At 36.3% G+C, this 576716-nt stretch overlaps 2 protein-coding genes, 1 non-coding gene and 1 pseudogene across 4 annotated transcripts; 2 read left to right on the top strand and 2 right to left on the bottom strand.

The window, feature by feature from the left end:
* Positions 1-64460: 64460 nt before the first annotated feature.
* On the bottom strand, positions 64461-64942 carry LOC150015202 (glia maturation factor gamma pseudogene; annotated as a pseudogene).
* Positions 64943-119060: 54118 nt separating this feature from the next.
* LOC150015201 (U6 spliceosomal RNA) lies at positions 119061-119166 on the bottom strand. Its single transcript, XR_016510176.1, has one exon. It is a non-coding gene; the product is annotated as a U6 spliceosomal RNA (small nuclear RNA).
* A 56059-nt stretch (positions 119167-175225) lies between these two features.
* Positions 175226-470335, top strand: COL24A1 (collagen type XXIV alpha 1 chain). Its single transcript, XM_090268285.1, has 59 exons — positions 175226-175235; positions 175283-176637; positions 184235-184288; positions 186778-186831; positions 200679-200732; positions 204299-204352; positions 223888-223932; positions 229504-229557; positions 230723-230767; positions 240415-240468; positions 243206-243250; positions 252615-252668; positions 254771-254815; positions 263133-263186; positions 263264-263308; positions 263537-263590; positions 264693-264746; positions 273559-273612; positions 297138-297191; positions 307986-308039; positions 309394-309438; positions 312384-312437; positions 313833-313877; positions 343697-343750; positions 346175-346228; positions 347188-347241; positions 348633-348686; positions 357591-357644; positions 357932-357976; positions 358091-358135; positions 366764-366817; positions 371394-371447; positions 375825-375878; positions 376226-376279; positions 377537-377590; positions 377876-377983; positions 391767-391820; positions 393425-393532; positions 396471-396524; positions 396778-396831; positions 397530-397586; positions 399795-399848; positions 412305-412358; positions 412470-412523; positions 418641-418694; positions 419850-419957; positions 431743-431850; positions 433476-433583; positions 433676-433729; positions 434202-434264; positions 438039-438092; positions 444593-444628; positions 452438-452473; positions 452575-452601; positions 457025-457090; positions 457727-457895; positions 461291-461400; positions 463618-463833; positions 469205-470335. Exons 1-59 carry the CDS (start codon positions 175226-175228, stop codon positions 469349-469351), a joined length of 5019 nt encoding a protein of 1672 aa, XP_090124411.1. The 3' UTR covers positions 469352-470335.
* Positions 470336-490380: 20045 nt separating this feature from the next.
* On the top strand, positions 490381-552461 carry ZNHIT6 (zinc finger HIT-type containing 6). Of its 2 annotated transcripts, XM_090271707.1 has the most exons (11): positions 490381-491202; positions 492325-492390; positions 492473-492579; positions 492664-492749; positions 502772-502875; positions 523571-523639; positions 524975-525055; positions 526475-526552; positions 544507-544527; positions 547323-547447; positions 551222-552461. In XM_090271707.1, the coding sequence occupies exons 1-11, from the start codon at positions 490535-490537 to the stop codon at positions 551260-551262; spliced, it is 1446 nt and encodes a 481-aa protein (XP_090127833.1). In that variant the 5' UTR covers positions 490381-490534; the 3' UTR covers positions 551263-552461. The 2 variants fall into 2 exon arrangements, with proteins under 2 accessions (XP_090127833.1, XP_090127834.1); XM_090271708.1 differs by lacking the exon at positions 544507-544527.
* Positions 552462-576716: the final 24255 nt, after the last annotated feature.

Genomic DNA, 576716 nt, shown 5'->3' with positions numbered 1-576716 from the left:
GAAAATATATTCTTTGTGAATATATGTCCAGTGAATGCATCCTTTTACTTATGACCACATCGTGCCTTTCCCTGGGAGGCAAACGTGCTGACCCTCCTCTACATCTTGCCTGAGTCAGAGCCCCTTTGTGTGTCCCAGCTTTTTCCAGCTCCAGGAGGGGTCTGGGAAGAGACAAACTAAACATCCCTTAAAACGCTGTTGTGAAAACAAAATGAAAACTGGTCAACTAAAAGTTTACATAAATATTTTCAAAGCTATTAAAACTATCCCATCCAATGTGAATTGTTGTAAACTTTATAAATAGTTCAAAGGAATAAGAAAATTTGGCAAATTGGTCTTGTGGAAAGTTGGCTTTCTGCAGTTGATTTCTGGCAAATTGACCCAGAGAACCAGTCTTGAAGAATTAAAACACATTCACATATTCAGCTAAAATGGGAAAGGGCATTCCAGGTACAGGGACAAGAACAGGAGAAACAAGCTAGGCAGAAATAGGCACATTTATTCATTCACCAAATGTTTTAGAGCACAAACCTGCCCTTGTGAATAGTCCTACCTTCATGAAGCTTATATTGTTTCTTTTGTATAAATGTCTGTTAATTATTGATTTAAACACCACACGCACACTCCAGAGAGAAACTTTTTGAATGTTGGATATAAGTTTTGGCAGTTAGGATTATTCACTCAGAAATTTGTTTAAAATTATGCTGAAATAACTTTGACAAAGTCAGAGCACTCCAGCTAAATTCTCCACTTCCTAGGTGACCTTATACACTCTCATTCAGAGCCTGTTTGATTTTACTTAACATACAGCTTCCATTTAAGCTTGATAAGCTATAAAGAATACATTTGAAAAGAAGAGGTACCATCAACATATTTAATGGAGTTCCAGAGAAAAGAACTTTGAAAGTTGTTAGAATTTCACTCTGCAAAACATTTTCTAGTGATGAGCATTAATGGAGACAACAGAAGACAGTATCTTTTGTTTAATAAGGCAGGTAAGAATGTAATAGAATATAGAAATATTTCTTACAAAAGTAAGATAAAAAGGTTTTAAATAATGAAGAGGTAATGCTCAATTATGAGAAAATCAATGAAAGTGGTCTACCTTGCTGACTCACAATGAAATGCCTTTGAAGAAAGTCATAAAAATTAAAGAAAACATTGGACTCTAAGTAAAACATTAGAAAGAATGTGAAAGACTATCCCTTCATTTAAAGTAAAACAGACAGGTTCACTCCAGTCTCTTTTCTTTAAGAATACTCATGTTTCTTTAATTTTCTGAAGTGCTTCTGGTGTTTAAATGGACAGAAAGGAAAGAACAAGCCTTAATGTTTATGACTTCAAGATATGCTTTCTCATTAACTTACATATGGTTCAGAATGTTAATAATTGAACATTGATCTGTTTTGACTACTTGCCAACTTTATAACCTAAACTAGTTCTTTGACCATAAATGTTGTCCTTTCAGGGACAATTCTGGAATTAGGCTAAAAATTGTGACAGAATGACTCTTCTGTTACTGAAAATTATATCCACTGTTTAAAACATTATGCTAAATCTATAATGAAAAATTTTGAAGGATCACATGTCTAGGAAGCCCTAAAGGAGAAATGGACCATTTAATAATATCACTGAGAGCAAATGAAAGCACAGAACACTTCAGCAGACTGAAACAAAAACTTCTTTACAGGTGATGTTAATGCCAGAAATGAAAGAGCACTAAGATCAATACACAGTCGGAGCCCAGTCTGGCATGGCCCGGAGAGATAGGACTCAGTCTAGCTCTATGGGCAGCTTCCTTGCACATTGCTCACTGTTCAACACTCAGCCTAGAATCCGAGGAAATGGATGATACTATGAGGGCTCTGTATAGGGTTCTGGCAGCTGTGGGATTTCCTCTGTAAGGTCTGTGGTGAGTTGGATTTTGTTCTGGCTCAGTTGCTCTTGACAGTATATATTCCTAGATTGTTTCCTTGGCCTTGCCAAAAGTTCCATAAACTACCTAAGGGGCTGCAATACATCCCTTTCTTCTTCTTCTTTAAAAAAAATCTTTTTTTAATTTATTGTTTTTCTATTACAGTTGTCCCAGTTTTTCCCCCATTGCTTCCCCTCACCCTGCTCACCCCTTCTCCCACAGTCAACCCCTACCCCATTGTCCACGTCCATGGGGCATTTATACTAGTGTCTTGATTAGACCCGTCCCCTTCTTACTCCCCTTCTCTTCTTCCCCCTATCTCCCCTAATCACTGTTAGTCTGCTCCTTGTTTACATGCCTCTGGTTCAGTTTTGCTCATTTGTTTGTGTTGTTTATTAGTTTCCTGTAAGTGATATCATGTGGTATTTGTCTTTCGTTACCTGCCTTATTTCGCTAAGCATAATTCTCTCTAGTTCCATCCATGTTGTTGCAAGTAGTAGGAGTTCCTTCTTTCTTTCTGCTGCATAGTATTCCATTCCTTTCTTCTTAAACTAGATTTTGTTCTCTGCAAAACTGATTCTACAACTAAGAACCTAACCAGTAATTGTTGTCATTATTAGGAAATAAGCATAGCCATTGTAAAAGAGTGACACCAAGAACAGTAGCTTAAATATCTTAGAAGCTTCTTTTTCTCTCATGTTCTAGTTCAAGATGGGCTAGGCTCCACAGAGTCCTCTAGGGACTCAGGCCGGTGGGGCAACTCTGCCATCTGCTCCATTGGCTTTTCTCTGTGACTCCTGGGAAGAGAAGAAGGGGTGAATGGATATGGGGAAAGTACCAAAATCTTTTTCAATAGCACATCATCAAGTTTTTGAAACCTCAGAGGTCCCTTGCAAATAGACTTTTGCTCTAATGCTTTCTCCCAAAGCACAGATACCTGTAGGAAGCAGCACAGCAGTGGGGACTTCAGAAAGCATCGTTCTCAGCCCCTCTAAGGTGGCAGTGAAGCAGTGGGATGCCCATAGTTATTTTGACTTCCTGAATAAAATGGAAATAATCCATCTAGATTTTAAAACATCTTAACTCCTTTATTTAATGGAGTGAATACTTGCTGTGTGTCAACAATGAGATACAGAAGTAAATAAGACAGTGCTGGCTGCTACCCTGGTGATGCTTACATTCTAGGATGGAAGTCAGACACTGAGCAATTTATTGTGAGTTGCTTATTTAATTATGGTAGGTGCTCCAAAAAAGTACGGGGGGGTGGGGTGGGTGGGTTTATAAGTATGTGTGTTACACAGAAATTTGGCCTCAGTTGCAGAGATAAAGTCATATTTATCTACAAAAAATTATGTACAAGTTTACTTGTAAAATAAATTTATCCTTGCCAGTTAGAAAATTGTTTACAGACCTTCCTATTTCATCCTTTGGTTATAATTAGATTAGGCCATTTGCCATTTAAAAGTATGCATTGCCCTAGCCAGTGTGGCGCAGGTGGTGGGAGCGTCCTCCCTTGCTCATGCCTGGGTTGGGAGCCCGATCCCTGGTCGGGGTGTGTGTGGGAGGCAGTGGATTGATGTTTCTCTCTCACATCCGTATTTTTAACTCTCATTCTCTCACTGTTCCCTTCTTCTGAAAAAATTAAAAAATAAAAGTATGTATTAACTTTTTGAGTGAGTGTTCATTTTCCTGGTTTGAACATCAAAAAATATAAAAATACGTACAGCCAAAATTCTCCCTTACACTCTTCACCTCAGCAGCCAATGGGCCCAAGAGCCCCTTTATAGGTAACACTTTTATTGGTTTCTTATTTATCCTTCATAAGAATTTTTATTTTTATGCAAACCAATACAAATGTATGTTATTATTTTTGTTCCCCTTTTAAATACAGATAATAGCATACTATGCACATTTTAGTGCTCCTTGCTTTTTTCACTTAATATACTTTAGAGGTCTTTTGATATAATATATTGGTATAAAATATTTTTTAAACAAAACATAGTATTTTATTTTATAGATATATATTATTAATGTATTTAACCAGTCTCTGTTGGTGAGCATTTAGGTTATTGTCAATATGTTGTTTCAGTGTTTCAATGAATAATTTTAAAATGTTACTTTATTCTATGTGTTTGTATCTCTAGGATAAATTCCTAGCCCACTTGGGATTTATATTGGGTTGTGATATAAGGTATTCCTCAAACCATATTTCTTTCCATATGGCTTCTGGTTGTTCCCACATGCTTCATTGATAGTACTTCTGTTTCTTATTGATTTGACATACCACACTTATTATAGACTAAAACTCCATATGTATTTAGATCTATTTCTGGCAATACATTCTATTGCATCAGTCTGCCTATTCATGTGTCAGTAGTATACTTTATTAATTACTGAGGCTTTATCTGACAAGGAAAATCCCCCTTTAGTGCTCTACTTTCGCAGAAATTTTCTGACTTTTTGTTTATATTTTCACATAAATTTTAAAATAACTCGGTCTAGTTCTGAAAAAAACTAGATTTTATTTTCATTTAAATCAAATTAAATTTGTAAATTGACTTAGGGAGAATTGGCATCTTCATGATGTTAAGTCTTCCTTATCCCAAATGCCTTTCCATTTGGTCAGGACTTCCCTTTGTTTTTCAAAGGTTGTTTTAGTTTGTTTGTTTTTTTTCTTTGGATTATTAGGCCTTGAACATTTTTTAAAACCTTTTACCTAGAAATGAGGTCTTTTCTTTTGTTATATTTTTATTTAATGTTGATTGTTTATATGAAAAATTTTGTATGTCAATTTTCCACCTTATACTTTATTGAATATTTGTTTGTAGTAGTGTTTTATTTTACTTCTTTGGGATTTCTAGATATGTTATCATATGGTAGTTTTATCTCCTTTTTTATTTTTCACATCTTTAATTTTTTCTCTTGTGTAACTGAATTGCTAATAATCTGGTACAATGTTAAATAATAGTGCTGATAGGACATTCTTGTCTTGTTCCTAAGTGGGAATGCTCTTATGCTCTGTGTTTCCCCTTAAACATAACACCGATTTGCAGCTGAGATATGTATATATATATTTTTAATCCTCACCTGAAAATATGTTTATTGATTTAAGCAGGTGGGGGGAGGAAGGAAGGGAGAGGAAGAGAGAGAGAGAGAGAGAGATCGATCATGTGAAAGGGAAACATTGCTCAGTTGCCTCTGGTACACACCCCAACAAGGGAGCAAACCTGCAACCTAGCTATGTGCCCTGACAGGGGATTGAACCTGCAAACTTTTGGTGTACAGGACAGTGTTTCAACCAACTGACCATCCTGGTCAGGGCTGAAATAAAAATATTTTAATATTTAAAGAAGGATTCATTAATAAGTACTTTTTTCTTAAGAATTTCATCAAGAATGGATCTTGAATTTGGTCAAATGCCCTTTTATCATATGTAAAGATGATTATATGATTATCCTTATGCTCACTAATAGTTTATATCAATAGATCAATAGATTTTCTAATATTGAACTTCCTTTGCAGACTTGTGCTAAATCCTACTTGGAAATGATGCATTTTTAAAAATGTGCTGCTGGTCTTACTTGGGAGTTTTCTTCAATATTCATATATGAGACTGGAAATAGTTATTTCTTTTAGGTGCTTCATCAGATTTTACCATCAGTGTACCGCATGCTTCTAAATGCATCTGAAATTCTTTCTCTATACTCCAAAATGTTTTAAATAACATTGGGAATACTTATTTTTTGAAGGCCTTATAGAATTTCCCTGAGAAATCATTTCTACTTGGTATTTTGGCTGGGAATAATGGGCAAGAGGCAGCAGTAGCTCCTTGATGAATTTCCCTGTCTCTTTGACGGCAATTTTGCTGTTTAGATTTTATATTTTGTCTAAGTTTAGTTTTGGTATTTTTGTTCTTGAGAAAATAGTTCAATTTATTAGATTTAGTCTTTTAAAATATTTTAGTGGTTATTTATCCCTTATTAATTACTTTATTAGCATATTTAAAATTATTTTACTGTTAGTTAACAGTTTACCTACTTAATTGACTTCTTTTAAAGAAACAGTTTTTAAATTTTGTTTTCCAACTTCTTAAATTCTGATTTTATCTTTATTGATGCCTTCCTTTGGCTTTCCTTCACTTTGCTTTGTTTCATTTCTAACTTTTTAGGTTGAATGCCCCATTCACTTATTTTCAGTCTTTCATGTTTATAATCAAAGTATTTAAGGCTATTGAATTTTCTGCTCAGCATACCTCTAGCAATATGGAACTTTCTTATTGCATTTTACATGTTCTGCAATTTTAGTTTTGATTTTTCCTCTTATATTCAAGAGCTTTTTAAGTGAGATTTTTTTTTTAAATTCCAGGAGATATTCGCTTTCTGTTTTCTGATTTTATTGTTAAATTGTAGTATTGCATAGTAATTGAAGAATATTGTCCATACCATTTCTACTTTTTGTAATCTATTGAGATTTTCTTTGGATTTTCTCTTTTTTAGATATTTTTTGAATTTTCTTTGGCTTTTCAGTTTCTGTGAATGTTTCAGAGGCAGTTGCACAGAAGGTAATCTCTTTATTTTTCAGGATATATGAAGTGTGATATTTATAATCATATTGGCTCACTTGTGTTATCTAGGTCATCTATGTCATATCCATACTTAATTTTTCCTCTTAATCTCTTATGGCTAGAGAGATTAATTAAACTTTCTTGTTATTAGTAGGTTTCTAATTCTCCTTGTATATATTCTAGCCATAAATTGTCAGAAATGCTATATGTCTGTTGTGAATTACCCTTGGTATTATAAAGTTCCCTGTTTTTGCCTCACTTAATGTTTTTCAACCTGAGTTCTACCTTCTCTGATATTAGATTGTGACCTTTTCTTTCTTTTCTTTTCTTTCTTTTTTCTATTTGCATGGTATATCATTCTTCCAGTGTTAGCCATTCCGAATTATTTTATTTTAGGTGTTTCTCTTGAAGACAGTCTATAGTGGGTTTGAAAATCAAATCTGAAACCCACTTATATTTATCAGTATGACAGATCTGTTTGAACTTAGTTTTATTATTTTATACTTCCTGAATTTATTGATTGTTTTCAGGTATTTGACTGTAAGCCAAATATGCTTTCTTTGTTTTAATTTTTGCATGTGATTTAACTGATACTAAGAAGGGTTTGCAGTTTTGTTCTCACTGTTACTTTTATATTTATAGGTTTAGTTAATATTCTTCTTCACAAATCTGAATTAGTTAAGGTTCTCCAGAGAAATAGAATCAATAGGTGCATGTGTGTGTATATACACATATAATATCGATATATACATATAATGAGGAATTGGCTCATGTGATTATGGAGGCTGAAAAGTACCAAGATCTGCAATCAGCAAGCTGGAGACCCAGGAGAGCTGATAGTGTAATTCCAGTCCAATTCCAAAGGCCTGAGAGAGCTGACAGTTTAAGTTACAATCTGAGTCCAGAGGCCTAAAAACAAGGAGAGTTCGTGGTGTAATTTCCTCTGAGGCTGAGTTCAATGGCATTAGAATACCAATGTCCTAATTTGAAGACAAGCAGAGAGCAAATTCTCCTTTATTCTTTTGGTTCTGTTCTGGCCTTTAGATGAAGCCCTGTTACACTGAGGATGGCAGTCTTCTTTAGGAAGTCAACCAATTGAAATGTTAATCTCATCCAGAGTCACCCTAACAGACATATACAGAATACTGATTAACCAAGTATCTGGGCACCCCATGGCCCAGACAAGTTCACACATAAAGGTAACCATCACGAGTCTACCCCTTGTTGATTTGGCATCAATATGAATCTCCTTAAGTCATATTTAATCTCTAAATAAGAGCAATAATGAGGTCATAATTCTGCCTAACATGATACTATTATCCTGATTACAACCCAAAGTATACTAACCCCTTTCCCAGAAGAGGAGTAAAGTCCTATAATGATGGTTACTCTTTTCCTGATGTCCTGTAACTTAAACACTATGATGTAAAATTAACAACACTTAAATACTATAATATAAAGTCAACACAGTTTATGTTACATAAGGGAATAAGAAATGGAAGGAAACAAAGGTATTTGCTCTACACACAAACATATAACAAAATAAGGAGGAAATACTCATGACAATTACTTATTTCTGTAACTGGTCACTTAGCCATAGCTCGTATTTATACCTAACTTATTTCACTACCCCTTCTTTTTTCTTTTTGCCTTCACAAAGTGCCTCAGATGGTCATAGTTCTTTATCTGGTAAAGTTAACCTAAACCTTCGTTCCTGAAGGGTCTAGGTCATTAGTAGCCCTTTCTGGATTGAGTTATCAAGCTTTTCCACTGGCCATAGTCACGAATCATGGTAATACTAAGAGACATGATAAGGGGTCTCTTGTATTTCAGACATACTATTCCTTACCTCATTGTGGAGTAGCAGTTCAATTCCCTCTTGGAAGTCAGGAGCAATCTCTCCAGCCAGCATAGTAACTACTTTTTGCCTTTTGTTTCAACGGCATGAGGAGTCCACAGTGGCTGGATGGCAGTCTTAACTTCCAGTTCATTGAAATCCTTGTTGTGTCTCCTGGTGGAAACATTTCTCCCTTTGGAACTAAGACCTCTCAGATCTGGGAATAGGAAGATTTTTGCTGGGGAGCCAGTAGGGTTAATAGTGAGAGGCACCATTTCCATTTCCGCCCCTTGAATCCTGGACCCTTGAATCCTTAATGTGGGAGAAACTACACCATATATTGGATGCTGATTCAGAGCATATACAACCTTCTGGAGAACCTTCCTAGCCCTGTCATGTATTGCCACCTAGTTGTGCTCTATCTTCAAAAGGCCATTTCACCATTCTGTCAAGCCAGCTGACTCAGGATGGTAGGGAACTGGTAAAACCAGTGAATTCCATGAATATAGGTCTATTGCCATATTTTTTTTTTTTTTTTTTTTTTGCAGTGAAATGAGTTCAAGCAATGCTGTGTGCAATGCCATGCTGATAGATAAGGCATTTTGAAAATCCATGGATTTTAGTTTTATTAGAAGTGATTACATGCAGGAGGGACAAGTACATGTCTATAGTAAATGTCTATTCCAGTAAGAACAAAACTTTGTCACTTCCATAATGGAAGCCATACAATGTAATCAACCTGCCACTAGGTAGCTGGCTAATAACCCCAGGGAATGGTGTCATATTGGGCACTCAGTGTTAGTTTCTGCTGCTAGCAGGTTGGGCACTCATCAGAGGCCGTAGCCAGGTCATCCTTGGTGAGTGGAAGTCCCCGGTGCTAAGCCTGTGCATAATCTCCAGCCTTGCCACAATGGCTACTTTGTTCATGAGCCCATTAGGCAATGACAGGGTTGGTTGGGGAGAGAGGCTGAGCAGTATCAATAGAATGAGTTATCCTATACACTTCATTATTATAATCCTTCTCTACTTGAGGTCACCCTTTGATGTGCATGAGACATAACTGTCTGCATGGTTTTGTGTGTGTGTGTGTGTGTGTAGTTTTTGCCCATTCGGAGAGATCTGTCCAGATACCTCTTCCCAAAATTTCCTTGTGAACAATTTTCCAAACATTTTCCAACTTTCAGATTCCTGACCATCCAGCCAAACCATTGTCCAGAGCCCATGTATTGCTATATAATCCCATGTCTGGTCATTTCTCCTAAGCAAAGAGAACAATCAGGTGCACTGCCTAGGGTTCTGCCCACTGGGGAGAGTTTCCTTCTCCACTGGCCTTCTTGGATGTCCCAAATATGGGGCTGTAGTGCTACAGCTGTCTACTTCTGGGTGGTGCCTTTAGATTGGGCAGAATCATCTGTAAACCAGGCTGGGCCAGAGAAGGCATATGTCCTGTTTTCTGTTTTCGTCATCTTTCTTTCTGTATGCTATATTGGTATTAGGAGACTTTTGCAGTTTTGTTCTATTACTTTTGTAATTACAGCTTCTTAATATTAGTTCACCATATCTTTAGATACCATCTATGAGTTTCCCTATATAAGCTTATCTGTGTGGTCTTTAGTTATCCCTGATTCCTCTTTCTTTGAATGAACCAGATTAGGGGGTGGGGGTGGGGGTGGGGGGACTTCATCTGATATTCAGCTCATTTGCATTCTTGCACCCTCTGGTTCAGACAATAGACACAGCTTCTGCCTTTCAGAAGGTCTCTGAACTTCAGGAAGTGTTTTTGTTTATTTAAAAAATTTCTGATATTTACAACTGCTGGACTCCCTTTTCTGGGCTCCACTCTACTTCCTCCCATGGGGTTCCTGTACAAACGCAGTTGCTTTTGGCAGCATTTACAAATAGTTTGGAGTTTAAGCTCCTGGTTCCACCAAATATAAGTTTGAATTTTTGTTTTGTATTCTCCCTGCTGCCTTTGGATGTGTTACAGGAATAAAGAGGGACTACTGAGTGTATGCAACCCTGTCCCCACTGGATCTCATGATTCTTTTTCTATTGTTTCAGGATCTAATAATTCTGACATTGATTGGACATTTTATAAATAAACCTACATTCCTATCATGTATTAAGTCACACATGGATGAGGTTATGAGAATAATTTGTAGACTCCAGATATATATGTGCTTTGAGAAAAATTAAGTAAAAACATCAGGAAATTATAAACTTAATAAAACAAGATAGAGCTCATAAATCCATTTTTTGAAAAGAGAGATGGACTAAAATGTTTTTCTGGAAATAATTCTATTCATTTGGTCTTTCATGTTCTTTTTCCAACATGCAAAATATAAAATCAACCAAGAAATAAAAAAGCAGATATACAGTATCATCAAATCCATGTTAAATCCACATATGGTTTGGAAGTATTTGACATCTAGCTACATATAAGCAAAGGCAGATGCTAAACATTTTTTTAGTTGACAGTATCAGCATTATTAACTCTGTTGAATTATATTAGAAGTATTCTCAATTCCACCTACTAGAATATACCATTGTAATTTAATACTATACCCCCAGAATGTGTATCCAATCTTGCTTTTGATCTTGAGAACCAGCCCAGAGTCTACTGGTCTTAAGAAGAGGAGTGGACTTTTGAAGCCCATTCCAACCCAAATCATGTTCCTTGGTAACTCTGGAGCTGGTCTGGTTACCAGTAGTATGAGGCAGAGATCTGCAGATGTTTGATGAGTCTCAGAGTGTTATTAACTTTTGTCGGTGCTCTGACAGTTGGGATACTTCTAGGTTTATTGTTTATCTTTGGATTTTTACACGTAATACATCACTTTACCTTTCTTAGCTCTTAAAATATGAATATTAATGCTTTCCTTGCTAGTTTCACAAACTCCATTTCATGTGCATGTGAGGGTTAAATGAGAAATGTATGTGAAAGTATTTTGTAAGCTGTACGATACTTAAAAATATAAAAATAGCATTACTTTATTTTGTTTGTTGGCAAGTAGGGGAGGAAACAGCAAAAAAATCACTTGTCCTGTAGTGTCAGCAAGAGAAACCTGTGAAAGGGAGCACACTGTAAGCTTCTAAGAGTGTGTTTAATTTTCTTTATTCAGTTTCCTGCTGCCAAGTGCTAAATGTCCAAGTCTCTGTTAATTATGCATCAGAACTGGCACTGTAGCTTGACATTTGATCTACACACCTGGTCTGGAGAGAATATAAATGATAACCATATTCTTGGACTTGCTTTCCTGAACGACTTTTTATTAACACATTGGCACCAGCTGTGGCTGCAAAACATTTAAAGCAGCCATATTTATTTAAATGCTTGAAAATCTAGTGAATAAGGTTTTCATTGGAACTAACAAAACTATTGCCAAATGGGACACATGATAGATAGCAAGGCAAATGTTTGAACAAATTTTTAAACACAATGGTGTGTAAGAAATTAGAAGTAGATTTTTTTTTTTTATCTTGTGAATATTGATAGTTTGACTGTAATCAGTGTGTCTTTGAAATCTTGACTCTGATTTTCAAAACAAACTAGATTATAATTCAAATAGGCCTAATGCCTGGGTGAAGTTTTTCAGTTGCACCAGACTTGGGCTACACTGATTTGGCATTGAATGTCCACTAAGTTCCTGGGGAAATGCCTTCTAGTGGACAACCCTTTACTCCCCATTAAAGGTATTCTGTACCCATGTTTTAGGAGCAGGGTTAAAGTTCACAATTAAGTCACTGGATTGAAATTGCAGATAGAAACAGAAAGTCCTGCAGAATCCCACCTTTTAAATTTCTATTCAGATCATTCATGGGGTGAGGTGAGAGTGGAGCAAGAAGTCTAGTTTCTAAGACTTTCAAGGCCTTTGGATTAATAGACCCCAGAAATGCCCTTGAACTACACATGAAAATGACAACAACTTACACTGAGTACTCATTCAATTTCTATAATTAAAATTATTGATGAGGATATTTTGATAGTACTGCACTTATTACTGTGAGACAGGCAATATACTGAGTATTTGGCATATGATGTCTTATATAATCTCATGACAACCCCATGAGGTAAGTATAATTACTCTACTTCTCAGAACAGGTAACCAGAGATACAGAAAGCTTAAGCAACTGTTGAAATTTATCCACAGAGCTTGTGTTCTTAATCATGATGTCCCCAAATTTTTTCATCTAAGCATACTATCTATTTTATTAATTTAGGCTTTATGGTATTGTGTCATGGCAGAACTTCATCACTCAAAATTTAAGAAAGATAAAGATTTGAGTAAATACATATGGACAATGTGAACATTTGTAGAACAAATGCTGCCTTTCACATTAGTATTTTACTTGAAGAATTCTTCTGATATGTATAGCATTAGGCCAAAGTTGAATTCTCTTAACTCCCAGTGGATGACAACATTTCACAAACATCCATTTGACACACAGACATGCTGAGCTTAGGATAATATCTAAGATGAAAAATGTGGAAAAAGAACGACAGAAGTTTGTGCCAACTCAAGGCAGTTATTTATTGTCATTCTATTCAACCAAACACATTCCTCCTGGAAATGCAATTAATTCTTTAGGTGAAAAGATTTTTAAAACCTTGTATATTCACATCAGCAGCCTCTCAGAGGATAGAAATATCAATTTGCTTACAACTTATGCAGTGGTGGTTATATCAGTCTCTGATTGAGTTTACCACTTCTAATCTTGGTATATTGAGGAACCGAGCCCTGGCTGGTTTAGCTCAGTGGATTGAGTGTCGGCTGCGAGCTAAGTGTCGCTGGTTCGATCTTCCAGTCAGGGCACATCAGAGAAGGAAAACTCTGACTCCAAAAAAAAAAAAAAAAAACTCCGCTGCCTTGCGGCATACCTCTTCAGGGGAAAGGCTAAGGGAGTAAACCCCGACAGAAAATCCGGAGCCGGAGTCCCTAAGGCGGTTTGACGTTGTAGTCAACACCGACAACTCCTGCGGCGCACCTGAAGCCAAGCTGTATTGACTCCGTCTTTCCCTTGGATCCTTCAGCTGCGAAGAGAGGGGGGGTCTGCTGCATGGGCAACAGCAGACCCTCCATATCACCCTGCCCAGGCTCTGTAGCTTCAGCTTCACTGGAGAGGACACTCCAGCGTCATCGCAAGATGTCGATTCAACACGGGAGGAGACAGATACCGTGTCACTCCCGAGTCGGACTGCACAGCCATTCTCGGCGGTGCAGATAGACTCTTAAGAAGCCACACCATCGTCTCTCGAGACGGACGGCTGCCGACGATATTGAGGACAATTTGAGTTTAAAAACTGTAAGTTTTACTAATTTTATATTTGAAAGGGACATTAGTTAGAAATAAATGCTTTATTATTTTTTTCATCTTACAGAGTTTATCTGTTACTGTGTGTAGTCTCTTGGCTTGAAATAAAATTTCCCATAGGTATTTAATTTGGACATCACAAGGTGTTTTTAATGAGTAAAATGTGATTGTATTTTATTGAATGTTTTCTATTTGTAATAAATAATACTTCTGTTTATCCATTGGATAGGCAGGTCATCTTGCCCTCATAAATGTAAGGGATTCTGCCAGTAAAAAAATATATAGGAAGGAAGACCTATACTCCTACACATTTAAAATTTTATAGCATTTTTAAGTCTTAGGAAAATATATACTATTTCTGGAAGTAATGAAATGATTATATATGCCAAAAGCAGTACATGAAATCAGGATTTTTATTGTTAATAAAGGTGTAGGTTAAGAGACTTGTTCCAATAAATTATTAATTTCTGCAAATTTTGCTGCTCTCCTTCCCCTTCTCATAGGACTAAGAGGTGTGGGGAGTTAAGAGGCAGAGCCCATAATAGGAAGCTGGCTCCTTCCTGGAAGTCTTTGGCATCGTGAAAGATCTTGGTGTCAAGTACTACCACTGTCTGCTGAACTGATCCTGCCAACACAGTGTTCCTACTGCACAAGATAAAGATGAACTAAAAGTATAAAAGTCCCATAGACCAGGCTTCTGCATCCCTGCATGTTTCACAGAATTCTAGCTCTGGTCAAGAGATGTTACTACTGGGAAGAAACTTTCTGCCCCTTAGTAACTGTGAGAAGTATTGTGAGAAGTGTTAAGAGAAGACCTTGGTCCCTGTTGGCTGATTTAGAGCAACAAAATTAAGTTTTCTAAGCTTCAGTTTCCTCTTCTGAAAAATAAGATTGATGATACATACAGATCATAGGGCTGTTTGAGAGTTGAGTAAAAAAAAAAAAAAGTCATGAAAATACTTAACACAGTTTCTAGCATATATTAAAGTTTCACTAAATGGCAACTATTCTTTATTTTTAATGAAGACATACTATGGCTCAGCCATGAGTTGGCATATTAAATTCTTGTTCTTGCCAGAAGCAGTCAAACTGGGAATAATAACTTATTTGGTTGGGTATGTGTCAAATTTGCTGTAGGGAAAAAGTTTCAGAATACTGTACAGATGCACCGACAATAACAACAACAGACCCGAAGGAGCAAAATGCACAAACTTTTCATTATCAAATCACATCCATAACCACCCTTGGAAAGCTTTCACTCATGTGGTACATCTTCAATATTAGATGAATTAATGAGTCATCTATGCTGGAAATAAAAACAATTGTTTGCTATCAATAAATGCATTCCATAATTTATTTTACCTTTCATTGCTTTTTCTCTAGAGAATAACTTCAGAAAATTGTTTTTTCTTTAAAGTTCAGTTTTAATTTACATTATAAAACTGTAAACAGAGAGGAGGGGTCTGCTGCATGGGCAACAGCAGACCCTCCATATCACCCTGCCCAGGCTCTGTAGCTTCAGCTTCACTGGAGAGGACACTCCAGCGTCATCGCAAGATGTCGATTCAACACGGGAGGAGACAGATACCGTGTCACTCCCGAGTCGGACTGCACAGCCATTCTCGGCGGTGCAGATAGACTCTTAAGAAGCTACACCATCGTCTCTCGAGACGGACGGCTGCCGACGACTAAACAGAGAGGAGAATGAAACAGTAAAAATCCACAGGCCTTCTCAATGTATTTCGATAAAAGAAATAATTGGGCACATGATACTATGGTGATAGCAGGGGGAATATGAAGCATATTTTTGTTTGCTGAAAGTCCATAGTTTTCCAAAAGTTTATCTGGAAGCCAGTAACATTATTCTCTTTCTTGATATTCCCTAAACTTTCAAGGAAGACCTGATGTGTTATATGTACACCATGAGATCTATAATCCTTTGATAAAATATAGTTCCTAATTTCAAAGCACTCTTATTTCTACTGGCCTGATCAAAGACATTAATGGTCACTCACTATTTATAAAACACTTTGCTAGATTCTGCAGTTACTGAGAGAAGCTAGGAAGGATCCTTGTCCTATAAAGACTTAATATCTTGTTGAAAGGGACTGAGCTCTTTGAGAATAAAACTGTATTTTTATCATAGCCTGGCTGTAGGGTAAGGATGCAAAATGTCATTTAAGTCTTGGATCAGCCCCTACCTGTTAGATCATTGCGCTCGTTTTGTATTCAAACTTTAATGTGCTTTTGAACCACCCATATCTTGTTAACAAGCGTATTCTGCTTAAATGGGTCTTGTCCCAGGGGCGGGTGTGTGTGTGTGTCTAAGATTCTTGACTTCTAACAAGGTTTCAGGTGATGCCGGTGCTGCTAGTCCATAGAACACACTGAGAAATAAGTCCCTAGAACAGTGCTTCTCAAATTAGCTCCAAATATAAATCACCGGGGGAACTTTAAATAATCTTGATGGCTCCAACACACTCTATGGGTTGGAAATTCCCTCCACTCTCCACTCCCCTGCAACACAAGAATTTGGGGGCTTATATCCTTCATCAAGCTTCCTGGCCTCAGTCAATAGAGGTCAAGGGGGAGCACCATATGCTTAGAGTAAGACCACTTCTCTCCAGGCTTGGGGATGCTGCATGTTGCCTGGAAGGGAAAGAAGATGAAAGACAAGAATTCATGTGTCATCAGAATCAAGCTGCTACTCAAAAATTGTTCCAAGTATCCCTCCAAGTCATGTTAACAGACTAAGGTTCTGTGGTGTTTCTTACGTATTTTTGAACTACAGCTTAAGAAAAATTGCATTTGTGTGAGTTTTCCACATTGGGCCATTGTATCTATAAGTCTCTTCCTAGTACACTGGAGGTCTTCTAAGTCTTAGGGATTATATTCATCTAAGGATAAATATTAGATGGGAACATAGGAAAATAAAAGCATTTCAATGACTTGCATGTCAGTTACTAAGCTATAAGACATAAAGGCAGATACTTTTCTGTAATCAAATTTCATCTCTTAAATTTTTATTTTGAAAAATTATAATCCTTCAGAAAAGTTGAAAAAATTAGTATAATAAAATCCATACCCCCTTCACACAGAGTTACCACTTTTAAATATGTTGCTATATCCTCTCCTTTGCTGTTGTTGAACCACTTGAAAGAAGTAAACATTATGGCACTGTACCCCCAAAATACTTCAGGATGTGTCACCTAAGAACAAAGAGATCCTCCTAAATAACTATAATAGCATTATCATGATCAAGAACTTTAATATATAAGCCATATTCAAAGCTTGCCTATTTAAATCAAAATATTTCTTATAACTTTCCTATCTTGATATAGATTTTAAAAGAGATTCATGTTTAGTTGTAAGGATAGGTTTCTTTATCCAATCTAGGTAAATATCAATAAACCATGTTAGTGACAATTCTTAGAGTTGTATTTCTTCCATTTGCTATGTGAAGTTAAAAATCTTGGTGCCTTTTCCCCAAATTTACCAAAATAATACTACAATTAAGATACAATAACATTGTCTTGGATCAAGGAGTAGTTATCTAGGGATCTCTTTCCTGGCCCAATTTATCAGACCCCTGGAAAACAGGTAATTATATCTTTGGAGTATCAAGTAGTTAATATGTAGTGTTATCTTCTCCTGTATTAGTAGCTTCTAACTTTACCTGAAGATAGCGAAATGATGTGAGGAAATAACTGATGAGTTCTGATTTTCTAAGCAGTTTTTTTTATAATTAATTGATTTATATATCTTCCTAGCTACATCTGAAATATTTCTAAGCTACTCTGCCAAGACTTGTCAACAGTTTCTTTTAGCTTGATTAATGACCTTTTAATGGTAGTAAAACTGTTTGTAGAAATTGAGATTTTTCTTTTTTTTTTTCACTCATTAGGAAATATTTTAGCCTGATAGACATTTTCTTTTATAACACTGATTTGAACCAGTCTTTTGCCAACCACTGCTCTCCCAATCCTGTCACCGTGCCTGTGGAATACATAGTTAACCATGTTTTATTGAATGATTAATTTATAATAATAGGATTGATAGGAAGATTTAATGAGACAATGCATATAGCATGCTTAGCACAGTGCCTGGAACATAGCCATCTCTCACTTGATGGCAGCCATTATTTTATTATTAGCCACTACTATTATTATGGTTAAGTGTTCAGGCAAAAGGCGTAACATGTACAAAGACAGTGGGGGTTAGTAGGCCAGCAGTGTGGGTTTGGAGAGAGCAAACACAGAGTGGTTCAGGACTGGATTCATATGAGGATTCAAACCCTGCCTCTGTCACTTCCTTGCTGTATAACACCGGAAAGTTTATCTCCTCATTTTCAAAATGGAGATAATAATACCTACCTCCTATGGGTATTGTTGGAATTAAATTAGAAAATAATGCAAAAGTGCTTAGCCCAATGCCTGACACATTCAGTTTTGTTAAGTTTTAGCCAACATAAAAACAATAGGTCAGGAAGACTTTATATAATTGGACTTTCCTAATGATAATACCGTCTTCCTAATAAAGTTGGTTTCTCCATTTAATCTTAGCAGCACGCTGTAGTGTTGACTGAGGTGAGGTCTCTTGGCTTGACACAAGCATTTCCTGCCCAGATGCTGTGGAGAGCTTCCACCTAACCTGTCTCGGCACCACGGGAACAGGATTGATGTTATTCTCATATATTTTTTTGCAAATATAGTTCCTATTGAAACTTTTTATAGATTTAAGTACATTTTTCAAGAACACTACCTGTGATTTGTACTGACTTTATCTGGTTTTAAGATTACAGGGAATTTACCAACTTTTCTATGACTTAGAATAACACGAATAATATGGGTATGACCTATTTTTAAATATTAAATAGAACCTAATTACAAAAGTATTTGATCTTCATGCTGACTTCTATGGCATATCTTTTTCTTCTTTTTTTCCAGTGGGAAATCTTTAGTTGTCTTTTCAGCTTCATAGATAGTCATGGGTCTATTAAGATGGTTTTTTTCACCTTTTCTTGGATCAATTTTGATACTTTATATTTTTATAGAAAATCATATAATTCTTCCAGATTTTCAAGTTTGTTAAGATATAGTCCCACATAATATTTTCTTCTAGTTCTCTTTATCTACTTAGTATCTATGGTATCTTTCTCACTGGTAATCTCACATGCATTTGTTTTGTCTTCTTTTCAATAAGATCCACTGGGTCTTTTCAGTTTTTAATTTTTTCTATATTTTTTTAGTTTCTATTTCTTTCATTATTTTAATATTTTATCTTTATTGATTCATGTTTCATTTTTTTTATTTCTTTCTATTGAGTTATTTGGTATTCTTTTCCTGATGTTAAATCATTTCATTTATTTTTAATAATAAAAGTTTTAAAGGAATAAATTTTTATCTGAACTTACCTTTAACTATATTTTATATATTTTAATATGAAGTGGTCTTTTGTTACTATCTAAGTAGTTTGCTTTTACTTTGGTGTAGAATTATTTAAATGTTTCTTAGTTTCCAGTACTTAATTTTTTTCTTCTCTTTTTATTGTTGATTTCTAGTTTTGTTGGATTATAACTAGAAAATAAGGCCTGGAAAAATTTCTGTCCTGTATAATGTATTAAGGTTATTTGTAGCCATATGCACAATTAAATATCACAACTGGAAGAATATGTATTGTTTGTATTACACATATTTTTATATGTATATATATCAGCTATATGAAAATATTATTATGATTCTAAATTTGTTCTTATTGTTAACTCTTCTTTTGCTGTCAGTGTTGCTTGGCACAAAATATGTTTTATCTTTGTGAATGATACCTTTTATCATTTCATAATCCCCCTTTCTTCCTTGAATTCTTGCTTAGTCTAATAATATTGTGGCTGTTTTTTTTTTTTTATGCGTGTGTATGTATTTCCCTGCTATATTTTTAATAATTATTTATGTTTGCCTTTTCTTTGTCTTCTCCTTTTAGGTGTGTTTCTTTTTAATAACGTTGAGCAATTAGAGAGCAGACATGCCTCTCCTGGAGAACCTATTAGTGACCTAGTATTTGCACTGAGACATAGGAGCCATAGTCTTTGTGTTAGGCTTCAGGTAAGGGCCAGTCTTCCTGTGGCTGGTTCTTGTCTCTTCCCTGAATCCATTGAGAATTCACTGAGTCTGACCGGTCCCTGGAGATAAATGGGAAATACAGAGTCTCAGATCCAACGTGTGCCGGAGGTTTTCTCTGATGTATTGCTTCACAGAGCAAAATAGGGTTATGAGACATGTTCCAAGGTCAAAGTCTTTTTATATGTTTAATAAGTATTCACATTTTAGGTGTATCTTCTTCTTAAAAGTAGCCTAAATATATAATTAAAAATATCTACCAAATCAAAAAAGAAGGTTTCATCTTGGGAGGTCACATCATATTATATAAGAAGCCAGACTTTTTTTTTATACTTGAGACTCTAACACTAATTAACTAGCTGTGTAAACTTGGTCAGGTTAATTGATATTTCTGAGACTGAGATTCTTCATCTGTAAAATGGAGATAATGATACTTCCCAAAGTTGCTGGGGGGATTAGATGAGATACATCTAACAGTGCCCAGAATGCAATAGGTATTCACTGTTTCCTTTTCACCTCCCCAGAAAATTTGACTGAGCAATGATAGGAAATCTGTTTCTAGGGACAGAGGGTCCCCAGAAGTCTTCTAGACCAGGGAGCATATCAAAGAACTATAGTGTAAGTGTATTACAATTCAGTTGCCCTAATGTTTATATAAAGTATCTAATGATTTGAAAAAGGTGCAAATGTGGCAAAGACTATCTAACTTAGGAAGTTTTTTATTTCCTTAAGTCTTGTCAAGTTCCTGGGCATGTTCCAGTGTTGCTGGCCTCTCTCCTTCGAGCTGGCTTCTCTTTCACTGCCTCCTGAGTCCTGCACCTGTGACATTGACTTCAGACCTCAAGTGTGCTAGAAATCTGAATTATTTTATGAAAGTCACTTGAAGCAGTAGAGTTCTTTCTTTGGTTTTCTTGTGAGTCTGTTTCTAATTTTTTCATTACTTTTCTTCTGTACTATTGTTGCCTAGGTCCTACTATAGATTCGTTGGAAATGAAGGAAATAAAAGGCATATCTGTAGCTATTTTGTTATAGTGGGCATTTTGGAAATATTTTACTGTAAAATTAAATTCCTTTGTTCTGTCAGAACTTCAGTTCATAAAATTCATTCTCTAAAAATTATTCTACCAAGCAGCATCACTTAATTATAGATAGCTAATCTTAAAACAATAGAAATTTTTGCTTAGGGATGACTCAGCACTTATACACAGGAGATAAAATTGGGCTCTCCCCTAATTCGGTTTATGCAATCCCTTCAACAGAATATGACTTCGTTTTCTCTTTTTAAATTTTGTGGTCTGTAATCTTTTGATGTAAATGTTTGTTGGGCTGTGTTATGTTTTTTTTTTTTTTTTCTTTCATGGAATCATTAAGACCTTACATGAAAGGTATCATCTAAGATAAAAGTTTTGTTTTATTTTTAACTAAACCACAGCGAAAGAACAAATGTGAATTAAAATAACTAGCATTAGACTAAATTAAAAGTACACTGGATTACTGACTCTCTTGGAAATCTTTTTAAACTGCATGATTTAGTCAAACAAAATTATTAGCTCTCTTTTTCAAAGTAAACAATCTCTAAATATAAATTATACTGAGCAATGCATATGATTATAAAGTATAAATAGAACATTGACAGCATGTACAGCAGCACACACAAATCCCTGAATACAAACATAGGGTGGTACTCAGTGCCCTCTCATTTAGCAGCTGGAAATTGAGACCTGGCAAGGGTGAGAAATATTGGCATTGGTCTTGATAGCAGAGCATATAGAACATTTAATCATCTATTTAGGATCTGAAATGCAATCATATGGAACCATGTTTGGCTCTCAGCATTGATGTTCCCTCTCTGCTATTGCATATTGTGCCACTGAGGGGAAATAGCAGTGGTCTAGGCACCGTCTTCTGGAGAAAAGCAACACAATGTAGCCATTTTGTGCAGGCAAGGGGCGATGGGGTGTAGCCGTTGGCTTGCTGCTGGGAAGTGCAGGCCTGTTGTGATATCTCACATGGATGGGCAACACCAAAAAGGAGCTTAGTTTCTGCATGAAAATAATTTATTTCAAAGCACCTTCTAAGAACAGCATTATTCTAGTGAGTGTTTGGCTTCTGATTTCAACCTCTTTCATTAATTTCAAATAACTTTTTAAAAAAGTGTGTCTGATGTTTTGTACTTAGCATAGAACCTGGAGGCAGACAAGTCACAAAGACAAAATCTACATGGAAGCAGTCAACAGTAGTGGCCATTAGCTCATGGGAAGCTCTAGAGCAGTCTCTAGGCTTGGTGCCAAGCTAAGATTTTCCTTTTTATATTAGAATTGGTTTTACTAACTGAATTCAGAGAGAGCGAATTAAAATTTGCACACTGGCCTGGATTCCATAATCAAGTTGATTAGAAATATCAGCCATTCATCTCTCTGGGCCTTAGTCTCTCCAATATTTATTAAAAATCTGCACACATGGTCCTCTCTAATTATTGTTCTGTCTGCCTTCTGCTACTTCTAGCTGGGCTTGATAATACCTCTGTTCTAGGGTTGTTTTGTGATTTTAAATAGTAATCATGACCTCCTAGAACAGTGTGTAATAGTTAAGAGTTCAATAAATGTAGCGTTAAATAATTTAAAATCAAATAGTTATATAAATATGATTATTTTACCTCTGTTCATACCTGTATTTAAAAGAGGTGAACTTTTTTCTGTATATTATCTGACAAATGGTAACATCTGAGTAAAGAATCTATGTTAATGAAAATAAAAACACTAAATATAGTTGATTTCTAGAAGTATATTTGCAGGTTTTCATAATTCTTTTGACAATAGTGTTTGAGGACTTCTGGCCAAGATGGAGGCCTAGACTGACATGCTCCATCTCCCTCCACAACTAAGAAGAAATACAACTACTGCAAAACCAGAAATAACCAGAAGTTCCAGAAAATAAAGCTACATGGATTCCAACATATGAAGTTATAAACAAGTGGTGCTCATCCAAATGGGTAGGAGGGGCGAAGCCGGGGAGGAGAGGTCAAGCTGTGCTGGCCGCGGCAGCAGCAGTGACAGTGGCAGGACAGCAGTAAGTACATACACCTGTATTTAAGGGGAGGTGAGAAGTGCCTGGGGAGCACCCCCGGCTGCAGACCAGACCCGTCAGCTTGCAATTCCAATGCCGGGGAAGGCAGGCCCCCCATTGCTTTGGACTGTGAGGCCCAGAGGGCGTGGGGACAGAGGAGGAGGCTGCCAGTCTCTCAGCGGAGAGTAATGGCAGGAATCCATCTTGGACCCCGCCCCCACACAAAGTGCCACAGTGTGGTGAGAAGGGTCGCCCGGCAGTGACGAGTGCACTGGGCTCCACCCCCTATAGCATAAGAGGTGTGACAGCCCTGCCTAAGAAGGAAAGGAAAACGAAAGCTGTTGAGATGGCAGGGATAATGATAGAGATCCCAATCACACAGCTGACCAGAAAGAAAATATATAAATTAATGGAAGAACAGATAGATAACCTTCCTAAGGCTCAGTTCAAAGCTCTACTTATAAGACAGCTTACAGAACTAACAGTGGACTTAATCAAGATGGGGAAGGAATGAAGGCTAGTCCTACTGAAATGAATGAAAACACATATGAAACAAGTGGTGAGGGAAGGAAAACCAGGGATCAAATCAACAAATCAGAACATAGGGAAGGAACAAACAGTCAACCAGTAAAGAAAGAGGAAACAAAAAGTGAGGAAAATGAGAAGAAGCTCAGAAACCTCTGGGACAACTATAAGAGAGTGAACATCTGAATTATATGGTTGCCAGAAGGTGAAGAAGAACTAGAAATTAAAAAATTATGTGAAAAAATAATGAAGCAGAACTTCCCTAACATGGGGAACGAAATAGACTTACAGGTCCAGGAAGCACAGAGAGTTCCAAAAAATCTAAACCCAGGGAGAACCACACCAAGACACATTATAATCAAAATGTCAAAAAATTAAAGAAAAAGAGAGAATCTTAAAAGCAGCAAGAGAGAAGAAGAGAATTATGTTCAAAGGGGTCCCAATTAGACTATGAGCTGATTTCTCAAAGGAGACTCTGCAGGCAAGAAGGGACTGGCAAGAAATATTCAAAGTAATGAAAAGCAAAAACTGACAGCCACAATTACTCTATCCAGTGAAGCTGTCATTCAGAATAGAAGGGCAGAGAAAGTGCTTCCAGGACAAAGTAAAACTGAAGTTCATCAGATCCAAACCACTGTTATATGGAATGTTAAAGGGACTTGTTTAGAAGAAGGAGGATCAAAACTATGAACATTAAAATGAAAACTGTATCACAACAACCAACAACAGAAGCTAGGGAATGGAAACAAAGGCAAACTAAGTAGGCAATGAGAGTGGAAAAAGAATTATAGGTATGGGGGACATTTTGGGGGCAGGTCAGTGGGGAGGGGTAAGTGGTGAAAGGGAGGGAGATGATGCAGGAATTAAGAAGCATAGTAGGAGGGAGTGGAGTAGATAGGAAGATGTTGAGAAGAACTATGTGCACAACCAATGGGCATGGACTGGGGCAGGGGACAACTGGAGTGAAGGGGGTTTACTGGGTGGAGGGGAGCAGAGGGAAAAGAAATTGGGACAACTGTAACAGCATAATCAATAAAACATATTAAAAAATAGTGTTTGAACATTTTACATGAAGACTACAAAGAATCTCAAATAAATTAGCAAACTCTATTTGTAAAAAATACAACCCCAGAATTTACATGTATATTTGGCATTCACTTTGATTAAACATCATTTCTTAGACTATACAGTGACTTCAGTGCCTTCAGGCTCTGTTTCGTCATTGTCTCAGAGAACCTTGCTCTGATATTTAAAAAACAATAGTTCAGCATGCCACCCAATGCCATTACCCTTACTGTCTTTCAGCACAAAAGTATATTCAATATTTCACATTTATAGAGCATTAAATATTAAATGCAATAAAACATTAAATTATTTATAAAAATATGTCATTGTCTGAATCTTTGCAGCTGGAATGCAAACTTGAGGCGAGCTGTACCATCCTATCTTGTTCATTGCTGTGTCTTTGGCACTCAGTAAATTATTGTTACTGAGGTCACAGATGTGTAAGTATTCAATAAATAGCTCATGAATGAATAGTCAATCAGCAAATTAATTAACAAAAGCAGCAGGCACTAAGTCACAGAGATACTAGGCATTGTATCCTATTCCAGGAACTGCAAGTTATTTCCTGTAAGGGCTATGTGCTGAGGGCTGTGTGCAGTGATAACAGTGTTCATGTAGCACTTCTTCTGTGTCTGTCACTGTCTGAAACCTTATTTACCTTATCTTACTGAACCCAGGACAACCCTTTGAGGTCAGTACTATTATTATCCTCATTTATGGAAGAGGAGACTAAGGCTCAGAGAGATTAAGGGCAAATGCCAGTCAATAAGAGAACCTAGATAGATAGATTCCCAGACCATCGAAGGCTCACAATATAAAGAATAGAATAGAAGAGGGCAAAAAAGTCAGGGAGCTCTGTTAAAACACTCTTAGCAAGAGAATATGGCAGTGACTCCAAGAGTGGCAAGAGGGGTTGGATATAAAGAATTGCCTAGGAGGCAGATAGAATTTAGTAGCCAACTGGTTGTCAGTGTAAAGGAGAGAGCCGCTGAGCATGACTCAGGGGATAGGTGTGTGATTTAGATGTTCGTTATCTTGCATCTTTCATATACTCCTAATCTCCAGTATTGGTCATAGGATTCCCAAAGCCATTACTCATGCCTGCAGATCCTCTGTGAATTGGGAAGGCCTGAGAGTCTGTACATGAAGCACTTGGGCTATTGGTAGTTACTAAGATCATGCTACATCATGGATATGAAGCATTAACATGGAAATAAATCAGGGACAAATAGCTTCCTTCCATCAGAGTTCCACTTTGTAGACTTAATCATGGTTTCACTGATGTTTCAAAAGTAGCATTTCAAGTCTTTATCTCCTGTGAAACCAAGGCAGAGTTTAGGTTGTGTGTGTGTGTGTTGTTTTAGTCTATTTTTGGAGTATTGTTGGTAGATTTTTTTGAAGCTGCATTAGATGTTCAACTAGGTCATTGTTCCTAGTGACTTACTCATTCTACATAACCCATATTATATACAGTCAGATCTCTTGAGAAGGAATTGGACCCTTTCAAGGGTCTGCATTTGTGATGTACTCAACAATGTACTTGGGCAGCTTCTTGATAGGAGTCAGAACTCAACTCTTCATAATTGTGGTCTCCCTTGCACCCCACATAAAGCAACACTGCCCTGGAAGTCTTTCTCGAAAGGTACTTCTGAGACTCTACTCAGCTCCAGAGATGTTCCCAGTTCTTAAACATGAACCAAGGCAGGCTCCTACCAGCAAACCAGCCCTTCCTGTGACAGACTACTCGCAATACAAATTCTGAGCAAGTAAACCCTGAAATTGAACTCTTAGCTCTTTAGGTTGTTTTTATTGTCTCCAGCCAGTTAGATGGTTGAAGGGAAATGCTAACCAACAAATAATGGTTTCCAAAGGAAACCTCCCAGTTCAATGAAAGAGTGTGTCTTCCTTATTATGGGAGATGCTGTGTCATAAGTGGGTGTTCTAGGCTCAGTTGAATTAAAAAAAAAAAAAAGGTCGATCTTAAAAACTGTTAATGATAGAACACATGGCATAAATTATACTGTAAACTCCAAACAACTCTGAAATTATAAACATTGCTTAGTCAGGACTTTTCTTATAACGATGCCCTGATGTTGCTGGCGCAGCCCAGGGATTCCGGTCAGTGTTATTTTACTTGAAAGGGGGAATTTCTTTTCCAGAAAAAGTCTCTCTAAGAAAAGCTGTCTTCCTGGCGAACTTCATGGAACATCTCGCTGAAAGGGCCTGTGTCATGTCTTGCCTGGGGCCAGAGCCAGGCAGTATGAGGTAGAGGAGAAGGTTAAAGGAAAGAAAAGAAAGAAAAGAGTCATGTGATGAGGAGAAACCGCAGGCTTGGTCCTGATACAGACAGGAGGCTGACTAACGTCAGTGGGAACTCTGACTGAATAGAGACTGTCAGGACTCTGAGCCAGCATCCTTAAGACCTCGTGCAGAGTAAGCATTTAATCCAGAAGGTCTTCCTTTGTGTGCCTATCGGGACAGCCCTCTAGGGTTGGGGTAGCAGAGAGACATCTTCTAAGGTATAAGAATAATACTTAACATCATTTATAATAGTCTTTTATTAAGCACTTATTATAGGCCAGGCACTTGGTCAATACTTAATGTACATTATTTAATCTTAACAACCCTTGAGATAGGTACTGTTATTATCTCTTCATAACAGGTGTTAACTGGGGTTCAGAGACATTAGCCTTTTCCCAAGGTTATATAGCAAGTGCATGGCAGCCAGGATTCTAGGCCAGGTCAGTCTGACTCAAACCTATACAATAAACTATTAAAAGCTATGTTATATTTCTTCCATAAGGATAATTAAGAAAATGTGTGTAAAAGTGTCTTGGTGGCAGCAAATGCTGTAGAAGTGTTAGTGAAGGGCTCTGGAGTCAGAAAAGCAAACCCAAAATACTTCTTAATAGCTCTGAGTGTAAGCTTTGTCAGTAAGAAACTTGCATCCCAGTCTTGCTCAGAATACTGGAGAACCAAGTTGGAGACCAGAGACCAGCTCACCTTTGGCCTTCATGGTATGAGAGCCTTTTCTGTCAATGCTGATCTGTAACAAGTGTTCCACTTTTCTTGAGCCTGATTTAGGTAGGATGCCCTTTCTCCTAATCTCTTCTCACATGCAGACCCCAGATTACACTTTTCCTCTGGGCACATCAATCTGAAAACACGTACTTGGTTAGCAGGGGAAAGGTGAAAGAGTGTGAATGGTTTGGTCTAGCACCTCCCGCTGTTGGAACAGGGATGTGTGCTTGCCCGGTAGTTAATGAAAAGGTAATGCTGTCTAAAAACAAAGACTCTCAGTGACATGAAAAAGAACATTTAAATGAACAGGAATATTATTATTCTGACTCCAGGACATTTTCTTGTGGCCAGAAATGGGTTAGGCAATTGATCTAGTCAGCACACCTCTCCAGTCTGACAGATCCCTGCCACATGGGGATGCTTTAGCGCAAATGGTCCATGAGTCTCTGAGTTCATTTATATGACGTATCTCCCCATGTCATGCTCACTCATTCAGTGAATGATTATTAAGCCTAAAGTCTGCCAGGTGCTGTGCTGTTTAGATGATAAACAGTCCCGGCCTCAGAAGGGGTCACAATATAGTGGGGGATTATGGTATAAACAAAAAGTCAGCATCGAACATGGAATATGTTATGAGAACATTGTGAATACACTGCTAAGGCAATGCAGGGAAGGCAGACTATAACTGCCTCTAATTCAGGGAAAATGGGGTACAGTCGGGGTTGCTCCCCTGTCTGTTGGTCCAGTAGCGGGTCTCGGAGAAGCAGGAGGCGGACAATTGTGGCTCCTAATTTTTTATTCATTTCTCATTCTCAACAGCAGACTGGGGTCTGTTAAAAGGCTAGAGAAATAAACGTTGGAATAAAATCCAATATTTTCACTCCTTTGGGTTTTAATGAATGATAAATTGACATTCACAGAGTCTACACCAGGTGTTGTACACAAAGGGAAATTATTTGCATTTCACCTTACAGGTGGTACTGAATGCAACATGAGCAAATTCAGAAGCTTTAGTTCCACATGGTACTGCATAGTCACATAATGCGTGAGAGGCTATTTCTTTTCTAAAGAATGATTTGTGAGAAGCATTGATGTGTCGTGAACAGAGCTCATGTTTATGAGTCAATTTCATTCCTGCATGAGAAGCTGCGCTAAATGCTGCTTTTCTGAGCCTCAGTTCCCCCATATGTAACAGGGATAATAAAAGCCACTTAAGAAGTTTACATATTTCACAGACAGGAAAAGCATTTCAAACTTTAAAGTGTTACACAAGCAATAATTAATATTTAAAATTCCCTTTAGCTAGTTATCACTATGTTCCCTTTGTACACAAAATCCAACCATGGGGATGGATGGGGGACAGGTACTTACAACACAGCTGCTGTGAAATGGGAGCCCCCATGCTGCCCATATCACATGCTCAGCAGTTTCGGTGATGGCACCTCCCGATGGCATGCCAGGAGTAATCTATGCTTTACAGAACAGTGCTCATTGACAAAAAAATGCTTATGATCATCAACAAAATAATAATTTATAATAATTTGGCCTTGTGACTTTTTTCCTCTTTCTGCTTAAAACCTGAAAGCTTTAAAAAAAAGTTTTTGTGGAGAAATCTTTTTTTTTTTGAATATGAGAATTGTAGCCCAAAATTCAATCCAAACCAAATTTCAAATGTAGAATTATAACCCCTACCTCTGAATGGAAACCGTGGAGCCCCTTAGCCAGAGTGGCAATTGGCAGTTGTACCTTGGTCTTCTAGGACACTCGCAGTGGGACACCAACCAAGAAAAAGAACAGGGAAGGCGCATGAGGGGAAATGCTAAAACCATCTGTCCAGAGCTGGGTTTTCTGTGCTGCTGGTACAACAGGGTCCTTCTTGTTATCTTCACCAGAGTCCAGTCTCCCTCCCATCACTACGTTGAAAAGAAGAAATAGAAAACTTCTTTGGCCATATCAATTTCAGAGTCAGTGTAGTTCAGTGGAGGGAATATCAGAACGAGGGTCAGAAGACGGTTCTAGTCTGTCCCCATCATTAATGCACTAAACACGTTTCAGCAGGCCCCTTGCTGTCTCTGAGACTCAGAGGCGTCATCTGTAAGTGTTAAACCCACTTTAGAAACCATGGTGAGGAAAATGCACCATGTTACCGCACACTTTCGGCACTAGAAGGAGAGACTCAGGCCTAGCCCCTCTAGTTACTCAGACTCTGGGATGCTGGTGGAGAGAGAACACAGTTTTCCTATAAAGCCCACATTATAACCCATCCTCCATTCCTTCTTCCCTCGTTCATGTCTTGAGCAGGCAAGACTTATCTTGCAAGGCGGGCACAAACATAATTCTCTTTGGTCTGTCTACCACCCCTGCCTTCAGATGGGCCAGACAGTGCCAGAAAGATAAACCTGTCACTGCCTCAGTCCCACCCCTCCTACTCCAGGAGTTATGGTCCTGGGGACATGGGCATGGCCCTACGCCTTCAAGCTGCACGCTCTTTGCCACTGTCAATCTGTGGTCTTGGTCAGGGACCAACTTCTATAACTCTGCTCCAAAGTCTCAGTGGTTATTTTTATTTTCCAACAACAGTTGAGCTTGTTCATTTTGAGCTTGCCATTCTCTGAAATGGGAAAATTACTTTAAACACTTGGACAAACATGTGGGTCCAAAAGTTGATTATAATGAGCTTTAAGTAAAAACAGATAAATGGAAAAACAGACAAATGGAAAATCATCTGATCATTAAAGAATTGTCTGATAAATAAAGCAAAATTTAAAAGATAAATAAAGATTAACAAGTGCCTCTTTCGTCTGGATGTAAAAGACGTAAGCCTTTGGTTGCAGTTGTCCTACAACATCCTCATTTTGATTTAGTGATTGATTACCCCAGAAGGTGGCCGTCAATGTGCTCTTTTTGCCACATGGTTCGCCACATGGCGGTCCCAGCTGAAGATGTGCTTTAGCAACAACTGCTCAGCGAAATGGCTTAGATTTCTTACTACTCCAGCCACTGGTCATGGCTTCTTTCTTCTTACTTTTATTCCAAAAGATTTTATGTGTAACATGTCTGTGTAGTCTTCAAAAGGAGTCTAACTTATAACCAGTGCAGGCATAGGTACAAATAGAAACTGCTGTAGTATTTACTTGCGGATGATTTCCTACATTTTTTTCCATTTCTAAATCCTCCCAGTAGACCGATTTTCTTTGGTAACAGTGAATATATTTCTCTTTAAGTTTGTAAAAGGAGCTACATAAAATTCTCCTGACACATGTTTAAAATGTGTGGTCAAACTGGCATCTGTACTTGGAAATGGCCAGTGGTGAAGAATTTTTAAGTTTGTCTGATGATACGTCAAAGAGATTTTTTTTTTTAAATGGAACATTAGGCTCTCAATTAGGAATTGTTCCCATATTTTAGATCTGCCTAGTGGACCTTTCAACTTAATGCTATTTTTGTTACTAATGAAAAAATCCATTATTCATTTTTGAAGGCTGGTTCTTCTTGGTGTTTTGACTTTAGAGAAGGATTTAATTTAGAGAGTTAACCTATGGAAAAAACTATGTCTCACGTGAACCTATTTAGACACAAGTGGGCTTTTATAATATGCACTATGTAATCAATCTTTATTTCTCTGGAGTTGCCATGTTCAATGGGCTCAGAAAGCCTACTGTTAATGTAAATTTTAAGCTATGGAAAATTTGCTTTTCCAAACACTAAGAAAGAATTTTCCCTCATAGCCTGGAGTCCTCTAGTTTGTTGATCCAAGATGTCAAGCTCTGCTATGTAGTTACCTGAGGCAAGTGAAGATTAAAACAGCTAAATCACAGCTGAAGATGAAAAGACACTGAAGCACAGAAATTGACAGGAAAGCAAATGACCCCGGAAGGAAGGAGAGAAATAAACTCACACACCTGCAAAGATAGTAAAGGAAGGTATGGTGGGAAGTTAGGTAGTCTATTTCACATATTAAACAAAGCCAGAATTAATTTGCCTAGAAGTCTACAGATTAAGATTCTGGGCCTTGCTACCAAACAAATATGGGTACAAATCCTTGCTCTTCTGATTACTAGCTGAGTGATTCTGAATTTTTGCTTATTTTTCTCTGTGGCTGTTTTTTCATATGTAAAATGAGAAAATAATCCTGACCTTAGAGAGTTATTGTGATAATAATGAAAACAATCTTTATAAAGTTTTTAACAAGCACCCAACACTTATTTAGTGCTCAATAAATAGGAAGAGAGCCAGAAAAATTTAGTTCTATTATAGTTGGGAAGTATAGAGCAATTTACCTTTTACTCTTTTTCTTAAATTGTGTTATTGAGACAGTGTTTATATATCGTGAAAATCACTGTTTAAGTGTATAATTCAGTGATTTTTGTGTGTGTAAATTTGTAGAGTTGTGCAACCATCACCACAATCCAAATCTAGTTTTAGAATATTTACATCACCACAAAAAAATTCGTCCGTTTGAAGTCGATCTCTGCCCTGGCAACCACTGATCTGCTTCCTATTCTTATATACTTGCCTCTGCTGAACATTTTATATAAATGCAGTCATGCAACATGTCATCATTTGCATCTGGGTTCTTTCATTTAGCATGTTTTTGAGATTCATTCGTGTTGTAGCATGTGTCAGTTCTTTTTTTTTCATTTTTAATTTTGGAATAGAATTCCCTTATATGGATATATCACATTCTGTGCATTATCCATCAGTTGTTGGATTGTTTTCAGTCATTGGCTATTATGAATAATGCTTCTACATACATGTATTTGTATAGATTTATATTTTCATTTCTCTTGGGTAGATTCTTAGTAGAATTTCTGGGTTGTATATGTAACATTTTAATAAACTGCCAAATATTTTCCAAGTCTCTGCACCATTTAACATCTCCACCAACCATGTTCTAGTTTCTCTACATCCTTACCAATGCTTATAGTAAGTATATGATGGTATCTCATTGTGATTTTTAATTTGCATTTCCCTAGTGAGTAATGATGTAGAGCATGTTTTTATGTACTTAAAGTAGTGAATATCTCCTTACTGGTGAAGTATCTTATTAAATCTTTTTCTGATACCTTAATTGGGTTGTTTGCCTACATATTATTGAGTGTAAGAGTTCTTTATATGTGCTGAATACACATTCTTTATCAAATGTGTGATATGCAAATACTTTCTCCCAGTCTTTGGCTTATATTTTGCACTTAAATGAACAAACTTAACTAATGAGAAAAACAGAGACACTCATAGATGGAGAGCAGATGACAGCTAGTAGGGGCAAGGGGAGGTTAGGGGGCGGAGGGATTGAGCAAAAAGGGAAAAGGACTCATGGGCATGGACAACTGTGATGATTGCTGGGGTGAGTGGGGTACAAGGGGACTAAATGGTAATGGAAAAAATACAACAAAGATTAAATAAAAAAGAAAGTAAAAAGTTTAAAATTTTGAAATGTAAATGTAAAATTTGCCTAATTTTATCTATTTTAATGGATTAAATGGATTGTTCTTTTGGTGTCATATCTAAGAACTTTGTCTAATTCAAAGCCACAAATATTTTCTCTTATTATTTCCCCCAGAAATTCTTTAGTTCTAGTTTTTACATTTAGTTCTGTGGTCCATTTTGAGTTAATTTTTATATAAAGTATGAAGTAAGGATCTAAGATCATATTTTTGCACACAGCTATCCAATTGTTCTTCTCCCCCCATTGACTTATCATGGCACCTTTGCCAGAAATCAAATGACCATACATGTAAAGATGTATTTCTAGACTTTCAGTTCTGGTCCATTGATCTACATGCCTGTCCTCGCGAGCGTCTTGACCATCGTGCCAAGTCTCACTTTATAGCGATACCACAATATCAGGATTACTGTGGATTTAAAATAAGTTTTGAGTTTAGACAGTAAGGCAGTAAAAGTCTGCCAACATTTTTTTGTCATATTGTTTTAACCAATGTAGATCTTGTGATTTTAATATAAAATTTATGATCAACTAGTCAAATTCTATTATAATGTCAAATGGGATTTTGATGGGGATTATTTTTAATCCATAGAACAGTTGGAGAGAATTCTAATCCTGATAATATAGAATCTAAAAAATTATGATCATAGGGTGTCTCTCCACTTATTTATATTTTTTTCAATATCTCTCAGCCATGTTTTGTAGTTTTCAGTGTACAAGTCCTTCATTTATTTTGTTAAATTTAGTCTAAGTGCTTTATTCTTTTTGATGCTATTGTGAATGAAACTGTTCTCTCAGTTTTATTTTTAGATCGTTTATTTGTAGTATAGAAATACAATTGACTTTTGTATATTGATATTGCATTATGTGAACTTACTAACTCATTTATTAATTCTAATAGGTTTTTAAATGGATTCTTGGTGTTTTCTACATATAGGATTATGTTCTCTATGAATAATGACAGTTATATATCTTCCTTTCCAATATAGATGCTGAACCACTCCCCCACCCCCCATTTTACTCACTAGAACCTCCAGTACATTTTTGAGCAGATGTGGTGTGAGCAGACATCCTTGCCTTTTTCCTGATCTAGGGAGAAAGTATTCTGTCTTTCAACCGAAATTGAAAGGGAAGATGTCCTTTATCAGGTTGAGGATATATTCTTATAATCTTAATTCATTGAGAATTTTTGTCATGAAAGGGTGTTTTTCAAATGCTTCTGTTTATATCTGTTGAGATCATCATGTTTTTTTTTTTTGTCCTTTATACTATCAATGTGGTACATTACATTAATCTTAAACCAACCTGTATTCCTGGCAAGAATCCCACTTGGTCATGGTGTATAATTCTTTTTATATGATGCTGGATTCAGGTTGATAAATTTTGTATTTGTGTTCGTGTGGGACATTTGTCTATAGCTTTTTTTTCCTTCAGATATATTTTTACAACTTTGATATCAAAGTATTAATACTGGCCTTATAGAATGAATTCAAAAAGAGTCTTTTCTATTTTCTGATAGTTTATGAATGACTGGTATATTTTCTTTAAATATTTGACAGACTTTACCAATTAAGCCACAGGGACTGGGGCTTTTCTTTGTTAGAAGATTATTAATTGCTAATTCAATTTACTTACTTGTTATAGGTCTATTCATATTTTCTGTTGTTCTTGAATCAGTTTGATAATTGTGTCTTTCTACGAATTTGTCTATTTCATTTAAATTGTCTAATTTGTTGGCATGAAGTCACTCGTTTTCATTTCTGTAGTCAGTAGTTATGTCTCCGCTTTCATCCTTGATTTTGTTAATTTCTATCTTCTTTCTTTTACTTTGTCAATCCAACTAAAGGTTTTAACTTTTGTTGATCTTTTCAAAAAATAACCGGTGATTTTACTTATTGTCTTGTTTTTCTGTTTTTTTATTTCATTTATTTATGCTCAAATACATAACTCAATATTTCAAACACAGTAACACAATATTTCAAAGTCTCACCTTTCCCTTTGCTCTTATAAACTACAATTCTAATCCATTCAGAAGATTTTTTAAACCAAAATAATTACTGAAATTAGACCAAAGAGAATCCTGGAATATGGTATTGGTCTTCACAGATATAAAAGTGCCTTCAGGCCTTCTTCAAGGGGCTTTTTAAGTCTTTGAAGCTCCAAATTACTCTGCTGCATTGTGCAAAACTTTCAAGACATTTAACCTCTATAATCAATCCAATTGCTTAACCTTCCCAAACCTATTTTTCACAGTAGCCCATAAATGTCTCCTCTTATGATATTGTTTTAGGCAAGTCTCTTTCTTAGCAAGAGAATGTGTGGGGAAGAAAAATCTGTCAAAGGTAAACATGATATATAATCCACAAAGATTATTATATTTAACTCCCTTTTCTACACTTCATAAATCCACTCAAAACAGAAAAAGAATATATGAAAATCATCTTATTTACCAATATACAAACTTCTGGAGGAAGCCTGTGCTTAATTCTATCTTTCTCTGCTATTCTAAGGGTCTGTTGAGAGCTGCTAATAAAGTCAGTTTCCATCAAGGGCTCCTGCTTGAGGTTGAAGAGATAGAAAAGGAATGGTACTTTTTAAAGCATAATAACTTGACAACTCATACCTGAAATATGGCAACATAGAGTGATTACTGTTGCAGGTTATGAGTGTAGTTATTTTCAGAAAGGCCTCTAAGTGGTCAAGTTTTTCCAAGGAAAACACCAAAGAAAGGAAGCAAACCAAGTTTACTTAGGAAAGTTTCAAAATCATGGATCTACACTATTCTCTGAAAAATGGCCTCTTGTAAACTAAAACACTTTAATCAAGCCAGTTAAACACTTAATGAACACCTTGGCTATTTTTTCCTCCCTTCTTTAGCCTCAGAAAGAATTTCTTAGTGATCTTGATGTATTTTGCAATTTGATAAATGATGCAAAAAGAGCTGTCGGACTCTGCCTGCCCTAGTCCTATCCCATCATGGCGATAAAATATCTACATGCTGTGAACAAAGTTTGGCAGATTGCAAAGAGTGATATCTGAACTTGAAGGAGGATTTCAGAATTAGTATGTTATGAGACCATAGATGCCAGGAACTTGCTGAGCTGTCCTCCATAATCTGAGTGCCCTTGGGTTTCCACTACGGAACTCAGCTTCCACCTCTGCCCAGAGAGTTTTGGAGTTTCACCACCAGCTTGAATCAGACTGGTGAACCTCCTTGTGATCTGGATTGCATGTGTTCCAGTTCTCTGCCCTAACTACCAGTGGTTACTCCCATCTCCCTAACAGCTCACAATTTAGTGTGGAACTCCTTCCTGAGGCCACACAGAATATGACTATAGTCGTAGAGAGTTTTAAGAAGCTGTAAAGCAGAGCTCTACTTACTCTGTGTGGGACAATGTGCAGGTTTGGGGGAAGGTTGATGGGCTGAGCAGTTCTTTTTTTTTTTTTTCTTTCAGGTTTTAGCAGCAAATCAGAGAAGCCATTCAAGCTATAATAGAAAACACAAGAATTTAGTTGAGAGGTAGTCATCTTCTCCTCTACCTAATGGCCCACAGGACATCCAGAGTTCTACTCTGCAATATTCGTCGTCGTCGTCGGCAGCCGTCCGTCTCGAGAGACGATGGCGTAGCTTCTTGAGAGTCTATCTGTACCGCCGAGAATGGCTGTGCAGTCCGATTCAGGAGTGACAATCCCTGCCGCACTTGGTACAGGTGAAGGCAGATGGCTGTTGTTGCTGCTGCTGACGCTGCTTCCGCCTCGATCTTTTCTGGACCGCCTCCTCGTTGCGCGCAGCCTCCGCGCGTGACGTACCTTGCCTGACCGCGAGCCTCCAGGCTAGGCGGTCGTCTGCTTGAACTTCCCATGTGTTGAGATTGATGGAGCATTGTGTCATGTCCTTTTTGCAGATGTCTTTGAACCGCAGTTTTGGGCGCCCTGTCATCCTCTTGCCTTCTGCTAGCTTGCCGTAGAGGAGGTCTTTGGGGATACGGCCTGCATCCATTCTTTTGACATGGCCGAGCCACCTGAGGCGTCTCTCGCTAAGAACTGCATGCAAACTGCTCATATTGGCTCGCTTCAGCACCTCGGTGTTGGGGACCTTATCCTGCCAGGCGACATGCAGGACGCGTCGCAGGCACCTCATGTGGAAGCTGTTGAGTTTCCTTTCGTGCCTTGCGTAGGTGGTCCACGTCTCGCTGCCATAGAGGAGAGTGCTGAGTACGCAGGCTTGGTAGATGCGCAGTCTGGTTTTCTCAGTGAGGCTGGAATTGTTCCACGCTCGCCGGTTCAGCCTGGCCATAACTGTGGCTGCCCTGGCGATTCTCCGGTTGACCTCCAAGTCGACTGACAGAGAGCTCGAGATGGTGGACCCGAGGTAAGTGAAGTCGTTGACAACCTCCAGGGTGTATCCGTCGATGGTGATGCATGGGGGAGTCCCCGTGCCTTGAGCCATAACATTCGTCTTCGTCAGGCTGATGGCTAGTCCGAACTCCTTGCATGCGTGGGAAAGGCAAGTGACTAGCTGCTGGAGTCCCTCTTCGGAGTGTGATGTCAAAGCTGCGTCGTCGGCGAAGAGCATCTCACGGATGAGCACCTCTTTGACTTTGGTCTTGGCTCGTAGACAGGCCAGGTTGTAGAGCTTGCCATCGGATCTGGTGTGAATGAAGACACCCTCGCTGCAGTCCTTAAAGGCGTATTGGAGGAGCATGGAGAAGAAGATTCCGAACAGCGTAGGCGCGAGGACGCAGCCCTGCTTTACTCCGCTGCTGACTGGGAAGGCCTCAGAGGTTGCGCCGTTGTAGGACACTGTGCTGTGCATGTTGTCGTGAAAGGACATGACCACAGCAAGCAGATGTGGTGGACAGCCAATCTTCCGTAGCAAGCAGAAGAGTCCGCTTCAACTGACCAGATCAAACGCCTTCGTGAGGTCAATAAAGGCGAGGTAGAGTGGTTTATGCTGCTCGTGACACTTCTCCTGCAGCTGGCGTAGGGAGAAGATCATGTCCACTGTTGATCGGCCAGCTCTGAAGCCACACTGGGACTCTGGGTAGACGCGGGAAGCAAGGGTCTGCAACCCTTCGTGTTGGACAGTGGAAGCTGGAGAGCCGGGCTATTCGGACTGAGCCAATTGGTTTCCATGGATCTCAATAGTGCCAGCACTGTTGTTCTTCAAGTCTTAACTCAGGCCACCAGTCAGGATACTGCTGTGTTAAAGCCAGCTGAGGAGCAGTTGAAACAGTGGGAAACACAGCCAGGTTTTTATTCAGTGTTGCTGGTAAGTTGCTTAAAAATAGTTATTATTTTTAATAAAATGAGACATTATTCTATTGTTTTAAAAACCTACTTGTGTTGGTGGTTTACTTAGTGAAACTGATCCAAATGTTTGGCTGCCATTGCACTGCCATTTACTAATTCGAGGCATGGCACATTTAAGAGATGTTTATTGTTGGGTGAGTATACCCAAGCAGGGTATTGGTAGTATCTGCTTAGAAGGTTACACTGCCAGTTTTCTATTTTAGCCTGTAAATGCTGCCCTCAAGACTGTAAAGGAGGAAAGAGGAAGGACATCTCTAAAATCAGAGAAGGAAAACTCTGACTCCAAAAAACCTCCGCTGCCTTGCGGCATACCTCTTCAGGGGAAAGGCTAAGGGAGTAAACCCCGACAGAAAATCCGGAGCCGGAGTCCCTAAGGCGGTTTGACATTGTAGTCAACACCGGCAACTCCTGCGGCGCACCTGAAGCCAAGCTGTATTGACTTTGTCTTTCCCTTGGACCCTTCAGCTGCGAAGAGAGGGGGGGTCTGCTGCATGGGCAACAGCAGACCCTCCATATCACCCTGCCCAGGCTCTGTAGCTTCAGTTTCACTTGAGAGGACACTCCAGCGTCATCGCAAGATGTCAACTGAACACGGGAGGAGACAGATACCGGTTATAAGCTCATCCGATTGGCGAAGGAAACGAGCGTCAGGGGTCTCCTCTGACGGTGGGAGAGGTCATCGCGCCTCACTGGACAGCTACCGTCTCGCCATGGCTCGCCTGCCCCACTGGGTGCGTGGGGATCAGAGAGGCGCCTCTCGAAAAGTGGGCCACAAAACACCCGCACCAGTTAATTCCAAGCAAACAACAAGAAAGAAGTCTCCGGCTCTTCGCCTCGCTAGCTGGAACATCAGGACCATGTGCCCCGGACTTACTGCAGACCTTCCGTGGATCAAGGGTGCCAGGAAAACCGCTGTCATCGATAGGGAACTGGCACGACTAAACATCGACATTGCGGCTCTACAGGAGACCCGGTTGGCCGACAACGGAACTATCAGAGAAACCAACTACATCTTCTACTGGCAAGGGAAGTCTCCGGACCAACCAAGACAGCACGGTGTTGGGTTCGCTGTGAAGAACACGCTTGTTAACTCCATAGAGCCACCCACAGGAGGCACAGAGAGATTACTTACCCTCCGATTGTCAACAACTTTCGGCCCAGTCAGCATTCTTAGCGCGTATGCCCCAACCCTCTGCGCCACCACCGAAGAGAAAGAACAGTTCTACCATGCACTGGACGAAGCGTTATCCAAGATTCCCAGAAGTAACGCTCTCTATCTCCTTGGAGACTTCAACGCAAGAGTAGGAGCCGACCACATGGCCTGGCCCACCTGCCTTGGAAACTTTGGGAGAGGAAAGATCAATGAGAATGGTCAGCGACTGCTTGAGCTTTTGTGTCACCGCGGCCTGTGCATGACAAACACATTCTTCAAGTGCAAAGAGATCCACCAGGTGTCATGGAGGCACCCCCGCTCCCGTCATTGGCACCAGCTTGACCTCGTCATCACCAGAAGAACGGATATTGGCAGCACACTCCTCACCCGCAGTTACCACAGTGCAGACTGCGACACGGACCATGCCCTCGTGGTAAGCAAGGTGCGCATAATGCCGAAGAGGTTGCACCACTCCAAGATGAAGGGTCGCCCACGCATCAACACCAGTTGTGCCAGCAACCCAGTTAAGACCCAGCAATTCATCAACAAGATGGAAGATGCACTCAGCGAGGGAGTGGCGGCAGATGACATTATCGAATCCAATTGGCCACGTCTCCGCGACGCCATATACAACCCCGCCATTATTGCTTATGGGAAGAAAGAGCGGAAGAACGCTGACTGGTACGAGGCTCACTGGGAAGAAATGGAACCCGTGATCGAGGCTAAGAGGAAGGTCCTACTGGCTTACAAGGTCACGCCCACTCCCAGTACACTTCAAGCTCTACGGGCTGCCAGGAACAAAGTCCAGAAGACCGCCCGCCACTGTGCCAACACCTATTGGCTAAACCTGTGCAGAAGCATTCAGGAAGCCGCCGATATAGGCAACGCACGAGGAATGTATGAGGGTATCAAGAAGGCAACAGGCCCAATCCCCTCCAAGATCGCCCCCCTTAAGTCCAAGACAGGTGAGGTCATCACTGACCAGGAACAGCAAATGCGGCGGTGGACCGAGCACTACCTCGAGCTGTACGCGACGAGGAACACCGTAACAGACACTGCTCTTAACGCCATCCCAGACCTACCAGTCATGGAGGAGCTAGACACCCCACCTACTGCGGCAGAGCTCGGCAAAGCCATCGACCGCCTTGCTTGCGGGAAAGCACCAGGAAGCGACGGAATCCCTCCAGAAATCCTAAAGAGCGGGAAACCAGTCCTGCTACAGCCGCTCCACCATCTACTCTGTCTCTGCTGGAAGGAGGGTTACATCCCCCAGGATATGAGAGACGCCAACATTATCACCATGTACAAGAACAAAGGAGACCGCAGCAACTGCAACAACTACCGGGGCATCTCTCTCCTCAGCGTCGTCGGCAAAGTATTCGCCCGGGTCGCTCTTGCCCGCCTGCAGACCCTTGCTTCCCGCGTCTGCAATATTAGGTTTCAGTAATAGCTACACATGCATAAACAAGTTAGTCACTGGCCCAGCAAATGAATCCCAGAATATAATCAGGGGAGTAGGATTTGCTTGGAGTAGAGGCTAGAAGGAATTAATGACAGACAACTCATGGTAAAGGGGTTAATGCCAGGAGGACTGGAATATAGTGTGAGAACAGGGCATCAGGAGCCGGAATGCCTACCGCCCCTGCTGCTCTTCAGTGCTGCCTTGCCCCGTGCTTTACTTGTGGAAGCCTGGCATGTGATGGGTTCCCTCAGTAGCTTTCAAAATGAAAAAGGCATGGCTGCAATCTGAACTGAAATGTCCATGACAGCAATTATAAAAGGCAAGCACTTAAGAAAAATTTGTGGTGAATTTTTCGAAGACGGATTTGTGTGTCTGTTAATAAATCTGTCTGCTTCTTTCTTGAGTGCTAACCAAGTGAACATCTGCATGACAGAAGACTGAATAAGATGCTGGGGTGGGGGCGGGGAGCTCCAGGGAATGCTGTTAATTGAAAGTGTTTTTGTCCCTTCAAAAATAAGTCTGGGTTGGACTTCCGGCCAAGATGGAGGCTTAGACGGACACGCTAGGTCTCCCTCTACAACTAGAGAGGAATACAACTACTTCAAAACAAAGGATAACTAGAAATTCCAGAAAATAAAACTACACGGAAGTCCAACATATGAAGTTATAAACCAGCGGTGCCATTTGGGCAGGTAAGAGTTAAAGAGGGCAGTGCTGTTTGCGGTCGCACCTGGAGCGGCGGGGCGGCGAGGAGTCCCGGCTGCGGCCAAGCCCCTGCCGGTGCGCGACTCCGGCGCTGGGGAGAGCGGCCGCCGCATCGCCTTGAACAGTGAGGCCCAGGGGGGCGGGAGGACGGATCCCGGTCTCCTAGCTGAATAACTGTGTGAATCCATCTTGGACCCCCGCCCCCAAAGAAAGCACCACAGGGCTGCGAAATAGGTCGCGGACAGGCAGGCGCTGGCCGGTCGCTGATTTGTGACGCGTACACAGGCACTGCCCCCGACAGCCAGCCCAAGAAAACAAAACGCATCTGTCAAAATGAGGCAGACAACTATAGAAATCCTGGTGGCGCAGCTCACCAGACAGCAGATAGAGAACCTGACAGATGAACAGATAAGAAACCTGTCAGAGGCTCAGTTCTGGGCCATTGTTATCAGGTGGCTTACAGAATTCACAAAAGAGCAGGAAAAAGATATGAAAGAAGCGAAAAACTTTCATAACGAAAGGAACAAAACCGCATACGAGACAGAAGGAAAGGAAATAAAATCCAGAGTTCATTTCAACAAACTGGAATATGGAGAAGGAACAAGCAGTCAACCAATGCAGTGAGAGGAAATGGGAAGCAACAATGAGAGGATCAGAAACCTCTGGGACAGCTATAAAAGGCCCAACATAAGAATCATTGGTTTGCCAGAGAATGAGGAAGATGAACTAGAACTTGAAAAATTGAGTGAAAATATAATAAAGGAGAACTTCCCAGACTTGGGGAAGGGAATAGACTTGCAGGTCCAGGAAGCAAGGAGAGTTCCCAAGAGACTGGACCCAGGGAGAACCACTCCAAGACACATTATAATCAAAATGTCAAAAATTAAAGATAAAGAGAGAATCTTAAAAGCAGCAAGAGAGAAGAAAAGAATTATGTACAAAGGGGTCCCAATTAGACTATCAGCTGACTTCTCAAGGGAAACCCTACAGGCAAGAAGAGACTGGCAAGAAATATTCAAAGTAATGAAAATCCAAAACCTACAACCACGAATACTCTACCCAGCGAAATTGTCATTCAGAATAGAAGGACAGAGAAAGTGTTTCCAGGACAAAATAAAACTGAAAGAGTTCATTAGATCCAAACCACTGTTATATGAGATGTTAAAGGGACTGGTTTAAAAAAAACAGAAGCTAGGGAGATGAAACAAAGGCAAACTAAATAGGCAACGAGAGTGGAAAAGGAACTGTGGGTATGGGAAGCATATTGGGGGGAGGTCAACAGGGAGGGGGAATGGGGAAAGGGAGGGAGATGATATAGGAATTGGGGATCAAGGTAGGAGGGAATGGAATAGACGGAGAGAGGTTGGGAGGAACTGTATGCACAACTAATGGACATAATCTAAAAGGGGGGGACAACTGGAGGGAGGGGGGCCACTGGGTGGAGGGGAGCAGAGGGAAGGGAAATTGGCACAAATGTAATATTTTAATCAATAAAACACATTAAATCTGAAAAAAAAATAAGTCTGGGTTAACAAAGGTTTCCTTTCGGTGAGAGTAAGAGACTCAGCTATATGCCCAACATCTCTTCTCCATTAAAAATAATCTAAGAACTTGGTGGGAGAGTCCAAAAGTCATTTCCCTCCAGTTCCTGTTGCTGTACTGCAAGTGATGCCTGCCACGCAGGCTGTCCCTCTGCTCCTTCCACCATGAACTATTGGGCGTTTTGTCATATTTTACATTCACATGCAGGTATGCGAGACAGGTATATTGCCTCTCAGAGTTCATCTCTTTAAACTCCTTAATGAAGGTCTCATTTGAAATTAAATGAATGACAACTTCTACCCATTTCACAAGATAAGCATTAGACAAATGCATGTTACAAATTTCATGCAGAGATGGACAGTTTTGAGTCATTGTAGAATCAATACACTTTTAGGAATTGAAAGGGAACTGGTAGGTCCTGTAATCCAACTCCATTTTACCTGGGCACAATACCTCCAACTTAAGTACATAGGGAAAATGTGCTTTGCAGGATTGGGGTGTTTCAAATTAGCTCTGCATGTTTTAAGGAAGGAAAACACAAGTTTCTTCTTTTCTTCATTTGGTCAGCTGGTTTATACCAAGTTTTTAAATCTGATTTTTTACTCCTTGAACAGATCATAATTTTTCCAGGTACTTTTGAGGGAGTAGGCCTTAGGATATACCTCATGAAGAATTTTCCACTGTCTAACTCTGACCTCAAATAAATTTTATAAACAGTCTGGGCCTGAGTTGCCTTATTAGCAATGTGAAGATGCATTTAGATTTATTTTGTGCTCCTCAAACCTCTTTACTTAGGAATCTCTAATGACAGAGGAAAATGAGTATATGCGCCCTCAGTTTGAGGCTGCCTGCTAAAGCTTGAATTTTCTTTTAAGTTTCACTTTTTTTTTGCTTAATAATACAGGTAAATTTACATTGCATTTTACAACATAGCCACTTGCACAGCAAAATAATGTTTACACCTATCCTAAAGTCGAATTAAAATTCAAGAAAGCTGCGCAATGTTTATTCAGTGGTTTTATGCACCCCTGGTACTGAGAAATGTTCTTCAGTTTGAGAGGCATGAGTAATTGCTCTATGATTTTATACTTTGTATAGCCATTCATTGTAATCCAGTCAGCATTGGTAGAAAGCCTACCATATGTAAGGTATATGGCCAGATTCTGGTCTTGGACTAGGGCATTATATACCACCAAACCCTATGGCTGATCGTTGGCTGTGTCTATGACACAACTGCCCCACCAAGTAGGGTATAATAACTACTGATTGATGACTTGGTTCCATGGTTCCTGATGGCCTATAGTGATGATTTTCAGATCATGGCTCCTGGACTCTCAGAGTATAGTGACAGTCCCTTAGGTCCACATGAAGGGAGGGATGGGGATTGGAGGTTGAACTTTCCCTGGTCAAAACAGCTTCACCTTTGTCTGTTTTATGTAGTAGGTTTTTACTTAAAACTTTATTTGTTGTAGATAATCCTTTATACAGTCAAGAAGTCCCTTGTCTTCCTAGATTTGAGAGATTTGGCTACTAATGTTGGTGTTTGTAAAGTACTTTTTTTAAAACTGAGATTATCATATAGGTTCTTTTTCTTTTGTTAATAAGGTGATTTTTTTTAGCATTTTTAATGCTAAACCAATCTCGCATTCCTTGAACATATGTATTATCCTTTTAATATATTGTTGAATTAAAAGTTCGCTAATTTTGTTGTCGTTTGTATAGTTTTATTTTCCTATAATGTCTTTGATTCCTTTTTGTGTAATGCTGACTTCACGGAATGTGTTTGTATGTATTCCCTCCTTTTCAATTTCCTAGAAGAGTTTGTACAGAATTGGTTTTATTTCTTCCTTAACTATCTGGTAGAATTTACCAGTGAGGCCATCAGGGCTTGGAGCTTATCTCATGAGAAGGTTTTTATCTATAAAATTAACTAGTATAGAATAATCAAGTTATCTATTTTTTTCTTGAGTAAGCATTGGTAGTTTGTATCTTTGAAGAAATTTATTCATTTCATCTAATTTGACAGGTTTACTGGCATATAGTTGTCATTCCCTTATTATAGCTTTTAACATCTGTGGCATCGGTGATGATGTCACTCCTCTACTCCTCGATGTTGGTAATTGTGTCTTCTCTGACTTTTCCCTACTCAGTGTAGAGCTTTATGCATTATCGATCTTCTCATAGAAACAGTGCTTGATTGAATTGATTTTTTTCTCTTTGCTCTTTTTTATTTTATTAATTTCTGCACTGATCTTTATTTTCTTCTACAATAACCTCGGCTTTAATTTGTCCTTTTTCTAGTTTACTTAGGTAGGAGCTGAGGTGATTGGTTTGAGACTTAAAAAAAATAATGTAGGCATTTAATACTGTACATTTCTCCCTTACTACTTCTTTAATAGTATCCTACAATTTTTGATATGTTGTGTTTTCCTTTTCATCCAGTTCAAAATATTTTCTAATTTCTTTAGTTCTTTGACCTCTAGGTTAATTTGAAGTGTGTTATTTAATTTCTAAACATTTGTGGATTTTCCAGATAGCTTTCTTTTATTGATTTTTTTTTTTTAAGCACTACACTGATCAGTATTTAGCTGAATACTCAAGGGAGCGAACCCTCTGTAGATTTCCAGAGTTTTTTCTCCTTACTAGGCAGCAAGGGGTCCAGACTCTCGTCACTTTTTATACATATAACACAAAGATCTGTGTGGAAGGAAATAGTTTTTTAGTAACAGGGTTCCCAGTTTGGGGGGGGGGTGTTGCTGGGAGCATTTCTGCTCCGAACTCTTCTCTTCTGCAAGACACAGAATCTCCCTTGCTCCACCAAAGATTGCAAACCAAAGCCATGCCCTGAGGTTCTTCATTATTGCTTATCTGCCCTTTTGGAGCTTAAACCAGCCATACAAATAGCTTTCCATCCTCTCTGAGGTGTGCGCTTGTGGGTTTTAGAGTCACCATCATCTCACAGCAGCTCTCTCTCTCAGGGTCTGGGGTACCCTGCCAGATTACTTTAGATGGCATGCAGGGGAAGGTCCATCCACAAGGAACTTCCCAGCTCATACTTTTGTGTGCTACTCTAGGTAGGTAGTTCCACGCACTGCTCTCAAGGAGGGAGTGAGGGAGCCGTCCAGGACCCATGTGCTGTGCTGCGCTGGGTCATAGTGTCCCAAAGGCTTGAGCCCAGTGAAGCACACCTCCCAGCATGGGACCCCGGCTCTGGGAGCTGGTTTCCAACTGTGCAGGACCTAAGCCCCAAGTGGGCCCAGCATCTGCCAGCCCCACAAGCACACCTGTCTGTTTGGGGCAAAGCAAGAGCCCAAGAAGCTAAGAAGCCAAGAAGCCAAGGAGCCAAGAGAGCAAGAGTGCGAGCTTCTGCCCTCCTGCTATTTAAAATTCCTTTCCCAGAATCCCATGCACTTCAGAAACCATTCGGAGTGTCTAGCTTTTCAATCAATGAGGGCCAGTGTTGGCCATATTTGCCTTTGCCCTTCTTCTGGCCGCCATGTTGCATAAGGGGGCAAAGTCTCCAGTCACATATGCTCCTTCTGCTGAGTCATAAGTTGCTCAGCTGCCTGGGCAATGCATGCTGGCTTATTTACAGTTGATAAGTTTGCCTTCAGCAATCTTTCTGCTCTGGTGGCCCCTCTCTTTGGTGAAGGCAGACTGCTTCAATCTCCCACCTCGGCAGCTCTCCCTGCTCCCTGCCTTCTCTTGGCAAGAGGGGAAGCAGCCTCTGGTGCCAGACTAGGGTTCCCCTGAACTGTGTCTCCCCTGTTCTCCAGTGATCTCTGGTCTAATCTACCCGGTTATATCTCTGTGCACCTGTCTCCTCTCCAGTACTCTGTCCTATGAACTCTCACTGCATTGCTGTGCCTAGGCTCTTAGCTACATCTCTGTAACTCAGGATGGCCTTCAGATACCTCCTGGGTTTCCCCTCCCCATCCCACAGCTTGGAAACTCTCTCAAAGTATAAAGCTTGGAAAATTGTAGGGCTCACCTTGTTTTCTTCCCACATTTCAGAGACCATTATTCTTCATTGCCTGTTGCCTAGTATCATGAAAACTGTTATTTTATATACTCTACCTGTTTTCTGGTTGTTTCAGGTGGAGAGTAAACCTAGTTCCTGTGATTTTATCTTGCCTTAAAGAAGTCTAAATTGTGTTTTTTAACATTTTTTAAAAATCCCTTTGCTATATCTAGTATAGTACCATTTACATGGAGTAAAACTTGATGTGTACAGATGAAGTATACAGGGGTAGGAGGTAGAAAGCCTAGGTTCTAGTCCCCTGTACATGGTTTAACAGATTATATACCCTTGAGCAATCATTTAACCTTTCTGAATATAGTCATCTTCCCTGCCCAGTCTAATAGTAGTATGAATTACGATTTAATAAGCATGTGCCACATGACAAGCACTATCTGTGTTAAGAGCTTTACATAATTATCTCATTTAATAGTCACAAGACAGACTAGTAAATAGTATTTCATTTAAATCCTACCACACTCCTATGAAGTAAATTTTATTAACCCATATTTCATAAATATGAAGCTTAGCCTTTGGCCAAATTAAGCATCTTGCTTCAGTTCACTCATCTTGTAAGTACCATAGCAGGGTTCAAACAAATCCAGGACCTGTGTCACACAGCCACACACTCAACGGGTTTATGGAAATTAAAAGGTAATTGATGCAAATATGCCTTACAGAATGTAAAGCTTAGTGAGAAATAGTAACTATTCAGTGTAATAATTTACTATCGGTGAATCAATTTCATTTCTGACTGTTTCTGTATATACTTCCAAAGCAAAAAAGAAACCAAATCTTTAAGCACTTTGAGATATTGTGCTACTCAACATGTTTACAATTCATCATGGGTTATAAGCAAGAAGAATTAGAAGTTTACTTCACAGATTTGCTAAAAGTGAGGACTATTTCTCCTTATTGCCTTAAATTAAATTTGATGAGGCCTTTAATTTTCTACACTGTGCTAGTTAGTGAAGGACGCAAAGGAACAGCATGCTTTTTCTTGTCATCTGCTTATCAGACACAGCTGGAGCAACAAGTCCACTCTGCCTGCCAAGCCAAACTTCAGGCCAAATCAGGGCTTCTGCTCCATGGGGGCAAAGAACAGGATTTGACATGATCCAGGTGTTGTACATTCAGACCAGCTTGCAGACCATTTCACATTTTGTTGTAAACAGTTTAAGAATCTAATGTCTCATCTGAGGTTACATGTGGCAAAATTGTGTGTATGTAGTTTCCTTTGCTGTTGTTGAATGGACTGTGCAAATAAGAGGAAGGAGTTAGTTGGCCCGTTCTTCTTCATCCATCTATGAATGCTCATTCTCACTTCTAACCAAAGGAACTCAGAACTTTTCCTTTTTTTTAAAGTATATTTTATTGATTATATTGTTACAATAGTTCCAATGTTTTCCCCTATGCTCCCCTCCACCCAGCACCCCCCTCACCCAGCAATCCCCCCCCACCAAGTCCATGCCCATGGGTCGTACAGACAAGCTCTCCCGCTTCACCCTTCCATATATTCTTCTTCTTCTTTTTATTTAAATAAATAAATGATTAATTAATTATTTTAACAATAAAAAATAACAATCCATCCCCCTCAGACTTAAGACCCTTCATAATCTTATAAAGGACAATGGGCGAAAGTCTTGAGCTCCTCTAGCTGCTTTGAGCTAGACATGGTCGTCGTCCTACCTACCCTTGGGTCCAGAAATCCCTAATAAGAGTGGGGGTGCAGAGGGGAGGGTGTCCTTCCACATGGGGAAGGATCGTGCAGACTCCAGGTCAGTTGGCTGTCTCTGGACAACGGCGTGCTTGGTTTAACAGGCTGGCATCCTTGTTGTATTCTGGGGGCAACAGATTTGGCAACAGAGTTAAAAGACATCATTTAATCCATAACCATTAGATAACAGAAGGCAGGGATTAATTTTTCAATGTACCACATTAGGGAAAAAAAGGGCTTCTTTGGAGGGAGGTGTCCCAGACACATCTCACCTGTCCAAAACCCTTTTGCCCATTATACTTAGTTTGGGCTAAGGGAAGTATTTTAGGTTTCCCCTCTCTCAGACCTCTGGGCCCTTTCTGTCCAAGCCATTAGAGTAAAAAAAGAGAAAACCGGTTTTGTAAAGTGAAGCCCACAGACCACCCCATACTTCACCAACCCAGCCACTTAATTCAGCCAAACTATTGAGTCTCAGGAGGCAGTGATGCAGACAGGATTAAGTGAGGCCTATAGGTACAGACAATCGCTCAGGTAATGAGATCATAGGCTTATGCCCTTTGAAAGCAGAAAACACATGTTAATTTATGTAATATAACCCACAAACAAGTCTCTAAATCTGTAACACAGTCTTATTGGAAAGACATCCAGTTGCAAGGCATTTGACATTCTTCTTGCCTATAAATTAAACATCTTTGATGATACCACAGACATAGTTTAACTTTTAAATGAAAACATATTTTAAATGAAAAGCAACTTTAAAGATGGTTAGGTGCACTACTTTATAGTCTACCACTGAGCATTGTGATTTTCTTTGAATAACGATTTTTCTCCCTAAGATTACCCTCCTTGTCATTAAAGGGACTGCATTAAGTCCATTTTTAATTTATCCTGTTCATTTGCATAAACACAACAAGAGCAGCAAATGATCACTTATGATCTTTAGTTCTGCTTTGCTGGAACTTACACAAGGAATATTTAGGGTGACTTTCAGTCTGCCCTTCAGGTCACAGAAGCTGAGCCACATACCTGGCATTCAGCCTTCCTTAAACACCTGTCTTTTCCAAGTCCTTCTGGTTTTCCATTGTGCCTTAAGGTCCCTTCTAGCCATTTTTCAGGAAAACAACCTTCATTCTTTCCCTGAAAAGATTGCTGTGGACCGCACAACCAACCAAGGTACCAGGCCTTTTTCTCGTGGGCTTTTATTACCCTAAAAAGTCAATCCCAGTTCCTCAGCGCTTTTTGGAAACAACCAGAGCCCAAGCATGTCTCCTTTAGGCATGACATTCCAGTCAACATCTTGGTCAAAATAAAAAACCTCTATTAACAACTGGTCTTATTAGTTTTATGCAAAGAAACTTATGTCATTACTTACTTGCTTAGAATGCCAAACTCTGGAGGGATCAGATAGGGAGAAAAATATACAGTGTGAAGGAAAATCCTTGTCCTTCTAATATTCACTGAACTGGCATTTCCATTCTTCAATTTTCATTTTTCCCCCACTAAAAAGATCTTTTGTTTGTTTTTCCAGTACAGTTGTCCCACTTTTTTCCCCCTCTTGCTTCCCTGCACTCTGTCCCTCCCTTTTCCCACATTCAGTCCCCACTCAGTTGTCCATGCCCATGGGTCATTTATACATGTTCTTTGACTAGATCCTTCCCCTTCTTACCCCCTTCTCTCCCTCCCGCCTCCTCCCTTGTTACTGTTAGTCTACTCCTTGTTTACATACCTCTGGTTCAATTTTGCTCATTTGTTTGTGTTGTTCATTAGTTTCCTGTAATAGGTGATAGCATAAGGTATTTTTCTTTCGTTGCCTGGCTTATTTCGCTAAGCATAATTCTCTCTAGTTCCATCCAAGTTGTTGCAAATGGTAGAAGTTCCTTCTTTCTTTCTGCTACATAGTAATCCATTGTGTAAATGTACCACAGTTTTTTGATCCACTCATCTATAGATATAAATAGTGCTGTCCTCTCTGTCTCTCCCTCTCTTTCTTCATCTTCTTAAAGCAGACCCTTTAGCATCTCTTGCAATGCTGGTTTTGTGGAGATATATTCTTTTAGCCTTCTTTTGTCTTGGAAACTCCTTATTTCACCTTCCATTTTGAATGAGAGCCTTGCTGGGTAGAGTATTCTTGGTTGTAGGCCTTTGTTTTTCATTGCTTGGAATATTTTTTGCCATTCGCTTCTGGCTTGTAGTGTTTCTGCTGAGAAATCTGATGATAGCCTTATTGGAGCTCCCTTGTATGTTATTAGTTGTTTCTCTCTTGCTGCTTTTAGGATTCTCTCTTTGTCTTTGAATGTTGCCATTTTAATTATTATATGTCTTGAAGTGGGCCTGTTGGGGTTCATCTTCATTGGGACCCTCTGTGCTTACTGGACTTGCGTGACTCTTTCTCTCCTCATGTTAGGGAAGTTTTCTGTCATTAGTTTTTCAAACAGGTTTTCTATCCCTTGCTCTTCTTCTTCTCCTTCTGGAATTTCTATGATACGGATATTATTACATTTCATGTTGTCCTGCAGCTGCCTTAGAACCTCTTCAGTCTTGTTCAGTCTTTTTTCATTTTGTTGCACTGTCTGGGAGTTTTTGTCTACATTGTCCTCCAGCTCGCTGATCCGATCTTCTGCTTCCTCTTGCCTGCTTTTAATTCCTTCTACTGTATTCTTCAATTCAGAGATCGTATTCTTCATTTTCTCCTGGCTCTTATTGATAGCATCTATGTCCTTTTTCACGCTGGTGTAATTCTCAGTAAGTTCCTTGTAGTTTTTCTGGAGTTCCTTTCAGTTTCCCTGGAGTTCTTTGTAGTTTCCGCTGAGCTCAATGAGCTTCTTCATAATCCATGGTTTGAATTCTATATCTGATAGTTTGCTCCCCTCTATTTCATTTAGCACTCTTTCTGGGAATTCTACCTTTCCTTTTGATGGGGGGTTGTTTCTCTGTCTCCCCATTTTTGTGACTCCTATTGTTTGTTGCTGCTTCTTAGAATGATCTGCACTTCCTGGATCTGCCCCTGGTGGCATCAGATCATGTACCAGTTTGGGCCTAGGCAGCCTGTTGGAGACTTCCAGGGATCTACTGCCTTTGTCTGTCTTCTTTAGTTGTTAATCTATTCAATCTGTGATTAGCCGTCAGGCGTAAAGACCGTGGGTGTGGTAGCTTAATTCCTGTAGGCAGGGCTTTTGCTTCCCTTCAGGCTGACACCACTTGGAGGGGAATGGTCTGCCTGCAGTACTGGGGATGAGTCAGCACTGGGACACGGTCAGCTGCTCCCCCAGTTCTCCCCTCCAGCCACCACACCAAACTCTCCCCAAGCGTCTCTATTCCTCTCTGCCTTCCCTCTGCTTGAGCCCAGGGTAAGTGGGGGCCAAAATATTTTTTGTATGTGATCCACTTAAGAGCTCTTTTTCTCCTGTTGTTTCTATCCGGCTAGCAAGAAACCCTGTGGCTTTTCACTTTCCACAGCTGGATACTATTTTAGTTTCCACTCTGTTGCTGTAGGCTGGGAAGCCCAGCTGGGGGTTTAGACCCTGCCCTTCTCAGGGGGAATCCCCGGTTGCTGAGCTGTTTTTCAGTCACTTCAGCTGCCACCCATGGGAGCCCAGTCAGCCCTTCTGCGTCTCCGCACTCCCTACCAATCACGCTGTGATGTAGCGGCCTTTTCTGTCTCTCCGTGGTTATAAGACTTCTCTCCAGCTAGTGTTCGATTGGTTATTCCGGATGATTTCTCCAAAATTAAGTTGTAAATCTAGACTGGTCCTGGGAGGAGGTTAGTGTAGTTTCCACTTACTCCTCCACCATCTTTGATCCCTAATTAATTATTTTAAAAAAGAAAGAAAATGCCTTCCTGATCTTGATACTAAAGTGCTTATGAGTAAGATCCAGAAAGTTTCACAGAGCTCTTCTCTCATACTAGGCTTTCAATCAGCTCAACATTATACAAGTCTGAAACAAAATAAGAAGTATTGTTTGTGTGTGAAGTGATCCCTTCTAAAAATGTCTGACTCTAGAATCTTTGTAAGGATAATGTAAAGTAAATTATTCATCACAGGGAAGCCCAGCCTTATCCATGAAGCTTGGTCTATTGGCACTTCAGTCTTGTCAGATTTTATGAGCTTAGTATGAATGCAGCACTCATTAATTAAACTACATAGTTTTCTTCTGCATGTTTTCACAGTTCTTTAAAGAAACCGTCAAAGATGATGACTGACACAGAATACTATTGTAAAAATCCACATGGTGGGCCAGTACCTGTAGATAACATGAACAGAGAAATAAAACATGGGATCTCAGCCCAGCCTTGCAGGTAGTTCCCAAATATATCTGTTCTGTGGGCTGACAGTGTCTCTTCATGCTCACCAATGTTTCTTCTCTCTTTCTTGCCACTCTCTACTTCTTTCTTTTCATTTTCATGTGATTAGGTCAGTAGACTATAAGCACCTGCCTGCTGACAAATGTTTTAGACCAATGCTTCTCAAACTTTAATGCGTATACTTGGTTAAAGTGCATATTCTGACTTAATAGCCCAGGGATCATGAGGTGGGGTAAAAATCAGCATTTCTGACAAGCTCCCAGATGATGCCAGTGCTGAGGTCTGAGCTTTGAGTACTGGGCTTCCGGTTTGAGAAGCTATACTTAGCTGCATGTTTGAATCAACTATGGAAGTTTTAAAAATCCTGATGCCCAGGCTGTACCCCAGACCATTCAGTCAGAATCAGTGAAGGTAAATACAAGCAATGGCATGCTGGTAAAAGTTTAGTAACTATCTGTTCCAGGAAAAAAATACCCGATCTGCAGCATTTGCTAACTTCCATAGTGTTAATACTCTCATTTCAGTCAACAAATATGATGCTACTGAACATGGGGTTGGAAAGATTTGCTGGTATTCACTCTGCAAGCCAGTACAAGTAGGCCTTAGTATACCACTGCACCCAGGATGTGAATTTTTTTTAAAGCTCCCCAAGCAGGTGAGCTATAAACATGATTCCAATGTGAGGCCAAGTGGACAAGTGCTGTTTTAAAATTAAACCATCTCTGTTACTTAAATACACAAATATTTTTGTTTCTTCACTCAGCCTTGGTGCCTTAGACTTTTGTGTCTGCTTTCTATTCTCCTGCCTCAAAAGCTCAGTTTTATTCTCAAAACCATCTTTGCATTTGTTCCAATGTCCCATCTCCTGCACAATATTTAGTTAAGTACAGTAGTCCCCTTATCCACAAGGGAGGCATTCCAAGGTCCCCAGTGGAAGCCTGAAATCATGCTAGTACCAAACTCTAATTACTTTTTTCCTACACACATACCTATGATAACTTTTAATTTATAAATTATCCCAGTAAGAGATTAACAATAATAACTAATAATAAAATGGAACAATTGTAACAGAATACTATAATAAGTGTTATATGAATGTAGTATCTCTCTCAAAATATCTTATTGTACTGTACTCACCTTTTTACTTCACACATTCTCTTTGGCATATCCAAATTGTCAGCATCACAACTCTTACGCTTGGGGACCATGATTAAGTAAAATAAGGGTTACTAGAATGTAAGCACTGTGATGCTGCAACAGTTGTCATATAACTGAAATATCTAGTGTCTAATGTACGTATACTGCATGTATTATATATGCTAGACAAGGTGGGTGATCCACGTCCAGGCAGGGAGGAACAGGATGGTGTGAGATTTCATCACACTACTCAGAGTGGCATGAAATTTAAAACTTATGACTTGGTTATTTCTAGAATGTTTTATTTAATATTTTTGGATTGCAGTTGAGTTTGGGTAACTAAAACTGCAAGAAGCACAGCTGTGGACAATGGAAGGGAGACTGTACTTAGGAGATCAAATTTAACCTCCTGGAGCCTACCTGTACTTAGTCTCACCCCACCAGCAGGTGTGTTACTCCATTCCACTGTACCTGCTTTTTGTGTAAGGCAATAAAATGGCTGCAGCCGTGTTGTGTGGAAATCCAAAGCAAAAATTTTTCCAGAGTCACGTCCTTGGGAACAATGGCAGTAACCTCCCCCCAAGTTTAACATTCAGCAACTTCATTCACTTCATTCAGGTAACATGTGGATCAGGGAATGAATATGCTAAGGATTCAACTTCTGGCTCTGCTACTGATTGTTCAGTGACTCTGGGTAAGTAACTTATCCTTTCAGATCTTCAGTTTCCTCATTAAGAAAATGCAGATGAATATTGTACTTTATCAGATTGTTGTAAGAATTAGATTGGGCATATAAAGACATAGCCATAGTACCTGGCATAGAGTTGGCATTCAATAAATGTTGATTATTACTACAACTGTTACTACTAGTATAATTCTACTAATAATGATAACTTCATGTTCTTAGAACTTAGGGAGCACAGATATGTATCAGTAGATACCTTCAGAAGGAGATAAACAGCCAGAGTTCAAGGCTGGCTAATGACTCACCATCTCAGGGGCACCCCAAGCCCTGGAACTACCCAGACCCTCCACAGCATAGTACCACTTTTTTTTTTTTGTCTTTTATCTAATCCTGGTTCATAACCTCAACTTTCCTTTCTTAACTTCCTCACTCCCTTTTTAAGAATAGAAACGAAATAGAATCTGACATGCTTTTTTTAGCCTTCCCAGTACAGAAGCCTTTATATGATTTTGTGTGTGTAGGGGGAGGTGTGGGGAAGGTGAATGAGAATGAGGGAGGAAGAACTAATTTTCAATTACTTTCTTATAATCTGAAGGAAGTCTTGGTTTCAATGTCTACCTGTGGCTCCCAGGGTGACTCAGGACAGACACCATAAGGCAAAAAAACAGACAGAACCTTTGGACTCAGGAAGAGGTCAACTAAATAAAGAATTGATGTTTAGCAGGAAAGAAGTGTGGACAAATGGCAACCTCCCACATGAAGACTCTTCCCCTAACTGTTCACTCCCTTCAACAAGAAACCACTTCCTTTCAATTGTAGGCAATTGTAGGCTGTCACTTTTCTTTTGAAACACATCTTTGCTTCATGATTTATGATTATTGTGCATAAGAAATGGCTTGTTTCACAGGGAAATACAGCATATTTGTTATACATAATAGAATGTATTCATCATTGCGGTTCAGTTTTGTGAGGGATTATATATTTCATTTTGCAAACAAAGCAAATTTCAACCTTTGGCAAATAGCACCTGCTTTATCACACAATATAAAATGAATCTTTTAAGGAAAGGGATTTTCTCTTTCAAGGCCTGCTTAAATTTTAACTTCCTCTAGACTAACTCCTTAAACTCAATCCTCCACCAAAACAAACAAAAATCCTCTAACATGTTTTGGGACTCTATTAGGTTCCAGATATATGCTAAGTTCTCTCACATAAGTCATCTACAGTCAATTAATTATCCTCTGTCCTCCCATTACATTTTTTTCCCCTCACTGGAGTGGGGATAACCTGGAGAAAGGGAGATTGAGAAAAGACTTGATTCAGGTGAAACATAAGTTTGACCTAAGGCTATGGGCATGGAAAGAAGGGACAGGAAGAAGTAGAATTAATAAGGCTTCAATTTTGAGTATTTGGAGGAAAGGGTTGGGGTGGAATCAAGAATAAGCTCCAGCTCTTGGCTTGGGTGATTCAAAATTGAAAAGGTAGAGCAGATTGGGGGTGGGGTTTCATGAAACTACTGACTTCTGATAAAAATAAAAGATGCTAAAGTTATGAAAATGACTACTTCAGAGAAAGGATTTAAAAACCATTGATGTTTGATTAGTTATGCCCCTCCAATGCCTTCTATATAAACCATTAATTATCTGGATTGATGAAGTATGGAGAATTAGGTATAGACAAGTTTGTCCAGAAAAGACACGAAACACTCTTAATGTCTCAGCCTGAAACCAATAGGTTTGTTTACTACATATTTCTTGAGCACTTACTTTAGGGCAAGCCCTATTTAAGGCTCTGAGTCTGTGTAGGTGAATGGGATTCACTGCCTGTCCTGGTGAAGCTCTTCAGATGTACAAATGATGAACAGCAATAAATTGTGATAAACCCTATGATAGAGATACATATTAGATAGGGGCAAGGCACTCTTACCATGCAGGTCAGATGGTGCCACACCCACCTTGGGTATAATATGAAAGACCTGGTCCTTGATTGTTTTCATCTTTTTGTTTTGTAATCACATAAGAAAGAAAAGCTGAGAGGGATTAAGCTTTGGAGTTAGATAAATCTGGGTTCCAAGCTCAGATTCACACTTATTACCTGTGTCACTTTGAGCAAGATGGCCTATCCTTAGAAGCCTCAGCTTCCTCATTTGTAAATGGGGGGTGACTACTACTTTCATCAAGTTGTTGTGAAAATAAAACTGATTAAGATTTGGTAAGTGGGTGTCACATAATGGGTATCAAGAAATGTTAATTCTGAAACTGTATTCTCATTTCTCAATATTTATTTATGTAGTATCATCCAGAAGGAATAAAATTCTATGGATGAATACAATTCTATGGAGGAATACCCTGAAAACCCCTTATGCAGGATAAGATAAGTGAGCTGAAGTCAGAACATTGGGTCCTAGTAGCATGTCTGCCTTATGTGACTAATTTAACTTTGAGTAAGGCCCCTTACACTGTCTACTGGATTCATTATTTATCTCCAAATCTGGACTTTTATTTTCCTAGGTCCCAGAAACTCTCCTGTTAAAAGGAGATACCTCATACTTGTCATAATATAGTATTTCTTTTACTTTACTTGATTATATTATTTAATAATTTATTTTTTTCTAAGTTGAACATGTAAATTTAAAAGACTAATTATTCTACAAGTCTTATAATGCAAAGTTTGTTTCCCTCCACCCTCCACCCAAATTTTAGTCAATCACTTTCAAAACTTTTAATTATTTCTTAGGGAATTTACCAGCACATATCTAAATACCATCCTTACTCTACAAATATTGATTATTTTAAAAATTTTTTAAAAGTATTTTTTATTGATCATGTTATTACAGTAGTCCCATTTTTTTCCCCCTTTGCTGCCCTCTGCCCGGTACCCTCCTTCCCTCTTGTAATCTCACCCTCCTTAGTTCATGTCCACGGGTTGTGTATATGTGTTCTTTTGCTTCATCCTTTCCTACAGTATTCTTAACTCCCCCTGTCTATTTTGTACTAATCAATTATGCATCTTTTTTTCTTATTTATTTGTTTATTGGTTTTTTAAAAAATTGCATTTCTATTACAGTTGTCCCATTTTTTCCCCTATTGCTCCCCCCACCCAGACCACCCCTTCTCCCACAGTCATTCCCCACCCTGGTGACCATGTCCATGGGTTATTTATACTAATTCCTTTACTAAACCCATCCCATAATTAGCCCCGTTCTTTCCCTCTCCCTACCCCCCAATAACTGTTATTCTGTTCCTTGTTCAATTTTGTTCATTTGTTTGTGTTGTTCATTATTAGTCTCCTGTATCAGGTGATATCATATGGTATTTTTATTCCATTGCCTGGCTTATTTCATTAAGGATAATTCTCTCGTTACATAGATGTTATCGCAAATGGCAGGAGTTCCTTCTTTCTGCTGCATAGTATTGCATTGTGTAAATGTACCACAGTTTTTTAATCCACTCATCTACAGACGGCCACTTAGGCTGTTTCCAACACTTGGCTATAGTAAACAGCATTGCTATGAACAAAAGTGTGCATAAGTTCTTTTGAATTGGGGTTTCAGGATTCTTCAGGTATAATCCTAGCAGTGGAATTTCTGGTTCAAAAGGCAGTTTTTTGTTTTTTGAGAAAATTCCATACTGTTTTCCACAGTGGCTGCACCAGTCTGCATTCCCACCAACAGTGCAGTAGGGTTCCCGTTTCTCCACATCCTCGCCAGCACTAGTTGTTTCTTGATTCGTTGATAATAGCCATTCTGACAGGTGTAAAGTGGTGTCTCATTGTAGTTTTTATTTGTATCTCTCTGATGGCTAGTGATGTTGAGCATTCTTTCATACGCCTATGGACCCTCTGTGTATCCTCCTTGGAGAAGTGTTTATTCAGGTCCTTTGCCCATTTTTTAATTGGGTTGTCTGTCTTCTTTGTGTAAGTTCTTTATATATTTTGGAGCTCAATCTCTTGTCTGAGGAATCATTGGCAAATATGTTTTCCCATATGGTTGATTTTCTTTTCATCTTGCTGATGTTTCCTTTTGCTGAGCAGAAACTCTTTAGTGTGAGGTAGTCCCATTTATTTATTCTTTCCTTTACTTCCCTTCCCTTAGGAGATGTATTGGTGAAAATATTGCTACGTGGGATATCTGAAATTTTCCTGCCTACGTTTTCCTCTAGGACTTTAATGGTGTCACATCTTACATTTAAGTCTTTGATTCATCTTGAGTTTATTCTGGTGTACGGTGTAAGTTGGTGGTCTAGTTTCATTTTTTTTCACATCCCCGTCCAGTTCTCCCAGCACCATTTGTTGAAGAGGCTCTTTTCACTCCATTTTATGTTCTTTCCCCCTTTGTCAAATATTAGTTGACCATAGAGACCTGAGTTTACTTCTGGGCTTTCTATTCTTTTCTTTTTAGTATATTTTATTGATTATCTTGTTATAGTAATTTCAATTTTTTCCCCCTTCCCTCTGCTCAGTACCCCCCTTCCCTCCAGCAATCCCATACCCCTAAGTTCATGTCCACAGGTTGTGAATATAAGTTCTTCGGCTTCACCTTTTCCTACATTATTCTTAACTTACTCCTGTCTATTTTGTACCAACCACTTATGCTTCTTAATCCTTGCACCATCTCCCCATTTCTCCTCCTTCCCCCGCCAGCAGACAACTCTCTGAATGATCCTCATACCTATGATTCTGTTCCTATCCTGGTTTGCTTAGTTGGATTTTGTTCTTATTTTTTAGATTCAGGTGTTGATAGTTTTGAGTTTGTTGTCATTTATATGTTCATAATTTTGATCTTCTTTTTCTTAAGTAAGTGCCTTTGACATTCCATATAATAATAGCTTGGTGATGATGAGCTCCTTTAGCTTTACCTTGTCTGGGAAGCACTTCATCTGCTCTTCCATTCTAAATGATAGCTTTGCTGGATAGAGTAATCTTGGTTGTAAGTCCTTGCTTTTCATCACCTTGAATACTTCTTGCCAGTTCCTTCTTACCTGCAAAGTATCTTTTGAGAAATCAGCTGTTAGTCTTATAGGCACCACTTTGTAGGTAACTCTCTGCTTTTCTCTTGCTGCTTTTAAGATTCTCTCTTTACCTTGAACCTTTGGCATTTTGATTATGATTTGTCTTGGTGTGGTCCTTTTTGGGTCTAGTTTGTTTGGGACTCTGTGCTTCCTGGACTTGTATATCTATTTCCTTCACCAAATATGGGGAGTTTTTCTTCATTATTTTCTCACATAAGTTTTCAATTTCTTGTTCTTCCTCTTCTCCTTCTGGCACCCTTATGGTTTGGATGTTGGCACGTTTAAAGTTGTCCCAGAGGTTCCTAAGCGGCTCCTTAATTTTTTCAATTCTTGTTTTCTCATTCTGTACTGGTTAACTGGTTATGTTCCAAATCATTGGTTTGAACCCGTTTCCTTCCCTTCACCATTGGTTTTGAGTGGACTTTCCTTTGTTTCATTTAGAATAGCCTTCACTTCTCTCCTTAATCGTTTGCCATACATAAGCATATCTGTCAAGCCTGTGAGCATCTTTACCACCAGTGTTTTGAACCCTTCATCTGTTAGGTTGACTATCTCCTCGTTTGTTAGGTTGGCTATCTCCTTGTCGCTTAGTTCTCTCACTGGAACCTTGATCCGTTCCCCCTTTTGGACCATACTTCTCTGTCTCCTCATCATGACAGGCTCCTTTGTTTGTTTGTCTCTGTGTCTTAGGTAGGGCTGTTGCTCCTGTTATGTTGTAAGGGGCGGAACCTTACGTTTTCTTGTCAGTAGAGGGTGACCTGTTTCACCGTGTTATGGCACTGTATGTGGGGGAGGGGTCTGAGAGGGAACAATGTCGCTTGCTCAGCACTTGCCCCTTTTCCAGGCACTTCTCCCACTGTATGTGGGCGAGGGGTCTGAGAGGGAACAATGTCGCTTGCTCAGCACTTGCCCCTTTTCCAGGCTCTTCTCCCACTTTGTATGAGACTGGCGCCTCTCTAGTTGTTGTCCTGGCCGTTGTTCCCAGAGTGGGTGGGTCTCTGAATGTTCTAAGACTGTGGGGGTCTTTTAAACAAGCAGACTGCTGAGAGATCGGCAGTTTCTGCCTCTGCCCCAACCCCCAGTCAGAAGCAATGAGGCTTAATTTTCCCTGGTGCTGGGACCATGAGCTGTGTGGTCAGGTCAGGAGCTAGGTATGCTCCCCAGGTGTCCCTCCTCACTTTTTAAAACGTGTGATAGCACTTTCTGCCAGCTTGCCACTGCTGCAGCTGTCGCTGCCACCACACTACATCCTCTCCACCCAGGCTCTGCCCCTCCTACCTGTCTGGATGAGTATTTCTACTTTATATCTTCATTTGTTGAACTTCCATGGAGCTCTATTTTCTGGAACTTCTGGTTGTCTCTAGTTTTGATGTAGTTGTATCCCTTAGTTGTAGAGGGAGACACAGCAAGTCTCTCTAGGCCTCCATCTTGGCCAGAAGACTCCTCAAAGGGTTCTTTTAAATGAAGTTTCTTATGGCCAGGAATCATATTTTTCTCTTCCTTACATTGTAGGAGTCCCACAGAGAGCCAGCAAGCAGTGCCATATTTGAGATTCCATTAGCTCAGCTCTGGGCTCTCTATTCTGTTCCATGGATCTATATGTCTGTTCTTATGCCAGTACCTGACTGTCTTGATCACAGTGGTTTTGTACTATAGTTTGATGTCAGGTATTGTGATTCATCCTACTGTGTTCTTCTTCCCCAAGATTGCTGTGGCTATTCGGGCCTTTTTTGGTTCCACATAAATTTTTGAAGTGTTTGTTCTAGGTCTGTGAAATATGTCATTGGTATTTTAATAGGGATTGCATTGCTTTGGGTAGTGTGGACATTTTAATGATGTTGATTCTCCCCATGCATAAGCATGGTATATGCTTCCATTTATTTGTATCTTTCTTAATTTCTATCTTCAATGTTATGTAGTTTTCTGAGTACAGGTCTTTTACTTCTGTGGTCAAGTTTATTCTTAGGAAATTTATTTTTCTTGTTGCTATAGTAAATGGGATTTTTTTTCTAGTTTCTATCTCTGATATTTTATTGTTGGTGTACAGAAATGCCTTCAATTTCTGAGTATTGACTTTGTACCCTGCTGTTTTGCCAAATTCACTTATTAGGTTGAGTAGTTTTTTCTTGGAGTTTATAGGGTTTTCTGTGTACACTATCATGTCATCTGCAAATAATGACAGTTTTACTTTCTCTTTTCCAATTTGGATGCCTTTTATTTCTTTTTCTTGTCTGATTGCTGTGGCTAGAACTTCTAAGACTATGTTGACTAGGAGTGGGGAGAGTGGACATCCTTGTCTTGTTCCTGACCTCAGGGGGAATGCTCTCAGTTTTTGCCCATTGAGTATGATGTTGGCTTCAAGTTTCTCATATGTGGCCTTTATCGTGTTGAGGTATGCTCCCTCTATTCTCATTTTGCTGAGTGTTTTCATCATAAATGGATGTTGTACTTTATCAAATGCTTTTTCTGCATCTATTGATATGATCATGTGGTTTTTGTCATTCATTTTGTTTAGGCGGTGTATTACATTTATTGATTTGTGAATCCTTGCAATCATCCTTGCATCCCTGGGATGAATCCCACTTGATCATGGTGTATGATCTTTCTAATGTGTTGCTGGATCTGGATTGCCAATATTTTGTTGAGGATTTTAGCATCTATGTTTTTCAGCGGTATTGGTCTGCAGTTTTCTTTCTTTGTTGTGTCTTGACCTGATTTTGAAATTAGAGTAATACTGGCTTCATAGAAAAAGTTTGGGAATAGTCCCTCTTCCTGGATTATTTGGAATAGTTTGAGAAGGGTAGGAATTAGTTCTTCTTGGATTATTTGGAATAGTTTGAGAAGGGTAGGAGTTAGTTCTTCCCTAAATATTTTGTAAAATTTATCTGTGAAGCCATCCGGTCCAGGGCTTTTGTGTGCTGTTTATTTATTTATTTATTTATTTATTTATTTATTTATTTATTTATTTATTTATTGCTATTTCAATTTCACTCTTTGTTATCAGTCTGTTCAGGCTTTCTACTTCTTGATTCAGTTTTGGAAGATTATATATTTTCAGAAATCTGTCCATTTGATTTGGGTTGTCAAGTTTCTTGTCACACTGTTGTTTGTAGTAATCTCTTACAATCCATTGTCATTGTTTCTCCTCTTTTGTTTCTGATTTTGCTTATTTGGGTCCTCTCTTTTTTTCTTGATGAGCCTGGCTAAAGACTTGTCAATTTTGTTTATCTTTTCAAAGAACCAGCTCCTACTTTTGTTGATGTTTTGAATTGTTTGTTTAGTCTCTATGTCATTTAATTATGCTTAGATCTTGATGATTTCCTTCCTCCTACTCGCCCTGGGCTTTGTTTGATGTTGTTGTTCTAATTCTTGTAGCTGTAGGGTTACATTTTTTATTTGAGATGCTTCTATCCTCTTCAGGTAGGCCTGTATTGCTATGAACTTTCCTCTTAGGACTGCTTTTGCTGTGTCCCATAGGTTTTGGACTGTTGTGTGTTCATTATCATTAGTTTCGAGAAACTTCTTGATTCCTTCTTTGATGTTGTTGTTAACCCATTCATTATTTAATATCATGTTATTCATTCTCCATGAGTTTGAATGTCTTTGATTTTTTTTTATTTGAAGTTGATTTTAAGTTTCAAGACATTGTGGACTGAGAAGATGCTTGATGTAATTTTAATTTTCTTGAATTTTTTGAGGCTTGTCTTGTGTCCTACTATGTGGTCTATCTTTGAAAATTTCATGCCCACCTGAAAGGAATATATATTTTGCCTCTTTGGGGTGGAAAGTTCTATATATATATCAATTAAGTCCTTTTTATCTAATGTGTTGTTCAATGCCTCAATATCCTTGGTATTTCTTTACTTTGAAGATCTGTCTATTCTAGATAATGGGGTGTTAAAGTCCCCTACTATGAGTGTGTTGCTGTTGATATCCTTCTTGTAGTTTTCTAGTATTTTCCTTATATATTTGGGTGCTCCTATGTTGGGTGCATATATGTTTACCAGGATTATATTTTCTTGATGGATTGTTCCCTTAAGTATTATGAAATGTTCTTCTTTGTCTCTCTTTTTGGCCTTTGTTGTGAAATCCATTTTCTCTGATATAAGTATTGCTACCCCTGATTTTTTTTCATGTTCATTTGCTTGGAATACTTTTTTCCATCCCTTCATTTTCAGTCTGTGTAAATCTTTTGTTTTGAGGTGTGTCTCTTGTAGACAGCATCTATGTGGGTCATGTTTTTGTACCCATTCTGCTACCCTATGTCTTTTGATTGGAACATTTAATCCATTTACATTTAAGGTTGTTATTGACAGGTATTTATTCATTTCCTTTTGTACCTGTGTTCCTCTCCCTTTCTCTTTCTTTTCTTTTTCTTAAAGCATTCCCTTTAACATCTCTTGCAATACTGGCTTGGTGAAGATGTGTTCTTTTAGTCTTCCTTTGTCTGGGAAACTCCTTATTTCACCTTCCATTTTTTTTTTGTTTGTTTGTTTTTTTCTGTAGCTGTAGCATTTTAATTTCTTCAGGGTCTCAGATGTTCAAGTCCTAGGAATCTGAGTCCCCAGTTCCTCTGGAGACTCAGACATCAGGAATTCAGATTCCCCAGCCCAGAGGTCAACGAAAAAAAGACAACTTCTCTTGGAGCCAGGCCTCAGTGAGGTCATCAGTGGTGCGGATTTCAAACACCTTTGTGAGCTCTGTGGTTTTTACCAGCTTGTTTTTACTCCCTGCATACATCATCTGTTGTTCCGGTTTGCAGCCCACAGGGCTGAAGAAGATGAAACACAAGGGGTAGGATACTCGGCCGTCTGCATGCATGTACTTGTAGCTATAAACCACGAACCTTGGCTGTCTCTCTGGCAACTCCATTTTTAGTTCCTCTGGAGAAATGTTCTGAAATTTTTCCTCCAGCACCACCATCTGTCAATCTTTGTCCACCTTCATTATTATGGCTGCATTGTCTGTCTCTTTTCGAAAGCGAAATTTTCTCAGCTTTTCCTTTAGCTCTGGGTCTACCTTGCACACCACCAGGGCAAAGGGAGTCAGACATGATTTTTCTGTCCATAGGCCTCTTCTTTGCTCAGTTCCACTGTCTTCTCTCACCTTCCATTTTCAATGAGAGCCTTTCTGTGTAGAGTAGCCTTGGTTGTAGGCCTTTGCTTTTCATTGCTTGAAATATTTTTGCCATTCCCTTCTGGCTTGTAGTGTTTCTGTTGAGAAATCAGTTGTTAGCATTATTGGAGCTCCCTTGTATGTTATTTGCTGTTTTTCTCTTGCTGCTTTTAGGATTCTCTCTTTGTCTTTGAATGTTGCCATTTTTATTATGATGTGCTTTTGAGTGGGCCTGTTGGGGTTCATCTTCATTGGGACCCTCTGTATTTCCTGGACTTGCATGACTTTTTTTCTCATCAAGTTAGGAAAATTTTCTGTCATTACCTTTCAATCATGCTCCTCTTCTCCTGCTTGTATCCCTATGACATGAATATTTTTTCATCTCATGTTGTCCTGCATTTCTCTTAAACTCTATTCATTCTTTTTTAACCTTTTTTCATTTTGTTTTATTGTCTGGGAATTATTTTCTACATTGTCCTTCAGCTCACTGATCCAACCCTCTGCTTCTTTTAGCCTGATTTTTATTGATTCTACTGTGTTCTTCAGTTCAGAGATCATATTCTTCATTTCTTCCTGGTTCTTATTGATAGTTTCTATGTCCTTTTTTATGCTGGTGTATTTCTCCGTAAGTTTCTTGTAGCTTCCCTGGGGTTCTTTGTAATTCCTCTGGAGTTTGTTTTAGTTTTCTCTGCGTTTGTCAAGTTCATTTAGCTTCCTTACAACCGCCTTTTGAATCCCATGTCTGATATTTGGCTTACCTCTGTTTCATCTAGCTCTCTTTCTGGGGATTCCTCTTTTCCTCTCATTGGGAGGTTGTTTCTGTGTCTTCCCATGTTGGATGCTTCTTGTTTGTTTTTGTTTCTTAGATTTGTCTGCTTTGATTTTTGCCTTTGTGGTATGAGATTCTGTATAGGAGACCTGGAGGATTCAGCGATGCAGTCTCTTTGATCTCCTGAGCTTGATGCTCTTGGGATGCCCTTTGTGCTGTTTGTTTAAGCTGTCTGGTTGTACTTCAGTTACTCTTTGGTGGAACCTTCCCTCTGCCTAGTTGATTGAGAGTCACTCTGCTCATCTTGCCTTGAGTTCTTTTGTGGAGATGCTGTTAAAACATAAACACATAACCCAGGCAAGAAACCCACACCCTCCAAAATATCCCTCACCAACAATCACACTATCAGCAGCAAAGGAGCCGGTATTAATATACATGGAAAGGGGTTAAGACTATTATACTATATGAAAAACAGATAAGAGTTGTTTTACCTTTAAGAAAGATGATTTTTGAGAGGGAAGATGGTAGAATAATAATAGTAGCAAGTAGGGTCAAGGCTGTGCGAGACAGTAAGTAATATTTACATTATATGTTGAAAAAGGGAGGGAAGAATGCAGAATGAAGTGAGAAAGTGGATGTGTATAGTATTAGGTTTATATAGCAGTTATATGCTATATATTTAGTGTGAGAGGGAGGATAAACAAAACAGACAAAATTAAGAAGAACAGGAGGGAGGGAAGGTAGGAAACAGATTAAAGAAAGAGTTTTTCCCTAGTATAACCTTTGGGCGCTGACTTCTTTTTCTGAATCTGCCCCTGGTCAAAATTCCATGAGTTTCAAATCCTTTTTGGCTGTCTGTCTGTGAGGAGATGTAGCTGGATTCTGGGGCTGCTATTCTCTCACTTATGAGGCTGCCACTGTGAGCACTGCCCCCCCACCCCCCAGGTCCGGTGGCACACTCCAGCCCTCCTCAGGGTTGTCTAGCAATGCTGTTCTTCTGGTGAGCCAGTGTACATGCCCATAGTCCCTGCCCAACCTCTGTTCCTCCTCCACAAAAAGTCTCTGTGTTGCCTCCCAGCTGCAGCACCGGCCTGTGTCCCTGCCTGGCAGAGCCTTGTTGTACGCCTGCATGTGCCACTTGCCTGCCTGGGGTCCCTACTGAGTGTGGGGTTCTGCCACAGCTTTTCCATATGGGCTATTCTCTATGGCTCAGTTCTGCATTTTTGTTTGGTGGAGCCTGGATGTGAGCACCCAGGGTGCAGTGTTGCCAGCCCAGGGTTGCCAGCCCAGGGAGTCCCTGCCTAGACTCAGTTCATACAGTTTCTCACAGGCCGGCCTGTTTACTGTCTTTCCACAACTCTGGCTCTTTTAACCAAACCTTCTTACTGACTTCCTCTGGGACTTTGCTAGTCGGGGCATCTATGGCAGGGGGAAGCCTCCAAGCAGATCCTGGCTAATGAGCTGGTCAGTATCTTCCCCTTTCAGGTATGGGGTGGCAGAGGTGCCAGCTGGAAAGTCCAGCGACTCCACTTGGAGAGTGTGGGCCAAGCTTTCTGTCCTCTTTGACACTGTTCCCACACTCCCGTCCCTGTCTTCCCTCACTCACTCCACTCTGTGTTTGCACTCCAAGTCCTTCCGCGATGGGAGCAAGCAGACAACACTGCTACCTACTCCACTGCTATCTTCTTCTCCCAATTATGTTTCTTAATCCCTGCACCATTTCTCCATTTCTCCCCCTTCCCCTTCCCAGCTGATAACCCTCTGAATGATCCCTGTATCTATGATTCTGTTCCTATTCTAGTTTGCTTAGTTGGATTTTGTTGTTATTTTTTAGATTCAGTTGATGATAGTTGTGAGTTTGTTGTCATTTTGATGTTCATAATTTTGATCTTCTTTTTCTTAAGTAAGTCCCTTTGACATTTCATATAATAATGGCTTGGTGATGATGAACTCCTTTAGCTTTACCTTGTCTTGGAAGCACTTTATCTGCCCTTCCATTCTAAATGATAACTTTGCTGAACAGAGTAATCTTGATTGTAGGTCCTTGCTTTCCATCACATTGTATACTTCTTGCCAGTCCCTCCTTGCCTACAAAGTGTCTTTTTAGAAATCAGCTGATAGTCTTATAAGCAGCCCTTTGTAGGTAACTCTCTGCTTTTCTCTTGTTTATTTTAAGATTTTTATCTTTCACCCTTGGCATTTTAATTATGATGTGTCTTTGTGTGGTCATCCTTGGGTCCAGCTTGTTTGGGACTCTCTGTGCTTCCTGGACTTGTATGTCTATTTCCTTTGCCAACTTTGGGAAATTTTCCTTCATTATTTCTTCACACAAGCTTTCAATTTCTTGCTTTTCCTCCTCTCCTTCTGGCACCCCTATGATTCGGATGTTGGCACATTTAAAGTTGTCCCAGAGGTTCCTAAGCCTCCCCTGATTTTTTTTCAATTCTTGTTTTCTCATTCTGTGCTGGTTGACTGTTTTTTTTTTTTTTTTTTTTTCATTATGTTCCAAATCATTAATTCGAACCCTGATTTCCTTCCTTCACCATTGGTTTTGTGTGGACTTTCCTTTGTTTCATTTAGCATAGCTTTCACTTCTTCTTGTATGCATTTGACATACTTAAGCATATCTTTTAAGTCTGTGAGCATCTTTCTCACCAGCGTTTTGAACTCATTGTCTGTTAGGTTGGTTATCTGCTCATTTGTTAGGTTGGCTATTTCCTCGTCACTTAATTCTCTCACTGGAACCTTGATCTGTTCCCCTTTTTAGCCATATCTCTCTGTCTCCTCATCTTGATAGGCTCCTGTGTTTGTTTGTCTCTGTGTTAGGTAGAGCTGTTGTATCTGTTATGTTGTGTGCTGTATGTGGGAGAGGGGACTGAGAGGGAACAATGGCGCTTCCTCAGCACTCGCCCCTTTTCCAGGCATTCCTCCCACTTCCATATGGGACTGATACCTCTCTAGCTGTTGCCCTGGCTGTTTTTCCCGGAGTGGGTGGATCTTCGGATGTTCTAGGACCATGGGGTCGCTTTAAACAAGCAGACTCTGCTGATAGACCAGCAGTTTCTTCCTCCGCCCCAACCATGCTGGTTTGCACAGTCAGAAGCAATGAGGCTTTATTTTCCCTGGCGCTGGGACTGTGAGCTGTACAGTCTAGTCTGGTGCTGCGACCGCTCCCCAGATGTCCTTCCCTAGTTTTTTAAGCATGTGACTCGCTTTCCACCAGCCTGCTGCTGCCACCACCACACCGCACCCTCTCCATCATGACTCCACCCCTTCTACCTGTCTGGATGAGTATTTCTTCTTTATTTCTTTGTTGGACTTCCATGAAGCTTCATTTTTTGGAACTTCTGGTTGTCTCTAGTTTTGAGGTAGCTGTGGAGGGAGACGCAGCATATCTGTCTAGGCCTCCATCTTGGCTGAACGTCCTGTTTTTTAAGTTTTAATTGTTATTTATTGATTTCCCACTTTGGGAAAGAAGGGTTTAACACTTCTGTTGTACACACACACACACACACACACACATACACACACTTCTCTTCCAATCTTCCCATATAGTACATCATAAATTTTGGTTAGATATTTAAATTTTATATTGTTATTCACAGTTAAGTCAGATGATGAATATGATTATAAACAATTGCATTTCTTTTCTTATACAATTTTTTTTGTTTCCCTGCAGGTAATAACTGTATTGCTTTGATGTTTGCTCAGTTTTCTTCCTAGGATCACCAACTAATTCATCCCCAAATCTTTACAAAAACTATAAATGTCCTTTTATTACACTTGAACACACCTATTAAGCACTCATTTCATGGAAATCATTTTTCCTGGAGTTCTCCATCCTCTTATTCCAAACTGGATTAGTGCTCTTTAGACCTACTATGTAACCAAATTCCTGGGACCTTACCTCCTTTCTCCATTATCCTGAGATAGTCTTCCCCTCCCTCTGGTAATGGATTCCCTATTTCTTGGACCATGTCTTCTTTCTACTCACTTTATGTCCTCATTTTGGAGAAGCAAATTCTTCAGTAGTGTTTTCTAAAAAAAAAAAAAAGAAAAATAGCTTTTGTTTTGAGACACTGAATATCTGAAAACATCTTTATTCTGCTTTTACATTTGATTTATAACTTGACTGGGTATAGACTAGCAGGTCAGAAATAGTTTCTCCCATATTTTAAAACATTATTCTATGTCTTCTAGCTTCCAGTGTTGCTGTTATAGTCAGGTGTAACTCTGATTTTCAAAAATTCTGAGGTGAACTTTTTTTCTTTATTATTTTTAAATCACTGTAAATGTTAAACATGTCCTCCTTAACTCTAGTGTCTGGAGATTTCAGTTATGTGTTTTGATGTAAGTCTCTTTTTATTTATTGTGATGAATTGTCAGTGGACCCTTTCAAACAGGATACTCATCTCCTAGTCTTAAATAGTTAAGACACATTTCTTTAAATATTTTCTAATATGCTCTAGAGTCACAAGTTCCAAAGTCACATTCATATTTGTTTTATTTCTTAATATAATTACTGCTTGAAATCATTTTAAGGAGATACAGAGGCTAAAGTTAGGAGAATAAAAAAGTCATTTCTCACTAAAGATTGCAATACTGAATTTTCTGTAACAAGTTTGTTCAATCTGTTATAACACAAGGTCTTTCCCAGGTATGAGGAATAAACAAACTAACAATTCCTGATTTAAGATATGTAATAAATAAGGTCTATCCTGATTTCTAACATAGATATATAGATAGGAAATTCCTTTTCAACTAAAAATGGAGGACATGCACAAGTAGCTTGAATGTTCCTGAGTGAGAACAGAATGTCATTGGATTTATTTCTCAGTTTCTTGATACAATATTCAATTTTAGCAATGAATAAGGATCAGTCATGCTAAGATAGAGGAATGATTAGATTTGCATTTGGAATTGTGGTGAATGTTATTTATCCAGAATATGCATTAATTTAATCCTTGGAAAGATGTTGATATTTACTTTACAAATCATTTATTATTGCCAGTTTTCATCATTGTTTCTTTCTGGAACTATGAAAGAAAAAAATAATGAAAAAGACAAATTAATGGTTAGTACATTTAGCAAATACTCTCACTAATCACACTTATGAAGTCAGTTCTATTGAAACTCAACCTCTTTTATTGGACATCTTTAGGAAATTATGAATTCCACAGAGAAACTTATACATACACCATTATTTTCATTTTACCAATTTTATGAAAATATTCCTCACATATATTATTTAGTTGGCTAACTTAAACCAAGACCATACTTTTAACAGAATCTGTTCAATATTTATCTCCTACTTAGTCGACAAGAACTATGTACATTTTTCTTGGTGAGTCAGGATCATCATTCCACTTAAGTTAGTTTTGCTTTTAGGTGTCAAAAAGCTGTGTAGTGCAATTGGCTCTAAATTCAATACTTTGAAAAAATTATAGTTATTGTAACAAGCCTCCTGTGACTTAGTAAGGAAAGCAAAATAACCCCATGGGGGAAAAAATAAACAGGCATATCACAGAAAAGGAGTAGCAAGTGGCTCATAAACATATGAAAAGATTCTGAATTTCTTGGTGATCAGAAATATACAAATGAAAACCACAGTGAGTTGCCACTCTATGACACCACTGTAAGAAATCCGACAAAACCAAGCTTTAGTGAGGATTTGGAGCTATAGAACTCTTACACTGCTAGTAGACGTATAAATTTGTGTAATTCTGTAGAGAACAATTTGGCATTACCCAGTAACGTTAAATCAGCAAATCCCTAAAACCCAGGAATTCCACTCCTACATGTGAACCTTGGAGGAAATCTTATACATATGTAGAAGAAGATGCATATAAGAATGTTCCTGACAATATAGTTTATAATAAAAATCCATTAGCAATTTAAGTATACATGTGATATAAAAAGATAGATGAGTTGTTGTGTACTAGATACTGCAATACCATCCAGCAGTGAAAAATTAGTATGTTACTACTATGTGTCTCAATATGGATGTGTTGAGAAAAAGGAAGTCTTAGAAGTATGCATGAAAGTATTATTTGCTTTATATAAAGTTAAAAGTTGGCAAGACTAAATATATATTTTGTAGGGATATATAAAATTTGGTCCAATGATAAAGAAAAGTAAAGAAACGACAAATTATACAGAGAGTACTTACATGGGAGGAGGGAAGGTAGGGGGTGTGATTGCAGAAGGACACATAGAGGGATTCTAAGGAATGATAAGGTTCTGTTTCTTCAGTATCATTTCACTCAATCAATATTTACTAATACCTGCTATGTACAAGAAATCAGCATGGAGAATATATTCTACAAGGAAAGACAAAAGGTAAGCAATGATGTAATAAATTATTAAATTATTATTATATTAGGTGATAAGTTCTAAGGGAAAAAATAAGGTTGATGGGGTTAAGACAAATCAGAGTGGGTATATAAGTTATGATGGGGGAACTCAAGAGTTAAAACTTTTTAGTTTTAGCTATAGTTAATAGACTTAGTGATTAATACATGTAGGAAGCTGTTGTCCTGGAAACTGGGACATTACATGCTAAGTCAGGACCTACCCTTACTCCAGGAGTCCTGCAAGCAATTCAGCCCAGGAAGACTGCAAGAGATCAAGATAGTATCTGAGCCATTGTGCTCCAGGGAGGGAATGTTAGCCACCTACCAGGATGCAGGTGAGAAATCGCTGGTCAGTACATAAAGGGATGCTAGGAAAGTCTCCAGACTCCAAGTTCTATCTCTTTAACTCTTTCCCTGGATTCCAAACCACTTACCTATTTTTTCCTGAATTCCAAACCCCTTACCTACCCTTTTTCTTATAAAAAATGTTGGCTGGAGATGAGATGTTAAGATGGATCTTAGGGTACATAACCCACCACCTTCTCAGATCACCAGCATCTGAAAAAAACACCCATAAAGATTCAATCCTTGTCTCTACTTATTGGTTCTGGTGGTGACAGGCAACACAAATACTGACTTTTCCAGTTGCTGTTACAGAATTAAATGGGATGAAAGGGATAGGCTTTATTGAGAAGGTGACATTTGAGCCAAAAATGGAAGGGGATAAGAGAATAAGTCACATGGATACCTGTGGGAGTAACATTTTAGACAATGGGAATAAGCCAGTACAGTGGTCTTAATATGGCAATGTGCCTAGTGCCTTTGACAAAAAATGGGGAGGGCATTGCAGGTGAAACAAAATAAGCGATACAGTCGGAGAGGTAGAGGTGTTAGTAGAGCTTTATAAGGCATTACATCCTAAGTTAGGAATGAGCAAACTTTTTCTGTAAAGGGTGAAATAGTAAATATTTTAGGTTTTTGGGTCATAGGGTCTCCATTGCAAATACTCAACTCAGCTATTGTAACATGAAAATTGGTATAAACAGTGTTTAATGAATGGACATTATTGCATCCCAATAAAAATTTAAAAAGCAATATATGGAAAGTGGATTTGACCAGCAGGCTGCAACTTGTCAACCCTTGTGCTAGGTGACATGGGTAGACATTGCAGGGTTTTTAAAAAATATTTTATTTTATTTTTAGAGAGAGGGGAAGGGAGGGAGCAAGAGGGAAATGTCAATGTGAGAGAGAAACATCAATCAGTTGCCTCTCGTATACACCAACCACCACCCCACCACCCTACCCCGACTGGGAACCAAACCCACAGCCTGGGCATGTGTCCTGACTGGAATTAAACTGGTGACCTTTTGCTTTGTGGAATGATACCCAACCAACTGAGCCACACCGGTCAGAGTGCCATTGCAGGTTTTTGAACAGAAGGGCAGCATGTTCTGATTTAGTCCTTTCAAAGGATCATTTTGGCATTGTGTTAAGAAAAGATTGTAGAGTGTGTCAAATGTGAAGCAGTAATCCTCTTGTAATAATCAGGCAAGATATGGTAGTAGCTTTAATCTTGATGGTACAATTAAGGTACAGAGAAGGATTCCATTTCTCTGCTTTTGAAATTAGCAGAAACTAGATTTGCCAATAGATTGATTGGATATGGGTGTGAGAAAAAAGAGTCAAGAATGATTGTTAAGTTTATAGCTTGAGCATCATTTAAGGAGAGCAACACCCTTTGTAATTACACCCTTTTAAAAATTATATATTGTTTTATATACTTTTATGTCTGTTATATTTAACATTTTTAAAGAGAACAATTTGCATTCAGTCTAGTGTTTTATTCACTACCCTGACTAACCAAATCTTACCTTTTTATCCTATTTTACTAAATATTCTGCTTTCCCTCCCCTTACTGCATTTTCCCCCCAAGCATATGAGCTTCCAGAAATAGCACAAAATGACTACAGTGACTTAGGAGAGAAAGAAGCAAAATGTCTAGAATAAATGGAAATTTAAGATTCAAGAGGAGCACTGCAATTTTTTCACCCACCATTCTGCTAAAACTAGTCTCCCTTTCCTTAAGGAACATCAGCACTTAAGAAAAGGAGAGAGGGGAAGGAATGTTGAAGGAAGGGTTGCCATAGAGAAAAGGAAGAAGAGGAGGAAAGATAGGAAACTCAGAGGACTGCTGGCTCTGTTGAGGTGACACCAAAAAAATATCTGTAATTGGCAAGAAGAGATTTTCTGTTAGATAAATTTCATTTCCAGTGTCACAAAAAGGATAAGAGAAAAAAGTAGGAGGGAAGAAAAACAAGATCCATTACTGGGACCCTGTGCTACAGTTCCTGTAGTGTAGTATATTCAGCAGGGCTTTTGGCAATTGTGGTGAATCCATTTACAGTGAAATGACATCAGAGGGAGAGGCAAAGAATTGGAGTTCTCAGTATCATTCAAAGGAAGCAGGAGGAACAACGTGCTTTATAGAGGTTCAAAAGATTTGTACAGATCTTGGAATTTTAAGGAAAGGAAATCCTGATTAGGAATGAAAATGATTCTTGCTCTCATAGGAATTTATAATTAATTTAGAGGGACAAGACAAATACACATAAAAGCAGAGGAGTTAAGGAGGTGGGTAGAAATATAGAATTACCCAGGCAGTCTATTCGCCTCGAGCATTGGTGCTATGGTGTGGGCTGTTTCTAAATTCCAGCCCCTCTTGAAGCTCCTGAGGCTGAGCGCCAGCCTTCCAGCCCCCTCCTACATTTTATCTCAGGAATCAACCTCATCCAGTCTTAGCATCTAGGATGTTCTGAGAGTCAGAGCTCACCATGGGCGGAGATTCCAGACCAGACAGAGATCTGAGAGGAACTAAAGATGTCTTCATATGACACACTCCAGACAAAAATAGATACAAACGTGGAAGATTTAAACAAAGGCAGAAAACATGTATGGGAATCCAGAGGAGAAAGGTCTCCAAGGAAACGGGGCGAGTACAGACAGATCCAAGCATACAGAACGGGGTTGATGAGAGTGAACACAATTAGGTCAGGATCATACGGGAGGTGAGAGTGGGAACTGAAAGACTGTTGAACATCTGCTGGTATTTGCAACTTGATTTTATGGTTTTGTGTGGGTGTGTTAGCCTGGTTTTAAAGTATCGGGGTGGGGCAGCCACTTGGCACACACTGGAACCACATGGACCTCCAGTGGTGGAGCTGAGAGACGAGGCTGGAACAGGACTTGTGGGACTACTCACTCCCTGGGCCTGTGCAACAGAAGCAGGTGAAGACATTGAAAACAGGAAGCATAAGAAAAAATGGAAAAGGAGTATCTGGTGTAACTTTATGAATATGGGTCCTGACTCTGTGTTCCAACTTCTCCACTTACTAGCTGTATGATTTTGTGCAAATAATATAAAGTTTCTGAGTCTAAATGTCCCCATCTTTGACTGAGATTACAATAATCAACTCATAGTTATTGACATGATTACTTATAATAATATTACATACAAATATACAGTATATGAAAAAATATATGTGAATTACATATATGAAGTGACTTGCATAACAGTTAGTATATTATAGTGCTCAATAATGGTAGTTAGTTCTCTACCTCTTTTCACCATCATATTCCATACAAATGATTAGGTTAGTGAGTAACTGATTATTTATGGAAAGGCATTATTTGTATAAAAATATAATGTAACAATGGACTATAGTTAATAATAATGCATTAATATTAGTTCATCAATTATAACAAATGTACCACTAGTACAAGATGTTAATAATAGGTGAAACTGAGTGTGAGGGGAATAGGAGGTGTATGGGAACTCTGTACTTTCCACTCAGTTTTTCTGTAAATGTACAAGGCAGTATAGGTGAAGAGGAAGAAGTAGAAGTTATGGTCTCTGCTCTCTAAAACTTCTCAGTTATTTTAAGTTATAGGTTTATAAAAGGGAAAAGATAGTTCATGGGGGCAAGGCATAACTTTTTAAGAGTTTAAGCCAGTCTTTCTCAACAGCAGTACTATCATTATCTTGATAATTGTTTGTTATCAGAGCTGTCCAGTGCATTGCAGGAGGTTTATGAAATGTCTTCAGATTTTGCCATGCATCACCTGAGAGGCAAAATTGCTCCTGGATGAGAATTGTTTAGTAATACAAGAAATTCTCTTCTTTCATCCCAACCTCACACTGAGCCATCAGCAAGTCCTATGTTATCTTCTCCTTGCTTATCTTGGATCTTATTTTCTACCATCAGCTGTGCCCTGAGATTGTTCTACCACTGCAAAGCCACCATCATCTCTTGTCTAAACTGCAGTGATCCAGGGCTAAATCACCCTACCCGCTCTTGCTGCTTGTGCACTATAGTAGTCCCTCTCTATATCGAGGTTCACTTATCACAGCCTCACTGTATCGCGGGACTTTAAAAAATATATTTAATTATTTATCACGGATTTTTCACTATATTGTGGGATTTTGCAGTACTGTATATGTATTTATATGTGTAGTATTTATGATTTTAATGATTTTTGCCTAAAATTTTTCAAAACATAAAATAAATGATTCTAACATTAAAAGAATATTAAATCGAAATAAAATACTGAACAATGTTTACAGTATGTATTTTTTTTTGCAGACAAACACATACATTACGCTGAAAATGAGATGTATGCTTGAGCTTGTTTGCCTACATGAGATGGTACACAGCACATGACTGGCTGATTGATGGAAGGCGACCAACCAGAGCATTGTCTTGTGTACACTGGGCGCTGACTGACTCAGTAACCACAGCATCAATCTGTCTGCTATCCCACACTGTGCACATACATTCAGCATCTCGCCTTGCCCACTCCATTTCTACCTCTGATCGCTGTGCATAGTTTTGCTCTGTGGTGTTGTGTTTTGTGAAATTTTCCTTAAAGACTGAATTTATTGCAAGCCCTACGATGTCACCCAAACGTTCTGCGTCTTCTAAGAATTCTGGCAGTGAACCCAAGTGCCAGAGGAAGATGCTTATCATAAGAGAGAAGATAGAATTTCTCAACATGTTGAAGGAAGAGAGAAGCTATGCATCTGTTGGCCGCCATTATGGGATCAACGAGTCTATGGTTTGCTATATAAAGAAGGACAAGAAGAATATCAGGTCTATGTCATCAGTGACTTTCAACAAAACAGCAAAGAGGGTGGTTACTTCCTCACAATAAGATCATTGTGAAGATGGAGTCTGTGTTAGCTGTGTGGATAAACAATTGCAGAAAAAAGAACATCTCACTGGATACAAACACCATCCAGATGAAGGCCAAGCAACTGTATGATCGTTAGCAGCAAAAAGGGATGATCACGACGGTGATGAGAATGAAGAAGAGGATGACAACGACGACGCTGAAGCAGGACCTTCGAGTGCTTCTCCAAACAGACCAACCCCATTCAGTGCCAGCAAGGGCTGGTTTGACAAATTTCAGAAACGCTTTATATGTATGTTGTTAAAGTTATGTCAGTTTAAGAGTGTAGAATTTGTTTAAGAACATTAGTAGTGTTTATAAAAGTGTGGAAAAGGTTAATAAGGGACTGGGAATGGTTCATAAGTGTGTGGGAAGGATTCATAAAGCCTTAAAATATATATAAATACTAAAATAAATGTAAGGTTCCTACTTCACAGATTTTCACTTATTGAGAAGGGGGGGGTGTCTAGAATGTAATACCTGCGATAAGTGAGGGAATACTATACTTCAATCCAGTCTTCTCATAGGGTCCGGTGATCATTTAAAAACATAAGTGCAAAACATATCATCCTCCTGCTTAAACTCTCTTGTGTAGAGATTCTTGACTTAGGCTGCACATTGGATTTGTAAGGGAAGCTGAAAAACAAATTCTGAGGCATCTGTCCCATTCCCAAATATTCTGATGTAATTGGGCATCAGGATGTTTTTCTAGGTTTTAATCTTGATATTTTACACTGACCTATCTTTTAGTTCATTAATTTTCTGTTCATCTGTGTTTAATATGCTATTAAATCCATATATTGTATTTTCAATTTCTGTTATAGCATTTCTTTTTAGTTCTAGAATTTTCATTTCATTCTTCTTTTCTATTTCTTAAAATGTATTCATCATAGATAGTAGAGATCTTCAATAGGTATTTCTAAGGAACTGAATTACTTGTAGGTCTGTTTTTATATTCTTTTTATTTTCAATAATTTGATTCTTTTTACTAAGTGCCAGACATTCTGTATTTAAAAATTACAGTCTCTAGATGGTGTTATCTTCCTCCAAAGAGGGTTCACATATCTCCTGGCCAACATATACATAGCCAGAAGAGCACAGTAATTCTATTGAGGGCTGCTTTTAGACTTTGTTAGGGCCAGTTTATTTCAGTTTTGCCTTCACTCTATGGTATATCTCTTATTTGTCAAGGGTAGCCTTCCTGTGATTTAACTACAAGGTATTTACCTGGGAATCAACACTTACATGGGGAATTCCACCCCCATATCCCCAACGCATGTGGCTTCTGAGGTCTCTGCTCAGTAATTCAGCCTTTGTTTGCTGCTTTTTGCTGAGTTTCTTGGAGCCTTGTCCTGTACATTCACAGCTTAGCAGTTATCCAATACTTTCAGGGAGAATTGCATGAAACATTTAGTTTCGCTTTCCTGCAGGGCTCACCTCTCTGGGATTTTGCTTTCCAAGAAAAAAACCCAGTGAGAGTATGAAGCTGTGCTTCCCTTCTTACAGGAATCATGGTCTCTCAAGTCCTACCAGAGTTGGTTGCTCTCCAAAGACTTCACACAGTTGATTTGTGTACTTTTTTTACTTTTAACTTTATTTTCAGTGGAAGTATTATTCTAATTCAAGCTGCTCTATCATGTCTGGTACCACAAGTCTCAACATGGAGGTTTTTCAAAGATTTCCAGGGGATTCTAAAGTATAGCCAAGATTGAGAATCACTGACCCTTGCAATTAGATATGACAATTTGCAACTTGGCCTGAAAGTCCCATAAATCTTAGGGACATCTCTGCCTTATTCACTGCTATGTCCATATGATCTAGAACACTGTCTGGCACATAGTCACTTGAATTGGTGAATCAACAGTATAAACATTATAAAAAGCTGTCACAAAGAAATATCCCAGTTTAAGGATAAATGGGGGGCCTAGAATGCACACAGTAACAGTTTGGGGAAATGAAGAGAACTGTAAACTATTAATAAAAAGGCTTTGAAGTAAGAATTAATTTAATATCCCATCTCTCTATGAGTCTAAACTTTAGGGTTATTTATCTGACTTAGTTGGATTTAAATGGGAAGTTAGGTCAATGGATTTATGATGGATAGAGGTGATGATGCTATAAATGTATGGGTCACTGTTAAACACTTCACTTTAAGATTAATGATCTCAGACCTTGCAAAGAAAATTACATGTGCTAATGTGAGATAATAGAAAATATATATTAGTCCCTGCCCTGGGTTTCTGGCACAGAGGCTCTGAAACTCTTCTCACTTCCTAAGTTATAAGAGCACTAGGAGCACATTTTGTTCTACTATTTGGTCTTTGACCTGGGTTCGTGACACAGGGCTCCTGAAACTCTTGTAGTTTTCTGGGTGATAGAAGGGTCTTTTGTTCCAATAAGATGACTGTGGGTAGGCTCTGGATGACTCCCAGATGAGGGCTGGTCACCAGAAGGAATAAGCCATGATTAGAAACTTGGAATTTTCAGCCTCATTCTCCATTCTCTTGAGAAGGAGTTAATGATTGATCATGCCTACATGATGAAGTCTCCATAAGAATCCAAAGCATATGGGGTTCAGAGAGCATCCAGGTTCTGAACTCACCTTCACCAGGATGCTACCATCACCCAGCTCCACAGGAGCAGTAGCTCCTGGGATTGGAACCCTCCCAGACTTTCCCACATGTGCCTCTTTATTTGGCTGTTTGTCTGTATCCTTTATAGTGTCCTTTTATAAACTGAGTTCTGTGAATTTTTCTCACAAGTTAATTGAACACAAGGAGAGGGTCATGGGGGAACCATACATTTGTAGCCACAATGTATGGAAGTTTTGGGTAACCTGATACTACTTGTAATTGGCTTCTGAAGTGGGGTGGGACTGAGCCCTTAACCTGTGGGATTGAACACTAACCCCAGGTAGATAGTGTTGGAATGAGTTAAATTGTAGGACACAAAGCTGGTGTCATGGAGAACTGCTTGGTGTGAAGAAAATCCTCCACACGTTTGTTGACCAAAAGTGTCAGAAGTCAAGTGTCCTGTTGCAAGTAAAAGGAAAAGAGGCAGGACTTAGACTTGACTGAATGTTTTTTTAAATTGTTAATAAGAAGAGTAAGAAAATTCTAAAGAACATGGTTGTCAGTTTAATAGAAAAATTGCGGCTTGGAGGAACCAGCTGGCCCAGCAATGTGAACTCAAAGCAAAGCCAGCTGTAATGGTAAAAACAAAACAAAATAAGACAAAACAAAACTTGCTGAAAGGATCTCCAAGTTTAAAGAGAGTAAAGAAAAACCAGCGTAGTATTTTCTCTCTTAATGTAGGTCCTGCCCCTTGAATTGACAATGACCTAAGAAAACAAGGGACAGTGTATTTGTCTTCAGATATCTGTAGCCTGTATTAGCCTCATACTCTTTTACATCCCTTCTTGGACTCTTGCTACCTGTCAGCTGGAGAGCTTTGCAGGTTGCTTCAGAACCATTGAGTGACTAGTAACAGGTGAGGCCAGTGAAATGTGTTAGTGGCACGTACTATTTCAATTAAGGTTGTTCACATTCCTCAGTCTAAATCCCTCCTCTTTTTTCTTCCTTGAAACTTTTAGGAAAGTCTAATGTGATCACTAACATACACATACAAAACAATATTAAAGATCAGAATGGTGCTGCCTAGCCCTTTGTAGCACTTGTTAACTGACAGCTCAAAGGTTAAACATTATGAGTAGGAGTGAAGACATGTGGTGGGGAACATGGAATTGATAGTTTTAGGATTTTAACTGTGATATGGAGGGATTCAGTAAAATGAATAGTGGGACTAATTCACATAGAACTGTGTTTCCCTGGGGTCCTTGGAAGTAGGGAAGGGTGATGAAAGGAGGGAGGACATTTCTGGTTGAAACCCAGGGATGACCCAGATCTATATAACCCTCCTCCTTTTAGAGGCCACTGCTTTAGGACCTCTATCATGGCAATAATCTGTATTGACCATATGTCATTAAAATGACAGCCATAGCCTTGAGAAACCAGAATTCAGCCCACAATAGGCAGAATACATTGCTCTGACTGAACCTAAAGACCCCTCTATTAGTTTTCTAGGGCTACTGTAACAAAGAACCATAAACCTGATGGCTTAAAATAACAACTCTAAAGTGCCCCAGTTCTGCAGGGTAGAATTCTGAAATAAAGTTGTAGGTAAATCCCTGTTTCCTTGGAAAGCTGTAGGGGAATCCTTCCTTGCTTCTTCTTAGCTTCTGGTGGTTTGCTAGCACCTTTTTCATTCCTTGGCTTGCAGTTGCATACCTCCAATAACTGCCTTCATTGTCTCACAACATTCTTTTTGTGTGTCTTTGTCTTTACATGACCATCTTATAAGAACACCAGTCATATCAGATTGGGGGCCCCTATTACTCAAGTATGACATCATCCTTTCTAATTATATTTGCAATTAACTTATTTCCAAATAGGTTCACATTCTGAGGTACTGGGTTTAGGACTTCAACATACATATTTTGGAGGGACACAATTCCACTCATAACAACCCTCATGCGAGCAACCACATTAATCACACCAGAGATAATAAGAAAGAAACTGTTTCCTCTGTGATGGAATCTAGTTGCATGTCAATATTCTACTGGGATGGAGACACATAGCTCTATGAAACATACCTCATTTTTTCTAGGGGGCTCCTTTTTTCCCCACAACTGACCCTTCTCCATTTATGGTGCCCATGATAGTAGGGCAAAGCTTTTCTAGACTGAAGGGAAATTTCTGTTGTTATTTATGTGGACTTATTGACCCATATTTAATGTTTGCTAGCACTTTCAAGGACTCAGGCTTCAGGATGAAAACCCGCTATTCTGAGTGAGCCCAATGGTGAAAATAAGAAAGTATCTCTCTTTTTCATCTGCCTTTCCAAACTGTCTGCCAAAGTCATGTCTCCATGTGAGAGAAGCCATTCACATTTCACATACCAACCAGTTGACTATGGCTCTGAGGCTATTAGAAAGAGAGATGGCAGAGAAACTGCCAGAGTTTTTTTTGTTTTTTTTTTCTGACTATCTGAAAATAAAAAGATCACTACGGTCTTTCTTAGTAAAGAGCATTTATCTCCAGAACTCCCTCACATACCTCAGTCATTGATGACTGTTTAAAGTGAGGAGGTGAGAAACAAACATTCAGTTTACAGCACTGCTCATCATCAAGATTTCCTCAAGGGCAACAGCCAGCTATTCCTGAAATGTTAGGAACAGCAGAGAAGGATATTTACCTAACAGTAGTGCTTACTTTGCATATGCCTATTTAAATTATATTGGCTGCTGTCAGGCAGCTTTAGAAGTTAAAACTATCCTTATTTCTACGCTGAAGCTAGGTAATTCAGCACAATGCAATAAAAAGAGTGTAGGGTCAGGGCTCAGAAAAATGCTTGAATTCAGTTATCTCAAATTCTGGTTGTCAACTTTGCAACTCCTGAGTCTCAGTTTCCATATTTGTAAAATGAGTAGGTCAGGTTTCTCAGACTTCAACAGCTGTGTTGTAAAGTGGTTAGTAGAGTGTGTTCTTGAAGTCCACAGTTCCTAATTTAAACCCCCTAAGTCAAGTTTCTTGAACTCACCAAGCCTCAGTTCCTTCCTTTTTCAAGGAAGAGAGGTAAAGAGGTTGGTAGACATATTTTGGCCCTCTATGATAAGAAAGTATAAATAATCATTTTGTTGATATTTGTACATCAATTAATTTATTAAAATAATTATAAGCTGAGTGATAGCTGTGGCTCTAAATATGAATATTGATTATATTCATACATGCCAAATGCATGTATAGTATACTACATAGAGAACTATTCTTAGGCTAAAAATACTGTAGAATCTTCGCATTCCAGGGAGAGAATAGGAGTTTGTTTTCTCTCTGCTTCTCTGCTTTTTGTTTCAATTGCCCTGTGTCTCAGAGATTTAGAATATGGGGCATGTTTAAGGCAAAAGTGAGCATAATGACTTTTGGAGTCTCTTCAACTCTTTTTCCTGGGTAGGATTTTCTGGAGTTTAACCAAATGTCAAATATGACATGAATGCTTTATCAGTCATTCCACCTCTCCTCCCTCCCCCATCCCCATCCCCAACTTGCCCTACCCCACAACTAACCCAAGGGCAGTTTGGAGGGGAAATAAGCTGGATGAAGGCTGATGTGGCCCTCAGATGTCCAAAGGACTGTTCCAGGACCACCTCATCTTAAATGCATCCTAGTCCATTCAGAGGGTGCTTAGGGAGTTGGGTGAAGTTTTCAAACTGCAGAGTGCCTTTGTGGGGTAGAGATGAAGCCCTTCAGGAAACTGTGGTCCAAGACAGTCCCACCTGGAATCATTCTATATAAACTCTACCAACTTGCCCTCTCACCTCCAGACTCTGCCTCCATGTTGGCCTTCTGGGACTTCCTACCTTGCCTCCTCTTGTGTTGCCTGCCTGTTTGCAGCCCCTCTGCTTGCAGGCACAAATGCCTTTTGTATAGAAAGTTGTAAAAAGGCAGCTCAGTGTCACTTGTCATTATTTTAGCAAGGAAAATCCTGGCTCTCATAGAAGCTGTGGGTTTGACTGTTTCCCAGGATTCCTCACAATCTGTTTTCTTCCACAGCTTAACGCACAACTCTCCTCTGTTCTGCCTCACTGTTACAGTCGTTAGGAGCTGTGTTGTCACAGTTGCTTTCTCCATTTTTGGTATTTGCTTAGGCTAAAATGTCAGACTTATTCTGGCATGGAACTGGCTGAAATTAGAGAGAAAGGCAGCAGAGTGGGCGAATACAGTCCCAAATCTTCAAAATTCTGCTAATGTGGCAAGTTTAATATTTCTGTGGGAGTGAATGAGCAGCCTTGCCACTGTGAGTTTAGGAAGAAGGTTAATTTTCACCTCTGAATTTGTGATCAGATTTCATTTGTGTAATGTGTTTAATTTAACTAATGGCTACTGAGCACCTACTATATGCCAAGCACAATACCAAGTTCTGGGATACAGGTTGAACAAGGAATTATCCTTCTCCCAAGGGCTTATCACCCCCCGAGACACTGACTTGAGAACATGCCAATTCAACCATGGGAAATTACAGTTCCAGCGTCATGCTTGCACTGTTGGGTAGGCTGAATCCCGAGCATACACGACTTAGAATACGACCTGCGTTCCGTTCTGCACAATGAACTACTAGGCCTTCCAAGGTGAGAGCAAGACCTCCTGGGATTTCCCAGCATTTAGGACCATACATGTGTGATAATTTCCCCTGACACCAGTATGGCACTTTAGAGTTTGTAAAACATTCTAACATTGTATAATGTGGTCAGAACAGATGCTACTATCTTTTTTATTGATAACAGCATTGAAGCTCAGATAGGTCACATTGCTCTTCCAAGGTCAGGCAATGAGGAAGAAAGTGACAGAGCCAGGACTAGAGTTAAGGTTCTTATTATTTCTCCCATTTTTCTTGATATAGTTTATTTGAATCCAATAATCTGATAATGGTAATCTAAAACTATTAATATTCTCATGTGTTCATGATGTATAGACAGAGGAAAATACTTCTTTAATAACTTGCTATTGGTGCACTGAAAATAACATCTCCACCCCCAACCCTCTTTAGTACAAGGCAAGAAATAATATTAAAAGGAAAGAATAAATAAATAAAGTGTGAGATGATATAACTTGGTGGTTAAAAATCCACTTTGGGTGAGCTGATGAATTTACTGAACTTCCATCTCTTCACCTGCCAGAATAGGAATAATATTAGTACCTATTTCATCTAGAATAAATATTCAACAAACAGTAGCTGTAATTGTCACTGTACTCATTATAATTGTAATTATACTACACAAAATAAAATCTTAAGCAGCTCTGGCTACTGAGCAAGGTCCCTCGAACCTTCTGGAGAACACTAAAAGTCAAGCCTGGGGTTCTCCAGGGCCTGTACTTGGTATTTTTTGCTTTGGAAAGATATTTGCCCAGAAACATATTGCTTTTGAGGAATTTAGGAAAGAAGAGGAGGGTGGATGTCAGGAAAGAAAAAGAAAGTTAGCAATAGCTTTTCTCAATTGGGCTAATTTCCTTTTAAAACACACTGTTGTCTCTAATGAAGTATCAGCACAATAAGTTTGGATGTTTTCTTTGCAAAAGAAATGGGTACCTTTGTACCTTTGTACAGATGTGGCTGAGCTGGAAACTGATTTGATGAGAGTTTCAGGAGCTGGGCCAAGAGTTCAGTCTCAGTCTGGTTCAAGATTCAAAAGAATATAAGTACCTCATGTTCATTGCAGCATTATTTACAGTAACCAAGATATGGAAGCAACACAGGTGTCCATCAATAGATGAGTGTATAACAAAGCTGTGGTACATACTCAGTGGATTACTACTCAACCATAAAAATGAATGAAATCTTACCTTTTGTGACAACATGGATGAACCTAGAAGGTATGCTAAAGTGAAGTAAGTCATATTATTTTGCTTATATGTGGAATCTGAAGAGCATTATAAACAAACAAAATAGAAACAGACTCATAGATAGAAAGAACAGACTGATGATGGACAGAGGGGAGGGGAGTTGGGGAACTGAGTGAAAAGTTGGAAGGATTAAGAAGTACAAAGTGGTTGTTACAGAATAGTCGCAGAGATGTAAAGTACAGCATAGGGAATCTAGTCAATATTATTATTATTATTTTTTTATTCACATAATCTTTTTATTTATTTATTTTTAGAGAGAGGGGAAAGGAGAAAGAGAGGGAGGGAAGCATCACTGTGTGGTTGCCTCTCACGTGCCCCCAACTGGGGACCTGACGTGCAACCTAGTCATGTGCCTTGACTGGAAATCGAACCAGCGACACTTGGCTCGCAGGCCGATGCTCAATCCACTGAGCTGCAGCAGCCAGAGGGTAGTCAATATTATCGTAATAACTACATATGGTGCCAGGTGGGTACTGGAAATATTAGGGAAAACACTTTGTAAAGAATATGATTATCTAACTGCTGTGCTGCACATATTAAACTAATACAGAATAATATTGAATGTAGACTATAATAGAAAAAAAAAGATCTCCCAGGATTTGTGCCTTAAATACAGACACTAAACAGTACCAGTGATTCTCAATAAACACAATTCATGAACTTCCATATAACTTATAGCTTCATAAGTTACAAGCATATACCCTGAAGGAAGACAAAGTAAGAAAGCTAAATGGAAAAGGGTTCAAATTAATTGTCCTCCAAAATTATTTGGATCGTACAAATGAAATGTTCAAATGCTACAGATCTTTTAAAAAAACAATTGCTGATTGTTTATGAATAGAATATGGGTAACTTATTTTGCATAGTTGTTTTTAAATTGAACTATGCAAACAAACTGAAAGGACTTTGATTATTCTGATAAATATTTTGACTTGCACTGTGCAGAAGGGATAGAGATATTGTGGTTTTGAGAGGATCTGACTAAGCACTCACGTGCCAAGAGCATTTTACATGCCACAGTTATGTTCTGGTTTGGTCCAGCAGTCCTCCCTCAAGGAGCCACCGACAGTATCAGAGGGTCAAAGTTTATTTTGGATTGAATAAAAATGAGGCATGTGAGAAGCTTGCACATACAACCATTTTTAAAATGCAGGAACCACAGTCTTTTCCATTTCCTTTTTAAAACTGAAGACTGGGAAACTCATCAAGGAGACAAATTCATTCATTTTAAACATGTTATATAACTCAGGATTGTGAGATCAGGAAATGAAATGGAAAAGCCATTTCTACCATCAGGCCTTTGGCAGTCTGTGGTGGAGTTTTACTGTTTACTCTGTGTACTTGAGGATCTTCAGCCTCGTGTGGCTTTACCTTCAAAAACTTTAATCTGACCATTTGCACTTGCTCCATCATATCTGGATATTTGCAAGGTTGTTTCATAATCATTTGTAGGAATTTATAGCCTTTATTACATTACAAAAATGGTCTAATTACTGGCATACATTATTCAGTGCTTGCAAAGCTATACTATACATTTTCAATTATGCTAAAATACTTTCCAAAGGAATCAAACATATGTTTTCCTGTTTCCTTTCCACATCCATTAGTTACACAATCTAGAGACTTCCAGAAGTATGTGTTCTCATGCCATACAAGGAGATTATTATGTGAAGAGGCATCCAGTCCAATTAGCCCTAATGCCATTAAATTAGGCAGAGATTTCTTTTGTACTATATTATACATACACTCTGGTGGAATGACAGATGCCTCATTTGTCTACCTTGATGTATTCTTTATTTGGTTTCAGTTACACTTTCATGACTAAACTGTACAAAATTCATGCTGTTTCTCCTTTTGTTTCTTATGTTTCTTATTGACTCTGCTCCTCCACCCTTTTTTTTTTTTTGAGAGATGAAACTCAAAATGCATATGTGTAGAATGCAGCACTGTTCCAATTTGTTTGAATTCTTAAGTGAAAACATTCACTCCAGAGTTCACCATAAAGTGAAGCAAAATCCCCAATAAGCTTTGGCAATGTAGTCATCAGGAAATTCCTATGGAAGAAAGTCTAGTATCTGTGCTGATGAATGGGACACAGGCCTTTTCAGAGAAGTCGAAGCAGGATTCCAGAAATACAGTAAGTGGTTAATATATGTTGTTCTTTTTTATTAAAAAACATGTTGTTTAAAACATGTTTGTTAAAAAATATGTTGTTTTGTGACAAGAATACTTAACATGAGTTCTACCCTCTTGACAAATTTTTAAGTGCACAATATAATATTATTGACTATAGGCACAATGTTGTATAAGAACTTACTCATCTTAGGAAAGTGAAACTTGTATTGAACTAAACTATTGGTGTCACCTGGAAGAGCTGGCTGGTTATTACTGAGAAAGCAGGTTGGGGAAAATGAGATGCTTAAAAAAGAAATGTGGGAGTTTATAGCATGAGGAAGTTGGTATCATCCCACAGGTTCACTTTGAAGAAAGCAAAAAAGATAATTGAAAAAGAGAATTTCAACAAAAATGGGGAAACAGAGAAACAACCCCCCATCGAAAGGAAAGGTAGAATCCCCAGAAAGAGTGCTAAATGAAATAAAGGGGAGTAAATTATCAAATATAGAATTCAAAACATGGATTATGGAGAAGCTCAATGAGCTCAGCGGAAACTACAAAGAACTCCAGGGAAACTGCAAGGAACTCTAGGGAAACTGCAAGGAACTTACTGAGAATTACACCAGCATGAAAAAGGACATAGAAGCTATCAATAAGAGCCAAGAGGAAATGAAGAATATGATCTCTGAATTGAAGAACACAGTAGAAGGAATCAAAAGCAGGCTAGAGGAAGCAGAAGATCGGATCAGTGAGCTGGAGGACAATGTACACAAAAACTCCCAGACAGTGCAACAAAATGAAAAAAGACTGAGCAAGACTGAAGAGGTTCTAAGACAGCTGCAGGACAACATGAAATGTAATAATATTCGTATCATAGGAATTCCAGAAGGAGAAGAAGAAGAGCAAGAAATAGAAAACCTGTTTGAAAAACTAATGACAGAAAACTTCCCCAACATGAGGAGAGAAAGAGTCACACAAGTCCAGAAACCACAGAGGGTTCCAATGAAGATGAACCCCAACAGGCCCACTTCAAGACACATTGTAATTAAAATGGCAGCATTGAATGACAAAGAGACAATCCTAAAAGCAGCAAGAGAGAAACAACTAATAACATACAAGGGAGCTCCAATAAGGCTATCATCAGATTTCTCAGCAGAAACACTACAAGCCAGAAGCGAATGGCAAAAAATATTCCAAGCAATGAAAAACAAAGGCCTACAACCAAGAATACTCTACCCAGCAAGGCTCTCATTCAAAATGGAAGGTGAAATAAGGAGTTTCCAAGACAAAAGAAGGCTAAAAGAATACATCTCCACCAAACCAGCATTGCGAGAGATGCTAAACGGTCTGCTTTAAGCAGCACTATTTACAATAGCCAAGTGCTGAAAACAGCCTAAGTGCCCATCTGTAGATGAGTGGATCAAAAAACTGTGGTACATTTACACAATGGAGTTCTATGTAGCAGAAAGAAAGAAGGAACTTCTACCATTTGCAACAACATGGATGGAACTAGAGAGAATTATGCTTAGCGAAATAAGCCAGGCAACGAAAGAAAAATACCTTATGCTATCACCTATTACAGGAAACTAATGAACAACACAAACAAATGAGCAAAATTGAACCAGAGGTATGTAAACAAGGAGTAGACTAACAGTAACAAGGGGGGAGGCAGGAGGGAAGGCCACCTTCCCCTCCACACCTAGACCCAAGGGTAGGTAGAATGACGACCATGTCCAGCTTGAAGCAGCTAAAGGAGCTCGAAACCTTTGCCCATTGTCTTTTATAAGATTATAAAGGGTCTTAAGTCTGAGAGGGAGGGGTTGTTATTTTTTATTGTTAAAATAATTAATCATTTATTTAAAAAAAGAAGAATATATAAAAAAAGAAGAAAAATAGAATTTCAAAAAGTTTTTCATTTGATACTGAATGTGGACAAAAGATATACAGAGGCCTGGGTTGTAAGTATCTTTATTATCCTTCCTTTATAATATTACATTCTTTCAGGAGTTAGCACTTAATATTCCACTATGAAGAAGATAAATATTACTCTTGGCTCCAACAAGATGTGTTGTTCCCCAAAGTCAAACAAGAATGATCAATATGACAATGATATGAAAGTGTGTTTTACTCACCATTACAGCTAGATATAAGATTCACCCATGCTGTTCCATGTAGCTGCATTTCATTCATATTCATTACTATGTCATATTCCACTGTGAATATAGCAGATTTATTTTTACTACTAATGATGGACATTTGGATTGTCTTTAGTCCTGGCTATTATGAATAGTACTGCTAATGAACACTTATAAACAGGTTTTGCAGTGCACGTGTGCATGCATTTCTATTGGTTATATATCTAGAAGTGGATTTGCAAGATCATTAGGTATGCCTCTATTCAACTTTACTAGGTAATGTTAAAAAGTTTTCTTGAGTGGTTGTAGCAGTTTATACTTCTACTAGTAGTGGTAAATGCTTCCATTGTTTATAGCCTTTCACAAACTTTGTATTATCAGTCTTTTATATTTTACTTATTCTTCTGGGTATTTAGAGACATTTTATTGTTTCAAATTTGCATTTTCCTGGCGAATAATGGAATTGAGATTTTTCATTTGTTTATTGGTCATTTGGATGTCCTCTTTACTGAAGTGCCTGTTCAAGTCTCTTGCTCATTCTCTTATTGGATACTTTGACTTTTTCTTATTGACTTACAGGAATTTTTTATATATTTTGAATATGAACCCTTTGTCAATTATTGATACATGTATCTTCTTCTACCATATGGCTTGCCTTTCACTTTCTTAATGGTGACTTTTGATAAACAAAAGTCCTTATCCTTCAGGTTGTCAGTATATCAGTCTTTTCCTTTTATAGGTTTTTTTAAATTTTTTTTATCCTAATTAAGAAATCTTTCCTTACCCCAAGGTCTTGAAGATATTGTTTTCTATTATGTTCTAAAAGTTTTATTGTTTTGCCTTTTGCACTAGCTTGGCAATCCACTTGGAATTTATTTTTGTGTTTATGGTATGAGATCTTAAAGTTTATTGTTTTTTTATATTAATGTCAATGGACCCAGCATCTTTTATTGAAAAAATCATCATTAAACCGCTACTCTATAGTCCATTTTCTCTCCTGTTCCATGGGTCAATTTGTCCATCCTTGAATTACTTCTATTACTACATTATGTTAGTTGCTATAGTTTTGTAATAACTCTCGATAAGATTAAGACTTCTTCACACTTTATTGTTTCCGCAATGTCTTAAACATCTTAGTCATTTTTATCTCCATATACATTTTAAAATTAGCTTGTTTATTTCTATCACACACACACAAATAAACCCTGAAAATTTATGAGATTGCACTGATTCCTTAGTTTCACTTAGCAAAAAGTAGTATCTTTCAAATAGTCTAATTGATGAACATGCTAAAAATTCTTCACTTTTTTCCAGTAGTATGCATAGAAGTCATGCACAACTTTTGCTAGATTTATTCCTAGGTATTGATTTTTTGTGTTTGCTATTGTGCATAAATTTAAAGTTTTCATTTTTTAATTTGTGACTAAAATATAAAAATTAATTAATTCTTAAACTTTTACTTTTTATCCACTGACCTTAATAAGCTTACTTATTATTTCTAATACTTTATCTGTAAATTTATTTTTTTCTATATAAATAATAATATTATCTATGAATAATGAATTTTGTTTCTTACTTTTCAATTGTATACTGTTTGTTTTCCTTACCTTAGTTCACTGGTTAGGAATGCCATATAATGGTTAGTAGTAGTGGAGTGTGTACTTGCCTCCTTCAAAATCTCAACATTTTACCATTAAGTGTATGTTCGCAATAGGTATTCTTTTTTTGTAGATGTCCTTTTATCAAATTAAGACAGTTTCTATTTCTAGCTTGTTAGGAGTACTTATTATGAATGGATAGTAAACATTAGAAAAATATTTCTACAAATTATAGAGATAGGTTTGGGTTTTGTTTTTGTTTGTTTGACTTTTTTTTTAGCATTTTATTCTAGTAATGTGGTAAATTATATTGATTTTTTTTTTTTATTGCTGTTCTATTACAATGGTCTCAACTCTCCCCTGTTGCTCAACCCTGCCCCACCCAACTCCCCCTGCCCCCTTCTCCCACAGTCAATCTCCACCCTGTTGTTCATACACATGGGTCATTTATACATATTCTTTGATTAGACCCTCCTGCTTCTTCCCCCTCTTATCCCCCTCTCCCCTCCTCTCTGGTCACTGTCAGTCTGTTCCTTGTTTCCATGCTTCTGGTTCTATTTTGCTCATTTGTTTGTTTTGTTCCATATGTTCCTCTTATAGAAGTCTTTTGCTGCCTGGCTTATTTCACTTAGCATAACACTCTCCAGTTCCATGCATGCTATTGCAAAAGGTACGAGTTCCTTCTTTCTTTCTGCTGCATAGTATTCCATAAAGCAAGTGTACCACAGTTACTTGATCCACTGATTACTGATGGACACTTAAGTTGTTTCCAGTGCTTGGCCATGATAAATAATACTGCTATGAACACAAGGGTGCATAGGTTCTCTTGAATTTGTGTTTCAACATTCTTAGGGTATTATATGAGCAGTGAAATTACTAGATCATAAGGCAGTTTGACTTCATTTTTTGAGGGAATTCCATACTGTTTTTTATAGTGGCTGTATCAGTCATCATTCCCACCAACAGTGCACTGGGGTTCCCTTTTCTTGACATCCTCACCAGCACTTGTTTGTTGATTTGCTAATGATGGCCATTCTGACCACTGTGAAGTGGTATTTCATTGTGATTTTAATATGCATCTCTCTGATGGCTAGTGATGTTGAGCATCCTTTCCTATGTCTATGGGCCCTCTGTATGTCCTCCTTGGAGAAGTATCTGTTCCTTGTCCCATTTTTCAATTGGATTGTGTGTCTTACTGGTGTTGAGTCTTTATATATTTTGGAGATCAACCCTTGCCTGAGGTATTACTGGCAAATATGCTTTCCCATACAGTTGGTTCTCTTTTCATTTTCATGGTGGTTTCTTTGGTCATGAAGAAGCTTTTTAATTGGAGGTAGTCCCATTTGTTTATTCTTTCCTTTATCTCTTTCACCATAGAGGATATATGGGGAAAAATATTGCTCCATGAGATATCTGAAATTTTCCTGCCTATGTTTTCCCTTAGGACTTTTATGGTGTCACAGCTTATGTTTAAGGCTTTTATCCATTTTGAGTTTATTCCAGTATATGGTGTAAGTTGGTGCTCTATCATATTTTTGCATGTCCATGTCAAATTTTCCCAACACCATTTGTTGAAGAGGCTGTTTTTATTCCATTTTACCCTCTGCCCTCTTTGTCAAATATTAACTCACCATAGAGACATGGGTTTATTTCTGGACTCTTGATTCTGTTTCATAGATCTATGTGTCTGTTCTTATGCCAGTACAAGACTGTTATGATTACAGTGGACTTATAATACAGTTTGATATCAGGTATTGTGATCCCTCTTACTCTGTTCTTGGAGGGCATAGGTTGGCAGTAAAATGTCACAGCCAGTTCCTGCAGCTGATTGGTTTGGGTAAATTCTTCCTATTGACTTACCAACAGCATTCAAGGCTCAACTACAGGAGAAGGGTGTCCTCAGCCCACACGAAGGGTGCACTTCAAGTACCCAGTTTGAGTGATAGGGGAGGTTGTGCCACTGGACCCTACAGGACATCTATTATATTACGTCATGCTAGCATGACCGGGAGTCATAGCAGCTCTACTTAATACATAGAAATAAACACAGGGAGGCTGACAAAATCAGGAGATCAAAATACATGGCCCAAATAAAAAAATAGATCAAAACTTCAGAAAAATAGCTAAACAAAATAGAGATTAAAAAAAATCTATCAGATGTAGAGTTCAAAACACTGGTTATAAGGATTCTCAAAAAACTTAGTGAGGACCTTAACAGCATAAAAAAAGATAGTCAGAAATGAAGGATTCACTAATTGAAATAAAGAACAATTTTCTGGGAAACAACAGTACAGTGGATGAGGCTGAGAATCAAATCAATGATTTGGAACATAAGGAAGTTAACCAATTAGAAGAACAAAGGAGAAAAATAAAATAAAAAAAAAAAGAGGACAGGATAAGGACTCTCTGGGACATCTTCAAGTGTACCAACATTTGAATCATAGGGGTGCCAGAAGGAGAAGAGAAAGAGCAAGAAGTTGGAAATCTATTTGGAAAAATAATGAAAGAAAACTTTCTTAATTTGGTGAAGGAAATAGACATGTAAGTTCAGAAAAGCACAGAGAGTCCCAAAGAAGATAGATGCAAAGAGGCCCACTCCAAGACACATCATAATTAAAATGCCAAAGGTTAAAGATATAGAGAGAATCTTAAAAACAGCAAGAGAAAAGCAGTTAGTTACCTATACGGAGTTCCCATAAGACTGTCAGGAGCTATGCTGTCTCCATTGCCCCAGCTCCATTGGTAACTCTCTATCCAGCAGAGGTTTCATGACCATGGTGAAACAAATTCATCCGGGACACTGTATTTTGTCTGGAGATAATGGGAGGTGGCTAATCTCTCTAGTGGAGAGGAGTGCAGAACTTCCATCTCCCATGCCTTTTACTGAAGAGAGGATTCAGGAGATACAAGGTCAAGACTTATGAATAAGCATTCAGACACTTTGGTTACAGCTGACAGTTACTGATTACAGGTATCAACATAGAGAACACAGTGACCAGTCTGTGTCAGGGTCTGCTGAACATCCTGATGCCATGCTGACATTAGGCGCAAGGCTTTATTCATTTTTAGCTACAGGTTGTTTATAATTAACTGAGAGATAAGAAAAGTGTAGCAAGCTCTAAAGCATAATATGCATTCTTTAAATCCAGTTCCCATGGGAACCCTCTGAATGACCTTTGGTCCTGTCTGCCGCACAGCCTTTCAGTTTTCTGCTGAGACTGAGAGGCCTTACCTGGGGTTGGGGGGTTCTGGCTCATGGCTTGGGCTACAATTCTCGAAACCACAAGGAACAATCCCATACAGAGAGTATTTACATAGTTGCAGGCAGGTAGGAGCCCTATAAATGCCAATTCATCTTCATAAAAATTTGTAATTGAGATGAGTTGAAACTAGGTTTCTCTCACTATAAGGACTTGCTTTATGTTGACTCTTACTCCTAGCTTCTAACTCAGAGCCTCTCCGTTTGTACAGTTTCTGTCCCCCTAACTCCATGAGGCTGACAAAAGCTCTGCTTAGCTTCTCGAGCTCTCACTACCTCTTCCAGAATTGGAAGAAATTCCTAGGGAAGAAGGGCCCCAAAAGCCACACTCTCTGAATTTGCTTTTCAGATACTTTCTTTCTAGTTCTTCACGACCTGTTAGCTCTCTAATATATCCAAGCAATATTTTAAAGTATGTTTTGTCTAGTTGTTTAAGTAGTTTCCTAGTTGTTATCATTACTGTGTGTGGGGAGGGGTCAATGCAAGTTATCTAGTTTGTCATTATCAGGATAAAAGTCCCCTATTGGTAACCTCTTATTTGTAAACTAAGATATAGTCAATAATTACTGTAGTCTTAGCACCACTTAAGCACTTCATATACTTTATCTCATTTAATTTTGCAACCACTTTATGAGATAGGTACTATTATGATCTCATTTTACTGTTGAGGATATAAAGTTTAATGAGATTCAGTAGCTTGCCGAAGGTCATACAACAGTAAGCAGAAGTCAGCTCAGGTCTGTCTGACTCCAAAGTCTAGGATTTGAAACACTAAACTATAGTGCTTCCCACCATTAAACTTCATAGCCTAGAAACAAAGCACCCTGTAGGGAGAGCCTTAGTTATTAGTCTGTTAAGACCATTTTGAAAGGGAAGAAGAGAACAGAGACATTTTCTTTATTTGCTTAAATGACTCTGAGAAAGGGCCAAAAACAGCACTCAAGTTTGGGCCCGAAGTGCCACATTTATCTTCTTGTTACCCAAACAATAACTGTGCTAGATTTAAAGTTAAATGAAAAGACTTACATGGGGAGGGGAAAATGCCATTCTAAACTACCTTTATATTCTTTGTGGCATAAATTAACTCACAGTTCAGGAGTTTGAGCTCCCTTCTCCTGTGTTAAGAATCAGTCAGTTCACATAAAATTGTGCACCATGACTGGATGTCATAGAGGCTGACAAGCAAAATGTGTGTCACTGATGCATCTGGACAGGAAACCTTAAATATGGTTTTCTTTTCTTAAAAAAGAAATCCCAGCCACATATGTTTTTGTTTTTCTTCTCAGCACTTAGTGTATTAAAACATAGGGCATGTTATTGCAGGTAGCACTTCTCACAAGAGTGAGAGCACATTTTAAAAGATTTGTGGGGCCCTAAAATTTTTTCAGTAATGAAGATTTAGATATTTTTATCTCAGATACTTTCCTCAAATATATTTATTTTCACTCCATTATGTACGAGATCCAACCAAGTTGGCTAAATGTTGTTCAAATTTTTGGAAAGTCATTCCTCCTCCACTAATAGTTTGTATTTTCCTGTCAGCAGAATTTTATTAGTGAGGCCATGAAAATAGTATCCTGGACTCTTAGATTCTCTGTAGACCATTACTTGTATTATACCACCTTGAATTTTTAAATATAATGTCTAGTCGTCAAAGAAGTCAGAACTCTTTCTAAAATGATAACCATCCTTCCTTATGAAAGGTGTTGGTGAAGTTTGTAAAGGATAAAGAGCTGATGAATGTTAATTGATTCTTTCTTGTAGCCTGGGGATTAAATGCTCACCCTCATTACGCAGCCAAATGTGGAGTAATAGAAACTGTCTCTTGGTATCCTAGGTTCTCTTTGCATTGCTCTTTTATCTATTTGGCCTCTTTCTTATTTGGCTCTCACCAAATGTTAATTTTCCAAGTAGATTCCCACTTGGTTAATGATATCTGACCATGGTCAAGTAGTGAAGTCCAGATAAGACTGCAGCACTAGTAAATAAATGGATATAGCTCATATGTACTGCAAAACAAACAAATAAACAAATAAAAACCTGAGTTAAAGATGTGGTTTTCTTCCATTTTGACCCAAAGGTACAGTTTTCTTCAGCAGACTCCCATTTGGTAAGTTAAATTTCTGTTTTACCAGATATATATAAAGTTATATATAAAAATCTAAGTCAATTGGCATTGAGCTTCCAATTTAAGACAATGTTTTAATGATCCTTATAAACTAACAACCCTTGAAAATGCCTACCATGCTGGCTGGCCCATTACCTTAGCTCTTGGTGTGATATTATCAGCTATACTGAGACCTGAATAAAGTTATCTTTGTGAAGACTTTTAAATGATATTAATTTGTGTCATCTTTATAAGGGACATGGGAGTAATTCCATTTTAGTCTTAATTCTAAGAATTACTTCTGAGCAAATTGTCGTTTTGACCTTTCAAATACTACACATTGGGCAACTGATTATACTTCCCTTTTAGTGTTTGTTAATTAAAACATTGAGCCAAATTAATAACCTACCCATAGAAGACTCATAGGTCCTTATGGGTAGAAAGAAACCTTTTAAAAATTAACCTTATTCCTGACTTCATTTTATATTCCTGTGATTATTTTTCTTTCCCACTTTGACTTAAGCTATCTTGCTTTATTTTAGGTATCCTCATAAGCTGCCTTAATCCTTTCTGGAAAAGAAGAGGCATCTATAAATGTCGCCACAGTTTCTAACTCAGGAAAGACCTTTTGCATTAGATTTGCAGAGAGAGCACAGAGTTCTGAGGGATTGGAACCTTACTTTGTGAGAGTTGGAGGGATGCTTCCAGGGGAAGGGGAACAACTGTTTGGGCTTCAGCAGGAAGAAGGGGGCTCACCGAGCAAAGAGAGAAAGACTCTAAAACTGAAGCTGGCACAGCAAAGATGACAAATGACCCGTTTCACAGTTCTGCAGAGTGTGCGCCCTTGGAGACACAGAGCATTCAGATAAGTTATTACTGGAAATGCTTGTGGAAAAATGTTGTATGGCTCAATTCTAGTAGCATCTACTCTTCTATTCATTTCCACTGCTCTCCAAGTAATGCACCTGGGGTTAATTATACTTAATAACTGGCTCATGACCTTCCTTCCCTGATATTTCCCTTTTTTTTTTGTGACAGACTGGTCACTGCCTCTTCTGTCTCCCTGCTAAGAGCAGACTGAACCCATTATTGGACCCCTGACCCAGATACTCTTTCCTATGAGTGTGGAGACAAGACTCAGAGATGCTGGCTGTACTCTGTTCATTGCTTGAAAATCTTGTGAGCCAAGAGTCTGATTCTGTTACAGCTCTGCTTATCCACAGAACAGAGAAAACTGATCAGCAGTGAGAGGCCAAAATAAAGCAGGGCATCTAACAGCATTCCAGAGAAGAGGCTTCCTGACTCCTACCCCTAACAAAGTCCAACTATGGTTCCTGACTCTTGTTTCCTTGTCAATATTCTCCTCCTGTTGTGGCTGAAGTAGGTCAGGTAGCTCTCTACCACTCAGAGGTGAATGATCCATCACTAAGTCAGTAGTCTTGAAAAGAATGTATCCATTGGAAATTACCAAGGATATGCTTAGAGATTTATATAAAACACTCATCCATTCAACAGGTATTATTGAGGGCTACTATGTTCATCCTCACTTGGAATAAGCCATGAATCACAAACAGTTGTCCCTTAGTATCTTCAGGGGATTGGTTCCAGAAACCCCTGTGGATGCTGAAATATGCAGATGCTCAAGTTTCTTATAAAGTATTTGCATATACTTTAAATCATTTCTAGATAACTTATAAAACCTAATATGATATAAATACTATGTTTATAAATAATTTTTACACCTTATTGTATAGGAAATAATAACAAAATAAGTCTGTACATATTTAGTATAGCTCCAACAATCCTAGGTCTAACTACATGGTACATGTCAACAGTGATGTAACATTTAAAAAAATATTTTTGATCACCCGTTGATTGAATCCACAGATGTGGAGCCATGGATATGGAGGAGCAACTGTGTATCAAGTTGCTTATATCTGTTAGAGGAAAAATCATAAAATAGGTTAAATAGAAATGTAGGAAAATATTTACTGGCACAGAAGTATGTCTGTAATAAATTTTTAAGTGAATAAAGGAATTTATAAAATAATATGTATAACATATTTATAAAACCATATATATGTATATATGAGGTCTGTTGGAAAAACTCCAACCATTATTAATATAACAAGAATGGTTTGTGCAACATTGATGTAACCTGGCAGCCAAGCAGAGTAGACTGGAATTCACATGCATGAACAATGATGACTTCACTGTACTATTCAGTGGGGGCAGTAGATACCATTGGGTGAGCATGTGTACTGTGAGGCCATCACATTCAAAATGAGTGAGTAGAGCAATAAATCTGCATCAAATTTTGTGTTATGCTTGAACGTTCCTCTGATGAAACTATTAGGATGATTCAGAAGGCCAAAGCTATGGGCAGTTGGTGATTGGCAGCTTCATCACAACAACACACCTACTCATGCATCATGTCTTGTGCAGAGTTTTTGGCAAAACATCAAATCACCCAGGTGCCTCAGCACCCTCTACAGCCCAGATTTGGTAACCTGTGACTCCTGGCCTTTCCCCAAACTAAAATCACCTTTGAAAGGGAAGAAATTTCAGATCATCAGTGAGATTCAGGAAAATACAATGGGGCAGCTTAGGACAATTGGGAGAACTATTTGAGCTCCCAAGATGCCTACTTTGAAGGGGACCGAGGCATCATTGTCCTATGTACAATGTTTCTTGTGTATTCAATAAATGTCTATTTTTCATATTACATAGCTGGATACTTTATGAACAGACCCCATATGTGTGTAAACATAATTACATATATACACAAACATATAAATATTTATTTTTCTCTCCCAGTCTCTGTATAATTTTTATGTACGTGTTCAGATTGAAGGACAAAATTAAACTGAGGAGTTGAAGGATACCAAAATGTTAAAAGTGGATATCACTCTGATGAAATGATTATAGGTAGTTTTTATTGCCAAACATTTTCCTATCTGCATATATAATTTTGAATAAAAATTATAAATAGCCTAGAAAGTACTTTGGTAAGTCTTTCAAATAATGTAAAATAATATGTATTTCTCAAATTCTGTATACATGCATCTTTATAAAACACAGTAAAAGACAAAATAGATAATTTACATTTAAATCTGTATCCAGCAAGAGGATAGATATTGGGAAACTCTAGAGAAACAGTAATGTAACATGGTTTTCAATGTAATTTTTTCAAATAAATGACATTGTTAACAAATACAGATAATTTTTTTTTTATAAACAACTATTTACTGAGTTTTTCCAAGATTTCAGGCCCTATTTTAGGCTAAAGATGGGCATCTATGAATAAAATTGACTAAGGTCTCTGTTCTTGTGAAACTTAAATTCTGTTAATGGTGATATTTTTAAGAAAATACAACCTGTCTCTTAGAGTGTGGGAGATGCCAACTTTCAATGTCAGGCCTGTTCCATCCTTGTATACATTCATATGTGAAACCACAATGATGCTCAGGCACATTGAACATGGGGCCATCATGACAGAATTCTTGCATTCAAGCATCTTTCTGGCATAGGGAGCATACAAATTAATAAAGAGGCAGATTCACACAGCAGTTTCAAATAGGAGGAAGCCCAGGGCAAAAACAGACCCATCCTGGGTTTTCTGTGAGGATAGGTGATAGCAAGGAAGACTTGCTGCTAATTGGAGACAGGGTCTGAATCAAGACCTGGTAGATAATAGTTATCCAAGTGAGTAGGCTGGAAAAAGGGCATTTCAGGAAAGGAAGCAAAGGGAAACTGGACGTGTGTCAGAGATGAAATTGGCTCAGTATAGCTGGAGCTTAGTTTGCAGAGCTAAAAGTGGCAAGAAGTGAGATAAAAGAAGTAAGCAGAGGCCACTTGCTCTTTGAAAAGGAATGCTATCTAGCAGTAAGGGTGTGGCTGGCCTAAGAAGCCCGACTGCTACATGACTCAGGGAAAGTACCTAATGCTTCTGTGGGTCAGTGTCCTTTTCTATAAAGTAGAATAATGGTACATAACTCATGGCGCTGTTGTAAGGATGCAGTGAAATGGTCTGGTCTCTCCACTAGGAGATACTTTTGTGGAAGTCATACCTTATTTCATCAACTTACAATGGCCTGTTTTATTGGTTGAATGCATATGTCGTTCATAAAAAATGCTACATCATCTGTTACTATGGCTTTGTTCTAAGAGATTAAGTAAACTAACAACTTTGTTTGTGACTGGGATCTTGTTAGTGGAAATTACTTGTGGTCCAGTGGACCTAGGAGTTAATCCGTCATTATCTTTGACAAGTATACAGGTTGTAGTAATTCTTTTTGCTAGGAAGTAATGTATATTTTAGATTGTATGTGTATCTAGCAGCTTTTTTTCATTCTAAATAAATATCTGGAAATGGTCTGTTCAATGTATTTTGCTGATGAAACATAAAAGCATAAAAAAGTGCTTTTATTAAAAGCTAAAACTACCTTATAACAGGGTTTACACAAAGAAAATGTATATGAGTGATACAGGAACATGTTCAACGTAACAGTTGGAGACATTCTCATGCATGGTCTGGTGAGGTATTATATGTTGGCTAGTTTTCTTTACAGGAAAGCCACCTATCTCTCTGTTTGGAGCAGATACCAAGAATTGACCTCCAATATCCATTTTCCTTTTGAGTTTTAGCTGGGCATGTGGCTCTCCAGTTAGAGACTACATTTCCCACCTCCTTTCAGCTAAGTGTGGCCATATGACTGTGTTCTGGTCCATGAGAAGAGATGGAAGGCATATGTGCAATTTTCAAGTCATGCTCTTAAAAAGACACTGTTTGCCTTCTACGGCCTCTGGGAATCGATGTGGTTTTAAAAGCCAGCTTTGACCAGTAAATGAAGGCTACACCCCAGGGGATATGGAAACGATAAATTAGAGGAAACCTTGCTTTTAGACAACCCAAGTAGCAGAGCCATTACCTTTTCCCACTCCCAAATCACCTAAAAGCTTAGATTTAGACATGAGAAATAAATTTCTACTTTGCTTGAGCTATTGTCATATTGATTTTGTTAAAGCAGCCCTAATCAACCCCAAATAATAGTCCAAAAATGATTTTTTTTGTAGTGAGATGTAGATACAATATAGAGATCATAGCCCTTGTGTTGAAAGCAAATGTTGGAGCAGAGTGATCAGAGAGTCCCTGATAGTGAGCCCTGTCACCTGAATGAAGATTCTAGAGCAAAAAGCTGTGTCTCTTATTGCATCCCTGTTATCTGGAGCAGTGCCAGGCACATAACAGGTCCTCAGTGATTATTTTTGACTGACTAAATGACAGATCTGAAGCAAGCCAGGTAAGAGATGTTAAGAATAGGTAGAAACTAAGTACCTAATATAAAAGAAATAAAATGTGGAAACTTTAAGTAATAGCAAAAAAAATATTAGCATTAGTAAGAGTTAATGACTGGCATGCACTACAAGTTTTATTTTACATTTACTCTTCACAAAAAGCTCTTGGAGGTATATATTATTACCCTCATTTTACAGAGGACGAAATTGAGACTTATAAAGGTTGTGGCTACTCCAGAGTTTTGTCAGAACTTGAACTCAGGCCATCAATTTATGCTTCATGTAAATGCACTAAAACATATTCCCAAGCCGACTGTAAAATTAATAGATAAAACTGGCAGACATCTTTCTCAGGGCATTTAAGGATGACGTGGTTTATTTGCGGGAAAAGGGTGGTTATGATCTGTAAAGGAGTTAAGAAAAAGACTATTAGCCTTGAACATATGGTGATTTATAGAAAAAGTACTTTTTATATAAACCTCTTAGGTTTTTTGGTAAAAATATTGAAGCAGCATTATATATACAAAACCCAGGATGAAATTAGGGCTTCTTTGTGACCTTGGTAAATTCTTTAAATTCTGAGATTGGCTTTCTTGTCTTCAAAAATACTGGACCAGCTGGCAGCTCAGGTCACAAGCATTTGTAACTCTGTTTTGCTGTGATCCCCAATTGGCTTCAGAAATGCCATAATGGGCTCTCTCAGGCTTTTTCAAGACACCTGCCGACTTCTCTGACAGGTAACCAGCAGTTCAGGGACATAGACTTGTGGTGAGCAAGGCAGCACCTAGAGAAAACTTGAGAAGTCAAGCAAGTTGATCCTAGGAGCTTCCTCAATTTTCAGTTTTAATCTTTTCTTGTTTCACCTCCAGAATCTAAATCCTTTCTCCCACTTGTGTACACTGCAGAATTTTTTATGTAGAGTTTCTCAGAACATTTTCCCATGATGTCTTCCTTCCTCAGATGATGTCCAAGCTTTCAGACATTTTCAAATCTATTCCCCAAGCAGCTGAACTTCACTTTCATCATTCCCCACCTTCTAGTTAACTAACTAGGCAGTTAATGAAACTAATCATTAGGATCATGGGGATAATGCTTGATAATAGCCTAATTCCTTCCCCTATAACAGGGACCATTCAGGACTTTGCCTCAGAATCTAATGGCATAGAGGAGATTTGGGGTTTGCATAAACAAGTTTTATACTTAAGACCAGATCTGCATGAAGAAATTAAATGTTCTTAACCATCAGAGTTTTCTTCAGTTCAAGTCAATGTAGCAAATATTAATTAAATGTAAGTCCATGGATGGGGTTGAAGTTTTTTCTGTCTCGACTCTCAGGACAGCACAAACAAATGTAGGGTTCATTTCTAGAAGGGGTTTCTGCACTCAATTGCTACCTCTTTTCCAAGTCTGGTAACTTGGATAGTACAATCTAGATACAAACCCAAGGTCCCCATTACTTGTCTCTGTCCTAAACCCAGAGCAAATCACAAGAGAGCAGCCTCCTGCTTCCCATTTTACAGACTTGACATGAGCCCTCAGAGCTCCAAAATCACAAGCACTTCCTAAGGGAAAGTGCCCCTGATGTCAAAAGACAGAGAAAGAAGAGAGTGCAGAGATGAGAAATGGTATAGTTGCTTATCTCAATGTATATATTAGGATATGTATTTCTTTGGAAGTAAGGAATTATAACATCATGACAAATGTCACACTATATTTGCATAGTACCTGCCACTGGGTACAAGGTTTAAGTTTTTACAGAGATAACTATTTTGAATGGAGCTTTAAAGGATGAATAGGAGTTTGTCCATTTAAGCAGTAGGGAATTCCAGACCCAGGGAAGTGCATAGCAAGAGTGTACCTGTTTGAGCATGTGTGGAGACTTTGGAAACAGCATGGAGTGGGGTGGGGTGGGGCATAGGATACAGGAGGAGGTGGGATGACTGTTAAGAGAGCTTGTGTACTTAACCTAAAGAAACTGATTAAATGAGAGTACATAGGAATGAGTCTGGACATTTTCTGGGACCCAGAAACAATAATACCTTATAGGAATCTGTTGGGAGAACCTTGGAGTAGTCTGAAGATATAGACTGTAATCCTGGCTTTGTTTAAACCAAGATTATTTGGTGGTAGATTCCGCATGAATGATGTAGGAACGGGATCAGGTTACTCCAAGTTCTTCTCTGCCCTTCTCCAGCTTTAGGAATCTCAGACATAAACTAACATAATTCTTTCATGGTGCCACACATGCCCCAGATGTGGTGAGAAGGACTGTTATTGAGTTATCATTATTGGTCTTTGCCTGAGTACCTTTATAGTAGTGACTCATTTTTTTCTCTATCTCTCCAGGAAACCTTGGCCAAGTCAGAATCTTATGCTTCTTTATCAGGAAGAGCTAACTGTTTTATTGAAGTATAGGACCTCAATCTAAAAGCTTTAAGGGAGGGGTGAGTGTGTGTGTGTGCGCGCGCGCGTGTGTGTGTGTGTGTGTGTGTGTGTGTAGAAACCACCACTATGTCTAGGAGTCACTCAGAGATTTGAATCGAAAGTTTTTCTATAACCTGGCAATAGTTGTGGCACCGATGTGGGTAGGGAGTGATGAAGAGAGCTGTAATTAATGTTGCCATAAGCAAAAAAAAGCGACTAGAGCCCTTTGATGTTTGTACAGACCTCTCTTCTCTCCTTCTGGGATTGTGACCAAATCTATCTATGAATTAAAGCACTTTATAGAGCAGTCATTGTCATGTAGGGAAAGACCGTGGCTAACCTGGAAGATAATCACCGCTTTGTCTGTATTAGCTGTGTGATTTGAGTAAGTTGCTTAATTTTTGAGAGCCTCAGTTCCTTATCCTTAAGTTGATTTTTCATAGGATTACGTCGGCAGCCGTCCGTCTCGAGAGACGATGGTGTAGCTTTTTAAGAGTCTATCTGCACCGCCGAGAATAGCTGTGCAGTCCGACTCAGGAGTGACATGGTATCTGTCTCCTCCCGTGTTGAATCGACATCTTGTGATGACGCTGAAGCTACAGAACGTGGGCAGGGTAATATGGAGGGTCTGCTGTTGCCCATGCAGCAGACCCCCCCTCTCTTCGCAGCTGAAGGGTCCAAGGGAAAGACGGAGTCGATACAGCTTGGGTTCAGGTGCGCCGCAGGAGTTGCCGGTGTTGACTACAACGTCAAACCGCCTTAGGGACTCCGGCTCCGGATTTTCTGTCGGGGTTTACTCCCTTAGCCTTTCCCCTGAAGAGGTATGCCGCAAGGCAGCGGAGGTTTTTTGGAGTCAGAGTTTTCCTTCTCTTCATAGGATTACTATTAATAAAAAATGGCAATAGAGGATGTGGACGTGCCTGGCTTATTGTATTTAGTGCTCAGTCAGTTGTAGAATTATTTCCTCCTACTGCATCATAACTAGCTCTCAGTACATCTTGCTTAACTCCCCCCTTCTTTGACATAAGCCATCCCAGTTCCTTAAGCCTTTGACCTAGCCTTATTTCCCAGCCTCTTTTTATGTCTGTGGCTGTTTAAAGACCATGCCTTTGGTTCTTTGGTGACACTTGAGAAGAGCACAGCCTTTTAGGAGCTGACAGCCACAGCTCCATGCCAGTTTGCCTCATTCTCACCCGTTGTACTCCCTCTACTTCCAGTATCCTCCCTCCTCATGGGACTCTGGCCAAGCTAAGAAACTCCTAGCCACCACCGCCACCCCTCCACAAGTTGGGGTGATGACTAGTCTTCACAGCAACCACTCCTGAGACAGGATTTGGCAAGGCTTCAGCTGCTACCACGATGTGCATCCTGCCCCTGCCATTTCCTCATCTCTGGAGGATGAGGCAGTGATAAGAAGTGTGGGAAGGGCTCTCCTTTTGCAAATGCATCTGTAGCATTTTAATTTCAGTTATAGATAGAATGGTTCTTCATAAATTCTTTGAGGGTTCAGAATTAACCCCACTGCCAAACAATCCCCATTAATGCATAACTCGTGCAAAACCAATGCATGGCTAGACTTCTAATACTGGACAGTTACTCCAACTGGAACTGAGCTGAAATACCAATTTTTGTGCTAACTGTGACCAACAACTGCTGAATAATTAGAAAATCTGATAAAATTTTCTCTATTACATGGAAACAATCGCATGCATATTTAATTAATTTTTGTAACAAATATTCAAATGCCTGTTGTGTGTCAAGGTGCTATTTTCAATATGTCAAGATGCTATTTTTAAGGGACTTAATGTGTTTTATTCCATTAAGTAAGAATATTTATGGTATTTACAATAAAACTACATCTATATCATTGTTTTTTCATCTTTCATAATGTTGTTTACTTTCCACAAATGTCAGAACTGAGGCACTTTCACTTTTGCCTTGGTCTGGAGTAAAATCAGATCCTGTAAATGGAGTTTGAGATAAGCCTACTCTTTATATGTAGCATCAAAGTCTTCATGGTAACTGCATTTTAGGTTCAAGTAATGGTCTAGTGATTCTATCAAAAAAATTTTAGAATTCCCATTACTACCCAAATTTCAGGAATTCTTATTATTTCAACTTAAAATGTCTGAGTGCTAAGAAAGTGCTTGACACCTTATTTCTTTGACTCCTTGTGCCTTTCCAGAATGTTTATAATATTAAAATGGCGGGGAGTTGGTGGTAATGTTAAGATGAGATTCAGAAATGGAACTTTCCACAATAGAATTCCTCCCCCAAATCCTGGCTTTTGTGTAGATTTTGACTGTTATAATCATATACTACTAAATTTTTTCATAAAGACTAGCAGGGGACCTGGACTTGGTTGCTTGGCAAATTTTGATCTTTAAGGGAAAGGTCAAATCAAATTTTACTCGAAAACCTCAGATGAGAAAATTGAATTTGGAAGGTCCTCTTTGAGACAGAGTAATTAATGTGTTTAAATCCCACCCTAAATTTCCATTCTCCATTGTTATGCTATTATTATGGTTTTCTTGAGCTTTCTTTGTGATTTCCTGATGCATTGAAGTTGATAATTGGATTACATTTCAGTTAATGCATTCCATAATCATTTCAATGCACATTCTAAATGCAAGGAAATATTAAGCTTAAATATCTAAGTCATACATTGTTAGACTCTTACTTCAAGTTTTTTAGGCCACTTAATTGAAAACTGACACATGTCTCTACTCAAAATTAAATTTTTGAAAGTAATTCTTGTGCTTTTCTTCCTTGTCCTTAACTGGCAATGGGTGGGGAAACAAAAAGGCTCTAAAATATTTGTTTGACTAGTGAACAAAGGCATGCCTTTTCTGAGTTCTGTACAGGAACTGTTCTGCTAGCGTGAGTCACAACACCACCTCTGAGGGTCATCAGTTTTGCTGAATTTTTCTTGAGTAAAGAGCACATGTGTGGGGATACTCCCTCAGTGGAGATATGATGTAACATCTCAAGATTGGGAATTGTTTTAAAGGGGGCTTCTTTGCATTTGCAGAAATGTTGATGGTTAGTGAACTAATAACCTAGATCACCTCTGTGGGGAATTTGATTCAAGAATGTCCCCTTCAGATCACTTGGACCATATAAATGAGTTCCTCTGCCTGCTACATATGCTAACTTGACAAAACTTTTACTTTTTACTAGTTCTCAACACCAGAAATTAAATGAAATATGCTAGCGAGAAGATACTTCTCACTACTTCCTTGCTTCCTCTTTGTTTAAGAAAAAAAGAGGGCCATTATTTAAGACAGTAGCCAGAAATGATATTTAGTTCTTGGCTTTTCCCATCCACTATGTTGAATCAGAAAAAAAATTTTCTTTTTCTACCAAAATGAAAAATTAATTACTAATCTTTGTTGAAGCTGTCAAGCCAATTAATTGACTAATAACCAAACTGGTTTTCTCCTGACATATTTTGTTTTCCCTTCTCTCATAACCTAACTTTTCAGAAAAGTGTATATCCAACTGTTAAAAGTATAATTCTTATCACAAGTGCCATATGACTTTATGCGTGAAATATGAAAAACATGATCTTTGGTTTTCATATCTTGCTTTGACTAAATGTAGGGGGATTTAAATGGCAGAGTCTAAAACTCCCAGATAGATTCATCCATGGTCTTGACCATCAAATAAAGGCCAAGTGAAGGAACTTTGCAGATGTATTAGTCAGAGTTCTCCAGAGAACAGAACCAATAGAATATATGCGTGCAATTATTTGGGCTGGAAAGCCTGAAATTTGTAGGGCAGGTCAGCAGCATAGAAACTCAGGCAGGAGTTGATGTTGTAGTCTTGAGGCAGAATTTCTTTTTTTCTAAATTGAGGTTTAGAGAAGACCTCAGTTTGTGCTCTTAAGACCCTCAACTGATTAAGTGAGGCCCACCATATTATTGAAGTCAACTATGTGCAGATATTAACCACATCTACAAGATGCCTTTACAGCAAAAGATAGATTAGTGTTTGATTAAATAACTGAATACTATAGCCTCGCCAGGTTGACACATAAAACTAGGCATATGACAGGTACGGTAAACAACAACATGAAACCAGACCATACTGCTTCATGCCTTGTGGCCTTGCACAAGCTGTAACCGCCATCTGGAGGGCAGTCCTCATGTTGTCCACTCATTCCTTGAATAAGTTTTGTACTTACTTATTCATATTTCACCCCCTTACTGAAGTATGAGCCATGATGATAAAAGGAACTTAGAAGATTCAAGAGCTATATAGGAGGGAGAACCAATAGGACTCTGTTACTGATGGATTATGAAAGTGAGGGAAAGAAAGGAAAGGTGAGATAATTTCCAGGTGCTCACCTTGGGCAAGGAAAACTGTTATTCACTGGTGCAGAAAACAAAGAAGAATAGATCATTACAGAGAAGATGATTATGTAAGTTTAGATACATTGAGTTTGAGTTGCCTGTGAGTCATGATGAAAATGTGTAGAAGAAAGATTGTTCTCAGGGCATAGATCTGAATTAAACATACAAGTCTGGAATGGATCTTATGTAAATGAGAATTGAAACCATGGGAATGAAAGAAATAACACAGGGAATTATAGGGAATAAGAAGAAAAGGAAAGGCAGAATCCTGCAAAAATATCAACAATGAAGAAACAGGCAGAGAAAAGTGCCTCTGGAGGAGACTAAGAAAGAATTGTCAAAGAAGTAGGAAGAACACCAGAAAAATGTGTCACAAAATAAAGGCAAGCAATCAGTGTTGGATGGAACAGAGAAGCCAAATAAGATGAGGTCCAAAATGCTGCCCATTAGAGCTAGCAACAAGGTCAGTGGTGATCTTGGAGAAAATATTTTCATCATAGCTGTGAGGGTAGAAGCCAGAGTTCAGTAGGATGAAGACTAGATAGGATGTCAGAAGTGGAAGCAGAAAATGTAAAGAAATCTTCCATTGGCGAACATCCTCTCTGTGTAAGGAGATTAATTTTTGTCTTCTAGTAATCTGGATCCAATCAGGAGATTGAAGCTGCAGGAGAACTTAGTACAGAGAATTATTAAATATGGTAGTAGTTTTAGGACATGAAAATGGTTTTTATGGCATCCCAGGCCAGAAGGAGATGGACAAAGAGAAGGGGGCCCTCTCTGCAAGGCTGTGGTTCAAATCTCATTGGAGAATGTATATTTAAACCTACTGGATGGCAGAGAAACCTGCTGATGTGCTTGGCAGAGCTGGTCTGCAGTCACAGCAGGAGCAGGAATGAATTCTCTGGAGTGCAGGCAGGGCTGTCAAGCCATAGCTGGTGGCCAGTGCATTGCATGGGCATGCAGGACGAATGGGACACTAGGCCTCCTGTAGCCCAAGGAGGCCCGGTGTCCCTAAGGAACATACTGTGAGGTTGGGAGGAGCACAGCATGTAGAGGACTAAGGGAGAAACCCCTGGGGATGGAGTGAGTAAAAACAGTCAGGCAGCAGCGCCAACAGGAAGCCTTGAACATAGAACGTGTGTGGGGAGAGCAGCAGGAAGAAGATGACCAGGCCATGCTGGGGCTGCAGAGTCCCTGAGAGACGCTGCCTTCTGGGTGGGTGGCCAGGGCCAAGTACCAACAGATGTCCTCACACCCACACTACTGATAGACCATACTACAGCCAGAAACCTCAGGAGGGCCCCTTCCTCCTGCAGTGTGCCCCAGCCCTGTCTGCTGAGAAAGCTTAACATCCTAGTCATTTTAACAAAGAAACGCTTAAAGCAAGTCCATCCATTGTCACAGAGCATACATTTGAAGGGTGTGTCTGAAACCTAGAAATAATCAGTTGATATTTGGATAGAGGCCATGCAACTTGCTACTTTGTTTACCTAAGACCTTTATTTCCATGTCTGGTAAAGGTGGATGAGACAGGACTGAGAAAGCACTAACCTGGGAGATCACAAATTTATAACAGCTCTATTTCACAGTTGTTTGCTCTTTCAGCAGTTTTAGTCAACCTGGTATCCAGATAAAGAATGCAGATATAGTGTTGATCTAGATTTGGGGTTTGTTGGTGAGGGTGAAGAGGAAGGTCTTGGGCATGTGCCAGAGTCTTTAGTGGAAGAGAAGGAGTTGCCAGGAAACAGTAAGTGACATTACCAAGAAGAGGAAGAAGTGATAAGGTGGAATAAGGAGCCTTGAGGATGGTAAATGGTTTAGAAGCAGCTGAGGGAAACCAGGAGAAGGCCGAGGGATAAGGAAGTCAGTTAGCAATGGAATCAAGGATCCAGAGACCACAGTAAAAGGGAAGGGGATGGTCAGGAGTAGCCTGTACCTGAGGAGGTGTTCCATAGCAGTTAAGAGCACCACCGGAAAGGGGACAGCCTTTCACAAGGGGGTTGAGACAAAAGCATGGATGCAAGTGACTCACCTCAAATGGCCTCACTCTGCCACAGTATTTTTGGTACTTGAAGTGTATTTGTGGTCTCAGAGGTGTGATGAGGGCTGCCTCAGGCTTGAGGGAGCACAGGGAAGGTCCCATTGAGGGCAAGGTTCTCTTAGTGTTCAAGAGTGGTCAGGGTCCTGGTTATGTTGTTAATTTTTTATTTAGTTCTTTGTTTTTAACTTTGATACTCTTGTAGTATGAGAATAATGTAACTATGTTGAAGAAACTTTGGAAAATGAGAAAAAATGGAAAATATTAATTCGTACCCTAAGGAAACATTTTAAGTCTTTCCTTTTAGGACTTTCCCCCCAGCCTGTGTACACTGAAAGAATATTGCTGTATTCTTAGTGATACACAATTTTATATATTTTAACCTAACAAATCATAAATATTCTTTAAGTAGCATAGCCATGTGGTCTTCATAACTATAACTTTAAAGGCTAGCACAATAGTTAATTTGTTGGGTGCATTATCATTTATTTATTTATTTCCTTGTGCTTTGACTGATTTTCTCAGAAATGTTAGCAAATTCTCAGTGAACTATGATTTGTGAGTATTACTATGTATGTCTATTCATTTTTGTTCCAGAGTCAGGTTTTTTTTTAAAATTCTTGTTTCAATATTATAGCTATTCATGAAGGGTTTCCTAGGCTACATTTTGTATTCAGTATATCATCGTGGAATGTCTTTTATTCAAAAAGGAGGTACACAACTCTGATGTTTCTTTGACTTAGCATCAAAGGATTTTATCCATTTTTTGTCTTTAATAAATCAGAAGTGAAAGAAGATAAAGGAGCTCAATGTCCTTAGAAATAACACATTTCTATAGTGTCACTAGGTCTGGAAGCTCACTCATTACGCGCATTTTTGATGCCACCCCTACACCTGTTTTCCATAATTCAACTGTAGTTGACTGTCTCAGTGTTTCAGGTCTCCTCTGCACATTTGGATAAAATATTAAAGTGGAGTAAAATAAACTCTTAAGTGTGTCTTGGGATGAATTTTAGATACCATCTATACAAACTCAAGTTTTTAGGTAAGGAGGTAGGATCTGTGGCAGGAAGGCAGTCCTTGAGGGAGACTGGATATTCTCACAGTAGAACTAAAGAAAAAGTCAGGGAACAGGGGTATGAATAGGTCTGGAGCAATCAGGGCTCAATCTGTGAATCACTGGCTTAGGGGTCTTGTGCCTACTGGGTCTAGGGACAGAATGGTCTCAGAGTCTGGAATGGTACCATGCCTACTGGTTGTTAAGCCATCATACCTGGAAAGGTTAGAGAAATGCAGGGCAATAGTACCAAGTAAGTGGTCTTTCCATTATCACTGTAAGTCTGGAGCTGACTTGTACTAGATTCCAAGAGCCTATTGTTAAACATTAAGGAATTTTGCAGCTGGTTGACTCACAATGGTAGTTTGAAATTAGCTGTCATGGGAATATATACACCACAGAAATCTGCTCCATAGAGTCACACCAGAAAAAATGCTACAAATCAGGACTATTCCCACCACACAGGAGATCTGGTTGTAAAACATTTACCAGCACATCTCTAAAAGTACCTCCATCTTTATCAATAGGCAACTTTGCACACACACACTCTCTCTCTACCTTTGTTGCCAGGAATGTCTCTGAGCCTCAGTTTTCTCATCTATAAAAATTTCGATCTGAAATAGATTTTAGAAATTATCTAGTCCAACTTTTTTAATTTATGGGTCCTGTTAGCTCTGACTTAGAAAGTGGTGTATTTTTTCTCAGAGACAGGATCCATGGAAACACTTGTTGCTTGGTAGAATAATCAGAATGATCCACTTGATCTTGAAGCAGGATTCTTGACAGTTGAAGCAGGAGGTGTTGTAGAGCTTGTCTTGCTTTTATAAGTCATGATGATGGACCAAACAGAAATAGAAAATCTAAGACTCAGAATGAAGGCCTGAACCGGGAGACCAGATAGGCCAGCAGGGTCAGAGAGGGTTCAGTTAATCATTGCAGAAAGAAGCAGATGGGTTCATGTGGTTTGACTGGTTAAGGTGGTATCTGATAGACAGGGATGGAAAAAGATGAAGTCCAAACTCAGGCCAAAATCAGGGCTTTCATTCAAACAGGTGGTTCAATCATCTAACAAAGTCCAGGCAAGAGGGAAGTTGATATTAGGAAAAAAAAAGTCAGTTTTCAGTAGTTGATGCATAAGTTCAGGAAAAACAGGCCTAATCATTATAGTACTGGAGACTCTAGGGGCTTATTTCAAATTGCCTAGCACACATAGTACATATACAATATCAAAGCTTGGTGTTTACCAATACAGTCTTGTAGAATGGGGAGTCCACTATACCCTGTGCCTTAAAGATATAGAGCCTTCAAACAGAGAAATGCTCTTGATTTCTAGTCTAAAATCATCTTGAAAGACATCTTAGGAAACAGATAGACGTGTGTACTGTCCCCATCCCACATTCTTTTATTCTTTTTATGTTGTTAAACTCTACTTCTGTGCTTTTTCTTTATTCCAATCAATGTTGCAGTTAATTTTGATCGCAGAAATCTATCTCAGAATTGGCTTGCTGCCTGAAGTTGATTATAGCTAAGTTCATTAGCATTTCTTTACATGCTAACAATCAGAGGAGCAACTAAATCATGTTTGGATTGAGCAATGAAAAGCAATAAGTCCCATTTTATTTAAGTGCATGTATGTAGGCAAGGGACTAGAACCCTTTCAGGCACCATGATCAGGTAAGGATTGGCATCAAAATAGGAATCTGGTCACTGAGGAACGGATAGTGATGAAGGGGGTCAAAAGCAGAGCCCAGGTGGTGGGAACTGGAGTTTTTAATTCAGAGGGAGATTCTCAGATCACCTTGGTCAGAGGCAGCATTACTCCAAGATCATAGAGTGAAAGTGAGTCTTCAGATGGTGTGGAAACACCATGCACTACATTATTGCAGAGGAGTTGGTTTAGAATAGTTTCATTTTTTCTAGTAACTAAGAAATGGAAGAAAGATGTTATGTCCACAAGTGTCACTAATAGTACCTAATGGATATTGTTCTCCCATGAAACAGGGGTCATTCGCCATATGTAGTCATTCCCAGTTCTCTAGTAATGATGTCAGAATTCTCTAGCTTAAGAGTGTAATATAAGGAGGTGCCTTTAAGTTTATTTGACTTACAGCTTGTATGTGATTTCTTCAGTGGTAGAAGATTGCTACATCTCAGCTGTTTTTCCATGTACCTCAATTTATGCTAATTTTCATCAGTTCACTTTTATTCCCTTCCTATTGCCAAGTTTATAGATCATACATTTATTTGGAACCTCATTTGTTTCTTTTACAAAGTTAAATTATCCACCACATGCCAAATTAATCACTATTTGCAAAAATTAATACCTAACATATTTTATTAATTTTTTCTTGAATTTAATTTGTATTAAAGGGATTTTGACTCACTGTAAATTAAATGGTATTTGATAATCATTTATTAGGTATTTTACTACCTTAACCATATATTAACTGTAGTAGTTTTTCAGGAAACCAGTAGGAGTTTCTCAAAATGTTTTACCTTTCTGTATTATGAGATACATTCTGCATATTGATGCTTTCGTATATCAATGAGATTCAAAATGCATTATGAGAACATTGGTATCTTGGATATTTATATATAGTAAAATTTTCATCTCAGGATATCTACTCACTTATGTATATTATAGAATATGTTTTACAGCTTGTTAAATAATACAAACATAAAATTTTGATTAAGTGTTCCAAGGTTGATGAGAGGAAGGGAAGAAGACTTGAGTACCCAGACATAAATTCTATTCTACCATCCACTAAATAATACTAAATCTGTATGACCAACCAACATGCTAATTATAAAAGATTCCATCTGTGATGTCCACTGAAGGAAATAGGATTATGGTGAACTAATAGAGTTGAGATAAGGACAGTGCACAGCCTGAAATTAGGCACAAGGTATTATTTGTCATGAGTACTAAAGGCAACAGGGAAAATATATTAGTGAGAGAAAGGAAGGTAGATGGCTAGTGTAAAATAGTGCAGGCTACAGAGTTGAAACCATTTCGCCTTAGGAAAGCATATTTTATCTAGCCCTGTGGACTGTTGAAAAATTGGGGATTTGATTGATTGTACTTCATAACTGATAAACTGTGTGGAATGTACCAAATGAGCATTGATGTAAAACAGCTGTTTGTGTATTTCAATGCCAGCATAAAGGAGGCCAAATAAAATTAAGATGCTCTGGTATAAAACAAAGACATCATTGTAATCATCAGGATGCTTTTTACCCATTTTCCTAAGATCATTGTGTAACTATCTGACTCTCAATAAATTCTTCTGTGCCACTGAGCCAGTTCTTTTGAGAAATTAAGCATCCATGTTTTAATCTTGAAAGGCTGAATGACTTTTACAAATTAATAGCCATGCAAGGCAGGCATCAGTGATGGGAGAATGGGTACCTCTCCATCAGTCTGGTTAGTTCTTCTCAGTGCCACCTTATTTCATCAAGTGCCACAACAGCCACACCCACCGTCCCTTGATACCCTACTTCAATTCCTCAGTATGTTAGACGATTCTAAACTGTTTGTTGTTGTCATTGTTTATGTTTCAGAAATGTTTATACATCTAAACAATAAATAAGCTCAATTACTTATAGTCAATCTCATTGACTGTAAGCCAATTGAATATAGGCTCTTTTCAGGAAGAAAGATCCTAGAATAAATTAGGAATAATTGGGTTTGAAACAATCTTGGTCAGACCAACCTTAACCAAACCAACCTAGTCAAATTTTCCTTGCCTTCTGAAGTTTGAATTTATCATTAAATTGAGATAAGGTAGAAATTTAAACTTCAAACTTGATGAATTTGTGTATCACATTCTCTAGCAGACAAAGCATATTTGAACCTTTATTCTTAATTCAGTTCTCCAGCACTTTAAGAGGTTCTGGTTGTTTATTTGAAGGTTACAGGAAACTTTCAAAGATGTACCCATAAAATAAGACGACAAAATGGCTATAAATTTAATATTTAATTAAAAGTATTTTTGTCCTCAGATTTGAAATATTTCAAGTTTTGGAGAAAATTGGATCACTTTGTTTAAATCATTATTATTATTTTTTTAATTAACAAATATTTATGAAGTTTCTAGGAGGTGCTAATGAGGTGATACTGAGACTAGGTGGCCATGTAAAGAAATGAAATGTCTTTGTACTAGGTTAAGATTTCTGCAGGTCACCTCTGAATCATCTACAACAATAATAGGAATACTGAATTTAAGGCAATCCCTGTTGCTCTCTGGAAGGGATTGCAATGTTTGGGTTGGACTTATGAAGCCAATTTCTGTAGGCAAGAACCAAGAACAGAAAAATGGAGGGTCACGGCTTGGAGACTGGTGAACATTTTATCTGATTGAGAGCAGAGAAGTAGGTGGAACTGAAGGTTAAAGATGTAGAGTGTGATTTTGAGTCAGAAAGCTGCAGATCATGGTTTTGTTCTGCAACTTTGGATCCATTGCAGTGATAGTCAGGCCTATGGAGGTGTCACCAGCAATTCCAAAGCTGTCATCAGGAAATATGGAATTGGGTAAATATTAGTAAGATAGTTGGATTTACTTCTAGAGTAGAGAAGTACTGAACAGATGTAGGAATAAGTAAGCACTACACACACCCACCCTGGCTGGTTTGGCTCAGTGGATTGAGCGTCGGCCTGCGAGCTAAGTGTTGCTGGTTCGATCTTCCAGTCAGAGCACATCAGAGAAGGAAAACTCTGACTCCAAAAAACCTCCGCTGCCTTGCGGCATACCTCTTCAGGGGAAAGGCTAGGGGAGTAAACCCCGACAGAAAATCCGGAGCCGGAGTCCCTAAGGCGGTTTGACGTTGTAGTCAACACCGGCAACTCCTGCAGCGCACCTGAAGCCAAGCTGTATTGACTCCGTCTTTCCCTTGGACCCTTCAGCTGCGAAGAGGGGGGGGTTCTGCTGCATGGGCAACAGCAGACCCTCCATATCACCCTGCCCAGGCTCTGTAGCTTCAGCTTCACTGGAGAGGACACTCCAGCGTCATCGCAAGATGTCGATTCAACACGGGAGGAGACAGATACCGTGTCACTCCCGAGTCGAACTGCACAACCATTCTCAGCAGTACAGATAGACTCTTAAGAAGCTACACCATCGTCTCTCGAGACGGACGGCTGCCGACGACACACACCCATGTTTTTAAAATAAATATAAATTCTTTAATACTGTTTATATGTTATGTTTTTCTTACCCATTATAATAGCATGGTTAGAGGTCATTAAAAAATCTCTTGTTTTGTACCCTCACTAGTTCAGCAGTTCAGTGTCCTAAAATGTATATGTGTATTCACTTTAATCGCATCTATAACCACCCAAGGCCATTTTCATTTCTTTCAATCCTATTTATTTCAACTTGAATTTAGCTATGTTTTATGCTTGTTTATTCTGTTATGGTTGTCCCATTTTTTCCCCTTTGCCCTCTTCTGTCCTGCCCACCCTCTGCTGCCACAGTCCATTCCCACACCATTGTTCATGTCCATGGGTCATTCATACAATGTTCTTTGAATAATTTATTTTCCTTTTTTCCACTATCCCCACTCTCCCCCCTTTCCTCTGGCAGCTGTCAGTCTGTTTCCTGTTTCCATGCCTCTGGTTTTGTTTTGCTTGTTAGTTTATTTTGTTCATTAGATTCATGTTATAAGTGAGATCATATGGTATTTTTCTTTCATCGACTGGTTTATTTCACTTAGCATAAGAGTCTCCAGTTCCATCCATACTGTTGCAAAGGGTAGAATTCCTTCTTCTTTCCTTCTGCTGAATAGTATTGCATTGTGTAATCTCCAAAATATGTAAAGAACTCACACAACTCAACACCAGGAAGACAAACAATCCAATTAAAAAGTGTGCAAAGGACCTGAAAAAACACGTCTCCAAGGAGGACATACCGATCACCTATAGAGATATGAAAGAATGCTCAACATCACTAGCCATCAGAGAGATGCACATAAAAACCACAATGAGATATCTCCTCACACCAGTCAGAATGGCCATCATCAACAAATCAACAAACATGTGCTGGTGAGAATGCGGAGAAAAGGGAACCCTAGTGCACTGTTGGTGGGAATGCAGACTAGTGCAGCCGCTGTGGAAAATGGTATGGAATTTTCTCAAAAATTTTAAAATGAAACTGCCTTTTAACCCAGTGACTCCACTGCTGGGAATATACCCTAAGAATCCTGAAACACCAATTTGAAAGAATTTATGCACCCCTATGTTCATAGCAGCACTATTTATAATAGCCATGTGTTGGAAATATTTTAAGTGCCTATCAATAGCTATTTTTAACCCAAGTGTTAATGGCCTTATTAACACCACAAAGCTTCTTCCACAGCAACTTAATGCTCTCTAGCAGCAATTAGTTTATCCTGGCTTAAACAATGCCTCTGGTCCTCTGGCACTCTCCAGGTCTCCTTGAACTACTGTTTAAAGGAAAATTTATGCCTAGTCACAGCTACTTTTAATTCTTTCACTAATGATTATAGCGCTACAATTCAGCTTAAAGGACACAGATTCTTATTTAAGAAACCATATTTTTCATGTTTTCCAGTTTATTTATTTTTAATAAAATTTATTGGGGTGACATTGGTTAATAAGATAATATAGGTTTCAAGTGTAATTTCTATGATACATGATCTGTATGTTGAATTGTGTGCCTACCACCCAAAGTCAAATCATCTTCCACCACCATGAATTTGACCCCCTTTACCCTTTACCATCCCCCACCCTCATTCCCGCTGGTAATTACCATGCTGTTGTCTGTGTCTATGCATTTTTGTTTGTTTTTATTGTTTGTTCATTTATTACTTTCATTTAGTTTTATACAAAAATATAAGGGACACTTCACAAATTTCATGTCAGCCTTGTCCGGGGGCCATGCTAATCTTCTCTGTATCCTTCCAATTTTTGTATATGTGCCACTGAAGTGAGCACTAGAAAACTATGTTTAAAGGACTAAGTGAAGACAGATTATAAACTTGCATTACATCGTTCAAAAAATGGCGAGTGTGGTGGAGGGTAAAAGAGCGATGTAATATTTGTGAAGCCCTTACAAGCATCAGGAATTCTAAAAAGCACTTGTCATTTGTTCTCATATTTAATATTCATGATCCCTACGTTAGACAATTATCTCATTTTAGAAAAGAGCAAATAGAGTTCCAGACTCACAACCACTAGGAGGGAAAACTAGGATTTGAATCTAGATCTGCCTGACTCAGACTGTTGCACTGTTAGGAGATTAAAGAAAAAAAGTGGTGATAGACTACTGAGTGAGAACAAGATTACAGTCTGGAAAAATTGGGAAAGAGTGGAGCTGACATACTGTATTCAAGTCACAGAATAAGCATCTATATTTCATCATTTGTGTCCTTGGTGTTCAAGTTCAAATATTATTAAAAGGCAACATTCTACAAGCAAAACAGCCCTATGACAGAACCCAAAGAGAACTTACTTCCTAAGACATTTCTGGAGAGCTTCAGACTCAGAACAAACAATTCAGGATGAAAATTTAAACTTCACTGCAGAGATTCCTTAATATGATACACTAGATTTTTTTTTTTTTTTTTTTATTTAAAGGAACTTTGATCTCCTTCCCACTTCAGAAAAGCCTTTAAGTCTCTACAAAGGATGGCTGGAAAAGCAAGGATTTGGATAAGGTCCATCCTATTAATTTTGTCATTAATTCTAATGAATCACTCCCATAAAAATTCAGTTCTTTCCCTTTGCTTTTGATAATTATTAGAGATAGCAAGACTTGTGATCAAATACTTTAAACTAGAGTAAGTGGCTGCATTGCTATCATAAACACACAATGAATACTCTTAATGATCTTGAAAAAGCTGGGAAAGGAAAACATGTGTCTGAGAGCAGAACACTCTGGAATTTCTTTTTTTCTTAATAACAGTAATGGTAATAGTGAACCCTTACTGAGGGCTTTCTATATGTCGGACTTCCCTAAGTGCTTCACATGTATACTCCCTTAATTTTCTCATGATAACCCTATTCAATAAATACTATCATTATCTCCATTTAACACATAAGTAGTGAAGTTATCTAAGGCCACACAGCAATAAGTGGTAGAACCTGGATTCAAACCCAAGAGAACTCTTAATAACTATGCTAACCAAGATCACCATTGTATTTCTCTGGATCCAGTTAAGTTTTCAAACGCATTGAGGTCATGTTTTCTAATATTTGGGAAGATATATGGGCCGCCAGACAGATAAGAAATTTTAAATAGAATCCAAAATGTACGTGTGAAGAATATCGCATGATAGTCTAGAACAAGTCTGCTTTTAAAGGGCTTCATGGTAAATATTTCAGGCTTTGTGTGCTAGTCACTGTTACAGCCACTCAACTCTGCCATTGTAGTGCAAAAGCAGCTATGGACAGAAAATATGTAAACCAAACCGGTATGTATATGTTTCAATAAAACTTTACAAAAATAAGCAGTGGGCCAAATTGAGCCCAAATGCATTACTTTGCTGACTCCTGATCCTGAGTATTGATTTATTTTTTTTAAAAATTAAATTTATTGTGTTGACTTTGGTTAATAAAATTATATAGGTTTCAAGTGTACAATTTTATGAAAGAGCATTGGTTTTTAAAGTATGATCAGGAAGATCACTTGGGTACTTGTTAGAAATGCAAATTCTTGGCCCCCCCCCCCCCGCCCCCCGAGGTACTGAATCAGAAACTCTGGGGCGCCTGTCTCTGTGGTTAACAAGTCTTCCAGGTGATTCTGATTCACGTTATAGTTTGACAGTGATCTAGTGAAAGGAGACAAATGTTTTTGTTTGTTTGTTTAATATTAAGTAGGAGAGCTGAGGTTCAAATAAAGGGGCATCCAAGTCTAAAATATACCTTAGCTAACATATCTCCAAAATAATCTTGGAAACTAGCCTATTCCCACCTGCGTACAGTTGAAGAAATTAAGGACCAAATAGATTAGAGAGATTACCCCAGCCTACTATTTCTCCCAATTCAGTATTCTTTCCTTTGCACAACATAGAAAATGTGAGATGAGCATAAATCCCCTTCAAGCCCTGTGATTACCCCTGAGCAGGCAAATTCCAGTCACGGCCTGGAATGATGGAAACCTCTATTCCTTCCAAGGGAAATCTAACAGGTTCCACACTGCTAAGGCTGATGCTGAAATTTCCTAGTCATTATACCATAACTTGGGTCTATGAACATAGTGCTGGAATTTCATCCAGCTTCTCTTCAGTTTCCGGATATAAAAGCACAGAGATGATCTCAAGTGCATGTTAAAGATTTAATGAAGAAGGAGGAAAAATATTTGTTGTTCCTCTATAAATGCTAGAAATTATTCTATCTACTTTATGTATAGTAATTCAAATAATCCTTTCAAGAACAATGAGATAAGACATATAATTGTATAGATGAGAAGACTAAAAGGCAAATATATGTAACTGAATTGACCAATGTCCTACAACTGTCCTGATGCTGTGTAACTTCAAAGGTCTTTCCTCTTCCCCGTGCTGCCTGCTGCATGAGTCCTGGATGCCCCTACTACTTAATGACCTCAGTTATATATTTATTTATAATTTCATAATTTTGGAAGCTGATCATGTGTCCTCTAATAGAAATGTGATATCTCAAAAAGGACTGTAGGATTTTATTTGAAAAGCTCTGTCTTTAAATTTTGATTTTACTTGCAAAGAAAAACGTTTTAATGCAAGTAAAATCAGTGTGAACAAAAGCAATTGGATAAGAATGAATTTGAAAGATACTTATTAACACTCCTTAGAATTTGGCCTTTTGGAACATAGTACAAGGTCACTGTTATAACATCTTTCCCTTCCCCCAGTTTCAATGTTTTCTCATACATAAGACTTAACAGTCCCAGCCAGAGACCCATAAAGCAATATTTTCCCCCCTGTAATGGTTTCCTGCATATAGAGTTCAAAAACCTCATCTCCTGGAAAACATTATAAAGAACTTCCACAGTATTAGATTGTAACTCACACTCCTTAAAGATCAGTAACATTACTTAAACATATCCTGTAGTTGTATTTCCATAGTTTATAAATATCATTCTCCTCCAAAAAATTTAAAAAGGAAAATGAAGTGTGAAGTTCCTGACTACAAACCATATTTTTTAAACAAACTCCAACTAAAGATATTTTTAAAGATTTTTTTCACAATGAACTTTAAAAATGGGGAAAAAAATGTGCCCCCTCCCTTTGTAAGTTGTATTAGTTTCTGAGGGATGACAGAACAATGTACAATACCAATGCTTTGTGGCTTAAAATGATGATAGAAACTTATTTTCTCATTTTTCTTGAGCCTTAAAGTTAAAAATCGAGGTGCCAGCAGAGCCATGCTCTCTGTGAAGGACCAGGGGTGAATCCTTCTTTGCCTGTACCCAGCTGCATCTTTCCAGTCTCTGCCTTCATCTTCACATGGCCTTCTTCCCTCTCTGTCTGTATCTCTGCCTCTGAATATTGCTCTCCTTTCTCATATACAGATACCAATTATTGGATTTAGGGCCCATCCTAATCCAATATGTTCATCATGACTTGATTCTATCTGCAAAGTCCCTCTTTCCACAGGTATTGGGAATTAGGATTTCAATATAACTTTTGGGAGGATACAATTCAGACAACTGTAACTATCAAGTAAATGAAAATACCTATATGTTACTTCAGGCATGAGAATAGGCCACAAATATTTTAAAATCTTTCTTTATACAAGAACTAACTTATTATTTTCTAGAAGAAAAACTTGGTGTGTAATGAGATTTTTGGTTAATAATCAAAGTATGTTTATTTGTTGCTTCTGGTTGGCATTTATGAAGTTACTAGTTGGCATTTATAAACATTATCATTCTTATTAGCTCCTTAAAAATCATTAATATAAACAATGATAATTGTAATAACAACTATAGATTAATATATTATGGTGCCCAGCACATGTGTAATCTTTCAATCTTAATAGTAATTCTATGAAGTCAGTACAACTATTACTCATATTTTACAAATGAAAAAATGGAGGCCCCAAGATATTAATAGCTTGTCCATTGTCACACAGCTAAGTAGTAAGTGGTGAGGCCAGGGTTCCACAGATTTTCAAGGTTGGCCAACATGTATTTCTTTGGTAAAGAATGTCTATTTCATTCCACTAAGGAAAGTTCATGAGGAGAGTCTGGACTGAACACGATAGAATAGCAACATGTTATCTTTTGTTACAGTTTTCCTATGCCAGAGTAACTAAACGAGGTGTCTTTTCCTGGTGTTTATTCAATAGCAAAGATTTGTCAAGCGCACTTTTCATGGGTTATGTACCAAGTTAGGCACCAGGATTATTGGTAAATTAAGCAAGCAAATAATATACAGACTCTAAAGCAGCCTACCTTTTAATGGTCACCAAGCTAGCTAAAGGATATTAAATTATTGTGAATTATTTCACCTTCTGCTACAACTCTCAAAACAAATCATAGCACTGTCTTTATGCAATCAAGATAAGTTCAAATCAATAAGCATTTATAGCACAAAGAGCAGAAGTGAGATAGAAACAGGTCACAGTGGGGAATAGGGGGAGGGAGGAGGGAGGGCAGGAAGTAGAGAAAGTGGAGGAGGGAGAAGGAGAGCAAAATGGGTAAATTTGCAGCACCAAAATGTTGCTTCTGATGAGGACCAGTATTTAACACCTTTAGAAGGGAAGCCTGTGCCTACAAATGACTGTGGTCATTTGGTTCAAGGTTTCAGTCCCCTTAGCTGCCAACCGTATATGAGGAGTGCTGTGGGTGGATGCAAATGAGAAGCTGTCCTCCAGACTTATGCAGAAATGGACATGGGGTAATTTCTATTCAACAGTGGCTGCTCCTGAATGACTGCCAGAGGAATTGCCTTTCATTCTACATCTGGTAAAACTGGAACTTCTTTATTGGGATAGGAATGGATTATAGTTGTACAACAATAGCGTTTTTACTTTAATTCCTGACTTAGCCCACAGGAACACTGCAATATATTCATCATTATTTTCATGTTCTTCCAGTTGTGTCAGCACCTTAAGTTTCATATTTGTGGTTGGTACATTTGAGGAGTTTTACTTCAAGAAAAGCATGTGTGGCCCATAACTTAGAGGTAATACTCATGCAGGGTGGAATAAAAAAAATAGTTATCACAAGATTAAATAATACTCATTCCTCACTCATAAACAAAATTTTAGATTTTTAACATGTCACTGTTAAAAACCTTTTTTTTGCTATAGCTTTCATTCTAAATCTAAAACAAGAAAGAGTCAAAATCAATACTATTTATATTTACCTTTAGAATTTTAAAGAGTATGTTTAAAGGTAATGTAATATAAAGGAATAGTTTATATATGTATAAATGGTGATCAATTTTAAGTGTAACTATTAATGAATGAATAAAATTATCATTATTTCTACCAGGCTCTCTCACATCTCCTATGCAACATGAATGAAACCTAAGTCATCATTATTTCTCTCAAACTTGTTCCTGATCCTAGATTTACTATGACAGTTGATAGAGCCATCACCATGTAGGACATCCAAGCCCAAAATCAGTAATTTTATTATACCTGTGGAGGAGGACTTCTGCTTCTGGATAAGACTGAGTAACCGGCACATGACTAATCTCCTGACATAAATAGCTGTAAAACAAAACAGAATACGAGGAGTGACTCAAACAACACCAGAATTTATTAAAAATTGTATATTTATTATCACACATTTAAATTTCAATCACCTTTGAAGTACTCTCCATTTGACACCATACATGTATAGAAACATTTTTTCCACTGCTCAAAACAGTTTTTGAACTCACTGATTTTGATGACTTAGTGCTTCTGATGTTTTTTTGTTTCACCTCTTCCACAGCAGCAAAATGTTTCTCTTTGAGGACTTTTTTTTCATATGGGAAACAAAAAAAAAGTGTCTAGGGGGAGAGTGGGACACAGAGGTCATGCTGGTTTTCGTCAAAAACTGCTGAACACTCAGGGTGGTGTGGGCAGATGCACTCATAAATCACCCATCATGAAATGGGCAAAAGCATTGAAAGAGTCTTCAGAGAAATTCACTGTAGCTGAACACAGCATCTCACAATACCAGCTGATACACTGATATAGATGGGTTCCTAGAACACTCACCTCACAGGGGAAACCTGTACTACAAGGGACCCACCATCCAGAAGTTAAGTCCAGTTTATTTTGGGTCCCCCTCATATATGAGGCAATTGTTTTCAGACATTGGGCCACAGGCAGCACAAAACTAATTTCTGAGAGAAGGAAAGCTCACAAGATGAGCCTCACTCTTTCCCTCTCTCTGAGGACAATTTTTTTTACCTTGGCACTGTGGGCTGGAGTCAAAGTAGTACTGAAGTACATTAGCTTTTCAGCCTATTCAGAATAGAGAGACTGAGGTCATTCAGCTGAAACACTAGTAAGGCCATATCTTATGAGTAAGAACCACATTCTAGAATAAGACATACTTGAGATGCACTTTAGCAAAGCCTTGATCTCCAAACTCTATCTCTCCTGTAGAGATAAATATGGCCAAGTAACAAGAACTTCAAAAACACCTTGTACTTTCTATAGAACCACACTAATAAAATGTAAGGCCAAGGCTACCCAATTGAAGTTGATAAGCCAGCAATTGAACAGCTTCTAGAACAAAAATCAGCTCTCTTCAAAAGAAAGTAATAAAATCTGGTATCTCCTCAATTAATGATCTACAAAGTTTTGTATACAAGCAAAACTTATTAAACATACAAAGAACTTACATAGTTAAGAGAAGAGCAGTTAATACAAACTAACCCCAACACTGTTCACATGTTAGTTTTAGCAGATAAAGACTTTAAAGTAGCTATTATAAGTACGTTAAAAAAAATCAAAGGAACATGTGTTCAAATAACTAAAGGAATACATGGTCTTAATGAGATAACTTAACTCGGCAGTCAAGTAAAAACTGTAAACAAACAAACAAAACCATATGGAAACTCTAGAATGGAAAATAACAAATATAATTAAAAATTCACCAGCTAGGCTTCATAGCAAATTATAGATAGCATATGAAAAAAAATCCAGGCATTTTCTAATCTGAAGAACAGAAGGACTAATTAAAGAAAAATTAACAGTGCCTTAGGGTCTGTGGAACAATATCAAACAGTTTAACATACATGTAATAGAGAGTCCCCAAAAGTGAAGAGAATGAGGATAGAGAATAAAATATATTTTAAAATGTGATGACTGAAATTTAGGAAATTAAATTTTAAAAAATTGATTTATACCCAAGAAATAAACAGTATTAAAGAAAACCCAATTAAATTGTTGAAAACCAAAGACAGAGAAAGTCTGTAGGGGGAAAAAGACATTACATGCAGGAGAATAATAGCACAAATAATGGTTAAATTATCAGAATTATGGGGGCTAGAAGACAATGGAATAGTATCTGCTGAAATTGAGAAAAACTTGCCAGTCCAGTTTTTGAAGAATTTTGGAAATAGTTTTTAAAAATTATTATAATGAAGACCTGCATTATAAGAAATTATAGAGCATATTCTTTGGACTAAAGGGAAATGACACTATTTGTAACTGCAGCCTAGAGTAAGGAATGGAAAGCACTGGAAATGGTAAATAAATGGGTTAAAATAAAAGTCATTTACCATTTAAAAGAAAAAGAAAAGTGAGAGTGACAGTTGTGTAAGAGCAAAGAGAGGACAGGTAAATGGAGTTACACTCTTTCAGATTATTGCTTTTGGGACATGGAAAATAGCAAATGGGAAATATGAAGAGTCAGGTGCAAAGGGTGAAGTAGTAAAATATTGGACTATAAATAGTTTTTGATAAATTAAATATGTATATTGTTAGTGCAATAACAACCATTTAAAAATTAAAATCAAGAAGTTACAGTTAAGAAGCCAACAGAGGAAATGAAAGAATACTAAAAAATATTTGATTAACCCAAATAAAAGCAAGAAAGGAGAAAGAGAGGAACAAAAAACTTGAAGAGACAAGTAGAAAACTAATAGCAAGATGATTAGTTATCTGTAGCAGGTTTATGGGATCAATAAGTTGTATATTTATACAATACTGTATACTCTGCATTAAAAAGAAAAACTAATGCATACAACATGGATGAGTCAAAAACAACTGAACACAGACAAGAAAGTAATTATTGTATGGTTCTATTTACATGAAGTTCTAGAAAACATAAAGTAGTTTATAGTGCTAGACATAAAATCATTAGCTGCCTGGGGCAGGGATGGGGGAGGAGATGACCATAATGGGGCAAGAGGGAACTTTCTAGAGTGATGGAAATAGTCCAACTTTTGTTTGGGTTGATGGTTTCATGGTATATACATTTGTAAAAACCATCAAATGATACACTTTAAGTGAAGCATTTTAAAAATTTACCTATGGAATCTATTCTCATTTGCTTGGTAAGTGGCAAATCCAGGCATCTTGCTCTCAGTTCAGGTTTTTGTTAGATTGTCATCCTGATCCCATATAACCACTTGCTGCTGGTTTCCAGGGTTTTTGTTTGTTTGTTTATTTTGTTTTCTGATAGACGCTGATTATTGTCTCATCATTCTTTATCAAGAAGACTTCTAGGAATTGCACAATAGTAGCCAGTTCCAAAGCATTGTTAAATGCCTCTGTATTTCTGAATTTTTCCCAAGTAAAATTCCATGTGTTGGAACCATCTGGATTATTTCCTAGCAAGGGAAATATTGTAGTAGTCTCTTAAAGTTTCCTTCCTGGAAAAGTAACTTTTGACTTAAATAATGTAAAGAATTGGGAAAATTTATAAATCTTTAGAAATATGATTTCAAAGAGTTATGTTGTTACTTAATCTTTTATTTCAATGCCTTTGGCCATTCTACAGCAAACATTTGAGGGTTCCGAGGAAATACAGCATGCCATAGCTATTTAAAAGTTGATTTTATTACATCATTTTTCTCCTAATTATCTTGGGTTGATTATTTCATATTTGGTTTGGAAAAAATCCTGGTTTTTTCAAGTTTAGATAATAATGTCTTAGGCATCTAATATTAATGTTTTCTTATTATTCACTTATTCAGTAGTCTTTAATAGTATTTTTAAAATTCACATATACACATTTGGAAATCTTTTTACTTAAAGGTCACTTACCGAGTTATGTTGGGGTAATGTCAATGTTTAATGTGAAAAATAAAGCTTATTTTGAAATATTTCTTAAGAGGCTAAATTTAGGAAGATAACTTTTTGAGGGACTGATAGAGTTGGATACTAAGAAGGGAACAGGTGAATAATCTTTAAAATGCATTTGAATATAAAAGGAATGCTTGAAAGAGTATAAGCTAGAAGGCATAGAGATCACAAGACATGTGGAAGATGAAGGGATCCTCTAAGTCCATCACATTTAAGTTCTTCCTTGTAAATTATGAAAGAGACTAATGAGAACAGCTATATTATTTGGAGATGGAATCAGATTGGACATAAGGAAGTATCACAGTTCTGTCTTCCTGGAATAATTATGAGCACAACATGCCCTGTTCTGATTGTTATTTCCTTGGAAGTTCTATGCCATTTTCACCTCCTACAGGGGTCTCATCCCTTGGTGAGTGAGGTATCTTCTAAACTCTTTTAGCACTATGATCAATGCAACACTCATATAATATGGAACGTGCTACTTTGTACTGTATTTGTGATAAGCTTTATAATTATTGGAGGGAAACAGCTGTACCTTTTGCCTGCTCAGGAAAAATATTAGTTATTCTGTACAAATATCTACGTACAGAAACCCTGCATATCCTGTGTACATGTGTTCAGCACTATGTAACCACACTGCAAAAAAGCTCTTTATGTATTATAAAATTTAATTTTCATAACATTCCCATTTGACTAATAAAGTAACTGAGGAAAAAACAGCCAAGTCTGCACTGCTAATAAATGATAGAGGCAGGGCTCAATTCCTCACTCTCTGACCCTGAAAGGATCAGGTTTTTATAGAAACATCTTTTTTTTTTTTTTTTTTTTTTTAGAGGTGAGGATGCAGGGTGTGTGTGTGTGTGTGTGTGTGTGTGTGTGTGTTGAAAATGAATAACTCAGACTGTAAGACAAGGATTTATTGCCTTCATTCCCAAACAGCTTTGCCTGTGTATAGACTACAGAGATGATTCCCAGACTGTTGGCATTTGTTTGGAAAGCCAGTTACCATTCCTCAGAGACCAGCAATGGGATTACATTAACTGCAGATCTGAATTTCATCCAGGTCTGGTGGGTCCCAGGCTCAGACCTTGTCTGAGAGAAAGCAGCTGTTCTTTCAGTCAGCGTGATGAGGCAGGTAGGCCTCGTTATAAGTTACAGAACCAACTGGAGGAGTCATAGCCAAAGGTGGCCTTTTTTTTTCCCCAGCCAGGAGATGGAATACTTACCAAGTGACTCTTTAGAGAGGTGATACTCTGTTGCTTTTTATTTTCCTGGAAACATCATGTTTGGGACAGGAAATAATAGTAATTCTGGCTTATGTTCTTATTCATATTTTCATTATTTATGTTCCCATATTCTATTTAATAACTAAATAAAACTGTAACACACATAGGCAAACACAATGGGAAGGGGTTTGTCTTTCAAAATGCTGACCAGTTCTCTTACTCATCTTACTGGAACCAAAGTGGTTTGGCCACTATTATCTGAGTCTTTCAACAGGCATTATTCATTATTTATAAGAGCTTCACAGTTATTATTTTGGCTTATATTCCCAAAATATTTGCAGCAGTTTTTGAGTGGGATATGCCTAGCTTTGACTTGTAAGACTAAAGAAGCCTAATTTATTTCTCCTTAATAAGTTCAATCAGCCCTCAAAACCTGAAGTACTAAACAAGTAAAGATCTCCCAGGGTTTTGTTAATTCACGTTGTTTTCTGTTATTAAAGTGAATACTTGTAGCATGGAAACCAAATTGTCATCAAGGAATGAACCCCTCCTGTGACAACCAGACAAATGGTTGTTTTGCTTCTGACAACAACCCTAGGGGCTGGAAACCCACTTCAAACAGAAGGATTTTCCCCCCATTTTTTGGAGGACTCTAATTTTTCGAAAGTTCTTATTTTGAGCTGAAATTGAATTCCTGTAGATTTCACCTTATTGGATATTCTTACTTGTTCTTCATTGTGAGTTCCTCGTCCTCTGCCAGGCCTATAAATTTTGGTATTTCTTAGAAATAAATGTATTATAGTTTTATTTCACACACTGCCCTTGGATAATATATGGTTTCCAGATTCACCTACACAGTGATAAGTATATCTCAAGCCCAGACTTTTATGCTAAGATTCAAGTCAACATAGTCAACCACCATCTAGGTATACTCACCTGGCTGCTTCACAGGTATGTTATATTTAATGCTTCCAAACTTGTTTTACCTTTGCTTAGACTCCTGAATTAGATGGATGAAAATAATAAGTATTGGCAATGATATAGAGCAATTGGAACTTTGTGCACTGCCACTGTAAATGCAAATTGGTGCTGCCACTATGGAAAATAGTATGGTGGTTCCTCAAAAAATTAAAAATGGAATTACCATATGATCCAGCAATCCCACTTCTTGGTATATACTCTGAAAGCAGAAACTCAAGCAGATATTTATGCACCCATATTCATAATGGCATTATTCACAATAACCAAAAGGTAGAAGCTACCCAAGTGTTCATCAATGGATGAATGAGGTGAACAGATAAACAAAATGTGGTATATACATACAATCAGTCAGTCTTAAAAAGGAAGGAAGTTCTAGCTCTGGCTGCTGTGGCTCAGTGGATTGAGCCAAGTGTCGTTGGTTTGATTCCTAGTCAGGGCACATGACTACGTTGCACGTCAGGTCCCCAGTTGGGGGCATGATTGAGAGGCAATCGCACAGTGATGTTTCTCTCCCTCTCTTGCTCCTTTCCCCTCTCTCTAAAAATAAATAAATAAGTAGACAAACAAATAAATAAATAAGTAATTTTTTTTAAAAAGGAAGGAAATTCTGATACAGCCTACAACACTGATGAACCTTGAAAACATTATGCTAAGTGAAATAAACCAGTCACAAAAGGACAAATACTGTATGATTTGATTTATATGAAGTACTTAGAGTAGGTAAATTCATAAGCACAGAATGTAGAATGATGGTTTCCAGGGGCTGGTTGGAGGAGGAAATGGGGTGTCAATGTTTAATGTTTACAGAATTGCAGCTTGGGAAGTTGAAAACAGTTCTGGATTGGATGGTGGTGAATATACCGGAAGCCACTGCACTTACAGTGGTCAGTTTCATGTTATATATATTTTACTACAATTAAAAAAATAAAGATCCTATAAAACCCAATTCTTAACTATCTGTTATTGTCTACTGACAGTTGCTTGGGCAACCCTGAATTACTTGTAGCTTCTCAAACATACTAGGTTCTCTCATGAATCAGTGTTTTCCGGTTTGCTGCCTGGTGATTTCTCACTCCTTGTAGTAACTGTTCAAATCTAGGGTGATTAACCATCACCCTGGTTTGCCTGGGACTTAGGGGTGTCCAGGAATTGGAACTTTTAGTGCTCAGACTAGGAAAGTCTGAGGCAAATTGGGGCAAGTTTGTTACCCAACTCAAATCACATTATTTCTATGTCCTCAACATCAGAACTCTAAGATATGCTGGAAGATTTTTTTCAGGTTCATTTCTATTTATTAATTAACATTCCTTGAGTAATGATATATTTTTGGTTTCTTTTATCATTTCAAACATATTTTTATCTCCTCTCCATTAGAGTATCATAAAAATCTAGTCAAATTTCTGGCTAAGATCACATACACTGTACTGAAATACAATCCTTTGATCCACCAGTTTTGCCAACCTGTCCAAAAGGCAAATTAGATTAGTCTGTCAGATGTTGGTCTATATGAACTTATACTGGCCTCACATGGTCACAACTTGGTGTGTGCATGTGCATGTGCATAGCTGCATAATCCCTTCAATTAACCCTTTTAGAACTTTACGTTGGATCAGCATCAATTCACTTATAAAAAAATATGATACTCTCCTCTGTACCCATATTGCCACAGATTTCCTAGATAGATTTTTAAAAATATTGAAACCAATATAGAGAATGAAAGATTTTCTTCTCCTGACCATATTGGATTCAGAAGACAGTATTAAGCAGCGTCTATGTTACTAAAATATGTCTCTCATAGTACAGACCTGGGCTCTGTATGCTGATAGGTGGTGCACTGGCTGAGTTGGAAGGAAGCAAACAGACTTTAGGAATGTTTATGTCACATGGAAACTAGCTATTTGAATACACTTTTATTGGTAGGGATACAAATACAGGTCTTGATTAGTGGTAAATCATTAACATTAAAACTAGTAATTGCTACCATTTGGAGAGGTTTGGAGGCAGATGAATCTCAGTTTAAACTGATAGCTTAAGTAATTGCAGCATTTGTTTTGTTTAGTTTCCAAGTTAATAACAGGGGTGTTTCTGCTTGTCCTGGGCTTGCACCATGCAGTTAGGGAAGAGAGCCTTTTCCTGCTGTGAGAGGATAGTTTGTTTCCTCTCTTAAGCTTCATAAGAGTTGGAACAACTCAATGCCAAAAAAAAAAATTCATTTAAACAAATGGGCAGAGAAACAGAGCAGACACTTCTCCCAAGATGACATACAAAAGATGCTCAGGTTCACTAGCTGTTAGGGAAATGCAAATCAAAACTACAATGAAATACTACTTCACATGTGTTAGAATGGCTATTAACCACAAGACAACTAATAACAAGTGTTGGAGAATTTGTGGAGTAAAAGGAACTGTCATTCACTGCCGGTGGGAATATAAACAGATGTAGCCACTATGAAAAAGAGTATGGAGTTTCCTCAAAAAAAAAAATTAAGAAAAGAGTTACCATATGATCCAGCAATCCCTTTTCTGGGTATCTGCCCAAAAAATATTGAAAACATTTATTTGCAAAGATACATGCATACTTATGTTCATTGCAGCACTATTCACAGTGGTTAAGACAAGAAATAGCCAAAGTATCCTTCAATAGATGATTGGATAGAGAAGATGTGGTACATATATACTATGGAACACTACTCAGCCATAAGAAAAGATGAAAAACTGCCATTTGTGACAACAGGGATGGACCTTGAGAATATTGTGTTAAGTGAAATAAGTCAGACAGAAAGAGCTAAAAGGCGTATGATTCACTCATATGCGGGGTACAAACTGAAACTCACAGACACAGACAACAGTGTGGTAGTTACCAGAGGGAAAGGGGTTGGGGGGGGAGGGTAAAGGGAATCAAATACATGGTGATGGATGATTATTTGACTTTGAGTGGGGGACACACAATGCAATATACAAGTTACGTATCATAGTAATGTACACATGAAACCTACATAATCTTATTAACCAGATCACCCCAATATATCTGTTTAAAAATAAAATAGTTTAAATTACCACAATGTTTTAAAATAAGATAAAAAATATAATAATGTTACTATTGTTATTATTATTATCATCAGAAAGACCTGTATTCCTAATGTAACTGTTACTAATTAGCTTGGTGACTATAGCTTTGTCTACAAGTCTGTTTTATGATATGTAAACCTGTTATAAATAATACCTGGACTTCAGACCTCAAGAATAGTTGGAAAGCAGTGATATTTATTGAGCAAGAGCTATCTATGTGTCATGAATTGTTTGGCACTTTAGGTGGATTATTTCATTTGCTCTTTACTGCACGCCCATGAACATGAATAGTAGTATATTTATTTTGCAAACAGAGAAACTGAAACTGTAAGTTATAGACCTATCTACAGAAGTGTTGATATATGAAAAGAAAGTTGATTCATTCAGAATGTGAGGGAGATTTTATAGTCCTGTGTATCTCCTTAAAAAGCTATATGATTTCACTGATTTTACAAGTAACGGAGTTAGCAGAAACTTTCAAAAGTATCACATAACAAAGGTGATATTTATATAATATGAAAATCATTGCCCATCATGTACATAACTGTGCATACTACCACAGTGCATTTAAAAGAAACCTGAGGTAATGGAGGTACTCAGTGGAGGGGGAAAAGGGGGAAAATTGGGACAACTGTAATAGCATAATCAATAAAATATATTTTAAAAAGAAGCATTCTACACAAAGCAGATCTTTCTCTTACACATCAATGTTTCTCTTTCTTCCTCCCTCCCTTTACCTCTCTAAAAATAAATGAATAAAAATTTAATATATATTTAAAGTCCTCCCTTTTATATTCTTTGTTATATAAAGTGCTGATCCAGGGGGAAATTTTATCTTAGCTACTGTCATCCAGCACTGTTTCTCTTGCATTTTATTCAAACCAAAAATTTTTAGGAAGGACATCCATTTCTCCTAAGAATTAGTCTGGTTATCCTTAAAAACACACTCTAATTTTTTCCATTTCTTGTATTTCCTAAATATTTTCTATCCACATTTAATATTGCTTTAACCAAAGTAATGCCCCATACTTTTGGGCTGGCACTAATACTATTTTAAATACTTTCCCCATGAATATATATTGCAAAATATATTGGTCTGGTTCTAGGCTACAGATACTTTGTTTTACACATTGGATATAGTTGTTATGAGTGTGGAACAATTTTTTAAAAATTAATCTCCGAGAAGGAAATGATCAGTAATAACAGTGGGCAGATAGTGTCTTAAATCCCTAATTTTTAAACAGTTTAGGCATCAGGGTTTTTTTTGCACTTTTTAGTTTTATTCAATATTAACACAGACTATACTATTAACTTAAAGAACTGTTAGAACTACTATAGCAGCTTTAAACATGACTAAAATTTCCACTGAGGAGAGAACTGATTTGCGTGTCATCAACTAAAGACTTCCAGTCTAATTTACTTCCTAAATTAAAACGTGAAAATAAGGGCTCAATACATAAACTTAAAAGAGCATCAATGAAAGAGAAAGAAATTGATTCCTGAGCCTTGTCTCTCTCTCTCTCTCTCTCTTTCTCACTCTCATTCTCTCTCAACACGCACACAGTCTCAACAGGTGCACAAGAGAGGATTATTTATTTTATTTTTTTAAATAATTAATTTATTTGTTTGTTTGTTTTTAGAGAGAGGGGAAAGGAGAAAGAGAGGGAGAGAAACATCACTGTGTGGTTGCCTCTCACTCACGCCCCCAACTGGGGACCTGACGTGCAACCTAGTCATGTGCCCTTACTGGGAAATTGAACCAGCGACACTTGGCTTGCAGGCCGACGCTCAATATTTATTTTTAATCTGTGTGCAAACACTACACAAAGTAAAATAGAAGGAAAAAAATTGCATGATTAGTTCATATGGTTAGTATGTACTTTAGTGTTTGCTTGAACAACATGGGAGACATGTACTATATCACAGTAAATGTTAAAGCCTAAGAATTGTGTGTAACGAAAAATAGTCTTAGAAGGCGCAATTCAAAGGGTAAATGTAGAAAATTGCATATTAGAATTGTTGCCAATCTGAAACCTTTGAGATCTTTGAGTAAATAAAAGTTTGGCTATGTTGGAGACCTTATTCTAGAGCGCAAGTAGGTCAAATGTAATTGTTTGGATTCCTTTTTTCTGTTGGATAATAGCCAATGGAATCAAGTGTAGTTACACTGAGTCCTGCTATAAATCACACTCATTATTTTCCGGTCTGCTGGGAAACAACTGTGGCAGACAGATTGGGCTGACACAGAGACATCAGAAATGGGAGTGACCTTTCCAAGACCTAGATAAGCCTTGAGAAAGAGTCATTGACAGACTGACTGGACAAATGTAGAAGTGTTTGAAGGTAAAAACCCAAGGATACGTTTTCAGTGGGGAAAGACATATAACACTCACCATAATCTTTCACAAAAGCCATTGAATAAATAGTAATTCTTTATATACTTGAAAATAAGGTTATTTCAGTTTAATTCTTCTTTTAAAGTATTTATTTAAATGTTAGAAGATGTTACTGAGGCAGTGGTGGGAGTCAATGGAGGGGAATGGGGCATACAGAGGCTTAAAGATGTTATATTAGTAATGTTATATTTCTTATATGGTACTGTTCTTTTATTATCCTTTAATTTTTACATACACATGCTGAAATGAATGTAGGGGTGCATATATTCCTGTGAACTAGTGTTTTGGGTTTCTTTGGATATACTTCCCAGAGTGGAATTTCTGGATCATAAGACAGTTCCATTTTTAATATTTTAAAAAGATTTTTAAAATTTATTTTTAGAGAGAGGGAAAGGGAGGGAGAAAGAAAGGGAGAGAAACATTGATACGCTAGAATAACATTGATTGGTTTCCTCTCCCATGACCCAACCAGGGATCTGGCTGGCAATACCAGGCATGTGCCCTGACTGGGAATCAAACCAAGAACCTCTTCATTTGTGGAATGACACCCAACCCACTGAGTCACACCAGTCAGGGCATGTTTTTAGTATTTTGAGGTATCCCCATACTGCTTTCCACAGTGGCTGCACCAGTCTGCATTCCCACCAACAGTGCAGTAGGGTTCCCCTTTCCCCACATCCTCGCCAGCACTTGTTGTTCATTGATTTATTGATGATGGCCATTCTGATAGGTATGAAGTGATATCTCATTGTGGTTTTATTTGCATTTCTTTGATGATTAGTGATGTTGAGCATCTTTTCGTGTCTATTGGCCATTTGTATGTCCTCTTTAGAGAATGTCTATTCAGGCCCTTTGCCCATTTTTAAATTGGATTTTTTTTTTTTTTTTTTGGTGTTGAGTTGAATAAGTTTTTCATAAATTTTGGATATTAATCCTTTATCAGCTGTATCATTGGTGAATATGTTCTCCCATTCAGTGAGTTGTTTTTCATTTTGTTAATTTTTTTTGCTATGCAAAACCTTTTAATTTTATATAGTCTCGTTTGTTTATTTTTTCTTTTGTTTCCATTGCCCAAGGAAATATATCAGAAAATATATTGCTATGAGCAATGTTTCAGATTTTACTGCCTATGTTTTCTTCTAGTATTTTTATGGTTTCAAGTCTAACAATAAGTCTTTAATCCATTTTGAGTTTATTCTTGTGTATGGTATAAGAAGGTAGTCTAGTTTCATTTTTCAGCACGTATCTGTCCAATTTTTCCAGCACAATTTATTGAATAAATTATTTGTAGCCCATTGTATATGTTTACTTCCTCAAATATTGACTATAACAAAAGTATGGGTTTATTTCTGAGCTCTCTATACCATTCCACTGATCTATATGTCTGTTTTTATGCCAGTACCATGCTCTTCTGATTACTATGTAGTATAGTTTGATATTGGGTAGCATGATTCTGACAATATTGTTCTTCTTTCTGAAAATTGCTGTGGCTATTTGGGGCTTTTGTGGTTCTGTATAAATTTGGGGATATTTGTTCTAAGAATTGCAACATTATTTACAATAGCCAAGATCTGGAAGCAGCCCAAGTAGATGAGTAGATAACAAAGCTGCAGTACATTTACACAATGGAATACTACTTGGCCATAAAAAGCAAGAAAATCTTACCATTTGCAGCAGAATGGGTGGACCTGGAGAGTATTATGCTAAGTGAAATAAACCAGTCAGAGGAAGACAAATACCATATGATTTGACTTATATATGAGATTTAATGACCAAAATAATTTAAACAAAATAGAAACACACTCATAGATACAGAAAACAGATTGATAGCTTTTAGAGGAGAGGGGTTTGAGGAGCTGGGTGAAAAAGTTGAAGGGATTAAGGAAAACAAACCTCATTGATACAGACAACAGTATAATGATTATTGGAGGGGAAGGAGGTTGGTGGGAGGTAGAAGGGTAAAGGGGGGATAAATAATGATGGAAGGACACTTGTCTTTGGGTGGTGAATATATAATACAATATACAGATGATGTATTAAAGAACTGTACACTTAAAATATACATCATTTTATTAACCAATGTCACCACCACAAATTCAATAAAAGTTTTTAAAAATTTACATATAGATATGATGAACTCACTTCCAGTGATATATTTTTAATAAAAAACTTTAACATTAAGAGATGCCATTTAATGTTCTACTATGATTCTAAGCACCTCAATTATCTGTTAACATATCTTCAAACTCTTATATAAATATTATTTTATTTGTGTTTGTCTAGAACAGTATCATACTCTAATTAATATATGTACCATTAAAATTTTTTGTTCCCAACAATTTTTTAGACTAGAAATTTGTCATATTAAAAATGAGGGCAGTTGCCAGAGGAGATTTAGGAAGAATACATCTGAGTAGAAAGTTCTACCTGTTATTCCCATAAAATGGTACTATAATAATAGTTCTGTGAAGGAATTTGGGTGGAGATGCACTGAAAGGTTTAGAAAAAAATATCTGTCTCTGGAGAGAAGTCTCTCCCAGACAGGCTCTCTCCTATCTCCAGCATGCTACCACATCTGGCTCTCAGGAGCACATTGATTGTAACAGTTATCTTTAAATGGGAAAAAAAAGAGCTGGGAGAGAAATCCCTAAGTTTCAAAGGCACACTCCAAAGTGCCAATTTTAATTTAACTGTATATGTACATTCGAAAATTAATGGGCGTTTGGTAGCTTTTGGAATTCATTCAGCAGGGGTTTAAAATGGAAATGCTGACAGATTGTGAACTTGAGTGGTATGAATGGTGCTGCTGTAACACTTCACTACTCCACAGGCATGATGCCCATTGCAACAAACATCCTCATAGCCATTTGTTTTTAAACTTCACACACACCACATATGTTTGAAGGGCAGACCAAAATAAATACATACGTAGTGAGACAATCTACTCTACATATGTGTGTCTTTCATTTTATCTTGTCTGGTGTTTGGACTCAGATTATCTAGCCCCTTGTCTATGGCTTTAAGATTGATTCGGGTTCCCTGTCAGAGAAAAGTGAGCTGATTTCAACTCGAGTGATAGCTTCCCTTTTGTTCACTTCACAAGTGAACAATATAGAATCTGTGTTATATAGCTAGATAGTGAGCCATTACACAGGAGGAATGAGAAACAGATAAGTGGGGTGGCAGAAGTAAGTAATTAATAGACAGTGGGCTGATCTGAGTTCTTGGTAATTCCAGGTTTTATTTGAAAAGGTAAGCTAGATTATAGGTGTGAAATGATCAAACTGGATAACCCTGAGATTCTGCTCAAAGGGAATGTAGTTGGGTGGGATTGGAATGGTGCATTCTTAGTGCTATGCAAAATGTGTCAAAAGAGTCTGTGTTTCTCTCTGGTTTTCAGTTCCCAATAAATACGTTTCTCTTTCCACCAAAAGTCAGAATGAATCACCCTTCCAGCACCATATGGCCCAAAGCACCTCAAAGAACCTATCTATCCACATGGAAGAAATCTCATTATGTAGCGCTCCTTAGCTCCTAGAACAACAAATTAAGAAAGGGAGATCATTCTGCCAATTGTATGAGATGCTCATTTAAGTAAATTCATGCAACTGAGATTAAAGGATGAAAGCAAAAGAAGAAAGTTTCTAGCATAAACAGACAGTAAGGAAACATTGGCAGCAAAGATCAACAACACTGAGTAACAAAAGACAGAAAATCCATACTGGATCAGAACTGAAAAAGTATCTTAAATATCTAAAGTAAGTGTTTTTATAAATTTTCTTAGGAGGGATAGAGAGACTTTATCATTTGTAACTTACTGTATATAAACATGCCTCAGTTAGCTAAGTGACAAGGTATATAGTTCTTCCCAAAGTGAATATTAAGTCATTTTTATGAATAATGTTATCATCTTCTCAAAGTCCCCAATTAAAGATGGCCTGAGGCCCTAACCAGATTATCACAGCCAGGGTAAGCATTCCTCATTACTTTAACAAATTTTGTGTCTCTAACTAAAGTACATCTGTTTTAAACCCAAAAAGAAATTTTAACTTCCAGGGTACATTTTTAAAAATTTTATTGTTGTTCTATTACAATTTTCCCAATTTTTCCCATTGCTCTCTCCTACCCTGCCCATCCCCCACTCCAACAGTCAATCCCCACCCTATTTTCCATGTCATGGGTCATTTATACCTGTTCCTTGATTATACCCTTCTCCTTCTTTCCCCCCTTATCCCCCTCCTGCCTCCCATCTGGTCGCTGTCAGTTTGTTCCTTTTTTCCACTCCTCTGGTTCTATTTTGCTGGTTTGTTTGTTTTGTGCATTAGAGTCCTCTTATAGGTGAAATCACATGGTATTTGTCTTTCACCACCTGACTTATTTCACTTAGCATAATACTCTCCAGTTGCATCCATGCTGTTGCAAACGGTTGGAGTTTCTTCTTTCTTTCTACTGTATAGTATTTCATTGTGTAAATGTACCACAGTTTTTTGATCCACTCATCTACAGGTGGGCACTTAGGCTGTTTCCAGCACTTGGCTATTGTAAATAGCGCTGCTATGAACATAGGGGTGCATAGGTTCTTTTGATTTGATGTTTCAGGATTCTTCGGGTATAATGTGAGCAGTGGAATTGCTGGGTCAAAAGGCAGTTCCATTTTTAGTTTTTTGAGGAAATTCCACAGCAGCTGCAACAGTCTGTATTCCTACCAACAGTGCACTAGGGTTCTCTTTTCTCTTCACCCTCGACAGCCCTTGTTAATTCTTGATTTATTAATGATGGCCATTCTGACCAGTGTAAGGTGGTATCTCATTGTGGTTTTAATTTGTATCTCTCCAATGGCTAGTGATGTTGAGTATCCTTTCATTTGTCTATGGATGATCTGTATGTCCTCCTTGGAGAAATGTCAATTCAGGTCCTTCGCCCATTTTCTAATTGGCTTGTCTGTCTTCCTGGTGTTGAGTCGTATAAGTTCTTTATATATTTTGGAGATCAATCCCTTGTCTGAGGTATCATTGGCAAAGTGAATAAAGTTTAAGCATGAATTTCTCAAGTGTTTCATCGGTTTCCAAGGAATTATGACCATTTGAACTAACAGAGGAATCTTTCAAGTTGCTCTCATCTAATGAATAGAGAAGATAATAAGTCTAAGTCAAAATTCCTGAAGGATACCCTGATCTTTCCAGCCTCATATCTATATTGTAGCCATTCCAACTGCAGGTCCCTGATCTCGGTGCCAGGGCCTTTCATATCCCCACGTTGTTGACACCTGAATTGGTTTGAACTTTCTTGTCTACTTGGCACATACCTACTCATTCTTAAATATCTGAACTTTACATCTTTCTATTGACTCTCAGTAGAATTGTGTACTATCTCCTTTGTGCCCTAACTGTCTTGTATCACCATTTGGGTATTTTTTTCTTTTTCTGTGATTTGTCCAGTTGGTTTTTCTTACTAGATCCTGTTCCTAGCAGGTTATAAACTTCTTAGGAGTAGTAACTATAACATATATTTTCATAGCACAAGGTTTTAGAACATTGTCTGATATGTAGTAGGTGTTCAACTCTTTAGTTCTTCATTCATTCACTAAATATTTAAGCACAGAATTTAAATTAAGCCATAATTATTCTGCCCAGGTACTTATGAACGAAAGTACTTACTCATTAAGATCAAGAGCTTTTTAAGGCAGGCAGTAAGTACTATGTTGGGTAATTAAGTCAAGAATAGATTGACATGTTACTACATGGTCACTAGTCTATCTGCATCATAATTAATTGCAGTACTTGTTTAAAATGCAAATTTCTGAGCTTCACCTCAGACATACTAATCAGAACATCTAGACATAAGACTCAGGAATCTATAATTGTAAAACACAATTCATGTGACTTATATGTACACTAAAAGTTGAGAATCATTGGATTCCAAAGAGTACAGGCTTCAGAATTTGATGGATCTGGGCCAGAGTTCCAGCTCTACTATTTATTAGCTGTATTACCTTGGACAATTAACCTCTCAGAGCCTCAGTTTTCCTATTTATAAAATTAATATATCTTCTCATTGGGTGGGTGAGAAGATATGTAAAAGCACTAAGAACTGTTCCCCATTACCCAAAATGCTTGGTAGTATCAATTTCTTCCTCCTCTAGGTTCACTTTGCTCCTCAAAGTCTCTTCATCAATCAGAATACATGAACATAACTGGGCGCTGTTCCTTAGATGTCCTCTGTGCAGCATCCAAGCAATCTTTACATCATTATAATAATTTTGAATATGATTGCTAGAATTCTATACACATGCTAAAATAGCCATATTGCTTTTTTAAAATCTCCTTGAGGAATTAATCTGACTTTAATATAAGTGATATTAAAATTTTACTTTGACAGAGATGGATATCTCCTTTATGATATCTGCCAAGACTGACAATCATGTGACAGGATCTGTAGGCATTCTTTGCTTCTCTGTTAATTTAGAGACTGGCCTAGTGCAAATTAAAATTTTCTTCTCTTCCATAGAAAAATGGATAATTTAATGACCTTTCACAATATTGCCACTATAGTTAGAAGAATGTAACTCCAAAATATGAAAAGTTTTCTTCCATTTCTACAACTAAAAAAATACTCTTAGCCTTCATCAGTTTGATTTCTTTTTCTTTTTTGAAAAAGTATGGGGGCTTTGTTTATGTGGGAGTTCTTGGAAAAGATAAAATAAAAATGTTCCCATATTAAATTTTCTAATGTTCTTAGTAAGGTGAAAGGCACTTGAACTAAACGTACTGATAGAAAATCATGAGTACGAGTTGGAATTCTTATGTGATACCTCAGGCAGATTACTATACACAATCAGCTCTTCTCTGACTTTTGATGATGTTTTTGCATCACTAGTTTCTATAAATTAGGTTAAATCACTAACATGTTGTATGAGTATTCATGTAAAATATACTAAATACTTTACATAAATTATTGCAGTTCTGATGTCAGATGGAGAAAATGAGCCTTATTATAAAAGAACCAAAGATATAATGAAACATGAGAGAAGCCAGATGCTTTATTTAGCCCTTTAATACCTCCAAATGGCAAATATTATTCAAATAAGTTCTAGAGAAAACGTGTATGCCATATCCTGCCTTACATTTGAAATTCAAAATCTTGATCTTTTTCCCCACTATACAGGGTGTGGCAAAAGGAGGTTTACAGTTGTTTTATGACAAATAATTAATAAATAATAATACAAGAATAAACTCTGTGTTTCACATACTCACAAATGAAAACTACTTATGCCCCACCCTGTAGTCTTACCTCAGCCTCCTTACTCCTAAGTAACCTTCTAAATAAGATTCCATAACATTCAGGTGCAACTCTTTCACTTAATTGTGAGTTCTCTGTAGTCCACTTCCATTGGGCCTATCCTTTTCAATAGTAAACCAATAACTTCTCCCCTTCTACTACATAACACTGAAGAAAGTAATATAAATAATCAGTAGAAAATTGGTCTTAGAAAAACTGAATATTAAAGAACACTAAGTTCATTCTGGATAGAGACATGTAAACTGGTCAATTTATTATTTCAAATATAAATTTCTAGTCTTCTTAGAAGACCATCCCAGTAGAGGTCTCCAGGGAGGTTTTTGAAGGCAAATTTGCAACATTATATTTAAAATGTAGAGTTTTTCCCTTAACAAAATCATGCAAGTGTGCATGTATCTAATTACCTATTTGGTTATTTTGGCATCTTGCTCAGTTTATGAATCTGCCTTTCTCTAGTTACATAAACTCATTTTAACCCACTTGTCGTATAGTTTTGATTCTTCCCTAGCATATTCTCCATCTTAGTTATTCCAAACTATACACTATTTTCTCTTGATCTTGAAACTTTTATTAGCTTTTTTCTGATTTATGTAAATAATATATTACTAGTGTAAAATATAAAAATGGAAAAATAAAATATAAAGGATGAAATTTAATTTAACCTCATTAATTTCACTACCCAGAAGTTATATTTATGCTACTAATTACTATTTTGGTATATTTCCCTTCAGTCTTTGTTTTAGAACATATAATGTACACTGTACACACATATACCTTGTATTATATTATATTTTATTTAGTTTCTCATCCTGTTTTTTCCACTTGAAATATTTTAAGAATGTTCCACATTAGAAAATAGTCTTCAAAACATTATTTTTTTCCACTGTTGCATAATATTACACTATAGGAGTATACCATCATTTGTTTATTTAAAAATAAAATACTGCTGTGATGATAATGGTTATACGTATGTTTTCATGGGCTGATATGATTATTTCTTCAGCATATATTTCTAGAATCAAAGTCACTGATCAAAAAATATAGTATTTTTAAGGCTCTAAATCCATATTGGCAAATTTCCTGTAGTTGTCCTTATTTTACACTCCTCCAGCTGATGTAAGAGTAGCAGCTTCACTATACCCTCATCAACAATAGATGTTGTTCTTTCTTTAAAAATCTTTGTCATCTGATTTTTAAAAGTGGTATCTTATTATTTGAACTTGCATTTCTTGAACTGAGTTGGTTAAATATGTTTTGGGCCAATTTTATTTCTTCCTATGTAAATTGCATATTCCCTTTGCTCATTTTTAAAATATTTCTATGTTCATCTCTATTCTTACTAATGTGTAAGAAATATTTGTGTATTTTAGATCTTGATAGTCTATTTAAAAATGACCTGAACTCTTTGAAAATACCAAGATCATGAAGTGATAGTTATCCCCATTTTCCTTAGGCTCAGCTAAATCTTAAGGTTTCTGGTTCATCTGTCTTGATAAGTTTGATCTATGGTAATGTCAACCATCCTAAAAAGTCTATAGCATCTAAAACTTGCATTGTTTATTTTCTACTGAGCAAACGCTTCCTCTCCTGCACACAAATGTACTGTGTTGAGGTATGTGTACCTTTTGGCATCTTCTGCATGATAAGGACCCTTTAAACTCTAACTAGCACCTATTCTCTTCTCATATTCAAAGAACCTGAGATACATTTTAATAATAACTCCATTTCATACAGAATTAAAAGGTTCAGGTTCAAAACTGTGAATAGAAAAACAAATGTTTTTAATTCTTAAGTGATGCGGAAATGGGGTTAGAGGTTAGGTGAGTTACTTAAGATCTGCTTAATTCTTATTTATTCTCTCCACCAAACCAAAAATTACCCTTCCTTCTTTAGTTGACCAGGAGTCAAAAATAGAAAAACTATAGTTTAAGGCTATTTAAGAATGACTATCTTCCCATAGTCCTGAATTTCTAGGGTTCCAGAAAGCTGTGGGTATTTGCTGCAAAAATTGGCAATAGTGGTGGTGGTAGCGGGAAGGTTTACAGTGGCTAGACCTTGCATGTGGCACCTTAACCAAGCAATCAAAATTAACACCACTACTAATAAGATGAATCAACATAAGTATGTCTGATATGATGTCCTAAGAAAGGCACATCACTTCAGTGGTATTTATGCTAAAAACACAAGCCTGTATATCTAATCATGAGAATACATCACACAAATCCAAATTGAGAGACCATTTACAAAATGACCAGTGATTCTCAAAATATCAAGTCATAAAAGACAAAAGAAGACAGGAACTTCCACAGATGGGCAAAGACTAAGGAGAGAAGACAATTTTTTAATCTCTTTGTTAATTAATTAACACAGATCTGGGACCAGACAAAGGCCATTTGGGAAAACTGATAAAATTTTAAGAAGACATGTATCTTAGTTGATAGCACTGTAGCCATGTTAATTTCCTGGTTTTGATAATTATACTGTGGTTATAATAATAAAAGAGATAAGATAATAACAGAGCAAGCCAGAGGAAGGATATACAGAAATTTTCTGTATCATTTTTATGAATTTTAAGTAAATCTAAAATTCAAAATAAAAAGTTGAACAATTGAAGAAGAGGAAGATGAATTAAATTCTATAGATTGGAGGGAAAAATCTCCAATATTTTTCCTGGTTAAAAAAATTCCCCAAACTTCAAAGATCACACCAATCATTTTCATTCATCAATATGGTCACTTTCACCTTCATGTGTGTAATGTGGATGCCTTTCAACATGTGGAAGGGTCATTAGCTGTTGGTGCTGCACAGAATAGACAAGGGAAACCCGAAGCAATGGTATTCAGTGGTATACAGCAGTCATTCTCTAAACAGACATGCCAAGTAGTATTTTAGGTACTGCAAATGCAACAGTGAGCAAGATGCCAGATCCCTGACCTCCTGGAATTTCCAGTGTTATTAAAGAATAAGGAAGATAAAACCAGAAATTATTGTATTTATTTTTTGCAACACGGGCTTCTCACTATGAAAAGACTGTTGGGGAATGGTGGCTTCTGTCAGAAAGCAATTTGTTACAATAATTGGAGAAGGTAAGGCTATGGTTGTGTTAGCATGCTTGTAAGGGGTTGAAGGGCAGAAGCAGAAAAGTGGATTATGGGAGAGAAAAACTACTAGAAAGCAGTTAGAGGGACAAATGAAAGGAAAGCGTGAAGGAGAGGAGAAGTAGAAATGAGAACCGTTGTAGTCCGTATAATATGACTTAGGCCTCAAGCATCACTGCAAAAAAAAAAAAAAAAAAAATCAAGAAAGTTGGAGGACAGTAAGGACGCCTCTGAGCTGAGATTGATTTCAGGTGTGCGTGAAAAAGATTGGGGATGGGAGACACGCAAAAGGAAAACATTAAATTGGGGGCTGCTGAAATGGGAATGGTTCACGGACGCTTCGACGGAGGAAGGCTAGTCACCAAGTTTTGGAAACCAGGAGGAAGGACAGCGTGGGAAGCGAGAGCGTTGGAGCTGTGGCTGTGCGGCTACTTGGTGCGCCCCGGACGCTGCGGGCTCAGGGGTTTGCGGACCCCGGCGCCCCACGTGGGCGCGGGGTGGGGGAGGTCGCGGGGTGGAGGGTGTGTTTGTGTGTGCACGATGTTTGGTGATGTCATCGCAAGTCAGTGAGCAGTGAAATTTAACACCGGCCGGATTTGCTTGGCTCCTCTTCTTCCAGGGGAAGCAGCCGGCGGCAGTCAACGCTGAGCGCCTGCAGTTTTGCCACCGGCCCCCTTGAACCAACTAGATTTTCGAAGTGGGTGTGTGCGCTTGTCTGACAAATGTTCCGGCGTGGGTTGTTTCCAAGGACTTCCCCGCCCCCCTTCACTCCTTCCCCACCCCCATCCCTTTCTCCTCCCAGGCCCAAAGCAGAGGACTCCACTGGAGTCACCGAATCGCCTTTGAACCGCAAGTGAACCCAAGGGCTGCGCTCGCAGCCGAGCTCCCGCTGCTGCCGGCGCCCCGCCGCCTGCCAGTGAGGTCTCCTTGTTCGCGTGCCCTCCCAGGGGAGCGCTCCCCCGGGCGAGTCCGTTCCCCAGCCAGGCAGCTAGGAAGTCTGGCTGTCTACCCTTCGGGTGCTATTTCTCTCCCTCCCCATCTCCCCCTCCTTTTGTTGTTGTTGTTGTTGTTGTTGTTGTTCTTGCGGTTTGGGAGCATCGTTTTCATGTGATTTTTGTGTTCCTTTTCCATGGACAGTACCTGCACCCTCAGCGGAACGGAGTTGTCTTCTGTTTTCCGTTAGCGCTTCGCTGCACGGACAAATGCATACAAATGCATTTAGGAGCCCACAGGACAAGGCGTGGAAAGGTCTCGCACACAGCGAAAACGTGAGTAGCCCACCCGCTGGGGCAAGGGTTAGACCAGCCTCTCTCCGTACCTCCGGGATCCACTGAGCTGGTTGGAGTTTGTGCTCCCACTATTCTTGGCACTTTTTGAAGCTGGGAGCCTCGATCAGCCTTGGCATCCTCCTCTCCGACAGTTTATGCTAAAAAGATCCTGCGCTGGCGAGGGTGCCCCAGCTCTCACCGCCCTCGCGCCCGCCTTCCCTTCTCCTCCCACGGGGCCCTGGCTGAGGTCCTGCTCTCCAGCGGGGCTCCTCTGGGTGTCCAGCCTGGGGATTGCTGGGGCGTTAGCGGTACCCTGGGCTCTGTGCGCGCAGCCTGGACAGCGGGGCACAAGCATGGGGCAGGGTTGTGGGATGGGAACAGAGGGTGCCCACAGAACATCGAGCCTCAGGGCGCTGCTAGACTCACGGAACGCAGAGGCAATCGTCTCTTGTCTTTAAGAGGCCAACAAACGCTCTGCCTGTCAGGGCCCTCAGGGCCCGGGGCTGCACCTGGATTACTGGCTTGTTTCAAGGGAAATTGGCTGCACGCGAGGGGCGGGACTGCTCCTCACCGGGAGAGTTTGCGGAGCCCTGACTGCTACACCACCTCCTCTTTTGGCGCTGTACCTGCTCCCACCCCCTCACTGGGAAGAGAGCGTTGATGGGGAGGAGGGTGCATGGCCTTGGCTGGCTGCCCTGGCCCCTCTGGAGGAGGTCAGTGGGTTATGCAAGTGTGTTTCTGGCCCCGGGGGTGGAAGGAACGAAAGCGGCCGTGGTCGTTCTCTGCCTTGAGGATGCCCCTCGGGAGAGTAGGTGGGAGCAGGGCAGGGGGCGGAACTGACGGTGGCAGCTGAGTGCAGGCGGAGGCGGGCTGCAAGAAAGACCGCCTTGTGGCAGTGTTTGTATGAACATGTGCTTCCCAGCCGCGTGCTGCTGAGCCTGGCTCGAGCTCGCGCGCTCTGTCCCCTGACCCCTGGAAGCCCCGGCAGCCGGGCTTCCAGACTGACGAGTATGCACCTCCTCCCCAAGCGCCCGCTGGCAGATGGGTCAGTGAGAAGGAACCTCCGAAACCCCTTGCGCGGTGCCGGGGAGCAGGGTCCAAGAAAAGGTCGGGCCCTTCTGTCAGCCTTCCCCAGAGAAGCTCATGCGGGTCGCACCGTGTTTCCAGGCACGTTTCCTCTCTCTTTTCCCGATAAAGGCCCCTATACATGGATCCGCTGGGAAATCGAGGCCCAGGGGCGCAGCGGCTCCTGCGGGACTGGACTAATCTTCCTAATGATCCTGGGCCCTTGGAATGGGGAATGAGGTTCAGGCTCCCGCAGCTCAGAAACACCAGGAGGGGCTGGATGAGGCCCTCCACCTCGCAGATTCCCTGTCTATCCCTGTGCCCTTCCTGCCCTCCCTGCGAGCCCCCCACCTCCAGGGCTTTCCTTGGCCACTGAAAAAGGCCTAGTCGCTGGCTAACATCCCCCTTGGTAGTTATGATCAACCTTGTGGATTAAAGCAGATCTTCTGCTCCTGGCCTCTGTCTTGTCTGGTTTACACTTCCCTTCCAGACGCTCCCAGAAAAGGCCCTGCATAAATTCTTGGGCAGTTTGGGGTTTGTAAATTGGGTCCAGATGATTGGGGGGAGGGAAGCCGAGAAACCAAACAGAATGGATTACACCGAGGAACTTCTGAGGAAAAATTAGACTACGTGGAATGGGAAAAAAACAAAATAAAACAAAAACCCTTGTAGAGAGAGATGTGGGGGTGGGTAGCAGATTCTGGGTGCTGATCTCCCCTGCCCTTCCTGAGGGCCTCTGTGCCAGGGCTCTTGCCGCCTCTTGGAGATCCAGTCTGTTCCACTACAACTGCCAGTGGGGATGGGCTGTCAGAGTCAAGGGTGATTCAAGGTTACTACATCAGGTTGCAGCCCCTCACAGCTCCAACCACATACATGCAGGTGTGGAAAAAGTGTTACTGATTGAGCTTAGAAAACTGTTTCTTGAACATACCCTATTTCCATAAAGAATTCAGAATTCTTCAGTTAAAAACAAAACAAAAATGATATCAACCCACCCTGTATGTTGGGGACTTGGGAGAAGCAGCTGCTTAGCTGATGATAATGTCAGGTCACTGAATTAAACCTTAGAGGCCCTAATAAAATCCCTGAGGTTTTTAAAATTTTTTACCCTCCTTTTGTGGTGACATTTTGCAAAAGCCAGAGCAGTATTTTAAAATCTCAGTTCTGATTAGCCACCCCCAAACACTGGAAGTTTAAAATTGGATCTCTAAAACAGTTTATTTCATGGGGCTGCTTTCATGTGGATTCCTTAATGTGAATTGTGGAATTAATAAAAGAAAATTAAAACCAAAAGTCGGTGTTAGATACATTGATTTAACATATTATTGGAAAGTCTTCCTGGCAGGTTATTATGATACTTAAAGACTTTCTATACCCAAAGGGGCAGGGGAGGTTTGGATATGAAGATCTATTTCTTAGCTGGCATGAAATTTTATTGATAAATTTGCTTGGTTGTGTTTGCATTCAAGTAAATGTCTGAAATAAAATGATGTCTGAGGGAGAGGAATTGTAATTTATGGAAAATAATTTTGAATGTTGTTTAGAAATTCTACTTGGTAATCTGCGAAGTTACAGGAAAAAAATACATTTTATTACAGGAATTAGAGAAGCTGTGCTAGTTTCCTTGTCATGCTTTCCCATGACTTATTTTAGAATTTGTAATTCTGAGTGTGAAGACCATTTCATTTTCATTCTCATAAAAGGCCAATAACATTCTGCCATTCATTTACTCCTTCACTCACTCATTTATTGAACAAATGATGTGCCCAGCATGGTTCTGAGCAGAAGAGATACAATGGTTGAGCAAGACAGAAACACAGTTTTTGCCCTCCCAATGTGCCATTTCAGTATAGAAAAACAACCAAGTTTAACAAAATGAAACAAGGGTATATACATGAGGACAATTATAGGTCCTGGGTATGTGGGAAGGTTAGGGAGGGATAATACTGGAGGGAAAGGCTAACCAAAGGAAATGAAATCTAGACTGAGACCTAAGTGGAAAAGGCATAGAACTTTGCAAACAGAGAACAGTAAGTGGCTCAGAGATGAGACAGCACAGTGTATTTGAAGGCCCAAAAGAAAGGAAGTTGATTGGAGCACACAATTGCAGGGACCTGGATCTGGAGAGAAACAAAGAGGGTATCTAAAAGAACTTCCTTAGATAAATAAATAAAGGTTAGAATGGCCTGACTTCCTTAATCTTAGGCTCAGTGTGCAGGTAGAAGATGCTAGAGAAGTTAAATATTTCTTGAAACTCAGCCCACCTGATAGAATTACTGACTGATTTTGTCCTTTATTTAAAAATATTTATTTAACAGTAGTGTATGCTAGGAATTTTGCTAGGCTAGGCAGCAATCAGTTTAACAATCTTTGTGGTGTTAAGAGGATAGACCAATTTAGATGCAGTATTTTTTTTTTTCTCTTGATACTGACCCTGTAGGCATTCTGATCACTTGAAGTCCTTAAGCATTTATTTTTCTTGTACTCGTGAATTGCCTGAATGCTTGGAATTTAACCAAAAGTTCTAGTATGCCTCACACTGGGTTATTTATACAAATACCTATTGATTTGAATTGATAGTCCAAGAAACTTAGTGTATATAAGTTAGTAATACTTTATTTCCCTGAATTACTCAACTTTGTCCCCAACTGTTGGGTTGAGAACTGTTTTTCAGTTATTTTGGGAACAGAGCACAGAAATTTTACTATTTCTGGATCTTAGCAGCTAGTAAAGAACAAAATCTGTAAAGCTGTCATGACTTAGAGAAGTTTTTGGCTTGTAAACTTAGTGTGATGGAAATTGTTGAAATTATTGATGTATATCACATGTGTGTGTTTTTCAGCTTAGTTCACCCTTTCCACTTGGTTTAAATGAAAATCACCAACGCATAAAAGTTTCCTATTCATAATATTTCAATAGTAAATATTCTTACTATTATAAATTGAATCTATGTAGGAATGAGCATCAGTAGCCTGAAGATGTATATCATAATACCACAGGGTTTCATGGGCGCCCTACACGAAATTATACTTGGGATTCCTTAAAGTAACTTAGACCCTTCAGATAAAGAGAAAGTTTAATAGCTTCAAAAATTAGGGAAGATGCTTGGGATGGATATTAGTTCCTTAAATATTCTGAGTAGCATCTTTGGATATCTGTTTCCTGCCCGATCCCCTTTTAGGCCTCACCCCTCACGTGCCTGGTTATGTTTTGAGTGGGCTTATCTGAAACTGAAAATGTGGCCAGCAGACCAGACGCACAGAGTTTTTTATATTTTGTTAGATATTAACATCAAGGGTCATATGCATATTTAACTTTACATTTTCCAAAAGTTAAAAAATTAGGTCTAGGGAAATATTGAATTCTTTTCTCACTGGGCAATGAAAATGGTACTCCTTTCCTGTTAAAAAATATTTACTAAGTGTCAATACCATGTAAAAAATGGACAAAAGGTGAAGATATGTTGTTGTTCAAATATTTACTTATTAATTAATCATAAAAGGTACAACATATATAGGCTATAATAAAGTTCAATTAAAGCATCAAAAGTACAGAGGCAAGGGAAAGAGCAAGTCCTCTTTAGGGATGATGGGAAATTTCTTGGAGCAGGTGTTGTTTAAATTAGGCTTTCATGATACCTGACATCCTGACAGGTGGAGACTGAAGGGGCATTTCAGGCACTTACAAGGTCTGCCAGGGAATAGAGAGTAATGTGGAATGGCTGCAACTTTGGGGGTGTCAGGTGTAGTGGGATTCATATTGCTCAAACAAGGAGGTTGGAGCTGAATGATAAGGGCTTTGAACACCTGGTGAGGAACTTGACTTTCCCTGTTCTTCCTTACTTGGCTATTCCTTTTTGGCACAATCAGAAAAAGAGACATAAAATCTCTTTTTCAGTCATTGATTTCTACATTTCCATTATTCATCAGCTTTAGTACAGAGGTACACTTACATAAGATGATTTGTCATAATCTCCTAAAATCACCTGGTTAAGGGATAATGTTGATGTTTTCAGGTTTTCTTGCTTCACTCTAGGAATGGGCTTGTTACCATGTCTAGAAAGAACTGTATTTCCCATTTTTCTCCCCTGAGGTCATTGGAGAAGTCTATGGTTGGCTGATTTGCAAAGTGAATAATGCTGGTTGTTATACTCTTCATTGGTTAGTTTTATTCTGAATGGAAAAATGTGTGTTGGGTTGTTAAGTCTAAGTGAGCCAGATTACCTTGGGCAGGTGAGATGTGCTTCCTTTCACATTTCATTTTCTACTAAAACAGCATAATTCTGATGCACTCTCCTTCAGTGACTATAATCCTGAGCTATTTATAGTCTCACTGATATACATCATGCCAGTTATTTGTTGAAAATATAAATTTGAAAGGAAAAGGGCCCCCTTTTACTCAAACTCTAGATCATATTGGGATTCATCCTGGAAAACCCAGAGAAATCATTTTAATCTTACACAGTGGTCCTCAATTTCATCTGCACATTGGAATCAGCTGATAAGTATTTAAAATCCCCTGAGTCACAGACAAATTAAAATCAGGATCTCTTAGGATGTGAGTAGTGTGGACAGGACTTAAGTATTAGTAGTTTTTAAAACTCCCCAGGTGATTCTATTGTGGAGCTAAGGTGACAAACAGATACAAAACATCACCTCATGAGTGTCATCTGTTCTAGGAGATTGGGCCTCAGAGTGTGATCCCCAGGTCAGGAGCATCACCATTGCCTGGGAGCTCATTATAAATACAAATTCTTGAGCTCCGCCCCAGACCTAGTGAGTCACAAGCTCTCAGGGTGGGGCCTGGCAATATTTACCCCTTCAGGTGAATCCCTTGCACACTAATGTTTGAAAAACACCAATATAGAGCAGTAGAAAGGATTTTTAAAAACAAGATCAAATCTTATTTGTGTCCTTGGCATAAAATTAGATATATGTGATATAAGCAAAATAATATTTACTTAAGTATATTTTAAGTACACTATAACTATAAATATCAAATGTTATAAGTTGCTTTTCTTAGAGTTTGGTACACACACAATCTATATTAGAATCACCTAGCTAAAATAATACACATTCTGAGGATCCACTTCAAATTTATGAATCATCTCTGTGGCAAGACCCAGAATCTGCATTTTTCACAAGCATCTCAGGTGGTTCTTTGCCAAACTAGCATGTGAGAAGCATTGTTCTAAATGGACTACACCTTATCTGGAAATATTTTTAGAGGCTTCATTAAAATATATGATTCAGCTATTTGCCCATACCAGTTAAAATTCAAAACCCTGTTTTATAAAAGCTGTGCTCTGTACTATGACCGCAGGATGTGCATTTTTCACTTACTAAAAAATGGTTAATACCATTTTAACACAAATGTTATTTCCTTTATACCAAGGGAAATAGTAATAATCTTATATTGTTGGCTTACTTCATAGAGGATCATCTTTCTTAGTTTAAGATGCACTTCATATTAGTTGGTAAAGGTAAAAACTTGGTATAGACAATGTACCAATTACAGGAACTTAATGAAAAAAAAAAAGATTTTCAGAAGGCTCTGTAATCACTCCTTGCAGAACTGTATCTTATAGAAATGTCACTTGAGGACTCCTTGGGTTGGGATAAAAAGCAGAATCAGGGTCTATATGAGCAAGAATAATGTAATATATTGTTTTCAGCATACTCGTTACTTTTTAAAATTATACCTGTGATTTTTACTTGGAAGGTAGATATAGCCAATTATGAGGACTATTCAATAAGATCTATCAAAAGTTTGTTTATACTAAAATCACATTTTTTTATTTAGCTAATTGATGTAAATAAATGAAGAGTTTGATTTGTAGAGCTTGAGTATTGTGCTCACAATTACTGCTTATCAAAATGTTTGTGTTGATATCTACAGGCCATTGCTATTTTCAGAAGCAAAGAACTATGAACCTAGTACCAGTGATTTGAATATGATATTCAAATGGATTTTATACATATTCATTTAAACAAATAAGTAGTTCCATCAATTTATAACCACAATGGTTAAGTGACTATAAGTTGTACTATATTGTGTAAATTTCTATTACTTTGTATAAGCTGCATGTATGGTAATTTGACACAAAAGAATATATAATAAAAATAATGTCTCTTTTACTAGTTCACATTTACTGAGTGCTTCTTATGTGCCAGGCACTGGTTTGTGTGTTTCACATGAAGTTTTTCAGTTAATTTTCAAAAAACCTTATGAGATAGATTTAACAGATGCAGAAACTGAGGCACAGAGCAATAAAAAATGCCCAAGTTACATAGCAAGTGGCACAGCTGGAGCTTCAATTCCAAGCCCTTGCTTGTAACTAATATGAATATTAAAATACTGTGTCAATTAAAATAATAGCTTAATTGTTAATCTTGTGCTAGAACTTATTTTGGATTTTATATGATTTATAGGTTATAAATGTCTAGCTCAGTTTTTCCCAATTACTTTTATTTTTTAGGAAACTGCTTCTTCATTTCATTGTGCTATGCATGGCAGGGGGTGCTGTCCATGCACAAGAACAAGGTAAGAATGTCACCTTGATGCTTATTTGCTTGTATAAAAATTCTGCTCTCAGATAGCAAAAAGATGTGACTTTAAAGTCATCATAACCTCAAATACAACATTAAGTAACAAAAAAATTCTACCCAGCACAATGAGAATGTAAGGGCGAAAAAACCAATTTTGGAGGGAAATATGACCTTTAAGAAATTAGTCAGATCTTCCGTCTGTGAAATTGCTTACATTTTTAGCAAACTCTATAAAAGAGAAGTTTTGTACAGTAAAAAGGCTTTGCTTGTGATTCCATTTTAAGTGGGAGTTCTTGGGGGTGGCAAACTGTGACTGAATTACCTTTGCACTTCTTGAAACAACACAAGCATATAATAAATGTTCCATCTTGATTTACATTATTAAGAAACAAAATAAAATTTGCATGCTGTCGGGCTTGGTATTTTATTTAATTCAAATGGAGAAGTTTGGAAAGTAGTTTGCAATGTTTTGTTTTGCTTTTGCTTACTATCTAGTTATTCTGATAATATGGTGATAACTTTCAGGAATCTATGCATACTCTGATTCATTTATTAAACAACATTTTAAAAGTATCTTCCATTTGTCACATAAAATCCTAATTGCCAGTAATTAAAATATGAATAGGATAACATCTCTGGTCTCAAAGTGGAGAAACAAGTACCTTTGTCAAAGCAAAAAAAAAAAAAAAAAAATTGCTAAAGTCAAAAAGAATAACTCTGAAACTGCTGGATCTACAGACAATATCACCATGGCCCGCATTTTTTTCTCTTCTGCCCTTTATCAGCAGGGCTGCCAAATTATTTATTCCGACAGAACCAACTTTTGAATTCAATGAGCCACTTTTTAATCTGGTCAATCAACCAAATAACAGTAAGAAGAAGACAAGTAAATAAAGACAAATAAATGAAATATATGGGTAGAGAGAAGGCACAAAGGAAGGAATAGTGCTCCGTCTGACCAAATTGTAAGGTAGACATAGATAAATATTTTGTCAGATAGCATATAGATGAATTAAAATATGTCTTGGAAGGCATTTTGTAAGTCTCTTTTATGGAGAAAAGGTTAAATTAGCTCACAAGTCACATGTAACTTCATGCAATACTATTCTTGACTAAGTCATTTCTAATACTTTATTTTGCTTTAAGTAATCAGAAGAGGAGGGAAACTATATCTCTTAATTTTTTGTTATTATTACTATTACAGTTTCTGAAAACTTATTATGTACTGGCTCCTGGTACATATTTTCTTCACCACTACCTTATTACAGGGTTTTTATAATTATGCCCATAATAGAACTGCTGAACCCAAGATTAAGAAGAACAAAAGTAACTACCCAGAGAGTTACAGGCTAATAAAAGGAAGAACCAAGATTTGAAATTAGGTATTTTGATTGTGAAGTCTACAAATTCTTTAAAAATGGATCCTCTTGGACCACAGAGAAGATAAGAAAGAGGAGAATAGATCTATTTTGTGTCTTGTTCTTTATTTTACATGTATTATTCTAATTTTCATTATGAACCTGCAGGGGAGATTCTATAGATAGAGAAACAGGCTCAAAGAAGGGGCTTGCCCAAGCTCATACAGCTGACACTGGAATCTATGTCTGTCCATCTCTGACAACAACAAAAACTCTTTCCACTACACATCCCCTTGCTTCACAATTACCATTGGCTGGAGCTATAAGTTTAATAATTTACAAAATGTATCATTATCAAAATAGTAAAAACCCAGTCAAAGATATAAAGAAAACTGAATATCTGAGTCAATTTTTTAAAAAATTCAGAACCAATAAAAGGAGTAAATGAAAGAAATAGTATCTTTCAACCTTAAGATTTTATTTATAGAATGCAAAATGTGCTCTTTTATTTCAGGATGAACATATCATAACTTTTAGTTTTTTTATAACCATAAAATTTTATTGTGAGTTCTTAACAAAAAGAAAAAAATTTAAAAACTTCTTTGACTTTAGAAAATTGGATACTTTTGGGCATACAAACAAAAAAAATGAAAATAGTGTGCTCAGAAACCTAGAAGTACTTTTTTACTAAAATAGACCTTTTTTTTTTGTTAATTTGATATCATACAATAATGTAACATTTAATTAGGAGATTAGAAAATTTTTGCAGAGAAATTGTGATTTTATAAATATCACAAATATCATTTGCAGCCTTAATTTAATACTGATGAATATATCTATTTGATCTAGAAGTTACCACAAATTAGACTTCTCAGAAATAAATATTTTTTGTACTTATGAGAGTTTTCAAAACTTAAATAAGTGTCAGGTAACACAAGTATATAGTTTAAAAGTCAAGTTCTACTGCAAAACATGAAATAACAAACAGTGTCCCTTGACCTTACCCACTCCTGCAATCCTCTACCCAAACTCTCTTTTAGCACCTTTTTTTTTGTTTTAACTGCCATATTCCTTAATAATATGCTTATATATTATTTTGACTTCCTATTTTTGATGGTGAGGTTTTGACATTTTAATACTATCACATGCCCCCTCTTCCCCATCTTCTTTCTGTCTTCTTAATATAGCTTTATCAAGGTTTGGGGTTAAATTAATATTTATAATTTACCTTATCACGATCATGCATATATATTTTTTTACCATTGAGCCATGTACATTTATATTTTCTTTCTTGTACAATATTATAAGATTGACTCCATTTTTTCTGTTTGCTTTGTGTTCCATGTCATCATCACTAATATTTCTCAGATACTCCAAAATAATTCTAACATTTCTATGAAAAATATTTTGCACCATATATTCTATTTAATTTTTTTCTTTGAGCTATTCCTTCTAGAAATTAAAATTCTCCTGGTTTACCATGGCTAGGTAGTTCTCTATGTTTCCTGCAGAGTTGATTTCTCTCATCTGTGTCAGATTCAGTGTCTTGGGACTGAGATTTTTCTTTCTCATCATCTGTTTTCTTATTTGAGTGGAGCATAACTTCCAGTGGCACCTGGAAAAGTGTACTTAGATGGTACATTTCGCAACATTGCATTTCTGCGAATATGCTTATTTCACCCATATGCTTGAGGGTAGTTTGGATGGGTATATAATTTTAGGCTGTGAATAGTCTCTCAGAATTTTAAAAGCTTTCATCTATTGTCTTCTGGTTTGCAGTTAAGAAATCAGATATTACACTAACTCTTGATTCTTTGCAAGTGACTTTTTTGTTTTCCCCTTTAGACCCATAAGATCATCTATTTATCTTTGATGTTTTGAAATTTCACAATCATATGCCTTGGTATGGGTCTCTTTTCAGTTTATTGTTCTGGGCATTCAGTAGGTCCTTTCAATGTGGAAACATCTTTAATTTTCTTGGCCTTTTCTTTTGTTAGCTCTTTCTCTCTGACATATGAGGTCTGTCCAGAAAGTATCCAGCTATGTACTATGAAAAATAGAGACATTCACTGAAGGAGATACAAGATACAAGAAACATTGTACATAGGACAATGACACCTCAGTCCCTTTTAAAGTAGGCACCCTTGGACCTCACACAGTCCTCCCAGTATCTCTTCAACTGTTCAGAACACTTTGTAAAATCCTTTAATGGAATTGCCATCAGTTGCCCCAATGTATTTTCCTGAATTTCATTGACGGTCTAAAATCTCTTCCCTTTTAAAGGTGATTTTAGTATTGGGAAAATCGAGAAGTCACAGGGCACCAAATCTGGGCTGTAGTGGCACTGAGTCACCTGGGTGACTTGATGTTTAGCCAAAAACTCTTCATGAGATGCAACACATGAACGGGCACATTGTCATGATGAAGCTGTCAAATCACCAACTGAGCATTGCTGCAGCCATTTTCATGATATTGCAACTCTCAACCGATGAAGAACATTGAGGTAGTAGTCCTTATTAATTATTTGGCCTGGACGGACATACTTGTGATGGACAACACCTTCCCAATCAAAAACCATAGTTAATCTTGCTGCGACTTTGCCGCACCTTGTTTGGGTGTGGAGAATCAGGCATTTTCCATTGGGATGACTGTGCCTTCATTTCCAGATTGTAGCCATAGACCCAAGATTCATCTCCAGTTTTGACCTTCTTGGGGAAATCTGGTTCATTGGTAGCAGTCTGAATGAACTCATTTGCAACTGCTGCAGAATGTTCCTTCTGCTCTGGTAGCAGAAGCTGTGAACGAATTTTGCAATGACACATTTCATGTCAAGATCTTGCATCAAAATCTTGGGCACAGTCATTTTTGGAAACCCCAGTCAGCTTCTAGTTCTCACACTGCCAGTCGCCAATCTTTGTTGATTGCAGCCCGTACACATTCAACATTATCTGGTGTCTGCTTGTTGCAGGCCTTCCAGAACATGGACCACTTTCAACAGATTCTGAACCATTTTTGAAGCATCTGTGCCACACTTTTATTTGTGCTGCAGTCATTGCATTGTCCCCGAAAGCCTTCTGAATCAGCTGAATAGTTTCCACAGAGGAATGTTCAAACTTAATGCAAAATCTAATGCAGATTCGTTGCTCTACTCACTGTCATTTGGAATGGGATGGCCACACAGTACACATGCTCACTCAACGGTGTCTACTGCCCCCACTGACTAGTACAGTGAAGTCGTCATTGCTCACACGTGCACATTTCAGTCCACTCTCCTTGTGCCAAGTTACATCAATGTTGTGATAACTGTTCTCATTATATTAACAATGACTGGACTTTTCTGGACAGACCTTGTATTTATTTGCTCTTTCTGCAAATTCTATGGTCAGATATTAGATTTTGTGGATTAAGCTCTTATTTTCCCATCTTTGTTTTTTATTCTATTTTGTATTAAAATTTCATGAGTCATTATTACAAACATTTAAGTTTTTTGTTTCTGCTGTGTTAAAAATTTTTAGAGCTTTCTCACGTCAGTTGCTTCCTTTAAAAAAAAAGCACCTTTTTCTTTGATGCAATATCTACTCTGAAAATGAGAGTAATTAAAAATTTTTTCTTCTGCTTTCTGCATTGTCTTTGTTTCCTACAAATTTTAGCTTTTATGTTAGAAACATTCTTCATAAATCTTGTACCTGTGTGCCTGTGTAAAACACTAGAAATATGCTTGAAAATTGTTTGCATGAGAAGGCTTATTAACTATTATATTTTACATACAGGGTGATGAGGTAGGTCTTAGCTGATTATTCTGTTCTTGGACCACAACTGGCTAAGGTTATACAGTTTCTTCAGAGAAGAATCCTCCAATATCTTTGAGAATATAATCCTGGTTGCCACTGTTATTGATGTGATATAAAGAGATTCTTGCTGGGTTTCAAGAGGGCTGTCTCACCATTTAATATGTAGAATTTAACTGTATCCCCTTATTCTCATTATGGTGCTTCTCTTCTATGTTCTACTATGATTGATTCAATATTTCTACATAAGTAAGCTTGAGCCTTCTGTTATGTTCTCAAAGCTTCTTATATAGATTTTCATCTCTTCCTCCCTCCCTTGTTTGAAGACTCTTGCCTCTCTCCTGAGTGCAGTGATTTGGTGCCTTCAGTTCTTAAGCCTTTTCAGGATTTTGAAATGTAAATTGCCCTGCTTGTCCTTAGCACCTGCCTCTTCAAGTCTTTAGTGTTCAGTATTCTCTAGCATGTTAACTCCTTCATTTACTTTTCACCTTTTAATATTTTGTTGATTTCTCTTACCTGCTATTGTCTCTTCTATCCATTTAGTTTGCCCATGTAGTTTTAAACCACATTTCCTTGTTCTCATTTTAGTGAAATTTTAAGACTGAGGAGAGGTAAACATCTGCTACTTGCCATGTTTTCAATTACTCCTTTAAGTTTTAATGCAACTAACAAAACCATTTCAAATATACTATTAATAAATATAAATTTTGTATTTATTTTATAACTGAGTTTTGGGTATACCCTAACAAATAAGTGATTTTACTTCAGAAAAAATGAATTATTTGAAACTGTTTCCTGAGAATTTGACAGATATAGATCCCTTTTCTTATCAAACACAATCTAGTTCCCTCAGCGCTCTGTCACTGTTGGTGGGCTGGCTGCCTGTGCGACGGCATTGCTGCAGCCGCTCTGCGTGATAACTTACACCATGCACAGCTTTCTCAGGTTCATGATCCCAAGGTATGAAAACCACACGTGTAGATATCCTGATGTATAGAAGTAATTTATGTGTAGAATACTCATCTTTGAGAAGAGTATTTCCTGTGAAAATTAATCCAAAGTGTGTTTATTGTTAACAGAAAAGCAGCTCATTTTCACTGCAGTGACGCCAAGTATTTTCTGCCAAAAGCCCTTATAGACACTTAATTAAAAATTTTACACACAGGTTAAAGCTGCATTGCTCATTTTATGAATAAGTTTGCTTTTATCTCCTTAGCCAGAATAGATGTTATTTACATTAAGAATAATTTAAAGTTGCAGTTGCCACGTTTTGCATACCCAGTGTGACAGCTGTGCTAAAGCACAGGTGGTTTGCAGCCAGAAGCCTGGGTTTATGTGCAGGTTCCAATGCTTACTAGCTATGTTTCCTTGAGCAAGTGCCTAAAATACTCTGACCCTCATTGTTAGCAACTCTAAAGTGAAAATAATCATTGTTCTTTCTACATATGATTTAGAATGTGTGTGGATCAAATGAAATAACACATGTAAAGTGCTCAGTGCATGCCTGCTACATGGTTCACATACAATAAGTTTTAGTAGAAAAAATATTTCATATCCATAATACTGAAAAAATAAAATAAAACAGTTGATTTTAAATACTTTTCTTTAGTTTCCTAACTCAGTGAGCTAGCAGCCAGGAAGCCTATATTTGAGTCTTGATTCAGGCATTGACCAGCTATTGAGGTTAGACTACATATAACAATAGAAAGTAGATATTGGGCAATTATGTAGATAATTTAGTCAATCTGAATAAATGTGCAAGGAAAGGAAAAGCATATTGAGACCTGTATAATCTTTCTTGTTTACAACTTTAGTAATTTTATTTTAAACAATCATTTTTTCATTCCTATTAGCTAGAAAGACTAGAGCTTTGGAGCTTAACTGATCCAGATATACAAAAATTTTGAACAATGAGAATTCATTAAAAATTAAGTGCTATGCTATATTATTAAGTTCTTAATACTGAGTTAACACTGTTATTTATTGTACTCCATTAAGTATTATTATTCTATACTTTTTATTTAAAATTGGATAACCTTTTAAAAGGTATTTTGAGCTATTAATGAGTAAGAAATGTAAAAAACCTTATTTTTGAGGGGTAAACATAATACTTCCCTTGTTCCTCCAATTTGTGATAAAATATTGTTAGTATTGACAGGTAAAATGGTTCTTCAGTTATTTTGTACTTGTAAAACAAGTGTAACCATTGGTTCTCTTGTAGCTATGTCTTTAGGCATATACTATACTCTACCATAGAGTCAATTATATAGCCACTGGATTTAGAATCAAATACTTGGGTATGAGTAATAGTTTTATTGTCTGCTGAGACTAGATTTCTCCTTTTTCCCTCCCTCTCTTTCTTTTTTCTTCCTTTCTCACTTCCTTCCTCTCCCCATTTTCTGTCTTTCTCTCCTTTCACCTTTCTCTCTACTTCCTTCTTTCCACTTTACTGAATTCTAACTAGTGATAATGTTATCAATACTACTAACTATACAAGAGTGCCATAGAGTGAGAGGATATACCATTAAAGAAAAAAATATGTAAGGACTAGTATAAGTTAAAATGCAGTCCCCAAGGCCATGCTTATTTCTGAGACTAACTGCAAGCTTGAGGGTCTTCAAGACCACCTTGAGGCTCAAAATTGCTCTAGAAGGACTCCTGGAACTCAATAACATCTGTTTCACTCACAGTTGTTTATTGCAGAAAAGGATACTGATTAAAATCAGTCCAAGGGTCTAGGCAATTCCCACATGTGAAGTTTCCAGTTGTCCTCTTCTAAGGGAGTCATGGTCAGTGCCAACTTTCCCAGCAATAAAATGGGACAGTGTGTGTGGAATATCGCTGACCAGTGAAGCTTGCCTGAGCACTCTTGTCCAGAGTCCTTATTGAGAATCCATCATATGGATGTGATTGATTGCTCCTGCAGCTGACCTGTCTTCAGTCCCTCAGATTGAACTGATATCACATGACCCAAAACCCTCACCTTAAATCACTTTTATAGACTATCTGGTATGATCAGAGGTCCCCATATAAACAAAGATATTTTTATCAGGCAAGAACATTCAAGGGCTTATAGATTACTTCACTGGAAGTGAGGACCAAGATAGGACTGTTCTTTGGGCAGTTGGATGCCATTGTGGAAAGGGTGAAAAAGAAGGATTTGAAAAACGGGATCAAGATGGGGGTCCTAATGATCCATTCACTTGAGAGTTTTGCAATATGGCCATGATACCATTCAATTATAAGGATCCTCTTAAATGAGCTAAACTGCTCAGCCTCATAAACTGTATCATAGACACACACAGTTCCACGCAAAAAATCAATGCAAAATTATTTTAGAATGAACTTATAGTCTTTTAATTAGGAAGTATGAGGATGGTAAATGATAAAAGAGATTTTTTTTTAAACAAGACATCCACAGACTGAAAGAGCATGAATACTTCATTCTTGTTTAATGCTTCTTTTATACAGTATTCCCTCACTTACCACGGGTATTATGTTATAGACCCCCACCCCCTGCGATAGGTGAAAATCTGCAAAGTAGGAACCTTACATTTATTTTAGTATTTATATATATTAAGGCTTTATAAATCCTTCCCACACATTTCTAAACCATTCCCAGTCCCTTATTAACCTCTCCCACTCCCTTATTAACCTTTTCCACACTTTTATAAACACTACTTATGTTCTTTTTTAAAAAATATATTTTATTGATTATGTTGTTACAGTAGTTCCAATTTATTTCTCCTTTGCTCATGTCTGCCCAGTACCCCACTTCCCTCCAGGAATCCCACCCCACTTAGTTCATGTCCATGGGTTGTGCATATAAGTTCTTTGGCTTCACCCTTTCCTATATTATTCTTAACATTCCCCTGTCTATTTTGTACCAGTAGATTATGCTACTTAATCCCTGCACCATATCCCCATTTCTCCCCCTCACCCCTCCCAGCTGATAACCCTCCAAATGATCCCCATACCTATGATTCTGTTCCTATTCTGGTTTGCTTAGTTGCATTTTGTTTTTATTTTTTAGATTCAGTTGTTGATAGTTGTGAGTTTGTTGTCATTTTGGTGTTCATAGTTTTGATCTTCTTTTTCTTAAGTAAGTCCCTTTGACATTTCATATAATAATGACTTGGTGATGATGAACTCCTTTAGCTTTACCTTGTCTGGAAAGCACTTCATCTGCCCTACCATTCCAAATGGTAGCCTTGCTGGATAGAGTAGTCCTGGTTGCAGGTTGCCTTTCATCACATTGAATACTGCTTGTCAGTCCCTTCCTGTCTGCAAAGTGTCCTCTGAGAAATTAGCTGATACTCCTATAGGCAACCCCCTGTAGGCAACTCTCCATCTCTCTCTTGCTGTCCCCAGGACTCTCTCCTTATCTTTCACCTTTGACATCTCAATCACGATAGGTCCTGGTGTGGTCCTCTTTGGGTCCAGCTCGCCCAGAACCCTCCATGCTTCCTGGACCTGTATGTCCATCTCCTTCACAAAATTTGGGAATTTTTCCTCATTTTTTTCAATTCTTGCTTCCTCATTCTGCACTGGTTGACTGTTTTTTTCTTCCTTATGTTCAAAATTATTGATTTGAACCCTGGTTTCCTTCCCTTCACCATTGGTTTTTGTGGACTTTCTTTTCTTTCACTTATTGCCTTCACTTCTTCTCTTATGCATCTGCCATACTCAAGCATATCTGTCAAGCCTGTGAGCATCTTAATCACCAGTATTTTGAATTCGTCATCTGTTAGGTTGTCTATTTCCTCATCTGTTAGATTGGCTGTCTACTCGTCGCTTAGTTCTCCCACTGGAACCTTGATTCATTTCCCCTTTTGGGCCATACTTCTCTGTCTCTTCATTCTGACAGGTTCTTGTGTTTGTTTGCCTCTGTGTCCCAGGTAGAGCTGTCACTCCTGTTATATTGTGAGGGGCAGAGCCTTAGGGATTTTTCAGTACAGGGTGACCTGTTTCACCATGTTGTGGCGCTGTGTGTGGGGGAGGGGTCCAAGAGGGAACAATGCTGCCTGCCCAGCACTCGCCCCTTTTCCAGGCACTTCTCCCACTTTCACACTGGCCTGGCGCCCCTCTAGCTGCTGCCTTAGCCGTCGTTCCGAGAGTGAGTGGGTCTGCAGATGTTCTAGGACCGTGGGGGCCCTTTAAACAAGTGGACTCTGCTGATAGACCAGTAGTTTCTGCCTCCACCCCAGCCCCCACTGGTTTGCAGTCAGAAGCAATGAGGCTTAATTTTCCCTGGTACTGGGTTGTGAGCTGCTAGGTTCGGTGAGGAACTGGGAATGCTCCCCAGGTGTCCCTCCTGACTTTTTAAAACATGTGACTGTGCTTTCCGCCAGCCTGCCACTGCCGCTGCTGCTGCTGCAGCCACAACACTGTGTCTTCTCTGCCCCGGCGTCACCCCTCCTACCTGTCTGGATGAGTATTTCTTCTTTATATTTTTGTTTGCTGGATTTCCATGCAGTTTGATTTTCTGGAACTTCTGATTGTTTCTAGTTTTGAGGTAGTTGTATTCCTTCTTAGTTGTGGAGGGAGATGCAGTGTGTCTTGTCTATGCCTCCATCCTGGCTGGAATACCTACTTATGTTCTTAAACATATTCTACACTCTTAAACCTATGTAACTTTAACAACATATGTATACAGTACTGCAAAATACCACGATATAGTGAAAAATCTGCGATAAATAATAAATATGATATTTTTAAAACTTATGTGATACAGTGAGGCCACGATAAGTGCATCGCGATATAGAGAGGGACGACTGTATTTCTAGTATGAACTCTCTTGCTTAGAGTATAATTCTTTTTTCCTGCATTCTGAATCTTCCTGTTCTGATCTTGGGGTTTTTATCAAATTTGACATTTAACATAAACTAAAAAGAGGAAAGATTATTAGGATTAAGACTAGAAATGTATGCAGGGGTTACATTCTTAAGGGCCTGAGGGCTGAAATAAGAAGTTTGAGTTCTGAACTATTGATGTGTTATAGAAAGGAGTGTCATGAACTAAGTGTTCATTTTGTTCTGCATTTTAGAAAGGTTTCTCAAGCAGCAGTATGAGTGATGAACTGGACAAGGGTGTATTATTATAGGCAAAGAAATCTATCAAGGAGCTAATATTATAATCTGACTTAGAGTAAAGAGAGCCTAGCTAAAGCTCATGTTGGACTTGGTGACTGAGAATATATGGAGAATGGGTAGGAAGAAAGTATCAAAGATGATGACTAGGTTTCTGGGTTAGATGATAGGATTGATTAATTCATTCAAGCAATATTTACTGTGAGCCTGCTTTGTTTTAGTCATTGTTCTATTTGTTGGAATATAACAGTAAAACAAGATGAAGTCCTACCTTCTGAACTTAAACTTCAACTAGGGAGCTAAGCAATAGGCAAGTATATATACAAATTATATATACATAATTTTTTCCTATTTTTTCAACTTTATAAAGAAAAAATGAAGCAAAGACATTAGAGAGTCACTGGGGCAAGGAGGATGACTATTTTATATTTTAGGTAATGTGGTTAGGGAAGGCCTCTCTGAAGAGGTAACATATGAGCCTAGATCTGAATGAATTAAGGTTTAGAGCTTTCTAAGCAGAGTGAACAATATGTGCAAACACCATGAATTAAAAATGAGTTTGTGGTTTTAAGGAGTAGAAAAGACCAATTTGGTTGGAGCAAAGTAAGATGTGATAAAGCGAAAGGAGATGAGATCAGGGGACAAGAAGGGAAGTGATGACATAGGTGTAACACACCATCTGAAGCATTGGGATTGCATTTTTAGTATAATGGGGAGCCATTGGAGAATTTTTGTCAGGACCGTGGCATGATACAATTTACACTACAAAAAAATTACTCTGGCACCTGGTGTGGACATGGGGCTCTTCGCTGAGAGAGGCAGTACTGTAAAAGGAACAAATCTAGTGAAGAATATGTATATTGAGTTGGAAGTGCTTGTGGGACATCTGATTTCTATTGGATAAATTCAATAGGCAATTGGATATGTCAGTCCAGAAGAGAGGTTTTGTGAGTCAGCATATGTGGTTGTTGAAACCATGGTTTGGATGAAGTCATTAAACTTGGTGTTTACTGTAAAAAAAAGAGCAAGACATTGCCTTGGTAACACCACAATTTATTCTACACACAAGAAGTAAAGTGGTGAAGGAGATACAGTCAGTTCTGCTGTTAGGTAACACGTGCATTCCTAAAAAGTTGTCGTGCAAGAGATTGGCTCTAGAGGACTGCCTGTGTTCAAATTCTGCCTCTGCACTTCCGAGTTTGGTGACTTGGGAAAATTGGTTAAATTCTCTGTGATTTAGTTTTCATAACTCTCTGATGGGGTTAACAATAATGCCTACCTTGTAGAGTTTTTAAAATGATTATGTTGCTTAATAGAGTCAAGTTCTTAGACTTGCGCTTGGTACATAGGGAGAGTTTAATAAATGCTACTATTCTTATTCTTTAAGAAATTCAAAGCACTGAATAAAATGCCTTGTTGATAATCAACATTTCTAAAATGGTAACTGGTTTCCTTAGTGACACAAACTGGACTGATTTTGTGGTTAGGGCCACTCATGAGAAAAGTAACTTAGGATAGACAACTAAGTCTTTCCTTGCTGTATTCATTGGTACCAAATATCTAACTTTAATCTCAAATTTGCAATTTTGTGATTATAGGGCCAGGCCTAAATTAATGTTAAAAAGTCTGTCCTTGGAGAGAGACCTTTCTTTTTTTTTCTCCTGTTCTTCATACTTCCTCTCATCTGTGTCTTTAATCCTTAAGAGATACTCTCTATTCTCCCTTCTATCAACATCTGCTCAAAGCATTTGCTAAACAGATTCACACTAAGACTTGAAAACTTAAAACTAGAATAGTAATTAAATTTTACCTCTGGTGCCTACTCTGGCAGCTACCTAGAGAATATTCCCCACTCTTAGATTTCTTTTGCGGGGCGGGGTGGGGGGCCAGCAGTAGAAATAGCCTTGCTATGATTAGTGAGGCTTGTCAAGGGACATGTGAGGTGGTGTGGAGAATTCAGTGGCTGTGAGGTGGCATGGTGGAGCCAAGATTGCAGACTCTGATGTCAGACTGATTGGGCTCAAATCTACTTCTACTATTTATCAGCTTTGTGACTTTGACCAAGTTATTTAATCTCTCTTGGCCACAGATTTTTTTCTGTAAAATGAGTATAGAGTTTAAGTATAGACTTGAAACCATGAGATATTATAATCCCACTTCTGTTTATGGATGTCCCATAAAAGGAACAAGGTGAAGGATATAATAAACCTGAAAACTCCATTTTCAGCAAAACTAGGGGACTGATACAATCTGCAGACTCCCAAAATATGCTGAGAAAAGCAGATGCCATATGGAGTAAAGTGAATAGTAAGATGTCAGAAAGCACCAGCAAAACCAAACTCCCTAGGGTGAGGTGCACACCCTGAAGAACTTAACCTTTAGCCCTTGAATAAAACAGGTGCCCCAGAATCTGGGGAGGACAGAAGCTTCCCAGAAGGAAGTACAAGAAAGAAGCACAGGTAATAGCTAAATGACTCACTGGGGACCTACTTCAGAAAATGGGGAAATCTGTCTTGAGGTGAAAAATTCATTCTTAAGCATATACCAATGGGAGTGGATACAGGGGAAGGACAGTTAGGATGGTGAGCAGGGCTTGTTGTAGAAGACCCCCTGGACTGGGTTTGGTTAAGAGAAGGAGATGGAGCTATATTAGGAAGTCGTTTGAGAAGGAAACTGGTAACGCTGAAATAGAGCCTTTGGATTTTGAGATTTGGAAGGCATGGGCCTTCATCTTTCCCCCCCAGCATCCTTCTATAAATTTCTGGGATATAAAATACTAAGTGACTACCAGCAGTTGGCACAGAGTCTATAGAAAGATGCGACAAGGTAAAATGTAGGGAAAAGCTGTAAAAATAAGAATGTGCACATGAAACATCACCTCTATGAAGGAAGGTCATAAAGCAAAATATATGAACTCAGGAAAAGGAAAAGATGGTAAGACATTAAAAGGATATGAATTGTGAGCTTGCAGAACTCAGAAACATCATAGGAAAAAATCTTTTTATAAAGCAAGATGAAATTTGAATGAGCACAAAGATATTAGACATCATAAGAAACACAGAAAAGATAGAAATGAGAAAGTCAAATAAATGGAACTGAAGATAAAGAACATTTTAAAATATTACAGCAAAATTATAGATATGAAAGAGCAGTGGAGATTCAACATACTCATATGAGAAATTTTTGAAGAAAACCAAAACTATAAAATAGAACAAGTATCAAGGATATAATTTATGAAAACTTTTCTGAAGTAAAAAACAACAACAAAACTTGAATCTATGTATCTGGAAACATTTATCCAAAATGTCAGAATGAAGCCATATCCTAATAAAATCACTGCACTCACTTCAAAGATAAAGCACAGTTCTTTTAGGCATGCTGGGAAAAAAATCAAGTCACTTAAAAGGAAAAATAAAATAGTTGACTTCTGACTTTTCTGACATTCAGCACCTACTGATGTAGAACCATATCCACAAGAAATTCAAAGACATAAAGTCTCAGCAAAGAATGTTTAATGAAACTTAAGGTATGAGATTACCAGCAATTCCAACAAACACTCAGAAAATGTTCCCATACACTGATCTGAGGAAACTAATAAAGAGTAACTTCAGCAAAGAGGAGATGACTGAGAAACACTACTGCAAAAGCTGGCTCTATTTATCAGAGGACAATGTGGGAACAGAACAAAATGTAAATGCCATATGAACTCTCATTGTAGGAATGGTACAAGACAGAAAAAAGACAGGAAGGAGATTGAGTTTGCTGATTAGCTCATAGGTAGAATTAAATAATCGTCGGCAGCCGTCCGTCTCGAGAGACGATGGTGTAGCTTCTTAAGAGTCTATCTGCACCGCCGAGAATGGCTGTGCAGTCCGACTCGGGAGTGACACGGTATCTGTCTCCTCCCGTGTTGAATCGACATCTTGCGATGACGCTGGAGTGTCCTCTCCAGTGAAGCTGAAGCTACAGAGCCTGGGCAGGGTGATATGGAGGGTCTGCTGTTGCCCATGCAGCAGACCCCCCCTCTCTTCGCAGCTGAAGGGTCCAAGGGAAAGACGGAGTCAATACAGCTTGGCTTCAGGTGCGCCGCAGGAGTTGCCGGTGTTGACTACAACGTCAAACCGCCTTAGGAACTCCGGCTCTGGATTTTCTGTCGGGGTTTACTCCCTTAGCCTTTCCCCTGAAGAGGTATGCCGCAAGGCAGCGGAGGTTTTTTGGAGTCAGAGTTTTCCTTCTCTGATGTGCCCTGACTGGAAGATCGAACCAGCGACACTTAGCTCGCAGGCCGACACTCAATCCACTGAGCCAAACCAGCCAGGAAAAGAATTAAATAATATCATTCAATAAAAATACTCTAAGGATATTTGATAGTGAAAAGGTAAATACTAACAAAGATAATTCCATTGAGTAATATGAGATGGTGAAGGAGAAGGGGAAAGGGAGAAAAAGGAAAAAGAAACATTGTTCATAGAAAAGAAGTAAGAGATATGTCCAAATAAAGAGGGTTAGAGACATTGTATACATTTATAATTTTAAAGGTAACCCTTATAATAAATATGCAAACATTTCTAAATCTCAAGGAACTACATAAAAAAACCAAAGCAAAAGAAACAAAAAGTTATTGGGAAAACAAAGAAAAATGACATTAAACAAGCCATCACATAAATAAGTGTAAGTAGATTTAATTTTGATATTGAAATTTAAAATTTCAGATTAGATCAGAAAATAAGTCAAACTCTTTCCTTTTTAGCTAAACCACTGTTTCCAAGTATGTGAAAATAAAAGCATGGGCAAAGGCATATCAGACAAATGCAAACAAAAAGAAAGTTGAGGAAAGGGGACTTCATTTTAATGCCAGATAAGGTAGAAATTATACCAAAAATATTTTAAACCACACATAGAAGTTCTTTTATAATATAAAAAGGTGCATACTAAACCAATAAATGAATATTATGACTGTATATATATAACATTCATAAATGCATCAAAACTCTATATGCATCAATATTCATAAAGCTGAGACCACATGAGATAGAAGGCCAAATATATGAGTGGTAAGAAATTTTCTTTACCTGTTACTTTATGACAGATTAGTTGTATAAAAATAAATAAGGATATACAGTATATAAATAAGAAACAGTGAGTTTTAGCTAACTAGTATTAAGTTCTGTACCCTGAAACACCTTTGCAAGTGCTTATCAAACACTATTGAAAACTGACCATTTATAATGCTGTTTCAAAAATAGAAAGTGCAGATTAAATAGTATTCTCTTATCACAGTGCTATTAAGTTAGAATGTAGTAATAAAACCAAAAAACAACCCTTGTAACTAGAAATTTAAATTTTTTTAAATTAAAAAATTTGGGTAAATAGGAAAATACAAGTAAAAGTTACATAGTTTCTAGAAAAACAACAAAATGAAAATACCACATATCATTCTATAGGATACATCTAAAGCAATACTCAGAAAATTTATAGCTTCAATGCCATAAAGAACTAAGTACTCATCTTCAGAAATTAGAAAAAGAATAAAATAAACCAAAACAAAATAAGATAATTAATATAAATGCATACATTAGTTAGTGATATAGAAAACAGAGAGGGGAAAAAAAAAACCCAGAAAGGATAAAAATCCAAAGACTATACTTCTGAAATGATCAATAATGATGCTGCCTTAAGAACAAAAGTAGCAAAATATTCAACACTGGAAAATTATAAAAGAACCACAGAAATCAGAAAAAAAAGGCATTGTGAGAAAATATTACATGAAGATATCTGGAGAATACATTTGAAAGTCTAGAAGAAAGTTATTACTTCATAGAAAAATATAAATTTCTAAAATTAATTCAAGATGCAGTAGAAAATGAGAATAAATTAATTAACATTAAAGAGATTAAGAAAGGAAAGAGCTATCAATGAAAAAGCCAGTATGATAAGTTTAGTTTGCATTTGAGCTTATCTAACTCTAGAGAAAAAGAACATAGTTCTATAAGTATTTAAACTTTGATACTACAGAAAACAATTCAACTTTACTATTGTAGTCTGATAAAGATAGTACAATAAGAGCAAAACCATAGACCAGCCTTCAAGAATTATAAAAATGTGCACTTGAAACCTATATAATCTTATAAACAAGTGTTGCCTCAATAAATTTAAAAATAAATAAATAAACAAACAAACAAACAAATGAAATACAAAAAAAGGAGAGAATGGTAGTAAATAAAGCAAAATATTAACATTCAATCCAGATTCTACATATAGAAATTATATACTTTTTTAGTATGCTTGAAATATTTCCCATTTTATTTCAAAAACTCACCATATCTTTGACTATCACAAAAACTGCCAATAGGCTCAGTAAAATATTTGACAATGTTAAAAATAAAATGTAGTATAATATCAAAATATACAACCATCAACTAGATTTTTAGAAATGCAAGGATCATTCAATAACAGGAAATTTATTGAATACTAAATTGAATAGTATATATATTATGTATACTATATCCTATGTATATATATGTGTGTATTCTAAAGTTTTCAAGTAATACTCTTCCCCAAAATATTTATTTCCTTTAAATAGAATCAGAATTTTGAGGCAATAGATAGCAAGGGTTATTGTTAAATGCAAGAAGAGGTTTTGTTTTGGTAAGGAGCAGCCCTTGATACCATACTATATAAGTGCAAATCTTCCTATGTGTAAAAATAGCCTATCTTGCATCATAGATTGATAACGTTCACATGCTTTATGATTATATATTCTTTAAGCATTATGATTTCCACAGTAACAGTGTTTCTTCCATAGCTTACTTCTTACACTGAGATATGCATACTCTTAGAGGCAGGTAGCATTGGGCAAGAGTTCCCAAAGTCACAGACTAAGTATGGTATGTGTTTCAGGAGTGTAAATTTTCATTGAAGATTTGGGATGAGACTAGTTAGATGATTTAGGTGGTAATTTCTCTTATATTAAAATAAACAGCCATATTATGAGTAAAATTAAAAATTTTCAGAAGTTATAATTCTAGAAACATGAGAAGTCAAAGCTATTTTTTTTGTGTGTGTGTGTTTTATGGGGCCTTTTAAAAATATTCTCCTAAATTCCTGGGGAAGCATATAATTCTAAACTGCTATTAGGAATATTTTAGTGGAAGAGTTTGGAAGACGCTTTCATACAGTATCTTAGATATTGATTTTTTGTACCCCTAAATGCAAACATTTATATCATTTAAAACTATTACTAAATTACAACTACTTTATAAATAATTGTTAAATAAATAAATGATGGTGTTTCTAACCTTAAAACACTTCTGTGTTTTGTAAAGCACTCTAATACAAAAACACTTTAATTGTGTTGTTAGATTTTGCAAGAGTGAAATTCAGTAATAATTTCGTTGTTGTATATAGTTGCCAGACTTGAGTATGACATTTGCCATTATGTTTGCTATTTGTAATAAACATAAATTATCAAATAGCTTCTAATTTTCTATAAAAGGGAAACTAAGATGATATACAATGTTCTTGGCTAATCTTTAAAAACTCTTATTTTTCCTTACTTATCACAGTTATGGATTAATGATTCTTTGACATCTCCTGTCAAAAATGATGATACAATATATGTACAAAGGTACAGATGGGAAAGTTATAACCCAGTGAATAATGGAGATCAATGGCTGACAAAGCTGTTCTATATCTTTAAGAAATGATTTATTATTCTTTACAAATGGTATTTAATTTTATAGGCCTCTAGAGATAAATATTACATCTGATTGAATTTTGGTGGGGCAAATTTATTCATTCAGAAATTTTAGAACTATTTGTAAAGCAGGTATAGTAGATATCCAATAATGAATAGAATCTGTCTTACCAGCGTTTCTAACTGGGTGAGGGAGGTAAGCAATATATAATTAGTAACATTACAATAAAAATAAACCTGAAAATTTATAATTATATAAAATCCATATTATAAATAATATGTTACATAATAAATATTGAAAAAAGCCTACAGATTGTATAAAAATTACTGTAGAGGACTGAGGAAAATATGGGAGAAAGCAAAACCTGGTAAGGGTAAAAAAGTATGCTGATCACAAGCAATAGGAATTTAAGTTCACTTGTCTAGGAGCTCTCAAGGGGACTGAGTACTTTATGTCTGACACACACTTAAGGTATTAGGCATAGGGAGAACTCTTAAGTCACTTGTTTATTCCTAGATGGTTAGTTTTTGAACTATAATTTAATTTATAAAATGGTCTCCAAATTACAAATTACTTTTTGTGTATTCCCCAGTTTCTCTTTAATATAGAAGACATCACATTCTAAGTTCTAAATTAAAGAAGTAAATGACATCTGGGAATCTTTGAACATAATATTGATTACTGTAACAGATGAGATTCCTAATTGATTGGGAAAATGAGAGAACATTTATTTATTAATTAAATTTTGGGTGCTGGAGTACTGGGTCATATGTGTGTGAATTTTTAAAATTCTGGAGTATAACATTTAACTCTCTCTCCTTGTGTCTCTCATTACCTGGAAATTAATTATTGATAAAAGATGTTTATTTTAGGGGTTACTATTGATACAGACAAGGAAGATTATCTCATACCCAAACATTTATATGAACACATGAATGCAAAAGAGTAAGATTCTTTCTTTCTTTCTCTTTCTCTCTCTCTTTAATTTTCAGGCATAGATATTCTTCATCAACTAGGCCTTGGAGGCAAAGATGTAAGACATTCATCATCAGTGACTGCTGTACCATCATCATCTACACCATTACCTCAGGGGGTCCATTTAGCAGAATCAGGTGTCATTTTAACAAATGATACTTATTTTGAGTCGCCTCTCATGAAAATTTTACCAGTCAACTTAGTACATCCATTTACAATATTAATTGGGTTACAGTCACATAGAGTTAACAACGCATTTCTCTTCAGCATTAGAAATAAAAATAGACTGCAATTAGGAGTTCAATTATTACCTAGAAAATTAGTGGTACACCTTGGAGGAAAGCAGTCTATATTTTTCAACTACAGTGTTCATGATAAGCGATGGCATTCATTTGCCATCACTATTAGAAACCAAGTTGTCTCAATGTTTGTTGAGTGTGGAAAGAAATATTTTAGCAGAGAGACTCTTTCAGAAGTTCAGACATTTGATTCTAACAATGTGTTTACCTTAGGAAGTATGAATAATAATTCTGTCCATTTTGAAGGAATAGTATGTCAGTTGGATATTATTCCTGCTTCAGAAGCATCTGCAAACTATTGCAGACACATGAAACAGCAGTGTCACCCTGGGACAAGCCTTTTGCATACAACTATTGTAACAACGAAGATACCAGAAAACTCTCCCTTGTCTAAACAATTTGGTGAAAAAGTACTGTCACCGGACACACTTATCAAAGGTGAAAACATTCCAAATACCATAAACAACGAGTCTGCCATAGCATACAATCAACAAGAACACCAGACATCAAGACCTCAGTTAACTTCCCTTCGTCCAGGGGATGTCTCTGCTGTGGATTCTGTGAGCCATGGGAGTCAGGAAAAGGAAACAATCACCGAGGAGCATACTCAGACACATTTAAACCTGTCAGTGACCCATCATCTCTTCAGTGAGGCAAGAACAAATATCAAGGAGAAATTTAGTTTTCTCTCAAATGTGTCCAGCAACATCACGGAGCATAATGATAGAGTAACTGATCTGTCACTGTTTAAGAAGATATTGTCTGTTCTTCCACATAGAAAACAAGATACAGCTACTAATCTCAAGAAGGCTATCACAGCAAATCTACAAACTAATGAACTCATGGAACTGCAACAGATTTTAAATACAACCTTGTATACAGCAACAGATGAGCCATCTGTGGATAATCATCTTGATCTAAGGAAGGAAGGTGAAATCGATCCTGATGCTACTTATACTATAGAAAATAGCTATGAAAATGAGCTTTATGACTATTATTATTATTATGAGGATCTTAATACAATGATCGAAATGGAGAATCTGAGAGGGCCAAAAGGGGACACTGGACCTCCCGTAAGTTGTTGTTTTTTAAATGTCTTAATGCACTAACTTACCATGTGTTTAAAAAGAATTCTCTAGATGGAACAATATGGAACAGATCAGATCTGTTTCGGAAATGTATCTTGGCTATGGTGATCGAATTTATGGTTGCGATAACACATCTAACCAGAATGCAACCCTGGCTCAAATATTGTACTTTTTCTTTTTGGTTTATATTGGCAGGCTGAAAAGGTTACTTAATTCTGGTAAAGTGGTGAGTAATATATATATATATATATTTTTTGTTGTTGTTGTTGTTGTTGTTGTTCAGATGAAATTAAACCACTAATTCAACTGCTAAGTATAGATCAACATTTTTTTTTTAAACCACAAACTTAATGCATAGTCATGTTAGGAAAAGGATATAAAAGTTAGAGTAGACTAAAGAAAAATACATTAAATACATCATTTTAGTTTCCTTTTAGCACAATAGTATCAAATGAATTAAAACAGAGTGAAAATTTTATTTTAGATAGACATAATTTCGTAGTGAATCATTGATTATTCTAAGTAAAATATTTTAATTTCCATTAAGAGTAACATATTTAATCTTTAATGATATAGTCGATTTGCATTTATGGATTAATAAAAGCTCCATCTACCTCAGACAAAAAATAATCTGTCAGCCCATCAGTTCAGTCAATGGAAAATCCAGCTAAGTCACTTATTTATTAATACATAAAAAACTGAAATAACAGACTGATTTTTTAAGCTCTGTAATTCTTTTATTGTGTAGGTACAATTAAAGATAACTATTTGAAGAATTTTTAAATAATTAAAAAGTATTTAAATAATTTAAATAATTTAAAGGTATTTAAAATCATAACATTAGAAATATTGTTTTGCCTTTTATGTTTGTACCTTAAATACTCTTAATGTCTTTAGAAATTAAGTTTTTAATTTCAAGAAGATCAAAATATACCTCAAAGTATATTTTGATGGAAATAAAATTCAAGTCATTTGTTTAGTTCCAGAAACCATAGAATGTAGAATAAGAGAAGATGATGCCACCTGCTTAGCTTATGTTTCCTTTGTGGTTATTACTTGAGATTATTATTTGAAATGATTTATTAGGTATTGAGCAACTCTTATTAGAAAGAATGTTTAAAGGTTTTAAAATAAAACCTGAAGAATATATTATTATAGAAAAATAAACTCTTTTCAGCTCTGACAATTAATTATCAACATAATAATAATCAAACTGAGCTACTGGGTATGTCATATTGTACAAATGGTTATGGAAACAATTCTTCAGAAACAGTATAATGAGATAAACATTAATCTCTTCTATAAAACCAAAAATAGTCATTTCAACATTGGTAGGTAAAGCAATAACTTTCAACAGATATTTGCTTAGTCTCTCCTATGAACAAGGCTGAAACACAGAGTATGTAGACAACAGTCACTGCTGAGAAGGAGCTTACATTTCAATAATGGAGCTATTAGAAGTACACTTATAACTATATCTCATGGAAAAGCAAGATAAATGCCACAGAGAGATACAAACTAAATGTATAGGGTGCATATATTCAAAGGTAAGAAAAATATTGTTTGAAGGGACCTCTATGAAAGATCACTAAGACTGAGCTGTTCAGGATAGGTTCTTGTGGACAAAGTTAGTCATAACCTGGGTCCCAAAGAGTGGACATGATCTTGGTAAGTGAAAGGAACTAGCAGATTTTTATACAGGAAAAATAGCATGATACTATCATTTGTTGAGTTTTTACCTTTTGGCAGACACTCTTTTTATTTATTTATTATCTTATATTTTAAAAGAACTTCATAAGATTGGTATTATTATCTTCATTTTTCAGCTGAATAAACTAAAGGCCAGAGAAGCTAATATACTTACCTATAACCACATTTCTATTAAATGATAGAGCCAGGAGTTCATGCCAGATTTTCCTCCTCTAAATCTCAAACTCTTTCACAGTGTTGGGCTGAATAATGTTAGACAAATATAAGACCTAATCTAGATGTCAAGTTGAGGAGAGTCTTAAATGTCAAAGTGATAATTGTAACTCCACCTTCTCAATGGGGAATTTTGTATATTTCTAAGAAGACCTATTAATAGGAGATTCACTCTGATAGCAGTGCCCAGACAGGAAGTTCCTGTTATCTTATTGTTACATTAGGATTACAGCAGTGAAAATACAAAAGAAAGATGGTATTCAAGAGTTACTTTACAAGAAGGTTTGGTAGAACTAGTATATTAATTAGACCTGGAAACGAAGTGAAAAAAAAAAAAGAGAGAATCAGAGACAACTCAAGTTTTTAACCCTGTATACTGAGAGAATTATGATACCATTACTAAAAACAATACATAAGGAAGGAGGTTGATTTTAGAAAAAGAAACTAAGTTAAAACATTTAAGTTCTGTGGCAATTCTGTAAGCTGTTGGAAAAGTTGAAGAAACTGAAGTGAAAAAGAGAGGTCATGGCAGGGGATATATATTTAGGAGTCTTCCCATCAATATTGTAGTTGAAGCTCTAAGGTTGGATAATTTCAAGGAAAGGAGCTTGGCAAAAGGTCAAGACCCAAATCATGAGGAATATTTGCTTTGGGGTTATAGAAAGAAAAAAAAAAGCAGAAACGTAAAGTCGTAGAGAGATGGGAGAGAAGAATATAGTGTAATATCCCCAAAGCCAAAGAAGAGAGTTTGAGAAGAAATTGATCAGCAGTGCCAAAAGCTACAAAGAAGTCAAAGAGGATGAGGATTGAGAAAAGGTAGAGGAAATCCATTGGATCTTCTGATGAGAAAGTCATTGTTCAACTTTGAGAATCCTAGTATAGATTTTAGACAGCTAAGGAGAGATTAGATGGTGATAAAAGGATTAATTTGTGGGAATTATTCTGTTTCTCAAAGTGGTTGTTACTGTCTGAAGTCTGAGGGCAGCCTGATTTTCTACCCTTAATAACTGTTTTTTTTCCCACTATTTTCCCATGCAGTTATTTCATTGTCTTTGAAACTCCTTAAACCTATTAGGTTCTGTCCATCTTTTTCTGGTAGTCTTTGATCTGAAGATTATTTTTGTTTTACTACAGAAAAGTTTCCCATTATTCTCAAGCATTTTTCCTTTCCACTTTTTAATGTTCATCTTCAGGCACACTGATATGCTTATGTCTTTTGTGATAAAAGTATTTATCTTCTCTATAATCATGTTTATCTGATTGCTTTTTTTCCCATTTCATTTTGTGTGAATTCAGTTATCTGACATCCATATCCCTTTATTGATTTTTCAGTTGTATTTCATCAGTTTTTATTGCTTCTGACATGGCTTTCATCTATAATGGTTTCTTTTTGGCTCTTTCATATCTATCTTAAACTCTTCTGGTTCACATTTCATTACTTCGGTTGTTATTTTTATCTCTTACAACTTTTCTTTGAGCTCTCTTTATAGAAAATTGGCATTTTGAAATTCTTTGAATCTATAGTGAACTACATTATAGAATCTTTTCTCTGTTGCATAGAGCAACTAATTCCTCTTGTAAATACTTTTCCTCTACTTTTAATTTGTGTTTCTGTCTTCACACTTCCCACTCTCCTCAATACCTATGCATAGGTCCTTTTCTGATTTTTCCCTAGTTATTGCTAATTTTAAAAATAAAGATGACTCTATTTGGCCCACTATTTGTTTTAGGAAAGTATAGGTATAGACAAAAGGAAGTAATGTGGAGTGGTACGCAGATTCAAATTTAGGTTGCTGCCTTAAACATCATCTTATCATATTTATTTTACCTCTGCTGAGAGACAGCTCTCCTCTCATCTCATGTACAATTTATTGTGAAGCCCTTTGCATTACAGGATCTCTGAGAAGTGATATGAGGATTTCTGTTCTTGTCTTTTAGCCTTAGAAATCTCCTGAGGTTAGGAGATTTGGTTGTAGAGGATAAAAATGATGGGTTCTTCCTCTTCAGCTCTATCTTCCTTACTTTTGGCTGCTTGGAACTGGGTCTTTACTGGGTCTTGAATTATATTGCTTGTGTCCCTCCTGTTTCTCTAAACCTTATCATTGTAGTCAAAGGATTGTTCAAATGAACTTTTAAAACCAATAAATATTTATATATCTGTAACCTGTCCAAGGTCTGAGGTCTGAGGAAATTTTTTGTTAGTTTTTTTTGTTTTTGGTCAACTCTCAACATCTTTTCTTACACCAAAGTTTCTCTGTATTTGGAAGATAATCTTCGTATTTTGTGGTTTGTGGTTGTGGTTCTTTTCTCATTTCATTGGAGATGACGTTTTTGGCTTTTGATATTTTTTGTTGCTTTCAGTAGGTTTTGAGGGAGGGAGGGTAGTTTAAAAATGTTATTTTACATACATTCTCTAGTGGTTCTTTAAAAACATGAATCAGATCATGTCATTTTTCTGTCTTAACTTCTCAGTGGCAGAAAAATAAAGCACTTAGAATAAGTCAGAAACTCTTTATCATGACCTGTGAATCAGATGTGTTCTGGACCCTGCTTACCTCAGCAACCTCATCATGTTCCACTTTTCCTTTCTCTCACTATTAGCTTTCTTTTAGTGCTTTAATAAGAACAATATTTGTATGTTTCAGTTTTTTTTCTTATGCCTTCATGCATTTAATTTCCATTTTGTGAAATTTTATTGTCTCCTATTCATCTTTTAGTTCTAATTCAACACTTCCTCAGAGAAGCTTTCTATGGTACCACAATATAAATTTGGTGTACTATGTTAATCTCTCTCTTGGTTGCTTATTTTTTTCTTCCGCACTAAAGTAAACTGTATAATAATGTGTTTATCTCTTAATATGTGTGTATTTTTAATCTAGTCTCTAAGCTCTAGGAGAGCGTGATGCTTACTAATGCTCATTGAGTGAGTAAACACATTTTAAAAAGGAATTTTAGATGCAGAACTTCCAAAGTTAATTGAGCAGGCATTACTAGCTCTTAGAAATATTGGTGTAGTGAATAAATTTGCCTTACTATATATATATTACCCTAGTAATAATAATAATATTGTAACTAATACTGTGTGCTTGCTATGCCATACATACACTTTTTAAAAATTAGTACTCTATAGTTTGCTTCTTAACCATTACATATCAGACATAGTGACATGTATTTTATAGAAAAATATTTAATGCTCACAATAACCCTGAAATGTAGATTTTAATTATCAATATTTTAAAGATGAGGAAACTAAGGCTAAGAAAATGTGACTTGTCCAAGGTCATTTAGCTAGTAAATGATTGAGGCATGATTTGAGTCTAGATTGAATGATTGCAAAGCCATTGCTCTTTTAATTGAATTATACTTTCTCTTAAGAATTAGTAATCTGAAAGGTAAAGAGCTTTTTCTAGTACTTAACTTCATTTATAAGAAATAATTTATTCTTCTCAAGAAGTCATGCCATATAAAATTATTTTGCCTCTGTGGTTTCTAGAAAAATGCCTATTAATAACCTATTGTCAAAGATTTGGAAATGCAAACTTGTGAAGATAATTAAACATTGATTTTTATTTAATGCTCATTAAACAACAAATATTTTATCACAATATTAAATATATTTTTACTCCCCAGTATCTAATAGCAACTTTAATATTAACTGCCTTTTCAATGTGAATGGAATAGTGTTCTTTTTCCCATAAAGTAGTATGAAAGGCAATAAACCAAAGTAGACATTTGTTTTAATTTTCCATTTAGTTTTTCATTTTTAGTTCTTATTTTGGGGTACATAATTCAAATCAACAGCAGTTAACTTCTGATTATAACAGCAAAACCAGAACTAACTTGAAAAAAATTTTAATTAAAAAAATAAGTGAAAGTCAACTTACAGTGGAATTTAGTCACATAAAAATAGTTGTTAAAACATTTGAATTGCTCAGGAAGGAGAATTCCTCAGCATGGGGTTAACTAGAAATAGTACTTCTCTCTCAATGTTGTAAAGTGCATAAAAGATATTATTTATCAACTTAGGTGGTAGGAGAAAGAAAAAAAATTAAAGAGAAATAGACAGTTTGAAATATATAAAGAGCATTAGAGAACTGCAAAACAACTATAATATCAATAAAGAAGAAAATTTCAAAGAGAAAATAGCTACCTAAAAATGAGGCTCATTAGGTCATGCTCCTTGTTAGTATTAATGGTAAAGCTAGTAATTTAACCTCAATGTGTATAATTTCAAAGGTCATGCTTTTTTTACTGCAATAGTGAATGAATATTTATACGACGGAATATGTGTATGCTCTATCCGTCGTCGGCAGCCGTCCGTCTCGAGAGACGATGGTGTAGCTTCTTAAGAGTCTATCTGCACCGCCGAGAATGGCTGTGCAGTCCAACTCGGGAGTGACACGGTATCTGTCTCCTCCCGTGTTGAATCGACATCTTGCGATGACGCTGGAGTGTCCTCTCCAGTGAAGCTGAAGCTACAGAGCCTGGGCAGGGTGATATGGAGGGTCTGCTGTTGCCCATGCAGCAGACCCCCCCTCTCTTCGCAGCTGAAGGGTCCAAGGGAAAGACGGAGTCAATACAGCTTGGCTTCAGGTGCGCCACAGGAGTTGCCGGTGTTGACTACAACATCAAACCGCCTTAGGGACTCCGGCTCCGGATTTTCTGTCGGGGTTTACTCCCTTAGCCTTTCCCCTGAAGAGGTATGCCGCAAGGCAGCGGAGGTTTTTTGGAGTCAGAGTTTTCCTTCTCTGATGTGCCCTGACTGGAAGATCGAACCAGCGACACTTAGCTCGCAGGCTGACGCTCAATCCACTGAGCCAAACCAGCCAGGGTGGTATGCTCTATAGACACCAAGAATAATGCCGTTATCAGCAGGGTGCTCAATAACAGTTAAATGACTGAATGGGTGAATATGTACTAACCATATCCCAAGTGAACATTTATTTTTCCACAATTAATTATTAAAGTAAGTAAAAAAAGATGACCTAAGACATTATATGAGAAAGCAAAGAAGTAATTTGTTTCTTATTTGATATATTTAATAACATTTTAAAAACCCAGAAGACTTAAAAATGTGATCAATTTTTGCTTTCATACTTTGTTTTACAAACCATTTAACTCTATTAGTGATCTTCTGGTTTACTGCATTTTGTATAAGGCAGATTTATTACTGAATATGCTAGAAATATCTCATTATAACAGTTTAACACACCTATATCCTTCGTATAATTCTTTTAAAGAACATAAAATGGTCAGTGCTTTAGTTTTTCAAGGCAAGTCTTCTTTAGAAATGTGTTTGAAAAAAACTAGTCACTGTTGATCTCCAAACCCTAAATTGAATTCCTCCTTCAGTAGCAAAAGTAAATTTAGGTAAAAATCACCCACAAAATGACCAGTTATGGTCCCTGTAGAAACCAGATACAGCGCCTGTAACCATAAGTCATAGACTTCCTGCTGCCATTTCTGCCCAGATTAAAGAGGACACTTGAGTTTCAACTCTCAGCCCTGCTGATGAGGGTGAGGGGATTCATGTTACTTTAAAATCATCATCAGCTGATAACTGGGGGCTGAAAAAAGAGAAAAGTGAGAATCTTAATAAGACTTGTGAGAAAAGATGTGTCTATCATCATGCCTAATATCTTGACATTTGTTTTCCAAGGGTCCACCTGGTCCAGCAGGTATCCCAGGTCCCTCAGGGAAGAGAGGTCCACGGGTGAGTAGGTTGATTTCGTTTCCCACATGCTGCTAGAATTAGTAACTTTCCAGTACATTTTTTTTTCTAGTATTGTTCAGTATGTACTCCCTTTGGAAACCTGTCCAGATCTTCAAACTTAGCCATAACTTTGCCATTTCAAGAGAAGCTTAGGAACAGATACAGCTTGTTTATTTGAGTATAAACACCCAGCCAATGCATTCCCTATGAACATGCCCAAGAAAAATGATCAAATTTGTAGATTAGTGGCTGTTCTGTTACTACTTGTAACAGTCCTCTTAGTTACAAAGTGATCTCATCTATAGTTGATAGTCCAAGGTGGGGTTCACTTACTTTGGGAAATAAAGGAGTGGGCTGCCTTAAAATAGCGCATTGCTGGGTTGCATAGTGGAAAATAGTGGAGCTATTGACTAGAAAAATAATTGTCCCGAGGAAAAAGCTGCTTTCAGGATCAGTGGTAGTTTCTCATATTACATAGGTCTAACAAAAGATTTATTACTGTGTTAGAATTAGTTTCTTTCAAATCAAAAATTAAGTGTGGAGTTTTACTCACTGAAATTCTTCAAAGAGCTAGAAAAAGAATTGTGACTGAATTATAAAGACAAATGTAAATATCATATATAATTCAGTTTCTATCCTGATTTTTATTTATCCTACAAACAATGTAAAGAAAAAACACCCTGAAATATTACTTTAAGTTGTCCATATTCACATCAAACTCTTGTCCCTACGAAGCCTGAGATGAATGCTCACTGGGCTCCAGGTGTTATTTACTATTTCTTTTATTTCTCAGCACATTCCTCCCAGAGTGTCTTCTAAACTTTACTTACTCTCTCCTGTCCAGAAACCAACTACCCTTCTTCCTCTCTGTCAGTAGACCCTGGATACCACTGTTCTGAGGGACCCAGTCCATCTTTGCACTAATTGCATTTTCTCTCTGCTGCTCATGCTGCTCTTTCATAGCATGAGCTTCAGTTTCTGAACTTCCATCTATTCTCATGAGACAGCACTTTCCTCCCCTAATTTCCATCGTTTTTTTCTATTTACTTGTCCAATCCTCCTTCCTTTAAGGAAGGCACAATATTTCTCTTTTTAAGGCTAAAAATGACATTTGTGTTCCTAATTTTATCTCAGTGATTTAACTTAGAACTTGCAATTTTACATTTCTTCTCTCTCTAGATTTTATTTCACTTGGCAACAACCAACAAATTATCCTTGTTGTTAAAAATCCTAAACTTTCATTGTTGGTAATTTTTCCTAAAGTTATTGTCCTGGCTCACTTTCGCACTACCAAGCTTTGTGAAATAATTGTTTCTATCATTGCTCTTATATCTACAAGTAAGTTGTTATTCCCCACAGCTTTTTCCACCTACTATACTGAAATTTATTTTTTACAGCTTACAAATGGCGTATGCTATAAAATCTAATCTTTTTTTCTTTAGTGTTAATCTTACTAGGTATAACGTCAATATTTGCATTGCTGACATGTCTCTCTCTGAAACACAATGCTCTATTAATTCAGGATTGAAAAGACAGATAGTTAAGTTTTAACTATATATTTTGTGTGAAAGTAAAAGTATGGCTGAAGAGCACAGAGGTGGATACCAAACCCAAATGAGTAAAGGGGGCGTAGAGACCTGGAAGGCTTTCTGGAGGTGAATCTTAGTTCATCTACTTGCTGATTATGGGAGCTTCTGTTTCCTCATTTGTAATGAGGAGTTAAAATAACCTCCTTGCAGGGTTGTTATAAGGACTAGTTATGTTCACATAGTAGGTACTCTGTAATTAAAAGCAATTATTAAATTCAAATTGTCAAAGATTCATTGAATGCCTAGTATGTTCTAAGTACTACACTGATAATATTAAAAGCTGTCTCTTCTCCAAGAATTCATAACCCTATAACTAAATAGCACATGTCACAAGGTAGTTAAAATAGCAATAAAATATTTATGTAACAGGTTACAATCATATAAGAAATATCTCAAGGCAACATATAATTAATTGCAAATGAATTTTACATGTAGCACTTTCTATGAAAGTTAGTAGGAAAGAGAAATCACTTCCTGCTGGTATAAGTGGGATTTAGAAGGGAGGTGAAAGCTCAGAATGAGCATAAGGAAAAACCTAAGTGCAGAAAGAATTAACACGTGTTGCGAGGAGAGCAAGTACATCAATTGATATGTGTTCATTTTAGGCTTCTTATTCTAAGGGCTTTTAGAAGTAATACCAAGCAATATGGCTGGAAGTAGGAAGGGTACACAAGAGAGCTAAACACCTGCAGGAAATGTTTTGAAGCCAAAGATTTAAAGGACACTTAGGCTCTCTCTTTTTAAGACTAAAATATAAAGAACTGTGTAAAAAAAAAAAAAGGTAATATTCATTTTAATGAATTTATAGTATGTAAATTATTTGAATGTTGTAATAAGCATTACTTGTTATTTGTATCTAGATCTATTCTAAAAATTATCTGACTTTTTCACTATTTTCAGGGCATACCAGGGCCACATGGAAATCCTGGGTTACCTGGATTACCAGGTCCAAAGGTGAGTGATTACTAGTGAGTATTGCATGGTTTTCCTGACACTAAAGAAGGTCATTAACTTTTATTTTCTTTTTCTTTTTTATTGTTTTTCTATTACAGCTGTCCCATTTCCCCCCCATTGCTTTCCCCTGCCCTGCCCATCTGCCCCCTCTCCTAGTCAGTCCCCACCCTGTTGTCCATTTCCATGGGTCATTTATACTAGTTCCTTGACTAGACCCCCCCCTTCTCTTCCCCCTCCCCCACCCCTCTTGTCAGTAACTTTTAAAGCCAATCTTGGGGCACTGAGGATCTTTGTTATCTCCAGAGCATGATTTTTGATTCTTTAGCAGGATTGTCTTAGCTTGACAGAGAGCTAGGTTCCTCTGAAAGCCACAATACTTGAATTTCTCTGGTTAGTGGTAAAGTCAGGTATAGGCCTGCTTTGGTATTACAAAGTCTTTATTGTCAAAATATAATGGCAATGTATGGAAACATTTGAAATATACAGATTAAGATTTTAATAGTTTATGTTAAATCAAGGTTATTTTAATGTGTAAATAAATACTGAAGAAATAAAATACTATTTATTTCCCTGCTCAACACCGCCCTAGTATTTTCACTGTAAAAAAAGATCTGTGAGGATAATATTTATAGGATGATCAAATTTTTATGAAAACAACTAACCTGAAAGCCTATATAATATGATATATATATGCACATATGTACATGTATAGTAGTAATATGATAGATAATAGTGTGATAGTAGCATGAGCATAGAAAAAAAGGGATATATATATATATCAGGCTGGTTATCCTGAGAAGAGGTACAGGAATGGAGAGATAACTTAATTTTATATTTATGTAAAATAAATCTCATAAAATACATGGAATTACGTAAACATTAGAGTTTTGGTTGCCAGTAACTTCATGAATCTTTTAGGGTCATTAATAACCCCTCTGCTTAATGACTACACTCAGAAATAAACATGTAACTATAACCATATAACTTGGGGGTTAAGGACACAGGCTTTGGAGTCCAAGTGATCTGGGTTCAAGTCTTCGCTCCCTTGGTTTGTATAAGTGGAAGCAAATGACTTGCTTAGCCTCTTTAAACTTCACTTTCCTCTTCTATGAAATGAGAGAAATCGTAGTACATCCTCAAAGGACTGAAGCTAAATTAATGTGAGTAAAGCACCAAACATGGCGCTAACATGTTGTAAGTATTTTTAATAAGTAATAATATTAGCATATAGCTAGGATAATTGAAATCTACATTTTCTAAAGTTTCTCATCATTGCCAACAATGTCTTGAGTTCAATAAAAATGCCTCAAAGAGAAAAAATGACTCATTTAACTCAAGTCTGAATGTGTAATAGTGAGAGGAAACACAGATGACTTCTAAAGAAACCAGAAGTTTGCTTTCTAATGTGTGATTCCTTAGTCCTTCAAGATTCATGTGGGAACGTAAAGATATTTGGACCAGTCAGAGGGTAAAGTAGCTGTGAAGGCCCAACTCATGTTTCTCCTCAGGGTGGAAGTGCCAGGGGCCTTACTGAGCCTCTTCTCTACAACAGAAGGAAGATGGGGGATGGGGAGGCCATTTCCACATGGCTGGTGTTCTCCTCACCGTTTACTTACTTAAATCAGCAAATAGTATAGAGTTATGGACTGGAAACAAGCAAACAAAAAATATAGAAAATAGGGTGAGAAAGGATGAAGATATAGTGGAAAGCCTTTCATTTCATTGACTTTTTACCATGTCTATACATATTCAGGAGAAAGTATAATATTTGAGAAAATGAATGTTTATCAAATAAAAATTATATCACTGTCGCAAGATTTTAAAAACTGTGTTTTCCAGCATTGACTAACATGAATGTGTCCTTGCAAAATGATAGGAAAGATGAAAATTTAAATCTCAAGATTTTTTTCTTCAAAATTCTATTTAGTAGTGTGAGAAACACTCACAATAAAAACTGGGACACAGGACTTGAGCAGTAACTGAGGCAGTTGTTTATTCACAGATCTGCAGCTCTGGGCACAGCCTAAAAGCCAAATCAAGGTGCACACTGAAAAGATGGAGCTGGCTGCTTTTATCCTAACGCAAGAAAAGCCTGCCCGCCCCCTTCCCGTCTTCCCCTCCTGCTCCTTCTCCATTTTTCCATGCTGGATACTCCAGAGTTACAATCTAACAGGATTAAGTAAATTAACTGAGGGTGATAATTAACTGAGGGGGATCTGGTTATAGCTCTGTCTCCAACTCTTCTTCGAAATTTCTCTATCTTGTTTGCTGGCCTGTCTAGCTACATTTTCCCATTTCCTGGAGTTTGGTGAAGACTATCCTACCACCCCTTTGATCTCAGAAATCCTTTGTCCTCAGAAGCATTTGTGCTGAGTTTCAGAATGCCCCCTTTGATATGTAACTATGCTAATACTGTGAACTCTGGCTCAGAGACCCTCTAATTACATTTGCCCTTTGCCGCTAATTGTTTTCTACTGGTTTGGGAGTCACCAGTTTTCTTATTTCTTACAGTAGTAGTGTGTGCATGATTTTGACTGTAACTGTTCACCAGTAAAATATTTTTATGAACTCATATACCTCTTGAAGACTTATCTTAGAAATCTGAATATTAGTTTTTAATTCATACTTGATTTAATAGTTTGGTAATTATGTCCAAAAGAGCCCAAACTTACCATGGTTTGTTTTATCTGTATGTATAATAATTGTGGAGAACATTAGATTTGTGACAGGTGTTAAAAGTTACCACTCTGTTTTAAAGGTGTCAAATAAAGCTTGCAGTGTGTATGGTTTTGTAAAGCCAATTTTCCCAGATATTTAATATGCATTTGGATTAATCAGGATTAGTAGAATATTCAAGCTTTATACCTTATAATCCTCTTAGAATATTTATACAAGACAATGTAAAAAAAAACAAACAAACAGATTACATGCCCTTGACAAAAAATTTTGATATATAACTTACAGGATTTATTTTCCTTTAGAGAATAAAGATCTCTTTTAAATTAAGAGAATTTAGAGTATAAAGACAATTCCAGTTATTTTTCTTTTCTCAGTTATTGTTTAGGAAGAATGATATAGGTGAAATTATTGGCCTCTAAGAAAATTGTATTAAAAGTCATCTTGCCACTTTCATAAGGAGCCATCTGTCTATTTGTAAAGAGGGTTACCTGAATCTACAGAAAGAGCAAATTAAGGCAATTACAAGTATAAAAAGGTTTAACTGAAATGGGAAATGCAACTCATTATGGAACCTTTTTACAAACATATTAGGATTAATGTGCTTTACAAAAATCGAGAACCAAAAGGTACCACATAAATTAAATGATATAAAGTACCTAGTATAATGGTTGTACATGGTTGATATTTAAGAAATTAATATTTCCCTTTTCTTGGAGAAGCCACTTATTAATGTGCTAAGTCAATTAGAAATGTAACTTTTACTGAGAATACCACATTTATTATTTGTTAAATAAAAACAATCTTATGACTCTTATGAATGAAAATACCTTAAGATAGTATAGAAATAGCTTCCATTTATAAGGCTATTTTAAAGTTTATAAGCTATTTACCACGTCCCTCTAAAGTGATGTGGCTCAAACCTCAAACTACTTCCAAGTGGTGGCCAGCAAATGAAATTTATGTTCAATTCTTTTAGCCTTCCAGTTGTTGCTTTCTGCTGAACTCTTTGGAATCTATCACATGTCAGGATCAGCCAAGAATTAAAGAGAGTCTATATCCAGGTTTTGGAAGAACTGTCTTTTTTCTTTCTTTCTAGGAATTTCTTCCTCAGTTGATAGTCATTCTGGTAGCCTCACACTCTGTCCTCTGACACCATTAGCCAAAAGATCTTTGATTTTCTGCTTGAATTCTAGCCACTCTGTGTAGTCCAGGAAGTGTCCCTAGGGGAAAAGTTGTATAAAATGTACTACACCAAGTATGGTTTCATTCTTTCAGGAGCCGATTCCTCTCTAGTGTGTTCTGTTTTTGATTGCTCTTCTGTGTATTCATATAATTATTTTATGCATCTTGTTCTGACTTTATAATTTTTATTTGCAGGAAGATGAGTCACATACATGCTACTCTGCCACTATCTGAACCAGAATTCCCAATAATTCCTTCTGGGATGTATTTAACTTGAAATGACTATTTAACATCCAAGTGGAGCTATAAAAAGGATCTATGGATCTGGAGTTCATGGGAGAAGTCATAGCCAAAAATATGCATTTCAGTCATCAGCGTACATATGGAGTTTAAAGCTATAGAACTGATGAGGTTACATATGGTTGAAGGTAGACAGAGAAGTATTCAAGGACTGAGTCTTGGGGTACTCCAGGGTTTAGTATATTAAGAAAAATAAGAGAAACTAACAAAGGGAACTGAGAAAAAATGATTGATGAGGCAGGAGAGTGGAAGGGACAAATATTTGAGTAAAATAGGTCCAAGAGAGAATGTAAGGAGAGGCAGTCTCCTGCTAACACAGAAAAATTTTGGAAGTTCTGTTCTAAAAGGAATAATGTAATCATCAGAGGAGTGAGATGTGGGCTCAAGGAAAGTATTTTTTATTTTTTAAGTTTTGTTTTTTAATATATTTTTTAATATATTTTATTGATTATGCTATTACAGTTGTCCCAATTTTTTCCCACTTTGCCCCCTCCATCCAGTACCCCACATTCCCTCCTGCAATTCCCCCACTTAGTTCATGTCCATGGGTCATGCATATAAGTTCTTTAGCTCCTCCACTTCCTATACCATTCTTAACATCTCCCTGCCTATGCTGTATCTATCAATTTGTACTTCTTAATCCCTGCATATTTTTCCACATTCTTCCCCTTTTCTCTCCCAATTGGTAACCATCCAAACGATCTCCATATCTATGATTCTTTTCCTTTTCTGGTTGTTTGCTTAGTTTGTTTCTGTTTTTATTTTTCAGATTCAGTTGTTAATAGTTGTGAGTTGGTTATCATTTTATTGTTTATAGTTTTGATCTTTTTTTTCTTAAATAAGTCCCTTTAACATTTCATCTAATAATGGCTTTGTGATGATGAATTCCTTTAGATTTCCCTTCTCTGGGAAGCACTTTATCTGCCCTTCCATTCTAAATGCTTGCTTTGCTGAATAGAGTAGTCAGTGCTTTTCATAACTTTGAATATTTCTTCTGATTCCCTTCTAGCCTGCAAAATTTCTTTTGAGAAATCAGCTGATAGTCTTAAGGGAACTCCTTTGTAGGTAACCCTCTTCTTCTCTTTTGCTGCTTTTAAGATTCCCTCTTTATCTTTGGCAATTTAATTATGATGTGTCTTGGTGTGAGTCTCTTTGTGTCCATCTTGTTTGGGACTCTTTGTGCTCCCAGGGCTTGTATGTCTATTTCCTTTGCCAAATTAGAGAAGTTTTCTTTCATTATTTTTTCAAATAAGTTTTCAATTTCCTGCTCTTCCTCTTCTCCTTTCAGCACCCCTGTGATTCAAACGTTGGTATGTTTGAAGTTGTCCCCAAGGCTCCTTAGCCTATCCCCGTTTTTTTTAATTCTTTTTTTCTTCTTGCTGTTCTGGTTGAATCCTTTTTCTTCCTTATGTTCCAAATCATTGATTTGGTTCTCAGCTTCATCGACTCCATTGTTGATTGCCTGTAAATTTTTCTTTATTTCACTTAGTGTAAACTTCATTTCTGCCTTAGTCATTTTTTTTTGAAGTATATTTTATTGATTATGTTGTTAGAGTAGTCCCAATTTTTCCCCTTTGCTCCCCTCTGCCCAGTACCCCCCTTCTCTCCAGCAACACCACCACCCCTTAGTTCATGTCCATGAGTCATGCATGTAAGTCCTTTGGCTTCACCCTTTCCTATATTATTATTAACTTGCCCTGTCTATTTTGTATCAACCGACTATGCTTGTTAATCCCTGCACCATATCCCCATTTCTCTCCCTCCCCCTCCCAGCTGATAACCCTCCAAATGATCCCCATACCTATGATTCTGTTCCTATTCTGGTTTGCTTAGTTGCATTTTGTTTTTATTTTTTAGATTCAGTTGTTGATACTTGTGAGTTTGTTGTCATTTTAGTGTTCATAGTTTTGATCTTCTTTTTCTTAAGTTTAAGTCCCTTTGACATTTCATATAATAATGGCTTGGTGATGATGAGCTCCTTTAGCTTCACCTTGTCTGGGAAGCACTTCATCTGCCCTTCCATTCCAAATGATAGCTTTGCTGGATAGAGTAGTCCTGGTTGCAGGTTGCCTTTCATCACATTGAATACTGCTTGTCAGTCCCTTTCTGCCTGCAAAGTGTCCTCTGAGAAATCAGCTGATAGTCCTATAGGCACCCCCTTGTAGGCAACTCTCCACCCCTCTCTTGTTGCCCCCAGGACTCTGTCTTTATCTTTCACCTTTGGCATCTCAGTCATGATGTGTTCTGGTGTGGTCCCCTCTGGGTCCAGCTTGCCTGGGATGCTCCGTGCTTCCTGGACCTGTATGTCCATCTCCTTCACAAAACTTGGGAAGTTTTTCTCATTTTTTACAATTCTTGCTTCCTCATTTGTCACTGGTTGACTGTGTTTTCCTTCCTTGTATTCAAAATCATTGATTTGAAGCCCGATTTCCTTCCTTTCACCATTGGTTTTCTGTGTATTTTCCTTCGTTTCACTTAGCATAGCCTTCACTTCTCTTATGCGTTTGCCGTACTCAAGCATATCTGTCAAGCCTGTGAGCATCTTTATCACTAGTGTTTTGAATTATGCATCTGTTAGGTTGTCTATCTCCTCATCTGTTAGGTTGGCTATCTCCTTGTCGCTTAGTTCTTCCACTGGGACCTTGATCTGTTTCCCCTTTTGGATCATACTTTTCTGTCTCTTCATTCTGATAGGCTCCTGTGTTTGTTTGCCTCCACACCCCAGGTAGAGCTATCACTCCTGTTATGTTGTAAGGGATGAAGCTTTAAGGATTCGTCAGTACAGGGTAACCTGTTTCACCACTTTGTGGCGCTGTATGTTGGGGAGGGGTCCAAGAGGGAATAATGCTGCCAGCCCAGCACTCGCCCCTTTTCCAGGCATCTCTTCCACTTCCGCACCAGACTGGCACCCCTATAGCTGCTGCCTTGGCCATCGTTCCCAGAGTGGGTGGGTCTGCGGACGTTCTAGGACTGTAGGGGCCTTTTAAACAAGTGGACTCTACTGAGACCGGCAGTTTCTGCCTCCATTCCAACCCCTACTGATCTGTACAGTCAGAAGCAATGAGGCTTGATTTTCCCCGATGCTGGGACCGTGAGCTTCGAGGTCTGATGAAGAGCTGGGAACACTCCCCAGGTGTGCCTCCTGACTTTTTAAAACATGTGACTGCGTTTTCCGCCAGCCCACCACTGCTGTGGCCACTGCCGCCACCACACTGAATCCTCTCCGCCCCTGCTCCACCCTGGCTCCGCCCCTCCTACCTGTCTGGATGAGTATTTCTTCTTTATATCTTTGTTTGCTGGACTTCCACGTAGTTTAATTTTCTAGAACTTCTGGTTGTTTCTAGTTTTGAGGTAGTTGTATGCCTTAGTTGTGGAGGGAGGTGCAGCGTGTCTGTCTACACCTCCCCCTGGGTGCCTTTTATGCTATTGAAGTACCCAGTGAGTTTCTTGAGCATCCTAATAACTAGTGTTTTGAACTCTGCATCTGATAGCTTGCTTATCTCCTTTTTGTTTAGTTCTATTTCTGGAGGTTTATTCTGTTCTTTTATTTGTGCCATATTTCTTTGTCTCCTTATTTTGGTGGCCTCCCTGTGTTTGTTTCCATGTGTTGGGTAGAGCTGCTTTGAGTCCCTGTCTTAATAGTGTGAACTATTGTAGAAAAGCACACCCATAAGTTGGATGGGGCAGAACAATCTATGTGAACCAAGTGAATGGAGTCTCAGATATGGTGCCACAACTCTGTGGCTCTATATGGGGGAGGACTCAGAAAAGGGACAGTGGCCACTGCTTGGCCTCTGAAGTTTTGTCCAGGAGGAAGCTGTCCTCAAGCACTTGCCCTGATGCCAGACACTTCTATCTCTTTCCTTATGCCACCTGTGCCCTTCAAGCTGCTGCCCCAGTGTTGGAGCCTGGAGGGAGTGAGTCTCTTTAATTCCTAGGCCTGTTGAGGGCCCTTTAATAGGAGACACCTGAGAATCCTGCATTTTCTCCCACTACCCCAACCCTCACTGGTTTTTAGAGCCAGAAGTTATGGTGACTTATATCCCTGGCACTGAAACCCTGAGCTGGGTGGTCTTGTGTGAGGCTAGGATCCCTCGCTTCTGACTTATCCCTCCTTATTTTTATCCACCACATGTGGATGTGGGACTGCCCCTTCCGCATCTCCATGTCTCTGCCTCTCCTACCTGTCTGAATAAATGTGATTTCTTTAATTCCATGGTTGTTGGACTTTGGAAAGCTGTTTTGTTTTGTTCTGTTTTGTTTTGTTTTGAAAGGAATAAATTATAGGATGTTTGCTTGGTGATGGCAATTTTCCTGGAGGGAAGTAAAAATTAAAATAATGCAAGGAAGACAGTGTACCAATGATGCCCTGATAAGAGAATTGTGGGCTTGGTTATGAAGGCAGAGTCTTGTGGGACAGATTTAAGTGAGGTAGTGGGTTTGGCTGTAAGAGCTTACAAAAGGTGAAAGCAAGAGCACTAGCTGAGAGTGAAAAGAGAGGAGTTATGAAATAGTCATCTATGAAAGTGGGAAAGTGAATTGACTAAGATAATTATTGGACACACTAGAAAAAACTAATCAATGTCAGAAGTCATGAATTTAAGATGAGATTCATCAGCCTGGTTGTTTTCTTTTAGTCACATTCAGCTGCTAGGGACAGGGACAAAATAGATGGAGAGTTGAGACTTAAGAATTGCCATGTAAGCTTCCAAGACCCAGGGAGAAAGAGGCAATTGTGTTGTTTATGTGTATAAAAGGGTATTTATATATGTGACCCTGGTATTTAGGCTGGCTAAAGACTGAAAGTGAGGCCATGTGGGGGATGAGACAGTGAAAATATGGTGGCATCACGTATTAGCAGTTCCAGTTGGTCAAATAATTGTTAAAGTTGTGGGGGCTTACAGAGAGTAAGCTAAAAAGATAGGAAGTGTGATAAGAAAGTATAATACTTAAAATTGAGATTATGGAGCTTATGTAGTTATTAGTAATATTAAAGTTAATGATATTCAGGTGGTGCTACCTCAAGATCATGTTATTTAGTGTTTTCTTTATGGTACTCTCACAATTTAGCTCATTCATACTCTGAAATTTCTAGTTCCAACTTTTTTTCACTGAAATTTTGCAGCTTCATCAATATTCATTCAAGAGTTGTCTGCTTTTCAAGATGGCAACAATTGTAAAATTTATTTTAATGATGCCTTTACTTTTATTTTTAATACAAACTTCTAACATCTTTATAATCTATAGAGAATTTGATCCTAAATCTTGCAAGCTAATCTAGTAAGTATTATTATTCCCATTTTACAGAGCAGTAATCTCAATTTCAGAGAGATTGAATGACCTCTTCAGTCTTTCCACTCCAAATCCCACTGTTCTTTCCATTATATTGGGTAGACTCTAATCTGATAAATTTGTTCTAACATGTTAATAGGTCTAGTACCTTAGGGAGTTTTTCTCCCTAGACAGAAGGCCCTCTCATGATCCAATAACAGTTTTTAAAAAAGTTACTCTAATAGGATTTTAGACTCTGTAGCACATCAGTGGGATAGGTGGAACTTGGGAATTCCTTGAATTATAAAGTGTAAGTAACTTTCTTTTACGCACACTCAAAAGAATATATTGCCCTTTTTAACAAAAGTCATGTAGTAGTAAGTAGAAGTCAGTACTGAAGGTCAAAGTCAATTATGAATAATTAATTTAAACACAGTATATTTATTTCCAAGGAAGATTTGAAAAGCCAATCAAGTGTGACCAAAAATGTGTCAGGAATTAAAAGAAAATGAGGGGAAAAGTAATTAATTTTGGAGTATTCTCCTTCAATGCAGAGAAGTATGCCCTACTTCTTTGACATTTCAGGTAAAGTTGGCATGTTCAATAATCTCTGCTTCATGCATTATATACTAGTATGAACCCACAGCTGACCAGGTTCAAACCTGACTTTATGCTGACTTGCAATTTTGGTATTAGAACACAAATTCATCAATTAACTCAAGCATATTTGGGAATAAAAGAGATTTCATTTATAGCTCTATAAATATCTTGCCCTGATGTATAAAGCTTATGAATAAGAGAAACCTCTCTTTAAATATAATTTTTATTGCTTAATAAATTTTCTACTCTTTTAATTTTTTAAATGGAGGTTGAATTATCAAATTAGTGGAAGATATTAAGAAAGCTGAATTATAATATTATTAAGAAAGTTGATACATAATTGAAAACTCAGATAGAATCTAAGAATAAGAATTTTTAACATGAGAGGGTAATAAGTAAGAGCATTGACTACAAAGGGTTTTACTATAGTCAGATTTCTCAAGGGCTATCATTTTTTAAGCTATTTAAATTCTTTGTAAATAGTAAATCATTTGGATAAGTGTTATAATAAAAGCTTAAAATATGTTAAACTCAGTAAGTAATCTATTTATTTACTAGACATTGTGATATAAGAAAGAAAACTTATCTGCTTTGCCAATAATTTTCTAAGCAATCTTAACTAATTCAATTACCCTTTCTGAAACTCAGCACTTCTTTATCTATAAAATTTGATTTACTAGATAAGTTCTTAATATCTCTTATAAATTCTAAGTATATTATCTTTTTTCTCTAATGAGGAGTTGAGTTTTTAAATTTTGAGATACCACTAAAACCATTTCTCATCTCCCATAATCTTGTAACCAATATCTAAAATTATAGCCTTAGTGGTAGAAGTGACGATGGCTATGAAGGGAAGAGGCCAGCCTGGAAATCAATCTTTTCTTTAAAAATCTCCTTCAACTCTAAAATATAGGGCTTTTTGCCAATGAAGACTCATTTCTCATTTGTAAAATGAAAAGACAATGTTGAACATGAAGGACCTTTTTTTTGGTTCTCTTTCTTTCATCAGTCAGTTTGAGTGCTAGGTGATTGTTGTGGGGAGGGTCATGGGTGGAGGTGGAAGAGCCTACAAAGGGAATAAATGGTAATGGGAAAAATACAGTAAAAGAAAGCATCCCTGAATATGTTAAAGAAGACATGATTATTTTCCTATTTTCCATAGAGTTAAAATAATATTTAAAACTCTCTAGGAATGGAAAATTATTGATCGTTAGTTGAGAATGCACCCCTTTGTTTATAGCAGTTCTATTTACAATAGCCGAGATTTGGAAACAGTGTAAGTGTCCATCAGTAGATGAGTGGATAAAAAAGCTGTAGTACATTTACACAATGCAATACTATGCAGCAGTGAAAAAGAAGAAACTCTTACATTTTGCAACACCATTGATGGGCCTGGAGAAAATTATGCTAAGTGAATTAAGTCAGTCAGTGAAAGAAAAATATCTCATCATCTCACTCATGTGTGGAATCTAATGTACACAATAAACTAACGAGCAAAATAGTAAAGATACATAAGTCTGACAACTGCCAGAAAAGAGGGTGGGGGGACGAAATGAAACCAAAAAACATTTATGCACAACACATGAACAGAGACAACATTGTGGGGATGGACTTGGGGAGGGGAAAGGGTGAGGCTGGGTGAAGGTGGAGAAAGGGAGAAAAAGTGAGAACAACTGTAACACCATAAACAATAAAATTTTTTAAAGAAATGGAGTAGATCTTATATAAACAGATAACTCTATGGTGGCTTTCATTAGAGATAGAGATCTTAGTGAAATATTATGTTTCATGTTCTGATTTTTGATATTATTGAAATGTATAGAATAAACTCAAAATACCCCTCTAAAAGAAAAAGATCACCAAACACATTATGTGTGTGTGTGTGTGTGTGTGTGTGTGTGAAGAAAGCATTGCTGAATATGTGAAAGAAAACATGACTATTTCCCTATTTCCCATAGAGTTAAAATAGGTTCTTACTGGAGTATTAGCTGAATGGGCTTAAATCTCTGTAACTGTGACCTGCCCTTGGGGAAAAATTATGTACAATTCATCCCCATGCAAATTACTTCTCCAATTTTTGACTCCCATCAACAATATGATTACTTTACCTTTCAGAGCCTTCAAGTAGTTTACTTTGAAGTTTGTCTAGAATGTATAGTTGAAATCATGAGGAGCGATGGACCATAGGAGCTTTACATCACTATAGCAAAAACAAAACTCCTATGTCTTATCTCCTTAACCTCTAACATATCTGTAGTTTTGTCTCCCTTTTATCTAAAGATATCATATATTTATGTTTTTTTCTTAATGAAACTTGTAAGGTATGTCTATTTTAGCAATAGTTTTTAAAAGTGAAGTTTACTTTATTTCTCAATTAAATCTTTGTTTTCTATTTCTTTAATTTCTGACTTTATATTTATTATTATCCCTTCTCTCCTTTCTTCCCTAAATTAAAAAAAACTTTAAATGAGTGGTTTATTAATTTTAAGTCATGCTTACATTAAAATATAAGTATTTAAAGCATAAATTTCTCTCTTTTAAACAGTTTTATTGAGATATAAATGACACACAAAGAACTGGAAATATTTAATGTGTACAATTTGGTATGTTTGGACATATGCAAACTCCCAGGATACTATCACCTCAATCAAAGTAACAGTCATATTCAATGCCTCCCAGAGCGTCCTTGTGTCCCCCTCATCTCCCTTGTTTTGTAGTAAGGACACAACAGAAAGAAAATTGCTGCATAGGCTTACTTATATGTGGAGTCTAAAACAGTTGAATTAATAGAAGCAGAGAATAGAAAGATAGTTACCAAGTGGAGAGGTGGGGAAAATAGAGAGATGTTAGTCAAACTGTACAAAATTGCATTAACGTAGAATGAATAAGTTATAGATGATTATTGTGGTTGATAATACTGTATTGTACATTGGAAATTAGCTAAGAGAGTAGGTCTGAGGTACTGTCACCACATACATAAGTAATCAATCATATGAGAAGTTGGATATGTTAATTAGCTTGACTATAGTAAACATTTCACTATATATGTGTCTATCAGGACAGCATGTTGTACACCTTAACAGTTTTTATTTTAAAATAAATAAGAAAAAAATCAGAATTTGAATTATAAAGAACCTCAATTGTAGCCTCTTATATTAGAAGGTGTGAAATAGTTAGAAAAGGATATACTCTGGTAATAATTGTAGAAAAGATTAATATCGTACCAAAAAGCTTTGGTTGAAACCTAACATCATATTTCTTTTAAAACATGTATTATAAAGATACCAGAGTAAGAAAAGTACCTGTCATTATAATAGAATAAAAACAATTTTGGCTATTAGAGGTATTTTTTGGTTTGTTTTTTATTATGAAAGCAATATATGCACATTGCAAGATTTTAGAAAATATTTAAACTTGAAATATCTAAAAATTTCATGAATTATATAAGCAAGTTAATTTTTCTGAAAGAACTGGTTTTCCAGTGCTAAAAGAGAATTATAAATCAGTATATCACAAAAATAGAAAAGCTAATAGAACCTTTACATACATCCCTTGAATAAAGATGTTTCAAAAGTATAATGTTATTAGATTAAAAAGTCAGCTATGTTTGGGGAATTTCTAGGAAGCTTTTCAATATTTAAACATAAGGTTAAGAAAAATTACATTATAAAGTAAATAATCCATGTCCATCTTGCTTTAAAATAGTTTAATACCATATAATGTTTATAACTTCTGCTGGTGTATACAACTGAATAAGTATGATATCATATGTGAAATTTATTCTTCATCAAGTGTTTTATTACTGTTTTATCTAGGGCCCCAAAGGAGATCCAGGATTTTCCCCAGGTCATGCTATTTCTGGACAAAAGGTAATTATTTGTTCATGAAATAAAATCATAGTGATATACCTCAAGCATTTAAAATCATCTTTTTTTTGAGGCTTTGTTATCAGAGAAGATAGAAAAATATTGGATTTTAATGAAGAAATATTTGAAGAATTAAGTAAATGTTTCATTAGCTTATCATTAACTTAAATCTTACTGTTAATTTTTCTGAGCATCTACTGTGGCCTGTCATTGTGCTACCTGCCAATTAAGAATTTGTGGAGTAAAAATGAGATCAAGATACGATTCCAGTGTCAAAATTTGTGCCGTTTATATGCAGGGACACAATAATACAAAATTCCACTGCCATTTCATGCCCTTTTAAAGATAGTTCTACACACATTCTCTAAAGTCCCACACTAATTGCCTGAGAAGCAACCATAGTTATCTTGTTTTTCAGTTGAGAAAACAGAATTTATAGAATTTAAATGATTGATCACATGGATAATAAATACAGTTAATGATATGTCTGAATTTTCTGACTTTTAGTCAATTATGCTTTTCATTTTATCATAATGCTCTCAAACACACACACATGTTTAGGTAAAAAGCAACAACAACTAAAGTTTTAAAGTAAAGATAGCAGTAAATTTTTATTAAAAGGAGTTTACTACTTTCCAGTGAGGCTGAATATAGATGAAGTCTTTAGAAATAAATATGGAAGCTTTATTTAGAAAAGCACTTGATGAATGTTATACAATTAAAGGATGTTTTTGTTTGTGTGGTATATGTTCACAAACTTTTTAAATCCCTGAATACTTTTGGTAGTCCCTGGGGTGAAAGCTGTTCTTTTAACTGGCCTATAAAAACATTTAAACTTAAAAAGAAATCACAGCATATTAATGGACTTTATAGATATTTTACTAACAAACAAATTAAAAAATAATGCAAAATCTTAAGGATTTTCTCATCTCAAACTTCTAACTTCTAGTATTTTGAGAAAATAAATGTCTACTGTCTACAACACCCAAAGTAATAATTTCTTATGTCATCCCAAATGAACTAATATAGCCCTTTAGGACACAATTAAGTGCTCCCAGTGACACTGTTGAAATAACACCTGAATTAAATTATATCAAGGTACAATAGTATTGAAAGGGTGCATCACTATGGCAAAAGTTCTGCCTTATATAATACTATGACTACAACTGAAACCATAGGCCCTGACATGGCAGGTCCCATGATACGTACTTTGAGATGACAAACTGCAGAGAAGCATATAGAATAGCTTAATCCCGTCCTTTTTCTTTCTGGGTATAAACAATGCTATCAAATGTGATGATGTGTAAAGTTTGGAGAAGATCTTAAGCACAGTTAAGCACAGTTGAGCTGACCACTGCACAGGATACCTGGCACACATTATTAAAACAATAAAAAAGGAAAACCATCAAAATGCAAAAAAAAATTTTTAAGACCTTATGCAGTGATGGAACTGAGTTCACTGAATCTAAATGATTTAGAAAAAGAATGGAGGTTTAATTGGTCCCTGAACTATTTTATTACAAGGAAAAACATCCACAATCTGAGAAACATAAATGCCATCTTTAAAAATATCTAAATATAGGACATTTAATTTCTTACTGAACGTTTAGAAATTAAGGGTTCCATTTTGTTTTGGTGACTACTTTAAATAAACTCTCCAAATCAATTATTCAGATTTATATCAAATGCTTGGTTTTATCTTTCCTTGTAGCTTTTTTCTGGTTCAGAATGTGTACAGTATTTGTATAAACTATAGAATGTATAGAATGATTCAGCCTGGGAGTGGAGGCTTAGGAATATGTCAGTCATTTTGTTGTTGTTATTGTTGTTTTTAACTCTGAGTTACTTGTATACTAAATGTCGTTACTATAAAGGAGAAATGTAGTAAGATATAGGATTTAATAGCAAGTTGGCATTGAGCTTTAAGTGAAACCCAGCTTTTAAAGCTGAGATATATTTCTAAAATGGTAAAATTTAAAAACAATTTCTTAGAAATTGTATTTACATTAAATTGGATTCAAGGCAGGATATTAGTTATATACATAACAATATGAGTACAAGTAAAATATACATATTAAATTGATGGGAATTTAGGGCGATTGGGAAACAACTGAATTCCATTTTTGACCATTTAGCCATTTTTACAATAAATATGTGGCCAATAATGAAGCACAAAAAGCAGTGCAGGGGCTAGTTCTTAAGCATGTAATTTCCACTAAACAACGTCTCTCATAGTGCATACATAAATGTTTAAGTCCTTTTGGGATCTCAATGGCAAGCAAAGATAACTTTTAAATAGTGGTAATTTTTTTCCTTCCCGTAAGACAAGTGAGAGATTATTCTCATTTTTCAGATGGAAAAATATTGAAGGGAGTCAAGTAATCCACTCATGGTTAGAGCTACTGAAAGGAGATGATCTCCTATTTCCTGTTGTAGTTTTCTTTCTCCTCTATCAAAGTAATAAATGTAAACCAAAAAAATTTGTATAAACTGTCATCCCATATAAATGGTAGACATATTAAAACATTGGGGAGATGCATCAATATGAGTATTTGAACAAGTGGGAAAGCACTCCATTGTTCATAAGCAGAAACAGTCTTTTCTAACTGTTTAATTTGATGACATATTAAAGTAGATAATGCACTAAAAAGTAAACAGCATAAACAGTCACTAAGGAACTTATTTAGGATTATTACCAAAGTGTTCCTTTTTTCTTTCAAACACCACGTTTTTCTTCACGCGCAATAAATTGTTACAGCAGAAAAAGGGAAAAGACTGGGAGGGAAAGAGAAAGTGCTCCTAGGGTGAATAGGTCTCTCCTCACTTTGACCCACCACAGACACTCCTTCCACCTCACCCTCCCCTTCCTACCCCAAGGGGGGGCTCGCAGCGCTCATCAGAAGTGGGGGGGGGGGTTTACAGAGGGTTCTAATAGGGACCTTTTGTCACTGGGCCAAACACAAGGTCCTCCGGATAATTTTCACTGCAGTTACGCCCCCTGATAGTTCCCTTGCACATGAGAAGGCACAGTTCGGTCCCGGAAGCAGAAGCGTCCATTCCCTGGTGCGCTACTTGACCCCAGCCCTGCTCCCCGCAGCCCTGCCCTGCCCTGCCCTGCTCCCCGCAGCCGTGCCCTGACTCGAGGTTCCGAGGTTGCACATGAGCAGCCTCTCCTGCTGGAGGTCCTTACTAAAAAGGAGCAGGCCAGAGTCCTCCATATTTGCCACACAAAATGCGTGTGGAATTTTAAAGTAAACTTCAGTTTAAAAAAAAAACACGGTAAACCTTGGAGCAGTAGAAATTTTGGGAGTAGGGTGGTTCGTAGAAAAAAGAACATCAGAGAAAAAGGAGCAGGACCGTGGAGGTGAGGACGCCCAGTTCCCACCTCAGCCTTGGAAGAGGGAAGTCCCGGGAGCTTCAGGAAAGGTCTCAGGTGGGACCCGAGCCAGATTTTGAACGTCAGAAATGAATGCAGTAACATCTTGATGCCTGAGATGAAATCCTGCAACATGGGAATTCTAATTTTCAATCTTCTTTTATAACATTAAACCTCTGTGTTTTGTTTCTAGGGTGATCAAGGCCTGTCTGGATTAGTGGGCCCCCCTGGTGTGCGAGGTGATAAGGTAAAATGTAGTTTTACTTTGACATACTCGTTATCAGGTGTCATGAATCTAGGGCTCTTCAGTTCCTAAAAATCTCATTTCGAAGGTGAGCCTAAAGCCAATGTTTTAAATTTCTTTTCTCAGCAATAGGAATTAAGATTTGTCATAATCCAGAAAATACTACCCACAAAAGCCAGGGTTTTATGAAAAGGAAAAGAAAACCCTTCAGTTAATGGTGAGAAAGTCACTGATAGAATATTGAAGCATTTCTTTTTATTATTATTAATATATTAGGAAAATAGCTACTTCTGAAACTTTGAAGTCACTTTTTAAATTTTATATGTCCAAAGTGAGTTACAGTTGGTTATAAGTAATATGCTTGGCTTTTTTTTTTTTTTAAAGGATTCTTATTTTATTAGAAAATAATCTCTGCCATGATATATATATATATATGAATGTGAGGCTTTCCAGGAAGAGTAGAAGTAAGAATTGGGGATAGCTACTGAAAACAGAAGTCATATGCATATAACTGAGCTTTCTCTTAGGTAAAAAGGAATACTAACACAGCTGCAATAATTATTTCATAAAATATGTTGCGTAGTTTCCTGGATTACCACAAGTGTAAATTTTCCTCTATATATTCAGCTTTTCTTTTTTTCCTCCAAAAATTAAGTTGTTGATTTTCTATAGGGGATAAGGAAGACACAAAATTTCTTTCTAAGATATTAAGAACCCCAAAATATTGGAGGGCAGTACTTGATGTGATATGGATGTCTAAATACATGTAATAATTAGCTGCGTTGGTGTTTTAGTGGACTGTATCATATTTCTTCCCTCTTGGGATATTTAGGTTGGAGGTGGTAGTCAGGCTCTGGTTACTTGGTTCTAATTCCATCTGCTGTTTTCTAGTTCCCATAAACTTTGGGTAGGTGGCCTGACCTCTCTAAGCTTTAGTTGTCTCATCTTTAAAATGTGAAGACGATACTAGCCACCTAATAGGGAGTTATTGAGAGCACGGAATGAGATTATCCATGCCATTATAGTGTTAGACAAATAGCAAGCCCTTAATTAATGTTAACCATCAGCTATTTATCTGGTTTTGGAAAGGATCTTGACCTTATTTGTTTCCCTTCATAACCCTTGCTAAAGGGCTGAATTGTGAAATGATGAAAAAGGTTGTGATCTCATGGAGTATTTATTTTTCTTCCCATGACCACACCACACCATTATTCTTATGGTCCACTGACTAGTCTTCATTCTAGACAGTATTTAGAAGCTGATAACTCATTTGAGGTTGTTGGTTGCTCCCATGGAGACATGAAACTACAGAGTGATCATTTCTAACATAATTGGTCATAGTATACAGTCATGAATTTGTTTGATTAATGCTACTTAGCATATCTCTGACCACTAAGTATACCTCTGAGGAAACTGTACTGATGAAGGACATCAAAGAAAATCTCATCATACAGAAATAATCTTAATTGTTTATTTGATATTAAATACACAGTTATTTTATTCTAAAGAATAGCTGCATATGAGAGAAAAGCAAGCTAATCATTTCTGAGGTTAGATGATGCTGTGGCTCATGAAATTAGCAATCCAGAAATTAGCAATCTAGTAAAAGTTGAGTGTCTATTGTGTAGAAGAGTATTCAAAGAAATATTACTTATAGAGAAAATGTTAAAAGACTGATTTTAACCATGAGAGCTGGTGATCATTTAAACTGCACATATATGGGTTTTCGCCCATCAGCATTTTAAAATATTAAGAAGAATATATTCTTTTTAGTCTGTATAAATCTAGTAAAATGAAATAACTGCATTGACTTAAATTGCAAAATAGATTATGTATGTTTCATAGACTCCTTTTTCTGCTATATTACTTCTTAAACTTTTAAAATCTCACTTTAAAAAAAAGTTTTTGATTTATTTATTGTTTTTCTATTACAGTTGTCCTACTTTTTCCCTTATTGCTTCCCCCAACCCAGCCCACTCCTTCTCCCACAGTCAATCCCCACCTCGTTGTACATGTCCATGGGTTATTTATACTAGTTCCTTTACTAAACCCTTCCCCTGCTTACCTCCCTTCTCCGCCTCCCCCCAGCCCTCTGGTAACTGTTAGTTTGTTCCTTGTTTACATATCCCTGGTTCAGTTTTGCTGGCGTTTAGCCCTGGCTGTTGGTTGGAATGTCATCCCTTACACCAAAAGGTTGTGGGATTGATTCCTTGTCAGCGCACATCCCTGGGTTGTGGGTTACATCCCTAGTCAGGGTGCCTACAGGAGGTAATTAATTGTTGTTTTTCTCTCACATCAATGTTTCTCTCTCACACTAATTTCCCCCTTCCCCCACCCCCTTCCTCAAAAGGAAGAAACATATCCTTGTGTGAAGATTTAAAAATAATAATAATAATAATAAAAATAAAACAAAATCTGGTTTTTATTGTTAACTAATAGAAATAGATCCTGTAGAAATGTAGGTCTTGCTATGTTATCAATTATAAGCCATAGCTAAATTTTCTCTAGGAAAGATTTAGTTTAAAGTACTTAGAAACGAAATTACTTTCTGTAAGTGAAACATCCATGTTTTACTATGATTTAAAAGTAGTTCAGAACAGTACTGAAATATTTGAAATGATATTGTAGTTTTTCTGAGAACGTTTTTCCCATTTCAGAATGTCTATAATGGAAACTATAGAATTTTTTTTTTAAGTGTTGCCAGCAAAAGGACATAAAGACTCAATCTAAACCTAAGCTAATTTTCCATATTGTAGGCTTGGAACAAGTTCTCATCACACTGTCTATGTGCAATATCTTACCTTAGTACAAATGTACAGTAGAAATACTTTCAAAATGAACTTGATAGACTGTTCCTGTACTTTGTATGAAAGCGGAAGGGGCAAAATTGATTATTGGGTAGAATGTTTAGGTAAATTATGAGCTGTTTAAGGAGTGTACTAATTTTGATTTACTTTTGAACTACCTAAGTCACTCTCAAGAGTTACTTCCTGCAAACAGGAGTCACACTAAGAGAACCTAGAATAACGGCTCATGTTATCTGTAACCTAAGGACTCCTTTTCCTTGATCATTGCGGTTCTAACTCTGAAGTGGTAGATGAATTCTACAGTTAAGGCAAAAACTTAAGTTATTCATGTTGTAAGTGAGATATCTCAGATGAGCCCAATGAAATTAAGAGAATTGCTCAGGGTCACTCAGAGTTATGGAAGGATTGAGAGATAAGACTTAACTGATTCTGAGTCCACTGTGCTTTTAATTATTCTGTTCATTATATAAGAGATGAATAAGGTACTTGGGTTTTAATTAGTATAGAGTTTATTACACCTTTTTATTTATTAAACTATTTTATGAATTATTATAACTGTTATTTACAGTAATAGTCCTGTTTTATTGTGTGCAGTGTTCCTATCTCTCTGCTGAGCCCTATTTCTTTTCATCTTAAAACAGCTCTTTGAGATCAATATTATGTTTAGTATGTCATAAATAAGTTGAATATAAAAAAGTTAAATAACTTACCCAAGGCCACACAATTATTAATTGGTAGAGTTAAGACTCAGACCTAGGCCTATTTGACACATAACTGGGCTGTTAATAGCTCTGTGTACTGCCCATTAACTAATTAATTAATGAGTTCATTAAGCCAATATTTCTTAGATATCTGTTTCAGTATTCTGACCATCTCAAGCATGTATGCAGGAAGAAGTAAAATTTTGTTTTTCATGAAAGCTAAGGGAGCAAATATGGTTTTGGATGACAGTTAATAATGACTTCATTATTTCTTTTCTCAGGGAGTAGCTGGACATATTACTAATATAAGACATACTCGAATAATCTTTAAAATGACTTCAAGAAAGTTGTGTAAAGAACACTGAAAACTCTTGAAAACTGTTGAGATAATAGAAGATTAATGTAAAAATATTTTGAAAACTGGAATTAATATTGAGTCGGAAATAACAAAGCAGGAAATCAGCAGCAATATTTTCATTCACTCTTCTGTATATATTTTTGGTTTGCTTTTTTTCCTTCCCTCTTTTTATCTCTCTCCCCTTAACTTTAAAAAAAAAATCATTATTAACATCTTTAACCAGCAATGTGCTTCTCCAGATTGACTTGTTATATTGCTTCAATTTAGCTACCTCCATATAACTCTTATTTTCCTAGGCACTGAAGTATGTTTCACTTCCCACTAAATGTCTAAACTTGTGCCAAAAAGCAGATAAGTTTGATCCAGGGTGCATGTTGAGTTGGATGGAAGACAGGAGTCATGTTCTGAGCTTGGACTCCAGATGGATTTTTAAATTGGTTTTTAATATAGCTGCTCAGTTGCTGTATTAATATTGGAAGTCTGCTATTTAAAGTTGTAAGAACATTAACAGTGATTTCAGTTGAAGCAGTTTTTATAGGATCAGAGGATAAGCCAGATGGGAGAAGTTAAGTATGTCTTAGCATGAAGGTATAACTCAGAACAACTGTGAAATAATGCACATGTGTTAAAACAGATTTTTGTGAATAATGTATGGCAGTATTTGTCTGAATATCAAAAAAACAGCTACTATGATTTTAGTAATAATTATAAATCATATGGATTCTTATTCTGTTTTGGAGTACTTATTTCAATTATTTTAGAAAATACTTCCATCACATAGGAGATACACAATTAACATCTTTATTAAGTTGAAAAGGAAAAAAAACCTGAAAGCATCAAGTGGAATACATTATAGTTTATCAGTCACTCAAAAACTATTGTTTCTTCATACTGTCCTATTTAAAACAAGGACAGTATGAAGGAACAACAATAATATTGAATGTTGATGGCAACAACAATAAAAATATCAGGATTGGAATAAAATCAGTGATGGAGAGAGAAATAAGGAGGATTCTATATTTTGGTAGTCAGTTTATCTTTTCACTTTCCCATTATCCCTGTAAAAATCTGCAGAACTATGTTTCACTTTGGGCTGCTTCCCAGTCCAAGTGTAGTACTGAACGTTCAATACAAACGCTGCTGCTTAGGGGCTGTCTGTCACCACCACCATGAGCTGCCATTCCCACTGATGGTAGGGAAGCTGAGATCAAGGCAGCAGAGTACTGAACTCCCCCACAGGCCAGCCAGTGGTTGCCGAAGTCGTGTAATTTGTGGGACTTTGAAAACTTCCCTGTGTCCAAAGATATTTTCCTCACCCTGGCTCTTATGATTGACATTCTAACATTAACAATAAAGTGAACTTGGCTAAAAGTATTTTAGTTTCCAGAAGTTCTTTGAAAAATTTCCATGTCCTCAGTAAATGCTGTCATCTTGTCAGGTAGCACCATTTTGAGAATTAGTTTATTATACTGTTTTTTCTTCATGAGACCTAGTTGAGAAGGCCTATAAATGTTGCTGGGACCAAAGTAAGAACTAAGTATTAATTAAAGGAGGTTAGTGGGTCAGTACAGGAAGGAGCTGGGTCCCAAGGTTGGCAGCAGTCTGTTTCGTGCATGAGGGAAATATGTTCCAAGAGGAGGGCGAGGCGTGTGAAATAGAGAGGTTAGTACAGCATTCATTCGATAAGTCTCCTCAAGCTCTGCAGTTAGCTGGGATCGTTCATCTATTAAATTTTTAAAAAATAATTAAACTTCTTATTCTTAGGAATTAGGAAATTTGTTGCCTTCCCCCAAGAAGTGCTTACATTCCCATGGTTGTTGGGTTCTATTTCATTCTGTGTTCTTGCTTAGGGTTTCTTTTTTTGTCAGCTATAGCCATCTGATCACCAGTTCTCACTTTTACCACAACTTTCTCTGGTTATTTTGGCTGCAACATGGTTACAGGCCTTTTTATGTATTCCTCAAAGCATTGCTGACATGAGTCCCGCAGCGTCTGACAAATTTAATAGAAAGTTGGAATGGCCTAATCTGTAAACTAATGTTATTACATTACAGAAAGAGAAAATGTAATACTGGCTTTCAGACCGCGTTGCAATAGGAGTCCTTAAGTGCAAAGACTATATTTTATTCATTGTGATGTCTCAGCCCAGTGTTGGGCATATAACAAGAACATATTAGTAAATGAATGACCATTGGTGATTTTAGGTTTAATTGACTGTGCCCTTTCACCTGGTCCTAGTGGTCATCATTTTTATTTCCCTATACAACTATAACTGACAGAACTTTTAAGTTTTGACAAAAGTTTTTGAAGGTCACAGAACAGTTGTAACTTTTCCCTTTATTAAGATTGCTTTGCAAGGTTTCAGGTTGTATGGTCAGTTTTATGGTCCTACACTAAGGACGTATATGTAAAGGTATTATATACATGCAAAGGAGAATGGTCTGGATATAGATGGTTTTATTTATGTATCCAAATTTTAATTACTTGGGAACTTCAGGTGTATATTTAAAATCTGTGTCTTTCCCACCCCTAAATATTTCTGATTTTGATTAGCTTGTATGTTTTTCTTTTTCTTATAGTTCCCTATTGATAACATATTTTCTAGGGCTCAAATTCTTCTTAAAAACAAGTATCAATGTACTTAAAAATTTAAGTATCTATATTAAAATTATTAATTTATTTTTTATTGTTTTTCTATTACAGTTGTCCCATTTTTTTCCTGATTGCTCTGTCCTGCCCCACCCACCTCCACCCTCTCCCACAGTCAACCCCCACCCCATTGTCCATGTCCATGTCCATGGGTCATTTATACTAGTTCCTTGACTAGACACTCCCCCTTCTATCCCCCTCCCCTCTCCTCTCTGGTCACTGTCAGTCTGTTTGATTCTAAACCCCCTTTAAAATTGGAATTCTTGGTAAGGCAACTTCCCATCACAACAAAAACTGAGGCAATTCTATAATTCATTGTAATGGGTTTTTAATCTCTTCTAAAGCACAATTTGTAAATTTTTCTATCAATAGTTTTCAATGCATTCATTAGAGAAAAATAATATGTTGTTGGTCACTGAACATTTTTTGTTATTCTTTCTATGTTAGTATATAAAACAGTAATCAAGTAATATTTTCAAAAGACCACAATACAAACTAATTCTTTTCAATAAAATGACCAATCCTTAGGTTGGAGCTTTGCCAAAGCTTGAATATAGAATGTTTCCAAAGAACTTATTCCCTTTGCTTTTTAAAACTTCATAGACTAGTATTTAAGTAGAAAATAAATTAGTTATATAGTCAAAAAGAGAATAAATGGAGGCTTTCCACCCAATTAATTCTCAAATACACCCAGATCTTTCCATTAGTTTATTCATTCATCTAAATTTCTCTATCAATTAATTAATGAGCACTTAATATGTGCCAGGCACTGTTCCAGGAATGGGGGATACCCATATTGAATAAAATAGACAAGTAGCTTAAATTAAGCTTAAAGTTCTTAAGGGGCTTATATATATTCTGTGACTTACCCACTCAAATCTAATTTTTAATAATTTTTCACCTAGACTATCATAACTGCCTCTACCTGACCCACTCTTCCATTCTACTGCACCCAGAGTCCCCACCTTTGTTTCAGATCATATGCCCATGAATCTGTTTTTTCTCTGATATGTACATCAATTTTATTTGAGTTCTTCCTACATCTCCAAGCATGAATTGACTCATATATGCCTTTGTTTTTCATTCAGTGAAAGCTAACTTTTTAAAAAAGTAGTGGTGACTTTCTTATAGATTCAAGTAATCATAGAATGGTAGCAATAAAAGGAAATTTAGTAATGATTTATTTTGGTGCTGTCATTTCACAAATGAAGACTTTAAAGTTCAAGATACAGCTAGTTCGCAGCAAAAGTGGATCTAAAACTCAGTGTGCTTGGTCTATTCTTTTTTTTTTTTCGTTCTCAAGGATATTTCTTTATTGATTTTTTAGAGGCAAGAGGAGAGGGAGGGAGGGAGAGAGAGAGAGAAACAGAAACACCAGTGTGAGAGAAACATTGATTGGTTGCCTTCCGAATGTGTCCTGATGGGAGGATCAAACCCACAACCTAGGTATGTGCCCTGACTTGGAATAGAACCTGCAATTTTGGTGATTAGGATGATGCTCCCACTAACTGAGCCATGTGGCCAGGTCTGCTTGGTCTATTCTTTATGTTATTAGTAGTAAAAAATAATTACTTAAAATTAAAAAAAAATTTTTTTCTTTATTGTTCAGAAAGATAAATACTTAAACTTTTTTAATTGCAAAGAATGGAGAATTATATCAATCCTTTCTGCAGCAGGAAGGGACTCTAACAGTAGGTACTGTAATAAGACTTAGTTTCATGGAGACAGGCACAAATTTAAAGCAGCTCTAAGTATCTTAGCAGCGTTAGTTTGTGCCCTTTCCACTGTACTTTTCTATTAGTACTGGTATTCATCTACTCTCTGTATCTTGCCTTGTTGTGTAATCTTGATTTTCCTCTGGTGTCTTTTTCAACAGTTCTGGTTTACTCTAAATTGTTTACTTTGTACTTAAACTTTCTTGTAGCATCTCATTGCCCCAATTCTTTCTCTTAACCTTTCTTTGTGACTGTTTCTGGCTTCAGCCCTCTCCACTACCAAGTACCTGAAAAAGTCTCCTTCCTTCCCTCTTTCCCTTTATTTTTCCTTCTCTCTTTCTTTCTTTTTTATTTTTAAGTATATTTTATTAGGCTGTTACAGTAGTCCCAATTTTTTCCTTTTGCCCCCCTCCACCCAGTACCCCTTTCCCTCCAGCAATCCCCACCTTAGTTCATGTCCATGAGTCATGCATATAAATTCTTTGGCTTCATCCTTTCCTATACGACTCTTAACTTCCCCCTGTCTATTTTGTATCTACCAGTTATGCTTCTTAATCCCTGTACCATTTATTCCTCTTCCCCTTCCCCCTCCCAGCTGATTCCCATACCTAGGATTCTTTCTTTTTCTGGTGGTTTGCTTAGTTTGTTTCTGTTTTTATTTTTCAGATTCAGTTGTTAACAGTTGTGACTTAGTTACCATTTTAATATTCATAGTTTTTATCTTCATTTACTTAAATAAATCCCTTTAACAGTTAACATTAGCTTAATGATGATGAACTCCTTTAGCTTTACCTTGTCTGGGAAGCAGTTCGTCTGCCCTTCCATTCTAAATGATAGCTTTGCTGGATAGAGTAATCTTGTCTGTAAGTCCTTGCTTTTCATCACTTTGAATATTTTGCCAGTCCCTTCTTGCCTGTAAAGTCTCTTCTGAAAAGTCAGCTGATAGTCTTATGGGAACTCTTTTGTAGGTAACTCTCTGCTTTTCTCTTACTGCTTTTAAGAGTCTCTCTTGACCTTGAACCTTTGGCATTTTAATTATGGTGTGTTTTGGTGTGGTCCTCCTTGGGTCTAGCTTGTTTGGGGCTCTCTATGCTTCCTGGACTTGTATGTTTATTTCCTTTGCCACATTTGAGAAGTTTTATTTCATTATTTTTTCACATAAGCTTTCAATTTCTTGCTCTTTCTCTTCTTCTTCTGGCACCACTATGATTCAGATGTTGGCATGTTTAAAGTTGTCCCAGAGGTTCCTATGCCTCTCCTCATTTTTTTTCAATTCTTGTTCCTCATTCTGTACTGGTTGATGTTTTTTTTTTCTTCCTTATGTTCCATATCATTGATTGGAACCCAAGTTTCCTTCCCTTCACCATTAGTTTTGTGTGGATTTTCCTTTGCTTCATTTAGCATAACCTTCACTTCCTCCATTATGTGTTTGCCATACATTTTTTTAATAAGTATGTATTATTGATTATATTGTTACAATAGCTCCAATTTTTCCCCTTTGCTCCCCTCCACCCAGCACCCTCCCTCCCCCAACAATACCCCCTCCCCAAGTCCATGCCCATGGGTCGTAAATACAAGCTCTCCTGCCTCACCCTTTCATATATTCTTCTTCTTCTTTTTGAAAAATAATTAATTAATTATTTTAACAATAAAAAATAACAATCCCTTCCTCTCAGACTTAAGGCCCTTTATAATCTTATAAAGGACAATGGGCAAAGGTCTCGAGCTCCTCTAGCTGCTTCAAGATGGACATAGTCGTCGTCCTACCTACCCTTGGGTTCAGAAATCCCTAATAAGAGTGGGGGTGTGGAGGCGAGGGTGGCCTTCCCACATAGGGAAGGATCATGCAGGCTCCAGGTCAGTTGGCTGTCCCCAGACAACGGCATGCTTGATTTAACAGGCTGGCATCCTTGTTGTATTCTGGAGGCAACAGATTTGGCAACAGGGTTAAAAGACATCATTCAATCCATAACCAGTAGATGACAAAAGCCAGGTATTAATTTTTCAATGTATTCTGGAGGCAACAGATTTGGCAACAGGGTTAAAAGACATCATTCAATCCATAACCAGTAGATGACAAAAGCCAGGTATTAATTTTTCAATGTCCCACATTAGGGAAAAGAAGGGCTTCTTTGGAGCAAGGTGTGCCAGGTACATCTCACCTGTCCAAAACCCTTTTGCCCATTATACTTAGATCAGGCTGAGGGAAATAGTTTAGATTTTTCCCCTCTCAGACCTCTGGGCTCTTTCTGTCCAAGCCATTAGGACAGAAATGAGAAACCAGTTTTGAAGTGAAGCCCACAGACCACCCCATTCTTCACCAACCCAGCCACTTAGTTCAGCCAAACCATTGAGTCTCAGGAGGCAGCGCTGCAGACAGGATTAAGTGACGCCTATACATACAGAAAATCACTCAGGTAATGAGATCATAGGCTTATGCCCTTTGAAAACAGAAAACACATGTTAATTTATGTAATATAATACACATACAAGTCTCTAAATCTGTAGGACTGTCTTATCAGAAAGACATCCAGTTGCAAGGCATTTGACATTCTTCTTGCCTGTGGTATCATCTTTGATGATACCACAGACATAGTTTAATTTTCAAATCAAAACAAACTTTAAATGAAGATAAACTTTAAAGACAGTTAGCTGCACTACTTTATAGTCTACCACTGATCATTGTGATTTTCCTTGAATCACGATCTTTCTCCCTAAGGTTACCCTTCTTGTCATTAAAGGGACTGCATTAAGTCCATTTTTAATTTATCCTGTTCATTTGCATAAACACAACAAGAGCAGCAAATGATCACTTATGATCTTTAGTTCTGCTTTGCTGGAATTTACACAAGGAACATTTAGGGTGACCTTCAGTCTGCCCCTCAGGGCACAGAAGCAGAACTACATACCTGGCATTCAGCCTTGCCTGTACACACCTGTCTTTTCCAAGTCCTTCTGGTTTTCCATTGTGCCTTAAGGTCCCTTCTAGCCATCTTTCAGGAAAACAACCTTCGCTCCTTCCCTGGAAAGATTGCCTTGGACTGCACATCCATCCAAGGTACTAGGCCTTTTATCTCGTGTGCTTTTATTACCTTTGAAAGTCAATCCCAGTTCCTCAGTGCTTTTTGGTGACAACCAGAGCCCAAGCATATCTCCTTTAGGCATGGTATTCCAGTCAAAGTCTTAGTCAAAAAAAAAACCTCTATTAACAACTGGTCTTATTAGTTTTATGCAAAGATACTTATGTCATTACTTACTTGTTTAGAATGCCAAACTCTGGAGGAATCAGATAGGGAGAAAAATATACAGTGTGAAGGAAAATCCTTGTTCTTCTAATATTCACTGAACTTGCATTTCCATTCTTTATATTTTTATTTTTTCCCCCACTAAAAATTTTTGTTTGTTTTTCTATTACAGTTGTCCCACTTTTTCCCCCCTCTTGCTTCCCTACACCCTGGCCCCTTCTTCCACATTCAATCCCCACCCAGTTGTCCATGTCCGTGGGTCATTTATACATGTTCTTTGACTAGAGCCTTCCCCTTCTTACCTCCTTCTCTCCCTCCCATCTCCCCCTTTGTAACTGTTAGTTTATTCCTTGTTTACATACCTCTGGTTCAATTTTGCTCATTTGTTTGTGTCATTCATTAGTTTCCTGTAATAGGTGACAGCATAAGGTATTTTTCTTTTCGTTGCCTGGCTTATTTCGCTAAATATAATTTTCTCTAGTTCCATCCATGTTGTTGCAAATGGTAGACGTTCCTTCTTTCTTTCAGTACTTATTCATTGTCATTTTCCTCCTTTGTACTCGTGTTCCTCTCTGTCTCTCTCTGTTTCTTCATCTTCTTAAAGCAGACCCTTTAGCATCTCTTGCAATGCTGGTTTGGTGTAGATGTATTCTTTTAGGCTCCTTTTGTCTTGGAAACTCCTTATTTCACCTTCCATTTTGAATGAGAGTCTTGCTGGGTAGAGTATTCTTGGTTGTAGGTCTTTTTTTTTTTTTTCATTGCTTGGAATATTTTTTGCCATTCCCTTCTAGCTTGTAGTGTTTCTGCTGAGAAATATGATGATAACCTTATTGGAGCTCCCTTGTATGTTATTAGTTGTTTCTCTCTTGCTGCTTTTTGGATTCTCTCTTTGTCTTTGAATGTTGGCATTTTAATTATGATGTGTCTTGAAGTGGGCCTGTTGGGGTTCATCTTCATTGGGACCCTCCGTGCTTCCTGGACTTGCATGGCTCTTTCTCTCCTCATGTTAGGGAAGTTTTCTGTCATTAGTTTTTCAAACAGGTTTTCTATCCCTTGCTCTTTTTCTTTTCCTTCTGGAATTCCTATGATACGGATATTATTACGTTTCATGTTGTCCTGCAGCTGTCTGAGAGCCTCTTCAGTCTTGTTCAGTCTTTTTTCATTTTGTTGCAGTGTCTGTGAGTTTTTGTCTACATTGTCCTCCAGCTCGCTGATTTGATCTTCTGCTTCCTCTAGCCTGCTTTTAATTCCTTCTATTGTGTTCTTCAATTCAGAGATCATATTCTTCATTTCCTTCTGGCTCTTATTAATAGCTTCTATGTCATTTTTCATGCTGGTATAATTCTCAGTAAGTTCCTTGTAGTATTTTTGGAGTTCCTTGTAGTTTCCCTGGAGTTCTTTGTAGTTTCCGCTGAGCTCATTGAGCTTCTCCATAATCCATGCTTTGAATTCCATATCTGATAGTTGGCTCCCCTCTATTTCATTTAGCACTCTTTCTGGGGATTCTACCTTTCCTTTCGATGGAGGGTTGTTTCTCTGTCTCCTCATTTTTGTGACTTCTATTGTTTGTTGGTGCTTCTTAGAATGATCTGCACTTCCTGGATCTGCCCCTGGTGGCATCAGATCATGTACCAGTCTGGGCCTAGGCAGCCTGTTGGAGACTTTCAGGGATCTACTGCCTTTGTCTGTCTCCTTTAGTTGTTAATCTATTCAATCTGTGATTAGCAATCAGGCTTAAGGACCGTGGGTGTGGCGGCTTAATTTCTGTAGGCAGGGCTTTTGCTTCCCCTCAGGCTGACACCACTTGGGGGGGGTGGGGAATGGTCTTCCTGCAGTACTGGGGGTGAGTCAGCACTGGGACCTGGTCAGCCGCTTCCCCAGTTCTCTTCTCAAAGCCACCACACCAAACTCTCCCCAAGCATCTCCAGTCCTCTCTGCCTTTCCTCCGCTCAAGCCCAGGGTAACTGGGGGCCAAAATATTTCTGTATGTGATCCGCTTAAGAGCTCTTTTTCTCCAGCTGTTTCTCTCCGGTTGGCAAGAAACCCTGTGGCTTTTCGCTTTTCGCAGCTGGATACTATTTTACTTTCCACTCTGTTGCTGTAGGCTGGGAAGCTCAGCTGAGGGTTTAGACCCTGCCCTTCTCAGGAGGAACCCCTGGCTGCTGAGCTGCTTTACAATCCCTTCAGCTGCCACCCGTGTGAGCCCAGCCAGCCCTTCCATGTCTCCGCACTCCCTACCAGTCACGTTGTGATGTAGCGGCCTTTTTTGTCTCTTCGTGGTTATAAGACTTCTCTCTAGCTAGTGTTCGGTTGGTTATTCAGGATGATGTCTTCAAGATTAAGTTGTAAATCCAGACTGGTCCTGGGAGGAGGTTAGTGTAGCTTCCACTTACTCTTCCGCCATCTTGTTTCTCCCATTTGCCATACTTAAGCATATCGGTCAAGCCTGTGAGCATCTTTATCACCAGTGTTTTGAACTTTGTATCTGTTAGGTTCACTGTCTCCTCATCTGTTAGGTTGGCTATCTCCTTGTCACTCAGTTCTTCCACTGGAACCTTGATTCGTTCCATCTTTTTGGCTATACTTCTCTGTCTTCTCATCTTGACAGGCTCCTGTGTTTCTTTGCCTCTGTGTCTTAGGTAGAGCTGTTGCACCTGTCATGTTGTAAGGGGCAGAGCCTTGAGGTATTCGTCAGTACAGGGCAACTGGTTTCACCACGTTGTGGCGCTGTGTGTGGGGGAGAGGTCTGAGAGTGAACAATGCCGCTAGCTCAGCACTTGCCCCCTTTCCAGACACTTCTCCCACTTCTGTATGGGAATAGCGCCCCTCTAGCTGTTGCCCTGGCCATTGTCCCCAGACTGGGTGTGTCTGTGAATGTTCTAGGACTGTGGGGACCCTTTAAACAAGTGGACTCTGTTGAGAGGCTGGCAGTTTCTTCCTCTGCCTCAACTCCCACTGGTTTGCACAGTCAGAAGCAATGAGATCTTATTTTCCTTGACGCTGGAACCATGAGCTGTGTGGTTTTTCTGGTGCTGGGAGCACTCCTAAGGCTTCCCTCCCTAGTATTCAAAGTATGTGACCATGCTTTCCACCAGCCTGCCACTGCCACTGCGGCTGCCGCCACCACACCACATCCTCTCCGCCTGGCTCTGCCCCTCCTGCCTGTCTGGATGAGTATTTCTTCTTTATTTCTTTGTTTGTTGGACTTCCATGCAGCTTGATTTTCTGGAACTTCTGGTTGTCTCTAGTTTTGTGATAGTTGTATTCCTTCTTAGTTGTGGAGGGAGATGCAGTGTATCTGTCGAGGTCTCCATCTTGGCCAGAAGTCTTGGGTCTTGGTTTTTGTTGTCAGATAAATGGGGGGGATTTACCAATACAGCTGCAAGGACTGGCTCTGACCACTGACCACTAATCTACGCTTTCTGTGGAGGATCAGCTGTTCAGGGGCATTGTGGTCATACTCCGATGTGGTCTGTAGTTGTCCACTGAGGGCGCTGGCCCTGGAGTTTCCCAGGTGGTGCAGGCCAAGGTCAGTCCCCACCTATGTTTTGCCCAGGGCCACCCTGCCTGAGCTATAAAGGAATCTGAGATGGCTGCTACTCGTGCTAGGCTTGGAGATTCCCAGGCTAAGCCAAGCTGTGAATCTAGGCTGGCTGCTGCTAGTGCCAGGCCTGGGACTCACTGCTGCCAATTACTTGTTTGATAGTATTTAGGAAGTTGTGAAGCATGAGCCAAGACCAGCCATTCATATGGAAAAGCAGCTTGAGTGGGCTCATAAGTTGGGTGGGGCAGAGTCTCTGTGGATCTCCAAGGCTGGTCAAACAGTGTTAGCCAAGTTGGTGGAGTCTCAGTTGGCATGAGCTTGCCAGCTCTGAGGGGAGAGGGTTTAGAAAAGGGATAATGGCCTGTGCTTGCCTTGATGCCAGACATTTCAGTTTCTCCCCATATGCCACTGATGCCTTTCAAGATGCTACCCTGGTGCTAGAACTCACAAGGAGTGAGTCTGAGTAGGTGGATTCATGTGTGAATTCTTTAATATGAACTGCTTGGGGCTCTAGCAGTTTCTGCATTGACTTAATCCCTGCTGGTTTTTGCATCCAGAAGTTGTGGGGACTTATCTTCCTGGCACTGGAACCCTGGGTTGGGGGGCCTGTGTGGGGCTGGGACTCCTCACTCCTGTGATATCCCTCCTGAGTTTTTATGCACCATACGTGGGTGAGACACCAGCTTATTCCACATCTGCGCCCCTTCTACCTGTCTTAGTGGATGTTGTTTCTTTGATTCCATAATTCTCAGACTTCCATTCAACTTGATTTCTGATGGTTCTGGCTGATGGCTGCTCTATATTTTAGCTTATTTTAGTTGTAATTTTGATGTGGTCATGTGAAGAGGCAAGCCATTCTGTCTATGCTGCCATCTTGACTGGATCTGCTCTCTTTCTCTCTTTATTTTAAAAGTTAAACTTAAAAAAAGAGAACTTGATTGGCCTAGATTATCCCTTTTTAGATAAACCTCTTCATTCCAAGTGACCTTATAGGCTACTGGCCAGACTTTGTATTGGTCTTCCTTTGATCATGAGCCATCTCTTATGGATGAGGTGGAGTAGGAGTGAGTTCATGAAGAAAAGATCATGACTGTTTGGTGCTGTCCTTTTATCAGAGTCTCTGGATGACAAAGAATCCCTTCAAAAGAAATTGAATGTAAAGAAGATAACATGGTTAACATGGCTGGTTCACTATTATAAAATGCTTTCAGGAAAGTAGTCTGAAGAAGTGGGACCACCACTGCATTCCATTTCACTGTGGGGTAGGGAGGGAAGACACTGGTCAGAAAGTCAGGTGGAAGTATAGAAAGAGAAGCATTCATTTGACTCATGGGTTCATAAAAATAAAAACTAAGTAAGTAAATCAATAAACACATTTAAAAATAAAAGTAAAAGGAAATAGTCTTATGGCAGAGAATTTGTCTCTCTTTGTGCCTCTTACCCTGGCTCCTCATTCCTCATCTTCCTGACATTCTCCTAGGAACTTTTAGCTCCCACCTTCCTAGAGATGCTTTCTCATCCCAGAGAGCCACTGCCACGGTCTTCGTGCTGAGGACATTTCTTATTTCCTGTTATAAAAAGTGAAAAAACTTAGCTTTGTGGATATTTTTATTTGTAGAACCTTGCATAACATTTGAACAACTCAGAACAGTATGTCCCACTTTGTATTTACGCTGATCTTTAGTTATCTTAAAAAATGTATAAACTTAGAGAAAACTGCTATTAAAACACTCGGTATGTTTGATGCTATTGGTAAATGTGTAGCTTTAATTATACCACAGTTCATAAAATATAACTCCTTTTGCTAATGGTGAACAGCACCAGATGTTAGACCCTGATCCTTGAGTTTGGTTAAGGGAGAATTCAGAGCCAGAAACTCAAATATAAGCAAAAGTTTTAGAAAGTTACAGGTGGTAGAACTGAGCCAGCTGGGCCATGTGGGCTCAGGAAACAAGTTACAGAGGCAAAAAGAGGGCCCTTGGAGCTTAGGAGAAAGAGCAAAGGAAGCACACCTGGCGTACGCAAAGGGGGAAAGGTCTGGAAGTGCTCCAGAGAGAGCACCTGAGGAAAGAAGGGCGTGGAGAAAGGCATGGTGGGCATGCTTGAGGGAGGGAGAAGGACAGGGAAGGATGGGAGAGAGAGATGGAGGGAGAGAGGGAAGGAGAGAGAGAGAGAGAATGAATCTTCATCTTAAGGTGTTTTATCTGTTTTCCAAATGCAGGGATTTTAGGGGAGGTCTCAGGGGAGGATCTGAATAGAATATTCATCAAATTTCCAGGTGTATCCTTTCAGGATCCTGCTCTCTACTGATTGGTGGGTGCTGGGGTAGGGAGTCATTAGTCATTCCATGTCGTCCAGATGTGAGCTGTGGCATCACTTCATCTTGTTTTGCTGCTTTTCTGGACCTGAAGCTGAAACACAACTGAGGCCTAAATGTTATGTCTTATTTGACCAAAACTCTGTCTCTGTGATCAATAGATCCAAGGCTTTGTTCATAAGATTTTTTGATATGTGCCAGACCCTCGTTGTTCTGAGGGCTTAATGCTAAGGGAGTGTCCTGCAAGGGCATGTAAGGGAGTTGTATGAGGCTATTCTCTGGCCCACTGTTCCTTCTGTAAGGGCATCTGCCACATGACTAGCGACATGCCAGTGGAGGAAAGGTCAGGGGAGTGTCTGAACTTCATGACCAACTGGATGTTAGGGGAGGAAAGATCACCCTTGGGATGAGGTTCCACTCTACAATACTGGTTTTCCCAGTTTTGCCCTTTGCTAGGCTCCGAGAACTTACCGTCCTGGTGACCTTATGTACCTGGCCTATTGTTCCTACTCTGCTCATGTCTGCCTTACTGCCTACTATGTCACTTTTGTTGATTTGTCTTGGTGGTATATAATGTTTGAACATATTGATGAGAATGAGGACAGCCTGCATTCGAGACAACTATAGCATATAAAGTAAATAGAAGGGCAGGTTACTCAATTCTTGATAAAGCTATCAAACTAACATGATTCCACCTTACCATCAAGACTGGTCAAATCATTTAATTTCTCAGAACTCAGTTTTCTTATCTGTAAAAATGAGAAAAATACCTACTTGATAGAACTGCCATGGAATTAACTGAGGTATTTGAAAGTAGTTGGCATCAAGTCTGACATATATTAGCTTAATGAAGTTCCTTCTTCCTTCCTTTCCCACTCCTCACCTTTTCCCTTTCTTATTGTCACTTTTCTGATCTCTTTCTAAGAACTAAGCTCCCAGATGATCGACCTTTTCCTTTGTGCTATTTTAATTCTGTTACTTCCTTGTTACGAATATGCTTACATATAACATATAGATAATACAAAAGTCTTTCTCTCCAAATTTGCTTTCTTTTTCCAGTCTTCTCTCTAGTTTTCAATAGACCTCTCTACTTAAACATTTTACTGTTAAGTTTAACATCACAAATGCTGCTTAAATCATTTTCTTATTTTTCAATTAGACACCTCTTTTATAATAATTTTCCCAGTGTCAACCAAAGCATCATTTTCTTCTCAAATTCATTAATTCAAATTGATAAACCCTCAGTAATTAATCCTGAGTAACTCTATTCATTCCATTACTTTATATTCTAAAATCTCTGGAATTTATCTTCAGTGTGCAGTATATTAATTTGAAGTTTTTGATACTTTTAAATTATAATTTATTTCAGGTTTCTGAGTAATAGTTTGCCTAAAATCCTATGAGGTTCTTTAAAAAAGAAACTTTTTCTTGTTCTTTTATATACACAAAAATCTAGTAGGGATAGGTTGATTTACTGATTATTGATCCGAGCTATACAAATAAGCTACAATGCATTTCTTTATTTCTATTTTCCTGTCCTTTTCCCTTTCTTCATTTTGCTCACAGAAGACAATCTTTCTAGAGGATAAAGGATTTTATTTATTTTATATCTTTGGGTATTAATAATAGATGTTAATATTTAATTTTGTTTCTAATATTTGGAATATTTTGTTGCTAATTTCTTTTTTTAGTTAAGGTATAATTGACATAACATTTGTTACTAATTTTGTTTTTGATGGACCTATGAACAGGCTCTTTTATTTGTCTTAGCTTACTCATGGAGTATTATGACAATAACCTGAATTAAATAAACTGTGTGGATGTGGTCCAGTTTTTCAATAATTAAAAATATATTACTCTTAGGGCATATTGTTTTAGCATTAATGAACTAAAACCAACTTTTAAAATGCAGGTCATTGCTAACTAGATACCAGCCTTTTATAAAAGGTGCTGCTCTTTATTCTATACTGTGCTACAACTTTAGCTGATAATAACAAATCATTCAAGTAATACTCATAATTAATACTATTAATAAGAATTTATTTGATAAAAATTATTGAAAAGATTAAATTTATTAAGAATTACATTTATATTGATGAGGAAATCATAAGTTGTGGTACAAGACCACCTAGAGCCTGTGTTTAGTTATGTGTCTTATATGGGTTTACTTTTCATAGCATGTTTTCAACTTTACCCTTGTAGGGTCTCAAAGGACATCCAGGCCTCCCCGGACTCCGAGGTGAACAAGTAAGTACTTCCTTTACAAAGCTGTATCTTTTCCTGTGAAAAAACATACTAGAGAACTTCATTGAGAGATTTTATTTTCTCAGTAAATTGAAATGTACTATTTCAATTTTTAAATTATTTTCTCTCTGTTTAGTACAGGAAAATCTTTTGATTATATATTATACTATTATTATTTTTTCTTCATGTTCCAGACTGACTTTCATTATCTGCCTAATAAGTTCCAAAACAGCAGTTCTTAAACTTTTGTGGTTCGCCACCCTCTCTGAGGATCTTACAAACTCTGTGAACTCTTTTCTCAGAAAATACACTTATCCATGCACATGCATACTCTCTCTCTCTCTCTCTCTCTCTCTCTCTCTCTCTCTCTCTCTCTCACACACACACACACACACACACACACACACCTGATTTATTTTGTACAGTTTTAGGGCCTTGCCTCTTCACTAAAACCTATCCCTGATCCTGGCAAAGGGCACACAAATACATTTCAAGAACAATCCAAACTAGGATGGTGTTATGCTACTGTCCATTATTTATGTACGTACATATGTGTAATGAAAAGTAAGAAGAGTTTGGAACTATAGTATCTAATTTTTAATTATGTTATTCCTTCTCTTTCCCACCAGAAAATATTATGTCATTTTGTCATAGGAAAATAAAAGTTATATCTTCCATTTTTAGTACAGTATGTATGTAGTAAGCTAGTATGGATAAAGCAGTGAAAAGGATAGGAGATGAGAAACTAACTAGGGTGACAGATTCTATTATTGGAGATTCAACAGAGAGCCTCAAGAAGCCCTAATGGGAGCTCAGGAAAAAAATTGATGGGGTCACAGACAGGGGACTGATTTCCAAAATATATAAAGAGCTGATACGACTCAACATCAAGAAAACAAACAACCCAATTAAAAAATGGGCAAAGGACCTAACAAACACTTCTCCGAAGAGGACATACAGAAGGTCCATAGACACATGAAAAAATGCTCAACATCATTAGCCATCAGGGAGATGCAAATAAAAACCACAATGAGATACCATTTTATACCAGTCAGAATGGCCATCATCAACAAATAAACAAACAACAAGTGCTGGTGAGGATGTGGAGAAACGGGAACCCTACTGCACTGTTGGTGGGAATGCAGACTGGTGCAGCCACTATGGAAAACAGTATGGAATTACCTCAAAAGATTAAAAATGGAACTGCCTTTTGAGCCAGCCACTCCACTACTAGGATTATACCCGAAGACTCTTAAAACACCAATTCAAAAGAACTTATGCACCCCTGTGTTCATTGCAGCACTGTTTACAATAGCTAAGTGCTGGAAACAGCCTAAATGCCCATCTGTAGATGAGTGGATCAAAAAACTGTGGTACATTTACACAGTGGAATACTATGTAGCAGAAAGAAAGAAGGAACTCCTGCCATTTGCAACAACATGGATGGAACTAGAAAGAATTTTGCTTAGTGAAATAAGCCAGGCAAAGAAAGAAAAATACCATATGATATCACCTAATACAGGAAACTAAAGAACAACACAAACAAAAGAACTAAATAGAACAAAGAGCAGAATAGCAGTCAATAAGGGGGAGGGGGGAGGGAGAGAAGGGGAATAAGTAAGGGAGGCGTTTAGTCAGGGAACGTGTATAAAAGACTCATGGACATGGACAACGGGGAGGGATATGATTGCGGGAGAGGGGGTGGGTTGGGTGGGGGAGAGAAATTGGGAGAAAAGGGGACAACTGTAATTGAAAAACCAAAAAAAAAAAAAATTGATGGGGATTGTCACTTGAGGGAAATATCTAAATGAAGAAAGGCAATTTTCTACTTCATTTATGCTAAATGGGGCAGTGCACTCTGTTCAGTCTCTGAGGCACAAGATTACCAGTTACTAGACATGGAAAGCAAAGCATAACAGGTACAGTTTCAGTTTCCTAAAGATTAAACAATTACTGAAAAGCATTTCAATTTTTATGGGTGGGAGGGAGGGGATATGGAGGGAAAAAAATCCCTAGAATACTCTTTTTGCAGAAATGTATAGATTTCAATGAAGAAAACTTACTATTTCATAAGAAAATGAAAAACTCATCTGGTGTCAGTAATGACCAGTTCTCTCACAACTACTTTATAACCTAGTTCTCTTAGTGCACATGTTATTGTTCTGGAAGTGTTATGCTTTTTAAGAGTCTAAAACCAATTTTAAAGTTGGAAAATGTATTTTGGAGTCAGTTCTTTCTATTCTAATTATTTCCAGGAAAAAAAAGGCAGAATTTGATAACTCAAGGAACAACTAATATAATTTTGTATTTTAACTATAAAAATGCTGTGATTATTAAGAGGAGAATAACTAATTTGCTAGGAGACATTCACTTCTGGATAATTTGTAAATATCTGTAAATTGATCAGCAAACATTTTAAAAAGTATTTATATCATCTGCGGAAGCTCTAGTAATAAGATCTGTCACTCACTGAATTTTTATTAGTTGCCAAACTATACTTCTTATTAACTACAATTTATAGTGGTATAATCACTAACTGAATATTTCCATATGTTTACTAATGAAACGCTCAGCATCACTAAGAATGATTGCAGTTACCCCACTTTTAAATATATTTCTACACATTACTCTGTTTTATTCACACAATAATCCTGTGACCTAGATATTATTATCCTGTTGTACTAAGGAGAAAACTGGGGTATAGGGAGGACCCATCCTCTCCATCAAGTCAACTGACGCGGATTCTGTGCTCTAATGCTTAGAGCAAGAAGAGGGATTGGGGTGGACTTCTTAACCCCAGTTCCTCCAGAGGCTATAAGATACAACTTTGTGCCTAAAATCTTCCATTCAATCTAAAGATTTAAGTGAGCCACTTTTTCTTCCGAAAGCATTTTTATGTGCAGAGCGAATTGAGTTGTAGTGTTCGTTTTGAGTTTCTTTTGAGCTTCTGTGGTTGTTGCAGTGATTTTAGGGTATGGCTGACTTAGAGTATATTTATGCCATTTAAGACTATGCTGAAGGCTTACTTGTTTACTTCGTTTACTGCTATTCCAGCACAGTAGAATTTAGCCATCCTTTTGAGTTCTTTTGTGTATTTCTCTGTGCAGCTGGAATGTGTTATCTCGCCACATATTGCTTTACTATGTTCTATAAAAACCCATTCAAAATCAGATTTTACTTATGCTTATTACAGATTGCTTTTTAATTGAGGTCAATTAACCTAATTTGACTAGGAAAGGAATGAAAGAGATGGTGGTAGGTATTAATCAGATAGTGACCTACAGGATAAAAACAGCATTTTAAATTTATTTCACTCATTTCTATTGGCATACAATAATATAAGGTTTTGTGAACATCTGAATATTGGTCTGTGTATTTCAGAATTAGATGGGGCATAAAGGAAGCAGTTGTAAATAGACTGAAGCACTCTTAGGGGGCTTTCCCTAGAGTACTATTAGAAGTTATTTGCACTTCAAACCTGTACTAGAAAGGCACCCTCAAATGATGGTCTCTGGAGTTAGAGTTGCTTATTTAAATCCTAACTTCCTACTTATTAACTTAATGACTTTCCACTGGTGACAAACACTTCATGGTTCATTTTTATCAACTGTAAAATAGGGATAATAATACTTGTGTTACAGGGTTTGAGCAGATTAAATTATAATATATATAATACTTGAAATAGTTCCTGGCATGTGGCAGGTGCTTAATAAATGTTATAGAAATAAAATATCATATATGTAATATTAATAAGGTAATATCTGGTATGTAAATATTGTTTCTGAAGTTCATAGGATATAATCTCTTCACTTGTAGACAAGAATTTTATACTGTAATTGTCAGAAGGGCACTGTTTATTCATATTTCGTTAAATTGTTCATCATCATATATATGTATATTGTCCATTTGTCTGTATGTATAGGTATATCTGCATGCATGTATATCTGAGTTCATGTCCAGGCTCTGCTACTTACTATGGTATTGTGGATAAGTTAAGTTTCATAATTTCCCTCTATGTTAGTTTTTTCATATGTAGAATGGAGAAAATAGTATCTGTTTCATAGGTGGTGTAAAGTACTTGGTATAGTGAATGGCACATAAAAAAGTGCTTGGTAAATGGTAATTGTTGGAGCCAGGAAAGGAAGGGAGAGAGGAGGGAGGAAAATGAGTTAGAATAAAACTGAGAAATGGATTCTGAGAAAAGTGGAAAGACATATTAGGAGTTTAAACGTTTAATAGAATGGGAGGGCAAAACCTTTCAACTCTGATTTTTATTTGCATTTTCCTTGGTCATTTCTTTCTTTAGACTTTTTGTATGTTAGAAGTTTTGTAGTGTTTCTGTACTTAAAGTAGAGTTAACACTCTTCTGTTTATTTCAGAACAGATGGGCAAAGGGCTAGCGTCTTTTGTTATCTCCTTTACAAATAGCAAGCAGGAAGTGAATGTTACACAATAAATAGGGCTATTACATTTAGCATTGCTGTCACCAGTTGAGGTAAAGGCAGCTTAACACACATTCTTCTGGCATATCTTTTCATCAAGAATGTTTTTTTTTTTTTTGAAAACTTTTTATTATGGAAAATTCCCAAACACATATAAAAGTAGAGTGTAGTTATAATGAACACCCATGTACCCATCACCGAGCTGCAACAATTATCAACTCACTACCAACCTTGTTTCATCTATTCCACCACCAACCATCACAAATTCAAGGCATCACATTATTTCAGGGATTCTCAGACTTGTGTGTGCATCAGAATCCCTTGAAGGGCTTGTTCTTCAAGAATTATATAATAGACATAAATTCTGAATAAACTGGTGAGTGAATGAATGAATGAATGAATGATGTATCAGTGAAAGAAAGTAAAAATAAGTGGAGGTATTTCTTCTTACTATTCCACACACTTCTGCAGCATGTTTTCGTTATTAGGCCTTTGAGTCTCCATGTGTCAGCCTCCCTTGAGCAAACCTTGTTTTGAATCAAAAATACAAAGTTATCAATTCAAAATGAGTTAACCAGCCAAAGTTACTATGTGAATTTTTAGGTAGAACTATGTCATGATACAGGTATTCACCACCTAATATCCATTTATTTAATCAGACTTGCAGAATAAGTTTACATTAGGTAGGCTGAAGAGGTTGATTCTGAAGTTCAGCGTCCCATTTAGTCTTATGGGGCTTATGCTCGGACAGTTAAGAAGAGTTGCAAGATGATTGAGACAGGAAGGAACTGAATTAAAAAAGAGAGTGGTTATTAATAAATGCCCCAACTCTTTATAATAAATGCTCTCATTATTTATGTAGCACTGGATTTTTTCCATCCCAGATTTATTATTATTAATATTTAATGTCTCATTTAGGGTCCTAATCTAAATTTTAGTTACTTATTTTTATCAATTTTAGGTCATTTTCATTTCAAGCAGATGATTTCAATCAGATAAGCAATGTATATAGAACCCTTAGTAATTTTATGAGGAAAAACATTTTTTCCAAATTTGAATATTATGAATGCATCAAATTTGTTTTCTTGAACTTCTTTTGACTTTCATATATTTAATTTATTTTTCATTTCAGGGAATTTCTGGATCTACTGGTAATATTGGTTCACCTGGTTATCCTGGCAGGCAGGTGAGGTAACTACATTTACACTTCTATTTTGTTTGTCTTTATTACCATGTTGTATGTTCTGGTTTTGAGGGTCAATGTTTGAATGATAATTGATTTATTTTTTAAATAATGAATTACTCAGAGCAAAATAATTTCAAAATCAAATTTGTAAAAATCTATTGACACTTTACTGCAGAAAGTATTGTTTAAAATAGGGTGGAGTTTTTAAACCTGTTTGTTATATGCCTTCAAAATTTCAACACCTAAGGGTCTAATAAGATCATAAAATAGCCCTGCCGCTGATTTTACAACACTGTCACTGGCTAAAATGATATAATGGTAAGAGTTAAGACTCTATAATAAACATAATTTTTAAATAACATAGTTATAAAAACTTGAGACACAATTGGCAGTGCTACATATATCACAATATGAACTGAATTTAATTTTGTATATTGTTTTTGAAAATTCATTCTAATCATTTTATATTTATTTTCCTCTAATTTCTTACTTTTTCTACTTTATGTAGAGTAATAATAGGACACATTTTCTTTCTTAGGTTTACATGAATTGATTACTTAATCTTGAAATTAATTATATTCATCTAGCATATTAGAAAACTACATTTCTAATATCTATTTTTATTCTCAAGAATGAGGGAAATTAAACTGTTCTCACTGGGAAACTGTGTTCTTTCAAAACACTTCCAATTACCTAAAATATATTCCCATAACATTTAAAAATAAATACATTTTAACTTCATATCTAGTCCATATGCTTGAGTATTTTCAGTATATTTTATATTTTTCATACAACATAAATCATCACTTGGTGGTAAGACTATAATATACAATACCCTCGATGTATTTTTTAAAGAGCTAAATAATAATTTTTTTTAACAATAGATTTTTTGACATTTTAAAGAATAAATTTTTTTTTTATATCTGACAATATGTGTTAATGTAATTTATTAAATAGCTAAAATATATTTGTGTATAGATTATATACATTGCCTCTTTTGGTTCTGAAATTCTAAAATTACTTGAACGTATAGAGTCTTCAGTAAGTATACAAAGTTTTGAGTTTTATCCTTGTGAAAATGTTACCTCTTTATATCTTTTGTTAATCTATCAACAACTCTTTAAAAATACTGTAATATCATGATGATGTCTTTTGTTCACACTAGGGATTAGCTGGACCAGAAGGTAATCCAGGTCCTAAAGGTGTACGAGTAAGTAAGCATTTCCATCATTTTGTTAAGTGTACTTGCATAAAAGCAGAATGAAATATACAAAATACTTATCATTTTCACACTACTGTAGGAACTTTGAATGTAATGCATGTTTAGCCTGAAAAGAATTATACTTGTTTAATAGGTAGATTTTCTGTTAAAGCCACAGAAAGTAGTCTTATAGTGGTAGGTTTTGTATCATTTTTTGATAGCTCTTACTTTATTTACATCATTTTGCTAGCTCCTAGAAAAATAGAGACCTAAGAACTCATAATGAAAAAAATAAAGAGGCAAAGAAATTCATATTAGTTTAAGGCTGAGATAATATACAAACTATCTGGAGTGGAGAAATATCTACAAAGAAGAAAATAAGCTTATCATCTCAAGAGCATACCATTGCACTTCCAAACTATTAAAGGAGTCATGAGCCACTTTTCATTAAGAAAATTAAAAAAAAAATTACTGTGATATTGTTACCAAGCAAAGGGGGGCTCATTCAGGTAAGTGGCTTGGTGTATGACCTAACAATTAGTGTTGATAAAAACAGATCTTTATTTGCAATTATCCTACCTTGAAGGGGACTGGGAGCACTCCTGCTTAGACCCCTGTTCTCCCACAAGACCCAGCACTTCCCTTGCTCCCCAAAAGGCTAGAAGTCAAAACCAAGCCCAGAAGTTCCCCATCCCTTATCTGTCAGCTCTCTCCTTCAGGACTAAGGGTACACTTTCATCAGCCTCCATATAATAGTCCAGGAAAGCATGTGCTGTGTTAACACTGGATCATGGTGAAGTCCAGAAGCACAAGTCCTAAGACAGTGTCCTTTCCATATGTCGCAAGTTCCAAGAGTCCAAATAGAGTCTGGGTCTGCAAGGCAGAGTCCTTGGTGGCTTTGGAGTCAGCTGGAGGGGGCACGATCAAAGCAGCAGTGTGCCTGCTTTCTTACCCGCCCAGGCCGCATGGCTCAATTGTCCCTACAAACTGCATAGCCGCTTCCTGCTTCTTCCTCCTCACCACGGACCAGTTTCACTTCAAACTGCATAACTGCTACATCATGGCTCTCTCTCTTACACACCAAACCTTGTGACTGGCTGGTGGGGTCCCTCTGCTGTCTTTCAAACTATGTGGCCCAGTGTACCAAATGGCTGCCACCTTTGGTTGAAATCCTAACTGTGGCCTGTGATGCAGTGGGTATGGTGACCAGTCGTGACCACCCGCAGGAAATCTCACGCAGGCTCCCTGAGCTCTCTGCCACCAGTCTATGGTCAAAGTTCCTCCCATCTTCCTGATGCCAAGCAGTGGCCACTGCTGTCTGCATAACTAAGAAACTAGCTACCAGCCATAAATATGCAAAGGACCCTGAAAAATGTACTATTTCCTTCCCCCATCCCCAAAACCATGGTCTGTGGAGACTTTGTGGACTCTGCTGTATAACAACATGTTATATAATGTGCTACAAATTAAAATCAGAGTTGGTTCTAGGAAAAATTAGTAAAAGTATACTAAAATTTTTGTTTTAAGAATTCTTCATTTTTTAGAGTTATTTTCCAGAATCTACATCTGTGCTTTATATTATCTAAAATACTTCTTGAAATAAGAAATGCATAAAGTATTTAAATAGTATGTGCTATAATGATGCTTTACATTTTTAAAATTCTTAAACATTTTCAGATACTTCCATATGTTTTTTTCTTCTTCTATTTTGCTATCAATCATGTAAAGTAGGAGAACAGATGGATTATTTCATTGTATAGATTAGAAAATAGTAAACTAAAGAATTTACATGATTTAACAAAGTGATAACTGACCAGAACTAGAACCAAAGTCTTCTTACCTTCAGCTCTGTATTCTTTCTGCTTTATCCCATGCTCTCTCTATCCTTGCATTAAGTGAAAATATAAAGGGAAAAAATCATATATTTTTCATTAGAAGCCGCAATCAAAGCACATGTTGACTTGAATTCAGGAAGCAAGAAGAGATTAGAGGACAAGAACATGGGCTTTGGAGTTAGACAGGCCTGCTCCCCCCACCCCCCTTAACTCCTCATTCTCTAGATTTGTGAATTTAGATATCATTCAACCCCTCTATGCTTCATTTTTTCAGTAATCTTATTAATTACCTTTCAGGTAATTATGAGAACTACCTGAGCTTAATATTCTTAAAGCACAGTACTTAATACATAGCATGCATTTTCTATTATTATTATTAACTAAGGAGTATTTTTGGTGCATGAGCTAATAGCTCCAAGACATGTTATTTAACTCTGTGCAGTTTTCTCTTACTGCATTTTCTCATCTTGTTTCAGTGATTCCTATAACTTTTTGATGTTCTTTTTAATGTCATTTTTACACTATATTATACATTCTTTTGTCGTTGCTTTCACCCCCGTTTGTATTGAAAAAGGTTGTAACCCCTTTTAAGTTGTACTTTTAGGTTTTGATGGCTGACTTCATAAAATAATTTTTTTAATAATACAAATTAACCATTTCTGATTAATGTAATTTTTTTGTTTTCTTTTGGGACAGTGGGAGAAATTAGGAGAGTATTTCTTTAGTATTCACATTCACAAAGGGTCTCAAATGTAGATTTTTGACATCAAGACCAAATGTGGTTAAAAAGACAAAAATCACAAACACACTGACAAGATTATAAAATGTTTTTTATTTAAATTGTGCCCTGGTACTGGACCATACTACGTGCAATGTATGCACTTTAAGTTAACATTATCTTTCTTTCTTTTTTTTTTTCAGATTTAATGTGTTTTATTGATTAAAATATTACATTTGTGCCAATTTCCCTTCCCTCTGCTCCCTTCCACCCGGTGGCCCCCTCCCTCCAGTTGTCCCCCCCTTTTAGATTATGTCCATTAGTTGTGCATACAGTTCCTCCCAACCTCTCTCCGTCTATTCCATTCCCTCCTACCTTGATCCCCAATTCCTATATCATCTCCCTCCCTTTCCCCATTCCCCCTCCCTGTTGACCTCCCCCCAATATGCTTCCCGTACCCACAGTTCCTTTTCCACTCTCGTTGCCTATTTAGTTTGCCTTTGTTTCATCTCCTTAGCTTCTGTTTTTTAAACCAGTCCCTTTAACATCTCATATAACAGTGGTTTGGATCTAATGAACTCTTTCAGTTTTATTTTGTCCTGGAAACACTTTCTCTGTCCTTCTATTCTGAATGACAATTTCGCTGGATAGAGTATTCGTGGTTGTAGGTTTTGGATTTTCATTACTTTGAATATTTCTTGCCAGTCCCTTCTTGCCTGTAGGGTTTCCCTTGAGAAGTCTGCTGATAGTCTAATTGGGACCCCTTTGTACATAATTCTTTTCTTCTCTCTTGCTGCTTTTAAGATTCTCTCTTTATCTTTAATTTTTGACATTTTGATTATAATGTGTCTTGGAGTGGTTCTCCCTGGGTCCAGTCTCTTGGGAACTCTCCTTGCTTCCTGGACCTGCAAGTCTATTCCCTTCCCCAAGTCTGGGAAGTTCTCCTTTATTATATTTTCACTCAATTTTTCAAGTTCTAGTTCATCTTCCTCATTCTCTGGCAAACCAATGATTCTTATGTTGGGCCTTTTATAGCTGTCCCAGAGGTTTCTGATCCTCTCATTGTTGCTTCCCATTTCCTCTCGCTGCATTGGTTGACTGCTTGTTCCTTCTCCATATTCCAGTTTATTGAAATGAACTCTGGATTGTTTTTTCTCACCATCTATCTCGTATGCGGTTTTGTTCCTTTCGTTATGAAAGTTTTTCGCTTCTTTCTTATCTTTTTCCTGCTCTTTTGTGAATTCTGTAAGCCACCTGATAACAATGGCCCAGAACTGAGCCTCTGACAGGTTTCTTATCTGTTCATCTGTCAGGTTCTCTATCTGCTGTCTGGTGAGTTGTGTCACCGGGATTTCTATAGTTGCCTGCCTCATTTTGACAGATGCGTTTTGTTTTCTTGGGCCGGCTGTAGGGGGCAGTGCCTGTGTACGCGTCACAATTCAGCGACCGGCGCCTGCCTGTCCGCAACCTATTTCGCAGCCCTGTGGTGCTTTCTTTGGGGGTGGGGGTCCAAGATGGATTCACACAGTTATTCAGCTAGGAGACCAGGATCCGTCCTCCTGCCCCCCTGGGCCCCACTGTTCAAGGCGATGCAGCAGCCTCTCTCCCCAGCGCCGGAGTCGCGCACCGCCAGGGGCTTGACCGCAGCCAGGGTTCCTCACCGCCCGCCGCTCCGGGTGTGACCACAAACAGCACTGCCCTCTTTATCTCTTACCTGCCCAAATGGCACCGCTGGTTTATAACTTCATATGTTGGACTTCCGTGTAGTTTTATTTTCTGGAATTTCTAGTTATCCTTTGTTTTGAAGTAGTTGTATTCCTCTCTAGTTGTAGAGGGAGACCTAGCGTGTCTGTCTAAGCCTCCATCTTGGCCGGAAGTCCCTAACATTATCTTTCAACTGGCATCTGATGCCATTAATTTATGGTAAGATAATTACTTTTGAAATGTAAATGTTTAAAACAGACCATCATTTGTTACCCTCATTTGGCATTCCTTTATGTAATAATATGCTAACTGCTTCATAAATGTAGACATGTGTAGGGGTTCTATTGATGTTTTAGTGGCCCCACTGGTGGCACAAAATTGCCTCTCACTGGATGTACAACTTTCAGTCCAAAAAGCAAAAGCTAATGTGATGTTATTATTTTTTGTTATTAGTTTCATTACACACTAAACTCTAGCTTTTGAGAATGGCCACAGCCCTGTGTGATTTCTTTGGTGGGTGCTCCTCACATTTTATTTCTGTTAGAATCAGCATAACATTTATCAAGAAACTGTTATGAAACACCTATATAATTACTCACAGCATTGTTTTCTTTAAAATCTTACTTGTAAAATGTGCTTATACCCTGTAAAGGCTCTGGTGAGTAGAGGTCTGACTTTTGAACTTCTGAGTTCTCAAATGATCATTTAGTTCACTGATATGTGTACACCTGTTAACGTGTCTGTTCCTTTTATTTATAAGCAAAACTCCATTTGTATATATTAAAACAAAAAAACCTGTTTTTAAACTTGAAGCCATCTGTAGCTAACAATTCTGAACATACATGTAGCTTGTTATCATAATTATAAATGTTTGGAATCAGAAATACTTTTAGGTGCTTCATTTTAAAAGAAATCTTTTTCATCCTCTAGATGCTTGGCTTCCAAGAGAACAAATTATAGATGTTTCACTTATTATTAAAATTAGGTAGGAGGAAACTAATTCTTTCTCTTCTATTTTTTGGTTGTTCATATAATCTGTAGAACATAGGGAATTTTAAAGGTGTTTTCCTGTCAAAGGAAAGCACTCTTCTCACCATGGCAACAGCTAAGTTGCTTTCATATTCAGGATAAATCCCTCACAAGGTTCTTACTCAAAGATACTTATAAATTATTCCTGAGGCATATACTTTAAAAAATGTGATAAAATATATGCAAGCTTACAGTTGCTCATATGGAAATTAATACAATAATTAATTAATAATAATACAAGAACAAACTCTCTGTTTTGCTTACTCAGAACTGTAAACCTACTTTTGCCCACTCCTGTATAACATAAAATTTGCCTTGTTAACCCATTTTAAGTGTATGTATAGTTTAGTGGTGTCCTAGTTCAGACTGCTATAATAAAAATATGATAGACTAAATGGCTTAAACAATAAAGATTTATATCTCACAGTTCTGTAATCTGGAAAGTCCAAGATCAAGGTGCCAATAGATTTGGGGTCTGTTGAGAGTTCACTTCATGGCTTGGAGACAGCCACCTTCTCTTTACAGAGAAGCTGTAAAATTGAGAAGGCAGAGAAGTATGGTCCAAAAGAGGGGGAAGATCAAGGCTCTAGAGGGATAATTAAGCAAGGAAAAGATAGCCAACCTATCAGATGTAGAATTCAAAATACTGGTGATAATGATGCTCAGAGAAATTACTGAGTATGGCAAACACATAAGGGAAGAAGTGAAGGCTATACTAAGTGAAATGAAAAATCCACACGGAACCAGTAGCGAAGGGAAGCCAGGGTTCAAATCAATGTATTGGAACATAAGGAAGAAATAAACAGTCAACCAATAGAGAATGAAGAAATAAGAATTTAAAAAAATGAGGAGAGGCTTAGGAACTTCTGGGACTACTTTAAACATACCCACATACAAATCATAGAGGTGCCAGAAGGAAAAGAGGAAGAACAAGAACTTGAAAACTTATTTAAAAAAAATAATGAAGAAGACTTCCCTAATTTGGCAAAGGAAATAGACATACAAGTCCAGGGAGCACAAGGAGTCCCAATCAAGCTAGACCCAAAGAGGACCACACCAAGACACATCATAATTAAAATGCCAAAGACTAAAGATAAAGAGAGAATCTTAAAAGCAGCAAGAGAAAGAGAGTTTCCTACAAAGGAGTTCCCATAAGACTACCAGCAGATTTCTTAAAACTTTTCAGGCAAGAAGGGACTGGCAAGAAGTATGCAAAGTGATGAAAAGCAAGGACCTACAAATGAGGTTACTTTATTCAGCAGAGCTATCATTTAGAATGAAAGGGCAGATAAAGTGCTTCCCAGACAAGGTAAAGCTAAAGGAGTTTATCTTCACCAAACCATTATTATATGAAATGTTAAAGGGACTTATTTAAGAAAAAGAACATCAAAACTATGGACAGTAAAATGAAAACAAACTCACAACGAGTGCATCTAAGAAGTAAAAACAAAAACAAACTATGCATACAACCAGAATGGGAACAGAATCATATATATGGTGATCATATGGAGCGTTATTAGTGGGGAGGGGAAGAGGGGGAATGGAGGAAAAGGTACAAGGATTAAGAAGTACAATTGGTAGGTACAAAGTTTATGGAGGGTTATTAAGAATAGTAAAGGAAAGGGAGAAACCAAATAACATATATGCATGAACTATGGACACGAACTTAATGGGGGGGATTGCTAGATGGAAGGAGGGTACAAGCAGAGGGGGCAAAGGGGAAATAATTTGGGACAACAGTAATAACATAGTAAATAAAATATACTTAAAAACAACTTGAACAAGATGTGATTCATGAATGAGCACATTGTGGTGATAAAGCTGCCAATCACCATTTGCCTATAGCTGCAGCCTTCTGAATCATCTGAATAAATTTTGCAGAGGAATGCTCAAGCTTAATGCTAAATTCAATGCAGATTTGTTGTTCACTCAGTCATTTTTAATGCAATGTACACAGTACACATGCTCACTCAAAGACGTCTACCACCCCCACTGACTAGTACAGTGAAGTCATCATTGTTCACCTGTGTGCATACCAGTCTACTCTCCTTGGCTTTCAGGTTACATCAATATCATTCAAACTGTTCTTGTCATGTTAACAATGGCTGGACTTTTTCCAGACAGACCTTGTATACATTATATACATTATCTTTCCTTTTGTAATTGGTTTATTTCACTTTGCATGACTCTCTTTAAGGTTAATATATGTTGTAGCATATGTCACAACTTCCTTCCTTTTTAAGAGGCTGAATATTTCTTTGTATGAATAGACCACATTTTGTTTCCCTATTCATCTGTTGGACATTTGTGTTGCTGCCATCTTTTGACTTGTGAATAAGGCCACTGTGTTGTACAAATGACATTTACATTTTTAAAACCTGAACTCTTTTCTAATTATATTATTATGGAAGAATTTACTCTGAAAAGTCACCCATTTTCTGATTCAAATAGTTAGCCTTTATATAAAATTGAGTGAAAATGGCCTCCTGTATCTCTCCTTCAGTTTTTTTTTTTTTTTATACCTTAGCTTTTCTCTGCAGTCATAAAATCATTATTTTCCCATCTCCATTTCAACCTTTTCTCTCTGGTTTAATGATACTTTTTCTTTCTTTTCTTTCCAGAGCTCTAGCCTACCATTAAGTCTTCTGACCTATCTTGCCTTCAAATATTAATCTCTCTATGAACTTTCAATGAGTCTCACATTTCAATTTCCTGTCAAAATAATTACATTTGAATGCCTCATCATCACAACACACTCAAAATGACCAACGAAACTCATCCTCTTTCTACCACACTCTCCTTTCCTGTTGGTTTATTTTCCATATTTCTGACAGTCTGACTCTAAACCCGAGAGTTATCTTGGTCTTAATCCTTAGAGATTTATACAAAGACCATTGGACCCACTGTAATCCTAGTGAATTTTATACACTGTAAATTTGATTATTCAAAACTCTGCCTAATTTTTTTAAGTGGCTCACAGTATAAATTCTAAACTTCCATCATTACATATGTCTTTTTATGATGTGACCACTGCTACACTTTTTAACCCCACTCTTGCCTGTCAACCACATAAAACTATTTGCAGTTTAATGAAAATTTTATTTTATTTCATTCCTTTTGATTGATACCTGGAATGCCTTCAAGACTCAACTCAAATATTGCTGCCTCTGTAAAGCTTTATTGAATCTTCCTTCCAAAATTCCTATTGTATATTGCATTTTTTACATCATGTATCACATAATCTCAAATGATATTACAATTATTTATATGTATGACCCTCTTTCCTAATAAACTATGAACTTCTTAAGGGCTCTGATTTTTGTATTCATCTTTATAATCCCTGTTCCTGACACACAGTAGGCAGTAAAATAATGTTTTATGAATCAATGATCCAGAGTGATATTCCTTCAAATTTGGACCATTGAACGAGCCTTCTAATAGCTTTTTCTACATTCAATGTTTCCCATTTTAGAAGTATTCTGTATCTTTCCAACAGGTTAATATTTTGGAAGAACAACTTGACATTAGCGTATTAACATACTCCCTCAAAGTCAGTAGCTTCCAGTTGTCTAAAATATAAAGTCTAAAATTCTTAGCCTGAAATTTAAGATTCTCCTTAATGTGGTCTCCAAACTACCATACACTTTATCTATTAAATAACCTGTTTTGGCTATTTGCCACAGGTAAGATATAACTAAAGTATGTTAGGATAAAGTACCTTACATAATTATATGTACTCCTTGTTTCTCAGACCAGTTGGAATCTTTATGAGGGCACAGTGGGTTTTTGCCCATATCCAGCATATCTTGCACATAAAATTCTGTCAGTTATCATTTAAAAACTCTCCCTGAGTTCTTTCTATTATATCTCTGCTTACTGTAATTGTTTTGCTTAAAGTGTTCTCTCTCCATCATCTACATATCCAGATTTTACCCACTATGTAGGCCTATCTCAAGTGCAAGTCTCCTTTGATTGCCTTGACCTCCTGCCACATGAGAGTGAACCTCTTCCTCCTTTGTACTTCTTTTTTGTACTTGTTATAATCTTGCTACCTCCATTTTGCTCATATTTTAGTTGAATATGTACATTTATTTTCTCCCCGGTGTAAAATCAATTAAGAAAAGGATTTGGTCTTGTTTTTATGAGCCACCATGTCATAAGTTATATTCTCTACTTTTTTCCTTTAATAAAAAGATTGATCTATAGAAGTAATTTCTGGAAGAAAAACAACAAGGTGAGGGAAAGTTATTCATACTCTTAAGCTGTATACTTTTACATTGTTGTGAAGAAATTTGAAGTATCTCTATTTAGAATTACTTACAGGTGAATGTTCAAATGCAATAATATAAAGATTATTTGCTTACTTTAAGGGTTTCATTGGTTCTCCTGGAGAAGCAGGACAACTGGGACCTGAAGGAGAAAGAGTAAGTACATTTTCTTCAAGTATTATTTCTAAAGTGGTATACATATGACAATGTACAACAAGGGTCATAAACTCAGATGTCAAGTAGGTAACCTTACTAAGTGAAGCAAGCGAGCTTTAATAAAAATCACCTACCAAAACTATGGTTGTCTTGAATTTTACTAAATTTTGTTTTGAGAAAGCAAGATGATACTATTTTAAATTCAGTCTTAAAAGATACAAATTGAAATATTAAATATTATGAAAATTTTATTTTTTAAATCATTAAGCTTTGATTTGAGTATAAACTCTGGACAGGTCTTGTATTTTATAACCCAATGTTCAGTACATAAGCCTCCGAAGATGTATTTTTTGTTTGGTTTAATAATGAAAGATAGTTGGTCCTAAATGTAGGTGCTTGTGAATAAAGATAGAATCTTTGCAAATGATTTCTTATATATTAAAAAATTAAGATATGTACAGAGATCTAGCATTTCAACTTCATCTTATCTAGTTTTAGGTGCCAGTGCAGCTCAGTGATTTCTGTTTGCATACCTTCGTTTAAATTATCAATATTAATTCAAAAATTAAAAAAATGAAATAACATTAGCATATTATAAGGTTTGAAAGCAAAGAAAATAATATTCAAATTTTAGGATTTAATTCTATTATAGGAATGCTGTTTAGATCAAAATTTTCATTTCTGGAAACTGATTTTTGGTAATGAAAGTAAACCATATTCTTTGCTAGATGAATTTTTCAAATATATATTTTTTCAACTGAGTGAATAAAATTCCATTTTCTTGTAATTACTTGTAAGTGCCCTTCCAGAGAAGAAATATTCAGAGTTTATACATGCTGTAAAAACAAAATGTTCAGCCTTTTTTGGTGAGATGAGGTGAAGATTTGTCCTTGGAAAACATACAGGTCATTTGTTTCACTTGTGGAAAATACCTTCAGCATGATCTGACAAATAAGCTTCTTCACTGCCTTGTGATACAGCAGACTTATAGGTGATGTTTTGAACCCGTCATGCAAAAAACTGAGCTGCTTCTCATTGACCCAAAGGAGTATGTACAGTTCACATTGTTAATTACTCTGCTGCTCATAATACAGTCCTTTCCTGAACCTATTGCATGAACTTATTTCTAGTAATTGATGTAGTAAATAAACCAAAGTTATATGTTATTGCAAAGTGTTATCATCTTGGATTTAAGGGTCCCAGCGTTGACACTGACTTTCAGTGGACACAGTGACTGCAATTACAGTCACTAACTTTGACCAATCTATATGAAAATATTAAGACTGTTGCAAATAATAAATATAAGATCATTTTATGATGATGTGCCTATCATGGGTACCATGTCCTAATGTCATTTGGCTACTTACAATTCTGATTAAAACCATGAATTTTATAGCTAACTGGGTGTCATTCTATATTAAAAAACATTTATGTAGAGAAAGCAGAAGAGAATAATATAGTGCTAATCACTCCTGAAAACAAATAGAAAGAAAAAGCCCTTTCTTGAAGTTAATATATATAATATTTATTTATGAAAATTTTAAATTTATTTATGAAAAAGTGCTTGTATAATTTTACCTGCACTATCCTGAGATTTAGTGAAGCTACTAAAATTTTAGAAAATAATTCATTAAAAATGATTGGATATATTCTATAAACATGCATAAAGTACTAATGAAATGAGTCTTATTGCTCACCTATGTATTCTTTTCTGAAAGAGATATTAGGTGAGTATTTCTCAAACACTGTTGAGTTGAAAATAGATGGATTACTTCAACTGGTGATATTTTCTAACTTATCTACATGTACTGTAAATCCCAACCTTAGAAGGCTTATAAGTAGTTTTAAGTCTCATAGTGATTATATCAATTAGGATGATTTGGACAGAAAGTAACAGAAAACCCCAATTCAAACTAGCTTAAAAATGAGAACATTTTTAATAATGATAATAAGGATAATAGCAAATTATTTACTGAATGGTTATACATATGCAAGGCACTATAAAATACTTCATATTAATTAACACCTTTAATACAACACCCAGTGAAATAGATACTATTATTATTCCCACTATAGATGAAGAAAATGAGACACACAGAGAGAAAGACTTGTCTAAGACTGTATATTAAGAGCAGAGCCAGAACTTGAACATAGATATTCTGACTCCAAAGCCTGAATGCTTAAGTACTAAGTCCTACTGCTTCTTACATGACCAGAAATCCACAGGTTGGATGGAATCGAGGCACAATATGATCTTGAGCCCAGTGATAGCATCATTCTTCTCTTTGCCTTGCCTAATGTTGTCTTTATCCTAAGGCTTGTTTTCCATGTGATTGTTAGATTGCCAGTGCAAGGGCTAAATGTGCCCTTGTTTATGTCCAGCCAGAGAGACATGGAGACAGAGGGGAGGTAATTGGCCCTTGGGTATGGAAAAGAAGACCGTCCTGTCTGTCTGGTTGTGCCAGCTTAGGTTGTGTGCCTACCTCTGAACAAATAAGTATTACATCAGGATTCCATTTGGAAGTACAAATGGGAGGGATTCTTGAATAAAATCAGGATTCTGTTATGAAGAAGAAAAGGGTCCACTTCAGTTACATTAATATATTGAAGCTTTTCTGAATATCACACCAATTTAAAGAACACTTATTTCTCTCTTCTCTTTGGCATATTTCATTAATTGATGTTTGAGGAAAAAATATCGAACAAGTATTTAACTTTTGATTCTTTTATATTTTAGGGTGTTCCTGGGATTCGTGGGAAGAAGGGTCTTAAGGGAAGACAGGTAGTTCAATTTTTGTTTCTTGAGGTTCAGTTTAGAGCAATATTATCTAATTATGTACATATTTCTCACCTATTAAAATATGAATGTCGATGTTCTTGTCCACAGTCCATGTCATTCACAAAATTTAATTTTTGCTACTTTGATAATCTAGCAAATACTACCTGAGAATGTAAAGGAAAAGTTAGATTAAAAATAGTTTAAAATTTAATACTTCATAACCCATTTAATGTACCAGTGGAAGAAACCTTTTATCCCATGGCAAGAGCTAAAATGTCACAGAAAATGCATGTACAATTTAAAACACTACGATAGCACTGTCCACCCTCATGAGTTAGAGGTTTTTTTACCTGCTGCTTCAGATGTTCTCTGAGAAACTAGTTTGCTAACACTTCTTATATTTTCAGGTTAAGGAAAAAAATCAATGAGAAAGAATTTCTCCAAATAATGCAATAATTTCAGAGAGGGGTGGAAATTTTGACATCATCCAATATCCCATTATTTAACAAACGGGATAACTGGCTCAGAGAAGCATCCTCAGGTTCTCTGGCTGGCTGAGTTAATACAGCTGAATAGCCACCTGCTTTTCACATGTGCTGTATTTACTACTTTTCAAAGATGTTTATTTGGGTGAGATAGTCTATGCTATACTGTGTTCTCTAGTCTATGAGGAAGAAAACTGCTTTTCATGACACCTTTTCTAAAGTTTTGGTGTATATAACTAAAATCTGGATGATAATGCTAAAGGATTATAAATCCTACCAGAATATTAATATCGTTTTAAAGTATTTTAACCTTTGAGCTTTGCAATATTTCTTGAAGGCACATGTTAAAAGACTTGCTCAGAATCACATAGTAAAACTGGTCAAGTCAAGAATTGAGCCCAGCTCTTCTGAATATAAATTCAGTATCCTTTTCCTTACTTCTTAGATATTCTGCTGTCCCTTCTACTCACTGATTAAAATAGCATGATTTCTTTTTTCATGAGATTTAGACGAAATATGATAAAAGTTATTTTAAAGTTTCACTTTAAAGATTTTAATTTATTAAGATGGAACTTAACCAAACTGTCAAGAAATAAAAAATAAGGCAAACATTTTGTTTTCTTGCACTTACATTGAACTTTAAGACTAATCTTATAGCAACAATGGAAACTGTTAGCATCACCTTTACCATCATCACCATTTTTATTCTCAAGTTGTGCTAAATATTCGTATGCTACCTTACTTAATTACATTCTACTTCAAAATGTTGGTATGTTATTTCTTTATGTTTTAGCCCTCAAACATATACCACAACAGAAATACTTGCCAATTTATTATGTATGAAATATTTAAATTAAATATGCAGATGTAGGCTGTCTCAAAATTGACAGTAGGTTGAGTTTATCTTCTTTATTCCTGTATTCTCCATTCTGTGTTTAATTTTTTCCCCATTCTCCTCTTATCAAAGTATGCTGTCAGTAAAAGAACTAATTAAGTTATTTATGCCACTATATAAATTGCTTCCAATGCTTAAATGTTACCTTACCTATTAGCAATTATATTTTAAATATAGTTTAAGACAAAATAAGTTATCTGCAATGGTCAAATTTTAGGTGTTGGTGAGAAAATATTTTCTCAAAGCTCCTGTGATGGACGTATCATTTCAGTAGCTACCAACTTTATTAATATAACTGGTCTTATATAAATATTAACTTTACCTTGGCAATGTATAGGAAATATCTAGTTTCCTATAACATTGTTTATGGAAATTTATAGATAACTTTTGGGTTTCTTACCCTATGGGGGATTATAAAATTATCCATGAGACGCTATTGAATTCAAAAGGGTAGTTTAAGAAAAACTGGAAAAATAGCGAGTAGAATGATTACTGGGTTCTTTGATTGTACTCTTCTTTACAATACAAATTTATAAAGTTTTATTGATTTAAAAACATGCTTTTGAATAGGGGAAATGTGGGGACAACTGTAATAGTGTAAACAATAAAAATAAAGAAAAAAACATGCTTTTGTAATAGATTTAGACCCTTAAAAATAATATTTGAAAAACACATGTATCCTGTATTTCCCTAGTGTTTATAATAGAAAATTTGTCTGGTGCTGTGATATGCCATGTATACTATCTGTACTTTTCCTCATCTTCACCACAAAATGATTTGGCCATGTTTAGGAGGAAATCGTAGTACTTAGTAAGATACAGTTACAGCCACAAGATAAATTATGCCAAGGCTAACCTCACAGACTCTTCCAGAATACTATCCTGTGTGTAAATGCTTCCTTATGTTCTATTTATTTTAAGTAAAATCATCTTCAGATAGCTTTGACCATAAGTTAGGACAACTATATTAACATGAGACATTATGCATCATGGGGCATTTGTATTTCACTTTAGGTAATTAAAATCCCATGAGAAGAATGGTCTCATTGCTGTCTAAATAACAGTAAAAGGAAACTATCTTTTGATAATATTTCCACTCTCTTTGATATGGAAAATGTCAGTTGTGTGGAATATAAGTATGGCCATTTTCTTCTGGCAGTTTATTAAATCTTCTATACTATTTATTGCTATGTATGAAGTAAATATTCAAATGCAGAAGCAGAACTAAAGGATTCCAGGCTTCCATAACAACAGAAACCTGTGCATCTGAAAGAATATTACAGTAACCTAGAAATGCCAAAATCAGAAAGTACCTGTATCTAAGAAACTTTGGCTATACATCTTGTCAAAGACTGTTACTTTCAGCTTTCTGCTGTTTCAGAGCTATTTAGAAGTGTGGATTGATGCTTCACTAGGCTACTGTTCTGTGGATCCCATGCTGTTTAATTTACTGTCCTTAATATGAATATTATTAAAAGATGCACTTTATTACAATTATCACTTCCCTTAATTACTGAATTAATCTTCCTGTGTTTCAGATTAGCTTATTACCTCAAATTTTAAGTAGCTAGAAGTATTCAGTCTTATGAACATAGTTTTAAATAATTATGTTAACATATAATTTGTAGAACAGCAGTAGTTCTTTTTAGATACATCTGTAAGTTTTGTGTAACATTTTACAGTTAGATTTTTAAGGTCTGAAATTAAGGCCAGAAACTGATAAAATAAATCACTTCACTTTCTGTATTATGTTAGATATGAAACACTCTGACAGTCAAAATAATGAAGGCATAGAAAACTTTAAAATCCAAGTTCAGGTTTTTCTAAATATTAATCAAGGTGAGCTTCTTTAGATTACTGAGTTGGTTTCTAACCTGTATACTAAAAATCTGTATTTGATATGCATAGTTAACACAATATTTAAATGTACATATATTGACATCATGTCATATACATATATAACACAGAATCATAGAGGAGATGGAAATCCTGTTTATAACTGTTCAACAAGTTAGTACTTTTGCTAAGCTTAGGTTTTGAAAAATGTTGCTGTAAATCATATACTCATATCACGGGCCAAATGATCATTTATTTTTCTGAGTAAACATTAAGCATGGAATTAAATTGTTGTAAGCCAGCTTTCTTAGGGATGTCTGTATTTTTAAAGATAAAATTATAGGTTCACAAGTAAGAGATATCTTCTCCCAGGCAGTATAAATATTAGATAGATGCTATTGAAAATAAACACATTAAAAGCATATTATTTTGGTTATTCAACAGTTATTACTTAGCCTCATACTGATATTTTTAAATTTAATATTTGTGTTAAAAAGTTATTTCACATTAAATCTTCCCAGAAAACTCTTTGTCTCCAAACTAAAACATTGTGCTTAATCTGTAACTAGAGATTGAGTTGATATTTATAACAAAATCTGTTTTTGTTTTAAGCAGTGAAAGTAGGAAAACTGGTTTTGTTAGGAATTTGGTTTATTTTAGGATGAAAGAGTATGTAAAAGTAACTATATTAGCAAATTCATTTGTTCCTTGACCTTAGATTGTTGGCATTTGAGAAGTCCTTTTGTTCTTGCTTGTATTATAATCTATTTTTAATTTCAAAATCTTAGAACAGTACTTACTAATCATTACAATTATTTTTAAAGACCTCATGTAATTAATTACATATTAGAAAACATTTGTGTACTCATGATTTTAGATACGATATAGTTCTTGTCTCTTCCTCTCCTTCCCACCTACACTTCCTACATGTCTTGGGGTTCTAGGTGTATTCAGTAAAACCAGCCTTTGAAGTTGGGGAGGCCCAGGAGACTATTGATTCCTTCTTTTCACTTTCTGTGATAGAACTTGAGTTCTTTTTCCAGAGATCTAAATACAGAAGTAGACAATCTTTATTGGTCAGGACTCTGAAATACCATAGAACTACTGTTCTATTTTACATGTTTTACTGTCTTTATTTGAGAAGCTTCTGGGAACATATCTAATGAATCAGATCCATCTGCTGATTTATAATAGAAAAGAACTCTGTTTTTAAAAAAACAAGGGAAGCAAGGGAAGAGGATGTGTATGTATTTATTAACTTCAGATTTTGTATATATTACCTAAGTTATCAAACTTCATTCTGTAGTGCCACTGTCAGGAAATTCTACAGTTGCTTTGAAAAAAAAAAGTCTCTTGTACTAAGTTGCCTATGTATATTTATATGGCCCCACAAATCTACAATACTTATGCCAGAACTCACTTGCCTGGATTGACGATAAACATGAAATTGGAGACTGGGAGTTTATTTTCAACAACTCTCAAATTGTTGTCAAAATATAGAGGTTTTCTAAGGAGTTTTTCAGACCTGGTAGGAATAGAATATAAAAAATTATATTACATTTAAAGCCTGACAAAGAGAAAAAGTGTACTCTGTTTTCTTCCTGTGAAAATCAAACTATCACAGCCTTTCAATACAAGAGAAAATAACACCCTTACTGCATTGTAACACTCAGACTTCAGAGATGTTTACTTTTCTAATTATAGAAAAGTGTTTCCTTATACATCTTTCTGTTACAAGACTCTATTTAAAGTAAACTATATTTTGGCTTCTCACTCGCGTGTTAAAATTTCAGAATATAAAATCCTTCTGCTACACATCTGTTATTAGTTTCTATCCTTAGCTCAAGACCATCTTAAATTTGTATTGCACAGTAGTGTTCCATGTATATATACTATTTATGGAAACTTTGGAGACAGTGTTTTCTTTTGCCTAGGAAAAGGTTGCAATTCTATCATAAAGTACTACTGTTGCTAGAGCATTACAAAAAACTCATTAATTTTTAAGTGATTGTGCCTCTTTTAGGAAAAAATGTATTTACAGGATTCTAGTTTACTGAGTGTAATCTGTACTAACTGTATTTGGCTAACCGTAGCTTAACAAGATGTATGGAAGAGCCCAAGTCTGAATTAAACTACTTTCAAGGTTGGGACAGATACTGAGAAGAGGGATGGATACTCAGTGAACTACCGTTGATAATTTGGGGAAAGTCTAGGCAAAGTCTAGTTTTCATAGAGATATGACACCAACAAGTGCAAGTTCAGCTAGGCAATTATTTTCAGAGCAGATACATTAAGGGAAAACTCAGAGTCTTGTAGGTTATCAATGTCAGGAAGGTGGCGATGTGAGTGCATTTATGGCAGTGAGGTTTGGGACGGTATTCTCTGTGGGGAAAAAATGGCAAGAATAAGGTGGGGCCACTACTATTGAGGGATAGGACGTGATATTGTGTACCAAAACTGCTTTTTGGACACAAGTATAAGGGACAGTCCCATTCCTAGAAACTAGTACAAGGTTGTAATCAGTCTTTAAGAACAAGATGGGGGCTTGACTCTGAGAACTGAGGTTCAAATCATAGCTAGGTTCACAGTAAGCCTGAAATGAAGCTAAGTCTCTGAGAATTGGACTAGAACTCCTTAAATTCCTACTTAAGTTTAAAGTTAGTCCCAAGAATCAGGACATGGTTAGCCCTTGAAGTGTGAATCAAATTATCCTACCCGTGAGGAAAAGAAGCCAGAAGTTGGATCATCGTGGAGTACTTCACACTCTAGCCTTTTCCTATGGTAACTAAGTTTCACTTTTGAAGGTTTTTAAAACATCGGGATTTCTTTGTAATATATATTCATATGTAGAATGTGTAGAATTAACTTTTAGGTTTTATTTTAATCCTAGATAAGTTAATGTGATCGTGTCTTTTAATTGCTTAGTCTTGGTAAAGTTGAACTTCTGTTTTTATTGCTAATGCCTAGTTAGTATATATATGCCTTTTATGATTATTTTTATCTCTATTTTAGATTGTATACATTGTTTCTAAATCTTTGTTCTTTAGAAAGAGTAAAATATGTTCATGATTATCTGTAGTCCTTGACAAAAACTTTTTGTTGCTTTTATTTTTTTAATTTTGGAAATGTAATCATTAGTATTTTATGGTTGTCTTGGTACTCATATTTCTCTATATATTTTATATGTAGTAATTTTATAATTTTATAGAACTAGGAAAATAATCCTTTTATTAGACTCCCTGAGGAATAAGTTTTCTACTGTTTCAAGGTATTTATTTATACTACCCAATGTAGTATCTATGTGTGTTCTAAAATTTTAGCACCACATATATTCAAGCATGCAAAGTCTGCAATACTTGTTCTGTTTTAGTGTTTGAAAACTATCATGTTTGATAACAGTACATGTTAGACCCAGACAAAGAGAGAAATTTGATCTGGGCTTTGCACTTTTGAGGTCCTGAACATCACAAAAAATAAATGTATTTAAAAAACACACACATACACACAACTATCCCTGTCCCTCAGGATCCACCCCTTAGCATTGGCATAGGAACCCTAGACATCCACTCCTGTTTGTTATATGTGTTAGCTCTGTATTGCTGTGTAACAGAATACTCCAAGTTAGTGATATAAAACAATAAATACATAGTATTTCTTGGAGTTTGTTGATCGGGAATTTGGGAGTAGCTTATTTGGGTGGGTCTAGTTTAGGGTTTCCCATGAGGTTACAGTCAAGATTTTGGTCAGGACTATTGTCATCTGAAGGCTTGACTGGGGCTGGAAGATCTGCTTTGGTTCACTTACTGGGTGGCCATTTTGGTGCTAGTTGGTGAGAGGCCTCATTTCTCTTCTTGGGAAATCTCCACATGGCAACTTGGGTGTCTTTATGACATAGCTTTTGGCTTCCACCATAGAAATTGATCCATGAGACCAATGTGAAAAATGTATTACCTTTTATGACATGCCTTAGAAGTTCCATGTTATCACTTCTGTATTCTGGGAGGGAACTACATAAGAACATTAATACCAGAAAGTGAGAATCATGGAGGGATTCATCATTGAAGGTAATCACCATAGCTTAATAATATTCTGGCCTCAGAGAAATTGTTCTCCATTTCTCTTGCCTATAACCTCATGTCTGAATGCCATGAACATTTGCAGATGGTACTATTGCTGTCATTAGAGACAGAAATTGCTGAAGATATTGGTGAGATTTGAGCAGGCAATAGAAGTACTTAGCAGTCCAGCTACTTGTTTAGACTGATTGTTTATTTGTTTCTTAAGAAGACCCTTACTGAAATATAATTCACATATCATAAAATTCACCCTTTTAAAGTGTATAATTAGTATGTTCACAGAGTTATACAGGCATCACGTTGATTTTAGAACATTTTCATCACCTTAGAAAGACACCCCATTACCCACCTATTAGCACAACACCAAGCCCAGACAATCAGTAATCTGCTTTCTATCTCTGTGGGTTTTCCAATTCTGGACATTTGACGTTAATGGAATTATGCAATATATCCCTCATTCTTTATTATTTCACTGAGGTTTCTGGAAAACCTACTTATGATCTATCTAAAAATCAATCATCTATTATGTGTCAGATTTATTGCAATATTTTCCTCTACTTTTTCCATTACCTGTGCACCATAAATACTTTCAAATACCTATATTAGCTCATACTGAATTGAATAACTTATTGCAGATTTGTGAGCTTGTTAACAACAGAATTTGACTTCCAAGGACAATGAAAGCAAAATACCTGCCTTAACTTCAACTGACTTCGAAGGGAGTATGGCTACAATATGTTTGACTACATGGGTAGTTTTTGCATTATCTCCTGGTCACAGAATAAGAGAAACCGCTTCTATTGCAAGTTAACTATTTCTTAGAAATGACATATAATTTCCATTGTTAAAACATCTTTTAAACTTAGCCCATTCATATTTGTACTCGTGAACCAATGACTTTTGTCAGTCTGTTAACATGCAATATTTTATACTGGGTTGTCTAAATAAAGAGTTTATAAGAATCTAATCATGTAGTTTATTATTTGTTAGCCTTATGTGTTTAAAAATTAAAATTATTAAAGTGCTTACAATAAGTTTTATAAATCTTTTTTTTATTTATTTTTCGGTTTTACAATTACAGTTGTCCCATTTTTCCCCCATTGCTCCCCCCCACCCAGCCCACCCCTTCTCCCACAATCATATTTTGTAAAGTAGCCTTTTAAATCCATTAATAAATCTTTAGAGAAAAACTATAACATATCAAGTAAGAGTAACGAAGTTATTTTACAGTAGAGTTTGTAATGAGAAAGTGTGTTACTTTACTAGTCTTTATAGTTTTACAATGTGGAATTCTCAGTAGCTATTTGGGAAGCTTAATTTTCAGTGACACCACATTTTATTTTTATAGTATTTATGTGCGTTATGCCTTTCCCCAATAAAACTGCACTTCAGTGGTTTTTGACATGTTATATTATGTCTTGTAATGGGGGAGTTAAAGTGTTCAGCACAGCACAGCAGAAAGAGACCGTTGACTCTGCGATCAGACAGACTCCATTCAGTTCTCAGTCCCACCCATCATTGGTGGATGCAAGTGACTTAACCCCTCTGTGTTCTAATTCTGTCAACTGCAAAGTGAAAATATCAGTTCTCATTTATTCAACCTGTTGTGAAGATGAAATGAAGTTATGTATATCTAATTATGTGCATAAAGCCCTTAACATATGGTACGTGTGCTGGCACATACTTCGTGATATTAACCATTTTGTTCTCTGTGGTGTGATTATAGGAACAGCATGGAATAGCATACATAATGAATTGGTCAGCTGGAAATCTTGGTTATGTTTCCCCTCATTCAGTGATTCTTTATATAATGATGAATACATTTCTATTTTCTCCAACTTACCTTTCTGTACTTATTAAATGGCATGTGAAATAATTTTTATGAAATATAGAAATACTGTACTTAATCAAATCAATGAAGTGTTATGCAAAACAGTATACATTTTTGTTGCACTACCATTTAAGGATTAGAAAATAAATATCTCCTATCACTAAATTTCTTACCAAGAAAGCACAGCAAAATTGAATTCTTTATCTATTTTGGGTTTAACATTTCTTTCTCTTTCCCCGGGCCAGGGTTTTCCAGGTGACTTTGGAGAGAGAGGCCCTGCTGGTCCTGATGGTAGTCCTGTGAGTAAATTGTGAGGGTCTAATCTTGCAATCTAACATTACTCAGACTGCATAGCAACTGTACTTGCCTGTGTCATTACCATATGCATGAATAAGCACTGTTGGCCAGACAGTTTTGATGCCACTCTACACACTTCAGTTTGTCCTTTAACAACATGGGAAATAAACCAACAATGTTTAATGAATCAACTGTATCTTGAGAGACAATCACCGACATTATTTTGACCATGTTAAATGTGACTGCTTAAGTAAAATATTAGAAAAATATGATCATGGTACTGTCTTTCATATTGAGGGAGAGGGGGAAAGAAGCTCTTCATGTACATGAAGGTGCTAACCAAGCATCATGTTAAAATTGTGCATTTGGTGACTGTTCTTTCGGATTCAAATGTGTCATTGATTAACCTTTTGAATATTTTATAGAAAAGTTTTTTCCTTTGGGATTGTTCAGATATATGTGTTCAGATTAGGAAGCCACCATTCAAAATAAGTTTAAAATATTATCAAAGAATAATGATGAATTGCTGTTTTTTGATACTAGTCAATATCTCCATTTTGTCCTCAAAAAGCATCCAATAGCTATCCCCTAATTTATGTCATGCACACATTTTTTTCATAAAATTTTAAGGTAAAATTTGAATCAACTACAAAATTCTTATAGCCTACATTAGGAAGAGTTCCTATATTTAGATATATGTAAATACTAGCATTTGTTTTTGAAGTATTTGAAAATAGTTTCTCTTTATTTATTTTTATAAATTGTAACTGTTTTAGTTTATTTAGTGAATTTAGCTTAACTTTTATTATAATGCTATCTTTAGAATATTTACTATCTTATTCTTGCCCATGATTCTGGGGAACTTCCCATTTCAAGCATACTAAAGTAAACGTTATTTACTTGTTTGATTTTAATACCACTTAGGTACAATTATGTGCCACTTAATGACAAGGTTATGTTTTGAGATCTGCATTATTAGATGCTTTGTCATTACGTGAACATCATAAAGTGTACTTACACAAACCTAAGCGGTACAGCCTACTGCACACTGTGTCTGCATGGTACGGCACTGTTGCATGTGTGGTTCGCTGTTGACTGAAACATCATTGTGAGGCACATGACTGTACTTCCATACTTAGGGTGAAGCCATCTTATTGAATATTTTGTCAGTTAAATATACATGAAGTTTTTTAGGGCTGGACTCCTGCACTATTTAAAACTTTTCTTTTTGAAATCTGCCCTTTAAAATATAATGCTTCTTGAAGAACATTTTGAGTCTTTAAAAATCTTTAAAATGCAAAAATAAGCTGGATATTTTCAGTTTATTGGTTCATGATTCTCTATTTTATAGTATACCTTTGCTTAAAAATAATTTTAAATGCAAAAAAGTGAGACTTTTCTTGAATCTTGTATCATGTAAAAATGTAACACTGACATGGAGTGGATTAAAAATTACCAAAAGACCATCACAAAGACCCATTACAAATCAACTGGAAACATTACTGTTGATAATTTAAAATCTCATTTAAATAATTTATCAGTGCAGTAATGTCTTACATTTGTATAACATTTTATGAAAAATTTTAAAACGTTTTATATATGATAATTATAATTGTGACCTTTGCAACAATGATAACAAATATTATTTTATAATGACAAAACTCATGTTTAGAGAATTTAAATAATGTACTTCAAAGGAGATAATAGTGCTTTAAATCATCTGAAAATGTTCTTCTAACCTTGTATGCTTATCACCTGTCTTTTTATACACTATATAGGCTAGTTATGTCTATGCTGATTACTAATGGGATTTATTTTCTTTATTAGATACATAGGATACATAGAGAAAGCTATATCCTAGACTAGGTGGTAGCCCTAGCAGTCAAAAGCATGGAGCCAGGAGTACTTTTGAGGAATGTAAACTGCCACCAGAGATTTACACTTTTTAGGAGGATGCATAAGAGTAGGAAAGTTTTAGAAGTTAGCTGTAGAAGTTGTTAAAATTTGATACATTTTTTTCCAAAAAGTTTTTGTCTTCATCTTTAGAAACTACTTAGTATTCTGGAATTACATTTAACCAATTATGCACATTTCTTTTACTTAGGGACTTGTAGGTAATATTGGTCCTCCTGGATTTCCTGGGCTCAGAGTGAGTATCAAATATTATCATTCTTATAAAATATTTTCTTGTGACTTTGTATTTGTTAGATATGTTTTAAAACTTTAGAAAAAATGAATTTAGTGTCATTGTTGGCTTCCCACCTTACTCACGTGTAATCTCTTAATGCAAATTAGATTAATCATATGAATCAAAAATTATACTTTGTGACAAGCTAAAATAAATTTCTACAGATTTATGTGTACATATATATTTGCATCTATCTCATTAAATGTTACTTAAGAACTAGTTTCTTCAACCTGATTGGTATGGCTCAATTGGTTGGGCATCATTTGGCAAGGTGAAAAGTCGCCTGTTCAATTCCCAGTCAGGGCACGTGCCTGGGTGGCAGCTTTGATCCCCAGCTGGGGCATGTATAGGAGGCAACAGATTTATGTTTCTCTCTCACATCGATGTTTCTCTCCCTCTCTTCCTTTCTCTCTAAAGGTAATTAAATCAAATATTTTATTTATTTATTTATTGTTTTTCTATTACAGTTGTCCCACTTTCCCCCATTGCTCCCCCCACCCTGCCCATCCCTTCTCCCACAGTCAATCCCCACCCTATTGTCCACGTCCATGGGGCATTTATACTAGTTCTTTGACAAGACTCTTCCCTTACTTACCCTCTTTCTCTCCTTCCCTCCCTTCCCCTTGGTAACTGTTAGTCTGTTCCTTGTTTACATGCCCCTGGTTCAGTTTTGCTCATTTGTTTATGTTATTCATTGGTGTCCTTTGTTAGGTGATATCATATGGTATTTGTTTTTCATTGCCCGGCTTATTTTGCTAAGCGTAATTCTCTCTAGTTCAATCCATGTTATTGCAAGTGGTAGGAGTTCCTTCTTTCTGCTGCATAGTACTCCATTGTGTAAATGTACCACAGTTTTTTGATCCACTCATCTACAAATGGGCACTTAGCTGTTTCTAGCACTTGGCTATTGTAAACAGTTTCTTAAAAAGTATAAGACATAGAACAGCCACTTCTTTCCTTTGAGAAAGTCTTTCTGACCATCTAATCTGGACAGACACAGTTCTGAACAAAAACACATGGCATCTGTGGACTTAATATAGGGAATAAAATTGAATAATTGGTTAGGAAAACCATCCTGAACAAAAGATAGGAACAGGACTTCACCATTAAACATTTAAATATGTAATTTATTTATTATACTAAAAGTATGTGACTGTATTGTTTGTACACTTAATCAGTTTTTATGCAGTGACTTCAACTCTTGAGTTTCACTTGAGTGCTTAACATACGCAAAACATAGTTTAGTGTGAGTTATTCTGTGGAGACCAAAACAATGTAATTCAGATACATACCTTTCTGATAATTTTATTATTTTTTTTTTATTTTATGCTTTATTGTTTATGCTATTACAGTTGTCCCAATTTCTTTTCCCTTTGTTCCCCTCCACCCACTGACCCCCTCCCTCCGGTTGTCCCCCCCCTTTAGTCTATGCCCACTGGTTGTGCATATAGTTCTTCTCAACGTCTTCCTATATACTCCACTCCCTCCTACTATGCTTCTTAATTCCTGTACCATCTCCCTTCCTTTCCCTCCTTCCCCCTCCCACCGACCTCCCCCCAAAATGTTCCCCGTACCTGTAATTCTTTTCCCACTCTCGTTACCTACTTAGTCTGCCTTTGTTTCAATTCCCTAGCTTCTGTTGTTGGTTGTTGTGATACAGTTTTCATTTTAATGTTCATAGTTTTGATCCTCCTTCTCCTAAACAAGTCCCTTTAACATCTCATATAACAGTGGTTTGGGTGTGATGAACTCCTTCAGTTTTACTTTGTCCTGGAAGCACTTTCTCTGCCCTTCTATTCTGAATGACAGCTTCGCTGGATAGAGTAATTGTGGTTGTAGGTTTTTGCTTTTCATTACTTTCAACATTTCTTGCCACTCTCTTTTTGCCTGCAGTTTCTTTTGAGGAATAAGCTGATAGTCTTATTGGAACCCCTTTGTATGTAATTCTCTTCTTCTCTCTTGCTGGTTTTAATATTCTCTCTTTATCCTTAATTTTTGACATTTTGATTATAATGTGTCTTGGAGTGGTTCTCTCTGTGCTTCCTGGACCTGTAAGTTTATTTCCTTCCCCAAGTTTTGGAAGTTCTGCTTCATTATTTGTTCATATAATTTTTCAATTTCTAGTTCTTCTTCTTCACCTTCTGGCAACCCTATGATTCGGATGTTGGCCCATTTATAGCTGTCCGATCAGTTTCTGAACCTCTCCTCATTTTCCTCACTTCTCATTTCCTCTTTCTACACTGGTTGACTGTTTGTTCCTCCCCTATGTTCTGATTTGTTGATTTGATCCCTGGTTTTCTTGCCCTCACCACTAGTTTCATATGTGCTTTTGTTCGTTTCAGCAGGACTAGCCTTCATATTTTCCCCTTCTTGTTTAAGATCTGCTGTTAGGTCTGTAAGCATTTTTATAACCAAAGCTCTGAACTGAGCCTCAGAAAGATTTCCTATCTGCTGCTTCATTAGATTAGATATTTGCTGTCTGGTCAGCTGCATCACCAGGATCTCTATAATGATCTGTGTCATCCTGACAGTTTTGAGTTTACCTTTGCTTCCTGGGCAGGGCTGTCACACCTCCTATGCTATAGGGGATGGAGCCCCATGCACTCATCACAACCGGGCAACCCGTCTCACCGCGCTGTGGTGTTTTCTGCGTGGGTGGGGGTCCAAGATGGATTCCTGCCTTTCACTCTCTGCTGAGAGACCAGGAGCCTCATCCTCCATCCCCACCCACCCTGGGCCTCACAGTCCAAGGCAATGGAGGTCTGCCTTCCCTGACTTTGGAGTTGCAAGTTGACGGGTCTGGTCTGCAGCCAGGGCTGCTCCATAGGCGCTTCTCGCCTCCCCCTAAATACGGGTGTCTGTGCTTACTGCTGTCCTGCCTCCATCGCTGCTGCTGCCATGGACAGCACAGCTTGAACTCTTCTCCCTGGCTTTACCGCTCCTACCTGTCTGGACGAGCACCACTTGTTTATAACTTCATACGTTGGACTTCCATTTATTATCTTGAACTTCTGGTTATTTCTAGTTTTGTGGTAGTTGTATTCCTTCTTAGTTGTGGAGGGAGACAGGAGCATGTCAGTCTAGGCCTCCATCTTGGCCGGAAGTCTCCTCCTAATAATTTTAGATGATTCATTGAAGTGAACAGACTGCTACTCCTGATATAGGTTCATGAATATATTTCTCCCAGCCAAGCTAATGGTTAATGATAGTGATATGAATTGCAGATATTTTATATAGAACTGTATGCTTTAATATGCAACTGAGCTAAAGGCAAAATTGACATACTTTGTAAAATGTAAGGAGCTTAATGAAAATAGAATCTTAAAAGTAAACTATTTATATCCATATAAAAGTAGGATGTAACCACGGACAGAGATAATATTTTTCTTAAAAATTAACTTAGAGCTTACTCTAACATGTGTAGTAGGTAATTAAAACTCTAGAGTTCTATGTCATAAATTATAGCCACAATATTTTTTAGTTTGAACTTGAACACAGGTCTTCTGACTCCAAATTTAATGTCTTTCACCCCACCTTAATTGCTCCAAGGCAGATGGTGACAACTTGGCCAAGGGAATAAGTCAGGAGTTCAGTTATTGGAACTATAGTAAAAATCAAGATAACAAGTTTTAACTTGCCATCTGGGGATACCAAGAGTATAGAATTAAGAGTCAAAGAACCTGAGAGAGTCTAAGACATTTAAACTGTTCTTTTATCTAATACTAATACAGTAATAATAGTAAAATTAGCAATAACAACTTACTTTTATTTATTTAGTATTTTCTATGTGCTTGTTATGTGGAAAATGTGTTATGTCATTTAATTATCTGACTGACCCAAGACCACTTAGTTCATAAGTGTTGAACCTGGATTTGAAATCATGTGATCTATATCCAGAGTCCTAAATATACTCTTTGTGCTATACCACCTTCTTAAAAATCATATTACCTTAAAATGTATACTGTCATATGAGATTTTGTTAGGCTTTATGCGAAGCTCTATGTAAAGGGAGAGCCAAAAGGACCATTTTTATTTCTCAGAACTTAGAATAGGGTGAAACTTGTAGGTGGTAGTCAGTGGCCTTATCAATGGGGAGAGAAAGGAAAGAGAGGGAGTTTGACTCCAAAGATATTCTTTGTGGCTTCATTTAACCTATTAGCATTATGTTGGTTAACTCAAAAGCTACTGTTATTATGCTTAAGATTAAGACCAAAATTCATGGCCTAAGATGTCTAGGCTTTTGCTTTTTGTCTGCATCCTGAGAACAGTCTGTGCAATAACAAAGCTTTCATCCTCAGATGTCATGCAGCCTCCCTACTAGATGGCCATTGCACTTGTTTGCTCGCCCGAAACACTCTGCCTCTACTTTTCTGCCTAATAATTAACTCTTCTTCATTTTTCAATTCCAGGACTGAGAACAGTGCCTGACACATAATAGTGCTCAGTACAAATAACTGGGTTTTCTGTCCTTTCTCTTTCTTCACTTACCCTTTGGTAAATGGGAAATATACTACAAAAATTAAAATGGCAAATGACACTAATGATCATCTTTGTAATCCTAATCTCTTCTGCATTAATATAGATGGTATTTTGCACTTTGCAAAATATTTTCACTTATGTATCTCTTTTATAAAGTGTATAGAGCAGGTATTACTTCCTCTATTTTATGTTTATTAAATTTTTAAATCAAAATAATGTGAGCACTTACTATGTATCAAATGCTGAACTAGATCTAGGCCTAAAAATATAAACAAACTATGATTTCTGTTGTTGGCAATAATTATAGTCTAATGGCATAAAACTAAAAATAAGCAATATCATACATTGTGATGACTGTTTTTATGGGCTCAGATAAAGCCACCAAGAGAGGAGCAACTTGTATTTTCTCAGAGATTTAGAGTGGGCATCACAAAGGAGATGTCATTTAAGCTGTGTCTTGAAGATTGTGTGTGAATGGGGTGGAATAGAAAAGGCTAGGACTCTTAGACAGAAGAAAGGAGAAGTGGAATATTTAGGAGATGGAAAGAAGAGTAGCAGGATTGTAGCCTGGGAAGTATAGGGGCATGTGAGCAGAATGGAAGGAAGTGGCATTTTGAATGAAATTAGGAAAATGTAGAACTTTTGTATACATAGTACACAGTTTATCTCCTTGACCAGAACTGCAGCCTCTGCTTTATCTCTCAGATGTTCCCTTCCAGCTAGTTTAGTTTCTGATGAGAAGATGTTGATTTTTATAAACTATTTTTCATGCAGTTGATTGTTATTGTCATTTACTTTTTTAGTTAATGACAGTGATTATCTCCTGTGAGTGCTGGTGGATATGGTTGAAAAGCCCAATATAGAACTTAGAGCCTTTTCCGCAATGTACTCACTCATTATGACCTCTAATTGACCACTGGCTGCTGTTTTGATATAAAGAACCTATCCTTTGGTGTCTTTTTTTAAAAAAAAAAACTTAGTTTGACTCAAAAGTTCTCTGTTATTTATTACTGTGTGTGAGGATCTTCTGTTTCTGTTACTATATCCCAAACACTCTTAGCTAAGCTCCCATGCATGAAATTATTTCTCCTCTCTACTTCATCATCTTGTGGAAGAGAAGTGCGGTAGGTAGGAAGTGCTGAAGGACCTTCAGCTTATCTTTGTGGAACTAAAAACTGCTCTTGAGCTATCCTGGATAACTTTCAGAAGACTATAGTTTTTCAGGAGTAAGATTTTCCACAAAACTTGTGACATGACATAAAATATTTGATGTTTCTTGGAAAGTTCTATACTCAAACAATTTTACTTTTTAATTCCCTATTTCACCAAGTCCTTTATAATATATTTGTTTTCCAAAACTTACTACTATTTTGTGATTTTTTTTTTAGAGCCTCTATAAAGTTAAATAAGATATTATATATGCAAAGTACATTTGTCTGAAGATTCCAGGCTATGCAAAGTAATACATTTACTGAAATAAAAATTAATATTATATTGTCTACAGAAAAAACAATAGGATGACAAAGAAATATTTGCTTATAAGCTATTTCTTTACTCCATGACCAGTGTAGCTCAGCTGGTTAGGTGTTGTACTGCAAAGTAAAGGGTTACAGTTTGATTTGCAGTCAGGCCACATGCCTGGGTTGTGGGTTCGGTCCCCAGTTGGAGCATATGCAGGAGGCAACCAATCAATGTTTCTCTCTCACATCACTGTTTCTCTCCCTCTCTTTCTCCCTTCCTTCCCCTCTCTCTAAAAATAAATAAAATATTTAAAAAAGAAGATATTTCTTTATATACTTACACAGGCCATTGCTGCATAATTTCTAAACAGATGTTTACTAAATTTTTAATACTATCATAAGTTTTAAAACTGTAAACTTTGAATAAACCAGCCTCTGTAATTATAAGAACAATTTTTCCTTTTGACAGAATTTGTCAATGACATATCAATATGGCATATCTCTTTATTAAGTTGGAAAGTATTATACTTTTCCTCTCACAGTTCCATATATTTCAGGATTAAGCAGTTGGAAATAATTTATCTTAGTTATATATCACAGACTTTAGGACTCACTCAAAAGTAAAGATGTCATATTTTCCATTCTGAAATTTGTATCATGTAAATGTAAACTATTAGAACTTCTCCATATGTTGGAAGACAGAGTTCTAGAAATCACTGTTTTAATTTTTATTATTAAAGTTAATTACTTCCTCCAGTATTCAATCCATACTTTACTTCAAAACAATTATGAGCCAGTTATCATGTTGGGTCTGGGAGATTTAAAATGAGTAAAAATGAGTAAAACATGCTTCTGCTCTCCCATTGCACAGACTAGAAAGACCAAAACAAGTACAGTGCAATGTACTCAGTGGTGCAGTCGAAGGGTATTCCAGTAGAGACAGACATATCTTCAGAGACTTGGAGCATGTAATAAGGGGAAGTGTTTCACAGAATGGAAAACTGTCCATTGTGGCTAGAATGTTGGATGTGGAGGAGGGAGAAGTAAAGGGGAAGCTGAGACAAATGGAAGGAGATGACGCTGAAAGGGTCCACAGAAGCCTGGTAGTAAGGCTTTGGGATACTATTCTAAGAAATTTTTGTGATAACCAAAATGGGAAAAAATTTTTAGGATCATCACAAATAACACCTTTAAAAGTTCCTTAACATTTTGAAGCCATAAAACAGAGGTTTAAACCAACTTGGTTTCTTAGGGTAGATGATGGTATGGTTGCCAGGCAAAGAGAGGCAGCAAGAGAAAGAAGTAAAATGAAGGCATCTGTGACAGAAAAATTATATCTCATCCCCAAACCATCAAGTGATATCCGCCATTTTTGTCAAGTTTTGTTTTCAAGTACCCTTATTGTTACTATTGTCCTTTGTCTTCTAAGATACCATGGCAAAGGAGTTTTTCTAACTCTTGCTTGCAAGAGATACTAGTAGTTATGTTTTTGAGGAATCTTGCAGTGGATCATTAAATAAAAACCTTGACATTGATGACTATATTTTTCTTCATATTATGCTCACAAATGTTAAATAATGAATGAATGATATAAGCCTAGACGAAGAGAGGCTTTTGTTGACTACTCAGTTTACCCCTGAAATTATGGTAAATTTTATCATTCTGTAATTTCAAATTACAAAATAAAATTATTGGAAGTCCTTGCCCATAGTAACTGCCCAATAAATATTTGCTGAGTAAGTAGATGAAATAAAAATCTAAGACAATCATGTAAAGTATTTATTGAATAGTCCCTGGGAACATGGCACTAAAATATTTCCCGTTTCCAAGATTGTCTAGTTGAAAGAATACATCAAAATGAATGTCATGGACGTTAATTATTATAGGAGCTCAAGGAGGGAAAATATTCATGTGGACTAAACCAGTATGAGAAAGCTTTAGTAAATAGGTTGGAATTTACTAATGTTTGAAAGATGGGTATAATCTCTAAATGTGGAGGTTAAAAGAGGTTATTGAAGAACAGTGCACATGTAGGAACTTAGTGAGTTGAGCTGTTCTGGGTTAATTAATTAATTCATTGTACCATATTCTCTTTCTTAACTTTTTTATTTATTGATTTTAGAAAAAGAGAGAGAAGGAGAGAGACACTTCAATTTGTTATTCAACTTATTTATGCACTCATTGGTTGCTTCTTGTATGTGCCCTGATCAGGGATTGAATGCACAACCTTGGCATATTGAGACAATGCTCAAACCAACTGAGCTACTCAGCCAGGGATACCATATTCTTTTTCTATTCTTAGTGAATATTTAATATTTTTCTTTCTTAATGCTTTCTAGGGCACTGTTGGCGCAGTGGGACCAATTGGACCTTCTGGAATTCCTGGCCCAAAGGTATTGCCCTATTTACCTAAAGGATATTTAATTTTAATTTCTTTATGATGTCACAAAATATCACTTTTATTTTTTAGGGTCTTTCAGGGAATAAGGGCCTACCTGGAATCAAAGGTGATAAGGTGATTTAAATATTTACATTATCAGAGAGATAAATTCTTATCACATTTTCAACACAACTTTAAAATATTTTGTTTTAATATATGGGATCTAATCTGTACTATCAATTATATAATTTTTCTCAGAAGTACAGAAAATATATGTTATTCTTCTATAACTAATATGTGTTTTCTTTTAATATTGCCATGTTTGCAAAACTTAATTGTCTTTGTATGAAATATGCTCTGTAGGGTGAACAGGGCATTGCAGGAGAGCCAGGAGAGCCAGGGTATGCTGGAGACAAGGTAACATTTTTTTACCACGAATTTTAAGACAGTAAAAATGTATAAATATTTTAAAAGGAAAGGAGTGGTCATTATTTTAACCATATATTTTGTTATGGTATGGTATCAATGCAGTTTTATATGTCTTGTCTGCAAAAGTTTCCTCAGTTTTTTTAAGAATACTTACATAAATTCTTTTTAGTGGTTTGTAAATACAGCCATGTGCTGCTTAACGACAGGGATACATTCTGAGAAATGTGTGTTAGGTGATTTTGTCTTTGTACAAACATCACGGAGTGAACTTACACAAACCTAAGTAGTATAGCCTACTGCTTCTATAAACCTGTTACTGTACTGAATACTGTAGGCCCTTGCAACACAGTGGTCACTATTTGTGTAAACATGTCTGACATAGAAAAGTTACAGTAAAAATACAGTATAAAAGATAAAAAGTGGCACATCTATATAGGGCACGTACCACGAATGGAGCTTGCAGGACTGGAAGTCTCTCTGGTGAGTCAGTGAATGAGTGGTGAGCAAATGTGAAGACCTAGGAAATGACTGTAAACTACTGTATACTTTATAAACACTGTACACTTAGACTACACTAAATTTATAAAACAACACGAGATTGGATCAAGCATAAGAGAAAATAATGCAGTAAAGAAACTCAGTAAACAAGATGTACGAGGCTGCTAGTATAACACATATACTGTTTTACATAGAACTTATTTTTTATAAGTAGAAAGAGTAAACTCTAAAATAACAATAAAAAGTATAGTATAATAAATATATAAACCAGTAACAGTAATTTGTTATCATTATGAAGTTGAATGTATTATAGATAATTGTGTGTGCTATACTTTTATATACCTGGTTTGTTTATACTAGCATCACCACAAACATGAGTAATGCATTACGCTATGACGTTAGGATGGCTAGGATGTCATTAGGAGATAGGAATTTTTTAGCTACATAATAAGCTTATAGACCACACTGTGATATATGTGATCCATTGTTGACAGAAATGTCATTTTACAGCACACAGCAATAGAGGTACATGTGCCTTTTGTAGTGTAATAGCTTTTCTCTTCCCTCTACCTCTACTGTTCTCTTCTCTTAGGGTGCTGCAGGTTTTCCAGGACCACCGGGCATGAGAGGAAAGCCAGGACCTTCAGTAGGTTTGAACTTCTGCTTTGCTCTTTCTGATGGCATGACTCTTGAAACTTGGTATTAATTGAGTACCAGAAGTGGTATATAAGCCCACCAGGCTGGAATTTTCTCTCTTAAATTTTATAATATAGATAATACCCCCAGCTTTCAGCTCTTATCTGTATACTTTTGGTTCTTACCCTCCCCAGTTCTCTCATCTCAAGCCAAAGCCAAATTTCTGTGAGCCCTAAAGATCTTGGTTGATCTATCATTAAACTAAACAGAAAATACAATGTTTCTTAAATAATATTTTAATTTTTCCAAATATCTGTTTCATAATAAAACATTCTGAAAAAAAAAGATATGTTATGTTCTCTTGTGGGTCCAAATATTCTAGTTCCTTTCCTTTTTTAAACCCTTCTGCATCAATTAATTGAGAAAAACAGATATCTTATAGTTAACATGAAACCCAACAAATTATAAAACTAAAATTACTGAATAATTAAAATTGTTTAAGAAAAATGATTAAAACATGAGTTAAAAGTATATCTCTGCATGTTAAAAATCACAATAATTATTATAGTTAACATTTATTGAGTGTTTACAAAGTACCAGGCACTATTCTAAGGTCTGTACCTCTAATTTAATCTTAAAAGTGTTATATGAAGTTGGTACTGTTCTTATTCCTATCTTACAAATTAGGGAAAGTGAGACACAGAGAGATAAATACCTTGCACAAGGTCCCACAGTTAGTTGATGGCCACCTGAGAAAACATAATTAATCACATATGTCAGAGTCCATCTTCTTAGTTGCTGTTATACTCTTTTAGGATTTAACATTTTAAGATTTAGTATTTTAATATTGATTACAACTCTATGAAGGTGAAGGTTGTTGTAAATAGAAAAAATAGATATAAAATTGTAATTTATTAACATAACATTAAAATATATGTTTCAAGGCCCAGGCTGCTGTGGCTCAGTGGATTGAGTGTCAGCACAAGTGTTGCTGGTTTGATTCCCAGTCAGGGCACATGACTAGGTTGCATGTCAGGTTCCCCAGTTGCGGGTGCGTGAGAAGCAGCCACACAGTGATGTTTCTCTCCCTCTCTTTCTCCTTTTCCTTCTCTCTAAAAATAAATAAATAAATAAATAAATAAATAAGCAAACAAACAAATAAAGACCTATATATATATATATATATATATATATAGATAGATAGATAGATAGATATATAGATATATATAGATATGCATGCTTCGAAAAGAGTGTTGTTTTCCTGAGCAGTTCATCATGTTCCTTCTAACTCCACGCTCTTATCACAGGATTAATTTTGCATCAAAGAAAGCAGCATTAAGTTACAGAGCTTTATATACCTTATTCTTTTTTTAAAAGTATATTTTATTGATTATATTGTTACAATAGTTCCAGGTTTTTCCCCTTTGCTCCCCTCTGCCCAGTACCCCCCTACCCCAGCAATCTCCCCTCAAAGTCCATGCTCATGGGTCATACATACAAGCTCCCCTACCTCACCCTTTCATATATTCTTCTTCTTTTTAAAAAATAATTAATTAACTATTTTAACAATAAAAAATAACAATTCATCCCTCTCAGACTTAAGACCCTTCATGATCTTATAAAGGACAATGGGCAAAGGTCTCGAACTCCTCTAGCTGCTTCAAGCTGGACATGGTCATCGTCCTACCTACCCTTGGGTCCAGAAATCCCTAATAAGAGTGGGGGTGCGGATGGGAGGGTGGCCTTCCCACATGGAGAAGGATCATGCAGGCTCCAGGTCAGTTGGCTGTCCCCGGACAATGGCATGCTTGATTTAACAGACTGGCATTCTTGTTGTATTCTGGAGGCAACAGATTTGGCAACAGGGTTAAAAGACATCATTCAATTCATAACCACTAGATGACAAAAGGCAGGTATTAATTTTTCAATGTCCCACATTAGGGAAAAGAAGGGCTTCTTTGGAGCAAGGTGTGCCAGGCACATCTCACCTGTCCAAAACCCTTTTGCCATTATACTTAGTTTGGGCTGAGGAAAATAGTTTAGGTTTCCCCCCTCTCAGGCCTCTGGGCTCTTTCTGTCGAAGCCATTAGGATAGAAAAGAGAAACCAGTTTTAAAGTGCAACCCACAGACCACCCCATTCTTCACCAACCCAGCCACTTAGTTCAGCCAAACCATTGAGTCCCAGGAGGCAGCGATGCAGACAGGATTAAATGAGGCCTATGCATACAGACAGTCACTCAGGTAATGAGATCATAGGCTCATGCCCTTAGAAAACAGAAAACACGTGTTAATGTATGTAATATAACCCACTCACAAGTCTCTAAATCTGTAAGACTGTCCTATTGGAAAGACATCCAGTTGCAAGACATTTGACATTCTTCTTGCCTGTAAATTAAAAATCTTTGATGATACCACAGACATAGTCTGTAAATTAAATGTCTTTGATGATACCACAAACATAGTTTAACTTTCAAATGAAGACAAATTTTAAATGAAAAGAAACTTTAAAGACAGTTAGCAGCACTACTTTATAGTCTACCACTGATCATTGTGATTTTCCTTGAATCACGATTTTTATCCCTAAGATTACCCTCCTTGTCATTAAAGGGACTGTATTAAGTCCATTTTTAATTTATCCTGTTCATTTGCATAAACACAACAAGAGCAGCAGATGATCACTTATGATCTTTAGTTCTGCTTTGCTGGAACTTACGCAAGGAACATTTAGGGTGACCTTCAGTGCCCTTCAGGGCACAGAAGCAGAACCACATACCTGGCATTCAGCCTTGCCTGTACACACCTGTCTTTTCCTAGTCCTTCTGGTTTTCCATTGTGCCTTAAGGTCCCTTCTAGCCATCTTTCAGGAAAACAACCTTCATTCCTTCTCTGGAAAGATTGCCATGGACTGCACATCCAACCAAGGTACCAGGCCTTTTATCTCGTGTGCTTTTATTACCTTCGAAAGTCAGTCCCAGTTTCTCAGGGCTTTTTGGTAACAACCAGAGCCCAAGCATGTCTCCTTTAGGCATGACATTCCAGTCAAAGTCTTAGTTAAAAAAAAAAAAAAACCTCTATTAACAACTGGTCTTATTAGTTTTATGCGAAGATACTTATGTCATTTCTTACTTCTCTAGAATGCCAAACTCTGGAGGGATCAGATAGGGAGAAAAATATACAGTGTGAAGGAAAATCCTTGTCCTAATATTCACTGAACTTGCATTTCCATTCTTTATATTTTCATTTTCCTCCCACTAAAAAAATTTTTTGTTTGTTTTTCCATTACAGTTTTCCCACTTTTCCCCCCCTCTTCCTTCCCCACATCCTGCCTTCCCTTCTCCCACATTCAGTCCCCACCCAGTTGTCCATGTCCGTGGGTCATTTATACATGTTCTTTGACTGGAGCCTTCCCCTTCTTACCCCCTTCTCTCCCTCCCATCTCCCCCTTTGTAACTGTTAGTCTATTCCTTGTTTACATACCTCTGGTTCAATTTTGCTCATTTGTTTGTGTTGTTCATTAGTTTCCTGTAATAGGTGATAGCATAAGGTATTTTTCTTTCGTTGCCTGGCTTATTTTGCTACGTATAACTTTCTCTAGTTCCATCCATGTTGTTGCAAATGGTAGAAGTTCCTTCTTTCTTTCTGCTACATAGTACTCCATTGTGTAAATGTACCAAAGTTTTTTGATCCACTCATCTACAGATGGGTACTTAGGCTGTTTTCAGCACTTGGCTATTGTAAATAGTGCTGCTTAAAGCAGACCGTTTAGCATCTCTCGCAATGCTGGTTTGGTGGAGATGTATTCTTTTAGCCTTCTTTTGTCTTGGAAACTCCTTATTTCACCTTCCATTTTGAATGAGAGCCTTGCTGGGTAGAGTATTCTTTGTCGTAGGCCTTTGTTTTTCATTGCTTGGAATATTTTTTGCCATTCGCTTCTGGCTTGTATTGTTTCTGCTGAGAAATCTGATGATAGCCTTATTGGAGCTCCCTTGTATGTTATTAGTTGTTTCTCTCTTGCTGCTTTTTGGATTTCCTCTTTGTCTTTGAATGTTGCCATTTTAATTATGATGTGTCTTGAAGTGGGCCTGTTGGGGTTCATCTTCATTGGGACCCTCTGTGCTTCCTGGACTTGCATGGCTCTTTCTCTCCTCATGTTAGGGAAGTTTTCTGTCATTAGTTTTTCAAACAGGTTTTCTATCCCTTGCTCTTCTTCTTCTCCTTCCGGAATTCCTATGATACGGATATTGTTACGTTTCATGCTGTCCTGCAGCTGTCTTAGAACATCTTCAGTCTTGTTCAGACTTTTTTCATTTTGTTGCACTGTCTGGGAGTTTTTGTCTACGTTGTCCTCCAGCTCGCTGATCCGATCTTCCGCTTCCGCTAGCCTGCTTTTAATTCCTTTTACTGTGTTTTTCAATTCAGAGATTGTATTCCTCATTTCCTCCTGGCTCTTATTGATAGCCTCAATGTCCTTTTTCATGCTGGTGTAATTCTCAGTAAGTTCCTTGTAGTTTTTCTGGAGTTCCTTGTAGTTTCCACTGAGCTCATTGAGCTTCTCCATAATCCATGCTTTGAATTCCATATCTGATAGTTTTCTCCCCTCTATTTCATTTAGCACTCTTTCTGGGGATTCTGCTTTTCCTTTTGATGAGGGGTTGTTTCTCTGTCTCCCCATTTTTGTGACTCCTATTGTTTGTTGGTGCTTCTTAGAATGATCTGCACTTCCTGGATCTGCCCCTGGTGGCGTCAGATCCTGTACCAGTCTGGGCCTAGCCAGCCTGTTGGAGACTTCCAGGGATCTACTGCCTTTGTCTGTCTCCTTTAGTTGTTAATCTATTCAATCTGTGATTAGCCGTCAGGCTTAAGGACTGAGGGTGTGGCAACTTAATTCATGTAGGCTGGGCTTTTGTTTCCCCTCAGGCTGACACCATTTGGGGGATTGGGGAATGGTCTTCCTGCAGTATGGGGATGAGTCAGCACTGGGACCAGGTTGGCTGCTTCCCCAGTTCTCCCCTCAAAGCCACCACACTAAACTCTCTCCAATCGTCTCTAGTCCTCTCTGCCTTCCTTCTGCTTGAGCCCAGGGTAAGTGGGGGCCAAAATATTTTTGTATGTGATCTGCTTAAGAGCTCTTTTTCTCCAGCTGTTTCTCTCCAGCTAGCAAGAAACCCTGTGGCTTTTCGCTTTTCGCAGCTGGATACTATTTTACTTTCCACTCTGTTACTGTAGGCTGGGAAGCCCAGCTAGGGGTTTAGACCCTGCCCTTCTCAGGGGGAACCCCTGGCTGCTGAGCTGTTTCTCAGTCCCTTCAGCTGCCACCTGTGCGAGCCCAGCCAGCCCTTCCACATCTCCGCACTCCCTACTGGTCATGTTGTGATGTAGCAGCCTTTTCTGTCTCTCCGTGATTATAAAATTTCTTTCTCTCCAGCTAGTGTTCAGTTGGTTATTCCAGATGATTTCTCCAAAATTAAGTTGTAAATTCAGACTAGTCCTGGGAGGAGGTTAGTGTAGCTTCCACTTACTTTTCCGCCATCTTGGATCTCCTCCATACCTTATTCTTTATGACATCTAACAGTGGCAGCATTTCATATACACCTCTCAGGTATTGTTTAATGCAAAGAACAGTATTTGGCATCTGAGAAATGATATGGTTGTGGTGAGCATTGCTTTTACTAATGTATTGCCCTGGACTCAGGGTAAACCTGGTCAGCCATGTACCCAGACTTGTGCCCTGGAGTTGAGTCTTGAAATTCCAAAGTGAATAACATAAACAAGGGGCATGAGAACAGGTCATGAAGTTAAAGAAGAAGAAAAAACTCTTCTATTTTTCAAGGATACTTCTCAAACAGGTAACAGGGAGTTTTGATATCTGTTGACAAAATAAGTCCCTAACTTTAACTTTTTACATTTTCATTTTGTATAATGTGAGGGTTTTCTAACTTTTGATAATAACAGAAGGAAATGGTACCACACATTTTTCTAAGGCCAATACTAAGTAATAAGTGATACCAGTATAATTCTCTTATGCTTTACAATTAGGTACTTGAGAACATTAGAGTCAAATACCTTGCTTATATGAGAAAGCTTTTTAATGTCTCCCTTACTTTTTGATTCAATTTATATCAGTAACATTCATGGAGGTGGAGGGAATCACTGGTCTGAGAAAGAGACTTAGTTTTTAGTCCCAGGCCTGATACCTTCTATGATTTTGGGCTTTAACCACTGCGATATCCAGTTTCTCATGTCTAATGTGAGGGTCAGGCTACATTGTAGTTAAGGTTCCTTGCAACTCGGTGACTTATATTCTCCAGTCTTAGCTCTAGTGCATATTAATATTTCTCTAGCCTAAGCAAAAGAAGAGGCAGAGAGCCTCTTTCACCTTTAACACATTCTCTTGAAACCCTTACTATTTCTTCTCTGGCATAAGTCACTGGAAACTCTTGATGTGGTTCTTTTCAGGCAGTGATGCAGGGAGCATGAGATGGTGAGAGTAAGGCTTTTAGTTGCTCATTTTATACCTTTCTGTATTATTCTAATTAAAAAAAAATAATGTCAGCAGGGATTACATTAGTAGGTGATGGTTGACCGTCTTTTGTTTTACCAAATTTTTGAAAAAATATACTTTGGACTGAAGATAAGATAGAAACATATGAATTGATACTTGTGAAATGGCCTTGTCTTTAGTCTCTCACTTTATTTAATACTTGTTTATATCTTAGTAAGAGAAAAAATTGTAGAGGTTTGACCTGGAAACTTTCCCTAGTTATAGAAGTAGAAACACCTGTTTAATGAAAAATCATTTACGCACGATCAGCTATCATATTAAAAACAAATTATACAAGTTAGTGCCTACCCTAAAGAATTTGTTTACTATCATGGGAAGAATGCCAAAATTATATGAGTGTTATTTTTTTATTTTGTATCTCCTGCTTTTGGTTTTATGTTATATAAGATTTTGGTGTTACTTATATTGTTTCCAAAGGGATCTAAGTTGTAACATGAAAAAATATTTTCAACATAAGCTAATGTCCTGTTTTGGAAAGTTTTTCCATTCTGGAACAGGGAAGCCTTTGCTCTGCAAGTGTTTAAAAACTAGAGGAAACTACCAATCTAAAGTTGTTAAGAAATATTCTTTCCTTGAAACAGATAAAACATATTGTATTATATCATATTATTTATATTATATTAATTTCCTTTCTACTTTTTAACTAGAAGTTATTGCCATTTATAGAGATTTACTTAATCATTACTGAATTCTCTAAAATTTTCTTGAAAACTCAGTTTTTACAAATGAGAATTGACATTCAAGGAAACTTTCAGTTGAAGTTTTTCAAAATGAAAACTTATTAGAATAATAATAAAGTTATTCCATTATTTATGTTTTTAAATATCTTGTTTTCAGTCACCTCTTCTGAAAACCAAAGCCTAGGGTAGTGTTTTGGGTTTTTTTTCCCCTCAAAGCTTATATATTTAATGTCTTTTGTGGATGTGACCACGAGAGGGCCCCAGTGAGAACTCCATCTCCATCTCTAAGAAAGGTACTTGCCATTTCCAGAACAAGACTCCTCCTAGATACTGATGATGATAGATTGTGTTTTTTGTTTTTTTTTTTTATTTAGGATGACTTAAATGACCTTTTGCATAATATTGTATTATGTTTATCTGTATTTATTGCAGTAGTTGTATTGTGTATTCTTTTATGTCCAGATACCCTAGCACTATATGAGAATGGATTTAGTATATATGGAAAACTGAACTTTACTTCTGTAAAAGTGGATAAACCTGTATTGTACATTGCAATTTTATATAATCTGAGGCCTATTTAAGTCAAATTTGAAACTCACACAGAAATATAATATGAAAGAAATAATGAATTAAAAGAATAGTGTCTTTTTTGTGTGTGTGAAGTCCAGGGTATCAGACTACATACTGGCCTTTCCTGTTCTATGCTTTTGTCTCCTGAGAGCATTTCTAGCCTACTAGTTTCAGGCTTCATTCCCGCTTCTCCTTCCCCTGACCTTCCTCTACAGCCCTGATTTCACATTGTTATCCTGAATGTCAGAAAATGGCTTCAGAGCTATTGAAACCAAATCCTCAAAGTTTTAATTAAAGGATAAGAATAATCTAGGAATTCTGTGCATCATCCAAGAGAGGAGAGAGGCTGTGAAAGATTAATGGTTACAAAATTGATTAACATTTAATGAGTGCTTTTTATGTCCCAGGTACTGTGCTTAGCACTTTACAGATATTATTTTATTTAATACCCACAGCTGACTATGTAAGAATGTTAATAATAATGTTATTATTATTCCTATTTTATTGATGAGAAATCTGGGACTTAGAGAAATTAAGCCACAAGCATTTAAATCCAGGTGATTCTTAACAACTTAATCAGGCCTTACAGAGACAGTCCTAAGACTACTGTTATTTATGAAAACAGTTCTTCATCTAGGGTTCCCTACATTGTTAAGTCAAAATTTATTACCTGTGGGTAATGGGCCCACATGCACAGTGTTTTTTCTTGATTTGAGCATTTAACTCATTAAATTGTTTGTATGTCTAACACTAAAGTATAAATATATATTACATCCATACACATTTAATTTAAATAAGTTTTACACATTCATGGTTACAAATTAAGTCTTTCTGAATAGTTGCTATAATTTTGTTTGACAGTATATTGAGTGTTGTTTGCTGAAATGTCATTACAGCTTTGTGTGGCATAATATATTGAGTGCTATTGGCTTACCATGTCTTTTTCCCTTTTAAATTGTATTCCTTAAATTAATGTTTATACTTTTATTTCCTCCATACCCCATTTTAGGGCAAACCAGGTGACCCAGGACCCCAAGGGCCATCTGGCCTTCCAGGACCAGAGGTAAAGTGTTGATGGGAAGATAGTAACTTTGAAAGAAAAATTATAGAAAATAATTTGGTTGGTAAAACATATTTTTATATAATAGGCTTAAGGAAGATTCTCTTTAAAGTTTATATCTTTGTAAATAGTTTGGATTAATTTTTTTCTGTTATGTCAGGAGATAAGCTACAGTAGTCCAAAGGAAATAGGAAAGGTATTAGCCGCATTATAGTCCTGACTCTATCATAACTGATCTATTTGTTCTACATGACTATTAATAACTCATATTTGGGGCTTGAAATTATATTTCAGGATATAAACTCCACTTAATTTTTAGTGCAAGATGCTTCTCCTTCTGGTATATACCTAAATCATTTGAATTTCATATCCTAGAATAAGTACAATTAAGTTCAATCTGCTTATATATTCTTTGAAATTTTGGCTATGGCTTAATGCTTGATGTACAGTGACTTTTTTCCTGCAAGCCTACATAGAACATAAGCTTCTGAGATGAAACATTTGAGTTTTTTAAAAAATCATTTAGTCAGTCAAAGATATACCACAGGAAGCTCAAGACCTGATGCTCTCTCTAGTTCAGAAATATAAATAAAATATATGCATATATAGACATGCACATCAGCCCTGGCTGGTTTGGCTCAGTGGATTGAGCGTCGGCCTGCGAGCTAAGTGTTGCTGGTTCGATCTTCCAGTCAGGGCACATCAGAGAAGGAAAACTCTGACTCCAAAAAACCTCCGCTGCCTTGCGGCATACCTCTTCAGGGGAAAGGCTAAGGGAGTAAACCCCGACAGAAAATCCGGAGCCGGAGTCCCTAAGGCGGTTTGACGTTGTAGTCAACACCGGCAACTCCTGCGGCGCACCTGAAGCCAAGCTGTATTGACTCCGTCTTTCCCTTGGACCCTTCAGCTGCGAAGAGAGGGGGGGTCTGCTGCATGGGCAACAGCAGACCCTCCATATCACCCTGCCCAGGCTCTGTAGCTTCAGCTTCACTGGAGAGGACACTCCAGCGTCATCGCAAGATGTCGATTCAACACGGGAGGAGACAGATACCGTGTCACTCCCGAGTCGGACCGCACAGCCATTCTCGGCGGTGCAGATAGACTCTTAAGAAGCTACACCATCGTCTCTCGAGATGGACGGCTGCCGACGACGACGAGACATGCACATCCAATGCAGAGTCATAGAGCTGTCAGTAAAGCTGAGGAAAATCAATTTTTGGCTTCAGAATAAATAACTCAAAGCAGTAAAATTTCCATAGTGTCAGAGAAGCAAGTAGAGTTCCTAGGAACAGCACCGTACTGATGCTTTCTCACTCTCCGTAAATCTTCAGATTTACTTCTTAATCTATGGCTGTCTTTCAGAGTTGGCTGGTTCCTTTAACAAATGTCTATATTAACCTATTGTCAAATTTAAAACACACTGGATATAGATAGTTCAAAATCTGAAAAACTATTATGTGTACCTACTTAAAAAAATAAAAAAATAGGAAGATAATAAGTAAAACAGGAATACATAGATATCATTCTGGGAAGAAGGAAATTATTTTGAGTAATTAAAATAATTATTAGCAGATAATTAAAACAGTAACTAACAGATTAATATAAGTTCATGTCTTTTATGAGCCTACATTCTTTTAATCATTTTTTATGAAAATTTTCCTGGACTGAATCGTGTTTACCTTTATTTTCATACTGAAAATACAGAACCTAATTGATCTTTCATTACCTTTAAAGGTTGAACATGGATTGCTTTGTTTTGTTGTAACTTCAGTTATAGATGGTATGCGTACTAGGAAGGCCGGTGTCACCTTACTATCAGTATGGTTTTTTAGCCTTTTCTTCTTTTTCATAAAGCCAGGTTAAAGGATACATGGACCATGTTTTTACTTAATACTCAGTCTTCCAGAGAAGTTCCTTTTTCTCTGTTGCCTCTGAGACTTTATGATTTGCAATCACTGTTCAAGCATTATCACATTGTCTTTGCTTTCTGCACCTCTAGTACAAGGTCCTCAACCTTGTCTGTGCCCACTCGTCCTTCTCACCTGTAATAAACTTTTTTATGGGCTAAAGGCGTAAAATGTACCCTTGCAAGAATTGATGCAAGGTTGTTCTGGGAAATAGGATCTAGTCCAAAGATTGTAACTTCTTCTTGATCATAAGAATACAACATGTAGGTAGTCATAGGCAACACTTTTATCCAAGTCTTTCTCAACATTAAGCTTCTAAGAGAATTTCAGGTCCAAGAATTTAAAATAGTAGGTTTAATACTATAGTAAGCCAGGAAAGTTTCTACTTGTACAGGAATTTTCTCAGATAAAAGGTCTTATATTATATGTTGTGCTGGAAATAGGCTTTCTCCTGTAGGCAATGATCAAAGATTTTATAGCATGGGAATGAAATTATCAGAACTGTGTCTTTGACATACATGTAATAGGAGCAAAGGTAGATGAGGAAAGAGGGAGGAGTCACAAGACTACAGGCTATTTAAGAGAATAATACAAGGCCAGAGTATTAATGATGAGGTCCTGTGGCAATTAAGAGACATGTTGGCTTCAAGAAATAATTAGGAAATGTAAGTCACAGAACTTGAACTACGCAGTTCAGTTTATTCGGTTTGTGTGAGGGAGGAGTAAAAGACAATTTTAATATTTCTTGTTTGAATAGTTGGGTAGTATGTGGATCACTTTTCTAAAAACAGAATAAAAAGGGAAGATAATAGTACTCAGATGGATTAGATAATGCTTTGGCTTTGAATTCATTAGAGCTAAAGTGCCTGTAGCACATCCAGGAAATTAGTCTCCTAAGTGCATAGAAAACTGTAGGCCTGAAACTCAGAAGAAAAGAATGAACTCCGAGATACATGTTTGTAGTCATCCACATAGAGCTATCAGATGAAGCAATTCTAAGAGGTGAAATCATTTAAAGAGAGTTTATGGAAAAAGGTTTAAAAATACTAGACCTGGATACTCACTCTCAGAAGGCCACAGTCTCTGCCTCCAGTGCAATTTAAGTTTTAAATTGACAATATTAGAGCATTAAAATAAATATTTGGAACTGAATGAGAACAACTCACTATAAAAACTTGAGTGTTGCCCCTAAAGCAACACCTAGAATGAAATTCACAGACTTCTCTACAAAGCAAGAAAGATAAAAAATAAATAACCTATGCATAACACAAGGGTAGGGATTTGTTTCAAAAGGATAAAGAAATTGAAGGATAGACTGTTTTCTCTGTAAGTAGAAAATTAAATTCCAAAAGGAATGTGTGCGTGCAGAATGAAGGCGCTTGAGTTCTGTGGAGAGTAAGCAGGGGAATGACTGAGAACTAATACCATAGCTGTTATTATAAATCATGTTAAAAACTCGGCTGAGATTGAAAAGCCGTTTTCCCAAAATATGGCTACAGATTCCTGTAAATTTTATTGGAATTGGATTGCAAACTTTAGCCTGAATTTTCTGCTGGCAAAAACAATGAAACATGATCAATGATATGATTCTCTTCCCCTTTGGATAAAGACATATTAATTGTTCAAAAGTAGGGCCACAATTCATGGTATTGTGTGATTTCTGCCTGTAAGTATAGATTAATATCATAACACCAAAGTACAATTTAGTAGAAGTAATTACATTAAAGGCCAAAATGATGACACCTGAGTATATACTTCTGGGCTAGCTTTTGTTAATTATTGTATGATAAAATATTTCAGTTAACATCTGTAAATTTGAGATTAATATCTTCTAAATGAGAATTGTGAAATTAGCCTGAGTATCTTGAGCAGATTATTTGGTGTTTCTTTATTGTGAAAGATGTAATGTAATCATATATTTAATGTTATCTTTTTCTAAATGGCTTATCAGTTGTCCCAGAAACATTTGTTAAGCAATTTGTCTTTGCTTCAGTGATTTTAAAATGCAACCTCAATCATATTCTGAATTTCCATGGTTCTTGGGTCTATGTCTAGACTTTTTTTTCTTTTCCACTTGAGTGGTTGCCTGTTCCTGTACAAGTATCACATTGCTTTAATGATAGAAGTTGATGGTATTTTTAAACTTTATTGGGGAATAACTGGGAATATTGGCATATATAATTGCATATATTTAAAGTGTATATAATTTAATGATTTTACACATGCACACATTGTGTGATGGTTACAATAATGAAGATAATTAACACATTCATCACCTCACATATTTAACTTCAAAATTTTTTTGTGCTGAGAGTGCTTAAAATCTATTCTCAATGACTTTTAAGTATGTAGTATCATATTTTTACCTGTAGTCACCATGCTGTACATTAGATCCTCAGAACTGATTCTTCTCATAACTGATAAATTGTACCCTTTGACCTACATGACCCATTTCTCACTCACTCCCAGCCCCATTCTATTCTCTTTTCATATGAAATCAGCTTTTTAAAAAAGTTTTTTAGGTTTTACATATTTGATGACTTACAGTATTTGTCCTTCTCTGTCTGGTTTATTTCACTTAGTAGAATGCCTTCCACATTCATCCATGTTTTTACAATGGCAAAATTTCATTCTTTTAATGGCTGAATAATATTCCATTGTATATATACTACATTTTTTATGTTGAGGGACATTTAGGTTGTTTCCATATCTTGGCTATTGTGAATAATGCTGCTGTAAACTGGGGGGTGCAAATATATTATTGGGTTAATATTTTTGTTTTATTCAGATAAGTACACAGAAGTGGAATTGTTGGATCACATGGTAGTTCTATTTTAAATTTTTTGATGGTGATTCACATTGCCATGGACAGTGTACAAGTATTCCCAGCCATTGTAACAGGTATGAGGCGCTATCTCATTTTGGTTTTGATTTGCATTTACCTGATGATGAATGATATTGAGAACCTTTTCAGGTACTTGTTGGCCATCTGTGTATCTTCGTTGGAAATATATCTATTCAGATAGTCTGCCTATTTTTTAATCAGATTGGATTTGTTGCTTTGAGTTTTATGAGTTCTTTATTTTAGGAATTGACCTCTTATCAAATATATGGCTTGTAAATATTTTCTTCCATTCTGAAGGTTCCCTTTTCAATGTATTTATTGTGTCCTTTGCTTTACAGAACCTCTTTAGTTTGATGTAGTCCCCCTTGTTTATTTTAGCTTGTGCTGCCCATGTCTTATCCAGGAGATCATTGCCAAGACCAATGTCAAGGAGATATCTGCCCATTTCTTCTAGGAGTTTTATAGCTTCAGGTCTTATATTTAAGTATTTGAACAATTTGGAGTTAATTTTTGTGGGTGATGTAAGATAGTGGTCCAGTTTCATTCTTTGGCATGTGTATATTAATTTTCCTAACAGTTTATTGAAGAGACCCTTCCTTCCCCATTGTGTATTCTTGGAGCCCTTGTCAAAAATCAGTTAACTGTATATGCATGACGTTATATCTGAGCTCTCTATTCTGTTCCACTGATCTATAGCCAAAGCAATCCTGAGAAAGAAGAACAAAGTTGGAGGTGTCATCCTTTCTGAAACAAGATATATTACAAAGCCATAGTAATCAAAACAAAGTTTTCATACTTTAAAACTTTGTTTGTTGTGGTACTTTGGTATCATAAAATCATTGTACTTTATTATATACTTTCATTAGATTCCACATATGAGTAAAATTATACGGTATTTTTTTTTCTCTGACTGGCTTATTTCACTTAGCATAATGTTCTCCAGGTCCATCCATGATGTTGCAAAGGGTAAAATTCTCTTCTTTTTTACAGCCTAGTAGTATTCCTTTGTGTAAACACCCCATAGTTGTTTTGTCTATTCATCTATTGATAGACACTCAGGCTGCTTCCAAATCTTGCCTATTGTAAATAATGCTAAAATGAACACAGGGTTGCTTATAGTCTTTCAAATTAGTGTTTTGGGTTACTTCACATAAATTCCCAGAGGTGAAATTGCTGCATCATGAGGTAGTTCCATTTTTAATTTTTTGAGTTATCTTCATACTGCTTTCCACAGTGGCTGCACCAGTCTCCATTCCCACCAACAGTGCAAAAGGGTTTCCCTTTCTCCACACCCTCACCAACACTTGTTGTTTGTTCACTTATTGATGATAGCCAATTTGACAGATGTGAGGTAATATTTCATTGTGGCTTTGATTTGAATTTCTCTGATTAGTGACATTGAGCATCTTTTCATGTCTATTGGCCATCTGTATGTCCTCTTTGGAGAGGTGTCTATTCAGGTCCTTTGCCCACTTTTTAATTAGATTGTTTGTTTTTTTGCTGTCAAGTTTTATAATTTCTTTATAAATCTTGGATATTAACTGCGTATCAGTTGTATCAGCAAATAGGTTTTTCCATTCTGTGGGTTGTCTTTTTATTTTGCTGATGGTTTCCATTGCCGTACAAAAAGTTTTTAGTTTAACACAGTCCCATTTGTTTATTTTTCTATTGTTTCCATTGCCTGAGGAGATATATCAGAAAAAAAATATTGCTATGAGCAATGTTCCAGATTTTACTGCCCATGCTTTCTTCTAGGAATTTTATGATTTCGAGACTAACATTAAGTCTTTAATCCATTTTGAATTTATTCTTGTGTGTGGTGTAAGAAGGTGGTCCAGTTTCATTTTTCTGTACATATCCATCCAGTTTTCCCAACATCATTTATTAAATAAACTATCTGTAGCCCATTGTATGTCTTTGCTTCTTCTGTCAAATATTAATTGACTATAAAGGCATAGGTTTATTTCTGAGCTCTCTATTCTGTTCCATTGATCTATGTGTCTGTTTTTATGCCAGTACCATGCTGTTTTGATTACTATGACCTTATAATATAGTTTGATATTAGGTAGCATAATTCTTCCAACTTTGTTCTTCTTTTTTAAGATCAGTATTGATATTTGAGGTCTTTTGTGGTTCCATATAAATTTTTGAAATATATGTTCTAGTTCTGGGAAATACATCATTGATAGGAATTATGTAAAATCTATAGATTACTTTGGGTAGTATGGACATTTAATGATGTTAATTCTTCCTATCCATGAACACGGTATATACTTCCAGTTATTGATATCTTCTTCAGTCTCTCTCTTCAGTGTTTTATAATTTTCCAAGAACAGGTCTTTTGCGTTCCTGGTTTAATTTAGTTCTAGGTATTTTATTCTTTTTTAAAAATAATAATTTATTTATATGTTTGTTTATTTATGTAGTTTTAGAGAGAGGGGAAAGGAGAAAGAGAGGGAGAGAAACATCACTGTGTGGTTGCCTCTCACTCACGCCCCCAACTGGGGACCTGACGTGCAACCCAGTCTTGTGCCCTGACTGGGAATTGAACCAGCAACACTTGGCTTGCAGGCTGATGCTCAATCCACTGAGCGAAAGCAGCCAGGGCTTTTTATTCTTTTTGAAGCAATTGTGAAAGGGACTGTTTTCTTAATTTCCCTTTCTGAAAGTTCATTATTGACATATAAAATGCATTGATTTCTGGGTATTTATTTTTTATCTTGCTGCTTTACTGAATTCATTTATCAGTTGTAGTAGTTACTTGGTAGAATCTTTAGGGTTCTCTATGTACAGTATCATGTCATCTCCAATTAATGTTGGTTTTGCTTCTTTCGTTTCAATTTGGATGCCTTTTATTTCTTCTTCTTGTCTGATTGCTGTGGCTTGAACTTCCAGTACTATATTGAATAAGAGGTGAAAGTGGACATCCCTGTCTTGTTCCTTATCTTAAAGGGAATGCTTGCAATTTTTGCCAGTTGAGTATGATGCTGGCAGTGGGTTTGTCACATATGATCTTTATTATCATACATTTAGGTATGTTCTTTTGATTCCCACTTTGCTGAGAGTTTGTCACAAATGGGTGCTGGATTTTATCAAAAGCTTTTTCTACATCTATTGATATGATCATGTAGTTTTTGTCCTTCATTTTGTTTATGTGATATATCACATTTATTGATTTGAGAACAATGTACCAACCTTGCATCCTGGGAATAAATCCCATTTGATTGTGGTGTATGATCTTTTTGATGCATTCTTATCTTAGGTTTGCTAATATTTTGTTGAAGATTTTAGCATCTGTGTTCATCAGGGATATTGGCCTATAATTTTCTTTCTTTGTAGGATCTTTATCTACTTTTAGAATTAGGAAAACACTGGCCTTGTAAAATGAGCTTGGGAGTCTTCCTTCCTCTTTAATTTTTTGGGATAGTTTGAGAAGGAGAAGTGTTAGTTCTCAGAATATTTGGTAAAATTTGCCTCTGAAGCTATCCAGTCCAGGGCTTTGTTTGTTGGAAGTTTTTTTTTTTATTTCTATTTCAATTTCCCTAGGTGTAATCTGCAAATTCAGATCCCCTGATTCTTCCAGAGTTAGTTTTGGAAGATTGTGTATTTCTAGAAATTTATTCATTTCATCCAGTTTGTCTGATTTTTTGGCACTTAGCTGTACATAATATTTTCTTACAATCCTTTGTTTTTCTTTGGCATCACTTATTACTTCTCCTCTTTCATTTCTGATTTTATCTATTTGCGTCCTCTCTTTTTTTTCTCAATAAGTCTAGTTAAAAGTTTGTCAATCTTGTTTATCTTTTCAAAGAACCAGCTCTTGGATTCATTGATCTTTTAAATTTTTTTGATTCTATTTTATTTATTGCTTCTTTGATCTTCATTGTTTTCTTCCTCCTACTCACTTCGGGCTTTGTTGTAATCCTCTTAGCTCTTCTTTTTTCACTGATTTTCTTGCTGTACTTGCATACTTGTTTTCCATATAAACTTTACCATCAATTTATCCAGCTTCACATAAAAATTATATTGCCATTGTATCTGTTGGGTTTGACTTATATTTATAAATTTATTTAGGTAGCAATGACATTTTTATTATATTAAATTATCCTCTCCAAGAACAATGGATGTCTTTTATTTAAGTTTTTTTGTTTTTTAGAAATATTTTCATGTTTCCTCAGATAGTTTTTTATATATTTCTTATTAAGTTTGTTACAATTTAATTTTATGTTACTGTTGTAAATGGGATTTCCTCTACTATTATATTCTCTAACAGGTTTCTATATGTATAGAGTATTGATTTCTGAACATTAATTTTACACCCTGCTACCTTAATGGTTTCTTACCTTTAAGTTAGTTTCACCATTGATTTTTCTGAAGTTTTGTAGACATAGTCTCATATAATTTTCAAATAGAGATCATTTTTGTTCTTCTTTCTCAGTTTTCATATTTCTAATTTAATTTCCATGTCCAGGGCTGAGTAGTTTTCCATAGTGTAAATGTACCATAGCATTTTTACTCACTCATGATGAGTGCTTGGACTGCTTCTAAATCATGGCTGTTGTAAATAACACTGCATTGAACATAGGGGTGCTTCTATTCTTTTGAATTTGTGTTTTGGGCTTATTTGGATATATTCCAGAAGTGGAATCACTGGATCATAAGGCAGTTCTGTTTTTATTTTATTTTTTGAGGTAACTGCATACTGCTTTCCACACTGGCTGTACCAATCTGCACTCCCACCAACAATGCATGAGAGTTTCCTTTTCTTCACATCCTTGCCAACACTTGTTGTTTGTTGCTTTATTGATGATAGACATTTTGACAGGTGTGAGATGCTATCTCATTGTTTATTTCTTAGTAAGAACATATGGTAAATGGCATACAGGAATCATTTGTATTTCCTTAAGCATAGTAGTATCAGTTTTGAGCATTAACCCCATGCTTTCTCCCAATTCTGGCAGCATACCAATTTTAAATGTGATTGCAGGATAGTTAGGATGTTTGTTGATTTAGCTGTTAATATCTCTTTGCTACAGAGATTGCCAAATATTGAATTTTGGATGATATTCTTCATAAACAGGCCAATTGTCTACTACAAAAATGAGCTGAGATCAATCATCACAGAGATACCAAAAGTGGCCAGGCAGTGGGTCCTCTTTTTCCAGTAGGGTGGTCTCCATTAAAGACAAAGACCAAAGTTCATTTGGAGATTCTACTCACATCAAGCAAAGACATGCTTCTAAATGTCCATTTTAGCACCTCATTTGACTTAGAATAAGCCAGCCTGTGGCCAACTACATGAGTTGGGTAGATCTTAGTGCCAATGGGTTCTGTTCACTTAAATATATTACTTTTTTCTTATCTTTTTTTACTTTGGTTTGGTTGAATAATTTTATATTTTTAGCTATTATTCATAAAGTAGTTCTGAAAGAAAACACTTGATTAAATCAGTCAGTAAAAAATTTCCTATTGTATGTAAAGTTGTACCTAGTAAACCCTGTAGGATGGGTACAAAAAAATATTTTTTTCTGTATCTTGGGGAAATGTATAATCTAGCTGGGAAAACAAAGTATATACATATACTGTTAGACAATGGTAAAGGCATTATGTGAGAATTAAATAAGTAGTTATAGTTTGGTGTACATGGAGAAAAACATGAGGGGGGAGAATTAGGGAAGGGAGGTTTGAAAAGATGTGGATGAATAAATGGCAGGAAAAGGAGAGGGCCTTTCAGGCTGGGTGAATCACATGAGCAAAGCCTGGACATCTAGGTAATGTGCATGTTGGATTTACAGAACAGTGAATAAAACTTACTACCTGATATAGATTCCTTATATTGGTATGGAGTTGTACTACTTTGGTGCCAAATTGCATAAGACCTTTGATTACAAGCTATGTCAGAGGCAGAACATTCAGAAGCTCAATAGTCAGGACTAATATCATAATCCTTATATTTTGAAAAAATATGAATCCTGCCCCCTCACATCCCGAGTGAACTAGTCAAAGTTTTATTGATTTGCCTGGTTTCTTCTCATAGTGCTCACAAATTTCTATCCTTTTATACCTAGTCTAAGTGGGAGTCTCTCTAAGGGAATGGAATCTTCTGCCTACCCAAGATGAATCTTAGTACTATTAGTTACTAATACTGATTACTCAATACCTCTGTTACAGTGATGTGGGCCTCAGATGAGGAAAGCTTTCCACCTAGAGGGTAATTAGTTACATGTAAGGCAACTGTCTTTGAATATTCCTTGTAATTTCTGTTCCTGGTACTTGGCCTAGAGCCATTTCCCACAGTTACTCATCTTAACAGACAATAAAGAACCATTTATTGCCTGGCTGGCTATATAGTTTGGTTAACATGTTCATTGTATATTCCCATGGACTTTTCTCAGGTCTAGTTAATCATCTCGTAAGGCCCTCATATTCCCAGTACCAGAAAGCTATGTCTCTATCAGTATCACATCCTCATTGCCAGAATGGCCAGAAGATGTGAAGGATCTGAGAGGTTTTTCTCCTATTTGCTGGACAACAATTTAGCCTGACAGTTTCACAGATTCTGGTAGAAGACATGAGACTCCTGGAACAGAGACGAAAGACAGGCTATCTTACTCAGCTATAGCAGTTTCCAGACTTTGAATGTTTTCGCACTGATTCTCTGAACCTCAATTCCCATGGGGTAATGTGAAGAAAGCTAGATGACATTTGCATGGGAAATGGATTACATTACATTAGAGGATCTTTGAGCTTAAGAAAACTGAATATTTTATAATGTGTTCCAGAAAGAGACATAATTATATGGACAGTAAGCATCCCTGCTTTTTGCGACAGAGGGAGACACTATCTGTTACTTTGTTATACAAAAACCCCTGAAAAGGCTATATTCCCTAGACTGATCAGGGAATCATTTTGTGAGTTATATAATGTCTAATCACAATGCTGTACACCTGAAACTAATATAATATAGTGTATCAACTGTAATTGAAAAATACATTTTAAAAATTGGAAAAAGTCCCTGAAAAGACATCATTTGCATAATGTACATAAATGCAGAGGACTGTGGACTGCAACAAGTTAAACCTTGGTGGTATAAAGATGGGTAAGGTAATTCATTTTCTTTCATGAGCTTACCTTTTATTGGAAAAAAAAGGCATACCTTTAATTACGATATAGTGCAATTAGTACTAAATAATCATATTACTAGTTCTGTAGAAATATAAAAGAACAAGCTACTGGTTCTGAGTAAGGGGAGCTGGGAAAGACTTCACAGATCATGTTACCTTTGAGTTGGTAACAAATTGTATGATGAAGGAACTTGGGACAAAGAGTTAAGGAAGACTTCTAAGAATTCTGGTTATCTGAGCAAAGACATGAAATATTAGGAACCTATCAAATGGAAAGGACATTGCAGCACAGACGTATGAGGAAGCAACATATATTTAAGGAATAGTTTGTTGTTTTAGTTGTTCATTTTAATTAAAGTGACAGAAACATAACTCAAACTGTTTTAAGCAAAAAAAAAAAAAAAAAAGAAAAGAAATCAAGATTGGCTAATATAATCAGGAAGCCCAGCAGTGCATGTGCCTAGAGGTTGGCTGCATGCAGGAGCTGAACTAATATAATTAAGACACTCTCCATCTTACTTATCTTTGTTGGCTTTGTTCATAGGAATACATTGTGGAAAGATGGTCCTTGGCAACTCTAGGCTTCTATTGCCCTTAGAATTAGCAATCTTAGTAAAAAGAAAGCATTATGTTTTTTATACCTCAAGAAAAATCTTTAAAGTGGACTCCAGCCAACCTGGCTTGGGTTACATGATCATATGTAAATCATCCACAACTGCCGTGGGACAGAATGCTGTAACTGGCAAGCTTTGGGTTATTTACCTATCCCTGGAAGCTAGGACAGGGACTAGAAACACATGAACTGCACATGGGAGAGAGTAGTTTCACAAAGGGATGGTGAGTAGGTTTTTTAAAAATGCCCTCTACCAGTTGCATCTTTGTTGTCCTCTCTACATTTATCCTTCTGCCCTTCTATGCAGCATTTTAAAGTATATTTTATTGATTATGTTGTTACAGTACTCCCAATTTTTTTTCCCTTTGCTCCCCTCTGCCCAGTACCTCCCTTCCCCCAGCAATCCCACCCACCTTAGTTCATGTCCATGGGTCGTGCATATAAGTTCTTTGGCTTTACCCTTTCCAATATTATTATTCTTCTGTTTTGTTTTGTACCGACCAATTATGCTTCTTAATCCCTGCACCATTTCCCCATTTCTCCCCCTTCCCAGTTGATAACCCTCCAAAATAACCCTATACCTATGATTCTGTTCCTATCTGGTTTGCTTAGTTGGATTTTGTTTTTACTTTTTAGAGTCAGTTGTTGATAGTTGTGAGTTTGTGGGCATTTTAATGTTCATAGTTTTGATCTTCTTTTTCTTAAATTAAACCCTTTAACATTTCATACAATAATGGCTTGGTGATAATGAACTCTTTTGGCTTTTCATTGTCTGGGAAGTACTTCATCTGCCCTTCCATTCTAAATGATAGCTTTGCTGGATAGAGTAATCTTGGTTGTAGGTCCTTGCTTTTCATCACACCGAACACTTCTTGCCAGTCCCTTCCAGCCTGCAAAGTTTCTTTTGAGAAATTAGCTGTTAGTCTAATAGGCACCTTTTTGTAGGTAACACTCTGCTTTTCTCTTGCTGCTTTTAGGATTCTCTCTTTATCTTGAACCTTTGGCATTTTAATTATGGTGTGTCTTGGTGTGGTCCTCTTTGGGTCTAGCTTGTTTGGGACTCTCTGTGCTTCCTGGACTTGTATGTCTATTTTCTTCACCAAATTTGGGAAGTCTTTCTTCGTTATTTTTTCACGTAAGCTTTCAATTTCTTGCTCTTCCTCTTCTCCTTCTGGCATCCCTATGATTTGGATGTTGGCATGTTTAAAGTTGTCCCAGAGGTTCCTAATCCTATCCTCATTTTTTTCAATTCTTGTTTCCTCATTCTGTACTGGTTGACTGTTTTTTTATTCCTTATATTCCAAATCATTGATCTGAACCCCAGTTTCCTTCCCTTCCTCATTGGTTTTGTGTGGGTTTTCCTTTGTTTCACTTAGCATAGCCTTCACTTCTTCCCTTATGCATTTGCCATACTCAAGCATATCTGTCGAGCCTATGAGCACCTTTATCACCAGTGTTTTGAATTCTGCATCTATTAGGTTGGCTATCTCCCCATCTGTTAGATTGGCTATTTCCTGGTCACTTAGTTCTCCCACTGGGCCATACTTCTTTGTCTCCTCATCTTGACAAGTTCCTGTATTTGTTTGCCTCTGTATCTTAGGTAGAGCTGTTGCTCCTGTTATGTTGTAAGGGGCGGAACGTTAGGAATTCAGTATAGGGTGACCCATTTCACTATGTTGTGGCACTGAATGTGGGGGAGGGGTCTGAGAAGGAACAATGCAGCTTGCTCAGCACTGGCCCCTTTTCCAGGCACTTCTCCTACTTTCGAATGAGACTGGCGCCTCTCTAGCTCTTGCTCTGGCTGTTGTTCCCAGAGTGGATGGGTCTTTGGATGTTCTAGGACTGTGAGGGACCCTTAAACAAGCAGACTCTGCTGAGAGACTGGCAGTTTCTTCCTTTACCCCAACCCCCACTGTTTTGCATAGTCAGAAGCAATGAGGCTTAATTTTGCCTGGCACTGGGACCATTAGTTGCGTGATCTGGTCAGGAGCTAGGAACACTCCCTAGGTGTCCCCCCTGACTTTTTAAAAGGAGTGACTATGCTTTCCGTTGGCCTGCCACTGGCCTGCCACTACTGCTGCTGCTGCTGCCACCACCGCACCATGTCCTCTCTGCCCCAGCTTCACCCCTCCTACCTGTCTGGATGAGTATTTCTTCTTTATATCTTTGTTTTTTGGACTTCCATGCACCTTGATTTTCTGGAACTTCTGGTTGTGTCTAGTTTTGAGGTAGTTGTATTCCTTCTTAGTTGTGGAGGAAGACCCAGTGTGTCTGTCTAGGCCTCCATCTTGGCCAGAAGTCTGATACAGTTTTTAAAATGACCTCTGGTGACATAATGCAGCTGCCCACACAGTTGAAAATGCACTCTACTTCTGCAAAGGAAGATAACCCAATGTATTGGTCAATTATTGCATATGGTTCCAAGACCAGGTTCTTGGAAAAAGGTGCATTGTTCTCAGTGAGGCCTAGATATAGGTCTACATCTCCACTAACTAGTATATAATTTTGGAAGGAAAAGAAGATAGCCACAATATTTATGGGAAACAACATAGAGTGGCCCAGGCTCCTGTCTGTGCATTTAGGACTGGCAATTGGTACATGCCAGTTCCTCATAACAAGATAAATCAGCTTTTTAACATCTCTTAACTTCCCACTCCCTGGCACAAACACACACTCACTGAAAGGGGGAGAATCTGAGTTAGTTTCCAGAATATACATTTTATGAAGCCAGGGAATATTTTTGTTCTCTAGTGTGTATATATATATTCAGTGCCAAGAACCATGCAAAATAATTTGAAATGAATCAAAATATAGACACCAAGTTCCTAAAATGATACTTATCCAAAGGTAAGCATCAAATCATTGTCATGTTATTACCTTCAAAATAATTTAAAATCTGAGCTTTGCTGATTTTTATCGGTGGATGAGTTCTCTGAGGATCTTAATTCGTTGCTAACTATTGTCTTCAAAAAGCAAGTAATTACCCAAAACACCCAAAACCAATTACCTTTTTGTTTGACAGTTTTATTGAGATGTAATTTATATGTAACAAATTGAATATATTTATACAATTTGATAGTTTTTGACATGTAGAACTCATGAAAACATCACCAAAGTCACAATAGTGAACACAGTCATCAAAGCACAAAATTTCTTTGTTCACTTTTCCAATCTTTCCTTTCTATTCTTCTTGTTTCTCCCCTCCCCAGTCTACTACTGATCTTTTTGTCACTTTAGGTCATCCAAACCTAAGTATCAAATAATGGTCAAAATAGTTTACTTAAAAATTATAAATTTCATGTAGCTTTGTGTGGATTTCAGTAAAATAAAAGTGGACCTGGTGATTGACTTTGTACGTTCTCTTAAAAGTGACTTCAAACATACTATGAATACTATTTTTAAAAGTCTTATTTAATACAAAGAGTATATGCTTGTACCATATGGAATTTTATTGTCGTGTTGTGGATTTTCTCTGCAGAGTTTTTATGATGAACACATACGTAGAATTCAGCTGTGCCATATTTACTGTGCAAATAAATAGAATTATAAAAAGGGAAGATATATGAATAGCAATAAATCATTTGCAAAGATTTTCAACAATATCTCAACAAAAAATCTGTTTTTTAGATCTAAAACAGCAAAAGAGAGTTAAAGAGAACCAGATACCTAGATAAAGTCTTCATTTTGCACTTATTTTTTCAGAAGCTCACATTTTCTTTTATGGCTTTCTCTGAAGATAGAACAGTTTCTTAATTTGCAGTTGCACATTTCATTGTGCTAAAGTTTAGTTTCTGTAGTTTGGGAAAGTGAATTTATTTATTTTACCCTTTTAATTTTTTTGGCATTAACTTTTGGATGGATTATTCTCACTCAGAAATGGTAATTTTAATCTTTTTAAAAATTATTACTTTCCTTCTTGGACTTACCATATTACTGACATGGTATGGACTTTTACAAATGCTAAAGAACAACCTCCTGTGGTTGTTTTTTGGTATCTCATACTGAATTCTCCCCTACAGATCCTCTCTCCCTCTGGATGCATTCTTTCTTGTTTGCATATGTGAAATGTCAATCCTATATATAGAAGCTATGTTGGTGACTTTTGTTTTTTTAGTTTGTTTTCTTAGACAAAGGTTAATATTTGAAACTGCATGAGTAAAAGTAAAATTGTTCAATTTGCCTTTAATTTGGTCATCTATTCAGAACATCAAATATTTATTGAATGTGCTATATTCCCACCACCAGATAAGGCTTTGCATAACTTTGCTCTCTAGGAAATCATAATTTGTATGTTTCCCTATCTTAAATGATTTATTAATTTAACCTTTTCACGATATGACTTTTTCCCTAAAGGTTATATTTAGCTCTACTTTGTTAACACTTATAATCTACTCCAAAGATACCTTAAGTCAACTCATACTGAGTTCTTGCATATCCACAATGGATATAAAAGTGAATTAAAATTAGAAAATTTTCATAAGAGTTAAATGGCCTAAATGCCACTTTTATCTATAACAACCATGTATTTTAAAGCTACCTTGTAAAATATCAAAACGTTTAAGTTTTCCAAAATGTTTCTTTTCAACGTATTGGTATAACTGAACATATTATTACCACTCCAAAATAATTTAAAATCTGAACTTCACTGGTTTTCTCTGGGGTAAAGTTCAATGAATAAATTTTATTTTCTCTCTGAAGGTCTTTAAATTGTTGAAAACTGTTACCTACCAAAAACAAATGATTATCTGAAGCACCCAATACCAATTACTCTTTTTATAGCTTTATTGAGGTACAGTTGACTTATTATCATAGTTATATTATAAAATAATAAGATGAATATATTTAAATTGTGAAATTTATAATTTTTCATGTATGTATAAACCATTACCAAGATCAAGATGGTGAACATATCTGCCTTTTCAGGCTACCACTTATCTGCTTTTTGTCACAACAGATTAATTTGCATTTTTCTGAAGTTTTATTTAAATAAACTCATATAATGTATAATCCTTTATTATGTGAGTCCTTTTATTTAGCATAATGCATTTGAGATTTTTCCAGATTGCCACATTCAGGTTGTTTTCATTTTACTGATAGAGCATTATTACTTTATTCATTGGGTTTATTTATTTTGTGGATTGTTTATCCATTTGAACCATTTTTTTAACCAAAGGGACTGTAAATCTCAGTAGAAAGTAGAGACTGTATCACTCCTATTGAGGAACTATGTATGCCATACAGCATTACCTACTTACTTTATTAGGACATTGTAGCTTCCAAACTTCTGAATACTGCCAGAATAAGAATAACAGTATTTTACTTTTATAGTTTCCCAGGAAACTAATGGAATCTGCTAATGCTTTTGGTTCCCATGTTTTGCTTTTAACAAATGAGTGTGAATTAGTCTCCAGCCTTTAGCAATTAGGGAATAATAAAACATTGTTTTTACTGGAGAGAATGTTGAGTCACTCTTCTCTGTGCAGTAAACAGATGTGAAGGGTCCCAAAACAGAAGACACATCTTTACTTGTTTAGGTTTCTACTTCATTTTTTACTCCTCACCCAAAGACATGTTTATTGATATTTATAGAGAAAGGAAGGGAGAGACAGAGAGAGAAACATTGATGTGAGAGAGAAACATTGATATAGAAAGAAACCTCAATTGGTTGCCTCCTGCATGCGCCCCGACCAGGGATCAAACCTGCAATCTAGGTATGTGCCCTGACCTGGAATAGAACCCACAACCTTTTGGTGTATGGGATGATGCTCCAACCAGCTGAACCACCAGCCAGGGATAGTTTCTACTTCTTGATAAAAATTAATGATTAAATTATTTCTGGTTAGAAGGAGCCAGCTTCAGGATATAAAATCAATGCACAAAGATCAGTTGTGTTTCCATATACTATAATGAACTATCAGAATGAGAAATTAAAAAAACAATCTTTACAACTGCATCAAAAAGAATATAATGCCTAGAGATAAATTTAACCATGGAGGTGAAAACCTCTATACTGAAATCTATAACATTGATGGAAGAAAAAGAAGACACTTATAAATGGTAAGATATTCCATACTTATGGATTACAAGAATTAATATTGTTAAAATGTCCATAATACCCAAAGTAATATATAGATTTAAGATAATCCCTATGAGAATCCCAATGTTATTTTTCAGAAAAATAAGACAAACAATTCTAAAATTTATATGGAACCATAAATGGCTCCAAACAGACACAGCAATCTTGAGAAAGAAGAACAAAGCTAAAGGCATATGCTTCCTGGTTTGAAACTAGATTATAAAGATATATTAAATTGAACAGTATGGTATCAGCATAAAAGCAGACACATAGATTATGGAACAGAATAGAAAGCCCAGAAATAAACCCGCTATATATGGTCAATTATTCTATGACAGAGGAGCCAGGAATATTCAATGGGGGAAAAGATAGTCTCCCCAATAAATGGTGTTGGCAAAACCGGACAGTCACATACAAAAAAAAATTGAAGCTGGACCCCCTATTTTATACCATACAGGCATACCTCATGTTATGTACCTCGCCTTATTGGGCTTTGAAGATATAGTGGTTTTTACAAATTGAAGTTTCATGGCAACCCTGCATATAGCAAGTCTCAATACTTCAAACTTTTTCATTATTATATTTGTTAATGTTATCTGTGGTTGGTGGTCTTTGATATTACTGTTGTAACTGCTTTGGTGCGCCACAAACTACACATATATAAGATGGAGAACTTAATTGATAAATGTGTGTGTTCAGACTGCTCCGCTGACTGGCATTCCCAAGTCTCTTTCCCTTTCCTCAGACCTCTTTATTCCCTGAGACACAATAATATTGAAATAGGCAAATTAATAACTCTACAATGGCTTCTATGTGTTCGAGTGAGAGGAAGAGTCACGCATCTCTCACTTTAAATCAAAAGCTAGAAATGATTGAGCTTATTGAGGAAGGCATGTCAAAAGATGAGATAGATCCAAAGCTAGGCCTCTTGTACCAAACTGTTAGCAAATTGTGAATACAAAGGAAAAGTTCTCAAAGGGAATTAAAAGTGCTAGTCCAGTAAACTCATGAATGATAAGAAAGTTAAACAGCTGTATTGGTGATATGGAGAAACTTTTAGTGGTCTGGGTAGAAGATCAAACCAGCTACAACATTCCCTTAAACAAAGCCTAATCCAGAGCAAGCCTAATTCTCTCCAATGCTCTGAAGGCTGAGCATGCTGAGGAGGCTGCAGAAGAAAAATTTGAAGCTAGCAGAGGCTGGTTATGAGGTTATGTCTATGGGCCATCTGTATGTTCTCTTTGGAGAAGTGTCTATTCAGGTCCTTTGCCCATTTTTTAATTGGGTTGTTTGTCTTCCTGGTGTTGAATCATATGAATTCTTTATATACTTGGGGGATCAAACCGTCATCTCATGTATCATTGGCAAATATGGTCTCCCATATTGTTGGTTTCCTTTTCATTTTGATGATGGTTTCTTTAGCTGAGCAGAAGCATTTTGGTTTGATGTAGTCCCATTTGTTTATTCTTTCCATTATTTCCCTTGCCATAGGAGATATATCAGCAAAAATATTTGCTACAAGGGATATCTGAAATTTTCCTGCCTATGTTTTCCTCTAGGACTTTTATGGTGTCATGATTTATATTAAAGTCTTTTATCCATTTCAGTTTTATTCTGGTGTATGGTATGAGATGGTGGTCTAGTTTCATTTTTTTACATGTACCAGTCCAGTTCTCCCAACATCATTTATTGAAGAGGCTATCTTTACTTCATTGTATGCTCATGCCCCCTTTGTCAAATATTAATTGACCGCAAACCCCAAATATTTGACAAAGGGATTTACTGAATATTTTAAGCTCATTATTGAGATCTATTTCTCAGAAAAAAAGTTTTTAAAAAAATATGACTGCTCATTGACAATGCAGCTACCTACCCTAGAGCTCTAATGGAGATGTCCAATGAAATTAATATTGTTTTATGCCTGCTAACACAACATCCATTCTGCAGCCCATGGATCAAGGAGTAATTTCCACTTTCAAGTCTTAATATATAAGAAATATATTTTTAATGCTGTAGCTGCTGTAGAGAGTGATCTCTCTGATGGATCTGGGCAAAGTAAACTGGAAACCATCTGGAAATGATTCACCATTCCAGATGCCATTAAGACCATTCATAATTCATGGGAAAAGGTCAAAATATCAATGGTAAAAAGAGTTTTGAAGAAGTTGATTCCAACCCTCATGTATGACTTTGAGGGATTAGACCAATAGAAGAAGTAACTGCAGATGTGGTAGAAATATCAAGATAACTAGAATTAAAAGTGGACCTGAAGATGTGACTGCATTGCTATGATAAAAAATTCATTGTTATGAATTTCATGTTAAACCTTTGACAGATGAGGAGTTCATTCTTATGAGTGAGCAAAGAACGTGGTTTCTAGAGGTGGAATATACTCCTAGTGAAGAACCTGTAAAGATTGTTGAAATGGCAACAAAAAATTTAGAATGTTACATAAACTTAAGTTAATAAAGCAATGACATACAACTCAATAGAGAAAATAAATTAAATATTATTGAAAAATATAAAATAAAATATTACTCAGTCTTTAAAAAGAGGGAAATCATACCATTGTGACAACATGGATACACCTTGAAGATATGCTAAGTTGAATGTGTCAAACAGAGAAAGACAAATACTGTATGACATCATTTACATGTGGAATCTAAAAAGAACAAAAGAAAAACAAAACTTTTAAATACAAAGAACAAATTGGTAGTTCCTCTTTTTTCTTATGGTTTATCACTCAAGTGTGCATCTTTTTAAAAACGTAGTTTTGGCTTGTTTGTTTTATTACTATATCTTTCAATCTACACATTCTCTTTCTGTTCCCTTTTTCCTTCCTTATAATTTAGTTGTTGAAGATCCTCAGACATTTAACTTGTAAAGTTTCCTGCAGCCTGGATTTTACTGATTATAGTCTTATACTGTAGTTACATGTTTCTTTGTCCTATTTCCTGGAATTGATAGTCACATACAGAGGCCTGGCTATATTCAGTTTTGTTTTGTTTGTTTTTGGCAAGACTATTGGTGGTATTGTGTTCTTTCATCATGAAACACATAATGTCTATTTTTCTCTTCTTTGTGTGATGGAAGTAATAGTTGGTTACTGAACTACCTAGATCCACTAGATCATTTAGGGGATTGCAAAATGGTGATATTCTTGCTCTATCATATCTTATATTTATTGGCTGGAATGCATTCCTTCATCTACTGTTTGATTAGTAGTGGTACAATATGTATAGTAAAGATAGAATAAATGCTTGATTCTTCACTTGTAAAATAGTAAGTTGGATCCTTTTCATCCTCTAAACTTACAGTTTTTTTCTTGTATAATTATGAACTTATGAATTTAAACATTTGATGTTTTAATCCATTGCAATTCTTATTGAACTCCATATTATTCCATATCTGGACAGTGGGATCCTCTCCAAGCTCCCAAAGTTTTTTTGGCAGGACTCTAGATACCTTTCTTGCTTTCTGGTATGACACGGTGTGCCAAGCTCATTTGAAGGTTGGACAGAAATCACAAATTTATCTATGAAGATGCTCTGAATCAGTGGTTGTAAAACAGTACCATAGGGCTAAAAGTAGCCAACAAACATGTTGTCCTTTTTTTTTTTTTTTCCAAAAGAAACAAGTCAGTCATACAACAATAACAGAAATCCATTTTTTAGCCCTTACTATGGGCCAGGTGTTGTACTAGTTACTGGAAATATGGTTGTGAATAAGACATGAAACTGCTCTCAAGAAGTTTACAGTCTTTCAGTTGAAGAAAGATAAGGGAGAATTATTTAAGGCAGAGAAGGCAAAGGTGAACCTGATTTCCTTTAATTAGAAAAGCAGTGAGCAAGTCTGTATTAAACATATTCTATCCCAAACTTTCAGAAATTTGATTCTGTAATCAGTCTTTTTGTTACCACTGCCTTTTTACTGCCAGAAATGTTCCCAAGTAATTTTTTTCCACAGAATCTAGGTTTTAAATTGGAGTCAAGGCATTTTGTCCTAATCCAGACTGGATGAGTCAGTATCCTTTCTTTTGATTTTTCTTCGCAACACACGTATTTCAGAATCAACATTGCTATTCCGTTTTACTTGTGGGAATAATTTTTATTACCATCATATTTAAATCTCCACTGAACTACCTTTTACCTGGCATTCATATTTAATTGGAACCTTCTTTACTTTCAAAGATGCTGATTCTTGAACTTGTCTTACTTTGTAGTCCTAAGACCAGGTACACAGGAAACACAGAAACAGCTTTATCTGTGACAAAATTAATACAAGTAAAATTACAGTCAGTAACTTATCATCATTATTGAAACTGGTCACAATGAATAACAATCTAACTCATTATTTCAGAAAGAATATGAATCTAATTATTTCAGAATAACATTCTAGGCCTTTCCCCAGCATAGAGTTTACTTAACATACTATAGTACATTGCTATTTCTTGAGCCAACTATTTTAGACTACTAGAGTATCATTTCCAGAAAGGTAAAATTATGATTCTCAGGAAAATATAAAGCAAACATGGGCCAAATATTTTTTTCAACTCATTAATTAATGATGGTAGCAGTAAGAGATTAAGAAGAATTCAAAGAGCATTTGAGGAGATCAGTATTTATAGACATCTATGGGAATGTTAGAACAAGATAGTTGAGTTATATACAAAACTTGCTTTTTTTCCAAGTTGTAGATGATTTTTGAATGAGACTCCCACTCTCTTAGCCTGGATTAGAGGATTGTTCATGAATCCCTGATGAAACAAGCTCTCTTTTAGTACACTTTGTAAGTTTAGTATTCCAGTGTTAAACAACTGCCTAATGTTCTTTAATATTGAGTTTTTTGAGGAGTACAGATTGCTTTAACTGGGCAAGAGAGAAAGCTAAAAGGGATTTTTATATGCTTAATAGATTTAAAGCAACTTGCAATGGGATAAACTTTTCATTTTTATGTTCCCTAGGGTTTTCCAGGTGATATTGGGATTCCTGGACAAAATGGACCTGAAGGATCGAAGGTAAAAAAAAGTATGATAGGTATAGTTTTCTTATCTCACATTTCAATGAATTGATTAAAAAATTTTTTTAAGGAAAACAGAATATTTCTGGATATTTTTGAGCTATCTCAGAAACATTTAATAAACTTTGTACATCTTGTTTCAAAATAATCAGAAAATAGTTTGCATGTCTGGTTCCTTTGGTGCCCTTTGTTAAGTTAGAGTATGTCATCTAATCTTTTCAGTTCAGGTAATTGAAAACTATTTTTATGGTTTGATTTGGACTTAGATTAGGATGACAGTGACATAAATCACTAAAAAAAGTATTTTCTTGAAGAGATGAAAAAATCCTAAGAAATCATAGCATACAGTAAATGGATGAGAGTGCTCTGACCACTAAATACTTTAGTGCCCATAAAGTACCCACTGATTAAAGTAAAGAAAGCCTATAGTGTGCTGGAACTTACATAGCACAAACCACCTTTAAGAAACCTAAGCATTTTAAACTTCCTTTATTGTTATTGTGAATATATACACAACCAAATTTTAAATACCAAGGGCTTTTCAGGAAGGCTGACATAGAATGAACATTTTAAGCAAAAAAAAAAAAAGAAAAGAAAAATGTGTTGTGAAAATAAAGACATAGAAAGATGAAAAAGCCTGAAGTTTGAAGAATTATAAGGTCATGAAATACAGCTACTGTAGAAGGTTATCATTATGAGTAGAGAGGAAGTGATATGAGATTAATATGTAAAGAATATCAATAGAGCTAGAATAGTCCCCCATTGTCCAATTTTGCTTTCTGCAGGTTTAGTTACCCAAGGTCAACCAAGGTCCAGAAATATCAAATGGAAAGTTATAGAAATAAACAGTCCATAAATTTAAATTGCACAATGTTCTGATTAGTGTGGTGAAATCTTATGTGGTCCTTCTCTGTGACACCAAGGAAAGGAATCATCCTGTTGTCCAAAGCATCCACACTGTATAGGCTGCTCGCCTGTTAGTCACTTAGTAGTCATCTTGGTTCAGTCTGACTGTGGCAGGATTGCAGCGTTTATGTTCAAGTGACTCTTAATAATAGTTGCAAAGTGCAAGAGTAGTGATGCTGGCAATTTGGATGTGCCAAAAAGAAGCCATAGTGAAAGGTGAATATAGTACAATAAGATATTTTGAGAGAGAGAGAAAGAACACATTAATATAACTTTTATTGCAGTATATTACTATAATTGTTCCATTTTATTAGTTACTGTTGTTAATTTCTAACTGTTCCTAATTTGTAAATTAAAGTTAATCATACCTATGTACATATTGAGAAAAAAAAAACATAGCATATTTAGGGTTTAGAACTATCCACGGTTTCAAACATCCACTGGGAGTGTTGGAAAATATCCCCCTTGTGGATTACTGTATAGTACTATAGTAAATGTTTTACAGACATCTCATTTGATCTTCAGCACAGCATTATGAGGTAGATATTCTCATTTTACAGTTGGTTAAATTATTCCTTCACAGTCATATAACTATAAGATGACTTAGCGAGTACTCTAACCCAAGTATAATTTCAAAGTTTGATCTCTTAACAACTTGGCTTTGGATTTAAATTGTGGAGAACATTCAATACCATGCTGAAGGTTCTACTTTATCCCTGGGCATCATGAATTAACCAAAGATATTTAAGTAGTAATTGTCTTTAGTGATTTACATTAAAAAGATATCTCATGTGTCAGAATGTAATATGTTATAAATAGGAATGAAGTTGAAGGCAAGAAAATGAACTAGAAAAAGCTAGAAAAGGAATTATGAAGATCTGAAATAGGACATTCATTCAACCAGCAAATAGTTATTGGTTGCCTCTTATGCAACAGCTATTGTGCTAGACCCTAAGGCTACAAAGATCCCTACTTTCAAGAAGCTTACAATCCAGAGAAAGATATGCAGGAAAATCTTTATATTAACCATATGAATGATATATAATATGTAATACTGTGTGAGTACAGGGTTAGGGGACTCAAATTACACTTTATAGAGAAGGTAGCACTGGAGCTGACATGATGAATGACTAGGAACTTCAGACAGATGAGTGAGATGTATGGCACTCAGGAAAAAGAAACGAGAAAGAACACAGTTGCAATAAATACTTGGAACATAGTTATACTAAAAGGAATTCATTGTTTATGTGAAACCCAAATTTAATTGGGCATCCTGTATTTTATCTGGCAACCCTACTTGCCATCTACAAGCTTTCCCTATGTACAGCCATGTTACCCCCTTCCTGTCTGTCTCCATAGAAGAATCCTCTTCCTCTTCAGTATTCAGATTCCACATGTTTTTCATCAAATCTTCTCTTGACTCCTGAATGATCTCATGCTATCAATTGTCACCTTTATCCTGATCTTTGACTCATATTTTCCTCTCTTTGACCTTAAGATTATGTTCACTGCCAGTGTTTTAGTTTAGGCCCTCTTCATTTTTCACCAGGATTAGTGTAATGGCCCTCCACATGTTCTTCCTATCTCCAGTCTGGCGATTGTTCAAATCTACTTCCAAACTGTTGATGGAATAATGTTTTTAAAGTGTAGATTTCATCCTGTCATTCTCGTGCTTAAATCCTTCAGTAATCTCCATAGCTTTGAGGTTAAGGCTTGTACTTCTTTACTTTTTATACAGTGTTTTTTTATGACCTACTCAATAGCAGAAAGAGTACACAGTAAAATAATGACAAAGGATATATTATAGTAAATACATAAACCAGTAACAGCCATTTATTATCATTATTAAGTATTATGTACTATACATAACTGTATGTGCTATTCTTTTATATGGCCAGCAGTGAAGTCGGTTCATTTACACCAGCATCACCACAAATATGCAAGCAGTGTGTTGTGCTACCACTTAATGATGGCTGCGTCATTAGGCTATAGGAATTTTTCAGCTCCATTATAATCTTATGGGACCACTGTCATATACATGGCCCATCATTGACCAAAACACTTTGTGGCACATGACTGTAGTTAGATTTACCATCACCCTTCTAAAAGCAGGACAGCTATACCGTACTTCTCCAAATCTCCCAGCTTTCTGCATGCTGTTCTTTTCGTCTGGACATCTCTCTACCTTCCTGTGTTCTACTTCAATTAGCTAACACCTTGACATCACATATTACATTGTCCAAAAAGTTTTTCCTGTTTCCCAAATTTAATTGAGATATCCATTCTCTATATTCCTGAAAAATCTGTCAAACTCTTCATATATTACAACTACTGATTTACTGATATCTCTATCAGAATGTAAGGTTTTTGAGAGCAGAGACTAATTGATTTTATACTTATCACAATAATCATAATATCCATAGCACTTAATAAGAACATGATAGATATTAGCTAAACAGATGATTGACTGATGGTATTAAAAGCTATTTTGGAAATAGAAACAATGCAGCTCAGTAACTGATTAAACAAAAGGATGGGAGAAAGAGAAGTCAAACCAAACTGAGACTCGGACATGGGCTTAAATAGGGAGTAGGAGCAGGTTTGGAGGGATGGGGAAGACAAGAAGTTTGATTCTGGGTATATTTAGTTTGCAGTACCCAACTGACATTGATGTAGAAATAATCAATAGTAGTGAAACAAGCTTAAAAGTAGAAATAGTAGCACAAAGGGAAGTTGAGATAGAGATGTAGTATAGAGAATGGAGTTGTAAATTTCTTATGTCTAGATTTAGCCCTTCAAAGACTATACTCAGGAACATGAACTTGATACATATACACATAAACAAATTTATTTATCCATTTTTTAAATAATTTACTTATTAGCATTTCCTGAGTTTCTTTTATATGTTAGGCTGTATCATAAATGTGGGATTAGAAAGATTTTTAAACCATGGTCCCTCCTCTGGATGAGGTTATAGTTTAGTGAGATATTTTTTTAAAGTCACGAAATGTTGTAAGAAGTGCTATATAAAAGAGTTGGTGAAATGCTGTGAGAGCCCAGATAACTGAGCAACAAATTTTGCCTTAGGAAATTGGAAGTTACTTCAAGAGGAAGTGATAATTGAACTTAATGTTCTTTTCTTTTCTTTAATTTTATTTTTTGGTTTTTCAATTAGAGTTGTCCCATTTTTTTCCCCATTGCTCGCCCTGACCCAGCCCACCCCTTCTCCCACAGTCACCGCCCCCATTGCCCATGTCCATGTGTCATTTATGCATGTTCTTTAATTATGAACTTAATGTTCTTAAGTATGAATATCATAGTAGGTATAGAACCAAATAGCTTTCTGAATTCTTCCCAGTTTGGTAATTTTATTTCTCTTGAAATTTTTTTCAAGAATAATGTCAGAGAACAGAACAAAACCAACAGACTTCTTGAATATTGTTACAATTGTTATCTTTAAAACTTCCTTCTCATTACTTCCTTTAGTGTTAGAATTAGAGTGCTTAGAGGTGGGACAAAAACCTGGAAGTCAGATTTTTTTTTCTTCTTCTTCTTTTTTTAATACATAAATGATTAATTATTTTAACAATAAAAAATAACAATCCATCCCTCTCAGATATTAAGACCCTTTATAATCTTATAAAGGACAATGGGCAAAGGTCTCAAGCTCCTCTAGCTGCTTCAAGCTGGACATGGTCATCGTCCTACCTACCCTTGGGTCCAGACATCCCTAATAAGAGTGGGGGTGTGGAGGCGAGGGTGGCCTTCCCACATGGGGAAGGATCGTGCAGACTCCACGTTAGTTGGCTGTCCCTGGACAACGGTGTGCTTGGTTTAACATGCTGGCATCCTTGTTGTATTCTGGGGGCAACAGATTTGGCAACAGGGTTAAAAGACATCATTCAATCCATAACCACTAGATGACAAAAGGCAGGGGTTAATTTTTCAATGATCCACATTAGGGGGAAAAAAAAATTAAAAAAGGGCTTCTTTGGAGGAAGATGTGCCAGGCACATCTCACCTGTCCAAAACCCTTTTCCTCATTATACTTAGTTTGGGCTGAGGGAAATATTTTAGGTTTCCCCCCTCTTAGACCTCTGGGCCATTTCGGTCCAAGCCATTAGGATATAAAAGAGGAACCAGTTTTAAAGTGAAACCCACAGACCACCCCATTCTTCACCAACCCAGCCACTTAGTTCAGCCAAACCATTGAGTCTCAGGAGGCAGCGATGCAGACAGGATTAAGTGAGGCCTATACGTACAGAAAATCACTCAGGTAATGAGATCATAGGCTTATGCCCTTTGAAAACAGAAAACACATGCTAATTTATGTGGTATAACCCACAAACAGGTCTCTAAATCTGTAAGACTGTCTTATTGGAAAGACATCCAGTTGCAAGGCATTTGACATTCTTCTTGCCTGTAACTTAAATATCTTTGATGATACCACAGACATAGTTTAACTTTCAAGTGAAAAACATATTTTAAATGAAAAGAGACTTTAAAGACGGTTAGCTGCACTACTTTATAGTCTACCACTGATCATTGTGATTTTCCTTGAATAATGATTTTTCTCCCTAAGATTACCCTCCTTGTCATTAAAGGGACTGCATTAAGTCAGATGTTTTAATGAACACCAGTGGTTGAATTTCCAATGGGTATAATTACTTTGTGAATTACTTTGAGCTTGTTACCTCATCAGAAACAATATCATGAACTGATATTATACACACCTCTGAATTTTAAAATATCTTAGAGATAATTTTATTTTTTAAAAAAGAAAATTTTAAAGGAAGAAGAATATGATTTTATGTCTTATAGGTTGAGAAGGATCTGTTTATCTCTCTCTTTTCAGTTCTTACTATTTGCCTTAAAGTTGTTTCTAGAAGCAGAAAGGAAAAACAGAGCCAAACATACTGACCCTATTAGCACGATGTGTTTCTTTAGTTGTATACACTGTATCACAGAATCATCTTAAAACTAACTTTACTTTGATATACATGTCTTGTTTGGAAAACCAGGGCATTATAAATTACCAAAGCTCTGTTGAGACTATAGAAGGTTGTTATCAAGAAAATTATGCCCACTGTATTTAAAATATGTGGTTACCCTACTTGCAAACATATTGGGTTCTTTCCAGAGCAATTTGGCACAATTCTAAAAAAGCCTTTTATTTTCTCTTCATTTTTCTGCCATTTGACTAAAACTCTCAAACCAAGATTAGATATTTGTGTTAATTATGGTTCTGTTGATTGTGGGGTTGTGTGTGTGTATAGATGTACACATGTATATAGATACAAAACATACTTCAGCAAGCCTTCTTGAGTGCTGAGCTACCCAATGTGGCAACATGCTTTCAAGTATCCCATAACAGTAACAAAACGACATCCTTTGCTGTTTACTGCAAAAAAGTGAACACCCAATGAATATTCTGTCTTCCAGTAAATAGAAAAATAATGTATTTGTTGCTATAATGGTTTGTATTGTCACTTTGGCTATAGAAATAGGCATGGTAAAAAGCACTGTTATTGTCTGTTATATAACATCCCTGATAAATTATTAGAGAACACATGCTGTTTGTGAGGTTATGTTACAGAATATATGGAAATAACTTTTAATTTTTTAAATCCCCACCTGAGAATATGTTTATTGCTTTTAGACAGAGAAAGGAAGGGAGGAAGGAAGGGAAAGAGAGGGAGGGGGAAAGAGGGAGATAGAGAGAGTGGAGAGAGGGAAAAAGGGAGAGAGAGAGAGAGAGAGAGAGAAACAAACATCAGTGTGAGAAACACCGATTGGTTGCCTCCTGTACATGCCCTGCCTGGCCATTGAACCTGCAGCCTAGGTGTGTGCCTGACCAGAAATCCGATGCAACCTTTTGATGTATGGGATGATGCTCCAACCAATTGAGCCACCCAGCCAGGGTGGAAATAACTTTTACATTAAATTATTAAAATATGTTATGTGTTTAACTAGATAGAAGTACACTAACTTGGTCAAAGGAAAATGAATAACTAAAAATTTTTCTTAAATCATCTTAATCCAGCCCTGAAGATTTACATTCTGTACCCTAAATCAAGGTTTTATTCACAGATTTCTAATATTAACCATTTTATCCTCCAAGCAGCATTTAGTAAGCTCAGAAATATTCATTGAGTTTGTACAACAGGGAATGTACTATGTTGAAAAGTATTTATTGAGTTTATTAAGCAATTACTTGAAAACATAATTAAAACATGATGCTCTGTCTACTAAGAAGTTGTAATCCTCTGAAAACATGAGATTCCACATATAAAAAGTTAAAAAGCATAACTAGGCAGCACATGATAAGTGAAGAATAAGGACCCCAGAAGAGAGAATAACTTATGTGGCAATTTTTCTAAGGACCTTGTTAGAAAAATTAGGATTTGAGTTGGATGGGTTGGACTTGGCCAAGAAGAGCCAGGGGATGAGAGATTCTCTGTGCAATATGTACAAAATGAACACAGGGATGAAGGGCAGAAGTAGACACACCTGATTTAAAAAAAAGTTAGGAGGCAGATTGTGACAGACCTCAAATATAAAGTTGAGACATTTCAATGCTAAGAAAACCCATGGAAGACATTTTTATTGTGGTAAAAACACATAACATGAAATGTACTCTCAAAATTTTGACTTTATATACAGTATTATTAACTATATGCATGTTATTATGCAGTTTAGCTATCTAAACCATTTCTATCTTGTGTAACTGAAACTCTGTATCATTGAGCCACAATTCCCATTTCCACTTCCCTCAACCACTTGCAACCACCATTCTGCATTCTGGTTCTGCAAATATACGTTTGAAACCACTTGTAAGTAGAATATTTTTTCCTTCTGTGATTGGCTTATTTCACTTAGCATTAGATCCTCAATGTTCATCCATGTAGTAGTATATGTCAAAATTTCCCCCCTTTTTTTTTCAAGGCTAAATAACAAACCATCATCCAATAGTCCAAAAGTCCAAATTTTCTTTACTCATTCATCCATCATAGACATTTCGGTCGTTTCCACCTATAAGCTACTGTGAATCATGCTGCAATGAACATGGCAACAGTGCATGAAGGTTCGGGTTTCTCTACATCCTAGCCAACGCTTGTTGTTTTTTAAATTATAGTAGCCATTCTAACATGTTTAGGGTGTTGGTTTGCATTTCCCTGATGATTAGTGATGTTGACTACTTTTACATATACCTATTGGTCATTTGTATGTTTTATTTGGAGAAATATCTATTCAAAATTCTTTACCTATTATTTTAATTGGGTTATTTAGTTTTTACTTTTCTGCTATAGGAGTTTCTTATGTATTAAGCCATTATCAGATTTATGGTTCATAATTTTTTCTGTCATTCTGTAGGTTATCTTTTCACTCTGTCGTTGATTTTTTATTAACTGTGCAGAAGTATAGTATTTACGAGCCTATTTTGCTTTCATTGCCTTTGCTTTTGTGTTACATCCAAAAAAATCATCGCTAAAACCGAAGTTAAGCTTTCTACTTATGTTTTCTTCGAGAGTTTTGTGGTTTCAGGTCGTATAAGTCTGTAATGCAATTTGAGTTGATTTCTATGTATGGGTAAGATAAGAGTCCAATTTCATTATTTGTCATGTGGATAACCAAATTCCTAATACCACAGGTTGAAAAGACTGTCTTTACCCCATTATGTAGTCCTGGCACCCTTGTTGAAGACCATTTGACTATATATGCATGGGTTTATTTCTGGACTCTCTATTATTTTCCTTTGGTCTACATGTCTGTCTTTATGTCAGTACAAAATTTTTTTTTTTATTGCTGTAGACTGTAATATGTTTTGAAGTCAATAAATATGAGGACTACAGCTTTGTTCATTTTTCTTAAGAATGAACAGGGTCCTTTGTGGTTCCATATGAATTATAGGATTTTTTTTTCTCTGTCAGCAAGAAATGCCATTGACATCCTGCTAGGGATTGCATTGCATCTATAGGTAACTTTGGGTAGTATGGGTATTATAAGAGTATTATGTATTCTAGTCCATGAACATGGAATGTCTTTCCATTATTTGTATCTTCTTTAATTTCTGTCAGCAGTATTTTGTGGTTTTCAGTGTCAAGTCTTTAACCCCTTGGATAAGTTCATTCCTAAGTATTTTATTTTTTTTTGATGTGATGGTAAATTAGATTGTTTTTTTAATTTTCTTGTTTAATTGTTTGTTTTTAGTATATAGAAAAACAACTAATTTTCTTATGTTGTTTATATATATTGCAGCTTTGCTGAATTGGTTTATTGGTTTTTTGTATTATCTTTAGGATTTTCTACATACAAGATTCTGTCATCTGTGATCAGAGGTTTTACTTTTTCTGTTCCTATTTGGGTAACTTTTTTTCTTTTTCTTGCTGAATTGCTCTAGGTAGAACTTCTAGTACTATGTTGAATAAAAGTGGTAAGAGGGAATATCCTTGTTTTGATCCTAATCTTTGAGGAAAGCTTTCAGTTTTTCACTTTTGAGTAGGATATGAACTGTGGACTTTTCAGATACAGTCTTGATTATTAATTTGTTGAGGTTTTTGTGAAAGGGTATTAAATTTTGTTAAATGGTATTCTGCATTTGTTTAGGTGATTATGTTATTTTTATTCTTTATTCTGTTAATGTAGTATATCACATCAATTGATTTTAATATGTTAAAAATCCTTGCACCCCAGGCATAAATCCCATTTGGTTATGGAATATGATACTTTAGTGTGCTGTTGAATTAGGTCAGCTAGTTTTTTGTGTTTTTTTTTTTTTTAATGATTTTTGCTTCTGGATTTATCAGAGCTATTGGCCTATAATTTTCTTTCCTTGTAGTGTCTTTGTCTGGCTTTGGTATCAGGGTAATGCCTCATAAAATGAGTTTGGAAATGTTACCTCCTCTTTGTAACAGTTTGAAAAGGATTTACAGGAATTTTTCTTTAAATATTGGATAGAATTCTCCAGTGAAGTCACCTGGTTCCGGCGTTTTCTTGTTGTTGTTGTTGTTTTGGGGAGGGTGATTACTGATTCAATATCCATAATAGTTATAGATCTGTTCATTTGTGATTCTTTATCAGTCAGTTTTGGATGTTGTATGTTTTTAGGAACTTTATTCCTTCTAGGTTATCCAATTTGTTGTTGTATAATTGTTGATATTTCTCTCTTATGATCCTTTTATTTTTGTGCCATTAGTTCTAATGTCTCCTCTGAATAAGAAAACTAGTGCCATGTTGAGAAGGATCTACAGGGTGTTTTCTGGAATAGAATTTTTTTAGTTATTTTTATCAATTTTTATTCAGTGAGCCTTTGATTTTTAACATGTATTTTTATTTGCAAAAGATTTCTTTTAAGTTTGAAATTTCTAATAATGTTCAGATTGTTACTTCCTTCTCTAAATTACCCTCTCTTTTTTACGAGCTTGTATCACGAAGGGAGAGTAGTTGAAGAGCATTTAGTACAAATGATGTATTCCAAATTCTGTTGCTCTCTTAACAAATTAAAGCACTATATATCCCATCCATCTGTTTCAGACTTTGTGAACACATTATTATGTATTTATTGTACTAACATCAAGTTAACAATGGGGCCCATTGCTTTAAGTTTAGAAGTATTTTTTTCTGAAAAGGTGTCCCATTGAAAAGTAACATAATGAGCAGATTATTTGAATACTAATGTACTGTTTAAAAGTAAGTTTATCCTGTTACCTACTTTTTGTATGCTCTGTAGTTTTCTGTTCATCTACCCTCCCACCCCATTTTAATAACTTTCTAATGGGAAATGAATAGTACAATATAATATATCTTATCTCCAGATTGATACTAATTGAGAAAAATGTTAATTTAGCTAAAGTTTTTATTGTGTGTGCTTGTATTGTTCTCATAGGGACTCCTTGGAAATAGAGGGCCCCCTGGACCTCCTGGTCTCAAAGGAACACAGGTATGGAGAAAATCAGTATCCAGTCAGCAAAATTTTAGTTCAATCCTTCTCCTTTTAATTTTTGTGGAACATTAGTTTTTGCTAAGGAAAACATCACTTTAGTGTGGACAGTTTTTTGCCATAGAGGATTTCAAGTTACCATTTTAAACAAGCAATTATGCAATGGCATTTGGAATAATTTTATAGTGTTCTGAATTTATTAAGTGATTTATATCAGTTGTGTCCATGGAACAACTAAAAAATCTGAGACTAGAATCCAACTCATATACAGTAGAATTTATATTTACTATCTGTGTCTACTTAATGTATTTGTAAACCAATAAATTATATCTTAATTATATTGTGAATCAAACAAAATGTTTGTTAAATAAATAGAACATATGATTCTAGAAAGCTCTATATATATTGTTCAAATGTGTTAACATCAACTTTTATTTGAAGGTGAAAAAGCAACTTTTATTTAGAAAACATGTCAATAAATGGAATAAAAGCATGTATTACTTTTTTATTTTCTTAAAGAGTACTGTATAAAATTTTAACTTTAAAAATGTTGTCCCTGTCCAAAATTCGAAGTCCGTAAATGTGAGGCTGTCATCCAGATACACCAGGATTGTGTGGGTTCTATCCCCAGTCAGGGCACATACAAGAAGCAACCAATAAATGCATAAATAAATGGATCTTTATTTTTTCTATGTTCTTGCCTCTATTCTCCTTCCACTTATACAGTTTTTTATGCATAAGATTTTATATTTTATGAAATTACAACTAATTTGACCCCAAGAATATTGGATCTGTAAATAGTCAAGAAAACTCTAGGCCTTAACCCCATTTTGTATGATTGTACATCCTTATGGCTGAAGACAGAACTAAGACTCAAAAACATATCTATTGAATGAATGAAATATCAAAATATGCCAAGTGCAAACATTTTCTGTACCAATAATTTTTAATATACCAGTGTATATTGATTACCATCTATTAAGAACTTAATTGACTTTCTCTCTGTTTCAGAGAGATATTGAGACCAACAGTGTAAAAGTAATTCTTAATTCATAGTCTTAGTGATTCTAATCCTGATTTTGTGATGCTCTAATCACTTTCACTGTTAACTCACTCTCAGTTTTCTATATATAACTTACATTATTTACCAATTTAAAAACAATCCAATAGTACATGTCTCCTTTAGAGTAGATGTGCAATTGTCACAAAAAAACTTAAAATACAAGAAAAATCACAGAATTATTTTCATTACATCTCAGAATGAGCTTCAGATTTCAAAATAAATAGAGAGAATAAGATTTACAATTTTAAATACTTATTTCAAGCTATGATATATTTTGATTTTTTTTTTAAGGGAGAAGAAGGACCAATTGGACCCTCTGGAGAACTTGGACCAAGAGTAAGTATCATATAAATAATTTTCAAAAAGTGCTTCTCTTAAAATGACTATTCTGTAAATGTTTTTCAATAGCATCACATTTTAAGTTATAGCAAAGGATAAAAATGAAAAGACACTATACCCATACAATCCCCCCAAATAGTCCTATAACTGGAACTTTCCAGGGATATTTTAAATGACATTATGCCTCTTTATCCTTATCTATTCCTTCAACAATCTTATGATTTCAGTAGTTTATGCAAATTGTTTGTAACGCTTATTGAAATGTAGTAGAAAGCTGAATACCTTACCGATTTTAGTAATATTCATGGAATTTCTGTTTTCTACATATGTCAGTAAAATTATGGAAAGTTAATAAGATGTACTTTCTGCCAACTTCTTTTCAGATATGTGGTAATATATGAGTTACTCATTTTCAATTTATGAAAATGAATTCTTTAAGAATGTGGGTATGCATAACTTAAGTTTACATTATCATGAAATAATTAAGCTGTGCACATTGCACTTACTTTGAGGCATAATTAGACTCACATAAAATACATCTCATTCTTTTTTCTTGAGAACATCATAGCACACAGCTTCTTAAAACACTTAAGGAGACAATAATTTTTTCTTTTGCACCTTTACCTCACTAACACATATGCTTCCACTATCCCATTGGGGAAAAATAAATATTTTTATATTTTTTGTAAGGTGAGTTATATAACAGAAAAAATGTGGTTATTTGAGCCCAGTATAATTGATCTTAAAATTTTGTTCCCTAGAAAATAGGGGAACCATATTCACCTCATTTCTACTCAGTCATAATAATTATTATTGTTGCTACTTTTGGTCAAAGATCAATTTGGGGCTAGTATTGCTCTGAGTATGTCATGTGAATTATCTCTAATCTCATAAACAACTTTATATGATACTTCCTGCATTTTTAGATGTGAAAATAAGGCCTTAATTTTCAAGCATAACCTGCTCAAGATAACCCTAATAGAACTTAAACAGGACCAGAAATGATGATTGAAGGACTGATGCTCTGAATTGCTTGAATTCAAAGAGATTATAAATGTACTAATACAGGATTCCAGTGAGATTCATTCCATTATGTAGATATGATGTGTAACTATTTCTTAATGTACTGCAGTGCCTGAGTGAGTATCACATTATTTTAATAATTAGTTTTCTTAAAATCCTCATTCAAGGATATGTTTATTGATTTGAAAGAGAGGGGAAGGCAGGGAGCGGGGTAAAGAGAGAGAAACATTGATGTGAGAGAGCAACATCAATCAGTTGCCTCTCCTATGTGCCCAGGCCAGGAATCAAACCCACTACCTAGGTTTGTGACCTAACCAGTGATCAAACCCTCAACCTTTTGGTGTATGGATGACGCTCCAACCAACTAAGCTAACTGGCCAGGGCAAGTTTCACATTATTAAAGATGAAAGAAACATTCTCAGTAAGGCTTTTTCCAAATAGTGTGAATAAAATACAGTGTAATTTATTTGTAAATATCATAGACAAATCTAATCATTTAGACTCAACTACATTTTTCCTGCTGTATCTTCAAGTTCATTAGAAAGCAATTGATACTTAACAATAATAGTATGATATCTAATTCTTTTTTTTAAGTTTCTTTTATTGATGTATTTTAAAATTGTTGTTCTATTACATTTTTCCCCTGTTGCTTTCCCTTTCTAATTCTTTTTTAATGATTTAAATATTTGTTAGTGTTTTTATGTCTCAGTTATTGGTTAAATGCCATATACGATGCCCAAAGAATGGTATATCTGCCTCTTTCTTTTTTTCTTTTCTTTTTAAACTTTTTTATTAGTGCTACTTTGTGCTTGGTGGAAAACCACTAGACAATTTTAAGCAAGGCAGAGGCAAAAATTAGAGCAACATTTTGGTTAGAAGTCCTAATATGATTTTAATTTGCTAAAGTTTTTATGTGTAGTCCAAGTGGAATGAGAGCCAGGGGGGGGTGTTTTGTTTGCTTTATTTTAAGAAAGAAAATATGAGCATATTTGTTAATGGATTGGAGTAATAAAATTCAAATCTATCATGCCTAGTAGATATTATAAATTAGTGCTCTATTTAGCAATCTCTCCCACCCCATCTTTTTTCTACTCCTAGATTTTAATTTGTCACACATATTAATTGAGACATAATGATCTCCTTAATCAAATCTTATATAATCAAGTATTAGTTGTTCTATATTAGAAACCACATACTGTAGATTAATTCACCCAGTATCTGGGATATTTACTTCTTCTCTTCCAGTGATTTTATCCTCTACTCTTTTCAGCTACTAAGTGCTGTGATCATTACCAGTAACAGCAATCTCTCATTTTCCATTTCAAACTTCTCACTGCCCAGTCATAATCCCCTGTCTTTCTATTGCATCCTCTCTAGTGAACCACTTCAACATTCTCATAAGAACTTCAATCTAATGACCCTATTGTTATTCCATTTTTCCTTATCCCTACCATTACCTCACATCGTTCCTCGTCATGCTTAAAACATCATAATTATCCCTTTGATTATATTCTGAATTCCATGTCCATACCCATTCACTTTTACTTACTTAAATTATTATTTTACAATTCTCTCTTCTCACCTCGATTTGTTTCTCATTCTCATCCTTAGCCCTTCACCTGGCATCCTAGTTCTCTGAGAAGACTGAATTGGAGTAGATCTTCCACGAGAGTCTACCATCTTCTTCTACTTACCTCCCTGTATTGCTGCCATTTCCTCTGCCTTCTCTTCTATTGCTGTGGACAAACAGGCCATTTTTCTAGCCAGGGTCAAAACTTCTCCATGCTTAACTGTATATATTACTCTCTTGCCTATTGAAGAACATTGATCTAGCAATTCTCTCCACCCTCTCCTGCATCATAATTTTGATCACTCTAATGGATCAACCCTATCTCTTTTTTTTCTCTTTTCTTTTCTAGGGAAAACCAGGTCAAAAGGGTTATATAGGTGAACCAGGACCAGAAGGCTTAAAGGTAAAGCAACTGACTTTATTACCAGTTATAAAGTATAATTTTCAAAAAGGTAAAATAATTACTTTCATAAAAATATGCAATGAACACATGTCAAAGATTTTGTTTAACTCAATGAGGGCACCGTTGATAATGTTAAAACTGGTTATAACAGCATTTGAGAAATTATATATTATAAATTATGACATCATTTTTCAATTCAGACTATGCAATTATAAATGTTCAACAGCTACATATTATTGGCTACAGTATTTGTCCTACACAGTTTAACATTTTGGTACTCTACATTGCAATATAATGATTAATTTTAAATAGCAATGAATGTATTATTCCATTTCAGAAAAATAAAATAACAAATACTTTAAAAAAAACATGAATTCCTGTCAGATTAACTATGTGTGGTACCCTGAACTTGATCTTCTACCTTTAATAACCTTCCATTAATCTATTTATGCCTTATTTCAGCCTTTGTATATGCCCTTTTTCACCACCAAAAATGGCCTTTTTCTCATCGCCAATATAAATAGCACCCATTCTTCAGGGGCCAACTCAAATGTAGTTTCATAATTCATTATTAGAAATCATTAACATTTGGGTTTTCAAAAGGCAATATAGTCTTTACACTGTATTTTACCTAATATGCCAGCAGACTATGAGAAGGCAGCACACCATAATTAGACAAATTAATATTTCTGTGGTGCAATGTGAGGATATTCAGATTATCAGAATAAATCCAAACTATAAATAGCCTCACTCAAATCAGGTAAAGCATTGCTGCCAAACAAATTAAGGTTAGGACATGTTTGCCACGAAATGATTTGTGAAAAACTGGGTTTTCAGAGCTTTAGGGACTGTCAGTCATGGTTATGAACATGACATTACCTCTCCAGTGAAGTGGCTCTAGCTACACCAGCACACAGGGTGCCTGCTCCTATGCTCTCCTTTATTACTTACCTGCGGTGTGTATTCTGTTCATGGTGGCACTGTGAGTACCTTATTTCCTGAAGCAAGTAGAGCATTCCTGTGGGAAGGGCTTTATTTGTATTTTTAATATCTTCCACAGTGCCTACATCTGCCTTTTTCAGAGTACACGTCAATAAATATTACATTTTTTAATTTTATTTTTGGAGCTGTTTTAAAAGTGATTAAAAGTCCTTAATTGAAGAATGTAATTTAAGAACATATGTTATTACTGTTTTAATGAAAATAGACAAAAGACCATGTTCCATAAAAAAGCTTTCTAGTGAACTGTCAACCTAATTTTGAATAACTGATATTTCCTTTGTCTTTTCCTAGGTTATAACTAGCAAATTCATTAAAATGAAAACATAAGCAATGTTATGAATAATCTTCTTTGAAAAATAATTATTTTTGCAACTTTATGTTCTTTACTAACAGGGAGAAATAGGAGATCAAGGAAACATTGGAAAGCTTGGTGAAACAGTAAGTTTATTTTATGTTCTTCTATATTTTAATCATCTGTAAACATTTTTAGGAATCATGTTAGCCATGATCAGTATTTGTAAATTTCAGAATACAATTCTTATTTACAATAAATTTAAACTCACTTGTGATATGATGAATAAAACCCACTTATATATATATATATAAAAGAAATGAGGGAAACTACAATTACTAATATTTTTACCCAAATATAAATTATATTTATGATCTCAGGAGTATTCTTGTTTCTAATTTGGTTTTTATCTTTAGTTTTGGTCACATTTCAATATAACTTTAACCTTAACATTTTTCATTAATAAATGTTACAAGTTTTCAAACCATAAAAATAGTTTAATAGTTTGAAGATACCTCTCTTTAGATTTGAAAGATGGAATAAATCAAGAGGTAATGAATTAGAATGAGTATTATAATTTCTTTCTTCAAGATATTCTGACTTTTTAAAATTTATATTACTACGGAAGTAGGAGGGTTTTTGTTGTATCTGAATCAGATATGTTACAAGTAATTTTATTTTCTACAATAGGTAAAGTCAGTTAAAATATTCTGTAACAAATGAACCTATACAACATATATAAAGTGTTATGTTAATTCAAATGAATTTATTTACATAGTGCATTGGGTTCTCACAAATCAAGTGATACCATTTAATAGGTTAAAAATTGTTTTATAAGTTTACATAATTAGATAATCACATATTCTTGTGTTATAGTAAAACAGCAATACATTTCTGATATTCTTAGTTTTGTCATTAATTATTAGTAAAAATAGAGAGATGATTCATTTACTCTTTTTTTTAAACCATCACCCGAGGACATTTTGTTTTATTGCCTTTAGAGAAAGAGAAAGAGAAAAATGTGGGTGGGACAGAGAAACATTGATTGGTTGCCTTCTCATATGCACCCTGGCCAGTGATCAAACCTGCAACCGGGGTATGTGCCCTGACTGGAAATCAAACCCATGACCCTTTGGTCTATGGGAAATGCCCCAACCAACTGAGCCATCCCAGCCAGGACCCATGTACTCTTAAAAGAACATTGTCATACCAATTAATTCTGAGTAACTGAGGAGGAACTCTTTCTTTGTTCTTGTTTTTACTGAGAAGGGAAATTTCAGTGGAGTATCATATCAGTTAGATTATTCAAGCATTCTCATCAAGTATGAGTGTAACTCATATTTCTCTAAGGTCACTAAAAGAAATTAAACTCTGCCATTTCAGAGTGACAAATTGCTTAAGAAATATATGTAATCTAGAATTAATAGCTAAAGTTAAAATAGCAATGAAGAGCAACTTCTAAGTGTTATTTACTTAACAGTGTTGCTCTAGTTCGACACAGTATAAGAACCTATTGCCAGTGCTGTCCAAAGAACGAGACTGTCTCGGCAGGCAGTGGATTTATGTGAGTGGAGAGAAATTAACATTGATTGATCATTAGCTATGTGCCAGGCATAATATCAAGTCATGTCTCATATTATGGCATTTCACTTAATTCTCAAACAATCTGAAAAGACATATTTTGTTATTCCAGTTTTTGAAATGAGGAAACAAACACACTAAGTCACCTGTTCAGAGTTACATAGTTAATAAATTACAGAACTGAGAGATAAACCCAGAGCTCCAAACTCAAAATCCAAAGCATTATACCATGCTGGGGATTTTTTTCCCTCAGCTTTGCTGAGATATATCTGACAAATAAAATCATAAGATATTTAAAGTGTAGGTGATGATTTGATACATGTATTTATTGTGAAATGATCCCCCCTCGAGCCAGGTAATGTAAGAAGGGATATTTTATTTTATTTTATTTTATTAGAGAGAGGGGAAAGGAGAAAGAGTGGGAGAGAAACATCACTGTGTGGTTGCCTCTCACCTGCGCCCCCAACTGGGGACCTGACGTGCAACCTAGTCATGTGCCCTGACTGGGAATCGAACCAGCGACACTTGGCTCACAAGTTGATGCTCAATCCACTGAGCCACAGCAGCCAGGTGAAGGGATATTTTAATGTTAGTTGAACATCCACTTAGCCTAGATGTTATAGAGAGGCTTTAAGTATCAGATAAATTTTCAAACAAAAAGACCTTTCCAAGCTAGAGATTCCATCTTTCTCATTAAGGATGGGAGATGAAGGCTTTTTAAAAACTGTAGTAGCTATATTAATTGAAATATGTAAAATGACTAAAGAATACTTTTGGCTTTGGTAATTACCAGCTTCTATTTTATCTAATTAATTTCAAAATCTTAGATTTTTAGTTCATCTAATCCAGAGTTCTGTTAAAACAATACTCACAAGAGATATTGGAAGATATGGTTAAACTTCATAAAATCAGTCTTATAATTTTGGGGGTATATTAGCTAAATTATAATTACATAGCTAGATTTAACTTTTCCCAATCTTTCTGGACAGGCATTTAATTGCCTTTAATGGGATCTCCTCCAGTTTTATTTGTGTCTTTCTAGATTTATGCAAATTAGAAGCCAATTTGTGATAGAGCTTGCTAAAATACAGCAGTTCCATCTATATATTTCATGTCTGTATACTCCTTAGATTTATTTACTACAGGCAAATAATTAATTTCTATAAATGTACCCTAAATAAGTCTCTGATTTCAAAAGAAATTCTTAACTCTAGCATTCTTTTTTTTTTTTAAACAAATAAACTGGAATTATCCCACCTTAATTGCTAGGTCTCTCTGTCTTAACTTTCTAGACTTAAAGAGCTGTACAAGAAAAAATAATATAGTTTTTCATTATTGGTCAAGAGACCAGAATTAGGATTAGTAAACAGACATTAAAATAACATTTTTTTGTAGGCAAGAATATTTTAATAAAATTTCTAGCACTTAAACACACACTTCCATTGAGTGATTCAGCATCTCATCATTAGGAGGTTTGGGTGACTTTACTCAATTATTTATTCAGCAGATATTTATATTTGTATTCAGGCACACTATTGAACATATAGTCCCTGCCTCCATGAAACTCATGTAGTCTATTAGAGGTTTGACAGACATTAAATAATCTCATAAAGAATTATGTAATTTTAAACTGTGATACATTTTATAGAAGAAAAGTTTAAGGGACTATGACAAGGGTACCAGAGTTGGATCAGGATATGAGAAAAGACTGTTTTGAGGAAATGACATAATGAGTTGTGACCACAGAGAATGGTATGAGTTAGCCAGGGAAGAGTGGGGAGAAAGAACGTTCCTGGAATGTGCAATATAACATACTTCCCACCTTTGCCAACTTACCGTTTTTTGTTTTTTTTTTTAGGAAAACCACTTAATTTCTCTAAATATTTTTTTCTCAACAGTAAAAAAGAAAATAATTAGTACCTTACAGAGTTTCTTGTGAAGATTGAATGTGATAATGCACTTAAAGCACTTTGCACAGAGCCAGTCGCATAGTAAAACCTTCATAATTGTTAGCCGTATTGGCGGTTGTGGTTACTGTTACATGGGATCTGCCTAAGTGGGAAAGCATGCAGCTGTTTTGAGGAACTTAAAGAAAGCCAGTGTAGATAGACGTTGGTGAGCCAAGGGAAAAGCAACATGAAGTGACATTAGTGAAGGAGGCAGGAGCCAAATCATTGAGGGCCATGTTTATTACTTTGGACTTGATCCTAAAGTCAATGGAAAATCATTGAAGTATTCTAAGTAAGCCAATGACATGATCTAATTTGTTTTGAGATCACTCTAGTTACAGTGGACTGGGACGCTGCTACATGGTTGTGAGAAGCAGAAGTAGAAGAGGGCAACCAGTTAGGATACTCTTGCAGTAGTCTAAATGAGAGAGAAGATGATTCAGACCCAGGTGATGGCAGTGGACATAAGAGAAGCGGTTATATCTGAGATGTTTTTGAGGTGGTCATTTTGGACATAGGCTCCAAAAATGAAAGGATTCTAGTAAGTTTCCAGCATTTACTAGGCCTTGGATAACTAAACTATTTATGAATTATCAGGAATATTATGGAAGCATAAGGAACTGGTATATATGATGTCTAAAGATAATTCCAATTCTAAGAATCTATGACTTTTCTGAGAATTTTAATGTTTCTAGTCTTCCTCTTGGCTGCTGATTTGGCTTCTTTTCTCTGGCTGTCCTCCAGTTTCATTATGTTTCTGGAGTTGGAGCAAACAGAACTAGACTAAATATTTTAGAGTCAACAGCTCCACAGCCTTCTCCATGAACAGGATGGTAACTTCTATTAGATTTTCTTTATTGTTGATACTCAAAACCATGCAAGCTTTTTTTCCTCTAGCAGTCAGCATTCTTTGGGAAATGGTCACAGTTACTCTCGGGATTCTTTTCTGGTCTGTTATTTTAATTATGAAATTTGGAATTAAGTTTCAGTTGCCACTTCCTGCCCACTTAAAAAGATTCTTATGATTGTCTCATAGTCTGACATCATTGGTTTATCTCTGAAAATATAACCCAGCTATTTGATTTCACTTCATTTATTCCTTAATTTATCAATTTAGCAAGATTTCATAAGCAATGTACTATGTCCTCTCTGTTTTTCTGCCTGCCCTCTGGTGTGCTATTGTATAGTAAAAGACTGATGAACAGAAAGGAAGAAGAAGAGGAAAGGCCATGGATAATCCTCAAAATCAGGTATTCCACTTCTCATGAAGAAAACCTTTAAAATTATAGAGCTTCCAATGGCTGATGCATTCAGTTCATTCAAGACCAAAGAGAGTAGGAAATTTTAAAAAAAGAGAGAGAGAAAGAAAGAAAAAGAAAATAAATGTATTTATTGGTGACCTATTATCTTTTTAAATCTGAAAACAGCCCTTGTGGTATAATTCTCATTGCCATTCTGTAAGTGAGAAAAATGAAATTTATTGAAGTTATATGATTATTCACATTTGTATAGGTAGTGAACAGTAGATCTGGGTTTCAGATTTGAATTTTCTACTTCCAGTTCCAAAGTTCTTTTCTCTGTGGTAACCAGTCATCAGTTTGTCTGGTCTTTAAATGGAACCAAGAAGTGCATCTTTGGAAATCAATGGTTAGAAAGATTTGGGAAAGGGCAAAATAAAATTTTACCTTGTGATCTCTTAGGCCAACCTGACAATTAAATTTTAAAATATTATTGAATATTTTTAGTTTCTGGGAAGTAGTGAAATGAAATTTAATGTATTTATAATGGAATCAGGAAAGATTTTGAAGTATCTGGAAGACTATAATTTAGAAGTGCTCAACATAAAACCTCATTTGATACAGTAGTTAATTTTGTTGTTCTCTGGTATTACCAAAATTATTATCACATACAAGCTGATACACATTGATTTTATTTAATGAGTTTCATTTTTGTTTTCATTAAAAAGAGAACTCTAGCTTTGATGGACTGTTTAAATTATAAAAGTGACTCATATTTCCTTAAGAAAAAGTCTTAGAAGCTGATGTCACCATTTAGCCAAACAGGAGGAACAAAGTAAAACACTATCAACTGCCCCTACATAGGGCCTCTGTAGTCTTAGTGCATTTATCTTCAAAAATGTCATCTGCCCTCTTCCTGTTTTCAAGCTGCATGTACCTGTAGCACAGCTTCAAAGCTGTTGTATATCTCCTACACAGCAGGGAATGATAATTTTTCTCAGAGAATGAAAATTTATACTGAATGTATATTCATGATACATTCCATCATGAAAAGGACGTTTACCTGAGTATGATATAAACAGCTACCATTTATTGAAAATATGTGATATGCCAGATAGTTTGCATATATTTATCATTTAATCCTCACAAAGACCCTAGGAAATAAAAATTATTTCTATTTTATATAAAAAAATGAAACAAAACACAAAACACCTAGGTTTGAGAGAAGTTAAGAAACTTGTCCAGGTGAGACAGTAAAGCAGTAGAGCTGGAATTGAAAGGGAATTATCGCTAACTGCTCCATATGAACCTACTTCTTCTCAACAATGATATGAAGATGTCCAGTTGTCTTTCTAATGAATATATATTGTCCTGGTATTACTATATGAAATTTGAGATTTTTGAACCCCCAACTACCACATTGTGGTTTGAGAACATCTCAAAAATATGAATGTGATGAAATTATTATGCTTTAGGATTATGTATTTGACATTTATCATCTTTGTAATGTATAAATAGCATAACTTATTTAAGAAGCCACAGTAAATTAATTTTACTATAGTATTAAGTCTATGAAGGTGTAGAAAGTTAGAAGTGTAAATCAGTGAAATCAAAAGGGGATGGTACAGAAAGTATATGGACATATCAATGCATATGAACAGAGAAGAAATATTACATTAAAATTCCAAGTAAATTGAAGTAAAGTGAACTAATAAGACAATTCTACTAAAACCTGCCCTTCTCTGAAAATCAGGTGCAGGTAACTCTATGGTTAACTGTTACTTTATAAATGAGATGCTAATTGTTTTAAATCTCAAACACAAGAGATTTATCTAAGAAAGCAGGATCAGCAAATTTCTAGAAACAGTTGCTTAAAAGGTGGAAGGATTTCTGAGTTCCTTGGGCTATAAGTTACACTATTTTCCTGATATTTATGACATCTCTTTGAAAAAGGCCAAGTAAATTACCAGGAAAATAACAAATACTATTAGATGTGATCCTATAGAATCTTTTTTCTACTACTATGAAAATTGAAGGGTATGGAAAAATGAGGACTACAAAAAAATTGTTCATATCACAAAACTAAATGTGATAAGAAATAGACCAAGATTAAATCACATGTAAGTGGTTATTAAAGAGCAACCAAGAAAAATGAAAAAAAAATCATATGCTTATGAAGATAAAAGCTAAAAGGCAAATTTTCTATTTATGGAGAAAATGAATAATATTACATGATGCCATGCTATGAGCTAAAATCACAGAAGTTATTGAACACCAGACATATTTTAGGCATATAAAGGCTTATATACTTAGTTTTATGTTAAGTACGCTTTTCTTTTATCTTTACTAAATATGCATTCAGTTATTATAAAAAAGTAAAATATTCTAGAAAAAGAACCAAGATACAATGCTTATGGAGTAATATACAGAACAAGATATTTATCATACATACCACACTAAAGAGTAATAAACAAGAATACCCTTATCCTTACTAGTCTAATAAAGTTTCTCAGTGTTCAAATTAGATAGCAATAAACTGCTTCAAATGAATCAGGTAAAAGAGCAATTAAAATGGAACTTTGTGCTTCCAAATACAAGTATATCAGTTGTTTTCAGGTGTAAACATTTAGTGTGCTTTCTGCCTGGAGAACTAAAACTGTTAGCCTTCTGACTAACGAAACGTAACACTTTTCTATTTTAAAATTGATAGAAATTATTTTTTTAGTTTCTTTGGTTTTCAAGAATTTACTCTTAAGTATTATTTTTAAAAATCACATTCAATATAATTCTGTATTTGAGTCAGGAATGTGAAGATTCTGAATTCAAAGAGGTTTAAAGATTTTATCTTGATTTGAAGTAAATTAATTAATTGATTCCACAGAAGGACTCACAGGAATCAGCATATAGTCATACTAATGACTAAGATTTAGTACAGTGAATGCTTGCAAAGCAGAGTCAGCAGAGGGAAAAGTCACATGGTGCAAAGTCCTGAAGAAACCAGCACAACTGCAGAGTTCTTGCAGTGGAATCACCTAATGCTACTATCAATGAGCTGAAACTTCATATATGAAATATTGTCTACCAGAAAAGCTCATTAGAGACTCAGTGCCTGTGGTTTTCACTGGAGGCTGGTCAAAAAGGCAGCCTCTGCCTAGTGCATAACAAAATTCCAGTCTTCCAGAACTAATGCAGGTGTTCAGCATAAACCATATTGTCTGCTGGTGCTCTTGCATGAAAGCTTCATGTTGCTGTGTAAAGAAAATCTATGTATAGTTATACAGGCCATCCACATGTACACATGCTCTGAGTTAAGTAATGGGAAAAATGATATTACCAGCATGATGGGGTACAGAGCCACTTTGCTGACCTCATTAGAGAAAGTCAGCAGTATGAGGAACCTAAAAACTCACATAGAATTATTGTGAAATTGCTCCATTTTTATAAACAGGCAGTGAGGGCATGATTAAGTTTCAGTATTTGCAGCATAATTTTTTTATTATTATCTTCAGCAGTGTATCCCAAGAACCTACTCTACCCAGAGGGAGTTTTCTATCTGTAAAGTACTACTAACTTACCTAGCATATTCTCCAGTGTAGCAAAACCTAAACCAAAGGTTTCTAAAAGTCAATACTAGAGAATTAGTGGACAACATCATACACACTCTGGAAGGCACAAAACGAAGCCAAGAATAGGCCACTTGGTAAGGCCAAAGCTATATAAGATAGATTTTCAGAACTAGCATGAAGAAACAGTACCAGAGATCACAAAGCAAAAAGAAATGAAAAATGTGACCCAGTGGGATTTCTTTCTGGCAAATATCTTCACCTTTTAGGAGAGCATTCCACATTTTTCTGTAGTATATCTTAACGATGCTTTCCTACACCTGAGCCCTAAAAATGTTGTATGTGTCAATCAAGTGCTCTTACAAAGAACCATAGTCCAACTAGTTGGCAGAGAAGTTGAGGAGCACTTGTCATTGCCTAAGGAGAGACTAAAGACAGCCCCTTGAAAACATTCTTCTTACTCTTTAATCTCCTTTTTCCTTCCTTATTTTGTCATAACTTATGCCAGATACATAATGATCATCACATTTCTATGTGTAAGGAAACTGGGAACTTCCACAATTTCAATATTTTAATTAAGAATACAGTACCTGATTTGTACTGTGGATCAATTCTACAGATATGTACTGAGCACCTGCTATGTGCCAAGTAAGGTGCTGGGCAGTGAGATGGGCATTGAGATGAACAGAACACAGCCTCTACTCTGTAAGAGCTCACGGTGGTTTAGAAAATGTTTTTAATTAAACAATAAGATTAAAGGAAACAATAAAGTAAGATCTATGAGTGGACACAAAATCTGCCTCCTGTAGATGCTGTCAGTAAGTAGTTTGTTTAGTGACATTGAGTATCCAGAACGCTAGATACACCCCCCATCACTATGAAATAAAAATATCCCAGATTTTTAAAAATTTTACATTTCTTTCTCACCTATTCAAAAGATTTTATTTTTTAATATTTTTTTTCAGTTACAGTTGGAGGTAGAATGTTATATTAGTTTCAGGTGTACAACCCTAAAACTGTGATTAGAAATTTATATAATTAACAAAGTGATCACCCTGATAAATCTAGTACCCATTTAACATGATACATAGTTATTGAAATATTATTGACTATATTCCCTATGCTGTGGTTTACATCCCTGTGATTATTTTTATAATTACCAATTTGTACTTCTTAATTCCTTTGCCTTTTCCACTCATTTCCTCGTCCCCCTTCCCTTCTGGCAGCTGTCAAATGCTGTCAGTATCTATGAGTCTTTTTCTGTTCTACTTGTTCATTTATTTTGTTTTTAATATTCCACATATATATGAAATCATATGACATTTGTCTTTTTCTGTTTGACTTATTTCACTCAGCACAATACCCTCTAGGTCCATCCATGTTGTTGCAAATGGCAAAATTTTGTTCTTTTATATGGCTGAGTCATAGTCTATTGTATATGTGCACCACTTATTTATTTATTCATATATTGATGAACACTTAGGTTGCTTTCATATCTTGGCTAATATATGTAAACAACGCTGCAACAAATGTGTGGATGTATGTGTCTTTTTGATTTAGTGTTTTCAATTTCTTCAAATAAATACCCAGAAGTAGAATGGAATTGCTGGGTTCTTTGTCGCTTTGTTTTAAAATCTGTTTTGTCTGGTATAAAAATGGTTACTCCAGATTTTTGTTTGTTTCCATTTTTATGAAATACCTTTTTCTATCACTTTACTTTCAGTCTGTGTGTATCTTTTGATCTGAACTAAGTCTCTTGCAGACAGCATATGTAAGGATCTTGTTTTGCTATCCATTCAGCCAGAACCCTGTGTCTTTTGATTGAAGCATTTAATTATTTGCATTTAAAGTAATTGTTGGTAGATATATATTTGTTGTCATCTTATATATTTTTTTATATTTTTTCTTCCTCTTAAAGAAGACTCTTTAGCATTTCTTATAATACTGATTTGGTGGTGATGTACTCCTTTAGCTTTTTCTTGTCTGGGAAGCTCTTTATCTGCCCTTCAGTTCTAAAAGATAACTTTTCTGGGTAATCTTGGTTGTAGGTCCTTGCTTTTCATTACTTTGAATATTTCTTGCCAATCCCTTCTGGGCTGCAAAGTTTCCATTGAGAAATCAGTTGACATTCTAATGGGTGCTCCCTTGTAGGTAATTAAATGCTTTTCTCTTACTGCTTTAAAAATTCTCTCTTTGTCTTCAAACCTTACCATTTTAACTATGATATATGTGTTAGTGTGGACCATTTTGGGTTCATCGTGTTTGAGACTCTCTTAACTTCCTGGACTTGTATGTCTGTTTCCTTCACCAGGTTAGGGGAGGTTTCCTTCATTATTTTTTCAAACAGGTTTTAAGTTTCTTGCTGCGTCTCTTCTGGCAGCCACACATTATGATTGTTGGTATGCTTGAAGTTGTTACAAAGGTTCCTTTTATGATCTTCCTTTTTTTATGGAATTTTTTTTCTGTTCTGATAGGGTGGTTTCTGCTTTCTTAGCTTCCAAATTACTAATGTGATCCTCTGTTTTATCTACTGTACTCTTGATTTCCTATAATGTATTCTTCATTTCAGATAGTGTATTCTTCATTTCTCATTGGTGCTTTTTTATGTTTTTTATCTACATTTTTATGTTTCCTATCTCTTTGTTCAAGTTCTCACCAAGTTTCTCTACTTTTCCCCTAAGTTCATTGAGCATCTGGTAGATTGCTTCCGGAGTTTTACTCTGTTCTTTCATTTGGGACATGTTTCTTTGTCTTCTCATTTTGACTGCCTCCCTGTGTGTGTTTCTATGTATTAGGTAGAGCTGCTACATCTCCCGATCTTGGTAGAGTGACTTTATATAGTAGGTTTACTATAGGGTCCAGTGGTACAGCCTCCCCAGTCACCCGATTTGGGCACTCAGGTACATCCTACTCCCCCAACCCTGCACCCCACAGCATGGGCTGTGTGCACCTTCCTGTTGTAGTTGAGTCTTCTTTTTAACTGATTTGAGAGAGAGAAAGAGAGGAAGGGGGAGAGAAAGAAACAGTGATTTGTTGTTCCATTTATTTATGCATTCCTGGGTTGATTCTTGTACGTGCCCTGACCAGAGATCTAACCCACAACCTAGGTGTATCAGGATGACACTGCCAACTGAGCTAAATAACCAGGACTATTGTTGTTGAATTTTGATTGCTGTTTGCACATTAGTGGAAGAGATTCACCTCTAGGCTAATTGGCTGCTAACTTCAGTGGGGCTCTGATGCTCACTGAGTCTGTCACTTGTGAAGGTGGTTAGATGGTGCTCAGGCATAGTCTGAAATCTGTCCACACCAGATGCACATGTGCTCAGTTTGGGGCCTCCAGGAAAGTACAGGCAAAGGTCAGCCACTGACCTTGAGCCCACCCAGCTTGAGCTACAAAGCAATCTGCAGATGGCTGCTATTTGTATTGGGCTTGGCCGTGCCCAGAAGAGGCCAAGCTGCAAACCAAGATTAACTGTCCCTAATGCCAGGCCTGGAGCCACTTAGCAAGAGTTACGGGGCACACTGAGGCCAAATACTGCCTGTTTGAAAGATTTTAGAAAAGTCCACATCAAGAGCCAATACAGATCATTTGTTTGGAAAAGCCGTTGGAAAAGGCTTGGGTGAGCCCACAAGTTGAGTTGGGCAGGGTCTCAGAGAATCACCAGACAGGGCTAATAGTGTTAGGCAGGTTGATGAAGCCTCAAATAGGGAAGCCCTCCCCATGCCGGCTCTGTTGGGAGCAGGGCTTCACAAAGGAACAATGGCCTTTGCCAGCACTTCTGTCTGAAAGTAAACTGCTCCTCCAATCCTTGCCCTGATGACAGACAATTCAGTTCCTCCCTATATGTCCCTGGTTTCTTTCCAGCTTCTTTTCTGTCTCCAGAGCTTAGGGTAAGCCTGTGTGTGGGCCCTTGAAGAGGATTGCCTGGGAGTTCAGAAGCCCTCCATCTAACTCAGCCACAATCCCTGCTGCTTTTCTCAGCCAGAAGTTATGGGGACTTCTCTTCCCAGCACTGAAACCCTGGGCTGGGAGTCTGGTGTGGGGCCGGGACCTCTCACTCTTCAGGGGGGACCTCTGCAGCCAAGATATTCCTCCCAATATTTAACTGCCACATGTGGGTGAGGGACAAGCCCATTTCATGCCTCCACGCCTCCTACCAGCCTTGTTGTGGATTCTTTATATCCTCAGGTATAAGGCATTTGTTGAGCTAGATTTCAGGCTGTTCTGAATGATGGTGGTTCTGAGGTTTAGTTATAGTTTTGGTGTGATTATGGGAGGATGAGAGTACTACGTTTACCTACTCTGCCATCTTGACCAGAACCCCCGAAAGATTTTAAAGACCTGAGTGCTTTTCATCTGATTAAATTATAGAATTTTAGAATGAAAAAGTATGAGAGGGGTTATCTTGTCCATCCTCTTTGCTTTTAAAATTGGGAAGATGAGACCCAAATTAGTTTTAAGAGGTGCTTAAGAATTGAAGAGCTAAACTGGAGCTCATGTCTGTAGACCAGTAGTCCACCAATACTATGCTGTTATTTTCTTAATTTTTAGGTACAGAGAATTTGGTAGAAAGGGGGAATTGTTCCAAAGCATCAGACAGTAGATTTTCTGCTACTAATTTTGTCTTCAGATGGGATCTGCAAAAAAACTCAGAACTATGACGCCTGCGTAAAAGAAATACGGAACTAATTTAGTGCTTTATATTGAAAAATGTGTTGTGGTTATAAGCAGATATACGTATTCTCTTCTGTGAATGATCCTGCCGGTTGTTTTTCCTAGGAAGAGCTTGAAATTCAAATGTTTTGCAACACAAGTGCCATAGCAGGAGAATTCCTCTTATTTCTCATCCAGAGTTAAAAAATAAATAAATAAATAACCTAAGAAGTTCAACAGAAGTTGGTGATAGCTCATACCAAAATTCACTTTATCATCTTTGATTTATTGCCAAGTGACTCATTCAAAAGAACAGGGTATGTGAGCAACGTTGCCAGGCAATTTAATGCAGGGAGAACAGCACGAGTTGCCTTTCTATTCTCAAGCTTCTCATAACATAAGGATGAGTAAAAGCATCTGTCGAAGAGTCATTCCAGGCATATTCTTTTAATCACTGCCAGAACTTCCTGAGGCAAAACTTTATTCTGAACTCTTACTTTATGACTATTTGTATGGTCCAAGGGACTAAGAGTCAAATAGTTGTTAGTGAAATGTCAGAGACAAAAATCCCCGTTTGGATTCTGAGCAAGACATTCAGTTACATCTTTTAGGAACCTATGTAGCCAAAGGTGAAGAGTCTGAAATGGAGGAACTGTGACGCCAAAATAAACTGCTGTCTGATCTGGAGGCTCTAAAATAATGAAGTGCTTGCCTATATTCTAAATTTAACTGACTATATAAAATATTATTTGTTAATACCTGTTATGTATTATAGTCTCAACAATGTCTGTTCACCAAATGAGTGAATGAATTTATTTTGTGGTACTTCTATACTTTTTAAAAGTGTTAATGAATATAAGCTTTCTGTGTAATTTTCTTTTCTTTAGTTAATCACCAGTGTTTATAGCTTATCTTTAATTTCTTTAGTTAGTACCAGTTTTTATAGCTTATCTTTAATTTTCAAAAATTTTAAATTATTAATAATAAGGCTAATTAGGCATAATCTTAGTTTCAAAGACTCAGTAGATAGTACAGGTGAGAAATAATCATTTTTATTTACTTATACTCCTGCCTCATTCCAGGAAAAAAAAAATAACAGAGCTATCTATATCATATTTTCAGTAAATTGTGATTTAGCATAATTTCTGTGCCTCATGATTTCCTCATTTGGTTTATTTTCATTTCTTAGGCACTAGATATTGGTATAGAAAATTTTTCTACATATAATATAATCTAACCTCACTTAACAAACAGCAGTAGGCTTAAAGAATATTTTGTAAAGTGAGTCAAATATTCTGGAAAACTCTGCCAAAGTATCTTCATTCTTTAGTGAGCTCCACTAACTTCCATCCTCAGCCTATCAAGAAAAGGTTTAATCTCAGTACAAAGGGAAAGGAATGAACATCTCACTCTGGATGCTCTCTCAGAGTCTCCCTCAAGTTGGATTTGGGATACATCCCAAATGCGATTGTCTTGTACTTTGGACCTGGGAGCCAATAGCCTGAAACCACATATCTGCAAGGAACAATTTATTCCTTTTTAGAAAACAAGATAAGACATTCTATTTATTCTAAAGATGGTAACATTCATTGCCTAGGTATTAAAAGTCAGTTTAGGGTGTGTGCCTCAGTAACCGCTCTACTAAGTATGACAGTTATATCCTGTGTTCATCAAACGTAAGAGAACATTGAATACAGGTAGAAATTTCCCATGTGTTTTCAGAACCTCGGGCTTTGGTTAAAAAGGGAATCTTCCCTTGTTTATTAACCCAGACATATTCTACCTTAGTAATTTCCAATCATTTTGACAATGAAGGTTGTTTTTACAGACCAACAAGTAGTTGTTGTGATTTTATGTTTTTAAAATATTCTCAGCACCTATATATGGGCTCACTGACATTTTGCAGTGATTCAAGGGCCCTCAGTGGTTAGAGTCCCCCAGTTAGGGAAGAATTGCAAGCCCAACTTGTGAAAAGAGGAGAAGGAAGCAGGATTGGGACAAGTCAAAGTGATATAGGCCCACTAAGTTTCAACCATTCCAATAGGAAGCTCTTAATCCTTTTTAACCCAGTGTTCTGGGTTGAATGGCTGGGTTTCTATACTGTAACTCAAGTACAGTATACTCTAAGAAGAGTATGCCTTTGATCCAGAAGGCCCTCTGAAACTGAGGAAAACTTTGAAGTGATGACAATTTGGGCAAGACATTCTTCTTTGAGGGAGTACCTAGGTGGCCCATCATGGTGTATTCACCACACTTCACTCCTTGGGTCATTTGGACCCATTTCTCCATAACCTTTCAAAGTGATGCTCCTCTAAGATTTGGGTAGATGATCTTCCAGAGGAAACCTTAGGAGTTAGTGTTATAAATTACAGCACATAACTCTTCAGCTAGTTTTAGGAACATAAATGAAACCAGTCCTCTTCTTTCTGATGATCAGGGTGAATTAACTGTGCCAAGACAGTGATTCTTTTCCTTGCCTGATGGTGCCTAGATACAGGGTGCTTGAAGTGCTCAGGTGGCAGCCATATGATTCTTACTGTGTCACCTAGTGAAAATTTGTCCTCTTCGGGGATCAGGGCCTGCCTTCTGCAGAGCTCACATTTTGTGGCAAAGGAAAGTACAGGGTCTTCCACGGAGACATTAGGAGTGATAGTGGGTAGGATCAATTCTGCTACTACCCCTTGGTTCCAAAACCAATGAATATTTCCTATTGGAGACATAGTACCATATAAATGTCTTTGGCTCAGTATATATACTTTTTCATCCTATAGAAGGTGCTCTGTCCTCATTAAGTATCACCTTCTCACTGGGAATTCAACTCCACCATTCCAGTGCTCTGTCAGATTAGAAGCATCTTGTTGCCATGTGATCTATTAGATCCCAAGGACATAGACCATCTTCCACATCTTATTTGCTATAAAATGTATCTCATAGTCTGACACAATATTTTGGAGTTCCTGTATGGTAGATTTAACACTTCGTAAGTTCTCACATACTATACAATATATGTCATGTCTGTTAGAATAAATCTTGGGTCCTTTCAGAGTGAACTTGCCCTGAAGCAGCTGGTTGGTCTTCTGAAGAATGGCAGCATGTCACAGGCTCAGTGTGGTTCTCTGTTGTTGACATTCAGTAGCAGCAGTAGTTAATTTAACCTTGGTTAATGGGAACCCATGAATTCCTTCCATCTCTCCCACCATATCCCTTCCATTCATATGCCCATCATCCAGCACCTTGGTGTCTGATGACCAAGACTTGCTGATATCAACTTTCTAAGTCATTCTGTCTCCTTCCAAGTACCCTCTCCTTGATTGTTTCCGGTAGACATTAACATTAGATACAAAAATCTTTGCATATGTCTCTTTCTAAAATCTTCCCAGTCTTATAATATTTTTCCCTTCAGGGGCCTAGCCAGCAAGCTGGATTGCTCACAAATACTGATTAATCTGAAAATATTTTAACCTCAAGATACTTCTCCTTCCCACAAAGTGGATGATCTGAAGCACTGCCAGAAACTCTGCCTTTTAGAAAGCTGTATCCTTGCCACTTTTTTTCGTATTTCATAATAAAATTTAATCAGCAGATCTGTTGTAAGACAGTTGGATTCATACATTTTTCAGCCCTAAAGAGTCACTCACAGTCACGTACATTCAACTTATTCCAAGACAATGCCTCTGCTTTTTAAGGCACTACCGAGTGAAGTTATAGTCAGCTTCTATCTAGTTTCAGTTTGTACCTAAGTGTCTTGATGAGTTCAGGTTGCTATAATGAAATGCCACAGACTGGGTGACTTCAATATTAAACATTTATTTCTCACACTTCTGGAGTCAGGAAGTCCAAGATCAAGGTATAGTGATAGATCCAGTGTCCAGTAGGGGCCCTCTTCCTGGTTTGCAAATGTCTTCCTTCTTACTATATTGTAACATGGTGGGGAAGGAAAAGGCTATTCTTTTATTTTTAAACAGAGTAATCACAATAACACTAATGCAGACATTGAAGTTAATATGTTTATAAGATGAAACATCTAAATCCTAAGAAATTAGCCTTGTATATTGTATTTTCAAGTGAAATTGAAGAGTTTTGGGGAGTCCGTCGGCAGCCGTCCGTCTCGAGAGACGATGGTGTAGCTTCTTAAGAGTCCATCTGCACCGCCGAGAATGGCTGTGCAGTCCGACTCGGGAGTGACATGGTAGTATCTGTCTCCTCCCGTGTTGAATCAACATCTTGCGATGACGCTGAAGCTACAGAGCCTGGGCAGGGTAATATGTAGGGTCTGCTGTTGCCCATGCAGCAGACCCCCCCTCTCTTCGCAGCTGAAGGGTCCAAGGGAAAGACGGAGTCGATACAGCTTGGCTTCAGGTGCGCCGCAGGAGTTGCCGGTGTTGACTACAACGTCAAACCGCCTTAGGGACTCCGGCTCCGGATTTTCTGTCGGGGTTTACTCCCTTAGCCTTTCCCCTGAAGAGGTATGCCGCAAGGCAGCGGAGGTTTTTTGGAGTCAGAGTTTTCCTTCTCTGTTTGGGGAGTAAGATTCTTTATTTTGTGAATGCAGTTATTTTCACACTGAAAAGAAAATTTGAAAGAGTATAGAGAAATTCTAAACCACCTTTAAGACACAATGATTTAAGATCATTATCAAGACTAAGAACTTTAATAAAAAATATTTAAAACATTTCAGTATTAACTAGGGATACTCTAACTTTATATTAGTCTTTCATGAATAAGTAGGATGTGATTACCTTTAAAACAGAACTAGAGTATTTTAGAGTTTTTACTGACTTTTAGAAAAAAATTCTGAATTCTAACAAGTGTTTTCTTATGCTGAGTCTTTTTGGTCTTCTGAATTTCTGCTAAGCTAACAAAAATCTTTAAGACCCAACTTTGATGTAGTCAGGCTCTATAGAGGCCTATATGGCATGTATTGAGGCCTCTAGCCAACAGCCTGCTTGGAAATGTATTCTCTAGCCTCATTCAAGCTTTCAGATGACTGCAGCCCATACCAAACCTTGATTACAGCCTCATGAGAATCTGAGCCAGAATTACCCATCTAAGCTACTCTCAAATTCCTGACTCACATAAACTGAGATAATCATTATTCATTCTTTTATCCTCACCCGAGGATATGATTTTACAGAGCGGGAAAGGGAGGGAGGGAGAGAGGGGGAAACAGATGTATGAGAGAAATATCAGTCTATTATCTCTTGTATGCACCTGGACTGTGGGCAGAACTTGTCACCTAGGCATGTGCCCTGACAGGTAATCAAACCCATGACCTTTCAGTTTACGGGGCAATACTCTAACCAATTGACCCACATCAGCTAGGGCAATACTCATTGTTTTAAGCTAACTAACTTTTGGTGGATATTTGTTCTGTAGCAATAGATAACTAGTACAATTAATATCAAAAATTTTAACCTTTGCTTTGAAATGAAGAAGAGTAAATAGGAAGTAGCATAATAAAAATGTCATTCATATTTTTATTTAGGAGGTTCATAGGTTAAAAATATAAATAAGTGATGGTCATTTCCACACACACTAATTTGCATTTGAGCACTTTAAAATTAAACATGTACAACATGGCTGGTGTGGCTCAGTGGATTGAGCACTGGCCTGTGGACCAAAAGGGTACTGGTTCGATTCCCTGTAAGGGCACATGCCTGGATTTTTTTTAATTGAACAAGTTACCCTGGCTGGTGTGGCTCAGTTGGTTGGAGCATTGTCCTGTAGCCTAAGGGTTGTGGGTTTGATTCCTGGTCAGGACACATACCTAGGTTTTGGGTTCAATCCCTGGTCCCAGAACAGGCGTGTGCAAGCCCTGATCCAGATCTATACAATCCCTGTTACCGGCACTAATCCCTGGTCTGGACACACATGGGAGGCAACCAATTGATGCTTCTCTCTGACATTAATGTCTCTCTCTAAAAGCAATTTTTTAAGTGTTCTTGGGTGAAGATTTTTTTTAAAAATTGAACATGTAATATTTTGTCCTTGACTCTCACTTGCATATACAGGACTTGAGGTTTCAAGGGTAAAGATTATTACAAGTCATGGCACCATAGTCTGTGCTACTGCTAGTAAGGAAGAGCAGGTAGTAGGGCAACTTGGCCCAGCACATCTCCACTGTGAGTCCTACAATTCACAAAGCATTCCCTATACAAGAAAACTATCTAAACATAAGGAACTTACTAAGACATAACCTTGGTGAACAGATAAAACATGCCAGTATCTTCTCTCTGATACAACTGTGTTGGTTGTCAACCAGTCAAAATAGATTAGGTCATAATATTAATCTGTTTTAAACAATTAGCCTTTGAGATAGAGTAAAAAGGTATGTTTTGAATATAATTTCCTTCTGTTCAGAAGAATATTTTTCTGTCATAGAGGAATTTTTTTATCTGGCAGACAGAGCAAACATTTTGAATAGAATCATTTTGCAAACTACATCCTCAAGCAGTAATTGTCTCTCCTTTTGTTGGATGGAAAACTTCTTTAAAAAATAGTCTGCACAATATTTCATATTTTTCTTCACCCATACCCTCTTAACTCTTTGGCAAACTCATATCCAAACACACAAAACCTATTGAAATTGTTCTTAGAGATCACCACCAACCTTATATTTGCCAACTTCTTTGACTTTACCTCAGCACTAGTCCTTCTCAACCCTACCCATATAACACTGACTTCTCTCTACTTAAAACTTTTTTCTCCCTTAGCTTCCTCTGCACATTCCTCATTTTCTTTCTGACTCCTCTGTTTTGTGTTCTCTATATTTTGCCTCCAAAGAACCTTCATTAATATTCCTGTTCCTCTTCTATTATCGCCATATATACTGCATCATTACCATTTTTCTATGGACTCATGAAGTAATATTTCAAGATCAGAACCACAACTGTCCCGTGACTAACTTATCATCTTTTATTTAACTCTGGTCTCTCCAGTACCATTTTCATAGAGTCATTACACTTAACCTGGACTAATAACAATAACTTCTGACTGCACACCCATTTTCTGTTTTTCTAATTTCCACTGAGTAAACACAGTGCTGTCATTCTTCTACTCAAACCAACAATTATTATTCTATGAGCACAAATTCTTCTGTAAATACCACAAACACATATTTCTCAAAACCCTTAATAGTACATCACCAATATATTTATCCCAGTCTATTTCTTACACATATCCTGTATCTCAAACAATCTGGATTTGTTTCATGTTTGCTAAATGTTTTTTCATTGCTACCTCCTACGTTCTGTTCAAATCATTCCCTCTCTTTCTAATACACTTTCACAATTTCATCTTGTTAACAATAAGCCTTCTCTGTAAAGCTCTTCCTTATGTTCTCAATCAGATATGACATCCCCTACCTTTGCATTTTATATCATTTTACTTTTCCTTCTCTTAACTTACAAATAACATGCATTTACCTTAGCTTTACTTACTAGATTATGAGCTCCTTTATATATTTACTCATCTTTATATCTAGGATCTATTAAATAGACAAATATATGTTGAATTTTATTCTCTTCCTATTACTTTGCATTTATTAAACAAGTTGATTTATAACCTAAAGCAGAAGTTGGTTCAGTGCTTTGTATGCCAGCTCTGTGACTTCTGTCTGGTACTTTCTTATATTTTATATCTCTTTGTTGAAGTGCTCACTATGTTAATCTATCCTCACAAATTTATGACCATTACTTTAAACTCTTTATCAGGAAGATTACTCATCTCCATTTCATCAAGATTTTTTCTAGAGTTTTATCTTGTTCTTTCATTTAAACATATTCCTGTATTTTCTCATTTTGCTTGACTTTCTGTGTTTGTTGTTATATATTAAGCTAAATAGCTACCACTCCAGTCTCGAAGGAGTAGCCATGTGTAAGAGATAAATTTATCGTTCATCCTTGCCTTAGCTCTTGGTCACCTCTCAAACCTTTGTGATTATCTGAGCACCTTGATTTATTCTCGATAGGTCCCAGTTGCCAAGACCTGTTGGTGTTCCAAAGGGAGGAATATCAGTCAGCACATAGTTTCAGGTTGATTAGAGCCAGGCTTTCACATAGCAGCTTTTAAAGTATGCAAAAATATAAAATATCATGGAACCATAAAGGTAAATCCTGCTGACCTCCAGACCAGGTGATCTGTAGGTATCCCATAGGCGACATTTGCAAAAATTGGGTTCCAGATGAGTATATAAACTTCCTTTCTGGGAGGTACCAGTGAGCTCTAGCAAGGCCAAGCAAGAGTGCAAAGATGGTGTACCCTGGCATACACTCCGTAAGACCAGCTCTGTGGCCTCTAGATATGTGGCAAACTTGTAACCTGCCCCTGATGCTGAGGCTATAGAACAAGTGGGTGCATTTCTGTCTGCAGTCTGTGCAGTGCCCTGGATGTGATAGCCTGTGACAAATTATCTCTCTGGTTGTTTAAGTCTCATGGGGCCCAGAAATGCAAGTCCCACCCATGGCCACCAGAGCCAGGTGATCAAGGGCCCATGTGGAGTGTACATGCCTACTCACTTTAGCAAGGCAGCAGGAGACAGTAAAGTAGGGCGTCCTCCTGCCTTTAGTGAGGCAACAGGGCTAGGGAATGTTAGCCAGCTTTATCAAGACAATGGGAGAGCATAGGCCGCGCACGCCTGCCAGTTTTAGTGAGGGAGCAGGAAAACACCCCTGGCTTTGGCAGGACGGTGGGAAAGTGCTGTGTCTACACACACCCACTCATGCTAGTAAGGTAGAGGGAGAGCAAAAAAGGTGCCTGCCAGTGCCTGTGTTCCTAGGGAGAGTGCCAGGAGGATCCAGTTGCCTCAGAGATGCTTTAAAATTAGCAAATGGATCTCCTTCACATAAAACCTAGGTGCTTTTCAAACTGCTGCTTTTTCCCTGGCTCCTGGGGCTAGAGAGTCTGCTTTAAGAGCAGAATCTCAGTTCTCTGCAGCCCTTTGGGTCTCCTGGACACAAGCCCCATTGGTTTTTAAAATGAGCTATTTTGGGGCCTCACCTGTTTGGTGCAGGTCCCGGGGGCTGGATTATTTGATGTGGGGCATGAACTCCTCACTGCTCAGAAGCTCTGTATTTGTGAGAGCCTTCTCAGTTGTGAGGTTTTTGGCAGAACCACATCTCCCTCTCCTACCCATCTTGATGTGGTCCCTTTATTCTTTGTTGCGGAGGAGCTGTTCAGCTAGTTTTCAGGTCTTTTTCAGAGGAAATTGGTGTGTCCATGGGAAAAGGTGAGTTCCATATCTTCTTACACTACCATCTGGAACTGCCCTCTTTACTCTTCATAGGAAGGGTACTTATTAGTATCAGGAAAACATATGAAAATAAAAACCTCACTGGTAAATGTTCATATATAGTAAGGGAAGTGGATTAATCATAAAGCTAGTATAAAGGTTTACAGACAAAAGTAGTGAAATATATATATATAACTATAATAGTTAAGGGATACATAAAATTAAAAAAGAAAAGTAAAATATTACATCAAAAACATAAAATATGGTGGAGGAGTAAAAATATAGTTTTAGAATGAGTTCAAATTTAATTCACTGTCAACTTAAATAGACCAATATGTGTACATATGGCTGTCCTATGTAATACTCATAGTAACACAAAACAAAAACCTATAGCAAATAGGTTATTATTATGTAAACATAACACTAAATAAAGTCATCAGACCACAGGAAGAGCAGAAGAAAAAAAGAACAGAGAGAAACTACAAAGCAAAAAAAAAAAAAAATGGCAATAAGTACATATCTATCAATAATTATTTAAATGTAAATAGACTAAATTCACCAGTCAAAAGACATAAAGTGACTGAATGGGTTAAAAAAGCAAGACCCATTATATGCTGCATAAAGAGACTTACTTTAGATGTAAGGAGACACACACACTGAAAGTGAGGAGATGGAAAAATATATTTTGTGCACCTTGAAACCAAAAGAAAGCCGATATAATTATACTTATATCAGACAAAATAGACTTTAAACCAAAGATTGTAATAAAAGACAAAGATGAGAATTATATGAAAATAAAGGAGCTAATCCAAGAAGAAGAAATAACATTTATAAATACTTATGCGTGCAACATAGAAGCACGAAAATATTTTAAGCAAATTTTGACTGATCTAAAGGAGAAATTGGCAGCAATACAATAGTAGTAGGTGACTTGAATATCCCACATGCATCAATGGATAAGATTATTCAGAAAGAAAATCAATTCAGAAACATCAGCTTTAACACATTAGACCATATGAAATTAATAGAGAAATACAGAACATTCCAAAATGTTCAGAATGCACATTTTTCTTAAGTACACATAGAACATTCCCCAGGATAGATCTAAGTTAGGCCACAAAACAAATCTCAATAAATTTAGGATTGAAATCATATTAAGCATCTTTACAACCACAATTATATGAAACTAGAAGCCATTTACAAAAAAAAAAAAAACTGGAAACATGCAAATATGTGGAGATTAAACAACATGCTGCTGAGCAACCAATGGGTCAATGGAGAAATCAAAAAATACCTTAAGACAAATGAAAATGGAAATGCAACAAACCAAAATCTAATGCAGCCAAAGCAGTCCTAAAAGGGAAGTTCATAGTGTTATAAGCCTACCCCAAGAAACCAGAAATATCTCAAATAAACACTGTAACTTTATACCTAGAGAAACTAGAAAAAGAAAAAATGAAGCCAAAAGTGAGTAGAGGAATGAAAATCAGAGCAGAAATGAAATAGAAACTACAAAGACAACAGAAAATATCAATGAAACTAAGAGGAGGTTCTTTGAAAAGATAAAATTGACAAACTTTTACTTAGATTCATTAAGAAAAAGAGAAAGGGCTCAAATACATAAAATCAGAAATAAAAGAGAAGTTACAACTGATATTCATACCACAGAAATACAAAGGATCATAGAAGACCGTTCAAGAATTATCAACACTTTGTACAACCTATAAAAAGTGGATAAATTCATAGAAACATACAATATTTGAAGACTAAATCATGAAGAAATAGAAAATCTGAATAGAACAATTATTAGTAAGGAGATTGAATCAGTAATCAAAAATTCCCTGACAAACAGCCCCAGCTAGTGTGGTTCACCTGGTTGGACATCATCCCACAAAACAAAAAGTCACTGTTTGATTCCCATCAGGGACATGCCTGGATTGTAGGTTCAGTCCTTGGTCTGGGCATTTATGGAAAGCAACCAGTCAATGTCTCTCTCTCTCACATCCATGTTGCTCTCCCTCTCTTTCACCCTCCCTTCCCTCTCTCTAAAAAACAAGAATAATCCTCCCAACAAACAAAAGTCTAGGACCAGATGGCTTCCAGATGACTTCACTGGGGAATTCTACCAAACACTTCAAGATTTAATACCAGTCGTTCTCAAACTCTTCCAGAAAATTGAAGTGGAGAGAACTTTTCCAAACTCGTTTTATGAAACCATCATTTCCCCATACCAAAACCAGATAAGGACATCACAAGAAAAGAAAAATACAGACTAATATCTGTGATGAGCGTAGATGCAAAAATTCTCAGCAAGATATCAGGAAACTGAATTCAGCAATACATTAAAAGGATCATACACCATGATCAAGTCAAGGGATGCAAAGATGATTCAACACCGGCAAATCAATTAGTGTGATATACCACATAAACAAAACAAAAAATAAAAATCATTTTTGATAGATGCAGAAAAAAGCATTTGAAAAAAAACAACATCCATTTGTGATTTTAAAAATTCCAAACAAATTGAGTATAGAGGGAACATACCTTGATATAATAATGCAGCAGATATCATACTAACATCGTACTAATGGGTGAAAAGCTGAAAATCTTTCCTCTAAAATCAAGGAAGAAGACAAGAATGCCTACTCTCACCCATTTTAGTTAGGCAAGAAAAAGAAATAAAAGGCATTGAAATTGAAAAGGATAAAGTAATACTGTGTCTATTTGTGGATGATGTAATTTTATGTGTAGAAAATTCTAAAGACCCCACCAAAAAACTTTTAGAACTGATCAACAAATTCAGTAAAGTTGTGAGACATAAAATCAATATACAAAAAATTTTTACAGTAACAATTAACTTTCAGAAACAGAAATTAAGAAAACCATTCCATTTCCAATTACATCAAATATAATGAAATACCAGGAATAAATTTAACCAAGGAAGTGAAAAACTATAAGACATTGGTGAAAAAAATTGAAGAAAACACAAATAAATGGAACTATATTCCATATTTATGTGTTGGAAGAATTATAATTGTTAAAATGTCTATGTTGCCCAGGCAACCTACAGATTGAATGAAGTCCTATTAAGTTCCAATGGAATTTTTCACAGGAAAAGAATAAACAATTCTAAACTTCATATTGAACGGCAAAGGACCCCAATAGCCAAGAGCAATCTTGAGAAATAAAAACAAAGCTAGAGGCATCACATTTCCTGATTTCAAACTTTACTACAAAGCCAGAGGAAATGAACTAAAATGGTATTTGCATAAAAACAGAAGCATAGATCAATGAAATAGAATAGAGAGAGCCTATGAATAACCCCATATATTAATTCTCAATTTATGACAAAAGGGACAAGAATGTGCAATGGGGAAAGGACAGTCTCTCAAAAGATGGTACTGGGAAAACTGTACAGCCACATGCAAAAGTATGAAACTAGACCAATATCTTATACCATACAGAAAAATTAATTCAGCATGGATTAAGTATTGAATGTAAGACCTGAAATTATAAAACTCCTAGAAAAAAGTGGCAGTAAGTTCTTCAACATTAGTCTTGGCAGTGATTCATTGGATATGGCTCCAAAAGCAAAGGCAACAAAAACAAAAATATACAAGTGGGACTACATCAAACTAAAAAGCTTCTGCAAAAGAAACCATCAATAAAGTGAGAAAAAAGCCTACTAGATGGAAGAAAATAATTGCAAATCATACAAATGATAAGGGGTTAATATCCAAAATATATTAAGAACTGATATAAATGAATAGCAAAAAAAAAATCTAATTTTTAAAAATGGGTAGAGGATCTGAATAGTCATTTTTCCAAAGAAAAGACACAGATGGCCAATAAGCAGGTAAAAAGATGTTCAATATCATTAGTCTCCAAGCAAAAGCAAATCAAAACCAAAATGAAATATCACTTCACATCAGTTAGAAAGGCTGTCATGAAGAAGAGAAGAAAAAGTATTGGTGAGAATGTAGTGAAAAGGGAAACCACATGCACTATTGGTAGGAGTGTAAAAGGTCTGTCCAGAAGGTATCCAGCCATGTAATAGGAAAACAATTTACTGAAAAAAATACAAGAAACATTGTACACAGGACAATGACATCTCAGTGCCATTCAAAGTAAACACTTTGTGACCTCATACAGTTCTCCCAATCGCCATCAACTGCCCCATTGCATTTTCGTGAATCTCATTGAGGGTCTGAAATCTCTTCCCTTTCAAAGGTGTTTTTAGTTTTGGGAAAAGCTAGAAGTCACAGGACACCATATCTAGGCTATAGGGAGGCTGAGTCACCTGGGTGATTTGACACTTCGCCAAAAGACTCTGCATGAGATGTGATACATGAGCAGGTGTGTTGTCATGATGAAGGTGCCAACCACCTGTTGCCCATAGTTATGGCCTTCTGAATCACTTGAATAGTTTCTGTGGAGGAATTGTCAAGCTTAGTGCAAAATTTCATTCCGTTTGTTGCTCTACTCAGTCATTTTGAATGCTATGGCACACAGTACATATGCTCACTCAGCTGTGTCTACTGCCCCCACTGACTGGTACAGTGAAGTTGTCATTGTCCACACATGTGCAGTCTAGTCTACTGTCCTTGGCTGCCAGGTTACATTGATGTCACACAAACTTTTTATTATATTAACTTTTTCCTGATAGACCTCGTAAATTGGTGCAGCTACCATGGAAAACAGTATGGAGGTTCCTCAAAAGATCAAAAATAGAACTATGATATGACCCAGAAATTCCACTTCTGGGTGTTTTGCTAAGAAAACAAAAACACTAATTCAAAAAGATATACAGGGGTGGGCAAAAGTAGGTTTACAGTTGTAATACAAATAAGTAATACAATAATTAATAAGTAATAATACAAGAATAAATTGTTTCACGTACTCACAAATGTAAGCCTACTTTGTCCCACCTTTCTATGCACCCCTTTGTTCACTGAAGCATTATTTATAATTGCCAAGATATGAAAAACCTGAATGTCACTAATGGATGAATGGATAACAAAGATATCATACATGTGCTCACAACACACACACACACACACACACACACACACAGCGGGATACTATTCAGCCAAAGAAAAGAATTAAAACTTTCTGGAACTTTCGACCAAGATGTAGGCATAAACAGACATGCTGCGTCTCCCTCCACAACTAAGAAGGAATACAACTACCTCAAAACTAGAAACAACCAGAAGTTCCAGAAAATCAAACTGCATGGAAGTCCAGCAAACAAAGATATAAAGAAGAAATACTCATTCAGACAGGTAGGAGGGGCAGAGCTGGGGCGGAGAGGACGCAGTGTGGTGATGGCAACAGTGGCAGCAGCAGCAGGCCAGCAGAAAAGCACAGTCACATGTTTTAAAAAGTCAGGAGGGACACCTGGGGAGCTTTCCAAGCTCCTCACCGGATCTTACAGCTCATGGCCCCAGCATCGAGGAAAATCAAGCCTCATTGCTTCTGACTGTACAGACCAGTGGGGGTTGGGGTGGAGGCGGAGACTGACAGTCTCAGCAGAGTCCATTTGTTTGGGGGGGGCCTCCATGGTCCTATAACATCCATGGTCCCACCCACTCTGGGAATGACGGCTAGGGTGACAACTAGAGGGGCACCGGTTGGGTGCAGAGGTGGAAGAAGTGCCTGGAAAAGAGGTGAGTGCTGGGCAGGCGGCACTGATCCCTCTTGGACCCCTCCCCCACAGGCAGCACCATGGCGTGGTGAGACAGGTCGCCTTGTACTGATGAATCCCTAAGGCTCCACCCCTTACAACATAATAGGAATGACAGCTCTACCTGGGACGAGGAGGCAAACAAACACAGGAGCCTGTCAGAATGGGGAGACAGAGAAGTATGGCCCAAAAGGGGAAACGGATCAAGGTTCCAGTGGGAGAACTAAGTAACGAGGAGATAGCCAACCTAATATATGAGGAGAGAGACAACCTAACGGACGCAGAATTCAGAACACTGGTGACAAAGATGCTCACAGGCTTGACAGATATGCTTGAGTATGGCAAATGCATAAGGGAAGAAGTGAAGGCTATGCTAAGTGAAATGAAGGAAAATCCACACAAAACCAATGGTGAAGGGAAGGAAACCGGACTTCAAATCAATGATTTGGAACATAAAGAAGAAAAAAACAGTCAACCAGTGCAGAATGAGGAAGCAAGAATTGAAAAAAATGAGAAAAACTTCCCAAATTTTGTGAAGGAGATGGACATACAGGTCTGAGAAGCACAGAGGGTTCTAGGCAAGCTGGACCAAGAGGGGACCACACCAGGATGCATCAGGATTGAGATGACAAAGGTGAAAGATAGAGAGTCCTGGGGGCAGCCATAGAGTTGCCTACAGGGGGTGCCTATAGGATATCAGCTGATTTCTCAGAGGACACTTTTCAGGCAGGAAGGGACTGGCAAGCAGTATTCAATGTGATGAAAGGCAACTTGCAACCAGGATTACTCTATCCAGCAAAGCTATCATTTGGAATGGAAGGGCAAATGAAGTGCTTCCCAGACAAGGTAAAGCTAAAGAAGTTCATCATCACCAAGCTATTGTTATATGAAATGTCAAAGGCACTTACTTAAAAAAAAAAGAACAAAACTGTGAACACTAAAATGACAATAAACTCACAACTATCAACAACTGAATCTAAAAAATAGGAAATCCAGCTAAGCAAACCAGAATAGAAACAGAATCATAGGTATGGCAGTCATTTGCAGGGTTATTAGCTGGGAGGGGGGAGGGGGAGAAATGGGGAAATGGTGCAGGGATTAAGAAGCATAATTGGTTGGTACAAAATTGACAGGGGTAAGTTAATAATAATATAGGAAAAGGTTAAGCCAAAGAACATATATGCACGACCCATGGACATGAACTAAGGGGGGTGGGATTGCTGGCAGGAAGGGGGGTACTGAGTGGAGGGGAGCAAAGGGGAAAAAATTGAAAAACTTTCTGTAGCATGGGTGGACCTTGGAGATATTATGCTAATTGAAATAAATCAGAGAAAGAGAAATACTGTATGATTTAACTTATATGTGGATTCTAAAAAACCAAAATCAAACTCATAGAAACAGATTGGTGGTTGTGAAAGGGAAAGGCGAGTTAGGGGCAGGATGAATTGGGTGAAAGAGGGTCAAGAGGTACAAATGTCCCATCATAAAATAAATGTCATGGGAATATTATGTATAACATGGTGACTATAGTCAATAATATTGTATTGCATAATTGAAAGTAACTGAGAGAGTAAATCTTAAAAGTTCTCATCACAAGAAAAAAATTGACTTTGTATGGTGATAGATGGTAACTAAATTTACTGTTGTGATAATTTTACAGTGTATACAAATATTGAATCATTATGTTATACATTTGAAACTAATATAATGTTATATATCAAGTATACCTCAATTTAAAACAAGCTGTGAATAGTGCAGTTTTTATGACATCTAGTGGATTGTAAATTCCACAAGGACAGCCACTATGTTTGAATTGGAAACTCAGTGCCTTTCAGCACAGGGCCTGCCACATATTAGACATTCATGTATATTTGTTTATTGATTGAATAGATTAATTCTGGTGTGAAGTCATCGGCTGGACACCTATAATGGAATGGATTTTACTCTAAGATAGAAGTTTGGATTTGTTAGCATGAAACATAATGATTACAGATTATTTAAATCCCAGATATTGTGCTAGCAATGCAACATGTGTATATTTTCGATTTTTTTTTTTCCCTAAAAGGGACCCATTGGTTTACCTGGAGAAGTTGGGATGATTGGAAGCACTGGTGAAAAGGTAATTTATTTCATTGTTTTTGTTTAGTACTAAGACTTTTAAGCTGTACTTAAATAGGTATTCATATGATATTTTATGTTAATTAGAAATCACTCATAATTTCAAACTCATTTCCTATACTGAATCTCTTAAATATATTGAAATATAGCTAATAGCAAATATGCTTCTAATTTTTAATGGACAGAGTACATTTTGGTTGTAATGATGTGGCTGAGGAGTTGAAATTGCTGCTCTAGGTTTATGACTAGAAAATATTTAAACCTACTTTATGAGAGCAAGCCCCTTAAGGAAGGAGTTTTGAAAGAGAAAACAAGATATCAATATCACATCCAAGTCTGAGTCACATCTTATTTCCATTTGGAAGCTAGTATGTAGTGATTTATGAACATTTTTGGCTATGGTGATGGAAATTGTCATTTGCTTAAAGATTACTTAGAACTCATTGCTTCAGGCATGGCTTTTACATATTGAGTTTCAAATTTTAGGATAATTTTTTTTAATGAAAGTAATTTTTACTTGAAATCAACAAGGGCATTATTATTTTTAATGGCATTTTATAATTGACTAGTAGATAATAAAGTACTGAGTCTTTGACTGAAACCTGACTTGCTGAATACAAATTGTAAGCATGATTGTCTGGTACAATTACTACACAAGACTACTCTTGTGAATAATTAAGTAGAACGAGGACTAGAGGTAAATTAGATAATATTCTAGTGATTTTCATCTGAAATTTTTAAGTCAAACTTAACATATCTGAAATTAAATTTATCATTTTTCCCACACTCACACTGGTTTCTTCCCAATTATTTTATTTCAGATAGTTTACTTTATACCTGTCTTTATTCCTCCAGTCTTCCAAATAGAGTGAACCCATCTTGAATTTCCCTTTTCCTACTTCCTCTGTGCCTAATCTTTCAGTAAGTCTCAGTTTTTTCTTTACAATTCATCCTTTATAATAGTCCAAAGCCACCCCCTCTGACATACTCTTAGCAATTTATCTTAAATTTACTCTCTCTCATATTTCCTCTACCTTTTCCCATTATATCCTCTACATTCTTTATAACGTAAGCATAAGAGTAATGTTGATGGGTATGATGAAACATTTTGAAAAATCTTCATTGACTCCCTGTTGTTGACCCTATGAACTTCTCTACTTGTCTGTCAACATACTACATAATTTTGGTTTAATCAGTTTATTCAACAAATTCTCTAATATTCTCTAATAAACCTTTCTCTCCCCTCTGTCTCATGTAGTATACACTTGTTTCTAGTCCAGTTCTTACTGTCTTCTTGGGTTAGAGAATCCTCTCCCCTTTCCTCTGTTTCTTTAAAACCTAACTATAGGACTCAAATAAATACCCACCTCTTCCATAAAATCTTCCCAGATTTCTCTGTTCCTTCTTGATTTCTTCCCTTCCTGGACTTAGAACCACACAGCTTAAATTTAAGGGTAGACTTTAAGTCAAATTTCTGTTATATCTCTCCTCTCAGTTAGTGCATTAAAAGTGCTTAATAAGCCCTGACTGGTATGGCTCAGTTGACTGGATGCTGTCCCACAAAGCAAAAGGTTGCCGATTTGATTCCCAGTCAGGGCACATTCCTGGGTTGCAGGTTCAGTTGCTGGTCAGAGCATGTGCAAGAGGCAACTGACTGATGTTTGCCTTGTACATCAATGTTTCTTTCCCTCTCTTTCTCACTCCCTTCCCCTCTCCCTAAAACTAAATAAAATCTTTTTAAAAATAAATAAAAGTGCTTAATATATAGTTATTGATTTTTAAATTAACAATATGAGAAATATAATATGAGCTCAGTTCATACTATTTAGATAGTTTTATGATTTTTCACTCTGATTTAGTTACTTCTATGTTAGGTAAAATCTTTTACACTAACATTGTGACAATCCTGAGAATTTTAAAGTGAATCATTTTAGTTCTTTTAATCTGCTAGGGATATTTTTTATTATCATGATTGTCCAAAATTATCTCTGTGAATAAAATTTTGTTCAGTAGTTATACATTTTCATTAATTTTTACAACATGATTTTATACTTTTACTATTCTTATATTTTATATGTGACAAAATTTTAAGTATTTCTACTAATAAAATTTTAGCATGTGATGAATACTCAATTTTGATCCTAGTTATATTTTGTTAATTTTAATAAGACATTATTTTATCTCTTGAAAAATATCTGAAGAGGATTTTTATTATGTTAAAATCTATCAACTTTAGGGTAAAAATGCAAATTAAAAAAATATAATTCATGGCTCCAAATAAAATAAAATGATAAAAAATATTGGAAATTAGAATAACGTGTGCATGTAAGTTATGATTCTAATGGACAATTTTTCTGCCTCGGCCTAGTTAAATTATGACTAATTAACCTGCCTTGATGTTTCTCTTCTTTCTTTGTTTTAAAAGGGAGAACGTGGAAGTCCAGGCCCAGTAGGTCCCCAAGGACAAAAGGGTGCTATGGTAAGAGCTCAGTGATTTGAAAGATATTTTTCCAAATAACATTACAAAGTTGAGACATTCCACAGGTGGAATTGTCTTGAATGAAATTTAAGTAAGTGAAAAATGCTATTTTATAGTAAATTACCATTAGAATTTTCTTCTCCTTTAAATGGTTTACCTTCCAGAATTCTCTGTGACACTAAAAGTTTGTAAATCAGATGCCTCAGTCAGATGTTTCTAAATGTGACAGGAACTAGAACAAATGATTATTTTCAATAAAAGAGTCTTGCTTTCAGAAAATATAATGTGATGGATCTGGTAACACACAATACTGCCTACAAATTTATTTTACCTAAGTTATTCTTTAATTTTGACTTCTATATTATCAGAGAAGTAGTATAAGATTGTTTTTGGTTTATTTATTTTTTTGTTTGTTTTTTGTTTTTGTTTTGTTTTAGTATCTCCAGTTGTTTCAGCTAGAAAATTTAATATGCCCATAGACTGATCAATTTTAGGAACTATGTGTTACCTCCTAAGACATTTCCTGAATCAGTGTTAATACCATAGAGGATGTGGTCCTTCTAAGATTGGACAGCTAGAATGTTTGTACATATTCACATTCATTAATTATAGAATTCCATGACCCCTGAAAATGATTTCATAATCTATGTAACAAAGACTTAAGATAAATGAGTATTCTCTTCTCAGTAGGTTATAATATGTGATTCTGGCTAGTCAGTTTCTTTTCTGGGCCAAAACTTTCTAATAAAAGGATACACAACTTTAATGTAATTATTTATTTATTTCTGTTGTCGATCTGTGGAACATTTCCTGTGGCCTCTTACATCTTGGATAAGAGAGAAAGATCTCATGAAACCATCACTTTTTATTACTATTTATAATTTACTGGTTTTTCCTTAATGAAAATAATTAGGTATGATGGAGAGTTTATGTCTTTTATATTTTAATTCAAATTATAGGGATATCCAGGGCCTCCCGGGGTTCCAGGACCCATTGGTCCACTGGGCTTACCTGTAAGTATAGAAGACTTTATAAACCCTTCTAGAATGTCTGTTAAATTTAAATGCATCATTTTGGTTATGCTAATTTTTTTGTTTTATGCAAAATAAGTAATGTATAATCTGATAGAGGCTGCTTCTTTCCCCAATCAATGCAAAACACTCTAGAATACATGGTATCTTGAACTTCCTCACCTCTTCTTGTTATATTATTTACTGTTCACTTCTAGTAGTATAACCAGTCCCAATCCTGCTACCTAAAACTAAAAAAAAAAAAAAAAACTTAAACTTTCTTTTGAATGACCACATATAAGAAAACAGGGTCGGTAATCAAGGTTAGAAGTGAGATCAACTGGTATACAAATCACAAGCATAAGTTCCAACATATATTTTAGGAATTTGCAAATATTTTCAACAAAACACAATTCACAGAGAGTATATCTTTATTAAACAAAAACAGAGTTTTTCAAAATACTCTATTTCTGTTTAGAGATAGAAGATGAACTCTTGTCTCTTAAGGAATAAAGTTTGCTTATCGAAATTTAACAGTGATTGTGAACTTAACTATGTAAAAGGTCAGCCTTTATAATCCCCTAACAAAACTATTCTTATCAGAAATAGTTTATTCTGTTTTGTGAAGCTTCTATTTTGAATATAAGCCTGATTTTGCAGTATGGTGAATGAGGTAGTGCTGAGTTCTAAAAATAGGAAAACTGACCTAGAGGCACAGTTGCCAATCTTTTTCCTCACATATGATAATAAGTAAATTTGAGATCCTGTAAAAGTTCTCTGTTTTTATCTACCTAATGTTATATAGATAAATAAATTTTGTTTTCTACTTAAGTCTTTATTGGATACTATAAGGCATAAAAATAATTCATTGTAATTGCCTTAATAGCAGCTTAATCTTTATTGCAGGCTATTTTTTGTGGCATATTAGCTTGAAACATTTTGTGGCTTTTTTCGTAGTAACAGAAAAAATATTTTTACATTATGGGATTATCATAAATGTCTAGAATAATAGGAAAGAAATCTCATAATGACAGGCATTGCTTCTTTGGTGAACTAGGCCAATGAGACTGGTCACACTGGCTAAGCAGGTGTATTCCTCCACTACTGCTCCATGTATGTTCCTCCAGATAACTACTTGCTTAGTGAATATTCCCTGTTCAGGGTGTAAATGCCTGGAAATGAAACTTCTCCAAATAGTAGGAAACATCAAAAGTATAATATTAGTGGAGGAAAATATGGTATTTTTAAATAATTAAAGCATAGTTTAAGGAGACTAATTCATTTTATTTTAAGAATTCCCAAGGAGAATTACATGTCATAAGAAAGGTCATAACTACTGTTCTGATAACATTCCTGTGAATTCTGTAACTTATTTTTAAATTTTCAACATTTAGGGTCATGTGGGGGCAAGAGGACCACCTGGGAGTCAAGGTCCTAAAGGCCGAAGAGTAAGTTACCTAATGAAGAAAGTACCTTGCCCTCAAAAATGACTTCATAGTAATGTGTTCAATAAAAATAACTTCATATATTCTAGATTATGCTTAACTATTATTGGATTTTTCCTTGTTTTCATTACATTAGATGAACTATCTGCATTGATTAAAATAATGGCTCATTTAGTTTGTATTTATAAAACCATACATTTCTGTCCTATTTGCTACAGATTTCTCTAACTCATATAGAATTCTTTTTTCTTATTCCCAATTTCCAGTTTCATTTTTTGAGGGAACTGTAAACGTAAAAATGTTTAAATAAACCCTTTTTTACTCACAGGGGGCTCACATAGCAAGGAATAGTAACATCATGACAAAAGAGCGGTGAGAAGTGAAATGAAGATATTCAGGATTAACAAGAGCTTTTTAATTGTAAATCAGGTGATGTAATCATCACTATCTAATAATTATGCATACAGAATTAAATGAAAAATCTTTCTCTTTTTTTTCTTTGAAGAAATAAAAATCACAATTTGTTGCTTTGCCTATCACATTCCTGGCACTTTTACATATATTATCCTACTTAATACTCAAAACCACCTTAACAAGGGGAAGCAGTATCGCAGATATTGTATTATAGGTGAGGAAAATGGGACTCAGAGGGTTTTAGTACATAGACACACAGAGAAATGGCACAACTAGGAAACCTTAATGTGTCTGACTCCAAGGCCTATGCCCATTCCATACTGCATGGGACATTAAGGAGTATTTTTTCCTTGATTAATTTGAATATGTGGACTTTAAGAATTCTCTTTCCTCCCTTGGCTTTATCTTGACTTTTATAGCTAGTGGAGAAAATTCTTAAAAAATTTAAGAACATGGCTTCCAATTGACCAAAGTTAAAAGCAAAACAAAAACTACTGTCTTCCAGTTGGCAAATGGGAGAAAGTGTTACAAGTGTTCAGTTTGAAATAATGGCTATCATTTCATGTCCTGTGTTTTAGGTGAAGATTGAAGACTAGGAGCACATTTGTCTTATTTCTTTTTTAACAAATGTTTTTCCTTACTGGGTGATAGAGTTATAGTCTGTAAATAATCTTGATGGCTACATATGTTTTAGCCAAAATGAGATTTAAAACAATAAAATAAAAAAATAATGGTAGATGACCTGTACTTAAACTGTAATTTAGCAGCCGGTATCCTGCCAGCATTCAGTACTTGGTCAGGTCAAATGAGTTTATTCAACTGTGTATTAGTCATAGTGGGAAAGTTCAACCAGTTTTGTGACACATGAAAAAAAGAAGAGATACTCGTGCTTTTAGTTAATTGAGATCTTATTGATTATCCAGTCAGAAAGCCACATACCCAAGCAAAATCTGCTCCTTCTGCCTTCTGATAAGTCACATGGAATGTTCCTTTGCACTGATTTTCTAACCTCTGCATGTTCTCTGGTTAGATTATTACTGTTTCCTGATTTGCCACACTGTCCTCAACTCTCACCTCCTCAAAGATCTATTTTCCTCTCATCCTCCAAATACATTTTCCTGATCCTCTCCCAAAATGACTTCTCATAGTTATTTCAAGTTGAGCCAGTACTTTTTAAACAAGGAGACTGGGTTTTCTTTAGAACAAAAACACTTTACAGGAAATTATTTCAGGCTATCGGTGAACATTGCAAGTATAAAAGAGAACTGAAGCCTAAAATATTTGAGGAGACTATAGTATTAGGAAATTCCATTGTAGTTGCTGCCTACTATCTTCCTGTTTCTACTCTCTCATCAGTCCTTTTCTACCATGGATATGATCTCAGTACCCTAAATTGACCCTTCCCAGTTTCTTTTACTCACAAAAAATTGAGAAATATGTTCAGCCCACTGAGATAAATGAAAAGATACCTGGCTAGCAGTTCCTGTGCCCTACCCCTTTCCTGCCATCCCCAAAAGTGAAGGGGTCCATTATTTCTAGCACATCTGTCATTCCTTAAAGGCCCACAATTGTGTCACAGTACAACAGAGGGCAAGCTTGCACTAGGCATATTTGCACTGAGACCACACAGAGAACTATCATTATGGAACTAGTGTTTTCACACCCTTACTGTTCTGCTTGTAATTTATGCTGCTAGGGAAGGTCCTGTGAACATCAGGTATGGTAGGACTACTCCCCAAAGGGGTCTTCCTGACCATCTGCTTCTCTCTTGCTTGGCCAACTGATTCTGATTAACATTTATTGATTTCCTACACTTTGTCACAGTCTTCTAGTACCATGGAAGATTCAAGGTTAACTATCCCTTAAAACAGCGGTTCTCAACCTGTGGGTTGTGACCCCTTTTGGGGTTGAATGACCCTTTCACAGGGGTCACCTAAGACCATCAGAAAACACATATATAATTACATATTGTTTTTGGGATTAATCACTATGCTTTAATTATGTTCAATTTGTAACAATGAAAATACATCCTGCATATCAGATATTTATATTATGATTCATAACAGTAGCAAAATTACAGTTATGAAGTAGCAACAAAAATAATTTTATGGTTGGGGGTCACCACAACATGAGGAACTATATTAAAGGGTCGCGGCATTAGGTAGGTTGAGAACCACTGCCTTAAAACTAAATCATATACTTACAGTCTAGTGGCTTTTGAAGTGTCATGCAACATTGACACTTTTCCGGAGGCTAGGAAAATCTCAGGCAAGCAATAATGCCTTCCGTCTCAGGAAACAATCTAAACAACTTAGTGTTATGAAAAACTTTCTAATCTGTTTTGTGAAGACTGTCTAATCATGCCTCATATATCTGAAAAAGATAAACAAGATTGGCTAAAATTATTATTCTTACGGTTTGAGATTTGTAGATGGGAAACTTGGCATAAATTTAAAGTATTTTTATTCATCCTAATACTCTAAGCTTTGCTTCCTCCTGTGAAATTTAGCTGAGGAATAGTTATATAAGTGAAACAATGTAATTTAATATACCAAAAGTTATTAACATTATATGCACAGTCATATTCCTCATACAGAAAATACAGGCTAGTGGATTCTCTATTGCAGTACCAGAAACATAGTGGCTTAGCCTATGGGTCGCCAGGAATAAGCACAACCTGAGCTGTTGTACCTCATGTACATTTAACTTCTTGGAGCTAATAAGTCATTTTCTGGTGTCTCGCCAATGCACACTTCTGTGTCCAGCTGCCCTGAGAGGAGAGAGAACACTCAGAGCAAAGTTAACCTCATCTCCTTTCTTGCCCATGGATTGGGCGTTTGTTCATGAAACAACTTTAGATCTTGTACCCTTTCTCTAGAGGAGAGGTGTACAACTGAGTAATTTTTTATTCTGATTATGCTACTTAAGATTTAAGTGGCGAGAAAAGGATGAAAGAACTATATTAGCAATATGTAATGTTTTAAGATTTTCTGTCCAAGTTGTAGAATGGATAGGACTATAAAAATTCTGAACCGTGGCTCTTTCAAGAAAATGCATAACATTTTAGAAAAGCAGCCATCAGTATTTGCATTTAGATTCAATGCTGGTAATATCTGGAGCACTCCAAGTGATAAAGAAGAGCATCTTCTGTGGTTTCTTCTTTTGAAAAATCTGTAACAAGAATAGAATCAAAAGATATTTCTTTATTGTTTTTCTATTACAGTTGTCCCATTTTTTCCCCCACTGCTCTCTCCAACCCTGCCCACCCCGCACCCCTCCACAGTCAATCCCCACCCTGTTGTCCATATCTATGGGTCATTTATACTAGTTCCTTGACTAGGTTCTTACCCTTCTGTCCCCTTTTCCCCTCCCCGCTACCCACTGGTTACTGTCAGTCTGTTCCTTGTTTACATGCCTCTGGTTCTATTTTACTCATTTGTTTGTGTTGTTCATTAGGTTCCTGTATTAGGTGAGATCATATGGTATTTGCCTTTTGCTACCTGGCTTATTTCACTAAGCATGATACTCTAGAGTTCCACCCATGTTGACACAGAAGGTAGGAATTCTTTCTTTCTGCTGCATAGTATTCCATTGTGTAAATGTACCACAGTTTTTTAATCCGCTCATCGACAGATGGGCACTTAGGTTGTTTCCAGCCCTTGGCTATTGTAAATAGTGCTGCTATGAACATTGGAGTGCATAGGTTCTTTTGAATTGGTGTTTCAGGATTTTTTGGATATAATCCTAGCAATGGAATTGCTGGATCAAAAGGCAGTTCCATTTTTAGTTTTTTGAGGTAATTCCATACTGTTTTCCATAGTGGCTGCACCAGTCTGCATTCCCACCAACAGTGCACTAGGGTTCCCATTTCTACACATTCTCGTCATCACTTGTTGTTTGTTGATTTGTTAATGATGGCCATTTTTACACAAAATTAAAGATAATGTTTAGTTTTTGTTTACAGGAACATTATATTCCAGTTGTATTAATCAAGAGCCAGAAAAGACTGTTAGTCAGAATTAGATAGACGTCTGAGTAATTTAAAATTAATACAGGAGTCAAGCAAAGACAGATACATTAAAAGAAAATATAAATACACTAAATCTAAGTTAAATATTTGTTTTGTCAATAAAGGCTGTTTATTTCATTCATAAATTCTTCAGCTTATTAAAACTGATTACAAGGGTGATAGAGATGGATTTGGAATTCTCATAAAAGTCTTCATAAGTAAACTAGTGTACAGTTTATATTAATCTTAATTTTAGATTTTTAATTTTAGTTGTAGCATTTATATGAAGTGGTGGTTCTGTTTCCTATCATCTAATGCATTTAGGAATATATTGATTATTCAGGAATTTGCTGTACTCTTTAAAATTATTGTCTACAATTCAAGTACCAAACATGCTTAGTTTAGGTAGCTGGATTACCAGACTTTATTGCAGCCTTTAAAAGTTACTAATAGCCAATTCTTATTTTTCTAAAAGAGGATAAAAGATTAGATTTATTTATCCAGGATATATTCTCCAAGAACATTATAGATAATTAGATATTTTAAAGCAGGTATTATAAAAATAACTTTATACCCAATTAGGTGCCCATTATAATACTATTTGCATGACTTTTTTAGAGTTTACCCTAAAGTTTATTTTGTCTCAGGAGTCAAAGAAAGCATATACAGTAAACCAGAAACAACTTCTATAACCAATATCACAGTGAAACTTAAAGATGCTGAAAAAATAAAAAAAATAAAAGAAACAGGTGCTGAATAATCTAGCTTTTAGTTAGTTCACTGATCCTTAACTAATGCTAGAGAGTACTAAACTTTCCTAGACTTCTTCTAGCCTTACTTAACCTTCTAACTAGCAACCCTAAGCTTTATAGTCTTTAAGCAATATAATTGCTAATTGCTACACTTAGGCTTTTTTATATTAATTGTGCTTATCTTTGTCATCACTGTAGGAGGAGAAACTTCTGTTTCTTTGTTGCCTGTGTAGTCCTGGGTTGGTAAATGAAGTAATAAATGTGAAAGTATTTTTATTGATTGATTGACTGATTTTTAAATAGTATGTTTTTTATTGAATTTATTGGAGTGCCATTGGTTGATAAAATTATATACATGTCAGGTGTACAATTCTGCAATACATTATCTATTGTATTGTGTGTTTACTACCCCAAGTCAAGTCTCCTAATGTAAAAGTACTTCTTGATGTAAAACACTGAGTGGTTATCATTACTATGTCTATTACTTAATTTTGGAAGGAGTGCCTTTCAATTATAATATCAATTAGCAGTTAACTTGTAAATGTTTAATAGTCATTTTGTAACCTCTTCTAAACTGCAGGTCCTCTCTTTCAGCCTGAATTCACTTACTAACAGTATTAACCTTTATTTCTTTGTAACATTTGAAAAAATATATTATAAACTTAATAAAGCACAATTATTCAAAAGCCTTGGATATTTAAACATCATGTAAATCAGGCAGCTCACTTAAATCTGCAGGCTTCAGTTTCTTTATCTTAAAATGCAGGGAGTTGGACTAATTCAGTCTTGACAGTAGGCAATTTAGGTGCTGAGGCAAAAACTGGCAGTTAAGTATGAGACTTTCTTCCTGATTAGGTGCAACCTTTTCTATATATATGTCTAGGCAGTCACTTAATCTGATGTTAGTGAAGAAATGAGACTGATTTACCATGTTTGGACAACACAATCTTTCTTTAAGAAGTCTAAGTTTACAGTTCTGTGTTGGAGGAGGGGCAGACTACTACCATTTAAACCTAGACACAGTGACTTCTAACTCTCTGGCACTAGCCTTGGACACATCTTCCTCATTCTGGTTGTTTCTCTAGAGTCAAATTTATTACCTTCCCCCCGTTCCCTCTCTTTCATGCCATACAAACTTATATTTCCAGTTTGTTTTTTTCTTAGTTAATACTGTCATTATACCAATTACTACTAACAAAATATCCAAGAAAGACAGAAATTTCAAGTTATGAAGGAGTTAAGTGTCTAATTATATGAGTGTACACATTTTCAGTCTAGATTTTACTTGTTTACTGTGGTATTTTAGAATGTTGACCATTCATTCTTTTTCATACTCTCTCAACCATGTTCTGTTATTATTCCAAAAGATTTTGCAAAGTATTTTCTTAAAAGGCAGAGAAGAGAAATAGACACAAAAGGTGCCAGAGAAAGAGAATTAATACAGGCTGCTGAATTTTTAAGATGGTGATCATTGGAGCAAGATCCTGAGGGATCTCTGTTCTGGAAATTCCAGAAACATCGTTTAACCATTGTTTGTTTATTTACTTATTTACTTTAAGTTTATCAAGGTAACAGTGGTTAAAACAGTATATAAATTTCAGGTGTACAATTTATAACATATATGTATACCCTGTTGTGTGTTCCCCGCCCAAAAGTCTAGTCTCCTTTCATCTCATTCATCTTTTTTTTTAATCACCATTGGTTACTTAATTGTCAAACCTTCCAAGTACACCCCCACCTCAGGACCTTTGCAGTTATTTCTCCTGCCGGAATGATCTTCTCCAAGTTATTTGCACAGACTGCCACCTCACTTCCTTCATGTTTCTACCCACATGTCACTTTAGAGAGACTTCGCAGACCAGCCGATCTAAACAGGGCTGTCCACTTGGATTCTCTCTAGTCCTTTAACCTCTTTATTCATCATTACAATTGACTACCTATTGTCATTTTACACTTTAATTTTATAGATTTATTTGCTTGTCTATGGATTTAGGGATTTGTCTCCTCTCCCTACCATATGCTCTGGGCCTAAAACAGTACCTGGCTTATAGTAGACATACAGTAAATATTGTTGAAGGAATAACACACTTTGAAAATCACATACCTGTTAGAGTAAGCCTATGCTCTTTAATTTGACATTCAGGATCCTGCACAATAACATTGTAACTTAGTTTTGCAGTCTTTTATGGGAAAATAGGGCAGAAAATATTGGGGGACAGATCATAGAGTATCTTAAATACAGACTGAGAAATTGTAGGGCTAGAGCTGTGGCTGTAACTTTAGTGTGACGAGTGAAGCCATAGATCCTCACAGAACGTGTCTGCTCTCCAATCTCATGAATGTGCCCAGGAGGGTCAGGGAGTGAATGCAGTTACCCTGAGAACACCCAGGAAGAGTCCTATTATAGGATGCAGCTTTTAAATTATTGTAAATAAAGATAAACCAAGCTGACCTCAAGTGGAGTACAAGAGAAGGTGATGAAGCCCAGGGTGCTCCTACAAATCATCATGTTGCATTGGGATATTTGTATCACCGTTTTGAATAGAAATCTATAGTAACTCTTCGTTGTCTATTGATTTAAATATAAACTCCAGTCCTTCACCTTTTAAGTCCCAGTCTTGACACAATTATTTCTCAGTATAGAAATACTAAAAAAATACTACATGTATTCAATAGCTCAACTAAACAAACTACTTTTTCATTCTTGGTTATCTTTTTTCCTGCCACTGTACAGTTTCCTTATATTATCTCTATCTAGAGATTTTTTAAGAACATAGCCTCTAGCTGTCAAAATATCTTCATTCCACTTATAAACATGTGAAAACTCTTCCCCTCCTTTGAATCCTTTTTTGCCTTTAAAATGCCTGTCTCTTACTATCTTACGGTCATTTATATAATTTACCTTATTCTCTACATTGCAAAATTAAGAAACTTTCTTCAAGTTGTATATCCCCATAACACTTAATGCAGAGCCTTTTCCAGAGTTGATATTCAGTTAATGGTGGTAGAATTGAATTAATTCCCGTGAAAATTACTTTAAGATCTTCACAGGACAGTTATAATTTAAACAGGGGAACATACACTGACATTTTATTAGAGAATAACATTTGCAACTAATGCTTCTTCATGACTAATTACTGAATTAGTAATAGTTGATAGTGACTTAGCTGAGAAGTTTAAATTTATGTGAATATTCCCAGCAACATTTTCCCCCTTCTCTTCCAGTAACTACTGTCAAGCTTGTGCATAGCAAGCACAATGCAATCAGCACCAATTTTCTAATAAAGTGGAAAGAGTGCAGTTCCAAAAATATAAAACCCAAGACAACTATTTGGACAAACCTACCAGCCACTTTTAAATTAATTTAGAGTTGTTTTTAGGGAAAATCTTGAATGACTGCTGAGTGAATGATAAGATGAACAAAATACTCAAATAATAAACCTATACTTCAGCCACTTTAACAACTGAATCAGCCTTTTTGGGGGGTCACCTGACTTACTGCTTGGCATTAAATCCTGAAAACACTGGCTTGATTCTCTCATGCAAATGGGTTCATTAAATCCTGAAAACACTGGCTTGATTCTCTCATGCAAATGGGTTCATCCATATACCCAGCTGTATTCTTTTATGTAGTCATGGCACAGAAACAAGCAGGAGTTTGTCAACAAAAGAATGTCTTTATATAAAAAGGAACATTGCACATTAACAACAAGACATTTTTTCCATCTCTAGGGACCAAGAGGAACAGATGGTCTCCCAGGGGAACAAGGTATACAGGGTGCCAAGGTAATCACTGACTTTTCTCATTTCATATACAGTTATGTTACTTGGAGCCCATATATTGTACCTATCTAAAAACTGATTCATTTCCTTACAAAAGTAGGGTTCTATATTTTCTCTTAGTCTAAATATGAATGTAACATAAAAATTTTACCACACACACAGAAATATTTTCTCTTTAATATTGAACTATGTATTTGATGTCCTAACTTTTTGTAGGTGGATATATGCTGGCATGTATAACACTCTGATTTACAACCTTATTAACTCACTTGGTATTGTTACTTTGTTAGGGTGAAAAAGGAGATCAAGGAAAAAGAGGGCCTTATGGTCTTATAGTAAGTAGTAAAGCATTTCACATTAAAGATAAACATTTAAAATCTTTTGTTTTGGATATATAGTTAATATTTAGGGAAGAAGCTACTTGACCCAAGCATTTTGTTCTTATTCAGGGTAAGACTGGAATCCCTGGAGAAAGAGGAGTTCAAGGGAAACCAGTAAGTAATTAAAAATAAACTATGAACAAATTTTGTCTACTTTATTCTCTGACACAGCTATTTGTTTAGTATTTAGTATTTTAGACTGACAATACAAGTTCTTTTCTTCCTTCAGTCGTTAGCTCAGTGTTTTAATTTGAGCAAGTTGCATATTGATTCTGGGTCTTGGTTATACCTATCTGTAAACTTGTGGTTGGTAACTGCTACTTTTACTTCACTATAGTTATGATAAGTTAGTTTTAGTTTTTATGTAAAATCAAGTTCAAAATAAAATGATGTGATATGATATAAATATAATGGAATATTAATAAGGCTAACATGACAAGAAATGTCTGTGAGGTTTCTTGCCTAGTTTTGTTTTATTTCAACTTGAGTGGTTTTTAGACCCTTGCAGGGTCATCGTGCTCCCCATGGCACTGCTCTAAGAGACCTTAATATTATATAATGCTAGATAGTTTTCTATCATCAAAAATCTTTTCAGAAGTGTACAGTTTTTTTCTCTGAGAGGCAACAAGTTCTGTGAGTGTCATCATTAACTGAGAGCCAAACTTTTTTTTTTAAAAAGGAAGGTACACATACACATGTACACAGACACATACATACATTATGTTACATATATATAATTTTGAACACATAAGCTTAAATGTGTGGGTATTTTTATTTCATTTGGAATCATTAAATTAATGATTACATTTTAGTGTATAATACATACGTCTATATAATTAAATTCTTAGAATTAGATAATAATTTAAATACCCTGCACCTGAAAAGTCAGAAAAGGGTAAGAGAAAAATGTTTTAACTGCCATAGTAATGGTCACTAATGTCGCTGCATTTATTTGTTCCTCTGTGAACTCTGCTGCCCCCTGCCTGTTGTCTTTTATAATAGCATTATATTTGACTGGTCAAGCCTAAAATATCAGACCTAAAAGAGAAAAATGACTGTCTCCAGGGAAAGAACTTTCGTGACATTGTATTATTAGGTGATGTAATCACCAAAGAATATTCTTTGAGTATTAATATTTATCATCTGAATTTCTGTTCTATTAATGTAAATGGTGTTTGTGTTAATTCTTTGCATTTTGCTACATTGTACACAAAGCTAGTATGTTGTAATGAGTGGACAAACTTGGAACTCATCAAGTTCATCAAGCCTATCAGATGTTTCTGGATAAATGTAAAATTTGATATTTGATTTTCTCAGTCAAATGCAAAAGTTACTAGAACCATTTTGCAGCCATAGCTTATGGCAAGCAGGTATCATAGATTACTGGAAGAATAAAGTTACTTTAGTGGATGAAATGGGTTGGATATTAAATCAGAGTTTATAATAGTTCTGGAGGCTTATTTAGCTCTATACTTACTTTGTCTTTCAACCCATCTGTGCCTTGATATTTAAAGTAAGTGTCTTATATTTGGGTCTTGATTTTTTATTCACTCTGATGGTCTCTACCTTTTAATTAATGTTTAGCCCATGTTGACTTAAGGTCATAATTGATATGGTTGCATTTATGTCTGTCATTTTGCGGTTGATTTTTTTAAGTATATTTTATTGATTATGTTGTAAATGTAGTCCCAATTTTTTCCCCCTTTGCTCCCTTCTGCCCAGGGCCCCCTTTTCCTCCAGCAATCCCACCACCCTTAGTTCATGTCCACGTGTCATGCATATAAGTCCTTTAGCTTCACCCTTTCCTATATTATTCTTAACTTCCCCCTGTCGATTGTGTACCAACCAATTATGCTTCTTAATCCCTGCACCATTTCCCCACTTCTCCCCCTTCTCCCTCCAGATGATCCCCATACCTATGATTCTGTTCCTATTCTGATTTGCTTAGTTGGATTTTCTTTTTATTTTTTAGATTCAGTTGTGAATAGTTGTGAGTTTGTTGTCATTTTAGTGTTCATAGTTTTGATCTTCTTTTTCTTAAGTAAGTCCCTTTGACATTTCATATAATAATGGCTTGGTGATGATGAGCTCCTTTAGCTTCACCCTGTCTGGGAAGCACTTCATCTGCCCGTCTGTTCCAAATGATAGCTTTGCTGGATAGAGTAATCCTAGTTGCAAGTTGCCTTTCATCACTTTGAATACTGCTTGCCAATCCCTTCCTGCCTGCAAAGTGTCCTCTGAGAAATCAGCTGATAGTCCTACAGGCACCCCCCCTGTAGGCAACTCTCTGGCTGCCCCCAGGACTCTCTTTATCTTTCACCTTTGGCATCTCAGTCATGATGCATCCTGGGACCCTCTGTGCTTCCTGGACCTGTATGTCCATCTCCTTCACAAAATTTGGGAAGTTTTTCTCATTTTTTTTCAATTCTTGCTTCCTCATTCTGCACTGGTTGACTGTTTTTTTCTTCCTTATGTTCTAAATCATTGATCTGAAGCCCAGTTTCCTTCCCTTCACCATTGGATTTACGTTGATTTTCCTTCGTTTCACTTAGCATAGCCTTTACTTCTTCTCTTATGCATTTGCCATACTCAAGCATATCTGTCAAGCCTGTGAGCATCTTTATCACCAGTGTTCTGAATTCTGCATCTGTTAGGTTGTCTCTCTCCTCATCTGTTAGGTTGGCTATCTCCTCCTTACTTAGTTCTCCCACTGAAACCTAGATCTGTTCCCCCTTTTGGGACATACTTCTCTGTCTCCTCATTCTGACAGACGCCTGTGTTTGTTTGACTCTGTGTCTTAGCTAGAGCTGTTGCTTCTATTATGTTGTAAGGGGCTGAGCCTTAGGGATTCTTCAGTACAAGGTGACCTGTCTCACCACGCCATGGCGCCTCATGTGGGGGAGGGGTCTGAGAGGGAACAATGCCACTTGCCCAGCACTCGCCCCTTTTCCAGGAACTTCTCCCATTTCCCATAGGGGACTGGTGCCTCTATAGCTGTTGCCCTGGCTGTCGTTTCCAGTGTGAATGGGTCTGCGGATGTTCTAGAACCATGGGGACCTTTTAAACAAGCGGACTCTGCTGAGAGACTGGCAGTTTCTGCCTCTGCCCCAACTCCCACTGGTCTGCACAGTCAGAAGCAATGAGGCTTGATTTTTCCCCAGTGCTGGGACCGTGAGTGGCGTGGTCCAGTGAGGAGCTGGGAACACTCCCTTCTGACTTTTTAAAACATGTAACTGTGCTTTCTGCCAGCCTGCCATTGCTGCCACCACCACACTACATCCTCTCTGCCCTGACTCCACCCCTCCTACCTATCTGGATGAGTATTTCTTCTTTATATCTTTGTTTGCTGGACTTCCATGCAGTTTGATTTTCTGGTGTTTCTATTTTTGAGGTATTGCATTCCTTCTTAGTTGTGGAGGGAGATGCAGCGTGTCTGTCTATGCCTCCATCTTGGCCGAAAGTCAAGAGTCACTCCTTATCTTTGTTTTTTAGCAGTTTTAGTATGATGTGCCTAGATGGGTTTTCTTTGCATGTATCCAGATGGAAGTTAGCTGGCTTCTTGGGTAGGTAAATTGGTGTTTTTAGTAAATTGGAAATTTTTCAATTTATTTTTTTTCAGATTTTTTTTCTATCTTCTCTATTCTCTCATTTTTCTTCTTAGATGACAGTTAAATACATGTTAAACATTTGATACCATCCCTTAGGTCTTGAGGCTCTATACATTCATATTTCAATCTTTTGTCCCCCTGTTTTCTCTTTTTTAATTGGATAAGCCCATAGTATCTGTACTCACTTGTTAAGCACATTGAGTGAAATTTTATTTCTGATATTGTTTTTTAAGGTTTACATCAGATATTTAATTTTCATTTCTTTGCTTTCCATTGTTATTTTTTTACAGATGTAATTTCTTTTTTGAGATTTCCTATTTGTTTATTCATCATAAGCGCATTTATATTTACATTATTGAGCATACTTATGATAGCTACTTTAAAATTCTTGTGTGATAAAGCCAACATCTGAGTAATTTTGAGTTTGGTTTCCATTAATTTCCTTTTCTTATGAATATGGGAAAATTTTCTGTCCAGTAATTTGAAATTATGTCCTGCATTGTATAGACTCCAAATTCTCTTAGGTTCCTTTGAAAAGTATTCCTTTTTTTTTTCTTTCTTTTTTTAATTTGGCTGATAGTCAACTTGGCTAGATTCAAAGTCCAGTCCTCCAGGCTCTGTGGTAGGTAGAACTGTTCAGTTTTTAAACTCTTGGCTTGGCTGCTTGGAGTCTGCCTCACCGGTATATACTTCAGTTGTCGGCAAGGGATTTAAGCAGAGTTTATACTCAGATTTTGAGGCTTCCTCCCCCTGGCTTTTTCTTCCATCACTTTCCTGGATCTGTGGTCACTCCAAATTCTGCCCTCCATTTCTCTATGCCAGTAAGACTACAGGTCTCCATCCTGCTTTTTAAAAACCATCCTATATGGCTTACCCTCTGGCTAAAAGCCATTTAAAAAATCAGAAACTCACCTAGCAACATTCTCTTCTTCTATGTATAGACCCCTCCAATCCAGTTTTTGCCTGTTTTTGGTCTTTCCTGAATGCTTTCAGATATTTTTTTAAAAATATTTTTGTCCTCAGTTTATAGTTATCTATATATATAGGTTGGTTTTATGAAGCTACTTGGCCAATATTGGAAGGGGACACTCTTAAAAAATATTCTTTAAATAGAATTTTCTTTGGAGTAACTAAAAATACTTGAGAACCCTTTACTTCATAATTTTTATAATACAAAAAGTATATAGTATTATCTCTATTTTTTCCCATTCTTCAGATAATGAAACAGAATGCACAGAGTTTTTATGATCCTACAGTGAAAGCGTAGCCATGGAAATAACGTTTATATGCTCCCTTGCTTATTCTCATGAAATGTCTATGAGGATGCTCCACATATTTGTTGAAAATGGAAAAGATGTTGAATGGTTCCTCACTGAAATCTGTAGAAAGCAGTTTGGTATAGAGGAAGAGCATGACATTGGATCAGACTTGTTGGAAGTCAGATATTGGTTCTGCCACTTAGTAGCTGTTTTTAACTGCACTAATCACTCAACCTCTCAGAGCCTCAGTTTTCCTATCTTTAGAATGAGACACTCTTCATAGTTACAACAAATGATGTTTATTATTTGTTTGGCACAAGCTCTCAATAAATAGCAACTATAATAGTCATTATTCTACTGGTCATTGTATTCACAATTGTAGAGTTCAAGTCATGGAGCAAGGAGTTCTATTTATTTTCTATAGCATCTGAAATGCCTTAAAGGGAATTTTTATTTTTTTGTGCCAGCTTGTGCTTTTCTTCTTCATTTCCAATAAAAACAGAGTACATTTAAATCATTTTATAGCTTTTCCAAACAGATTTTATGCACCATTAACTGCATTAAAAATATATGTGAAGCTTGATATTGTGTGTGAAAACACTTTACAAAGCAAACTGAACAGAAATTATTTAAGGGCCTAAACTTTCACCGTATGTTTCAGTTAGGATCCCTTATGTTGATTCAGTCTCTTAATTTAGGAGCCTGTAGATTAGGTAGCATATGATTTTCATGACTGAAAAAGGGCCTTAGTCAGATGGAAGTCCATGATTTTACATATATTCCTTTGACCCAAGAACCATACATAACTAAACATAGCATCGATAATTGTAGCTTAGAAGATTGCATGTTGCTGGGAATTTTGAATATATTTACTTTTAATTGAATATTATATTTTTTCTCTTAGCTTTTAGTTTTAAGATCAATAGTAATTGTGATCCACTGTACAATTGCCAACCTCCCCAAGGTCAATAATGTAGAGGAGGTAAATTGCAAATAGATAAGGGCAGTATTTTATATATGATTAGTAGTCATTAGTGTTTGGTATACAGTACATACTCAGTACTCAGTAAATCTTTGAATGGGAGAATCAAAAAGGAACTGAAATTTTACTTAGAGTTTCACGTGCCATCTTAGAATATAATCCCACATCTAAGACTTAGTTTTTTGGTACCTAGATGACATGGTATAAAAATGGGGGCAGGGAGTGGAAGGACATTGGAAAAGTCCAGTGTAGTCATCTGGGTCCTGAGACCCCTGTGCATTACCAGGTTTTAAAGTCATAAGTCATATTTATTATCACATTACAAGGATATTATTTTTGTATAAAACACTTTTATGACAATATTAAAGTTATTAAAAATCCAAATTTAAAATAATTATGCTCAATTATTTGTCACTGCTTAGGATGGGGATTAAACATAAGAATACACAGAGATAGAGTCAGAAGCATGGAAACAAGGAACAGACTGGCAGTGACCAGAGGAGCAGGGGGAGGGGATAAGTGGGGAAAGAAGGGGAAGGGTCTAGTCAAGGAACATATATAAAGGACCCATGGACATGGACAACAGGGTGGGGATTGACTGTGGGAGAGGAGGGAGGTGGGCGAGGCAGGGGAGAGCAATGGAGTAAAAATGGGACAACTGTAATAGAAAAACAATTTTTAAAAAATGGAAAAAAATAGGTAATAATAAAAATGAAAAGTTAAAAAAAGAAGATATACAAATGGGCAATAAGCAGATGAAAATATGCTCAACATCACTAATCATTAGAAAAATGCAAATCAAAGATACAATAATATACCATCTCACACCTTTAGGATAGCTACTATCAAAAACAAACAACAACTAATAAAAAAAAAAAGGGCAGAAAACAAATGTTGGTGAGGATGTGGAAAAATTATAGCACTTGTACACTGTTGGTGGGAATATAAAATGACACAGCAGCTGTGGAAAATAGTATGTTTAAAAAAAATAAAAATAGGATTACCATGTGATTGCAATTCTACTTTTGGGTATATACCGAAAATAATTGAAGATAGAGTCTTGAAAAGATATTAGTACAGCCAAAATATATACATATATATACACACACAGCCCCTGGCTGGTTTGGCTCAGTGGATTGAGCGTCGGCCTGCGAGCTAAGTGTCGCTGGTTCGATCTTCCAGTCAGGGCACATCAGAGAAGGAAAACTCTGACTCCAAAAAACCTCCGCTGCCTTGCGGCATACCTCTTTAGGGGAAAGGCTAAGGGAGTAAACCCCGACAGAAAATCCGGAGCCGGAGTCCCTAAGGCGGTTTGACGTTGCAGTCAACACCGGCAACTCCTGCGGCGCACCTGAAGCCAAGCTGTATTGACTCCGTCTTTCCCTTGGACCCTTCAGCTGCGAAGAGAGGGGGGGTCTGCTGCATGGGCAACAGCAGACCCTCCATATCACCCCGCCCAGGCTCTGTAGCTTCAGCTTCACTGGAGAGGACACTCCAGCGTCATCGCAAGATGTCGATTAAACATGGGAGGAGACAGATACCGTGTCACTCCTGAGTCGGACTGCACAGCTATTCTCGGCGGTGCAGATAGACTCTTAAGAAGCTACACCATCGTCTCTCGAGACGGACGGCTGCCGACGATATATATACACACACACATAGATATAAAGAACTCCTAAAACTTGACAACAAAAGAAGTATGGCCCCAAAATGACAAAGGACTTGACTAGACATTACTCCAAAGAAGATATGCAAATAGCCAAGAAGCACGTAAACAGATGTTCAATATTACTAGTCATTAGAGAAATGCAAATAAAAACCACAATGAGATACCACTTTCTACCCATTAAGATGACTATTATTAAAGGAAAAAGAACTCATGGACATGGACAACCATGTGGTGATTGCAGGGGAGAGGGGATATAAGAGGGATAATTGGTGATGGGGAAAAAATACAATTAATTCTTAAAAATAAAATTGTCCTTAAAAAAAGAAATGCACACACATGCACACAGAAATTAACCAGTGTTGGCAAGAATGGGGAGAAATTTGAACCCTTTGTATTGCTGTGGTAATATTAAATGTTGGGGCTGCTATGGAAAAATTTCTTGGTTCCTCAAACACTTAAACATAGAATTATTATATAATCCATCAATTTCACTTCTAGGTATATACCTAAAAGTATTGAGAGTAGGGACTCAAAGAGATATCTGTGTACCAATGTTTATAGAAGCATTATTCACCAGAGCCAAAAGGTAGAAATCTAAATGTTCATTGACAGATAAATGAATATACAAAATGTAGTACATACATACATACATACTGGAATATTATTCAACCTTAGGAAGGAAGTCAAGGACCAAAAAATAATAAAAATTAAAAAAATAAAAATAAAATATGCAAAATAAGCTTGCCTGGAGAAGAAAAAAAAAAGAAGGAAGGAAGTCTTACACATGTTACACATGGATGAACCTTAAAGACATTGTGCTACATGAAATAAGCCAGACACAAAAGAAAAATATTATATTATTCCACTTATAAGGTACCTTGAGTAGTTAAATTCAGAGACTGAAAGTGGAATGGTGGTTGCCGTAGGAATGGGGGAGGAAAATAGAGAGTTATGCAATGGGTATACAGTTTCAGTTTGGAAAGATAAAAAGTTTTAAAGATAGATGGTGGTAATGGTAGCACAACAATGTGAATGTACTTAATGCCACAGAACTATACACTTAAAATTTTTTAAATGGTAGGCTTTATGTTATGTATATTTTACCACAAAAGAAAGAAAAAGAAGAGAGGTAAATAAAAGCTGGAAGGGGTGTGAAAGAAAGCTGAGATAAGGAATCATTTCCAAGCATTACCTTTTCTTCAGATTTTGCCTTTGTTTATTCAGGGTTTACAAGGACCCCCTGGAAGTACAGGAGACAGGGGACTAGCAGGAGAACCAGTAAGTTTATCTTTATAATTTTCTAATTATGTTTTTCTCATAATGTACATTTATTTTTCTGATATCATTCCCTTCTGCTGTGGCTGGCATATTTCTAAAAGCAGCATTTATCATGATCACCTAATTATGCAGAACAAATAATTTGCTGTGAATATAGTCTTTAGTGCCTTCCTAGTTTTATATAGTCAAATTTGGTTCAGTTTTTCTGGTACTATGAAAACTTCACACAGTTCTATGTTCAACAATGATAACTGTGTTTCATTTAATCTCAGAAACTTTTTTATAAATGACTTGCTGTTTGTATAATAATATTTATTCTGCCACATGCACACAAACACACACACAAAATCACATTTATGAGGTCAACTTTATATGAAAGACCACATAGAAGTTCAATGCACTATTGCAAACAATGCAATTATGAAGATCATATATCATAAAAATGTATACTTGAAGCCCATATAACCTTATATATATGACTGTATTCTTGCTACAATAGCAAAGGTGACATGTGACAGAGACCACATGATCCACAAGCCTGAAATACTTATTATCTTGTCCTTTAGGAAAAGGTTTGCTGACCTCTAATCTAGATTTTAATCACATTTACAAAAAAAAGTCCAATCAGTGCAAAACTGATACAGATAGTGCTCCTAGATTTGTGCAATGCACAACTGTATAAAGTTGCCCTCAATAAGAAGAAAACTTTAAAAATTTACTAAGTGACCTAGAGACTGACTTAAGTAGAAAAGCACTTTGTTATCTAAATAGGAGACTGAAAAATCAATAGAAGATTGATAGAAGGCTCATGACTTCTCTCTGAAATAATGTTTCCCCATCTTTGCCTAAGTAACTACTACTGATCCTGGAGCTCACAGCTCAAATACTTCTCCTCATGGAAGATTTTCCTACCCCTAGATTAGGATAGTTGCTCTATTATATATTTCCTTATGTACAATTGACTGTAGATAGCTTATTCAATAAATGGTGTTGGGAAAATTGGACAGATAAGTGCAGAAAAATGAAACTAGACCACCTTCTTACACCCACACACAAGAATAAATTCAAAATGGATCAAAGAACTTAAATGCTAGGCCTGAAACCATAAAAACCATAGAAACCATAAAAATCATAGGCAGTAAAATCTCAGATATTGCGCGTAGCAATATTTTATTGGATATATCTCCCCAAGCAAAGGAAGCAAAAGAAAATAAACAAATGGGACTGCATCAAATTAAAAAGTTTTTGCACAAGAAAGGAAATCATCAACAAAATAAAAAGACAATTCACAATATGGGAGGACATATTCACTGATACATCTGATAAGGGGTTAAAATCCAAAATTTATAAATAATTTACAACTAGCTCAACACCAAAAAAATTTTAAAAAATTAAAAACGGACAAAGGATGTGAATAGACACTTCCCCAAAGAGGACATACGGATGGCCAGTACACGTGATGCAAATCAAAACCACAATGAGATACCATCTCACACCTGTCATAATGGCTGTCATCAGTAAGTCAACAAACAACAAGTGCTGGCAAGGATTTGGAGAAAGGGAAACAAACCCTTTTGCACTGTAGGTGGGAATGCAGTTGGTGCAGCCACTATGGAAAGCACTATGGAGATAACTCAAAAAATTAAAACCGGCCCTGGCTGGTGTGGCTTACTAGATTGAGCATTGGCCTGTAAACCAAAAGGTTGCTGGTTCAATTCCCAGTCAGGGCACATGCCTGGGTGCGGGCCAGGTCCCCATTTGAAGGTGCATTAGAGGCAACCACACATTGATGTCTGTCTCCCTCTTTCTCCCCTCCTCTCTTTAAAAATAAACACATACATACATACATACATACATACATAAAATCTTTAAAAAATAAAAATAAAAGTGGCTCTGCATTTTGACCCAGTGATTCCACTTCTGAAAATGTATTCAGAGGTACCCAAAACACTAATTTGAAAGAACATAAGCACCCCTATGTTCATTGCAGCATTATTTACAATCACCAAGATATGGAAGCAGCCCAAGTGCCCATCAGCAGATGAGTGGGTAAAACTATGGGACATTTGCACAATGGAATACTACTCAGCCATAAATAAGAAGAAAATTTTACCCTTTGCAACAGTGTGGATGGGACCTGTAGAACATTATGCTAAGTGAAATAAACCAGTTAGAGAAAGACAAATATCATATGATTTCACTCACATGTGGAATCAAACAAACTGAACTTAAAAGGAAAATGGGGACAGACTCATAGATGGAGAATAGGATGACAGCTAGGAGTGGGGGAGTCTGGGGATGGAGTGATGGAGCAAAAAGAAAAAAGGACTCATGGGCATGGACAACAGTGTGATTGCTGGGGGGAGAGGAGTATAAGGGGAATAAGTGGCAAAAAACAATAAAGATTAATAATAAAAATAATAAAAGTAAATAATAAAAATAAATCAATAAAATTAATATATTACACTTATCCCAATCTTGTTACCTATTATAAATTGAGTTAGGGGCTTGATTTAATTATTCCAGGGGTAAATAAGAATGAGGAGGCAAAATAGCTTAATATTTTACCTGGCATAAAAAATTGAATGTTAATGCACTTAATACATAATGAACTTACACAATTAAAAAAAAATAACTCCCAAAATATATGGGCAAAGAACATCTTCTTTCAAGCAACACATAGAATATCACATATAGTTGATTAAAAAATGCCAAAAACAGTATTTAACCGAACTACTCATATATATGGACTTATAAGGTACCAGATTGTCCATCACATTAACAAAGAATTTTTAAAATATTCTGTGTTGGCATTCAGAGAAATAGGTTCTAATTTTTATATCTTGCTATGGAATGTTTATTCTTACAACATTTTTGGAAATTGACTTGACTTTTGACCAAATAATACTATATTTTAGACTAAGTACCAAGGGGAAAAATGCAGACTACACACAAGGACTTACGCACAAAGATGTTTCTCTCAGAGTGTTTATAATATGGTAGGAATACATTCTGAAGAGAATCTTTGAATTTTAAAATATCATCTATAATATTTAATAAGCCATAATTGAAAAATACCACTGACTTCTTAATACCTTTAACTGCCTAACTGTTGAGTAGAGAAAAACATAAGTGATAGCTATATACCAACCTTATAATCGTATCATGCAAAAGTTTACCTTGGTTATTTGACAATATCACATGATGTTGCAAACCTTAAATTTTAGTTTTAAATAGTGAAATTTACTAAAGCAAAATTTTACTGTAAAGCAATTAAAAACAGTATAAATGTCTAGTACTAAGAAAATGATTACTTTGTTACTATGGAATATTAGGTGGAATATTATGTAGCCCTTGAATAATTGTTATGAAATATTTACAATATCATGGTACAATATTTATATTTAGAATACAATCTCAAGCATACAGAAAGATATAGAGTTATTTATAAGTATGGTCCCACAAAAGAATAAGAAGGAACCATGAAAGAATGTTTATGGTGTTTGACTTAATCTGTTTTTTGGTACTTTCCACACTTTTCAAATCTTTTAAAATGAAGATTACTATAACAATTTAGAAAAACAGTTGAAGATAACCAATCATACCAGAGTTTTGCTCCCCATTATTACATTTTTTAAAAAGTGAGGTGTTCACAAAATGTGAGGGAGTATAACCTCATAGAAAATTTTAACTATCTTATTATTTCCTGAACCTAAAAAATGCCCTTTGTTCTTCCAAAAAGATCAAAATACTGTCTTTCCAGAGAGATCAAAAAGTGCAAGTAGCTTTTCTTGGATGGCTGAGGATATATCATTATATTGTAGTTGCTAAATAAGTATGAATTTATGTAAACTAATTCTAGCCAGTTAAATGGCTTCCACACACTAAGATCCTTTACACTGAGGAATTTAATGTTTAGGAAATCAGCTAATTACTCAGTGTTCATTTACTTAAAATTAAACTATTCATTATCATAGTGACAAAGATTTCCATAAAGATCCCAACATGCATTTTATTGCACCTTAGTGATTATCCAATATTACATCTATTCATATAAAACAGAGGAATTGTTCAACTGGACTTAGTAGCATCTTAAAGTACACATCAAACAAACTGCAATATATTTTTATTTCATTGGATACCAAATATTTACTTCTTCAAAAATGGCATTTTGTTTGTTCACATATTATCCCAGGATGTTAAATAAATCTATAATTACCATACCCACTAAGTAAGATGACTTTTGAAAGCCTAATGAGCAAAATATTTCATTTTAATTAGGCATTTGATAAGTGTTGATGAGTGAGTAAATTTAGAGAATGAAAGAATGAACAATACTATCTTTCCTTTCCTTTTCTTTTGAATCCAAGCATACCTTAAAATTATTCACAAGAGAAACACAGGTATCAAAAACATATATATATATATATATATAATTCTGTTTATACAGAAAGTAAAATAATACATTAATAAATATATTACAAGTGATCTTATAAATTCCATATTTAGAGGCATATGTTAATTGAAATATAAAATGAAATTTTATTCTCAGATTTTAAATTTTATTTTAATTCAGGGACCACGAGGACTGCAAGGTGATGCTGGACCACCTGGAGAAGTGGGTGCCGAGGTAATGTTTTGTGGCTCTTATTATTTCACCAGTACTTAATACTTCCTGTAAGACTTTTCAAAGGTATAATTGATATACATATTAGATAATATATTATGGAAAATAATCCTATAGTGTTTTGTTTCATATTCAGAAAATAAAACCTAAAATTCCATTGCAAGCAGGATGACTATTGATTGTATGGACCTAATTTTATATATATAAAGTGTTCCTCTTAACAACTCATTTAAATGGCACAACAAAAAGTGGGTAAGCCTTTTCCTTAACTGATTGAAAATTAAGCTGATAACCCTTCATTTTAAGATGTTATATCTCCTTTATAGAAGAATATTGAGAAGTGACCCCTATTCAGGATATATTTTGGAATAATAAATTCCAGTTATTTATTTTAAAATCTAACTATGATTTCTGTTGTTTATTAACTTTAGCACTAAATAAGTTAGACATAAATTCTCTCCTTCCTTGGCTTCTTTGAAACTGCTGTCTCTTGATTCTGTTCTTTACCTTCTGAGTAGCTTTTCTCAGTGTTTATGTGAAGCTGTCCTTCCTTTTCCTCAGCTTAGCTAGTGATCATATTATCACAGGGACTTTAATTACCAGTACATATTATTCTGATAGCTCTCAGCTGGATAGCTCAATGCATGCCTCTCTTTTCAGCCCCAGTTATTGATTTTCTGTTGGCTTTTACATATGTAACTAGATGTTCCACAAAGATCACAAATTCAAAATATCTAACCCAAACCCATTACTTTCCCACTGTTCTTTCGTCTGCTATTCCCATTTCACTGAAAGATAATCCTTTGGCCCACTAATCTTAAACTGAGTCATCCTAGACTTCTCTTTCTACTTCATCCTCTCCAATCAGCCATCTTTCTCCTTGGAATAGGGCCCCCCACCCTGATATCTCAGTTCTCACCTTTCCCTTTCATCCCTGTTGCTAGTACTCTGGTCCTCTGCTTTATCCCATGTCTCCTTCAACTCCCATCATTTCTTAGCTACTTGTTGCCAGCTTATCTTTGTCATATCATTCCTCTCCTTGAAAACTTTTAATGGCTCTCATAGCCTTTAATAAAATGTCAGTTTCTTAACATGAAAAATAATGTTCTGTATTATCTAACTTCTGCAGACCTGTTCAACCACATCCCAATAAAACTTTTCTCCTCCCTTGTGTATTCCAGTTTGTTGGCCTATTTTTAATTCCATGATTATGCCATGCTTTTTTGCTCTGCACTGTGTATCCACTAGGGATAAAAGGAGGGCTGAGATATGGTCCCTGACTCCTTTAGGAGTTTTTCATCTACTCCAGCATATAATCATATAAAAGATCATTATGTTATAGTGTGTTAAAATCAATGGTGGAGATATTCACGGGGCAATTTAAGAGCACTAACCTCACCCAGGTAAGGAAAAAAGATGATGGTGTGTATGTGTGAGATGAGTTTTAAGGAATGAATAAGTAATTTTTAGCCATATGAAAGGAAGGAATAAGGAAAAGGGATAGTATGAGCAGAAGCATGTAAAAATGAGGCAGGATGGATTCACTGATGCTTAAAATCAAAGCAAGAAGTTATAATAGATGATGTTATGGAGAAATGGTTAGATCATGAAAAGTCTTGGGTACTCTGTTAAGAAGCTTTAACCTTATATGTTATGGGCTATCATAATTGTAGGGTATAAACTAAGCAGTGATAAAGTCAGAGTTCTGTATTTAGAATATAATTCCAGCACTTGCATGGAGGATGTATTTGAGAGGAGAATGGTGAAGGCATGTAGACCTTTCAAAGGCCATTGCCTTCAGCCAGGCTATGAATAATGACAGTCTAAACTAGTAGTCATAGGAAAGGAAAGGAGGGGATCAACCTGAGAAATGTTTCTTATATAACTTCTGTAGACCTGCATATTTGTGGGGTATGGAAAGTAAAGGAGAAGGAGGAATGGAAAGTATTTCCAGATTTCTAAATTGTGCAACAGGATGGCTGCTAATACGCTTCCTTTTCTTAGACCAAACAAAAATGTTAGGCAATTTGAAATCATAATCTGCCCAAGATAAATGGTTAACAAGTAGCAGAATTGGGCCTTGAATCCACATCTGACTCAAAAGCTAATGCTGATAACCTATATAATCCACTTCCTCTGAGCTTAAGAAAGCTGAGAGAAGTCATACTTCATAACTGGGAGTTATTTTAACAGAGTAGGAAAGAATAATTCTGTTTGTGATAAGGAGTTGGGGTTGAATAGATCATTTTAGGAAAATATGCTGGTTTAGAATAGTAGTTGATGATAATGGAAGAGGGAAATGACAAAAGACAAGTTAAAGAACGTACATACTTTACTAAAAGTCAAGCTGAAGTAAAAGACTGAATTTGCATTATATTAATGTTAATGATGAAAACAGTAGCTAGCAATTATAAAGCACACTCTATGTGACTGGTGTACTTATGTGCTTTCCTATATTAATGGCCCATGATGACACCCTATGAGGTAGAACCCTTGTTATCCTCATTCTGCAGATAAGGAAACAAAAGCATGAAATGGTTAAGTATCTTGCTCAAGAGCAAAGTTAGTAGTAGTGGTAGAGCCTACATTTAAATTTAGGCAATCTCCCTTTCCGTACTCTTCTCTTACCCACAGTGCCTCTCAACATATAATGAGGCCACTTTGCACAAAGTGTGATTTTTTCCAGCAGTATTCAACTACAAATATAAATGTAAAAGGGGATTTAAGGTGCTAAATCAAGAATGGTATAAAAAATAGTTCACAGAGATTGGAATATCAGCTATTTGATTTAGCCTAAGAAATGAAAGAAAGAAGCCAAAAAGAGAGAACAGATTGGGGGAAATTAGGAACTAGAGGAGGCCTCTGAGAATAAAAGCAATTTTGATATGGAAGAAATCCTGAAAGTGTTGGAATTCTCTCTCAAGAGAGACTGAATCTTAGACTGGGATATTAAATTCTGCAATTTCTGAGGCAGAGCAGAAGTCCAGGCAATCTCACTTCATAGTCCTTCCTCTTAAGTACTGTACTGCCTCTCGTAGCAGTAGAGAAGCCACAAAGGTAACCAACAGAAAAACGTAGATAATATAACTATTTAAGAATTGATATAATGATGGTAAACAAAGGAAGTATAAGGAAACTAAACTTTAGCAAGGAGACACATCAACAAGTAGAGATAACTTTTGAATTACAGAAGTAAACGCTAGAACTGAAAACCACAATTGTTTTATGAAGCAGTTGCCTCTGAGGAATGGGACTGGGGCTTTTCATTATAAGTCCATCTGTACTATTGTGCATTTGTATATTTTTTTTTAATCCAAAAAGCAAAGTGAATATGGGTTGCAGAAGGTAAGTCAAATGGAAAATTGAACTTATTTTCACTGAAAGTACTATAATGTCATAAATGATATTTTAATCTATAATAATTATAATGAAGATTATTACCCATGGATCTGAACTATTGAGAAACCCCTGAAAGAAAGCAAACAGAAAACTTTTGGTCAAGATGTTGTTAAGGATTAACGCCTTAAACAACTCCTCTATTCCAAATAATAGGAATTATAGAATGCATGTGTATGTGTTTATAAGTTTATATGTATGTGTACACATACACATATATGACACACACAGCAATGGAGAGAAAAGAAAATTAGAGAAGAGAAAGGGGAAGTGAGGAAGGGAACAAGGGAAGGGTATACAGTACATTAGCATGCTCAAAAACAAAATAAGTATCTTCAAGAAACAAAAAAGCAATACAGCAGCAATCATAGGAGATCCAGGCCTAAAAAGCCAGTGGTGGTAAAAAGTTGTATGTTTTCAAGGTAAAAGGAACCAAAATCTTTCCAACTGGACCCACTCATGAAAAGAGGATGGGCAGAAATGCCATAGATAGGTAGACAGGTAGGTAGGTAGGTAGGTAGATAGATAGACAGATAGAATCTTTTATAATATGAATTAATTTTTATCTCCTTTGTGTGATATATTTTATAAAACCAACTTAAAAAACTGAATTTTTAATGGAAGTGTGTTCTGAAGGGCTTAACAGAAATGAAGGAGAAGAGTAAAAAGTGAAAGAAAAAACAAAAAATTAGAAAAGGAAATGTGAGGTAGTTTGTGTTTGACCAAGGATTAAAAAATAAGTGGAAGAATTAGAAGAAACTGGTCTTAAAAGTCTTTATTTCAGGTTATGTTTTTCTGTCATTTGAATTGTCAAAATACCCCAGGAATTATCTGATCTTATGCCATAAAGTTTATGAAGTGACATCAAAGACCCTTTCCCGGACATAGATATCTCACCCCTGGTCTAAAAATTGTTACCATCTTATGAGGTTGTAATTGGTTAAGCAATGTGTACAAACCATATGTCGACTCATTCTCTTGTAGGGACCTGCAGGTATTGAGGGAGAGTCTGGTCTGCAAGGTGAACCAGGTGCAAAGGTAACCTTCTTGAATGATAAAGAGGTCTCTACACAATCTTCTATGTTGGCCACATTTTGGCAAAACCATCTTGAAATCAGGTGAAGAACAACAGATAAAAAAGAGCCAGAAAAAACATTTTTCAGAAAAATACTACCTGTATATATGTATAGAGATGTGTGTGTACATGTATGTATGTATATGAGATACAAGTAATAAAGCTAATCAGCAAAATATTAATAAATTAAATTAGGGAAAAGAAAAATGGGAAGTGTTTAGAAACCCCTATGCTCGTGGTATGCCCTCAATAATTATTAGAAATGAAGTTTTAATAGAAAAGAGTTTACTCTCTCCCTTTATTTCTTCAGGGAGATGTTGGACCTGCAGGCAGTGTTGGAGTTACTGGGGAACCAGGATTACGAGTAAGTGTTTACTAGAAACTATTTCAATGCACCACCCACCTGTTTCAGAGACTCAAAACTTAGCATAAAGACTGCAAAAATTACCTAGCAAACCTTTCTGGTACACTAGAATGTGTATCTCTGTATTTCATAATTTCAAAGCTGCATGCCAAACTCTGTTCACACTGTGATTTAGTAGCATTTAGAGTCCTCACCTCATGCTTCCTTTTCTCAGAATCAAGTGTACTCTGCAGAACCCTGGCCAAATATGTGGAGTCAGTGAGATTGTCACTAATGTTAGCATTAAGAAGAAATTCACAAATTCTAGCAATCAACTCTCAGAATATTTTTTGACCTAACAAGAAAGAAAAAAAGATTGAAATCTAATTTATGTTTTTAAAAAACTAGTCATGCAAGGTCATTAAAGGAAATAATTGTGAATAGTTGTAATTTAATAGCTTGCAGAAGATAAAAGCCTTTAATCTGATCTGTGGTCATCTTTTTCCCCGAGATAACAATGCTCTGGATAATTTGGCAACTTTTGTTTACTAAAATCCAAAGTAGACAGATATATTTTGCATCCAGTTTCTTTTATATTTTCCCTTTTATGCAGGGGGTGCGGCAGGCAGTGTGGGATCAGAGTAATGGAAGTGTCAGTGGTGGGAGCAGTGGAACAGCTGAGATGTGCTGATTAATTTCCTTTTAAATACTTCGGGTAGCAAGAGAGCCAGTGCTCCTCTATTAGCTTCACAAAGCATGGCACTACATTTCACTAAGTTCTGTATCTATAAGATGGCTTTTTTATGTAACAGGGTGTGATTATTGCTTCTACTCCATAAAGGAGAAAATACACTAAAAATCAGGTACACTGAATTTAACTGAATTAAGTTGTATTAATCCATGTCATTTAGTATAGCAAAGTACTGTAATTTTATGAGGTGTGGTGTTTACAGTTCTTGAACTCAGAAACAGAAGTCTAACTGTATAAATTTCCAAGGTTGCCAAATGAATATATATTAACTTTTATTATCTAAAAGCTATTGATATTCTGAGACTGTCTTGTATTTGAATTTACAACACTATGACTCCTTAAATCATCTTTAGAGCTATTCCAGGAAAAGTAAAGTATGCCTCTTATACTGTCAAATAGTCATTATAAATGAAGTAGAAGTGAGAATAAATATACGCAAATGCTACTTTCTATAGGTACCAGAGGCAAAAAGTAAAATAAGGTGATTTAGGAAAATAATAAATCTTACTGCTTCTGCTACAAATTAGGGTGAACCAGGAGCTCCTGGAGAAGAAGGTCTCCAAGGAAAAGATGGATTAAAGGTAAATTATACTTTTAACATTGTGTATAAAGTAGATGTTTTATAAACTCTTTAAAATATTAAACATGGTGGGGAAAAAGGTTTATAGTTGTGAGTACATAAAACAGAGTTGACTCCTGTATTATTATTTATTAATTATTGTATTATTTTCCATATGAACATCTGTAAACCTACTTTTGCCTTACCCTTTATGTAACTATTTTTATGTTCTAAAAAAAAATCTCCTTATTTGTGGTATATTTATTTTACTACTTTCTTGTTCTTAAAATTTTTTACTGGTTTACAGGGGAACCTGGGCGGAAGGGGGCTTCCTGGAGAGGATGGAGAAAATGGAGAGGTGGGCTTACCAGGGGCCACAGGACCCTTGGGTAGAGCAGGTCTAATGGGCCCTCCGGTGAGTATTGCAGGGTTCATTTTTAAATACTCAGTGAACTCAGTCCCTGTGTGTGTACACACACACACACACACACACACACACACACTTATTTATGTGCACTGAGTAAATGGAGTTAGAAAGAAAGAGTGACAATCTACCTAACCCCCAAGGAGGAAAGACACTGTCTCCCTGTGTTGCACTTTAACAATATAATTGACATATAACATGTAAGTTTAAGGTATACAACACAATGACTTGATATTTGTGCATAATCTATGTTACTAAATGCTTAATAAGGTTAGTTAACACATTCACCACTGAACATAGTTACCTTTTTGTGTGTTTGGTGGGAATTTAAAAAATTTTCTCTCTCAGCTACTTTCAACCATATAGTACAGTATTGTTAAGTATTGTCACCATGCTGTACATTAGATCTTCATGATTTATTCCTCTTATAACTAGAAGTTTGTACCTTCTGACTGCCTGCACCCATTTCCCTGCCCCTGGCAACCACCAATTACTCTGTTTCTATGATTTTAGTTTTTTTAAAATAATACATGTATGTGAGATCATACAGTATTTGTCTTTCTCTGTTTGACTTACTACACACAGCATAAGGCCTTCAAGGTCCATCCATGTTGTTGCAAATGGCAGGATTTCCTTCTTTGTATGGCTGAATAATATTCCATTTTAATATAAACCGTGTGTGCGTCTGTGTGTGTGTGTTTTTAGTATTAGTTGATCATATATCTGGGCTTCTGACTCTTTTCTGTTGATCTATGTCTGTTTTAATGCCAATACCATACTGTTTTGATGAAAATACTTTTTTATTGATATTGTTTGAGATTAGGAAGTATGATATCTCCAGTTTTGTTCTTCTTTCTCAAGATTGTTTTGGCTTTTGGAAGTATTTTGTGGTTCCATGCAAATTTTTTTTCTACCTTTGTAAAAATTGCTATTGGATCCTTGATAGGAATTATATTGCATCTATAGATGCTTTGGATAGTATGGACATTTTAACAATATTCATCCTTTATCCATGAACATGATATTTCTTTACATTTATTTCTGTATTCTTCAGTTTCTTTCACCAGGGTCTTATAGTTTTCTGTATCTGTTGATTATAGAATTTTTTATATTTAATTTTATGAATATGGTGTATTACATTAATTTATTTGCAGATGTCGAATCATACTTGCATCCCTGAAATAAATCCCAATTTATCCACATTCGTGGATACTCACTACTTTATATAAAATGACATGGAACAGCCCTGGCAGGCATGGCTAAGTTGGTTGAGCATCATCCCACAAAGCAAAAGGTTGCTGATTCAATTCTTCATCAGGCCACCTGCCTGGATTGTAGGCCTGGTTCTTGGTTGGGGTGCGTGTGAGAGGCAACCAATAGGTGTTTCTCTCACACATCAATGTTTCTCTCCCTCTCTTTCTCCCCCCCCTCTAAAAATAAACAAATAAAATTTTTGAATAAATAAAATGACATGGAACAATGCATAGTCGGCCCTCCATATCTGTGGATTCCCAGCCATGAATCTGAAATACTGGTTGAATCTATGGGTGCAAAAGCAGGGATACTGATGGCCAACTGTATACGTTTTTAATTAACATATAAATGGACCCACGCAATTCAACCCAGCCTTTTTCAAGGGTCAACTGTATTGTTCAATTAGGTCTGCTAATACTTCGTTGAGGATGTTTGCATCTATTATCAGGGATACTGTCCTGCAATCGTTTTTGCTTGTGGTGTCCTTATCTGCTATTGGTATCAGTGACAACTTGATGATATAGTTATTAGACGTCCTCCATGCTATCAAGACTCTTAAGTTACTGCCCCACCACCTTCTAGTATTATAGTCATCAAAGGATTTAAGGTTAAAGCTTAACTAGAGGTCAGACAAACCTGTTCTTTGCCAGTTTCCAAGACAGGAACCTCACAAAAGTTATCTAAGATAACACACTGAATTGTGTCCCCCCTGAATTCATTGGCTGAAACCCTAATTTCCAATGTAACTGTATTTAGAGATTGGACCTTTAGGAAGTAATTAAGGTTAAAAGAGGTCATAAGTGTGCATGGAGCTCTACTCCAATAGAACTGGTGTCCTTATAAGAGGCAAAGTCACTGAGGAAACACATGCACAGAGAAAAGGGCAAAGGGAGGACACAGCAAGAAGGCGGCCCCTGCAAGCCAGAGAGAAGCCTCAGGAGAAACCACCCCTGCCAGCACCTTAATCTTTAGCCTCCAGAGCCATGAGAAAATAAGTTTCTATTGTTCAAGTCACCTAGTCTGTAGTATTTTTCTATGGTAGACCTAGCATACTGATATAGTAATCTAGCAGGCACTTTTTGAGGGGTCTGTTCAAGTCATGCCTCCCTTCCTGCTAAGAACTATTCCCAAACAAAGTGGATCCCTAAAACTCCAGATTACTAAAGGACCATGGCCTCATGGTTGCAGAGACTCAGATTTGTGGGGGGTCCCCAGTGTATTTGGGACCAAGTATATTTTCTGTCCTGGGAATTTGGGACTGGGAATCAGAAGTCCTCATCATCTTGTGATTATTTTTAACTTTAAGTATACTTTTTCTAAAGTATGTAACTACCCCTGCTTTCTTTTGGTTACCATTAGCTTGAAATATCTTTTTCTATACCTTCGCTCTCAGTTTTTACATATCCTTAAAGCTTAAGTGAGCCTTTTGTAGGCAGCATATTGTTGGTTCTTATATTTTTATCCATTCACCCATTCTCTGAAGTTTGATTGGAGAATTTTAATCCATTTATGATTAAAGTAATAATTGATAAGTTAGGGCTTTGTAGTGTCATTTTAATTGTTTTCTGACTGTTTTGTAGGTCATTTCTTTCTTGTTTCCTCTCTTGCTGTCTTCTTTTTTAATTTTATAAATTTTTGTAGCAGTATGCCTTGAATCCTTTGTCATTTTGTGCATCTACTACATGATTTTTATTTTGGCTCACATAAAATACCTTAAGATTATAACATCCACTCTGGCTGGTGTGGCTCAGTTAGTTGGAGCTTCATCCCATAGACCGAAATTTCCCAAGTTCGATTCCCAGTCAGGGCATGTACCTAGGTTGCGGATTCCATCCCCAGTTGGGGTGCATAAAAGAAGGCAACCAATTGATATTTCTCTCTCACATCAGTGTTCCTCTCTATCTCTTAAAACAAAGAAAAAAAATGTCTTCAGTGAGAATAAAACAATTTTTAAAAGAATTATCCTATTTTAATCTGATAACAGAAATTTTATAGTTTTGCTTCTTTCTCCCTCCTTCACATTTAGGTTATTGATGTTACAGTTTACATCTTATATTATGTATCCAGTAACAAATTATTATAGTTATGGTTATTTTAATACATTTATATTTTAACTAGAGTTGTAAGTTATTTGCACACCATCATTACAATAATAGAAAATATGGTTTTGAACATATATTTATTTTTACAAGTGAGTTTTATGCATTCATTTGTTTTTACAACATTAATTACATCCTTTTATTTCAGTTTAAAAATTTCCTTTAGCATTTCTTGAAAGGCAGGTTTAATGGTGATGAACTGTTAGCCTTTGTTTATTTAGGAAAGTCTTTATCATTTCTTCATTCCTGAAGGACAGCTTTAATGGGAAGATTATTCTTTATTAACAGGTTTTTTTTTTCTTTCACTATTTTAAAGATATTTCACTGTCCCCTGGCCTGCAAAGTTTCTGCTGAGAAACCCGCTTATAGTTTTATGGGGGCTCTCTTGTATATGACAAGCCACTTGTCTCTTGCTGCTTTCAAAATGTTCTCTTTGTCTTTGATTTTTGAAAATTTAATTATAGTGTGTCTCAACGTAAGCCTTCTCAGAGTCAACCTATTTGGGGTCCTTTGGGCCTCAAGAATCTAGATGTCCATTTCTTTCTCCAGGCTTGGGACATTTTTAGCCATTATATCTTCAAACAGGCTCTCTGCCCCTTTCTTTTTCTATTCTCCTTCTGTATTCCCACAATGCATATATTGTTTCACTTTATGTTGTCCAATAAGTACTAGAGGCTTTCTTTACTCTTTTTTTTTCTTTTGCTCCTCTGAATAATTTTAAATACAGTATTCCCTCACTTATCATGGGTATTACATTCTAGACACCCCCCACCCCACGATAGGTGAAAATCCGCAAAGTAGGAACCTTACATTTATTTTAGTATTTATATATATTTTAAGGCTTTATAAAACCTTCCCACACACTTATAAACCGTTCCCAGTCCCTTATTAGCCTTTTCCACACTTTTATAAACACTACTTATGTTCTTAAACATATTCTACACTCTTAAACCTACGTAATTTTAACAACATATGTATACAGTACCACAAAATCCCACGATATAGTGAAAAACCTGTGATAAATAATTAAATATAATATTTTTTAAAATCCCATAATACAGTGAGGCCATGATAAGTGAACTGCGATATAGAGAGGGACTACTATAATTTATCTTTCTAGTTCACTGATTTTTTAAACTCCACATATTGAAGTCCACTGTTGAATATCTCTATTGAATTCTTCAGTTCAGTCATTGTATTGTTCATCCCTAAGATTTTTGTTTTGTTTATTGCTATTGTTTCTGTTTTAAATTGTTCACTTTGTTTATGCATTGTTTTTCTGATTTTATTTAGCTGTCAATGTGTTCTTGTGGTTCAATGAATTTTTTAAGAGGATTATTCTAAATTCTTTGTCAGTTCATAGATTTCTGTTTTGTAGTATCAGTTATTAGTTTAGAACAAATAAAGAAAGGTTTATTACTTTTCTTTTGTCATGTTTACCTGATTCTTTATGATCCTTATATCATTCCTTTGGTATTTGCATATTTGAATAAGTAGTTTCCTCTTCCAGACATTATAGGTTTATTTGGACAGGTAAAGATAGGTACTGAATGGGTCATCTGGTAGCATTTGTGGACAGTCACAGCTTGCTATTGGGGTCTCCAGTTGGGCGAGGTCCCTACCCATGTTCTGAGGAAGGGGAAAGATTGCCACTGGCTGGTCTCTGCAGTTGGGTCAGCCTTCTGACTGGACTACACATTTAGGGGGTAAGAGCACTGTATAGACACCTGGCTGGGTAGGTGTGCTGGCTACACCCCATGCTTTGGAGGGAGGCATCCCTAGTTGGACTCGGTAGTTACCCGTGGTAAGGAGCAATCTCAGGTTGTGTTTCCTGACAGGGCCGTAGCACTGGTTGGACTCTGATAAGACGGGGTCTTGTGTTGTGCTCTCTTAACTGAATGGTGTCATTGGCCAGACTTCAGTTTAGGTGGAGCCTGGCTTCATAGTTGGACAGAGCCACAAGCTGTGCCACAAGTTTGGGCAGAGTCACAAGCTGTGACTCTAAGTGTTCAGTGATCACTTAGGCCACTGGCCATGCTCATGTGTTGGGCATGATCACTCATCAGACTCTCTAGTCAAGTGGGACCTCCAGGTGTGCATTGGGGTTGGTGGGGCTGGAGACTATTCTGTGCTTGATAGTTGGGTGGGGTCACTGTCTGGGCTTCTTTGTTGGCTAGGGTCACAGGCTGTGCTCTGCAATAGGACAGGGTCACTGGCTTGGTTCCCTGTATTAAGAAATTGGCAGGGTTGTAGTCTCAACTCTGCTACTGGGCAGAGCTGTTGCTAGGCTCCACAGCTGGGCAGGACTGTAGGCTGGGCTCTGAAGCTGCCCACGGCCACTGTTCAGGTTCCCTGGTTATAAGTTGCAGAGGCTAATCTCAATTGTTGGTCAGGGCTGCTGACTTTGCTCTCTACCTGTGTAAGGCTGTAGTAATAACTCCACAGCTTCCCCAGTCCTCTGGTCCTCATTTGGGTCTAGCAGGACAGGATTCTATGCCTAGCTTTTGGGCAGGTTTGCAAGTTTTCTTCCCTGCCCAGACAGAGCCATAAATGGGCTCCACAGCAAGTACAATTCTTAGGCTGGGGTACCAAGCTGCCAACCAAGCTCCCTAACTAGGAAGGATCACCAACTCAGCTCTGCAGATGAGCAAACTCTAGGACCTCTGCTCAGGTATGCCGCAAACAGCAATGGTGTCTACCAAGACCTGAGTGCTCGTTGCTGTAAGCCCCATTCCTCTTTGTCTCTGTGCGATCCCCAGTAGTCAAGTCCCCAGATTTGCCAGTGAGCCTCATGAGGTGAGACCTGAATGGGCCACACTAGAAGCATCCAACAGCACTGGGGGAGCTGACTGTCCACTTTGGGTGGTTCTCTTTTTCCCACTGGAGAAATGATGGGCTACAGGGGGCCACTCATAGCGTGCTGTGCCAGACTGGGGGAAGGACAGTGTGGTCAAAGTGAAGCATCTCCTCTTATCCTTCTAATGTGGTACTTCTTGGTCTCTGTGTTTCAGGGGGGTGCTTCAGACTCGCCTTCAGGTTCTGGCATTTTCACAATGGGGTCTTGTATACGGATGGCTGCTACTTGGCCTTCTCGGGGGGGTGGGGGGGTGGCTGAAGTCAGGAATGATTTATGTCCCTCTCCTGATGGTGTCCCCTCTGCTTGGAATTTGTGACAAAAAGCATTTGAAGGAGAATATTTTTTGCTCTCTTATATTTAGTTTGCGTGAATATTTCTGATTTATGTTCACAGAACTGACCTTATTCCTTTAGAATAGTATCCTAGCTCCAGGATGAAATAAATCTTCCAAGCATAATTTATCAATGTCTTATCTTAAATTGTAATATTACTTCAAAGTAAATTCTAAATGTCATATTGAACAAATTTTCCCACCTCAGGGCAAATGGAAGATATAAATAAATAGTGAGAACTGCTTCTCTTTGCTTAAATGCTTCATTTATGATATTCATTGTATCCTTCAAGATAAGGCCTCTCTGATCATTTTACTGTTTTACTTTACTGTTACCTCTTCCTTGTCTAATATCTTTAAAGGTGGGTATTCCCCAAGATTATCTTCTCTTTATTCCTCTAAATATTATTGCCTTTGAAGATATTCTCATATCTTGGGAGTCATTACTACGACCCTAGCAAACTTGTGGGTCTCTTCCTCCAGAGAGATCGTAGCTCTTCAAAAGTAGAGGGTCTGTTTTTACTCCTTCCTATAAACCTTATGTCCAATGCTTCAGTGCTCCATTCCTCTCCATGGGCTTAGTAAAAACCGAGGAAGCAATCACAAGTAAACCAACCATGCAAGCAGACTGGCAGACAAAGTAATCATTTACAAAATTCGTAGTCTTCAACATTTTGTGTTTGTGTGTATATCCTCTGGATTCTAAAATCCAGATCATTGAATGTCTTATCAATGATAGTCCATAACCTAGTCATTTCAATTAGTTTTCCAAAAACGAAGGAAAAGCTCCATCTAGAAGACTACAAGAAGTACCATAAATGAAGCACAAACTGGCCATCTCACGGTGATTCATATCATTTACCCAGGTTTATAATTTTTCAACAACAATGAAAATGATACTATGTCACCTTTTCCTAAAAAATAATATGTAATTGTACAAGCATATTTTAAAGTGATATTTAAAGATTGAGGATGGACCAGAAGTATCACCTAATTTTGAGCATTGGCAAATTGAGTCTCGCCTCAACCCCAGTTTTGCAAAAATAGTAAAGTGCCCATCTTTTCTGTCCTGTACTCCCTGTCCTGGAAAACTATAATGGGTGTGCCCTTGCAGCAAATACAAGGGATTAGGGATTCCCCCCCAAAAAAATTACCTTAAACACCATTGGTCAAGACCCTGAGCAATAAAAGTTAACTTATATTCTGTTATAGACTATTTCCAATAACCTATATATGTTTTATTCCTCATTTTACAAATTAAAAAACATAGACTCAGAAAAATCTTAAGAGGCTTATACAAGATAACATAGAAGATTGCAGAACTGGCTCTACTTACTTTATTTTCTGATTTCTGTGTCTTTAAGTCACACTTTTCTGTGAGATGGCCAGCCTTGGGCTTGCATTTTGCCTCTCTTGATGGTTTTTATATTTTTTAGAGGACTCATTAGGGCTAGAATCACAGAGAAACCAACTGACAAGTGCTGAGAAAATGTGGTTATTCTTCTGAAAATTCTTATCAAATTTGTTTTTATACAAGAAATTTATTAACAAGTATTAGTACTTTATCACAATTTTTTTTTTCAATCAACTAGCCTGGTTCCCTAGCAGAAACCTAAAGGCTGGTGGGGAGGGGGACACAACTAAGAAAAAGAAAGGCCTAATTATGCTGTAGGATAGCACAGCCAGAAACCCCAGGGAAGGAGGATACCGCAGGGAAGTTGGTGATGGGCAGAACAGAGATGAAAAAGCGCCTCAAAACAAGGCATGGAAAAATGATGAACACAGATTTCAAAACTTTCATAATCTTTCCCAGGAGCAATCCTGCCTCATACATATCCTTGGGGCCTTTTTTTAGTAACAACACATGTGTGTTTCTTTTTATTCTTTTTGTTGTTGTGCTTGGAATTTTAAATGACTTTCAGCTCATAAACTCAGTGAAAATATCATAGCAATTTTTTTTTCAAAAGAGTTTTATGATCCAAGGAACTATTGCTTAATAAGACTGCCTGATGCTGGATTTATTTTTGTACTTTTAACAACTTTTCCTTAGGCAGTATCACAGAGATGCTAACTTAGATTCTTAAAAATTAAGTGAGAAAGTGAGAAAAAGAAATTAACTTTCTAAAGTAAAGAGATGCTCTTTTTACTTTCTGGAAGATTGAGAAATGAGATCTGGTTAGAAAATAAAACAAGGAAAGCGTCAGTAACTAATACCAAAACCCAAGATATAGACTTCTTTGAATAGAAGAAAAATTGCGTATTTTGTGCTTGAATTCTGTGCTAAAATGTTCAGTTGCCTAAATGCATAACTCAATATGAGAAAAGAGTTTAGAACATCCAAGAAGAAACATCTGCCTGACTTATGGTCTGTCATCCATGTCTTTAAAAAGAAAAATCTATCTCAGTGGTATCAAAGATCTAAACAGATGTGAAGCTATGGACTCCAAAATTGAATGTATAAAAGTGAAGTTGTCTTGTTTATTCGTATAGGACAAAACTGGTTGTATTTATAGAAGTGTGATTTTTTTTACTGTTTGTTTAAGATGGTATGATATTAGGCAGAGACAGCTGTCTTAAGAGAAGATGAGACAAAATAGAGCACCCTTTCCTAGGAAGCTTTTTTAGTAGTCAGAAAGATGAGAGGAATGTCAATAGTTATAAACATGGTACAGTTTACATGATGCTTGTTTCTGAGACCATTTCCTTGGAAACCCTGAAAAATAATCAGGTTGGAAATGAAGTCAGTGTCATTAAGGAGTAAATGACAATGTAAATCTGAAAGATTCTTATTACTTTGGTCTTAGGCTTATTTCTTTTGAACAGTTGTGCCATAAAGCAACCCAGAAATACAAAGAACCCTGCAATAGCCGCTTTGCAGAATTGTTCAAACTGTTGCTCTACCATGAAAGAACTGTACATTGATGCATGGATCATTCTTTAGGTTCTCAGTTTCTTCACTGCATATAATAAAGGGGTTGGAGCTATGCAGAACCTCTTAAAATAATTGTGTCAGGGAGTATGCTGAATGGTCTTCTGTTCCTTCTATTCCTACTTGAGTTCAAAAAGATCCTTGAATATGTATTTAACATATTAGCTTCTGTTTAGGCATTCTTTGGAAGAAAAGTTCTATACCTTTAAAAAGGCATTAGCTTAGATGTTTCCAACTTTTAATTAGCCTTATAAACTGTGACTCTACTAAATATATTTGTTTATTCTTTAATTCAACAAAGTTATGAATGCCTCATACAAACCAAGAACTCTGCTAAGCATTAGGAATACCCAGGAGAACAAGATTAGAAAGATTCTGATCTCAGATTTTATAATATTATGGAGAAGTCTAACAATAGACAAGACCATTGCAGGTTGTGATCAATGCAATGATGGAAATAAAAAGAGTGATGAAAAGAATAACTAGTTGAAGGTAGAGAAGCCTATTTCCACTAGGGCAGTGAGAGAAGCCTTCTCTGGATGAGGGAAAATTAAGTTGAGACCTGAAAAATAGAAAAGAACTGGTCATGCAAAGAACTTCAGGAACTCCTTCCAGATAGATGGAATAAAAAGGACTAAGATATGGAGGTAAGAAAGATCTAGATATTCCTGTAAAGCTAAAAGGAAGTTATTACAACTACACCATAGTAAGCAGTGAAAAGTTGTTTGAGATGAGCTTGAAGAAATAGATAAGAGGCAGATCATGAAAGACTTTTTAAATCATGGTAAGAAGTTTGAGTTTTATTCCAAGTGTAGTGGGATGCCTTTGAAAGATTTCAAGCAGAAGAGGAACATTGTCTTTGAAGGGAATCACTCTATGACTTCTAAACTTTGTTTAATAATAGCTAGTGTTATTGACTATCTCAAGGGATTAAAATAAATTCCAAGAAATAAATAGAACAAAGTACATTTGAATTACAAAAGCATGTTATGTACTAAGACAATTTAATGAGGGAAAGAATGGTGTTTTCAACAAATGGTGCCGCAACAACTGGATACTTGCATGTGAAAAAATAAAGTTGAACCCTTCCCTGCACTCCACACAGAAATTAATTCAAAGTGGATCAAAGACCTAAATGTAAGAGCTAAAACTATAAATGTCTTGGAAGAGAACATAGGAATAAATCTTCATGACCTTGGATTATGCGAAGTTTTCTTAGATCGCACCAAAAATATCCAATATGTGACAAAAGAAAAAATAGATATATTGTAATTAATTAAAATTAAGTTTTATGCTTCAAAGAACACCATCAAGACAGTGAAAAGAGGCATATAAAATATTTGCAAATCAGGTATATAAAGGGATTTGTATCCAGAATATATAAAGAACTCTTACAACTCAATAATAAAAAGACGACCCAACTGAAAAATGAGCAAAGTGTTTAAACAGACATTTCTTCAAAGAAGATATACATTTGGCAAATAAGCGCATTTAAAAAATGCTCATTATTATTAATTATTAGGAAATGCAAATAAAACAACAATTAGATATCTTCTTATGTACTCTAGGATTTTTTTTTTTTAATAATAACAAATGTTGAGGATGTAAAGAAATTGGAACTCTTACGTATCACTAATGGGCTGTGAAGTGCTGCAACCACTTTGTAAATCAGTTTGGTAGTTTCTCAAAGTATTAAACATGGAGTTATAGTAAGACCCAGCAATTTTACTCCTAGAATTAAAAACAAGGTCCAAACGAAAACTTGTACATGAATGTTCGTAGCAGCATTATTTATGATAGGCAAAAAGCAGAAACAACCACTCAGGCTAGGAGGCTCAGTTGTTTGCAGTGTTGTCCCATACACCAAAGAGGGTGCAGGTTTGATCCCCAATCAGGGCACATACAGCAGGCAACCAATCGATATTTCTCTGTCACATCGATGTTTCTCTCTCTCTCTCTCTCTCTCTTTCTCTGTCTCTCTCTCTCTGCCTTCCTCTCTCTTTTAAAAAAAAAAAAATGAGTAAATATATCCTGTGGTGAGGATTTTTAAAAAGTGGAAACAACCCAAATGATTATCAACTGGTGAATTAATAAATGTTTTTAATAAATTAGTATGTTCATACAATAGACTATTATCTGGCAATAAAAAGAAGTGATATATTGATACATGCTACAACATTGATAAACCTTAAAAACATTATACTTAGTGGAAGAAGCCAGGGATAAAACACCACATATTATATGAAATGTCCCAAATAGGCAAATCTATAAAGACAAAAAGTGGATTGATGGTTGCCCAGGGCTCGGGTTATTGGGAGGAAATGGGAACTGACTGCTTATGGATACAGAGTTTCTTTTAGGAGTGATAAAAAAATGTTTTAAAATTGATTGTAATGGTGGTTGCAGAACTCTGTGAATATGCTAAAAATCATTTAATTTTACACTTTAAATGGATTCATAATATGGTGTGAATTTTATTTCAATGAAGTAGGTAAAAATATGATGTGTTACTTCTGAGACAATACAGTAACTCTCACAAAGTTTAAAATAATGTGCAATTCCAACTCTTTCCTCTATTTTATGAGTAGGCTGAACATCAAACCAACTATTCTCTTTCTATTGACATTTATATAAAAGCATTCTCATTTTTGTAATTATTGCAGAAATCAGTTACAACATACACACTATAGAAAATGTTGCTATTTTTTTCCAGTCTGCTCTGCAAACCTCTAAATACACAAGTTGGTTGCAGTCATGTTAACTTTAAAAAGCCGACATTTTATAGCATAATATGACTTACGTATGTATTTCAGAACAGGCACTAAAATAAACCAGCCTAATATCAGTGTAGGTTTAACACTCATACCCAGAAAAAAAAAAAAAAGGAAAAAGTCTTATCTTTGAAGAGAGAAAAAATGGCAACAAAAGAACCAGGAGGAACAGAAGAAAATGTGATACAGAATATAGGCAACACCTTTTCTCACATGTAATGAATTCTTCATATATGTACAACAGTTTCCTACACAAAGGTGCTGAGTAGGTCTATTATTGAGCTCTTCAGTATTTGTCCTTTCTAAGCTTTAATGCATATCTCACCTCATCTTAGTAAACCTTTGAAGAAATAGTATCATATCCATTTTATATAGCAGGAAACTGAGGCCTTTAGATATTAAATAATCTACTGGTGTTCATTTAGCTGTTTAGTTACAGACCCAGAATATGAAACTGAAGCAGTATGACTTTTAAAAGCTCACACCATTAACCTCTGTGACAGTTAATCAGCCTCTTTTTAATATTAGCCACAAGGAAGTCTCAGGTTAGTGCAACTATAATTTCAACCTCTGGATGCAGCTAGAACTACAGCTACAGAACTTAGCTGCTTTGGCCTCTAAATTTAGTGACTTTCTGAGGCTAGAAGAGCATTTGTTCAGGAGCGTAGGGCATGAGTCATTTCCTTAGGTATCTGTTTATTCATTCAACAAATATTTATCAAGAGCCTACATAGCACAGTGGTAAACCACAATTTATTTCTTGTCTCCATCATTTTTGCAGTTTTCCAAGCTTTGGGACACAAATTTGAGTTTTCCATTTTCATTTCTAACTGATGCAAGAAATGCTGTGGTTAATTATTAGCCACTTTAGAACTTTCGACCTGGCTTACTGTGGATCTCATTTAAGCCGAACCATTGTTGACCAGCAAATTCACATGACATTTAAAATTTATTTACTTTTTACTAAAAATAAAATTGTATCTTGAAATTTTAGTCTACTTCTATCTAAACAAAATAGATTGAAATGAAAATATTGTTTTAAACAGTTTAATATGACTACCTCCTTTCCCCCCGCATATCAAAGAATATCTCTTTAATCCCCTACTCCAATGAAACTTTGAGTTCTCCTTGACCATGATTATATATGTTTTGTAACCCTATACATTCAACAAGATGTTGAACCCATATTACCTCAAATAAATGCTGAAATGGATTCATTTGGATTTACTTTAGTTACATTCTTGCCAATTAAAATGGGTATACTGAAACCAAGTAATTTTCTTCCTGTAATAAATAACTGCTTAATTTTTTCTATCTCGGACAGTCTGTCTATGTGAATTTTACTCACTAGTAACAGCTGTGCTTCTAAGTCATCATGACCTCTTTTTAAATAATTATACAAAAGTAATAATGTGGAAAAGTAACTCATTTTTACTTAGTCTTTAATTCAGTGATTGTTTGATATAATTATTTAAACATTGTATCTAGTGCTTTCCTTAACAGTTTATTTACTTTTTCATATTGAATATTCAGGGACCTGAAGGAATTTTGGGAATTCCAGGACAAAGAGGTCGTCCAGGAAAAAAGGTTATTATTATTTTTTTCATCATTTTAGGCTGCTTTTCTTTCCCCTGATGTGCCCAGAGCCCCATAGAATGCTCTGATGGTTTTATTTTCACTATATATAAAGTAATAAAGAACTATAAATTTACCTTAAAAGGGGACATTTGTATAAATTAATATTTAATTTCTCTTAGCAGTAGTTATCACCTTAATTACTTAAAGGCGTATTTTCCACTTTCTGGTTTCTAAAAAGATCTTTCCTTCTCCTGTTTGCCAAAAACATAGCCAAAAAAGAGAAAAAAGGAAAATACTATACCCTTTGTGCTATTTAGTAACAACTTCAGTAAAATGTTTAAGAGGAAGGATTATGATTAATTACTTAAGGGTCATTAATGTGTTTTTTCATTGAAAAGGTTAATAATTGATTTTATTTTTCCATATATTAGCTAAGAAACACAAATCAAGAATGTTTTATTTGCTCCCTTTTACTTTAAGTGATATATTTGTATAATTTTAGTACATTATAATCAAAATTTAATTATATATGGGGTCAATAATTTATTCAAGTACTGGTAAGACATAGAAATGATTTTCCCAATGTACACCAGTTCTGAATAGTTTTACTATAATTAACTTCAAATATCATACCATAGTCTAGTTCCCAAACTCCAATTCTATCATTTCTGCTAATATATACCTAGTCCACCTTTCTCATAATTGGGGGGGCAGTAAAGGGATAATAAGAGATTTAAAAAATGAATGAGGTGGACTTTAGTTGCCATTCTTGCTCATGAATATTGAAGTCTCTTTTCAGCATCCATAATTTTACACCTAAAATCAACATTAGAAGTAGGACAGTGTGAGTCCTTAGAGTGCCCCACACCCTTGAGAAAACCTGTAAATTATTATGAATACTAAAAATTTTTTACTGTGATCACAGTTTAGTTTTTCTTTGTGTGTACTTGAATATCAATATGGAACAGATTGGTTCCCATGTTCGGAAAATGAATTATATCACTTAATGTTGTTTAAGGGCAGCTATATTTTGGTGCCAGAGGATTATCAGTCAGCCTAATGGAAAACAGAAGATAACTAGCTTTCAGAAGGACGTAAAATTATATGAAACTGTTAGATTTTTAAAGGCAGACTCCGAACAAGTGAGCGATGATCCTCAATATACAGAACTGCACATTAGAGCCTTTTTTACATTAAACAGATCTTTGTGGCATTGACATTCTCTATAGAAACAGGCTTCACAATAGGATCTCTGTTTTCTCATGATATTAATAAATATATACATGCATGTATACATACATGCATACATTTTAAAATTAAAAAAACTTGCTTATTTATTACTCAGCATAAGCACCAGATCTCCCCTCTTAGGCCAAAATAATATTTTAGTTCTTTTTCCAAAATTACTTTTAATTGTATTTTTAAGATAACCTATTTGGTAATGGTGTGTTATAATCATCAGTAGTGATCTATAGTCCTATTAAGTTAAAGCAAGTTACTATTTATAGAATTTTACTTACTACATCTGGAGTCATTCAGATATATGATATAGTTAAGTAATATGTGTAAATTTGTTTTTCCTTACTTTTTTCTCTTATTAATGACATCCATAGGGTGATAAAGGCCAAATAGGGCCCACAGGAGAAATTGGAAGCAGAGGTGCTCCTGGACAAACTGGGGAAAGTGGTCCTAAGGGTGCCAGAGGAACCAGAGGTGCTGTGGTTAGTATCTGATATGTTTCCAGAACTAAGTTCGCTGTGGATGGAAAAGAAATGTATCCATGTCCTTAAAGCTTCGTCCCTTGATTAATTTTGCAGGGCAAGCAATAGTTCCATTGAAAATAATCTACCTCCATGGGATGTGGAGAATTGTAAGCATTCCACAGTACTTAAATGGCTTAGTGGTTTCTGGACATGAAAAAGGAAAGGGGAAATAACTTAAAATGGAAATAAAATATGAAATGAGGTTTAAAAATATCAGATTATAACTCTTAACAGAAGTAGAAAAGTTTATATGCCTTCCACTTAAAATCAGGATTTAACATCTGTATAAGACTCTGCTGTCATGGCTGAGTTTTGCTTTAAAATTAGGTTTACATGAAAATGGATTTTCTTTATGTGCTTGGACTCCATGGGCTTATCTAGGGAAAATGTTTTAACTGCTGTGGTAAATCCCCATTACATCTACTAATATTTAATCTTTTGGATGAAGTTTACATGATGTTGGAAACAAGGGTGGCATGATATTTCTGAACCTTAAACTGCAAATTTGTATTGATAATACTAGTATATTGGGACCTGTTCAGAAAGTCACAGCATGAGAAATGCACAATATTTAAGAGATTATCCAATTTAGTCTTTTCACTGTGTCTTGAGCTTATTTACAAAATAGATGTGTGTTTCCCAATTTCCATTTAAATATCATAAATGCCAAACTTTTTCACCAAGGCTTCTGGAAAACATTGCATAATAATTCATCTGTTTGAAGAAGGTTTGCCTCAGGCTCATTTTTAAGTATTCCATCCCTCATTGCCATCTTACTACTCCAGGTCCTTTATACTTTTGTTTAAATTGCTAATATTTTTCTGTCTTTGAATTATGCATTCAAAAACATTATATATAATGTGATTAATTTTTAATAAACATAAGAATTACCTTCAAAGTACACTTCTACTTTGGATTTTCTCTATAAAGAATATTCACTTTTTAAATTTTGACATGTTCCCAAACCACCTTCCCAAGAGGTTTCTCTAAATTTATTCTTTCTTCACCAGTACTTCACATTAATCCTTTTAATGTTTGACAATTTGATAAATTAAAAAGCATGTTTCATTTTTTTTCTATTTACATTTCCCTTATTGCAGCTAAGTACAATAATTCATATTTTTTCCTCTGGAAGTTGCCTATTCGTATGCACTATACATGTTTTATGATGATTGTCTTTTTCTTATTGATTTGCAATAAGTCCTTATATATTTTAGATATTATAATTTATTAAATATGCTGCAAAGTATATTACAGGCATATTTCCCTTCTGTCATTTACCTTTTAATATTCCTCCTGATATCTTTTGCTGTACAAAAGGTTTTAATTTCCACATTGTCAAATTTGTCAGTCTTTTCCCATGCAGTTCTAGGTTTTACTTTATTTGTTAGAAATGCCATCCCTACGTATTCTTTCATATCCTCCTTCTAATGCTCTTATAGCTTTCTTTTACCCTCATTTTTTTTTAACACATGGAGTTTGTTTTTGCTATGATATTAATTGTAAAGGATTAATTTTCTTTTGTTCAAATTGATAGCCAATTGTCTCAACACCATTTAATAAACAATTTCCCACTTCTCTGAAATGCTACCCTTGCCATAAACTAAACTCTCAAATATTCATTGGTCTGCTTTTATTTTTTCTATTTTCTTCTCTCAATCCATTAACCCATTTTGGGGTCAATACAACATTGTTTAAATTATTATACAATTACAGTATCTTTTGAGAGCTGTTGGGGAAAATACTCCATAATTTATTTTTCTGAAAAATTTGGTTCTTTCTATGATTTCTTCTTTCATTTCATGTAAACTTTAGAATTAGCTCAAATTCCTTTAATAATACTGAATCTTTCAGTAGAAAAACATCGTATGTCTTTCCATTACTCATATCTTATATATCCTCCAATAAAGTTTTGTTATTTCCTTTATCTGTTTTATGCCTTTGTTGTTAGATTTATTGTCAGTTTATTAATGGATTTTATTATTTTTAATGTAACCCTTTTTCCATTACATCTTATTGATGCTGTGCAAGAAATCAGTTTTTATGTTTTGACTTTATATTAACTTTAATTTAGGGGATTCTCATGGATTCCTCACAAAGATAATCATATCACCTCCTCTTATTTATTATCCCGATTTATTACATTGATTAGAATGTGTGGTTAGTGTAATATTTGGCTAGTCACAGACTCATTCTGTACCTTAATTTACTCATCTCCTAATTATTTGCAGAGTCAAATAGGAAAGTTGCTGTGGAACCTTCTTGAAATTATGAAAGAGCATTTTTAGGATCATTATTTTTGCTTTTTTAATTTTCTGAGCCATCTTTCAGTAGTTTAAAGGCATTTACTGATTAGCCTTTAATATATGTGTTTTATTCATCTGTAAAATATTAATAATAAAAGGAATCATAGGGTGATTATTGAACACAAATTTTTTAACCAGTTCTATTTTTAACAACTTGGACCAGAGCTAAAACTGTTCATCAAAGCATCTGAAACTATCGATGAGAATGGAGTTCCCTGATCCCATTGCAACAATTTCAAAAACTACCAGGCTTTACTCCCTAATCTTCAGTGATGCACATCTACCACAAACTTTGACAAATGCAAAGTACATTTCCAAGAATTTACTAGAAACCTGCGAGATTCTGACAACTGAAAGTATTTCTCTTAATATGATTGAGGATATTTATACCAGAAATAAACCAAAGAGACGTTTTTTGCAGGAGTTTTGTGGCTCAGAAGAAAAATAAAGCAAAAGATAAAGTGATATTTTTTGTTTTTACAGTTCAGACTAGGTAGAATTTTGTACCTTGAAAAAAATTTAATTTTAAATAATAGGAGTACAAGTTTAATGATTTAAACAATTGTCTGTTTTCTAATATTTATTTTTAGGGACATTTAGGATTAATGGGGCCTAATGGAGAACAAGGAATTCCAGGATATAGAGTAAGCAACTCTAGTTGGAAATAAGAAAGCATATATTTGCATGAAAACATTTATATAAAGATGTTATCCCAAAATTACAAATTAAGATAAAATATCCCTCATAAACCTTTTTAATATATATAGGCCTCATCCCCTATCGAGTAAATTTTATTTTTCTCTCAAAATAATGTAATATCTAATGGTGTGGTCCTGATAGTATTAGGTATAGTGGGTACAAATGATATTGAGAATGTCTACTCGTCCTTTTTTTTAGGGCCATAAAGGTCAACCAGGACTTTCTGGGTTGCCGGGACCTAAAGGAGAAAAGGTAGTGTGTGTGTGTGTGTGTGTGTGTGTGTGTGTGTGTGTGTGTGTGTGTGTGTGTGTGTGTTGAATTTTTAATCCTAAAGTTAAACATTGAATTCATGTGTTCTTTGTGAAAGTATACATGCAAACATTTTCAAAGAACAACAGAAGCACTTTTCAGTTTGGGAAGTATTGCAAATTCTAGAAGAAAAACAAAGAAATAACAAGGGGTAAATATTTTAATAAATCATTAAAATGTCTTACATAGATTGTTTCAAGATTGAGGTGAAATAATATACGTTAAAGTATTTCACAATCTGTAAAGCTTTGTAAAAGTAAAACTAAGTACTTATTGAAAGAGATTGGGAGGCTCTAGATTAAATGACTAGCCATAGTACATTTATAGTAAAATGTTTTATGAGTTAGAAATAACTACAGCAGTACTCCTCTTGATTTGTAACATCATTAGAAAACTGTCACTGAGAAAATTCTTAAGCTGTTTTTTATGTATTAAAGCAGATTGGCATTTCCAAGAAGAACCACATATGAATTACAACTGTGTATAAAATATCATATGCTAAACTTTTAGGTAAAAGTTTTCTATTTAAAAAAGATAAAACCAGATCATTTATTTTATAACATACTAAAAAATAATAATGGGCTACATATTTTACAGGTTACTTTTTAAATTGTTCTTATAAATTATTACCATCATTATAGGGTTACCCAGGAGAAGACAACACAATCCTAGGACCACCTGGGCCTCGAGGTGAACCAGTAGGTCTTTTTCTAAAATTATTTTGATGTTTCAAGATAAAATGCAATTACTATAATAGATTCACAACATTAGTCACATCCTTTCAAAGAGTTTTATTTTGTTATTTTTGTAATATGATTTTTATAGGAGAGCAGTATTTATGGCACATAATCTAAATATGAACACTATTTATATCCAGGTCGAGTTCTTCCATACAATATATACATTTAACACAATGACTTTCTAAATCTAACTTTCAGCATTAAATGCATGATAACAACTTTTATAGAGATTATTTAAAATTTACATACTGTAGCCTTGACCTGTGTGGCTCACTTGGTTGGGTGTAGTCCTGCAAAGCGAAAGGCCACCAGCTCAATTCTCAGTCTGGGTACATGCCTGGGTTGTGGTGCATTCAAGAGGCAATTGATCAATGTTTCTCTCTCACATCAATGTTTCTCTCCCTCTCTTTCACCCTTCCTTACCTTCTCTCTAAAAAATTAAATTAATTTTTAAAAAATTACATACTGTAGAAATTTTAGGGTAGATATTTGTTTAATCATCAAATGCAGATTTATTTCTGAAGTATTTTTTTAAAAATCTGATCTGTAGCCTCTTATATAGTAGTGTACGGACAGCAAATGACTTCGAGACTCAGCTAACCAGTTATTAGAACTAATACTTTTTAAACATCACTGGTCTACAGATTCAGATTCCTAATTAAGCATTTTAAGGGCTAACTGCCCATGATTTTTGAAAAGCAGGTGTTGTAGTAAATTGAATAAAATAAAAATGCTTAGTTGACAGAAATAAATATAATTGGTTGAAAGAATAAAAGGAACCTAACGCAGAAGGGTCAGAATACAAAGTCACTCCTGGTATTTTGAACTGGCTCTTTGGAAATGGTTGAAAGTTTTACATTGTTTGAGATATAGGAAAGGTTCTAGAAATTTTATGATTAAATCAAGCTATCTCGTATACCTAGAGGCAAACTTATTTTTAAGAATATATAAGATTCTTTATTTAACGTGTTCTAAGGTCTCTAAACCTCTGAGAGGGAAAAATATGAAAATAATGCAAAAATACAAAAGCAAATGGAAAAATCTGGGCAAGTAGAGTATAGTAGTGCTTTTCCCCCCAAATTCAGATGTGCCAGGATCAAAGAATGTCACTGAAATTTAATAAACATATTAAAAGTAACATAACAATGATTATTTTAACTAGTAGGCATGGGACAGGAGGGAAACTAACAATATTCTAAGTAATTAAAGCAGAGTTAGAGATCATTGTTTTTACATTATGTGTATTTTATCCACAAAGGCATAAGTTAAAATTTATCAATTAATGGTTCATAGTAAGTTTTATGGTTTTTCCCAACTAATTTCCATCTGAGTTTCTTTTCAGACAATAGGTTCTGGTATGTGATCATTGCTTTTTCTCAAGTGTATTTTAGACTGGGTCATTTGAACAGCTTATAGCAAAAATTTTATATTAGAAATCTTTTTAAAAACTAGAAGTGTGAGCTTAAGCGTTAAAATTAATAAGTGCAATGTTTATTGGGTTAATTTATATCAAAAATTTTAAATTTCACAGATTAAGAACAGTAAAGAGGATTAGCTATTAGATATTTTAAAAAGATAATTAAATGTAAATTTTTTCTAATTAGTGGAATTAATTAGCTGAGTGGTCCTGCTTAAATCTTTTTCAATCATCTTGACATTAAGAATGAAATTAATTTTGAGATCATGCTTTATTCATCTGAAAATTTATATTTTTCCATAGTCTAATATCATTTATGTAAGTTAAATACTATTTTGAGGTTACTTTTTTATTTCTTTTGAATTTATTGAGATGACATTGTTTAATAAAATTATATACGTTTCAGGTGTACAAGTCTATAATACATCAACTGTATATTATACGGTGTGTTCACCACCCAAAGTCAAGTTTCCTTCCATCCCCATTTCTGAAAATTTGTATTTAATTGTACTTCATTTTTTAAATAGTTTTCCTAGCAGAACCATGAGAATCTTTTTAAATAATTCAATGCTTATAATGTTCTTGGTGTCATTGAGATGCAGTCCTTTGCAATTATTTAATAGAACTAAATAAATTTATTATACATTTGGTTTAATATTTTTAGGAAAAAATCCACACTAACAGTATCATCTGCATTTACAAATTTTTAGACTCAGCTGAGAAATTGTTTTTGCATGTGGTCTCTGTAGGGTCCAATGGGGGAACAAGGAGAGAGAGGAGAGCCTGGAGCAGAGGGATATAAGGTAATTACTGCAAATTTCATATCTTGCTCCCAAGTTTGAATAAGGTTCTCTGTTGTTCTGCTCAGTTTCAAATGAAAATAATGATCATTGAGATCATTAGTAATGTCTTATGTTTTTGATCCTGGAAGAAGTCTAGCTTTTTGTACTTTCTATTCCTTCTTTGCAGAATCATCTTCATCTCCTCCCGTGGCTGCTTTCTTCTCATCATTTAGATGCCATCTAAAATGTTACTTCCTGAGAGGCCTTCTCTGATTGCCCTCTCTATCCATCACTTTACACCTTATTACTCAGTTTCCCTTCATGATATGTAATACTATCTATACTATCTTACTTCAAACATTTATTTATTTTTTTTTTGTTTATTATCCATCTTCCACCACCAAAATTTAGAATCCATGAGAATAAGACTCTTGCCTGTCTTTTTCATTATTATATCCCCAATTTTTAGTACATGAAATTCCTGGTATTTTTAGAACATGAAGTTCCTGGTGTATAGTAGGAATTCAGTAAAAAGCTGTCAGATGGATGAATGGATGTCATTATGTTCTCAAACCTTATGTCAATTCTTACCCTCATACATTCATAAAAGGATTTTATGAGACCAACTTCATCAGCCAAAATCAGACTATCCGTAGCATTTATTGTGTCATTTTTATTAGCACAATTTTTTGAGGATATTCTGTATTCCTGCCTTATATCTCTTCCCTTTCTGTTAGCAATGTCAGTTCCTAAACAAAACCTGCTGTCTTCTTAAACTTTCTGTAATATTTCTTTGCTCACAATATTCTCAGTTATGTAATCTTTACTTACAAAAATCCTATTTTTTCTAATCTAATTCAAACTACCTTTTCCCCTGACACACTCTAACAGCAATCTTTCCCTCTCCTGTAATCCTATATTTATTGTTTATAGAAGTTATGTAACAAAAATATTTTACCATCTTCTGTTGCTAATTATTTTTCAGTTACAGGTATTTTAGCTTTCCAGTTTTGAATATGGCTTCTTTTTTCCTTGTACAATATCTTGTTCTAAGCCTGTAAATAAGAGTACATATATCATATATACATAAACATAATTCATTTTAAATAATGAATCGATGGGCTATTTGATCCAACATAACCTTCTTTCATTCAGAATTTCTGTGAACTTGTCTGAAATGAAGACTTAGCCAGATTGAATGGATAGCTAGTAGATAGATAACTATTATTAATAAACTGATTTTCTCAATCCTGAAATCTGAAAAATCAACTTTTACTTCCTCAAACTCTCTTTGAAGCAATTGTTGGAGGTGGCCCTAAATGTATGTAAAATTGTTGTGATGACCCTCTTCTGTTTCCAATTTATATAACATTTATATCTACAAGTGTTTCCTAACCGAAGGAATCCAGGGGATTTACTTAAAATTGCCTTTTCTTTGGGTCGTGTTGCCACCCCACTGCTTCCAACATAATTTGAGAAGCTTCTTAAACTTCCCTAGCTTTTTCTGTGACTTCTCCACACATTCTCAGAAAAATCAGGTTCTTGCAATATCTTCTTTTGGCCTCTGCCAAGTACAACCCATTAGGTAGCTAAATCAGCATATTTACTGGCAAACAGTTAACTATTCTGTTGGAAGAAGAAAAGAGTCTCTTCCCTGGCTAGCAGAAGAAAAACTCTGGCCCCATTATTCTGGATAGTCATACATTCTTCAGAAATGCTTCATCAGAGGAAAACTTTTCCCTAGATGCACTTTGGAATCTATTCTCTTTCCTTATTCAAAAATACTCCTGATGAAGTTTTCAGTTGTGGATGTGTCATGTAATGGTTTGACCCCCCATATTTCTTTCTTTTTCAATTCCATTCTGTCTTATTTTGTCCTTGGGCTGTAGGGATCATTTTACCATTTGTTGATGATTCTAGTCTAAACAGTCACCTTGCGCCAGACAACCACAATAATTATATTGCTTGGGAATATCAAAGTCATGAATATTCACATTTGTTCCCTGCCAAGTTTTCCCAAGAACAAGCTTGATTCACATAGGAAAATTATGCTTTATTTGGAGTTAGATGATTCTGTCGAAGCCTCAGGTTATATTTTATTTTATTTTATTTTATTTTTTGGTGATACATAAAGTTTTATTTTTTATTATTTTTTTTAAATATTTTTTATTGATTATATTGTTACAACAGTTCCAATTTTCTCCCCCTTGCTCCCCTCCACCCAGCACCCCCCCCCCAGCAATCCCCCCCAAGTCCATACCCCTGGTTCGTAAAAATTAACTATCCCCCCCCTCTCAAATATTAGGACCCTTTGTAATCTTGTAAAGGACAATGGGCGAAGATCTCAAGCTCCTCTAGCTGCTTCAAGCTGGACATGGTCGTCGTCCTACCTACCCTTGGGTCCAGAAAACCCTAATAAGAGTGGGGGTGTGGAGGGGAGGGTGGCCTTCCCACATGGGGAAGGATCGTGCAGGCTCCAGGTCAGTTGGCTCAGGTTATATTTTAAATGTTTGCTTTTCTTCTTTGTAGAGAAGTTTGTTTTATTTTGTATTAAGTATTTTTATTTTTTATTAAATCTATTGGGATGACATCAGTTAATAAGATCATATGGGTTTCAAGTATATAATTCTATGATACATGATCTGTATATTGCATTGTGTGTCCACCACCCAAAATCAAATAGTCTTCAGTCACCCTACATTTGTTCCCCTTTACAAGTTACTACCTTCACTCCCTTCTTGTCTGTGTCTATAAGGAGTTTCAGTTTTATATCATACATATGTATGAACTCATCTGGTTTAGCTTTTTCTGACTGAATTATTTCACTTAGCCTAATATTGTCAAGGCCCATCCATGTTGTCCCAAATGGCAGTACTTCATCTTTTCTTATTATGGCTGAGTAGTATTCCATAGTACAGTGGTACCTCAGTATTCATTGTTAATTTGTTCCGAAACTTGTGATCAGTGCCAAAACCAATGCTAACCAAGCAAGTGACAAGTGATGAAGCATTTTCTCTGTTGCAGGTTGGCATTGTAACTTGTACGAGTTGTAGCAAGTGCAGTGAGTTCCGAGCAAGTGCCAGTGCTGAAACATTTTTTTCTTATCAAAATGCAATGAGTAGAGGCTTGCTGAGTTCTGAAACCAATGAGTAGAAAGGTATGACTGTATATATGTACCACATCTTCTGTATCCAATCATCTATCAAAGGACACTGTGGTTGTTTCCATATCTTGGCCGCTGTGAATAGTGGTGCAAGGAACATAGGGGTACATATATCTTTGGGAATACATGTTTTCAAGTGTTTCAGGTAGATACCCAGAAGAGGAATTGCTGTTTCATGTGGTAACTCTATTCTTAATTTTTTGAGGAACTGCTGTATGTTTTCCATAGTGGCTGCACCAGTTTATATTCCCCCCAGGAGTGAATGAGGGTTTCTGTTTCTCCGTGACCTCTCAACACTTGTTATTATACACGTGAGGTGGTATCTCATTGTAGTTTTGAGTTGTATTTCCCTAATAGCTAGTGAAGTTGAGTATCTTCTCATGTATCTCTTGGCCATTTGTATGTCTTCTTGGGAGAAGTGTCTGTTCAGGTTCTCTGCCCATTTTTTAATCAGATTGTTTGTTTGTATGTTTGGTGTTGAGTTGTATGAGTTCTTTAAATATTTTAACCTCTTCTTGGAGCTGTTGTTTGCAATTATCATCTCCCATTCAGTTGGTTGACTTTTTGTTTTGTTGTCAGTTTCTGTTGCTGTACAGAAGCTTTTAAGTTTGATATAGTCCCATTCATTTATTTTTGCCTTCACTTCCCTTGCCTTTGGGGTCAAATTCATAAAATGTTCTCTATAACTAAGGTCCATAAGTTTAGTACCTATGTTTTCTACTGTGTGATTTATTGTTTTAGATCTTATATTTAGGCCTTTGATCCATTTTGAATTTATTTTTGTACAGGGAGACAAACTGTAATCTAGTTTCTTTCACATGTAGCTTTTCAATTTTCCCAGCACACTTTTCTGAATATGCTTTCTTTTCTCCATTGTGTATTTTTGGCTCCTTTGACAAAATTGCATATGGTCTTATTTCTGGGCCCTCACCTCTGTTCCATTAGTATGTGTGTCTGTATTTCTGCCAATACCATGCTGTTTTGATTATCATAGCTCTGTAGTATAACTTGAGCTCAGGCAGTCTGATACCTCTGGCTTCACTTTTTCTCAGGGTTGCTTTGGCTATTTGGTATCTTTTATGGTTCCCTATAAATCTGATGACTTTTTTATTTTCTGGTTCTTTAAAAAATTGCATTGGGATTTTGATGGTGATTGCATTAAATCTGTATATTTCTTTGAGTAACATGGCCATTTTAAGTATGTTGATTTTTCCAATCCATTAACAGAATATCTTTTTATTCCATTTTGTCTTTTTTTAATCTATTTTAGTAATGCTTTGTAGTTTTCACTATATATGTATTTTACATCCTTTGTTAAACTTATTCATAGATATTTTATTCTTTTGGTTGCAATTGCAAAAGGAATTGGTTTTTTTGCTTGTTTGTTTGTTTTTATTTCTTTTTCTGAAATTTTATTGTTAGTATCCAGGAAAGCAGTTGATTTTACATACACTGATTTTGTATCCTGCAACGGATATTTGTTTATTGTTTCTATAGTTTTTTGGTGAAGTCTTTAGGGTTTTGTATAAACAGAGTCATGTCACCTGCAAAAATTGACATTTAGTTCTTTATTCCCAATTGGGATGCCTTTTATTTCTTTTTCTTGCCTGATTTCTCTAGCTAGGACTTCCAGAACTATGTTGAATAAGAGTGTTGAGAGGGGACATTCTCATCCTGTTCCTAGCTTCAGAGAAAAAGTCTTTCAGTTTTTTACCATTGAGTATGATATTAACTAAAGGTTTGTCACATGTGGCCTTTATTTGGTTGAGCTACTTTCCTTCTATTCCCATTTTACTTAGTGTTTTAATCATAAATGGATATTGTATCTTATCAAATGTTTTTTCTGCATCTGTTGATAAGATTATATTATTTTTATCCTTTGATTTGTTAATGTGCTGTTTTACATTGAACGATTTGTGTATGTTGAACCAACCTTGTGCCTCTAAAATGAATGCCATTTGATAGTAATGTATTTTTTTAATATATTGTATTTTATTTGCTAGTATTTTGTTTAGAATTTTTGCACCTGTATTCATTGGAAATATTGGTCTCTAGTTTTCTTCTTTTGTGTGTTATCTGTGCCAGGTTTTGATATCAGGGTTATGTTGGCCTCATAAAATGTGTTAGGAAGTATTGTCTCATAGTAAATTTTTTGGAACCGTTTGAGAAGGGTAAGTACCAAATCTTATTTGAATGTTTGGTAGAATTCACTAGCAAGCCTCCTGGTCCTGGACTTTTATTTTTCAGAGGTTTTTGATGGTTGTTTCAATTTCCTCACCACTGATCAATCTATTTAGTTTCCAATTTTTCATGATTCAGTCTAGGAAGGTAATATATGTCTAGAAACTTATCCATTTCTCCTAGGTTATTGAATTTGGTGGCACATAGTCTTCCTTAGTATTCTAGTGTGATCCTTTGTATATCTGTGATGTCGGTGGTCACCTCTCCTCTTTCATTTCTGACTTTGTTTATAAGTTTTCCTTAGTGAGTCTAGCCAGGGGGTTGTCAGTTTCATTAATCACTTCAGGAACCAGATCTTTGTTGTATTAATTTTTTGTATAGTCTTTTTGTTATCAATTTCATTCAATTCTGCTCTAATATTTTATTATTCCCTTACTTCTGCTGACACTCAGTTGCATTTGTTCTTTGTTTTCTAGTTTATTTTAAGATGTAATGTTAGGTTGTTTACTTGGGATTTCTCTTGTTCCCTGAGGTAGGCAGGCCTGTAATGATATAAAATTACCTCTTATTGCTGCTTTTGCAGCATCCCAGAAGTTCTGATATATCATATTGTCATTCTCATTTGTCTTTATATATCTTGTGACCTTACCTTTTCTTTCTTCTTTAACCCAGTCATTTTTTAGTAGTATGTTGTTCAATTACCATATATTTGTAGGTTTCTTCACTTCTTTTTTTCAGTTGATTTCTAATGTCTAAGAATCAGGGTCAGAGAATATACTTGGTATGATTTCAATTTTTTTGAATTTGTTGAGGTTAGCTTTGTGACTCAACTTATGGTCTATTCTTGAGACTGTTCCATGTGCACTGAAGAAGAATGCATAACCTGATGTTCTGGGATGAAAGACTCTAAGTGTCATTTATTTACATTTGGTATAATGTGTCCTTTAAAGTCAATATTTCTTTATTGATTTTCTGTTTGGATGATCCATCTAGAGCTGTCAATGTAGTATTAAGGTCTCCAACCATGATTGTTTTTTGTCAGTTTCTCCCTTTACTTCTGTTGGTAGCAGCTTTATATATTTTGGTGCTCCCTGATTGGATGAATATATATTGAGAAGTGTTGTGTCTTCTTGATGTAGTGCCTCCTTTCTTGCTATAAAATGTCCATCTTTGTCTCTTGTTACCTTTGTTATCTTGAAATCTATTTTGCCAGATATAAGGATGGCTACACCTGCTTTTCTGTGGATGCTGTTTTCTTGGAGAATCATTTTCCACCCTTTCACTTTAAGACTGTCCTTGTCTTTGCAGCTTAGATGTGTCTCCTGAAGGCAGCATATGGTTGGGTTTTGGGTTTTGATCTAATCTGCTTCTCTGTTCCTTTTTACTGATTAATTCAGTCCATTTATATTTGGGGTGATTATTGATGTATGGGGATTTCCTATAGCCCTTTTGTCTTTTGTTTTTTGGTAGCTCTGTGCCCCCACTGGTTCTTTTCCTTTCTGCTTCAGTCTATTGTTTTTGTTTTGTGGTTTGCATACCTCTTTCCTCTGTTGCCTCTCTTTTTAAGTTATATGTCTCAGTTTTCGGGTTTTGTGTGTGGTTATCCTTAGGTTTATTTTATAAGTTTCATATATACAGTGGCCCTTTTTCTTTTTAATGTGACTGATCTCCTTTCTCTTTTGCAAATTCAGACCTTTATTTCCTCCCCTTTTATATTTTCATTGTCACAAATTATCCCTTTTTATGCTGTAAGTTTGTTGGTGATCTTACTCGCAGTTTCGTGACCTTTTTTTCTTTGTTTTATGTACAACAGCCCTGAGTATTTCCAGGTCCTCTGGTGATAAATTCCCTCAGTTACTGGATGTTTGAAAGTCTTTATTTCTCTTTATATCTAAAGTATAACTTTGCTGGATATATTATTCTTGGCTGGTAATATCTTTCAGTAGTTTAAATATTTGGTTCCACTCTCTTTGAGCCTATAGAATTTCTATTTAGAAGTCTGACGATAATCTCATGGGCTTTCCTTTATAGGTTACTTTCTTCTTTCTCCAACAGTTTAGTCATGAGTTAACCATAAGAATTCTTCCTTTGTTCGCTCTTTCCATAGATAGGTTTGCGGAGTTCTTGTCAACTATTTTTTTGAATAGGCTCTCCGTTCCTGTCTCCCTTTCTTCTTCTTCTGGTATGCCTATTATTCTTATATTGTTCTTTGTGATGGAGTCAGATAGTTATCATAGAGTTCTTTCATTTTTTTATGCTCAAGTCTCTCTTCTTCCCTCAGCATCATTTCTAGATTTCTATCTTCAGTATCACTAATTCTTTCCTCCATCTGGTCTGCTCTATTTCCTACACATGTTAGTTCAATCTTGATCTTATTGAGTTTTGCATTTCCAAAATTTCTGTTTGGTTCTTTTTTAATATTTTAATCTCGTTGGTAAAATGCTCATTTTGTTTGTTGATTTGTTTTCTGAGCTCATTAAACTGCTTATCTGTTTTCTTGCATCGCATTGATTTTTTTTCAGAACTGCAATCTTTAATTCTCTGTCATTTAAGTCACATACTTCCATGTCTTTAAGTTTATTTTCTGGAAGTCTTTCATTTTCTTTCTGAGCTGCCTCACTATCTTGGTTATTCGTGGTATTTCCCAGACCCCTTCTCTGTCTAGGCATGTATGTATGAATGGCCCTTTTCTAATAGATTGGCACAAAGAATTCTACTGCTTACCAGTAGGTGGCACTGAATCACAATTTTTTAAGGTCAGTTGCACTTGTCTGGCTTTTCAGATTTCTGCAGGGTGGTGGGAAATGCTAGATGGGTGCCTTCCTGTGATCCAGTCGCCCCAGTCCCAGGGGGCCAACCCAACAGAGGAATGCAGTTGGTGAAAGGGCGCCAAACCCCCAAAATCTAGTTCCATCCCCTAGAGCCAGGCGCTGCCATTAGTGTAGCCATGATGCATGGGGGTCAAGGCTTGGGGTAACCCGATCGCCTTCTAAGTAGCTTTGCCCTCCTGGTAACGGTGCCCTCAGGCTCCGCAGAGTATCCTTGCGCCTTACCTCAGGAACAGTCAGAGAGTGTACACTTTGCTTAAGGAAAAAGTGAATCCTTAGTACCAGTTCTTGGGTTTGCAGATAATGTGCTCTGCAGTCCAACCTTAAGTGCAAAGGGAGGCGAGCTCTGGGTCACGGGGGGCCAGGCTCTGTGGCTTTGTTTCACTGTCTGAAATGCCAACCACCAGACAACCATGACCACAGCCGCTGCTCTACTACATCTCTGCCCAAGTCAGTGAACTCAGCAGCAGTTCATGCTGCCCACTCCTGCAGGCATGCCCACCAAATCTCTTTGCTCCCCCTGGTGGAAGGGGATGTCAGCCACAACCGCTTCCACCCCTCTCTGGAATGAGCCCTACCATGAGCTCCAGGCTGTAGGGCTGTGTCCCTGACTCGGCTCGGTGCTTCTCCCTCTCACCTCTCCCGTTCACTCCCACTTGCCACCTTTGGATGTTTCAATGCATCGATCTCTCAGGTGTGGTGTGCATTGAGCAGGGAATCCTTGTTGAATTATAAGCTATAATTCAGATTGTTGAAATTTATAAGCTATAGTTCAGATTGTTGAAACTTCAAGGGAAGAGACTAAGGGGATCTCTTATGCTACCATTTCTCTGATGTCCTCTCCTTTTCTATATATTGTATGTACATTTATTTCACTCTAGTAAACTGTATTATCACTAAGCTTTTATACTGTGCTAAAATATATATAACATAAAATTTTCATTTTAACCTTTTTAAAGTGTGCAATTTAGAGACACGTGGTGCATTTATAATATTGTGCAGCCATCATACACTATTTTGTGTCTGGCTTCTTTCACTTAACATAGTGTTTTCAAATTTTATCTGTGTTGCAGAGTGTATTAATACTTCATTCCTTTTGGGGTTCAGTAATCACCCAACTTTTAAAAAACACTTTATTTAACATTCATAAATATTCTTACAATTGTGGTAAACACATGATTATGCTGTTGGAGAAACAAATGAAATGGATAATGTATATTTTGCTTCCATTTGGCTGTGAACAATTGGAAATTATTTTAAATCCTTCTCATCATTCCTTGTTTTCTTTTCCTCTTGCAGAAACTGAAAATTACAAAAGTCAAGTGTCTTGCTCATTATCATCAAAAAATACTTAACTAGGCATCATTATACATGATACATTTCATGTTTTATGTATAATAAAATATCTGGTCATTCTGCAAGTGTATTTTGGAGTATCTACCATAGACCAGGAACAGAGCTAGGTGCCATGACTATAACATTGGACATTCCAGATATAGCCCCTGTCTCATCAACATCCCATTTGGAAGACATGCAGAACGAGAACATTTAATCAGTATAAAAACAGATACAGTAAATTATAGCTGCCACCTATACATCACATAGGTCAAGATAAATTCATTTAAGCCTTGAGAGTGTGAATAAGCATATTATACTGTCAACAGTCACTTTTAATCGTATGAGCAGAATCACACAGACACCCAAAATTAAGTCAGGCTGAACTTGAAAACCATTAAATAAATTATGTTCTATCTCAAATTCCTTTTTACTTTGGTTTGACAAAGGCCATAGAATTTTTTGCATACAATAAAATAACAAGTAAATCTTCACTTGACCTTCACTCCTTAGCACTGAACATCATCATAGGCAACTCAAACTCAGTATGTCCTATACAGTAGTAGTATCACCCTCCCCAAATCTGATCCTCCTCTTTTTTCTGTCCTCAGGTCAGCAAATGGTACCATCAGACACCCAGATATCCGAACCAGTAAATGAATCCTCCTAGTCTCCTCTCACTCCTCCCTCTTTCTCTTCTCCTCTGTCTTTCTCTCCTCTCCTTTCTCTTTCTCCTATCTCTATTCATTCATCTCTTAAATTTTGTCACTTCTTTTGATTTCTTAAATATCTCTGAAATCCCGCTACTTTGCCCTACTTTAGTTTAGGCTTTCATTATTTTTTGCCTGAATTATTTTAATAGTTTCCTAAGTAGACTTCCTATGCCTAGTTTTAGCCCTCTCAAATCCATTTTTCATTTAACATATTCTGTCAGAAGAATCTTCATTTATTTCTCTATGCTATTCTCTCTGCCAGAATGTCTTCCTTTTACTCAACTGCCTGAAACACTCATCCTTCAAGATTCAGTTTATCATCACCTCCTTTTTAAAATCTTCTCCGAGCTCCCCTCAGCCATGCAACTGCTCCCACCTAATATTATCACGCAAAATTAATCACTTCCCATAACCTTCCTTATATAGCTTTATAGTAATATTTACTTCAATGTATTTAATTTTCACCATACAGAAAGTATAGACATTATCAATATTTATTGGAATGGAAAGGACCAGAAGAATTATAGTGAAACTCCTAGAAAGCAAGTTTGTTTTTCTGAGATTTGTATCCAGACATCTCAAAGCCAAGAGAGACATTGGCTGTTCTGTGTTTATTTTTAAAAGCTCTGTGTAAAACTACAGACAAGAGCGGTGGCAAAGTCATAGCCGAGTTTTGTACTTTGTTCATATGCTCACTCACTTTACCCTGTAACTCCTGCTTTTTACCAGTCACTTCTCTCCTGGGCCCTGTTTGGTAAGTGATCTGTAACAGTCATACCTACTTATACCAAGCTGTCTATTGATTGTTCTGATTCTGTTATTTTCTGACTCTGCTTATGTTTTGCTGATGAGGGTCACGTGTTATAATTGTTTTCTCTCTAGTTATGGCCACGTGCTATAGAAAGCTTTCCAAACTAGTCTTTCTCTCAAGCCACTGTTTACTTCCTTAAACAGGGTTTAGTTCCTTTATCAGGAAGTTGAATCTTAAAACCATAAACATTTGCCTCACAGAATGCAAACAAGAAGGCTTCAATTGATCTTCCTGCGAGAATAAATATTGTTAGCCTATGTGTGCGGTCCCTTCTCCTAGGCCAGAAAAAGGAGATAAGCCTGAAAACTGTCTTTCCTATGTTTGTTTATTTTTCTCTCTAATAAACAGAGAGTAGGAAGAAAAATATCTGAAGTGAAGAGGTCAGTAGGGAAGGGGATAGAAGAGATTACATGCAAAATTCTTCATGCATAACTGTCACCTGAAATGATCCTGGATTGTTGCTAGTTTGTGTTTACACACTTGAAAAGGGAAATGTGGTAGGTCAGCATTCCTTCTTAGGAAAACTAGGATGATGACAGATTGCTGAATGTCAGAGTCATTTGATATTTATAGACAGTGTATACAACAATGACTCCCAGATTTTAACCCCGTACATCTATCCAAAAAACTATGAACTTAGTTTGTAATAATGCGCACCATAGCACACTTATACAGTGGGAATATGTTGAAAAAAGAAATTTGTTCTCAAACTTTTTATTTCTTTATTTGCTATATTGGTTTCCTGAGCCTGCCATAACAAATAACCATCAACTCAGTGGTTTAAAACAGCATAAATTTATTTTCTCACTCTTCCAGACCTGAAATTGGAACTCAGTGTGTCAGCAGGGCAATGCTCCCCCCCTAAACTCTAAGCTAGACTTCTGGCATTCTGGCAATTCCCTGTTTCTGGTGGCTGACAATGTCCCTTGTGGCTACATTAATCCAGTTCTTCCTCTCTCTTCACACAGCCTCTCCTTTGTTGTTTCTCTCTCTCTCTCTCTCTCTCTCTCTCTCTCTCTCTCTCTCTCTCTTTCTCTCTGTTTATAAGGACACTTGTCAGTGGATTTAGGCCCACATGATGAATAATCCAGGATAATCTCCATTTCAGATCCTAATTTAACAGTATCTGCAAAGACCCTTTTTCTAAATGTGATCACATTCACAAATTTTGGAGATTAGGACATGGACATCTTCTGGTTGGCCACCATTCAACCCATTACATTAATCTACATGAAAAAACAAAATATAACCAAAATTTAACACTCTTTTCTCAGTCACATACTATCTAATGACTATTATGGTCTATATTATTTCCAAGAGACAATCATAATCTCTATGATATTTAAATTGAATTTTAAAATATTTTACTGTTTGAAATGATACTACCCTATTTTCTAAGTTACATGTCTGCATATACTCTAATAACACCACCTTTTCTGTTCCTAGGGTCATGTGGGTGTACCAGGACCGAGAGGCACCACTGGACAACAAGGGTCTCCCGTAGGTTCTGAAAGCATTCTTTGTCATTCTGGCATTAAAAAAAAAAAAAAGTTAATATAGCTTATTTGGTCTCTACTTCTTCCGTCATTTCTATTTTGGTTTCTATTAAAGGGTGAGCCAGGTGACCAAGGTGAACAAGGACTAAAAGGAGAGAGAGGATCTGAAGTAAGTGGATACTGCTTAAGGCAATTTGAAATGTATTGTTGCTTGAGAAAGCAGAAGCACAAGGGGTTGCTGATTGTTGTCATTAAATGCTCGTTCATCCTTCCAGAGCAAAGATCACTGAAGGGTTCTAAACAGGGTGTTCGTCAGTAATTGTATTGAAACATGATTATTGATTAATTTATGTGTTTTGGCTGACATCAAAACTTCCCTTTGCCAGCAGCCTACTCTGGCTTTGTGAGAGTTGCCTATGTTTGTTGCTAAGTAACTGTCTCTTCTTAAGATTTCAAGCAAAAATACCACAAGCCTTAAAACCTGCATTGCAGAGTGAAAACACATCAGTCACAGCTACTTAGTTGTTGTAGTAGGGAAGGGGCAGATGAAGTTTGTGTGACAGGGACTCACAATTGGCTTAACATATTTTTCCATGTGACAAATCAATTATTTATTATCAAGCAAAGAAAAAATCTGCTGGTTTATTGAATTTAGCCATCTCTTTCTTTGTGCACTGATCATTGTTGCCTCAACCGTGTGTAACAACTGGCTTTATCACTTGTACCGTTAGTTAATCGCTGCCCTGCGTTTCATGGCATTCTCATTTTAACTTAACTTCTTAGAAAAGGTACTGTATTTTAACAACTAATTATGGGAGAACAGAAAAAATGTAATGAATTTGAGACCATGTTTCTCCTAATTTTTTAAGCAGCCTTCATCCATACTTGTGTTTCCCACTGTGGGAATAATAGTAAAATTGGGTTGAATCTGATATGACACAGGTGTTCGCTCACCTGGAAACTATGACATCTACCTAGTAACTCCCAGTCAGGTTCCTTAATAAATAAGAACAAATAAATAACAAATAAAAATATCCCACTGAAGGCAAGTCTTAACAAGAAAAAAAGCAGAGAAAGAAGGCATTTGTCTCAATCACTTAAAAATTTTAATACCACAACAGCCCTGGCTGCTGTGGCTCAGTGGATTGAGCGTCGGCCTACGAGCCAAGTGTCATTAGTTCAATTCCCAGTCAGGGCACATTACTAGGTTGCACATCTGGTCCCCAGTTGGGGGCGCGAGTGAGAGGCAACCTCACAGTGATGTTTCTCTCCCCCTCTTTCTCCTTTCCCCTCTCTCTAAAAATAAAATAAATAAACAAATAGGTAAATTATTTTAAAAAAAATTTTAATACCACAAATGGGAAATGTTGTGGAAAAGGCTGTGAACCTAGAAAAATGTTATTGCTTTCCCAGGACTTTCTTATATTTGCATTAGGTGCCTAAGCGTGTAAACGCTTTGCCAAGGTTTGATTTTAAAATCACTAATCTTTTATAATTAGTACTTTTATAGTCTTGATATTTTCTTTTTTCTTTTAGACATATCTCAGGAAGAAGTAATTTTTTTAAATGTTTTTAAAGAAGTAATTTTTGATGTTTAGTAGTATCTGTTGAAAATATGCCAATGAAAATCAAATATTCTTACTAGACAACTGCACATCCAGCCTACATGGTCAGCTCTTCCTGGATAGCAAAGCTGAAGGGTACTGAGGAGCCATGGTTTAAATTCTATGTAATCCAGGGGAACTCGTTGTTTCCTACTTAGGACAATGCTTGCATGCAGTCCAAGGTTACATCAGAAGGCCTCTTAGAATTTAAAATAGTAATCATTGTTACAAGAATAATCATTGACTATGTATTATTTAGGGACACCATCATTGACCAAGTGCATCCTGCCCAATTACTGTCATCGTTGTTTTGAAAACCTTTAATTTTTTTTTAGATATGGAAATAGCCTTTTTAAATCATGTGGACAATCCACTCATTTTTCAGATGAAGAAATTTAAGTCCAGAGAGATTTTGAGTTGCCCAATATCACAGAATTAGTTACGAGTAGAACCAACCACTAGAAACTTTATTTCCTAACTCCTATTATTATTGAAGCCTTTAAAACCTTTTATAAGTTAAGTAATATATGATAAATTTTATTTAACTAACTAATTCATTCCTTGGGCTTTCAGACATGAGACTGTCAACAACTATCAAGAAAAAGTTAAAGCAAGTTGAAACCAATTACAGAACCACTACATATTTTTAAACTTCTGTAATGCAAATGTAGTGAACTGTCTTATAATGTCTTTCAAAGACTTAAATTCAAGCCAAAATCTTATTTTCCTCCTAAACCATAATTCCAGATTTTAGTGAATTGAAATATCTTATTTTCCTCCTAAACCAAAATTCCAGATTTTTTTAGTGAATTGAAATTTCTTAGGAGAGAGAGAGAGAGAGAAAGAACACAAGGCCTGGCCAGTGTGGCTCAGTTGGTTGGGCCTTGTCTTGCAAACTGAGAGATCACCAGTTCAATTCCCAGTCAGGCACATGCCCAGGTTGTGGGCTGTACCCTGTCCCAGGGTCCCAGATCAGGGCACTTGCAAAGGGCAACCAATTGATGTTTCTTTCTCTCATAGCTATTTCTCTCCCTCTCTATCTCCCTACCTTCCTCTCTTTCTAAAATAAAATTAAGAAAAAGATATTTTAATTAAACCTTGCCTAACTTACTAAATTTGTGTTGGCATTTTAAAGCTACCCTCTAATGAAGTTAGAACTAGCAAAGTATCAACATAACCATTCAGCTTCATTTAAATTAAAAAAAACAACAACTAGTGTTTGGACTCTAGTAGAACATTTAAATGTTTGCAACCCAAAGACGCGGACTACCTACTCTAGTAGTCTATGAATTAGTACAATCCCAAAGAACAGAAAGGTGTTTTAAATGGATCTGATTTCAAATGGACCATTCTGTTTTTCAAAGCTAGCCAGAAAGAAAAGGAAGCACCATTTTTCACACACTCTGAAGACTACATATAAAATTATTTGCCTTTCCATTACAAAAACAGAAAAGTCTGTTGATTTATGAGGTATTTATATTTAAATAAAATAATACAAATAAGTTTGAAAGTAACGTTGAATACTTGTAGCTTTATTATATTTGAATTCTGGGGGCTGAAGAGTGACTTTTTTTCCTTTCAATGATAACAACTCAATTTATCATCTACTAACATCTTATATGAGAACATATTTTCATTGTCTTGGCCCAATCTGTAATTTCTTACAGAACAGACCACCCCTGTAGAGGATTAATGTTTAGTACAGGTTTGCTCTTAATTTAGTTGTAAGTCTAACCAGCAAGTCCAACCTTGAGATTTTTTTTAAATGCACAAATTCAATGTTTCTTCAAAATGCCAACAAATTCATTTTGTTGATTTTTATATATTTAAAACCATTGTAAAACTGTTTTTTCTAGCTGACCTAGTTCCATTTAGCTAGAGTGGCAATAATTGTAATAAGGAACTCTTTCTTAAATTGAACATATAAAAAGAACAAAGACTAGAGTTTTGTTATTTGTTAAACACTTTTTGTGTTCAATTGAAATATTTTGCCACAGCTTTCCTATCCCAAGTAGGAAAATACAATTTATAAATAATTTCGTAGTCATACTTCTACTTTAGTATTATTCTATTGGAAGATGCTTCCTATTGATCATCCAGGTCTGAATAACATTGTAGTTTTCATGATGATAGACCCCTATATGTATATTTTTGTTAACAATATTTAACTCTTCTGAAATGATCCCCAATGTAATGGTGATACCAAAATGTAATCAACTTGTGATGGTATGTGAATCTCTTTGATTTATTCTGTTTAAATGTTTGAAATAAAACACTCACATGTGTAGCATATCTGAACCTTAAGCCATATATACTTAGGTATACTAAAAGTATAACTTTGTTTATGTTCTTTATAATAGAACTTAACATTTGTCCTGAATGCCTGTCCTACCTGATGGTAGTAACCTAATTGGTGGAAACCCAGTCAACTGACAGCCTTTAACTTCATCCATTCAAGTATTCTATGTTTGATTTAGAGTTTCCCCCCATTTGCTCTCTTGTCAAGTTTTCAAGTGGCAGTGGTGGGTAAGAGGAATGGGAGGTGAGTTTGGTCTCCAGTCATCATTAATTTATGCTAGAATCCACTGAAATTCACATCATTATTTTGTTCCCCAGTTGCCAATGTCTCACCATGTTAGCATCTACCTTGGCCTTCCTGGCCAAGTCTTTGATCCACATTAGCACATACACCTATTTTCTCATCTTGGGTGCAAACTCTCCTTAGATAGGCCTCTAAGGAGTGTATACTTCTGTTCTTGGCAACATGAAAATAACATTCTGCTGCTCCCCACGCCATGTGGGTGTCTGCGGACTCAGACTCTCAAATCCATTGGTCTAGACCTCTCATGCAGAAATTTCTACTTGGTGCAGTTTATGTGGACTTCTCCATGAGGACACTAGTCTCTCCAGCCATCATCTCTGTGCCCAAATCCCCAAACTTATCTGGAGTTATAATTGTTTTTGAACTACCCTAAGTCTTAAAGGAAAGAGTGGGGTAAAGGGTTCTTCTCAGAGATGTACCTGTCAGTATTGAACAGTCATGCTTCTCTTCTGCTTCTCTTCCTTTCTTTCTCCAACTTGAAGATCTTTATATTCCCTTAGATAGGAAAAATTCTCTCTTACATTAATATAATTCTTCTAAATCTTTTCTTTATGGCAGCAATTTTATGACTGCAATCCTTTATAACTTTGGTTTTTAATACTCAAAGATAGACTTTTAACATTTAAAAGTCAGGCTTTTGCATTTAAAAATATATTATTCTCAAACTATTCGCACCATGACTTTCAGAGGACTATTCTGAAATTTATAGCTGGGGAAAAGTCTATTTTGAAAATTAGAAATCTAAAACAGATCTTTCGCTTTGCATAAAAAGAAACAATGTGAAGGAAAAACATACTAGTTTATTATATTTGAATATATCATGCCTTATATACTACTTAATTAGTGCTATTTAAGATAAATCAGAATTTTTTCAATATTTAAAAGTCTTTACTTCTTTATTGTGCTCTGAAAAATATATATTATCATATATATTATGGGGATGATATGTTGCAGAAACTTGAACTAATAAACATGGTCACTAACTATCACTTTTTTTTATTTTTTTGGTTTTCTTACCCTTAGAAAGACTTTACATCACTGACTTTTTAAGACAAGAATAATAGTTTTCAAAGTTTAAAGTAGAACCCTTGATCCATATATCTCCCTGTTATCAAATTCTAACAAAGTTGGATTTTTATCTCTTATAAGGTGTCCTTTTTCTCTATGACTAGATATACTATTTCTTCTTAAAATAATTTCATTTTCAGAAGATGTAATATCTTATGAAATTATTTTGTTATTGCTGTCAAACTGAATCTTTGGCACAATTTATCTTCTGATTTGAAAAACTTAACATCCTATTTTGGTGGACTATCCTGTTTGTGATAAATGTTGATCACTTCTGAGACATGTGTGTGGTAATGATCATACGCTTTTTTTAAAATTTGTTAACTAGTCACTCTTTCCACATTTTTATTTTTAAAATAATTTTAGGATATCATCAGAATAATGACATGATTTGTAAGGGTAAAATTTCTAACTATCCTGGGAGACCAGTTGCTGCTGAAGCAATTATGACTTAAAACATCTCACACATGGAAAAACAAATAGTTCCGTGGGAAATAAATATCTTTTCTTTGATTCACAAGTATGTTCTTTGCTACCCTTCCAAATAGCACATTTTAGGCTTATTGGGTCATGTCTGTTACTACCCTGCAAGTGCCTTGTGATCAGGGACTTCGACTTTGCATTTATATTCCCGACACATAACAAAGTCCCTGATGCAAAATGCTCAATAAATGTTTACTAAATTAATTAAGTACTTAACCACTTTCAATAGGGAGGCAAAGGCCCTTCCTGGGAAATGGGGGCATTTGATAAATAATCTATTCAGTTTTCTTTTAGAACTCTGATTTAAAATCTTAAACCACAAATTTGGAGCTAGATGGAAATTCATAGATTATCTTGTCAAATTCTCCCAGATGGAAAATGACTCCCAGGAACTTTAAATGGCAGTCCCAATGATATCCAACTAGTTAGTGGGAGTACTTGCTATAGTGTAGCATCCAGGTCTCAGGGTTCTTTCCTACGCCTTCAGTTTAACTTATTATCAATTGACTACTGTAATTTACATTTTTAGGGTCCTAAGGGGAAAAAAGGAGCTCCTGGTCCTTCTGGGAAACCTGGGATTCCTGTAAGTAACAATTTTTTGCATCTTACTTGCCTTTCTTAATAGAATTGGCTACTTTAGCAAGCAGAAAAGTTTGGGGCCAATTATGACAAGTGTTGGATAAATCAGATCTTCAAAAAAAAATTGTAAACCCATGCTGGAACACAGAGGAAACAAAATATGAGCATTAGCTCAAACCAAGCTTGCTGTTTAAATGTAAGTCTCTGTAATTGAAGGAGGTCATTTTTCCAGTGTTAAGGAGCCCTCTCTGTGGACCCATGGTATGTGGACCCATGGTACTCTCTGATGGTGAACCTAAAAAACAGGGAACTTGGACTCATGACTAAGTGATTGGTGACAAAAGTCAGAGATCTTCAGGCATGAAGAGAAAGACATGAGATGGATTTTAATTGAAGAATTCAACCTTTCTAAGACCCCTTTTCTAAGGGTCTTAGAAAAAAATTTTAAACTCTTTCATCACAGAACAAAGGTTAATTTTATCTTAGCCATCGGTTTCATCCTCTGACCAATAAGTATGTGCTGACTGGCTTATTAGCAAATATTTTCTGCCGGTCTTTCTAGCCACAGGCTGGATACCTGTTTGCATGTGGCCTGTGTCGGTTCAAAAAAGTAGAGAAAATAAATATAAATTGTAGCACATTCAGATCAGAGATTCATACAGATAAAATCCAGTTTCCCAAGAGTAGAACCAAGTTGTTCAGACCTTTACTCAGTCATGCTATTACCTAATTCAAAGTGGCAACAAAAAGAGCCATAATTTGTTTCTTTGGAAAATAATAAAATATGAGGTTTTGTAGATGGTTAATGGCAGCTTGTATCTTAAGCTGACAAGTGCATATAGCTGATCTTTTCTCTACACATGCAGAAAGCACGGGCTGGCACAGTGAGAACGATCAGAGAATGACAGTGAAGTTGAAAAGGACAGACAGTAAGCTGCTTATTAGCTTGGCATTTTTGTTCAGGGAACTTTTAACGACAGTGACCTGATCTGTTGAATCCAAATAGAAAACCATTAAGGAGTCCAAGGAACAGGAAACTTTATCCTGGGACAGAGTATTAAAAATATAAACATCCTCTCCCTCATAAATATAAATGTATTTGTTTTTTAACCATCTGTACAGTATCTCTCTATAATACAAGTAATTTTTAATTACCAAGGGACTTCCAGGCCTACCTGGGCCAAAGGGCCTGCAAGGATACCATGGAACAGATGGCATTTCAGGAAACCCTGGAAAAGTTGGGCTACCAGGAAAACAGGGACTTCCTGTGAGTAGATTAAATATTTATTTGCTTTTTATTTTTTATGAATAGTGTCTCCTTGCTAGACCATAGATATTCTGGCTGTCTTCCTAAGCTTTGACATTTGCTCAAATTAAGCCCATCATTTCTTTAACAGTTATTTTGGAATTGTGTTTATGATTTCCAGAGAATGTCAATAGGTACATTCACTTAGATATTTTGTATCTAATAATGCATATTTTAAATTTATGCCATTTTACACATATAAAATATTATAAGTAAAAACCATAAAGAAGAGTTTTAGGGGCTACGCAACCTGGCTATGTTTTGAGTTCATCTAAAACCACCTTTGGAACATTTGAGCCTTGGCAGTACCTCAAGGCATGTTCTGCCAAAAATTATTTTTCCTTTACTTTAACAGCCTCAGTATTTTACTTTACAAAAATTGTATGAATATTTTTTTCTCTATTTATCTGGTGGTGATGCAATAATACAGATTCTCTTTTATTTTTCTATAAAACTCCTATCTTATTTTATCAGAAATTTAAAATTTTTATTTTATCTTTATTTAGCTATTTCTCCTTTCCTTCCCTCATGTGTCATCATAATCATGATAGTTTTGTTTCCCATGTTATTTTTCACTCAAAATAGAATAATTAATCACATATTTTCAAGAACCCAGTAAAACTTACTTTTTTAACTTCCCATTATTTGTATATGATTATCTGTTTTTTTCTTCTTACATAATAAATTAACCCTAGTTGTTTATCGAATGTAGCATGATGCTGTACCTAAAGCCAAACCCAAATTAATATTCTTCATTCACTATGATGAGTTATCTCATTTCTTATTTTTTAAAAACTATGAAACTATGATGTAACAAACAATTATTTTAGAGGTAAATATCTGCCCAGATTCTATCTGAAAAGGTGAATGTTATTAAAGAGTTTATTTGTTTTAGAGGGAATATGTCAAAACATAAGAGCATTAGGTTAAAGCCTAGAAAAATTTGACAGGTTAATGTTTTCTAATTAAAATAGATATCTTATAGACTTATGCCATTAACAACAGTCTGGTTAAAAGAGGACTTTCATTTGAGATCTCAGTTTTAAAAGTAGCTCAAATCAAAACAAAACAAATGAAAAACTAGTAAGTAAATTTAGGAAGGTTTCAGGCTGCAGGATGAATAAACAAATCTGAATTGTATTTCTATAAACTAACAATATATACTAATAATAAACAATCAGAAAGTGACATTTAAAAAGAAGTTCTTACAATAACCTCAAAAATGGGCTAATCTGACACCCCACCCCAAATGTGCAAACCTATATTCTGAAAACTGTAAAACATTACAGACAGAAAATAAAGACCTGAGTAAGTAGTATATATTCTATGTCAATGGATCAGAAAACTGAATACTATTAAGATGTCAGCTATCCTATACGTTGGTAGCATCTTAAAACATTAAACATATGTTTACCGTGTGACCCAGCCATTTAACTCCTAGCCAAGAGAAATGAAAACTATGTCCACACAAAAACTTACACATAAATATTCATAGTGACTTTCTTTGTAATAGTCCCAAACAGGAAGCAACCCAAATGTCCATCAAAAGATGAATCACTAAACAAATTGTGGTACATATGTACAATGAAATACTAGTCTGCAATAAAAAGAATGAACTATCTATATATGCAAGATTCAATCTCAAAATAGATATGCTGAGTCTTAATAAAAGCAGACAAAAATATGGCACATACTGTATGATTCTATGTTCATAAATTCTAGAAATGTAAAGTAATCTGTAGTCACAAAAAGCAAATTAGTAGTTTCTTGGAGATGGGAGTGCATGTTGGGAGGCATTGGAAGGATGGCTTACGAAGGGACAGGAAACATTTTTGTAGGGGGTGGGTGTGTTCTCTTCCTTGTGATAATGATTTCACAGGTGTATTCTTTATGCCAATTTACTTTATGTCAATAATTTATAATTACATAAAGTGGTATTATATGAGGGAGGAGGGGGGAGAGATGACACTAAGTAAGAGTTAGTAAATTAGGAATAATAATTATGTTGGGGAGCAGGAAAGAAACATTCTAGGTAGAGACAAAAGCATAAAAGCTAGAAAGAACATGTATTTTTGAAGAACCATAACAAGACCAGTTGGGGGCTAAAGTTTAGCAAGCAAGGTGTAGAGCGATAGAGTTTGATTCTGTTCACGTATACAAGGGACACATCATGGTGGGTACTGAAAGACATATTGAGGGTAGTGAGCATTATTTAAAGATAGTTAGAACCCATTGAAATTTAAGCTTAGGAGGGACTTTATTGAGTTTTACATTTTTAAAGGATGCCCTGTGGCTCCAGTATGGAAAAAGGGCTGGAAGGTGGAAAGATTAGTTGCAGGATATTCATGGCTTAAACTAGACTGGTGAAGTATAAATGGAAAGAAGTGGATGAATTTAGGTGGTATTTAGGAGGTAGCTTTAATAGGACTTGATATTTGATTATGGAAGGTGAGGGAGGGAAAGAGGCATCAAGGATAACTTTCATATTTCTAACTTACACAAGTTTCTAACTCAGTGCCCCATAGGCCCATCACTAAAAAGAAAGGAGGCTTGAATTTTATGAGTAAGTTTCTGACATCCTAGTGATAAGTCAGTAGATAGTCTAGATGTGAGCTCAGAGAGGAAGTCAAATATTCATTTGAGAGTCAACAACATATAAAAATGCACTAATCAGAGTCCTGTTAGGAAGCAGATGGAATACATACTCAACTGGAATTTTGAAGAGACTATTTAGAGAAATGCAGAAATGGTAAAGACAGCCAATAAAGAATGTTGGGGAACATAGAGACTACCAATAGTAGGAAATGGTTACCACCCTTAGCCCTGAAAGGTTAAAGAAAAGAAATAATGTCAAGTCGAGAGTCAAGTTGAGATATAGAGTTGTTGGAAAAGGACAGAGTACCAAAGCTGGAAGGAAATGGGAGAAATAAACATATTGCCTCTCTCTTCTCACACGTTTCTGTAGCCTAGTGGTGCATCCCATTGGCCAACTCCAACTGGACAAGAGAAGCCAGGTGATATGGTCCATGAAGGTCAGATTCCCAAAACAAATGGCAAGATAGAGAAGGGGCAGTGAATGAATTTGGGGAGCAAATGAAAAAAACAAACATAAATATGAAGTATGTACACAATAGAAAGAAGGTCTGGGATCAAGCTGTGAGGTAATCTATCATTTAGAAGTCAGGTAAAGGAAGAAGATGAGAGTTCAACAGAAACTGAGATGGAATGATCATAATAGGAGAAAAAGAAGGTAATGTAATGAAAACTTAAGAAAGAAAAAGTCATCAAGTATATCTAATAATCCTGAGAGGGTGCATTGGACATTTGTTTATTAACTGTGTTTTTGTTGTTTGGGCTACTCAACATCTTAAGCCCATTTTTATGTTTAGAAATGTGTATGTTTGCTCTCTCTCTCTCTCTCTCTCTCTCTATCTCTCTCTCTCTCTCTCTCTCTCTCTCTCTCTCTCTCTCTCTCTCTCTCTCTCTCTCTCTCTCTCTCTCTCTCTCTCTCTCTATTTTAGTCTTTGTAAGAGACTAGCTTCTACTACAGAGGTCAAAAATTTCCAACTCTTACCTTTCAGTCCCTCCGTGAAACACGGACTTAGGCCCATGACCTAAGCCTAACCAATCAGTTATATTCACCTGGGCCCTTACTGGGAAAGCTGGTGATGCACAGAAGCAATAACATCAGTAGCCCTCAGTTTCCAGGGCTGATGCACACCTCAGTGTCTAAATTTGGACTGCCTCACTTCCCTTTAATTCTACTTGTTTTTCAAACCTGCTTTTCCAGGTTTATCAGTAATTATATGAGCTACTCATTGTCTTTTTAATAAGTGTCTGCTTAAATTACCCAGGGTTGGTTTCTGGTGTTTGCAAGTAAGGACCCTGCCAAATACAGAAAGCTAGTAAGATGAAATTCTAAGCATTTTACTTTCTTATGTGGAGGTCATTGGTAACTTAGCAAATAACCATTTGACTTGATGAGTGAGGGCAGAAACAGGATTGGAATGCCTGAGGAAAAAGAGGAGAGAACAAGAAATTCAGACAATTCAGTGGAGAAATTTGGCTCTGAAGGAGAAAGTAGGGCAATAACTGGAGAAGAAACTGATATTCAGGTAGAAAGTATTTTTAAATGAAAGAATGTTGGTCCTATTTAAATGCTAGAAGGACCTAGTAGAGATGGAAAGACTGAAGACATAATCAAGGGAAAGGAGAATCTGAGTATATGAGTTGGTAGAACAACAAAAGCTACCTAGTCTAGCTCCAGTTCCTAAGTTCTTCTCCTTCTAGTTGGGAGTCATTTTTAAAAAACAAATTCTGAACCACATGTCCCTTTACATATGACTAGTATTAAAAACTTATTGAATTTTGTGATGAAAGAAATTGGAACAAATTACAATAATGTTGACTAACTCTCAGGATCATGAAGTTGAATGGTGTCTGGTATTGCAATTAGTATGCAATGATTTGTCCAATCATAAATCATCATCTCTTATTTTTTAGCTTTTTATAAGAAAAGTTAGAACAATTTTATATGTATAATTAGGATAACAAGATGTCATTAAGTATCGAAGTGTTTTATATTCATCAAAATAAAAACAAAATAACTTTTCCTTAAGCAATTCCCCTTTTAACCACAAGGTTTACTTTGGTATTTATGAATACAGAAATATTTTCTACCAATGTCTCTGCTCCCTGTAGACTATTTGCTGTGAAAGTAGAATGATAATGTCTGCTCAATGAAATCAGGTAGCAGTTGCTAAACTGGACATTAGGGAATGTGATTTTAAAGATGATTACTTCTAAAACCTATGTTAACTGAAAAACTACTTCAGAGAGTAATATAGTCTCTAAATACTAGCAAATTCCCTGGAATATTTTCAACAAAGGCTAAGGACATCGTTCCTGTGGTCTATTTTTTTTTTTTTTTTTTAATCATGGCATGGCGGTGTCTTTTGGCTTACCTTTAAAGACTGCTAGATTTTTCCACTGAGAAAAATATTTATTCTGGAATTTCTAGCATTATGCAACTGCCTGATTTTTCTAAACAATGTTCTTTATTTCTTTTTGTCCTTTGGTTTGTTTGTGTTTTGGGTTTTTTGGTTTTTGGTTTTTTTTTTCAATGTAGCCAAGGAGTTAAAGATTTCCTGGCATATTCACTACAGTCTCAATGGTTTTTTTCAAGGTCACATGACTATAACTGAAGGATAGTTTGGGGGAAGTTCACAGTTGCCTGTGTTAATTTCCTTCCATACAAATGAGTGCTTTTAGACTCGTGAGTTTAGCACATCTGTGGTAAATAAGTCTACATGCTGTTTTCATTGAGTTGGATTTCTGCACAAGCATAGTACCTCAGTCATTTATGAAAAAGGAAAACAACTTTTCTCTGCAAAGATCATAAATCCATTTGTCCTCAAAATGAAGCTAACCAGTCTTTTTATTTTTCATTGCTGCAACTAATAAAATTGCTTATTGAGAAGGAGGGGAAGAAAAAAGACTAACAACTTGGTTTAGGGCAAATCAAGGCCTTTCAATCTTGACTTTGCAGTTTGTCAGGTGAACATGGGCTTAAGTGTTGCCCCAAATGATATGCTTGTCCTAAAAAGAACATTGAAAGTTTTGAGTTTTCCACTTGTGGACTGTGACCAATATAAGGAAAAATGCACTTCATCAGCCCACTCATAACCCTAGAGAATAGAGGAGCAGGACCACCGTGGGAGGTGCTATTAGAAACACAGACCAGCCCTGCCCCCTGTCTTAGATGCGTGTTCTCTAGTCCATGAGCTAGTTACACTGAAGAGACTTCTGTCTCTAAGAAGATACATTATTTCTTCCCAGTATCTTGAAGAAACATACCTGCCTTGACCAGGTCTACTTTCAGCACATCCTGTTAGCTCTTGATCACTAAGAGACTGATTATGTAGCTATGGCTTATCCTCATTACTACTTTCTCCCTCTTCTCCACCTGCTGTTTATTTTGGCCCATTTTCTGCTCATTAGGAACTCTTCCAGAGCAGATGAAACTCAGTCTATTTGGCTGCTTCTCAACAACAAAATGAAAGATTTTGTAAAGGATTAACTTTCCTGCTTGAATCTTCAATGACTCCCACCCAATCCAATCTAGTTCATACCCTTTGTGGAATGTTGTTCCTTCACGATCTGGACTATGTTTATGTATCCAGTGTTATATTCTGCCTTTCTCCTCACATGTGCATTTCAGTGATAATAACAGCAAACAGTTTTAAATGCTTATTATGGAGCAGGCAGTATTCCAGGTGTTGAACATGTATGAAGTTATTTAATCCTCACATACATACATAATATGTATGTTTACCATGAAGTAGGTAAACCTGTTATCTCCAGTTTATAGAAAGGAAGTTGGGACTCAGAGGTAAGTAATTTGTCCAAGGTCACACACACAGCAAACAATAGAGCCAGAATTCAAATTCAGGCCATCTAGATTCAGAGTGTGTGTTCTTAACCACTATGCTATACTCCTTCAAGTACATATGCTTAATTACTTAGACATCCCCCAAATTCTGTGTATTTCCCTCACTTTCATGCCTTTGTTCATACATTTTATACTTCAGGTGAGCCCTAAAGGTAAGACTGAGCCAGATATATAAAGAATGACAGGAGAATGTACTATAAGAAGGAACTAAACTGAAAAAAAACCCTGCAGTCAGGAGGAGCTCGGTGTATTCAATGGATTTTCAGAGTATCAAATAAGATACTATAGAGATGGATTTGTTATTTTTGAAATAAAATACAGGCATTTAATTTTTTGATAGTGATGTGAGCCTAGACATGTCTAAGAGCCAAATATAGGTGAAATATCCTCTTTCAGTCCCTGTTAGTCCTGTGATATTTGAGTTGAGACCTGGGTGAAGGAGATTTCACATGATACACTATTTCGTTCAGTATTATAGAGGAATTTGCACTGTCCATTTTGCAGGATGGATAAACTACCAGTAGTTCTAATGGAAATGTGTGAATAATTTCTGTGAAGTAGTACAATGTTGAAATGCCTATATTCATTAAGACTGAACAAGACTTAGTCTTGTATACTCTTGGGAATGGACCTAAGTCAAACAGACCTGTCTTTACTACCTAGACTTGCCTCAATCCTGCTCTGAGTTCCATAGCTTTAATATGTTTAGAGATTCAAAAGTTACTTCCTAAATTTAGTATACAGTTCATTCATAAATCTTATTTCTAGCATTCAGCCATATTACTATAATTGGCACTTTAGGGAAGTGTGTGAATGCTGTATTATGTGTGTATAATGTAGCCTTGCATATAATCACCTAATAATTACTATCCCACATATTTTTAAAAAGCCAATTCTTTCCTGAGATGGATATATTTAGTAAACCAAATAAAATGAGAAATTCCTGCTTAAACTGAAGTGTTTTTAGTAGCTTGGAGTAAAGGAAGCAAAGTATTACTTTTATAACTCATTAGTTTTTTGGCTTAACAAAATATACAAGAAATATGTTGTCTAATACTGTAAAAATAATCAGGGCATCATAGTTATTTTTTTGTACTATAGAGACTAAATTAATTTTAATTACCATATTTTCACACAGTAAATAACTGTATCAACATGATGCTACGCACAGAGTGTGCTTGGCAGTAAGGAAAGGAAAAAACTTCCTAGTAATTTCATGGATAGTATTTTAAAGAAATACATCAACTAATTTGATGTTTAGTGTCATTTTAAATTTATTACTCTCCTGGGGAAAAATCAATCAAATTAGCATAAAAATATTTACCATTTCACTCAACATAGTTTACAAGATAATCCTCTTTTAAATGTGGATTTCTATCACTGCCTATAATAAACCATTTTTTCTTACTTATTTATTACCATTTGTTTCAATCCTAATGAAAATAAGGCAGCTAACCCAAGGTCCCAGGGGAATAACACAGTAACAGTCTCTTTGCTGTGTTTTACTATTATATACAAACCAGTCATCATAGTTCCAAAGTCTGTCTTTGTGTCTGTGTCTGTACTCTGAATTTGTGCACATAGCCTGATTTTCCTTTCCAGATCTTTCCATTCAATTCCAGAATGAAGGCAGATTTAGACTTAAGTTATTCCATTCATTCCCCAGAGGGAAGCGAAAGTAAAAGGCAACTCTTTCATTGTTCCTTAACTGACATCAGATTAAATAAAACAACCTAACCATATTGCCATTACCGTTTCTGGTATATAACAGTCAATAAAAAATAAATCTTGTGGTTGATGTTGTTGTCATTACTGATCTAGTGTATGTTTCCTTAGAATCCAGCCCTTAAGTAACCAGCAGTTTCAGTCTTATCAAAATTTGACACTTCTGTGCAGAGTTAAAAACCAATTTAAGAATATATAAATATAACTTGTAGATAACTAGTTCCGGAGAGCTAATGCACAGCACAGTAATTATAGTCAATACTGTGTTATAAACTTCAAAGTTGCTCAGAGACCAAATCTTAACTATGCTAAAAACAAAACAAGAAATAATAAATATGTGACATGATAAAGGTATTAATTAGCTAGGCTACTGTATTAATCATATTGCAAAACATAAACATATGAAACCACCACATTCTACACCTAAACTTACATAATAGTACATGTAAATTATATCTCAGTAAAACAACAACAACAAAAATTTAAGTTGGCAGTTTGTTCATATCAAGGATAATGGAAATTTCTGGCCATGCAACATCACATACTCATCATTTTATTAACTTTTTAAAAACTTAGGTAAATTGTTGATTGGTTTCAGCATCTCTGAACAAATTAGTAATTGTGATTTTATTTTTAAAATTTGCTCAGAATGACATCCTTTGCTGATGGGTTTTAGTCAAAGCATTTTTAAGACATTGAAAAGAATGCCTAGAGTTTAAAATCTGGTTCTCTTGAAAGTAAAATTACTCACTCATCTGTGTATTCATAATAAAAAATGTTTGTTCTCTACTTGTATGAAAATTGTTTGGAACTTTGTATGGAACACTCTGCTACTGTCATTAAATTTCTCTCTAAGAAACTAACACAAACAGTTAATAACTTGGAACATACTCATTGTGTTGTATTAAATGTCTGATAGCACTGCACGTAAAATAAAGTTTCTAATATACAGTTAATCCCAAGGTCCTTATTATTCTCAGCTAAAAATACCTATTGACTTCAGGAGTGTTCTTTCAGATATTGTCCATTGTCCATGGATCACCTGAAAGGTACATTTTATCACTTTATTTCCTTTTGGAGAATAAAGGTCTCAAAATTTACCTAAAATTACAAGTAAAGTGAGGGGCAGTACTATGTTAGAATTGTGGGATGTAGAGGTATATAAAATCATCTAGAATAATCTGTCATGTGATGGGTGTCCTCCCTCTGTGTCATCAGTTACTCCTATAATACATGCAGGGATAGGGTACTCAATACCTTGCAAGACAACCCACACATCATTGTTAGGTATGGCAATGCTTGTGTTCAAGAAGCCTTTATTCTACTTAATCATGGCTCCAAAGCACAAGAATCGTGATGCTGGCAATGCCCATTTGCTGAGGGGAAGCCATAAAGTGCTTCCTTCAAGTGAAAAGGTGAACACAGTACAATAAAATATTTTGAGAAGGACCACATTTACCTAACTTTTATTACAGTGTATTGTTATAATTGTTCTGTTATTAGTTATCGTTAGTCTCTTACTATGCCTAATTTAGAAATTAAACTTCTTTATAGGTATGTAGGTACAGGGAAAAAAAATAATATACATACATAGGATTCAGTACTACCTACAGTTACTGACATCCTCTCAGGGTTTTGGAACCTACCTCCTTTGGGTGAGGGGAGAACTATTGTACTAACATCCATTTATTCATCAGAAGACTGGAAAAAGTAGAAAAAGGGATGGAAGCTAGAATGAAAAAAGAAATGTCTTTGCACAGTTAAACTCTTTTATCAATATCTACTTAAAATTTGAAGAAAATTAATAATTAGAAAGAAAATAAGGAGAGAAATAACATGAATATTTCAAGAAAGCATTTGGTAAATAGTGTCTTCATCTAGGATTATAAGAAAAAGTGAAGGCATAAAATGTGTCTCCAAAACTAGTTTTTAACAAGTGTGCACTAATTGATCCGGCACTAAAACATTTACATTTTATTCTATTATTTTGGTAACTTCACATGTGTAAATATGGGGCCTGAGTCATCTGATACTAATAAAACATGTTTCAGTGATGAGAAAAGAGAGAGAGAGGGAGATCAGGAAAACCACTCAAAAGCTGTCCTTGTTTTTTAATTGACTATTAATGCTGCTCCAATGTCCTCAACACTTTAAGCAACTGTTCCTACCAAAAGGCTAGCAGTCTTAAACAAGTCTATTTTTGCTGCACAATTTAATTATATCAAGAAATGATTTTCCTTGCTGGGCTAACAAATGAACCATCCAAAAACTTACTTTAGTTGCAACTTTATTTTCATTTTCTTTTTGAGGACAAGTTCTGTTGTGATAAGATACTCCATTTTAAACTTCCTAAGTTTTCTTAACTGTCACATTCCAGGAATATTGTGTCAAATGTTTGGTCTACTAATGTTGATGTCTATTCTATGTTATTTTTTAGCACAGGTACAGTCATTGAATAAAAAATACAAAGCTCTGACATCTAATTTGATAACAAAGTTATCCATATTTCACTGTGTTTTAAACACACAACATTCTAAGTTCATTTTTTTTCCTTTTGTTGTCTTGACATGACCTATATTCACTGGTACTAAAACAAATAAAATGTCACAGTAAGTCAACATAAGTTCCGCTTGAAACACTGTCAAATTGTAACTGTATCGCTGCAAATGAGGTGCAACAAGCAGCAGCTCAAGCAATGAGTGCCGCCCACAGTCTCAGCCGCAGCTGCTCGACCCTGCCTCACAGTGCAAAGCAGCCATAAACAATAGATCAATGAAGGAGCAAGGCTGTGTTCCATCCAACAAAACTGAAATCCTCATTTCATGTCATGTTTATGTCTTGAAATATTCTTTTGATTTTTTAACACATAAAAATGTAAAAACTGTTCTTAGCTCACAAGTTCTACAAAAACACATGATGGATTGGATTTGGATTGTAAACCATAGTTTGTGAACTTTAGGTTTTGGCCTTGGGGAAATAGTTTACTTATTTAACTTTATTCCTGATATCATTATTTGTAATAAATTTTCTGGAATCAAGTGTGGTTGAGGAATAGAATAGTTTTCCATTTTTATTGAGACATAATTGACATATAGCATTGCATTAGTTTCAGTTGTATATTATAATGATGCAATATATGTATATTTTGAGAAATGATTGCCAGAATATGTCTAGTTAACATCCATCAGAATATTCTTTTTAAGGAGATATTAATGAGTTAAAAGAGCTGTCATGTACACCAGAGTATAATACAAAAAGTTAGAATACAACAAACGTACTTTACACATAGGATACTTAAGTCAGAGGATGCTGGTGAACTTTGTACTGCCTCAGTATTTTCATTTTAAAAACCCAAGACTATTACATTAACTATAATTAGAGATTTTAGGTGGGCCCAAACATTATTTAAACATTTCATTTATTTGGGAAACAAGACCAGGATAATTTCCAAACCTGGGTAGTGTGTTAACAGAAGCATTTCGCAAGACCAACCCTTCCTCCATTTATTGAGCCTCCAGATGGATTTTCTAGGAATTGCTCCAGTTTTCATTTCTTTTCTATGTTATTTAGGGCATCAGAGGCAGCCCAGGAAGAACAGGACTGACTGGGTCTCCAGGTCCCCGAGGAGCGAAGGGTTCATCAGGCCCACCAGGAAGCCCAGGAGTTTTAGGTCCAAAGGTACTTTTAAAGTTTTGTTCTGATGGATGAGCTGTATTGACCATCCTTACTGGCTGACTTCATTGGCTAGATCACAGGATGGTTATATTAATAGCTTTTAAGAAAATTTAGCTAATGATAAAAATACATTAGGAAGAAAGGAAAGTATGTGGCCTTGACGTGTCCATCTCCCGTGATAGCTCTAGTGCATGTAATTTGCCAAAACATCTCTCAATCCAGGACTGTAATGCTCTAAAAAATGTTCTTTGACTCATTTTGTTTTTTCCCCTCTGTGTCATCCACCTTCTTCTCAAACACATAAAAATCTTACTTACTTTCAGATACTTACTTTCCCAGATATACTTTCTGTTCCTCTAAGTCAGAACCTAACCAACCAACTAATCTGATAAGAGTATCTGTTATTTCTTAGAGTCAGAGTGACAGTAATCAAGTCTTGCGTTGACGTTCATTGCATAGAGTATTGTCACATGTCAATAAGTTTTCCAAACAAACTTCTCTTAGAAATATCTCAGTGCAGAATTGGCCCAGACAGCTAAGACATTAGTCCAATATCTAAAGCTATTTCATGAAAGTCTAGGATTAGGACATTGGTATTGTCATCATGCTTACCTCTTAATTGTATTTTCACAGTTCCACTTCTACAGAATTTTTAGGTATTGTGACCTATACAAGGTAAACTGAAAATGATGACTCAGATGCTTATGTTTACAATTTGAACTTCTTGTTAATGGTTATACCATAAATATCTCTTTTCACTAAAACTCAACATAGCTGAGCAAATGCTGAAAGTAGGGAAAGAAATATTGAGATCCCTACCTCTAATGTGTGAATCCGCAGTAAAAAGGACCCATATTTGTCAAGTCCCAGCCCTATATCTTTGTCTCAAGACAGTGAATGGTAAATCATTGATCTGAAAGAATCTTTGGTCAAAGTATACCAAGCATCATGTTTTTATTAACCTAGCTTTAAACTTCACCTGATTCCTAAGTTTATTTTTAGAAATGGTGTGAAAGCTATTGCAACTCTCATTTAAAAACAAAATAAAAATACATTTTAAAAAGTATTGACTTAAAAATAAACAAATGGTGATTAACTATATCCTTAAAGTAAACATTGAGGGGATAAAGAGTTGATATCAAAGAAATCTTAAGAAGTAGGTAATGGACATTTCTTAATAATTGCACTGAAACAATTGTTGTGGCAAAAACCAGGGTTCACACTTCAGGAGACTTCTTTGACTCTGGTTTCAGATAGCTGAAATTCGTGTATGGTAAAGAAAACACAGAAAAATAATATCATTCAAATAAAATACAAGTTTTATCACATATAAACACCCCCATACACATCCAGCATACCCTCACCATTCTCTCTGTGGCCCCGCAATCCTCCTAGTTTTGTAAGAATCCCCTTCCCTCCTCTTTCCACACAGTCTCTAGAATTTTCTTTCCTCACTGCTACACTTCTTGTTTATTATAATCAAATATTACTTATGTGTAAAATATTGGTGGGGAGGATGATCATGCAGAATTTTATTTCCCTGGTGTCTTGTATGCCTAAGGACGGGCCTGTATTTGGGTTTCATTTAGGTTCTAAAGTCAAGATCACATTTCTTTTTCTATCCTTAGGGTGAACAAGGGCTATCTGGTCAACCTGGAACTCAAGGTAAAAGGGGTCACCGAGGAGCACAAGGGGATCAAGGACCAGGTGGAGAGCCTGGCCTGAAAGGGCTGCCTGTATGTACCAACTCAGAAATTCACTAAGCACTTATTCTACAGATGAGAATACCATTGCACAGTAATCATTATCATATCTATTCGCATTGCAGGGAGAACATGGTGTTCAAGGTTTGACAGGTTTCCAAGGATTTCCAGGCCCCAAAGTATGTTTACTTAATTTTCTGCTAGCCTTCTAGCTAGCCAGGAAAAAAACATGTTAAAATACTAATACCCAGTCTCTGACTCGAGCTTTTATTTTAATCTGAAAATTTTCAGTTAATACAGAGTTATATATTTGAGTTTTAAATATGTTAATTCTAAAACTCATGTAACTATATATTGTCTATCAGTTTTCTTGAATAATTTGCTTTTGTCCTTTCTTCATTTTTCCATTAACATTTTACTCTACTTGCTTTACATGTACCTCTCCATCTATCCATCTCTCACTCCCTCTCAATCCATTTCTGGTATATTTCAGAGTAAATTACAGACCTGAGTGCAATTACTCCAAAATACTTCAACATTCCATTTTCTAAAAGGCAATTCTGAGTATGTTGGTACAAGATTATTTCATTTGTGAAATGTTTCTACAGAGCTAATGATTTTGTCTTTTTGTTCTTTTTATTGTATTTCTAGGGTCCTGAGGGAGATGCTGGCGTTGTTGGAATATCAGGTCCTAAAGGTTCTGTTGGACAGAGAGTAAGTGTAAAGCCCTTCTCTTTGCCCAGAAATTGTGATTCTTTGCTTATTATAGGTATTGGGATTAAGAAGTCTAAAATTAATATACTCCAAATTAATGACTTAATAGAATGACTTTTAATATAGAAACTTACTAGAACACATGCAGAGGTTCTTAACCTTTTTCAGTTCATATATTAGTTCGGTCAAAAGACCCCATGGACCACCCACACTTCCCAGTTCTCACTTTAAAAAATAACCATCAGAATAATGTGAACACTGTATAATGTATTTATTAACTCACACTAGGAACAAAAACATAAAGCAGCGTTATGTTATAGGCATTAATACGACCATAGACCACCCCCATGCACCACCTGGAGGAGGCTTGCGTATGACCACAGAGCCCCACAGACCACACTTTGAAAAATATTTCCTGACAGCTATGTTTCCGCAGCTCAGGGGTGGGTATCCCCAGAGAGTGATGAGGAACTGCTTAAAGAGTTGCAAAGATCAGGGTCTGAAAACTCCAATTAGTTGTTTAGTGCCTGGAATCGCAAACTGTAAAGAATATAAACAGGATAGATAAGCCACCAGTTGCTACTGGTTATTTGTTTGTTTGTGGTTATTTTTGCCTTTGGGGTTTTTGTTTTGTTTTGTTTTGTTTTGTTTTTGTTTTCATTAACTATAGTCTCTTAGCTGATGAGATGATCTATAAAACTGAAAAGGAAAGAAAAGCTATAAAACAACAAACAGTGGTTGGCTGTGGCAGTACAGTATCTGTATGGCTAACAGCACGGCTAGGCCAGTGTGGAGGGAGTGGGCAGAGAGAGGAAGAAGGAAAGCGATTCAGATGCAGGAGAAAGAATCATGGAGAAGAACTTTACAACTGAAAACTACTGTCTTCTGCAGAATATGAAATGAGTCAAATTTTTGAAATTCTATGCCTCTTCCCTAACTCTTACAATAAATTCTTTTCAATAATACAAAGAGCCATGTTGTCATAAGAAATGTTTAAAGACCCTTCTCAACATTTCTTCAGGTGCAAATTTTTATGATTTCTGAAGAACCATGGAAAACTGGTGCTTTTATGTGAAGTCCAGATCTTGATTACCTACTAGTGGGTTATGTATGTTAGGCTTCTCTATGATAAATATTACTCTTAAGTCCTTACATATATTAAGCTCTCCACTAATTAAAATCCATTTTTAATTTTATTAAGTTCTCAGTTAATTAACTTCTTTCTTGGTATTATCAGAGAAGTTGGCTGCCTGCCTAGCATCTGTCTTAAGCAGAGTCTGACCAAGTGCTGAATATCTGTAGGCCAGCGTCTGAGCCTATATTGCTTTGCAGCTCCAGAAATTTTATCAGCTCACCAAAAGTAAAGTACTGATAACCAGCTCACAAATACTAGTTTATAAGTGTGGATATCCTTTTGATAAGTCATTACAGAGTCAAGTGAAAAGTCTTCATAGGTTAATATTTAGCAGAAGACTATTATGTACCAGGTACTGGTATACAGCTTGTGTTTCTTGGATTATTTAATCCCCATAAAAATCTTGTGAGAGATGCTATTATCCTCATTTTGCAGGTGGGGAAACTAAGTCTGTGGCTCAAGATCACATATGATTCTTATGTAGAGGAGGCAGAATTTGAATCCACAAATGATTTCACAATTGATATGTTAGAAGATTGCTTGCTAATTGCATAAATAGGATACAGAATGGATATTATGTGGCCTAGTATCTAATTACCCTGGCTGGTTTGGCTCAGTGGATTGAGCGTCGGCCTGCGAGCTAAGTGTCGCTGGTTCGATCTTCCAGTCAGGGCACATCAGAGAAGGAAAACTCTGATTCCAAAAAACCTCCGCTGCCTTGCGGCATACCTCTTCAGGGGAAAGGCTAAGGGAGTAAACCCCGACAGAAAATCCGGAGCCGGAGTCCCTAAGGCGGTTTGACGTTGTAGTCAACACCGGCAACTCCTGCGGCGCACCTGAAGCCAAGCTGTATTGACTCCGTCTTTCCCTTGGATCCTTCAGCTGCGAAGAGAGGGGGGGTCTGCTGCATGGGCAACAGCAGACCCTCCATATCACCCTGCCCAGGCTCTGTAGCTTCATCGCAAGATGTCGATTCAACACGGGAGGAGACAGATACCGTGTCACTCCCGAGTCGGACTGCACAGCCATTCTCGGCGGTGCAGATAGACTCTTAAGAAGCTACACCATCGTCTCTCGAGACTCTGTAGCTTCAGCTTCACTGGAGAGTGCAGATAGACTCTTAAGAAGCTACACCATCGTCTCTCGAGACGGACGGCTGCCTACGAGTATTTAATTCTTGCTGAATAATCAATAAATACTTGATAATTAAGTTAAATTAATTGAAGTAGGAAGCTGGGTTAATTGTCCTTCATTTCCAGTACTTATTTAGTATTTTACTGGTACCAACCATAACATCTTATCTTTTGGGCAAATTTAGATAAACATAGACAATTTGGGACTCTTTTGGCCTACTTTTCCTAGAGTCTATGTCTCCATTTTTTTAACAAATCATTATTTCAGAGAGTTAGATCACAGTCAAGTTTATTAGATTAAAGCTTTCTTGACTTTCTCTTTTCAGTGATAAGCCAGTCTGGAGGATATATTTGATTATGTTAAGAAATAAATTATCTTGGTTTGATGTGAATTTTTGAGATTTTGGTACCATATTTATGAATTATCACTTAAAGTCAATCTTTGTGTTTTTATTAAATGTGTTGGGGTAACATTGGTTAATAAAATTATATAGGTTTGAAATGTACAGTTAGTTCTATAATGCATCATTCATATATGGCATCATGTGTTCACCACCCCAAATCTTTGTGTTTAAGAGATTCCACTAGATTACTTTTAGCATATCAGATAATTTCAGGTAGTTTCTCTCTTTCTAGGCAAACTTAATATTAAAACTATCTGTTGATGGTCTGCATGGTGTTATAATGATCTCAACTGGTAGTATTTTCTGTACTTTGGCTGAAGTTGGAAAAAGATAAAAACCTGTTAGATATCTACATTTATGTATTCCAGGTTAAGTGTGAGTCAGAAAGTTTGAAATTTGCAGCCAGTGGAAGTGGAAGTGGAGGCTGAGAGAAAAACAACTAAAATAAGTAGTTTGAGGTCATTAAGAAATGATAGATTCTATACCTTGTTTGGGAGGAGTAGACCAAAGATCCAGCTTATTCAAGGTTATCATAATAATCAAACAAAAGCTTACAATTTCAAAATTGTTTGTCACATTAAATTTCACCGTGGCCCTATGAAATAGGCATTCTTATTTTACAGATGAAGATACTGAAATTTAGTTTATCACATATGATGCCCTCTGGTTCTTTCTCATATGGTCTCTCCATTCCATGCTACATGGCACTCAAACATTTGTTCCTTCAATGTCTTTTTTATGTAATTTATACAAAATTTTATCATTCTGTGCAGTTTTTATATAAAGTAATTGCATTTTTATATAATGACATATATAAGATGGCATTATTGAAGTTACCAATACATGAAAATTGTAATACTGATTTATCAGTTTGTAAGGAATTATACCAATGTATCTCTCCTGGTAGGAAACTATAACATATTATAGAATTGCATCACACACAACAGATCAAAATTCCTATGATTCCTGATAATACTATAAGATTTTATAGTAAAAATTAAAATTATGCAGACATGAACTAATTTACCATTGTATAAGACATTTTTCAGAATTTTTCTGAATTATATTGGCAATAAAAATGACTGTTCTTTTACTCCAACAGGGAAACACTGGTCCTCTTGGCAGAGAAGGTATAACAGGCCCAGCAGGTAGAACCGTAAGTTTGTCACAATATGGGTCTTTTTTTCATCTTTTTTCTTTAATCTTATTTCTTGAATAATCCACAAAAGATAGCCTTGGGTATTTGAAAAGCAAAGAGCAAAATAGATGTACATTTTCATCTGGAAGGTGATTCCTGAGAACTTAGAAATCATATGTGTAATGAGGAAGATATATACAGTGAGGTAGACATTAAAACTGGAGTCAACAAAGGAAAATAGAACTGGAGTTGAGATGAGGGGTTGAACATCATAAGCATAGAGATGATCACTGAAGAAATAAAAAGAATTAATATTCTGAAGGAAAGAGCATAGCAAAAGAAGAGCAGACAGCTAACATTTGAGTGTCTGGAAGTGCCCATTATAAAGGAAAGAAATAGTTGGTGGGAATAAGAAAACAAGAAAAGTATAGGTTAAGCTAGATAAGTTTCTAGAAAGTAGCTAACAATGGTCTTAGAGAATAAGTTGCAGTAGGAGATAGGGTACAGACAAAAATATTTAATAACAGTTTTTCTCAAATTCTTACAACAAACTTTTGATGTAGATTTTTTTTCTACTTAAGATATAAGGAAATAGATGAGTTCTATTGGGTTTTTAGTTACTCAAGGTGATTTACATAGCTGATGTTTCTTATTTCAAGACCAGTGCTCTTTCCTCTGGAGAGGAAGCTGTGACGGTAAGTATATGCCCGTGCCTTAAGAAATTTGGCTACAAAATAAGATAAAAGTGAGATGATGTTTGAGGGGTTCTGGAGGAATTTTACAGTACTAATTGTAAAACATGAAAGAGCAAGAGTACAGTAGAAAGAGGCAAGTTGAAATTTGGAGAAGATTCATTCTCTGCAGGGAATCAATATCTTCAAGTATTTGAAAGTATTAGAAAGACAAAGAGTTTTGAAATAGGAAATGAGATGTTCCTATTTTATACTTAACAGTATTAAGTAAAACTATTCTCTTTGGTAAATTTAGAGAAGAATTCATCACCAAGTTTACTGGATTTTTAATTTTAAAATATTAAAATGTATAACGTGATGGTTTTCAGACTTTCAGCATTTACCACTCAGAGCTCTATAGTCTTAAGTGGGATATTATAAAGTAGGAGAATTCTCATATTTCAGTGGGTGGTTCTTCAGCAAAGTTAGGAACACATACTATTCTGATTATGGAATGACTTACTCCTCTGTCAAAAATATGAAATATTAATTGGTCAAGGAAAACATGATAAAGAAATGGCTCAATTAAAATACATAACAGTGTTTTGTTTATAAGTGGTTCCTTAGGGCCCTTATAATACTTAGCATATACATTAAATTTTTTCTGTATTTTTCTATTCCAAAAAGAAACTTCTAAGAAAAGTTTATTATAAAAGCATAAGCATTTGAGAAGGGCCAAAACATTGTGAAAGGAAATAGTGGTGCAGAATGAGAGACTTGCTTTTCTAAATAAGGAACAATATTTTAAAGTCATTGTAAATGAAACTATATGGTAGTACAAAGAAATAAACAAATGGATTAGTGTAATAGGCTAGAGCCCAGAATTAGACCTCAAAATATATAGGAATTTAATTATAACAAAAATGGTGGATCAGTTGAGATAATTTTGGCTGCAAGTAATAAGAACCCTGAATCTAACTGCTTTATCAGTAAGGAAATGTATGTCACATTATGAAGAGCCCAGAGGTAGGTAGGACCTCAGATTTGTTTAACTTAGTAACTCAATCATGTTATTCAAGATGAGATTGTTTCCATATCTCTACTCTGCCATCCTCAGTGCTGGCTTCATAATTATATTTTTAGCAAGATAGCTACAGCTTCTCGGAAGTCACATCCAGGATAATTATCCAAAGTGAAAAGTGATCTGTAACCCTGTCTTGGGAACTATAAAGCTTTCTGCAGAAGTCTCCCATTGTATTTTTTATGTCTGTTGACCAGGATTCAGCCACATATCCACTCCTACAAACAGGGAATGGAGATGGATTTATTTTTAGTCCTACCACCATGTAGCAAACTGAAACCCTATTTCACCCCAAATTTTTTTAAATCCCAGATGAACTTTTAAAGAATTTAATGTAAAAAAAGTGAAACAATTAAAAATCTTAAGAAAATTATCTAGAAAACTAAAGTATAGTTTAAAGGTTGGGGAGACCTTTTATATAAAGTAGGAAATCTTAAAACTATAAATGAACAGAAAATATATTTGAATACTTGAAAAAAGTCCATAAATAAGGTCAAAATAATATAGGGGTGGGCAAAAGTAGGTTTTCAGTTTGTATGAAAAATAATACAACAATTAATATAATAATACAAGAATAAACTTTGTTTCACATATTCACAACTTTACGTAAAGCCACTTTTGACCACCCCTGTATAAGTTGGGGAAAAGTAGTTGCAATGCATACAACATGTAACAGGCTAATGTATAAAGAGCTCTTACAAATTAGTATGAAAAAGATAGAAAACTCAATAGACAAAAAACAAGTTCAAAAGTTATTTGAAAAGATGCTATCCTAACTGTTAGAGAAATGCAAACTAAAGTAATAATGAGATATTATATCCAACCTTTCAGAAAAGGATGTAGGAAGAATGATACTCTCATTTATCACTGGTAGAAATGTGAATTGTAGCCTTTATGGAAAGATGCATATTAAAATATATGTGTGTGTGTGTGTGTGTGTGTGTGTGTGTGTGTGTGTGCGAGGTCTATCTGGAAAAATATAACCATTGTTAATATAACGAGAACAGTTTGCACAACACTGATGTAACCTGGCAGCCAAAGAGGGTGAACTGGAATGTGCATGCATGAATAATGACAACTTCACTGTACTAGTTGGTGGGCTGGCAGACGCTGTCAAGTGAGCATGTATACTGTGTGGCCATCACATTCAAAATGTTTGAGTGTGTAGAGCAACAAATCTGCATCAGATTTTACTTTAAGCTTGAACATCCCTCCAGGAAACTATCTGGATGTTTCAGAAGGCCACAGCTATGGGCAATTGGTGATTGGCAGCTTCATTACAACAACACGCCCAGTAATGCATCACATCTCATGCAGAGTGTTTTGGTGAAACATCAAGTCACCCAGGTGACTCAGAGCCTGTACAGCCCAGATTTGGTGCCCTATGACTTCTGGCTTTCCCAAAACTAAAATCACCTTTGAAAGGGAAGAGATTTCAGACAATTAATGAGATTCAGGAAAACATAACAGGGCAGCTGATGGTGACTGGGAGAACTGTGTGAGCTCCCAAGGTGCCCCCTCTGAAGGGAACTGATGCATCATTGTCCTGCATACAATGTTTCTTCTACCTTGTATCTTCTTCAATAAATATCTATATTTTTCATACTACATGGCTGGATACCTTCTGGACAGACTTCTTATACCCTTTGACCAAGGAGTTCCTCTTAGAAGAATTTGTCCCATAGAAATGGAAGCACTCAAAACACTAAAGAAATTTTACAAAGGTTTTTTTTTACAGCACTGTTTTTATTGGCAAAAAAAGGCTTAAAATCACATAAATGCTCATAATGTAGAAGAATCACAGAATAACTTGTCATCTAGCCATTTTATAGAATATAATGCAACTATTAAAAAAGAATTAGTTTATTTAGTTTGGCTGACTTGCAGTTGTTTTATGATGTGTTTTTAAGTATGAAAAATCTGATGCATAGAAGAGTATATATCAATATTATAAACCATGATCAATCACCCTGTGCATGTGTAAACATATTTGTTAATATTTGATTAGAAAATAGTATAACGAGTATACTCCATACTCTTTTCCACGGTGGCTGCACCAAACTGCATTCCCACCAAGAGTGCACTAGATTTCCCTTTCTCCACATCCTCACCAGCACTTGTTTATTGATTTACTGTTGACAGCCATTCTGACCGGGTGTGAAGTGGTATCTCATTGTGGTTTTAATTTGCATTTCTCTGATGGCTAGTGATGTTGAGCATTCTTTCATATACCTATGGACCCTCTGTATGTCCTCCCTGGAGAAGAGTCTATTCAGGTCCTTTGCCCATTTTCTTATTTAGGTTGTTTGTCTTCCTGGTGTCAAGTTATATTAGTTCTGTTGTAAAACTGAAACTCCCTTCTGACCCACAATTCTATTTCTGGGCATATATCCTAAGAATCTCAAAACACCAATACAAAAAAATATATGCATCTTTATGTTCATAGCAGCATTATATGCAATAGCCAAGATCCAGAAACAGAGTAAACGTCCATTAGTAGATGAGTGGATAAAAAAAGCTGTGGTATATTTACACAATGGAATACTATGCAGGAGTAAAAATGAAGGAACTCTTTATTACCTTTTGTGACAGTATGGATACACCTGGAGACTACTATGCTAAGTGAAATAAGCCAGTCAGTGAAAGACAAATACCATATGATCTCACTTATATTTGGAATATAATAAACAAAATAAACAAATGAACAAAATAGAAACAGAAGCATAGATACATGAAAGAGGTTGAAAGCTCCTGGAGGGGTGGGAGGACACTGGATGAAGGAAGATGAAGCAATTAGCCAAAGAACATACATGCATGACCCATGGATGTGGACAACAGTATGGGGATTGCCTGCGGGCTGGGTAGAGGTGGGCAAAGTGAGAAAAGGCAGGGACAAGTGTAATAATATAAACAATAAAATACAATTTAAAAAAAGAAAAATATATAACAAGATATGTATCAACTTGTTAATTCTGGGCTGGGGTGGTAGAGGGTGTAAAAATAAAAACCTCTGAGAAGGTATCTTCAAAATCAGTTTTTTAAAGTTAACACTCTAGCCTTAAATGGGTTAAGAACAAGATTAGAAATACAAAAGAAGTAATATAAATGGTGAATAAATAATTAGGTAGTATTTTTAGCTTATAAGATTAGCAAAGAATAGTACCTGCACATTTCAGAAGTATCCGTCGTCGTCGTCGGCAGCCGTCCGTCTCGAGAGACGATGGTGTAGCTTCTTAAGAGTCTATCTGCACCGCCGAGAATGGCTGTGCAGTCCGACTCGGGAGTGACACGGTATCTGTCTCCTCCCGTGTTGAATCGACATCTTGCGATGACGCTGAAGCTACAGAGCCTGGGCAGGGTAATATGGAGGGTCTGCTGTTGCCCATGCAGTAGACCCCCCCTCTCTTCACAGCTGAAGGGTCCAAGGGAAAGACGGAGTCGATACAGCTTGGCTTCAGGTGCGCCGCAGGAGTTGCCGGTGTTGACTACAACGTCAAACCGCCTTAAGGACTCCGGCTCCGGATTTTCTGTCGGGGTTTACTCCCTTAGCCTTTCCCCTGAAGAGGTATGCCGCAAGGCAGCGGAGGTTTTTTGGAGTCAGAGTTTTCCTTCTCTGATGTACCCTGACTGGAAGATCGAACCAGCGACACTTAGCTCGCAGGCCGACGCTCAATCCACTGAGCTAAACCAGCCAGGGCAATTCAGAAGTATACCCTCCCATTTATGGCAGGTGTGCAATTTCAAACAGTTTCTATCAAAATTTTTTAAAGTACAAGGATATTTATCGCAGTAGTATTTATCATTATAAAAATTAGGAAAAAATCTAATAGGAAATTCAACAAAATATTATCATAGTTTATTAAATACCAGGTAAGCATTATAATTATCTAAAGGAGTGTGCATTGATATGGAATAACATTCATATTATATTGTGAACAGAGAAGATGAATAGTATTATCTCATTTTTATACTAAAATTTGCATTGATAATTTCCATAAGGATGAACACAAAAAAATTAAAAGTTTAAAAAGCAGCAGGTCCACCCAACAGCAACAGAATACGCATTGTCTTCAAGTGCACATGAAACAAGTAGTCACCAAAATAGATCATATTTGGGGTCATAAAACAAATTTTACTAAATTTAAAAGAACTGAAGTCTAAGATGTGTTCTCTGCCCACAATAGAACTAAACTAAAAATCTATAAACTAGAAACATAATAGGAAAATCTCCACACACTTAAAAATTAAACTACATATGTCTAAATAATCCATGGATCTTAGAGGAAGTTTGAAAGAAAGTTAGAAAATATTTTAAACTGAATAAAAATGTATATAATATATGAAAATTTGTGGCCTATAGATCCAAAGGAGGAATAAAATGAGAAGATGATAGAGGAGGAAACCTCCCTAGAAACAAGATTTTAAAAGGCTAAGGAAAACAAATATTTGAAGAACTTAACCTGTAATTTTCCTTTTGAAATTATTTTCTGTTGAGTTGTCAATCAGCGTTTTTTATTTCATTGAACAAATAAGTAGCTTGTTATCCCTGTCACACGTTAAGGTAGAGCTAGGGATTGCAAAACAGCATGATAAATCAATAGATTGTTTTTGTTTTGTTCTTAGGAAAAGAAAACTAGAATTTATACAAATTTATTAAACAAGTCTTACTAGAGTAAAAACAATTGTTGTGTTTCTGTATACAATCACAACTACAATTTATAAATAACTATCAATAACACTAAAGTAACTTTTTTTCCCCCTTTTAGGGCCCCAGAGGTGAAAAAGGCTTTAGAGGTGAAACTGTAAGTTTAACTAAATTTTTGGCTATATCACTTGTCATTAAGCTGTAAGTTTCATGAGAACAAGGACCTTGTTTGATTTGTTCATTATTACGTATCTGACACTTGTGGAATAAAAATAAATTTATAATTTTCAGGAAGTATATAGCAGTGAACCTGATAAACTCTAAACATATTTAAGAATCTGCCTGTCACATTCTTCCCAGAGTCCTGTGTGAAATGGAATATTTGCCTTAGCAGGCATCAGGAGAAGAGGTATGAAGCCTTCTTCACAAGTGCTGCACCAGCACTGCCAAGTCGTTTTAGGAATATACCCATTATGGGCAATCGGAACCAAGAGGGCTACAACGCAGAAGCAAATCTTTGTACACGTTATATTTCAGCCAGTTGGAAACAATGATGAGTGGCTGCGCAAAAAGATACACAGCTCTTTGGGGACCTAAATGGCTCAGACTGGCACTATTTCCAACTTTTCTGAATGTTAGTTAAAGAAGATTTTCTGTAAAGGGGCCACTTTCCCAGAAGAAACTAATTGAACTTTGTAAACCAGCAGCCACAAACAAGGCAGGCTGGAGTGAAATGAGGAAGATTGAAACCAAGAACAGAAGGCACATAAGAATAAACTTAAAGGTAGCAGTCAAGTCTTGATTAAAATGTTTAGTAAGGTTACATATTGACAGTTGAGATTTTTGCTTTTCACTGTGGGATATGTTTGAGCTGCAGAATAAGTTGCAGTTATATTAATTAGCAGAAGAATAGAAATTATGTGATTTCAGATAGCATAAAAATCTCCGAAGGGGCATTAAATAGATGTGTTTAATTTGCAGAAATATAGCTCTCCCATCTTCTCAGCAGACTTACTAGACCAGGAAGCAAGGATGTATGCACACACAGAAGCCATATCCCCCAGGAGGAAGAGGTGGGAGGAGGGAAAAGTGGGGAGCTTGGAATAAGCCCGTTTTCCAAACCTGTCTTATCTCCAGCTGCGTCCCTGATCCACCGTCTTTAATACTCTGGGTGGAACATAAGCTGCCATCAGGACTAGGAAACCTCAAGTACTTATGACAATGTCACAACCATTTCATGTGAAAAAAAAATTTTGTTGGCTCTGAAGGAGTACAAATCCAGAGGATTATGCTTGCAATCTTACATTGCACTGATAGAAACACAGCATCCAAAATAGAGCAGGTAGTGGCAACAGACAGGCCGTCCCCAAAAGGGAATGTGGACAAAATTAAAGTGCATTCAGAGGAGGGCTCTCTTGGATTGACAGTGGGTCGGAGACCTGTATTCTGAAAATTCCAGTTAAAATATCTGAGATATTTAGCCTTTGCCACACTGCAGCCTGATCATCCCTCTCCTTAATTCTCTTTGTTCTTTCTTTACTGCCTGGCTTTTATGCTTGCTTTTTCTCATCCATACTATTTATCCCTATAATTCCTACTTATTTTGAGGTTTCAATTTAAAGATAATTTGCTCAGGCTGGACTTGCTGATGTTTTAGTCTCACCCCAGTGCCACCTGTGGACATAATTGCCCAGTACCCAGAAGCAAGTACAATGCCTGGCAACTGTTCTTCAGTTCTTTGCTGTAAGTCTCCTTATCAGAAAGGATTTTCCTGACTAGTCTATGTCAAATAGCAATACCCCCACCTGCCTGAGATTCCCTATTTTTCCTTAACCTGTTTCCTTGCCACTTGACATGCTACATATGTACTAGGAGTTTTTGCTTATTATATTCTCCCCATACTAGAATGTAGGCTCCATGACACAAACATATCACCTGTTTGTTTGTAATACTGTGTTCCCAATACCTAAGGCAGTGCCTCTCTTATGGTGAGTTATTGATAAATATTTAATAAATTATTAGTAGAAAAATTAGAGAAGGCTTGGGGTGTTGGGACATGATAGTTGTCTTCAAATATTTGAAAGGCTGTCTCAAGGAAGAAAGACTATATGTGAGTAGCTCTAGAAAATAAAATTTAAATGGTTTATGTATGGTGTTGAATTTTCAGTTTCTGTGTTTAGCCTTCTGAAAGATGGTAGATTTTGTCATACCACATAATCCACAGTCAACAATAGTACCTGGCACATAATTATCACTAAGTAGATATGTATTGACTAAATGTATGGAATGCTGATGTTGATTTCCTTATTATAATGAACTGCCTAGTATAATAATGAACTGCTTTAAAACAAGATAGTTTTTTAAGATAGTGAGCATTTGTCAGTAGAAGCCTATATCTCTCTGAGTTACTGGACTGGTATTCCTGCACTGAGTAGAGAATTAGTGTGCCTTTACAGTCCCTTCCAGCTGTAAGAGTCTGTGATTCTACATTAAATAAATAAACAAACAAACAAACCTCTCATAAAAGAATGAACAAAGGCATAGACTATAAATAAGTAACAATTCTTTAAAGCAGAAGTTAATTCTCGTTGTCAGCTCCAGTGACTCTTCTGATCCATCCATTTCCCTCATTCCTCATTCCTGGCACTTTTACCTAGATCGCCATGATATCTCCCTGGACCCCAGTCTTCAGTTTTTTTTTCTTCCACTTTTCCTCACTACAATCCATTGTCTACTTAGCAAGTAGAGTAATACTGTAAAAGTATAAGTCAAATTCTATCATTCCTCTTATTAAAACCTCCCTATGCCTCCTTCTCACACTTAGAATTACGTTGCAATTAGTGATATTGTGGAAGCACACGTTAGATTATATCATTCCCCTTTTTAGAACCTCCTTATGCCTCCTTCTTGAACTTAAAATAAAATCTAAGTTCTTTAGTTGATCTACAGTGCCCAGTCTCATGGTATTTACTCCTCCAGTCTCATGTCCTGCTTTCCCTTTGCCAACTATGATGAATGTTTTTCTATTCTTTGGAACATACCTTCCTTTTACCTAGAAAATTCTTTCACCTCCCCTTAAAATGACTGGTGTGGTGTGTACCTCATTATTCAGGTCTCTGCTCAAATATCATCTTAGAAAAGCCTTCCATGACCACCCTGTCTTGTTATTCCTGGTCATTCTCTTCATAATATCCATTTTGTTTTCTTCATGGCGCTTAGCACTTACTGAAATTATTTATTTTCTGTCTCCTCTGCTAGAATTTAAACTTCATGAGAGCAGGGAACTTTGTCTGATACACTGGTTATCGGTGTCCAAAACTGAACCTACCATGTAGTAGGCATTATTTGAGAGGTGAATTGATTAATCAATGTGTATCATTCCCTAAAATTAAAAAGTTAACAGGTACTTACAATTCTAGGTAGTAAAGTAGTATTTCATGGATTAATATACTCATTAGTCTTTTGCTCTGTGGGTTACCATAGTTCTCATCATAATTAGGGGCAAACTTCCAGTATACAAGGAGGAGGTGAAAAATGGCAATTAGTGTATACAATGAAATTAGTTTCTGAATAAAAGGATTAACTGACACATTAGCATTATCATTTATTCTGTTTTTATTGTTGAATAACTGGCATTAAATGTCTTTTATCCCCTCCTTTCTTTTGATTCCATTATAGTGTAAAGGGCTTTATGAAAGAAATCTTTTAATTCTTAGAGATCATCTGAAATTAACTTAATCCCAAAAATGTGCAAGTAAGCCTTTCTGTTTTCATTCTATAAAAAAGGTCAATAACATTTTTACACTCCAATAAATTTTTCTGTAATTCTCCAGGCTTTATAAATCTTATTTTTTAATTTTCCATGAAGCTGGTGTAAGAATTTAGGAAGCTGTGCTGTTCTTACCGAGTTTCATACCATCATGATTCAGTCCCTTAAAAAGAAAACAAAACAAAGGAGGTTAAGTCTCATTAAACAACACATGACAAGCATCCCCTTTAGCATAAGTTTGGGCTTCTTTGTTAGGAAACTCATTTTTATCTACAGTTTTACATTATGAACTCTAGTATTGATCTCAAGCAGGTCCTCGTCACCACTGAGAGATCTGTTTCTGTCTTGCCATGTGTGAAAGACTTTCTTTCCTTTCTGTGCTATACATGTGTTGTGTCTGCCTGCCTGTGTGCTATTTTTAAACTAAGCCCCTGGATTGACATATTTACTCTAAAGCAGCGATTTTCAGCTGGTGTGCTGCAAGAGGCACACTGGTGTGCTACAAGAATTTTTAAAACATGCAAAACCTGACTATTTAGCCAGGGACACTGACCTTTTTTCTATTAGATTGTCAAATAAAAAAGTGACAACAGTCAACACAACAATAGCCATCTGGTGTGAATTAATAAAAATTATACCTATTTTTTTGTCCAATTGGCAAAAAAAAAATTTTGGTGTGCCACAGAATTTTAAAAATTAGTTTATATGTGCCTTGAGATGAAAAAGGTTAAAAATTTCTCCTCTGAATTGAACCAGAGTTTTGTGGTACTTTGAGGAAACTTCTGAGTAGATAGCATGTAGAATTCTCTACTCTCCCCCTACTTTAAAACTGTTAGGTTAATAGGAAATTTGAAAGGTTATGTTACAAAAATCTCCTCGCTTGCCTTAGGCCCCAAACACTTTGCAAACATGATTGAGTCGTGCTGAAGTAATTCACTGATTCCATCCTAGTTATATTACTGTCTAATAAATCTTATTTAGTATTACTAAACTCACAATTAAATGCTCTAAACCAGTGGTTCTCAACCAAAAGCCATTTGTTCCCACCCCTCCAGGAGACATTGGAAATGTGTGGAGACATTTTCAGTTGTCACAACTGGGGAAAGGGAGAGTTTTTAGTGGAATCTAGTGGTTAAAGACCACGGGTACAGCTAAATGTCCTATAATGCAAGCTTCAGGATTTATAAAGGAGAAAAGGAATGCTCTCTTTATGCCAGCCTAAAGATTATGAAGATAAATCATGAATGTATTTACATAAATACAAAATCTAAATGCTCGGGTTCAAGGACATGGACTTATTATTTTCAAAGTCTAATGATAAAATATGTTGTTTTTGGAGGATCATGAGTAAATTCTGGGATTAAACTGAGAAAGAGTCTGTTTTCAAAGGTAGTGATTTTATTATAAGCCAAAAAAGCCCACAATAACCATTCACATTAATTTGGTTCCCTTTATGAAATTAACATAGAAAATCATAGTTTTATTATTAAATATTGATATAGTATCTAGAGAGAGTGAGTTACTTTAATGGTGTCCTAGTGAGAGGAATAAAAATGAACTAATAAATGTTATATGATTGGAATAATATTTTATTTTAGCTGGGTAATTGCCCTGTTCTGTGCAGTTGTTTTGTTGGGGTTGTTCTGCCCTGTCTTGTTTAGTTTGAAGTATTTTGTTTGAGCATATTTGTGGTGATGTGACATTCTGGGAAACAAGTTGAAATTAACTCAATAAAATCAGCAGTAGAAGTAGTTTCTTCTTTCTATGATAAATTTCTCTCTCAGTGTCAAAGAAAAGATATATACTTTGTACTGAGTCATCAGTGAGATTTTTGAAAGTGTCAGGAATATGCTAAATGGGGTGAAATGTCAATTGTTCATTTTTACCATGTTGATTCAGAATGGAGAAGCACACACAGCCAAATCCACTCTGAGCCTCTATATTTTTAAAAGGCTGTCTCCAAAATAACATTTCTGTAACTTACCATTGAACTTCTGAGGTACATGTTTTATACACTCTCTACTGTAAATTATAATCATATATTGTGCAAATTAAGAAATGTCCCTCAGGCACAGTGTTAGAGTACTCTACCATTTTTAAGTTACTATGTATTGTTTGTTCTAGTTGTCACAATATATTTGGAATCAACAGCTTTGGCAGTAAAACATGCTTTAAAAAAGTGAAGCATAGCGTCAAATTTATTCAAAACTCAGTGTAAGATAAATTTTGCTTTTCCATCTTTTAACCATAACATTCAGTTGACCGTCAAGCAAATCAAATTTTGAGTAGATGTACTCTTTTTTTTTTAATTGAGGTATCATTGGTTAATAACAATACATAAATTTCAGGTATACAATATTATAATTTGATACCTGTATACTCTATTGCATGATCATCCCCAAATGTCTAGTTTCCATCTGTTACCATATATTTGACCTCCTTTACCCGTTTTGCCCTCTCCTCATCCCCATTCTCTTCTGGTAATCACCATTCTGTGGTTACTGTTGTTTTATTTTGGAAAATCTCAATATAACTTTTCACATTTTACTATATATAATTTAACTTTTAATTTTTTAATTATTACTATCTAATTTTAATATTATTCATTCAATAGCAATTTTTGAACACCTACTATGTATTAGGCACTATTCTTATTCCAGAAAATGAAAAGATGACTGACTCACTTTCAAGGGTCCCTAGATACTTTCCAGTGTGTTAAGTATTGTGGAATGCAGAAGAAGTGGTTAGTTGAGAAAGAGGGAGATGCCATGGGGGTAGGCAAAGTAGATATAGAGTTTTAAAGAAGTATTGGAAGAAGAGTGGAGTTAAACAGATAGAAAAGGTAAGGAAGACTATTCCTAGTCAGGAAACAGCATGTGCAAAAGAATCCATGTGTGAAAAACTCAGAAAATTCTGAGATCTACAAGTAGTTGGTTAGAGTTGGAGTGTCAATGTGTTGAGGGGAGCTAGTGTAAATGAGACCCAGATCTTGAAAAGAGGCAGGGGTTCACGTTATATAAAAACATACTTTTGTATCCAATTGAGTTGAATTTTAATCCTAGCTGACCCTTTAATTACTCTCTTTTCTTGACTATAAAATGGAAATAGAGCACACAACTTGGCATCCAATGAGTTATCAATAGATACGAACACAGTTTGGAATATAGTGAGTTCTTGGTAAATGGTAGCTGTCACTATTAAGAAGTATATACTCTATTATCTAAGCACTAAAGAGCCATTTAATGGTTTTAACTTAATAATTACAGTATTATATTTCCATCTTATAAGTAGATTATAGTCAGTGTAGTAGAAATAATCAAGTCAGGAAGGAAGTTAGATTACAAGTTCAGACAAAATATGATGTCTTAGCTAGGGCTGCTTTAACAAATTACCATCAACTAGATGGCTTAAACATTTATTTCTCATAGTTTGGAGGCTGGGAAGTCCAATCTCAAGGTGCTGGCAGATTTGATGTCTGATGAGCGTCCTCTTCTTAGTTTTCAGAAGGCTGCCTTCTTGTTATGTCCTTACATGGTGGAGAGAGGAAGATCATCTCTCTCACATGTCTTCTTATGAGACCATGACCATTCATAAGAGCTCCACATGACCTAATTACTTCACACAAGCCTCACCTCCAAATATCATCACATTGGAGATTAGGACTTAAGTATATGAATTTGGGGGAAACAGACATTCAATTCACAGCACATGATTAACACTAAACTAAGACAGTTGATATATGAATGGATAAGTAGTATTTTGGAGAGATTTGGATGTGAAATTAATAGTAGTTGATAACCAAATTATCAACTACTCTATGGATATTGAAGGAAAAAGAAATATCTAAGAATACTGAAGTTTACATTTGACAATTAGGTGAATGGTAGATAGAAATAACAGGAAAACCACACTTAGTATTAACATTTTTAAATCTTATATTTAAAATGGTTTACTAAAGTGAATAAATTCAGTTTCTAGCATCAGTAATACATGAAAATAAATATCTGGCTTGTTCATGATTGTGGTTGAAAACTCAATGCAAGAGCATATAACTTCAAAAAAAACTGAAACAACTATGTATCTTAAGACTTGCATCACACAAAAAGGCAATGATAGAGGTTGAATCTTAGTTGTCTTGTTTATACCAATCCAAAAGCTTAATATATACATGTTGTGCTTCATCTCCATTTCTTCTAGGGTCCCCAAGGACCAAGAGGTCAACCAGGGCCTCCAGTGAGTTTATTTATATTTATATCTGTTTATCATTGATGATTATATGTGTGCCTGGCTTGAAATATTTACTAAATAAAAACTTTTCAAATTTGTTTTTATAGGGTCCACCTGGAGCACCGGGCCCAAGAGTAAGTTTTTTTGGTTTTGTTTATCGCAGTGTATCATGCTAACTTTTTAAAGCTTCCATTAACTCCCTGGGTGTTCCTGTTGCCTACCTCTCTGTCCTTTTTGCTAATCTGGTATAGAACCTTCCCAGCAATAATAATTTCAAGTCCAAGCCTCAGATTTCTTGTGTGTAAAATGGAAATGGTTTTAAATAAGAAATAAATCACTCAGCACAGTACCTGACGTAATAATTGGTCAAAAACTACTAACTCTCTCCATTTCCTCCTACTTCTGGGTCCTAGTTCTTCATTTTTAAATGCTCTTTTTTGCCAACCAGAGTTATCCACTTGCTAAGCTTTACATGAATCTTTATCAGTTTCTGGTCGATGTAGAAGCCCTCAGACTTCTTATGTATTTGATCATTATCTATTACAACCTAAAACTCGCTACCCTTTTTTTTTTTTTTTTTTTTTTTTGAGGCTGTGCTTCTGTTGCCTGATTATCAACTATAACCTCCTGGTAACTTCCCTTATATTTTGTATCCATTTTATCTTCCTTACCCACTCCCCACCCCTACCTATAGCATCCTGGCCAAATATAATCATTCCTGGTTAGATTTCCTGCATAAATGAGATCTGCTGTTGGCTTCACTGTCCCAAACAATCAATGGTCAGTCCTATGCCTTCCAAGCCTTACTTATTTCCTCATGCTGCTGTGGTGTCATTTGGATCTCTGGCAGTTTTAGTTAGTGGATCGCCATGGCCTGCTCTCAGAAGGTCAGGAACTCCAAATTCTTCTCAGCTTTTCATTGGGTTAGGGAATAACTTTCACGCAAAGTGCCAAAAGGAAGGTTGTCGCCTTGGAAATGTGAGATTTATTCATCTCTGATTTTTAAAAATCACTTCCCCTTTTTGTCCATCTGACTAATGGGGATTGAAACCTACCATGGAGCAAAATGCAAATGTTTTTCTTTAAATGACTGTCAACTTCCCTGTTCTTCCTTTTCCTCTGGGTCCCCACAATACATAGTTTACTAATATCCTCATCAACCTCCTTTACACCTTATAATGACTTTGATGTATCATAGCTGCCTTCCTAAGGAAGGACCAGTTCTAAAAGATCATACATCATTGGCAAATTAAAAGTGTTAAGTGAAGCTTTTCACATTGAAGTGTCAGACTTTGGGGAAACACATTTCTGTCTCTCTTGGAAAATGTTTGTATGTTTCCCTATACAGTTAAAATGAAGTAGGACACACGAGAGGTTTTTTGCTCTGAACACAATGTGGATAACAATATATACTTTGAGAATTATTGGGAGGATTAAAAGAGAAAATATATGTGCTTGACAGATTATAGTTGCCCAGGTAATGTTAGTTTTGTTGTTTCCTTCTCTTTCTCTCCTTCTGTCTTCCTTTTCTTGACCAATATGAAACCCAGTTTCCTTATACCGTATTTTCTGTAACTTGCAGAGTCCATTGCAGGGAAGGGGCAGTGTGGCCTTGAGAAAAAGACCTTTAAAGCAAAAGTTTAAATGACAATGAGAATATACCTACATATTATTTCTAAACTCAACTTATGATCATATCTTCTGTGGAACTTCTTAATTTTCACCCCTTATCACACTGCCAGATAGAACTGATCACTTCGCGTTCTTCATTCATACTCATTTATTTTCATGTCACTTTTCCTCTACTAGATTGTGAACTCTCTGAAGGTAGGGAGTATTTTTTTTTTTTTATTTTCCAGTCAAGCTCTTAATAACTGTCTATTGAATGAATGAATGAATGAATGAATGAATGAATAAATAAATACTAAAAAAAGCAAGCTGCACCTCTTAGAAAATTTCAGTGAGAATCTTCCAAAGTAGAAGACTTTGCTTGGAGGGAAACAATGTCTAGAATGCAATGCAATCGTAGAATTAAAGATAGGAGCTCTCTTAGTGATTATTTAATAATTAGTTTAGACGATTAGTTATGACTTATTAGTCAGTGGATCGTGAGACAAATTTAATGACATCATTCAGCATTTTTTAAGGAAAATATGAGGAGCGACTGTTTAATGAGTACAGGGTTTCTTTTAGAGTTGAAACAAGTGTTCTGAAATTAAATAGTGATAATGTTTGCATTGAATAGTGACTCTACCAAAACCAACTGGATACTCTGTAAAATGTCTGAAATGGTGTTGTATATATTTAAACTAAAGTAACATATAACAAATTGAATACAGAAGCAAATAAGAATCTGCGGCTATCTTCTATTAATCCAGACATTAAAGAGATGTACCAGCTGTAAAACAGTACCACTCTTATCACGTATTTTTTGTTTTAGAAAATGCAATTTTCATTAAAAATAGTTTATATTCATATATAATAGATATATTGTCTTAAAGTAACTAATAAACAGTTTAAAATTTGCTTTAATTTCTACTATGTTAAATATCAAAAGTTATAACTTAGATGGATGAAAGTTGTTTACAGTCCTTAATAATATTTAAAAGGGCAAAAGCATCCTAATTCTGAAGAGTCTGAGAACTGCTATGCTAAGTTTTGTAAGATTAAAGCCCTATTCACAGACCAACTCGAAAATGTGAAAGTGACTATTGTTTAGTACTTAATTCAGTTGCCTATGTTTAGTGCCAATATTTTTGTGTGACTCATGTCCAAAATCTCCCCATTTGCATAGGCATGGTGGTCAGAATGATTAAACCTGCACAGAACTTTTTAGGCTAACACTTTCCACTTCTTGTGTAGGCCATGCTCCTCTGTCTAATGGCCTTTGTGTAAGGTTGTTACCTCTGCCTGGAAAGCCCTCCCACCCATTCTCTAATAATTCATATTTATTCTTCACTTCTCTGCTCAGATGTCACAACGTCAGGGAAGCCTTCCCTGATGTATCCCTTGCAAACCTCTTGTATCTTCCAGAGTTGATTCAGATTTCCTCATTTCTCTCCGCGGTTCATGTACTTTTCTTTTCTTTTCTTAAGTATATTTTATTGATTATATTGTTACAATAGTTCTAATTTTTTCCCCTTTGCTCCCCTCCGCCCAGCACCCACCTCCCCCCAGCAGTCCCCCCCCAAGTCCATGCCCATGGGTCGTACATACAAGCTCTCCTGCCTCACCCTTTCATATATTCTTCTTCTTCTTCTTCTTCTTCTTTTTTTAATAAATAAATAATTAATTAATTATTTTAACAATAAAATGACAGTCCCTCCCTCTCAGACTTAAGACCCTTTATAATCTTATAAAGGACAATGGGTGAAGGTCTCATGCTCCTCTAGCTGCTTCAAGCTGGACATGGTCGTCGTCCTACCTACCCTTGGGTCCAGAAATCCCTAGCAAGAGTGGGGGCGTGGAGGGGAGGGTTCTTTAATGGCACATATCACCATTTGTTATCATATATTTTTTAGATGATTTGGTTAATGCCTTTCTCTCTCTAAACTTAAGCTCTACAAGAGTAAGTTTCTTTTTTGCTTGCCATTCTAACCTCAATTTGTATCAGAGTGTTTGGCTACACACACACACACACACACACACACACACATGCGCACACACACACATACAGAATGAGTCAATTATTTTCCAACATGAAAACCACATGTTGAGGCAAGGAAAAGTATATTTTACTGATTGTCCCATCATTTAAAGTAGTTTTGCAAATTACCAACCATGAGCTATGAAAGATCTGTTGAAACAGTTTCTATTATATAGACCTCCAAGTAAAAAGATATATTAACAATACAGTTATTTTGGAAAAAATTAGATTTCTTGATTTGCTTACACAGATGTAATATCTCAGAACTTTCTCCCAAGTCATGCTTCTTAGTTTCCAAGCTTAAAAAAAAAAACTGAAATACAGAAATACTTTTGCGAATGGTTATGCTGAGTCTTTTCTCTAAAAATATCTCTTATTAAATGCAGGAGGAGATTGGATTTATACTGTATTATTTCTTTTGGGACTAATGGTACATTTTCCAACTTTAGAAATTGTTTTTAAGACCGCAGGAGTATCAGATTAAACTAATGTGACTACCTCAAGACAGTAGTATTTTATTCTATTTTCCTTCCAAGAATGTAACTTAAAAATTATTACAGTTACTTTACAGTTTATTAACTGAGGGGGTCATATTTCATTCTTCTTCCACTTGAGTAGCTTTTGTGTGTGTTTTCATGCAACAGAGACAAATGGTTTTTCATTTGAGTGCTCTAGACTTTGGTCCTGTTTTAATTAGGAGACTTTTGAAATTTGGACGAAGGCAGCGTATTGTCCTTTCAGATAGCCAGGCAATATTTGCAAAATCTGTCTAACCATAAGAGGTACAAACCCCTTTCAGATAATAAGTCTGGTATACTTTTCACAGCAGTGCTTTCAGAATTTACAGCCTTTACTTTAGAGCACTCACTGTTGATCTTATTGCTGATCGCAAAGGGTTTTGTTTTACACAGAAACAAATGGATATCAATGCTGCTATTCAAGCCTTGATTGAATCACATACTGCCCTACAGATGGAGGTAATATATCTGGCTTTATTTACACTGGCAGTCTCAATATACAAATTAAACAGAAATTTTTTTGGAGGTCACAATGTAGGTTTATCTCAAATATTATATTTAAAACAGATTTAAAATAATGAAACCATTTTAAGGACAAAGTAAGTGATTTAATAACCAAATATATACATAGGATATTTTTAAGGAATACATTTAAAACAAAAATGTAATATTGTTAAAGAATGTCTTAATAAGGAATTTGGTGCTATAGAAGAAAATAATTAAATGGAGTTGGCCATTTCTTAAAATGAGACTTACCATCACAACTTATTATTTTAATTTAAATTCTAATTATTCAGTATATGATTTTTTTAAAAAACATTATGCAGTAGGCATAGTAATTGTTAAGTTTTATGCCAGCTTGAAAACTAGACTTCTCAGTGTGAATTTAATCTATTTAGAATCAAAATTGATCAAATATACACATATGCCTATATTTAAATATAAACCGCTTTTTACATCCTACTCCCAAATCATTGCACACAATAGGAATACATTTTTTTTTCTGCTTTGATCCATGTTGATCACTAGAGTTACTTATAGTTGATGGCTACTCTATGCTTTTTTGCTAATATCATTTTTATGATGACTTGGCAGAGCTACCAGAATACTGAAGTGACTCTAATTGACTACAGTGCAGAGATATTCAAAACCCTGAACTACCTTAGCAATTTATTGCACAGCATCAAGAATCCTCTTGGCACACGAGATAACCCAGCACGAATCTGCAAAGATTTGCTTAACTGTGAACACAAAGTATCAGATGGTAAGTTCTTGGTTTCCTCAAATTCTGACAGGTAATTTCATTTCAGCATTTCAGTGTGTTTGAGATTTGCGGTGTATTCATTCCAAATATTAATTATTTTGATAAAACCCTGGCAGAAGGCGTTTTAATGCCATCGACAACCAAATACTCTTTATGGGAGACATGCTTCTTCAAACTATCTTTTTGAAAAGGCTTACATTACAAAGGTCTTCTACTACACATTTTTATTGATCCCTAACTTATCCCACACTACCCCTTTCTATAGAACTTGCTTACACTTTGTTCTTGGGAGGTATCACATTCATAATAAAATTAAAATAGGAAAGGAGGACTTTTGGGTTGACAGGAGGACCTATCAGGACAACCAAAGTTGGCAATATAAAGAGAGATATCATAGAACCCCCTCCACCATACCTCCTACAATTACAGTTTTTACACAAAATGGAATTTAAAACCTCACTTCATAATCAGTGATTATGAAAATGGAGTGATTTTTTATTTTTGGAATTTTCTCATCTCTACAAGGGTACCCTAATATCCATTAACTAGATGTGCAAAAATAAATTTAGAGTAGAACCATCAAGGAAAAGTTTTTAAAAAAGTGGAGTAGTCATGATTATCAGATAAGTAGGGGAGGTTCTGTCTGCTACACTATGTCATTTAATTTTAATATTTTTGGTCAGCTGTACAAGCAATATTAGTACAGTATTCCCTCACTTATCACAGGTATTACGTTCTAGACCCCCCCCCCACGATAGGTGAAAATCCACAAAGTAGGAACCTTACATTTATTTTAGTATTTATATATATTTTAAGACTTTATAAACCCTTCTCACACACTTATAAACCATTCCCAGTCCCTTATTAACCTTTCCCACTCCCTTATTTACCTTTTCCACACTTTTATAAACACTACTTACATTATTAAACATATGCTACACTCTTAAACCTATGTAACCTTAACAACATACGTATACAGTACCACAAAATCCTGCGATATAGCAAAAAATCTGTGATAAATAATTAAATGTAATATTTTTTAAAATCCCACAATACAGTGAGGCCATGATAAGTGAACTGCAATATAGAGAGGGACTACTGTAGTTATCATTTTTTGCTAAAAACTAGTCTCAACACAATGACACATAACCAGATTTTTTTTTAAATGTCATATCATTCTGTAGGGTGGATAATAGTTCATATTTTATTTATACATCCATACCATGCACATACACACACACACACATTCTTGTCAAAAAATCTACTTCCATTCTAAAAGTACAATGAAAATAATAACTTTATTTATGTTAATAAAATGCTTAACTTCTGTATATATTTTATGCCCTAAATTACCATAAAAGCTAAAGTAATATTTACAGTTATAGCTGTAATTCTGAGTTTGATTCTTTCCTAAATTTAAGGCATAAAATGCAATACTATAGACTTGAGATGAACAAAGACACCGTAAGACATACAGATCAATGAAATCTAATTCAAGGTCTGCTTTCCTTATAGGAGAAATAGCTAAGTGGTGTAGATTGCAAGGTATGAGAAAAGTCTTTATGTCCAAAAATATGATCAATATTATATTGATCAATATTTGATTTATGATCAAAAATATGAACAATAAAATGGCAATAAATATATATCCTGCAATAATTGAATATAAAAAGCAAAGTAAACAAGAAGAACAGAAACAGAATCATAGAATCAGAGAACATTCTGATGGTTGCCAGATTGGCAAGGGTATGGGTGAAAAAGATGAAGGGATTAAGAAGTACAAATTGGTTTTTACAGAATAATCATGGGGATGTAAAGTACAACATAGGGAATTAGAGTAGCCAAAGAACATATATGCATGACCCATGGACATGGATAACAGTGTGGGTATTGCCTGAGGTAGTGGGGGAGGGGCTGAATGAAGGGGGACAAAAGGGGGAAAATTGGGACAACCGTAATAGCATAAGCAATAAAATATAATTATTTTTAAAATGTAGCCTAGTTTTATATCATCAGGATAGCTTAGAAAATCTTAAACAATGAACTTGGACTAAGATGGCTCCATACTGCTTGGACCCTCTCTTATATGACAGAAACCAAAGTCTTCTATTAGAGATCAAATTATTTTCAAAAAGAATTTTTAAATATAACATCCAGCATAAAATCAGTGATAACCAAACATACTAATTGACAAATCACCATGAAAGAGGACTGACAGGAATAGCAGACAAAAGAAGCAGACTCCAAAGGGAAAAAATGAGAGAAAGAATTTGAAACTGAAGCTATAATAGACAAGACAAGCCTTATACAACAACACAGTTTATTCACAGTAATAAGAAGGAAGGCAGAATGTATTTGTGCAAGTACAGCTAGGTGGGTAGGCATCATAGGGGGAGCTTATGTAAGTTTTCTTCAGGTTGCTTCGGTTATCTCAGAGAAACTGAAGCTTGTCAGTCCAGAATAAGGAAAAAGGAATAGGTAGAATAAATTTGAGGGAGAGGAAAAGGTTTTAAATAGTTAACTGGGAGAGTTACAGACAGAATAAGCTAGGGAAACAGTATTACTGTACAATTTTATTTCTGAAAATAAAAAATGTTTTATTTTATTTTAATTGTAATAAAGATATATTTTACCTCAGAGAGATTGCAGAAGTTTTTCTTGATTGTTTTCTTTTATTTTATTTTTTTAAACTTTATGTTTATTGTTGACACTATTACAGATGTCCCATTTTCCACAACTTTGCCCACCTCCACCTAAGCCCCACTCCCTTTCCTTTGGCCATTACCACATTGTTGTCTGTGTCTGTGTCTATGGGTCATGCATGTGTGTTTTTCATTAATCCCTTCACCCACTTTCATCCAGTTCCTCCTTCCCCTCCCCTCTGACAGCTGTCAGTCTGTTCCATGTATCCGTGCCTCTGTTTCTATTTTGTTCATTTGATTCCACATATAAGTGAGATTATATGGTATTTATCTTTCTCTGACTGGTTTATTTACTTAGCATATATTCATTTTAAGAAATATATATAAGAAATATACACATATACCACACTAAGTCAAACTTTTCTATTAACTCTGTAACTTCAGACAATTCACTTTTAAGGTGCTCAGCTCATCCTATCTATAGAATGAAGCAATAAATTCAGCCATTTTCTCATTTTTATTAAAATTATGAAATGCCCTTAGATTGATAGATATGTGAAAAATATAGCATTTTCAGTATTTTATATAATGTTTGCAGCTGCCATTTATTCACTAAATGTAAATATTTCTATAATCTAAGTTTTTACAGGTAACACAAAATTATATGCTTAAAGTATGATAATATGTAAGGATGTTTCAAATATATTTTAATATGATATTTAAATATCTTTATGGTTTGAAATAAATAAATAGGAAAATACTGGATTGATCCAAATCTCGGATGCCCTTCAGATGCCATTGAGGTTTTCTGCAATTTCAGTGCTGGTGGTCAGACATGTTTATCTCCTGTTCCTGTGACAAAGGTATGTATTGAGTTTAAGAATATATGTCAGTATTTGTCCAATATCAGTGAACAGTGATTTTTAAAATTCTAGTGCTTTAAATAATTATGAATTTTATTAATATGTAAAGAAATTTTTTTGTTTTAAAAAATATTCTTAGTAAATCAATATTTTGTGTATTTTTATGATTGGTTTATCTTGGCTTACTCTACTGATTATGCTTATTAAATTTCTTTTTAAAGTCTGAAACATATGTTTTTATGCATGCATGTATGTTAGAAAATCCCTAAGTAGCTGCAGGTTTTGTAATCAGTAATCAGTTACCTAAAATTTCACTGCAAATTAAATGATCATTAAAAGAGAAATTTTGCCACAGACACTGCCTTGTATTTGGTGATTGAGCTCAAAATAACCTGCCTTAGGCATCAATTGACTATTATTTAAAACTTCTTGCAAGTATAATTCTGTAAACCAAATGTTTAGAATGAATGAAAGTTAGCTTGGTATAACACTGGGTATTGTAACAAGCATTTATAAAACCTATAGCATATATTGAAGAAATCAAAATTACATTTCTTTTTCTGGTTAAATCAGCTTGGTATTACCAAGAACTTATTTCTCATTGGCAAAGAACTGATACATGTGCCTCTTTGTGTTTTGTCCATGATTAAAAAATAAATAAATAAATAAATAAGGCAGCTGAAATGTAGTCTGTTAGTCTTTCTAGCTGCTTATTGTTAGACTGCTCTCTCCAAAAATATGCCCCTTCATTGTCCAAGGTGTTTCACCAGTTCGTCTCAATAGGCATTCACCATTACTGCCCCAAAGCAGAGGAAAGATTCTTCTGTTTTTAGGGAATCTGTATACCTCTGGGATGATAGTCCTACTTCTCAAATATCCTCATTATCATTTTCGTTCCCCTGGATTTCATCCAGAATTTTTATTCACAGAAGAAAGAGAAGGTATGCAAAGGAGATAGGAGCTGTGAAAGAGCTGCACTTTGTTTTCTTGACTGAATCAGTTCTCCCGTCTCTCCTACTCATAAACTCAACCTGAGAAAGACTGGGCAGGTAGCAGAAAGAAAGTAGACTTGGAATTATGGACAAGGGTTCCAGTTTCTATTCTGCTTTTAACCTGGGAAAGGATGCTTTGAGCCACCAGAGAGCGCTGGGCTAGACATTGTCCTAGGTCAATGATACTCAGCACCTCAAATCCTCATAACAATCTTCTCAGGTCCATATTATAACCAACTTGGCCGATAAAGAGACTAAGCTCAGAAAGTTTAAATATTTTACAAGTTTGTGATTCTCATCTGTTAAATGCAGGCATTTTAATTACTTAGACTCCATTGTTTATGCTGATCCTTCCATTTTTTTCATCCCATGCCCTTCCTTTGCCTTTCCTTTCTTATATGTTGTTTCCTTTCTTATATGTTCTCTGATAACTCCTAACTGATATTTTTCTAATTTTATGTTTGGAATTTGATATAAATTAAATTAAACATTTCTGCTTAAGCTTTGAATCTGTACAATCAGACCTTCTTGCTCCAATTTTGCCCTATATTATTCACTTCATTAGTTAATGTCTGTTCATGCATTCATTCATTCAGTAAATATTTATTGATGACTCACTGTATAACAAACTACATCAGAGCTGGCAACACAAAGAATAAGACACTGTTCTTATTTGTAAAGGCTCAGTTAAAGTTACTCAACCAAGTTATTATTACAACTTATAACTTATCTTTATAAACTAAAAAAAACCTTCATGTGGAAGTATAGACAGAATTTAAGATTTTTAGGAAAAAAATATTAAAGTATTAATCAACAACAAATTCCTAATGCATTTTAGAAAACATGAAAATTATCTTCATTTATATAATCTTATCTGGTAGCCCAGTGGTCTCTGAAACTAGCTCAGACTGGCTCAGGAGAGCCCATAGTTAACATCTCTTCCCAACTCCATGTTCAGTGAAGCCACCTTGATAGCCTGAGATCAGCCATCATGGGAGTATTTATACCATGGAAATCAGAAAATGCTATAAATCAGGGATTCCCACCCCAGTCCCTACAAGTGCCAGTGATTAAGCATTTATGAGCACACCACTGCTGGCATTTAAATGCCAAGAAAAGTAGTTTTCTCAAGGCTGTCTTTCAAGGGCTTTCCTCAAGTTTCCCCGAAGCATAAATTTCTCAACTGCCACATCTTATAATCTGCCTATTGTTTCCATGACATTAGTTGGAGTTTGCAGTTGGAAAAGTCCAGATGAACTTTCTTCATTTACTGAGCTCAGAAGCCACCCAAATCATCACCATTCACTGTCTAAACACTCCAGTGTGGACAGGTGCCCAGACAAGTGGCCCAGGATCACCTATTGGCTTCAAGGGATGGAATGGCCAGATTTTTGAAGAAAACACTCTACTTGAACCTAAAGTGCTCTCAGATGACTGCAAGGTAAGGAAGGGAATGGCACTTTTAGAATTGTTCAATATAACTAACTTAAAATTTATAAAACTATAAAATTAAAATAATGAGAGTATGGTACAGAAATGTAGTAAGTTTTAATGTCCTAATTTGTAATAACCATACATTTTTCAAAGTCATTTGTTTATATCGTGTCTTACCAACTTTTGTCACATCAATTGGTCATCCATGGATTTTATATGCAAAACAGGTGTTAATATCTTAATTTTCAGAGCCCTGGTTTCTGTGGCTCAGTGGATTGAGCATCGGCCTATGAACCAAGTGTCGCTGGTTCAATTCCCAGTCAGGGCACATGACGAGGTTGCACATCAGGTCCCCAGTTGGGGGCGTGAGTGAGAGGCAACCACACAGTGATGTTTCTCTCCCTCTCTTTCTCCTTTTCCCTCTCTCTAAAAATAAATAAATAAATAATTAAAAAAAAAAACCTTAATTTTTATTTCCCATATAAAATAATCATGTCCTAGATACATAAATAGGTAGATAGGACATACAGATAAATAGATTTCTTATATATATTTTAACCACTGTGATTCTACATCTCATTATCTCAAGGAAAACAGATTATAGAGGCAAGTCAGTTATATTTTATTTTGTCAGTCCTTTTACCTGATACCAAATATGGACATAATTGCAGATTGACTGGCCCTAATAATCCATTTTTTAATTATGGCCTATTTTTATTAAAATTAAATAATGATTGTTATGATAATTTTAAAATATTATGTTATAGGGTAGGTATTGGCAAACTCTAGTCACAAACCAAATCTAACCCACCCATGACTTGTTTTTGTAAATAAATGTTTTTAGAATACAGCCACACTCATTTGTTTATTTCTTATCTGTAGCAACGGCAGAATTGAGTAAATATGCCCCACAAAACCTACAACATTTACTATCTAGCCATTTGTAAAAGTGTTTGCCAGTTTCTGTTCAGAGAATGGAGTTTTCCACTTACATACATATTATCAATGACTTTAGGTGTTCTTATGTACTATGAAGTCCATGATTTAATAATCTGTTACCATTTCCAGGGAACTCTACTTTTTCATAACATTTCCAGACAAATGGTGTGTGGTTACTTGAAAAATCATAGGCAGTCAGAAGTATATGGCTCATTCTGTGTAAGTGAAGAAATCAATATTACCAACAGATTCATTTAACTTTTACAATTTTGTTTGGAAATTTTCAGTGACTTGCTGCTATCCCTGAGGCAAAATCCAAACTTATCATCTCTTTATTCAGCACTTAGAACAGTCAAGTCCCCAACCCACCTTTCCAACTTGGGCATTCACTAGTGGTCTCCCTAAATTATGGCCAAACTGATCTACTCTTCATCATCATCATCATCATCACATCAGCAACAATTTCTACTATTGATACAAAGTATTGGGGGCTTATTATATGGTTGGTACCATGTATCACATACATTATTTTATTTAGATATAACAGCTTTGTGAAGAAATTATTAGTCTCATTTTATAGGTAAGAAAGTGAAAGCAGAGATCATGCAAGTAATGTGAATAACTCCAAAGCTAATGCCACACTGTACTGCTAGGGACTTTTAATCAAAATGTCATTTAATCCTCACAACCCTATGAGGTAGGCTTTTATTATTTCCATTTTATATGTGAAAGAAATGGTTGGTACCTGGATTTCTATCAAAATCTCTTCTAGGACAAAATCTGTGCATTTAACCCCATGTTAGGCTTATTTTTATAACCAACTTCTACTTTTCCAGTTGTTTTATTTGTTGTTGTTGTTTTGTTTTCCTCTACTCATGAAAGTCCCTTCCTCTGAAATGCCCTCCTCTACTTCTCTAACCAAGTTGAAATTTCAGGCATACAGAAGCGCCTATCTTAAATTCTGAGTTCTAAATTCATGAAGCTTTTCCTGACAACTCCAGCTGGAAATGAGGATTTAGCACTCATTTTTCATTATTTATATTTCACCTACCATATATGGTCTTATATTACGGTTATTTGTTTATATTTTTCCTCTCACCAACTGGATTTATAAGCTGCTAAAATTCAGAAGCCAGAACTAATTTATTCATCTTTATATTTCCCAAGCACAGTAAGAAAATAGAGGATCACATCTTATTCAATGGTATCAAATATACTTAGTGTTCAGTAAACATTGCTTAAAAGACTCAATGAGTTCAATCTAACAGTGTCTTGCACACCGAACTCTAATTCTAGCTATCACATTGAGCTTATGACTTTAGTAATTTATCTTCAGTGAGTTTCAGCTGCCTTAACTTAAAACAGAATTTATAGCTTAAGTAATCTCTAAAGTCTGTCATATTTTAAGATTTATAGCGTGATAATCCTGTGAATGAGTAAGTGAATTAATTTCTTTTTTTAAATATATTTTATTGATTATGCTGTTACAGTTGTCTCAGTTTCCCTTCCCTCTGCTCCCCTCCACCCGGTGGCCCCCCTTCCTCCAGTTGTCCCCTCTTTTAGTCCATGTCCATTGGTTGTGCATATAGTTCTTCTCAACCTCTTCCTGTTTACTCCATTCCCTTTTATTATGCTTCTTAATTCCTGTACCATCTCCCTCCCTCTCCCCCTTCCCCCTCCCTGCTGACCTCCCTCCAGTATGTTCCCCATATCTATAATTCTTTTTCCACTCTCATTGCCTATTTAGTTTGCCATTGTTTCAATTCCCTAGCTTCTGTTGTTGGTTCTTGTGATGCAGTTTTCATTTTAATGTTCATAGTTTTGATCCTCCTTCTTCTAAACCAGTTCCTTTAACATCTCATATAATAGTGGTTTGGATCTAATGAATTCCTTCAGTTTTATTTTGTCCTGGAAGCACTTTCTCTGCCCTTCTATTCTGAATGACAATTTCGCTGGATAGAGTATTCATGGCTGTAGGTTTTTGATTTTCCTTACTTCGAATATTTCTTGCCAGTCCCTTCTTGCCTGCAGGGTCTCCCTTGAGAAGTCAGCTGATAGTCTAATTGGGACCCCTTTGTACGTGATTATTTTCTTCTCTCTTGCTGCTTTTAAGATTCTCTATCTTTAACTTTTGACAATTTGATTATAACGTGTCTTGGAGTGTTTCTCCCTGGGTCCAGTTTTTCTGGAACTCTGTGCTTCCTGGACCTGTAAGTCTATTTCCTTCCCCAAGTACGGGAAGTTCTGCTTCATTATTTTTTCCACATACTTTTTCAATTTCTAGTTCTTCTTCTTCACCCTCTAGCAATCCTATAATCCAAATGTTCGATCTCTTATAGCTGTCCCAGAGGTTTCTGATCCTCTCCTCACTTTCCTTACTTTTTGTTTCCTCTTTCTGCACTGGTTGACTGTTCCTTCTCTATGTTCTGGTTTGTTGATTTGATCTCTGGAATTTATTTCCTCACCACTTGTCTCGTATGTGTTTTCGTTCATTTCAGTATGAGTGGCTTTTTTTCCTTCCCTGTCCTGTTCCAAATCTTTTGTTAATTCTGTAAACCACCTTATAGCAATAGCTCTGAACTGAGCCTCTGACAGGTTTCTTATTTGTCTGTCAGGTTCTTCATCTGCTGCCTAGTGAGCTGCATCACTGGGATTTCAATCGTTGTCCACTTCATTTTGACAGACTTGTGTTTTGCTTTGCTTCCTGGGCAGGCTGTAGGGGGCAGAGCCCCATGTACTTGTCACTACCCGGTGACCCGCGGCGATCCCGACTTTTTTCGCTGCGCTGTGGCGCTTTGTGTGGGGGCGGGGGTCCAAGATGGATTCCTGCCATTATTCTCCACTGGGAGACTGGGATCCATCCTCCCACCCTCTGGGCCTCACCGTCTGAGGCAGTAGGGAGGCTGCTTTTTCCTGCGTTGGGGCCACGAGATGCCGGGGCTTGACTGCATCCAGGATTGCTCCTCCTGCCGCTCTCCCCGCTGCTACGGCAAACAGCACTGCCCGACCTTTCCGTTCTGGTTCCAATTTCACCCCTCCTACCTGTCCAGGCAAGCACCGCTGGTTTATAACATCATACATTGGGCTTTCATGTAGTTTTATTTTCTGGAATTTCTGGTTATCTTTTGTTTTGAGGTAGTTATATTCCTTTCTAGTTGTAGAGGGAGACCGTGCGTGTCTGTCTAATCCTCCATCTTGGCCGAAAGTTCAAATTAATTTCTGAATAAAACGTTTCACTTATTAGTCAATTGAGTTTCTCTGTTTTGTCTTGTTGAATCTTAATCATAGGCTATTTAATGATAGTTTTGTTCCATAATAGAAATTATCAGAAACAAAAGAGGATATCGTCGTCGGCGGCGGCAGCCGTCCGTCTCGAGAGACAATGGTGTAGCTTCTTAAGAGTCTATCTGCACCGCCGAGAATGGCTGTGCAGTCCGACTCGGGAGTGACACGGTATCTGTCTCCTCCCGTGTTGAATCGACATCTTGCGATGACGCTGAAGCTACAGAGCCTGGGCAGGGTGATATGGAGGGTCTGCTGTTGCCCATGCAGCAGACCCCCCCCTCTCTTCACAGCTGAAGGATCCAAGGGAAAGACGGAGTCAATACAACTTGGCTTCAGGTGCGCCGCAGGAGTTGCCGGTGTTGACTACAACGTCAAACCGCCTTAGGGACTCCGGCTCCGGATTTTCTGTCGGGGTTTACTCCCTTAGCCTTTCCCCTGAAGAGGTATGCCGCAAGGCAGTGGAGGTTTTTTGGAGTCAGAGTTTTCCTTCTCTGATGTACCCTGACTGGAAGATCGAACCAGCGACACTTAGCTCGCAGGCCGACGCTCAATCCACTGAGCTAAACCAGAGGATATAGTAATAAGAGAAACAGAAAGGTCTAGAAGGAAGATAGGAAAGAAACTTTAAAGTAACCATAGAATGGGGGGGGGGGGAGAAACCTAAAAGATGATTTAACAGAATTATAGTTTACTTCTGACTGACCCAATTCTGGTTATTTTCTGCCTAAAGTAAAGAGAGGTTGAGATAACTCATTCCCTTTCATCCAACAAAAATGCGCATACTGAAGAATTAGTCCCAAATGAAGGAACATAGGACAGATGGGTGTTAATCATATTAGGAATTGTGCAATTCTGTTCCATATCTGGTTTAATGGTTCACAAACAACAGGCAGAAGGCTATACTTAGCCTCTGAGACTGAAAAATCAGGACACACAATGCAACTTCAAGAAAGGAGTAAGTCCATGTTTTCAGTTTTTCACAGTAATTGTTACCATTCATTGAGCACTTGGTGCCAGGCATTGTTCTACACATTTTCTACTCATCATCTTTAATCCTTAAAATAAGTCTACAGTGTCTATGAAAAACATTGTCTGCTGAGAATGACTGTTAAAGAAACAAGTATGTGTTAAAGCATTTTGTTCTTATTTTACAGATTCAAGATGGCAGCTGGCATAAGGCAAAATTTTTTTTTCACACCCAGGACCCTACTCAACTTCCAGTAATTGAAGTACAAAAACTTCCTCATCTCAAAGCTGAACAAAAGTACTACATTGAAAGCAGTTCTGTATGCTTTCTCTAAAGTTTCTGAATTAGTTTCGAATTCATGCTGTTGGCCACGTAATTGCTGCAGAGGGAAAAATATAAACAGAAAGATAGTATCATCTTGAAATACACGGAATAAAAGCATTGGCTAAATCTTAAAGAATCTCAGGAAGAAAAGACTTCCTCCTAAGATGGAGAAAAGTCATTCTTTAAAGGACTATAATTGATAAAGTATTTAATTCTTCTAAAAATTATGTTGATCTGAGCTTTCTTAGAAAATTTCCTAGAACTGAAGTTTTTAAACATGGAATTCTTCAGGGTATCCTATATTTTCTGACTGAGAGCAACATGCCCATTAGACAGCTGGAGGTGCAGAGCACTCTGGAGCAATACTGGCTAATGCTCCCAAATGTGCAATGCTTCTGTCTAAAAATTATAAACCACAGTCTAATATGTCTTATTTTCCCAAATACTGAGCTGTATTCAGGTCCCCAGTGGGCATATACATCTTAGCCGGTGGTACACTACCTCTTACGTGTTACCTTTTTGTGTTGCTTGGTGCTCTTTCTAAAACAAGGTGCTTGTGGCTTTCATAGACAATTTTATTTCTTTTTTGGTCTTTGTCATTCTTTAAGAGTATATGTACTGGTTACATCAAGATCTGTTTTGGTTATTAGTGCTTATTTTAATTTGTTTGGTTACATACTTAATAACAAGTAAAACATTATTTATGTGAACTCTTTGTTCTATTTTAAAATTCTCTTTGTGGATATGGAATCAAAGCCAGTACATTGTAACCTGTGCTTATGCACAAGAGAATTGGGAGGTCACTTTTGTTTTTGTTTTATTTTTAAACAAAAATTTGTTGTAAAAATTGTTATAGGCCAGCTACATCCGTAGTAGGTTTGGGTTAGATTTGGGGCATTGTTATGTACTATTTTTAAAAATCCATGATCATCTGGGATGATACTTTGTGTATATATATATATTGTAAAGTTTTAATTCAGCAAATCTTTTGAAATTGCTGCTGTTTTAAATTATAAAAACTTTATATTTCTTCTTTATAGAAATTACATGTTTTGTAGTATTAATTGATTTTCTTTCACTGTTCTTAAATTTAATATGTTGGGACCTAAAAATATTAAGCTTACTAGTCTTTAAAGCAACATCCAGGGGGGTAAAAAAAAAGAACACTCTTTGTCATTTTAAATAGGCTCAGCCAATTTAGACTTTCCTTGTTGTCAGAGAAATGTTAGTTCAGTATTAAAAGAAAAATATTATACCTTTGGTATACAGAAAAGCTTGTACATACATTATAAACACCTTCAGCCACAGCAAACCACACTTACCTATCTATAATAAAAATGTGCTTTAAATATTTTTGGTGGTATTTGTTTTTCTTCTGTTGCTGTATCTTTTTATTATGTATGATAGGACTTCTGGCATGGCCCTTCTCTACTCTATATGTTTACATTATTAGAAAGCATCTGCTACATACCTGGAAAAGGATTATAGGGCCTATTTCCTCTTTGTACAAAATGAGGTCCTGGCACAAAAATAAACTCTCCCACATATGACCAATTGAGTTTCAACAAGGGGATGAAGATCATTCAATGGGAAAAACACAGTTCTGTTTTGTTTTAACAAATGCTGCTGGGAAAACTGTATTTTCATATGAAAAAGAATGAAGTTGGACCCTTAAATCATATACAAAAATAACTTAAATGGGTCAAAGTCCTAAATGTAAGAGGTAAAACTATAAAACTCTTAGATGAAAACATAGGGGGAAGACTTCATGAATTGGATTTGGTGATAACTTCTTAGATATGACACCAAAAGACAGGCAACAAAAACAGATAAAACCTTACATTAAAAACAGTTGTTCATCAAAAGACTTTCTCAAGAGAGTGAAAAGACATCCTACAGATGGGAGAAAATATTTGTAAATCATTTATATGATAAAGAATTAGCATCCACAATATAGAAAGAACTTCAGCAACTCATGAAAACAAAAGCAACCCAATTAAAAAATGGTCAAAGAACTTGACATTTCTACAAAGAAAATATGCAAAAGACTAACAGATGAAAAGATGTTCAACTTCACTAGTCATTAAGAAAATGCAAATCAAAACCAGTAAAGACACTGCTTTACATACATTAGGATGGCTATTATTTTTTTATTTATTTTTATTTATTTATTTGTTTGTTTATTTTTCTTTTTAGAGAGAGGGGAAAGGAGAAAGGGAGAGAAACATCACTGTGTGGTTGCCTCTCACTCGCGCCCCCAGCTGGGGACCCAACGTGCAACCTAGTAATGTGCCCTGACTGGGAATCGAACCAGCAACACTTGGCTCGCAGGCCAACGCTCAATCCACTGAACCACAGCAGCCAGGGCTGGATGGCTATTATTTTTTTAAAAAGAAGAAAAGAAAAAAGAAAAAATTACAAGTGTGGTGAAAATGTGGAGAAATTGGAACCCTGTACATTGCTGGTGGGAATGTAAAATGGCATAGCCACTTTGGAAAATAATTTAGCAGGTCCTCAAAAATTAAATTACCATATGATCAGGAAATTACATTTCATGTATATAAGCGTAACAAAATTGAAAGAAGAGACTCAAACAGATATTTGTACACGTGTGATTAAAGAGGTATTATTCAGAATAGCCAAAAGGTAAGAACCCAAATGTGCATCAACAGATGAACTGAAACAAATGTGATACATGCATACTATGGAATATTATTTGGCCTTAAAAAGGAATGGAATTTTGATAGATGCGACAACATTATGTACCTTGAAAATATTGTGCTATGTTAAATAAGCCATACCAAAAAAAGGACAAATATTTTATGATTCCACTTATATGAAGTGCCATGGAAAAATAAATTTAAAAACAGAAAATACAACAGAAGTTACCAGAGGCTGGGTGAGTGGGATTGGGGAATTATTTTTTAATAACTAGAGTTTCTGTTGGGGAGGATGACAGAGTTCTGGATATGGATGGTAATGATGGTTTCACAACAATTAAAAGGTACTTAATGCAACTGAATTATACACTTTAAAGGAGTAAAATGACCAATTTTCTATTGTATATTCTGCCACAATTTTTAAAAATGGGGCTGGCAATGATGTCTGATTTCCTGATGGAGGAGTGTGAATGTCTCTAAACAGACCAGAGGTTGATTCTAAAGGAAAGAAACCATAATCTACGCTCTAGCTTTAGTCTGCATGCTATATCCTATGTTGCCCCCCTCAAATACTTATTTCAGAAACATAAATGATTTTCCTAGATATACTTAAGAAATATATATATTATAGAAATACCTTATTTTATGTTTTGTGTTCCTGAAATATCAAAAGTAAAGCATATTCCAAGCACCTTAATTATGGTTACTATAACATAGTAGTTGAGTGCTGTGAGGAGTAGCTGTGTGATTTAGGAGTTTATTTTATATTTGTTATTCCCTCAGTTTCTTCATTGTAAAATGGAGATAATAAAAATAAAATTTAGACTTCTCTGCCCTGGCCAGAAGGCTCTGTTTGTTGGAGTGTCATCCCATGGACCAAAGGATTGCAGGTATGATCCTCAGACAGGGTGTGTACAGGAGGCAACTAATCAATGTTTCTCTCTCTTACATCAATGTTTCTCTCTCCCTTCCTCTCTCTCAGTGAACATATCCTTGGGTGAGGATTTTTTACAAAGAGTTCTCCAGGGATACAGAACCAGTAACAGAGATAGATAGGGATATTTATAATATAATAATATATATTTATATATAGTATATCAATAATATGGTTTATTGAAATATTATATGGAGATTTATTGTGACAGATTGACTCATATGGAAGTTAAGAAGTCCTGTGATCAGCTGTCTGCAAACTGGAGACCCAGGAAAGCCATTGTTGTAATTCTGTTAAGTACAAAGGCCTGAGAACCAGGGGAGCCAGTGGTTTCAAACCCAGTCCAGAGGTCACAGAAGATAAGATATTCCAATTCAAGCATGTAGATAGAAAGCCTGGCTTTTGTTCTATTCAGACCCTCAATGGATTAAATGATGTCCACCACATGGGGGAGAGCAGTTGATTGTACTAAGTTCATTGATTCAAATGCTAATGTCATCCAGAAACACCCTCATAGAAATACCAAGAAATAATTTTTAATCTGGGCACCCTCTAGCCAGTAAAACTTGACACATCACATTAACCATCACAGGTACTGGCATAAAAAGACACACAGATTAATGGAACAGCATGGAGAGCCCAGAAATAACCCCCCACCTATATGGTCAATTAATATGTGACAAAGGAGGCAAGAATATGCAATGGGGTAAAGACAGTTTCTCCAATAAATGGTCTTGGAAAAACTGAACAGATACATGCAAAAAATGAAGCTAGACCACTTTATTGCACAATATACAAAAATAAACTCAAAATGGATTAAAGACTTAAATTAAGATCTGAAACCATAAATCTCCTAAAAGAAAATACAGGGAGTAAACTCTTTGATGTTACTCTTAGTAATAGATTTTTTAATATACCTCCTCAGGCAAGGGAAACAAAAGAAAAATAAGTAAACAAATGGGACTATGTCAAACTAAAAAGATTTTACACAGCAAAGGAAACCATCAAAAAGCAAAAAGATGACCTACTGAATGGTAGAAGATATTCACCAATGATACATCTGAGAAGGGGTTAATATTCAAAATTTATGAAGACCTCATACAACCCAACACCAAAAAAAAAAAAAAAAAAATCTAACTTAAAAAATATGCAGAGAACCTGAATACACATTTCTCCAAACAGGTCATACAGATGGCCAATAGACATATGAAAAGATGCTCAATGTCACTAATCACCAGAGAAATACAAATTAAAACCATAACAAGATATCACCTCACACCTGTCAGAATGGCTGCTATCAATAAATCAACAAACAACAAGTGTTGGTGAGGATGTGGAGTAAACAGAACCCTTGTGCACTATTGGTGGGAATGCAGATTGATGCAGCTACTACAAAAAACAGTATGGAGATACCTCAAAAAATGAAAATAGAATTACCTATTACCCAGCAATTCCACTTCTGGGTACATAGCTGAAGAAATTCAAAATGCTAATTCAGAGAGATATATGCATTTCTATGTTGATCACAGCATTATTTACAATAGCCAAGATATGAAAGCAACATAAGTGACCATCAATAGACAAGTGAATAAAAAGGTGGTGCATATGTACAGTGGACTATGACTCAGGATAAAAAAGGATGAAATCTTACCATCTGCAACAACATAGATGGGCCTAGATGGTAATGCTATGTGAAATAAGTCAGAAAAAAACAAATACCATATGATTTCACTTATGTGTAGAATCTAAACAAAACAGGAACAGACTAATAGATACAGAGAACAAATTGATATGCCAGGTGGAAGAGGATTTGGTGGACTGAGTGGAAAAAATGCAGGGATTAAGCACAAATTGGTAGTTACAAAATAGTCACAGGAATGTAAAGTGCAGCATAGGGGGTATAGTTAATTATATTGTAATGACTACATATAGTCCCAGGTGGGTACTGAACTTATAAGAAGAAATTACTTAGTAAATTATATAAATGTCTGACCACTATACTGTACACCTGAAACTAATGTAATATTCAGTGCTAACTATAATTGAAAGACAAAATTTTAAAAGTTAAGCATTGCACTATCTCACTTGGGTGTTGAGTAGATTCAATAAATTAACATGGGAAAGTTCATAAAAACTGTGCCTTGCCCAAAGTAATTACTTTGTAACGTTAGCTACTTCCCTTGCCTTCATCAACATCAGCAGCAGCAGCAGCAGCAGCAGCAGCATTGAAAGAGCAGTTCCATGGTAGTTACCACCAAAGGAGATCATTGTGAATCCCTTAAAAAAATTCTCTCTTTTAAATCCATGCCATCCTCAAAATGTTTTGTAAATATAGATGTTATATTTTATAATATAAATTAAACATAAATGTTTTTTAAAAGTAAGGTGCAAACTGTAACTGTATATAATCATTAAATGTGCCTTGCTTCCCCCTCCCCATTTTTATATGTTAATGTAGAAATTGCAAAGCTCATTACAGGAACTATAACAAATTTTTCTGTAATATAAAACCACAGCAGAAGGAATACTGGACTTAGAGACAGAATATTTGAATTCGGTTGTAGCCCTCCCATGCATTGGTTGTTGGGTACTTGGTTAAATCACTAATTCTCTGTTTCCTTACCTATATTGGGCAGATTTTTTTTGTCTGCTTGTTCTGTCAGTTATACAAGACAGGTGTGTTAAAAACTCCAGCTATGATTATGGATGTGCCTCTTTCTCCTTTTAGCTGCCGCACCTTTTTTTTTTTCTTTTGCTTTATACATGTAATTAGTTGCATTCAAATTTAGAATCGTCATGTCCAGTGACGTGTTGGTAACTGTTTAACAACTAGCTCTCCACGGAAAAAATGAAAAACAATCCCTAATTTATAGCATTTGTCAGTTTTCATGGTGCAAATACTCAGACCATGCCAATTTTGCTGTTACTGAACATGAAAATGGGTGGAGACGCACATATTGGCTCTTCCAAGCTGGTCCAAGCACTGGTTGTATCATCCTGTTATGCTGATTACTCTATCATAATGAAGTGTCCCGTTTAACTCTGATATTGTTTATTGCCTAAATATCTAGTTTGTCTATTAGTATAATTAAAGAAGCTTTCTTTTTGTTAGTTTCTACATAGTATATCTTTGTCCATCTTTTTATTTTTAACTTTACTGCATCCTTTTATTTAAGCAATTCTCTTGTAGTAAACATATGGTTGTATTTTTGTTTATTTTTAATCCACTTTGAAAAATTTTACTTTTAATTAGAAAATTTGTTTACAGTTAATGTAATTAATGTTATATTTGCATTTAAATCTGATATTTTAGTATTATTTTGTATTTATCTCATCTCCAAATTGTTTCTTCTTCTATTTATTTTTTTGCCTTTTTTTTTTTGCATTGGTATAATAGTTTTTATTTCATTTTGCCTCTTAACCTGTTGATTATTTTTACTTTATGTTAGTGGTTACCCTAAAGGCAATAATAAGAATCCTTAACTTTGTAGAGGTTACATAAATTAATACTTTTCCACTTTCCAGACAACTCAAGGATATTACAAAACTTTACATCCACTTATCTCTCACTAACATATTGGAATATTGTCATATATTTTAATTTTGCACATATTTAGAATCCTACAGGATATTATTTCCTAGTATTTTTAGCTGACAATATTTAGGGTTTTTTTCATTTATTTACACTTGCTTGTGTTTTTCTTTTCATTTTTTATTTTAATGCTTTTATATGGGATGATTTTTCTTTTGCTGGAGAGCTCCTTTAACTATTTCTTTAACAAATTCTCTCAGTATTTGTTCATCAAAAACTCTTTATTTTGTCTGTAGGACATTTCTACTGGGCATAGAAATCCAGATTGTAATTTAGTTACTTTTTTAACTTGTTCTATTTTCTTATACTGCCATCATTTTTGGTTTTAGTTTTGCTCATTTGAAGGGCTTTCTTTTTTTTAAGATTTTTAAGTTTTATTACAATGTACTTAGGGTACTTCCCCGTGTAATTATTTGCTTGAGATTTAAAGAGCTTTTCAAAAAAATTTTATTGAATTTATTGGGGGGATATTGATGAGTAACATTATATAGGTTTCAGGCGTTAAAGACCTTCTTGAATCTGTGACTTGATCAAAAGTTTAAAAAACTTTCAGCCAAGGTCTTTTCAAATATTACTACTGCTCATTCTACTATTCTCACCTTTTGTGTAATAGGATTCCTATTACACAATTTTAGACATATTTACAGTGTCATACATATCTCTTATGCTCTTATCTGCATTTCTCATTCTTTTTTGTGCTTCAGTTTATATATATTTTTCATTGACTTATTGAGTAGTTCACTAACCCTATTTTTGCTATCTAATCTGTTAAACCTATCTTTGAGTTCTTTATTAGAAATCGTGTTTTTCAATTCTAATTTGTTCTTTAATTTTTTACAGATTCCAATTCCTTGGGGAAATCTTTGATCTTTTTATTTATTACTTATTGAGCATATTAATCTTTGTTTATTTGAAGTCCACATCTGATTATTGCAATAACTGTATATCCTAAAGTTCTTTTAATATTTTCTATTTTTTAAAAGATTTTATTGATTTTTAGAGAGAGTGGAAAGGAGGAAGAAGAAAGGGAGAGAATCATTGATGCAAGAGAGAAACATCAATCGGCTGCCTCCGACATGTGCCCCAACTGGGATCAAACCTGCAACCAGGTATGTGTCCTGACCAAGAATCAAATCAGCAACCTTTTGCTTTGCAGGATGATGCCCAGCAAACTGAGCCACACTGGTCAGGGCTATATTGTCTTAATTTTTCTTTTAATTTCCAGTAATTTTGTCTTGTCTCATGACATATATAACATTTTCTAATTAAATGTCATACATTATGTTAGAAAATTTTCAGAAGCTCTGAATTATCGTAGCTTCTTCCTGAGAGAATTTAATTTTCTTTTGGCAGGTGGTTGGATCCAATCATGACTAAGATAGTTCAAGACTAGGCTTTGGGCCTTCTGAGAGCTGGTCTATTTCTAGTTTTTTTTTTTTTTATTACTCTTGTGGTAGCTCTTGAGGTGTCTCAAATGAAAACGTATGGTGTAGGGACCTATCCTCCTTTATCAGTTCTGAACTCTGAGTTTCATCTCACTCTCTTCCCCACTCTCCCATTCCATTAGTCTTGCAGACGGCCAAAGCTCTGGGACACCGATGTTCTGCTCAGCAATCTCCCCCAAGGAAAAAAAGGCTGAAGGAGCTCCAGTTTACTTTTATTTATTTCCTTCTTCCTTACCTATCACCCAGCCCTGGCTATTTTGGATCATCACTAATACTGTTAGACATCTATCTTTTATATTTATCTAGATTTTATAGTTCTTAGCAGCGTGTTTGATATGAGCGATTTTATCATAGCTATATGCAGAAGTTTCCTTATCTCTAAAAAGGGAGAAAAATTCCTGTCCTTTATTCTTTTTTCTTAGTAGTTGCTGTAGGGATTACAGTATTAAGCTCTAATTTGTCACTATCCACTTAGAGATAATACTGAGTTATTTAAAGTAAAATATGGGAACCCTGTGGCAGTATACTCCCTCTTATGCCCTCGTTCTTTGAGATATTGTGTCATATTAGTACATTTGTATGTATTATCAATCCAACAGTATAGGATTATAACTTTTGCTTTAAACATTTACATATTTTTGAATTATAAAAATAAAATTAAATATATATAAATAATTTTCTGTAGATTTAAGTTACCATCTGATGCCATTCCCCTTCATTTTAAGAATTTCATTTATTTTATAGTGTATGATGGCTAGTGATTAATTCTGGTGTGTGTGTGCGTGTTTATTTCACCATTATTTTTGAAAGACATTTTCTATAGATATAGAATTCTTGGTTGCATTTTTCCCAGCAGTTTGGATATATCAATCTAATTTCTCTAGCTTTTATTGTTGATAATGAGAAATGAATCATCATTCACATTGTTGTTCTCTATATGTAATATGTCATCTTTCTCTTGCTTCTTTCAAGATTTCTCTTTATCTTTCTTTGGCTTTCACCAATTTATATATAAAATGCCTAAGTATTTACTTAATATTTATACTACTTGAGGTTTGTTGTGTTCACGTCTAAAAGGCTCTATATCATCACAGTGCAACAATTTTCTTGTATAAATTCTCATACAGTAACAGCATGAATATTTTTTAAATGTATGTACATAAAGACAGGTAATCATAAGTCAAAAGTAGAATCTTAACATTCACAAATTACACTGTAAAAGCATTTTCCTATTGGTGAAATAATTTAGTGCATTACACTAAAGCCTAAAAGGTACAGCAAATTAACTTTAAAATTCTGTCAAGTTTACCTAAAATATGCTTTCTGTAGAGGTAGAAATACTGTGAGGCTAATACATTTAAGCCTTAGAGCTCTGTAATGACCTTGAAAATGTGTTCACGTGGGCATTGGGCATTTGTAAAGTTTGCAGAAATACAATAATATTTCATTCTTTTTCATAAAGAAAACCCTAAATTGTATGAACCTTAGGTCTCACAAAACCTAGATCTATCACTGCTTTTTACCAGTAAAAAACAAAACAAAACAAAAAAAAAAAAACGAATGTAGTTCTTTCTGTAAGAAGCAAAAAGGTTTTTTCCTTGCTCATTTGATGACTTTGCAATAAACAGAGAGGGAATGCTATTAGTGCCAGAGATGTGGCCTGAGCAGTAGGAATGTGAGATTTGGCAGCAGACACATTGGCAGACTTCATTTTCTGTCCCACACATATGAGTTTGGCCCCTCCACATAAGACTAGCAGCTTTTATAGTTTCAAAAATAAGTGTAAGCTAAGTCTTCAATGTATAGAGCTCTGCCCTATTAAGGCACAACTTTTTCATGATGACCTACATAGTAGCTGGCTATGATATTGGTATGACGAAGTTGTCACCCTTGCCTGGCTACACAATTATGCAATCTATGTACTTTGAATTCAGAGTACTGGTATAAAGCAAAGCTGTATTAGGAAAATAGCACCTCTATAGAGTAAAGCAACTGATGGGAAATCTGAGCAATCATCTTGGCTGTACCTAGCAGTGGAATTTTGAGACAGCACACAAGTAAAAGAGTGATCTCAGTAACAATCCGTTACACATACTAGATTTTACTAGGCAGCTAGTTGAGGACAAATGTAACATTAAAATTCCAGAAAAGTCATATTTTGAAGTAAACACTAGAAACCCAGTTTCATGAAAAGGACATTCTTCATGAAGGAATCAAGTTCTTCCTCAAATATTAGAAAATAAAAACATTATTTAAACATTATTGGTATTACATCCAATGTTTCTTACTTGAACATTGGTAAAAGAGGTTAAACCATTTAACTACCAATACAAATGCCAAGATACTATGTAAAACATTCACAGTTTAAATAATTTTTAGTTGTTCCCAAATATTTTTTATGTAACTCAGTATAACAAAAAAATTTACTATGTGTTTTCTTTCAAATCTTCCTACAAATAAATTTTAAACCTTTGTATAAAACTTAATTAGTAGGTACCAGAAAGTTTTTGGTTTAATTTAATAGTTGGAAGTAAGAAATTAATATGATTGGAATTTATTTAGTTTGGTTCCATAACTAAGGATTCTGGCTAAACTTGCTGGTTTCACTCATGGACAGGGATAACAATGTAGTATTTGTGAGTGGGGAGAGAGTTTGGGGGAGGTGGAGGAGGCTTTAGGGGCATCGACGGTGATGGAAGGAGACTTGATTTGGGGTGGCGAACACACAATACAGTGTACAGTGTTGTGGAATCATGTACCTGAAAACTGTATAACTTTTTAGACTAGTGTCACCCCCAACAAAGTCAATAAAAAGGAAAAAATTAACTTGCTTGTTTCAAGAGTAATCTTATTTAATCATTAAAAAGATAAATATTTTGAGAATTAAATTTTTTTTCTGAAATCTTTTTAAAAATATATTTCACATACTTCTCTGCAACAAATAATATGCCTTCTCTATTAGGTCCTGGATTCCTCTGCTTGATCCTCTAAAAGCTCATCGATTATGATTAAACCTCCTAAATTATGATTCGTTTGACTCAAATCATGCTCTTCCAATAATAGATCCAGTCAATTCTTTGGAAATAGTTACTTGTGTTGTAGTAATAGGCTCATCCAAAACACAGTATGTCATGCTCCCCTGATAAAGAATAATCATACCCAGAATGAACCTGTGGTTTCTTCCCTGACCACTTATTTCTGTATCCCAACCCTGGAACTCAAGCTCAGGAAATAAATCTGGCTCCTGATCACTGATAGGAAGAAGGAATGCAAGCTTCTTTGGAAGGCTTCTAAGGCCTTGGTGACCTGGCCTGGGATTATCTGTCAACCTTCTCTCTCTCCTTTCTTATCAGAGTCAGTACACTCCAGCCATTCCTAATCAATACAGTATCCACTCACCTGAATGTTCCCTCAATGTACTACACTTTTTCAGTCCTCTATCTGGTCTTTTTCCTTGTCCTTCTGGTCAATTCCTAGTCATTCTTCAAATTAACTCCTTGGGAAAACTCTCCTAACTTTCTCCACAAAGGAGGGCATGCTGCTTGCTCTTTAGATCACATAATTATTCTGTAGTTTCTTCAATGTGTTGTTATTGCTCTTTACATGTTTGTCTCCCATCACTAAACTGTGGCCTCCCTGAAGGCAGAGTGTAGATTTTAATGTTTATAATCACACAGAATCTCACAGTGCATGAGGCACATAGGTGTTCAAGTCCTTCATGTCTTCAAGTTTTATAGTGTATTGTGAACTACACACTGTGCTATGAGTTGAGAATTTAAGTTGAGAAAAAAAGGCAAGGTCCCTGTGTTCAAAGAGCTTACTATCTGGGGGAGAAACTGATCTTAATCAAATGATAACACTCAGGAATATGAAATTACAACTAGAAATAGGTGCTCTGAAACAGCATGTGCACCTCTGACCTAGGCTGGAACACCAGGGAGGAGGAGGAGCTAAGGAATGCCTCCCTGGGGAAGTAGTGCTTACTTGATACCTGAAGAATGACTAATTAGAGATGAGGCTGAAGAGAAGATTCGGGCCAGAATATGAAGGATATTTGCAAGGCCATCATAAGGATTTTAGTTCTTTATTTTAAGAGCAACAATTAGGCCTTGAAGGGTTTTAAGGACTTGACTGACATTTTCAGGCTTGTGATCTGCAAAGATGCTCAGACTGCAGTTTGGAGAATGAATTGAAGAGACAAGTTAAGTGAACTAACATACTTGGCTAATTTCTTTCAATTAAAGTATATCTGACATAAAATATTATATTTATTTTAGGTGTACAAAATAGTGATTTTACATTTTTACATACTTTATGATGCAATCACCATGGCAAATCTAGTAACCATCTATCACCATACAAAATTATTACAATACTATTGACTATATTCTCTGTGCTCTACGTTGCCTCCTTGTGACTTATTTTATAACTGGAAGTTTGCACCACTTGTTTCACTCCACCTTATTCACATCTCCTTACCCTCCTTCCCTCTCACACTTGTCAGTTTGTTTTCTGTATCTATAAATTAGTTTTTGTTTTGTTTTGTTTTATTTGGTCTTGCTTTATTACATTACATATGTAAGTTAAATCGTATAGTATTTGTCTTTACCTTGTTTTACTTAGCATAATACCCTCTAGGTACATCTAAGTTGTCACAAATGACAAGATTTTAATTTTTTATTGCTGAATAATATTGTATTGTATGTGTGTATCTCCTTTGTCCACTCACTTATTCATGAACTCCTAGGTTGTTTCTAATATTTAGTCTATTGTAAATAATGCTGCAATGAACATAGAGATGCACATATCTTTTTGAATTAGTGTATTTATTTGCTTTGGATAAATGACCAAAAATGAAATCACTGGGTGATATGATAGTTCTATTTTTAATTTTTTGAGGACTCCCCAACCTGTTTTCCATAGTGGCTGCACCAATGTACAATTCTACCGACAGTGAATGAGAGTTCCCAATTCTCCACATCCTTGTCAATATGTATTTGTTGATTTTTTGATAATAGCCACTCTGATAGATTTTAGGTGATATTTCATTGTGGTTTTGATTTACACTTTTCTGATGAATGGTGAGGTTGAGCATTTTTCATATGTCTCTTGGCTATCTGTATATGTTCTTTGAAAAAAAATGTCTGTTCAGCATGTTTTTTCTTTGGTAGTTAGTTGGAGTTTTTTATATATTTTGGATATTAACCACTTATTGGACATGTCATTTGCAAATATTTTCTCCCATTCAATATATTCTCTTTTTGTTTTGTTAATGGTTTCATTCACCATAAGAAAACTCTTTAGCTTGATATAGTCCTGTTTATTTTTTTAGTTTTGTTGTCCTAGCCCGGGGAGACATACACAAAAAATTATTACTAAGACCAATGTCAAAGAGTACACTTCCTATGTTTTCTTCTTGGCATTCTATGGTTTCAGGTCTTACATTTAATTATTTAATTCATTTTGAGTTGATTTTTGTATATGGTGTAAGAAACTGATGCCTTTTCATAGTTTTGCATGTTTCTGCCCAATTTTCCCAACACCACTTATTGAAGAGACTGTCATTACCCCATTGTATGTTCTTGCTTCCCTTTTCTTAGATTAATTGACCATATAGGCATGGGCTTATTTCTGGGGTCTCTATTCTGTTCTATTAATCTATGTATCTCTTATTGTGCCAGTACAATGCCATTTTGATTACTATTAACTTTGTAATATAGTTAGAAATCAGAGTGCTAATTCACATTATGTTAACCCCATCTAATTGGAATTGGAATTTTAATAACATACCTAGTATAGCATTGTCCAGTAGAAATATATGATCCAGATATATTATGTAAAAAGTAAATAGAAACTGATGAAATTAATTTTAATAATGCATTATGCATAACTTACTATTCCAAAATACTATAATTTCAATATGTGTTCAATATAAAAATGTTATTAATGAGAATTTTACATTTCTGTACTAAGTCTTTAAAATCCAGTGTGTATTTTGCATTTACAGCATATCTCAATTTGCATAACCACAATTCAAGTGCTCAATAATCACTGTGGCTAGTGGCTATTGTATCAGACAGTGCAGATACAATGCCTTTACCAAGTGGTTCCCAAACCTGACTGTGTATCAGAAGTACACACAGAGACACTTGTTAAAAATATTTCCCATCAGAAAATCAGTATGACATTACCTGGAAGCGCATTACAACCCAATGATTCCACTTCTGGGAATATATCTGAAGAAACCCTAAACACTAATTCAAAAGAATATATGCATCTCTATGTTCATTGCAGCATTAGCCAAGATTTGGAAGCAGCCCAAGTGCCAATCAGTAGATGAGTGGATATAAAAACTGTGGTACATTTACACAATGGAATACTACTTGGCTGTAAAACAGAAGGAAATCTTGCCTTTTGCAGTAGCAGGGATGGACCTGGGTAGTGTTATGCTAAGTGAAATAAGCCAGTCAGAGAAAGACAAGTACCATATGATTTCACGTATATGTGAAATCTAGTGAACAAAATAAACTAACAAAATAGAAACAGACTCATAGATACAGAGGACAGACTGGCAGCTGTCAGAGGAGAAGGGGTTTAGATGAAAAAGTGAAGGAATTAAGCAAAGAGAAAATTCATAGACACAGAAAAAGAATAGAAAATAAAAACAAATTAAAATTCAGAAAATTTTTTCAGCAGCTCCCTCCATTTTGGTTAAATATCTCTAGGAGAAGCCCATAAATCTGTTTTTGATCAAGTACATGATATGATGCTGATGCAACATTCCATGGACAAGCATGAGAATGACTGCATTGCCTCAAAATTGTGAATATAATGCATCCTAGGAATATATGAGCAATGTCATAGGAAGCTCAGTATGGAGGATATTAGAATCATCCTTTAATCATTTCAAAAATTTATTACTATTACTATTTTCTAAAAGCTCATTATGGAAAATCCCATTCCTGAAAAGACAGCAAACTAACAACACTATTGCCTCCTGGAGTCCTCAAGTCTAATCCTGAAGCTGTTATGTAAGTGAGAAAGAGATGATATATCTTAGAGCATAACTCAGACACTCTGAGAAACTCAGGAAATAAAAGGGAGTTGGGACCCATTGAGGTGGGGAAATAAAAGCTTGGAGTCATAGATGGACACTGTTGGAGGTAAGGGGTAGAATGGAGAGATTATATATATCTAATTGTGCCCTTTTCTACCTACACTACCTTGGGTGGATCATCACCCACCCCAGTACAATGTGGGCATAGAAACAGCAGGTCCAGCCCAGCATCTGCACAATAAGGAAGAGTAACATCAATAAAGCTCCTAACTATAAATACAGGTTAGTGAGGAATGGTTCTTTTCTTCTCTTTCTTCCATCCTGGGGTCTAGGTGACACCACAGAATACAGTAGCTCTTGGAAAAGGGATGACAAATGGCAGGGGTAACCTGAGGGGCATGTTCTCCTCGTGGAAGGGCAGATTGGCTATGTGGAGCCCAGATTGTAACACCAAAGGCTTTCTACCCTAAGGCTCATCCACTCTCCTTCTTACCCTCCCCACCCCCTCAAAAAAATCACTTAGGCTTTTGATGTTCCCTTTTCAAGTATGAATTATAGCTGAACTTGCTTATATGCCCAAGGAAATATGAAATTATGGGGGAAAATATAACAGCATATTTTAGAAGACTGGACAATTTGTACTAGAGGAGTATAATTAATGGACAAAAAGTGATACATTTAAAAAAGAGTAAAAGAAATATCTCCAAAGAGATAAGGGAGAATATTATGAAGCAATAATAAGTTGAAGATACTGGTTACAAAATATATATCGATTGAAATGAATTTAGTGGATGGATTGACTAACAGATTTGATATCATCAAATAATAGTAAGGTAGAAATTAGAGATGGAAAAAATATAATTAAAATATATGCAGAGAATATTGGTAACAAAACCTAGCAACATTACAAAAAAATAACTACACACAAATATTCTCATAAACATACGTGGAGACTCCTAAACAGAATATTAGCTAATTGAATCCAACCCTATAATAAAATAAATAGATTTAGTGAGGCTGTAGGATACAAAAAATATATACAAATATCAGTTGTATTTATATATGCTAGCAATAAAAAACCCCCAAATGAAAGCAAATAATTCCTTTCAAAATCACATCAACAAGAATAAAATACTTAGATATACAGTTAGCAATAGACATGCAAAAACTTGTATACAGAAAACTACAAAGCATTTTTAAGTTAAAGACAATCTAAATAAATGAGTGATATTCCATTTTTATGGGTTGTAAGACACTATTGTTAAGATGCCAGCTCTCTCCCAATTGACATATATGTTCTACACAGTTCCTGTTAAAATCCAGCAAGCTTTTTTGTATAGATTGATGAACTGATCCTAAAGTTTGCATGAATAAGTAAGGTATCTAGAAGAGCCAACTCAATTTTGAAAAAGAGCTAAGCAGGAGGACTTAGTTACACAGTTTTAAAACTTACTACCAAGTTATGGTAATCAAGAGAGTGTGGTGTTGGAGCAAAGATAGGCATATAGATCAATGAAACAGAATAGAAAGTCCAGAAATAAGTCCCTCTATTTGTGGACACGATTTTTGACAAAATGTCAAGGCAATTCAAAGAGAAAGAAGAGTCTTTACAACAAATGGCTCTTAGACAATAAAATATCCATACACAAAAAAAGAACTCAAACCATTACTTTACACTATATTAAAAAAAAAGTCAAATTGATCATAGACCTAAATGTAAGAGCTGAAAGTATAAGACTTCTATAAAACATGAAAGAAAATCTTTTGGACCTTGGCATAGGCAAAAATATACAAATGGTAAAAACATTAAGGAGAAGGTTATTGCACATGATGAAAGGATGCCAAGAACTAGGGACCAAGATTATGTCAACTTTGTCCTCTACAATCTGAAAGAGAAAGCATTAAGCTATTACCAGCAGGATTTTCAAAATTACTGGTAGAATGCGTCTATTTACAAAGTTCTTTCACATACATTTCCTCATTTAATTCTCAAAACATCCCTGTGAAATAGGTAAAACTAACTCTGTTTAACATGTGGAAGAAATTAACTGAGACAAATGTGGTCACATAGCTAGTGGCAAAGGATATTTAAACCCGTGTTTTTCTCATCATAAGGGAACATTGCCCAGCTCAAACAGCTCTTCTCCAACAACTCTACAACCATGTTTACACTAAGTGATCCTACCTCCCTTACTTTACTGATCCAATCAGATTCTTTTCCCCAGATATTTGGAATTAAACAACAGTGTGTCTCCATGACTATATGTACTGGGAATATATACACCTATAAGTTGTGGGGTGGCTGCATTTTTTAGCAAGGTAATGGAAAAGAGAGACAACTGGCCTTAAAGAAAGAAGAATGAAGCTGATTCCGTGAGAGGAGGCCATATGGCCAGAGGCAAACACACATTCATACTGTGGTAAGCCACAGTGATGTGCCACCCAAATCCCCCTTCAAAAAAGGACTTGCTACCCAGCCACAGGGAGTGCAATCAGCAGCCACCAGTTGTCTGCTCTAGCTGCTAAGAAGCCTCTTTCCCTAGATCATGCCCTCTCTGGGGCAACCTGGAACAGGTGACTGATTGAGGCCAGATATGAAATAAGAGGCAATTCTGCCTGATATAACACACTATAAAGGAAAATGCTTTCTCCAAAGCTAACCATCAGGTTGGCCAAGGCATTGTCAGACCTGCATCACAATTTGAATTCTCTCTCTGGCCAATCCTGCTTCCTCCTCTTTCCTTTCACAGGTATTGATCCCTAATAACTCCTATCAGCACCTGTTTCTGAACAACCCAACATGAACACATTACTACACATACCCAAACAAAATAAAATTTAGACTTCCACGCTTTCTGGCTTCTGGTTCCTGTTTCCTGCCTCTTGTGTGGACACTGCTGCCTTCTACTTCCTGGCCTTTATCTTTAACTGTCTCAAGCACAAACAAAGGGCTTTGACCAGAATATTAATTTTCTGTTTCAGTACTGCAACTAATATTCATATAATACTGAGCAAACAATTTTCTCTGGGTCTTTGTTTTCTTGCCTGTCCATGGAGGGATCAGGAAATGCCCTTCTAATCCTCACTCTATAGTCAACCTACACACTCTGCCTGCTGAGCCATCAAAATAGTTTTAACCATTCCTAATATACACTTTCTTATGGTATTACAGTCTTGACTAAGATGCCTTCCTAGAAAACAACCCCACGTTTCTGGCTATTAAACTGAACTCTATTGTTTTGGCAAAGGACCAGTTCCCAAAGTGGTCAGGAGAGCTTCCCCATGATGCCCAGTGCAGAGAGTGGGAGACAGAGATGATAGGGTACAGCAAGAAGGGTCAATCCTATACTAAAGGAACTGGGCCTGTACCTCTACTCCATTGAGGTGGAAAAGGGAGGGAAAATGTTTTGAGTAACTGAACAGAAATTCAATGACAGCCCAATGGACCTTGTGTTTCCCTTTCTCTGTCCCTGCCCTGTCTCTGTTCTTGCAGGCAATACCCTGGCTCTCAACTCCAACAACCGAAAGCTCCCTTCTCTGGACCACTCATGCCTCACTCTTCCTTCAAAACTGCCATTCAACTATACTAACACTACCTCCAGTATCTCCATTAAAACTACAGCCCTGTGGTGTTGATTGTTTAACTTAGGTAAGTTATTAGCTGTCATGCTATCAAGGATCCTTACTGGTTTGATGATTTTCCCTTCAGTGACTAAGGAAAAAAATACACATATCACGAGCAGAACAAATGTGGGGAAACAACAAACGTTCCAAAACTTTAAAAGTCTTTATGCTTCTGGTGTCTGATCTAGAGTTCCAAAACTTTCTCTGTGATTGTAAATGTGAATTCAAATGACTATTCTCTTGAGGATTAACAGTCCCTCTCATTACTCCCATCTCCCAAATCTTATCTTTATCAAGTCCAGATGGAGTCCTTCTGTCATTTAATCCCTTTTCCTAGTATACTCATAAATGCATAATCTGGCCTGAAAATCCAGTCAGGCTGTCTTTGACTCCACGGGCAGCTAGCATCTCTAAAAGAGATTGTCAGTACAATTCCTCTAGAACAGTGGTTCTCAACCTTCCTAATGCCGCAACCCTTTAATATAGTTCCTCATGTTGTGGTAACACCAACCATAAAATTATTTTCGTTGCTACTTCATAACTGTAATTTTGCTACTGTTATGAATCGTAATGTAAATATCTGATATGCAGGATATATTTTGTTACAAATTGAACATAATTAAAGCATAGTGATTAATCCCAAAAACAATATGGAATTATATGTGTTTTCCGATGGTCTTTAGGCCACCCCTGTGAAAGGGTCGTTTGACCCCCAAAGGGGTCGCGACACACAGGTTGAGAACCGCTGCTCTAGAAGCTTCTTCCTCACAACCCATAGGTTTTACTAAACTCTTACATCATACTGCAGTGCTCCTTCCAGCATTACTTAATTGTTGGTGCCCCAACTAAGGTTTCAAAGATACTCCTCTTCTTAACTCTATTCATCCATTCAAAATTCCCATTGCCTGAATATAGTAGCTAAATGCCCTGCAAATTATAACAGGATTTGAGGGAGATAGCTCCAAGCAACCTACAACCAAGAAGCCATTTCTTTGGAGTCTCCTTATGTAGCGAGAAAAATATATCTCACAGACATGATGTGAAGATTAAGTGAAAGTATTTAATGCCCAGTATGTTTTGTAGATCTTCTAGTCTTGAGGATTGAATATATATATATATTCCCATACAATCCTGTAGATGCTGAGACTAGGATACTGGCTGATGCGTGCTCTTACTGACAGACTTTAAAGAGTGAAAGTTAACGCCTTCTGTTCTACCTGAAACCTGTCGGGATTCCCAGTAATAATAGCCACCATCTATTGAGTTTGTTTCAGTCACGGCTAGCTGATTTCCGTGCGTGATTCCATTGGATCTTCACAATAACACTAAGAGTTTTGTAACACCGCCGTCTCTAGTGCAGAGGTGAAGAAACTGAAGCTTGGAGAGGCGTAACGTGAGATATTTCTTCCATTTTCATACAAGATTAGATTTAATCTTTAATGCAGATGAGGGTGGGTCTTCCCATGCCAAGACAATAGTTGAGCTTCGCTCTCCGCCGGGGTTCTCCTGTCCCTCCATTTTAGTAGAGGTGCGCTCACGCGCAAAGCGTGAAGAAGCGGGACGCTTCCTCCCCAGGGGGCGGAGGGGCGCCCAAGCCCCGCCTCGAAGGCGGGATCACGGTGGGCGTGGCCTCACGCCAACTCTCGGAGAATCTGGGACGGAGAGCTCTGGAGCCGTAAAGAGCTCTAGGAGTCGTGAACTAGCGAGGCGCGGAGGCGTTGCTTTACGACGATTAAGAGGAACAGACCAGGTCGGCGTTCACCGCTTGTGACTTCTCACACGTGGGTTGCTGTCCGTCTTCCGCCTGCAACTCATCTCTATTGGCGTGAACCAGCCACACCGAAGAACGGAGTGGCAGCAGAGGCCAAGGGTCGTGAGCTGATGGATTTTGCTGCTGAAAATGAAGCGACGTCGGGAGGCGGTTTCCCGCGTGGAGCTGAGGGGGCGCGGCTGAGGCGCAAGTCCGGTAGGGAGGGAGTCGGGGACAAAGCGGAGACCGAGGAGTTAGGAAGTGGAGAGGCCGGGAATGGACTGACAGGAATGGAGAAAATAGGGGATATAGAAGAAAGAAGTAGACAAAGGGCAGAGAAAATGCGAATGGTTCTAACAGTGGTGAAGCATGAGGTTACGGACTGGTCGGAAATGCAAGAAGATGTGCTGAATGGCCAGCGGATAAAGCAGGAGGTGGAGGATGGGCCTGAGGTGAAGGAGGAAAAACCAGACACATTGGAGGTGAAGCAGGAGGTGGATAGTAGTTTGGTGTTAAAAGAAGAGAAAGTGGATGAACCAGAGGTTAAGGAAGAGAAAGTGAAGGTGAAGGAAGAGGTGGTGGACTGGCCAGAAGTGAAGGAAGAGAGGAAAGATAACTTGAAGATAAAACAGGAGGAGATGTTTTTTGGTCAGAACATAAAAGAGGAAATAATGGATGAAATGTGTGTAAAAGAAGAAAAGATTTTCCCGAAGGAAGAAATGTCGGATGACACAAAGGTGAAAGAAGAGCCTCAAATAAATTCTGCCGTGGGCTCCAAACGGAAACTGGCTATGTCAAGGTAAGGCAGGGAGGAGTCCATGGGGAGAATAAAGCTCTGGAGCCCTCTGGTCTAGTTTGAAGGAAGCCGCACTACCAGCAAGATGTAGAAAATTAAGCACAAGTTTGAGTCCCTGGAGCCTGAGGGTGGGAGTTGGGGAGTGGGGAGTTGGGAGGGTTTTGTCAGATAACAACAAATTCAGTGAAAATGTGTTGGTATTGTCCAGTGGGCAAGTCAGGAGATGAAAATTCTGGGGAGCGGAAAACCCTTGAACCGGATTCTGGCTTGACTTATCCTCTTGACTCAGTCTTTGTGTGAGAGAGGACGGAGATGAGGAAAAGTCTGATAAAACCAACAATGACAAAGTGGATTAAGTTAAAATTAGACTAAAATGCACTTGAACTCATCCAATTGTTTAGTTTTCTATGGGTACTATGAATATTAATCATTTCATTTAATTTTCCAATAGTGTGTGATCATGTGACAGCATAGGAAGTAAAAGAGTGACCAGATTCTTGGAACTTTTGCTATCTAGAACACAATAGGGGAAATAGAAATAGCTGTAGTTTGGTTGTTAGTATCCCAAGATCTAGAAGAGCAGTTGAACACTGAAGACAGATAGTGGGTAATAGCATTCCTAGATTATTCCAATGCCTATTCTAGGTCAGGTGTGTAGTTGAGGAAAACAGATGCAACTGCTACTCTGTAAATTTGACTGGATCTTGTATTTTACTAGTGTCTGTATCTGTAAGATATTGAAACATAGGTATATGCATACACTCACACAATTATTAAGAGATTGCCAGGAACTGCAAGTTAAAATGTCATTTAATAATCTCATTCTCTGATGATAGTAGAAAAAGAAGTCAAGTGAGATGATTTTTTAAAAATCTAGTACATGTTTTCTTGAATTATATATCACTAACAACATTGTAAATGCAGTTGTCATTTGGAGACAGTTTACTCGAGGAGAATTTTCTAACAATGTTTGACAGCTATTGAGTATTTTATTAGAGATACTTGCATATGCTTTATTCACTATAACTATGTAAATTGATTGTGATGAGTAATTGATTCAATTAAAATTTTATAAACAAGAATAATTGATAATTTATATATTAAGTTTCATGTGGGCTTTTGTAGGTGTGAAACTTGTGGTACAGAAGAAGCCAAGTACAGATGTCCACGTTGTATGCGCTATTCTTGCAGGTATATATATAATTTCCTACCTTATCTCTATCTGTACCATTGTTACTTCTAAGTATAAAAGTACCTCCTCTTGTCTTTTCAGCTTGCCCTGTGTAAAGAAACACAAAGTAGAACTAACATGTAATGGAGTTCGAGATAAAACTGCGTATGTTTCAATACAACAATTTACTGAAATGAATCTCCTAAGTGGTAAGCCATCTTATGCATAGAAGATTGATGATGCCTCCTGGCCATTGGCATATATCGTTTATTTTTCTATTTTGAAATTTTTAGATTATCGATTTTTGGAAGATGTGACAAGAACAGCAGACCATATTTCCAGAGATGCTTTATTGAAAAGACCATTAAGCAATAAACATGTAAGTATTTCTTTTAATCCTTTTCAATCAGAATTCCTTTTAATTGATTTGATTCATTTTTTTCACTCAACAAATGTATTAAGTGACTACTATGGTCTGAATCTATTTTAGTTACTAGGGATACAGCACTGACCAAAACAAAGTCCTTCCCTATGTCGAACTTGTGTTGGAGTGGAAGAGACAGGAGTTGAGTAGAGAAACAAATATAATTTCAGATAGAATTAAATCCATTTGGAAAATAAAGAAGGCAGGAGATTAAAGGAAATGATTGTTTGTTGGGATGAGGTTGTGAGGATACTGTTTTTGGTACAGTGGCCAGGAGAAGCTTCTTTGAGAGATGGCATTCAAGCAGCCATCTGAAGTTTGAGAAAGAGGCAGTTATGTGAACATGTGGAAGAAGACCAGGTAGAGACAACAGCAAACGTAAGGACTGAATCAGGAACGAGGTTGGTGCGTTTGAAGAATTAGAACAGGAGCAAGGTAACTGGAGTGTAGGTGAGGAGATGTTGAACCATGATTCTTGTTTATTCTAAGTGAAACTGGAAACCCTGGGAGGATTTTGAGAGTGTTTGCTTTTTGAAAAATTACTCTCATTGCTATCTGGAAAGTGGACTTCAGCGGGCAAGAAGGGAAGATTGGAAGAAGGGGGGCCAGTTAAAAGGCATTTGCTACGGTTCAGTTGAGAGATGATGGTGGCTTAGATAATGCTGTTAGAATTATTAGGAAGTAATTGAAAGTAATTGGGTTTAAGGAAGCACTGACGGGACTTGGCTGTTTCAATGCACTTAACTTTCATACTCTTTCATCCCTTTTACATTCCTTGAGCACTGTTCAAAATTAAAGCTTACATATTTGAAATATTTTGCAACTGCTATTGCAGAAATTCTTTAATATTGTTATTAAATCATATGGAATTATGTTCACTTTTAGAGACTGTTAATATTGAAGTTGCAGAATTTTAATAGCGTTTAAACACCTCCTTTTATTAGTGTTATTGGTACAGATATGACATTACATATATCTGAAAGATTGTCATGCATTAACATTTTTCCTCAAGCTTAGTTACACATATTAAAATTCTACTTAAAAGATAAATTACTTTGTAATTTTTTTCTTTTTATTGTGAAGTATGGCATGTACATTTAAAAAGTTAACATCCATGTAACTACCACTCAGTACTAAAATTAGAACACTCCCCAGCATTCCAATAGTTCCCTGCCACCCCCTTGTGCCCTTCCCTGATACTTTCTTATTTCTGAATACTTTTCTAGTTTAGGAATGTACCACAATTTATCATTCTTTTCTTGGTGGACTTTGGGTTTCCTGTAATAACAAAAAAGTATTTAGAAACAGTGCTACTATGAACAATTTGTTTATGAATCATTGTTTGCATGTGTGTATGTTTTTCTGGGGTTTATACCTGAGAGTGAAATTGCTTTGTTGTGGGGTGCACATATCTTCAGTTTGACTAGATGTTACCAAAACATTTTCGAAAGTGGTTGTACCAGCTCCCAGTAGTGTGCAAATGTACCTATTGTCATATCCTGTCCAATACTTAATTTGGTCAAAGTTTAAAAATTTTTGTCAGTTTGATGGCTATGTAATTTTTTTCTAAAGATTTTACTTATTTATTTTTAGAGAGAGGGGAAAGGAGGGAGGAAGAAAGGGCAAGAAACATCCATATGTGAGAGATGCATTGGTTGCTTCTCACACGTCTCCTGGGGACCTCGCCTGCAACCCAGGCATGTGCCCGGACTGGGAATGGAACTGGCAACCTTATTTGTGACTTCTTTAATATCTCTGTAATTTTCTCAGCGGATGTCGTGCATTTTTAGTGAGTAGCCATATTAAAACCCATTCCAGCCCTGGCTGGTGTGGCTCAGTGGATTGAGTGCTTGCCTGTAAACCTAAAGGTCGCTGGTTCAATTCGCAGTCAGGGCACATGCCTGGGTTGAGGGCCAGATCCCCTGTTCGGGGTGTGCAAGAGGCAACAAGTGAGAGTCAGTCATCTCGCACACATCGATGTTTCTCTCCCTCTCTTACTCCCTCCCTTTCCCCCTCTCTAAAAATAAATAAAATTAAAAAATAAAATCTATCTCAGTACCTTATCTATAGATTCTTTAGTTTTTCTCTATGAGTAACTCATCACAATATGTTTCTATCCTTAATCTTTTAATTTCTTTTTCTTTCCCGCCTTCTTGGAATAGCTAGGACTTCCAATTCAATGTCAAATACTAGTGATGATAGTAGACATTTATGTTGCAAGTCTCAAGATCACCCCTAGGTTTGATAGAAGGATTTTGCTAGAAGGACTCAACATACAGTTGTACTCATGGTGATAATTTATTACATTGAAAGGGCACAAAGTAAAATTAGTATAATGAAAAAGCATTTGGGGTAAAGACTGGAGGAATTCAGCCACAAGCTTCCAAGAGTTCTCTGCCATCGGAGTCACACAGTACACAGTTAATTCCTCTGGCAGTGAGTTGTGATAACACATGTGAAGTATCACCTACCAGGGAAACCCATAAGCAACTGACTGCCCAAGGTTTTTATTGAGAGCTGGTTGCAGAAGCACCCTTTCCTAGCATGTGCCAAATCCCAGGCTCCCAGAAGGAAAGCAAATAAAACCACATTGTTTATACAAATAATTTAGGCAAAGTGAACAACTTTCATGATTTGGAAAAGTTTTATGTCAGTGTAGGGAACCATTTACCAGTCTGTCAAATTCCCAGACACCAGCCAAGGGTCAGCCTTGTAAGCAGAATCTTTTAAGGATAAGTCTCAGGCCTACTATGTTAATTCCTCTGTACATCTATTTTGTAACTCCTGATCATTTTAAGGAAGTTCTGGTCCTACTTTGCTAACAGATTTTATCATGAATGGTTGTTACATTTTATCAAAATGCTTTTTCTGGTTTTGATTATTTCGTTTTTGTTTTTTAATCTATAATCTGATAATATAATCTTAATTAATTTTCTATTTTAAGCTAAATTTACATGGTGTTATTACTATTATAACAGCATGCTTTTTATACTTTGCAGAATTTAGTTGTCTTATATGTGTGTGGTGTACATCTATTCATTCATTTTGTATTTCTGTTCGTGAGATTGACCTCTTAATTTTCCTTTTTGATATCTCCTTAAGTTTCCGTATCAATATGATTCTATTTCATAAAATTGTTTGAGAATGTTTTTAATTTCTTCTTGGATTATTGGAATTAATCATTGGAATTATTTCTTCCTTGGGAATTTTGTAAAATTAGTAATGAACTGATACGGGCTTAGGTCATGTCCATGGGTTGTGCATATAAGTTCTTGGACTTCTCCCATTCCTATATTATTCTTAACATCCCTCTGTCTATTTTGTGCCTACCAATTATGCTTCTTAATCCCAGCACCATTTCCCCATTTCTCTCCTTCCTAATGATGCCTGTACCTATGATTCTGTTCCTATTTTATTTATTTGCTTAACTTCTTTTTGTTTCTATTTTTTATGTTCTGTTGTTGATAGATTGTGAGTTTGTTGTCATTTTAGTGTTCATAGTTTTGATCTTCTTTTTCTTAAGTAAGTCCCTTTGACATTTCATATAATAATGGCTTGGTGATGATGAACTCTTAGCTTTATTTAGTCTGGGAAGCACTTCATCTGCCCTTCCATTCTAAATGATAGTTTTGCTGGATAGAATAATCTTGGTTGTAGGTGCTTGCTTTTCATCACTTTAAATACTTCTTGCCAGTCCCTTCTTGCCTGCAAAGTTTATTTTGAGAAATCAGCTGATCATTCTATGGGAACTCCTTTGTAGGTAAGTCTGCTTTTCTCTTGCTGCTATTGATTCTCTTTTATCTTTAACCTTTGGCATTTTACTTATGATGTGTCTTGGTGTGGTCCAACTTGTTAGGGACTCTCTGTGCTTCCTGGACTTGTATGTCTATTTCCTTTGCCAAATTAGGGAAGTTTTCCTTCATCATTTTTCACAAAGCTTTTCAGTTTCTTGCTCTTCCTCTTCTCCTCTGTCACTCCTATGATTCAGACGTTGGCTCATTTAAAGTTGTCCCAGAGGTTCTTAAGCCTGTCCTTGTTTTTCTCAGTTCTTGTTTCTTCATTCTGTACTGATTGACTGTTTATTTCTTACTTATGTTCCAAATTATTGATTTGAACCCTGGTTTCCTTCCCTTCGCCATTGGTTTCATGTGGATTTTCCTTCCTTTCACTTAGCCTACCTTCACTTCTTCCCTTCTGTGTTTGCCACACTCAAGCATATCTGTCAAGTCTGTGAACATCTTTATCACCAGTGTTTTGAACTCTCCATCTGTTAGGTTGGGTATCTCCTCGTCTCTTTGGTTGGTGTCTTCTCGTCTGTTAGTTTGGCTATCTCCTTGTTGCTTAGTTCTGCCACTGGAACTTTGATTTGTTCCCTTTTTTGGGCCATACATCCCTGTCACTTCCACTTGACAGCCTCCTGTGTCTGTGTCTGTCTCTGTCTTAGGTAGAGCTGTCACACCTGTTATGTTGTAAGGGCGGAGCCTTAGGTATTCATCAGTGTGAGGCAAACTGTTTCACCACAGTGTAGCACTGTATTTGGGAGGGGGTGTCTGAGAGGGAACAATGCCACTTACTCAGCACTCTCCCCTTTTCCAAGAACTTTTCCCACTGCCTATATGGGACTGGCATCTCTCTAGCTGTTGCCCTGGCTGTCATTCCCAGAGTGGCTGGGTCTGCAGACGTTCTAGGACCATGGGGGCCCTTTAAACAAGCAAACTCTGCTGAGAGACTGGCAGTTTCTTCCTTCACCCCAACCCTCACTGGTCTGCACAGTCAGAAGCAATGACGCTTTATTTTTCCTGGTGCTGGAACCATGAGCTGTGTGGTCTCGTCTGGTGTTGGGAGAGCTCTCCAGGTGTCCCTCCCTACTTTTTTTTAACGTGTGACTGTGCTTGCCGCTGCTGCCGCCTCCACACTGCATCCTTTCCGATCTGGCTCCACCCGTCCTACCTGTCTGGATGAATATTTCTTCTTTATATCTTTGTTTGTTGGACTTCCATGCAGCTCGATTTTCTGGAACTTCTGGTTGTCTCCAGTTTGAGGTAGTTGTATTCCTTCTTAGTTGTGGAGGGAGACGCAGCGTGTCTACCTATGCTTCCATCTTGGCTGGAAGATTTAATACATTTTTTAATTACAGGTGAGATTCAATATTGTATTAGCTTTAAGTGTATAGCATAGTGGTTAGATGTTTATATAATTGTAAAATTTATGAAGTGATCCCACCAGTAAGTCTAGTATCCCCCACCCCCATACCCCCATGACACTATGCATAGTTATTACAAGTTTTTGACTATATATTTCCTATAGTGTACTTTACCTTCCATGACTAATTTGTAACTGCCTTTGTACTTCTTAATCCCTTCACCCTTTTTAACTAGCTCCCACTCCTCACCCAAATTGTCAATCATCAGTTTGTTCTCTGTATCTATGAGTTTGTTTTTGTTTTGTTTATTTATTTTGTTTTTCAGATTCCACACATAAGTGAAATTTCTCTTTCTCTGACTTAGGTCCATCCATGTTTTCACAAATGGCAAGATTTTGCCTTTTTCATGGCTGAGTAATATTCCATTATTGATATGTTCCACAACTTCTTTATCAATTTCTATTGATGGACACTTAGGTTGCTTACATATCTTGACTATTGTAAATGATGCTGCAGTGACATAGGGATGCATTTGTCTTTTCAAATTAGTGTTTTGGGTTTCTTTGGATAAATACCCAGAAGTGAAATTGCTGGGTCCTTCTTTGTCTTTTGTTATAGCCTTTGTCTTCAAGTCTGTTTTGTCTGGTAGAACTATTGCTCCCTCAATTTTTTTCATTTCATTTGCATGAAATACTTTTTTCCATTCCTTTCAGTCTGTGTGTATTATTTTTATCTGAAGTGGGTCTTTTGTAGATAGTATCTGTCAGGGTCTTGTTTTCTTACCCATTCAGCCATTCTATGTTTTTTAATTGGAGCACATAACCATTAAGTATTGATACATATATAGTTACTGCCATTTTATTATTCATATTTTTTTATCTTTTTCTTCTTAAGGATGTCCCTTTAACATTTGTTGCAATACTGGTTTCATGATGATGAAGTCCTTTAGCTTTTTCTTATCTAGAAAGAGCTTTATCTCTTCTTTGATTCTAAATGATTGCCTTATTGGGTAGAGTGATTTTGGTTGTAGGTTCTTGCTTTTCATCTTGCTTTGAATATTTTGAGCCAATTCCTTTTGGCCTGCAAAGTTTCTGGTGAGAAATGAATTGATAGTCTTATGGGAGCTCCCTTGCACAATTCACTTTGTCTTTAGCCTTTGACATTTTAATTTTGACATGTGTTGATGTGGGCCTCTGTGGGTTTGTCTTGTTTGTCACACTACAGTTCCTGGACTTGTATGTCTGTTTCCTTTGCTTAGGGTAGGGAAGTTTTCGGTCATTAGTTCTTCAAATAGGTTTTCAATCCCTTGCATGTTCTCTTTTCCTGCTGATGCCTCTATGAAGTGAATGTCATTATGCTTGATGTTGTCTCACGGGTCCCTTAAACTGTCCTCATTTAAAAAATATGTATTTTTAAGTGTTCCAGTTAAGTGTTTTTCACTACCTTGATTTCCATATCACTGATTTGGTCCTCTACTTCATCTAATCTGTTGTTGATTTCATCTAATGTATTCTTCATTTCAGTTGTTGTATTCTTCATTTCTGACAGATTCTTTTTTATGGTTTCTATGTCCTTTTTTATATTTACTATTTTGTTGACGTTTTCATTGAGTTCATCTATTCTTTCTCTTAACTTCACTGAATATCTTTATAATCAGTGTTTTTGAACTCTACCAAGTAGATTGCTTTCCTTCATTTTGTTTAGTTCTTTTTCTGGAGTTTGCTCTTTGTTTTATTTGGGATGTATTTCTTTGTTTTGGCTTCCTCCTTGTGTTTGTTTGTGCATGTTAGGTAGATCTGCTGCATCTCCCAGTCTTGGCAGGGTGGTCTTACCTAGTACATATCTAGGAGACATTCCTCATGATTCTTAACCACTAAGGGTGGGTGTGGGGTGGACCATCTCACTTCTCATCTCCGCCCCTCCTACCAGTCTCTGCATGGCTTCTTTTTTATATCTTTGGTTATAAGAGTTCTGTTCAGTTAGTCTTTAGGTGGTTCTCAGGGTAGTTTTATAATGTAGTTGTAATTTTGATGGGGTTGTGGGAGGAGGAAAGCACAAAGCACAGCATCTGCCTACTCTGCCATTTGTCTCATACGTATTTGACTTTAAATGTATCACCTTATTGTGCTATTTGCTCCATTTGTGTTTGTTTCCTTGTCTTTGGGCTGATTAAGGTTTTTTGTTTGTTTGTGTGTTTCCCAATCATTTGAATTTTCTCTCCTTTGGTTTAGAAGCTCTATACCTTTTTTCTACCCTTTCCTTGGTTAGTCTGGACATACAGCATGCTTAACTTCATTTACTAAAGGTACTAAAAGGTAATTTAAGGTACTTAAATTTAAGGTAATTTAAGTTAATTAGTACCTTAACTCTGTAACTAGACAATGCAAGGATACTAGAATAGGAATTGGCAAACGTTTTCTGTAAAGGATCGAATGACAAATAAGTTTTCCAGGCCATATAGTCTCTGTCACAATTACTCTGCTCCACCATTGTAGCAGGAAAGCAGCCATAAGCAGTACATAAACAGGTGGGTGGGGATGTATTCCAAAAAAAATTTGTTTCTAAAAATAAGCAACAGGCAGGATTTGACCCTAGTTTGTTAGCAGTTACTTTTGAACTCTTAAATTCCATTTAACCCTCTACTGACTTTTCTTATAGTTTTTAGGTATTTAAAGTATCCTTTTAAAAATCTTCATACAGTAGTTATTGTTTTATCCAATCAGTGTTTATTTTGGTTTATGTTCATATTACCAGCTTTCTTTGTTCTTTATACCTTCATTCGTCATCTTGGACCTACCATCTGAGTGATCCCTTTCTGCCTCAAGTATATCCTTTAGACTGTCCTTTAGAGAGGGTTTGTTGGTTGCCAATTCTTAGATTACTCTTTTGGTTGTTTGAATTTTTAAATTTCATCCTCTTAAATAATTTTTCCTTATAGCATTCTGAGTTCAAATTTATTTTTCCAATGTCTGTGGTTTCTCCATTGTTACTGTTGTAAAGTCACCTGTCATTTTTAACTGCCTTTAAAATCTTTTTTCTTTGGCTGCATTATTTTTGTGTTCTGCATTTTTTACTCACCCTACTTGGAAAATTTTAGATTTCTTGAAACAGTAGAGTGTCTTTCTTCAGTTGTGCAAAAGTAACTGCTCATTTCTATGAAAATATTACCTCCGTCTTATTCTTTCTCTCTTCTCCTTCGAAAACTACTATTAAATGTGGCTTAGGTCTTCTCTCTACATCCTGCCTATCCTTTAACCTGTCTTCTGTTTTTTTCTTTTTCATCTTTGTTACCTCTGTATTACATTCTAGAACATTTCTAGTTTTATTTAGTTCTTTTAAAAATCTGCTGAGTCACGTTTTATAGTTTCACTGCTCATATATTCAGGCTTTCTTTAATTTCTTTACATTTTGCAGAGCTCTTCTATAATCTGTGTATGGTTCTTTTAAGTTTCTTGATATAAATGGAACTCTCAGCTGTCTCTTTTTGTCTCTTGGCTCTTGCTTACTGAGCCTTTTTTTTTTTCTTGTACTCTTTATGCTTTTTTATTTTTTATTGAGTACTGCTTTTTTTTCTTTAAAATATTATTTGTGGGAATTTTTTGAAGATGGGACAGTCAGGCCCTTTATTCCACCAGGTACCTAGGAACATTGCAAATCTGGATCTATGTGAAACCAAGTTGGACTTTTAAGATTCTCTTGACCATACAAATTTTCGTTTCAAAACTGCAAGGGCTAGCCCATGACCACAACTTCTAATGGATTTTTTTTTTCTCCTGCTGTTCCAGTTAAACCAGTACTAATTTCCTTGCATCCTCTGGAGTTAGAGTTTATATCTTGTTCAGCCTTTTACCATGACTTGGCTTCATTTGAGAAGGGCTTCCTAGAAGTTTACGAGGTCTTGACTCTGACCCTCTTGCTGAGGAGGTTGAAAGGGGAAGCCTGTATTTGCCAGGATTTGTAAAAGTTGGCTTCATTACATTGCCTGCCTCTCTGAGTTCTCACTGTTTATTAAAATTGGCCTGTATTTTCCTGTTTCTGTCAGTTCTTCAGTGCTTTTAGGCTACATTAAAATATATTTTATTACATATGTGTATTTTCCCCATAATGGCATTCTTAGATGTTTTCATTGGGAGAGTTGGTTATAACCACTGCCATCGTTTAAACCAAAATTCTGTAGTTATAAAATTGCATATAATTTCTTCAATCATTTTTATACTTAGGTAGTGATTCCTTGCCCTTCCTTTCCCTTGGCTTATGTCTTGGTTGCCTTAACTCTGCATTGTAAATTCTAGATCCCCATTTATTTAATCAAGAAACTTGTATTTATATTTGGCCATTTCTTTGAGTATTCTCTTTAAGTTAGGACTGTACTAGACAGTGCCATGATTCTTCCCCTGAGTGAGCTTCCTATCTAGTAATAAAAGCAGGTATATGTTATAAAACCACCAGTAAAAGAGAAAGAACTGTATAGATATCCCCTATGATTACCAGATGACCTGTATATTTTTTGAAATCCTTCTCTTGGCTTGTAGAGCATATGGGTAAAAGCACTGGCTTTGGAATTACACAGATATTGGTTTGAATATAGGTTATGCCTCAGAAATAGTTATATAATGTTGGCATTCATTAATTTCACTGCTAAAATGGGGGTAATAGTAGTACCTGTCTCATAGTGTTGTGAGGATCAAATTACATTGCTTCTTAGCACAGTTTATGAAACCTAAGTACTCAATAAATCTTAACGATTATATTTTGATTGTCACTTTATTCACTTTTGACATTTAAGGCATTTTAAGATAAATTTGTCTTTTTTTTTTTTTTTTTTGCTTGTTAGATGTACTTTATGAAAAATCGTGCCCGAAAGCAAGGTATTAACTTAAAACTTCTGCCCAACGGATTCACCAAAAGGAAAGAAAATTCAACATTTTTTGATAAGAAGTAAGTTTCTGACTTCTTCCTTAGTCTATCAGGTGATCTGATTTTATCAGGAACATCTTCTAAGGTTTAGTTTGATATGATACAGAGCTACTAAAAATGTGGTCTATGAACTGTTTGTTATTGGTCCGTGAAAAGATAACTATACAGATTGAAAATAAGCATTTAGAAACATAAGCTAATTTTGTATAATGTGACTCTTAATGAAAATTTGGGCTTGCAGTGTGTGTGTTTCTGTCTGGGACAAAGCAGTGAGCCGTAGCAGGAACCACGTACAGCTTTACACAGAGCAGCTCGCCTTTTTATAATTCCTTCTACTTCGGGATTCCCATAAGATTTCATTTGAAAGCCAGTGATGTGAAAGAAAGGGATTTTGGAAACTCTTACTCTGTAGTGAGTGTGAGTACAGGTAATATGACAGTGATTAGTTTGCTGCTTTCTGGAAGTACTAGATCAAAAAGGCCTCATTAGTACAGAGTGCTGTAAGGATTCCAAGTATTGTCAGTAGCCCACTAAATTATTGAATAATGCCTTTCAAAAGTCAAGATTCTGGTTTAAAGTAAAAAAAAAAAAAAAAACTGAGTGAGTTCCTTCCTCTTCAGTCTCTTAGTGTGTCTAAAAACTTGTGCAAATTACTTTCTTTCTCTAGGCCTCCTCTGTATGATATGGGGGTTGTACTAGGTAAACTTGGATTCCCTTCCAGTTCTACTGTATCATAAATTGGAAAGACAGCATCAGAATTATTATTATTCTAATAAACCTTCTGCCTTTTCAAAACATGTTATATTATTAGATGATGTCATCCATTTATTTTTTTATGTGTTTCAAGACAAATATTTGTAAAGGTGGTTTTCCTTTTTCCTGGTTGTCTTCCAGAAGTAAAGCAGTGTTTTCCATTTATCAAATGTGAGATGATTCCTTTGTACATTTTGAAACTGATATATTTGGAAATGGACATAATTTGTTTGAAATTTAAGTACCTGGTTTGTGCTTTCTCAATTATAAAGGTACATGCTTCTTTTCTGCAGCCAACTTTTTTCCATTTAACAATATAGTATGGACTTCTTATTAATGCAAATCTGCCTCATTGTCTGCTCCAACTATGACTACTGTATACTAATTAATTATCTCCATATCCATGAATATTTAGCTTATTTCTAGTTTTTAATTGTTATAAATAATGCTGTAATAAATATCACCGAACAAATTATTTTATGTACTTATGTACTATTTCTGTAGGATTAATTCCTAGAAAGTGGAATTACTGGATTAGATACTATATTTATTTAAGCTTTTTAGAGAAACTCCAAGTTGTTTTCCCCCTAAAAGCACCACTTTGTACCTTCATCAAAAAAAGCATCAGAGTGCCTATTTTAGTTACACCTGCACTTTAATCGGATATTATTCAACTTTTTTGACTAATCATTAGAGAGACTGATCTCTTAAATTTTTTATTTCTTTTAAGATGTTCATGTTTGTATCTCATCTCAGTCTGTTACATGCATTTAAACATATTCATCAGTCTGTTTATTCTTTAATTCTGTCTTCCATTTTTGATACATTTTAACTAGTTGTAAAATAATTCTATAAAAAAAAAAAAAAACCCATAGAAATAGTAAAACGGAGTGGTTAAAAGCACAAACTAGAGCCATGCTGCCTGAGTTCAAATTTCTCTGAACAGCATCTTCCTAGCTATGTAATCTTAAGGTAATGCACTTTACTTTGTGCCTCAGCTTCCTAATTTATAAGGTGGGTTGAAACAGTTTTCATTTCCATTTATAGTACTATATGAGAATACATGAGTACTGAGTTGACTCTTTTTTTAAAAAAATTTACAAATTTTGCCCTGGTGAGGTGGCTCAGTTGGTTGAAGCATCATCCCATGCACCAAAAGGTTGCAGGTTCAATCCCTGGTCAGGACACATGTCTAGGTTGCAGGTTTGATCCCCAGTTGGGGCATGAATGGGAGGCAACCAATGATGTTTCTCACATTGATGGTCTCTCCTTCCTCCCTCCCCACCCCCACCCCCATTCCTCTCTCTAAAATCAATAAATATAACCTCGGGTGACGATTGAAAAAAAATTACCAATTTTAAAGTTGAAAACATATTTTATTTTCATTTCATTTCATTTCTTTGCACTAAGATATGGAATATTTGCCCACAAGGTTAAGTATAACATTTGACTTTAATCCAGTCAGCTAGTTAAGATGATCTATTGTGTATATTAGAAGTCAGTTCAGTGGAAAAAAAAGAAACTTTAATCTGTGTTACTGAATTTTTCCATTGTTCATTGTTAAATGGCTCATTATGTTTTTAAAGGAAAAAATGTTTTTGCTACTAACTGAATTTAAAATGTCTGTCTTCAGATGTTGGGTTAATAATAAAGCATTAACATGACTTCCCAGCTAGTTAAAGCCATAAAGAATATCACTGGTTAGTCAGCTTGGAAATCTCTTTAATCCCAATATTTTGTTCATTCTTGTTCAGCATTTTCCTCAATAATTTAAATCTTGGCACTGTTGACATTTTGACCCAGAGAATCCTTTGTTATGGAAGGCTGGCTTGTATATTTTAGGATGTTTAGCACTAACTTTGACCTCTACCCTCTAGATGTTGGAGTCACACATACACACGCACACACACACACATGCGCACGCTCACACACACACACACACACACACACAATCTTTGGCCTCTACCCTCTAGATCAGTGGTTCTCAACCTTCCTAATGCCGCAACCTTTTAATATAGTTCCTCATGTTGTGGTGACCCCCAACCATAAAATTATTTTTGTTGCTACTTCATAACTGTAATTTTGCTACTGTTATGATCATAATGTAAATATCTGATATGCAGGATGTATTTTCATTGTTACAGATTGAACATAACTAAAGCATAGTGATTAATCACAATATGTAATTATATATGTGTTTTCTAATTGTCTTAAGCAACCCCTGTGAGAGGGTCGTTCGACCCTCAAGGTGGTCGCGCCCACAGGTTGAGAACCACTGCTCTAGATATTGGAGACACACACACACACACACACACACACCTACCTCTGTTGTGGCAGCCAAAAATGTCCCTAGACGTTCCCAGATGTCCCCTGAGGTAGGGCAGAGGGAAGAGGTAAAGTTGCTCTTATTTGAGAGGCACTAATTTAGATGGATATGGAAGATGTACTTACTAAACTTAATGCATGGCAAAATCAGATCTACAGAAAATATTGATTGGTAAAAGGTAGTATATAAGTAACAAGATAAATAAATAAGGCCCTGTACTTTAGGGGTAGTCTTCAGGGGATTAAAAAAACACACTTCGAAGTATTTCGTTTGGGATACCTGTGTTTTCTCAGCCATTCAATATGAAAATGACCAAGGTTTTAGATGATGGTAGTGTTATTTGTTAGAAGGAGTGAAGAAGCAAATACTAAATCTTTTAAAAGAATTGTTTTCACCTCTGTTCTGTCTTGTGTTTTTAAGAGACTCGTTTTCAATGCTTTTCTCAACTTTCAAAGGTGGTTAAGGCTTTCACTCAAATAAACCTATATTTAATAATACTGCCTCAACTCTTTGGTACACATTAGGTGACCTTGGGCAGGATTAAACTTACTGCATCATTGAGAGGATTGAATGAAATAATACTGTAGTACCTGGCACTCAGTAAGTAATATACAATGACTTTTTTTATCTGAAATTCTGGGGTATAGTACATTTACTATATTATAATATATTCACCTCTAATAGCTCAGGGACAGCATTGCATAATCAATCAATACCATTTCTACAGTGAGTTCTAGAACTATTAACATTATAAAGTGGTACCTCCATACTCATCATTGATTCGTTCTGGAACTCGTGACGAGTTCCACAACCAACAAGTAGCAAACGATGAAGCATTTTCTCTTGTGGGTGGTGGTGTGACTGATAGAAGTTCTAGCAGGTGCAAAGAGTCCTCAGCAAGCACCAAGGGCTGAAACTTTTTTTTTAGTATATTTTATTGATTACGTTGTTATAGTAGTCCCAATTCTTTTTCCCTTTGTTCCCCTCTCCCCAGTACCCCCCTTCCCTCCAGTAATCACACCCACCTTAGTTCATGTCCAAGGGTCCTTCATATGAGTTCTTTGGCTTCATCCTTTCCTATATTATTATTAACTTCCCCCTTATTTTGTACCAACCAATTATGCTTTTTAATCCCTGCACCATTTCCCCGTTTCTCCCCTTCCCCCTCCCAGCTGATAATGCTCCAAATGATCTCCATACCTATGATTCTGTTCCTATTCTGATTTGCTTAGTTGGATTTTGTTTTTATTTTTTAGATTCACCTGTTGATAGTTCTGAGTTTGTTGTCATTTTAATGTTCATAATTTTGACCTTTTTCTTAAGTAAGTCCCTTTGGCATTTCATATTATAATAGCTTGGTGATGATGAACTCCTTTAGCTTAACCTTGTCTGGGAAGCACTTTATCTGCCCTTCCATTCTAAATGATAGCTTTGCTGGATAGAGTAATCTTGGTTGTAAGTCCTTGCTTTTCATCACATCGAATGCTTCTTGCCAGTCCGTTCTTGCCCACAACGTTTCTTTTGAGAAATCAGTCTTATAGGCACCCCTTTGTAGGTAAGTCTGCTTTTCTCTTGCTGCGTTTAAGATTCCCTCTTTATCTTGAACCTTTGGCATTTTAATTGTGATGTATCTTGGTGTGGTCCTTTTTGGGTCTAGCCTGTTTGGGACTCTCTTTGCTTCCTGGACTTGTATGTCTATTTCCTTTGCCAAATTTGGGAAATTTTCCTTCATTATTTTCTCACATAAGTTTTCAATTTCTTGCTCTTCCTCTTCTCCTTTTGACACCCCTATGGTTCGGATGTTGGCACGTTTAAAGTTGTCCCAGAGGTTCCTAAGCCTCTCTTCATTTTTTTAAGTTCTTGTTTCCTTATTCTGTACTGGTTGACTGTTTTTATCTTCCTTATGTTCCAAATCATTGATTTGAACCCTGGTTTCCTTCCCTTCATCATTGGTTTCGTGTGGATTTTCCTTCGTTTCACTTAGCATAGCCTTTACTTCTCTTATGCGTTAGCTGTACTCAAGCACATCTGTCAAGCCTATGAGCATCTTTATCACCAGTGTTTTGAATTCTGCGTCTGTTAGGTTGCCTATCTCCTTGTCTGTTAGGTTGGCTACCTCCTCGTTGCTTAGTTCTCCCACTGGTACCTTGATCTGTTCCCCTTTTGGGCCATACTTCTCTGTCTCCTCATCTTGACAGGCTCCTCTGTTTGATTGCCTCTGTGTCTTAGGTAGAGCTGTCACTCCTGTTACATTCGTTGTAAGGTTCGGAGCCTTAGGTATTTGTCAGTACAGGGTGACCCATTTCACCAAGTTGTGGCGCTGTGTGTTGGGGAGGGGTCCGAGAAGGAACAGTGCCACTTGCTCAGCACTCACCCCTTATCCAGGCACTTTTCCCACTTCCCTATCAGACTGGTACCTCTCTAGCTGTTGTCCTGGCTGTTGTTCCCACAGTGGGCGGGTCTGCGGATGTTCTACGACTGTGGGGGCCCTTTAAACAAGCGGACTCTGCTGAGAGACCAGCAGTTTCTTCCTTCACCCCAAACCCCACTGGTTTGCACAGTCAGGAGCAATGAGGCTTGATTTTCCCCAGTGCTGGAACCATGAGCTGTGTGGCCTGGTCTCGTGCTGGGTGTTCCTCCTGACTTTTTAAAACATGTGACTGCACTTTCCGCCAGTCTTCCACTGCCGCCGCCGCTGCTGCTGCAACCACACAGTGTCCTCTCCGCCCCGGCTCCTCCCCTCCTACCTGTCTGGATGAGTATTTCTTCTTTATATCTTTGTTTGTTGAACTTCCAGGCAGCTTGATTTTCTGGAACTTGTGGTTTTCTCTAGTTTTGAGGTAGTTGTATTCCTTCTTAGTTGTGGAGGGAGATGCAGCGTGTCTGGCTAGGCCTCCATTTTGGCCAGAAGTCCCTGAATTATTTTTTTCTCATCAAAATGCAATGCATACAGAACTTGATTGACAAGTACCAAGGTATGACTGTAAATGGGCTTAGTCAGGTTTTGCTGCACAAGAAGTTAGGAAAAAACTTAGTTTCTTAGATTTAGGGATTTTGTATTGTGGTCCTACGCTAAAATTATTATTATTTACTCCCTAGTTATTAAATTAGTCCTTTGTTTCAGTAGCTTGAATTATAATATAATCAAAAACTCAAATTGAACTTTTTAAAATCGAATGTTTAAATGGTAACTTTTGAGCATTTGCATAAAGAATTTGTTAGGTATTTTTGTAACTTTTCTATAAAATATGACATTTCAAAATAAAAAACTTGAAAAATTTAAATACCCCCCATATGAAGTATGATTAATGCAGTGTTGTGCTTGAATTACCTCTAGAACTATCAGCAGGTTATGTGGCAGCAGACTCAATAGGAACCTTAGACACATAGGTTCATTCTAATCCAGACATTCTCTATGGCAGGAGTTTTTGACCAGTGTCACTCTGAATCTCCTGAAGTCACTTAAAAAATTATGTGATTATGAATTTTTTTAAGGTTAGGTACTGTAATTTTCCTATAGTCAAAGTCGGATGGAACACTAATGAATTTCAGAGGACTGATGAATTTGCAGGAACATCATAATGGAAAGCTTTAATGAACAAAAAAAGTTAAGGGATGCTTATGTTAAGAATAATTGAGCCAAAGCAAGGCTGACATTCTTTATTAAAAAGAGGAGCTTGATACAAAATATGTCCAATAGGGGGCTCCCCTGCTTATTTTGGAACAGATCCCAAACAACTATAAGATAATGACTCTTTCAGAGGTAACTTTTTAAACTCCTCTCTGTAGGACATGTAACTTTATGTTCACTTTCCCTCAGTGCAAATTAAAACCTGTTGATAGAAAGATGAATCTCTATGAAGAAAACTGAAGGTCTACCATATGGCTTAAAAGATTTGAACAAATGAAGAAAAGTACTTGTTTATGGGCGATTCAGTATTTTAGAAATAACATTTATTCCTTAAGTGAATAATCTTTAAATCTGATGTGGTCCTAATCAAAATACTAATAGGATTTTTGTTGTTACTGACCTGGGTTTCTTTTATTTTTTTTATTTTTTGAGAAGAAGGAAAGGGTTCATGATAAAATAACTGAAGTTCATTTTGAAGAATAAACATGGGAGAAGACCAGGAAAAACTTGAGAAAGAAGAGTAATAAGTCTGGACTCAAAACTTATGAAATTCTAATAAAATTTTATGGTGTTTACATAGAAATCTACAGTAATCTTAGATTATAGAAAATAAATATGGATATTTGGTACTTTGTTACATGATCAAGATAGCATTTCAGATTAATATAGATATTTTCTTATTCCATAAATGAGGTCGATATAGTTAGCTTGTCATTTGGTGGGGAATAGCTGGATATTTTACTAGAACTTCCTGGTGGATCAAAAACTTAAAATGAAAAGAGGAAAATCCCATCCAAAGCCATAAAAGAAAAGAAACTAATTTACATAAAAATTTTATGGCAATAGAAGACTATAATAGAGTCAAAAGACTAACTGGACAAAAAAGTCTTTAATATATATGACAAAGAATGTTTATGCATTTATAAGAAAGAAGACTAGCAACTTAAGGAAAAGGGGCAAATGATAAGAATGAATGGCCATAAAAAGCATATATTAATAATATTTAATATAAAGAAGGTATGGATTAGCCAGGCCATTTTCCTCTTCCACTATTCTTGAGAGTATAAATTAATAGTCATTTATAAGGCAATTTAGTAATATATTTCAAAATGTTTTATATGCCTACTCAAGGAATTTAGCCCACAAATGCTATTAGTTTAGTTCAAAGAGATATATGTACAAATATATCTGCCACAGCATTTTTTTTTTTTACAGCATTGTTTTTAATAAGTTAAAAACTCAAAAACCTCAAGTACTCATCATTATGGGACTGAGTTAAATTAATGATGATACTTTCATGCAATGGAATTCTATGTAGTCATTAAATAAAGTTAGATATAGAAGTATTGTCATGGAATGGCACCCATGATTATTCAATGAAAAAAAATATGCTGTAGTTTAAACAGTTGTCTGAAAGATATGAAGCTCACTTTTTCTATTGAGATAAAATTTGCATGCCATGAAATACACAAATCATAAGTGTACATTTGTTAGGTTTTGACAAATGCATATGCCTATAGAACCTAGTCCCAATGAATACATAGAACGTTAACCATCATCCCAGAAAGGTTTTTCCTAATTAGCTCCTCTCCTCCCCAAAGATAAACTGTTCTAATTTTTTTCCTGAATATGTTGCCTGTTTTAAAATTTCATGTATATGGAATCATATAGCTCACTCTTTTGCATGATGATTTCACAGAATATGAAATATCTTGACACTTATTGTAGTACTTCATTTGTTTATTCCACTATCTCTCACTTCTTTTGCCACTGTTGAGAATACTGTTGTTTTATATAGTCTTTTTTTTTTTTTTATTGTTTTTAAGAACTTTATCTTTGAAGTTCTACAGTTTCACTATGATGTGTGTCTTCTTGTGTTTTCTTTTTTATCTTGAGATTTGTGTCCTCCTGAATATGACAGTTCTGGAAAATTCTTATTATCTTACTATCTTATTTCTTTGTCTTTGCTACATTCTGGGTAATTTACCCAGCTATCTTACCCAAGTCATTTTCTCGCCTCAGCTATGTCTAATTAATGTGCTCTTTAGACCATGTTGTTTTGTTTGTTTCAGTTATGTTTTTTATTTTTAGACGTTCTTTTTCTTTCCCAAATTTATCTGGTCTTTAAGATAGAATTGTATTCCTTTCTCATGTTTTAATCTCCCTTTCGTTCACTAATTTAAGATATTTATTATTTGTGTGAGTAATTCTAGCATATGAAATGCTTGGAAATCTGTTACTACTACCTGCTGATTCTATTAACTCTTGATTATGGTGGCTTGTTTCCTTGTTTTCTTTTTTCCTAAAATGGAATTGTGAACTCAAGTTCATGTAGAAGGCAGTACACATTTGCTTTTGCCAGATATTCTGTGGCACCAATCCAGAACCCTCTTTAATTTCTTAGTCTGAAGTTGCTCAGACTAACTATACTACTAGAATAATCTGAACCTCAGACCCATTTGAGGAAGCTGCAGTTAGCCATTCTCAATTGAAACCTTTCTCCCCGTCCCATTCGCCTTATTCTCTCCCTAGACCCAAGCTGAGATCTACAAGCTTCCTTGTTGTCTCCTTTTGCTAGGGGGCAGTATTTTTCTGGGTCACCCTTTCACTGGTTTTATGCAGTGATCTCAGTTTGAGGTCTCCAGGTTATGTGTGCCCAGGTTCTTGCCTCATGTCACCCAGTAGCTGTTGAAACACGAGCCTCTCGGTTATCAAGATTGGCAAAGGTCTCCAGAGTATGTGTATCTTGAGCATTCCACTGTGGTTTTCAGTTCCTGCTTCCTTTTGGCCCTAAGATTTTTCTTACTCTATGATGAGCTCAGTATGTTTGCTCTATTTCTCTCCAGGGTTTCTTACTATATACTGTTGGGAGGGTTTTCAGATGATTATCTTTACCATGATGCCATAATTGTTTAAAATAAGCACTGGCCCCAGTATGAAAGTAAAGTCATTAGAAGGGGAAAGAGGTAGATCAGGAAGGGATGATAATTACTATTGACCCTGCAATTCTACTTGGAATGTGTCTGATAGATACAACTATATATATTGAAAATGAAATATGTACAAAGGTAGTCAATACAACATTGTCTATAATAGTAAAATATAGTATGCATCTAAATAGTCATTAATAGTGGACTGCCTGAATAAATTATAGTATGCCTTTAAAGTGGAAAAAGAATAAAACAGTTCTTTTAGTTGTGTTTTAGTATTTTGCTTTAGGAAGCCATAGATATCAAATCTGGAGACTGTGTGGTTGTGCTTGAATAACATCTCTCATTTGGTTGTATAAGTTCCTCATTTTATTTCCCTAGCTATTTGGGTCTGAGGATTCAGCAGTGAGGTGGGGAATGTACTTTGACTTGTCAGTTGGGAAAAAAAAGGATTATACTGAGACCTTTCCCAGTAATAACTTTAGCTTAACTCCAGGCTTGACTGTTATGTGTGGTCTAACCACCCATTTCCCAGAAATGGACCCCCTAGGGATCTTGAGCTCTCTATGGGTCTCTCTCAGACTTAACGTATTGAGATAGTAGATATGTGCCCATTATTAGACAAAAGTGTGAATTAATATTTGAGCTACAGTCTTGTTTTAGAAGCTAACCACTAGATGTCTCTCTTGTAAAGAAATAACCTATTACAGATTCAAAAATTATTTTTTGTTCTTTGGATAAAATTACAACATTCCAGCTGTATTGCAATGATATACCCATCCATTAGGCAGCAGCACTTTTTTGTCCTGAAACAGTTATGTTTTTTGCATGGTGTCTTGTAAGTCATATAGGTTTGTACGTTTCTACAAACTGACTCCAGAAAAGAGAGCAGGGAAAATGAAATGATGGGTTTAGCAGTTATGGTCATGGGTCAGCGTGTAGATTTTGCAGTGATCTTCGGGCATTTACATAATAGGTGCTCAGTACAAACCTAACTGTTTGAAAATGTTTAGCTCTTCAGTTTCTCTGCCATAAAAGCAACAGCAGGGACTTAGAAAAACAGTGTCAAAGAATGAAAACCTAATGATCCCCCAGTCAAGTATTTCCCTCTGGGGCCATGTAGACTTCGGAAGTTCCTGTGACATAGGTTCCCAAGAGGGTGTACCTTTCCTCAACAGCAGTTAGCCAGCATTTATGAACATGGACAACCAAACTCTCTGGATCATCCTGACATCCCCAAACTGGTTCACTTAAGTCCTTCCCTAGTCACCTGATAAGTCCTTCCCTAGTCACCCAAGTCTGCTCCTTCGTAATACGCCTCCAGAATGTGTCCCTTTTGTTTCCTGCACTGCAGCATTTATCAGCTATCTTCTCCCATGCAAACCCATCTTGTCTCACCTGGACTATTGGGGAATTCCAAGTGTGCTCCCTACCTTCAGTGTCTCTTCTTCTCAGTTATTCTTACACACTGTTGCCAGGTACATCCTTCTAAAACATGTTTTTATGATGATGGTCACCTACTCAGAATCCTTTAATGCTTCTGTGCCCACAGGAGTCATTAGCACAGAGGTCCCTTCACTGACCACAGGCAGAATTGCCAATAGGTGAAATCTTATCTCCTAGCCTTGGGCTATCTGAAGCTGTCAGGTATTGTACCCCATTCCATGGCCTAAAACTAACTACCTTTTCTTACCCTCCCCACCCCCATTTGAAATGGCCACCTTTCAGCAAGTTGGAAGTAAAATGTTTCAAGTTTTTCTCATTAAGCAAAATAACCTAAATCATCCTCAGTGTATTTGCTTTTTAAAAGAGGAATGATAATATAATTACTTAATAGTTCTTGAATGTTTATTTTGTTTTAAACATGAAAAAAATTAATCTTTATGTGTAAGGGAGTTTTCTTGGCCAATTATTCACATTTTTACCTGTTGCCTTATTTGTTTTGTGTAGTATGTGATTTTCAATCTAGTGTGCCCATCAGAATTGAATGGACAATTTCAAAATGCAGACACTTTGGCTGACCAACAGATTTGCTCATTCATTGGGCATACAGCAGAGCTTAGGCATCCTTATTTTTAAAAAGCTCTAGATGAGGGTATGCATACGTGAGGGGGCAGCGGATATACGGGAAATCTCTGTACCTTCCTCTTGATTTTGCTGTGATCCTAAAAGTGCTCTCAAAAACTGTCTTTAATTTTAAAACAAAAAAAAGAAGCACCAGATTATTTTGCAGTTTATCTCTACCTGAAATCCACTGACCTGTGTGCCAGTAAGTCACTGTTCTTTTTCTCAAGTAGGTCAGTCAGTGGGAAGACAAGTCAGTAAACACATCATGTAGCTAGTGCTCTGACCGAGTACTCATGGAGTCAGAGCATGGGAGCGTAAAGGAGGGCTCACTGCTGCACCTGTGGGGAGTGTTATTCATTGAGAGCTGGGGGACTGGAAAGACCTCCCAGTGAAGATAGAATTCAAGCAGGTTTTTGAAGAATAGGAGTAGGTTTTAAATCTAAGTTTTTATACAGACAGGGAAGGATGGTCTTCTGGTAAGAACAACAGATGCAAAAGACAAGAGTAGCAAATTTAAGACAATGCAGTGTGTCTAGAAACTTGGGTGGGAATTGGTAAATAGTAGAAAATGGGGCTGTAGAGAGCCATACTGAAGCTGGGCCTTGTGGGACCTTATATGCCATGCCTGCGTGTGTGTTTAGCTGTAGTCATACTTTGATTACAAAATTTTCCTATTCCTTTGAGAGATTCATACTAAATTTGGATCCTCATATTCAGTCCTTGCCTGATTTCCTAATGTATTCAACTAAATGTACCCAGGCTGATCACTATTCTTAATGTTAGAATATCTTCCCCTTACATATTTCCTAGGCATGTGTAAAAGTACATAAGGTAGCTCATCTTCTCCATTATTTCTCCTTTGCCAGAATTCCTATAGTAGATATTTTCTCCACAGTTAATATGAAACAGATGCCAGCTTTTAGTGCTTGTATTCAGTTTTGGGTACGCATATATCTGCTCTCCTTTCTGCATTCTAGTGTTTCTTAGTAGGGGCTCAGTTGGCATTTTCAACAGGACAGTATTTTGTTGTTTAGGACTTTCCCATGCATTACAGGAATGTTAGCATTTCTGGTCCCTGCCTACTAAATGCCTAAAGTACTCCCCAGTCTCAGAACAATCAGAACTACCCAGTCTGCAGGTGGGTACCACTTCCAGCTGAGAACTGCTTTGCTTTATTAAGTGCTCAAGTATTTAATAATTATTTGAAGCAAATGTACTTTTTCATTTCTATCTTCCCTTACCACATCCATTTTCCTAATATATTATCTGCTAAAGCCAATACCACATACTTAACCTGTTTCCTTTTATTATTATATAGTGGTGAAACTAATTTTTAAAAAAGCAAAATAAAGTATATAACTGGAACTTTTCAGAGTATTTTCATAATGATGTGAGACATAAAATTTTGGTTTTCATTCTCCTCAATTCCAGTAATTTTAATCCATGCTAAGTAGCCACACAGATCCTTTGTATTCATTCTTCCAACAACACTTACTATGGTACCAGCCCTAATGAAATAGATGGATTATTTTTATGAGGAATAGTTTCTTTTATTTTTGAAACTTTAAATTTTGATCTTAAAATACATTTTAAAAGATAAAATGCCTGTGAGTGATTACATAGATTATTTTGTGCATTTGTTTTTTCCTTTAAGGGTTTCAAAATTTGGTAGATTTCCTTTCTGCTTTAAATTAAAATGTGATTTTACAACCAATAGTGGAACAAAACACTTTTATCCTAAAATTCCTTCAAGTATAATTTGCTGCTTCCAAATTTTATAACAGTTGACAATTTATAGATTAGTCTATCTTCCTTTTCTATTGCTTAGAAATGAAAGATGAAATCTAGAAAGAAGAACACTTTAACTTTAATACCTTATATTAGGATGCTTTCTGTTGCATGAAATAAAATACCCAATTCAGACTGGTTTGAGCTATGAAAAGGAGGGTGTATGATTTGCCTTCATAATTGAATGTCCAGAGGTAGGATAGCTCTCAGGATTAATAGATAACTGTGACTCGGGTATATCATCAGGGTTGCAGTTTATTGCTGATTCTCTATTGTATTGTCTATGGGATCAGCTGAATCCTTATGGTTATAAGATGCTTGTGGTAGCAGTTTTGGTTATTGCAAATATCCAAGAGTACTTCTCTCCCAGCACTACTGTACAAGAAACCTAACATTTATTATGATTGGACCACCTAGGCCATCTGCCCAGTTCCAAGCCATTGAACTACGGTGATGGATCAGGAAGAAGGATGGTGGGATAGGATGGCCAAGCAGACAATCAAAATATACACTATAACTTTTAAAACAGTTTTTAAAATATGGCGGCAAATATCTAATAAAATATGAAGAGATACTTTTGAATTAGCAGTACAGAAATAGACATGGTTTGCTATTGAATTTTCAGTTCTGGGATGTTTATAATAGTATATATTAGGTTCTACTGCCACTTTTCAGCTAATAATGACCATGGAAGACTGAATTTCTTCTCTCTACCTTAGTGTTCTCATCTGTAAAATGAGAAGATGGAATTTGTCTCATAGAGTTACAAGGGTTAAATGAATTAATACATGTATTTAAAATGTCTGACATATAAAAGGCATTTAATAAGCTTGTTATTGCTATTGCTACTTGCTAGTGCTGTTTGGTAAAAAGATCTAGTGTAGTTTTTAAAACTACAGTAACTTTTCTAATTTAATTATGGTATAGTATTCTGGAGATCAGACATGTGGAACGTCTAGCTTCAGCTGATTTACCTCATGGAGTCACCAGTATTTAAAAATCAGAAGTAGAAGTTTGAGGTATATGTAAACTGGCATAATATGTCAATGTGCTTTCTCAAAAATAGTGAGAAATAACTTCCTTTAATAACTGCAAACAATGGCTGAAAAGCTAATGTCCTGAATATACTATAGAAACACTTATTAGGAGAATTAAGTAGCAGGATGATGAGTCTCCCTTTAAGCCCTTATTTCACTCTTAAAAAATCTTTGTTTGTGGTGTATTTACCACAGAATAAAGTCCATACTGTTTAGCAGAATATTCAGGGTTCTTTACATTCTAGTATTAATCCACATATCCAGTTTCATCTTTAGCCTCTAAACACTAAGTTCAGTGTAAGTAGAGTTTGGTTATGAATTCATGGCGATAATTCTCAATTAAAGGTCCTGCAGTATTTCTCTTCTAAGCTTCATTAATTCAAGACAGTGAATTGAATGTAGAATTTTAACAATGGTAATTACAGTAACATTTTTTATTGCTCTGTTCAGCGCTCCTGACATATATTTACACATTTAATTTTACAATATAAATACAGTTGTTACCTCTATTTTACTGTGAGAAACCTGAGACACAGAGAAAGTATGTCTCTTGCTCAAGATCATGTCAACTAATAATAAATTGTTAAGAAAAGAATGGGATTCAAACACAGAATCCACTTAACCTCTGCCCTGTCCTTTCTCTGGGCATTAGCGTATATTGAGTATTGCCCAACGGACAGTGTCAATAAAGAGCAGGGAGTGTTCATGTGAAGGCTGTATACTCCTCTCGCAGTGATAGGGGAGGAAAAATGCAGTGCTCAGGGTTGGTGGTTGACTAATTTCCCTAAAAAGAAATCTGCTGTAGGCTCCTGCCTTCAGTCTCATCTCTGATGCCTGGTGAGCCCTCACAAGTGTTGAGTAAATGTTGGAACAAAAATATTTAAACTGATTGAAACTTTTCATTAGAAATATTACTTAAGATTTTGGTGTCAATATGTCATTCTTTGCTGTAGCTTTTTTTTTTTTTTTTTTTTGAGCTGTCAGAATGATTGAATAAGTAACACTAGTTCTGGTGGGGTAATAATTTCTCAGATAAAAAAAGAAAACATCTTAAAATTCTGAATAATGAAATATTTTTAAGTTTAAGAAGAATGTTAAAATTAGTCCTGTCGTTTTGTGACTCATTCTGTACTTCCCCATGAAAACATCTTGGACTTTGCTGATTATTAAAAAATAGCAAATCATTAAAGATTTATTTAACATTGACATAAAAAGTAAGAATTAACTTCTTTTATTAAGTCCCATAGTTAAAAGTTTGGGACATATCTTTATACTTGTAAATACATGTATGAGTATATATATTTTCAATACAAATACCATAATTTAAAATGCATTTTTTCTCTACCTTAGTGCATATAGTTTTGCCTCATCATTATGTAAATCTGTTGCGATTTATTTATTCAGTTTTCTGATGATGTACATTTAGAATTTATCTAATTTTTTTCTGTTATAAAAAGTGGTACAGTGGACATTTTGTCATATGTCATTATTTCTCCAATTATATTGGGGGGATAAATTCCTGGAAATAAAACTTGAGACAAAAATATTTTTTTCATTGTAAGTTTTTATTTATAGTTTTTATGAAATTGAACCACCAGAAACTTGTACCAGTTTATACTCCTGTCTGTAACAGAGGGTGTCCATTTTACCACACTTCCCTAGCATTTCTACTTTTAACACCTTTGTAAATCTGGTAGGTGAAAATATCTCATTTCTATTGCATTACTTTGGTAATAAGTGAGCTTGAATATCTTATAGTATCAAGTGCCATTTAAAAGGATCTGATGACTTTTGATTTGCATCTTCTTGGAATTTTGGTAGCACTCCAAGGAAAATTAAAAATTTGAAGTCATGAAGTCAGAAGAATAAATTGAATGTATGGGTATGGAGCTTCCCCACAAAGTTGTGTCGTCCTTCACATACCACTTTCTTGAAACTATGTGATAGAATGATCCATAGCAGTTTCTTGTAAGCAGGAGTTAGTTGTTAAATGAGTGTCCTGTATTAACTCAATAAAACCAAATACACATAAAATAATATCTGTTTTCCTCATTTAATATGTATATCATCTAAGTGTTTCTCAACCTTTTTCATTATTGTCTCCCAAAGGGTCTTTTTAGACATTTACCCTCAAAATATTATGCCTTCCATAATATTTTGTTACCACTGATATACTATATATCTGTTTATGTATAGTGACCTTTTGGAGGGTCACAAACTATAATATCTGATATTATTTTTACCCTCCCAAGAACCAGTTTTCACCCCCTTTGGGGTTGATATTTGAGGAGGAGGAGAAAAGCATTGCTATGCATGAATAGTTACAATATTCCCTCACTTGCCATGGGTATTACGTTCTAGAGCCTCTCCCCCCCCGCCACCGCCTTGCAATAGGTAAAAATCCGCAAAGTAGGAACCTTACATTTATTTTAGTATTTATATATATTTTAAGGTTTTATAAAACCTTCCCATACACTTATAAACCATTCCCAGTCCCTTATTAACCTTTCTCACTCCCTTATTAACCTTTTCCACACTTTTAAAACATTACTTATGTTCTTAAACATATTCTACACTCTTAAACCTATGTAACTTTAACAACATACATATACAGTACCGCAAAATTGCACGATATAGCAAAAAATCCGTGATAAATAATTAAATATAATATTTTAAAAAATCCCGCGATACAGTGAGATTGCAATAAATGAACTGCGATATAGAGAGGTACTACAATTTCATGGAACTCAGAGAAGAGGTCAATGTTTGTTACTTTGTGAGGGTGCCCAGAAGGGAACATTAGCTTTAATAATTACCACCTTGCTTCACCAGTCTATTATCAAACTCTAAATATAGAGCCTTGGGGTGCCTAAGTTACCTAGAATATTCTGGGTATAGTATTTTATTCTTGAGAATGTTGATAAATATGGCAAGGACAAAATAATATTATCATAGTGGTAACATTTTGCTGAATTTAGGGATGAGTAGTCCTAATGCATTAGGAGTAATATTAAATATTTAAACTTCTGTCTCAGCGGTTCTCAAATAGTGATGATTTTTGCCTCCCAGAGGACATTTACATAGGAGCATTTTTATTTGGCACAACTGGTAGAGTGGGTATTGACAGTGGCACCTCATGGGTAGAGACGTGGGATGCTGCTGAATATCTTGTGATGCACAGGACAATGTATCCCACCCACCTCCATATAAAGAATTTTCTGTTCCAAATGTCAGCACTGCTGAGGTTGTCAAACCCTGCTCTAACCTAATGAGTCTACTTTTTAGAATCTATCCTTAGAAAATAATCCAAAATACAGAAGCAATTTTACATATAACTAAAGATACTCACTGAAGCATTAACCTTAATTTTTTTCCTTTACAAAGTATGTTCTTTTAGAATACATAAAAATAAGCAAAATATATAATTACTTACAGTTCCCTTTGCAAGTTATGTTTTTGGGATTTTGGTTATGTGTATTTTTTTAAGTGATATTTGTATCACTTATAGTAAATAATTATGAAATATGGGAGGAAAACCCTAATTCTTTTAGACCTAGGAAGAGATTTGATTTGCCACCTCAGAACTACATCAATTTCAGGAACACCAAAGAACTGGAAACTATAGAGATAATAACTTGCTCATTTTAGGGACATTTTACACAATGCTCTTTAACCTCTCTTTGTCCACTTCTTTACTTAAATCTTTAACTCTGAATTACTGTTCTCGGCCCTTACCCCCACTGGGTTCTGAATTAGTGTTCTCAAATGTCTTTTATACTATTATAGACTAAAAAAGTACAGGCAGTTTTTCCATGAAGTTAACTTTTAGTTCTGTGTACCAGTAGAGGTAAATGATAGCTCCATCACTGGAGATATGCTTTTTGTTTTTTTCTCTACTGTGATTTGATATGTAAGAAAAAATGGTAAAAAACTGGAAGCCTTTATAATGTCTATCAGTAGAGAACGGATAAAGAGATTTGACAGTCTTCATGCGATGGAATCCTGTACAACAGTTAAAATTATTGAACTAATCTATATGTATCATAAATCTATGTGTATCATAAATAAACCTCTAAAGCATAATGTAAAAGAAAACAAGGTATAGAATGTTTAGACTATAACATTGAAATAAATGTTAGTATGCAAAATACTATACTGTTTATAAATAGATACAGATATATACATAATATAAAACCATGTGAGTATGGCAAGAATATACGCCCAACCTCAAGATAGTAGTTACTTCTGATGATAGGAAGGGATTTGGATCAAGGAACGAACAGTGCAAAGGATCATTAACCATATCAACAACCTTTTATTTCTTAGAATAAGAAAAAAAATCTGAAACGTGGCAATATGCAAATTGTTACATTTGAGTATGTGTACATTGAGTATTTTTTATATTATTCTGTTTTCCTTTGTTTTGAAATATTGCAAGGTTACATGTTTTAAAAGTAAATGTATTTTTCAAATGTGTTCATGTTTGAACTAAGGCCAAATAGAGGAAGATGTTTTTATAATAGTCATAATTTAGCCATGAATATATAATAAAATAGTAGTGAATGGCTTCTTATAACCTCAAGTAGTTAACTACAGCAAATAAAATTATTTCCAAGGGCTTTTTTCTCTTGTTTTTAGAATGTTGAGTACTTTCTGAAGGTATTTAGTGTCTACTGAATGTTAAGAAAGGTGAATGGTTATTGAAATTCCTCAAGCAATGATTGGGGTGATTGAGTATGATGTACAATTCTGTAAGATCACAAGTTCCTAATTCTGCCCCCTGTAACTTAACATGGAAAAACAAATATGTTTAGAAAGAAACCGTTATGCATTAAGATAAAAAAAATCAGTTTATTTCTTACAAAGAGAGAAGTGTGATATCTCTCAGCCTCTTGATAGTGATATTTATTGTACTATGCTAGTTTCACAGGTAACAAACATTGCCAGCTATTTTCTTTAGGAGGAATTATTTATTTGAAACCAGTAATTGTTGTGTTTGCAGTCAGAATTTTTGAAAGTTCTTTTCCTCTGAGATTTTAGACATCTGGCCTTTACATCAGTAAAGGTGCTATACAACTTTATTCTATCAAAATATTAAACATATTGTTTCTTGTATCATAAGTGGCACTAATGACACATATGCATAATCAAACATATTTTTTTCTCTAATGCCAAAATCTGTCTTGTTATTAAAGAAAATGTTCCATAAGCAGATCTTTGATAACTTGCCTTAATAGACGGATTTTTACTTGATTTTTGTTTTCTGACAAAAGTTTGACTAAATCATATATTCAGTGGGAGATACTTTACCAAGTTGTATTAAATGAAAATTATTTTAGATTTGGGGGTCATGTTGCTAAGGCATCTATTTGTAGGAGGTGCTGACCATTGCTTGGATATGCTGCCAGCCATTAACTTGCAAGTAGGTTGTTAGAAATTTCTAAATAAGGAAGAAATGTGTAAAACCATCATATAGTGAAGATATTTAAATTTCTATGATGTACTCAATGTTTTGAGCATTAAGTATTTTTTAAAAAAAGAATGGTGTCTAGTGTCACCATATTTAGATATGTTAAATAGAACATCCGGTTATTTTTCTAAAATCAGACATTTAGTGAATTATTGTTGTCGATCCTGTATATATCAAAGTTTAGACTTGAAAGCAAAGAGACTGTAGCTTAGAGTGCGTTCTGCTTAGCAACCAACTTGTTGTCTACTGTTTTGCTACTGAATGCACATACTGATGGCTCGTAAGTGTATCTAAAGCCAGCTGGTCTCAACTGGGCAATACTTCATTCACCTAATTTCCAGACTAGTCAGGCAAAGACATCGGTTTATTGTTTTTAGTCATGAGGAAATTTATTTGTAAACTTCAAGTAGTAGCAAACTGATCTCAGATGCCTCTGAACTATGAGAAATTGCCTTCTAATTCAGGAGTGTGAAGTCCTTGGAATTCAAAACTGCTCCACTTAATTTTTTTTTCTCCTTACAAACTCATGCGAGTATATTGTTTGAAAAGCATGGCCTCTAAAATCCTAGGAAAGAGATAATGGCTAAAAAATATATGTTAAAATCTAAGAATTCTTCTAGAATTTTTATCTGAAAACAAAAATTTGGGAAGTTCGATTTGTGTTCAGACTTTTATTTTTTACCTTGATTCTCACATGATTATTTTCTCCCTTAGAAAACAGCAGTTTTGTTGGCATATGAAACTCCAGTTTCCTCAGAGTCAAGCTGTGTACATAGAAAAAAGGTATAGTATCAACCACCGTCTATTAAGACCGTACTTGTCTGCTAAATTTTAAAAAAAAGTTGTAAACTTAAATGTGATATCAATGACTATATATTAGTAGTAGAATGGATAACTGAGTTGTGCTGTAGTGATAGAATGAAATGCTAAACTACATATAGCAATATGGATGAATCTTAGCAATAATGTTGAGTGAGAAAAGCATGTTAAGGAAGAGTGCATGGAGTATAACTCTATAATATGAAAAAAATTAGTTTTAGGGAATACCTACGGAGGTGGTAGAACTTTAAGGCAAATGATTAGCACAGAAATCATGATGATGTTTACTTCAGCACAGGAAGCAGTCATCAAGGAGAGAGATGCAAGGAGAAGTAAGAGAGCTGAAAACTATTTCTTGAGCTGGGTGGTTACGTAGGAAGTGAAAAATGACCCAAGATGCTGCTATGCAAAGAGATTACTACTATTAGTAATGTGTGTCAGCCACAAAATACATTATTTTAGACATGTGCATATGTATACCCATAATTGGAATTAATTTGTATAAACGGTTTTTTATGCTTTTTCCATATTATGAACATTTTTAGGTGTCATTTAAAAGTTTTAATGGCTGTATACTATTTGATATATTGGATTATGAAAATTTTAAGCTGCTTTTTAAGTAATATACTTAACATATATCCATATTATATATAAACCCTCTCTTTGTCATTGTCATATAGATTTTAGTGAAAAAACTTTATTTGAAGGTGCATACCAGACTAGAGAGAGGGAAAGGACTTAAATTTTACAGATAGGGCTATATCGGTACATATGAATATGTATAGATCATGCAGGAAGGTTACTAACTCAAAACAATGTCTTAATTTTGTTTCTACAGCTTTATGGTATCAAATACGGTACATACATATAGGAAAGTGGGGAAACCTAAAATGCTTTGTTTCCAGGAAAAGTAATATCAAGTTTTTAACCTGGTCTTATGATTTAGAAAGAATAAATGTAACCATACACTGAAATTAGTATCAGCTGAAACCTTTTTTCAGATTTTGTATTTTTGCAACTTTCAAATGTACTTCACCCTGATTTCTTTCTTTTCATCTCCGAGCACAGGTGTGTGTTCAAAGGGGCTTCGTATTTTTATAATTAATTTATAGGGAACTTCCCAACATAATGTTTTTTTAGGACTTTGTTAAGTGTGTCCAAGAAGTCTTTTGGGGTTATTATTCTAAGTAATTTTTGCGTAACAAGCCATTATATTTTGCCAAGATAGATTTAGTGATTCTAAGTTCACACCTTTAGTAGAAAATTATTAAAAAAATTTTTTTTTTCTTTGTTGGGAAGAGTACCAGATGATAAAACTATTAACGAAATTTTAAGACCATACATTGACCCAGAAAAGTCTGATCCTGTAATTCGTCAAAGGTATGTTTTTAAAATCTTGTCACTTTCTGAAATTATTTAAAATGTTGAGGTATTTGTTATGTGCATATTTATTATGGAAAGTCTTGTCTTTATTAGAATGTGATATGTCACTGCCATTTACATTTTGTACCATTTCCTTGACTTTTACTCAAGGCTTTGTCAGTCAGAGATGATGCTTTTGGATAGTAATTAACAGTAGTTTCTACTTACTCTGCTGTGTTCCAGATACTCTTTGAAGCAGATAATAATAAATGTATTAATTCATTTAATCCTCACAGTAGCCTATTAAAATAGATTACTGGTATTACACCCATTTCACAGAAGGGGAAACTAAGCCATAAAGAATTTAAGTGATTTCCTATAGCTAATAAGTAGGGAAGCTGGGATGCAAAAACCAGCAGTCTAGAGTGTCTACACTCTTAACCCTGAAACTAAAATGCCTTTCAAGTTGAACCAAAAACTGAAATTTAGGAGTTTCCAAGTAACTGTTACAGACAGGAAATCCTGTTCCAGCCAAGTCTTCATAAAACTAAGATATACTCTGTCTCCTGTCCAGAAATACAGCATGGACAAAAATAATTAACATAGCACAGTGGAAAGAGTCAGTAACGAATGTCTAGGTTAGAATAGCTGGCTCTTTTCCTTATGCGCTGTGTGATCAGGAGTAAGTTACTTTGGGGCCTTAGTTTTTTCCATTAATAATATGAGATAGATAAGCTACTAGATAGGGTTGTTATGAAGCTGAAAAAAAATAGCATATATAAAGTTTCTAGTACAGGGCCTAGCACACAGTAAGCAGTTCTTTAGAAAACAGAACTGTTATTAGAGTATAAATTATTAGTGTTCCTGGGCAGGAACCCAGTTGACTTTCTTCTTACCAGATGGTACCTGCTTGGGATATGAATGCTTGATTTGGTTCCAGAGTAGCCTGGTGTTTAAAATTTATACTGAGTAGATTCTAAAATGTCTGATTTAGTTTTAGTTAAATCTTAATCATCTACTTTTGATAAAAGGTAGTACACAGACTGAATCAGATCCATGTCACGTATCGGAGTCTTGGGGCATGTATAATAGTTGAGATTCATCCTAATTACTGATAATCCAGTTGTTACCATTGGTCATATATTTGGCAATAAAACAAAATACCTGCCACTAAATTGCATACATTAAAAAAAATTAAATAGCAAGATTAATTTACCAAAATATATGTATTTTTAATTTAACTTAATTGTACAGGGAGAAGAGAGGTAATCTTAAAAAATTCAGATCCTTGGTTAGAAAATTTCTTTAACCCTTATTTACGCTTATATACATAAATTTTAAGTATTGTTAGCTTCTCATAAATGTTCTTCCATGGATATTATTTTAAAGTATATTAAAAATCAATTTTGTTTTTTCATTGTGACATTTTTATTTCAGGTTGAAAGCCTACATTCGCGCTCAGACTGGGGTCCAAATTTTAATGAAGGTTGAAAATATGCAACAAAATTTATTAAGGTAAAATTACTTCCCTCCCCATTTCTTTAAATATTTTATAATTCTGCAATATAATTAAGTAACTTGATTAGCTTAAGTAGTTAGCTATACTAATTATCTGGCTATAAATAAAGCCTAGGCTTTTAAAAATATTACTTACAAATTAAAATTTTACAGTAATCACCCTTATCGAATAAATTTAGTTGAAAAATCGCCCTGGTTGGAATACTTAAAAATAACATCATGTACAACTAACAGATTTCTAAGGTGCATTTTAAGTTATTTGAATAAATATTCTCTGCAACAGAGTTCCAGTTGTTCAGAGTTCCAGTGTTCAAGTTGTTTCTGGAAATACAAAAATTCTTGTGACCAACTGATCATTGCATAATATTGTAGTGGGAAGAATGCTGCAGACAAATGTGAAGGGAGTCAGGTTTTGACAAACCGGATGATTTAATAAAGTTCTCAGCATCTCTGGGCTGCTGCTTCTTTAATGGAATGAAGTAGACTACACCAAATGATCTCTGAGAGTCCCTGCAGAGTCTGCTGAAGTGCCAGTTGTGTGTTAGCCTACTGAGTTACAAAATACTGACCTTTTAAAACTTCTGATGCTTTTCCCCTGTTCTTTTTGTTTTGTGTGTGTATTTTATTGATTATGCTTTTACAGTTGTCCCAATTTCTTTTCCCTTTGTTCCCTTCCACCCAGCAACCCCCGCTCTCTCCAGCAATCCTTACCCCCTAAGTTCATGTCTGTGGTTCATGCATGTAAGTTCTTTGACTTTACCCTTCCCTGAACTATTTCCCCCGTTCTTAATTGCTTAATTAATGAAGCTACTAGATCTGGTTGGTCATGTCTGCAAATTAATTTGCTGGTATGGCTTAGAGGTTTGAGAGTCCAAGCTGTGAAAGCAGAGCTGCCTTTGAATCCCAGTTCTGCCTGCTACCAATCATGTTAGCAAGGAAATTATATAACCTCACTTGCCTTAGTTCTCTCATGTCTAACATGGGGATGATAATAATAATTGTAAAATCGTCATGAGAGATTAAGTTAACTCATTTTGCACATGGTAAGTGCATGCTTTTATAACTACTGTTACTACTACTATTACTACTACTATAGATAAATGGATTCTTAAGAAAAGTCTACACATAAGATTATAAGATTTTATAGTTAAGAATGGATCTAAACACAAAATCTAGACTGCTTCTCTTACCAACATATCTCAAATACTCCTAGCTTTATGTCACTGTTCATGGTTCATTAATGAAAAATTCAAGTTTTCTATCACATAGTCCTTTCCCTGACTCATTAATTAGTTCAGTATGTTTACTTGAAGTTCATTTTTTAACTTCGCCTCTTCCCCTAAGAGATTTAGGGTCCAAAATAAGAGAATAATAGAAAGTTCTGTGGTTTCTGCAAAGATAGTTATCCAGAGTTTCAATATCCACGTTAACCAAAATCACTTATTTCTGAAATTGGTAATCACTTATGTTTAGCAAAATCCTAAGGTGAATACCATGTAACTCATGTTTAAACAAAATAATTTGCATTGCTTCCTTAGAATTGACCTGTGGTCAAGATTTTTTTTTTTCTTCTTTTATTATTTATGTTTCCACTTCCAAATTCAGTTCCTTTCTTAATTTGCACCATATTTTATTTAGTTAGTTCATGTAAATGTTACTCATTTTCATACCATGGTGCTACTTGATGAGTATATTATGGCTTCAGTCTCATAAGCTGGCTAAGAGAACATTGTCTGATGGTTTTTATGAAAAGTGAAATTGCTTTTGGATAGTTGTCCCATCTCAACTTCTGTAGGCCATGGAACTAACATGTTTTCCCAGTCTTCTCCTGACAGCTGGTAATACGTCCAACCATTCTAGTACTTTAGCACCATTCTGAGCATTTGCCAGCTCCTTGTCATAGACTGCTGGTGTGGGGACAATGTATAAACGGCTCCAGAAGGAATGGAAGGGAGACAGTATAAGTGCTCTCCATCTCAGTTCAGGAAATTCTTATTCTTAAATACAATGGGAGAATAAAACTGATTGCCTCATCATTTCCTTCATGTGTGCTTTTCTGACCTTGAATAATTACAAATAGTAGCCACTGGCTACTGTTTTAATGGCTGAATGGGATTATTTATTTTATTTTTTAAGTTAATAAGTATGTATTTGAAATACCAGATTGCTTTTATAGAATTAAATATGAATATTTATTTTTGGCATCAACTTAATCACATTCACCTTATTTACCTAATCACTCAGATAATTGAACTTCTTTACCAAAGTTAAGGAAAGTAACCTGTATCATTCTGCTACAACTGCTAAGAACAAAAGGTTTTTTTCGGGGGTGGGGGGTGTTTGTTTTAGTTTTGTTTGTTTTATTTCTGTTTTTTCTCTTCATTAACCTGAAAGGGAAGGTTTGTTATATTTCCATTTTAAGGCAAGGCAAATTGGACTGTGGCCAATAAAGAAATGTGCCAGCTCACTAAACCGGTTAAACTTGAGTCTTTGGCAAAGTGTTCTCCAAAATTGTGTGTGGTAAAGGATAAATGCAGGATACTGAGTATTTAAAGTTTATACTGTAGGACAGACTGCTTGGGCCCAGATAGCATTCTTTTTTAACTTGGAAATATGTGTTATAAATTCATGAAGAGGAGAAGGGGATGGAGATCTTAACTTGTCCTATTAGACCAAGGTTTTCTAGGAGCATGGCAGAAATACATGGCATGACCCGGGGCAGTGGTTGGGAAAACCATTTCTTGCAGTTGCGTAAGAAGAAGTCAGAGTACATGAAGGCCAGAACACGAAGGTGCTAGTAGATTTGTATGGTTTATTTTAACATAGTCAAAAGAGGATAAACCTGAACCAAGAAAAAGATCAAAGAAATGCACTGAAATGAAAGCCAGATGACTCAACTTCTCTGTGCTTCATTTTCCTTAGGTCCTTTACTTTCTTTTATTTTGTGACTTCCCTTCTTTAGGAACCCAGCAGGGACCAAAATTGGGCCTTGGATTAATCTTTATCCCCAAAGAAGAGGAAATAATAGGTTAATAAAATAAAAGATGAATGGTCTTAACTTGAAGGAACACCTAGAGTAGGCTCTTTTGATAGTAAACTGAGCCAGAATGAGTAACATGAGAAGTACTTTTACTTTACATTATTTATATAGAAACCTTTCCTTCAGATTTCCCCATTTGAGTTGTTTACTTGAACACAATGTGACATAGGTCTTCGTCAATGAAGAGTAAGCAGATGGTTACATCCTAGGTCTAGAGATTTTTGACATTAAAATTGCCACTGTATTTAATTTTGAGTAGTGAAGACATTACTTCAAGGCAACAATAATGTCAGAAGCTCTTACTGAGGTAGCTTTTATCGTGAGGTGGACCTACGTTGGGGTAAGGTACATCCTTACATTTCCAATTAAGTCAGCCTCAAGGTACAGTTATCCTAATTTCTACAAAACTTCCCTGTATTATAAGTATTTTCCAATCATGAATAATGAAATTAGATATTATGGGGATACATTTAGAAATAGTTTATTTTATTTTTAATTAGGTATTTTTAAACCATAATGTTCTCCAGATGATTCATTCATAGGTAGGCTTGGATGAGCATTTATGTTTGATTGTATACTTAATTATAGTAATACCATTAAAGGTAAGTACATTCAGAGAACATCTAAGTAAGATTATTATAGGTTATAAAATATGAGGTTTCTAGTTGAAGATAAGCATGCAAAATAGGAAGCTTTTATTTCCCAAGAAATGTTTAGAAGGCAAAAACAAGTAGTTCCCTTGTGGTGGTTTGATTTTTTTTTTTTTAAGTATATTTTATTCATTATGCTATTACAGTTGTCCCTTTTTTTCCCCTGTTGCCCCCTATGCCCAGTACTCCCCTTCCTTCCAGCAGTGCGCCCCCCCCCCCCTTAGTTCCTGTCCATGGGTCATGCATTTAAGTTCTTTGGCTTCTCCTGTACTATTCTTAATCTCCCTCTGTCTATTTTGTACCTACCAATTATACTTTTTAATCTCTGTACCTTTTCCCCCATTCTTCCCCTTCCCCCTCCCAGCTGTTAACCCTCCAAATGATCTCCATATCTATGGTTCTGTTCCTGTTCTAGTTGTTTGCTTAGTTTCTTTTTGTTTTTCAGATTCAGTTGTTGATAGTTGTGTGTTTGTTGTCATTTTACTGTTCATAGTTTTGATCTTCTCCTTTTTTTTCAAATAAGCCCCTTTAACATTTTATGTAATAATGGCTTAGTGGTGATGAATTCCTTTAGCTTTACCTTGTCTGGGAAGCCCTTTATCTGCCCTTCCATTCTAAATAATAGCTCTGCTGGGTAGAATAATCTTAGTTGTAGGTCCTTGGTTTTCATCACTTTGAATACTTCTTACCAGCCCTTTCTTGCCTGAAAAGTTTCTTTTGTGAAATCAGCTGATAGGCTTATGGGAACTCCTTTGTAGGTAACTCTCTTCTCTTCTCTTCTCTTCTCTTGCTACTTTTAAGATTCTCTCTTTATCTTGAATCTTTGGCATTTTAATTATGATGTGTCTTGATGTGATCCTCTTTGGGTCTCACTTGTTTGGGACTCTCTGTGCTTCCTGGACTTGCATGTCTATTTCCTTCTCCAGATTAGGGAAGTTTTCTTCCATTATTTTTTCAAATAAGTTTTCAATTTCTTGTTCTTCCTCTTCTGGCATCCGTATGATTCAGATGTTGGCAGTTTTGGAGATGTCACTTCTTATACTCTCTTGGTTTTTTTACATTTTTATTTCTTCATTCTGTTCTGGTTGAATGTCTGTTGCTTCCTTATGTTCCAAATCGTTGATTTGAACCCCAGCTTCCTTCACTTCACTGTTGGTTCCCTTGGATTTTTCTTTATTTCACTTAGTGTAGCCTTCCTTTCTTCCCTTTTGCTTTTGCCATACAATGAGTTCTCTGAGCATTTTTATCAACAGTGTTTTGAACTCTGCATCTGATAAGTTGGCTATCTCCATTTCTCTTCGTTCTTTCTCTGGGGTTTTGTTTTGTTCTTTCATTTGGGCTATATTTCTTTGTCTTCCCAACTCGGCAGCCTCCCTGTGTTTGTTTCTGTGTATTAGGTAAAGCTGCTTCCACTCCCTGTCTTAACATACCTGTTAAGTTGTTAGGGGCGGAGTTTTAGACATTTGCCAGGGCAGGGCAACTCTCTTCACTGCTTTGTGGCTCTATGGGGGGCGGAGGGACCAGAGAGGGGACAGTGCTGCTGTCTGGCTTCTGGATGCTTGTCAGGCACTCACCTCTTTTCCAGTCACTTCCCCTACTTCCCGTGTGCAACTGGTGTCCTTCTAGCTGCTGCCTGGTGCTGAATCCTAGAGTGGGTGGGTTTGCATATGTTCTAGGACCCTGTGGGCCCTTTAAACAGACTTGCCTGAGAAACCGGCAATTTCTTCCACTGCCTCAGTCCCCACTGGTTTTTATAGCCAGCAGTTGTAAGGTTTTATCTTCTCAGCACTGAATCCCTGGGCTGCAGAGTCTGTCCTGGGGCTGGGATCCTTCACTCCCAAGGTGTCGCCCAGCTCCCCGTCTCCGCCCCTCCTACCCATCTGGATGAATGTGGCTTCTTTAAATACTTGGTTGTTGGACTTCATACAGTTTCATTTTATGGCGGTTCTGGGTGTTTTTTATTTTGAGGTTAGTTGTGATTCTTCTTGTGGTTGTGCAAGGAGGCAAAGTGTGTCTGCCTAGGCAAAGCCCTTGTGGTTGTTTGATTTTAAATGAATGATTTAGACTGTTTCAGTCATTTCAGAGTGAACTCTTTTTACCAAATACTTGATGTTTCCAATTTCTACTAGTTGTTTTTTCCATTTTTTGAGGGTTTATAACAATTGTTTCATAATATACCTGATCAACTAGAGCAGTCTTAAATGTTCCTGAGGAGTTAGCTTTGCCATACACAACTTTTATTGTTAGATTTAAGCTATCATGAACACACATCTAACCCTAAGAAATTTGCCATTGATCTATTTGGGGGTTTTCTTTCCAGAATACCCAGGATTTAAATTTGTGTCTTCTTATAAAAGTGAATATGGCTTCTTAAGTAAAATAATTTATTCATTCAGCATACACTTAGTGAAGTATCCACTATGGTGCAGGTCCTGTCCTAGACATTAGGGTGATATCAGTAAGGAAAACCATTCTTGCTTTTGTGGCACGTACATTCCCAGTGGAGGAGAATTCATATAAGGTGCTTGTGTCAGCAAGACCACACACTTGCTTCTTGTCACATCATTTCTTGCCAGCATTCTAATCTCAGAATGTAAATGAATGGTATGGAAGCAGAAAAGCCTGTATTGGCAATGCCAGGCACTGTCAGAGGCAGCCATTGCACTGCTGCTCCCTAAGTTAGTATTGACTGATGTCTTCATAATACCCCCAGCTTTGCTACTGTCCATGCAAGTATAAGTTTCCACATCTGTTAAATTTTAGATCTCTGTTTTACTTTGACTTATTAATGGAATCATTTATTTTTATAAAGAATTTCAGATACATTTTCTACTGTCATATTTACTTTCCTACTTTGTTATTTATATAAAATACTGGTTGTGATAAGGGCGTGATGTAAGCTTTTCTGGGATGATTTTTTTTCCCCAAAATTTATGTAGAAACTATTAATTAAGCACATTTAATTTTCCATGCATATAAATAAAAATTGGAGTTTATATCAGAATGAATAGGCTGCATACAGTTCTGTTGCAGGAAAAATAGACATGGATCCGTTTTCTGGACAGGTTTAGGGCATTTTGAGTTTCAAGTAGAAGCAGCATCATTTTCAGAAACATTTTCAAAAAGAATGGCCTTTTCAAACGAATACTTTATTATTAGGATTCCTTCAGAGTGAAATTATATCATTCCAGTAAGAAATAGTAATATTATTTTTCAGTATGTATAATCTATGGAGAAGTAGGCCTTATTTTTAAAAGTTCCAGAATAGACTTGGTAGACCCCAAGTCTCACCATTACAAGCACTAAATTTATTAAATTGCTACTTTTCAAACCTAATCCAAATTGTGCAATGTTCGAAATACCCTTCTTGCTTTTATTCAAAAACCTAAATCAAAGTAGATTCTCTATAAAGTCTAAATAATGCTATAAATTTGATACAGGCCTTGGAAAGTTACCAAGCCTCTGTTTTTCTATCTGAAAATGGGGATGAAGACAGAAATGCTTTTGCATTGTTGTGAAGATTACTTTGAGATAATGTCTGTCAGCTGCTTAGCAGAGTGCTTGGCACATAGCAAATCACTCTCAGTAAATATGCATTACTCGTGTATTATGAAGTACAACATTCAGGTCAACATCTTGCTGAATTGACTCTGAATGTAAGTTTTTATTGTTGCTTTAAACTTTAGAGATTACTTCCTTAGTAAAAGGAGGCAATGTGTTTTTTTTTTAAGTTTCATATGGCTGGCAGTTGACTATATTATGTATCATTTTTAAAAATAACTTTTTCAGCCAAATCATTTCTTAGATTTCTGGGACGTACTCTTAAATTCAATATTAGCTATACAGTACTTCAAACAGACCACTCACCACTAACCACAAGGAAGCAGGGGCCAAATGTTACTTTTCATTTATTTCGACATAAATGGGATATTAGAAAAATATGAAGTTTCAGGAGCTTATTTTTTTATATTTATGATATTGTCAACTGTTGTTTCTGTACAAATGACTCCTAAATCTAGATATATTTTCAACCTTTCTCCCAAGCTCCAAATCCTGTTTTGCAGCTTTCTTCACTTACATATCTCATTAAATCTTTTTATTTTATTTCATTTTATTTTACATTGGTTTTTCATGGATGTGAAGAAGTTTTGTTTTGTTTTGTTTTTGTTCGTTTGTTTTAGGATTTTATTCACTTTCAGAGAGAAGGAAAAGGAGGGAGAAAACATCGAGGTGCGAGAGAAACATCAGTTGGTTGCCTCTCACACGCCCCCAGCCAGGGACCTGGCCTGCAACCCAGGCACATGCCCTGACTGGGAATTGAACCAGTAACCTTTTGGTTCACAGGCCAACACTCAGTCCACTGAGCGACACCAGCCAGGACATCTCATTAAATCTTAAGTTCATCCATATCTATTTCTCTGTGTTTTGTGTTGTTTTGTTTTTAATGAGGATTAAACGGGCTGGTTATGTTCCTGGCATCTAGTGAACAATCAACAAATGTTGATTCTCTTTCCTTGTTACTGACATTGCCATTCTTCTAGTGAGGCATAAGACCTTAGAGTCATCTTGCACTTTTCACTTAGCACCTTGCCTTACATGTTCCCCTCCACAATGAGCATTCTTTATGTTCCCTCCTCTTCATTCTTCTGAGCAGTCTGTTGTTTGCCAGTGTCTACAGTAGAGTCTGTCCTTTTTCCCCAACTGGATATAAGTTTTTATCCTTCGAGCCTCAAAAAATGTTGTGTACTGCAATCTTATATTTTATCCCAATAAAATATCTTCCATATGATGATAAATTCCTTTTTACCTTCATCTTTATAAAATATTTACTGCAGTGCTGTGTTAGTGACTTTCCCATAGTAGGAATTCAGGTAGTATACTGATTCACTTAAATAAAGTGTGCCTGCTATGCGCTAGGTGTTAATAACACTTTAATACTCTAAAGCACGGTTTGGACAACTTTTTCTATAAATGGCAAGAATGTAATTATTTTTTACTTTGTGGGTCATGCAGTCCCAGTGTCGACTCTGCCCTTGTATTATAGCACATAAACAGCTATAGACAATACATAAATGAAAGTGTATGACTAAGTTCTAGTAAGAGTTTATTTACGGAAAGAGTGGGCTGGATTTGGCCTACTGACCATAATTTGCCATTCCCTGCTCTAGAGGATTTTCTTATTGGTCATTTATGGCTTTATATCATTTAACCAGTTGGGGCTTCAACCCTCAATATGTAAAAAGAGAGAGAAAGAAATATTGTAATAACTGCCCAGTTTATTTTAAAGTTCTTTCAGAAAAAAGTAGTACCTGCTCAGAGGACAAGCTCTTTGATATATGAACTTGACCTAAAGTATCGGGAGGTTAAGATTGAACAAGTCTGTATTTTTTTCTTTAGTCAGTTAATATTCATGGAGCCCCTTCCATTTGCCAGCACAGTGCTAAGCCCTAAAAGCTCACAGTCTAGAAGAGGAGATATGTATGAACTTAATATATAAGGTACAACAGGTATCCAAAGGAAGGTGTGGACACTCCAGACCTGTTTTTTAACAAAAACATACACCAGTTGCCTTCACTCTAATTCCAAAAATTGACATGTAAAGCCAAGAGTTTAGAGTTTAAACCCAAGCTAAATTAAAGCATTCTCTAGATTTTGATTTCATGAACATCACAGTAGATTATTACTCTTCTTAAGAAGACTATCCTATTGTACTTACACAGATTCTCACCACACTAGTTGTAGTTAATAATTTTGGAGCACTTCTCTTTTTTTTGAAAAGCAACCAGCAGAAGTATGAGCTATTTCTCTTGGATGATTTTATTTCCATGCAGGGAGGATTTTATTTTTCAGACCAAGGTTGCTTTACTTTCTTTGGATTTTTAACATAATATATTTAAAAATAATTTATAGTGAAGTTAAGAGGAAAGATACTTTTTCCTGTGCCTTTTTAGAGAAATTAATTTTGCCTGTGTACAAGTTACAAGTCTCAAGTGACATGCACCTGATCTCTTTTTGGCTTTTACTAATACCCACCCACCAGCAAAGACCCTCTTCTACCCTAGAGCAGAGCTGACCTCCCCAGTTCATGTTTCTTCATCAGATCTGACTTCCTAGATTCAAGACACCACCCCTCAGTCCTAGTTGCTTGTAAGATCCTGGTCTCTTGCCTGCCTCACCTCATAGTCCTGCCAGGTCCCTTTTTGCTTTCCACCCAGCCCATAGGCCCACTGGCCAATTATTCTCCCTTACTATAGCATCTCCCCAACTGGTCATTTAACCTGAGTTTCTTCTGTCTCAGGACAGCGCGTCTCAGATTTCAGTGCCCATCATAATCATCTAGTTGTTGAAAATGTAAATTTCCAGCTCACCTTCAGAGGATGTGGTTTAGTCATTCTTATGTAGGACCTGAAAGGCTGCAATATTCACAGTTCTGCCTCCTAGGGAACTCTGATAGAAGTCTCCCTGGGGACCACACTTTGAGAAACAATGGCCAGGATGGTAAAGTCCTTGAGGACCTTTTTAGATCCCATTCACTGTCTAACATGTTTTCTATGTAGTTAGTATTTGGTAAATGTTTATTCAGTTGAATTGTTGAAGTTGTATAAAGAAATATGTCATTTGATACTAGGACAGATTTTTTTAAATCAGATTTTTACATCCTAAAAATAACAGTCTGCAACCTTTGCCTAACTGAACCAGTATAGGAAATTAAATTATATTGTTTCAGGCCCACAGAGAATGATTGAAAAATATACTTTGAAGGTATTCTAAATAGGAAAGTTATAATATGTAATATTAAAAGGATTTTTAAAATGTCCTGACATTAGAAAACTAAGGGTTTTGAAAATTAAGATTATTTTGATAATCATGGTACAGAATTAAATACATATCAGAGAACATTAAAGGAATACCAGAATTTTTAGTATTAACTACTCTCAGATGCCCTTTCTTATGTAAATAGCCAAAGGTCATTTTTGCCTTTTTTTTTTTTAAGATTTTATTTATTTGGTTTTAAAGAAATGGGGAGAGAGAGAGAGAGGCAGAGAAACCAACATCAGTTGGTTGCCTCTTGCACGCCTCCAGCCAGGGACCTGGCCTGCAACCCAGCAAGGTGCCCTGACTGGGAATCAAACCAGCAACCTTTAGGTTCATAGGCCAGTGCCCAATCCACTGAGCCACATCAGCCAGGGCCATTTTTGGCTTTTAGTTAGACCCCTTGAAAACAACTGATAAAGGAAGGGTTAGTGAATAATAACAGTGTGCTCTCTAGATGGGATTACTTAAACTTCCTCATGTTTTCCTTTTGGAATTTGATTCTATTAATAATACTGCAGAGATAAGTGGGGAAATGTAAAAATCAATAGTAAATAACCTTGTGTGTAGTAAAACATGCTGTCATTGGGGCTCACCCATCACATTCACAGATACATTTCCAATAAAATTTTACTTTAGGAAAACAGTATGGATATTCTTCAAAAAATTGAACTACTGTACAACCCAGCAATTCCACTTCTGTGTATTTTTCCAAAGAAAACAAAAACACTAATTCAAAAAGATATATGCACCCCTATGTTTATTGCAGCATTATTGACAATATAGCCAAGATATAGAAGCAACCTAGGTGTCCATTGATAAATGGATAAAGAAGTGTGTGTGTGTGTGTGTGTGTGTGTGTGTGTGTGTGTGTGTATTAGTCAGAAAAAAAAATGAAACCTTGCAATTTGTGACAACAGGATGGACCTAGAGGATACTAATGAAATAAGCTAGCCAGATAAAGGTAAATACTGTATGATTTCACCTATATGTGGTATCTGAAAAACGAACAAACAAAACAAAACAAATAGTCATAAATATAGGAAACAAACTGATGGTCTATATTTGAGATAAGAACATCATTATGTAAATTGTAGACTTATAATCTGCTAAGAATTTGGCCATCAAATCCCTTTGGACCTGTTCTTCAGTAAATGTATCCACTCTACTTAATGTTGCATAATAAAGTAACCAACTATATATATACTCTTCAGGTGGAATAATGGCATGAAATTTCTAGATGATTCAGATACTTCATTTTAGCCAAAGAGCATCAAGCTCCTTTCCAATAAGACTTCTCACTATAATTTATTATAACTACCAAAACTGTGTGTGTGTGTTCCTGTATCCACTGTCTACTTGGTCTTCTTGACACCTAGCTTATTCTGACTCTACCTTGTATACAGGATGGGGCAAAAGTAGGTTTACAGTTTTTTATATGGAAAATAATACAGTAATTAATAAAAATAATAGAAGAATTCACTTTCACAGACTCACAACTGTAAACCTACTTTTGCTCCACCTGTATATACTTATTTCCTAGAAAACCTTCATCTTATCACCTCTAGTGAATACCTAATACTTCCCCTTTGTTTTCCCAGTGCTTAGAACACTGTTTGATACATGTTGAGTGAGGAGTAAGCAAACAGGCAAATAGTTGGGTAAAGGAACTCAGATCTGCTTAACAGTCCCAACTCTGCATCTCCTTCAGTGACTCTGAATAGGATACCTAACTTCTCAAAGCTTCAGTGCCCTCACCTGGAAGACGGAAACATCTAGAGTAGTTCTTGCTAACTCTAAAATAATTCTGTGATGTAGTTAACTCATGAACTATTTGACTAACTCTTTTAAGCAAAAGCTTCTCTGAGGGATGTAATCATATTTTGAAAGTGACACTTCCTAATAAAGATCAAGGATGTAAGAGTGCACTGATCAGAACTTTGCATTCATTTTAGCACTAGAGAAGACATGTTTTGTTAACAAGAGTAAGGCTAATTAAAATTCCCTATGTTAATTAGAAAAAACTATAGAGAAAGGAATTTTAAGAACCAAGTGAGGGGGGTGCTAGGATTAGTAAATGAAGTTCATAGATATTGAAGGCACTGTGCAGCTTCAAAGAACATTTGGAGGTAGACAAGGAAAAAAGAGAGAATGCTTACTGAGTATTTACTTAGCTTTATGTTTCTGTTATGAAACTTGTCTTAATGAAAGTGTGGTAGTTGTTTATTTGACTAGCACCCCCAATAAACTGGAATTTATTCCTATGAACTACCATTACCTCACAGACTACCTATACATGGTAGACCCAAATAAATATTTGAGGAACTAATTGATGAATAAATGCCAGGCAATGTGTTTACAGCATTTTTACATGCATTAATTCTAATGAAGTACGTTCTGTATCTCTACAAGATGGGCATCTTCGGCTCTAAGAAATTGGCTTACTCAAATCAAGTTACAGTTACAGAGTCAGGCTTTGCACTCAGGTCTGTTTGTCTACAAAGTTTATGCTTTTCCTACTAAGTAGTTTCATTATAAATCATGAACATTATTCCTTATAAGTATGTCATTTCCCTGCTAGAGGTACTAAATTACCTTTAGGGTATAAAGTCTTATTACTGATACTAGTTTGGCAATTTACACTTTAGAAACGTTTAATGTTGACAGGCTAGCTGATGAATAGTTATTCTTTCCATCATTATACTGATAAGGATAACTAAGTATCCTTGAGGAGTCACAGCTCATAAGGACCAGGGATAAGATTGGAACCCAGGCCTTATGGGTTTAAAAGTAATTGAGCTTACCAGTGAGGATAAGAAAGACTGAAGAAGCAGCCCCTACAGCAAGTAAGAGCTTTATAAGGCCCCCCTTAAGGCATGTTTTAAAATGTATAGCTGGTCACTATTTTACTGCATCCTAAAATTTTCATACAATATTATGGATAGACTAGGATCCTTTACCAGTGTAGTTCTGAACCTCTGAGCATTCTGAATGGAGACATATACCTGCAGTAACCAACTCATAACTGGCGTCCCGTGTCAAGCAAGTCCTTGTCTACATGCATACATTAAACTCCCAAAACAAAGTGCAGCAAACCACTAATTCAATTACTGTATTTTTTTTAAGTATGAAAACTAAAAGATAAGAAAAAATTTGTTTTGACTGTATTTGTTTCTAATGTGACTTGAACAGTATGAATTGCAAAAAATTGTCACACAGTATTATTTGGAGAAATTTTAAATATTACATTTTCCTTCTAAGCAGGAAAGTTAAAACTGTTTGTTCCTGTGCTTAGTTTGGTTTTATATATTTTATTTGGGGTTATGTATCCTTTTTTCTCCTATTCTGGGTTCTTCATTAACAATGTGGTTTTTTCGTTTGGGTTTTGAAAGCCATTTTGTTTACTTATTCCCTTTCTACTCTTAAAATAAGTTCAGTTCTTTTAAGTTTGTGTTATTTTAGAGGAAATTGATAAGTGTTAATCTAAAATATTTAGTTTATAATTAATTCAGGAACCTTAATGAGTTCACTTATGCAAGAATGAACCATACTTTAAAAACCTTTAGATTAGCGTTAATTTTTTTAAACAGCCAAAGGTTCAACTTTTTACATTTAGAATCAGTTAGTGCACTTTTAACCCAGAAACCTATATTGAGAATTATATACAACTATTGAGAATATAGGCTAAGTGCTACCTTTGGCAAATACAGATATCAAAACGTGTAGAATTTTAGAGCTGGAAGGATGTTGGCATTCACCTCATCCAGTGACCTTATTTTACTGTGGAAAAAAATCTGTAACCTAGGGGCTGCTATTATAATGTCAAAGTTAGAAAATATTCTAATTTAGTTTCAGTATTTTTAGGGAATCAAAGGGGAAATGATCTCTAAGGGGTATCAGTGATCAAATGGAAAATAAAGTGGCCTGTGACTATTTTTTCTTTTAATTTTGTCTCTTTTTTAAAAAAATTCTAATTTGCTAACAAATTGCAGAGAGAAAAATTCAGGAGCATGGCCAGTTTCTTTGAAAGTTAGTGACAGAGCCAAATTAAAAGCATACCCTTGAGTATGGAGACAACTTTTATTTATATAATGTCAATCACTGTAACACCTGTTTGGCCTACTGAGCCACACTGCACTGCAAATGCACCTGTGAAGCTGCCCTGGAGCAGAGTCAGCTTGCAATCCTGTAAGGGAGAGCAAGAGAAATAACGAGAGGAAGTGTCTGAGAGGGTAGAAGAAAAGACAAATGTTGGTGGCTTAATTCTTCCAAACCTAAGTATGTCTTATGGTAGCAGAGCCATTCTACTAATGGGAACAGCAGAGTTTTTGAAAATTTCAGAAAGATAAGCTGTCTCTTAGGATTCAGTGACTTAATGGCCTGTTTTAGGCAGTGCCAAGCTGGACTACACAATTTCCTTCAAGATAATAGAAACAAATATTCAAAGTACTTTTAGCCCCTTAGAAGTAAATGTGATATAAAATAATGGTTTGAAGGTTGTACTGAAAGTTGCAAGGCTACATTTAAAGTGTAAAATGCCTAAAATGACAAATATATATTTCAGTGCTTATATAATAAGTACCATTCTTGGTTACTGAAGAAGTTCAATGACTTTGTCCTAAGCTAAAGTTTCTATAATGTGCTGTTCCTGTAGTTAAATACAAATGTAAAACAGTGTTCATGGCTTAAGTCATTGAGTTTCAATCTTTTCATCTCATGGTGCACATAATAAACTACTAAAATTCTGCAGCACGCCAAAAAATATATTGCCAATATGACCCCAAAAAATAGGTACAATTTTGACTCATTCACACTGGATGGCTACTGTGTTGGCTGTTGTCATTTTTTTATTTGACAACCTAAGGGGAAAGAGTTCAGTGTCCCTAACTAAATATTCAGGTATTGCTTGTTTTAAAAATTTTCATCGCACACCAGTTGAAAATCACTGTAGTAGACTAAGAGTAACCCCTAGTAGTAGAAAAATCAAAGAAAGTCAGAGTTTCTGCTGAAAGATTATCTAGTGAAGTCAGACCTCTTTAGTGAACAGACGGGAAAGCTGAGGCCTAGAAGCTTACTGACACAATAGCAATATTGCCGATATTAGCAGTTTGCATCATTTTAGAGAAACACTAAATAAAGTTCATTACTTCTAATCAAAACCACACAACATACCAGATTTACTTTTCATGTGAATAAAATATTTTTTAAATAATTCATTAAAAAATTTTCTAAATATTTACATCCTAAGTACTTTGTGCCATACTTGGTTGGCACATATATAACTTATTACCTGGTAATTTTTAAGTATCTCTAAATGTTTCTGTGCTGGGAACATATGAAATTAGGCTCTAGTTACCATGTGGCTTCTTTTCTTTTTTAAATTTTTCCAGCTTTGGGAATCTACAGAAACCTAACAAATATTTAATATTTTAAAAAGAAATAAAATACCTAAAACATTAAGTAAACACTGACAATTATTTACCAAAGATTGAAATAAGTAGAAAACATTCCCTTATTTGGGAAATTTCTCTTAATAGAAGCCTGATGATTCAGTTAAAGTGCACAGAAAATAAGTTACTGCAACTATTCATAGGATATCGCTTGAAAAGTTTCTATTTGAGAATTCAGATCTTGTTTTCTCCTACGAAAAATTTTGTTATATTCATTTTACATTTTATTTTATAAGTTAATGTTAAACTTTGATTCTTATCCAATCTCATTTTTTCTTTTGTACATTTACTGTTAACTTTTTTTAAAAATGGTGCTTATTTCAAGGGGAAGTAATGTTTAAAAGATGTAAAACATTTAATCCTTGAATGCTGGAACCACTTTTAAAGTATTGTAAGCACATCTGTGTTACATTACACAGGGAGAAGAACGTATGCGTTCTGTGGCCTATGGGCACAAGGGCTGGGTTAGGAAAACTGAGTATTTTGCATTTCAAGTTTCTTTTTAACATAAAAAATATTCTGTGATTCTAAAATGCAGAATTTAATTCCTGGAATAGAATGTGCAGTCAAAGGTAAGCAAAGTTTTCGCTTTACATTTGTTCTCTCACTTGTCACCTACTTCGTAGAAAGATAGAAAGAAATTAGTTCTTTACACTGGGCTTGACTTGGCATTTTGTTAACTATTTCTGTTTTCCCTTACATGGAACAAACTTAGAACACAAAGAAATCACTACACCAGTTCTTAGTAAGTGTGCTACATGTCTCAGTCAGCTGCAAGTTATGGAGTAAATAATTTGTTACTAATTAAGAAATACCCAAGTTTGTGAAGGATTTACTCTTAAAACAAAGTTACAGCAGGTCCAGGTGTATCCCAATGATGCCCTCATTCTTGATCACTGTATTCCACTGTGCTTTTTTGAGTGGGATGGAGAAGTGTAGAGTTACAGCTTTCAGGCTGGGTATCCCTTGAGATGTGTGTCGTGCATGTGAATATCATCTCTCTTTGGTGGAGACAGTAAAGAAAAGTTAAAGAACTTCTGCAGTACATTGGTGGACATGTTCTCTACCTTTTTCTCTTCGGCGTTACATGATAACCACACGCCAACACATTCCCATATGCAGCTCTCAGTAAGCTAGCTGAGATTCCACCCCTTTTTCTCCTAGTCCAGAAGCAGGCAAGGCAGAATGTTAGAGGAATGCATCTTTAATCAATTCAATTTTTTTAAAGTAATGACATGAGAATTTCATACCTTAAGAGATATAAGCATCTAATTACCTGTGACACATTTGACAACTATGTTATGATACCATGACTAATAAACTTCATATTTCTTAAATTTTGTGCTTTTGCCTCATTAAGAAACCCAAATCTGGTTTTTGTTTTGTTGTTTTTTAGTTTTTAATATTTTAATTGTATGACAATAGAAATTTCTGGAACTATAACCATAATGAACTTTTTACTAAAGTATTTTGTAGCCAATTATTTTACTGACATATTATTAGAAATTATTTATCATGGAATAATGTTTGTTTTTTAACTTTTGGCTAGTGATTGTTTTATTCAAGAAAATTTTATGGTACATTAAAGATAGATATTATGTAAAAGTTACTTTATTCCTTTGTATGAAAATAAATGACTTATTTTAGAGCTTTTCTAATGTTAGTTTATTTAATTTGCTTTTTTTGAGTTTGTTACTGTTTTGTTTACTTATTTTGTTACTTAGATTCCACATATAAGTGAGATCATATGGTATTTGTCTTTCTCTAACTTATTTCACTTAGCATAATATCCACTAGATTTATCCATGTTGTCTCAGATGACAAGATTTCATTCTTTTTTATGGCTGAGTAATATTCCATTGTATATATGTATCACATCTTTATTCATTCGTCTACTGATGGACACTTAGATTGCTTGTTTTTAAATTTAAATTATATTTTATTGTTTATGCTGTTACAATTGTCCTAATTTTCCCCCTTTTGTTTCCCTTCACCCAGCTCCTTCCCCCACTGCCTCAGGTAATCCCTACACCGTTGTCCATGTCCGTGGGTCATGCATGTATGTTCTTTGGCTACTATATTCTCTGTGCTGCATTTTACATCCCCATGACTATTATGTAACAACCAATTTGTACTTCTTAATCCCTTTACCTTTTTTACCCATCACCCCTGACCCTGTTCCCATCTGGCAACCATCAGAACATTCTCTGTATCTGCGATTCTGTTCTCTTTTGCTTGTTTTTTATATTAAATTATTAATATATATGTATTGCCATTTTAGTATTCATATTTTTTCTTGTTAAAGAAGACCCTTTGACATTTCATAAAATACTGTTTACTGGTTTAGTGGTGATAACTCCTTTAGCTTTTTCTTGTCTGGGAAGTTCTTTATTTGTCGTTCGATTCTAAATGTTAGCTTTGCTGGGTAATCTTGCTTGTAGGTCCTTACTTTTCATCACTGAATATTTCTTGCCATTCTGTTCCAGCCTGCAGAGTTTCTATTGAGAAATAAGCTGACATTCTTATCTCCTTTGTAGGTAACTAACTGCTTTTCTCTTAATGCTTTAAACACTCTTGGGCTTTAACCTTTGGAATTTTAATTGTGATGTGTGTTGGTATGGGCCTCTGTGTTCATCTTGTTTTGGACTCTGTGCTTCCTGGACTTGTATATCTGTTTCCTTCACCAAGTTAGAGAAGTTTTCTGTCATTATTTCTTCAAATAGTTTTTCTTTTTCTTGCTCTTTCTCTTCTCCTTTCAGCACCCCCATGATGTGAATGTTGGTACACTTGAAGTTGTCCCAGAGGCTCTTTACAATATCTTCATTTATTTGGATTCTTTTTTCTTTTTGCTGTTCTAATTGGGTGTTTTTTGCTTCCTTATATTCCAAATCACTGATTTGATTCTTGGCTTCATCTACTCTACTGTTTATTCCCTGTAAATTGTTCTTCATTTCACTTAGTGTATTCTTCATTTCTAACTGCTTTTTGTGGTTTCCATGACCTTTTTTATGCTGTTGAAGATTTCTCTGAGTTCATCTACTCTTCCACTAAAGTCATTGAGCATCCTTAAAACCAGTATTTTGAACTCTGCATCTAGCAAATTGTTTGTCTCCATTTTTTTTATTAGTTCTTTTTCTAGAGTTTTGTTTTGCTCTTCCATTTGGGCCAAGTTGCTTTGCCTCTTCATTTTGGCATCCTCCCTGTGTTTGTTTCTATGTATTAAGTAGAGCTGCTACAATTCCCTGGCTAGGAAGTGGCCTAATGTAGTAAGTGTCCTATAGGGTCCAGTGGCACAGCCTCCTCTATCACCCAACCTGAGTACTTAAGGTTCACCCACCATGTGGGGTGTGTATACCCTCCTGTTGTAGTTGAGCCTCGATTGCTGTTGGCAGGGTAGATTGAGGGGTTTATCAACTGCAAGGATTGGCTGTGACCACTGACCACCAACCTTGACGACTGTGGGTGATCAGTTGCACAGGGGTCCACTCCACAGAGCAGGACTTACTTAATCAGGGCTCCTCTGGTACCCGATGAGTCCACCACTGAGTTCGTCACTTGTGGAGGTAGTTGGGTGGTGGTGCTCCAACTGATTACATTGGCTATCCTCTGAGTGCATAGGCTCTGGGGCCTCCCAGGAGGTGCAGGCAAAAGTCAGCCACCACCTGTGCTCTGTCTGGGGCTACCCAGCGTAAGTTACAAAGCGATTTGCAAATGGCTGCTACCTCTGTTGGGCCTTGAGGTGCCCAGGAGAGGCCAAGCTATGAACCAAGGCCGGTTGCCGCTTGTGCCAGGCCTGGGGCCTCTTAATGAGAGGTATGGGACTCACTAAGGCCAGATGCTGCTAGTTAAGAGAATTTAGGAAAAGCCGAAGCATGAGCCAAGACAAACCATTTGTATAGAAAAGCCACTAGAAACCACTTGGGTGGGCCAAAATTTGGATGGAACGGAGCATCAGGGAATGACCAGGGTGGGGCAAACAGTGTGAGCCAGGTTGATGGAGTCTTGGATATGGCTCCCAACTACCTGCTCTGTGAGGTAGGGGGCTCAGAAAAGGAACTGTAGCCTCTGCCAGCACTTCTGTCTGGGAGAAAGTTGACCCCCAGCCCTTGCCCTGATGCCAGACACTTCATTTTCTCCCCAGCACTGAAGCTCAGAGGGAGTGAGTCCAAGTAAGTCCATACATGGGCTCTTTAAGAAGAACTGCCTGGAACTCTAGAAGTTTCAGTCTTCCAGAGCCTCAGTCCCCACTGGTTTTTACAGCCAGAAGTTATGGCAACTTCTCTTCCTGTTACTGGAACCCTGGGCTGGGAGGTCCTGGTGTGGGTCTAGGACCCCTTGCTCCCAGAGATATCCCTCCCGATTTTTACCCACCATATGTGAGTATGGGACCAGCCCCAATCCACGTCTCTGCCCCTCATACCAGTCTCAGTCTGGTTTCTTCTTTAATTCCATAGTTGTAGGACTTCCCATTCAGCTCGATTTCTGGCAGTTCTGAATAATAGTTGTTCTATAGTTTAGTTGTAATTTTGATGTGGTTCTGTGAGAAGATGAGCCATGTTTTCCTGCGCCAACATCTTGAGCGAAAGTCGAAAGCTACAAGTTTCTTGATATGCTTTTGATACAGCTTTAGAACGTCCATAAAAATAGCTCTTTACCTGTTTTTTTAGAAGTATTAAATTTACTGTACTATAAGAAAATAACTACTGAAATAGTGTTATCACTGTTTAAGAAATGTTTTATGTAAGAGACTGATGTATTTTATTTATAATTTTTAACATTAAGATCATTTTCTTGTTTTGCTTTTATATTGTAAGATACTATGAACTGGATCCTCACAAAAGTCTCCTTGACAATTTGAGGAACAAAGTGATTATTGAGTACCCAACATTACATGTGGTATTAAAGGAATCCAATAATGACATGCAAGTTCTTTACCAAGGTAAGTATAAATTTGTTCCTATAATACTCAGAATAACTTGAGTGAAAATGAAGCAATTAGGACTGTCTGCGTTTCTTTATATATGTGTTTTCCCACTAGATTTACACACTTATCTGAATTTGCTCTATAGCTTTAATACTGTAAACAAGCAAATGAATGAGCTGCTGCTTCTCTCTGGCTTGAGAGCTTGTGAGCTTACATTATCAATTTGAAATGACTGTCATTTTAAATAAATGTCTGGCTGTAAAAGCATACTCTGCCTTATTGGATTTCTATGTGTTTTTTGTCTTCTTTTAAGCTAATAGTCTTTAAGTATCAGTTGGTCATGATCAGATAAATTTACTCCTGAGTTAAAAGCCCCTTTTTTTAGACATTCCTAAAATGAGGGATTGCAAAAAGATTTTTAGTATCCTACCATGTAGAAAGAGAAATGTTACAAGAAATAGTATGTTTTAAGTTTGGGCTGCCATTTATGATAATGTGTCATAGGGCCAAGTACCATTGCCTTGACCCTTTATCTCCTTTTATTCTTAAACCCCTTCTTTTCATTTTCTTTGATTTTTGTTTCCTTGGCTATATTCCTTTCCATTTTTGTGAAACTTCAAAAGAAGACACTTTTTCCTCTTTGGTAAGTAGTGGAGTTGGGAGGAAGTATTAGAACTGGAGGTGGTATATGTAAAAGTTCAATGTAGAAAATGACTTATCCATATTTGCAAATATTGATTAAGGTAAGCTAATTGTGTTTCTGAATGCAGATTCTAGAGGATGAATAAAATCCAAATTACTTTTAAAAAGGGAGAAAGTTTGCTTACTTTAACTCAAAACCATTAACTACCACTTCCAGGTAAGAGTTATTAGGTACAGGCCAAGTTTCATTGTAACAAACTCCAGAGAACCATAAAATCCTTGGATTGGATTGAACTCTATTTTTTAAGATAATACTACTTGAAATATGTTGTGCGGGTTTTATTGCTAAACAGTAACAGACAGTAATTTTTGTTTTAAGATATTCTCTATATGCATATAATAGGTTTTTTTCTTCATAAAAGTTAATAGAAACATTTTTTCCCAAGTGGCCAAAATTTTTGTCAGTGGCACAATTTGAAAATAGATTTTTAATTAGTGAACATGAAGTTTCTAATAATCAATTACAGATATCTAAATCTTGAGGTTAATTCTTGTCTTTATATTTTTCACAGTTTGATCAAGAATATTCTATTTTACTTTCTCAAATTAAATTAGAAATTTTAGTTTTAAATGATCAGTTTCACCTTTATTTAGGCTGTATAAAAACCTTTTTCCTTAATATAATTCACATAGCTCTCACTCTAAATGCTGGTTTCAGGGAAAGTTGTTTAGTAATGTGGGTTACCAGCCAGGGCAAACACTGTCTGTGTAAATAAATAGCACACACAGCTCCTCTTTCACCTTGTTTAGGAATGCACATTGAATTAAGGCTTCCTGTAAAGAAGCAAAAAGAAAAGGCTACTTCTGTAGTGCACTTGGAATCTTCTTAAGTAAAATATGCTATTTTTTGGTAGGTATATGATGTTCAACTTATTTACAGGAAGCACAAGTGACTCGTGCTTTCAATATAAAGGATCGTTTAGAGCTGCTGTAGCAGAGAACTAAAGAGGATCTCACGGGGTTTGAAGGACCATACCAGTGTTGTCACATCATAAATACACATACTTTTTTAAAGGTCTTCCTGTACGTGCATTTCTTTGTGTAAGCACTTCAAGGTGTCTGTGTTTTTTTGTACCTTCTCACAACCATTGGATATTCTGCAGGGTGGTCCCTTAATGCAGAAGGAGGTTATATAAGAACAGGGCATTTTCTTTGGAAAGCCTTGAAATTCTTTCTCTCTACAGAGCCAAAACATTGGATTTTAATCTTTGGTTCATAGCACAAGGTGTCTCTCTTCTAGTTTTGGAAAAATGTGTTTCTGGGCCGGGATTCAGTAGTTTTCACAGTTGATGGTTGTTATAATGTTTGTTATGATTATAGATTGCCATAATTTACTTTTTCCAAGGTCTGCCTATATTGATGGGCAATAGGCAAGTTTTGTTTGTTTGCTTTTTGCTTTTTTAAGGAATAAAAAAAAAAAGTTGACTTGTAAAAAGTTAAACAGTTAAGGTAGCCCACTAGATTGGAGATATTGAATGCTAACCATCCAGCTGTATCAATCCAGAGCAATGGAGCTCTATGTAAAAGAAGAAAACTGGGCAACTTCAGTAGACGAAGAAAGGGAAAGGTCTTCTGCAAACTGCAATACCAAATAGTACAAAGCCTCATTAATTTAAAAATAACAACAGAATATATTTCTCTGTTTGTTCTAAGATAACTTGAAATTAGAAAATGCCTCTGCCTTTGAGAAGGAATTCAACCCAAAATTGATTACTTGAATTAGAAAAAATACCATGGGATAACAGCTACTAACACATCAGTCTCTTGCTGGACCGATGAATCCTTTCACCATTCTGCCTCCCTCTCTCTTCCCCTCATCCCTGCTTACCCCTCTTCTTCTTTTTTTCCCTTTCGGTGTTTGTTTCAGGTGATGGGAGAGGGGTATGGGAATGGATCTCAGGCACAGGAACACAAATGTTAACTTTGCAGTGCAGTAGGTACTATAACGGTTCACATCAAGTGCAGAGAAAGTCAGAAGAGAAAACAACTAACTTGTAATGTCATGGAGGCACTTGAAGGACTCTTGCTAGAGTTTATAAAATTCAACAAGGGTTGGGACATATCTTGGATGGAAGCTATTTCAAGGCCTTACTCATAAAAAGAATTCAATGAACACCAGTTTGGTTGCTGTACAATCTTAAATCTAGGTACTATCAGCCTACCCCAAAGAACTTGGCAATTGGAAATGACGCAAGATCCAGGTTTATGATTCTAGCACCAACTCTTATTAGCTTTGGGCCCTTGAGCAGTCACTCTGCCTATCTGAGCTTTATTTTTCTTATCCACACGAAGGAGACAAATGACTATAAGCCTCAAGCAAAATAATCTGTATTTTTACCTTAATTTTCATAGTGGTTTTATACTTTTTTTTTTTTTTTTTTTTTTTTTTTAGCTTCACTATACAATGAAATAAATAGAGCACTTACTCTGGTTCCCATTTTGTGGATAATAAAACAAACAAACTGAAAAATAGAGTGACCTGTGTTTATATTGATTCAGCAAACGGGCTACACTAGGGGGCTGTTACAGGGAGGAGAGGTCCAGTCTGTCTCCTCAAGGAACTCTCCATTTAGTGGGTAATCATAGGCTTGCTTGCTTTAGTCAAGGCAGCTCCTTTAAGGGAACTGCATTTCTGCTCTGCATCTTCTTTCCTGTGAAAGGGAGGAGATGGCGATTAGCTAGTCTTCTGTCAGCCCACATTCACTCAGTGTACACTGACTCTCAATTTTAAGTTTAAAAAGAAAATCATGGAAAAATTTATTCCAACCACACTTGGCTGGCCTGTGTGATAATAGCGATCTATTCAGTGGTGCGAGTATGGAATCATAACCACACTGAAGTAAGTGACCATCCTCAAGCCTTCCACAGAGTCAGGAAGGATGTTGCCTCACACAATATAATTGCCACTTTCAGACATCATTTCTCTATTTATTGTGGCCAGAACTGTATTTTCTGGCTGCCTGGGACATGACACGGTTTGTCTATGCCTTGAGCAGTGCTATTGGTGTGCTTCAGAAGGGAAAAGAGGAAAAAACATAACAAAACAAAAACAGTATAAACACTTGACTGTATGTTTATTTTTTTCAGTGAAAAGTGAATCTACCAGGAACATTGACAATGAAAACTGAGCACTTCTGGAAGAAGGAAATGCCCAGATTGCAGAGGACTATGCATTGACTAGCTGTTGGGTGATTGGGGTATTGTTAGTGGGTGGGTACAATTTTCTGTTTTTCTAGAAAGTGATTAATCTAAAAAAAGTTTTTTTAAAGATCTATTTTCTAACCTCTTATGTTGACTTACAAGGTCCTTATTCCTATTAACCTCTCTTATGCACCTGATTGGCATGGTGTTCATTTTAATTAGACCCTGGCTTTTTAGTATACTGAATCATATAGAATGAAAACTCCTATATTTTGATGCAAGACCAAACCCAAGGATCACCTGTGTCAGTCACAAAATTGTCAAAAAGCCATGTGACACACCACCTAGTGCTCAGTTACCCATTCTTGCCTTTGGGATTCATGTGTAACTTACCCTCTTACAGTGACTGACTGGGTCTTTTATACTTAGGTAGCACTCAGTATGATGTCCTATATAAAGGCTGAGCAAGTACAATTAGCTACTGTTTCTTATATTCAGTTCCGAATAGCAGCAGCTCCGAATTGTTGTTTGAATCATCAGTGCTCACAAATTTGGCCACATTTGTTCATACAATGAGCTGTGTCTTATTGTGAATTCTATACCTTTCATTCCATTTCCACTCTACTCTTATCATTGCCATGCAGGGGTGTTATGATGACCAATTTTATCCTGTGTTTCAAACCATATAACAGTAACTAAAACACTTGGACTCTTTGGTGTTATTGGAATATGTATTTACGATATACCTGGCTTAATTTATACCTTATGGCAGCTCTGTATACAGTATGATCTCACATATTAAAATTAAATTTTCCTAGTTTTATTGGAACTTATACAGTTATGAAATTGCAACATGACTATAAAAGAGTAAAAGATTACTACATCTCTGTTGCATCTGTGTACCTAATGGTTAAGAAAACAGATATAATTGAACATTAGTGAAATTCAATTTTAATGTATAATTGGAATAAGTATTAGACCAAAAGGAAGGCAGGCAGAGGCATTAATTAAAGAGAGTTAGAAAGATTAGAAATATGAAAATATAATGGAGAAGATGAGCCTAGGAGAAGCCTGTGGAGAAGAGAATCCAAAGACAGTAATGCCACAAAGACTCTTGGTATAAAAGTAATAATGGAAATGGGATTCATAGGAAATAAGGCCTTGCAATTTGAAATATATATAAATACACACAACACACACACACACACACACACACACACACACACACACACACACTTCCTAAAGCAACCTCAGGAATCTTCTCCCTCATACAGTAGAATTATGTCATTCCATAGTATTACTGGGGAGACAACTAAATGGTATTTCAAGGGATTCATATTTAATCTAAAAGGGAAATTTATCTGAAACAGACAAGAAATAGATGAAATGAATCAAAAGTGTCAATAGATGACTAGAATTGTAATTGGGAAAAGTGGGATAAAGTACACAAATGAACATGTGATCTGAATATCAGGGTGGAGAGGAATTTCCTGACAATGAAATCTGTTATGAGGTCGTCTCATTTCCAAGAAAACTGTTGAATTTTATCCCTTCTAGAATTTAAATTGGAAACCGGACACAAACCAAAGAACTTATCCTGTGTTTTTCCCCTGCCGAGAAGGAAAAAGAAAGGGAAAAAAAAAAAAAAAACATCACATGTAAATAATCTAATAATGCATCTTCGCCATCTCTCTTGTCTAGAATTCTGTTAGACTCTTCAATTAGAGACTATTCCTTAGGAAAGAATTTAACTAGCACAGTTCCCTTAAATGTTACTATCAGCTTGTTTGAGTAATATGCATGTTTATTCCCTCAGGATTTACAATAAACATGTGTTTTGGTGAATAACCATGTATAACTGCTTGGAGGGGGTAAAATTGGAATAATTGATTGAGAGCCCTAGAAGTTTGTAGTGTTAAGAACTAATTTCTTTTATTTTAGAAACCATCTCCATTTTGGATTCTTGACAAAGTCTGATGCATAAACAAATTCCCTGACCAATGTTAAGTGCAACATCTGCAGTTTGTTCATGACTCACATTTTAAAAGGAGAAAAGCTCCACCTGGCCTCCTTTACTTTTTAGACAATGATTTCAAAGAGAAGGTAGGCCTTTCATAATTGCTGATTATTACATATGGGATTAATAGCCATAAATTACAGTAAACAAAGCTTGCACCTGTTCATATTATAAATATAAATTAAAGAGAATTACTGTCATTTAACTCTATAATTTAAATATAACTTAAATATAATTTAAATTTAACTATATAATTTAAATATAAAGATACTTAAGAATCCAAAGTGTAGTTGAGCTAATTTGTTTCCCTGTAGCAAGTAGTGGGATTCAGATTTCATGATGTAGAGTAAAACGTTAAACATAACTATAGTGCCAGGAATTTCCTTTATACATTTTGTTTAATTTGGTTGACATCTACATGTGTGTTGTACCTGATATCATGTTAGTCATTAAATTATTAAATAATTTTTATTGTATTTTTTTCATTACCATTTATCCCCCTTATACACACTTTCACCTCCACCCACGCCCCTCCCCCCGCAATCATCACACTGTTGTCGTGGGTTCTGTTTCTTTTTCTCCTCGATTCCTCCACCCCCCAACACCCCTCTGCCGGAGCTGTCAGCCTGCTCTCTGTCTATGAGTCTGTCTCTATTTTGCTTGTTAGTTCAGTTTGTTCATTAGCTTCCACATATGAGTGAAACCATATAGTAATTATCTTTCTCTGGCTGGCTTATTTCACTTAGCATAATGTTCTGCAGGTCCATCCATTTTGTCACAAAGGGTAAAATTTTCTTCTCTGTTACGGTTGAGCAGTATTCCATTGTATAAATGTCCCTAGTTGTTTTATCTACTCATTTTCTTATGGCCACTTGGAAACTAGATACCTAGTTAGCTTACATTTAATCATACACGAGTGCATTAAAATGTGTTTATTTTCAGGTAGATATTGTGCACTTTTGATTATTAACCAATTGTCCCTCAGTTACAAGTAACAGAGACTCAATTCAAACTAGTTTCAGCCTGAGGGCAATTTATTGGTTCATATACAGGGAACTGCATGTGTGACTGGATCCAAACATCCAGAGAACCAATCCTTCCATCTCTCATACTTGCCTCTGATTTTTTTTTTTTTTTTTTTTTTTTTCTTATATTGGTTTGCTCATCTAAGCAAACTCTCTGGGGATGCTCTTTTTGGGGTGGGAGACAGTGAGGTGAGGGTGGTAAATGACATCATCATAACCAAAGCGTGATGGCAAGTTATGTAAAATTTGGGAAAAGAACTTTGATTTGGGCCAGGTTGGATCACATTTCATCCCTGAGCTGATCAGGAGAGGAGTTTTCCCGGAGGAGAGGGAAATTACCAGGAAAAGGAGTCGTGTGGGGAGCAAGAGAGGAGAGGCGGTTGCTGAGAACACAAAAGTAACAGAGGTCTACTCACGCTATTTGAATTTGAGTAGCCAGAGGTTTCTGATTTGAAGTAACGTAAAGAGTAAAATTCAAAATTAACCTGCAAACCCTCCTTGACTTTAACTAGAGATTTTTAATTTCTACTTGATGCCACTGCTTTGAGTTGCCATTGTGGGCTTTTAGAAAATGCTTCCATTTGTGTTTGACATTATGTTGTTACTGGTTTGATCAGATGCATATAACATCAGTCCATTTCCATCACAGATTTGGAAACTTACAGTTTCATCAACGCTAGAGAAATAGTGATTTTGAAATTAGGATCATACTGGGGGGAAATGCTTCAAAAAGTAAAGACAACTTGAGTTAAAATAGGCCCTTTAATAAACCTTTGGGAATCTGTACATCATTGCAAGGTATTTTCTTTTAACTTTGGTTAACGGGAGCTATCTAAAGTATGTGTGCCTGTGTTCTTTAAAATGAACTATAATGTAAACATTTTCCATATCTGAGCATGCGGAACTGTACTTGTGACCAAGTGCGTCCTTTAGCCTTTGATGCGCTACCACATAACTCAACAATTAGGTTTTATTTTCTTGCTGAATAAAGTTATCAAAACCCTTTCCCTCCATGACGTGACCCTAACTTAATTTGACAGCATTCTTTCTTTTTTTCTTTTATTTTCACCCTTTGCTTCAGTCACAAAACAGCATGAAGGTTGTTACCATGTACAGTATGTATCTATCAGGCTTTTTCCCTGGAAAGTGCCTTTCTTCTCTTTCATTATCTCCACATGTGTGTTTTCTACTTGGCTCTTAAGAGACAGCTTAAGCAGTAACTGCGGTGATCCTCCCATGGAGAAGTCATAGTTATGTTCATGCTGTATGTCTCCTGATTGGCTGATGCTGATGCCATTCTGGTTTTTGGATGTTTTTAATAGCACACTGATAATGAGAGGTAACTACTATCTATTAATAGTTTACTAAATACCAACCACTATTCCAAGCACTTTACATACATTAACTCATTTAAGATTTTCACAGCAATGAAATGGGTCCAAGGTGAGCCTGCTCACCTAGCTATCCAGGAATTTCTAGCATCTTAACGATAGGTCCCAAATCCATTCTGTAGTTTGGCACCACATGGTAGCAGATGTCCATTCCAGTTAAAGTATCTGTGGGGACAATTCTGAGTTAATCCTATGTCTGACTTGTATTTCTAGGATAACAGTAAGTCCAGGAATCTCCCAGGTTGTTGATAACCATTTCATCAATCTGATCTGAGATAACCCCACCCTGTGCCTCCCATTTCCTGAGACAGCCTGCCATTTCTTCACCTGGCCTCACCTTTGCTTTCATATTCCTCACCTTCACCAAGAGTTAAGAATTTGAGCCCACATGCATTTGTGAACCGGTGCTCGGTGAAGAATGGAACTGATTCACATTTTACTGATGAGGAAACCAAGGCCCATAGAGGTTAAAGCTTATTCTTAGGTCAAAATGTTAAATGATAAATAATGGAGCTTATGTATTTTTCTTCTCTTAATTCCTCACTCTACCTGACATTATTTTTTTTCCTGTCTATATAATTATAATAAAATTATTCTGTACTTAATTGGTCTTGAAGTCTGTATCTGTGGTTAATATTTGCATCATCACAGCATCAAGCACAGTTTCTGGCATAAAGTAAGCCCTCAACAAAGACTTGGTATTAAGATGAGGTGGGAGGAGTAGGGAAGTTCTCTAAGTTCAAAACAAAACAAAACTCAAGGCTTTCTGATAGATTGTTAGCTCTCAATCTATAGCAAAGCCCCTGACTGAGAGGATAGCACACTGATAGCTAGAAACTTAGGACTGAGCATAAGCTAGGCACCATTCTAAGCACATTACAACTGTTTATCACTGAATCCTCACTGTCCTGTGAGGTAGACACTGCATTATTTCATTGATCTGAAGTGTCAGTAATTATAAAATGTGCCATTTTATATAACACCAAGAAAGAAAAATGCTACCGATTAAATGATGACTGCTTTTGTTTTCAGTTGGACAAATTTATTGCTATTTACTAAAGACAGTCCTCTTAGTTGTTTCTCTCTCCATCTTGACCATACATTAATATTTCATTTGAGTCAAGAAAAGAAAATGGAGGAGAGGGGTGCTATTTTAACCCAAACAGTAAAACGGACAAAAATTAAGTTTTCCTACATTAAAGCAAGTTAAATTCATGTATCTTGATAATGATTAATCATGTAAGTAAGAACTAATAGTTCTGTATAGATTTCCATTGTTTTACTTGGGGCTCACTCTAAACTTATATGCAAGTGAACAAAGTGTCAGGAGTTATGACAATGCTTTTTTAAAATTCAATTTAGAATGTTTATACATATGTAAAGAACCCTTTGGGCATTTTATTTCAACAGGCTAAGACTCCCTCATTGTAAGGCACAGCATTTTGTATAGCGCTAAGAACATGGCTTAATTAATTGTGTGACACACCCTGACTTGAGATGTTAAAAATAGGAAAAGAAAATAGTGTAGAATTGAAGTAATACAAAATCAAGACAAATTTTTGTATTCTGCGCTTATATTAGAAGAAAAAAGTGAAATTAACTGGTTAAGGCATTCCTAAAACTTCACATTCCGTCTGACATCTGTGACTGAGATATCGTGATGCACCACTTCTTAGTGAAGTGCTCCACCACTGCTTCTGTGAATTTGATCCAAGTTCTGCAAGTTCTGATGCTGGTTTTCTTGATCAGAAGGTATTAACAAAAGGGTTTGTGTCCACCATCAGGACAGTGATCTGTGGAGTGAAATATTGAAGGGTTGCACTTGTCCATTCAGGAACAGCCACCAGGTCTACATCGGCACAAGCGTTGAAAACTACATCAAGACTAGGGCCTTTCCAAAAGCTGCTGGAGACTAGAGATTTCAGAGATGTTACAGTGTGGGCTCTAGAGCCAATTAAGTAAGTATCGTACTATCACCCCCATTTATATAGGCAAGGAACCAGTTCCAAACAGATGGGTCATGTGGAGAGGAAATAGGTGAGCAAGGATTTAAACCAAGGCAAGTTGCACTTTAGAGGTCACCTCCTGAGAGGGCTTAGCCTTACTGAAGTCATACTGTATTCCATGATGGAGTGAATATTATAATGTACTGCTACTTAAAAATGGAAATAATCATTTTAAGAAGCTACTTGATCAACTTACTTTTTGAAAAGGTAGCACAGTCTCATAATTTGTGAAGCTGCTTTTCTTGGAGGCTTTTCAATGTTGGACTGCAGGCTGTGTTTCTCTTAGCATGTTTAGTTTCTTTTATTTGTGCTACATATTTTGCTGGTTTGGGCATAAAAACTTTAATCACTTCAGTTTGAAAGTAGCTATTAATGCCAACGCCATTTTCTTTCAGCAGATTCAGGTCTATTTTGGTCTCCGTTATGACTTGTGCACCACCAACTGAGCATGGCTCCAGCAGTTGTCACAGACCTCAGGGAACGTAGCCATCTAGGACCATGCATTGCTTAGGGGGTCCACGTGAAGAGGACATGAGGCAAAGACAACTTAATGATTGTCACATTGACTTCGTGTTGAGCTGCAGGAGGAACATGTGCTTGGCATGCTGGTGCCTCCATCTGAAAGCTGTTTGGCTTTGCCTCTCGACAGCACAGGCTTGGGGGTCAGGCTTGGGGGCGTTAGGACAACCAAACAAGCAGTATGATTTCAGCACCTGCTGGAATTCTGTAGAATGGCTTCAGAAGTGGAAATGGGAGGGTTGGAGAAAGAAAATCCATGAAAAGGCCAGAGCTTATAAAAAATGAAAGGCCTTGTAAACAATAGAATGTGAGTCTTAATTTCATGGAATTAAAGTAAGTGTTCATGCTTTGAACTATATAACCCATGAGAAGTAAACTAAGCCACATGTTTTTAAAAGGGAAATTTTCTATCTCACTCTGGTCGTAACGCAGGGACTAGCAAATAGTGTTTTCACTTCTGTATTTCAGAAAAACTTCCCTTCTCCCAGGTTTCTGCTAAGCACTTGAAGTTATTTTTTTACTGTGAGAAGAGATTGTTACACACCACCTCTTGGTATCATGATTTCTTTTGGCTCCTTGAACAGTTGATGCTAGTTTAAGTCCATATGGTACGAATCTGTGGTGCAAAGACAATCCCTAAAGCCCAATAACTTATTTTTCCTAGTGCCCTGTGGTCCTACTCTTCTTGACTGCGCTCTGTGTTCCTAAAGAAAAACAGTAGAGCCTGGTCTCTGTTTTGAAGTTTCAGTGGTTGGTTAACCAGATGCTGTGATGCTGTGCTGTAGGGTCTCTGCCAATGTAGAAGAGACAGCAACTTTTTCCATGTTCCTGACAGATTGGAAGGTGTTTTTTCAAAGTTTCTGCTTCAGATCTCTCCCTGGAAAGGTTTGTCAGTTGTTCGGCCAAATTCTTGGCCTCTGCCACTAGTGCAGCTGAGAAGCCTGTAAATAGTTTCTGCCACATTTGGACCCTCACAAACAAAACTTCTAAGTATTGGAAATGGAAAGCTCGAGGCGGCAAGGAAAGCCAAGTGAGAGTGGGCAGCCGGTCTTCCAGGTAAAGCATTAATGGGGACTCTGTAAGAAGGAAGCTACTGTTTGCGGCTGACCTGTGTGTGGACAGTTGAAGGGAGAACATGATCCAGATGTTCTTTTCTTGCTTTCCGAAGTGGCAAGGAGAGCAGTTATGAGGTTCAGTTTGATTTTTTTCTCCAAACGATCACATTCTTCTTTCCCCTACCAACTGTGTGCCCCTTAGGAGTAAGAGGGAAAACAAGTTCTTTCTCAGTTCTTTTAGCGCATCAAAAGTACCTTATTTAAAATTCTGTAACTTAGCTCACCCAGAAGTACTTCATACTCTGTAATCTCCTATAGTCCTATTTAGTAGTTCTCCAATGAATAGTAATGAATCTATAAAGCTCGGGCCAAGTGATGGTACAAGTGTAAATTATTTTACAGGGTATGGTGAAAATCTGTTGTTTGCTTCCAAGCATGCATTCACCTGCATTTTGGTAACCATACCTTGAGCCCTTTTGGGAAACCACCAGCTCTCCCCTGTTCTCAGCTATCTGGTTTGCATGGGATTAAGCCCAACCCCAGTTTCTGAGTGAGATTTCATCAATCTCAACAGCAGTGACTGGTTACGTGCTTCAAACTATACAGGTGACCTAAGCCTGGCAACATAAGGGAACTACAGAACAGACTCTCCCCTGCTGTAAAGAGGCAAGACTCAACGTGTGTTAGCTTGTTTTACTACAATAAGGACAGCCACCCTAAGACTGGTGACAACTCAGGAAACTAATTAGGTCTAGATTAAGCCAAGCCATCTATCTATGTGGAATGTTCAGTTGCATTAGCCAATACATTCCCTTTTTTTTTTTTCCCCCTTATTTTAGTTTAAGTTGGATTTTCTGTCAACTCTATCGGAATTTAATACCAGGAAATGAAGAGGGCCAGTTATAATGCCTGGATCATGAAACTAGCTGAATTAAGATGGTGAGGAGAACCTCTGTCTCCTAGGCTAGAATGTTAGTAAAGATCACATTGGTCTGTAAAATGAAAAACGATCTTAATTGTCCCTTTAAGAACATTTTATGGAAGTTGCACAGAGCACTTCTATTGACCTATTTGCAGAGAACTTGGCCATGTGGCCACACCTACTTGCAAGGAAATGGAAGAAAGTCTTTATTCTGGGTGGCAATGTGCCTAACTAGAAGTTACAAATCTTACTAAGGAGGAGGATTAAATGGGCATTGGGAGACAAATAACAGCCTTTGCCACGATTGGCCATTGGCCATTCTTGCTTTGTGGAACTATAATGGTTATTCCATTGTCTGATGTCTACTGGCACCATCAGACCATGTATCTTTCTGGGCTGCAGCATTAATGGACTTAAACAAAAGTTCAGATTATAGGATGTATTGGTTGAAGGCTTTGTAAATCTTACAAGAAAGATTTGTTTTGAAACTAATGCTTCTAAAAACCAAGACAGCATGAAATAGGGCCTTGCTACAAGAAACACTTTCTGCCTGTGATCTGCAGTCTAAGTCAACCAAGTGTAGTAGTCTGGATCCTTGACTGAATGGAAAATTCAAATTCCTTCCTAAAGCTGTTAGTTTGAACTACAGAAGGGAGGAGGAAAAGTATAATAAAGATTAGGACCTGGAATAAGTGTAATCTTCCAGGCCCCTTATAGAATCTTCTTGTTATACCCTTCCAACTTGTTGAAAAGGACTCCATGTCCCTGAAGAGAGACAGCTGGTGTGCAGCCTCCCAGAAAAGGAACAGTAGCTGTTCCTTCCCTGTCTTGGACATAGCTTTCATTGTCCCATACAGAGGCCAATAGGGAATCAGAAGCAATGAATTTATAGCCATCCCAAAACTGTGTTCTAATTGAAACTATTGGCCAACTAGATCTCTAGTTACTAACCCATAGAATTGACCAATATATTAATCATGGTTCTCCAAAGAAACAGAACCAATGGGTGTGTGTGTGTGTAGAGAGAGAGAGAGAGAAATAGATTTATTGTAGGAATTGGCAGGTCCCAAGATCTGCAGGGTAAGAGGCCAAGCTAGAGATCCAAGAGAGCTGATGCTTCATTACAAGCCTGAAGGAATATCCCCATTCAAAGGCAAAAGGAGAGTCATATTCAGGCTTTCATCTGATTGGCTGAGGCCACCCACATTAGGAAAGGCAATCTGCTTTACTCAGTCTTCGGATTTAAATAATCTCATCCAACATCACCCTTATGGAAACATGTAGAATAATGTTTGACCAAATATTTGGGTGTCCTGTGGCCCAGTTGAGTTGATATATAAAATTAATCATCACAACCAGAAGCACATAGATGGGAGTCAACTAAAGTTGAGAGATTTACCTCGCGGACAAACCCCCAACTCTGACAAAAGTGATTGCCCGACACCTAAATCCATCCTCAGGGCCCAACAAGCAGTGACTGCAAAGCTGTTTGGTCCTCTGCAGAGGCTCTCACAGAAATAATGGATGAGGGAGCCACTCAGAGAGAGAAACTGGGGCAGCCCCAGACCTTCACCTCACTGAAAAATAGGGAGTCCTCACCATTTCCACCCCAAAAGATGGTACTATGTGTGAGGATGAATAGTCCCTGGATGTTTTACATTCTCCCCTTAACAATTTGGAATTTGTATTGCAGTTCTATTTTGTCTCTCCTATTACATGTAGAGGGTGGTTAAACTTATTTACCCACAGATCACTGAACCATGAAGAGTCACGACATGATTTGCACACTGACATCAGATATTGGACCTGAATCTAGCTTTAGTAACTAGGTGAGTTTTCATATTACATTCCCAAGGTATGGGGAATGGCACCTGTAGGTAGATATTAGACAGTCAAAGGCTGGATTGTCTAACATTGCTTGCTTAGTCCTTCTGTATGGTTTTTCATATATCTTTGAGAGCCATTTCCCTCATTCTCAACTGTATGGTTTGTTTGGGATTGATGCCCCCCTCCCCATTTTACCCTCTCCGCCACAGTAATTAGTTCAGGAATGGCCATGTAAATCCATACCAGAGTGAGACCCCAGATTTTTCCCGGGAATGCTAGAACTCAGTATCTGTTCCTCATTCGCCCGATTTATGTGGGGATGTGAGCTTTAGAACTGCTGTAAGCATTTTGGATGCTACAAGGGGAGCCAGGCTGAGAATCAGCTTAGAAGCAGAGCTGAGACATGAATCCTAGGAACATTTTGCTTTCATTTTCCAGTCATTCTGGGGTGCTTCCCCCTTATTTGCTGCAACAACAATAACAAAGTTTCTCAAGTAATACAGAGAGTATGGAGAAATTTAAACGAGTACCTCTTTTAGTGGTCTGTCATCTTTTCCAAACAGCTCTCCCCTGTGGTCACCTCCAAGATGTATGGTTGAAATCTGCAGAACCACAGAATCTTAGGATCTTAGAACCAACTAGTCTGGGGCCTCCCAAGGTGCCTCAGAGGGTAAGCAAGGTAATTTTTAGGTGACTCATAAATATTTTTAAATTTTAATAAATATAATTATTATAATGAATACAGCTAGCATTTTCACATCAAACCTGTGATTTCACAGGTTTTATGTAATGCTTTTACTTAAGCGGAAATTGAAGCTTTGAGAGATTAATAGCTTTTTAAGGGATTGCCCAGCTAGTAAACGAAGGTTGAAAGATACTAAATGTGGAATCTTATAACTGGAAGGGATCCTGGAGATCATGGTGACCTCCAATGTCAGAATTCCCTCCAAAACACCCCTCACAAGTGGCTTTCCAGCCTCTGTTTTAACACCACCAAGGATGGGGAGCTTATCACCATTTGAGGCAGCACATTGCATTTTGGCATTTCCGATAGTTAGAAAATTCTCCCTTATACTAAACCCAAATCAACCCCTTGAAATTTCTTTACATCTGGTTCCAGTTCTTCTCTCTGAAGCTACTCCCCACCTTCAAATGTTTCAAGACAGTTACTCTACCCCCCAGTACTTCTCCCTCAACACATACATGCAACCACTGTCTCTTTTTGTGGTATGTAGTTTTGAATCACTCCAGCATTTTCTCATTATTTCGTGTTTTTTAAATTTAACACTTAAATGTTTTGGTTGCTATTAAAGCTGTGTGTCTAGAACACGACAATATAAATACAGTGGAGACTCAACTAGAGGAGCCGTTCCACCCTTTGTCCTGGACATCGTGTTTTTATTAGGCTGCCTGAGATCACCATACCCCGTGCTTGACCGCTGAATGACAGCGCCCATCTTTTTTTTTCTTTTTTTTTTTTTAAGATTTATTTATTTTTAGAGAGAGAGGAAGGGAGAGAGAAAGAGAGGGAGAGAAACATCAATGTGTGGTTGCCACCTGCATGCCCCAAGCTGGGGATCTGACCTACAACCCAGGTATGTGCCCTGACTAGGAATCAAACCAGTGACCCTTTGGTTCACAGGTCAGTGTTCAATCCACTGAGCCACACCAGCCAGGGCCCATCTTTTTTTTTTTACCGTCATTCTGTAGTCACCTGGTTGACTAACCAAACCTCGGTCACAATTTGTAATTTATTTGTACTCCTTTTCATTCCATCATGTCAGTATGTTGAGATTTTTCTGGGTCTTGGTTCTGTCGTTCAATTTCTAGTCCAGGAGTAATAGAGCATGAGGGCTGCTCTTGAAACATAATAAAAGTAATTTCAGAATACACAAAAATGTAGTGAATGAAGAAAATAATAAACTTATGGAACCCAGAATCCAATAGATGGATGCAGACTGAAAATATTAATTGGGTTTATCATAGATCAATGAGAGATTAAGAGATATTTAGGAGATTATTCAACTTTTTAAACATAATGTCCTAACCTTGCCAGTCTAATGTCCCTGATGGTCAATATCAGAGATAGAACATTTAGTTATACTAGTTAAGTCTAACTCATCATGAAATTTCTCACCAATTTCCTCCTGCTGCAGAAATAAACCTTTCTTTGGCTCCTGGAGCCAATGTAGTGTACTGATTGAAGAAACTGGTTTATGAGTTATGTAGTACTGAGTTCAAATCCTGACTCTATGATTTACTAGCTGAATATTCTCTTGCAAGCTGAATAATCTCTCTAAGTCACAATTAACCAAGGAAACAACATGATACCTATCTCAGGCTTATAAGAATTACATTCAGCAGGTCCTGGAATAACGTTTCAGTTGATGTCATTTCGTTATGTTGATGAGGTGCTGTAGGAACTTCATTCTTGTTTATATCAATTAGCCTATGGTAAAACTGGTTCTGTTATATGCCTTTTAACTTAAAGTTTCAGAACCGATCAATGACATTCAGTGCGGATTTACTGTATAAAACATTTGGCACATGGTAAACACTCAATATACTGTGTCTATGATTGTTTCTAAATCTATTCCTACACAAAATAACTAGAAAAGAGGAAAATAAGAATTAGCCATGAAGACTCAAGCTGTGACCTTGTATACTTTGGTTTAGTCAGTAAATTTGCGAAAGAAAATTCCTAACCCTCCTAGGGCTTTCCCTGTTGGGAGGAGCCGAGCGAGGAGGGGTCCAGAGCACAGCTTCGACAAAGGAGCCAACAGAAGCCAGTGGGAGACGTTTCCTTCACCAACAGGCTCAACAATGTTGTCTGGAAGGCATTACCCTCCATTAGGAGGCTGCTCAGTCTAAGTGTCACCTCCAAAGCCATCAAAGTCCTTCTAGGTTTTTCATCCAAAAGGGTTTTGAGAGGCCAAAGGACTTAAAAGTGAAGAGATGGAAAAGGAGCAGCAGATGGGTTATTTCTCTCCCAACATATTTTTTTTTAACCCTGTGATTTGCCCTCCCACCCAAACACAGTTTTGAATGTAAAGGAGTTGCTGGGTGCATGAGTCTGGGCAGGCACACGCTCCCAAGGCTCGTGCTTTCAAACACTGAATGGGCTTGCCAGAGTTGGGCGAGGGGGGCCTCACCTGATCTGAGGATTATTGTCAGGCAGGAGGGTTTTAAAATTTTAAATCCCAGTTTTTTAACATGCAGAAAAACACCTGGCTTCCAACTCTGTGAAACAGGTGGCTTCAGTTGGCTTCCCTTTTTTAGAAAAGTTTTAGATCTAGTGCTTTTTCTTTTCTTTTTCTTTTTTTTAATCAACAAAAGAACCATCAATGTGTATATATCCATCCATGGGCCCCACTGGGAGAACTGACAAAGGCTCCTAGTCTTATACCTTCTGATAACCTCATCCATGATTTACACTTACTCTCCCACTTCCTGCCATTCCTACAGCATTTGGTACTGCCGTATTGAGAAAGGAGTACTACCAGACTATTTTGTACTTGCAGGTTTTGGGGGGTACTTAATTAGTCATTTATCTCTAGATAGTCAAAGGGGTGTGTGTGTGTGTGTGTGTGTGTGTGTGTGTGTGTGTGTGTTTTCCTTGGCCACATTGGTTGTTGTGGTTTTTATTTCCACTCGTACAGGTCACATTCAGAGCTCTTCCTCCCTGAGGGGGGAGGTTGCACATTCATCAGTCATTTAATCTGCCTCCCATTTCCTTCAGCTGGGATCACACAGCCCTTCCTGAGGTATTACCATTTTTCCATTTCTTCTTTGCTCCCTCCTTTCTTTTAATAACTCTGGGAGACAGGGAGGCACCTTGTAAAGTTAATTTCCTCCAAAGCTTTCAAAGCAAAGGCATCTCCGAGCCCAGACACCACCACCCCTCTCCACCCTCGGCGACGACTCACACCCCTCCTCAAAGCCTTAGTCACCCTGGGCTGTGCCCGCCGCCCAGGACACTCCGTGCCCAACTCCGTCTCAGGGGCACAGTGAGTTGCTCTGTCTAGTGGTTCTTCGGTTTGGGTGCGGCGACCCTATTTAGGAAGAATCTCTCCACCTACTTTCCCTGCACCTTCCTCGCCTTTTTTGCTTCCCAACTGTGCTCCCCCTTCCCTGCCACTGCTTTCTGCTTCTCTGGTACTTTCAGGATTCAGGAGCTGGCTGCCTGCCTGTCCCAGGGATGGCATTTCCTCTTCAAAGGCCTGTGGCCGCAGCCACCCAGGTCTACCGAGTACACATGCCTTTGGAATTGCTGCGGCTTTGCTGCCTGCCTGCTTGGAAGGCGAGGGCAGTTTTTAAACACCCCTTTGGTTTCACGGGGTGAAGCTTTTCTCAATCCTATTTTATTTATTCAAATGTGATATGTGGCTTTTGAATGTTTGAGTTTGAATGTTTGTGTTAATGGGCTAAGCTGAAACAGTTCCTCTTACCCGAGAGAGGGCCCAGCACAGCTGGGGACCAGGCTGCTCAGCCCCAGTGAAAGCTGTCCCAAGAGGAACAAGTCTCCAGCCAAGTCAGTCTGGAGGCTTCAGGAGGAATTCATTGAGGCCTTCATGGGCAGCAGTGGTCAGAACTGGGATCACAGACTGGGCCACGAAGCTTAAGCAATTTCTTTGATTAATAGGGAGGGACCGGAGACACCTAGATTTTTGCAAATACATTTTTGAAATTGTGCATGTATTTACCAAAAAACGCGGTGTGGTTTTCAACAGCTTGGGTGTTTGATTTTTCCACCCACATTCCCAGCCTTCTGAGACACTCCTGGCTTGGTTGAACCCTGAATCACTTGCCTGTAGGTGACCTGTCATGTCAAAGTGTGGCGGAGTGCTAGCTCAGCCTATTAATGTGCTTCTTGTGTATTTCCTTTCTCTTCTTCTCTCTTCCTGGTAGCTAAGGGCACTTCAGATGGAAACAGATACAAAGACCTAAAGGATTCACTCAATGCAGTCTTTCCATAGCCAGTGACTGGATAATCTGGCCCAGACACATAGCACTGGAGTGAGGAAGAGGGGCAGGAGAGGGCAAGTGAGACCAGCGAGAACTGCATGGAGGGTATGGGATCCTTAAATCTGCCATGAGGACCAAGGAACAGAGTAGAAAGGACTCAGTTGGGCCTGGGGTATCTTTAAGGGTGGACTGTACTATCTCACCACCATCAACCATATATCCTGTGTAGCCATGGGCCCAATGGCCCTGGAAACCTGTAAGCCCTGAACCAAAGGTGAGGGACTCAACTGGACAATTTGTGTGAAGATATGGGCATGATGAGGAATACCTGTACCTCCATACTAAATGGACCCTAAAAGAACTAGTTGGGAATCTTTCTATGAACTGGTCCAACTAGTGGATCCACAAGGAATATTGCCTATGTCATTAACCTTAATGAAGGGCCAGCTTTTGTTGAAGACTATAGAAAACTACAGCAGGGAAGAATTCATATGGGGCTCCATAGAAGAAAGAAGTTACAGTTCTTGAAGTCAAATGTTCCAGGGTTTCTTTATTTAAAATATTAGCTCAATGTTGGCAACCCTCTCTGTTCAATCTCTGTCCTCTCCTTGGGGGACATCTTCTAAATCCTTAACTTAGTGACCACCGATAACTTTATATTCTGAATCTCTCTCCTGAACTTCTGACCTGACACCTAACTGCTTACTTGACATGAGAATTACACATGTACTCAATGTGACCCACAGCTAATTCATCCTTCCCATCTGCTTCTAAGCAGCTCCTGCTGGGTTACCCATTGTTGTCACCATTCATCTAATTGCTGAGGTCAGTAGTATCAGAGTTACCATTGTTTCTTTCCTTTCCTATCACTCTCCTACCACTTGATCTTGTTTATTCTACGCCCTAAATCTCTCTTTGTTCTCTTCACATTTCTTTCTTTCTTGGGCCACCAAACTAGACCAGGCTACCATCTTTTCTTATCTAGCTATTGCATTGGTCCTCTGACTGGTATCTTGGCCTTTATTTTTATCGCCTTGCATATCCTACACACCAATTAGAATACTGTATCTGAAATATGATATGGTCATGTTTCTTGCCTGCCCAAAACCTTTGAGTAGCTTTCTACTGCTTTTCAGATAAAGTTCAAAGTCCAAATTCTAACCTTGTTTACCCCTTCCAGCCTTATCTGTCACCAGGACAGAGACTCTCTCTTTCCATTTCACTAGTGTTCCTTCAGCACCTAGAACAATGTCTAGCACAAGGTCACTCGTTATAAACAGTGGTAGCATGGATGAATGAATGAATAAATGAATACACAAAATTTCTGTGCCTTTGAGAATAATCAAGGAAAAAGGAGAATGAGTGAAGGCTAATATGAAAACCTCTCAGAGTAATTGTTCTTATTCTAAGACTTAAATATTTTGATCCCAGGGCTGGAATAGTGAAAAGTACTAATCAAACATTGAACAAAATGCAAAGAATGTGATGGTTTCCATTTTTCTGCCCCATGGGTTTCCATTCTGGACATGAGCTGCATGCTGTCAGGGTGTCTGTGTGACTATGGCAACTGGACAGGCTTACAAGGTGAACAGAAGAAATGGCAATTGGAAAGTTTAGTGTAGAGGACAGTTTTGTTTGTTTTGTTTTGTTTTTGGCTGACTGGCATCCATTTTACTTCCTAACAATACCCTAATTTCCTCCTGAAGAAGGATCTCTTTCCTGTTAGATTCAGTCTGTTGGGACTATAAGTAAGAGCCTGCCTTCCCTTGAGGCCCAAGTTAAGCCAATAATAATCTTTCTCCCTAGAATTAGACTCTTGAGCACAAAGATCAAAAAACATAAAACATTTGCTGTATGGAAGTGACCCCCAGCCATACTATGCCTGCTGTGAAATCAGTTACGACTGACTTCCCTAACATGGAAATGTGTAATGCTCAGATGTGGATCTTCTTAGGAATCAGTAGCTCAAAATATCACTATTTTGATTGACCAACTGAATCTAAAAGAAATAAACTAAAACCACACCTTCAGCTTTGTCTTTCGTGGCAGCCATAGTAAAAGGAAAAACTAAACACGATGCTCAATTTTACTACTGATCAGGTAAAGACAAATTAAAATAAGTACTTGTTCTTGCCAGGCAGTCCTGCCAAAATTTAAAAACTGGCAGTATTCATTGTTGATGAGAATGTGAACCAAGGGCACTCTTTCATTATTGATGGAAATAGAAACTGGTCAGTCTTTCTGGAAGGCAGTTTGGCAGTACTTATCAAAATTCAACACATGTATACCATTTGACTCAGCAGTTCTACTCTTAGAAATAAAAGTAAAAGGATTAGAGGTATCAAAATGTTCATTGCAACATTAACTTGTACTATTGGAATGTTAGAAACAACTTAAATGGTCCTTATAGGCCAAACATCTTATGATGTATTTTTACTATCATCTCATGATTCATTCAGGAGCCATTATAAAAACATGTGGTTGATATGTATGTAATAGAGGTAGAACTTATAATATTTTAGTGAGTGCAAAAAGCAAGTTACAAAATAGTGTGAATAGAACATTTCTTTTGAAAAAATAAAGTATACACATACTTTTTAAGATATTTGGAACTATATCTGAATGTGCATAGAAAAGATCCAGAAATATTCATACTGAACACTTATTGGTGATTACTCTTGACAAATGGGAGGAACAATAGAATGGAAGAAAAGTGGAAAAGAAGGAGAAGTTCGATTTTATATTTTATGTGCTTGGGTATTATTTTCATTTTTATTGCCTTTGTATTATTTTTTAAAAATTATTTAGTTTTGTAATTTAAATTAAAAGCAAAACAGGAATAAAACCTACTAAAATAAGTGAAATAAGCCAGTCAGAGAAAGACAAATACTGTATGATTTCACTCATATGTGGAATCTAATGAACAAACTGAACTAAGGAAAATGGGAACAGACTCAGAGAGAGCAGATGACAGCTAGTGGCAGGGAGGTGAGGGGCTGGCGGGATTGAGCAATAAGGAAGAAGGGCTCATGGACAGACAACAGTGTGGTGACTGCTGGGGAGACAGGGGTACAAGGGGACTAAATAGTAATAGAAAAAATATACAATAAAGATTACATTTTAAAATAAAAAATAAAACATCCATAGATAATCAGAAAGCAAGCAAAATAACCTGTCTGGAGGTCAGAGGTGGGTTTTGACCCATTTATCTGGAAACGAGCCTGATGGATCCCCATAGGCGGAATCTGAGAAACCTACCATGCCCAGGACACAGCCAAGTTTCTGTAAGAGATACACCCAAGCAGGCCAAAGGAGCTCATCCTGGAAGCCTTTCCCAGCCAGGTGAAAATCAATCTTTATAGGAGTTGCAATTGTGCATTTGATTATTTTTATTGGGTCTGCCCATCTTACCTGAATACCTCCTCCTTTTGTTCATGAACCTTCAGTCTGGCATCCTGTTATAGCTGAAGCAAGGTTCCCATCTTTCTAATGAACTTAATGATCCTGACGTGAGTGTCTAACCGACAGTAATTAGAAGCTCTTCAGCTCACTGAGATGTCGTAACACAACCAGGTGCCTGCTTTTCATGCTGCCTTGTTTGAGCAGAAAGTTTATTTATTTGTTTGCTTTCTACTACATCCTAAAACACATTGTGTGTCAAATACACAGTTCTTTTAAATTAGAAAATGAGAATAAAAGGAAAATGAGGGTATATAACAGTGAGGTCACATACACCACATACTGCTAACATACATACATACATATGTGTGTGTGTATGTATAGAGGTGAGAAAAAATACCCTACTGTATAGTCTCATGGACTTGAGAGCTGAATCTTGACTAATGTCTGTCAATTTTTTGTCTTTTTCCTAGGCAATAGTTTCTTTTATATGAACTACCATGAGTCACTTGGTCCCCTTGAATTGTTGTCCCTCCTCTCCAGTGAGATGTTTGGCCCTGCTCTCTAAGCCATAAGCCTGGGGAAGAACCCTACTTTGTTCAAGTTACTCTTGATTATTTTGAAACTTCCTAAAGCTCCTGTCATCTGGTTCCAAGTTTAACCATAGTCACTTTGGACATGATTTTGTTTCCACAATGATGTATGTCAGCAACCACAGAATGAGCTTCTTGTATTTTTATATCAATATGATACCCTTTGTTTATTTGTTCCTTAGAGGTTTCACTTTCGCTTGTGTAATAGGCTTTGGCATTTTTCAGTCATTACCTCATGCTGGGATCTCCTTTTTCTTTGTACCTCCTGATGCGTCATATTCTTGATTGTCTACTCCCTTGGATCCCTTCAGTACAATGCTCCGAGCTGGTGGGCAGGAGTGGGTGGGAGCCAGATTACACCCCGAGGCTCAGTCCAAAAACTGAGGAATCATGCCTGATCCCTCCTTCCCTTTCCTTTATCTTTTACATCTACTTTAAACACCCTGCTTCTACTTCCAAAATGTTTCTAAATCCATCCACTTTCTCCATATTGACGACCATCATCCTAGTCCAAGCTGCTGTCATCTTTTGCCTGGAGGACTGATTTCACTAGCAGCCAGGCTGATAGAGAGCCCTGCTGCTGAGCTTAAACCCTCTGTGGACGTCCTGCTGATCTCAGACACAAAACCCCATTGCTCCTGCCTATCTCTCAGATCGCATCTCGTACCCCTCTCCATGTCACCCACTGAGACCGAGACACACTGGCTTCTTTCTCTTCCTCAAAACTGCCAAGTTATTTCTCACTCAGGGCCTTTTTACTTGCTATATCCTCTACTTGGAATGTTTTCACTTGACTTCTTTTCACTGAGGTCTTCGGTGACATCCTATTTCCAATATATCTGTTAAATAAACCTTTTATGCTCTTCATTGCAATTCTCGCAATCTAGAAGTACCTTGAGTATTAATTTGTTTATTTATTATTTGTCTTCTTATCCAGAATAACAGCTTGATGAAGACAAAGACTTCCTTCTGTTTACAACTGTATCTCTGGTGAATATTTTTTTAAATAAATAAGGGACAAGCAAATGCTACTGCACATGTATCAATTCAGCTAAAAAACATTTATTGGGAGGGCTCTCCCTCCCAGGAGCACACCGGCACCTTTCCCTTCTGCATCTTCCCCAGAGGCATGCATCTTGTAAAATCTAAGGGGCCCCACGAGACTTGCATCCAGGAGAGTAATGGGCAGTGGCAGCTTGTCCTGGGCTAGCTTCCTGAACCTGACTTCCCAGTGAGCTGACAGCAGACCCACCTAAGCTCATTTCTTTCACTGTGACTTTTATTTTTCAGTGAGCCTAAGCAGCCCCGCCTAGCCTCTCTCCTGATGATTCTTCTGTCCTAAGGCCTTCCTTGTTTCTCTGTCCCCAGCTTTAATAAATGCACCCTCAAAAAAAAAAAAAAAAGAAAAGAAAAGAAAGAAATTATTGAGCATTTACTATGTACCAGGCACTTGCCAGGTGCTTTAGATTCAAAGATTAAACAGGTCCTACCTCTTGCCCTTAATTCTAGAAACATTTTTACCATTTTCTCTAAAGATTGTCTTTTTTACATTAATTTCTTTCTTCCTGATCCCTTTAACATCGCATGTTTCTCTCTTTTTTTCTGTATCCTAATTTATTCAAATTTATCTTCCAGTATCCTAATTCTCTCTTTATCTCTATCTCTCTACTTTTACTTATTCACTGTGTTTCTAATTTTAAGTTATATATACTTTTCATTTCCATAGTAGTATCTTGTTCTCAGTTCTGCCTGTTTTTTTTTAAATTTACTTATTTTTCATGTATTTATTTCCCCTTTTATTTTTTTAAACATTTAAACAATTTATATTTAGTGTATGATGACTGTTATATAATGTCTAATCCTGGTCACTGTGTTTTGTACTGATTTTCACTCATGGTAACTTGTTTCCTAGTGCGCTCATCATTTTAGATTGTGGTCTCATGCTTAGTGGGGTCTTATCTCTTAGACTCCAGTGAGGCCTCTGTGACTGCCCCTCCAGAGAAAAGCTGCTTCTGCCAGGTGTTCTGGGATGCTACCAGCCTAGGACCAATTTAAACTAATTTTTCAGCTAAAGTTTCCCAGACCATGTAGATAATATAAATTCAAATCCTGAACCTGTGTGAGGGGAAGTCTGTGATTTTAAAGTCTTACGAACCAAGGACTAAAGAAACAAGTTTTCTTGTTTTTCTTTATTACAGATAAGCAGGGGGTTTTTTCTAGTCTACCTTTTCACGTAGTATGTATTCCTTTATGAGACTCACTCTTATGCAGAATTCGCAGTTCCAACTCTCCATCTTTTGAGGACACTAATACTTGTCTCTTGTCCTCCCTAAAATCAAGCCTCAAAGTCACTGAAAGAGACAGACTTCCCAAAGCAGCAGAGCTTCAATGGCAGTTTACCTCTTCGAATTCCTGTGTGTGTGTGTGTGTGTGTGTGTGTGTGTGTGTGTGTGTCTGTCTGTCTGTCTCTGGGGATTTCCTTAATTTACATGAGAGTTTGACTGCATTTGAAACTATATTTATTTTACTTTATCTAGAATATCCAGATGTTCTGTCTGCCGTAAGGCTAGAAACACTATCCTCCTTGCCTTCACTGAGCATGTGATGTAGTTTTGGGAGACAAAAACATCCATTCACCCAACCATCAATATACATTGGTTTTTCTGTGTCAGATACTAATAACCAGGTACACATAAAAACATGCTGAGCCCTGACTGGTGTTGCTCAGTGGATTGAGCGCCAGCCTGTGAACCAAAGGGTCATTAGTTCAGTTACCAATCAGGGCACATGCCTGGGTTGCAGGCCAGGTCTCCAGTTGCAGGTGCACAAGAGGCAACCACACATTGATGTTTCTCTCCCTCTCTTTCTCCTTTCCTTCCCCTATCTCTCTAAATAAAATCTTCTTTAAAAATATGCTGAGAGGCATGCCTACAGTGATGTAAGGATACAGAGATAAAACATACCAATTCTAATGGGGGATCTAAGAAGGGTTTGCAGATTAAAAAGGTGTTGGAACTATATAATAATAATAACATGTAACTGTTATCTCATGGTTACACCGGGCCAGCATTATGGCCAGTACTTCACGTGTATGGTTACCTTACCCTTACAACAAATCATAAAATTGGTACTGTTCTTTGGTATCTAAATTTTACTATGGAGGCACAGAGAATTTGAGCAATTTTCCCAGTCATACAGAAAGTGATTGGCAGTACCTAGGTACAGATTCAAGCAGTTTGAGTCCTGATCCAAAGCTTTTCACTATTATGCTATATTGTGCATGAACGGACAGTGATTCCATGAGGGCACTCCATACACTGAGTAAAATAATGCCTACCTCCTAGACTACTTTGAGGACTTTTTGAGATACAGTAAGGATCAGTAGATAGCATAATGTACACAACACTCCATAAATGCCTACTTTCTTCCTCCTTTAACCATCTGCCATCAACTTGTCCATAATTTCCTTTAGGGAAGGGGTCACACTATACATGAAGACAGCCTCACCCCCATAGAACCTAGTATTGATTAGTGATTAATCCCTTGACTCATTCAGTGATTGAATTAATATATTACTTGCATAGAAGCTTAGGTTCGTATTGCATTTTAGCTCTCAGAGCACCTTTACATCTATCAGCAATTCCTTACAGAGAGAGAGCCGGCATCTCTTAGAGGCTGACATCTGACTTTAGTGAATGGCTAAAATGTGGATCTGAGGTGATAATCACTGAATCTTGGGAGAAGAGTGAGTTTGAATTATGTGCAACTGGATGAGAAAGAACCAGAGAAGATTCCATCCAAATGTGGGGTGCTGGGCAGCTTCAGGGAGGAGGTGGTGGCAGGAGGCCAGGCTTCTATTCCTGAATGATCTCTTGAGTTCCAACTCTGTCATCAGCCATCTGGGAGAGCTTGGATAAGGCAATCCATCTCTTTGGGTCTTAGCTGCCTCATCATCCAGCCATTGCTCGTCTATCACACTTCATCATCAGTGCTCCTCATTAGACTGTGGGCTCCATGAGAGCAGAGACTTCTTATTCACTTGTTGTAACTCCAGCACCTAGCGCATGTCTGACAAAAAGGTGATCAAAAATATTTAGTGATAAAATATCTAATGATTTAAATAAAAAGAGGAGAGAAGAGAGAAGAAAGAAGGCCAATGTCAGAGATTCAGATCTAAGGTGCTGAGAGAGGAAGTACACAGGAAACAATGAGAAGGTGGAGCCAGAGAGAAGGGCCTGCCATGATGGGGCATTTGGTGAGCTGGGGGCAGTCATGTCTGATTAGCAAGCACTTTTAAGAGTCAGGGGCTTCCACACAGAACTTTAATCATAGCTTGCACTTTCCATTCATTTAACCCAAACTTATTTCGAGGTGGCACAAACATAACTTTAGCCTTGGCCTTGCCCAAAGGTCCACAAATTCCAGGTAGCTGAGAAAGCTGGATTAGTAGAGTGTGTGCCAGTCAGAGTTTACACTGGTGAGGTGTAAAGCACTTTTGAACGTGGCCCTAATCAGCTTCCATCTGCAAAATAAGGCTTCATTCCTCTACGACTCCCTTTCTTCAAAGCCCTAGGTCAATGTCCCGGCTCTGTTCTAGCTTGAACATCTCCATGCATTTCCAGGCTCACCTCTGGGGGCAGTTTGCCCTTCTTCCTCACCTGTTTACTTCCCTTTCCTTCTCCCTTGCCCAGGTCTGTCTCAGCAGACCTTTCACAGACCAAGAAGCCACAGGCTGCCAGGACACAGTTCTTTCTTTAGTCTGGATCATAACAATACAGGGTTAGATTTGGCCCAGGGGACAGTATGATTAGATCAGCAAATCAACCCAAAACTTATAGAAACAAGATGTGCTCACCCACCATAATAAAGAGATATCCTGGTTCTTTCCACTTGGTTGGATGACCTGGATTAAAACTTTCATTTCCTGGGTATAGGTATGGTCTTTGGAAGCAACAGGATGGCGATCTAAATACACATCCCAGAAGGGAGCCAGCTACCACCTGTAGCTCATCTCACATCTAAACCATCTCCTCACCCAACTATGAAAATGACCTAATTGTGTACAGACAACAGCAGTTGTGCAGGGAAAACAATACAGTAATGCAAATATTCAAACCAAATTGGAAAAGCAAAGCAAGAAGGAGCCAGAAAACATTAGATCATTCAAATTGCAACCTGGCCAAGACAGCATCTGGGCGTGCATCCTCTGTCCCTCTTTTGTTCACATACCATCCCTTATGCTTCTTTGCATTTATAGAATAATGGCTCGGTATTTGCATAAAACCCTTTATGTAGCTGCATTCTAAGAAACAAGGTTTCTCACAGTGTCCTGTCAGAAGGGTCAGAGAAGTCCCCAGTGGAATGCTTTAACAGGCCTCCAGGTCAAAAAAAAAAAAGGCCTTTCCCCTTCCAAAGGGAGACAGGGGAGGTGTGATGTCTCTTTGGCCAGAGTATGTGTTTTAATTGTGTGATCAGGGCAAGCTGTGCTCATTTTCCTTCCTCACTGGGTCATTTCCACTTTAGTTCTGAAAATAAAAAACAATTGGTTTAAAAAAAAAAAAAGAGCCTTCCTGACTGAACCTTGGATCCCCTTTGAATTTGGACAAGAAACGTGGGGTGTTCCCACTTCTCTTCCCCTTCATGTCCTAAAGTTGGTTTATGTTCACCTGAGAGTCTGAGGAATAACATGTTCTCTCCTGGCACAATCTTGTTACCATGTCTC

The sequence above is a fragment of the Furipterus horrens genome, unplaced genomic scaffold, assembly GCF_987537825.1.
Source record: "Furipterus horrens unplaced genomic scaffold, mFurHor1.1.pri manual_scaffold_3, whole genome shotgun sequence".
In the NCBI taxonomy this organism is placed as follows: Eukaryota; Metazoa; Chordata; class Mammalia; order Chiroptera; family Furipteridae; genus Furipterus; species Furipterus horrens.
This window is presented reverse-complemented; position numbering and strand designations above follow the sequence as displayed.

Bases quoted from the DNA above. Each gene is read 5' to 3' on its own strand.
- COL24A1 (XM_090268285.1), top strand. The intron at 297,192-307,985 runs GTAAAAAAAAGT...TTGTTCTCATAG, and splicing joins ATGGACCTGAAGGATCGAAG to GGACTCCTTGGAAATAGAGG. The intron at 377,591-377,875 runs GTAAATTATACT...ACTGGTTTACAG, and splicing joins AAGGAAAAGATGGATTAAAG to GGGAACCTGGGCGGAAGGGG.
- ZNHIT6 (XM_090271707.1), top strand. From the start codon at position 490,535: ATGGATTTTGCTGCTGAAAATGAAGCGACGTCGGGAGGCGGTTTCCCG. The intron at 492,391-492,472 runs GTATATATATAA...TTGTCTTTTCAG, and splicing joins TGTATGCGCTATTCTTGCAG to CTTGCCCTGTGTAAAGAAAC. The intron at 492,750-502,771 runs GTAAGTATTTCT...TTTGCTTGTTAG, and splicing joins GACCATTAAGCAATAAACAT to ATGTACTTTATGAAAAATCG.